The 576,716-nt window shown below is 42.3% G+C and overlaps 1 protein-coding gene and 1 long non-coding RNA gene across 4 annotated transcripts; one reads left to right on the plus strand and one right to left on the minus strand.

Annotated features, from left to right (window-relative positions):
- Positions 1 to 153,904: 153,904 nt before the first annotated feature.
- LOC127050881 (uncharacterized) lies at positions 153,905 to 451,527 on the minus strand. The gene is made up of 3 exons (XR_007774345.1): positions 451,445 to 451,527; positions 370,135 to 370,217; positions 153,905 to 154,020 (listed from the first exon to the last, which is right to left on the minus strand). It is a non-coding gene; the product is annotated as an uncharacterized LOC127050881 (long non-coding RNA).
- Positions 451,528 to 453,404: 1,877 nt separating this feature from the next.
- On the plus strand, positions 453,405 to 460,107 carry SPRY2 (sprouty RTK signaling antagonist 2). Of its 3 annotated transcripts, XM_050951037.1 has the most exons (3): positions 453,405 to 454,097; positions 454,237 to 454,312; positions 458,335 to 460,107. In XM_050951037.1, the coding sequence occupies exon 3, from the start codon at positions 458,386 to 458,388 to the stop codon at positions 459,325 to 459,327; it is 942 nt and encodes a 313-aa protein (XP_050806994.1). In that variant the 5' UTR covers positions 453,405 to 454,097; positions 454,237 to 454,312; positions 458,335 to 458,385; the 3' UTR covers positions 459,328 to 460,107. The 3 variants fall into 3 exon arrangements, with proteins under 3 accessions (XP_050806994.1, XP_050806987.1, XP_050807004.1); XM_050951030.1 differs by having other exon boundaries at positions 453,405 to 454,312; XM_050951047.1 differs by lacking the exons at positions 453,405 to 454,097; positions 454,237 to 454,312 and adding an exon at positions 456,127 to 456,567.
- The last annotated feature ends 116,609 nt before the right edge of the window (positions 460,108 to 576,716 follow it).

The following is a 576,716-nucleotide window of genomic DNA, read 5'->3' on the forward strand; positions in this document are numbered from 1 at the left end:
AGATGCTTCTCTGGGAAGAGATGAGGGATACTGGGTGAAGTTCAGAGATTGTAGAATACAGAAGAATAAGAATATCCATGTAGATAGCCCTGGCTTCCCACAGATCTGCCTGGTTTGAAGTGGCTCCTGTGACTTTTTCCTACAGATGGAATTCCTGGTCTGGTAACAGGTCAATGGGTGGATATCTCCACAAGAGATCCTTTCAGAGATTACCTTCTGCAGAGCCCCTTACCATATGTTTTTCAGTTGGGTGGGGATGATTTGGGATGCAGTCTTGATTATATTCCTTGGTTTAATAAATATGGAAAATAGTTAAAAATTAACTTTCCCAGAAAATTTCACCCACATTTTTTTTTGAAAACCAGCAGAATGAAGCTATTTTCAAACTTCTCATAAACTTTTTTACCAGCTCTATATATTTCATTCTACTGGGTTAAAAATGCTTACAAATACAACTGTATGTGTTTCATGTCAAAAAGCACAAACAATGATTCATAAATGAATATGGTGAATTCACTCCAGTGTTATTGGTAGGGTCATCTCATTTGTTGTTTTAAAGCATTATTCATGGAAATTCTCTTGAACCTCTGAATGTGTCACAAACTCTAGTACAAGTGATGATTCATCTGAAAATATTTATGAAATGTATTGTTAATTGATATTTGTCATTTGCCATTCTCCTCCATGAAAAAATTCAGTCATCTGATCAGTCAGCAGAAACATGTGACCGACCATAAGTAATAAACCATACCACATGACTGATGGACAGCAAATAGCCAAAGATAGTTGAAGCAAGAAGTTCACAAACAACTCAGACTGGCATTTGTCTGCACAAACTATTCTGCAGATGCTTGAAAACAAAGATGGAAAAACTGGGGCACAAAAATTAAGGACCAAACTTTCAAAAACCTCCAGTACTTTTGGGTGTCCAACCTGAAACTCCTATGTTCTGATTTTCAGAGGTTTCCCCCTCAACTCTATCTGAAGTCAACAAGAGTTACAGAGGCTCAGAAGCTCTGAAAAAAATCAGGCTTTAGGTCTCAGAACAGCTACGCAAAACCTAAAGTATCCAAAATTAATGGACATGCTTTAGAAAATGTTAGCCTAAGTGTCAAGGTCACATTGCAACCTGGCAGCACAGCAAAGGACAAATCTATGTATCCTGACTCCCAGTCCCACATTTCATTTCCTGAATCATGATCTCTTATATGTAGACTTGGGAGAATTCATTTTTTCTCAGTAAATGCTGGTAAATGTCGATTTCACTGTACAATCAATCAACAAAAAATATTTCCATTGATAATCTCTGAAATTTACAAATGAGCTAAGTAAGAAAAATGCTTCTTAAGAACTTAGAATTTGATTTAAGGATATTAACTCTGTATATTTTGACATGTAATGTTGACAATTTGGGTTTTAACAGTTAGAAAGCTTTAACTTTTTGAATTGACATCCATTGTCATTAAATAATTATTGTCTGTCCCCATCCCCATAACTTACCTCAAACTGTGAAAATTTAAAATTGATAAAATTACAAAATGCTTTAAAATAAATATTTATATTATCCATACAAAATATTTTTCTTATCAGATGCAGAGATTGCTAATCCAGTTTGTGGGAACCTTATCACCAAACTGCACAGCCCTCAGACCGCCATCAAATCTCGTTAAAGGGCAATCATCAGTGATGTGTGACATTGTCTTTGGCCACAACCACATGGGAGAGCCATTCTTTGGGCCCAGGTATGAAGGCTGGCTGCCCATTGACCATGACCTGTTCAAAATTGGTTCAGAGGGGCACATAGCGGCATGGCAACTCAAAGCTGGGTACATACATGGTCAGTTCAGTTATAAGAGACTGGTTTCTGATGTCAGTTATAGATCACTCTTCATGCCACATCAATATCACAGAGAAATCTGGGCAGGGCAAGTGGTTTGATGACAAGCACACTCTTGGGTGGTTGGAGAGGTCTGTCTATAGCGGTAGGCTCAGATTTGCCCTGATCTTTTCAACCATCCTGGCTGTAGCAGCCTCATGATGCATGTGTAGAGGAAAGATGTTGCTTAACATAGGGAGACACACTAGTGGCTTGGATCAAATTGTCCCAGTTACTATGCACATGGTTGAGTGTAACTGTGTGTCAACCAACTTGACATGAGATGAAGGGAGCCAGACTAGAGCATAGGATTCTGCAGCAGAGTAACAGAGGGCTACTAGATGATCGGAGAGTTTGAGCATTTGTTCCCCATGATGTTCTAGCTAATTTATTATTTTGTTACTCAACCTCATTTTAACCACAATTTTCCTCAGGTGGTTAAGATATGTCACAGATCTAAGTAGGATTACTCTGAGGTAGACTGGGTGGAATTCATGTTTCAAGTGATGTCCATTAATATTTAGTTCTTGTGCTGCTCTGGCATTATAAAGATAGAACACATTTGAAACTCCCTTGGATACACTTCGTTGTAAAAGCCTCTGACTACGATATTCAGACATCTTAGTCAAGTCAGTGTTTACGGTGTCTTCAAGTTCTGGGAATGACTGTGCTTGGACCCCTAAGCAAATGAAATCTGTGTGTGTGAATTTGTGGGACTAAGTAGGAGGTTATTTGTGTGCAGACTGAAAAGTGTCAGTGCCAGCACAGAACCTTGGGGTAGACTGTTGGTTTACCTTTTCCATGTGTTAACTCTGTCTCCCACGTGCACTCAGAAACATCTGTTGTGGAAGAGGAGGACTATGATGTTGACTACCCATGCTGTAAATGCTCTTGACAATTTGACTATGAGCCCTGTGTGCCTGACTGTGTCACATGTTTCTATCAGGTCCAGAAATACAGCTCCCATCTTCAGGTTTTTCCGAAAACCATTTTCAAAAAATGTTGTCAATGCTAACACTGGATCATAGGTGCTCCAGCCTCTCTGAAAGCCTGCTTACACAACGCTGAGTATTGACTGCATTTCTGGAGAGATGTGCTGGAGAATGAGATACTCTAATAACTTGAATAGCACAGACAGCAGGGGTATTGGTCATCAAAATTATAAAAAATAAAAATGGAATTCTGCCCAGCCTACTTATATGCATTAGCCCTTGACAAATACCATACAATAAAAAGTAAAACAAATTTATACTGGCAGTTGCATAGTATTATTTGGCACACAGATATATTCATTTAAATAAAATTAAAAGTAAAATGACCAGAATCTTTCCTGGAAAAATAACATTTATCTGCTATTTATTTTGTTTTTAAAAAGAGCCAGATATTCCATGTAAGGACCAATTTAAAGATTTGAGTAGTGGGAAAATATTCTGCAAAAGAGCATTTAAAAAAAAAAATCTGAAGTCAAAGCCAACTTACCCCATTGTTCAGCCTGATATAGTTATTTATGGAGATTTCATAATTGGAGCATTTGTCTTGAGCATTAATAATATGATTAGCAATATTATGTTATGCCAGCATATATTAATATTTATGCAAGATGACTACGTGCACATAATAAAAATGATCAGCTTAATATTCCATATTAGGCCTGCCTGCCTCTGCTAGTTTTTATCAGCAACACTTATTTTAAAATGTTGGGGCCCCACGTCTGCACTGAAAAGTATATGGACATATTCCTGTAGCTAAGTGCAGTGCACAATTGGGGCTTTGGTGTGTATGGTACTGAAATTTTTTTTTAGTAACAGGAGATTGCTTTAGTAGGGCTGCTGGGAATTAAAAGAGTCACATACCTGTCCAGCCCCTGAGCTCCTGGCCCGGGATACTCATCCCCGGCCCCATCCCTGCTGTCCCCCCTCCCCTGCAACCTCAGCTCATTCGCTCCGCCGCCAACGCAATCCTCTGGTTGGCGGGGCTGTGAGCTCCTGGGGCAATACAGCTGCAGAGCCCAGCCTGACCCGGTGCTCTATGCTGCATGGCGGAGCCAGCGGCAGCATGACCGAGCTGCAGCTGGGCGGCACGGCTGTAGCGCCGCCAGCCACCAGTGCTCCAGGCAGCACAGTAAGGGGGCAGGGAGCAGGGAGGGGGAGGATAGAGGGCAGGGGAGTTCAGGGTGATGGTCAGGGGGCGGGGTGTGGATGGTGGTTGGGGGGCAAACAGGGGGTTGAATGGGGGCAAGGGTTCAGGGGGCAGTCAGAAAGGAGGAGGGGTGGATGCGGTGGCAGGGGGCAGGGGTTCCGGGGGCAGTCAGGGGACAGGGAGAAGGGGTGGTTTGATGGGGCAACGGTCCCGGGGGAGGAGGCATCAGGAATGAGAGGAGGGGTTGGATGGGGCAGTCAGGGGACAGGGAGTGGGGTGGTGGTGGATGGGGCAGGGGTCCCAGAGGGGCCATCAGGGAATGGGGGGGTTGGATGGGGCAGGAGTTGGGGGGGCAGATAGGAGGTGGGGGCTGGGTTAGGGTTTGGCCACCCCTAACCTGCCCTCCATACAATTTACAAAACCCAATGGGTCAAACCCTCCAATTTACAAAACCCTCAGGTCAAAAAGTTTGCCCGCCCCTGGTATAGAAGGTCAAATCATCTGTTCCTAACCCAGCCCTTAAATCCCATACAGGGTAACTGGGTACCCTAGATTCCTTGAGGTTGTCTCCACATTACTCCTGATGTGCATATAACGTTGCCCCCAACCCTCCTACTTGCAGCCCAACGCACTGCATTCTGCTGCTGTGGCTAATGCTGGCCCCCTGCCTGCATCTGCTATTTCCCTGCCCAGCTCTCAGGTTGTCTGTGTCTTGCCTTTTCTTCACAATCAGCTCTCAGGCTGTTGCTTCCAACCTGCTACTTCTCCTGCAACCTCTCAGTCTCTCCTGAGCCCAGTCAACTTTGAACTCAGCATGATACTCTGTTTCCTGTACTTTAGGAATTATGGAATCCTCTGCCAGCTGGACGTTGAACTGCATAATCCAGTGGCTTCCATGGCTTTATCCTTTCCTTCCAGCCATTCAGGGTGTGGGGAAGGTATCCTGTAATGAATAGGCAGGTATCATGACTTCTAATGTGAAAATAGTAACAGATTTCTCTCTGTGTGTGTCTTTTAAAAAATAGGGTAACTACACCCTTGTGAGACAAATACTGAAAAAGTTATTGAACATCAGTATGTCATATCTTTCCTAGATGCATGGATTGAAAGGCCAGAAAGGACTATTTGGACATTATGATCATATAATCCAACCTCCTCCATAACACATGACAGACTATGACAGTAATTCCTTCTTCAACCCCATAAATTCTGGTAGAAAGAGAATATTTCTTTTAGAAAGACATCTGTTATAGAAGTGCTTAGTGAAAGATATGTCTGTATATATTCCCAGACAAAAAAATACATTAAGATGGAATAAAGTTTAAGGTTATGTATCAATAAATGAAGGGTTAAAATAACATGACAAATTCCTCCTCTACCTTGGTAGGTCCTGCACTTATTGGCTGATTTGTTCACCTCAGAGATCTTCTCCTCTGGTGGAACCCACAGCCTGGGTAAACTCCTCCTGTGTCTGATCAGCAGCTGGGAGGTTTGCGGGGAACTCGGGCCCAACCTCTACCCCGGGTTCCAGCCCAGGGCCCTGTGGATTGCAGCTGTCTATAGTGCCTCCTATGACAGCTACAACTCCCTGGGCTACTTCCTCATGGCCTCCTCCAAACACCTTCTTTATCCTCACCACAGAACCTTCCTCCTGGTGTCTGATAACATTTGTACTCCTCAGTCCTCCAGGTGCACACGCACACAGCTCCTCACACACACACACCACAAACTGAAGTGAGCTCCTTTTTAAACCCAGGTGCCCTGATTAGCCTGCCTTGATTGGCTGTAGGTGTTCTAATCAACCTGTCTGCCTTGTTTCCAGAAAGTTCCTGATTGTTCTAGAACCTTCCCTGTTACCTTACCCAGGGAAAGGGGACTAACTTAACTTGGGGCTAATATATCAGCCTTCAATCACTCTCCTGTAGCCATCTGGCCCGACCCTATCACAAACATTACACTGATACTGTAATTATTTTTAAAAAAAAAACAAGCATGGCAAACCCAGAAAATTCAGAGTTAAGGTTACATTTACAAAAAATCCAAATACATTAAGCTCTGGCAATGTACAGAGACCCTTAACTTTTTGGATGCCATGAAATAATTATGCAATTATGATTAGGGCATTTTAGGGTTTGTGATCCAAGATTAGATTACATTGTTTTTTTTTAAAGACACATTACCTTTTTTTTCACATTTTTCTCTTCATAGAGTTACATACAAATGATATTTTTTACGTTCCTAAGTAGGAACAAACCATACCTGACATTGCTAGAAACAAAGGGGGAAGGGTGATCTAGCTCATCTGTTTATGGTGTTTGTTTGCTGTCACTCTCAGTCTCTGACTTGCATCCAGTTTAGACAAAATAGATGCAAGTAAGCCCTTTAAGCATAAATATTTATTCTAACCAGTAAAGACCAGCTTAAGAAGCAGAAAGAAAATGTTTACTTACAGCTGTTTAGGGTGCAGCCACACCCTCAACGTGTGTGAAGTGTAAGTACTATCTCTTATCATTCTGAGTGTTTCAATTATAATATCAAATATATTGTGTCAGACTTTATCCATAAACTGGTATATGATTTGGTTAAAACAGTATTGGAAATGTCCCTAATAAACGCAAATTGCAGAGCTAGTGATTAAAGTCTCAAACGTTAACATTTTCTCCAGTAAGCCGCTGCTCTTTTCCAGCTGATATCACATCGATAGAGTGTTTTATTACAGCAAGATTTCTTATATTACCTAAGGCTGTGAAAATGTTATTTTAACTTCCTGCAGAATAATGTCACAACCCTTCCATTAAAATTAACCATTAGCATATGAACTGCAAGCTGCTTAATAGCACAATCTCTTAGGCTAATAAAGACCATTCCTTGTTTTTTTCTAAATGGTGAAGTGGGCCATTGTGCAGCGGAGCTCTTTATTAGAGTTGTTTGCCCCGTTTACAACTGTCACTGGGGGTCATATGGAGGGCAACCTGGCTGAACTTTACCTTCACCCAGTAACCCCCAAAACAATCCATTGTTAACACTCATCAACCTGGGATTGAATGAAGCATCAGAGAGAGCTATTAGGCAAAAACAAAAGGTACAATAGAACTGTAATGTCTGCTATTGCATTCTTGGCAGGTTGACATATCTTAGGGCATACACTTCCCTGGAAAAATAAGAAAATTAACCCACTCAAAAGGAGTGATGAGTCTGAGATCCAGCATACTGACTGCACAGTCACAGATATTTGATGGCACTAAATACAAGTGGGAAAGTAGCTGTAAAAAGGCCTAGAACACAAACAAAAGGGAGGTAATTATTTTATGACTCCTTTTTTCTCCCTTCAATTGCCTTGTTTATAACTATATTTTATTACACATGCTGAGTGGTCACAGAAGTAGAACTGTAGGTATATCCAGACAGGATTTGTCTTGGCAAATGAGTAATCTACTTTGACTAGTATCATCTAGTACTCTTTATCTCCTGAGGAAAGGATTAATTTTTAATTAAGGATGATTTCAAGTGATATCACAGTTCATTACCCAGTTCACTGCCCATGAAAAAGCTGGGTGGAGGATGCTGCTGTGCCTCATTTTTAAAAAATAAATTATTGCAACATCCAGAAGTAAAACTCTAAATCCTTGCATCCAGGGATGGAATAGAGCAGTTTACCACAGTAAACATGAGTTAGATTCACCTCTATGGGCATAAAGTATGGAAGTTACCCTCTCTGGCACTCATGGGCTCTGCAGCACCAAAAGCGATTCAGTACCTCCTTACCTCTCCTGAAGAAGCAGCATCAAATTCTAGAAGAACCAACACAGGAGCCAGGTTGATGGAGTCTCTTTAGGAGATTAATTGAATCTGGTACCACATAGAGCTGGTCTTCTCTTGCCACCTCTAGCTACATCCATTGCAGCAGGAGCTCTGGACAGCTTGAGCTAGATTCACAAGGGAGGCTTAGGTGCTGGAATATGCTTAAACACTTAATTAATCATTGCGCCAGTGAGAAAGAGTATGAGTGAATGACACCATACTCCTGTGGCCACGGAACTCACTTAGGAGCCGGGAGACTCAGTTCCCAGTTCCCCTATGACAATTGATATTCAATTAGTTATACATAATGGAACAGCTCCAACAGGAAACATTGAGAGAGACCTGCTCAGGAATACGTCATAACTCAGTGACTAGGGCGGGAGCCCTAGGTTCAAGTCTCTACTCCATATCAGACAGTAGGAATTTGAACTTGACTCTCCCACATCCTGGGTAAGTGCTCTTGCTAATGGGCTACTGGATGGAATGGGGCACCAGCATCTTTCGTGCAGAGTCAGGCATGCTTTGAGCACACCTACCAGAATAAGCTTGGAAGGTAAGATAGGGAGGGGAATTCTGAGGCTTAGGACTGAGCTGTGTGCTGAGCTGCTGGGCAGCGTCAGGATTTAGGCAGCAGTATATATGCTCAGATGCCAAAATTTAAGTGCCTTGCAGATTTTAACAGTGGAAACTTAGGCATCTTTCGGGGCCTATGGGGATAGGCGGTAGCTGATTGGTGATTTTGTGATTGCTAGTGACACCTAAATGTTGGACTGAGAGGTGTCTACAGTGGCAGTCAGGTGCCTAAGCTGCTCTTGTGAATCTAGCCCTTCAGAGCTTCTCCAGGTAAACTTCTGCCTTGGGGAGTCACAACCCAGTATGTACTGGTAAAACCAAAGTGATGAATTTCACTCACTCTTGTTTGCCTCTCATTTATACATCAGTTTTCGTCACAAAGGTTCACTGAGCACTTTTAAAGAGCAGCTGTTTGATGGTGCAAAGCAACACTACTTGGTAGCTTAGGGAAGGAAGTATAGAAGGGTACCATATCCAACTTAAAATATATGGGCAATTTCCTAACTGGAATATGACCAGGACACTAGGCCTAACAACCCCATTCCCACATGCCATGAGATCTTTAAGACCTTACTCCCCCAAAACAACTTTACTTGTGTGTTAGGAAACACCTATTTTTTTTTAAAAGTAGTGGCAGCTCCCCTTTTGATTACACAAACCCTCCCCTAACTCAACTTCCTTTCCTTTGCCACCTGCTCCAGCAGCCTCTCTCTTCTACTCTGTTCCTGTTTCCCTTACCCCCCTCAGTCCCACTGTTCCTGTTTCCATTGCACATACTTCTCTAGTGCCATGCTACTACTCCATCTTCTTCCTACCTCTACCCACTGTCTTTCTCCTTCCACTATTTTAGCCTACCCCCTTGCGTCCTATTGCAGCTTGCTATCTACTTGGCATCTTCTAGGACCTCCATTCCTGTTCTCTGTTAATCCTATTAGTTACTCAGTTCCTGCTAACTTCCAGGCTCATGACGTACCTTGCAAAATCAGGCCCAGTGAAAGGAATAGCCTGTTTTATACCAATTTGTTATGAAAAAACCATGTTGGTTTTCAGTGTCTAATAAGCCACTTCTTCACTGGGGGCACACTGTAACCCTCATCAAGTCCCTTAATGTTCCTTTAGGACCTTTTATGATTTCCATTGTCGCTTGACACATAAAACTGTACAAGAAAAGCATAATATGCAAACATTTCTGTTTGTAAGAAGTAGATTCATCTTCTGGAGGAATACATCAAAAAGAACCATCATTAGGCCAGTGAAGAGTTTTCATCTTGTTCCAACAATTCATTCATTATTTGCTATATATTTCCCCACTCTTTCTGCAGTGTTACACTGTTCCATAATTTGTGTATCACGTCAGTGACTTCTGCATTGTATTTCCATCATTTGTTGATCTTGGATATATGTTTCTGTTTCAGGTATTGGGGTTGTTTGCTTCTTTGTTTCTGGCTCAATGAACATGAACCAAGAAGTAATCTTGTACTTTACACCTTTTGCGGGGGGCGGGGAGGGTCATAGTCAACACAAGAATTCTTCCATTTTTCAATATGATGGGAGTCCCCAGGTATGTTTCTCATACGTTTGATCATGTCTCTTGGGGTTTCTTATGTAAACTTTTAGTCACTAATTGCATTATAATCATGAGTAAAATCTATAGTTATATCAGGTGCATATTTATTTATTTAGATTTGTATACATCATAAAGTATGCTATCTCATTAACTAAAGTTGGTGCTTACAGAATCTGGATAAATGGAAATGACTCAATGTAATATTTTTTGGTCATTCTGAAAGGTAGGAAAGCACAGAATAAAGTTAATAGGTCTCTGATGGTTCTTTTTTGCCATTTCAAGAACTCAAAGCAATTTGCTCTTTCGAAATTAAATTGTAAGGTAGAAAGGTAAAGCTTGCTTTTTCAGAGGAAATAGAAGCAATTATTCTTTATTTAGAAGGGACACTCACTTCCATTCATAAATATCTTAGAAAAAAAATCAACCAGATTTTAAGCATGTGGCCAAGAAACACATGTTGCAACCACTGAAGAAATAACCATGTATTAAGTCAGCATTTTCAGAAGGCTTACATCTACTATATTCATATAAACCACCCTCCTAGGACACTGAAGTAGACATGGTTGGGTGGAGTCTCTGATTCCACCACTAGGAATGGTGCAAGTTTGGATGGATATGTACCATAATGCCAATTCATCATTGCATGGTTACTTCAGAAGAGGAAGTACCTCCTTAGAATACGGTTTCGTTTCCACAGATGTTTAGCCCAGAGACTATGAAAGTCTGGCTGGATACAGCATTCACAAAATTTTGCTTAGAATAAAAAGAAACCTCAACCCAGTTTATAATTTAGTTTTAAAACAAAAATCTTGAATTATAGGATACTCTGGCTCAAATTGCACTAAAGGGTAAATAATAGCAAAGCAGATAAAGGGATAGATAATGCATCTTGAAACAGATATGGGAAAGAAACCCACATGCTAGACTGTAGTTTTAATCCAAACCATCACAGTCTATTTTTTGGTAACACAAAGGAGGGCTTGTTTCCATTCCAGGAGGATGAACGTTACTTAACTCCTGAATTTTCTAAATGGTAAAATAGTGTTAATCACCACTTACATTCACTGAAATGCCCATTTATACTACTTCGTGTGGCTGAATCTTTTGTTTTTTAAAAAAAGAGAGAATATGGCTTGATTAGATGAGATTAGGTTTGACTAGAGTCACCTGCACACTGCTTTTCACTTAGTCACTTCTGCTGCTGTAAGGAACTAGTAATTTGTGCTATGGCAAGAAAAAGAAAGAGAACAGTTTAACATCTTATTCCATTTTATATAATGGCTTAATTGCTCATTCAGAGTAGTCGGTTCCTACAGGACAGGAATGCTGATTCTTTCAGCAAAACTGAACAGTTGTATAAAACTTGGACCATTTCACAAAGGCAGGTCATCTACACAATTAACAATTTCCAGTGTCCAATCATTCAAACTGCTAATTGTTCCTTGAACAGGCATGGTAGATTAAAGAAATTCATTGAAGGCCCAGAGGGAGCCTTTTAAAGGCACAAAGAGGAGAGTGGTGCCTACCTGCCCTTTGTGCCTTTGAAAATCTCCCCACTAAATTCATATATAGGATCCTAACACAATGACTTGATTTTCAAAAGTGCTGAGCAGCCAACAGCTCTCTTGGAAATCTTTCATTAACATTATGAACCTATATAAGTGATTTGAGTGTAGATTTCAATGGGAGCTGCTGGCTACTCAGCAGTTTGGACAATAAGGCCACTTAGGTACCTAATTTTCAGCTCCCATTTTTGAAAACCTTTGCTGAAGTTTATTATTTATTAATGATTAATTATTATGATTATTATTAGTATAGAAGCATGTAGTTGTTGAAAAACAAATTCTAATTTTAAAATAGCATTTTGACCTCAAGGCTATAAGGTAAAGTTATTTTAAATTCTCAGTTTTCCATCACCAGTATCAAAATTAAAATCATGCATAGTTTGAATGACAAATGTCACCATTTCTTTCTGAAACAAATCTAGCAGCTTTTTTTCTGCTCAGAACCACAGAGGGATTTAGGGCTAGATTTACAAAGGGACTTAGGCACCTATGTCCTGACAGAGCACTGCTGGTGGCACTCACAAAACTCTCATCTAACCTCGTAGATTCCTAAACTCACTCAGTGCCTATGTTTTTTGCAATAAAATTCCCTCAGGCTTAGGTTTTTGCCTTTGAGCATCCATTCTGCTGCCCAGCTTTAGGGGTCTCCTGATTAAGCCTCAGTATTATCCACATACCCTAGAAAGATGGGTGATGCTCCATCTAATTTGCCTGCAGGAATTGATCCAATAGGCATGCTTGGAGCCCCCTCCTAACTTCACCCAAAACACTGGGAAGGAGGCCCTCCCTCACAACTTTTAGCCCACTGTTTAGGGTATTCCCTGGGATGTAGGAGATCCCTGGGTCAAGTTCCCCCTCTTCCTGATGAGACAAAGGGATTTGAACAGTGCTCTGACACTTCTTAGGTGTGTGTCCACTTTAGCTAAATCATTGGGCCAGTGTGAGAGAGTAAGAATAAACATATAGCCTGCTGGGCAAGCACACTCATAAGGGAGAGCCAGGATCCAGTCTGTCTGCTCCAATAACTCTTTAGTAATTCATATTCAGTGGAACAGCTTCAACAGGAGAGATGGAAGGGACATCATATCAAACTCTCTGATAGCTCAGTATCATAGAATAATAGAATCATAGGGTTAGAAGGGACCACAAGGATCATCTAGTCTAACCCCTTGCCAAGATTCAAGATTTGCTGTGTCTAAACCATCCAAGAGAGATGGCTGTCCAGCCTCCTTTTGAAAATCTCCAGCGAAGGAGCTCTTGAGGCAGTCTGTTCCAGTGTCCTACTGTTCTTACAGTTAGAAAGCTTTTCCTGAGATGCAGTTTAAATCTGCTAAACTGTAGTTTTAATCCATTTCCTCTTGCCCTGTCCTCTGTGACAAAAAAGAACAAGTTTTCTCCACTTTTTTTTTATGGCAACCTTTCAAGTATCTGAAAACTGTTATCATGTCCCACCTCAATCTCCTCTATTCCAAACTAAACATACCCAGTTCCTTCAGCCTTTCTCATATGGTTTGTGTTCTATCTCACTGCTCATTTTTGTCACTCACCTATGGATCTTTTCCAGTTTCTCCCCATCCTTTCTATACATTGGTGACCAAAATGAGCACAGTACTCCAGCTGAGCCCTAACCAGTGCCGAACAGAACAGTACTATCACCTCCTATGACTTGCATGTTATGCCTCTGTTAATGCAACCTAAGATTGCATTTGCTTTTTTTGCAACAGCATCACATTGCTGACTCATGTTGAGGTTTTGATTCACCACAATTCCCAGATCCTTCTCAGCAGTGCTGCCACCAACCCAATTATTGCCCATTCTGTATTTGTGGATTTGGTTTTTCTTCCCTCAGTACAGCACCTTATATTTGTTATTGTTGAATTTCATTTTGTTGTCTATAGCCTAGTTTTCCAGTTTAGCAAGATTCCTCTGAAACATAGCTCTATCTTCCAAAGTGTTTTGTGTCATCTTCACATTTGATCAGTATGCTCTACATCCAGGTCATTAATAAAGATGTTAAACAACACCGGAGCCAGATCAGATCCCTGTGGAACACCACTTGAGACCTCCCTCCAAACTGACATAATTCCATTAGTATTTACTCTTTCTTTGTGGTTGTTAACCAATTATGTATCCACCTAATGGTACTTTCATCAATCCTGAATTTCTCCAGCTTACTTATCAGAATGTTACGTGGGACTGTCATGTGGGATTTGCTGAAGTCCAGGTATATTATGTCCACTGCATTCCCCTGATCTACAAAATCAGTCATCCTGTCAAAGAAGTAAATCAAGCCATGTTTAAATCCTTTCTCCCTCTAAAGCAGAAGTGAGAATTTGACCTGGGTTTTCCATGTGAGTGCTCTGACCATGGGATAAAAGATATAAGGTCAGCTGCTTCCACCAGATTTTGAATAGGACCTGATCTAGTAGGCAGCCTCTGAGTACCTCATGGGTGAGATAGGCATTCCTCTGCCTATCTTCTCCTGCTTCATGGATCACACTGTGATTTTGGCAGAGACAGGCATCCAGATGCCTCATGTGAGGAAGCAGTGCTCATGCCCAGAAACAGAAACTTCAACACGTAGGGAACTTCTACTGCAAAAACGTAGACACCTATAGAGTTAGGGGACAGTTGAGCAGGGTGGTTTGTGGATCACAGTGACACATAAAAAAGAGACTTAGGTGGCTAAGTACCTTTGTGGATCTGGGCCCAAGACCCCAAGGCCAAATCTTCAAAAATAGGAGTTTAAAGTTAAGCTTCTGTATAAAATCACCTAGTTTTCAAAGGTGCAGCGTACCCAGCAGCTCACATTCAAGTCAACTTTGGAAACTCAGGTGACTTGCTTAGTGGCCAAATAAAAGGTTTAAAGTGTGGTTTTGTGGCAGAGAGAAAGGTAGAATCCAATTCTTCAGGGCATCATGGGAGTCCATTCCAAGCTCTGGAGGGGAGCATTCTTTAGTGGACACAGATTCTTTCACCTGTTTCCCCCAAACCTGATGCTTTCTGCCTCTTCACATCAAACCTGTCCCTGATCCAGTTCTGTCTGTTTCCCCCTGGGCCCACAATGATTGATCTATCCCCAGTGGCCCAGTGTGGGGTTGGTACACCCCATCACAGGCCTAATTCAGTTTCTAAACTTCATCTGCAAATGATGTCTTTTTACTTGAAGTACATAATGAGTAGAAAGAGAAATATTTTAATTCATTTTATATCACAATTTCACTAATAATATTTTACATTTATGCTGTGTAGCATATCTCATCTAAGGCTAATTGAGTTTCTTCCTGGAATGTTAGAGAAGATTTATCCACATTTCACAGTTAAAGAAAATAACACAAAGACTTGTTAAGTAATTTGGCCCAACATCACACAAGAAGTCTGTTGCAAAACTTTTGATAATCTTGATATCTTTTCCTTGTAACTTTTCACACACTTGGGGTTTCTATGTATTAAAATTAAACTTCCTTTTAAAAAGCCAAAGTTGGAAGAGATCTTTTGCTGGCTTTGTCTTTTATGAGATTATAAATATGTACATATACACACACCTATTGGTGTTAAATACCACAATTTTAATTTTCAGACACACGGAAAAAGTAGCAGGGCAAAATAATCACTTTAATTAGACTAATAAAACATTTTGGAACCAGATCCATCATTTCCTATATTTAATTCTTGAGGAAATTCAGCTGATGCTTTCAAGGTGAATAATAATGGGGTTTTGTTTTTGTTTGTTTGCTTTATATTGGGAGGATGGAAGATACAATCAGTCAATGGACCCAGAATGTTTGCAGATGTCAAATTAAAGGGGGTTATTAAGAAGGTCAGCAGCTGGGTTCTCTGGCGAACAGCTCATGTTGCTATGACCCTCTGTTTGTCCCTCAGAAAGCTACTTCACCAAATAATGAAGTGTATAAGAGCTGTTATGAAAAATGTAACCATTTTTCCTGTCAGAGGGGGTTACTATGATCAGTAAACTGACCAGCTGCAATATGAAACAAATAAAGCAAAACACTTCTTCCTGTAAGGCAATTCCCTTCAAGGAGCTGAACACACTCAATTTCCATTGACTCAAAATCTCCTAGCACTTTGCAGTAGAACACTCATTAGGTCCTCCTGGGGTTAAGCCCATAACCTGCAATATGCACTTCTGCAGGACAATAAGATGATGTTGATGTTGGATTTAAAGTTTTAACATGGGTTTAAATCAATCAGTGTATCAGCTTCTCCAATCATGGTCAAAAACTCAGTGGATATACCATAGCAACAATCTGCTTCTTTATCATCTGCAGGTAACTGGGAATGCATATTAACCAAGTGCTTTCTAGATAATTATTATTCCCACAGTTCAGGGCAACTTCACCTGATTTCCCCTCCATGGCCCATCAAAGGCACCCAATCTTAAGTTTCTGGCTTCCAATCTATCACCTCTCTTGAGCAGTAAGACTTGTCTCTCCCCCTCCTGACCAGGATATTTCCAGGCTGCATAGCTCACTACCGACAGTGTAAATACCCCAGCAAAGTCAGAGTGCCTGAGTAGGCCTACTTTACTTTTCTCCTCAAAGGCTTTAGTGTAATTACTGATTGTTAAGTTACAAACAGCTCTTTCAAAGCAAGCACTTCATTCTTAAGGTGCAAACATTACAGAGAAAACATTAAAAACAATAAAAGAATCTACATGCATAAGGAACGAGGAGTACTTGTAGCACCTTAGAAACTAACACATTTATCTGGGCATAAGCTTTCGTGGGCTAAAGCCCACTTCATCAGATGCACGCAGTTGAAAAAATTAGGCTTGAATTAAGGACTGGGAATGGATGGGTCATTACACAAAGTAAAAACTATTTCCCCATGCCAACTTTTCCCCCTACGGTTACTCACACCTTCTTGTCAACTGTTTGAAATGAGCCATCCTGAAGATCACTACAAAAGTTTTTTTTTTTCCTCCTGCTGATAATACCCCCCTTAATTGATTAATCTCATTATAATTGGTATGGCAACACCCACTTTTTCATGTTCTCTGTGTATATACATCTTCCTACTGTATTTTCCACTGCATGCATCTGAGGAAGTGGGCTTTAGCCCACAAAAGCTTATGCTCAAATAAATTTGTTAGTCTCTAAGGTGCCGCAAGTACTCCTTGTTGTTTTTATGCTGATACAGACTAATACGGCTACCACTCTGATACATGCATAAGCTTACCAGAAGTCACCCCAATTCCAACAAGAACTGTGGCAGACGAACAGTCTTTCAAACCCCACCAAGGGAGTTTTCTGCAATCAACAATTTGTAGCAGCTTCGGCTCAGAACAAGCACCCCATGAATCTGTGAGTCACTCTTTTACCCAGTGAGGACCTCTGGTCAAATCTTGATGTAACCCGTGATCAGCGGATAATGGGTTTGGCTTCAGGGCATAGCTTCAAAAGGTTGGTTCTGGAGGTGAAAAGTTGCATTCCCCTCTTCCCAAGTATTTCCTAGGAATCTCAATTAATTTTGCTTGTTTAGCATGTTGTTTCAAAGAGTCCTTTGAAGCTCATAATACTTCCCAGGGTCTATGTTAGCCATAAAGAAGTTTAAAAAGTTTTAAAGACATTATATAGAATCCCACAATAATACATTTGCATTTTTAATAGAATGAACTGGTAAAATACTGTACCTGAATGCAATAAGGTTTAATTTAATTGAATAAGGTTTGGTTAAGATATTTCATGAAATTGTCATATCTGTCACAACTACCTCTTGCGAAAGGATGTGATGCAATTTTCACATTAGTTTGTTCATATCACATGCTTTTCCATCACCACCATGAAAAAAGGGGTAAACAGTGAGGTGGCAAAATCTGCAGGTAATACAAAATTACTCAAGATAGTTAAGTTCCAGGAAGACTGTGAAGAGCTACAAAAGGATCTTTCAAAACTGGGTGAACGGGCAACCAAATGGCAGATGAAATTCAAACTTGATAAATGCAAAGTAATACACACTGGTAAACATAATCCCAACTATACACAAAAAATGATGGGGTCTAAATTAGCTGTTACCACTCAAGAAAGAGATCTTGGAGTCATTGTGAATAATTCTCTGAAAACATCCACTCAATGTGCAGCAGCAGTTAAAACACCAAACAGAATGTTGGGAATTGTTAAGAAAGAGATAGACAATAAAACAGAAAATATCATATTGCCTCTATATACATCCATGGTACGCCTACATCTGGAATATTGCACGCAGATGTTGTTTCTCCATCTCATAAAAGATATATTGGAATTGGAAAAGGTTCAGAAAGGGCAACAAAAATGATAATAGGGCTTCCATATAAGGAAAGATTAATAAGACTAGGACTTCTCCACTTGGAAAAAAGATGACTAAGGAAGGATATGATAGAGGTCTATAAAATCATGAGTGGTGTGGAAAAAGTAAATAAAGAAGTGTTATTTATTCCTCCTAACACCAGAACTAGGGGTCACCAATGAAATTAATAAGCAGCAAGTTTAAAACAAACAAAAGGAAATATTTTTTTCACACAATGCACAGTCTGTGGAATGCTTTGCCAGAGGATGTTGTAAAGGCCAAGACTATAACAGGGTTTAAAAGAGAACTAAATAAGTTCACTGAGGATAGGTCCACCAATAGCTATTAGCCAGGATGGGCAGGGATGGTGTCCCTAGCCTCTGTTTGCCAGAAGCTGGGAATGGGTGACAGGGAATGGATCACTTGATCATTACCTGTTCTGTTCATTCCCTCTGGGCACCTGGCATTGGCCACTGTCAGAAGACAAGATACCGGGCTTGATGGACCTCTGGTCTGACCCAGTATGGCCACTCTTTTGTTCACCCCATGTACCCGCTGTTTCCAGGCAATTAATTTTGCACAATGAGGACCAGATCTTTAGCTAGTGTAAATAGACATAACTCCATTGAAATCAATGGAGCTTTAACAGTTTACAGTAGTTGAGGGTTTTATCAATGCTGAATGAGCCTACACAGTGCATTGTGCCAGTACAACTTGTTATTTTGGTATGAGAACTTTATTAGGTCCAGTGTGTGCTACTAATTCTAAATTTGTAAATAATTATGTGTTTTTTATTTCCTTTGGATAATAGTTGTAAAATGACTTATGAGGCTCTGCATTTTACACCTGTCTATCTTAGTTTTCCTTTGGTAGGCTCTTGATGAGTGCTAAGTATCTCACCATCAATTTTTCCCAGAGTTGCCTAAATCATGACTTCTGGCTGTAAACTCAGGGTTCCCTATAAGTTCTCCAACTCCCTGGCCAATCTCCCTCATGTCTGTATTTTCTTGGCAGGCTACCATGCATATTTTTCTCAGTGCTTCTCCTCTGCCTGATGATACTCTCTTCCCCAACTGCTGAACAGACAGGAGGCCAGCAACAAAAACATCCTCCCTTCTCTCTTTTTTTTGCCCTATTGACTGCTCAGCATTCTCATTCCTCTCAGCTCCTATTCTGCATGTCTGATGAGGAGGACAAGTCAAAGGGTCAAGTGAATCTCCTGAGGAAAAAGGAATCTGTCTCAGGTGGCCCCAAACACTAAATTGTGGCAGCAACAAGATCTGTCCCCTAACTGTCCGCTCCTTGCAACGGTAGGCCTTGAGAAGAAGGGAAGAGGTGAAAGCGCAGAAGCTTAAGGAAGTCAAAGGTAGAGAGATGGAAAACAGACACGGTGCCTGTCAGCTCCTGGATGAAGAGCAGTGTGCTTAAGATGAGATGATATTGGTAGGAAGAGAGAAGGATTTTGAAGAAATGTCTCCTCTCTAACATCTCCTTCTGTCAAGGACATCTGTTAATTTGCTTTACAGCCTCAAGCCCTGACTGAACTCCACATTATTGTTATTAATGGCCATAAAACTCTTAAATGTGATCCTGAATTTGGGCTCACTGACATTATGGCAAGTGTGAGCCTATAGATGATTTTTAAAGTCACTCTAATGATGTGGTTTATAAAATGGACTAAACCCCTTGAAACATTCTCTTAGCAGTCTGGAGAAATATTTAGGATACAGCTGCATGCCTTTAATTATAGACTGGATTGGGCTGGATTTTTCTGATTTGCAATAGCATATAAAAACAGATAGAATCCAGGGACCTGAATCGCCTCTCACTTACTTTGATGTAATCAGGAGTAACTTTCTTGATGTCACTCGAGTTACATCAGTGTAAAACTGCAGTGAGAAGAGAATCAGGTCCTAGCAGTTAGACTACGAGAGGCTTGAAATGAAAGGCCAGTTTTGTGGCTGCCCACCACCTTGCATTATCATTGATGCATGAACAAACTGCATGTAACATGGTATCAAACTGGAATTCTCCACTCACTTATGGATGTGGGGGTGCAGATGACTGTGGCACTCTGTGCCAGTAAGTGGACAAGTAAAGTGTTGCTGGGACAGTTCTTCTATATCAGATTGCCCGTCAGAAAGTAAGAAAGGATAAGGCTGGAGAAAAGAAGGAGCTAATTGGAGAGAGCAAGAGATAGAATATGGGCAAAGGTAACTGGGAGGGAGAACACTCAAGAAGTACAAATATATTAGGGTGATAAACTTGAGGGCTCAGACAAAACAACTGAACCTTCAAATCTTTAGAGGTAAATCAGTGAATATGAGAATTTAATATGAATGGGTATAAAAGGGAGCATCAGCCAATGAATAAAGTTGAGTCTTTCTTTTTAAGATAAACAGCCTTCAAAATGAAACTCATTCAGTATTTTTTTAACTATTTAGAGGAATTATTTTAGCTCCTTTTTAAAAGGCAAACAGAATATCCATACAGGTCAAAATGTCATTACAAGACCTAGATTTAATCAATTTCACTCTAGATATGGTTCAATTAAAATATTTTCATGGCAAACAAAAGATGTTATGGTTTGTCTAATTTTTGAGGCATTGCAATTGACACTGGGATTTATAAGTAATGTTTATAAGGTTGATGCAAATCTTTATCAGATAGAATGGTTTACATATGTTAAGCTAGTACACAAGACTGTCATGGTTTGGATTAAATTCTATCATCATAACACTTTTGAATCTTGATCCTCTGAGCCTATGACAAACAAAATGTTTTTCAGCCAAAAATATACATAAGAGATTTTCTTTGTTTTAATTATATAATCTGTACAACATAAAATTCTTAATAAATGTAGCTTTAGATAGGATTCTGTTTTGAATCTTTAATTCTTAATTTGTGCACTAGAGGGTCCCCTTTCCCTCTTATAAGTAGAAACACCTGAATAGCTCACTGTATGCATTTAAGTTAGAATGCCAAATTTTCAAGTATGTTTTTGATTTGCTGCTACTTTCAGTAAAAGGATTTATTTAGCATGCTACTAAGTTTTTACTATTTGAATGCTTTCAGTTATGATTCTGCCTCTAAAAGAAGGATATAAAATATCATCTTCTATTTCAAATCTATTCGTGTACAGATATAAATAGATCTCAAATCTCTTGTGCTTTATATACGAGTTCTTTACTGCTCAACAGAAATCTTATGGAAGGATGCACACTTGTGTTTAAGAGAAAAGTATTACTGTTCTTGCTTTTAAGTAAAAACAAAAACAAACAAAAACCACAACAGTTTGTGCCATAGGATGGATTTTTCTGCCCTCTGATGATTCTATGGATGAAAATGCTTATAGAAATCAAGTGGCTAAATATATATAGATTAACAGACAAATGTTTTATTTTATTTTTCAAATGTGAAAAAATCTTCAAGATATCTGAGCCTTAATATTTATATTTGTATTTATTTATTTAAGGATGATGGTGAGGGTAACTAGGTTATATAGATTGGTGATAGTATTGGTGACTGGCAGGTAAAGTATATATGAAAGTGTGTTTGCTTGCCTGGTGGAGTGTTATTAGACTCCTGAGAAGTCTGTTATAGAGAAACACTACTGTTTAGTGGGGAAGTCCTTTGACTGGACATCAGGGATCTAGTGAAGTTCAAAATGGATGAGTGGCAGGGAGAGAAGCTACCCCCACAGCCTGAGTTTTCTACTTGGCAATTAGCGGGGAAATGGGAGATGGGACCAACTGATTGACTGCTGTGTGCCCCACTTTTCTTATTTAAGCCAAGACCAGACTTTTTAAAAAACTCATATTCTCCATTTAGCTATCCTAACCTTCTTAGCAGTAGCTTAGGATCAGTGTTGCTTATGATGTTGCAGGCCTGCTTTCAGAGGTCAGGAAGAAATTTTTCATATTAGGTCAAATTGTCATGTAGTCTAATTGTGAAAATACAGGCAGTGCATAGCTGGTCTAAGAACTCATTGACAAGAGGGAGCAGTTTCATATGGTCACCTTGTTCAGAGCCTGATAGTTAATACACCTCCATAAAGAGACACCTTTCTCCTAGACAAAAAAGATTAGTGTGCCCACCAGGGATGCAAGTACAGATGGAAAGCCCAAAGTTTGGGTTCAGAGAGGGCTTACATCCAACCGAATTGTTTATCAGCTTCAGGCTGGAGAGAGATTGGGTAATTGTAAGACTGATGCAGGGACAGGATAACCGCCTTTTCCTGATTTTGCCAATGTTTTTGATAGACATGATAATTGTGGGGAATCTTGGCTATGGCAGGTGGAGCTTCAAGGGGGTTTGAGTATCCTGGTGGTCTTGCTGCCTGAGGATTGGGATCTTCCAGTGGATGACATGAATTGCAGAATGTTCTGGTTTGTTTCTCAGATCATGGGAGGCAGGGTAGCTGGCAATGCCAGGAGTTACAGTATAGGGTCCCTTTCTGCCAGTGAATGAGGGCATCCTGGGTGGTAAACCAGCATATACCTAGGATGACAGAAGCACGTCGGGGCAGATTAACACAAATTGGAGGGTTTCCTGGTGGCCCCAGAGGATAACAACCGTTACTGGCAAGGTCTGCTGGATTACTGGTCCCAAGAAGAGAAGAGACTCATCAATAGTTTCAACCAGATCTGGAGGGTCCTTGCATATGGTGGGAACTACATAGGTCTTAGCAAAGTTTAAATCCATAAAGTTACCTGAAGTCCCCAAATAAATTAGGGCTTCTAGGGTGGCCTCGGATCTGACTGGTAGTTGAATTATTAAAGGTATTTGGAGTTGCACTGGAAACTGACTTAGGGGCCCTGCTGTGCTCTGTGACCCAGGAGTGCTAGGAACTACCAAGAGAAGAGACAATCAGCTCAGCCCAGACCCACTCCTCAGGGCTGGGGACCTGTCATTTCCCTACCCTGGCTCCACCTGAGCCTTTGCTGGACACATCAATGCATGATTGCCAGGTTCTCCACAATATAAGCACAAGCCAAACTTCTGAAGCTAGCGCTTCTCAGTCTGAGAGGTACAGGTGAACCTGGTTAGCTTGCACAAGCTCTGATGACAAGGAAGACCTGCGTGTTTGGGGTGTCATGCAGAGTGAATGTTGGCCTCCAGAAAACTGAGGTATACTGATGATACTGCTCCATGAGGCAGTCACCGAATCTCATGCACAAGTCAATCAGATTACCCAAACTGGATTGAGGTTCCACCCATGCAAGCTCATCTATTATATCGTTAATTAACCCCTGATAGAAATGGTGGTGCAGTGCCACCTCATTCCACCCACTGTCAGAAGTCAAGGGAAGAAATTCAGCAGCAGACTTGGCAACAGACCTGCCTCCCTTCTATAAGTCCTGAAAGATTGCTACAGAGATCCACATAGAGTTGGGGGTCATCAAAGATGATGGACACAGGTTAAATTAATTCCTCTAATCATTGCAACAGTGGGGCTGGACTGTTCCAGAAGAGGGAAAGCTCAGGCCAAGGTACTCCCAGTCAAACTTAAGATGAGGCCTGATCTGTAGGGAATGATGAGGGGTATAGTAGGAACAGGAGTCCACATTGATTCAGGAACTCCTCAAATTTTTCCCAATGTCTATACGTGTACCTGCAGGTTCTGGATAGCATCCAACAGTTCCTCTGGTACCTTAGCAGAGTCCATGCTAGTTCCGGGGAACCCTGGCCCCAATTTTAGGACTTCTCAATCTGTCAGGTGACCAGGACAAGGACAGTCTAGCCTAATAGTTGGAGCAGACATCAGTAGTCAGGAGCCAACGTCAAGGATTACAGTAGAGTACAGGAATGGGATACCAGAGCCAAGGGTCAAGTCAGAGGCTGTAGTCAGATGCCAGAGTCAAGGTTCAAAGCAGAAGGCAAGAACTGGAGGAATCAGGATGGCAGGCAAAGAGTGGTTCAAGTCATGGGCAGGGTAGAGGCTAAGCAAGAGGAACATGGTAACACAAGAGCAGGCACAGTGGTAGGCATGAACATTCAGATGCCAACAAGTTGGTTTAAGAGCTAGGCTACAGACTTCTGCAGCCAATCAGGTGGCATGGCCAATCAAGCAGCCTGCTACAAGCCAGCTGGACTGATGAGGCTGCCTAGAGATTATTTTTGCTGCAGGCCCTGATGCATAGTGGGTTATTTCCTTAGCTGGTATAAATCAGCCTAGTCAATGCAGCTATGCCAATTTACCTCAGAGAAGGATCCCCTTAACTCAAATTAGGGAAGGAGAAATTAAATGAAACCTCTAACTCTATTTCACATCCAACTGACACTTTTGGCAACAATTTGAGCACACGCGCACACACCCTTCATGCTTTAAGGAAATGTATATAACACGGATTGTTTTCCAAATTGTTTTGTTATATGATCAGCTTTACAAGGTAATGGATGGAAAAATATGCAACTCCCCACATGTTGTTGCTAGAACTAACCACAGTGGACAAACAAATCCAGACAACACCCACTTGAGACAGGATTCCATTACTCAGTCCAAATTCATGCTGAGTCCCAACTCTCAATGCCATAGAACCTCAGTAAATAGTTTAGGTTTGGACTCCTTGGTTAGTACAGCAAGTTAAAGCAGCGATAGAAGAGTTGTCAGACATGAGGCAGTCACATTCCCACCGTGGTTAGCTTGGAAGCAGTAAGATGTTAAAATGGAGCACACTGTAGAGAAGATTTGAGTTCAACAAATTCTATTTTTGTTTTCTGATGGGGTTGTTAGTGGCTGAAGTCAGAAGTCATGTAGAAAATTGTGGTGTTAGGCACCTTCACACTCATTCAGGCTATGTCTACATTACACAGCTTTTAGTGACATGGCTGTGCCGCTGCAGCCGTGCCGCTAAAAGGCACACAGCCGTGCCGCTAAAAGGCGCACAGCGTAGCCATTGTTTGTCAGCAGGAGAGAGCTCTTCTGCAGACAAAGAGTTGTTCACAGCAGCGCTTATCATCAGCAAACTTTTGTCTTTGGGGGAGGGGTGTTTTTTTAACAGCTCTGCACGACAAAAATTGTGTCTTTCACTTGCCAGTGTAGACAAAGCCTAAGACACTCTAGAAGTTGCTCATACCAATTCTATCCTTATTTAATAAGGCGTTAGCAGGCCAAGGAGCTTAGCAAAGGCATAAATGGAAGACACTCTCAATCTATTTTAATTTACACCCTTTTATACCTAATTCCAACTTCTGGATGTTTAAATAATACTCAGTTAGGCTCCTTTCTGCATGGGCAGAACAGATCTAAGGGAATTGATGGCCTGGTCTATGCTTAAAGGTCAGGTTGGTATAATTATGGTGCTCAGGGGAGTGCAAAATCCACATCCCTGAGCACAATAGCTGCACCAGAGGTGGACAAACTACAGCCTGGGGGCCACATACGGCTTTCCACACATTTTAATCTGGCCCTTGAGCTCCCACTGGGAAGCAGGGTTTGGGGCTTCCCCAACTCTGGGCTGGCGTTCCAGCTGGGGAGTTGGATCGGGGTCTTGCCCCACTCTGCATGGCTCCCAGAAGCAGTGGCACATCCCCCCTCCAGCTCCTATGTGTAGGGGAAGCCAGGGGGCTCCACATGTTGCCCCAGCCCCAAGTTCTGCCTCCACAGCTCCCACTGGGAACCACAGCCAATGGGAGCTGCAGGGGAGGAGCCTGCAGACAGGTCAGCGCGCAGAGCCATCTGACAGTGCCTCTGCCTAGAAGCTGGAGAGAGGACATGCCACTGTTTCTAGGAGCTGTTTGAGGTAAGCACCATCCAGATCCTGCCCCCTGGACTCCTCCCATGCCCCAGCCCTGATCCCCCTCCTGCCCTCCAAACCCCTCAGTCAGAGTCCTGAGCACTCTCCTTCATCCCCAGTCCCACCCCAGATCTGGCACCCCCAGCCAGAGCCCTCCCACCCCCCAACCCACAATTTCATGAGTGTTTATGGCCCACCATATAATTTCCATACTCAGATGTGGCCCTTGGGCCAAAAAGTTTGTCCACCTCTGAGCTACAGTGACCTAATCACTACTGTAGATGCAATTACACTGATGGAAGAGGAAGAGAGTCGACAGTTGCTTGGGGAATTGGAGATCTTACACTGATGAAAAAACCCCTTCTGTCACTGTAGGAATTGTCTACACCACAGTGCTACAGTAGCATATCTATAGAACCATAGTTATGCTGCTGTACAGCCCATAGTGTAGACATGGCCTATATGAATTTAAGAGAGTAAAAAGGTCTTCATGAGGGTCGTGTATGCTACCTTAGGCTATGTCTACACTACCATAGTAAGTCGACCTACGCTACACAACTCCATCTATGTGAATAACATAGTTCACATCAATGTACTTTAGGTTGAGTCACCGCAGGGTCTACAATAGGAGAAACTCTCCCATTGACTTATCTTACTCTTCTCATCAGGAGGTAGAGTTCAGGGGTCGATATGTTGTCAGTTTGGCAGATCTTCATTAGACCCACTAAATCTACCAAAGGTAGATCGATCTCAGAGCAGTGTCTGTAGTGCTGGCTGTAGTGTCAATATAGCCTTATTTGTCACTACTGCATCAGGCCTCTGGTGTTGAGTTTTTACTCATCTCTTCATTGTTAGCAGCTATCTCATTATCTTTCAAACACTGTACCACTTGCCCTCCTTACCTATGCCATTCACCTACACACTGCAAGGGATAGGCACTGTGTCTAGTAAGTTCTTGAGCTCAGTGATCAGAATGCCCAAAAGGGTGCCAAGCAGGAGTTCTGGTAGGTTTTCTTTGGCAGATGACTGTTCATTAAAAGTATACAGAGAACATCAACTTCACATTGCATACTCAGCCTGTGGAATTCATCGCCCCAGGTGGTATTTTTAAAAGGAAGGACAGAACTTCATACATGTTAAAATAAGGGTAAATCAAATGTTATGTTTCAGGCTGTAAACTGATCATGGTACTTCTCTACATTCACACTATTGCATAATTCACTGGATGCTTGTGTAGGATATTCACATTTGTCGGAAGTAATGGCCATACTTAGAGGCATGATACCACTCTTGATGCACTAAGGAATGGTCGTCCAGTATACAAATCTTATTCTCCTAACATATTAACATAAATTAGCATGTTATTCATTGTGGTGAATTCCAATCACTGCTGACCAGGGCAGAATTTGAATCAGTCACTAAGTGCTGAAAGGATGATTCCATATCCTGAACCATTACAAGTCCACTGAACTATCTAGTCTTTAATATTAATCATATGTTAATTTCCATCAGCATGAGAGAAAGATATTTTGATGAAATTAACTGTGGTCTTCACAGAATCATGCTTTCCCCTTCAACCCTACAAAATATAATTCAAAACAACATTTGGGACAGTGTGGTTACATGAAATTACATAAACACACAGTAGATCTTATTTCACTTCAGATTTCATTAGGGTTTATTTTATTTTACTTTGGAAGGAAAAGCCATAAAATAAGCATTTTGTACACTGTTCCCTGATGGTATGCTTGTACAAGGAGAACTAAAAGAAGAACAGAACCATTTAATATCTGGAAAAGAAGGATTAGTTATTTTATTGCCTTCCACTACAGATGTATAAATTACAAAAAACATTTTAAAATGTTGCAAAAGAGGTTTTTGAGAATCTACAGTGAATGTTTCTGTAGCACTTTACATTTTAGGCCATTGTGAAGGCAGATGATATTCTGAACATGTTCTGTACAAGGTTTAATTATTCTAAAATTAATAAAGCACTGTTTAAAAGCATGTATTGTGTTAAGGAACTGCCTATACCTTCAGTCTGAAGTGACCTTAAGTATTCTATTTGGAAGTGAGACAGGTCCTGGGCATAACCAGTATAACAGTGAGAGTGACTGAAAACTATAAGAGTCCACCTATTTTAAGAGTGCTTCAGTTTGGAAGAGATCAAGCCATACCTGCGTATTGCAGCAGATGTTTAATATATCTTTGGAAACTTCAGCATTTAAAATGCAATATAAGGATGTTTTGTGGCTTCTGCTATTTGATATGTGTGTGTGTGCACGTGTGTGCTTGAGTGTGCACTTCATTTGATCATCACCGATAACACTTTTAGCATACATTATATTCAGCTTCTGTTACAAAGTGGGTTGGATTCGCAGTTGGTGTAAATTGGCGTAGTTCCACTGAAGTCAGTGGACACATATTGACTTCAGTGGAGCTATTCCAATTTACACCAACTGGTGATTTGGCCCACTGTGTAGAAATATATACTGCTGATTGCTGTTGGCATTTCATTTGGACCCAAGAACTCTTCATAGGTCATGATAAATACCTCCCCTTCTTAGTGCCTTCGTTTTAACTTTTAACCAAACTTCATGCATGTCAGGACATGTAACTGTACTGTAATTGGAAGGGATGTATGCAGTTATGTTCTTTTTTTGCTTTTCTTAATGGTTCTAAGTTCTTGGCTCTTTACCCATAAGAAGTACTTCATATATAACTAAGATTAATATACAATTAGTACTTTACTATCAATGTCTCTTCTTGACTTATAGGTAAAATGATTCCATCTCACTAACCTACCATGTCAGGTAAATAAATGAATTACAAATTGTGAGAATATTTTACTGAAACTTCAGAAGATACAAGCAGTCAGCCAGCCAGATATGACCACCACCGCACCAGCCCTATGTGAGGGGAGGAGCATGGATAGACTATAGGTGAGAGGGAGCTTGATGGAACCAAGTTCCATTATGCTTGATCCTCCACTGGTATATGGAGTGTTACGTAAATGGAAGAAGCTAGATTAAGTTCTCTGCTGCTCTGACTGCCACATGGATACCTAAGGATCAGGGAGCTACAACCAGCTCCCTGTGGCTCCCCATTCCTCTCCATCTGAGCAGAGAATTGAACCCTCTATTTTTAAATACCATCTTCTGGTTCTGCAGCCACCATTAACAAACATACAAGTCAAAGAGTTCTTCTGACATTCATCAATGATGCTGGTTATATATCTCAACATGAAAGGGTCCAATTGTATGAACCAATGCAAGACAGACAGGAAACCAGAGATGGCATTACATACCAGTAAGCCTTACTACTAGATGGTAAATTGATTGGGGTTATACTTAAACCAAGTATTCCAACACACCTGGAAGAGTACGGCATGGCTTCTGCAAAGGAAAATTCTGTCTCACTAGTCTATTAGAATTTTTTAATGAATCAGTATAATAGTGGATGAGGGAGAACTAGCTGACAATTTATTTGGGCTTTGACAAAATACCTCACAAAAGCTACTAAAGAAACTTAGTCATGTTGAGAGAGGCAGATTACTATCACAGATCAGAAACTGGAAACAAAAGCCAGAGCAATAAATGATCGATTTTAACATGAACAGTAGGGTGCCAGTGTTGTACAATATTTTCATTAATAATCTGGAAAGTGGATAAAAACAATGAGATGCCAAAATTAGAAGATGACACAAAATTATTTAGGTTAGTCACAACTTCAAGGAATTTCAGAGGGACCTAACCAACATGATAACAAATGAAGTTCAGTGTTGACAAATACAAAGTAATGCACACTTGAGTGAATAATTTGAAAACATTCTGTAAAGGAGTGGACTTACTGCTAGAGCAAACCCTCATGGCTGGGCATGGCATAGCAGGCTTTTCCCATCTGGTGCCTTCTGAAAACACCCAGTCTGGCCCTGCAGTGATCTCTTTTTCTGTAACTCAGCCATCCAAACAGGTCGTGGTTCAATCTCTTCTGGGGTTGTAAAGTTCAACAGAAATATAAAGACAACTGAATCTTCAGCCCCAATCAGGCTCAGTTGGCCACCCATCTCCCTCACAGATGAGCCTCAACTATAATGCAATGTCCCTGAATCTGTTTCAAGCTTCTGTGCCTCACTTCACCCATACAGTCTAGGACCAACCCAGTTTTCCATCTTCCCAGGGCTTCAGGCTAGCCATCACCTCTCTTCAGCTCCTGGTCTTTCCTCAGGCTTCAGGCTCATCTCAGGAGGTGACTGCTTGTGTCATAAACAGATAGCTAAGGGTTAATGTTCTTTTACCTGTAAAGGGTTAACACAGGGAACCAAACACCTGACCAGAGGACCAATCAGGAAACAAGACTTTTTCAAATCTGGGTGGAGGGAAGTTTTGGGTGTGAGTTCTTTGTTCTTTGTCTTGGGTCTGTGCCCTCTCAGCTCTGAGAGTGATTTTTCTATCTCCAGGCTTTCTAATCTTCTAATTCCAAGTTGTAAGTACAAGGATAGTAAGACAATAGGTTTATATTTTTTTTTGTATTTACATGTGTGTAGTTGCTGGAATGTTTCAAATTGTATTCTTTTTGGATAAGGCTGTTTATTCATTTTTTCCTTTAAGCAATTGATCCTGTATATTGTCACCTTAATACAGAGATCCTTTTATGTCCTTTTTTCATTCTTTTTATATAAAGCTTTCTTTTTAAGACCTGTTGGAGTTTTTCTTTAGTGGGGACTCCAGGGAATTGAGTCTGCAGCTCACCAGGGAATTGGTGGGAGGAAGAAGTCAGGGGGGAAAATCTCTTTGTGTTAGATTTACTAAGCCTGACTTTGCATACCCTCCGGCTGAGGGGGAAGAGAGATTAGATCTCTCCGTACTTGTGTTTCCAGGACTGGAAGCAGGGAATCTCCTAGGGTCGTCCAGGGAGGGGAGCCGGGGAGGAAGAAACAAGGAAACAAGGGGAGGGGGTTATTTCCCTTTGTTGTAAGACTCAAGGCATCTGAGTCTGGGGGTCCCCCAGGGAAGGTTTTGGGGAGACCACAGTGAGCTAGTCACTGTATAATTCCTGGCTGGTGGCAGCAATTACCAGGTCCAAGCTGGTAACTAAGCTTGGAGGTTTTCATGCTAACACCCATATTTTGGACGCTAAGGTCCAGATCTGGGAAGAAATGTTATGACAGCTTGTTTATCTCTCTTTCCAGCCTTCAATCAGGTCCTTTCCCATATAGAGGGAACTCACTACATCCTCTCCACCTCTCAGCTAAGTTTTCCTCTCCTCATTCAACACCCTCCCCCAGGTGCCAAGTGGGATTTACACTCCATCTCTCTCACACATACCTTTTGGGTTTTAAATTAACTGCATCAGCTCAGGAAAAAGACTTGGGAATCATTATGGATAGTTTGATGAAAAACTCTGCTCAAAAGTACAGCCATGGTCAAAAACGCTAACAAAATATTAAGTGGTATAAGGAATGGGATAGAGAATACAGAAAATATTATCATGCAATATTACAATTCCATTATATAAACCAATGGTATGCACTCATCTGGAATACTGTGTTCAGTTCTGTTCACAGTATCTTAAAATAAATATGGGAGAAATAAAGGAGGTCCAAAGCTGGGTGATAACAGTGATTATGGGCATGGAAAAACACTCATGAAGGGAGACAGACTGTTTACATTTGAGGGAAACGAGTAAGAGGGGATATGATACAAGTACACAAAATGATGACCAGTAAAGAGATGGTGGATCAGGAACTTTTCACCTTCTCAAAAAATATAAGAAACTGAATGCAAGAACATAGGATTGGAAAGGGACCTCATGAGTCATTGAGTCCATTCCTCTGCCATGGCCAGGTAACCACATCAATATAATCCTCTTCAGAAACTTACCAAACTCCAACTTAAAATGACTTTAAAAACTGAATGATGTGCAAATTCATAACTGATAAGAGGATATATTTTACCAAACATTGCACAAAAATTTCATGGCCACAAGATATCCCTGAGGCTGAAACTGTGCAACCCTTATACAAAGAAATGGCAGGGAAATAAACACCTTCAAAAAAATCTCTTTAAAGGCAACTTTTTTTTTAAGAAAGATCATATATTTTTATGGCTAAGACCACCCAAAATTATAAAATACTCATAGAATATTAGAAGGGATATGTACTGTCATTCTTCAGAGCATGAGCTGATCTCTAACTGTTTGCGGACAGGGGAGATTTGTGTGCCTTTCTCTGAAAGAACAGGTATTGGCTACAGTAGCTAACAGGGTACTGGACTAGATGGGGATCACAGGTCTGATCCAGGCTGGCAACTGTTGGAACATAAGAAAAACAAAACAAGTTTTGCATACCACTGGGCTTTGCAGTAGGAGATGTGCTTGAGGGAAGGCAGGAGATAGCAGAACTGTGTCTGTAAAATAGCCTGAGACCACAGATCTCTTCAGAACTCCTTTCCTATTGATGTTTGCACTGTGAGGCACTGACCCACAAACCCTCCAAGTCACTATTTTCAGCCTCCAAGATCACTTTCTTTTCCAGAGTTTTCACTTCAGTGAGCCATCCTCACATGCTACCAAAGTATCATTGGTCAACAAAGAGTTAAGATATACACAAGATCATCAGATTTCTGCATTTTCAGAGTACATCTATGACACACTCCTAACCAGTATGCAAGTAGAAATCTGCTATATTTGTGTATAAGAAAGCCACATTCACAATAAATGAAATATGATCCCAGTCCTCAGGATCTCCCTAGCCCATTTGAAAAGCATGACTGCTAAAGGGAAATAAAGCTCTGAGTAGTGGGGGTGGGAAATATTGGACCAACAGCAGCTGCTCTGGAGCTGCTCTGGGCATCTTGCCATACCGTCCTGACAATTCTCAGAATGTGTCAGGCTAGTGAACATGCCCGGCACATATGAGGAAAGAACGAGCAGGCCCTTCTAGATTTGGTTCAATGTATTTATGAAATGGATAGATGGTATTGCAGAAAATTACGTCCCTGGTCTGATAGTAGCTGAAGAATGCACAACACAACTCAGAAGGTGGAGGATGGGATACAAAGATGGATTTAAGCAGTCTTTGCATTCCTCCAGTTCTGGGCAGATCCCAATAATAAACTGGAGCAGCCTGAAGGCTGCTCTGTTTTATACCAGTTGACTCCAATGGACTGATAAGGCTGTTGAAATCTGTGAAGCTTGCTATTTTTGCTAGCAATCAGGAAGGTGGGTGTCATATGAGCCACTACATTCTGTCTCCAACATTCCAGGATCCTCCTGCAACTGGGGCGATCCCCCAAACAGATGGTTAAGCCATCAGTAGGGCCATGTTCCCGTGTAAATGCAAATTGGCCACAACACACCTGAGGATTGGGACCTGTTAGTCTCTAAGATGCCACAAGGACTCCTCTTTGTTTAAACTCTAAATAGTTCAATATGATGCAATGCTTTTCACTGGGGGTACATCTGCAAGTGTATTTTAGATCTATGGTCACAGACAAACTGAATTAAAGACACATAGGCTCGGACTTGGATTGAGCCATCTCTGACAGTCAAATGAATCCCAATCTTAAACTGGTTTTGTATCCAATAACGTTATCTGTAGAATTCATTTATTTCTATTGTACTCCTCCACTGAGAATACAACCACTAACAAGTGGTGAGGCAAAATACAGCTTAAGGGGATCCTGCAAAAACTTACATTCTAAATGTGCCTTAAGCAGAAAGAACCTAATATCCTGCACTTAAAATGAAAATATATTTCTCCTTTGTGAATAGCTAGTTGGAGCCAAGAACACATCTGTTATGAAGATTCCACCTTCTTTCTGGGCTCAACATTCCTGAGGACAAAAGTTTAAATAAGAAAACTTACAATTATTTATAAGCAGATAGACTAAAATAATGCTAATGTTTCTTTTATTAGAACTATTCAGTTTATCCATCTTTTCCCTCTTGAAGCTAAATGGGAAAAAAGCAAATCTGGCCTGAGGTAGTGATCTAAAATATGACATCTTTGAATCAGAAGTCATGGGAGTCATAGAAGAATGCAGCTATTTATTTTGAGGAATCATGACTGGTGGGGAGATCCAAGATAGAGGAAGCTATAAATGGTTCACAAGTTTATAAAAAGTCTGTAGTTTGGGTTATTTGGGACTTAGATCCCTATACAATTAGAGGAAAGAACGTGGATATAGAGGATATAACTGCTTTTATTGGGTACTGGCTTCAATAAAATCATTTTCATGTGATGCACATTGCTATTTTAAGGGCCTTTATATCCAGTGTGGGATGATTTACAGTTATCTGATTTGCTCATTGGAAAGGATTACCCCCAGGAGAATTACAATAGTATTTGATTCACATGTAAATAAATAACAGAGGAGCCCTAAGAAAGCTTAGTGCAGTTTGCTTCTTTTTGTGGTGTTTTTCCGATATCCTAACGTGCCAAATATCTGTTTCAAACCCAAAGGCATAACTTTATTACTTTTGTACCACTTCCTTTTATTAAACAGATACATTATTTATATGAGAACCTGATCCAGATTGCAGAGGTATGTATATCCTCATGGTCTCTCATTAAAAAAAATAAATCAAAACTCTTTGAGCTGATGTATTCACATAATTAGCCCCAATTCCTGAAAATATTTGCATCCACGCATAGCTTTATCTATCTGTTTGCAGCATTGCAGTCTCAATGTCCAAGATGACCACTTTCAAACACAGTGGAATATAGAGAAGGGATGACTTATTCAGGGAAAATAATGTGACTGGGTCAAACAGCCGTCCAAAACTCTTATTAGCATAAGAAAACCCCCACATTAATTCTCAACTAGCAAGCATCCACTCTGAGACACCTTTAATTATGAGGAGCAGAGAAAGATGGTGATTCCAGTGCTACTTTTCACACTTTTCCATTCTCCTTTAAGTCTTTTCTCAAAACTAATGTTTTTATGGAGGGTTACAAAAATTAGAATGGAAGCATTTTGCTTCTATTTCACACTCACCTTGCACAGGTGCAAATGACTACATCAGGGGTAAGGCCACTGGAAAAAAAAATCAGGCCTTTTGTGTCTTATGGTAGACTGTAAACTCTTCAGAGAAGGGTCTGTGATTAAGATTTTTCAAAGCAGACAAAGATGAATACAGAATGTGTCTAAATCACCAAGACAGCTTTGAGACTCTCAACCTGTCTTTACTAGTGAAGTGCCTTGCACATCTATAGCACTATACAGTATAAGCAACGTTTAAAGTCATCTAAAAAAGCATGTGTGGGGAAAACCCTTTTTCACCCCCACATCTGCCTATCCCCCTTCCCTGCAATTAACTCTGTTCCCAACCCTCAAATCATCCTGCCCCCATCAGTCACGTATCACTTCTGCCCCCTGTCTTCACCTCACATTAGGGTAGCCACTCATCCAGGTTTTAGCTGGATGGTCTGGTTTTTGGTTTCCATGTCCAGGTACCTGGTTTTCAGGGACCTAGCAAACCTAAATGGCACCTAATCCAAGTCCGATTACCACAGGGCAGAAGAAGACTCTGGGTCATTAACTTATGACAGCCCCTGCTAGGTCAGGGCCATCTCCTATGGGCTGGCAGGCTCCTTGGGATAATCCAGTGATTAACAAAGAGAGTGGGAGAGAGGAGTGAGCAAGGGGGGCATAGACTTGGGGGAAAGAAGAGGAGAATGGGTGAGGCTTTGGTGGAAGAGGTGGGGCAGGGAGCAGGGCCTCGTTACCAGAAATTAGAAAGGTGGCAACCCTACCTCATATCAGCTCCTCCTGCTGATCGTGAGGGTTCTTCACTTCCTCTCCCAGGGCTGGTGGGCTGCAGCCTGGTCTCCTTTGCCCTTCCAGGTGTTGCAGGGCAGGAGAGGGGAGGAACTAGGAGCCATCCTGTTGCTCACTATGGGAGAGGGGAAGAGGAGGGTGCATATCCAACCTGAGCTGCTGTGCTCTTCCTGTTTCATCCTCCCCCATTCCCTCCTGTGAAAATGGTGTTGGCTCCTGAGGGGAGGAGGGGGACTTCCTGGGGTAGCTATTTGCTTTTCTGTAGAAGGTAGGTAAGTGGGGAAAACAGCCAATCAGAGGGGATTTTCACCTCAGATGGTACTAAAAAAAAAATGTCCACTATCAGCCACCCAGTTTGCTTTTTAGACATTTGATTCCCCAGGTCTATGACCTGGCATACTTTAAGTAGTGTGTACAATAAATGAATAACCCAGATAAGACCCTATCTTTCCACCATAACTAGTCTTTAAGGCCTGCTCTCCATGCAGATTTAGTATTAGCTTAACTATTTTATTTAGAGATGTGATTGTTTACTGAAATATTTACATTGGTACAACCCCCAATGTGGATGCAGTTATAAAGGTGCTTTATACCGTGTATCTTATTCCCCTTTCCATACAGGAATAAGCCATAGTACCATAAAGTTGCTTAAACTAGAATAACGACATCCACACTGGAGGTAGCAGTATTGTAGCATTTTAACAAATACTTTTATAGTTAAGGAAGTACTACTCTTACATAGCGACAATCCCTAAATCCTCAACCAATTATTTTGCCTTCAGCAGCTGTCTTTTCTATGTTATCATTAACCCATACATTGCAGAAGAGCCTATTTGAATTCAGTCTGCTAAATTATCCAAAGGATAGTACACCTTTCTATGACAGTATCTCAGATGACTCTTTTCCCATCTGCAGAGCTTCTCAGCAGTTTGAGTTAAGGTAGCCCAATTAAAGTTAAGTAAGGGTGTAAAGGGCAATTGGAAGGGAAAGGGAAAGGGGTTATTGTGAAAAGATATGATTTTTTTTGTAGGAGGGGGCAGTCTTTTTTCTGTAATTAATTCTTTTTATTAGGAGACTGGGAACTTCATGTGAAACTGGAAAATGAGGGTTATGCTTTGTGTCTGGCCATGAGAGGGCTGGATTGAGTAAAGAGTTGGGATGAGCCACTTAAACTCAAGTGGATTGTGAAAAGGGGTTTTGGTTTTCCCAGGCACAGCTGAATCTATTATATAACAATGTAGAGTGAAATTTCTTAACAAATGAATTCAGGCAGGGAAGTTGGAGGGGACAAAGGTCTGAACAATTGTCATTAGCTTCCCCAGCTCCAAAGGTTTAACTTCTCATGAAAATTCCATCACATGACTAGTCAGTTACTGCCAGTCATTAAACTGAAGAGGTGAGGTAATTTTAAGCCATTTTACTGCATTAGTCAAACAGAGGTATAGCCATCCATTACCTCAGAAATAGGGAGGAGCCCATGAAAAAGTGTTAAAAAAGCCAGACCCCATGATACAACTGAAGTTTTTCCTCTCTCTTCCCATTGACTTCCAGATGCTAGGATTTCTGGAGGCAGAGGGTTAGATGGCAACCCAAAGAATGGGACTGCAATATTTATTAAACACTGGGTGGTTTTTTTAAGTCAGTTTTCTGCCACATTTTTGTAACTTTCGAGGATGATCACAAGTTTTTTGCCCAAAACACACATTTTTGGTGAAAAATAGTAGCGGAGGAACAAATAGCCAAAAAACACCTCCACTCTTAGAAACTCAAAATCATTTATGAAAAACTAAATCTCTGTGGAAAAAAGAACTAGAAAAAATCCTAATGTTTTATCATTTCTTTTGAAAGTTTTCCATGGAAAATACATACAGTTTTCCAACCAGCTTAATTTTTACCAAGTTTTCAGTTCTGCTTTTGCTATATGATCTACTTTTATTTTCATGTTTCCTCTAATGCATATATTGGGCCTTGTACAGGGTGCTCCATATGTAGTCTGATTGCTATGTATTTTAAGGGAGCTCATTTTTGGCAAATCCCTTGAAGGCATGTTATCAAAGCACATCCACAAGGGGAAGAATCTCTGATCCTCTTTGGACAGAACAAAATACAGAGTGTTTGACTTTTTGGATCTGTGTACACAGCCCTGCTGTGTGGACTACAGTGGTCTAAGTTGCATCATGCAGTAGAGTGTGCTCTAATTACACCATGTAGATGCTGTTGTGAGTTCAATCCTTGAGGGGGCTACTTAGGGATCTGGGGCAAAAATCAGTACTTGGTCCTGCTAGTGAAGGCAGGGGGTGGGACTTGATGACCTTCCAGGTCTAGGAGATAGGTATGTCTCCAATCATTACATTACCATAGCTGACTTTTCCTATCTTACCGCATGGTAAAATACCACAGTGCCTTTTCTCCAGTGGGATAACTCGTGCACACTAGTTACCCTACTATGAAAAACTTCACATTTTTTGCAGTGAAGATGTAGCCTCAGTCCCAGCACCTCAGGGATTCCTATGTTATATCTTTTATTATGAGTGTAAGTAAGTCACTCACCTCTTGAGTGCCTCCTTGCACATTGGTGCAGAACTCCAGTCCTTCTCCTGATGCCCTGTAGGTTGTTGACCGCACTTGGCAGGTCTTCATCTGGGTCATGCAATCAAAATGAATCCGTTCCAGGGTAGCAAAGAGTGCTACAAAATAAACAGTCTATCTACCCTCACCAAAGTCTTCAACCCTGGCATTTTAAGTTCAGCCTTTTGCTCAGGCTTTCAAATGAGCCCTGTCACCTTCTTGGGACTTAGGTTAAGTTTGTCCCCTGCTCACTGTTTATGCCACTTTGTTGGTGGCCAGCAAGGGAACCTGCACTGGTCCACTACTCTGGGTTTCAGCCCAAGGACTCTATACACAGCAGCCATATACTGCTCACTTCAATTAATTACTGCTTCTTCCCTGAGCCTCATTCCACTCAGCCCCTTTATCTTCACTCTTATCTCATGGCCAGGTTTCTCAGGTGCCTCTACCAGAGATTAACCCTGGCTCGCCCCCAGGTTTCTCTGGCCAGAGGGGAGCACACTTCCCTGCTCCTTTAGTCCCAGCCAGGTATTGCCCAGGTAAAGACTTCCAGATCCTTTTATCTGAGCATGCTGGGCTCTGATTGACTGTCACTCTCCCTTCTAGCCCTTGGAAAGCCAGGTCTCTGTAGTTGCAAAGATGGCTGCTCCAGAATGGCCTGTCGAGGCAGGCCTGGAGGATCTACCTTCATTGCTCCTTTTCTCCCACATTATGCTTCCTGGGGTGGTGTGTCATAGGACCGTGGGGCCTCCTCGAGGGAGCCACAGAGGTCAGTACACCCCATCACAATGTGAATGTACAGTAATTAACACAATAGGCCCCTGATATCAATTGAAACCTCTAGGCAATGCTACTTTTACTACTACAGGTTAAGGGTGCAAGTTCTATAGCTAATGGGAGAGAAAGAGTGTGGGCTAAGGGCTCTGCTTTGGTGGCATGGGAAAGATAAGGCAAAATTTAGAAGATTTCAGATACTTTCTAGTTTCAGAGACTCCAAATTCTTCAAGGCTGGTAATGAGATGAACTTGGTTGACACCATCAGAGCTCTTCCAATTTACATAAGGCAATTGTAAAGAGGTTTCAGCAATGTTCTTCTACATGACAGACAGGAGCAGTGATAAAGGAAGCTTTGGCCTTGCAGGAAGATGCAACTGGATGGTAGGATGATAATAATTACACCACAACACATATAGCTGGGGCTGCATGGTGTAGTGGACCGGGTGCAGCTCTGTGAGCCCTGAAACCTTAGGTTCTAATTCTAGTGTATTACTTCTTGTTCATCTTTCTATGCTTGTTTACCCTTTTATCTATTTATATTATAAGCAACTTTGATTTCACTGTGTTTGTATTTCAGATGGGAGATGCAGGCACTACTATAGTATTAAAAATAATAATAATAGAATATGGTGAAAAATATCTTACCTTTTTGAAATTTTCTTCCAAAAAATTGTTGGAATTTTGAATTTTCTAAACATTTGGACTAGCTGTATGAGTCAATAACAACAACAACAACAAAATCCAAAACAAATCAAAACCTGAAAAACTGAAACCAAAGCCTGAAAAATGTATCATCATCAGAAGTTTGAAATCACTGAAAAATTGCAACCAGTTCTACTGATTTCCCACCAACAGTACACAATGCATACAGGTAATTGCCACTATAGGGGGAACCTGTCATTTATATGACCTAAAGATGAATCCCTGTTTGTTAGGAGATGTGATAGGCATGCCACATTTGAAATAGCTCTGATAGCACAATATATGACAATTTTTCAGTTTACTGACTTTGCATGGTGACAGATTTCAGAGTGGTAGCCATGTTAGTCTGTATCAGGAAAAAGAATGAAGAATACTTGTGCCACCTTTAGAGACTAACAAATTTATTTGGGCTGAAGCTTTTCTGGGCTAAAACCCACTTCATCGGATGCATGCAGTGGAAAATAGAGTAGGAAGATACATAGACACAGAAAACATGAAAAAATGGGCATTGCCATACCAACTATAATGAGATTAATCAGTTAAGGTGGGCTATTATCAGCAGGAGAAAAAAAACTTTTGTAGTGATAATCAGGATGGCCCATTTCCAACAGTTGACAAGAAGGTGTGAGTAACAGTAGGAGGGAAAATAGCATGGGGAAATAATTTTACTTTGTGTAATGACCCATCCACTCTCAGTCTTTATTCAAGCCTAATTTAATGGTGTTCAGTTTGCAAATTAATTCTAGTGCTGCTGTTCCCCGTTGGAGTCTGTTTTTGAAGTTTTTTGTTGGGGTATTGAGTTTTTTAGGTCTGTAATTGAGTGACCAGAGAGGATGAAGTGTTCTCCAACTGGTTTTTGAATGTTATAATTCTTGGCATCTGATTTGTGCCCATTCATTCTTTTGCGTAGAGACTGTCTGGTTTGGCCAATGTACATGGCATAGGGGCATTGCTGTCACAGGAAGGCATATATCACATTGGTAGATGTGCAGGTGAACGAGCCTAAGGTCACAATACTCCAACAAAAAAAATGTCAGAAGCCACTAATTAAATTATAACAGAGGAGTTGTTACATTTTCATATTCCGATGATCATGTGCTACCATCTTTTAAACTTTGATTCCGTTGATTACTGAACTCACTAATTTTCTTACAACATTGTTTTGCCAAGCAAAACGACTGCTGCTAGGACTCTTTTACTGGTTGGCTGTTAAATAAAGGAAATACAATTACTCTTTGTTTAAAAAAAAGGGTACTAGATTTATCACTAAGGATCCATGACTTGCGCTTCATAAATTTAAATTTGCTTTGAAGTCTACAAAGCCTTCTATACAGCAATTTGTTTCAAAATGTTGAACACATAATGTCATTTAAATCTGACATTTTTAACTCCTCTTTATATTACTGAACAGTCTGTATTATCAGGTAGGTATTATGAAACATGCTACATCTTCTAATTTGGCTATAACCAAATTAAATACAAGAACAATATCCTAAACTTTTAGACAGTCAGAATGAAACAGTAACTCTCAGGGCCATACGCTGACCACCTTTCCATAGAAAAAGAGGTTCTAAATACAGTGAACCTACTGTAGCAGCATTGTATAAAGGGGTAAGCCACAAAGGGGTCTGAAGTAGGAGAAGTTTGGTGACAGTACAGTGAAGTGTGAAGTAGATTTCACCCTACGTGAGTCCACAAGTCTAGTTCTCACTGAATAAGGGCCCAGAGATATTCTTGCAAAACTCTCCTGAAGTCCATGATCTGTAGTTTTGTAATAGTTGTATTGTAATAGTTGATACAACCTTTCCAAATCAGTGTTGGGCGGATTATTTTTCTGTCAACCTCACTTAAATGCTCTGTGAAAAGCAATGAACATGATCTTCGCTGAGGGATTTCTGCATTTTTATAGTAAGGGATCTGCAGACTGTCCCCTCATCTTAAGGAGGTGATAAATTTGGAAGCTAGCAAGGTCAAGATGAAGTGAACATTTTTAACTATTTTCTTGCTGAACATTACAGCAGAGACTGCTGTCTGCTTCGGGCTTGTGCTCACAGCTGACACAGAGTCCAAGCACTCCCCCCACACTCCCCTACAGGACTCTGATGGTATGTCTAAACAGCAATAAAACATTCATGGCTGGCCTGTATCAACTGACTCAGGTTCGCGGGGTTCGAGCTGCATGGCTATAAAATTGCAGAGAAAATATCTGGGCTCAGGCTGGAGCCAGGGCTCTGGGACTCCTCGAGTGGGAGGATACCAGAGTCTATACTCCAGCCCGATCCCAGACATCTTCACTGCAATTTTATAGCTGCGCAGCCTGAGCCCCTTGAGCACAAGTCACCTGACAACGTGGGCCAGCCATGGGTGTTTTATTGCAGTGCACACATATCCCAAGTGAGCACCTCTCATCTCAAAGCACTTTATACATAAAGCACCACAGAACTACATCCACATCTAGAAATCAGATGGGGGGGGGGGAATTTATTACAATACTGGATAAAACCCTTCTAAAAATCAGTGTCCACACACAGGAAAATTAGCTTCAGTTTTTTTAAAATATGAAAAAATCCACATGATAAACTGCAGTGAATTCAGTTTCTATGTCAAGAAGATAAACAACAAGGCCAATGTTGCCTAGATGTGATTTGGTAACTCCAGAATGAGTAAATTTTTCAAACATGATATTTAGACCGCTAAGCCATATCCTCAAGTGGAAGCTGAAAGCTCCATAAATACTGGGGAGTTTTCAGCTTAATGGCCTTTTTGAATCAATTTGCTTCTCTACAGAAAATATTTCTGTCTAATATTAATTCCCCCCCCACCTACAAAAGTATGGGTCGGAGTAGAGGAGAAATGACTATATTACAGGACCATGTAGAGGAATTCCCATTTAAGTTAACATTGACTACTCATGGAGTAAGGGATCAGAATCTGGCCCTGGTCCATTTTGGCCAGTGGTACTTATGCACTGATTGATCTAGCTATTCCTCCTCAAAGATCCAGACATTCTTAACCATGCGTCTACAATCTAAGAGAAAAAGATCTATCTTGCTGAGGTTAAGTAAAACTATTGAACCAATTTTCTTCAAACGGCTACATTTTTCAGTCTCAATTCAATCTACCAATCAAGCTCATTTGAAATTTCAAACATCAGCCATTTGTGTGCTGTCTGTACAAACTTTTCCTGATCAAAAGACTGGAGAAAATACAGATTTATACAGCACAGCTCAGAAAAGGTCAAAACAGCTTTGTTTATGCTTCCCAAAGAGTTCACAGTTAGAAATAGTTTGTTTCAAAATGTTGAACACATAATGGCATTTAAATCTGACATTTTTAACTCCTCTTTATATTACTGAACAGTCTGTATTATCAGATAGGTATTATGAAACATGCTACATCTTTTACTTTGGCTATAACCAAATTAAATACAAGAACAATATCCTGAACTTTTAGACAATCAGAATGAAACAGTAACTCTCAGGGCCATATGCTGACCACCTTCCCATAGAAAAAAAAGTTCTAAATCTACATTCTTAGATGGCTAGTGAGGTTTGAGCCTGTGAGGAGAAGAGTGGAGCTCTGCCATAGAACCTAAGCTGAAAGGTTGAGTATTAGTCCTGTGAGATTGTAAGGCTCTGATTCTCCAGCTGTGCATGTGTGTAACTTGGACTTCAGTGGGGCTCAGAGCAAGTACAAGGATGTGCATAAATACAGACAATTGCAGAATCAAGGTCTAAGATTTTATTACTTATCATATAACTTTTCACTTATACTAACCTGCTAAATGTTTTGAGCCCATTTTTGCACTGAAAATGTTAAAAATCTCAGGTAAATTAGAAAATTGTATGTATGACATTCTGCTACCTATGCTTTGTGAATTTCTAAAAAACTGCTCTAAGGTAAATTATAATGAAACACTGTAAAGTACATACTCACAAAAGTATTAAAAGTTAACTCCCCACACTTGCCAAATATCTTCCCAGTTCTTATTCATTTTAAACGCAGTTTCTCTTTGACCATATATTAAACTACATTAGGATATGTAACATTCAAATATACTATATACTGTTTCCTACTGTAGTAGCAAAGTTCTCTTCACAAAATGCATACTGTGTATCTGTCAGTTATCCCTGTGTTTATTACTATTTTAATTTTCTAAGGGTTTCTAGTGCTGTAAATAGTGAACTGTAGAACACTATGACTTGGAGGGGTTTCAATATTTTGAAGTGTCAAGGTATTTGTACTTGTAAAAACACAGGTGAGTATAATCTGCTTTAAGTTTTGCATTTTGATGATGTGTAGCAACATAAAGTTAAACATAGTAACTCAATACCGTAGTTGATTTTGAAACAAAGAAGAGAAAAATAATTAAATTGCAAATGTTTACATCTGAAATATTTGAAACTCAATCTAAATTTTCTTTGAAACCGTTCTTTTTGGGGTTATAGGGTAAAAATTATGAACTAAATATAATTTTTGCCCACAAAACTAGTTTTGGGTAAAATCTTGCCCTATTGTATTTTGAATTTCACATTTAATTTGTTGATTTGCAATTTGTACTGTATCATTTTCTCTCCTTCAAAAGCACATGACTTGTCCACTTTTAAATGTGGTGCTTTTTCTATAGCAGTAGATGAAGTCATATTTAACAGATGTGCCTGTGGCCCAGGATATTGTTAGAGGATAATGGTCCCCTGCTGTTACAGTAATGCTGGTATATGCCTCACTGATTTTTGAAATAAAGACAAGACATTTATTTTCAAAACAGGAGATGTTTATTCTGTGACAATAGCATAGACTTTTATTAATTCTACCAGTTTATTTACATCCAATCTGTGACCAGCTCCTTTTGAGTACTGATGGAGTAAAGTACTACTCATTATGGTATAAGAGCAGAAGAATCTGGCTCTGATCAATTTAGAGAAAAAACTTATTTGGCTTTATTCCCCTTGCACACCAGTGTAGTAACTCCATTGAAGTCAATGAATTACATCAGTATAAAGCTTTGCAAATCTGAGGGAAATCAGGTCCATTCCATTTGTCAGATAGCCAGAAAACACCTCGTTAATAAATGCATTAGTTACGTTTAAAAAGTAAGGTCCCAAATCAGTAAGGTACTTAAGCACATGCTTTGCTTTAGCCTCTTGAATAATCCTACTGATTTCAATGGGACTACTTACATGTTTAAAGTTAGGCATGTGCTTAAGCACATTGCTGAGTCAGGATCTAAAATCTCAGGGCCATCTCCTGCCCCCTTGTAGTGATCTAGCAATCTTATCCTTGATGTCATATTCAGATCTCAGATAACCCAGACAGCACTTACAATTGTAACAGGACTTTTTTCAGGAATAGGCTAGTGGAGTGGGCATGGAAAAAATGGCTGCGTCAATATGAGAAACTGTCAATGAACCTAAGCCCTGTTGGACAGCTCCAAATTAATCATACTGTTCATTACAAAAACAGCATTCCCCTTCTTTTCCAGATGACAGTGATTATAATGCAGCCATGGAAAAGTTTCTCCAGATGAGGTGCCTGAAGGAGCACACTAATCTGACTTTTCTGAAAGAGCAATGCTTTCCTTTCCCAGCGGCTACAAAACACCATAAAGAATGCTCTCCTTGGCCTTCCCCCATTTTCCCCTCAATCCTCTCCCCAACACACACTTCTCAATTTATGGAACAGCTCAGAGCCTGAGCTACAAGACTTAACTCCTACATTTCTGAACTGAAGGGGATTCAATCTGATTAGCTTGACTTTCCTCCAAATCTTTTTGTTCTTCTCCATCTTTCATTGAAATTGCAAAGAAAGGAACAGAAGGTGGGGGACAGAGGGGCGGGGGACAAGCAGCAGTGAATGGATAATCTACTGCTTCAAAACTGCCCATTTTCTGAGGTACTTAACCCATGAAGTGACACAGAATAAGACAGAGAAGGAAAGACTTTTCAGGAGGGAAAGCTACAATGTGGTTAATGAAGGCCAGAGGTTGCACTAAGCTTGCTGGTGGTCCTTTAGTTATGAATGACAGAAAAATGGGATAAATGCTTAGGTTAAATCTACAACACGGTCATGTGTTTATTTTTCAAAGCAGCATTATGCTCTTTCTTGCTCTAACATGCCCCTAATAGAGAAAAACCATGGGAGGGACTGAGGACTCTTTACACTCAACTCTTTTATGTGGAAGGGTGGGGAGGGGTCAGCCACCTGTCCAGCATTGTCCCCTACTCCCTGTGGAGGCCAGTCTCTGGGGTTAGGAAATACAATTAGGGAGTTGAACTGGGCAGACTGTAGGACAGGAAGTTTGCAGCTTCATTCTGGGTGCTGCAAACTCAGAAATGCACTTTTCTCCCATTGGACTCAGAAAGAGTCCCCAGGAGATGCATCTGACGAAGTGGGTATTCACCCACGAAAGCTCATGGTCCAATTCGTCTGTTAGTCTACAAGGTGCCACAGAACTCTCTGCTGCTTTTACAGGAAAAGTTAAGCACCCTGGGGCTGTATGACTTTCACTGAGATCTTTTCATTTCCCTGTTAGGAGCCATATGCTGCTTGTGAGGCAACGAGGGTATGGCTCTGTTGCTGAAGCACAGGGCCTTTATGTAGATGGTTCTGTCCTCCTGATGATCCTCCAGGGATTCATGTAGCTCTTCGGGATTCATTGCAGTTCATTCCATGAGGGGGCAAACCCCACATCCTTAGTGAACGTTCAGGAAAGAACTCACTCAAGGGATCCTTGAAGATTTCCTTCCTGTTTCCTAGATATTCACTGTGAGAGAGTATTCACACAATGGGGAAAGAACTCAACCCATATCAGATGAAGTCATAACTTAATAAAACTTTGTGGCATGAAGGCTAAAGTGGCTAAAGGCCATTGATTAATGTTAGAGTCAAAATAGGGATCTTCTTATTTTGTGTTTCTGGTATTTATGATCCTGATTGTTTCCCATCACCATCAATAGGAACCTATGTCAGTAGTTGATAAACAAATCAATGAAACAGACATATGTTATTTCCTCACAGACAGCAAAAAATGTAAACATCTGTTGTAATTCCCCCAGTGAAACATGTTTTCCTTGGGGACATTTAAGTTTTCATTTCCTGAAATATCATCTTTCATGTTGCAGGCTTTTTCTGAGAAATCTTGCATCCATTATCTTGGGATAAAAGGGAAGGTCCTTTCATGGATTGAGAACTGGTTAAAAGACAGGGAACAAAGGGTAAGAATTAATGGCAAATTCTCAGAATGGAGAGGGGTAACTAGTGGTGTTTACCAAGGGTCAGTCCTAGGACCAATCCTATTCAATTTATTCATAAATGATCTGTAGAAAGGGGTAAACAGTAAGGTGGCAAAGTTTGCAGATGATACTAAACTACTCAAGATAGTTAAGACCAAAGCAGATTGTGAAGAACTTCAAAAAGATCTCACAAACCTTCGGTCTGACCCAGTACGGCCATTCTTATGTTCTTATTATTCTGGATTTTAAAAAGTCCAAAGCAATTGAAAGATTCTTGTTAAACTGTTTACAAAATACATAAGTGATGAGATCACAGCTAGTGATAAAGCAAGGTTAAATAGAGCACTTTTCATTTTTAACTGAATTTCTTGAGATTTGTGCTAAGTCATCATCATGCTTGCACTTTTATTTTTCATTCTAACCAGGTATGGCTGGGTAATAAACAGATGATTTTGCTGTCTTGTTTTGTTTTTTAACCGAATGCTTGATGATAAGAACATAAGAACGGCCATATTGGGTCAGACCAAAGGTCCATCCAGCCCAGTATCCTGTCTACCGACAGTGACCAATGCCAGGTGTCCCAGAGGGAGTGAACTTAACAAGCAATGATCAAGTGATCTCTCTCCTGCCATCCATCTCCACACTCTGACAAACAGAGGCTAGGAACACCATTCCTTACCCATCCTGGCTAATAGCCATTAATGGACTTAACCTCCATGAATTTATCTAGTTCTCTTTTAAACCCTGTTATAGTCCTAGCCTTTACAACCGCCTCAGGAAAGGAGTTCCAGAGGTTGACTGTGTGCTGTGTGAAGAAGAACTTAGTAATTGCCGGGATCACCTCTAGACCTCCTTTTAAATATTGGCGTTACATTAGCTATCTTCCAGTCATTGGGTACAGAAGCTGATTTAAAGGACAGGTTACAAACCATAGTTAATAGTTCTGCAATTTCACATTTGAGTTCTTTCAGAACTCTTGGGTGAATGCCATCTGGTCCCAGTGACTTGTTACTGTTAAGTTTATCAATTCATTCCAAAACCTCCTCTAGTGACACTTCAATCTGTGACAACTCCTCAGATTCATCACCCACAAAGGATGGCTCAGGTTTGGGAATCTCCCTAACATACTCAGCCCTCGTCCAGACTAACCCGCGGCATCGGCGGGTTAAAATCGATTGCTCGGGGATCGATATATCGCGTCTAGTCTGGACGCGGTGTATCGATCCCGAGCGCGCTTACATCGATTCCGGAACTCCATCAATCCGAACGGAGTTCCGGAATCGACGCGGAGAGCCGCGGACATCGATGCCGCGCCGTCCAGACTGGTGAGTACCTCGATTTTAGAAATTCGACTTCAGCTACGTTATTCTCGTAGCTGAAGTTGCGTATCTAAAATCGATTTTAATTCCTAGTCTGGACGTGGCCTCAGTGTGAAGTCTGAAGCAAAGAATTCATTTAGTTTCTCTGCAATACTTTATCATCTTTAAGTGCTCCTTTTGTATCTTGATCATCCAGGGGGCCCACTGGTTGTTTAGCAGGCTTCCTGCTTCTGATGTGCTTAAAAAACATTTTGTTATTAGCCTTTGAGTTTTTCACTGTTCTTCAAACTCCTTTTTGGCTTTTCTTACTACATTTTTACACTTAATTTGGCAGTGATTTTGCTGTTTTCTATTTATCTCACTAGATAAAGTAAAGGTAAAAGTGCATCTTTGCAGAATGGAACTATTCCAGGTTTAGGGGGCTTAGAGCCTGGCTTTATGATTGCCTCCACCTAGACACAGGATCAAGGTTTGTGCACCCTGTCTGCCACATAACATGACAAAGCATCACAGTTGCTCGGATCTGGGGAGGTGCCATTGACTGATGTAGTGGCACATCAGTGTCTTAAAGGGGAAAATGCTGAGACTCTCAGTTTGACTTTCAACCACTATAGTTCATTAAGTGTCATGGATGTGCTCTGTGCTAGATTCTGAAGGTGTTGAGGGGGTCCTTCATGGCTAGAAAAGGTGAACACTGACATACTGTGTTTTAGCCTGGTGATGTTGTCACAGCTTCACTTTGGCTTGTGCTCTGCCCTTTAGAAAGCAGTATTTCGTGGCCTTAGCTCAAGCTATCATCTCTGGACATTGACATGTCTGCAACCTCCTTTTTTTTTTTTTTTTTTTTGAAAAGGGGATCAAGAAGGTTGTGATAGTTCAATTCTATCATGAGTCCTCAGATTTACTAGACTCCAGTCAGTTTGGACCGAGATTTAAGGATTATACACAAACAACATTGTTGGCATTCATTGATGATTTCAGCCTGGAGAGTCGTGAAAAGCAGCTACCTTTACTACAGTTGATATCAGATTGTATGGATGAGCACCTTTCTGTTTCAGAAGTCCCAATGTTATGTAATTGCTCTTTTGCATCAAGGGCTTTCTGTAGCATTCTGTGGGATTCTGGTTGGTTACCATTCCTGTTCAACATGTATGCTGGACCCTTAGGAGAAGCAGCCATTGAGTGAAATCTTGATCCTTAAAGTTAATAGGAGTATTACCTAATTTCAGTGGGTATTTATTATAGAATTAATTTGAATAGCCATTGACGTGGCCTGTCAGGGACCAGTTTAATTAAAGATGCAGACTTTTTAGACTTGGTATAGTGTAACATATACATATGTTTTAAAGACAAATTCCAAAAGGGTATTTGGTCCATCTGTTCTGACCTAACAAGGTCAAATTCTGCCCTGAGATGCATATTTGGAGTCTACAGTGCATATTTTTTGAAACAGTACATACTGTATTTTACAAAGTGCATTGAAGATCAGCCAAGTGATTTTTAATGTATTTTAAATGCTATTTACAGAGTATGCAGCTGCTGTGGTATTCTTCCAAGGTATTCCCTTCTTTGTGCCTCTCTGCTTCTCTCTCTGTCACAAGTAGAAATGATTTCAATGCTAATTCCAAATGATATCAGCATTAATTTCCATTCTCAAATATGAGACCGGGAAATCACAGAAACACAGGGACAATATCAACAGTTCAGTGTCTACACAACAGAAGCAACAAGTTAATAGCCTCAGTACTCTGCTCCTATGTAACATTTATTGCACTCTCCCAAATATATTCTATTTTCTTAATTTGAAAAAACTAGAAAGAATTAACTCTGACATATACTGTTTCAAAGCAATTTAACCTTCTTGGAATAATACAAATTTTTATAATGTGCTTCAGATTGTAAATTGATCACAAAAACATTTCAGTAGCTTTAGGCAAGTCTTCTTATGTTGATAAAAAAAAAGACACAGAAAACTTTCCTAACACGCACCTGAACTGTTACCCCGTTTTGCTTTATCCATTTCTTTCTCTCTCTAGACTTCTAAGAGCCTCGATCCAACAGCAACAATATAATACCTATGACAGCAAAATAAATACAAAGTTCAAAGAGATTCTGTTCATTTCTTATTCTGTTAAAGCACTCTGTGCAAAAATAAGTTAAATATAGTCAGCCTAATATAATATAACCAACTAAAATATAGCAAAGCTGCAAATAAATTAAGCTGGTTTAAAAGTGTTTTTGGTACAATTTGTAAAAATCTCTTTCTCTCTAATATAGTTAACATTAGCATTTAATGTCGGCATTCTGGGCCAGATATCTGTTGGTGTCCATTGGCATAGCTACGCTGACTTAGCGGAAATACATTTATTGACACCACCTCAGTATTTAGTCCTCTGAAATGTGACTCGTTTGGTGTCCAAACGAGAATCTATTTAACACTATATTGAATTAGATCGAGTTTGGGCAACTAGGTCACTTTGTTACTGGCCATCTGCATCCATGCTTTATCTCCCAGAAAGCCACCCATTTGATCACTCCACTAGAAATGAAGCATGATGAGCAGAGGGCAAAAAAAGCCCACAACAACAACATTTAGCACATGATCATAGAATATCAGGGTTGGAAGGGACCTCAGGAGGTCATCTAGTCCAACCCCCTGCTCAAAGCAGGACCAATCCCCAACTAAATCATCCCAGCCAGGGCTTTGTCAAGCTTGACCTTAAAAACCTCTGAAGATGGAGATTCCACCACCTCCCTAAGTAACACATTCCAGTGCTTCACCCTCCTAGTGAAAAAGCTTTTCCTAATATCCAACCTAAACCTCCCCCACTGCATCTCAAGACCATTACTCCTTGTTCTGTCACCTGCTACCACTGAGAACAGTCTAGATCCATACTCTTTGGAACCTCCTTTCAGGTAGTTGAAAGCAGCTATCAAATCCCCCCTCATTCTTCTCTTCTGCAAACTAACAATCCCAGTTCCCTCAGCCTCTCCTCATAAGTCATGTGCTTCAGTCCCCTAATTATTTTTGTTGCCTTCAGCTGGACTTTTTCCAATTTTTCCACATTCTTCCTGTAGTGTGGAGCCCAAAACTGGACACAGTACTTCAGATGAGGCCTCATCAATGTCAAATAGAGGGGAATGATCACGTCCCTCCATAGGTGGCAGGTTATATACATTTGCGGTGCCCGAGCACCAGGAATATTCAGGGCTGGGGGCCCTGCTCCATCAATATTTGGAGCTGGGTCTCTCCCCCGGCCCTGCCTGAATCGGGCAACGGCCCCTGCGGGTCACCCCCGCGCTGCCCCGTCTCTGCCTGGAGTGGGTCCTGGCCTCCACCTGCCACCCCTCCCCCTGCGTGTCGTCCCCCCCTCCGCTTCCCTACCTGCTACTGCTGCCGAGTGGAAAGGCTCCCAGCAGAATTGCTGTCTGCTGCCCCAGGGTCCTAGTGCCTGGCAACTACTAATGGCAGGGCAGGCTGCCCTTACCCTGCCCTTCTGCCCTAGCCCTGAGCCCTTCCAATGCTCCAAACTCCTCATCCCCAGCCACAGCCCTCATCCCCCCTGCACCCTAATCCTCTGCCCCAGCCCTGAGCCCCCCCCCGCATCATGAACCCCTCATCCCCAACCAGAGCCCTCATCCCCCTGCACCCTAATCCTCTGCCCCAGCCCTGAGCCCTCCCTGCAGCATGAACCCCTCAAACCCAGCCACAGCCCTCATCCCTCCACACTCTAATCCTCTGCCCCAGCCCTGAGCCCCCCCTGCAGCATGAACCCCTCAAACCCAGCCACAGCCCTCATCCCTCCACACCCTAATCCTCTGCCCCAGCTCTGAGCCCCCCTCCGCAGCATGAAACCCTCATCCTCAGCCCCACAACCTTCACCCCTGCACTCTCTCTATCCCCAAACGTCCTCCCAGAGCATGCACCACCTCCCCCTTCCTACACCCCCACCCCCACCCAGAGCCTGCACCCAAACTCCGTCCCAAAGCCTGCACCCTACACCCACCCCCTGCCCCAGCCCAGAGCCTGCACCCAGCACCCAAACTCCATCCCAAAGCCTGCACCCCTCCTGCACCCAAATCCCCAGCCCAGGACATGCACCCCAGACCTCCCCCACGAAACCCCGCCCAGAGCCTTAGGCAGGTGGGGCCGGAGCTGGGGGGCGGGTTCTGGGCACCACCAAAATTTCTACAAACTTGCCACCCATGCGTCCCTCAATCTGCTGGCAATGCCCCTACTTATACAGCCCAAAATGCCATTAGCCTTTTTGGCAATAAGAGCACACTGTCGACTCATATCCAGCTTCTCGTCCACTGTAACCCCCAGGTCCTTTTCTGCAGAACTGCTGCCTAGCCATTTGGTCCCTAATCTGTAGCAGTGCATGGGATTCTTCCATCCTAAGTCCAGGACTCTTGCAGTTGTCCTTGCTGAACCTCATCAGATTCCTTTTGTCTCAATCCTCTAATTTGTCTAGGTCCCGCTATATCCTATCCCTCCCCTCCAGCAAATCTACCACTTCTCCCAGTTTAGTGTCATCTGCAAACTTGCTGAGGGTGCAGGAAAATATATCTCAAGTGGGGATGATGTAGGTACAGACGAATATGTGATTATTGTCTTTCATAGATTTATAGGACTTGAATCAGGGAAACTACACATGAATGAAGTGATATGACAAACCTTCCTGAAGAAGAATATAATTCTAATATAATTCTAATGTAAAAATCACACCCCTAGGTTCTTCCTGATTCCTGAAGCTTCTTCCACATATGTAGAAGTCGTCACGCCTGACTATACTACCTACACATTTTGAAGATTAAGACACTGTATATGTCTGTTTCTCTCCTACAGTTCCATCCCACCTGCTACGCTGAAGTAACCAATGTGGGCTATTTAGCAATCTGTTAGCATATTTTTCCTGAAGCCCATGAGTGTCTTGATTGTTTGTTTATTTCATCTCTTCAGGGCAAGAACTGTGTTATACTTTTTTCAGTGCCTAACACAAGAAGATTCTAGCCTCTATCCATGACCATAACACAAATTAACAATAATGTTATTTATTTGTATTACTATTTATTATTTCACAGATTCCAAGGCCTGAAGGGACCATTGTGATCATCTAAGCTGACCTTCTGTATAACACAGGCCATAGAACTTCTGCAAAATAATTCTTGGAACATATCTTTTAGAATAGCATCCAATCTTTATTTAAAAATTCTGTGTGATGGAGACTCTACCACAACCTTCCATAAATTGTTCTCAGAAAAAAACCCTTTGACAGCAGCCAATTGGAGCCTGGTTTTTTTTTTCGTTTTTTTTTACTTCAGATTTCTGCTATGGGTTGTATTTGAATTCACAGTGCCTGGGGTGGTACTTGGCTTCAATAAATTTTACATACCCTCAGAGTTACCCAGGTCCTATATTTGCATTAACATAGCACCCAGGAACCCTAGTCATAGACCAAGTCCCCCATGGGGTAGGTTTTCTACCAACACCAAACAAAAAGATGCTCCCTGTCCCAAAGAGTTTAGAAGCTAGTGTTCCTTTAACTTCAACAGCATTCAGGCCACTGCCAAATAGCTTCAGACATTTTTCTTCAGGATCTAGGAGTGTATAATTTTTAATTAAAATGTATACTCTTGTCAAGTGCTCATCAGTGAGAATTTGAGTAGTTGAAAAAATTAATTTTGTTTATTAGAAAAATTAAACCTTACAGTCAAGCCAGATTTCCACTATTTTATCAACAAGCACAAATACATAAGTGCACACTCGTTTCAATGCTGGACATTTAAAAATCAGAATAATTGGAAATCATTCCAATTACACAGACTGGGCCTAGCAACATTGGCTGTACACTGAAAACATCCCCAAGAACAAGAACTCAGATACATCTGCTCTGAGTAAATGGTAACATCTCTTTTTTGGACACAAGACCTAGAAAAGATAAATTTTCCACTGAAATCTATGATATCTCCTTGTCTATGCATGAATATTGGGGATGCATCTCAACAGTTTTTCTCTCACTGCAGCTACAAATGATTCCTCAGAGCAACTGTATCTTAGCAGTGTGGGAGGCGGGGCTCTGAAATCTAGGTGATGGCTACTATTAAACCATTGGTTGGCCACCTTTGGCATGTGGTCCATCAGAGTAATCTGCTGGTAGGCCAAGAGACATTTTGTTTACATTGACCATCAGCATGCACAGCTCCCCACAGCTCTTATCTTATTTGAAGTCTAGCCCCTGGAAGGTGACAAATTCAAATATTCTTTAACAAGGCAGGTTCCAGCCACCAGAGGGCAGCAGAGAGTATATATGTGTTATATACATACACCAGATAATATGCAACATGACTATATCTGCAAACAACTACTCAACATCACTCTGCACATTATATTTTGTTTTTATGCATGTGACTATTTATTTATAAATCTACCTGATCATCCTGTAATAACCTTAGTCCCAGATTTGGACCTTAGCGTCCAAAATATGGGGGTTAGCATGAAGACCTCCAAGCTTAGTTACCAGCTTGGACCTGGTACCTGCTGCCACCACCCAAAAAATTAGAGTGTTTTGGGGCACTCTGGTCCCTCTGAAAAACCTTCCCTGGGGACCCCAAGACCCAAATCCCTTGAGTCTCACAACAAAGGGAAATAATCCTTTTTCCCTTCCCCCCTCCAGGTGCTCCTGGAGAGATACACAGACACAAGCTCTGTGAATTCAAACAGAGTGAATCTCCCTCTCTGTTCCCAATCCTGGAAACAAAAAGTACTTTCCTATTCCCCCAGAGGGAATGCAAAGTCAGGCTAGCAATCCAACACACAAATCTCCCCGATTTCTTCCTCCCACCAATTCCCTGGTGAGTACAGACTCAATTTCCCTGAAGTAAAGAAAAACTCCAACAGGTCTTAAAAGAAAGCTTTATATAAAAAGAAAGAAAAATAAGTACAAATGTTCTCTCTGTATAGATGATACAACACAGGGCAATTGCTTAAAAGAATATTGAATAAACAGCCTTATTCAAAAAGAATACAAATCAAAGCACTCCAGCACTTATATTCATGCAAATACCAAAGAAAAGAAAACCATAGAACTTACTATCTGATCTCTTTGTCCTTACACTTAGAAACAGAAGACTAGAAAGTAGAGCTACTTCTCCAAAGCTCAGAGAGGCAGGCAGACGGAAAACAAAGACACAGAGACACAATTCCCTCCACCCAAAGTTGAAAAAATCCGGTTTCCTGATTGGTCCTCTGGTCAGGTGCTTCAGGTGAAAGAGACATTAACCCTTAGCTATCTGTTTATGACACGCCCCCCAAATTGCAGACAGTGGGGAATCTCACTGGCGGCGATTTCCTTCTAGAACTTGAAAATAAACAGATTAATACAACACATACACCTTTACATATACTCCTAAGTATATAACTAACAGACTTCTACATTTTAAGAACACTTTTTAACTACTGAATTCTGGGAAACTCTCACGGGAGAGTGCATCAGCAACTTTATTAGAAGCTCCTGTGATGTGTTGAATTTCAAAATCAAAATCTTGGAGAGCTAAACTCCAACGAAGAAGTTTCTTGTTGTTCCCCTTGGCAGTATGAAGCCACTTTAGTGCAGCATGGTCAGTTTGTAGTTGGAACCGCCGTCCCCAAACATATGGGCGTAGCTTTTCCAGGGCGTACACAATGGCATAGCATTCCTTTTCACTGACTGACCAGTGACTTTCCCTCTCAGACAGTTTCTTGCTGAGAAACACGACAGGATGGAAGTTGTGATCTGTTGCTTCCTGCATGAGCACTGCTCCTATACCACGCTCAGATGCATCCGTGGTTACTAGGAATGGCTTGTCAAAATCCGGGGCCCTGATCACAGGGTCAGACATGAGCGTTGCCTTAAGTTGGGTAAAGGCCTTTTGACACTCATCAGTCCACTTAACTGCATTTGGCTGGGTCTTTTTGGTCAGGTCGGTCAGTGGGGCAGCGCTTTGGCTGTAGTGTGGTACAAATCGCCTGTAGTATCCGGCCAAGCCTAAGAAGGATTGGACCTGCTTCTTTGACTTTGGGACAGGCCACTTTTGGATAGCATCCACCTTGGCCTGTAGGGGGTTTATGGTTCCTCGACCCACCTGGTGCCCCAGGTAAGTCACTCTGTTTTGGCCTATTTGACACTTTTTGGCCTTAACAGTTAGTCCTGCCTGCCTGATGCGCTCAAAGACCTTTTCCAGGTGTAGTAGGTGTTCGGGCCAGGAGTCTGAAAAAATGGCCACATCATCGAGGTAGGCAACTGCAAATTCTCCCAGTCCAGCTAGTAGACCATCTACCAGCCTCTGGAAGGTGGCGGGTGCATTTCGAAGGCCGAAAGGAAGGACATTGAATTCATACACCCCCGCATGGGTGACGAATGCTGACCTCTCCTTGGCAGGTTCATCTAGCGGTACTTGCCAGTACCCCTTGGTTAAGTCTATTGTAGAGATGAACTGGGCACGTCCCAACTTTTCCAATAGCTCATCGGTACGTGGCATTGGATAGTTGTCCGGAGGAGTTACAGCATTTAGCTTACGGTAGTCCACGCAAAAGCGTATTTCCCCATCTGGTTTGGGTACCAGAACCACTGGAGATGCCCATGCACTGGTAGATGAGCGGATTATACCCATCTGTAGCATGTTCTGGATCTCCCGTTCTATAGCAGCTTGGGCATGAGGAGACACTCGGTAGGGTGGGGTTCTGATTGGGTGAGCATTACCTGTATCAATGGAGTGGTATGCCCGTTCAGTCCGTCCTGGGGTGGCTGAGAACAATGGGGCGAAGCTAGTGCACAGCTCCTTGATTTGTTGCCGCTGCAGACGTTCCAGGGTGGTTGAGAGGTTCACCTCTTCCACGCCACCGTCTTTTTTTCCCGTCGTAGTAGACACCGTCAGGCCACTCAGCATCATCTCCCTGGACTGTAAACTGACAAACCTGTAAGTCTCTGGAATAGAAAGGCTTGAGAGAATTAACATGGTACACTTTAGGCTTTAGTGAGGAATTGGGAAATGCTATGAGGTAGTTTACAGCTCCCAGGCGCTCTTGGACCGTGAAGGGCCCTTCCCATGATGCTTCCATCTTATGGGCCTGTTGCGCCTTCAAGACCATGACCTGGTCTCCTACCTTGAAGGACCGATCTCTGGCATGTCTGTCATACCAGGCCTTTTGCTCTTCCTGAGCATCCTTTAGATTCTCTCTAGCAAGGGCTAAAGAGTGTCGGAGGGTGCTTTGTAGGTTGCTTACAAAGTCCAGAATGTTAGTTCCTGGAGAAGGCGTAAACCCCTCCCATTGCTGCTTTACCAACTGTAATGGCCCCTTAACCTCGTGACCATACACAAGTTCAAATGGTGAAAACCCTAAACTGGGATGTGGTACAGCCCTGTAGGCAAACAGCAACTGCTGCAACACTAGGTCCCAATTATTGGAGAATTCGGTGATGAATTTTCGTATCATGGCCCCCAAAGTTCCATTGAACCTTTCCACCAGGCCATTGGTTTGATGGTGGTACGGGGTGGCAACCAAGTGATTCACCCCATGAGTTTCCCACAGTTTTTCCATGGTCCCTGCCAGGAAATTAGACCCTGAATCTGTAAGGATGTCAGAGGGCCAACCTACCCTGGCAAAGATGTCTGTTAGGGCCAGGCACACAGTGTTAGCCCTGGTGTTGCCTAGAGCGACTGCTTCTGGCCATCGGGTAGCAAAGTCCACTAAAGTTAGTACGTACTGCTTTCCTCTGGGCGTCTTTTTTGGGAAAGGGCCCAGAATATCCACAGCTACTCGCTGAAATGGGACCTCAATTATGGGGAGTGGCTGGAGAGGGGCCTTGACCTGGTCTTGAGGCTTTCCCACTCTTTGGCATACCTCACAAGACCGGACATACTTGGCAACGTCCTTGCCCATCCCCTCCCAGTGGAAGGACTTCCCCAACCGGTCCTTGGTTCTGTTCACCCCAGCATGGCCACTGGGATGATCATGGGCTAAGCTTAAGAGCTTCCCCCGGTACTTAGTTGGAACAACCAACTGTTTGTGCGGCTGCCATTCTTCCCGGTGTCCACCAGAAAGAATTTCCTTGTATAAAAGTCCTTGGTCTATAACAAACCGGGATCGATTAGAAGAGCTGAGAGGCGGTGGGGTGCTCCGTGCCGCCGCCCAAGCTTTCTGAAGGCTGTCATCCGCTTCCTGCTCAGTCTGGAACTGTTCCCTTGAGGCTGGGGTCACCAGTTCTTCCTCAGACTGTGGACTTGGGCTTGGTCCCTCTGGAAGCGATGTAGGTGATGGGGTTGTTTCCGTTGCTGGTGAACCGCTCTCCGCTGGTGCACCTGAGGGTATTTCAGGCTCTGGCTGAGCCTTTTGGGTATGGCTGTCTGTCGCTTCTGCCAGTTTTGGCTCGCTGGCGCCCTCTGGCGTTGAGTTTGAAGATGTAGTTGCACTTGCTGGTGCTGGTTGTTGTTCCAGTTCCGGGCCTGGGACTGGAGATGCTGTGGCTGTTTCAGTGGTAGGCATGGAATCCGGGTCCACTACCTCTGTCTGGGTCTCTGGTAACACAGACGGGGCCTCTGTGGACGGCTCAGGAACAGGAATGGGGCTGGAAGCTTGCCTGGTTTGGCTACGTGTAACCATTCCCACTCTCTTGGCCCGCCTCACCTGGTTGGCCAAGTCTTCCCCCAGTAGCATGGGGATAGGATAATTGTCATAGACTGCAAAAGTCCACATTCCTGACCAGCCTTTGTACTGGACAGGCAGTTGAGCTGTAGGCAAGTCTACAGCTTGTGACATGAAGGGGTAAATTGTAACTTTGGCCTTTGGGTTGATGAATTTGGGGTCAACGAAGGATTGGTGGATAGCTGACACTTGTGCCCCCGTGTCTCTCCACGCAGTAACCTTCTTTCCGCCCACTCTCAAATTTTCCCTTCGCTCCAAGGGTATTTGAGAGGCATCCGGGCCTGGGGATCTTTGGTGTGATGATGGTGTAATGAATTGCACTCGCATGGTGTTCTTGGGACACTTGGCCTTGATATGTCCCAGTTCATTACACTTAAAGCATCTTCCATCTGATGGGTCACTGGGCCGAGGTGAGTTACTGGAGACTGGTGAGGTTGAAGGGTAGGGTATCTGTGGCTTTACTTGGGTGGTATGTGGGGTCTTTGGCTGTCCTCGGTTGTAGGGTTTATGGTCTGTGTGCCCCCTGGGGTAATCGTTCCCCTTGACAGTAGCTTTCTTGCTTTCTGCCAGTTCCATCCATTTGGCTCCAATCTCCCCCGCCTCAGCGATATTCTTGGGGTTTCCATCTTGTATGTACCGCGTGATGTCTTCAGGAACACCATCCAAGAACTGCTCCATTTGTATGAGGAGGTTCAGTTCTTCCAAGGTTTGAATGTTGTTTCCTGTTAGCCAGGCCTCATAGTTTTTTGCAATGTAGTAGGCGTGTTTGGGAAATGACTCCTCTGGTTTCCACTTTTGGTTTCTGAAACGCCGACGGGCATGATCTGGGGTTATCCCCATCCTGTATCTGGCCTTGGTTAGAAAAAGTTTATAGTCATTCATTTGGTGCTTAGGCATTTCAGCTGCCACCTCTGCTAAAGGTCCACTGAGCTGTGACCTCAATTCTACCATGTACTGGTCTTCGGGAATGCTGTACCCAAGACAGGCTCTTTCAAAATTTTCCAAGAAGGCCTCGGTGTCATCACCTGCCTTGTAGGTGGGAAATTTCCTGTGCTGTGGAGCAATAATGGGCGCCGGGTTGTTAGGGTTGGCTGGAGTCTGTTGCTTAGCCTTTTCTAATTCCATGGCCTGTTGTTGGGCTTCCCTTTGGAGTTCTATCTGTCTCCTGTGGGCTGCCTCTTCTTCTGCTTGCTTCCTTCTATGGGCCACCTCTTCTTCTTCTATTTTTCTTTTGTGTGCTGCCTCTTTGATTTGTTCTTCTCTTTCTTTCATCTCCATTTGTCGCCTGTGTTCAGCTTCTTTGAATTGCTCTTCGGCCTTAATTTTTGCCTTAGAAGTCATGGTTCCTGTTTTCTTGTGTTGGGGTGCCCTCCGGTGTTTATCTTCTGAACTGCAGGTTCTGTTGCCTCCTGAAGTCTGCCTAGCAACAGTGCTTTTTTCCTTTTCTCTCTCTAGCTAATGTTCAATGAAAGGAAACCAGAAAAACCACTTTATTTGCATGCCTATAAGTGCTGGTACGACTCTCAATGGGAGTGCTATTGTGTGACAAAAGACTGTTAATAGTCCTTAACGACTTCTGCTTAACATGCAAGCCACAAACTGCCAGAGAGAGCAAAAAAAAAATTTCTCTCTGGTTCCCTTTTAAAACCAAACTGTTTCTCTCTGCTAAAAAGCCCTTAGCAGAGAAAAGAAAAATATAATATTCCTACTGGCTTCTGGATTCTAGTCCCACCAGCTGCACACCATGTAATAACCTTAGTCCCAGATTTGGACCTTAGCGTCCAAAATATGGGGGTTAGCATGAAGACCTCCAAGCTTAGTTACCAGCTTGGACCTGGTACCTGCTGCCACCACCCAAAAAATTAGAGTGTTTTGGGGCACTCTGGTCCCTCTGAAAAACCTTCCCTGGGGACCCCAAGACCCAAATCCCTTGAGTCTCACAACAAAGGGAAATAATCCTTTTTCCCTTCCCCCCTCCAGGTGCTCCTGGAGAGATACACAGACACAAGCTCTGTGAATTCAAACAGAGTGAATCTCCCTCTCTGTTCCCAATCCTGGAAACAAAAAGTACTTTCCTATTCCCCCAGAGGGAATGCAAAGTCAGGCTAGCAATCCAACACACAAATCTCCCCGATTCCTTCCTCCCACTAATTCCCTGGTGAGTACAGACTCAATTTCCCTGAAGTAAAGAAAAACTCCAACAGGTCTTAAAAGAAAGCTTTATATAAAAAGAAAGAAAAATAAGTACAAATGTTCTCTCTGTATAGATGATACAACACAGGGCAATTGCTTAAAAGAATATTGAATAAACAGCCTTATTCAAAAAGAATACAAATCAAAGCACTCCAGCACTTATATTCATGCAAATACCAAAGAAAAGAAAACCATAGAACTTACTATCTGATCTCTTTGTCCTTACACTTAGAAACAGAAGACTAGAAAGTAGAGCTACTTCTCCAAAGCTCAGAGAGGCAGGCAGACGGAAAACAAAGACACAGAGACACAATTCCCTCCACCCAAAGTTGAAAAAATCCGGTTTCCTGATTGGTCCTCTGGTCAGGTGCTTCAGGTGAAAGAGACATTAACCCTTAGCTATCTGTTTATGACACATCCTGAAACCAATCATGCTCTTAATGAAGATAACTGGGCCCTGTACATGAACTGCCTTCCGAAACTATTTTCAAGTACTGAAATGTGCTTGTGCAAATCTTTGGAGAGTAAGGCCCTACAGAATTTTTAAATGGGGTAACTTTGTTATTTAATATGAGAAGTTGAGAGACAGTGTATATTTTCTAGAAATTATGTGTTCAGGATTAAAGCATGTACTTCTCTCCTAAAGGATGCAGTATATCTGCCATATATTGTTCATTACATTATCTAAAGACGAATTTCATCTAATACTCTGTTCAGCCAAATACTAACACAAACCAGCTGTTTAGAGATTATTTTTCAAGTACATGAGTACATAATCATCTGAAAAAATTCTAAATAAATAAAATCCATCCTATTTATTCTAAATTTGGGTATTATGAGAAACTCCATTTTATAGCATAGATTTAAGGTCTAATTTTGTTCCAATGCATTGCATTGCACAAACTGCAGCAGTTATAGCAAATCTCTAACAGTGATGATAGTCTTTAAGTATCTTTAAAAGATCCATTGCAATTGAAACTAATTGTCCAAAATCATATTCATATGGAATATTCAGTTTTTCATTAAGGACATCACTGCTAAAGTTTTAGCAAGCAGTTGTCCATATTTACTTTTGTTGCAAGCAAAGAAACAGAGCAAGCGAGCATGTCTTTTTTTTAAAGAGTTTCATTAGCTGATGCATTGTAATGTAAAATTCACAGGAAGCACAATCTTGCATTGTTTTAGCCATGAACTGTTGAAATGCCGAACACAATTTAAAAAAAAAAAAATCAGCAGGAGCTAAAGCTGATGAGTAGACAGACAGCTCATGTGGTAGAAGGTTCTGCAGTAACTAAAAGATTGTTAACTTGACAAATGCCCTTTCAAAAACTGGCAGTGATGTGCACTCAACAATATTGGCCCAATTCATCAATGCATTTAATGTGTACAGATTGAATTCAAAGTGAAATCAGGCAGACAGAGTTGGTTTTTAAAAGGCTGGAAATTCCTGGGTGAATATTCATGCTAAAAAGTTTTCAGCATAACTTCATTTGCCTGCAGCTTTGTACATTTTTATGATGCCCAATTGATTGTTTTGAATTTTCATATGTTGTTCGGCGACAGTTTTCACCTCTCAAAGTGGTGACAAATATTTGAAAGAAATGACTTCCTACCCTACTGCAACCTGGCTTAGGAACTGCAAATAAAGAACAGCACCTGTGCTACTCCCATTGAAGGGAAATAGGACTCATGCATGCATACATGAAAGCAGAATAAAATATTTATATAAGGACAGAATACAATATATTGTATATATGGCTGTATTCTCTGGCATGGAAGGTCTCTAACTTGCAAATATCCTCCCATGTGGAAAGGAAATAGCTTCCTCTGTGGCTGGAGAAGAAAGGGGCTGGAGGTAACTGCAGATGGGTCTGGGCCAAGACCCAGAAGGTATACATCATTTCTTTGTCCTCACTTGCAGAAAACCTAGCAAAGGCTCCTGTGTTTCCCCTCAACATTAGAACGAAGTCCCCTATGAGATTGGCAGCACAGTTCCATAGGAATCACACTGTCAGGGAGCTAAAGGGGAGTAGGTTCCGGAGCTATCACAGAAGCATAAATTCTAGTTTCCGGCCGATAGCCAGGGCAGAATTTGGTGGCTGACCCCAAAGAAAACAATCCAAGAAAAGGGGAACTCACAAACTTCTCCCTTCCCCGACCCCTCCCCCAGATTCTGCTCCCCTGTGTATTTCCTCAGCAAGAGGTGATGAGGGAAAAATACTTGTTGTTGTAAATGGAAACAAACAAACCAGGAAAAATTACTGATTGCTACATAAGAGATTTTAAGAAATTATTACTCATGTGAATAGTGGGAATTTTTATTTGAATGCACTAACCATGCCTAAGGCAAAAAAAACCTCTTAGGCCCCAATTTTTCACACTGCTCTGAACAAGCAGACCCTTCTGCTTGCAAGGAGTCACATTGACTGTAATGAAGATCCATATGTTTGCTTGCAGGGTCAGTGTCTTAATCTACCAGCATCTGTCTTGAATGCTCATCTCCAAAGGATTCAGGGTCAGATCCTCGGTAGGCATTAATTAACATCGCTTGATTGAATCTAGTGGAACTGCTGCTGATTACTGTTCAGATCCACAAATTCCAGCTTCAAAGTTGTTGACCAGACCATGACAGAACTGAGGTTTAGCAACAAGTCAATGACCATTGGTTCTAGGGCAGAGATTTATAAATAAATAGAAATTAACCCCCGCACACACAAATCATAAAATGTTTGTAGTTTTCAAACAGTGGATACCTTATACTTAACTGTTTGTTACCCACTGCATATTAACAGCAAGAGTGTCTGAAGCTGATCAGCTGTGATCTATACCAACAAATATCAGTGAAGGCACTTGGAGTTATTACTGAAATTGTTGACTGTACACAGATAAAGCAGACCTCAAAAACAGGCATAAACACAACAAAAATAGGTAATGTTTACTCTTTTATTTTTTCTTTCAAACTATTTTGAAAAGACTTAATTTGAGAACAGGAAAGGATTCGCTTTGGACTAAATGAATCTCTTTTGGCATTTGAATTCAGCAGCTCAAGCACTTCCTATAATTAAGTCCAAAGAAATACTTATTTTTAGGCTTAAATAAATCCCTTTGGAGTTGTCAATGAATGCTAACTTCTCTGGACTCTAGAGGGGCAGGGTGGGGGTCAGGGAGATCTCTTAAGTACCTCATTGCCCATTAGCTTGCACAACACATTTATTTTGAATACCTGTAATGTGATATTGAGTTTTTAGGGGGAAAAATCAGCTGAGAATCCAGCAGGAATGTGCCCTTGTGAAATCCTATATGAAACTAACTTTAGTCCCAGAGCAGCAAGTTAACATGAAACACTGTAATGGTAAGCTCTTTTTAAAATGTTTTTTAGGACCTTTCTCCCCTGCTTCTGAAAACAATGTGTGCCACACACAAACATATACACACATACTTCTGCTGCCTGCAAGGAGGTGTCTAATTACTAACTGGAAAGTTCATTCATCACCCAGGTGTTAGAAAGCACAGCCCTCTAATAACAGGCCATTGCACTCCAGTGAACTTGCACTGCAGGGGATTGTCCTGTCCAAGGCCAAGCCTAGGGAAATCTGCTCACAGCCATATGGAGGGAGTCTAGGGTTTTGTTTATAACACTCCTCCCCTAATTCCTGTTTTTTCCCTACTAGCCCCACAGAGATTTTTTTTTTTTTAAATCTTATTTCCAGCAAGAGCAGCAGACGCCTTCGGCCACCTGTCCAGCAATTCTTTAGAGTAGGAGGTCATTGCTGGCTCACTTGTGCAAGTTTTAAAAAGAGCTGTGTGTGCATAAACTGCTTTCTAGCATTAATATGTATTAAAAAAACCAAACAACCCAAACCCACCAAGTAATCCCACAATGTGCAGTTGAAAAAGTAACAAATTGACAGAAATAAATGAGGAAACAGTTGTCTGCATGGGGCAGTATCCTATAAAACTTATTCACTCTTTATATTTTCTCAGATCTAAAGATTGAAATGAATGTTGTAGGGCTCCAGAGCCAACTCCGATGGTAGCACAGTTGAAGCATCCATGCACACACACATGGTGATAGTGAAATGAAGTCCTCATGTACGTCTTTGTTTCATTCACAAATTGATGCTGAATACAGGTTAAGTGGAACTTGATTAAACCCTGTGCACTGCTCATGTGGTCGAGTTGCTTCCAGCCTAACTCCACATGTCTCCTGGTGTCCTGTTATAATCATAGTCCCTCTAAGGTACGGGTGCCCTCACTCCAGTTCCACTGATCATGATACAGTCACCCTGATGTTCCAGCTGACACATTTAGCAGTTTCTGAAACACTGACAAATTACAGCTCTCTTACCCAATTGACCGAGCTTCAGTCTTGCCAGGGTTCAATTTTGGGGAGTTCCATGCCATCCAATCCACCATGCAAATGCCAAAAGGCCTATCCCATTCAGAGTTTTGACTGTAGAAAGCACAGAGGTGAGACTCAGCTGAACAACAGATATACTTCTTTAGTTCAGCTCTCCCTATACAATTTGAGCGAGACCTATTGAGTTCCTTTCTCAGTACCAGCTGTCTAAGACCATTACATTTATAAAATTAATGGCCAATAAATTTAGAACAGAAAAACGAAATACAAAGTCACAAAGCAATTCCTAGCTGCATAAGGAAATAGAGTTGAACTCTTCTTGCATTTTAAAAGAGTCAGATAATTTTATGACAATTAATAATTAGTGCCATTCTGTACACTAGGACTAATCAAATCTCATGCTTAAAACATAGGCAGCTCACCTTCAAGGTGAGGGAATAACCTCCTATCCACATACAGCACTGTGACATAGTTCTATTTTCCCACTGCTTTGCACCTTGTATAGTCATAATCCACGAAACTGAAACCGTGTCCTGTTCAAGAGAAAGTTGGATTTTTATTTACTGGCACTCATTTGTTGGTTTAGGACAGGGGTTGGCAGCCTCTGGCATGCGGCTCGCCGGGCCAGGCCAGTTTGTTTACTTGCCGCATCAGTCGGTTCAGCTGACCGAGGCTTCCTCTGGCCGCGGTTCACCATCCCAGGCCAATGGGGGCAGCAGGAAGTAGTGAGGGATGTGCTGGCCGCTGCTTCCAGCCATCCCCATTGGCCTGGGACAGCGAACCGTGGCCAGTGGAAGCCGCGATCGGCCAAACCTGCCAAAGTGGCAGGTAAAAAAACTGGCCTGGCCCACCAGGGTGCTTACCCTAGTGAGCCGCGTGCCAGAGATTGCCGACCCCCGGTTTAGGAAGATGCATGAGACAGATAATTCATCTTACAACAAACATGCAGACCACTGACAGAGTTCTAGCATGCCTGCTAGGTTCTTTCCTATGCTGAAGATAGTACAGAGCCATACTAGTCTCTTGGAGTTCTGGGAGGCATTGCCTCCTGGAACGCCTACATGTGCAGAAGGACTGCACCTAGTGCTGTACCCTTTAGGGGTTGCAGCAGATTATGTCCATTGCATGGGTCCCTCTGAATTGTGGAGAGGAGAGGAGGAATTGTCCATTTCCCTTACTTATAACTCACCACTATCAATTTTCTTCACTCGAAATAACTACTTGGAATTGTTTTTTTAATAGTGCTGGTCTAATTTATCATTACAAATAGGATTAATTGTGATAGTGCTGGTCTAATTTATCATTACAAATAGGATTAATTGTGATTGTAATCAGTTTAGGGTCTAGCAAGCAATTCAAAAAAACTATTCTGATTTTCAATAAATGTGAGTGTTAAGGCAGTGGTTCTCAACAAGGGGTATGCACACCCCTGGGGTTACGCAGAGGTCTTTCGGGGTTACATCACCTCAGCTAAGTATTTGCCTAGTTTTACAACAGGCTATATAAAAAGCACTAGCAAAGTCAGTGATTTGTTTATACTGCTCTGTATACTATACATTGAAATGTAAGTACAATATGTATATTCCAATCAATTTATTTTAAAATAAATAATAATGGTAAAAATGAGGAAATAAGTAATTTTTCATTAATAGTGTGCTGCGACACTTTTGTATTTTATGTCTGATTTTGATAAGCATGTCATTTTTAAGTGAAGTGAAACTTGGGGTACACAAGACAAATCAGATTCCTGAAAGGGGTACAGTAATCTGGAAAGGTTGAGAGCCACTGTGTTATGGGATGAATGATTTTCACCCTATGGTTTGTCAAACTTTTGGTTCTGATTAATCAACATTGGTTATAAGCCATGTGTGTTGTGTGGTTGCTCACCTAAGTCATGTTGCACTGTATCTGCTCCCTGCTGGGAAGATTAAAATGTTTTAATATTGTAGAATACCCATTAAGTAATATCACATCTATGTTATGAAGTTTTAGATGAATACCCAATAAACTTCTGGGATTTATGAATGTCCAGTGGTTGGTTGATTACTTGCAAATAACAGATAAACATAATGAATAGGGTTTGGAGGTTTTATTTATGAAAAGATCTACAGATCACTTTTATTTAAATGATTCCAGCTCTATACCAAGTATCTCAATCATTTCATTATCATCTGCTATTTCATGCTGATTTTATCCAACAGTTGCCCTGTCCCCAGCCCCACTTTCTTTTTGTCCATTTTTTTTAATGCTGGCCTCTCTCTTTCTGAGAAAAGGTTCAATGTTTACTTTACAGTTTCCAAATATTCTGTCAGATTTTTTTGTCCTTTCACAAAAAAATTCTTTATTACTTTTACATACAACAGATTTACAGGAATTAGAGTGTTCTAGTTCCAACAAAGCTTGCATAATAATCCCTAGTGTATTTCCGTATAACTGCACCCTACATGTTATGTTGCTGAGATTATGTTTTCTTTTTGCTTAGACTCCCAGCCCTCCTCTTCCTGTATGAGGAGAGGAATTCCCATGATAATACAGAATCACTGTTGCAGTCCCCCTGTATGGTCAATGTTCCTTCAAATCATCTGCTGACAAGATATACTATTATCTCTTTTATTCTTTCCTCCTCCTCTTTCCTCCCTAAGGGAGGAAAACATCTGTACCTCCATCAGAAACTAAATGAATAGCTACATTTATCTGGCCTTTCAGGCGTGCTCCTTCCAGCCTGCCTGTTACAGACAAGGGGCCTGAATTAGAATTCCTAGATCAACTCCCATCATTAATTCTTGTCTGAAATACTAACTAGTCTATTGCTTAACATGGACTATGGAATCTCTCTCTTTCTACATTAGAGGAATAGAAAAAGGTTCAAATATGCTATTAATATTACTAAAAAAATCTCTGAAATCTGAAAGACATTGATTAGAATACATTAAGTCAATGATGGACCACATTTACCTAAAGAATTTGCCATAATACGTGTTACAATGTCACATGAATATTATGCTCACGTTTTTCGATAGGCAGATTGTGATGGAATATACAAACTCTACACTGGATAACAAGGGGTTAAGGAGCTGTCCTGGGCTCAGGCAGCTTTGATCTGTCACACCTGCAAGGTTGGAGAAGGAGCTTGAAAAGGAAGAGGCAGGTCGCTGCAGAGGTGGAGCAGCTGCTGGCAAGAGACACCCAGCAGAGAGAAAGCTGCTATGCCATGCCCAGCCACAAGGAGGTGCCAGTAGTGAGACAATCCCTTCACACAGATAATTAACATTTTCAATCAGGATAGTAGATAATCTTGTTTTTTTTAGGCTAGCAAGTGAAAAAATCTGATTTAGGATTCTACATATACAATGTCTGTGCATCAATATCAAATTTACAACACGTCTCCACAATGTGGCATTCCCGGATATGCATTACAGTCCAAATGTAGGAAACAATTTCATAAAAATGTTTGCACTATCTGGCAAAATGTAACCACTTCAAAATGTTGAACACATCTTCTCCCCTGCAGCTAAAATTACAGCAGGTTTGAGGATTATTTGTATTTATTTAAACAGAAAAGCAAAATCAAATAAACCAAACAAACATTTCAAGGGTTTTATGTTCTCCTAGCTAGCCAGGGCCACTTGCTTGTCTTGATAATTTCAGCTAGCCTAGGGATGGTTCTTTTTCACAGTGACCTCTCAGCAAGCATTTTTTTAATCCATTTTCAGAAACTAAACTCCACAAATCCTAGTGTTGAATAGCCCCACTTTTTTAACAAAAGCCATGAAAATGATCTGAGCAATGCAATTTGCTCCAATTGAAGACAAGTAAAGGGAGGCCAGGCTACATTGGTAGGAGCATACCCAGCAGAGACAGGAGAGCTATATTGGTAGGACAGCTCTTGCCATGACTGTGGATGAAAGATGACCAAGGGGGAGACCAAAGACTCAGTACATGGACTGGATATCAGCAGACCTCAGAGAGACCAATCTGCATGACAATATGTTGTAAGACCGTAAGTTTCAGAAGACAGCTATAAGAGTCACTAACCTCAAGAAAGAAGAGGGCAATGCCACAGCCTTTGTGCTGTTTCACAAGTGTGGCCAAAATAAAAGTATTTCTCATATCATTCAGTTGCCAACATTTTTTAGTTTATTTCTTACCATTTGTCAAACAAATAAAACCCATTTTTGCTTTAATTTCAATTCTCTCAAGTCAATGATGCAAAAATTGTCATATGTATGCTGTGTATTTGCTTGTTGAATTATTGTTTATGGATAAACTTGTGCCTTTCTTACTTCTTTTCTTCCCCACTTAAGTCAATTCAGTTCTGGTGCAGTTCTATTATGGGGGTTGCACTTACTCAGATCAGGTCTGTATTTGGCTCTTATTGTTCAGATGAAATGGAGGAGGGAGGTGTTTCATGGACTAAGGGACTAATAATGGGATACACAGTCCTTTACAATTGAGTCAAGAGTCCTTATCCACCTCAGGTTGGTAGTGACCAAATGTTGCCATTTAATGGGTCTTCAGAGGTTGATGTGAAATAAGTCATCTAGACCAGTTCCTAACTTACATATAGGCACAGTAAGAAATACCATAACGAGCACTAAAATCCTTATTTACAAGAGTTGACAAAGAGTCCAAACACTGAAATGGACAAGATATTTCCAAACCCTTTCCGCGTTTGGACTCTTTGCAGAGATCTGTAAATGTCTTGCCATTGAAGTGGGCACCCCAGACTGAGATGCTGCATCACCATATCTAAGCACCTCACAAATATTATTGACTTTTTCCTTACAACATCCCTGTGAGGTAGGGAGACACTATTATCCCCATGTTACAGTTGAAGAACTGTGCACAGATATGTTACAGTGACTTGCCCATTCAGAGTGTTTGTGGCCCAGTCCAGAATCTGAACTCAGATATCCCAACTTGTGGCTTTGACTGTAAGACCAGGCTGAAGACAGCATAGGGAAAATAATAAAGCCATTTGTACTGTTCTTGTTCTGTGGCTAAGAGATTCATTCTCCAAGAAAAAAATCAATTACAAGTACATTTCAGTGTATTCCATGGCACATTTTGGATCTATATAGTGTGCACATGTTGCATTTGAGTTCCTTGTTTTGTCATTATTCCAATGCCTCCACATCTTGTAATAGTAATAATTTGCACTTTTATATGGCCTTTCTGCTAAAGATCTCTAAGTATTTGACTAAGCACCATGAGGTAGAGGAATAGTAATATCCTACAGAGCAGGTAATTTTTTTAAACCAAAATTGGAAATAATATTCATTCCACAGGCTTCAAAAGTGAACTCTCTTGTAGGTGCTCCCTGCTAGAGAGGCCTCTGAACTTAATTGGGAGTGTTCCAATCACGAAGATCTCGAGTGCCGCAAATCAGCCGTGGAGATACACCTCTCATGATGCCTTGAGGAAGAGCGATTTCCACAGAATGCAGGGAGAGCCTCCACTGGACTCCATCTTGGTGGGGAGCTGAGATCCTGGTCAGAGGAGTGGAGATTGCTTTGTAGTACTCTGTCCAAGCCACAAGCTGCTGCTAAGATGCTGTTAGAAAGCCAGAAGTTGCTGCAGAGAAGCTGTTGGGGCTTGGACCAAACAGGGAGCCATGGAGGTTATTGCTGGGCTTCACTGGAGTCTGGGCAGAGACTGTTGCTAAGGTTGGCCTGCAGCGAAGACAGCATGAGTAACCATCTCCTTTGTTGTTTGGGAAAGAGCTTGCAGGGGAAGGGGGATAGTGAAGAGATTGTAAGGGGTTTCCCCGAGTCTGAGAAGAAATGAAGTGGTCTTATTGTCAAACCAGAATCCAGAGTTACTGACCTCTGGTAATAAAACCTCCCACCTTCAGAGAGGTGGTGCAGCTTGGAATGATCCCAAGTTAGATTTGCTCTGCTCCTTGTTGCCTTGGCTGGACTGCTTTACTGGACTGACTGTCCCCAGCTTCCAGATCTTCTAGCGCACCCACACAAGCAAACGTTTAGAACTCTGAGTTTCAAAGGAGTGCACACTAGAGATGTGGTAAATGGTTCCAGTGTAAATGCAAGTTGGTTAAGTTTCATTTACTACTGTAAATTGCATTTATTAATTGATTTGTCAAAATGCTCCGTACTGATTTAACACAGTTGTTCCATTTCAATAAATCTCAGTCTGTTATATCATGGTTTTCTAAATTGTTAAGTAAAGATGTATTTAATCTAAGAGTATGTTGGTTGTATATTATTTATAATTGATACATTTAAGTTAAACCCCTTGCCTAGATTAGCTCAGATTTATTCCTGGAGGCTCCCAGAGCATACCAGTGAGTGTGTACCAGTCCCAGCCAGGTAGATGCACTGCCAATTTTCATTTCCTATACAAATAAAAGGACTGCAGCACAGGAGTGGATGGAGGATTTCCACCTATCCAATATCACCACTGAGATATTCAGGATCTCCCTTACTGTGGACAACTTCAGGGACCTGGGCACACGAGTGAGCATTGCCTGCTTCTGAGTAAACCCAGAAGGAAAGGAGGGTTACACTCTTTTTGGAAGGAGGGGGCAAGTATTTGTACAGAAAATGTTCACGTTTTTTGTCCTCCCCCTTCAGCTTTGCCCTCTGTTTTCACCTATTGCGACTGAAGGAGGAGTGAGGGAGAAAGGAAAATACAAAAGTGTATTGTTTTTGGAGGGTCACCCTAAATAAATAAATATAAAGTTAAATTTGAAATGTTTTGACCATTTCTGAACAGAAGAGGGAGCTCTCCTCACATTTAACCTGGTGGGAAGGGCAGATGTGTGGGCCTGCTGCTTTCATAAGCTAATGAGCAAGGTGGGAGCTTTCCCCCTATTTTTGGCAGAGGAGCAGGAACTAGGTTTTTTTCCATTCTCCCTTACTTTAACCTCTAATGCTGTCATATGAAGATGACAACAAAAATACATTCTGGACATGAGTGTCCTCCCTTTTGCCTCATCTTTCTAAGAAAATCTTGCTAGCTGGTAGTTTTCTTAATCTAAAGACACCTAAATCAGAACTAATTTAGTACATTGGTTCATAAGGAATAGTATGTCTGGATGAATCTCAAGTTAATCATGAGTCTTACTAAGAACTATGCAATGCCTTTTGCTCAAGTCCACATTTCAGTCCCTCTTAAAGACCCACTTCTGCTCGGGGCGGCTCCAGGCACCAGCACGCCAAGCACGTGCCTGGGGTGGCAAGCCACGGGGGGCACTCTGCCAGTCATCGCAAAGGCGGCAGGCAGGTTGTCTTCGGCAGCATGCCTGTGGAGAGTCCGCTGGTCCTGCGGCTTTGGCGGACCTCCCACAGGCATGCCGCCGAATCCGCGGGACTGGGGACCTCCTGCAGGCAAGCCGCCGAAGGCAGCCTGCCTGCCGTGCTTGGGGAGATAAAATGCCTAGAGCCGCCCCTGCTTCTGCTGAGCGGCTTACAATGAATTGAATTCTACACAATGTATCTATTGCTTTTCCACTTTTCTAACCTCCAGTTATTTGGCTGACGGTCCTTATATTAGGAGCTCTTCAGAGCAGAGACCATCCTCTTTCCATGTTTGGAAAGCATCTAGCACATAGTAAACTCATCAGTAAAGCGCCACTATGACCACCATGCAAATACAAGTCCTTTGAATTACTATAGCAGGGTTACTCTGCTTGTTGGGTTTCTGTATATGGCCCGGCCTGCGCCACTTCCCGCAGCTCCCATTGGCCGGGAACTGTGAACCGTGGCCACTGAGAACTGTGAACAGCCGTACCTGCGGACGCTCAGGTAAACAAAGCATCTTGCGGCCCACCAGGGGCTTACCCTGAACAAGTTGCGAACCAAGTTTGGGAGCCCCTGCTCTAGAATTCCTCTTGGTAGCTGTTCTCTACTTCCTTTACCTGTAAAGAGTTAAAAAGTCTGACTGCATGCATAGGTAAAGGGAAGTGAGTGGGCACCTGACCAAAAGAGCTAATGGGAGGGCTAGAACTTTTTAAAATTGGGGAAAAAACTTCCCTTTGTCTGTGTGTTGTGGTTCTCCGGGGAACAGGTAGCAATTATGCTGTGAGAAGCTGAATAATTGTTTATTTGGAACCCAAATATGTAAATAGATCAGAAAATGTGTAGGAAGACATGATTAGGTTTATTTTGTTTATTTCTTTTGGCTTGTGGATTCCTCTGTGCTAACCCCAGATGATTTACTTGCTTGTAACCTTTAAGCTGAACTCCCAGAAAACTATTTTGGGTGCTTCATTTTTGGAATTGCTTTTTTAAAAATCTAGCAATAGTCTGAGTTTTCAGATGTATTTTCTTTCTTTTTGTTTTTAATAACATTTACCTTTTTTTAAGAACAAGATTTGGATTTTTGTATGTCTTAAGAGGTTTATGCATATGTTTTTTTAGTTAGCTGGTGGCAACAGCAGATTTCCGTTTTTTTCTTTCTCAGCTCTTCTTTGGGGTTGTGGGGGGGAGTGAAAGGGCTTAGAGCACTCATCTATCACCTCTACCAGCACATGTGCCAGATTACACACAATGTGTAATTTTTGTAAATGGTACTTACACTGTACTGTCCCCTATTGGGCACTGCAGATCCACCCCATGGACACACTTTCACCTAATTCACATTCCCTCCCACCCCTCCAAAACTTACACCATTTGTGCTCCTGTAGAAATGACTTACCCAGTCTGGTATCTGGCCCATCTGCTGTATGAGTTTCCATAAGGCTGGTGTCTCAGTTTCCCCACTCAATCAGTCATCCACAGGCTTGTAGGCTCCTGTGGAGCTCTCATGCTGTACTGCATTGTAGCATGAATACCACAAAGCCTTCTGTCTAAGCCACAAAGTCCTCCTCTCTCCTCCCCCCAAATTAATCAAAGTTCAAAGGAAAACACAAAACCAATCTTCCACCCCAGACGCTTTACAGACACAACCCTTCCTCCAAGGGTACATCCTGTTCCATGACAGCCTCTCTCTTGGACTCAGCTTCCACCCCTCCCAGGCTCTTCCACTAATCCCTTCTTTCCCTTGTTAACAGGTGTTTTGGATTGGGGTAGTGGGGTGGGGAGGGAGAGAGTGGGCATATCCCTCTTTGCTAAGGGCCTCTGGATCTGGGATCCTAAACAATTGAGCTCTCAGACTTTCCTATCATCCCTTCCAAGTTGTTTTATAATATTAGAGGAGTCCACATTTTTTTCTGAAAGTAAAGTGGCTCTTCATTAATAGAACTATTTGCAGAGATGCTGCAGTTACAGCTAGCATTCAACCCATGCGCACAGCCTAACTTCCTGGTGCCTCCAAATTCTTTCCTCCAGCAACCTGTGTTTCTCCCTCCAAGTCCCGCGCAGGTTGCTACATCAGTGCCTCCTCACTGGCCCTTTCCTGGTTGGTCCTCTGCTCTTTAACAGAGCATCTCATTCCCAGGTCTGCTCTCCCTGAAATCTCTTCTCAACGTGACCACAGGTTGCCCTTAGATTTCCTAACTGGCCTGGTTCTTAATCACATGGTCCCCTGTCATGCAATGCTTGACCTCGCATTCCTTCCACTGGGGGTGTGATGGGTTGGGCCACAGAAACCCTCTTGGGATTGCCACCTGATGTGCTGAGACTACCTCTGAGCCCATTTTCCCTGCCAGCTTGGGACTTCAGTACCCTGTCTTGTTGAGCCAGACACGGTAGCCTGCTGCAAACTCAGTCCCAGGTCTGAACCACGTCCCCCCCAAAGCTGCAGACTTAACTGAAAACAGCTTAGAAAGTGCTCCTATCTCTAATACCAGATATCTAGTTCCTAATGGGATCCAAACCCCAAATAAATCCGTTTTACTCTGTATAAAGCTTATACAGGGTAAATTCATAAACTGTCCGCCCTCAATGACACTGATAGAGAGATAGGCACAGCTGTTTGTCATCCCCCCTCCCCCACAGGTATTTATACATACTCTGGGTTAATTAATAAGTAAAAAGTGATTTCATTAAATACAATAAGTAGGATTTAAGTGGTTCCAAGTAATAACAGACAGAACAAAGTAAATTATGATGCAAAATAAAACAAAATCATGCAAGTCTAAGCCTAATACAGTAAGAAACTGATTACAGATGAAACCTTCCCCTCAAAGATGTTCCAATACGCTTCTTTCACAGACTAGACACCTTTCTAGTCTGGGCCCAATCCTTTCACCGGTACAGTCCTTGTTTCAGCTCGGATGGTTGCAAGGAGATTTCTCATGATTGCAGTCCCCTTTGTTCTGTTCCACCCCCTTCTATAGGTTTGGCACAAGATGGGAATCTGTTGTCTCTCTGGGTCCCTATCCCTCCTTCTAAATGGAAAAGCACCAGGTTAAAGATGGATTCCAGTACCAGGTGACATGGTCACATGTCCTGTGAGACCCCAAGCCTTCATTCTTCACAGCCTGACTCACAGGAAGGCTTGCAAGTAAACAGAGCTATCTACAATCAATTGTACAAGTTGATGGAAGCCATCAAGTTTCTAAACCACCATTAATGGCCCACACTTTGCATAATGACAATAGGATCTCAGAGTTATATTTCATATTTCTATTTTCAAATACAAGAATGATATGTTCATACAAATAGAATGAACACACTCAATAGATTATAAGCTTTGTAATGATACCTTACAACAGGGGTAGGCAAACTATGGCACGTGTGCCGAAGGCGGCACGCGAGCTGATTTTCAGTGGCACTCACACTGCCCGGGTCCTGGCCACTGGTCTGGTGGGCTCTGCATTTTAATTTAATTTTAAATGAAGCTTCTTAAACATTTTAAAACCTTATTTACTTTACATACAACAATAGTTTAGTTATATATTATAAACTTATAGAAAGAGTCCTTCCAAAAACGTTAAAATGTATTACTGGCACGCAAAACCTTAAATTAGAGTGAATAAATGAAGACTCGGCACACCACTTTAGAAAAGTTGCCAACCTCTGCCTTACAAGATACCTTTTGCATGAAGCATATTCCAGTTACATTATGTTCACACTCATTAGCATATTTTCATAGAATCATATAGGGTGCAATGACACAGGGGTAGACACACCAAATCTGGCACAAGTGAAACTGAGCCCCAGTCCCTTTAGGGAGAACCAGTTCTCCTTTGGACATGTCCTCAATCATAGAGGTCTGAGAAACGCTCCCATAAGTTTGCTGCAAGGTAAGTTGTCACCCAGGCATAGCATTTACCTGCTGAGTGTGCAATCTGCCATCTCTAAGGCAGACCACTGTGAATCTGATTTTATGTGCACAACAACCTGAAACATCCTCTCAAATCACCTCGCTAACTGAATGGATAGTTTACAGAGTGAGTGAGAACATCAGAATCTGGCAGCAAACGAATAAACAGTAGTTGTATTCTGCAAAAATATTTCAAAAATAAAATATTACAACACCGAACATAGCTTCACTACTGTATATTATACCTCTGCTTTTAGTCTGGAAAGCAATCAAACAATTAGGCGATATTGTTTGAAGTCATTGTTGAGTCAGTGACAATAGCATGCCAGCCCTAAATTTTGTTCCTGGACTATTTCTTAAGACAAATACCTTTTGTTCTGAAGAATGTTTACACAGATTTTGTAGATAAGAGAGTGAAATGCTACTTAAATTGCTTATGCAATCTACAGCAAAGTTAAACTCTGTAGAGAAAAACAGTCTGCCTGCCAATCCATATGTTTCTGTTAGTCTCCAGCTCATTATGGGCCCAATCCAATTAACACTGAAGTTACTGGGAGCTATTCCAATTACTTCAATGGATGCTTGATCAGGTCCTATCATTGTTCTACACTTAGAACTGCAACTTATTCCATGTGGGCAGACCCTGGCACCCCACTGACTTCAGTGGCGCTCCGTGGGAGCGCAATGGTTTATCTGCATGGAGTTGTTTCAGTATCAGAGCCTTGGACGATTATATCTGAAAAGTAACCTAACTGTTCTATTGTATTTATACAGTGGTATATGCATTATATGCATAACCTACACTGTTGAGGTTGGTCTACATGAAAATGTATATTTGTGTGGTGATAGTTAGGCTGATGAAAGGGCTGATGATTTGAAATCATTTACAGCAGTGTGCAGGACACTAGGTATTTTAATTATAAAGTAACATTAGTAATTAAGCAGTAACACAACTCAGAGCATGAATTATTGTGCAATTATCTACGTTTAATGTATTATTAGGCATCAGCCTTAAGGTCAAGTATTTATATAGCACTTAAATGTGGATTATTACACACTTAAAAGGACTCATAATTATTTTGCTTATACAAACAAAAATGAACTTAAAATACCATCTTTTCATAGTAAAAACATTTTGTGGAAACAAAAAGGCACAAATCAATGATACTGTTTTTCAAATTAATATGAAACAGTAAAGCTATGAGACCACACTGCACCCATGTTCCTTTTGCTTTAAGCTAGAGCTGGATGAACTGCTTGGCACTCTTTGTTGATATCCCACATCTATCCATGATTGTAGTAAACATTTTTTAAGTCTAGCTAAAATTACCCTTTCACTACTCTCCTCTTTTGTGTCCCGGCCTTCTGTGATCTGACCTCATGGTTCAATAACCCAGATAAAGCAACTAATGATTTTTGTAGAACTTCCTCTCTGGCTAATACACATTTAAAGGGGCATGCATTTCAAAAATGAATGAATACCTACACTCTGAATAATCAGGCCTCTTCAACAATAACAATGAGCTCTCATACAGCAATTTATAAGGCATTTTACAAAGATCACTACTTGCTCCCCATGACAGGGGCCCCACTTGATCAAGGTATTTAAGTGGGTGCCTAATTTTAAGCATGCAAGTAGTCCCATGGAAGTCAGTAGGATTTGTCACATATTTAAACTTAGGCATGCAATTAAGTACCTGCTGATCTGTACCCTGTCCTCTTATTTGTCTGTCAAGTACAAATACTTACACCTTGCATTGGGAGGAAAATGTATAAAATAAGAACAAATTTGAATTTTCACCTAAATCTCAAAGCTCAGTTAAATGGAATCCTTTGGGCATTGTGTTTTTGTGTTATTTTTTTAAATTAACTTTTCCCTCTCTCCTCCTCATTTTCACAGCACTCTGCAGTTTCCTGATTCTTGCCAGTACAGGAAATGAAGTACCAAAGTCAAAAAGGCTCTTCTTAAAGTATTTATGGCTCAGATGGAAGCAAGAACTATCAGAACTCTCACAGATTTTTCCAGTCCAGGTTTACAGACTCACCTGTTTTGAACAGTTGAGAACTTTTGCTAAGCATCAACCTAATCAGAACCAAATCCCTTTAGCTGTTGATATTCATTCATAACTAGTTTAAATCTTAGCTGCATTGACTTCCCTGAAGTTACACCAGGAATCACTTGAGCTAAACAAATTTGATTCTATAATTATATATGCCTGAGGGAATTCTGCACCAAAAAATTAGGTGCCAAAAAATAAAAATTTTGCAGAAATTCTGCACATGATATTTTAAAATTCTGCAAATTTTGTTTACCAATAAATAAAATGTGGAGGCTCCAGCATGGCAGTGGGGAGCACAGGCCATTGGCTGCATGGAAGTGGGAAATCACCCTGCAGCCCCCCTTCACCTCCCCCCCCCCAGGACATGGACTCGGCAGTGAGACTTCATCCAACACAACATAAGGACCAAGCCTGCCCTTGAAACACCCCTGTCCCTCTGTGCCAGGTACACCAGATGGGGACAGACAGGCTCAGCCTGGCAGGATCCAAGTATGAAGGGGCTTAGTGTGGGGGGATCCAGGTGTGGAGTTGAGAGGGTTCTATGTGAGGCAATCTGGATGTGGGCTCAGTAGGAGGTCTGAGTGCGAGGGGGATCTAGATGCACTGGGACTTATTGAGCAGGTCCAGGTTCAGGGGCAATGAGACTGCAGTGTGGTCCAGGTGAAGATGGGGCTCAGCAGGGATATCTTGATTTGGGGTTCAGTGGGGGTGAGTGTGGTGGGCTCAGCAGGTGGGTCTGGGTGCTAAGGGAGTTCTTGGTGGGGGGAGGGGGTCCAGGTGTCAGGGTGCTCAGCAGGATGGTCCAGGTGCATGGGGGTGGGGCTCGTCAGGATGGGGCTTCAAGCGTGGGGGGGCCCAGTAGGGAGTAGTCTGGGTGTACTGAGTCTAATAAGAAGAAAAGAAAAAAACTTTATTAAGGGGAAAAGGGAACACAGTATTCATTTGGGAAAACACTGCAATAGTGACTCAAAAGTACATAGACAATAAGTGAAACACCTACTCCACAGTGCTTTGGGTAGTAGTCTTTTGCCTCGATTTCCCACCTGAGATGTGAAAGTCCAGTGGACAAATATTCCTTTAACACACAACTCCCCAGTTCCCTCTGCTGAACCCACTCACAGTTTGTTGCCTCAGGTTAGCAAAGTCTCAGAACACAGGTTCTGGGAGTTCACCTCCAGCCTCTGGTGGTGAGCAAATTATGCCTCTGCTTCTCGCTGCTGCCACCTCTCAACACTGTTGTCTCTATTCTGCTGTGTCCTTGGTCTGGTCCAGTTCTACACACCACATCCACCTAGCCTCATTACAAATAATTACAACTTTAGCTACAATGCCATTTTATGAGGCTCTATCAAGCCCAGTTCATTATGATTTCAGCACTAATGATATCACTGGGTAGTAGGGAACCTCACTACTACATCCTGCTCTCACCACACCACCACCCCCGAAGACTCAGCCCTTCAACCACCTTATCAGCAGTTTCAGAACTAGGGATGAGTAACATAAAAGAAGAATTCTCAATTCACTCTATTCAGGGTCTGTCCTTAAACATTGCAGGGGGAAGGATCAAATGGCATACAGAACCCTTAAGCAGATTTCTTGCTAGAAATAGGAACACCAATCCCCTCTAACTTATGTTTGGCTGAAGTCCCTTAACCCATGCTTAGCGAGTCAGGATAAAGGTATGGTGACCTCTCAATTAGGGCATCTTAAGTGCAGTTCTGCTGCTCTTTAGTCATGCAATAAGGATAACAACATTTCATTACTCCTACATCCAAAATGTAAGTGAATTTTAACTCAAACCAGCCAAAATTGATCACTGTGACAAGGCAGATATGTATATTGATCCTCTTGGAAAAGTAGGTGTGTCTATGCAAATAAGTCCAGCTCATGAAGTCTTTTCCTCCAATTCATCAATAGATGGCAGGAGAGAGCTCATTCAGACCACTGGCTTACACTTGAATGTAAGAACTGTAAATTGGGATTTATCACAGGAATCAAATAGCATACAAGATATGCATGAATATAAATGTTCAGTGCTGTTATTATTTACTGGTATCTACTCCACTACCTTCAATACTCATTCACAGATTGCACTCACAGAAAGCTAGTGTCAACTTGATCTTCTCTCTACAACTGAGAACTATAAAGAAAAGTCATTATACATATTGCAGTACTATGTGATTTTATGACTGCAAAGGATCTCTTGGGCACAAAAAATAAAAAGATTGAGTCTGTGGTGTGATGTGGCTGGAGAGAGAGAATCCATTGTTTTTGGTGCTAGTAAATCAGGTAGCATTCCTTAATGGATTTTACCTTACACCCACAAATGTCCCCCTGCACAAACAAACTAATTTCCTTTCCACCCCACATGCTGCTCTTGCTGATGTAGAGCAGTGAGGATATTATAGACCAGGAAAAATCCTAAGAGCGAATGCAATTAAGAGCTTCTTTTGTTACAATTGAATTGATTTTATAGTTAAAATAAACCTGAGCTTCCTTTGGAAAACACATACACCCACCTAATGAAATAAGTTTGCTTAACAATTCAGCTGTTTAGACTTAGCCATCCTGTTTTCAGTTCACTATTCCAGCAAGTGAAAGAACTGTCTATTTATAGAACTCTGTCTGCCCCAAAATACACTCCCCCACCCAAGTTTCCTTTTCTAGTCTGAGCAAAGACCTTTTTTAAAATTTATTAAGATTCCATTTCACATCTACATCACAATATGGTCCATCTTGCCTTCTTTATTGGATTGCAGTTGTGGTAATGTATTTATGCCAGTTTATGAGGCTGGGATAGAAAAACCAAATGTGTTGTAAACTTCAAGAGAGTTAAAGTTCTTGCTGGCGGCAGCAAGAACTTTAAATCAGGATCTTTATTCCAGCTGCATGATGCTCACATATAGTTTTATATAAACTACTGTGAGTAAAATTAAGCTCACATTGTTAGGAAAAAAGGTACATTTTCCAGTTTTAAACAGACTTTTGATTATTTCTAGTTGACTAAAATGAGACCTATTTTGAACTTTTTGCCCTGTCTATATAATTTTTTATGCCTCATGATGCTTTTATTAATACCTGTGTAAACTAGGAGTAACTCCACTGAAGTCAGTAGAGAGTTACACAGGGCTAGAACTAGAATGAAAGAAAAATGAGATTCCGAGTGTGGAATTGCCTCCACTGCATCACAAGTGTTTAATTGTTGATTTTTTATTTTAAAAAATTCAATGTCACACTATCTCAGTGCACCTTGGCCATTTTACAATAGCAAATCAACATACTTACCCTCAAGACCCACAGCTGGCCCTATATTTAGAGTATAGCCCTATGCTTTTCACTGCAGAACAAAATATACCTTTGTTATGTAGGCACATTAAAGAAATAGACCTATTTTATGCCACATTTTCGGATCAGGGTGCAGTTTTAAACTGGACCATTTTATTAAAACTTTTGTTGCTGTCCAGCAAAATACACAGATTGCACAAGTCCATTGCTAGAGAATCTTCCAGGTGCACCAAACTCTTCTGGACCACTCCCTGCTGGGGAGAGCTGTTTCCCTTGGACCACCACAGCACAGTTCCAAACCTTAAAAAGGCATTTATATTAAAGCATTCTAACATACTTTTTCTAACATGAATTCTCCACTTACTTCAACTACATTACATTACAGTAAATACCTATATTGAGTTTGATGTAAAGTACTGTACAGGATTAACTACAGGCACTTATCTTGCTCCCTTGGAAGACAGTAAAAGTTTTGCCTTTAAATACAATGGGAACAGGATTGTGCCCTGTGTACAAAACAAACCAATAAATAAATATGTGGTGTCATTAAAAGGAAAATCCTGGTGCTGCCTTTACTATGATGCCATTATCTGTGCTTCCATGATAAGTAGCTTTGTGCATAATGTTCACTAATTTAGCCGTTGCACTAAGCTGCAGATCGAAGCACATGTGGATGCTGTTTGCTCTTCAGTTTCCAAATGATGTGAAATAGATAATCCTTCTACTCAGAAAGTCTGTTTTAAGGCAGTGAGTACTGCAGCATGCACAGCACACTGTCCCATAGTATTAGCCAGTATGATCATGGTTCAAAAGAGTTGGTATGCCAAGCTTTCAACAGTTCAGGGCATGAAAATGTTCCTGTCCCACATGCAAATGTATGAGAAGGGCAGCAAAAACCTTCCCACTGCCTTACCACCTTTGAGTTTGGCCAAGTCTTGGGTGAGTTAAGGGAACTATTTCAAATGAATGACAGTAAAAGCTTTGTACCCCATGATCATCTGTTCTTTCTATGCTGTATGTGTTAGAGAGAAAAGCAAATTAAGAAATGGTTGGAGTGATTTTAACTTTTTTTTTTAAGTTTCTTTTTTTTTTCCCTCCACCAGTGACATAGGGCTTGTAATAAACCTAGTCCCAGATTTGAACCTTAGCGTCCAAAATATGGGGGTTAGCATGAAAACCTCTAAGCTTAGTTACCAGCTTGGACCTGGTAAAGCTGCCACCACCCAAAAAATTAGAGTGTTTTGGGGCACTCTGGTCCCCACGAAACCTTCCCTGGGGACCCCAAGACCCAAATCCCTTGAGTCTCACAACAAAGGGAAATAAACCTTTTCCCTTCCCCCCTCCAGGGGTTCCTGGAGAGATACACAGAAGCAAACTCCGTGAATCTAAACAGACGGAGTCCACCCTCTCTATTTCCAGTCCTGGAAACATAAGCACTTCCCTCTTCACCCGGAGGGAATACAAAGTCAGGCTAGTAAATCTAACACACACAGATTTCCCCCTGACTTTTTCCTCCCACCAATTCCCTGGTGAGCACAGACTCAATTCCCTGGAGTCCCCCACTAAAGAAAAACTCCAATGGGTCTTAAAAAGAAAGCTTTATATAAAAAGAAAGAAAAAGTACATAAAAATGGTCTCTCTGTATTAAGGTGACAAATACAGGGTCATTTGCTTACAAGAATATTGAATAAACAGCCTTATTCAAAAAGAATACAATTCAAAGCACTCCAGCAACTATAGACATGTAAATACAAAATAAAAAAACAATAACCCCTATTGTTTTTATGATCTCTGTACTCACAACTTGGAAACAGAAGATTAGAAAGCAGGAAATAGAAATCCCCTCATAGCCGAGAGAGAGTCAGGCAGAAGACCCCAGAACAAAGGACTTCCACACAAAGTTCCCTCCACCCAGATTTGAAAAAGTCTGGTTTCCTGATTGGTCCTCTGGTCAGGTGCTTCAGGTTTCTTTTTTTCCAGGTGAAAGACAAATTAACCCTTAGCTATCTGTTTATGACACGCCCCCCAAATTGCAGACAGTGGGGAAGCTCACTGGCGGCAATTTCCTCCTAGAACTTTAAAATAAACAGATTAATACAACACATGCACCTTTACATATACCACTAAGTATATAACTAACAGACGTCTACATTTTAAGAACACTTTTTAACTACTGGATTCTGGGAAACTCTCACGGGAGAGTGCATCAGCTACTTTGTTAGAAGCTTCTGAGATGTGCTGAATTTCATAATCAAAATCTTGGAGAGCTAAACTCCAACGAAGAAGTTTCTTGTTGTTCCCCTTGGCAGTATGAAGCCACTTTAGTGCAGCGTGGTCAGTTTGTAGCTGGAACCGCCGTCCCCAAACATATGGGCGTAGCTTTTCCAGTGCGTACACAATGGCGTAGCATTCCTTTTCACTGACTGACCAGTGACTTTCCCTCTTAGACAGTTTCCTGCTGAGAAACACGACAGGATGGAAGTTGTGATCCATTGCTTCCTGCATGAGAACTGCTTATATACCACGCTCAGATGCATCCGTGGTTACTAGGAATGGCTTGTCAAGTCTGGGGCCCTGAGCACAGGGTCAGACATGAGCGTTGCCTTAAGTTGGGTAAAGGCCTTTTGACACTCATCAGTCCACTTAACTGCATTTGGCTGGGTCTTTTTGGTCAGGTCGGTCAGTGGGGCAGCGATTTGGCTGTAGTGTGGTACAAATCGCCTGTAGTACCAGGCCAAGCCTAAGAAGGATTGGACCTGCTTCTTGGACCTTGGGACAGGCCACTTTTGGATAGCATCCACCTTGGCCTGTAGGGGGTTTATGGTTCCTCGACCCACCTGGTGCCCCAGGTAGGTCACTCTGTTTTGGCCTACTTGACACTTTTTGGCCTTAACAGTTAGTCCAGCCTGCCTGATGTGCTCAAAGACCTTTTCCAGGTGGAGTAGGTGTTCAGGTCAGGAGTCCGAAAAAATGGCCACATCATCGAGGTAGGCAACTGCATATTCTCCCAGTCCTGCTAGTAGACCATCTACCAGCCTCTGGAAGGTGGCGGGTGCATTTCGAAGGCCGAAAGGAAGGACATTAAATTCATACACCCCTGCATGGGTGACGAATGCTGACCTCTCCTTGGCAGGTTCATCTAGCGGTACTTGCCAGTACCCCTTGGTTAAGTCTATTGTAGAGATGAACTGGGCACGTCCCAACTTCTCCAATAGCTCATCGGTGCATGGCATTGGCTAGTTGTCCGGACGAGTTACCACATTTAGCTTATGGTAGTCCACGCAAAAGCGTATTTTCCCATCTGGTTTGGGTACCAGAACCACTGGAGATGCCCATGCACTGGTAGATGAGCGGATTATACCCATCTGTAGCATGTTGTGGATCTCCCGTTCTATAGCAGCTTGGGCATGAGGAGACACCCGGTAGGGTGGGGTTCTAATGGGGTGAGCATTACCTGTGTCAATGGAGTGGTATGCCCGTTCAGTCCATCCTGGGGTGGCTGAGAACAATGGGGCGAAGCTAGTGCACAGCTCCTTGATTTGTCGCCGCTGCAGACATTCCAGGGTGGTTGAGAGGTTCACCTCTTCCACGCCACCGTCTTTTTTCCCGTCACAGTAGACACCGTCAGGCCACTCAGCATCATCTCCCTGGACTGTAAACTGACAAACCTGTAAGTCTCTGGAATAGAAAGGTTTGAGAGAATTAACATAGTATACTCTGGGCTTTAGTGAGGAATTGGGAAATGCTATGAGGTAGTTCACAGTTCCCAGGCGCTCTTGGACCGTGAATGGCCCTTCCCATGATGCTTCCATTTTATGGGCCTGTTGTGCCTTCAAGACCATAACATGGTCTCCTACCTTGAAGGAACGTTCTCTGGCATGTCTGTCATACCAGGCCTTTTGCTCTTCCTGAGCATCCTTTAGGTTCTCTTTACCAAGGGCTAAGGAGTGTCAGAGGGTGCTTTGTAGGTTGCTTACAAAGTCCAGAATGTTAGTTCCTGGAGAAGGCGTTAACCCCACCCATTGCTGCTTCACCAACTGTAATGGCCCCTTAACCTCGTGACCATACACAAGTTCAAACGGTGAAAACCCTAAACTGGGATGTGGTACAGCCCTGTAGGCAAACAGCAACTGCTGCAACACTAGGTCCCAATTATTGGAGTATTTGTTGACGAATTTACGTATCATGGCCCCCAAAGTTCCATTAAACCTTTCCACCAGGCCATTGGTTTGATGGTGGTACGGGGTGGCAACCAAGTGGTTCACCCCATGCGTGTCCCACAGTTTTTGCATGGTCCCTGCCAGGAAATTAGATCCTGAATCTGTAAGGATGTCGGAGGGCCAACCTACCCTGGCAAAGATGTCTGTTAGGGCCAGGCACACAGTGTTAGCCCTGATGTTGCCTAGAGCTACTGCTTCCGGCCATCGGGTAGCAAAGTCCACGAAAGTCAGTACGTACTGCTTTCCTCTGGGCGTCATTTTTGGGAAAGGACCCAGAATATCCACAGCTACTCACTGAAATGGGACTTCAATTATGGGGAGTGGCTGGAGAGGGGCCTTGACCTGGTCTTGGGGTTTTCCCACTCTTTGGCATACCTCACAAGACCGGACATACTTGGCAATGTCCTTGCCCATCCCCTCCCAGTGGAAGGACTTCCCCAACCGGTCTTTGGTTCTGTTCACCCCAGCATGGCCACTGGGATGATCATGGGCTAAGCTTAAGAGCTTCCCCTGGTACTTAGTTGGAACCACCAACTGTTTTTGCGGCTGCCATTCTTCCCGGTGTCCACCAGAAAGAATCTCCTTGTATAAAAGTTCTTGATCTATAACAAACCGGGATCGATTAGAAGAGCTGAGAGGCGGTGGGGTGCTCCGTGCCGCCGCCCAAGCTTTCTGCAGGCTGTCATCTGCTTCCTGCTCAGTCTGGAACTGTTCCCTTGAGGCTGGGGTCACCAGTTCTTCCTCAGACTGTAGACTTGGGCTTGGTCCCTCTGGAAGCGATGTAGGTGATGGGGTTGTTTCTGTGGCTGGTGAACCGCTCTCCGCTGGCGCACCTGTGGGTATTTTAGGCTCTGGCTGAGCCTTTTGGGTATGGCTGTCTGTTGCTTCTGCCAGTTCTGGCTCGCTGACGCCCACTGGCGTTGAGTTTGAAGATGTGGTTGCAATTGCTGGTGCTGGTTGCTGTTCCAGTTCCGGGTCTAGGACTGGAGGTGCTGTGGCTGTTTCAGTGGTTGGCATGGAATCCGGGTCCACTACCTCTGTCTGGGTCTCTGGTAACACAGACGGGGCGTCTGTGAACGGCTCAGGAACAGGAATGGGTCTGGAAGCTTGCCTGGTTTGGCTACGTGTAATCATTCCCATTCTCTTGGCCCGCTTCACCTGGTTGGCCAAGTCTTCCCCCAGTAGCATGGGGATAGGATAATTGTCATAGACTGCAAAAGTCCACATTCCTGACCAGCCTTTGTACTGGACAGGCAGTTCAGCTGTAGGCAAGTCTACAGCTTGTGACATGAAGGGGTAAATTGTCACTTGGGCCTTTGGGTTGATGAATTTGGGATCTACAAAGGATTGGGGGATAGCTGACACTTGTGCCCCCGTGTCTCTCCACGCAGGAGCCTTCTTTCTGCCCACTCTCAAATTTTCCCTTCGCTCCAAGGGTATTTGAGAGGCATCTGGGCCTGGGGATCTTTTGTGTGATGGTGGTGTAATGAACTGCACTCGGATGGCGTTCTTTGGACAGTTGGCCTTGATATGTCCCAGTTCATTACACTTAAAGCATCTTCCATCTGATGGGTCACTGGGTCGAGGTGGGTTACTGGAGACTGGTGAGGTGGAAGAATAGTGTGTCTGTGGCTTTACTTGGGTTGTAGGTGGGGTTTTTGGCTGCCCTCGGTTGTAGGGTTTATGGTCGGTGTGCCCTCTGGGGTATTCGTTCCCCTTGACAGTAGCTTTTTTGCTTTCTGCCACTTCCATCCATCTGGCTCCAATCTCCCCCGCCTCAGCAAGATTTTTGGGACTTCCATCTTGTATGTACTGTTTATGTCCTCAGGAACACCATCCAAGAACTGCTCCATTTGTATGAGGAGGTGCAGTTCTTCCAAGGTTTTAACATTGTGTCCTGATATCCAGGCCTCATAATTTTTCCCAACATAGTAGGCGTGTTTGGGAAATGACACATCTGGTTTTCACTTTTGGGTTCTGAAACGCCGACGGGCATGATCCGGGGTTATCCCCATTCTGTATCTGGCCTTGGTTTGAAAAAGTTTATAGTTGTTCATGTTCTCCTTAGGCATTTCCGCTGCCACCTCTCCTAAAGGTCCACTGAGCTGTGGCCTCAATTCTACCATGTACTGGTCTTCAGGGATGCTGTACCCAAGACAGGCTCTTTCAAAATTTTCCAAGAAGGCCTCGGTGTCATCACCTGCCTTGTAGGTGGGAAATTTCCTGTGCTGTGGAACAATCATTGGCGCAGGGTTGTTAGGGTTGGCTGTGTTTTGTTTAGCCTTTTCTAATTCCAGGGCCTGCCGGTGGGCTTCCCTCTGGAGTTCCAGCTGTTTTTGGTTGTCTGCATCTTTGGCTGCTTGTTCTCTTTTGTAGGCTGCCTCTCTGCCTTCTTGTTTTCTTCTGTGGGCCGCCTCTCTTTCTCTTTCTCTTTCTCTTAGCTCCATTTCTTTTTGTTTTATTTCTAGTTCCTTTTTTTTCCATATCTCGCTTGTGCTCTGTGTGTTTTATTTGGGCCTTGGCTTCTATTTTTGCCTTAGAAGTCATGGTTCCTGTTTTCTTGTGTTGGGGTGCCCTCTGGTGTTTGTTGTCTGAACTGCAGGTTCTCTGTTGCCTCCTGGGGTCTGCCTAGCAACAGTGCCTTTTTCCCTTTCTTCCTCTAGCTAATGTTTTCAATGTAAAGTAAACCAGAAAAACCACTTTATTTGCATGTATATAGTGCTGGTATTTGACTCCTAATGGGAGTGCTATTGTGTGACAAAAGACCCGTAACAGCTCCTTAATGGTTTCTTGCTTAATATGCAAGCCACAACTGCCAGAGAGAGCAGAAAAAAAAATTCTCTCTGGTTCCCTTTTAAAACCAAACTGTTTCTCTCTGCTAAAAAGCCCCTAGCAGAGAAAAGAAAAATATAATATTCCTACTGGCTTCTGGATTGTATCTATCTCACCACTGCCACTCATGTCATAAACCTAGTCCCAGATTTGGACCTTAGCGTCCAAAATATGGGGGTTAGCATGAAAACCTCCAAGCTTAGTTACCAGCTTGGACCTGGTAAAGCTGCCACCACCCAAAAAATTAGTGTTTTGGGGCACTCTGGTCCCCACAAAACCTTCCCTGGGGACCCCAAGACCCAAATCCCTTGAGTCTCGCAACAAAGGGAAATAAACCTTTTCCCTTCCCCCCTCCAGGGGTTCCTGGAGAGATACACAGAAGCAAACTCCGTGAATCTAAACAGACAGAGTCCACCCTCTCTATTTCCAGTCCTGGAAACACAAGCACTTCCTTCTTTACCCAGAGGGAATACAAAGTCAGGCTAGTAAATCTAACACACACAGATTTCCCCCTGACTTTTTCCTCCCACCAATTCTCTGGTGAGCACAGACTCAATTCCCTGGAGTCCCCCACTAAAGAAAAACTCCAACAGGTCTTAAAAAGAAAGCTTTATATAAAAAGAAAGAAAAAGTACATAAAAATGGTCTCTCTGTATTAAGGTGACAAATACAGGGTCATTTGCTTACAAGAATATTGAATAAACAGCCTTATTCAAAAAGAATACAATTCAAAGCACTCCAGCAACTATAGACATATAAATACAAAAGAAAAAAACAATAACCCCTATTGTTTTTATGATCTCTGTACTCACAACTTGGAAACAGAAGATTAGAAAGCAGGAAATAGAAATCCCCTCATAGCCGAGAGAGAGTCTGGCAGAAGACCCCAGAACAAAGGACTTCCACACAAAGTTCCCTCCACCCAGATTTGAAAAAGTCTGGTTTCCTGATTGGTCCTCTGGTCAGGTGCTTCAGGTTACTTTTTTCCAGATGAAAGACACATTAACCCTTAGCTATCTGTTTATGACAGGGCTGCCCTATCTCCAGCAGTCTCGATTCTTGTCCTGCCACTGGATACAGATAGGAACTGGGAAGAGAGAGTGAGGTTGACGTTGCACAACTCTCCCTCACTTTAATCCAATTCACGTGCAAGTCTCGACATCATATCATATCACATCATATCAAGTCCTGTGGCGATGGGCAAGCGACGAAGCAGCACTGGGAGCTGTAGCCATGGACCTGCACACAGGCGGCTCAGGTATAATGGTCATTCCTCAGTGACTGAACCAGCAGTGGAGCTCAGCGTCTTGAGCGACTGAGCAGCCCTATTCAGGATTGCTCTGCTCACCTCTGTAGAACGAGGAGGGGGCTAGAAAAGGTGCCCTAAACATTGCCTGCTTCTCCTTACCCTGGCCAGCATACCGCAGCTGGCGGGGACCCCTTAAAAGCAGTTGAACAAAAACAAAACTTAAAGTGACACCGATCACCATTGGCACATGGAATGTGCGCACGCTACTGGACAACATCATGGCAGACAGACTGGAGAGTAGAACAGCACTTGTTGCCAGAGATCTCGCATGCTACAACATTGACATTGCAGCCCTTAGCGAAACTCGCCTTGCTAATGAAGGATAGCTGTCCGAGTCAGGCGGAGGCTATACATTCTTCTGGAGTGGCCGCAGCAGTGATGAGCATCGCGAATCTGGAGTTGGCTTCGCGCCATCAAGAATCATCTTGTTCGGAAACTTGCCAGTCCCCCCACGGGTGTGAATGATCATCTCATGACAATGCAGCTTTCGCTTCAAAAAGGAAAACAAGCTACTTTGATCAGTGCATATGCTCCCACAATGACCAACCCAGAGGATGTGAAGGATAAATTCTATGAAGAACTAGATGCTCTGCTATCATCAGTGCACTGCACAGACAAGCTGATCCTGCTTGGCGATTTTATTGCAAGAGTCGGATGCGATGCCGCAGCGTGGGAAGGAGTCATCGGGAAAAATGGAGTGGGAAAGTGTAACAGCAATGGTCTATTACTGCTGAAAACTTGTGCAGCACATGACCTTCCGATCACCAGTACGGTCTTCTGCCTCCCTACCTGTAACAGGACTTCGTGGATGCATTCCCGTTTCAAGCACTGGCATCTGATTGACTATGTCATCATCAGGAGAAGGGACAGACAAGATGTCAGGGTTACAAAAGCTATGTGCGGTGCTGACTGTTGGATGGATCACAGGCTCATAGTATCTAAAATGAATAATAAATGATACATCAATCTCCCAGAACTGGAAGGGATCTTGAAAGGTCATTGAGTCCAGACCCCTGTCTTCACTAGCAGGACCAATTTTTGCCCTAGATCCCTAAGTGGCCCCCTCAAGGATTGAACTTACAACTCTGCATTTAGCAGGCCAATACTCAACCACTGAGCTATCCCTCCCCCCTTGGAGTGAAGCTCCGTATCATGCCAAAGACACAACCAAAAGGCTGTAAGGCTCAAAAGGATCAACATGTCGAAGCTGAAGAACAGCCGCATCACTGAAAATCTAGAGGGAGACCTAGAGAATGAGCTTGCTGATCTTTGTATTGAGGATGACGCTGAGAAAGACTGAGAGCGATTCTGCAGCACTGTCCATACAGCTGCATCAAAGGTATTGGGGCTCTCCACACGCAGACAGCAAGACTGGTTTGATGAAAATGATGCAGAAATCCAGGCCTTACTTGCTGAGAAGCACCGCCTGCATCGTGCATATCAGAACGATCCATCCTCAGCGGCAAAGAAGACCGCCTTTATCAATGCTCGCAGAACAGTACAGAACCAACTGCGCAAAATGCAGGACTTGTGGCTGAGTGCCTAAGCAGATGAAATACAGGCGTACGCAGACAGGAACGACTATAAGCAATTCTATGAAGCCCTCAGTACACTCTATGGTCCACAGTCTTCTGGGAGCTTTCCCCTCCTGAACTCTGATGGCACTGTGCTCCTTACAGAAAAGATGCAGATTCTCCAGAGATGGGCTGAACATTTTGAAGCAGTTCTCAACTGCCCCTCAGTCATCAGTGATGAGGCCATTGACAAGATGCCCTAGGTTGTAGGCAATGACTCCATGGATGCTTCACCAGAAGAGGATGAAGTGAAGAAAGCCATTAACCAGCTGTCAAGTGGCAAAGCCCAGGGTCAGATGCCATACCAGCAGAAGTGTACAAAGTCGGTGGTCCCATGCTGCTATGGAAACTCACTGAGCTGTTTCAGTCCTTCTGGAAGCAGGGATCCATTCCACAGGAATTTAGAGATGTGTCCATCGTGCACCTCTATAAGAAGAAGGGCAATCGCCAGGTATGCGACAATCACCGTGGAATCTCCCTGCTCTCTACAGTGGGGAAAGTTCTTGCACAGGTTCTGTTGAACTGATTGATCACTCACCTGGAGCAGGGCTTACTGCCAGAATCACAGTGCGGCTTCCGCAAGGGAAGTGGGACTATTGACATGATCTTCGTTGCGCATCAGCTTCAGGAGAAATGTCAAGAGCAGAATAGTGAAATCTACACAACTTTTGCGGACCTCACAAAAGCATTCGACTCTGTCAGTCGCCAGGGCCTGTGGAGGATCATGTCGAAATTCGGCTGTCCAGACAGATTCATACGAATGGTACGTCAATTTCATCATGGTATGATGGCTCATGTCCTGGATGACGGTGAAACATCTGAGGCCTTCCCAGTCACCAACGGCATCAAACAAGGATGTGTTTTAGCACCCACTTTGTTCAGCATGATATTCTCTGCCACTCTGACTGATGCCTTTCAACACTGCACTAAAGGAGTAGGCCTGAAGTACAGAACCAATGGGAAACTATTCAATCTGAGGCTACTGGGTGCCATCACCAAGGTGAAGGAAACTGTACTTCGAGACTTTCTCTTTGCCGATGATTGTGCTCAGAATGCTAGTACAGAGCCAGAAATGCAAGCCAGTATGGACAAGTTTTCATCTGCATGCAACAACTTCGGTCTCACCTTTAACATCAAGAAGACTGAGGTCATGCACCAGCCCGCTCCCCACGCTCCGTACTCAGAACCGTTCATCACTGTAAATGGACAGAGACTTCAGGCAGTGGACCACTTCACATACCTGGGCCGTACTCTTTCCCGAGCAGAGTCAATCGAAGATGAAGGAAACTGCAGAATTGCTAAAGCAAGCTCTGCATTTGGCTGATTGCGCTCCAACGTCTGGGGACATCGAGGGATGAGCCTATCAAAGAAGCTGAAGGTCTACCGAGCAGTGGTGCTTCCAGCTCTGCTGTATGCCTGCGAGAAGTGGACTATCTATCGGAGTCATGCACAAAGGCTCAATCACTTCCACATTTCCTGTCTGCAAAAGCTTCTAAAAATCAGATGGCAGGACAAAGTGCCTTACCAGAGCCAGTCTGCCATCAGCTCACACACTGCTGATGAGAGCCCAGACCAGATGGGCTGGACATGTCGTGAGAATGTCACATGAGTGCATTCCTAAACAAATCTACAGAGAACTCACCCAGGGAAAGCGCTCCCATGGAGGAGAAAAGAAGCGGTTCAAGGACAAGTTGAAGACCTCTCTGAAGTAGCTCAAGATCAACACCGCCACACGGGAAACCCTTGCACTGAACCGTCCAGCATGGCGCAGCCTCATTCACACAGGCAGTAATACCTCTGAATCTAGGCGTACTGCTGAGGCTGAAAGAAAGCATGAACTGCGCAAGTCCAGAGCTGCCCGCACATCATTGACAGTGCCATCACATGTCTGCCCGACATGTGACAGGACGTGCCATGCCCGAATCGGACTGATCAGTCATCCTCAGATGCACAGAGTCTGGTCATTGAACGAATGAGTTGTTGAGGTCTTCATCGACAATGATGGACGAACATCCAAGGGCTAAATTCAATAGTGTCAAAGCTCTGCAGAAATGGCCCCACCACACATGCACTCTTTCTCCCACTCCATTCGTTTTGCCTGCTCCTACCAGGCAAGCATTATTTCCATCCTGAATGGCAGAGCCAAGGCCATTCTTGCTGCCGCCACCCATTTAGAGTTTGATGTGCCACATTGCTCTGTGTCACAGAAGCACTGCTGCAGAGCAAGGGGTGGGATGAAGTTTCCTCCTCACATCATCTCAGAAAAAGGGAATTGGTCCCCACACAGGGAACACACACTCCTGGCCTCCATTTTAAATCCCCCACCTTCCATTCTGTCCCTGGCAATTGGTAGCAGGGGATACTACTACTCAGGCTGGTTACCTCACGAAGCAAATCTGCCCCCCTTTCAGCTGCAATCCTTCCTGCCTCCCACTAATCACAACTGACAGGAAAGAACCCCCTGCAGCCAATCAACAGCCCTGCCAGACAAACTGCTCCCACCAGCCACCTGCATCCAAGCCCACCTGATCTCCTGGATCTGAGCTGGGGGGCTAGCCCAAGCCACAACAATACCCCAAAGTCCACATCACTGTTTTTAATGCACTTGCTTAGGCTGAGCCCATGTGAGTCTGTCTACCAGTGATGGGAATCACACCTCACAGCTGCAGTGTAGACATCCATGAAGTTCAGAAAATTACAAGGTAGAGTTGCCAGAGTGTAGCTTTATGACATGTAGTTCCATCCTAGAGGTACCAGAGCCATGCTCTGTGCTGCACTGGAAGGACTACACCCCTTCTCTCCACCTGTAAAGACAGGGCCCATAGTTACCATGAATGCAATGACAAAATTCTCTCATTGACTGCTACATAGCTGGAAGTTCACCCCATCAGTCCAATTGTGCAAGACTCAGAGGGGAAGAAAATGTTAAACTAATACATTTAAAGCAGCTCTAAAACAGCATTTCTATACCTAATAATTTTAGTAGAAGTCTCATGGGGAAAAGATTTGCAGGTAGAGATCAGGTAAGATAGTCAAAGGTGCATAAATAAATGAATCTACATCATGTCTGTACTGTTTATGGCTATTTCACATCTGCACATACAATGTATGTATAGTGCATACATGTGTGACTGCACATACACGTGCATATGCACTTAACTGCAGATGCAGTCCAAAGATTTAGATAGCTTGTGTTCAGGTTTTCTGAGATGATTACTAGCTAGGGTATATCCACAAGCTTCAGCCCCAAGAAACACCATTCCTGTGGTACAAAATAATCTGAGAATATTATTACTTTAGGTTATTTTTACATTTTGCTTCTTAGATTGTGGTTGCTTTGCAACAATTTGGATAAAATAAATTAAAACTATTTCAAGCTTGAGGTTATTAAAAATTGACTCAATGCAGAAGGATGCCTGACAGGGCTTCATGAATCTACCTAGTAATATCTGCTGGAACAATTTTCAAGGACTGGCTAAAGTGCATTCCTGTGTATTTCCACTTAATCCATCTGCCAGTCTTAATACTTATTCCTAAGGGAGGAAATCTTCCAGGACTGTTTTTCATTTAATTTGCAAGGACATCCTGTTTAGGTACTTATCAAAAGAACGGAAGAATTGATGCCAAATACCACAAGCCTCAGTTTAGAAAACTTAATGGGTCAGGCTGAAGTAACCTACATTTTAAAAAAGCTGCAGCTTTCTTCCTGTATATTTACAAAATATATGTGGCTCCATTTGATCCAAATGCATTTCTGCATGTCCTAACAATAACTTTGCACTGCTATCTAAACAGTAAGGGATTTCAGTAAAAGTTGTTAATCTCCATCAGCATAGTGACTAAGTGCTTCAATGCAGTGACCCTTCGTGTATCAGATTCAAAAGTTAACATCCTAGCAATACAGGTCATATTGGGGATAAGCCCTTTAATAATTTGTACCATGCCTTATGTTAGACACAGGCCTTTAAAACTCACAGCAAATGACCAAAATGATGAAGTATTCACAGAAAATTGGGATAGAAATGTTAACAGTGCACAGCTACAGTAAATTCATAGAAAAAAAGTCAGGTTCTCCCAGGTTTGTGAGTTAGCAGAAGGCAGCACAACGTTAGGGGTCATATGGAGAACAGTAGCTGGCATGAGCTCATAGGAGACAGACTGTGGAAATCACCAGATACTTGGAGATCCTTTCCCAGAACAGCCAGTCCCAGTTAAAACTGTGAGTTCAGGGAATAAGTCAGAGACTTTCTGCTTACTCATGTCATGTCTAGACAAAGAGGGACTTGCTAGGGTAACCGTCTGCTTGGAGAATAGCAGCAACATCTGGGAAGAGCCTTCACACCTCCTGGCATTTTCATTGACTAAGTTCTGAAACTTCTTGTAAGTTTTATTGCCATTGGCTGTTCGTCTCCCTTCATCCCATCCTCTCCTAACACAAAAAACCTTCAATTCCTCAATCTCGTTCTCCTATTTCTCTTCCTTTGCCTTTATCCACTTCTTTTTTTTATTCCAACAATCCCTTCCTCTCCCACATTTCAACTCCACTCCAAAAAGCTCCTAACACTAAGTTTTAATAAATACATAAAACAAATATATAAACCAATATTAAAACACTCCCTTCCCCTATGTTTCTATCCCTGGCTCTAGGAAGAAAAGGGAGTCTAGAATGGTTACAGCACCAGGTCTGTGAGTCAGGGCTCCTGGATTCTAATTCTGTGGCCAAATGTCAGACTAAATGATCTTGATGGACTCTTCTGACCTTAAAGTCTGTGAATGACCTGCTCCTGCTATCATCACTCTGATTGTTCTGCTGGTCTCCCATTTCCCTATTCTCTATCTGTTTGTCTTTTTCTATTACAAACTCAGATACCACAGTGATCGGTGCCATTGTAAGAATCTAAACACAGACACTGTTTGGTGCAGAAATCACATCTTCCTATATGTTTGGCTAGCCTCCTCACAGTGTTTTTGGTTAAATTTAATTCAGTCATTTCACTATAAACTTTGCTCACTCACTCACCTATTCTACAATTTATATAGATAGTAAACAATTTCAAAGAAATATATAAAACTACATTTGGAGGCAAATTTGAACCCCTTTCTAATAATGGTCAGCAGTTATAGGAGTTGGCTTACTAAGGCAAATGAAACCATTCATATAACTTACCAGTGTCAGTGAGGAGATCACAGTTTCAGAAAATCAAGTCAATTAGACCATAGAAAACCATACTGTACAGAATAAATAACCAGAGATTCCAGTGGCAATCATTAGATAGGGTAACCAGATGTAATGATTTTATAGGAGAAGTCCTGATTTTTGGGTCTTTTTCTTGTATAGGCTCCTATTACCCCCCACCCCGTCCTGATTTTTCACATTTGCTGTCTGATCACCCTATCATTAGAAGATACCATCTGGTTTGGAAATCCAACATAATGAAAAGTATCAAGATTCTTGTCTGGGCTTTGTGATCATAACAATAAAGTTACAAAGCATAATAATTATGGCCAGTTCCTGAAGTCCTTGCATGGGGAAAACTTCCATTGACAATGAATGTTTCAATGATAAGGACTGCAGGTTCAGGACTCATGTGCTTAACATCTCTTAGATGGTAAATGACCAGCTAAACTCTGCATTTTAAATCTTTATTGTTGGTGCTAATGAATAAAGCACAAAAACCACACCTTGAATCTTGGAAGACAGGTTGAGCTTGGAGCAAATTAAGCATATCTGACTATGGAGACACATAAGGAACAGATACAATCCTGGAGCCTTAGCTTTCCAAGTTCTCCTGCAGTAATGGAGGCTAACAGTTAGGTATCTACATAAAGTGGCCTGATTTTCTGAAGTCAATGAGAGCTGACAGCACTCAGCATCTTTGAAAAAACAGGCCATTTAACACCTGTTAAAGAGCAAATCGAGATCCCAGCCTAAAAGGCTTGGCAGGATGCTGGGCAAAGCACTTTTTGGGGTAGGGGAGAGAAAGATCCATTTCAAGGAGGCTACTGCAGCCCAAGGGCTAAAGTTATCTCTGTGGGCCCTTATGTCCCCTACTTGTAGAGAGAAAGGCTGGGAATGTCTGCTCAGCAGATTTCCTGGCCTCACGCTGCTCCTGGCCTACACGTGCTCTTCCTTCTAACCCCCTGTTGCTCCCATGCAGGAAGTTTATGCAGAACAGGTTTCTGCATCAGGCAGAAAGCATGAGCTGTGTGCAGCACCCCGTTCCCAACCCCCCAAACAGTGGAACAGAACTGGGTTGGCTGCTAAGAGTTCCCTTGTCGCTAAGGAATAGGTGGCTGGATTTGTCCCTTAGCACAAATGAAACTACAGTATATTTGAAATCTGGAAAACTTTCTAAAAATACCCAAACAATATGTATTTACAGGTTCATGTAAGAGATTGAAAGTATTACAAAAAAAAATCCTGTCGGGGGACTCACCTAAGAAAAGAGCATCTAAGTGATGTTAAAGTTCTGATTCAGACAACCAACTGCCAGGAAAATCAGTTAAGGGCAACATTCCATTATTAGCTATACTTTGGTGCCTGTCTTTTAGTTCCCACAACTATTGGAATAAAGGACCCTAAAGTTTTAATTTCCTTATTTTTGTCAGTTTAAATTGCTAATGTAACTTTACCTAAATGTTGATTTCATCTGTTTCTATTCAGTTAGAACATACTTCTTCCAATTCCACATTGGCTCTAGCAGGAGCCAGGTGTCATAACTTAGTCCCAGATTTGGACCTTAGCGTCCAAAATATGGGGGTTAGCATGAAAACCTCCAAGCTTAGTTATCAGCTTGGACCTGGTAAAGCTGCCACCACCCAAAAAATTAGAGTGTTTTGGGGCACTCTGGTCTCCCAAAAAACCTTCCCTGGGGACCCCAAGACCCAAATCCCTTGAGTCTCACAACAAAGGGAAATAAACCTTTTCCCTTCCCCCCTCCAGGTGTTCCTGGAGAGATACACAGAAGCAACTTCTGTGAATCTAAGCAGAGGGATTCCACCCTCCCCCGTTTCCAGCCTGGAAACACAAGCACTTCCCTCTTCACCCAGAGGGAATGCAAAGTCAGGCTAGTAAATCTAACACACACAGATTTCCCCCTGACTTCTTCCTCACACCAATTCCCTGGTGAACTGCAGACTCAATTCCCTGGAGTTCCCCACTAAAGAAAAACTCCAACAGGTCTTAAAAGAAAGCTTTATATAAAAAGAAAGAAAAATACATAAAAATGGTCTCTCTGTATCAAGGTGACAAATACAGGGTCATTTGCTTAAAAGAATATTGAATAAACAGCCTTATTCAAAAAAAATACAATTCAAAGCACTCCAGCAACTATAGACATGTAAATACAAAACAACAAACCAACTTTGTACTCACAACTTGGAAACAGAAGATTAGAAAGCAGGAAATAGAAAAATCCTTCTCATAGCTGAGAGGGACAGGCAGAAGACCAAGAACAAAAGACCCACACACAAACTTCCCTCCACCCAGAGTTGAAAAAATCCTGTTTCCTGATTGGTTCTCTGGTCAGGTGCTTCAGATACTTATTTCCAGGTGAAAGAGACGTTAACCCTTAGCTATCTGTTTATGACACCAGGTTATCACAATTACTACCAGTTAGTTAGAAGGTGATCATTCTGTGATATCTGAGAGCAACACAGTAACACGTTTTCTTTTTTAATGAGATTAGCAATAGAAATATTTCACTGAAAAACTCTATTTTCAGTACCAGACCTGGTGCTATTAACCTCTGCCGAGAGCTCTCCATAGAAAGCAATGCTATTTACTTAAACTCTTAGTAATGTAGGAAATAAGTTTGTGATACAGCCTAACAGTCATACAGGCAATAGAGTCAGTTCGGAAGCAGCATCGGGTCCCAGTAATGAAAGACTAACACACATCTATCTACCCTATCACTTTATGGCTTTGAGGCAGAATAACTGGTTTAGCACTCCTGTGACAAGGAAACAAATCAGCTCCCTTTTAGAGTCAACTGACATTTTGCTAAGAAGCTTATCAGGGTATTCCAGAAATTTGCTTGCAAGGGCAGACAATTAGGAAATGAAGGTCAGAAAGGATTAAATACAAGTAAAAATCAATAACATTTAGAAAATCATTGCACTTGTCTTGAGGCAACCAAGAAAGTAATATCAGCACATTACAGCCCTGCTTATCGTAACATCAGCTCCTTTTTTTCTTTTCATTCTCTCTCTTTCTATTAAGACTATTAAAACTGAAAGAATTAAATTGTAATTGTGCAGGCATCCCTAGGCATCCTGAAGTTTGTTCCTATCAATTGGCTCTTTATGCCTCTCAGTAGAGGCCGGATGTTTGCAGTTGCTGGCAGCTGTTGTTCAAGGTCCAGCTAACAGCTGATAGACTGGCAGTGTACATTGAAAGAGTGCAGCCTAGAGCCTGGGAAAGGTCCTAGTGCTGAATACTCTCGGCTCTGATGGGTAATTAGCTTACTACAGGCAAGATTAGAAAACTAGCACAGAAGATAGTGCATCTGACCTGCTTTTCAAAAGTCATTAGAAATTAGAAACGGTAATTCTTTCACAAGAAATGTAAAGGATTTGTGAATGGGCTGTGTTGGCTTCCTTTACTGAAGGAAACTCTGTTCTAGAGGTAGAGTCTGTTGGAACATGAAACAAATGGTACTATTTTATGTCTTCTTTCTGGACTGAAATAGTATATTGAAAATTGATTTTTTTTTTTAAAAAAAAGATTTACCTCTTGCAAATATTCAGTCAGGACTTTGTCTCACAGTAAGTTCTCCTTTGGAAAGTAATTAACAAAACAAGGCAAAACCCTAGTCAGAATACAAAATCTGGTAACAGCAAAATTCTCATCTCTGATTATTCTAGTCTGAAATAAAGAAATTTGGGGAATTAATTTATGCTTAGAATTTGGAAGGGAAATACATTCCTTTCTTCCTTAGTTATGTTAAGTGGAAGTCCCATGCTCATTGTACAGTAAAGGCCTCATCCAAAGCCTTCCACTGACGTCAGTGGGCTTTCAATCAAGCTGTAAGTGAATTTCCCATAGTATCTCAGAAGTTTCTGCATACAGGGAAATGTGGCAACTGCACCAACCCTCTGAATCCTGTGTTTAAACTGTACCAAACTCAGAATCATGCAGTTCTCATTAGAAAAGCATGATCTAATCCCAACTCTGACACTGACTTTCTCTGTACACTTTACCTCTATCTTCAAAAATAAACAAAATAATCATTAACTAGCTCCCAGGAATTCTGGGAGGATTAAATAGTTAATATCCATAATCACGTTGAGACTAAGTACTACTACTATTAATAATTATTATTAATAATAATAGCCTCAGTCCTATTGCTCTTAGTCAAAACCCAAAGGTTTTAATGGGAGTTTTGATTAAGGACTTTATAGCTGTCTAACAATATTAAAATAAAAGATATAGTTAATTCTTAGGGCCCTTGCTCCCCTATATACCTGTGTCTGGAGAAGAATCTGCACCAGTGGAGACAGGAAAAATACCATGGGTGCATCCTACCCAAAACCTGGCCCCATGGAAGCTCCTGCATGCTGTATCCATAAAGCTCTATGGATAAAGAGGATACACACAGGAAGTAGTACAGTGGTGGGAGTAGACAAAGGAGATGGTTGGGTACTTCCAATTTTTCCACTCCCAACCTTGTTGGGGAGACTAGGTCAGGTTTGTACAACCTGATGCAGTATTAACCCGTGCTGCATCCCATTCTGTGCCATGGAAACTTCTTTGGGGAATCAGAGTGAAGATGCATTAGTGAAGGCTTGAAGGGGCTATGCTTTCCAGGACAGAAAAGAAGACAGTAGGATCAGAGAAGAGCCAAGTGATATATGTGCTAATTGCCCTTCAGTGCATAGATCCATATGGATCATAGGGAATCTGCACATTAAAGATCAGCCACTCACCCATGATGGAAGACTGTTAATTTCAAATAGTTGAATTTCTGCTGGTTCATACAGTTAATTTCCTCCAAAGTAAGAATGGTGTCTTGTATTATGTAGGTTTAATAGTAAGCTTCCTTTTCTTTCTCTTGCTAACCCACGGATTTCCAAGAGACACGAGCATTGTAACATCCCCTGAGATTTCTATGTGCTTACAAATAAATTCCTCAAACTCACAGAAGTTCCATTGCATTGCAGAAATAATATGGTCCCTTTTTAGTGACAAAATTGGAGACATGCTTTGGAGCAGATAAGTAACAAGATATCTGGTGTGTACTGTACAAACTTAACAATGGTTTTGACAAATCAGAACATTATAAATGGATTTTTGAGTCTTCTTATTTTGGTTTTGAAATGTCACTGTCATAAACTGAACTGACTGAATGACAGCAGTGCATTACGCAGATAACTTGGAGTTCTTACTGACTTGCTTTGTGATGGATGCAAGGGATGAATTCCAACAGAGTTACTCGTACAAAATTCCATACCAACCAATAGATCCATTCATTGACTGTATTCTTGGATGGAGCACACTGTAGCACATTCCACTCTTCTGGCTACTGAAGGAAAATCTTTATGAAAACAATTGCGAAGTGTGAGTGTGAAAGGAAAGGGTTAGAATTCAGAAAGACAACCCAATAAATGAAGTTGTATGGTAGGAAATCTCCCAGGACTGGATGCCAAAACTGCAGGGGGTAAAGCTGAGTGAATACTGTAGAATGAAATTTAAATGTTTTCTTTGAAGAAGCTCACAAAATTGCCCACATAAATTATTTTGTTAATATTTGATTACCTCTAGTAAGGGGAATTTGCAGACAAAATCTGTTAAGATACAATAATAAGTAGTTATTTTAAAAGTCAAGAGTTTAAAAAAAGCCAGCAATATTAAAATTAAATAAAATGTTTTTAAATGGAAGTACAAGATATCTTTAAACTATAATTTTCACTAAAAAATTATTTGCAAATTATTTGCCCTTGTTTCAGCACTGTAAATTTCTCATCATTCTTCTGTCTTTTATGGGTACTGGTCTCCCACTCATGTTAATAACCTGAATGGAAAAACAAAATAACTTCATTGAACAATGTCATGTGCACTATTAGAAGAGAATTTTGGCTTATTGATGCTAGATCATTTAAGAATTTCTTAGAGAGGATGGTCAGACTAATTTTTCCCAAATAATGAAGCTGAAAACTCTGTGGATTACAATAAGGGATATTTCAACAGAATACTAATTATTTATCAGTTCCTATGTGAATGCTAATGTTGACATTTAGCTGTTCAGTACTCTCCTTTCTCTTTTGGATTATTTTTCACTTTGTTTTTCATTTACAATTGTCATTTATTTTTAATATTATTTTCCTTTTTTTTCCATTATGGTCCAACTGGTCACTCATCTTCCCCCCCGACCCGCTTTGTGTATTATATTGTTCTGTGCTTTCCTCATTTCAAATCAATCTCCCCACTCACATTTCTTGTCATCCCTGTTCCCTTTCCAAATGAAATCAATTGAGCAAGAACAACATGTAGGTCAACTCAGAGTAAATGAAGGATCCAACCCTATCAATTCCCTCCAGAATCAACCCACAGTTCCCTCCTGCTGAGATTATTCTTTCCAGTGGATAAAGTAAGCAATGAAAAGTAACGTATGATCCACATTTACTATTGATTGAGCACCATCTGTGTGCTCAACGCTGTTTAAAACAGTGAAAGCTACAATGCCTTCCCCAAGGGTTTTATCATCCTGATTATGTAGATTATGTGGGTTTGACTGATTACCAGAAGATAGTCTCAAGGCAGTCTCAAGGTACAGTCTCAAGGCAGTGCTAGTATTTTTAAAATGCATATAATTCTTTTGTGGATTAATATGAATATAATCTGTGGTTAAAAGTATGTTTGAGTGGTGGATATAAATGAAGGGCTGATGATTCCATGAACACAAGAATAGGGAGTTCCAGATATAAAGAGTAACCAGAAAAACATGTCAGGGTGCACAACAATTCTGTATTAAGCCCTAAGGGAAAGTGAAGTGCACAGAGACAGTAGTGAGGGGTGGGAATGTTAATCAGGAAATGCTATTATTTAATAACCCAGCTCCACAGAATTGTCGATATTATGGATTTTCTAAAAAATTGGCCCACACCTTTATAGAGGTACCTAATTTAGCCTGAGGGTAAATGGGCACAAACCCACTGAAGTCAATGGAGTTCCATGGAATTGCATTTGAGATGGGATCCATTTTTATGCTTACCATTTACAGCATTCATATATACTTTATTTATATAACGCAAAGCAAACTGGTTCCTCCACAGTTTAGTCAGCATTTATCCGGTAACGTCCCGTAGTGAAAATCATAAATGCTTCAGCATTGACCCATTGTAGTGGACTCTTTTTTTTTTTAGCTTTGTTATCTGTGGACATATCTTCAGAGCACAAGACAGGATCAACATCTGTGGTTTTTTTCCATGTATATAGTGTTTAATATTATGTATTATGATAGTACCCGTTGTGCTATGCATGGTACAAATGAATGAGAACACGTGGTCCTTGATGCAGAAGACTTCCAATCTAATTAATGGCAAGATGTGTGCATAACAAAAATATAAGATGAGGAGGGAGGATGAGGGTAACAGTAATAGGATCACATATATACATAGGCTAATGCAGGGATCAGCAACCTCTGGCACGCAGCCCACCAAGGTAAGCCCCCTGGCAGGCCAGGCTGGTTTCTTTACCTGCCACGTCCGCGGGTTCAGCCAATTGCAGCTCCCACTGGCTGTTGTTCGCCGCTCCAGGCCAATGGGGGCTGCGGGAAGCCCTGTCTAGCACATCCCTCAGTCTGCACCACTTCCGACAGCCCCCATTGGCTTTGGATGGCGAACCGCAGCCAGTGGGAGCCATGATCGGCCGAAGCTGCAGAAGCGACAGGTAAACAAACTGGCCCGAACCACCAGGATGCTTACCTTGGCGGGCCACATGCCATAGGTTGCCAATCCCTAGGTTAATGTGTACAGCTCGATTGCTCTGACCCATGTAAAAGTACTGAGGTGCTTTTATTTTATAAACAGATAAAGTTTTCACTGATTGCCCTTCAAAATAGCCATCATTAGCTGACTGATGAAAGACATTTCTCAAGATATAGTTTCTTCCTGCACCTGCTGTACATTTAAGGCTAGATTCACAAAGGAACTTAGGTGTGGCAATACTGAGCATCACCATATATAACTTTGAGGTGCCTAGAAAATCACTGGTTTATACGAAGCCTGAGTTTGGTGCCTAAGCTCCCTCTGCATCAAATGGGGAGATATCGGCATCTTGAAATGTGATTCACAAAAGCCAGCATGCTAGGTGGCTCTCCACCTATGCTAGTCAATGGGAGATGGCAAGGCCAGAAGTGTGTGCTAAACCCCGATCCTGTTCAGGTTCACTGTCATCATCATTCCCCGTACACCAAATGCTGTAAGCTAACCTGCCGGGGACGGGAGGGGGCAGGTCTGGCAAGCAGGCTCTGAGCGGCGAGCTAGGTGAAAGAATTGCTATCTTTCTCTGGTTTGTACATTGCATTGGAGCTTAGGTATCTAGATACCTAGTGTGGGGCTGCTGTGTGCGTGTCCAGAGGCAGAAACACAGGCACTTATGGAACTTTTACTGCAAAATTTAGATGCCATGCAAGTTTATGTACCAACAGGGTTCAGTGGCAGATTATGTGAATCCCAGTGCAGCCTAATTCTGGGATGGAGTTGCTTAAAGTGGCATTTAGGCACTAAGTCTTTTCTTGAATCTAGTTATTATCCTCTAGAAATGACACTTGGTTCTGAAATTACTAGCCACAACCCACAAGATTTTCTTCATATGATTTCATTTAAAAATCATATTTTATGATCTTCAAAAATGTCATATGGATAGAAAAGCTGTTGCTCCTCAAGCATGTGGGACAGTGAATAAACTGGCAATATTAGTTTTGTTGTCCCCCGAGAAGATAGTTTACTTAAGACAAAGATAAAAAATATTTAGTAGTGTAAATGAATAAGTCTAGCAAAACATGATGCCTGGTGCAATGCCATCAACCATGGGCACTCTGGCTAGTGCAACGGTACTTAGTAGACTTTGAGTGTTTGAGGAGGATGTTTGCAACACCAGAACATATCATTGACTTCATTTTAGCTAGAAAGACCCAAAGATCCTGCTTTGAACATGCAGCATCTACAGAAAATCCCTATATCAGACTCTGACCATGGAAATAGCCTTCTTCCTGGATCTGTTCTACAAAGTTCCTCTTCCAAGGTTTACCTACATTACAGAACTCTACTAAACATGCTGCTAGTCATTCCAGTATTTCCTTTTCTGAGCAGTTACACTAATCCTTAGCTGTCTTGGGTTCTGACTTCTGTGTGGACTTTCCCATGAATGCTCATGTAAAAAAGTAAAACAACATTTCACAAAACAAGGATGGGAAAAATTCCTCAGGTAGATCCTGAAGTGACACTGACCACTTGAAACACTGACCCAAAGTTACAGGAATTCAGGGACAACTCGTGTGTGTGTGTGTGTGTGTGTGTTTGTAAAAATAAGAAGGGAAGCATTGTCGGTGCGCTTTGATACATTGAAGGAAGAAGACACTTCTCATGTAAAAGCACATCCAAATCCCTAATTTTACTTTGAACTGTGCTAATGGGAGAAAGATCATTTATGTGCCATCAATGTTTTATAAACACTTCCCTAACAAATACTTGTTCTTTTGCTAAAGAACTGGACCAAATAGCAAAAAGGAGAGGAGGAAGGACATGCTGTCACAAAGCAATATTGTTCTTTCAGAGCACTACATTAAAAGAACTCTAGAACTGCTTAAAATTCAGTGACCCTGGCTGAGCTAAAGATTTGCTTTGTATTAATTTACTGAAGGATCTAAGACTGTATCTAATCTGACCATCTTCAGATATCAGTGCTAAATCCACTATTTTATGAAAGCCAACACACAGCAACAAGAATCATAATGGTGTTTACTTTAAAAAAAAATCTAAATAAGTAAAAGGGACCAGTTGAACCCACTAATATTCAAGACCTACTGTGTTCAGCTCATTAAATATTCTTGTTTAAATTCTGATGTCTTTCAGTTGGAAGATAGAAGCTGTAGGTAGTATAAGAAAACCAATGGTTGTTGACTGGACATCAAGTTTAATGAAACAGGGTACAGTGATCTAATTTTATACCATGGGACATAATACATATCACACGCTGAGGCTGCATTCTTCTGGCCTGAGATATATCCCCATATGATGTTGGGAAATTTTATGTTTTAACCACTTATTAATGCTGAACACAGAAAAAATTCTCAGAAACCTTTGAAGTACAATACCAATGGGACATTTACATAATAAGAGCTCTCTGGCCAGAATATTCGAATATTTAGTTACCCACCCTTTCCATGTTTATGTTTAGTCATACAGATTATATCAGCATTTGAAAAAAATGGTTTTTTTGATCAAAAAAGAGAGCCTTGACTCTGAATAACTTTGCATTTGATAAGGGAATTCAGATTTAAATTCCCAGATTGAAATCCCTATGGATGTGGTTCCAGATCAGAGCTAAATTTGGAAGAGATCTGGTTTCTGTTTCATGTGGCCAAAACCTCATGAGGGTAACTCACAAGGTTTCTGCATGATTGAATCAAATCAAAGCTTAGCCTTGATTCAGCTCTGATCCCAGACTTGCACTCTAGACAAAATCTGTTTCAGATGTAAACAGCCCATTTCTGCGCTACATTATGTAAGCTAGGAATGGATCTTTGAAGAGCATAATGTGGCGCTTCCCTTCCTCAAGGAGAGCTCAGGAAGGAATTGTGCCTGAGTCTTGTAGGTAGAGCTGGTAATGCATTTTATCATTATGATTGCTAACGCTTTCCACTATAAGCCCCTCTTTTGAGTTCCTTGCAGTTTTGCCAAACTTGTACCATTTGGGCCAACATTTTCTAAGCTTGCAGTCTGCCTGAGGCTGAATTTTCTAATTCAGTTTGACCAGGGCCGGCTCTGGCTTTTTTGCCGCTCCAAGCAAAGAAAAAAGGGGGTGTGGCCAGGGCGGCAAAGCAGGGAAAAAACAAAACAAAACACTTTGCAGCTGGAGCAGCAAAGAGGAGGGAGGGGGGACAAAACAAAAAAGGCCCGGCTTGAACAGCAAAGTGGGGGGCAGGGGAAGAAACAATGGCACAGCCAGCAAAGCGGGGATAAAAACAAAACAAAAAACCCTACAGGGAGGCTGAAGCCAGGGGAACTCTCTGTGCTGCAGAATGCGCACCCGGTCTAGTGTGGGGGAGGGAGTGGGGAAGAGAGAGAAAGGCGGCAGCCAGCACTTCAGCGGGGCGTTCGCCCCACAGCCCTGACCGCTGCATCGCCTGCCAGGAGGGCTCCAATCCGGTGAGCGAGGACGGAAGGATGGGGGCTGCACTGCCGAGTTTGCTTCAAGGCGCTCCCCTCCTCCGCGCCGCCGCACCCTACAGGGCGGCCGGAGTAGTGAATAAAAAACAAAAAAAAAAGCGGCTGTGCCACCCTAGGATTGGGCGGAATGTCGCCCCCTAGAATCTGCCACTCCAAGCACGAGCTTGCTCAGCTGGTGCCTGGAGCCGGCCCTGAGTTTGACCTTTGAGCACTTAAATTTGCAAGCTTAATGCTCTTTTAACATATTTTAGTATGACACATTATATAGATTATGCCATGTGCTTAAAATATGATGATGGCCAGACACTACTGTCAGGAAATAGGTTTTAACCAATGAGCAAGAGCTAAAAAGTGTCTTTCATTATCAGTCACTAAGACAATGAGTGCCCTTCCTGTTAATACACATGGTTAAACAAGGATATAGCTTTATATCATGTGTATCATTTTAAAATGTGGTTTGGATCACTCAGTAGTGCTCCTAAGCACTGTAAATATTTTTTCCCTAAAAGCTGCATTTGTAGGATAGGAATTTCTTCAATAATCTCATTTATCCATTGTAAATGTTTGCAGACTTTCTGCCTCCATTAATTCTTCCCAGAAGAAAATATACAGAGTGAATACTGTATAAGCATTTGAGCAGAGTTCTCTTCATATAGGGTGTGGATACACTGCTTCTCCCACACATTAATCAATAGTAATCTACTTGAGTTATAACTACTACTGATGCTGCAAGGGGTCTCTCTCTCTCTGTAATGAGTTAAGCATTAGAACAGGTCAAAATATTTTCAGCAGAACAAAAAATGTCAGAAATTGCAGCTTCATAGAAGTCAGCTTGTTTTCTGCAAATGTGTTCATTTAAACAATTTTTAATAGAAAAGTATCAAAATGAATTTTTAACTTTCTAATTTTAATTTTGTTTTGATTTTTATATTATATTAATTTTAATATAAGAGATGCATGTTATATTCAATAATTTATATTATAATGTTTTGACATTATTGAAATGAAACAATTTGACTGTATCTGAAAAAAATTGTTTGAAGTATCTGAACTGAAATTTTCCAGCATTCTCATTCCTCAGAAAATTTTGAAATTTTGGCTTTGTGTTCTGATCTGGAACAAAAACAAATGATAGATTGTTGGAATTTGGGTCACCAAGTCCAGGTTCCATTAAACACATAGCCAATGGTACTTGACAGTGCACTGCAGGGTTGTCTTTAGAATTGTGCTAGGCTCTACCTCCGGGGTCAGCAACCTTTCAGAAGTGGTGTGCCAAGTCTTCATTTATTCACTCTAATTTAAGGTTTTGTGTGCCAGTAATACATTTTAATGTTTTTAGACGGTCTCTTTCTATAAGTCTGTAACTTATAACTAAACTATTGTTGTATGTAAAGTAAATAAGGTTTTTAAAATGTTTAAGAAGCTTAATTTAAAATTAAATTAAAATGCAGATCCCTCCAGACCGCTGGCCAGGACCCAGGCAGTGTGAGTGCCACTGAAAATCAGTCCATGTGCCGCCTTTGGCACGTGTGCCATAGGTTGCCTACCCCTGCTCTACCTCATCCCCATTCAGTTTTCATAGCCTTCCCAGCCAGAGTTCCAGTTTACCAAGCCCAGGTTTTTCCTCCCTACCTGTAAAAATCCTGTATTTTCTGCCTCTGGCCAGAAGGGGTGCTGTGATATTACTTCTTTTTGTCCACTTTTGTGAGTATTAGGTTACATCTTCACTACTCACCATATCGGCAGGTAGCAATTGATTTCTCGGGGATCGATATATCGCGTCTCATCTAGATGCGATATATCGATCCCTGAACGAGCTCCTATCGATCCCGGAATTCCACCAACCTGAACGGCAGTAGCGGAGTCAACATGGGGAGCCACGGACATTGATCCCGTGCCGTTAGGACGGTAGGTAATTCGATCTAAGATACTTTGACTTCAGCTACATTATTCACATAGCTGAAGTTGCGTATCTTAGATCGATTTCCCCCCGTCGTGTAGACCAGCCCCTAGTCCCCACCCTGTCTTTCTCCAAGTTGGCAACTTTCTCTTCTAGCTGTCAATGTCTCTGGACAAATAGAAGCCACGGGGAGCAGAGGAGAAGGCAGAGCTGAGGCAGCCACATGGCCAGTATCCTGTGTGCTCAGCAGATCCCGAGGGGGCAAAGGTGATGCTGGGCTTGGTAATTAAAGGGACCAGGTGACAGGGGAGATGCTTAAAGGAGGATTGGGAACTACAAAGCTAGTGTAGAGGGGCATGATATTTCAGAGTTCCTGCAGTCAAAAGAGTGTGGGAACTGTGGGTGGGTGGCAGTGGGGACACTGAGTGTTAACATTACTTGCGGCAGAGGGTGTGCTGGGGCAGAAGGGAAATGTGACAAGATGCTGATTGTAAAGGAGAGAGCATGAGGCAAGGCTATCAGGTGGGAGGCTGTTGTGGCCAAAAGGGAAAGCTGAGATGACAAAATGAAAACAATGAGGAAGCTCTAAATGGAGGAAAGGACATCCTAATGGAGCCTCAGGAGTGGAGAGGGAGTGTAAAAATGTCAGACCAAGAGCCATGGAGGATAAGTAGTAACTGGGAGGAAAGGGAGAGACTCCTGGGGGAAATTCTAAGGAGAAGACAGAAACAAGTATGGGGTCCAGGAGATAAGAGGAGAAGTGAGTGAGCTCACAGAAAAGAGTCCTGGGAGATGGAGATGATGGGAGAGCCACAGAAGAGAGAAAGCAAATGGGGCAATATGAGATGGATAAAAGCTGCGAGTTATGGAATGGGAAAGTAGAAGTGGGGTCGATAGGATGTGAGCATGGAGGGATGGAGTGAATGGAGCAGTTCTGATAGATGATTAGAGTTCATTTAATAGTGTGGAGGGAGTGCATTTTTGGAGTGAGGGTAGTAAAGGTGGGAGGGAAGGACATACAGAATGAGAGTAGGGAATAGTGAGTGGAGAATGAGAGGACGGGTAGAAGAGGGGAGATGATAGCAAAGAGAGAATGGTGAATGAGTAAGCAAGCACAACAGTGCAGAGAGCGACTTATGAGGTGGGATGGAAAAGCAGGGGATGAAGCATGGAGAGTGAATGGAGCAAAGAGTGAATGAAACTGTGAGTGGTGGTAGATGGTGTAAGGAGAGTGTGACGGTGTATACGCACCCTGTCTCCTTTGGTAGTGGATAGTGGGTGTGCTGACACCGCGGTTACTGTCTACCAGACTGTCTTGGGCATCACCATAATGAAGTCCAAGGGTCAGAATCAAAGCAGTGGCCCTTGGTTTCTGGGCTGTGTGACCTAATGGACAGAGTCAATACAGGGGCCCTTGAGTGCAGGGCAGCATGGCCTAGCAGCCAGAGTCAATATAGCAACCCTCAGGTATGGGGCAGTGTGGCCTAGAGGCCAGAGTCAATACAACAGCCCTCAAGTGCAGGGCTGTGTGGCCTAATGGCTAGATCTGGGGGGCTACTGACAGAAGGGGTGGTGGCCAGGGTAGGGGACCCTGGCCCACCCAACTCCACTAGGTCCCAACCCAGGCCCCTAACAGCCACTGGATCAGCAGGGAATCCAGCTGCAACACACTGACCTTACACGAGTGGGCGATATCACTCACTCACCTTCCCTGGGTCACTTTCTACTGGGCTTTCTGAAGCTGCAGTCAATAAGGCACTGGGGTCTCTGGGCTCCTTGGTGCAGGTAACTCCTTGGGAGTCCAATGGCAACAGGTCTCTGGTCCAGGTCTTAGGATCTCTGGCTCCCACAGGCAAGGACTGTAATGACTCTTGGACTGGAATCTCCACCAAACATGCTTCCTCCTTGGCAGTCAGCACAGACTAAGCTGGGCTGCTTTCCTTTATTCTAGTGCAGCAGTTGGAGCATGCCCAGCATGGTCTGAGGGGTGGGACTTCCTTTGCCCATAATGTGGGATTAACCTTTTCCTGCCCGCTGAGAGGTATGCACACCCCATCACAGAGAGATGGGTTAAAAAAATAATCAGTATTTGCCAAGCTACAGATATCTCCTATTTTAAGTGTAGGTCAAGGCTGTTGTACCTTCAGATATCATTATGTGCTAATGCTGATTTAATAATTTTGATAATCATATATGAACTTTTGGATGCTTATCCAAGCCAAACTTTTGAATCTTTTGAGGTTTACTTTTCACTAATTCTAACACAGATAAACTGATATTTTGCTACATTCCCAAATGGTTCGTTCTCTTGGGAATTGTCCTAAACACCTGGAGACTTATCTGCAATCTCCAAAAAAGTCAGACCAAGATCTAAAGAAAACATCCCAGGGTTCATCTCAAAGCACTTTTTCTCTTTTCCCTGAAAGGACAGTTTTATTACCATCTTGATACTCTCTACGAGACTGTCTGACGAAGTGGGTATTCACCCACGAAAGCTTATGCTCCAATACACCTGTTAGTCTTTAAGGTGACACTAGGACTCTTTGTTGCTTTTCACAGATCCAGACTAACATGGCTACCCCTCTGATACTGTCTAACACAGGGGTTGCCAAACTGGGAGTCAGAGGGCACGATGTTATTACATGGAGGGTTGCCAGCTGTTAACCTTCACCTCAACCCCTGCTTTGCTTCCTGCATTTATAATGGTGTTAAATATATTTAAAAGTGTGTTTAATTTATAACAGGGGGGTTGCACTCAGAGCTTTGCTATATGAAAGGGGTCACTCACACAAAAGCTTGAGAACCACTAGTCTAACAAGTTGGTGGGGAGGTGAAGTTCCTTCTAAAACTATCTTCAGCTGAAGGGAAAGAGAATGAGGACAGTTTTTAACATGAAAGCCTTATTTAATATTTTACATTTCAAATGCTTTAACGTTTAATGTTTGTCCTTCTTTTCTTTTATAAAAGGTTAAAAGGGTTTTTAATGGCGGGTTTGCCATGGTACTAAGTAAGCTGAGGTCTCTGTATACCAAATCCCAGATCTAGTTTAACTTTGCTTAGTGTTGGACAGTGACTGGTTATGTTAACACCTTTGGCCCCTAATTCCATCTAAATTAATACAACAGTACACCAATTTACACAAGTTCAGGATCTGACCCAGAAAGTACTTCTGGGTAAATTATAGTGTCTCAGGATATATTTAGGCTCTGGTTGCAGGAATGTGAAATTAAACTTAGTAGTTCTCTTACAATCAGGAAAAAGAACACAACAGCCCATAATTCAATTATAAGTTCTCTCCAGGAACTGTGTAATTACAGTATATTATTTAGTAAAAAACACTATATTAACATAACAAAGGTTTTTATTAAACCAACAAAATTGATGCTACAAGACAAAAACAAAATAACCACTTGAGCAGTTCAATTATTAATCTGATATGCACTGACTAAAGTGTCTTATTACTATTATTGCAAATAAATTAATAAATACTAAATAATGAGTTAATACCATGAATATTTATTGTGTGTATTAGAAATTCATATTCCCAAATGAGTTTTGTTTAGTTTGTGTTTTCCTAAAACTATGACCATTGAGGTCAGTAGAAGCTGAACACCTCTACAGGACCACCCAGACGATTCAGGGGGCCTGGGGCAAAGCAATTTTGGGGGCCCCTTCCATAAAAAAAAGTTGCAATACTATAGAATACTATATTTTCATGGGGGCCCCTGCGGGGCCTGGGGCAAATTGTCCCACTTGCCCCCCTCCCTTCTGGGCAGCCCTGCACCTCTAAAAGCAGACCACTTAGATGCCCAAATATGGATTTAGGTGCCCAAATTCAAAAGTGTTGACTCATAATGTTTAGATTTTGCAGTCCCTGCTTCAAAGAACTGAACTTTTTCCATACTAGGGACAGATTTTGAAAATAGAATTATCATTTCTTTTGGAACAGGATGTATTTCTGGCCTCTCCATGTTGTCATTGCCTGTTTTATTTATTTAGTTTAAGAAAAAGGAATGGTTGTACTTAACAGCTCAGAATTAAAAGTTGTCACAAGAGGCCAATGTTGGCATTAAGCATATTACAGCTCTGTCTGCTGCTGAAAGATCAGCAAACACTAGTGCAGCAGTTACAGAACATAGCCAACATAAGCTAGTATTTTGTGTACTTAAGGACATGCTCATTTCCCAAGACACAATTTATGAATAATTTTACTCACTCCTTTATCTTTTGTGTTATGCATATTAGTTCCTCATAAATAAAGACTTAGCTCATTTATTAACCTATTTTTAATGTCCTAATACCTCTCAGAAATATTTTCAGTCAGAAAGAGGCCATGAGTTTCATCTAACTGCATCCATCTGTTTGAAATGTTTGCCCCATTCTAAATACTTGCTTAGCCATATAAAAAAATTACTAACCACAGCATCTACTGTTGCCTGTGGTAGTCCAGTACTAAGATTTAAGATTCTGGGCTTCTTTTTCTAGCTTTGCCATTGACTTCCTGGGTGACCCTGAACAAGTCACTCTTCTCTTGTATGTGCTGTATGGTAGTTCAGTGAAAACACATTACAATTATAATAATATATCAATCTCATAATTTTAAATTAAAATCAGCAAATATGAAAGTCCACATGGAAAAGAAGAAGAGAAAAGGTTTGAGTAAGCCCAGCAGTGATTACACAAATTAAAAAATAAACAAATATTTAGGTACCATTTTAAAATGAGATGAATGGGGCTGGGATCTATACAAAGTGGGGACACAAGAATGGCTGTAGTGGGACAGACCCATAGTCCATCTAGGCCACTATCCTGTCTCTGACAGTGGCCAGTTCCAGAGCTTCAGGGAGATTATACAGAAACACAGTGATTTTGGAGAGATCCAGCCCTTTCTTCCTCTCTTGGCTTCTGATACTCAGAGGTTTAGAGTCAGTCGAAGCATTGGGTTACATCCTTGACCATCTTAATACATACCATTAAGTAGAGCTATCCTCCATGAACTAATGACATGTTACACAGGGCCCATTACAACAAAAGTATGACCACCTACTGACATAAGGTATGATAGTGATAATCTTACAAGCAGGTACCTTTGAACTGATGTCCATTAGCATGAGACTCAGAAATTTACCTAGTATAATCAAGCCATACATAGTTCAGGTCTTAAGAATCAATAGAGCCTGTGCAAAATCAATACAATACTGCAAAACATTAGATGACTGAAGTATGATCACTGGTGATCAGACCACTGAGTAAAGATGTTGCTGTAGTTTGAACACACTACAGGTGATAATCATAAAGAAGCCCTTCTGAAGTCCCCCTCTGGAAGAGATTTGCAATACTTGAGCCATATGGTCATTAGTCTATATAAACAAATGATTGAGAGTATTTAGAGATTTTTCAACTTGCTCATAACTGCTAGTGTTCCCTGGAAAACTTCCAAGGTGTCAAAAAAGATATATTTTGATTTAAAAATATAATTGTAAGGATTTGCTTTGGTATTTTCCCACATGCCAAATCCCTTTTTTCCAAGGTTTCTGAGATGTTCTTCTTTTGGGTAGAATCTCAACTATATGATGCTGCCCCTCTAGAATGAGACATTCAGCGTCACCCATAATACAATTCTTTAGCACAGAAGCTTTGGAATGCCTGGTATTCAGCATTTATTCTTCAAATACAACACTAACATTCTGATAATTCAAGAGCATGTGTCTTTCAGATATTCCAGGTACAACTATTTCACTAATTGATTCTATTATGCAAATATGTGTAATGGTATAATGAAGGTTAATATTTTAAGGCCTAATACAATAGAAAAGCCATATGGCTCCATGTTGTGGAAGTTTATTCACAGCCATATAACTCCCAAAAAACTGATTTTTCACAGTAATTGGATGGAATTGTATTCTATTGGTGCTTTGATTTATAACACTCTTTATCATTTACACCTTTTCATCATTTTTTGGTCATCTGACATCACTAGAAAGCTACTGTAAAGTAAGTTTTCTTTGGAAGATGTTGCATTAACTATTAAAACTATAGATACATCTTTTACAAAAAACAATTTATTCCAATTATAACTCAGAAGTTCTACTATATATCCATAATTAGAACTATTCAGAAAATGGAATTTCCATTCTATGGTATTCAGACATTTTGACATTTGTTTTTGGGCTAAATTGGAACAAAAAGTTGAAATTTCTTATGGAACAGAAATTCTGAAATGTTTCATTTCTGTAACATGAAAACTTTATAATATATAATTAAATAAAAGTCAAAGCAAAATATTTCAAAATTATCAAATTTAAAACAAGAAAGTCAAAACAATGCATTTTGACTTTTCCACCTATGAAATCTTTTTTAGAAATTGACACATTCTCATGGAAAGTTCAGATTTCAGCAAACTACACTTTCAGAAAGAAAATTGTTCTGTTGAAATTTTTTCAATTGGCTCTATCCATAACTATGTTTCAACTCTGTTGCGTTCTCTTACCTTTTGTATTTGTCGACCTCTCTTTGAATACTTTCCCTAAAAGTTGTTTGTATTGTCATGTTGTTGAATTTTTTTTAACATTAATAAAAAGTCAGTGACTAAAAGTTAAGGGTCAGATTCTCAACTGTAAATCAAAGTAGCTCCATTGACTCCAGCGGAGTTAATTAAGGCTGGATGCCTTTCTGAAAGATGGCAGTCACAAGTCATTTGGCTCAATACAAGAATAGCTGGAAGAAATTCTTTATCTGTGTTATATAGAAGGTGAGTGTATATGATCTAATGACTCTTTATGACCTACACTCTATGAATCTATGAGTTATGCTAATTTACATGAGTTGAAGAGCTGGCTTAAGTGTCTGGTTTTACTTCCCATTTTGAATTTTTTTTTATATTGTTCACATTATTTATACATTTATTTTTAACAATTCACACATTTATTTTTAACAATCACATTATTTTGATTTCCATTGATGTTTTTGTGCACAAGCGTTCCAAATCTGTCTCTGAGATAACTCTCACTAGTTTCATTCAAACATAAATTAGGTGAGTTTCAAGTGCTTTCAGGATTCATAAAGTTAGGTTTCAGACAACCCTAACATGAACACTCATACCCATAGCATAAGGGGCAGGGTGCAGTCTCTCCACGTTGTTTCTAGTACGTCAAGTCGCTGAGGAGGGTGTCAGCCTACAAGGATGGAACCTTATACTGGTATTCAAGATGTTTAATTTAAATATATACTTTTGACCAAACATAGATCCATTTTAAGTATGGATTTCAGTATCCATTTATAGTTTAGTCCTGAAACCAGGTGAAATTTTGTCATTTTAAAAGAGTTTTTGTTTTTATCCTTGAAACTCAATGCAAACTACTGTTGCAGCCCACGTTGATCAAATCTTGAACCTGCCAAGTTTTGGACAGCTCCTACACGTGAGTGGATAGGGATGATGTAACTATTGAGGGGTAAGAATATCAACACTTCGCTAGGTTTTCTAACTTGCTGTTCACCAAAATAAAGCTGTTTCTTTTAATATTTCATTTTGCAATATAAGAATTGCTGCAAGTCAAGTCAGCCCAAACCAAGAAGGAGGGCCAGGAATCATTATTTCTAGCTAGCTCATACAGTAGAATGATTTCTAGAGAACTCTGTCAACAGCGGAACATTCCTAGTTACATTCTCTGCAATAAAGGGGAGGGGGGGATCTTGGTTCATTTTCTGCTGATTTGAAAACTGTCGGCTGGTAGATATTTAGCCTTGCTCAACATATAATTGACATGAAACAGCATCATGACTTCTGAAAATGTTTTTACATTGTTCACAACTGTAAGCACAATCTCTTCTCAACATGTAAGCCTTCATGCAGAACAAAGCGGTTGCGGCTGCTGCCATTGTACCATTCAACTCTGATGTGCCAGACTTGGCGTGAGCCTCTCTCTTATCAACATCAAAGACTTGAGTAAAACAGTGTTAGTGTTGTTTGGGATTACGAGCATTGCATATAAATATACAGCTCTAATACTGTTTTAGCTTCAGCATTAGTGATGGCTCTGAGCACAGAACTCTGATCCATATCTGGATTCTGACTTTCCCTCATCCCATCCCGAAGATTTCAGAGAGTGGCTTTGAATCCAATGTTTGGCTTAGAATCTTATACAGCTGGAGACAAACATGAAATTTGGAACTGGATTTCATGTACTATTCTTTTCTAACATCTGTCACAAGTGGTTCATTCTGTCTCTGTCTCATCTTCTTCCCAGGAGCTCTGGATTCTAAAGCACCTTCCCCTCCAAATGTGGAGGTGTTTGGAGCCAGGGGGATTGATTCAACTCACTACAGAGATGGAAGTAATGTGTGAAATTTAGATCCAGATCCTTGTTTGGATTCTGAACCTCTTCTAAAGGTTAGGGAAATGTGGAGTAGATTTTTGCTACAGCCGCTTCTCCAATCAACAGATCAACAATTCATCTTCTCTACTTTTAATATATCACACCTTCTTGGTGTGATTTTAAACAAATAAACTCGATCTGTATCTTTTTATAAATGCTTCTGCCCTCCTAAAATTTAACAACCTGTGCAGAGAACATTGTACTGTAGTTAATAAGAAAAAATATGTTAGTGCCTAGATACCAGTGTGCTGTATACCCTAGAATTACCAGAATTGGAAAAAGCAGCCACCGATGAAATTTTTATAAGAAACTTTAGGTTTGAATTTCCCATCTCTTCTGCCCATCTTGTCTGCAAGATAAAGAGGCTGCAAGTGTCATTGATCCAAGAGTTTAATACCTGGTCACTATAGTTCCCACGAGTTTCCCCACTCACAATGATTTATGTCAGTTTCTCTTTACAGGCTTCATCTTTGTTGCAGCTCCCATCCCAATGACTTAACTCAAGGATGGAGAAGAATTGTTGAGGGTCATCAGAGGGACAATAACTGGTAGAAAGTGGGACTAAATTGAGCAAAAGAAAATCTAGATTGAATATCAGGGGAAAAATTGTAGTTAGGTCTGTTAGACTTAGGACTGGTCTCCCACTGGAAGTAATAGAAACACAATAAGTAGAGTCATTCAAACATTAGACTTGACAAAATACTCAAGAATATGTTATAGGGAACAAACCACTATTAGCTGAGGATTGACATGGTGATCTAACAGGTTTTTTTCCAGCTCTAATTGCGTGATTCTGTATTGGCCACCAGCAAAATACCACTGCTGCATGATGAATTGCTTCTGACTTAATGCTGCTGGATAGTGCTGTACTGTATATGTGCCAGCAGGGCTTCCAGGCATATTATGTTATGGCAAATACATCAAACAATCTTGGATGCCTGAGTTTTCGCAACACTGGGCAGGGCTTTAGTCATTAAACCCCATCAAAAAGTCAATGGGTATCACATGGTTATAGTGACAGTTCCATAAACTCATCTCAGTGAATGATTTATTCAATGAATACGGTCATTTTTTGTTCTGCTTTGCTTTTTATTATTTTGTTGATGTTATTTCAAATTGTACAAAGAATTTTTTATGCCAACATACTTCCGCATATGGATTGCTCACTAACTGTTCGATTTGTGGGAGATCCTGGCCCCACTTAAGTTAAGTGAGTTTTGCCCTTGACTTCAATGGAGACAGCATTTCAACCTGCAACTATTGCTTGGAGCATTTGCTATTTATAATCTGCTATTCTTGCTGTGCCACTAGTTAATTAAGTCACATAGTATTGTTTCTGCTCTGTGACTGGATGAGTCCCAAACCCCCATAAATCTTTCAGGTTAGTTAAACAAACAGTTTCAGTGCAAACAATTTTACAAATACATATTTGCAGAAAAACTGAAAACATTTTCTCTTACTATGAACTAAAGCTCACTCAATGCAAATAAAAGAGGTTGTTCTAGCAAATTCACAAACAATTTAAAGTCTGAACATTTGTCAATACTGTTTGGCAGTACTTATCCAGCTCTAGTTACAAAACCATACTTTGTTTTAGAAGCTCTGAGGATAGTAAGTTGAAATGAGAAAGATTCCTTATACAATAATAACCATTAACATTTATATTGGACCTTACTTTTTCAAAGCATTTTAAAAAATTTTATCAATTAATAACAACTATAAAACAGAGATGGTCGATTTTGAGGTAATTTAGCAACACCAAGTATATTTTCAAATATACCACACAGTATCCCACTAAGGCCTAATAAAGGCTTTCTGAATGCTTGTTTCAGTCACCAAATGACAAACTTTGCTTCCAGAATCTTCTTTTTGAAATTCTATGGATGTGTCATATGCTCACTGCTTCTAGTAATCAAATGTACCATAGGCCTCAAGCTCATCAGCTCTTTGCTACATGAAGAACAATCTTTCTCGGACTTTTAGAAGCTTACTAAGTGGTGAAGGGAAAGACATGTTGCCAAGAGTCCCCCTCACCTGCTCAGATTGACAGCCAGCACTGACATTATGTTGTTCTCTAAAAGTTGTTCTTTTGAAACATAGTAATTTGCTGTCAGTCTATCTGCTTTTATGGCCCTCATAACAATAATAATAACAATTTCCCTTTCTCTTTCTTCTCAGTCTGTTGGAAAAATAATTTGCTTTGTTTATAGTTCATTTATTTTTATGTGTGTGTGACTGAGTGAGCAACAAGCTGGGGTTATGTGTTTGTGCAAATGATTTATTATGGGAAGGCCAATTATTATCATCATTTTGGTAATGCCCTAAGATCCCATTCAGGATTGGGGCTCCATTGTGTAAGGCATTGCACCAGCAGTCCCAAACCCAAACAATTTACAATATAATTTTAAACAAGATCCCAAAATGGTATTAACAAATAAAGGAGAGAAGGGGTGGGAAAGGGAAGATGAGAGAAGCAAAAATTAAATCACACAGTTACATATGTTGGTCCAGACTTATTAATATCCTCCGGCTGCTTTGACAGCACCACAGCAGTACAAGGAAGCTGTCAAACCACGTAAAAAACACAGTTAAGTTGAGTTTATGGTTGTTCTGACCAGATCAAGCAGCTAGAGAGTATAGATGAGTATGAAACTAGACACAGACCTAAGGTAACTCTTCTGTCTGCAAACATTACCGAGAAGTTATTATTTCAATATATTATATTTGATAGAAAGATTTTTTCCATAATGAGAATTAGCAACATTTACAAGTCTAAAAATACTAACCAAAAAACTAAGAACAAATAACCACTCTCCAAAAAGCCGCAGGACCAGCAGACTCTCCGCAGGCACGCAGCTGAAGGCAGCCTGCCCGCTGCCCTCACGGCGACCAGCAGAGTGCCCCCCACGGCTTGCCGCCCCAGGCACGTGCTTGGCGTGCTGGTGCCTGGAGCCGCCTCTACCCACTTCTTGCTCCTTTCCATACCCTCCCCCTTGTTGCTGGCTCTTAAGGGGAGGGGCAGAGCGGGGGGGCAGGACCACAGTACTGCTGCCAGTGGCTCCCCCACTTCCAGGGTGCTTCTAGCACTCCTACAGCTAGGGCACAAAGGCAGCAAGCCAGTGCACCTCCAAAGGGATTTGACTTGTAACTGGCATTTGCCCCCTGCATGGTCAGCCATTTTTATTTTGGGGCATCTTCCCAAGCCTCCCCTATGCGTCACCCATGCCTTTGGACATTCCTACATAGTGTGCATATAGCTTCTGCTACCTCTAGTAGTTCTACACTTGAGAGAGAGAGAGAGTGCACACCAGTGGTAAAACTTTCTTGAGTATCCAGTGTACAGTATATTCAATACAAGACTAAATTCTATTGCTTGGATACTCAAATCTTCTGAACACTTTTTAAAATGAGCTGCAAATTTCGAAATATTAGCTTTATTCCTGTTCATGTTCTCAAAACCTCCTCTAGCCTAGTGCTTGGTCTCTGATTGTTTCAAATGATACCAAGGTATACAAAACCCACCTCATAACTCCAGCTTTCCACAACAGTGCCTTAATTCTCATAGATTCATTAAAAAATAAGCCACTGAACCCCCTAAGCCTTCTGGATGGCAGGGAGGGAAGCAAGGAACAGTATTGTCATCTTTTAAGTCATGGGATATGCTCAGGTACTTTGGTGATATGTGCCATATAAGAAACTGGATCGATCAACTAATTATATTTGTTCACTTTAATGTTGCCCTAATGAGCAGTTATTCATCTGCACCTACATTTGACCCGGATCTACTCTGTCTGGAATTTTAGCAATCTCTTGATAGTGTTCCCTTCAAATATATCCAAGGCATAATACCCTTGTGCCACAGATGATATTTCAGTCATCTTTAGAGAGGGGTTATACTACAGATAACAATTGGGTTTGAAAAAAGTTAAAATGAGAAAAAAATTAAATAACTGGCATGTTTGACAGAAGTTATCACCCCATTCAATTGTTAGTCAAATGTTGTCGAAAGGATGCCTTCGTGCAAAATATCAAAGTACTAACCCTATATTTTCCACAAAGTTAGATATTTACTACTTAAAATAAAAGCGGTGTCTTTCGAATACCTTATGCAGATAACTTTAGGTTATGCTGTTTTTTTATTTTATTTGATCTCATTCATAAAGGATAGAAGCTCTAAATACCTAGGCAGAACCTCACTTTTGCTTGAGCACTCCTAGAGAGTGTGAAAATGCTACAAACACAATTTGAAAATATGTAAAACCAAAAGACAATCTCTACTTCCAGTAACTCAGCGCAAAAGCATTGTTGTGTAAAAGACACATTGAAACTTAGATGATGGAATATGGATGCCTTTAAAGGCACAAAGTGCAGTCCTGACTATTGAAATCATGCGGGCCTCATACAAAGAATGACAAAGAAATATTTAGACAGCCTATGCCAGGAGCTGTTCATTTCCTGTTCCTGAGGCAGAGGCAGTAGCCAAAAATTTCCAGCCTGCTGGCCCTTATTATACATCTGCTGGTGTGTGACTGTTTAGCACACTAAATTCCTATTGACCAGTGAGTGAGTTAACATATTTGTTCCCCCTAAAGACACCAGCAGTAACAGATGTTTTAAAATGCATATTATGTTATTTGAGATTTTTTTTCTAATATCTTGGGAGCAATCAAGTGTAGGCTATACATATGTATTCATAAGGTAATGTAAACTTCTTTTGACAACAGAAAATAGTTGGTTCCAATCAGTAAATTGGTTTGCTTTACCAGTATTTTTATATTATATATATATTTCTCTAAATTACAATTAGAGGCAAATAAAAAAAAAGTTTATTTTAAAAAATTATGTCTATTCCAGAGCACATCATTAAATTGTTTATATCTACTGTACAGTATAGTCTACTATCCTGCACAATCAGACAGCCCTAAATAGACTTTGCAAACCATGCTATAAATATATATATATGAGAGAAGATCTTAAACACTGAACCCAACATAATATGTGCAGGGAATGTAAGTTTTTGTTCTTGGAGAAATTTGTTAACATTACCTTCTTAGGCTATAAGTGAACTCAAGGAGTGGCAGAAGACGTCTGCTGCCTAAGAAACTCAGGAAATATAAATCAAACTATAGCTCATTCTCATCCTACAATCCAGTTAATGTCTGTTCCTTTGTATTATCTGTCTATCTGTTTCATATATTAATGCTGAATACTTATTCTCTTGCTAACTTCAGCAGGTTGTGTTATAACTGTGAAATTCCATTTTTTTCAACTGGAAAAAATTCACAGATGTTTTATTAAGAATAATAGATTATATGATTATGTTCTTTTTGCCAAGGAAAGTTGATTCTTGAAGCTGGTAAACAAGCATCTTTTTTAAAAAAGGTTACTTCTTCCCCTTTCCCCTCCCACCCCACAAAAATAAGGTTCCTAAAAATAAGTGCTTAAAACAATCCTGGTGGGTGGGTGGGGGGTGTTAATCAGGATTAACAGTTTCAAAGATTAAATGACAGTTTTCTAGCTTGAATATCTGGCTTACATTTCAGTCTGATCTTCCTTCCAAAAAAAGCTTTGTAGTTCTTATAAAGAATAGGAAGCAACTGAGACAAAGGTATGCACCAGAAATATTTTTCTGCAAAGAAAAGAGGAGAACAGAATGGTAAAACAAACAAAGCATATAAATCAGACCTTTAAAAAATGCACATATTGTGGAAGAGCTACTTCCTACTTGGGAAAGAGAAATAACTAAAATAACACACACGCAGCTTTCACTACCTGTAGCAAGAATGACTTCAAAGAAATAGCTCGGAAGCCAAAGGTTAAAAGGAAGCACCCGATCCCATCTGTCAGAATCTGTTTTAACTTTTCAAATGGAGATATGCCACATTTACACATTTACTTTTCAGTGCATCTGGGATTCCAGAAGGAGAGGAAGCAGATATCAAGATCCTCATTATCTGTTTGTAGACACTGGGCTAAGTTAATAATCATTCTTTCATCCTTGTGATGTATATAGCAAACTCAGGATATTGGTAAAAATGGCTGAATATGTTACATGATATATAAATGCTTCTGCTGACATGACCCCTAGGGAAACAAACACATCTTTTCCATTAACATTTTCAGTTCTAAGGCAAATCACACAGAAGTATTTAAACCGGATTCAAAAGTCTACACAAGTGTATTCAGACTGGCATTCAAACAAAAGTCCCCACTATATAGTATATGAAAGAAAATATTTAGTTTTCTTACCATTATTAAATTCCTCCTGGGCACCTACAGTAATTAGCCATTTCTTCTAGTGCTATTTTCATGCCTTTCAGCATTTCTTACTTCATTCCTATTGTCACTCCTGTGATCACTTGCTTTACATACTGCCCAGCTGCATAGCTCTTTCCAGTGCTCAACCTGTTTGGGGGAAATTCAGACATCCTTATTCCTGGAAAAATCAAAGCATCTATTCTTCCTCTAATTTATGTAATAGTCTAGGGGTTACTTCGTTTAAAGGAAGTTTTTTAAACTTCGAAATGTGTGGTTTTTGTTTTGATTCCAAATGCAGATTGTTTACCATCTTAAAGGGAAATATATTTTATTAAGTACTTGAATAGACTTTCATTGACAGAAGAAAACTCTGACATAGATCACTAATCACTGTGAAATAATAAAATATGTTAACAGCGATTACCTGCCCTCACAGCAGCAATTTCAAGTAAAGCTGAACTATTTTGACTGAACTTCCATGTAACTCTGCTCCTCCAACTCATCAAGGGCCTGATTTCTATAGCTCCTGAGAACCCACAAGTCACACAGAAAGTATTATACACTTCTAGATATCAGGTCCCAGTTCTGCTCCTTCTTCCATTAAAGGCAATGGCAACATTCAATTATAATTTATTGAAATGTCTTTAACCGCTCTGGGGTTCACTGACAGTTTGTGAGCTCTGTCCATCTTTCCTCAATGAGCTAGGGCAGACTCCTGGAAATACAATCCAAATTGCAACAGTGACTCCAGGACAAACCATGCCCCAAAGCCTTCTGATTGGTGCATTGAGTTGTGCTCTGGCTGCCACCATGACAAGATAGATGTCATGATTCTAAGGGTTTGTCTACATCACAAAGTTGCAGCGCTGGTGAGGGGGTTACAGCGCTGCAACTTAGGAGGTGTACACATCTGCAGGGCATCACCAGCGCTGCAACTCCCTGTTTGCAGCGCTGGCCATACTCCCGTTTTGTCTCGGGTGTAGAGGATCCAGCGCTGGTGATCCAGCACTGGTAATCAAGTGTAGACACTTACCAGCGCTTTTCTTGACCTCCGTGGAATAAGCAGGTATCCCAGCATACCTGAGGAAGCCTCTCTGGTAATCAAGCAGGTCTCCTTCCCCGGTTTGCTCTCGCGTTCCCCTAACCCCTGAGCAAGCAGGTCTCCTTCCCTGCGGTTTGCTCTTGCGTTCCCCGAACCCCCGAGCAAGCAGGTCTCCTTCCCCGCGGTTTGCAGGGGGGTTCGGGGAACGCGAGAGCAAACCGCGGGGAAGCAGGTCTCCTTCCCCGGTTTGCTCTCGCGTTCCCCGAACCCCCGTGCAAGCAGGTCTCCTTCCCTGCGGTTTGCAGGGGGGTTCGGGGAACGCGAGATCAAACCGCGGGGAAGGAGACCTGCTTGCACGGGGGTTCGGGGAACGCGAGAGCAAACCGCAGGGAAGGAGACCTGCTTGCACGGGGGTTCGGGGAACGTGAGAGCAAACCGCGGGGAAGGAGACCTGCTTGCTCCGGGGTTCGGGGAACGCGAGAGCAAACCGGAGAAGGAGACCTGCTTCCCCGCGGTTTGCTCTCGCGTTCCCCGAACCCCCCTTGAAACCGCCCAACAGCGCTGCAGTGTGGCCACATCTAACACCACTTGCAGCGCTGGTTGCTGTAAGTGTGGCCACTCTGCAGCGCTGGCCCTATACAGCTGTACTAATACAGCTGTAACAACCAGCGCTGCAAAATTGTAGATGTAGACATACCCTAAGAAAAGGAAGGACTGAGAGCAGCAGAATAAGAACAATCACTTGGAAAACAGCAGACTTTAACAAACTCAGAGAACTGGTAGGTAATGTTCCATTGGAAGAAAATATAAGGGAAATAGGGATTGAGGGGAGACAGCAGTTTCTTAAAGAGACAATATTCAAGGCACGACAGCAAGCTGTCTCAAAGCGAAGGAAAGATAAGAAGTATAGTTAGAGGGCAACATGGCTCCAGCAGGAGCTCTTTAATGACCTGAAAATCAAAAATGAATCTTATGAGAAGTGGAAATATGGACACATTGTTAATGAGGAGTGCAAAAGAGTAGCACAAGCATGTAGGGACAAAATCAGAAAGGTTATGGCACAAAATGAATTATACCAACCAAGGGACATAAAAGGCAATAAGTAGAAGTCCTATAAATACATTAAGAGTAAGAGAAAGATGAAAGTGCAAGCCCACTACTTAGTAGGACAGGAGTGCTAATAACAGACATCAAGAAGGCTGAAGCTTTTAATTCAGTGGTGGGCAACCTGCGGCCCATGGGCTGCATATAACCCTTCAGGGTAATCCACTGGCAGGCTACCTGACAACTTGTTTACATTGACCATCCGCAGGTATGGCTGCCTGCAGCTCTCAGTGGCTGCAGTTCGCTGTTCTTGGCCAATGGGAGCTGTGGGAAGTGGTGGCCAGCACATCCCTGCGGTCTGTGCTGCTTCCCGCAGCTCCCATTGGCCAGGAATGATGAACCATAGCCACTGGGAGCTGCAGGCAGTCATGCATGCAGACGGCCAATGTAAACAAACCATCTCGTGGCCTGCCAGCAGATTACCCTGACGGGCCGCATGTGGTCCAAGGCTGCAGGTTGCCCACCACTGGTTTAATGCCTATTTTTCTTTAGTCTTCACTAAAAAAGACTAACTGACCAGATAATAAACACAATTCATATTAACATCAAGGGGGAAGAGACACAAGCCAGAAAAGGAAAATAAGAGGTCAAAGAATATTTAGATAAGTTAGATATGTTCAAGTCAGAAAGGCCTTATCATAACCTTAGTCCCAGATTTGGACCTTAGCGTCCAAAATATGGGGGTTAGCATAAAAACCTCCAAGCTTAGTTACCAGCTTGGACCTGGTACCTGCTGCCACCACCCAAAAAATTAGAGTGTTTTGGGGCACTCTGGTCCCTCTGAAAAACCTTCCCTGGGGACCCCAAGACCCAAATCCCTTGAGTCTCACAACAAAGGGAAATAATCCTTTTTCCCTTCCCCCCCTCCAGGTGCTCCTGGAGAGATACACAGACACAAGCTCTGTGAAACTACACAGAGTGACTTCCCCTCTCTGTTTCCAGTCCTGGAAACCAAAAGTACTTTCCTATTCCCCCAGAGGGAATGCAAAATCAGGCTAGCAATCCAACACACAGATCTCCCCGATTTCTTCCTCCCACCAATTCCCTGGTGAGTACAGACTCAATTTCCCTGAAGTAAAGAAAACTTCAACAGGTCTTAAAAGAAAGCTTTATATAAAAAGAAAGAAAAATACATACAAATGTGCTCTCTGTATTAAGATGATACAACACAGGGTCAATTGCTTAAAAGAATATTGAATAAACAGCCTTATTCAAAAAGAAGACAAATCAAAGCACTCCAGCACTTATATTCATGCAAATACCAAAGAAAAGAAACCATAGAACTTACTATCTGATCTCTTTGTCCTTACACTTAGAAACAGAAGACTAGAAAGTAGAAAGTACTTCTCCAAAGCTCAGAGAAAGCAGGAAAACTGACAAAAGACTCAGACACACACTTCCCTCCACCCAAAGTTGAAAAAATCCGGTTTCCTGATTGGTCCTCTGGTCAGGTGCTTCAGGTGAAAGAGACATTAACCCTTAGCTATCTGTTTATGACACGCCCCCCAAATTGCAGACAGTGGGGAAGCTCACTGGCGGCGATTTCCTTCTAGAACTTGAAAATAAACAGATTAATACAACACATACACCTTTACATATACTCCTAAGTATATAACTAACAGACTTCTACATTTTAAGAACACTTTTTAACTACTGAATTCTGGGAAACTCTCACGGGAGAGTGCATCAGCAACTTTATTAGAAGCTCCTGTGATGTGTTGAATTTCAAAATCAAAATCTTGGAGAGCTAAACTCCAACGAAGAAGTTTCTTGTTGTTCCCCTTGGCAGTATGAAGCCACTTTAGTGCAGCATGGTCAGTTTGTAGTTGGAACCGCCGTCCCCAAACATATGGGCGTAGCTTTTCCAGGGCGTACACAATGGCATAGCATTCCTTTTCACTGACTGACCAGTGACTTTCCCTCTCAGACAGTTTTTTGCTGAGAAACACGACAGGATGGAAGTTGTGATCTGTTGCTTCCTGCATGAGCACTGCTCCTATACCACTCTCAGATGCATCTGTGGTTACTAGGAATGGCTTGTCAAAATCCGGGGCCCTGAGCACAGGGTCAGACATGAGCGTCGCCTTAAGCTGGGTAAAGGCCTTTTGACACTCATCAGTCCACTTAACGGCATTTTGCTGGGTCTTTTTGGTCAGGTCGGTCAGTGGGGCAGCGATTTGGCTGTAGTGTGGTACAAATCGCCTGTAGTATCCGGCCAAGCCTAAGAAGGATTGGACCTGCTTCTTGGACCGTGGGACAGGCCACTTTTGGATAGCATCCACCTTGGCCTGTAGGGGGTTTATGGTTCCTCGACCCACCTGGTGCCCCAGGTAAGTCACTCTGTTTTGGCCTATTTGACACTTTTTGGCCTTAACAGTTAGTCCTGCCTGCCTGATGCGCTCAAAGACCTTTTCCAGGTGTAGTAGGTGTTCGGGCCAGGAGTCTGAAAAAATGGCCACATCATCGAGGTAGGCAACTGCAAATTCTCCCAGTCCAGCTAGTAGACCATCTACCAGCCTCTGGAAGGTGGCGGGTGCATTTCGAAGGCCGAAAGGAAGGACATTGAATTCATACACCCCCGCATGGGTGACGAATGCTGACCTCTCCTTGGCAGGTTCATCTAGCGGTACTTGCCAGTACCCCTTGGTTAAGTCTATTGTAGAGATGAACTGGGCACGTCCCAATTTTTCCAATAGCTCATCGGTACGTGGCATTGGATAGTTGTCCGGACGAGTTACAGCATTTAGCTTACGGTAGTCCACGCAAAAGCGTATTTCCCCATCTGGTTTGGGTACCAGAACCACTGGAGATGCCCATGCACTGGTAGATGAGCGGATTATACCCATCTGTAGCATGTTCTGGATCTCCTGTTCTATAGCAGCTTGGGCATGAGGAGACACTCGGTAGGGTGGAGTTCTGATTGGGTGAGCATTACCTGTATCAATGGAGTGGTATGCCCGTTCAGTCCGTCCTGGGGTGGCTGAGAACAATGGGGCGAAGCTAGTGCACAGCTCCTTGATTTGTTGCCGCTGCAGACGTTCCAGGGTGGTTGAGAGGTTCACCTCTTCCACGCCACCGTCTTTTTTTCCGTCGTAGTAGACACCGTCAGGCCACTCAGCATCATGTCCCTGGACTGTAAACTGACAAACCTGTAAGTCTCTGGAATAGAAAGGCTTGAGAGAATTAACATGGTACACTTTAGGCTTTAGTGAGGAATTGGGAAATGCTATGAGGTAGTTTACAGCTCCCAGGCGCTCTTGGACCGTGAATGGCCCTTCCCATGATGCTTCCATCTTATGGGCCTGTTGCGCCTTCAAGACCATAACCTGGTCTCCTACCTTGAAGGACCGATCTCTGGCATGTCTGTCATACCAGGCCTTTTGCTCTTCTTGAGCATCCTTTAGGTTCTCTCTAGCAAGGGCTAAAGAGTGTCGGAGGGTGCTTTGTAGGTTGCTTACAAAGTCCAGAATGTTAGTTCCTGGAGAAGGCGTAAACCCCTCCCATTGCTGCTTCACCAACTGTAATGGCCCCTTAACCTCGTGACCATACACAAGTTCAAATGGTGAAAACCCTAAACTGGGATGTGGTACGGCCCTGTAGGCAAACAGCAACTGCTGCAACACTAGGTCCCAATTATTGGAGAATTCGTTGATGAATTTTCGTATCATGGCCCCCAAAGTTCCATTGAACCTTTCAACCAGGCCATTGGTTTGATGGTGGTACGGGGTGGCAACCAAGTGATTCACCCCATGAGTTTCCCACAGTTTTTCCATGGTCCCTGCCAGGAAATTAGACCCTGAATCTGTAAGGATGTCAGAGGGCCAACCTACCCTGGCAAAGATGTCTGTTAGGGCCAGGCACACAGTGTTAGCCCTGGTGTTGCCTAGAGCGACTGCTTCTGGCCATCGGGTAGCAAAGTCCACTAAAGTCAGTACGTACTGCTTTCCTCTGGGCGTCTTTTTTGGGAAAGGGCCCAGAATATCCACAGCTACTCGCTGAAATGGGACCTCAATTATGGGGAGTGGCTGGAGAGGGGCCTTGACCTGGTCTTGAGGCTTTCCCACTCTTTGGCATACCTCACAAGATCGGACATACTTGGCAACGTCCTTGCCCATCCCCTCCCAGTGGAAGGACTTCCCCAACCGGTCCTTGGTTCTGTTCACCCCAGCATGGCCACTGGGATGATCATGGGCTAAGCTTAAGAGCTTCCCCCGGTACTTAGTTGGAACCACCAACGGTTTTTGCGGCTGCCATTCTTCCCGGTGTCCACCAGAAAGAATTTCCTTGTATAAAAGTCCTTGGTCTATAACAAACCGGGATCGATTAGAAGAGCTGAGAGGCGGTGGGGTGTTCCGTGCCGCCGCCCAAGCTTTCTGAAGGCTGTCATCTGCTTCCTGCTCAGTCTGGAACTGTTGCCTTGAGGCTGGGGTCACCAGTTCTTCCTCAGACTGTGGACTTGGGCTTGGTCCCTCTGGAAGCGATGTAGGTGATGGGGTTGTTTCCACTGCTGGTGAACCGCTCTCCGCTGGTGCACCTGAGGGTATTTCAGGCTCTGGCTGAGCCTTTTGGGTATGGCTGTCTGTTGCTTCTGCCAGTTGTGGCTCGCTGGCGCCCACTGGCGTTGAGTTTGAAGATGGGGTTGCAATCGCTGGTGCTGGTTGCTGTTCCAGTTCCGGGCCTGGGACTGGAGGTGCTGTGGCTGTTTCAGTGGTTGGCATGGAATCCGGGTCCACTACCTCTGTCTGGGTCTCTGGTAACACAGATGGGGCCTCTGTGGACGGCTCAGGAACAGGAATGGGTCTGGAAGCTTGCCTGGTTTGGCTACGTGTAACCATTCCCACTCTCTTGGCCCGCCTCACCTGGTTGGCCAAGTCTTCCCCCAGTAGCATGGGGATAGGATAATTGTCATAGACTGCAAAAGTCCACATTCCTGACCAGCCTTTGTACTGGACAGGCAGTTGAGCTGTAGGCAAGTCTACAGCTTGTGACATGAAGGGGTAAATTGTAACTTTGGCCTTTGGGTTGATGAATTTGGGGTCAACGAAGGATTGGTGGATAGCTGACACTTGTGCCCCCGTGTCTCTCCACGCAGTAACCTTCTTTCCGCCCACTCTCAAATTTTCCCTTCGCTCTAAGGGTATTTGAGAGGCATCCGGGCCTGGGGATCTTTGGTGTGATGGTGGTGTAATGAATTGCACTCGCATGGTGTTCTTGGGACACTTGGCCTTGATATGTCCCAGTTCATTACACTTAAAGCATCTTCCATCTGATGGGTCACTGGGCCGAGGTGAGTTACTGGAGACTGGTGAGGTTGAAGGGTAGGGTATCTGTGGCTTTACTTGGGTGGTATGTGGGGTCTTTGGCTGTCCTCGGTTGTAGGGTTTATGGTCTGTGTGCCCCCTGGGGTAATCGTTCCCCTTGACAGTAGCTTTCTTGCTTTCTGCCAGTTCCATCCATTTGGCTCCAATCTCCCCCGCCTCAGCGATATCTTTGGGATTTCCATCTTGTATGTACCGTGTGATGTCTTCAGGAACACCATCCAAGAACTGCTCCATTTGTATGAGGAGGTTCAGTTCTTCCAAGGTTTGAATGTTGTTTCCTGTTATCCAGGCCTCATAGTTTTTTGCAATGTAGTAGGCGTGTTTGGGAAATGACACATCTGGTTTCCACTTTTGGGTTCTGAAACGCCGACGGGCATGATCTGGGGTTATCCCCATTCGGTATCTGGCCTTGGTTTGAAAAAGTTTATAGTCATTCATTTGCAGCTTAGGCATTTCAGCTGCCACCTCTGCTAAAGGTCCACTGAGCTGTGACCTCAATTCTACCATGTACTGGTCTTCGGGGATGTTGTACCCAAGACAGGCTCTTTCAAAATTTTCCAAGAAGGCCTCGGTGTCATCACCTGCCTTGTAGGTGTGAAATTTCCTGTGCTGTGGAGCAATAATTGGCGCCGGGTTGTTAGGGTTGGCTGGCACATGCAGCCCAGCTTTTGCCAACTCCAGTTCATGTTTTCTCTGTTTTTCCTTCTCTTCATTCTCTTTTTGTTGTTTTTCCATTTCTCGGTGGTGGGCCGCCTCCTCTTCTTCTTGCTTCCTTCTGTGGGCCAACTCTTCTTCTGCTTGTTTCCTTCGGTAGGCTACCTCTTCTTCTTCTAGTTTTCTTTTGTGTGCTGCCTCTTGGGCAGCTTGTTCTCTTTGGTAGGCTGCCTGTTCTCTTTGGTAGGCTGCCTCTTTGATCTGTTCTTCTCTTTCTTTCATCTCCATCTCTTTTTGTTTTATTTCCAGTTGTCGCCTGTGTTCAGCTTCTTTGATTTGTTCTTCGGCCCCAATTTTTGCCTTAGAAGTCATGATTCCTGTTTTCTTGTGTTGGGGTGCCCTCCGGTGTTTATCTTCTGAACTGCAGGTTCTCTGTTGCCTCCTGAAGTCTGCCTAGCAACAGTGCCTTTAGCTAATTTTCCTTTTCTCTCTCTAGCTAATGTTCAATGAAGGGAAACCAGAAAAACCACTTTATTTGCATGCATATAAGTGCTGGTACTTGCCTCCTAATGGGAGGGCTATTGCATGACAAAAGACCCTCAACAGTTTGGTAATGGCTTCTCGCTTAACATGCAAGCCACAAACTGCCAGAGAGAGCAGAAAAAAAAATTCTCTCTGGTTCCCTTTTAAAATCAACTGTTTCTCTCTGCTAAAAAGCCCTTAGCAGAGAAGAGAAAAATATAATATTCCTACTGGCTTCTGGATTCTGTCTATATCCCACCGCTGCTACTCATATCATAACCTTAGTCCCAGATTTGGACCTTAGCGTCCAAAATATGGGGGTTAGCATAAAAACCTCCAAGCTTAGTTACCAGCTTGGACCTGGTACCTGCTGCCACCACCCAAAAAATTAGAGTGTTTTGGGGCACTCTGGTCCCTCTGAAAAACCTTCCCTGGGGACCCCAAGACCCAAATCCCTTGAGTCTCACAACAAAGGGAAATAATCCTTTTTCCCTTCCCCCCCTCCAGGTGCTCCTGGAGAGATACACAGACACAAGCTCTGTGAAACTACACAGAGTGACTTCCCCTCTCTGTTTCCAGTCCTGGAAACCAAAAGTACTTTCCTATTCCCCCAGAGGGAATGCAAAATCAGGCTAGCAATCCAACACACAGATCTCCCCGATTTCTTCCTCCCACCAATTCCCTGGTGAGTACAGACTCAATTTCCCTGAAGTAAAGAAAACTTCAACAGGTCTTAAAAGAAAGCTTTATATAAAAAGAAAGAAAAATACATACAAATGTGCTCTCTGTATTAAGATGATACAACACAGGGTCAATTGCTTAAAAGAATATTGAATAAACAGCCTTATTCAAAAAGAAGACAAATCAAAGCACTCCAGCACTTATATTCATGCAAATACCAAAGAAAAGAAACCATAGAACTTACTATCTGATCTCTTTGTCCTTACACTTAGAAACAGAAGACTAGAAAGTAGAAAGTACTTCTCCAAAGCTCAGAGAAAGCAGGAAAACTGACAAAAGACTTAGACACACACTTCCCTCCACCCAAAGTTGAAAAAATCCGGTTTCCTGATTGGTCCTCTGGTCAGGTGCTTCAGGTGAAAGAGACATTAACCCTTAGCTATCTGTTTATGACAGGCCTGATGAAATTCATTATACGGTACTTAAATACTAGCTGAAGCAATTTCCAAACAATTAGCAATTTTTTTTTGAGAATTTATGGAGGATGAGAGCGGTCCCAGAAGGGAAAATACAGTATTTATCTTTGAAAAACGAGAACAAAGAAGATCCAGAGAATTGTAGACCAGTCTGCCTTGTATGGTATCTGAAAAGATTCACAGTTACCAAGACCGGAAGGGACGACTGTGATCTACTAGTCGATCTCCTGTATAACACAGGCCATAGAACTTCAGCAAAATAATTCCTAGAATGTATCTTTTAGAAAAATAACTAATCTCAATTTAAAAATTGTAAGTGGTTGACAATCCACTGGAACCCAGACTAAGTTGTCCCAATGATTAATTACTCTCACAATTCAAAACATACACCTTATATCCAGTAAGATTTCGTCCAGCTTCAACTTCCAGTTTCATGTTATACCTTTCTCTGCTAGGTTTAAGAACCCATCATAAAATATTTGCTCCTCATGGAAGTACTTCTTGACTATATTCAAGTCATCACATCAGTGCCAAATACAGAGGTAAAATAACCTCTCTACTCCTAGTCAAGATTCTCCTCCTGTTCATGCATCTAAGGATTGTATTAGCCCTTTTGGCAACAGCTTCAGACTGGGAGCTCATGTTAAGTGATTATCTACCACAACTCCCAAATCCTTTTCAGAATCACTGCTTCTCAGTGTGGAGTTGCCCATGATGTAGGTTCTTTGTTCCTAGATGTCTTCATTTGCATTTAGCCATATTAATATGCATATTGTTTGCTTGTTTACTAAGCAATCTAGATTGCTCTGTACCAGTGATCTGTCCTCTTTATTTTTTTACCACTTCCCCAATTTTGTATCATTCGTAAACTTTATTAGTGATGATTTAATGTTTTCTTCCAGATCATAAAAATGTTAAATAGCTTAGGGACAAAAACCGCTCCTTCAGGACAGCCCTAGAAACATACCCATTCAATGATGATTCTGTATTTACAATTACATTTTGTGACCGATCAGTTAGCCAGTTTTTAATCCATTTAATGTGTGTCATGTTAATTTTATATCTTCCTAGTTTTTTAATAAAAAATTCTTGTGGTACCTTGTCAAATGTCTTACAGATGTCTAAATACATTACATCAACACTATTATCTTTATCAAAGAAACTTGTAATCTCACCAGAAAGACATAGTTGGTATGACAGGATCTATTTTCCATAAACCCATTTTGATTGGCATTAATTAGATTACCTCCTTTAATTTTTTAATTAAAACTCTATTTAACTCTATTATTTTGCCCAGGATCTGATATGATAATTTTTAATTACATGATCACATCCTCCATAGTTACTAATAATTTTTGTACTATTTTGTAATAGTGACAACTACTGTGTATATTCCACAATAATGGAATACAGGAATGAACAAAATGTTTACCAGAAGGATTCCATTTACCTGCCTGGATACCAGACAGGATGGGGGTCCCAAAGAGAGATACGGGACCTTCCCATTGATAGCATTTTCCTTCTGCACATCCTATGGGATCCATTCAGTACTAGGCCAATCCATTGGATTCTCCAGGTAGACCACAACTCATTCCACCAAGTGGCAACTAATACCACTCCCCAGGGAATGATTTGGGGAAATTTCATATAAAAATCCTTGTAGAGTTTTCCTCTCACCATGCCTCCTCATGTAGGTATTTCCACATAGAAGGGGAAACTGGGCCAAGGAATGCCAACCTTCTAAATGAGATGAAGAAAAAGAGCTTAATTTTTTGAATAATTGGAGATATACTAATTGCCTAGAACTGGAAGAGACCTTGAAAGGTCATCAAGTCCAGCCCCCTGCCTTCACTAGCAGGACCAAGCACTGATTTTTGCCCCAGAGCCCTAAGTGGTGCCCTAAAAGATTGAACTCACAACCCTGGGTTTAGCAGGCCAATGCTCAAACCACTGAGCTATCCCTCCCCCCAAGGAGAACACATGATTCTTGAAATGACTACCCTAACACATGTGTCATTCACCCATGGCCATGAACCTTAAAAACAATACCGTGTGCTGTGCTGTACTGTGCTGTGTAAGCCGCACATGGCACACTAGTGTTCATATGGGTAACAAAATCACCCTCATTTAAATTCCTATAACAGCAACAAACATTCAGAATTAAAATAAGTTAAATGCTGAGTCTTCTCAGAATGTAAACTTTCATAGCAGTCTTTGTAAAATGCCCTACTTGAGGGAAAAATGAATAATTAAAAATACATTGAAAGTTCTAAGCTTCATTCATCACCAATCACTGTGCATAACCTGTGAAATGGGCTTGAAAATACAAAAGCATTCTTGAGCCTAAAATAGTTTTGATACCAGTTATCTTAGTGGGGACATCAAAAATATAGATGCTCAATGTGAGGGGCTGAGTTAATTTGCATTCTGATGTACCATAACATTGGTTTAATATTTAAACAAAATGTTCATGTCCTGATTATTAAAAGCACTAAGCAACTTTGAAAATCAGATCTTTAATATTTAAACTGCAATGTTCTTCTTTTGATGTTGAACCTGCAAAAACACAAGATGGAAAGTGGGTCACATTTTTCTACACAGAGTTGCCTTACTGCTAAAATCCCAAATGATGTTGCTTTCTTTCAGCAACATGGCATTAGCCAGCAGCGGTTTCAGAAATGCCAGTTTTGGTTTAAAATGTAATGCATTATAACTGTGCCGTAAACCTGCATATTCAATTCCCATTGCTGTCAACTGGAGTTTTGTCACAAACTGCATGAATACAAGTGCAAATATTTTGTAGTATTAAGAGTGGATTTCAGAAAACTTAAAACTGAAGCTAGAAATGATTCTTTATAAATATTATATTAGACAATGATGCCTTACATACTACAGATTGTTTATGGCTTGTTTGAATGGTTACGAAATCAGCAATACATTGCAAGAAGAGTGTTTAAGTCACTAAACAACACATCTAGCCACCATGAAAAACTCCTGAGCAAAGGAAGTGGCTTTTTCTCATCTTTGTTTACAACCAGCTCTTGATAGACTAAACTCCAGTAAGTTGTGGAGTTTCTGATGGCCTCTCTATATATACAAACAGCGCATTCACTCTAAACACAATGAGGGAGGTAGGAAGTAAAAGCCCACAATGGTACCAAGAAAGGCTGATCCCTCCATGTCTGATAAAGAAAACTACTTGGGTTGACAAAAGATAAGGCAAGCCTAAAAGTTTTAATGATATAAGGCAAAAAAATCCCAGCTTACTGAGTCTGAATTGTACAGTATTGAAGCATACAAAGATATAGTTTTCAACCAGAAACAGAAGCTCATTTAGAAGTAAGATCTCTAAAAAACAGTCTGTGTTTGCATATGTAATTGATAAGTAACCCAACACTTCTAAGTAGAGTCATTTTGGTTTTAGCTTAGCTTTCAGTGTTTACAAAGCTTCAAGACTATTTCCTATGAACTAGAAAAAGCTGTTTTATATTCCATAGCTTTTTATATGATCTTTACATCTTTGCTAGAGTTGAGCATATAACTTAAAATCTTTTCAAAATGTATTAACTAGGCAAAGAGACTAGTAGAATGATTTAAACTTGATTTTTCAGTTAACATGCAAAAATAAAATACCCTCCTTCAATACATATCTCCATGTATCCATTGTCTTTTATACCTATGTATGAAGATAAATTTGTCGAACTTTCATATACTTTGAACATGTCACACTTCATGCAATGAAGTTAGTATCAAGTCCAGGCCACATTCATTTTTAAATTTAATGATTTATATAAATACAATTTTATTTAGGTGGTGGTGAGCAACCAAAATGTAATCTACGATACATTGCCTAAAGAAAAGTCAGTCACTCTAAAGTCAGGAATTTTAATTCAGTAGGGAGAGTACTACTGCAGTTAGGAACAGAGTTAGAAATGGTAATGCTGTGAAAAATCACAGATTTTGCAAAGACCTTAGCCTTCTTCACTGTTGAAATCACTAAATCATAGACTCGTACACTAAAAGTCCACCTTTACCAGGAAAATTATTGTGGGTAAAAAATACTCCCAGACACATAGACCTAACCAATGCTTTAAAAGATTCATTTGTTTTGCACTGCTACTGAAAGAAGTCCTATTCTAGAGCCTCTTAAAAGCCACTTTTCTCTTCTACCATCTACTTTTAAGAATATTTCTTAGATTATTCAAACTTTTTCCAAGCATCTCTAGCCTATTGCAGTATAGTTGAATATATCAAAGATGAAGATAGACACTTACTGTATATTCATTTCAGTTAGAAACTGGTAAAAAATAAAATACACTGGGCCGGATTCTCTTCTTACACTGGAGTAAATCAGGAATAATTCAGTGGAACATAAAAACCGGTTACTAACCTTCCATAACTTATTCTTCAAGATGTGTTGCTCATGTCCATTCAACTGTAGGTGTGTGCTGACCACAAGCACTGCCTCTGGTGATATCCTTTGGGTCAGCTTTGGTGCACCCTGTAGTCATGCTCTCATGGTACTGGTAAAAAGGGTCCCGGCACCCCTGCCTCCACCCCACATTCCTTCTTGCCAGATAACTCTAACAGAAGGTGGAATGGATATGAGCCACACATCTCAAAGAATGACAGTTACAGAAGGTTAGTAACCATTTTTTATTCTTTGAGTGCTTGCTTATGTCCATTCCAATGTAGGTAGCTCCCAAACAGTTACGCAGGTGGAGGGTTCAGAGTTTACTGGCATATTGATTGTAATACTTCTCGGCCAAATCCAAGATCGTCTCAAGCCTGTTGGGTAATGGCATAATGAGACACGAAAGTGTGAACAGAAGACCACATTGTCGCTTTACAAATGACCTGGAAAGGAACCTGTGACACAAATTCTGCTGAAGATGCCTGGTCCCTTGTAGAATGGGCTGTCAGGGCAAGGGGAGCAGGGACCTGTACTAGGTTGCAGCATGAGCAGATACAGAAGGTGATCCATGATGAAATTCCCTGGGATGAGACTGGAAGACCTTTCATCCTATTGCAATAGCTACAAACAATTGAATGGATCTCCAAAAAGATTTAGTCCTTTCTATGTAGAAGGTTAATGCGTGTCTAACTTGCAGCGAGTGGAGCCTCTGTTCCTCTCTGTTGGCATGTCATTTTGGGTAGAAGACCAGAAGGAAGATGGGTTACTATGGAATTGGGAGACTGCCTTTGCATGGAAGGCAGGGTGAGGATGCCATTGGACCTTGTCCTTGAAGAATACTATATAAGGTGGTTCTGAAGTAAGGGCCCGGGTCTCCAAGATCCTTCTGACAGAAGTAATGGCCACCAGGAAAGCCACCTTACATGTCAGTTGGAGAAGCGAGTATGTTGCCAATAGTTCAAATGTAGGGCCTGTCACTCTTGCCAATACCAAATTGTGATCCCAGGGAGGAATTGGTTGATGTATGCAGGGGTACAGTTTCTCAAGGCTCTTAAGAAACCAACTGCATACAGAGTTCGAAAAAACAGAACAACCATTCTCCCAGGGGTGGAAGGCCAAGATTGCGGCCAGATGGATCTTAATAGACAACATAGTTAGCCCTTGCTGTTTCAGAGGAAGTAAGTAGTCTAAAATGAATGGCAGTGTTAACTGCGTAAGTGAAATGCCTTTGTGTGTAGACTAGATCAAGAACCTTTTCCATTTTGCCAGGTTGGTGGCTCTGGTGGATAGTTTCCTGCTCCTTAAAAGCACCTCACGAATGGGCCCTGAACATGCTAGCTTTGTGGGGTTCTGCCATGGTCCTTCCAGTCCATGAGATAAAGGGACTCAAAGTTTGGATGACAAAGGCAGCTATGTTCCTGAGAGATCAGGTCTGGAAACAGAGGTAGGCAGATTGGATTTTCCACCGAGAGGTTTAGGAGGGTGATGAATCAGTGCTGATATGGCAAGGTGGGGGCTATCAAGATGACTTGTGCCTTGTCCCATCTGACCCCCAGCAAGAACATGTGTATGAGAAGAATGGGAGGAGATGCATAGAAAAGATGACTGATCCAAAGAAGGAGGAAGGTGTCAGCAAGCGAGCTCAGGCTGTGGCTCAGGAAGGAGCAGAACTGGATATACTTCCCATTGTGTTTTGTTGTGAACAGATCTATCTGAGGATTCCCTCACTTCTGGAAGATGACTTTCATGTTGTCGGGATGGATAGACCACTCATGGGAGTTGGAGAAGGATCTGTAGAGGTGATCTGCTAATTCATTCTGTGACCCTGGCAGATCAGAGGCTTTGAGGTGGATTGAATGGGCTATGCAGAATTCCCACATGCAGAGTGCACTCTGCCCTGCCTGTTGATATAAAACATCGCAGTTGTGTTGTCTGTAAGGACTGATACACACTTGCCTGCTACATGGGGTTGAAATGCCTGGCAAGCCTGGCAAACTGCCCTGAGCTCTCTGATGTTGATACGTAGCAAGAGCTTCCAGATATCTAAAGCCCTGTGTTCAGAAGGACCCAAGTGAGCCCCCGGCCCATTGCTGAAGTGTCTCTGATGAGAGACTCTGAAGGGTGGGGTCTTAAGAATGGACTTCTGTACACACCATCTGTAGGTCTAGGCAACAATTCAGGGAGAGTATCACTTATGGGAGAACTGTGATGACTGTGTCCAGATGGTGCTGGCTTGGTGAGCATACAGATGCCAGCAACACCTGGAGAGGTCTGAGCCGAAGCCTCACATGTTGTCAGCTGAAGGGATGCTGGAGTCTGCCTTAACACCTTGATGGGGTCCATAATAGCATCATTTAAGGACAATGCCATCCTTGAGGGGCCCGATGCCACTAAAATGTCCTCCAGGGCATGGGAGGACTTCCTTATCTTCTCTATCTGGATCCACAGGTTTTGAGCCACTCTTGAGGAGCTCCTGATGTGCCCTGTAATCATCCTGGAAGAGCACTAATCATCTCCCATCATCACCTCATCTGGAAAGGAGGAAGAGGATGCCTGAATAGGCAGGGGGCAATATTACTCATCCTTGTCACTGGATAGGTCTTGTGGTGCCAGGTCTTGATATTTGGTACTGGGCTTGGTACCGGAACCTGAGTTCTGCTTCAAGGGCGGCGGTGGAGGTGTTCTAGACTCCGATACAATGGACTTTGTGGAATGTGACCCCTGGATTGGAGGAAAAGCCCAGAGGTTCCAGAACAACCAGTGCACTGGCACCTGTCATTGTGCAAGTGGCCAAACCGCGGGTGAGATGCTCTGGCCCGGGTCTGTTATCAGGTGATGTTAGCTGGAGTGTCAGTGCTGGCTCCTGCAGGAGACGTACAACTCTGCCTCTGAGTCTGTCTCTGAGGATTCCCTTCCAGGTGACCAGGTAGGAGTGGTGCTGACCAGTGCCAGCAAACAGTGCCAGGAGATAGGGGACCAGGGCTGTGCCGTCATGGCTGGTTTTCCTTTTGATGGCACCTTAGGCCTCAGTGCCGTAGGCACTTTTGCCACTGGTGCCACCACTAACTTCTCCCATATAGCAGGAGATGGCAGTATCAGGAGAAAGAATAAATCTCTTCTGGTCTCAAACACCTCTGGTGTAGATGGTAGCACCAAGGCAGTGAAGCTTTGATGGCTCTCTTTTCACAAGAAGTCCATCTGTGCTGGACTCAATGATGCCCATTCCACAGCCAGAGCCAATGGCACCAGATGAGTTTCAGGAGCCTCAGTTAGGCCCAGAACTCTGCTAGCATCTCTTTGCCTCACGAAACTCGAAGTTGGAGATCACCCTCTGTCATGCTCTTCTGTTTCTTTCTCATCACTGACGATGGAGAACAGTACCAAGAGTCCCCAGCTGGAGTGATCTACCTTGGCACTGGGGATGACAGACAATGCTGGGAGTCCCGAGAAGTAGAAGGAACATCCTTTTTAGGCACTGGAGATCTGGATCATTACTGAGTTTCCCTAAGAGAAGCTGGGGTGCTTCTTATCAAGGCAGAAGTACTTGGTGCCAAGTCAGAGTGACTCGGCTCTGAGGGAGAACAAAGTGCTGCCTCCATGAGGAGAAAACTAAGCCTAGTGTCTGTCTTTTTCAGTGTGGAGCCTGAAGTCTTTGCAGGTCTTGCAGCACTCCTGTATGTGAGCTTCCCCCACGCACTTAAGGCAACTGGAATAGGGGTCACTGACAGGCATGGGCTTCTGGCATGCAGCACAAGACTTAAATCCCAGAGACCAAGGCATTCCCTAGTGCTAGAAGGGACTAACCCTGCTGAATGGCGTTCACTATCCTAACTAGCTAACTGTCTTAACAACGGAAACTTGACAACTACAAATAAAGATAACTATATACAATAGAAGAATCAAAGGAGTACTTGCAAAATGCTAGGACAAGCTGTAGTTCCAGCAACCATCACAGGCACTAAGAAGGAACTGGGAGGTTGGCAGGTTGGTGGGACTCTTTATACCAGCGCCATGAGCTCGCGACTCCAGGACGCACCAGAGCTGACCCGATGGATACCACGGAGGGGAAAACTTTCCAGTGGTGGTACATGGGAATAGACACAATGAAGCACTTGAAGAAGAACAAGGTGAAACCCAGTCTAAGAGAGAGAGAGAGCAATCAGACCATTTGCCTGCAGAAACTAACAAAACACTTATGAATAATAAATAACCAAACTCACCTGATTCTGAAAAAAACCTGGAGAGAAGTCCCCACAGAAGTCAGAAAAAAGACTGCCTGGAGTTCTCATAAATATTATTTTTTCATTACTAAAGTGACAGAGACTGCTCTGCCACCATTGCTCACAATTAGTGCTAATTTGTCCTACTGAAATCAAGGAGACTACTTGCAAAAGAAGGCCCTGTTCCAGCAACGCACATAAGCACATGCTTAACTTCATAGTTTGTAACAACTTGAAGATGTCCCTCCCCTTGTTTTATGTTTCTTCATTCATTTCTCTCTCTCTCTCTCTCCCCCCACCCATTCTCTCTAAATTTTATTCTGCTTAATTGCTCTGTTTTTAACATTTTATTCTGAGGAACACCCACATTTCTGTATTTCTCGCTCATAACCATACTGTTTATATGAGAACCTGGTGGCAAAAGCTCAGATGAATAGTCCCTCACTAACTTCATACTCTTTCTTCTGTGGATCTATCACCCTTTTCTTTTCTCAACCTGCTTTGCATATCTGTCACACTGTTGAATTTCAATAAAAATGCAGTGTGTCTTGTTTTACTAACTTAAATCCTTCCTGGCCAATATTTTCTTTATAACTTATCTACATCATGCACTGCACCATGTAGTTCGAGAAGAAATTTGGCCTTGACCATCTTTCATATTTGTCTTTTTATCTGAGTACTTTCAGGGTACTCACCACCATCATATCTCAGATCCTCACACATTTTAATGATAAATTTACACTTACAACAACCGTTGGAAATAAGGAAATGTTATTATCTCAATTTGTAGATGGGGATTTGAAATACAGAAATATTAGATAATTTGCCCAAGAAATGTATAGATTTCAAAGCCAGACAGGACCATCTAGTCTGACCTCCTCTATAACACAGAACTTCTCCAAAATAATTTCTAAAGTATACATTTTAGAAAAGTATCCAATCTTTATTTAAAAATTGCAGTGATGGAAAATACACCATGACCCTTTGTAAATTATTTGACTGGTTAATTACTGTGTTATAAATGTATAACCTTATTTCCAATCTAAATTTCTGCAGCTTCGACTTCCAGCTATTGGATCATGTTTATACCTTTATCTGCTGAACTATTTGTTCTCCATTTAGTTATTTATAGACTGAAATCAAACTGTCCCTTAACCTTCTCTTTGTTAAGCTTAATAGATTGAGCTCTTTGAGTCTGTCATTATAATGAAGGTTTTCTAATCATTAAATCATTTTTGTGGCACTCCCCTGAAACCTCGCCAATTTATCAACAGCCTTCTTAAATCGTAGACAACCGAACTGAACTCAGTATTCCAGCACTAGTTGCACCAATGCCAAATATACATGTAAAATAACCTGTTTACTCCTACTCAAGATTCCTTTGTTTTATACATCTCAGGACTGTACTGGCTCTTTTGGCTGAAGAGTCACCCCTGGAACTCATTTTCAGCTGATTATCCACCATGATCCCCAAATCTTTTTCAGAGTCATACTTCCCCTGTATAGAGTCCTCTGTCCAGTAAGTATGATTATATTCTTTGTTCCTCGATGTCTATTTAGTCATATTAAAAAAACATATTGTTTCCTTGTGCCCCGTTTATCAAGTGATCCAGAGTCCCTGTGGTATGCTATAACCACAAGACCATCTCTTTCTGTATTCCCAGCCTTGGAAATAACTTTTATTCAGCTGTCAGCTACAATACCAGAGACAAGAGGGGAAAAAATATTGTCCCTGTCTTTTAAAATGGCACATGGAATAGTTTTAGAAATTACTAGGGCTGTTCATCAATCATAGTTAACTCATGTAATTAACTTTAAAAAATTTATCGCGATTAATCACACTTTTAGTCACACTATTAAACAATAGAATACCAGTTGAAATATATTAAATATTTTGGATGTTTTTCTACATTTTACATGTGATTGGTTGAACAAGAAGTAGGACTGAGTGGACTTGTAGGCTCTAAAGTTTTACATTGTTTGGTTTTTTGAGTGCAGTTATGTAACGAAAAAAATCTACATTTGTAAGTTGCACTTTCACTATAAAGAGATTCCACTTCAGTACTTGTATGAAGTGAATTGAAAAATGCTATCTCTTTGTTTTTCATTTTTACAGTGCAAATATTTGTAATACAAATAATATAAAGTGAGCACTGTACATTTTGTATTCTGTGTTGTATTTGAAATCAATATATTTGAAAATGCAGAAAACATCCAAACTATTTAAATAAAAGGTATTCTATTATTCTTTAACAGTGCGATTAATCACAATTAATTTTTTTAATTGCTTGACAGCCATAGAAATTACATAAATTAGAAGAAAATTAGCACTAAGTAAATTGATTGAAATGATAAATTTAAAATAGAATTGTTAAATTCCTAAATGAACAATCTATAAGGACAAAGCAAAGTAACTTTTGCAAAGGAAAACATAACTCTGATCTATTAAAATTCTTTAGGTCAGCAAAATAGGGACTAAAGGAAAAATGATTGTTAAAAATTATTTGGACTTACAAAAAGACTTTGAAAATCTCTCTGTCACAGTTCCCAAGTTAACTGCTCCTCTGGCCCTCCTCCCCTTTATAGTCTGCTGAGGGCACCCCACTTTGCTCTCAAGCCTTCAGCTATCACCTTTCTCAGAAAAGAATTTTCCCACAGTTCTCGCCCGTCAGACTGGAACCTTAGGCTGCAGACTCCTGTAAGTCACTGTGATTGCCTCAACAATTCTGACTTCAGTTCAGCCCTTGCAATCCTGTTCTTTCTGGGCCAATGATAGGGTTATCCAGTGACCAGCCAGCCTTCATAAATCAAAGTACCACTTATTCAGAATGAAAGCATTACAAAGACAACATATCCTAAAACAATGTATTACCAGGTGTCACTTGTCTTCCACATGGAGACCCCAGTAGGTCTAATACACTTCAGGTTCTCCCACAGTGCGTGCTTCTGCTGGTAACAGTCTCATATCTTTCAGTTCTCAGTTGGTCAGGGCTGTCATTTTATATAGTTTCAACCACTCTATACTTCTTCCAGAGGTGAGGGAAAGGAGAGGGGGAAAAACTTCAAAAGACTTATTAACTGCATTGTTTCAATAATGGGGATTTGACTTAATGACCGTCATTGTCTTCAGTTCCTGCAAGAAGCATTCCTTACCTTACCCACTTACCGGGGAATGTAATCACACAGCCTTACAGAAACATGTAACATGTAATATAATAGGCTTTGAATATTCAGTGATTTTATAGCATAATCTTTTATCCTCACAAGAGCCTATTTAGAAAATTACATGGTTGGGGTGAACGGTAGGTTCTATCATTGATTAGGAACTAGTTCAGAGACAGAAAATAAAGAGTAATAAATGATCAATTTTCACCAAGGCAAAAAGTTACCAGGAGAGTGTCCCAAGGTTCTGCTGTGGGACTAGTGGTGTTAATATATTTATTAATTGTCTACACAGTGGGCCAACAGTAAGGATTCAAAATCTGTAGCTAATATGGAGTTATTTAGGTTAGTCAAGACCGGAGGAGACTGAGAGAAACTTCAGTGGGACCTCATAAAACTAGGCGATCAGCAACACAATGGCAGATGAAATTTAATGTTGCAAAATATAAAATAATGCAGAATGAAGAAAGTACACTTGGAAGGGATATAAACCTGAGTACTGCTGGGCATGAGTCAGTCGATGATTGACATAACTTCCTAGGAAACATCCAAATCACATATTTTTGTTTAACTTTATGATTTCTCAAGTTACCCTGGAACTACTTGGGTTAAAAGAGGGCATAAGTGGACTTAAGTGTTATATAGGTCATATACTGCTGTCTGTATAGGGGTGAAATTCATCCACTATGATTTATTTTCCAAAATGTGTACAGCTCAATTTTATGTAAATGCCAACAGAAAAGTGTTTTGGGGTAACTTGATGCAAATGTTAGAATATCCTCTTGAAGGAGGCCCATTGATGGATCTTTGAGTGAGTAAAATAACAAAAGTAAAAGTAAAATAACAGCTCCCTTGGATTTTTCTACTGTAGCACAATTTTCCAGGAGAACTTTCAAGCACATATGTGCAATTTTTTGATTGCAACAAGATGTTCACTAGATCTGATGATCACTAGATGAATCTAAATCCCATTTTGTTGCTGCCTTTCAGCTTTGCCTTCAAAAGTCAGTTAAGTTGAACTACAAAACCGTACAAATAAAGATTTAGGTGGCTCCTAATTGAGAAAAATAAATCATTAGCAAATTGGTTACATGTGCAGGTAATTAATAATCATTCTGTTGATTAAGAGGATTTCAGCAAGTAATCTTGAGATCAGGTGCCTCAAGTATAGAATGCACAATATTAAATATAGCTATTACAATACATTAATACTAGAGAGGGGCAGAGACTGTATTTTCCATTTTGTGGGAAGTTCCAGGATTATGATTTTTTTTCTTGTTTTGAAAGAGAACAAAACCACCCGAAAAATTTTGAAATTTCCTGCTAAATAAATTTCTGGGGAAAAAAATTGTTTGGAGTCAATTAAAACATTTCTTTTTGATAAAAGTTAAATGTTCTGTTCCAATTTAAGCTTTTTTAATAGATATTATTTATATATATATTTAAATGAAACAATAACTCTTTTTGAAACAGGAAATGTAAATGTTCCATTTTGACTTTATTGGAATCCTCTGTTCCATTTTTTTCTAAATCAAATTCAGCTGAAATCAACACATTTCCAAAAAAACTCTTTAAATTGGTAATTTTTTATGAGAAAATGTTTTGTTGGAAATTTTCCATTCAGCTCTAGTTAAAACCAACAGTTATTCAACAATTTGTAAATCAAAAATACAATTTTCTTTCTTATATTTCTCCTCTCAGCCAAACAATTCACATCTTTATAATCTGTGTTCATATGGAAATCTTTCCTTGCCTCCAAGCACATTTGTTAGCTGTATCTGAACCTTCTCCATTTTAGCTACATCTTTACAGGATAGGATGATCAGAAATGTACACAGTATTCTAGGTAGAAGGGTATAATTTACTTATATAACAGCATTATATTTTTCTATCCTACTCTTCAACTATCCTAACATTTTGTCTGCAACAGACTGAGCACATGTTTTCATTGAAGAGTTTATATCAGGGGTCAGTAACCTCTGGCACGCGGCTAGCCAGGGTAAGCACCCTGGTGGGCTGGGCCAGTTTGTTTACCTGCCGCATCTGCAGGTTCGGCTGATCGTGGCTCCCACTGGCCGTGGTTCGCTGTCCCATGCCAATGCGGGAGGCAGGAAGCCACAGCCAGCACATCCCTTGGCCTGCGGTGCTTCTCGCCACCCTCATTGGCCTGGGACTGCAAACCGCGGCCAGTGGGAGTTGTGGTCCATGGAACCTGCTGACACGGCAGGTAAATAAACCGGCCCTGTCCGCCAGGATGCTTACCCTGGCGAGTCACATGCCAGAGGTTGCTGACCCCTGGTTTATAATGACTGTGAGGTGTTTTTCCAGAGTGGTTACAGTTAATTTAGAACCAAGACACATAAGCTTCCTCAGGATTGAGCACAGAGACCATCCTTCTCACACTAAAAAATCTTCCTTCAGCATGACCTCTGAAGTCTGTAGTCAGCTTTGTCTAGCATCCTCTCATCAAAGTCTACTCTCAGCCAGGCACTAGCAAAGCATAGAAATCATTATTCAAGTCTGATTAAAATTAAACATGGCTTAAAACACTAGAAGTAGCACTATTTTTTCCTGTCCATCTCCCAAACCTCTGCCAAGATCAGAGGTGTTGGGTCAGGCCACATATTCAGTCAGTGCTTACTAAAACCCTGAATGTTGCATGTGATAACCCTTGGTTTCCCCCACAAAGACCTATTCTGGTATCTGATTTCCACAGTTGGCCCCAGCCCCACTGTTTCCCCTACCACATCCTAGCTCCTCTCCACAATCAATCTGTGACCTATTCTCCATCACCTGGCTGTATTCATAATCCCCAACTGGAAGTTCAACATTTTCCACTACCCTTTCACCCCAACAGATATGTGGTACTTTGGTACTTTTCTGGGATTTCAAGCCTCATTTATATGTTCTATCAAAGCTGAAGTTTACTCCTCTGGCCTAGGTGCACATGGTTTTTTGTCAGAAGATCATTTTCCCATATATATGTAATAATATATCAGTAGAGCATAGCTATATATACTTAGTATTATTTAAGAGTCTAAACAAACAGCCCTAATATACACAGCTTTTTCTACTGCAATAAAATCACTTACTACTAAGTCATCCTCAGCAGGGAGTGGAAGAGTCATGGTAGATATCTGAATTTGTTCAACTAGTTAAACTAATCCTGCAAAGACCAGCTATTTTCCTTTAAATTCATCCAGGTCATCCTTACTACAAATTTTTTGAAGACAAATCTGGTGTTTACAAAGGAAGTATTTTGCTGCAAATTCCATGCAGGAATGTCTGTGAAATCAAAAGATAAGAGGTTTGTAAATTCCTCTAACATAGAACAGAGATACTTTAGTTAGGTTCCCCTCAAGCATTTACCTAGCTCCAAGTCCAGTACATCCTGTCAAGGATTTGTGTTGTTATATTGTTATTTTAGCACAACGGATTGTTCTCTTAAAATAATTAAGTATAAAATATTTCAATATTTGTGATCCAATAATATCCCCCAAAGCCTAAGCTATATTTCAAGGCAATTTAAACTATACACTGTTCAGGATGTGAGAGAGATATAAATCTTGCTACTGTATTTTATACACATATCCAAACTAACAGTGTCAATGATTGGGTAGAATATACTTTATTAGACACATCTTTATTGTATTTTGGGTATGCACACACTTCCAAGCTGATATTTTTCAATAATAAAAAATTTAAAACCATTTTTATATTTAAGCAGATCAAAATATTATTTGATTATTACTTTTTAATTACTACATCCCCTCCCTCACCCCCAAATCATTGCTTTTGTGCTTATGAAAGCACTGGGTACATTATTTAATCAACAAAAGTTCCTGACAGACTGTGCAGACAACTGGATATTTGTTACTGAAGTGAAGTAATGAGACAGCAAAGCAAGGAAAGTGGTCTTGATTGTGCTCAACCAAGTTAAAACTAAAATCCTTAATAGGGTTACCTACTTGCAAAGGCTTTGGAATTAGGAAATGTGAATTGCGGAATCCAATCCCAACTTTTGACAACACTTCCATTTTTCCAAGTATAACTGTGAAGATGCTGAAACCAAACATAAAACTATGTAAGTTCAGATGCACAGCTGGTGTAAGAAGGTATTACTTCATCGTTGTAGCTCAGGATCTAACTCAGGCCTTTTGTTGTTACTGTACATTTCAAATAAAATGAATATAATTACATGAGAGAGAAAGCTAGGCCAGCACTATAGACCAAAGAGGCATGTTTTGTTAATGCATCACAACCACATATCTGCCTCGCATCAACAGAATAAGGCAGAGCTGAACAATGACTTTCTGTTCTGTATAAATGTGTAATCTTGGCTCCATTGACATCAATGCGAAAACTACCATTGCCTTCAGTGGGGCTAGGATTTTACAGGGTGTTGTATAGATATAACCAATATATTTTATTAATGTAGCACATTCAGCTATTCTTCCTTATGATATGAAAATATGGCAAATGATGGTTGCTATATCCATCACACCTGAACTAAACTACCGCGTTGCAAATATAAAACTTTGTCTTTATTCGGTTATACAGTGCATGACTAGAACTTTCAGGATTTTAACTTTTTAGCTATTTTTTCTGATACACCATCTTCGAGTCCCAGTGTTTCAGTTACATCAGTTTAGACTCCATTAGATTCAGTAGGCCAAATCCTGAAATGGTATGTAAAATAGTGTAAATTACATATCAGTAAGTGGTGTGAGTTTAAGGAAATCCAAGTTGGTCTTACATGCAAGCTGAGGAGGCCAGAATAAATTGTTAGGTGACACCAACTTAAACTCACTTAAACTCTCCACTAAATTCAGCCCAAGATCTTTAATTTTCTGACTTCCCTCTTCCATATTTCATTCTGTTTGCACTAGTGCCCCCCCAAAAGCAGCCCCTGAAAGCAGAAGAACCACAGCTCAGCCAGAAAATACAAAGTAACCTCAGAGGTTGTGTTGTATCCCTTTTCATCTTTTCAATGCAGACAGCCTGGAGATTTATTGATTCTTCTTTGTTAAACTAACACAGAATAGCTTCAAGTTGAAGAGACTTTTAACACCAAAAATAGCTGAGTATCAAACCCTAGTTCAACTAAATGTCCTTTTTGTAACAAATTCATATTTTGATACAGTACTGAAGATCTTGATTCACTAATGACACAAAATAACTGTCCAACATACATGGTCAAAGGATCAATTGGACTTATTTTTAGGTGTTTCCTAATGTCTTTCTATCTTTTTTCCACTCAGTTTCTTAGTAGTACACTTTTGGGAAAAGCTGGGTGGCACTGGGATTTACCAGAATTAAAATCATTATAATAACCTCTGATAATACCTTCCTTTAAAAATGGAAGTCACTATTCTCTAAAAGTTTGATGTTTTTAACTAAGTGTAAACCAGATTCTATGAGTCAGCAGGAACTTTATGGTTTGGGAACAGCTGGAATAATGTCCTGTGTTACAACTTCCTTTCCATTTAGTTTTAGGTGTTGTAGAATATTAATATGTAAGTTTAACTGTATAATTATCTACCTGTTTGAAATCTGTTAGTAGGTTGTCTCTTACATCCTCCCTAGGAGGGCCAGCTAGGTAGCATGACAGAATACATGACAAGTTCACACATGGCAATACTTTAAACAATTGGGCTAAGACTGAAGGCATTCTCAAAACTTGATTCCTTACTCCCTTCCCATCCCTTTGCAGTCACATAATAATCAAGCACAATCTGATCCTGTATTCCTTTTCTTCTACAGTGTTTAGTGTGCATGCTGATTTGCAACAAATAATATACATATATGGCTTCAAGTGCTTACAGTCAAAGGGCCTGATTCTGATCTTCACTTATCAAGTCCCAGCTGAATCAGGCAGAGTAGAAACTTGAACCTGACTCCCAACTTCTAGGTGAGCACTCTAACCATTGGGCTATTGATTCTTCAGGGGTAGTTAGTCAGTCACACACTCTCTCTCTCTCTCTTTCTCATGCTCTCTTCCCCATGTCCTGCCCTTGGACAAGAAGAATTTTTGAAATCTTTAAAACTTTCATGGGACACAAAAACCATTTCTCACCTCGCTCAGCACTAGGCACCAAATAAGTCCTTTAAAAAATAAGGGATAAACAATCACTCAACCAATGGGGTCTGCAATCCTGGAGGTGATTATGGACCACTGGATACTTTATATTAGGTGTAAACTGATTATGTTTCTGTTTGTTACACTGTGAGCACTTCCATTGATCAGCACTTGTATTGATTATAAATACTCCAAACTGGAAAGAGGCACACATTTCTAAGTGTAAAGTAAATTCACACCGTTTCTAATCTCTCACAACAATCATATAGGAAAACAACAGGTGGTAAAATAACACACATCTACCTACAAACAATGCTGCAAAGAGTCATGCATGTGCTTAACTTTATACACAGTCCCACTGATTTGAAATCTTTGGAAGATGGACCAAAAGTTCTCAAATGAGATGAGCCATTTTTATGGAGAATAAGATATCTGTCCCATAAGTAACTTTTACCAATATCCTGATGTTATTGGTTTCCTTCATTTCTATCCACACTCTTAAGTCTTTCAGATTTGTCTTACTATTCATTAGATAGGTCTTTCCATCCCCATCCTGCTACGTGTTATCATCATAGGAAACTAGCGATCACGTTTGGGGCCAAATCCAGCACAAAGTTTTTGGTCTTTTGGGCCATGAAAGCCCTGAATTGTTACAGATTCTGGCTTTGGGCTATGCTGTCTTGGAAGACAATCAACCCAACCACAAAATAATCCTCCAAATGCATGGAAGCAAGTTGTAGAGCTGCAAGGTGTTGGAAACATTCTACTTATCTCACACATTATACAGGACTTGATTCTCATGACATCATAGTTTTCAGAAATCAGTCCAGCTTTATTATGACATTCTGCACAGGTATGGCATAAGGGCTGAGTTTATTTTTAAATACACCTGAGAAGAGAGGCTACCTGTCAGCCAGAGAAGAAACAGTCCAATGTTAGGATATTAGAAAATTCATTATGCATGGTCAGTGGAATCCTCTGACATCTTTCCCAAGAGCCCAGTTCTTATATAGGGGAGATGTCAGAGTTTCTGCCCTAGGGAAAGGAGTAGGGCAGAATACATGATTTAACATTAAGTAATTGCCAGAAGTAAAAGATTTTCTCCTTCAAACAGGAAGCACCTTTATTGCTGAATGGACTCTTTGCTCTAAAAATTGATAAATTGTGGCAGAAACAAAAGTCTTTAAAGAAAGCTTGACAACCAGGTAAGATTTTAAACCCTTATAGTTCTAGTTTAAATGATTTTTTTCATATTTGTTCCTAGAATTCATTGCTTCATTTATCTTATTATGCCAATGTATACAGTCAGCTGAAAAGGAAATATTATGAGCATTAGGTAGGTCTCCTACTGTAAAACATATTAAGCACAATGTGACTGCCTCCTTCTGTCATCTGCTGGAGTTGTAGGCAGAAAAAAATATTGGCAAATCTGAAAAACAGTTTCTTTCTCTGATGTATATTTTAAAATTATAATCAGAAATTTGGGATTGCCAATCCCTCCAACCATAGGATATGTCTTTAAATATGTTGCGAGTGTTTATCTATATTAGAACAAAGCAAACAAGAACCATCTCTTTTCCAAGGAAAATACCACATACTGTCAAACAATGCACTTCACTTACCTGCATTTGTTTAAGTGCACATTGCCTCAGGGCAAGACAGGAGTGGGATACTTAGAAGAACTCATTTCCTGGGCATCCTCAGCCATCAGGGCTCTGTGGAGACCAACTTGTGATTAAATTGCCCTCTTGCGCCAGAGAACTGTAGCAGTAGTGTTGACTATTGTCTTCTGGGATGATGCAGTTTATCCTACAAGAGCAGGAAAATGTTTTTTCGATATTCTGGGAGAGATTTTAAAAAGTAATTAGGTGCCTAACTCCCTTAGGCACATATTATCTTTAAAATGTTGCCCTCTCTGATATTCTGTAATATCAGGCAACATTTGATTGTCTGGTTCTGCTCCCCCCCACACACAACTACACCTCCACCACATATGTGCGCACACACACAATGTGTCTGACTCTGGACTGTGGAATGGTCAGTATAGAGGGACGGCCCTTTGTTATTAAACATTTGAAAATTTGTATTACAGTAGCATGAAGGGGCTCCAAATGAAATCAGGGCCTCATTGTACTAAATATTGTGCAGTCATACAATAAAGACATTCCCTATCCCCAAAAGCTTACAAGCTAAGTAGACAAGATTGACAGGGTGGGAGGGGAAACAGAGAAGTGTCACAGCAAGACATATGAGGAAATAGCACCTGCTCTCCCCCCTAAATCTGGAATAAAAAATCTGAGTAAACCCAAATGTGAAAGCGATGGGGTAGCGGTATTACACCCTCTTGTTCTCATTAGCCACCAAATCAGGGCTGTGACAATTTACCACATGGCAAATGAGATTCTAGTGATTCTGAGGAAGTTTCTGCTAAAAAAGCAAATTAATATTCCAAAGAAATTGCAAGGTTGCAGATACCACTTTCAGAAAGTGTCATAGTGACACTTTATAAGAAAAAAAGATATGGACTGCAAAGGAAAGGTTAATATGTACAATGCCAGATTTGTACTACAGTGGAATACAAATATTTGCCAAAGGTGGTGAGTAAGAAGTAGGCAAGTTACAGTGGGAGCAACTTGTAGGCAGTCTGTGTTATCAAAATAAATATATAAATAAATAAACAAACCCAAACACCTCCTGCATGACAGCATTAACAACATTGGACATTCAAATTTGGAACCAGAGACTATTTAATCTTAGTGCAGGTTCTTTAATATTCAACCAAGCTGGTACACTTTTGCAAAGCATTACAGAGTATATCACAGGCAGTATGTGAATACTTAATAAGTTCTCTGTATACACTTTGCTATAGCTCATGTGACACTTAGCAAAGCTCTGCCAGTTCCTTAAAACCCAACCAAAAAGAAAAAAAGAGAGAGAGAGAAAAAAAAACTTTACATAATTTGAAATTAGAATGACATGTCAATGCCAGTTGAAGACTTCACAAACAGCTGGAGGATATTGACACTGAAAAATCATGTTCATTATAAATGAACAGTTTGAAAACATCAGCATAAAGCACTTGCAAAGATTGCCAGTATATCCATATGCCTCCAAAGAATTTCCACACAATGATTGCAGTTGCATTACAAAGACTGTGACAATCACAAACATTTGTTACCAGTCCACTAGCTAAAGATGTCTTTTTGCAAATGGATTGGAGAGGGTGAGTCATTTCAGGAATTGTTTTCAGAGCACTTTCACAAAATCACTGGATATGGTAGACTAAGCAATGGGTTGTTACAGAGATCCCTTACCAACTTTCCAGTCATTAACATTTCAATAACATTAAAATATCCTACTCTGGCTGTAAATGGAATTATCCAAATATTGGGATTGTATGTCGGGCCACACTTTATAACTTTTAAAAAACTGTGCTACCATTCTGGTCACAGTTTATTTTTGGAGATTATTAAGAGGGTTCAAAATGTACTTGAACCTGAGTTACTAGAACCAGCTCAATCACCACTAGGTTCTAATCCCAACAATCCTCTCTGCCTTCACAGTCCAATGGAAAGCTACTCCTGGGATGCCTGGTCCCAACAACCTGTCACTGATCTATGTGGGATATTTTTTCCACCACCTATGGTGTCCTTTAAAAAGTTCTTGCACCTTAGGGAGAGCCCCTGAACCAGCCAGCTGTATTTAGAGAGAAGGGATGCAATTTGAGTCCCCTCCATTTCTTCCCCCAGCCCAGCCAGAAGTTTCTTCAGGCACCTGTAGTCCTGGTAATCTGCTCCCTCTTCCCCCACCACAACATTCTCTTGGAAACCCTTCCATCAATTCTAGTCACTCCAGGACTCATGAACAAACATCCACTGACCCTTTACTGACACATACTTCACTTCACATTGATATTGGCACTCTTTGCTTTCCCTATCGCACCAGGAGACTTTCTTTTGTTATGCTAATTCTTATTTTTACATACACCCTTTTCTCGTATTCCTCCTATTTGTCTACTTCCCAGCACTCTTTACCAATTCCCTATCCACCCCCACCTCTCACCCCTAAATCATTGCCACATTCACCACCTCAGTTCAATACATCGCCCTCCTGGAAAAAAGTAAGAAGTTAATCATTTATAAACACTGACTGAGGGGGTGCTTTTTTACTATGAAAATATATTGAGGGGCACATCTCACTACCATAATCCTTGTCTTCCCTTCCGCCAGCCTCCTTATAATTGTGTCATGCATAAATGTAGATTGCAAGCTCTTTGGAGCATCATCTTTAGGTTCTGTGAGGTAATTTTTTCAGCTCAAAAAATACTAACAATGATATTAAGAAAAGCAAGATATGTTAAAAATATGATTGCGCTTAGAATCATACAGTATTGGATACCGTTGTGGTCAGTTTGATTCCCCTTTTCCTAGCAATTAATGAAAAGCATGCCTATTCGCCTGATGTGGACTTTTAACATGATAAAACCTAAATATGTAGATAGTTAAACCAAAATTGTTTTGTTGCTTGTTGGATAACATGGTATCATTAATGTTCCAGAAAGATAACAATAACACTGAGACATCCTTGCAATGACTTGAGTTGCTAAAGATCTTCAGTCCAGCTTTTTCTTATCAGACTCCATATAGCAAATGACAGCCAAGGAACAGCAAAGTATTTTGCAGATATCTAAAAACTGACTTGCAACCTCAGCTTTGGATAGTCATCTCTCTCAGTCTGCCCTGTTGGTGCAGTTCCACTTTGTAGAAGTAATTCAATATTCTTTGGGACGAGAGAGAGACCGACTCTACAGCTGAATGGCACTTACCTAGCTTGTGAGAGATTCAGGGAGAACAGTTTTAGCCAAAACATTTATGGTGCGTGTATTGCACACCACATTAATACAGCATGTATTAGACATTATATTATATATAAATGTTAGAATAAAGCTTTATATTTGAATGGTACAATGGTTACTCTTATTCACTTATGCTTATTATCCCATAACACTTTGCACAGCTGAAGTCAACTTTGGTACTAGCAAATATAAAATCTGTCAAAATCAAGATGCACTAATTCTATGTCCTAGTCCAGGTGCCTTCACAGGCAGCCTGTTTGGAATGTAATACCCAAAACAGAGATAAGAAAAAGTACAGAACAAAATAAGCCAAGGAACAGTAACAAATTGGTGGACTGGATGTCAGTGATGTACAATGAGGTTTGTAACTTGTAAATCCATACTATAATTTTAGCTAGTTTAAATATCTATTTCTAAAGTACACCTTCTGTGTAAAGTGAACATTCTATGAGATAAGAATTGCTTCCTAGAAGGAATGTACTATCTCTCCTTTTCAAATTGTGTTGTTTTGTCTCTAGACAACAAATTTGACTAAGTCTGGTTTATTGGTCTCTTGCATATATTGCATAATGAACCACAAATGTAGTCAATCAATTTGCTATACCATTTAATCAACAGCAGGACTTGAATCAGATTTTCCCAAATCCCAGGCAAGTGCCCTAATTACTGGGCTACTGGTTATTCAGGAGCAGCCCTCTATCTTGTGAAAAATTTCAAAAGGTCTTAGTTTTCTCCCAGTGAAAAAGGGAAAACTTGTTATATCTCTGAAAGTTTCGTGGGCCAGGAAAACTGTTTTAATGCCAGGTCTACTACTTACTACACAAATGATTTTTTTTCCTATAAGAAATTTTTGAAATTTATATCCGTTTTGAATTGTATAGTTCTGTTTACTGACGCTAATATTTGCAAAAGTAGATGTCTAAAGCGAGGCTTTAATTCCATATTTAGGCACCTAAATAAGTGACCTTATGTTCAAAAGGTTCAGCACATTGCAATTTAGGCACTTATTTTGATTATTTTATCCTTAAAATTCTTGGCCTTTTTTTTTAATTGCAGTAAAGATAAAGTATTTAAACAGAAAGGGAAAAATAAGTTTTGCAAAGATTTGGTTCTCATTTTATACTATGGATTAGACATTCCCATAGGGAATGCTACAGTTTATTAATCTTTATGCATACACTCAGTGAGGGAAAGAAATACTGGAAAGATTTTAAAAACATAAGTACATATGAGAGTCAAATGAGATTTGTGGTATTTATATCATGTTGTATACTGTCTTAAGCAATCTAAGGATACAGACAATTCTTACATCCTTATTTTTCCTTTGGGATTACAGAGCTAAGAAACCAAGCTTTCACAAATAAATTTACTGACTGGACTATATACAGGTCTTATTCATATATAAACAAACAGGCTATGACTTGAAGCCACACAATGGCTTTAATTGTACAAACCATGTATTACTAAAACCTGCCCAAGCCATAACTGTGGTAAGCAGCCATCTCAGTCTTGAGCAATCTGTCAGTAAACTAATAAATTAGATCAGTGTGGAGAAAAGAAGAAGTCCTTCTTTAAGGACATCTGTTCAGCACCAGGGAATAGCTAGTAAGGTTCCAGATTGGCCAAATTTAATCAGATACATAAAACCTCTTTACCTAAAAATTCATGTCTAATCCTTTCAGGAAGTGGGTAAAACATACAGTTTTTCATTTTGCATTCTTTTCATAGCTGTTTTAGAAGCATGCAAAGCACAAGTAATTGGAATTTCCATTTAGCAGCCAATTGCAACCTCTGTCTATGAAAATAGACATACTATATGAAATCCTGACACAACTGAAGTCAGTGACAAACTTCAGTAGTGCCAGGGTTTCACCCATTGACTCAAGGACATCAGGGTTACAGGATTGGATTTTTAAGCCCTGATTCAGCAAAGAGGGTAAGTATGTGACTTGTCCCACTGTCTTCAGTGGAACTACACACATGCCTAAGGACATACCTCACATTAAATATCTTGCTGAATTGATGGTGGTCAGTTTTTACATAGCAAATATTTAATTACTTGCTGTGCATAGGACCAGACACCCACTACAGAGATGGAGCCTGGAGGCTTCCAGTGTACTAACATGCTTTTGCTATGCATGCTGAGTGTTTTCTCTGGATTAAACATTGATGCACATACCAGTTTAGGTCTTGATCTCAATGAACCATTTTAACATTAAAAGGCCCAATCCAACCAAGATTTAAGGATGCGAGTAATTTTACTGATTTGAATGGCCCTATTGAAGTCAGTGGGTCATTCCAGTTGCTCATACTGAGGTCACTGAAGTCATATAACAGACATGAGCAGAGGAGTAAGACAGAAAACTACTACCATATATGTTACCAAAACCACACAGACAGTAAGCGCCACCTGGACAAACTCAAATATGAAAATAAATGGTCACAAGTGATTACAACAGCACCTACAGATTGACCCTATCATTATTATTTTGATACAAGATAGATTTTCTGGAAATAATATCAACAACAAGACATTATGAGCCCAACACGTCTCATTAAATTAAATGGAAGTTTTGCCATTGAAGCTGACATATGATTGTCTTTTGGTGTACTAGCTCTTGACTTTATTCTGGTTAGATCTATATTTGATCTTCGAAGGGTAGTCTGCTCAGCAGATGAAGTGTTTCTTAGAAATTATTGTGGCTTCATCATAAATTCCTTGTGTTTTTTCTTTTAAGTGGTGAGCAAGGATGATAGTCTATGAGAGATGTGTGAACTTTGAAAGGCTTGCCTTGCATTGAAGTTTTTCTTTATGCAAAGTAGTCAGATGATGCTGTGATTGGGCCCATATGAGCCCACAAAAACATTAAAGCTAAATAAGGATTGAAGCCCTTTGAACTCAGTATTCAAAAACAAAGTATGTAGTGTAGAATTAAAGGGATAACTACCATACGCTAATTTAAAATCTGTTGGTTGTTCAAATAGCATTCAATGAGGTTTAGTATGCATGTAAGATGTACATCTATTTGGCAAGCACTTAACTGTAAATTATACATGATTCATAGGACTCAGATTCCTAAATATTAATCTGCTAAAACATTTACAGAGAAGACAAATTTCATTTGCTGTAGACTATCATACTAAGTCATCTGTACCCTGAGTCCTCAGAAACATGAATAGCTGGGTTTCATACTGAAAGTTAAAAACGAAGGAAAAAAGCATGGGATTTTGTCTCACATATGGATAGGTCTAGCTTCAAGGCTCACAAGCAAATAGTAAGGCAACAGATATCGCCATAGCAACCAATAGAATAACAACAACATTCTAAATTATTGCCATCTTTTGGAATCCTCAATGTGATCTTGTTGGAATTCTGCCTGGTTTTTAGATCCCGATCTTGCATATACACAAGCTGGTCCAGACCCATATCTCCACTTCAGGTTGCAACAAGGGGCTTAGTAAGAGTATGTATGAAGGAACATAAGAATCCATATCAGCATTTTATATGCTTGCAGGATCAAAAATAAGAGTTGTAAACAGTGCTGTTCTTGTACAATCTTCATTTGTGCTTTGTGTAATGCTAAAGACGCTGTTGGCACTATTATTACTATTATAGTCATAGTTATTTATTAGGCATGGACTGAATTAAAAAAACATGATATGACAATTGTGTATTGTCAGGTCAGCAAGCACACTGGATACAAAACTTATTGAAGTCAAGGCTCAACTGACTTAGTAGACTTTGGATCGGGTCTCTAGGCTCTAATTCAGTAAGAGACTATTCACATGTTTAAATTTAGAAACACACAAGTGCTTTGCTGAATCAGAGCCTTCAAGAAGAAGGTTGAGGAAAGTATGGGCCCCTTACTGAATGAGGAAGGCACCTAGTGACAGAGGATGTGGAAAAAACTATTGTACTCAATGCTTTTTTTACCTCTGTCTTCACAAATAAGGTCAGGTCCCAGACTACTGCACTAGACAGCACAGCATGGAGAGGAGGTGACCAGCCCTCTGTGGAGAAAGAAGTGGTTCAGGTCTATTCAGAAAAGCTGGACGAGCACAAGTCCATGGGACTGGATGTGCTGCATCCGAGGGTGCTAAAGGAGTTGGCGGATGTGACTGTAGAGCCATTGGCTATTATCTTTGAAAACTCATGGTGACTGGGGGAGATCCTGGATGACTGGAAAAAGGCTAATGTAGTGCTCATCTTTAAAAAAGGGAAGGAGGAGGATCCGGAGAACTACAGGCTAGGCAGCCTCACCTCAGTCCCTGGAAAAATCATGGAGCAGGTCCTCAAGGAATCAATTCTGAAGAACTTAGAGGAGAGGAAAGTGATCAGGAACAGTCAGCACAGATTCACCAAGGTCAAGTCATGCCTGACTAACCTAATTGCCTTCTATGAGGAGATAACTGGGTCTGTGGATGAGGGGAAAGCAGTGGACACGTTATTCCTTGACTTTAGCAAAGTTTTTGATATGGTCTCCCACAGTATTCTTGCCGGCAAGTTAAAGAAATATGGGCTGGATGAATGGACTATAAGGTGGATAGAAAGCTGCCTAGATTGTCGGGCTCAATGAGTAGTGATCAATGGCTCCATATCTAGTTGACTGTCGGTATCAAGCGGAGTGCCTCAAGGGTCGGTCCTGGGGCTGGTTTTGTTCAATATCTTCATTAACGATCTGGAGGATGGCATGGATTGCACCCTCAGCAAGTTTTTAGATGACACTAAACTGGAGTCTGTGGGAAGTGATGCAGGACAAGGGATGTGCTGGTTGTGGCTTCCCGCAGCCCCCATAGGCCTGGAGCGCCAAACCGCAGCCAGTGGGAGCCGAGGTCAGCCAAACCTGCTGATGCGGCAGGTAAACAAACTGGCCCAGCCCGCCAAGTTGCTTACCTGGCGAGCCAAGTGCCAGAGGTTGCCGACCCCTGCCTTAGCCTTTTTGATTTTGTCCCTACATGCTTGTGCTATTCTTCTGTACTCCTCCTTGGCAATTTCTCCATGTTTCCTATTCTTGTAGGATTCCTTTCTGATTTTCAGCTCATTAAGAGCTGCTGATGTTGACCATCTGTAGGCACAGCTCCCCACAGCTCCTAGTGGCTGTGGTTTGCTGTTCCTGGCCAATGGGAGCTGCAGGAAGTGGCAGACCCCAAGGACATTCTGGCCACTGCTTCCCACAGCTCTCATTGGCCGGGAAAGGTGAACTGCAGCCACTGGGAGCTGTGGGGACTGTGCTGTGGATGGTCAATCTTCACAAAATATCTTGCAGCCTGCAATCAGCTTACCTTGATGGGCTGCAGATTTCCCAGCACCGGTACAGATAATCCAGGGCAATTTGCAGTTTGTAGCATGGTAAGTGTGACAGATTTTGTCATTTATTTATATTTTTATTCTTCCTCAGTGTGGCTTTTCCTTGCATGTTTTCCCTAAGTCTCTTTAGACAGCGGATGCTGTCATTTTTTACAAAAATAAATAAATCCAGAAATGCAGCTTGGTAAGAAAAGTTTTAAATTTGAGAAAGAATAACTAAAGATACATTCACTGGATACAGCAGTGTATACTGCACAGTTGAGACAAATATAGTGAAAGTCTCTGTTCTAGAGATCATGGATCAGATCCTTTCCTGCACTGGCTTGGTAACACAATGCCAATGAAAAGTGGTCCTAAAGCCAGATTGATTCTCAAGGATTCCCTGTGCCCAGGTATAGCTTCATAGTGGCTCCTATGTGCCTCCTTTTGCATGTATGACTGAGGCATCCTTATATCCTAGAAATCCTGAGGACCAAACATAATGGTACCATTATAAAGCAAATAACTGATACAGCGTAAAATGCTTATTTAAATGACTATCTTTATATAGGCCAAAAGAATGAAGGCCTAAATCTGTGATGACTCACATTCTATACAACCCATAAAGTCCGTGGAGTGTTCTGACATCTTCAGGCCCCAATTAAGGACAGTGTGGCTGCCTAATTTCTGAAATTCATTACTTTTGTCAGTTTGCGCTAGATTAACATTGATTTAACCTTACATTTTCCATTGGGCACAGTGATATGGAACACTTCTTTGAGTTATTTGAGTAATCTTCTCTCCCTCCTCCCCCACATCAATTGCTTCTCCTAATGTAGCAACACTCCCCTCCAGCATACAGATCTAATCATTTTAACTTGCAGCATAAATAAATGCCTAGAACATGTCAACTGAAAATCTCAGTTATTTCCTAAAACTGCAGGTGCTAGAAGTGGTGTAATGAAATAGAGCCAGCTGCAGCCACAGGCTCCAGCCAAATGGAATATGTCTTCAGAATGACACTGAATGTAACAAAACCTTGCTGTGTTTATTTCCAAGAATGTTATCTCTGCAGTTTTAAAAACAGCATAAATCAAGGAATATGTTCACAAAGTATAGCTGAAGTTGAGTTATCTTTATTATGCCCAGCTATATTTTCCCCATTGCAACCTGAAATATGTTGACAGAACCATTCATATTCATCTATAATATGACCAATAATTACACTGCCAGGAAGAAAAATTTAAACAAAAGTTATTGGAAGGCTGGAATTAATCAAGCAACTGACCCATCAAGTTATGACCAGCTAAGGTAGTTAAAAAGACTTAACCTTCAAGCAAAACTAAATTCTAGTTGATCCTTATGTGACTGGTAAAGATCATCAGATGGGCCATTAGCACTTACAGACCTTTTAAAAATATACATCAAAATATATTTTGTCTTTATTCTAGTGCAGGAATCGGCAACCTTTGGCACGCGGAACGCCAGGCTTTGTTTACCTGCCATGTCTCCAGGTACGGATGATTGTGGCTCCTCCGGCCGCGGTTCGCCATTCCAGGCCAATGGGGGTGGCAGAAAGTGGTGGCCAGCACATCCCTCAGCCCGCGCCGCTTCCCACAGCCCCCATTGGCCTGGCGCAGTGAACTGTGGCCAGTGGGTGCTGTGATCGGCCAAACCTGCAGACGCAGCAGGTAAACAAACCAGCCCGGCACACCAGGGTGCTTACCCTGGCAGACCCCCGAGCCAAACATTGCCGATACCTGTTCTAATGGCATCATTGAATAGGTTTCTATGGGCTACAGAGTCATAGAGTTTAAGGCCAGAAAGGATCCCCAGTTCATCCATTCTCACTTCCTATATAGCACAGACCACAGTGCCCAGAAACCAGAATTAGACCAATGTTTTACAGCCTTTAGGAGACTAAATTGTCGTGTGCCACTGGCCAAGCACATGACGGACCAAGAAGCATCAATGCCAGGGACCCCTGAAGTGTCAGGGAATTGATTAGGTGGGATATACCCAAATGATCTTTGCCAGTGACCCATCCCCTAGGGTGTAGAGCAGGGATCGGCAACCTTTGGCACGTGGCTCACTAGGTTTGTTTATCTGCTGAATTCTCAGGTTCGGCTGATCGCGGCTCCCACTGGTCGCGGTTTGCTGCTCCAGGCCAATGGGGACTGTGGGAAGGGGCGCGGGCTGAGGAATGTGCTGGCCTTACCCTGGTGGGCCACATGCCAAAGGTTGCCGATCCCTGGTGTAGAGGAAGGTGAAAAAACTCAAGGTCTCTGCCAATCTGACATGGGGTAAAATTCCTACTCAACCCAAATATGAAATACTCAAGGTTCTATATGCGCTTTAACAATTACTTTGTGGGATTTACTGCTTTATCGTTTATTTTTATGATAACAAACATGAATTTATGACTAACAATCTCTCTGCTGAATAATGACAGCTTGTAAAGACTACAGTTATTTGAAAGGATAACAAGGAGACATTACCTTTTATAGCCTTTTCTAATTACTTCCTTATCTGTTGTCAGTCTACAAAATGTTTCTATATTCCCAAGTTTGGAGCTGCCCTGCTGTATAGTGATAGATATAGAACCTGATCCTGAAAAGTACTGAGCAGCTCCCAGAAGTGCTGAACACCCTCACTCAGCTGTGTTCAGCTTAGAAGTTTAGAGTCAGATTTTTTAAAGTGCTCAGCATTGCCCTAACTCTGTTCCCAACAGAATCAATGGGAGTTTTATCACTGACTTTTCCCCAAGTTAATGAGAGCTCATCTCTTCTATTTTTCCATAAAGAAAGGCATTGAAAACAATGCAAAATTATCTTCAGCAGTCCACAGTTTGTCTGTAAGAGAGGCAGGCAGGGTGGCTGAGAAATGTTGCTCCTACCTCATCACTCTCTGGAAGCCTCACATTTACTCTGAATATTTCAAACTTTATGGTTTGGTGAATGGGTATGGGTGGGGAGGGGAGAGCATTGCCATCGCCCTCCAAATTTCCATAGATCTCATTGTAGGGTTTGTCCCTATAGAATCTTCCATGAAGACAGGCTTCTGCGAATGCCCCAAGATCATTGCACTGGTTGCATTCAGAACTCATCAACCTAACAGGAATCTAGTGTGTGTGCAGAGGACTGTATATGCTGTTCAGAACATAAATAGTAATTACACATTACCAAATTAAAACTCCTTATATTACAATTCTAGTTCTGGGGCAGTTTGGGGCTCTACACAGGCTTCCTTAAAGCCAGACTGAAATTTTTGTGACATTGCACCAAAACTGATGCTTTTGAAATATAATTTTTAAGTAAAGATGTCAGGAAATTCTACACACAAAATCACACTCCATTCATGATCAGCAGGGAAATTGAAAACAATATTTTTGTTCTGAGCTTTGTGCAGCTTTTATTTCCACAGAAACAGACACCATATAAATCCTATGACAGATAAATGTGTTTTGGCCCAACAAAATGACTAATAATACGTGATTATGTAAAGAGTTATTCCATCAGTTTGTTTGGGTGGAAATTAGAAAGATAGGGCTGAGAGAGAAAAGTTTACATTAGTGGCCACATAAAGTTTCACAGATGTCCCTTTTTAGCACCTCCTCACCATGGAGAACTTCAAAGCAAAAACCAGGGTAGAACTCTGATTTCCCTTCTTCCAGTATACACTATTGAGCTAATGTTAATTAATTAGCTACAGAACGTTAATTAGTTGTTCATAGTATAAGAACTCTGGTACATAGCTAATGTTCTGAGTCCATACAGTAGGCAGCAGTAGTGGAAAGAAACACACTAATCAGATCATTACAATATTTTATAGACTCATAGATGCTTCCAAGAATGGAATATTTTCATTTTCTGTGAGGCAGTTTCTATGTCACAACCTTTGAGAGATAGGATCCAGTCCTATTCCACTGGAAGTCAATGGTAAAAAAATCCATTGACTTCAGTGGTGCAGCACTTACATATTGTTAGTTTATTATTATTCAGGGTAATTTTGTTCAGGCCAGTGACACAATCACTGTAGTAGCAAGTGCTCTGCATTGGTTTCCCTTTTGGTGAACATGCTGATTTTTTGTGGTGAACTATTAACTCTTGGCTGATGGTGCTCTGCTGAGGCAACTTAGCCCTCCAGCAACAGCACAAAAGTCCACCCATTTCACAGTTAACAAGTCTGATGGAAATAAAATAATCTTCCAGCCCCCTTCCAGTCCATAGTTCTTCCACTACTTGGTCAGGGTTCAACTTCACAAAGCATAATATCTTCACCCATACGGGGCTACAGTTCCTCTTTGAGATCCCCACTCTGCCCTGGGCTCAGCAGTCCATCTGCCCTGTTGGTGTAAGGTCAAAGAAGGTGCAGGGAGACATTTTCCTCACTGCCACTAGAAGTCCCAGAATGGATCCCTAAGTAAGTGAAAGTGTCATCTTCTTCCTGCACTCCTCCACACTATCCTTTTCTCCAGAGTGCTTCCATGAAATCAGTGGAGCCATGACAGCTTACACCCGCCAAAGATCTGGCCCCATATATTTGAAACTTTCATGGAAAGAAAAATACTTAATCATAACAAAGCCAGAAATGTTGTTGTAATAACAATAAATAATTGAGCAATAATGGTCAAGTCATGGGGCATTTCTTGGAGATTAGTACGTAGCTAGAAGAAGTTGATGGTCTGAAGCTGGTTTAAAATGTATCCTTTGGGGTTATTTTTCTTTCCCCTTCTCTTTATATAATGTGTCTGACCTATGACTCATTCTGCACATTTGGCTTTTTCAGGCATTTCAAGAGAATGAATTCCCAGTATATTAGCTAAGAAAGACCTAGTCATGCATTTTCTGAAAGCTTGAGCCTTAAAGCCATGAGCAGAAAAAATCCTACACATGTTAGTAAGCACTATATATATATATACACACACACACACACACACACACACACACAGTATATACCTCTTGGTGATAAAACAAGGTATCCTCATGATTATCTGCGTGTCAGAGATCTTACAGGACTGTCAGATGGCTTTCTAGGCAAGGAGAAATGCATACTGCTTTGCACATAGTGTGTTCTGGGCTAATCAGTATCCTCCATTGGAAGCTCTGATATCTGAGTCTCATAGTAACTGGATGGTACATATGCAGAAGCTAATGTCTAGATATACCTTGCTGAGGTTCTTGTTATTTTAGCTATTAAATTTGGGGTGTTTATTTTCTGGCCTTTTGTAAAGAATTATTACCAAATGCTAGAAAGGAATCCTGCCAATTATAACAGCTAAAACCTAAAATCCTCAAAAGTGTAATATTTAGACTTAAACCTGTGCTGCAGAGCCAGCTGTGACAGGCTGCCAAGTCTGCAGCTGTAAGGGTCTGTGGGTCAAAAGAGAGGGGACGATCCAGCCAAGCACTAGGTCAAATGTTTATTAAAGCTACAGGGAAGCCCTGAATCAAGTTCTAGCCATTCCAATGCCCTCTCCCAAGCCTTCAGATTGTTCATCCTATAGCCTGAAAAATAATTTAACCCACTGCTTATAATGAATAATTAGAAACATCAGGGATCTCTATGTTATGTGCAGTCAGAGATGGTGGCAACATTATCCAGTAGTTTGCAGTGACAACTCAAATAAGGCAAGGATGTATTATGTCCCTACTATTGTTTGCACTGGTCATTAGTTATGTCATGAGGAAAGTAGTTACAGAAGGCAACTGTGACAGGATGTACCAGACCCTTCGAGACCCCACAGTTCTTCCACATCCCATTCCAGGAAGGAGCAGAAGAGGTTGGTCCTCCAGGTCTGCCTAGAGAGTCTGCATGGAAGGAGTCAATTAGAGAGCCCAGCTGATTCAGATAAAAGGAGCTGTAGGGCCTGAGCAGATCAGTTCCTAGCTGAGACTAGAAGGGTGAGGAGGAGTTAAAAGACTGTGAAACTCACTAGGCCAGGAGGCCTGGAAGAGACCTGTTCAAGTAGAGAACAGATAGAGGGACTATAACCCTAAGGTAATGGGTGAAGGTGATGGGACCAAAGGTGATGAGAAGCAGCACAGGAAATGCAGCAGCAACTATCAAGGGAAGCAGTATTCGACTGCTGTTTACAGGGTACTTGGGCTGGGATTCAGAGTAGTGGGTGGGCCTGGGTCCCCTCAGTAGCCAGTGGGAAAGTGGCCTGAGTCCTGAAAAGAGGACAAGACTCTTTACTAAAGCCTGAGAAAGAGGCTAGAATTTAATCAGGCCCATAGCTTGTGTTCAAAGCCCTAGAGAAGGCCAACCATTTGATAACTTTGTTACCCAGCAGGGGTTTGCTTAACCATTTAGAGACTGTGTGACTTGGCTGGAGGGCTGAGCCATTAATGACCCACCCAGAAAAAGCAATAACCTATAGAGGGCACCATAACCAAGAAAGATTGCAGCACTACACCCAACTGATGAGGCACACAGGAGATGAGTGCTCCATCACAGCAACCAAGGAATTTTATGGACAAAAGATGAAGCACAATTGGAAAACGTCCTAGTTCAACATATGATTTATTGGAAGACAAGATCCAGTTTTTTGGCAGAAAAACAAACCAACTTGTTTTGCTGCATCAACAATGGGAAGACAGAATATATGACTATTAATGTCCCAAAAGCAACCATCAGAATAGACAGACAAACATTACAAGTACTAAGTCATTTTACCTATCCAGTGAGTGAGATTTGCATTGATGGAGACACCATGCCAGATGTCAATCAATGAGTATCAAAAGCAGCAAACAATATTCATAAACTTGAAAAGATTTGGAAAAGTGGCATGGCTGACAGTGAAACAAAAATACAAATTTTAACACTGTCATCATGTCTGATCTATTTTATTGGGCAGTGATACAAATTGATCTACAACACAAATTGATAAGAAGATCAACTAATTCCAAAGTAAATGCCTGCAGAAGACCCCTGGAAAGAGTTTCTTGCAACATCAGACATTCTAAATAGCACAAACCAACCTAAAGCACAAAGCATGGTAAGCAGACAACAGTGGGCATATTTAGGACATGCTTTAAGGATGCCACCAATATCACTTCCACTTGGAAAAAGGAAAAGAGGGCAACTTACAGAAACACAACACAGAACAATAGAGAGAGAAGCCAAATCCATCAACATGATGATAAGAAATCTGACCAGACTAGAACAGGATAAAAAAAAAATTCCAGAAACTAGTGAACACTCTCTTCACTGATGGTGTGGGAGGAGAAAAGCAAAGAAAAGAAAGCAAGTGCTTACAGTGGACACAACACAGCAAGTGAGGGTCCTCTGTGACTGAACAATCAGCCTGTCTGAGTTGGTCCTGAGACTCCCAATCAAAGGTAGCAGCAAATTAGCTGTAACTGAGATTTTAAACTTTTGGGGGTAGAAATATCTTGCCCTGTTTCTAAAGTTTCATGTACATTTATGGTAATAATCAGCTGAGGGTCCCAGATAAGTAGGGCTCTACCAAATTCACAGTCCATTGTGGTCAATCTCATGGTTATGGGTTTTTAAAAATAATAAATTTCATGATTTCATCTATTTGAATCTGAAATTTCACGTTGTTGTAATTGTAGGGTCCTGACCCAAAAAGGAGTGTGTGGGGGGGGTGGTTTGCAAGATTATTGTAGGGTGGGTTGCGGTACTGCTACTCTTACTTCTGTGCTGCTTCTGGTGGCAGCGCTTCCTTCAGAGCTGGGCAGCTGAAGAGCAGCAGCTGCTGGCTAGGAGCTCAGCTCTGAAGGCAGAACCAGCAGTAGTGCAGATGTAAGGATGGCATGGTATGGTACTGCCATCCTTACTTCTGCACTACTGCCTGCAGAGCTGGGCTCTTAGTCAGCAGCCACCACTCTCTGGTCGCCCAGCTCTGAAGGCAGAACAGAAGTAAGGGTGGCACTACCATGATCCCCCTCTAAAATAACCATGTGACCCCCCTGCAACTCTCTGGGTCAGGACCCTCAATTTGAGAAACACTGGTCTCCCCCCCCCCCATGAAATCTGTATAATATAGCGTAAAAGCACACAAAAGACCGGATTTCATGGTCCATGACATGTTTTTCATGGTCGTGAATTTGGTAGGTTCCTACAGATAAGGATGTGCCATTTCCCTGATGTAGCATATATTAGATATACATATATATAAATCTACACATGCAAATATATTATCCCCCAACTTCTGGCCCCCACCAGAAAAGCAATTACTCCAGGTTTGAAGGTGAAGTCACTTCTGGCTATCACATGACTGTGAACCAGCCCTGCTTGTAGTCCATCATGCAGTGTATAGTTCTTTGGACCATGACACACCACTATAGTAGGTTCCCTTTATTGGCTCTCAGACCTGCATAGTCCAGTGCAGAATGTGAAGTAGTTATTGGTATGCTAAATATAGTCTATTTCTGCACTGGAAGGACTGTACAACTAGGTTGCTAAAGGATATAAAACATAAGTCGCTCTCTATACCCTATACAGAATCAACTCGGGTGGTGTGGGGGTTGATTGTCTAATTTCAATGTGCTTAATTTATATTTTAATGAGATGCACAATATTTCATACAGCTGTCCTCTATTAAAAACATTATTTTTGTATTCTGACCATACCATATTCTTAGGCTAGGTCTCAGAAACTTCTTGCCATGCAGTTCTGTAATTTTGCTTTGCTGTTCATTGAATTTCCATATGGAAACCCCTTATAGGAAACTAAAACTCAAAACAGCCTTGAAGGAAGCAGTGTGGGTGAGCAGCCTGCCCTTGAGCTACAATGGGCTGTAAAACTTCTCCTGCTTGGATAAAACTCATTTCCTGTTCTTATTGCCTCTTTCCCCAACTCTTCAGTCCTATTCTTAGAATATTGCATAGACTTCTTTTTATATGGTGGATTCTCTTACATCTCTCTCTTACATTCTCTTTACATCTATTGTCAACATTAAAAATAAGATTTTTTTAACTTAGAATCATAGAATCAACTGTTACCATGGCCTGTGAAAATTTGAGTGTGATTTCTTTCTGCATGTGTATACTCCCTGTTTGTATCAGAGGTCTTTCTTTGAAGTACTGAAGTGTGTGTATTTGACCACGTATGCACAGCTACTGGAAGGGCTTTCTTATTTAATAATTACATCTCTCAACACTTGACAGATGCCCACAGGGTAAACAGGAATTAGATTAAATAAATTAAGGAAGCAAAGAAAAAGGAAGGAGGAGAAAGGGCCTCTTGTTCTTATATTTCAAGGCCCCAGTCATTGCTCTGAAGATAGAAAGGCACACAGGGGCAAAAGATAGGCACAAAGATGAACAGAAAAGGTGGGTTACAATCTACAGTGCACACAGTCGTCCCTGTGACAAAGCATGCTAACTTGTCCAGTGCAACTGGGATGAGGACGTAGAGTGTGCCTATGTTAGGGAGAGTTGATAAACCAGCCATAAAAGGCAGGGCCGCCCAGAGGGTAGGGCAAGTGGGGCAATTTGCCCCAGGCCCTGGGCCCCGCAGGGATCCCCATGAGAGTTTTTTGGGGGCCCTGGAGCAGGGTCCTTCTGCTCCTGGTCTTCGGTGGCAATTCGGCGGCGGGGGCTCCTTCCGCCCCAGGACCCGCTGTTGAAGACCTCAGGCCCCCTGAATCCTCAGGGCAGCCCTGATAAAAGGCACCGCACATATGGCTTAAGACAGCAATAAGAGTGTTCCCATCAGGTGACCAACTGGGTAGAACAAGAATGACAAGAAGAAAAAAAATCAGCATCTCCTACGGATGAATTGCAAATAGACATGATCCACACAGTGAAATATCCTAAATGTCCACACATATGACCCAGTACAGGCACAAATATGCTATTCACAGAACAGTCTGGATATTTCAAGATATCCTTACCAACAATCAAAACAATGGTATCAATTCTCAAACTAAAACCCAAAATTAGGGGAGGCATGCAGTGAGCGGCAGGTGTCATGGTTTAGTAAATCACAATAGAAGCTAGTGTTTCTAAACCAGCCCATTCAGCTGGATAGCCATGGGAGTTGTTATAAGAGATCCTATTGGTCATTGCTATTAAGATTACTATCAAAGACTGCAACAAAAACATGCCATGATGAAGTCATATTCCTTAGACATCCACCAGTAAAAATGATCCCCTCACACACTGGACAAAGCAATACAAAGCAGCCTCCGGCTATTTTAACACAGTCTCTTTTAGCAAAATACCTTTCAGTGGAGAACACGCAGTATAGTTCAGTTTTGCTTTACCATCCGCTCCATTTTTGCTCACCATACTCATTCTTTTTTTGCTACCAATATGGGATGCTAGCTAACAGGCATGACAGTCCTCAGGACACTGTCTATATCAGCCTCATAACATCTGAGCTCCTTTCATTAAAATTCATAGCAATAGCGAAGACTGGGGTGAATTTCATAGAGTCTCTGGCTCTACTAACATTTTTGAGGTAAAAACTCTATTATTGTTTATTATTTGTATCACCATAGCACACAGGTCCTCTAATCATGGCCCAGGACCTCACTGGGCTGTACAAACAAAGAACAAAAGGTAGTCCTTGCCCCAGTCAGTCCCCTATTTACATGGCCCATTAACTTTTTCTTCAATATGACCACAGAAGTTTAGAAAGGCAAAAACTTAAACTTTCCAGTCTCCCAGCCTTCGTTATCTATGTTGGGGTCTCTCTCTTGTCCTCTGTTTCAAACAGCCACAAGTCAATGCGTACATCTAGTGCACAAGTGGCAGGATCCACATAGATTGTTGATGCACAGCACGTTGGAGGTCTGTAGATTTGCTCCCAAGCTCACCACGCATTAACTCATCATTTAGACATGCCCTTAGTCCAGATTTTCACCCATTTGGACCTCTTAATATTGTATGTTTATATGTTGTCTGTGTTTGTTGTGTGGCTTTGTATTGCACTGAGTTATTTTTCCTAAGGTTGCGACAAGTTTCAGAATAAATGCCAAAAACAAAAATAGTATTAAAAGTATTAATATAATTATTATTACCCTATCACAGTTTGAAGAAAAAGTCTTCTTTGATGCACATAATTTTTGTCTTCTCTCATGGAACATGCTAGCACTGGGGAATGATAACAGCATGGATTTTTCAAAGTATCTTGTCAGATTTAGAGTTACCCTTTTATATTTCTATCTCAATGTACTTGAAAGAGGCTTTATTTGTTTTAGAGAGAGTTAAACAAAACACTGAATGTAGTTGGGTTGGGTTATATTTCTCCTTACCCTTGGTTCAATACTGGTTTTATGTTGAGCCTTTATTTTGTATTAAGAGTTCTACAGATTTGTTTCCTTTCATGTTTCCACAAACCTTTACTGGGGGAGGAGAAGCGCCTCTTTTTCTTCCTGTGAGTGGTTTTTTTCCTGCTGTTTCACATCACAGCTGCTGTTTGCTGGTGGTCTTTGCTGCTGCTTCTCCTTGATCTCTCTATACTAGTTCCTGAAACCATACTAGCAAAGTAGGGGGGGAAATTAAACATTTTCCTCCTTTGCTTTATATTTTGTTTTTAAATTTGTTTTTGCTCAAATAATCACTGTTCAAGCTGGGTAATTTGCAAAGGGGTGACAATGTTCATGAGCATGTGTGCATGCAATACCGTAGTCCACTGCAATTTTGGAGGGGGTCGGGGGGGGAAGTCCTTGCAATCTGATATAATTTAGCACACTCCAAAAACATTGCTATTCAGAAGTATGTTTTTATGATCCAGGGATAGATCAGGAATGGTTCATTTGCATCCAGAAATTCAGATGGACCAAGGAAACCAGGTTCAGAACCAGATTTGGATTAGTTTTTGGGTTATGGCCTGGGTTCAAATCTGATACTGGCAAAATCTCATGTAATTTCTTCCCTCTTGATGAAGACTCTCATGAAAACAGAGTTTGGCTGCATCCATATTGGAACTGTAAAACATCCTTCTTCTCAGTTGACCTGTGATCAAAACCATAGTAGTGGATTTAGGGCTAGAGATTCTTGTCTGATTCTTTCTCCTTGACATTTGAAGGGTTTGTATATGACGGGAAAAAACTGTATGTGAACAGGTAATTAAAGCCAATATCATAATGCATATGCACAAGGGGGCTGAATTATATTTCCTAACTTTTGAGAGCTTGAATCTGTACTCTTACTAAAGTTTTCAGTGTAATTTTTATGTATAATATCTAGGGCTGTCAAGCAATTAAAAAAAATTAATCACAGTTAATCGCAGGATTAAAAAAATTGATTGTGATTAATTGCACTGTTAAACAATAATAGAATACCATTTATTTAAATATTTTGGATGTTTTACACATTTTCAAATATATTTATTTCAATTTCAACACAGAATACAAAGTAGATAAAGCTCACTTTATATTTATTTTTATTACAAATATTTGTGCCTTAAAAAACAAAAGAGATCATATTTTTTAATTCACCTCACACAAGTTCTGTAAGGAAATCTCTTTATCATGAAATTTGAACCTACAAGTGTAGAACTATGTACAAAAAAGAGCATTCAAAAACAAAACAATGTACAACTTTAGAGCTTACAAGTCCACTCACTCCTACCAGCCCTGACTAAAATATAATTGTTTGCTCAGTTCTAGCCAAGTGTAAAACTGAAGTTAAAATCTTGTGGAATTTACTTTGGAAAAGTAGAGAAATGAACAAATAATCTACATTTTATTTACAAGCAGCACTGGAGATTCCTAATACTAACAATCCACAAACTTGCCTCCTTTATGATCTGTCAACAAAAAGTCTGGACAGACACCATTCTAAGTGTGTTTGTGTAGCTCTGTCCAGAGCCAGGAGATGCTTAACGAGGCACTGGAACTAATCAATAATGCCACCTGGAAAAGAATGGATTAACCGTTTGAATGCATGCACCATGCATGCTTTTGGGGGAAAAAGTAACTGGCGACACCAAGGAATCCTCAGAGACTTCTAATAAAGTATCTAGACATGGGTTAAACCTAGCTCACTTCATCTGACATTATTATAACCTTTCAAACTCCCAAACAGATTTGGATTATACTACTGATTTTTTTCTGTAACTCTATCTGAAGGTTTATTCTGAACATGGAATGTGCTCTGATTTAACTTTAATAACCTGCTTGGGTTGTTTGGAGCATCCTCGCTTGACCTTGCAAATCCTTACTCACAAAACTAGTCATCACTCCAGCAAGATTTTAATCTGCCTGGATAAGGACTACTTCTGTGCACATGGGTTTGAAAGATCAGAGCCTACATTAGTATATGTTTGTTTGTATTAAAATGAATAAAAATAATTTTAAGATAGGAAGACATCTGTAAAGAACATCACATTCGGATGGTCACCTAGCACTCTGCTTGTAAAAAGGAAACATGTGGGAACTATTCTCTATTTATCTTATTTATAATTCAGAAAATGAAAGCCATTAAGATAATCATCACAGCACATCACAATTAGTCGTTCACATTAATGCACCTGTGTTGTAAAGACCCACCTTGCAGAAAAACTTCTGCCTAATCTTGGGTGGTCTCTTTACCCAGGTTTGATTAAATATGTCTTTTCACAACAGGTGACTTTTTAATTGTTTTCTTATGGCAACTCATTTATTCTAAGGCTTTTGTTTGGCTTGCATTAGTTTTCAAAGTTAATGACTGTGTGGGACAACATGCTGAGTACAGGTGGCAAATGGCAATGTTAAGAATGTGGGTATTGTAGCACATGCAGGAGGCAATTGGTTAAACTTTGCCAATTAATACATATGGAGAAAATCCCACTTGCATTACTCACATGAATATTCCCACTGAAGCCCATGATTCTGGAATAGTACAACACATGTCGTTTCACAGCCTTTAAGTGCCTTCAAAGGGTAAAAAGTGCAAAACTGGCATTCTGGCAATAGTACAACTATAAAGCTCATTTTTTCCTTTTTTGGATGCCATTGGGACTCCCTGAGGAACACCAGAACCAAAGCGATGAATTGAACTGGTACATTTCATTCTTAGGGAGTAGTTCCCTTGGTAAATCCTGGAGTCCTTTCCCTGCCTTGCAAATCAATACCAGTTGCCCTGATGGACTGCATACACTTTGGTTTGTGGATGTCCATATCCTATAATCTCTCTTGCTTGCCTTCACCCTCCTATTAAATACCAAAAATAAGAAGAAAGTCAAAGTGTGCTGTGTAGGCCCCAGTGGAGAGTAAAACTATCCTAGTTATCAGACTTCCGGAAGCCTCCGCTGCTCACACAGACACATACAAACCATTGCCAATGATAAATGAAATGATGGGAACAGTACTAACAGCAAAATAATTAAACCCATGTGGCACTGATGCAGGTGAATAGAACAAAAAAAAATACTGCTGGACTAAATAGGATGTCAGTAGCTACAGATAGTGTATCAAATAACCTGCCCACTGGGTTTCATTTTTACTTCTCTCCCTATCAGAGAAAACATTTGGTTGTAATTAGCTCGTGTAAAGGAAATAGCATCTGAAGCCCCTACGTTCTGAGTGAGATGACCCCTGACCTGGTATGAAGACACTTGGAAGTATTTGCTAAGTCTTGGTTAACTATGTATATGTAGTGGGTGGGGGCAATTTGAACAAATACAAGGGGATTTGCCAAGTATGTTTAAGCTACAAAACTATGTTGTACCACATGACAACAGAGAGCATTAAAAACCATTGGATCTAAAAATAAACTCTACATATCTGCCAGTGCTAAAGCTAGTCTAAAAAAAAAGATGGTTAGCAGCTTATTTTCAGCTGAAATGTTATTGTCACAACAGGTTCCCTTCCCAGTGGTCTCAGTATGACATAAGGGAGAGGCCCTGAGTTCTGCACAAATTTGATATTTTTACCTTGATTTTGCAAAGCAAGAATCAACACATAGGAACATAGCAACTGAAATCCCAAACAGATCAGTGGCCTATCTTCTTCAATATCCTACCTCTTACACTCCTCAGCAAATCAGCAAAAATCACAAGAGTGAACCCTTTGTTACAGGCTACACAAAAGATACATTCTATCCAGTTAACCTCCCTTTTATTGGTAGGTTCCTGTATCAGCCTCTCTTCAGAAAATGCAGTTTCCTTATGGAAAAACTCTTATAGGTTATTATTCTTTATAATATTCTTTCTGTAGAATTTTTAAATCCACCTATAACATTATATAGCAGTGATATATTTCTGTATTAAATTCTATATGGTGGTTTAAAAGTTCTATGGAAAGGATATTATTTACTATTAAGTTCCACAGCCTTTTAAAATGATTTCTGTAGAATACTATTTCATTTTTTATGAAACTAAATTGGTTTCATCCCTATTAAGTTCCATAGGACTTTTCCATTAGTGAGTTTTGTCATTTACAAATCCTGTACATATAGAACGACTAAGTCCAAAGTAACCCAAAATATATATTTTACAGATTTGAACATTCAGATCCTTGGGCATTTTGCAGTCAGCTTAACAATATGTGCTACTGACTTTTTATATACTAATACAAAACAGAACATTTGCAGTATATGTTATTTTATTTTTAAGACACCAGCTGAGAGAACTCGAGGAATCCACATCATTGAGAGAAAAATGATAAGAAGAATTCCACCATTTAAAAACTTTTATCCCAAGTGTTTCCTTCTATATACTATTTTGGATTAGCTGGTAGAAGTTGGTTTACCAGCAATTGCAAGCTGACTCTAAAAGTATTCTTTAACATTCTGGAGTCAGGAATGAGGAATTCCTGCACTGTTCAATCTTCACAAATTAGAACAAATAGTTGTGGGTCCCTATCCACCAACTTGAAGGTTTTGCTATTCCCATTCATTCAAATACACTAGAGATGTACAAAAAAGAATGACTTGTGGAACACATTTTAGCATTTTTTCCATTAAGGAGAAGGCCATTAAGCTTGGCAGAATGCCAGATTCTGATAGTCATCAGTCCTTCTGGGGCTGTTTTATAACTTTGCAGCTGTATTGTTGGCTATAACTTGTAGTCCCAAAGATATTCTGTCTGTTTTTGTTTTTCTGTTACATGGGGGCAGAAGCGGGGGGTGTAGAAAGGGTAATTTGGGTTTTGGTTTTTTTGTTTGTTTTGTTGTGTTTTTTGTTATTGTTTTGTTTTGTGTCAATTTGTTTTTTTTGTTTGGTTGGGTTTTTTTGCATCTTTCACAGTCATTGTAAGGTCACTACCACTTGGGATAAAATTTCAGGCATTCACCATTCTCAGACCCTTCTAACTGCAAGAACTGTGAGCTGTTAAAGGACCATAGCGTGAGCCATAGCATGTTCTGTGGGTGTTAGCTAACAATTTGCAGGTGCATATCATCCCAGTAAAGCTTTCAAATTATATGCAATTTATAAGCTATGTTTGAAGCTCACAGTGGTTGCATCTGAGCAAATTAGTATCTTATTGGGCTCAAATTTATGAGCCCCATCAAATGAGTGGAGGGAAGGGTGATGTTTCAAACATCCAAAAGTCAGACCAAAAAGCTTTTTTGTTCAGCTTTTGCTAAATGATCTGGAAGTGGGAAAGGACATTGCTCCAAGGGTCTTAATTTTGTAAGTTGAGTAGTGCATTCAGGAAGAGGGCAGCATGTAGTACTGCCCCAGCTGGAAAGCCAAAATTGAGATGAGAGGTTTGGACAAAATAGGAAGTAACCCAATGCTTCACCTTATACTTTCAATAATGCAAACCAACCCTTAAACAAGATTTGAGAAAGTTTAATTAACAACTTATTCATTATTTTTTCCACTTTCCTCCCCAAAATTTTAAGCAGCAGCCAGGGCTAATGGACTAAGCATGGGAGTGGAAACCAGGAGGTCTGATAATTGACACTGCCATGGATTCTTGGGTAAGTCATACAATCACCCTCTCTCTGTGCCAGATCTCTGTCATGGAGCTGTTCATGTCCAGCCAGTTGACAGTTGGACTACTGATATAGGGCCCTTAATGGACCATACATTTGTGGAGGGTTGGTTTAGTGGAGCTCCATCTATGCCAGGAAGTGATGGGACTATGGGTGCAGTGCCTGAAGCCAGCACACTTATACTGAAAGGGAGTTCTCCTATACCAGTGAATTGTCTTCTGGACATTTGTGACCAGTTTTCAGCCACTTTGTCCCTTCAAAGTGAAGGAAAAGGGTCAGATTTCAAAAGATAATTATGTATTGTGCATATCTGATAAGTCACAAAGTGCACAAGATCTGAAAAGGTACTGGTCGAGCTGAGAGGTTATCTACTTGCTGGGCTTTACAATGGTATCAAATCTGTGTATGTGCCGAGGAAGGAAAATTACACATCCAAGGACAAGAGACTCAGGTGGCTGTTGGAGGTCCAGGGGACAGTAGAGGAGAGAAAGGGTGAGCATTGTTGGTTATCTAGTTGGTAAACTTAAGTTTTCTAGACTATCAAACACTTTTTAAAACCTTGATTTTAGTTTTAATTATGGAATGGGCTGAGAGGTCTTGGGCTAGTTCAGTATTTAAATGAACTAATTTGCCTGTAATTACCTATTACATTCAGCTTAAGGCCACATTATCTCATCATAATTAATATTATAACAGTGAATTCTAACTGAATTACTCATGATTGGCTACTTACGCTTATTTGGCTAATTATGTTACCTCAGTTATCTTCAATCTGCTATCTTAGAAACATGGACAACAAGAGAATCTTGAATAGTTATACAGGCACATACCCACCTGCAACAGAACCATGGTGAATGGTCAGATGGTAAAGTGTCAGAGCAGGTGCACAATAGGAAACTACCCTGTGATGTTTGTGCACATCTCAAATATTTGGAAACTCTGACTGCAACTATTCTAATTGCCCAGTTATCTTTCAACAAGATCTATCCTGCATAATTTCAACACAGTGCAATCATCTGTATCTTTAAAAAAATGTCCATTGGATGCAGGAGAGAGAGAAATAAAGTAAAGTGGAGCTGGTTGGAAAAAAATAAACTTTGATAGTTTTTCATGGGAATGGTAATGGAAAAAATTAATGAGAAATTTGCAAATATGTGTGCAAATTCGTCCCATTATTTTTCAACTATCTCTAAAAATGGAGTAAAGCTGATCATTGCTTATGGCAGATGTGGGCAAACTATGGCCCACAGGAAACATCCAGCCCGTGGGACCGTCCTGCCTGGCCCCTGAGCTCCTGGCTGGGGAGCCTAGTCCCCGGCTCCTCCCACACTATCCCCCCTCCCCCACAGCCATGCCACCGTGCAGGCCGCGCTCTGGCCAGCCGCTTCCATTGGGCAGCGTGGGGAGTACAGCTGGTTCTGGCCGGGTGTCGCGGCTGTGAGCTTCTGCTGCTGGTTGGGGGGGAGGTGTGGGAGGGGGTGCGTAAGGGAGCGGGGGATCCTGGGGGGCAGTCATGGAGGAGTGGGTGGTTGGATGGGGTGGAGGTTCTGGGGGGGGCCGTCAGGGGATGGGGAACAGGGAGGGTTGGAAGTCGGAGTCTGAGGGGCCTGTCAGGGGGTGGGGATGTGGCTAGGGGTCAGGAGGGCAGTCAGGGGAAAAGGACTAGGGGGAGTTGGATAATGGGGTGGGATTCCAGGAGACAGTTAGGGGAGGTGGATCCTGGAAGTGGGTGGTCACGGGACAAGGAGCAGAGGGTGGTTGGAAAGGGGGTGGGAGTCCCGGGGGGGCGGTTGTCGGGGCGCTGGTGTGGATAGGGGTCAGGGCAGACAGGGAACAGGTGAGTTGGATAGGGGGCAAGGGTCCCAGGAAGGGGCGGTCAGGGGACAGGAAGTGGGAGGTGGCGGATAGGGGGCGGGGGCCAGGGTGTTTGGGGAGCACAGCTTTCCCTCCATGGCCCTCCATACAGTTGCGCAAACCCGATGTGGCCCTCCGGCCAAAAAATTTGCCTACCCCTGGCTTAGGTTCAAATTATTTTCCAGCAACTGAATAACTAGTCTTATCTGTGAATATGACTCAGTACCTGTCATAAACAGATAGTTAAGGGTTAATGTCTCTTTTACCTGTAAAGGGTTAACAAACAGGGAACCAAACACCTGACCAGGGGACCAATCAGGAGACAAGATACTTTCAAATCTTGGTGGAGGGAAGCCTTTGTTTGTGTTTTTGGGGTTTGGCTTTGTTCTCTCTGGGTCCTGGAAGGGACTAGATGTGCAGCCAGGTTTCTTGCCAATCTCTCTGCTACAGTCTCCTATATATTCAGAATAGTGAATATTAAGGAACAGGTGGTTATAGTCTTTTTAATTGGTTTTCTTCATTTGCAAATGTGTATCTGGCTGGTAGAGTTTTAATGTGTATCTGGCTGAAAGTATTTTAAATTGTATTTCTGCTGGAGGAGGTGTTTTCTCCAGTTTCTATGAGCTGACAGACCCTGTAACTTTTACCATCTAAATTGCAGAGACAACTTTTACTCTTTTTTCTTTCTTTTTATTAAAAGTTTTGCTTTTAAGACCTGTCTGATTTTTCCCCTTGTTGAGGCTCAAGGGAATTGAGTCTGTACTTAACAGAGAAGGGGAAGGGAGGGGAAAAGGGGGAATCCCTTTCTTTTAGATTCACAGAGCTTGAATCTGTTTTGCCTCTGGGTGAGGGAGAAAGGGGAAGGGGGAGGGACATTCCTCCCTGTTTTAAGATTCAAGGAGTTTGAATCACAGTAATCTTCCAGGGTAACCCAGGGAGGGGAAGCCTAGGAGAGGCACGGTGAGGGAAAGGGTTTACTTTCCTTGTGTTAAGATCCAGGGGGTCTGGGTCTTGAGGGTCCCCAGGGAAGGTTTTGGGGGGACCAGAGTGTATCAGGCACTGGAATTCCTGATTGGTGGCAGCTTATCAGATCTAAGCAGGTAATTAAGCTTAGAGGAATTCATGCTGGTACTCCAATTTTTGGACTAAGTTTCAGATTGGGGAAAGATACTATGACAGTACCTATACAATCCCTTCAGACAGCAGAGATCTGGTTTCCATAATAAGTCATCTTATTGGTAAATAACTCACCAAAATCCATTCAATTTACATTAATTCCCTCTTGACTAAAGAGTACAGCAAGTTAGTCTTCACAGGCGTGCACACACAGCAAGGATAAAGGAATTCAGAGCCCAACAACAAGCAGCTCCTTTTGGAGTTCCATGGATTCTAAAATTTAAAATATAGAACAGGGATAGGCAACTTTTAGCATGCGGATCGCCAGGGTAAGCCCCCTGGCAGGCCAGGTCGGTTTGTTTATCTGCCACTGCCGCAGGTTCGGCCAACCGCGGCTCCCATTGTTTGCGGTTCACCATCCCAAGCCAAAGGGGGTTGCAGGAAGCAGCGGCCAGCACATCCCTTGGCCCCCACTGCTTCCCGCAGCCCCCATTGGCTCGGAGCAGCGAACCGCGGCCAGTGGGAGCCGCGATCGGTTGACTCTGCGGACGTAGCAGGTAAACAAAATGTCCCGGCCCGCCAGAGGGCTTACCCTGGTGAGCCGTGTGCCAAAGGTTGCCAATCCCTGATATAGAACCTTTTAGATAATTGAGTTTTCATTTTATTAATATTTTTGAACTAGAGTCTGGCCGACAACATGGCTGAATTGCCACTTTCAAATCTCATCAGGAAAAATTGGCTTTTTTAAGATTTTTCAATTCAAGATGTATCCTGATCTAACATTATGAATCTAAACATGCCTGAAGTTCAGTGATGTTCTGTTTTTCAGCCATTTCTGTATTGTATTAAATTCAATTATTGTGATATTTTCCTTTTTAAGTCTCTCTTTGATTTGTGAATTTTTACCAAAAGGTTTGCAACCCTTCATCCTTTGTAAGTTCTCTGAAATCAGTGTGAACATTCCAGTAGTACTGTAACTTTTTCAGCTATGTTAACTGTGTACTAACTGAAGCTTCTCCTGCATCATGGGCCAAATTCTTTCTTCTGATGCACATGTAAGATTCACTTAAAGCTGTACTCTATACACTCATTTGAGAGCTGATTTTAGCCCTAAAGTGAACAAACATGTGTCTACTTTAGCATTACCAGATTTACCATGGCACCATAGCACCAGACCAGAGCTCAGAAGGGGCCCCATAACACTCACTTCCTCCCCTCTTGCAGCACCGTATAAGTGGAGCCTTTGAGCAGCAGGGATCCAGCATGGGAGCTGAAAACCCAAGGGGCCCTGGGAGCTGTAGTTCCTTGGCCAGCTCCCTGCCTAGAGAGCCAGCCCTGGAGCAGGTAAGGAACTACGTTTCCGGCATTCCCTGGGCAGATATTAACAGGAAAGGGAGGCGGGAAGAGTGGGGAAGCTGAGACCCATGCGCTGCAGCTTGCTGTAGATGGGGAGCTGGCTGCTAGAAGGGGGTGGCACTGTGAATGGGGAACAAGTATGCCCAAGGAGCAGAAGGTTTTAGCCCAGATATCACCCTCAGAAGACTTTCTCAGACTGAATTAGGGATGCTGGTGTGACCTCTCCTGGCAGCCCCCAAAGAAGAAGCTGGGTAGAATGAATGGACAGTGCACCTCTCTATCTGAAGCCTAGCAAGGAGATATGTGGATCCCACTAGAATTTAAAATGAAAAGTAAGGGAAGGGTGGCTCTAATAGAGGACCTGGGCAGCTTTAGGTACAGTACCAAGCACACAGGAGGATTTCCACTTCTGAGCCATGGAAGCAGAAATTGACTTTTCCTTTCCAGATTTATCCAATATTCAGAAAGAGAATCTAGCACCTGCCTTCCAGATTAGAACACCTCAAAATTCAGGAGTGCTAAAGCTCAATTTGGGTAGCTGTTACTTCATTTCTCCCAAATCAAATATACTGATCCACTGTAATTTGCTGTAGAAAAACTAGGAGCAACAAATTGAGCAACAAATGCTGGTGTCTTCCCAGTGCTAACTAGGATTGGAATTGCTATTTTCAACAGACATTACCATTTTTTTTTTTTTAGTTTTGTTTGTTTAAAAGGAAGACAGTAATATTGAACTGGCAAATGCCCCATAGAAATGAAGAATGGAACAAAAGAATAATAAAGGCACCACAACTTTTCCTCATTTATGTAGGACACTCTTATAACATGCATCCAGATATCTTCCAATCACACAAGCTGAAAATTGTTCCACTTTACTGCAGTTCTGTAACCATGTGGGAACCAATCGTGTCTGTGTTCTGTGCACATCCAAAATTCTTACTGAATTCACAAGTGTCTTGCTTTTGTAACCATACTACCTGATATTTTCAGCCCTTGTAAGTGAAGCAGGTTTGCATTTAGTAATTGGGTGGGAAGCCTCTCAAAAAATGTTAGGTGCTGTAGGAGGTGTTGCTTATTCACTAGGTAATGTGAGACTTTCCTGTTATAATAGTAAACCAGTGCAGCAGAGAATCTACTTTGCTCCTAGAGTCTAGAATGGGGTCCTTTGCTTCTATACACAGCCCATTAAAGACAATAACAAGACTCCCATTCACTTAATCAGGCTTTGGACAGAACTGATTATACACAGAGTAATTCCACTGTCTTCACAGGGTCCTCGTTCCACAGCAGAGGGAGGGCCATGTGAGCTTGTTAGAGAGTTGCTGCTCAGGGATGGGAACCTCCTGGCACTCCACCCTCCAAAATCATTCAGGCCACGGCCAGTACATCCCTCGGCCCGCACCACTTCCCACAGCCCCCATTGGCCTGGGACGGCAAACTGCGGCCAGTGGGAGCTGCGATCAGCTGAACCTGCTGATGCAGCAGTTAAACAAACTGGCCCGGCCCACCAGGGTGCTTACTCTGGCGAGCCGCGTGCCAGAGGTTGCCGACCCCTGCTATGGAAGGTCTGAATGAGGAAGGAGATAAATCTGTGGGGAGTTTCCCCTGATCACTGTGAACACGGGTAAACCCACATGGATATACAGTTTAGTGAGAAAAACTGGGGGCTGAGGGAGCTGTATATGGCAATGCATATAGTCAGGCAGAGGTGTGATCAAAATGAAAAATGTCTCTGAGATTCAGTACTGGGTATACTATGGCATCAATGGCACTGCCACACCAGGCCCACACTTGGAGTCCACAGCGACTACATAGGGGCCCACCAAAGGTTAATCCAGCCTGCACTTTAGACTCAAATACTGTCCTTTGCATTGTGCTTACCACTCCTCTGTAACTGATTATTTGATTTTATTTCTATTAAACTATATTATCACCAAAAATTCCATTGAGAATTTTTTTTTCCTAAGGACATCCTGGAACAGAGAATGAAACAGTAATAAACAGTTGTTCCTTACAAATAAAAAAGCAAGCAACAGATTGAAAAAGCAAAAACAACACGTGAGAAACAGTTGTATGCAGATTTTCAACTCACACTACAGGAAGATTGAAATGCACCATAGTTGACGTAGACAGGGTCCTCGTAAAATGGGGCCACAAAGGATTATCCATCTTTGTGAAGCATCTATGAGTGAAAAGCACTATGTGAGTGCTAATTATTATAGAAAACCAAAAAAGTGTCAGGGCACTAAGATAATAATAGACAAAAAACAAAGGGAGATCTTGTGTCTGTGGAACAAAAAGCCCCAGGAAATTAAGGCTATGTTGTTTTTAAAGTGTCTGAGCTCTCTAAGATTTCTAAAATGGTGTTTAGTTTTGTGCACCCCTCTTGAGAAAACCACATTTTAAAAGTCTAGTGTCTGTTTTTTGTTCTATCCTCACAGGGTTTTTACTACAGTCACATTTTTCTAGCCTCGTTCTGTCTTAGAAACTCTATGGCCTAAGTCAGCAAGTTTCTTTCCCCTCTTCCACCCCCATAACCAGCCTTTCCTCAGCTGCACTGATTTTATGATCAGCTACGTTTTTATAGTTCTGAAAATTCCTAGAAGCCTTTGTAGGTCTCTCTCTCTCCAAACACCTCTGAATTTTAATTCAAGCTTCTGTTACAACTAGCTAGGATGCAGCTGCTCTGGTAAAATTTCTCCAGTACCAGCCACTATTTGACTTTCCTCATGCCTCTCTTGCAGGTGTGTTTTAAACACCTGCTAGTCCCTTCTGTTCTCTCTATGAAGGAGTCAAGGCTCTTCTATGAAAGCCCCACTTCCACTGCAATGCTTCTTTGAGACAGAGGTTCCCTCAGTGGACTTTGACAGCTCATCAAACAAACTGTCTCTATCCATGCAGAAAGAAGACATTGGCTGGCTTGATGAGAATGAGAAACATTCACACATGCTCACTATTATCCACATTTGTATGTCTGGAAATTGATCCCTATAGAATGCTCCTACCCCTGATCATTAAGGATTTATTTTGTAGACTAGGGCTAGTCAAAATTTTTCTGTGAAAACTCTTTTTCAACTTTTTGTTGGGCTTTGAACAAAACATTTTTTCTTTTGCACAGTTCTGTGGAAAATTTCAATACGTCATTAAAAACATGTGCCTGAAGACCAAAACACTTTTGGACAAAACCAGAAATATTTAGATTCAAAATGGCACCACAATGCCTCATGGGATTTGTCGTTTAGGTGCTTTGTGCTTCCATTCTCCTCTATGTGCTGGTCTCTCTGGCCGGACCGCAACTCACATGGTGCACCAGGAGTAGCGACTGCTATGACGAACCCTTCTCCCCTCACCAAGAGAGAAATTGATATATGCGAGGTGTAGTCCAATCAGAGAGGAGATTAGATGCATAAGGCATCCCCAAACTTAAATGCCTATGGTGCTATTTTAAATCAAAATATTTTGTCTTCATGCCAAAATACATTGTTTTTTAGCTGAAATATTAGTTTTCAATATTTTGCTGAAAAGCCAAATATTTTTCAGAAAATTTCAATGAAAATGAAATATTTGTCTAAGTTTTGCATAAAAACCCTATTCTCTGACAAGCTATACTGTGCATGTTAAATTTTGTATTTTCATGTTAATTTTATTTCATTTTAGCCAGAGGCTATGCGCCAAGATGCAATACCAATGTTTCCACTTCTCCACTAAGTGTATGTCTACACTACGAAATTAGGTCGATTATATAGAAGTCAATTTTTAGAAATCAATTTTATATAGTTGATTGCATATGTCCACACTAAGTGCATTAAGTCGGCGGAGTGTGACCTCACTACCATGCTTAGCATTGACTTACGGAGCAGTGCACTGTGGGTAGCTAGCCCACAGTTCCCGCAGTCTCCGCCGCCCATTGGAATTCTGGATTAAGCTCCCAATGCCTGATAGGACAAAAAACATTGTCACAGGTGGTTTGGAGTACATTTTGTCAGTCGCCTTTCCCTCTGCGAAAGCAACGGCAGACAATCATTTTGCTCCAGACACCAGAGCGATTAAAAGAGCACAGCAAGGCACACTGCGCATCAAAGAGGCTTTGAAAACCAGTTTCATGACTGGCCAGGCTTCAGTGTGACAATTGTGTGTGTTTCTCCTTGATGCAAACCCATCCCCTTTGTTGATTTTAATTCCCTGTAAGCCAACCACCCTCCCCACTTTGAAATAAAATAACTATTATTTTGAAACCATTTATTCTTTCTATATTAATTTAAAAAATGAGATAACAGACAAGGTAGCCCGGGTGGGGGAGGAGGGAAGGACAAGGCCACATTGCTTATTGTAGCCACACTAAAAATCAAATTGTTTGAATGACAGCCTTCTGTTGCTTTGGCCATCTTCTGCAGTGGAGTGGCTGGGTGCCCAGGGCCTCCCCTGCCACGTTCTTGGGCATCTGGGTGAGGAGGCTATGGAACATGGGGATGAGGGTAGGTGGTTATACAGTGGATGCAGCGGGGGCCTGTGCTCTTGTTGGTTTTCCTGCAGCTTCAACAGATGCTTCATCATCATGTCCATTTGCTCCCCCCAACAGATACTTCATCATGTCCTTTCCTGGCCTTTGCCACTGAATGCCTCCATGCATTAAGCTGTGTCCTATCAATGCGGGAGGACTGCATGAGCTGAGAAAACATGTCATCGCGAGTGCATGTTTTTCCCCTTCTAATCTGCGATAACCTCAGGGACAGAGATGATAGGGAGAGCGTAGAAAAATTCTACGCTCTACGATTCTGAGGGGACTGCATGGTCACCTGTGCTGCTGAGTTTGCCATGCTGACCAAACAGGAAATGAAATTCAAAAGTTCCCGGAGCTTTTCCTGTGTACCTGGCTAGTACATCGGAATTCAAAGTGCTGTCCAGAGAGGTCACAATGGAGCACTCTGGGATAGCTCCTGGAGGCCAATACCGTCAATTTGCATCCTCACTACCCCAAATTCGACCCAGCAAAGTCAATTTTAGCACTACTCCCCTCGCCAAGGAGGAGTACAGAAGTCAGCTTTAAGAGCCCTTTAGGTTGATGGAACAGAGTTGGTTGTGTGGACGCATTCATTTTTAAATCGACCTAATGCGGCTAAATTTGATCACCCCGTAGTGTAGACCAGGCCTAAGTGACAGGTTAAGCACTTTGGCACAGGTCAGTTGTCTCTGTGTCTATACCTAAATCTTATCAGTTTATGAGTTTGCTATGAGTTTGCAGAGAAGTAGAGATATATATCTTTAGTGATCTAATGGAACAGACAATATCAGGATAGTCCAAAGCTAAGAGAAGATTTTACAAAATCTACCCTTTTGTTCGAGACCAAATAAACAGTTCTCATTTCAATGGAGACCAATAAAATAATAAGTGCTTTTCACACAATTTCCTGTGGTTATCTTTAAGAGTAAGCAAGGAATTTAGCCAAACATTGAGGTACTCTTATCCCATATTTCCTATTCTCTTACCAATAAATGCTATGTAGGTATCATACTGCTGCTGAGTCACATAGAAAATATTTTACATATAAATAACTCACCTAAGTTAAATATTGATGCATAGGCCCATTAAACAATTTTTTCCCACTATAGCCTAGTCCTCCACTGGCCTGCATCTTATGTAGTTATTTACACCAATGCAAAGTGACAGGAAAACACTACTAAAGATGAATGGTAGCATTTTCCACTACTTTTCACAAGTGTAAATTACTACAATAAAATTACAAGACAGCATGATTCAAACACCTTGGTCCTAATAATTAAGTACCATAATGGCCTAGGGCCTAGCAACTTGAGACTGCATCTAAATCCACAACTTGCCAAGACAACTTCATGGGGGGGAGAGGGGAAGGAAGGAACACAGCAGGCGACAGAGCCCAGAATGAAATTCATGGGAGTGGGGTATTCTCAGTTGAGGGACCACGACTGGAAGAAATAATTATATTCACTCAAGCCTCTCCCCAGTTAGTAAGACTGCTTAGGGAGATGAATGGAGAAGCAGGAGAGAAGGAAACTTATAGTGAAAAATAAACAAAGTCAAAACAAACGAGTAATGACTGATGAAGTAGGGGGAGTTGCTCATACAGCTACCATGCAAGTCTGTTGTGCATCTGGTACCTAATTACCACAGTGATGGATACACTAGGGATTCCTGGATACAAACTGCCTGATCTTGCACCAGTGAAGTCAATGGAATCTCTGCCACAGAGGAAGAGAGAGAATGGGACTAATTCTCATTAACACTAGGGTCACTTTACCCAGCTAGAACAGTGTGAAGTAGCTTTAGCGTGAGTGTAAGGTAATTTAGGCCCAATTACACTGTCCAAATGATATTTGTGGTAACTTTGTACATGGAAGTCAGGTTCCTTGAAGTCTTCTGTGGCATAATTCCTAGTTAACTAAGACTGAATTAATAAGTCTATATGAAGTGCATTGGTATTATTTCTATAAGCTGGGGTTTCTGGGGTTTTTTAAACAGTGATGAGCAATCCTCAGCAAGACTGCAGTAGGAATTTGGATTATTGTTAAGTAAGGATGCTCAATAAACAATCTGTCACCTACAGTTCTTGCATGCAAGAATAGGCTTTGCCAGAAGAGTGCTGGCACTTGCACTTCTATTCTGTGGGGGACATACCAGAAAAGCAACCTTTCATCACTCTCCATTCTGGACTTGGATGGAAAGCAAGCTGGGAACCAAATGTGCCCATTTTGAAGTCCCTTCATTCTGATACAGTGAGGAAGGAAGGATGGCCTAGTGGTTAAGGTTGTAGTCTGGTACCCTGGAGACCTACTGCATTCCTGCTCTGCCACAGACTCACTGTTTGGCTTAGTTAAGTCATTTGGGGTATGTCTACACTTGCAATTAGACACCCAGGGCTGACTCAGTCTCATGCCGCTTGAGCTGCAGGGCTGCTTAACTACAGTGTAGACCAGGGGTCGGCAACCTCTGGCACGTGGCTCGCCAGGGTAAGCATCCTGACAGGCCGTACCAGTTTGTTTATCTGCCACATCGGCAGGTTCGGCAGACCGCAGCTCCCACTGGCTGCGGTTTGCTGTCCCAGGCCAATGGCGGCAGCGAGAAGCGCTGTGGGCCAAGGGATGTGCTGGCTGCAGCTTCCCGCCTCCCACATTGGCCTGGGACAGCGAACTGCGGCCTGTGGAAGCTGCAGTCCGACAAACCTACCAATGCGGCAGGTAAACAAACTGGCCCGGCCCACCAGGGTGCTTACCCTGGTGAGCCGTGTGCCAGAGGTTGCCGACCCCTGGTGTAGACATTCAGCTCATGCTGGGGCCCGGTCTCTAGGATCCTGAAAGGTGGGAGGGTCCCAGAGCTTGGGCTGCAGCCCAAGCCAGAAGGTGCATACCACAATTAAACAGTCCCGCAGCCTGAGCCAGCTGGCATGGGCCAACCATGACTGTCTAATTGCAGTGCAGACATACTCTCTGGGACAGATTTGTAAAGGTACCCAAAGTCCTGGTCTACACTGGTGCAGGGGATCTATCTAAGATATGCAACTTCAGCTGCGAGAATAGCGTAGCTGAAGTTGACGTAATTTAGATCGACTTACTTCCCGTCCTCTCGGCACAGGATCGATGGCCGCGGCTCTCCCATTGACTCCGCTTCCACCTCTCACCCTGGTGGAGTTCCGGAGTCGATGGCAGAGCATTAGGGGATCAATTTATTGCATCTAGATGAGACGCAATAAATCGATCCCTGATAGATCCATCGCTACCTGCGGATCTGGTGGGTAATGTAGACCTCAGCTCATTTTCAAAAACACCTGTCTGCATCTTTAGGTACCTAAATACTTTTAAAAATGTGGCTTAATCTTTGTGCCTCAGGGCCCATATATTAAATGAAACTCTAGTATTTTCCTACTTCACAGAGACATTGCAAGGATAAATTCATTAGTAATGGTGAGGCACTCATATACTGTAGTGCTGTGGGCAATAAGTACCTAGATTATACAGAGATTTTATATAAATGAGAATCAGGCTTACACTATTTAAAGTGAGTGGGAACTAATATTTGTTTCTGTACTTACAGCCCAGTCAGGTATAACTTCAGTTTTGTTTTAATTGCATGTAATTGTCATGGACATTAATGATAGTACTAGATACAGCAAGGCATGGAAGCAGATGCAGTAGAAGCTTCCTTGCCAATGCACCTTAGTTCTGATTGGCCACATTCCTGCTATTTTCAAGTCTGTTCAGAATGCTGACTGCTCTGTGACTTCAATATGAAGTTCAAGGCCCTCAGCATCTTGCTGGTTCAGGACCTGAGTCCTGCCTTAGCAGCTCTTTCTCAGTCTCATTAATGAGCCAGCAACAGGAGCCCCAGTTAGTGTCCCTTTTGTGTGTAATGGTACCTAATTAGAAACAGACCCCAGCTGCTGCGATGAAGCAGGGAAAGCACTACCTAAATTGAGCTGGGAAATCAATAGAAGGGGGAAAGAACCTAGAGGAAGGTCCAGTAGTTTAGGGCTAGCTTGGACAATACCCTGACAAGAGTGATAAATCAAAATTGCACTCAGGAAGGGTGATGGACCTTTTGTTTAGAGGTGAATGCCTGAAGGAGACTCTGGTCATGTCACATGAGACCGAATAAGGAAGTCAGGGAAGGGACCTGTTGCGACTGGTCATTGTGGCAGAGGAACTGACCACCAGAGGGAGAGCAAGAGACAAAGTCTCCTGCAACTCTGCCTCCAGGCAAAAGGAAGAACCCTGAGGTATGGCCATCCCCCCCTTCTAAAATCGTACTTGGCTCCCAACATGGCCACATTACCACCAGAGACTGCCTACATTCTTTCCATCTCCCCCTTCTGGTGGTCTATTTCCACCAACAACTGCTTCTTTTCCTCCACAGCCTGCTATCTAGCCCTTTCACAGAGTCAGGTTCCCCTTCTCTGTCAAGGAGAGGAGGGGTCTCATGTCCTCTCCTTTCCAGGCTGTATCTGTGACCTTCTCACAGGCCTTGTTTTCCTCTTGTGTCTCCATGCCATTCACAACAACTGCTCCTACAGGGGTACTAGTTAAGTCTGCCTCACATTGCCTGGTTCCCCTTGCAGATTTTCTGCTGTCACTTCCTGGCTCCCATGGGGCACCTCTGCATGCACATCCATCTATGGGAGGCTAGCGTTAGTGACCATAGTCCTTTCACTTGACTCCCCTTTGCCGGGATGGGGAGAGGTGTCTGTTGAGTAGCTGTATCATTCTTTGATTCCAGTGCCACCTCTGGTGCACCTGCCTCCTAAGCATTTGTGCCACCAGATGCCTTCTTCTTCCTTTGCCAATTCTTCAGGCTCCTGCCTTTCTTCCTGCATTGAGCCTGTTTTCTCTGAGGGCAGTGTCTTATTACATGGCCCACTTCTTTACAAGTGAACCCTGTGTACTTCTTAGCCACTGGCAGAAATTCTGTGACTTTTCTTGCTGTTTGCCCTGGTAAATCAGTCTCTTCCCTCCCATCCCCAGCCCACTTGATTGAATGGCAAGCCCTTCTTAAATGTCCAACCTGTCCATAAGCCTAACATCCCCTTGGCCAGGTCTCAGGCCTTCTGGGTCCCTCTTTCTCTACATGGTACCTGTAACTATTGCTGCTTCTTTGATGAAGGATCCATAATAGGTGCTGCAGCTCCAGCTGCACCCCCTGCCACTCTGAGTGTCAGCTGCTGACACAATATCTGGCTTTGCCTCACAGAACCAGTCCTCCCCAGAAACAGGTGTATGAAATTTAGTGTCCATGTCTGCATAGCAAAGAGGAAGGGCAGCCTCACCAAAAAGGTCTCCTTGTATCCTGGTTCCATTTTTCTATCAGGGTCCATCCCCTCTTTCCAGGAGCCGTCTGGATCCCACTTCTAGTACCATGTGGAAATAAGCATCCTTACCTCTAGGTACCCCCTTGTTCCCAGATGTAGCATTGCAGGGGATTTTGCCTCTTGCACTCCCACTCATGGCCACTTCCCCTGCCACAATGATCAGTCACAGCTGATCCCTTGCTTGGACTCCCTCACTGAGTTGTGTGATATGGCTATAGGGCTGAGCCATATACCAGTTCAGTCCCCTTCAGGGATTCAGCTCTAAACAAACAGTCCTTTACCCATCCTGGGCTCAATTTTGATTTATCCCCCTTGTCAGGGTACTGAGCTTCTCAGGCTTTTCTCTGCTGGGAGCCTAAGTATCACTTTAACTGCCTTTCTTCCCTCATGAGCTTCTACATCATTCCCTCATCCTCACAGACCCTACCATGGGGCTCCTCTTCACTCTAGGGCCCCACCATCCCCAGGAGCTAACTCCACTGCTGTTGCTCTGCTTCTGGGCCCTAGCCAGTCCCAACTTACCAGACCTTCCTCTAAGCCAGCATGTCTCAAACCGGGAGTCCCAACCCAAAAGGGGGTCACGGTATTGCCATCCTTCCCTATGCACTGCTTTCAAAGGTGGGTGGCCAGAGAGCAGTGGCTGCTTTCTAGGTGCCAAACTCTGAATACAGCACCACTGCCAGCACTAGCACAGAAGAAACAGTGACCTAGAGGGGTCATCACAGCCTGAAATATTTTCAAAGGGAGTCCCCACAAAAAAATAATTAATTTAATTTAATTTAATTTAATCCCTGCTTTAGGCCCTTCCCAGGAAAAGGGATGCTCTGCCTAGTTGATGTTTTATTGCCTTCCCAGCTCAATTTAAATAGTGCTTCCCTTCTTCACTATCACAGCCTGGGTTAATTTCTAATTAAGCCACATCACACCCAGTTGGTGCAATTAATTAGGTCTTATGTTGCTAGTTCATCAGTGAGGCTGAGGGATAGCTGCTAACTGAGGGGCGGGGCTGAGCCCATCTTACCTCAAAGGACCTGCTAGCTCATGACACATCCATTCTGATAAGGAAGTTTTTCAGTCACAGAGGATAGTGATTTCACAAGGCAACAGGTAGTGGAGAATAAGTGTAAAGTATAAGTGTAAAGAAGTGAACAGCTAGGACCTGATCCTTCCCTGCCCTGCATCTTCCCCAGGCATAAATGACTTCACAAAGTGAGTGCAAGGTAGGTGTAAAATGAAGAATGGTTTACACCCACTTCAATCACCACGCCAAGTGCAAGGCAAAGGAGAATTAAGCCATAAGCACAAACGGGCTACACTTGCAGCTGTACAGCACTGGGAGTTAAAGCTGTCTTCATACAGCTGTGTAGGGAAAGCGTTGCAGTGTGGCCACATTTGCAGCATTTGCAGTAGTGTTGGGAGTGGTGCATTATGGGCAGCTATCCCAGCGTTCAAGTGGCTGCAATGTGCTTTTCAAAAGAGGGGGGGGGTGGAGTGTGACAGGGAGCTTGAGGGGGAGAGAGAGAGAGTGGATTTTTGGAGCTGACACTGTGTCAGCTCCCTGCCTTGCAAATTCTGACCATATCCCCCACCCCTCTCTCATTAACTCTTAAATACAAATAGCCTTCAGACCAGATAAGCAGCTGCTCCAACAGACTCCCCTCCCCTCCCCTGCCGTGCTGTTTCTCTCCTCAAGCAAACACTAGCTGTGGACATTCTCTGCCTGCCTCTGCTTGAGCAAACAATTGCTGTGTTTGTTTTTTAGATAAGCAGCTCTGGGAGCCCCAAGTTCACAACAAAACAAAGAGAGGCACTACAACAAAACAAAGAGAGTTCTTTAGTTAAAAACATTATGGGACAATTCCGGAGGTCAGTTACAGAGTAGTAAGATTAATCACTGTTTACACTGGCACTCCAGCGCTGCAGCACCAGTGCTGTTCTCTTTATTCTTCTCGTCCATGTAGAGTACAACCAGCGCTGTAGCCAGGGAGATGCAGCGCTGTATGTGCTTTGCCAGTGTGGACGGGGAGTAAGTTACAGCACTGTAAAGCCACCACCAGCACTGTAACTCTCAAGTGTAGCCAAGCATGCATATGTTAAAAAACTTCTGACCTCTGTTATAGCAAGTCCAAGGACCATTGTTCATAAATACCAAATGCCTCAGTACTGTTTGTGTTAAGCAGAGACAAAAGAGATCCCAATCCATATTTCTAAAGTTATGTATCCACACTAAATTCATGCATCTCGTTTCATTACTTTTCTACTTCAGCATGCAGTTTTGGATTAAAGTTGAAATGGCTTAATGAGAAGTTCATGAAAGAATCAAACACCTAAAGATTGTTTTGAATATTATTTTTAGTGCTTTCCGGCTCATTTCCTATAGTCCTGCTGATATTACTAAAAAGGTTGCCAAAAACACTCTGGCAAATGGTAAAGATTCAAATAATCCCATCCAAACTTTTTTGTGGATAATTAAAGGATTGAATATCGTGAAGAATAGGCCACTTTTTATTACTCATAAATCATTCACTTCTATAGATGTTTTATTACCTCATGTCTCTAATTATTATTTTTAAAAGCCTCTAAAAAAACAAATAAATGTTTCAAATAATGAACATTTTCAGTCTTGCAGTGCCAAGCTGAGCATAAAAAGAATATTTCCATCTGCTCCCAAAAAGGTTATTTATTTCTCATTGGCAATAAACAACAGCTCAAGAAGCAGATGTTGAGTCAATACTCATACATCAGGTAGTTGGCTTGCTCCTACTAACTGTTGGTTTACTTCCTATTTCAGCAGAAATGTTATTGAACCTGACAGTGGATACAATAAGTGGTTTATTCATTAGAAGGGATGCACATCTTTTCTGTGCCCCATAAACCATGAATGTTTTCATAACTTGGTACATTATTATGTCATGTATCAGTGGGGTAGCCGTGTTAGTCTGGATCTGTAAAAGCAGCAGAGTCCTGTGGCATCTTATAGACTAACAGACATTTTGGAGCATGAGCTTTCATGGGTGAGTATTCACCCACGAAAGCTCATGCTTCAAAAAGTCTGTTAGTCTATAAGGTGCCACAGGACTCTTTGCTGCTATTATTATGTCATGTTACTCAACAAAAGTTGCCTGAGCTATGGACTAACTTGGTAATTTGGGGGTTTTTCTAATAAGCTATGTTTACAGTTTCTGCCTCTGAATTTTTCATCTGGTTCACGGGTAAAAAATAGACACATTTTACTCAAAGAACTGTTTTTTTTTTTGGTGATTGCTCCAGTCAAAATTTGGATTTCCTCATTTGAATTGGATCTTGTACTTTCTACATGAAAACTACAGTGTCCTGAATTGCTGAAACTTGCACAATATTTTTTTTTAGGTTCATTTTTCATTCAAATAGTCTTTAGGGACAAAGACTCTCAGTGGGCCAGGTCTTCAGCAGGCATCAATGGACACAGCTCTATTGATGTTAATGGAGCTGTATTGACTTATGCCAGCTATGGATCTGGTCTGCTGTCTTGAGTTTGACAGACTGGAAGTTGTTAAGCCTTTTTAGACACATGTAAAGAGATGTCCCTTTAATCTGGGTATTAGATGACTTCATATGTATACCTATTAGAGAAGGGTTTATCAAACAGGGGTCACTGGTTCTGTAGGGAAAGCCCTTGGTGGGCCAGGACAGTGTGTTTACCTGTCCTGTCCACCTGTTTGAGAAACCCTGTATTAGAGTTTATCTGATATGATTAAGATGAGCCACAGAAGTTACTAGCTCTGCATGTTTTATGTGAGTAGAAGAGAGGATGCTCAAAAGTAGTCTTTCCACTAGAAGAACAGAATGATTTTTTATTATTATTTTCTGAATCAAGAAACAAAGCCATGAGAGTCATAGCTCACATTCACAAGTATGGAATTTGTGTTGAACAGAAACCTAAAAAAACTGAGGCCCTAATTTTGAACCTCTGCATTGTGCTGGGAAAGAAAGAAAATGAGAGAAAACACGGGAAGTAAGGTCTGAAAACAGCAAGAGAGGAGTGCGGCCCAGGTGGCATGTTTCCCTTTACTCTCACAAATCCTCTTTGCTGGCCCAGGGTATTGTGTGCTGTCTGCACCATCACATTAGAAGGTAGTATTGAGGAACAGATTAGCCAAATGAATGGTCCTTGCTCCTGGTATCTTCCCCTGGGATCTATAACATTTAGTGCCAAGCTTCAAACTCCATGGAGTGGGGACTAAAGAAGGCTCGACTAAGAAATACCATAATTAAGAATTTGTAACATTTCTGATAACTGAGAGAGGGGAAGGGATAAAAATTGTGCTTTCCCTCCATTTTTTTAGTCATGAGCTTGTCTGATCTCTGTGATTCTACTAAGATGTACCTTTTTTCATTTCTTGCAAACCCTTCTGTAGCCTTTTTAAGTGGCAGTTTGTAGTAGTTAGGGGAGAAAAAATCAGTGTAAACTGTTAAACTAAGAACAATATAGGACATATTTTAAAGCAGGCAGAATTATCTAACATGGGCATACCCTGTACATCTGGCTAGTTTATTTCTAATGGTATCTTACCAAATTAAGGCATAAGTACTAAAATAGGCTTGTTTAGATGAAAGAGCACAAATTGGCTTCTTCAGTACCTTGACTACATGCAACAATGTAATGGAAAAAGAAACGAAGTAAATGGCATCTAATTTGCAAGACTGGCCAATTATCTATGCACAAATAGCTCAAAAAAACTGTGGTATATGAAAAAAAATACAGTAGGTTTATATGTTCTTTAGACATGGATGTTTGTAGAAATTTAGCGTGGTCTTTTCCAGCCTCAAAGGAAACGTTGAGTATATTGTTTAAACATCAACTTTTTCATATGAAATAGGATTTAAAAGAAAATGTAATTTCTAGGGATAAAACTTCTTTAGTAATTATGATTAAACTCTGTATGTATTAGGGGAATTTAGGTCAGTCTTTTACCTCCTGTTAATGTAACCTTTAAAAGAGTTATGAGAGCTAACTTTTTTTATCCTATTACCTCTAAAAACAATTAATGTATTAGCAAGAGAATGAGAGTCACCATGTAAAGGATTGCATCTGACGAAGTGGGTATTCACCCACGAAAGCTCATGCTCCAAAATGTCTATTAGTATATAAGGTGCCACAGGACTCTTTGCTGCTTTTACAGATCCAGACTAACACGGCTACCCCTCTGATACATGTAAAGGGAAAATGTAATTCTTGGGGGGAAAATGGCTATATTTAAACAAACCAGATTTTAAGTACTTCCTGTCATCATTGCCAAACCGCTACAGTTTAAACTGCTATTCCTAATGATAAGTAAGAATAAATAGTTACAACTTACTGATTCCAAAGATACCTCTGCACCTGAAATGTGAACTCTGGGGGTAACTGTTCTCAGACACTGGTGTACACTGAAATCTGTGGGGTAGATCTTACAGGCTGGATAAACTGCACTCAATTCAGGAACAAGAAATGGCAAACAGGGGCAAGGCTTTAAATCAGGGGTGGGCAAACTACTGTCCGCGGGCTGGATCCAGCCCCTCAGGGGTTTGAATCTGACCCGCAAGATTGCCACCCCAATGGCGCCATGGGCCCCGCACCGCTTCCAGAAGTGGCCCTGCAGCCCCTGAGGGGGGGCAGAGGGCTCCGCACGCTGCTCTTGCCTGTGGGTACCTCCCCCGAAGCACCCATTGGCCGGGAACGGGGAACCGTGGCCAATAGGAACTTCTGGGGAGGTACCCACATGCAAGAACAGCAGACGGAGCTCTCTGCCCCCCGGCCCTTTCCCCAGGGGCCACAGGAATGTGATGCCGGCCGCTTCCCAGAGTGGTACTAGGGAGCCTGCCCTGGCCCTGGTGTGCACCATTGCCACCCCAGAGCTGCTCCAGGTAAGCGGCGCTGGTCTGAATCCTGCACCCCTCCTGCACCCTGCACTCCAACTTCCTGCCCTGAGCCCCCTCCTGCATCCCTTCTGCACCCAAAATCCCTGTCCTGAGCCTCGTTGTACACCCTCCACCCCTCCAGCACTCCAACCCCCTGTCCTGAGCCCCCTCGTACACCCCGCACCCCTCCTGTACCCCAGCGCCCTGCTCTGAGTCCCCTGCTGCACCTCACACCCCTCCTGCACCCCAACCCCCTGCCCTGAATCCCGTCATACACTCCACACCCCTCCTCTGCCCCAACCCCTTGCCCTGAGCCCCTTCCTGCACACTGCACTCCCTCCTGCACCACAACCCTCTGCCCCAGCCTTGTACACAATTTCCCCACCCAGATGTGGCCCTCGGGCCAAAAAGTTTGCCCACCGCTGCTTTAAATAATTCTGGGACTAGCAAGCATTTTCCAGTTTAAGTCAGAGGTACCTTAGAGCTGATGTAATTTATAAGTGGCTGCCCAACAAATTAATAGCATTCCCTGTAGAGTAAACTACTGCCTAATGTGAGCATATGTGGCAAAATCTGGCTAATATTTGGGTGTATCTCAAGAATTACTATTTAACTTCTGGCACAACTGTATGCAAAATTTCTCTGTAAAAGTTCTTCACACAGCAGTGCCTTTCCTAGATCACAAAATCTACAAGAACTAGAGGCCTAGAACCTCTGGATCAGGCTCAGAGCTCCACCCCAACCGCTTTGCACAACTCCAGCAATATCGATCAGAAATAAACTTCCTTTAACTGGCCAGTCAAGTCAGGTTTGTGGCTGGTTTCCTTTGCTGGAATGGAACAAAATGGCTGAGTATGTTAGTGTATCTGCACCTAAAATAGTAGATACATACACTACAATATTGGTACTACTACATCTTCACAGTTTGAGCTGCACTTCAGTCTTTAATGTAAACATACATTAAGGACTTGTCTACATCGGGAACCTATTGTGAAATGAGCTAACTTGCTGTGTGGATGCTTTTCATAGCTTAGTAGCCTGTGAATGAACTTCTTCCAGTGCATCTCCTCTATCTTGAGATATCCATACCCCGCTTTCTCCAATGATGAGTAAAACTTCTGACCTCTGTTATGAAGCATCCAATGTACTAGGTGATTCTTGTCTATACCCCAGAGGTCACTATAGCTCAGTAATGCTGTATGTATCTAATTTGCAAAGTTATTTTTTATGAAAGATACTACATATATAAAAATATTAAAATATTTTAACTTTACTGAGAAATAGTACAGGGGGATGGCTGCATTATTACAATTTCTTTAAGGTACCTGATTTAATTTAAGTAATCAATCATACTACTTGATACTTACCAAAGCAGTATTAGGAAACATTAAAAAAAAATTATAGATACACCTATCTCCTAGAACTGGAAGGGACCTTGAAAGGTTATTGAGTCCAGCCCCCTGCCTTCACTAGCAGGACCAAGTGCTGGTTTTTTCCCAGATCTCTATGTGGCCCTGTAACGAGGCAGTGTGGCTCCCCTCCTCATCCAGGAGGGTCAAGCCCCGTCACTCACTCAGAGGGGCGGGGCCACTAAGCGGAAGTCCAGCTCCTCAAAGGGTCAAGCATCGACCTGGAAGGATAAAAGCCGGCCCTCAGGCCTCAGTTGGGGCCCAGCCACCGGCAGGAGCAGACCTGTCAGCAGGAGCTCCTGACTGCGAGGCTGCTGAGGCCGCAGGCCGGTGTCCGGACTGGCCGGGGCCTCCCGACGCTCGCTATACCGAGGAGCTGCCAGAGCTTCCCGACACTCGCTATAACGAGGAGCTGCCAGAGCTTCCCTGAGCCCGCTACAATGAGGAGCCCCCAGAACCGTCCCACCCCTGCTGCGGCCCCAAGGACACCCCGGAACGGGCCTGGCCAGACTTCCTGGAGGAGCTGCCGGACTTGCCGCCCAGCCCTGGCCATGAAGAGCCTCCGTGGTGGGACGTCCCTGAAGCGCGTCCCACAAACCAGGTAGGCTCGGAGGGGCATACTGGAAGTAGCCCGGAGGCAGCCGACCCGAGTCAGGCTGCAGATTTCCCGATACCCATGGCAGTGTGTTGCGGTCAGGATCCCCACTGACCACCTGCAGCGGTGATCACAGCTTCTAGGGCCCCGGGCTGGAACGCAGTGGAGTGGGTGGGCATGCATTCCCCCTGCCACCTGTCCACGGGTGGCAGAATCCCCCTCCCCCCTCGGCCTGAAGAGGCCAGCTAAACGGAGATAACTGTGTATTGGTGTCCCGCCCGAACCTAGGGCTGGGCCCCCTTTGACTGTGCCACTGCTCGGTCCTGTCCCAAAGGGCGCGAGCGACCCGCACCCTTGCCAGCCCGTCCCTGAACCAAGAGGGCCGGAGCTGAGGTAACTGTATATTGGTGCCCCGTCCGAACCTAGGGCAGGGCCCCCTTTGACTGTGCCGCCACCCGGTTCTATCCCCAGGGACCGAGCCACCCGGACGGTGGGCTACAGTTCCAAGGACCTAGACCCTCAAACGACAGGTCGAGGCCGGTGTGGCTCCCCTCTTCATCCGGGAGGGTCGAGCCCCGGCAACGCCCCCGCTTACAGGCCCCCTTAAGGATTGAACTCCCACAACCCTGGGTCTAACAAGCCAATGCTCAAACCACTGAGCTATCCCTCCTGCCAATAGTTCTTGTTCCTGCAATGAAATCTTAATTTGAACACCTGCATTATTGAGCCTCATTGCAGGATCAAGGCCCTAGTCTTTATTTGATAAATCAGAACAAATTAATCATTAAGATTATAATAGATCAGGGCCAACACAGACAAATAAATAAAACAAATTAATTAGAATGTTTTGCACAATAAGTCCATACCATCCTTCTTAGCTATGTTATTAGTCAAACTTCAATCATGAATAAACCATACAGTTAAAGACATAGCTATAGATTAAAATTAATTGTGTATGTAGTTTCTACTTTATTTCCACATTAAAATAACTTAGCACAACAGTGTTAGCTCCCACCCCATGAAAAACAAGCATGCATATGTTAAAAAAAAAAAAAGCAGATATACCAATAAGCTTTTGATAAGGAAAGTCTCTGAATTTGGGAACTTTCTGGGAAATGTCATTACAATTTATTCATGTATCTAACTGAACTTGTGTTGAACCATTTCTCCTTTCCTTCCCTTTGAAGGGTTTTGTAGAAGCTCAAGGAATAGCCAAAACTTCCTTGCCACTGAATAATGAATGTAGGCTGTTCCTCACTTCAGTAAACACTGCATTTTTGCAAAGAAAGAAACCAGCTGGTGCATGAATATCAAGCTTGCTCACACATTTCAAGATAACTTTTCTCAAGATACATCTTCAGATAAACATCAAACCACAATCCTTTTGGCATTGAATATGAAGCCTATTAAATAATAAAAGGCAGGAATATTTGTTTTTGTGTATAAGGTGGTGTGTTCGGCCTAGCAGAAAGTCTTCTTATCTCTCTGGGCTCCCACAGTCCTGTGGAATAAAAATGGGGCTGTGCTTCAGTGGTTTTCTGTGGGCTCCCAGACCATATTGGCATATGAAATGCTCTTCATTCAACAGATGGGAAATATTGCTTTGCAAGCTGGTGCCAGGAAGGGAGGGTAGATGGGAGAGAAGAATACAGGGGCCTAGAGATACAGACAGTAAATGTACATTCCAGAGAGTGGTTAACGGTCAAGAAAAGCAAGAGTTCACTGAGGCAAGACAGAGAGGAATGTCCAAGTTGTTCTTTGATTGATGGTCAGCAGAATGCCAAGGATCAAGAGAAAATAAGCACAAAAAGACATTTCAGTACGGAAAACAAGGCATTAATAGTGAATATCATGCCTCACGCTGATGATGATTTATACTCTGGCTTGCAGACAAAACCACTAATCTGGTGCAGCTAATAACTTTCAAGGCATGGAAAACTTGAAGGACTTTTTCAAAAACGATAGAGTACATAACAGCCACAAAGTTTGTCTTGGAGGTTACTTTCCTTTTTCTGAATCTCCTGTAATCATTCAATTTGTATGGTCATCAATATAGAAAGAATTCTAAGTTGCCAGTAAGACTAAAATTGAAAATATTTCTAGTCATACAGTTCCAATTGCTTACTTTACCCAGAGTAAACCTAACATCACGATGCAGTGTTAGAGTGTCAGACACTTACACCCTATAGATATACATATACCTGGTATGCTTTTGTTCTCATAGTTAATATATGAGGGGAGCTATGTTTATTAGAGAGTGTATGGATTACAAATGGCAATCTTTTTTAAAAAAAAAGTAATTAAATTACCTATTGAAATCTATCTGCTCTTTTTCTTTAATAGATTCCAAACCCAGAAGGGATCACTTAATCATCTAGTCCAGGAGTTCTCAAACTGAGGTCGGGACCCCTCAGGGAGTTGCAAGGTTTTTACATGGGGGATCGTGAGCTGTCACCCTCTGCCCCAGTCTGAATTTGTCTAGCTTCAACTTCCAGCCATTTGATGAGGTTCTACCAGAGATCAGCAACCTTTGGCACGCGCCCATCAGGGAAATCTGCTGGTGGGCTGGGATGGTTTATTTACCTGCAGTAACCGCAGGTTCAGCCGAGCACAGCTCCCGCTGGCTGCAGTTCGTCATCCCAGGCCAATGGAGGTTGTGGGAAGCAGTTGCCAGCACATCCCTCGTCCTACACTGCTTCCCACAACCCCCATTGGCCTGGGACAGTGAACTGCGGACAGTGGGAGCTGTGATCGGCCGAACCTGTGGACACTGCATGTAAATAAACCGTTCCGGTCTGCCAGCAGATTTCCCTGATGGGCCACGTGCCAAAGGTTGCTGATCCCTGTGTTATACCTTTCTCTGCTCAATTGAGCTGCCCATTATAAAATATAAGTTTCCCTGTATGTACCTATAGACCAGGGGTCAGCAACCTTCAGCACATGGCCCATCAGGGTAATCCACTGGTGGGTGGCGAGACATTTTGTTTATGTTGACCATCTACAGGCACGGCCACCCGCAGCTTCCAGTGGCTGCGGTTCACCATTCCCATGGATTACCCTGATAGGCCATGTTCCGAAGTTTGCCAACCCCTGTTATAGACTGTAATCAAGTCACCCTTAACCTTCTTTTTGTTAAGCTAAATAGATTGAACTCTTAGACTCTATCACTGTAAGGCAGGTTTTCCAAACCTTTAATCATTCCCATGGTTCTTCTCTGAACCCCCTCCATTTTATCAACATCCTTCTTGAATTGTGGACACCGGAAATGAACACATTATTCCAGCAGTCATCGTCGCTCTACTCCTACTTGAGAGTCCTCTGTTTATGCATCGAAGAATTGCATTAGCCCTTTTAGCCACTCATGTTCAGTGTTTATCTCCAATCCCCACCACCAAATCTTTGTCAGAGTCACCGCTTCCCAGTATAGCGTCCCTTGTTATGTATGTATGGCCTATATTCTTTGTTCCTGGGTGTATATATTCATATTTAACTGTCTGAAAATGTATATTGTTTGCTTGCACCCAGCTCACCAACCAATCCAGATCATTCTATATTAGTAACCTGTCTCACATCATTATTTACCACTTGCTTTTTTTTTCTGTTATCTGCAAACTTTGTCAATGATGATTTTATGTTTTCTTCCAGGATATTGATAAAAATATTAAATAACATAAAGTCAAGAACCGATCCCTGTAAGGCCACTCTAGAAACACATCAATTCAATGATAATTCGCTGTTTACAGTTAGCCAGTTTTTAATCCATTTAATGTGTGCCATTGTTAATTTTATATCTTTACAGTTTTTTAATCAAAATGTCACACAATACCAAGTCAAATGCCTTACAGAAGTCGAAGTACATTACATCAACACTATTAACTTTATCAACCAAACTTGTAATCTCATCCAAAAAAAAATTAATTTTACCAGATCTATTTTCCACAAAACCATGTTGATTTGCATTAATTATATTATTCCTCTTCAAATCTTTACTAGACAACTACCATATTGCCCAGGCCATTGTGTTGTCTGGGACTGATATCAGACTGGAAAGCTTATAATTACTAGGTCATATCATTTACCTTTTTGAATATTAGCACAACATTAGTTTTCTTCCAGTCTTCTGGAATTTCCCCAGTGTTCCAAGACGTATTGAAAATCAACATTAATGGTCTCAGTGAACTACCCAGCCAGGTCTTTGAAAACTATGAAATGAGTGTTGTCATAACTATATGATATGACTACATAATCTGTTTGATTTTTCCCCAAATATAGAACAGAAATATTTATTGAACACTTCTGCCTTTTCTGCACTATTATTTATAATTCTGCCATTTCCATCTAGTAATGGATCAATACCATTGTTAGTATTCTTTTTGTTCCTAATATACTTTAAAATTTTCTAACTGTTCTTAACTGTAGTGGCCACAGAGTTCTCCTTGTGTGCCTTTGCTTCTCTTATCAATTTCCTTCAATTCCTAGCTTCTGATTTATATTCATTACTGTCAACTTCCCCTTTTTTCATATTTTTATATATATATAACAGGGGTTGGCAAACTCCCTCGGCCCGCGCCGCTTCTCGCTGCCCCCATTGGCCTGGAGCAGCAAACCGCAGCCAGTGGGAGCTGCGATCGACTGAATCTGAGTACACAGCAGGTAAACAAACTGGCCCAGCCCACCAGGGTGCTTACCCTGGCGAGCTGCATGCCAGAGGTTGCCGTCCCCGATATATAATATTTATAGTTTTTAAAGCTTCCTTCACTTTTTCCTCTAAACTAGATCAGTTTGTTAACTGTTGGTGGCCTTCTTCTTTGATTGTGTTTTTTCTTAAACAATTCCCCTATCATTCACATTTTTCTGATTAAATTTTTTCTCCCAGCTTTATTCTGTTTGTATATTATAAATGTGATCAACTCATTATCACTTATACTAAAGTTACCATTATTTTTTAGTTCTGCGTTCAGCCCCCCCTTATTATCTGTCCAGATGAGGTCTAATATAGAATTCCCCCAAGTTGGATGCAACATTTTTTGAGTCAGGAAATTGTTGTGTATAGTATTTACAAATTCCAAGTATATTTCAGTACAGGCGTCAAGAGACCTCAAAAATATGTCACTCAAATTGAAGTCCTCCATAATCACAAAGTTTTTTCCCTATACATTATATATAGATCCATAAGGAGCCACTCAACGTAAAGTGATCTAGTGGTCTGTAGCAAACACCAACTGGTACCCATCTTGTGCTTCATCTATTACGACAGGAATTGGCAACCTTTGGCATACGGCCTGCCAGGGTAAGCACCCTGGCAGGCCGTGCCGGTTTGTTTACCTGCTGTGTCCATAGGTTCAGCTGACTGCAGCTCCCACTGGCCGCAGTTCGCCATCCCAGGCCAATGGGGGCTGCGGGAAGTGGCACAGGCCATGGGATGTGCTGGCCGCTGCTTCCCGCAGCCCCCATTGCCCTGGGATGGCAAACCACAGCCAGTGGGAGCCGCTATTAGCCAAACCTGAGGACAATGCCAAAGTTATACTGGTTACTCCTTCTCAAATACCATACTTATGCCAGTAACACTTTGATCTTGTGATATTAGATCTCATTTCATTTTCAAGGACTTAATAAAAACCTGCATTCTCTACAAAGATAACAGGGCAGAAAAAAACTCCACAAAGTGGAAATTATACAAATTTACAATTCACCATTTCTATTTTCCTTTACATATCATGCAGGGGTAGGAGACCCTTTGTCATTTATGGCACCAGGTTTTGGATCCCCCCTCCTCACCCCCACGGCCCAAACACATGCAGTCATATAAAAATACCTCGTTTCTGCTTCCAGCTGTGTGTCTATGAAAAGAGAGGAGCAGAGAAAAGTGCCTCTGAGGCTCAATAATAAATCTGAATGCTCACAGTTTATGCAGGTTTTATATGGATTTTTTTCTAGCTATTGTATTGAAAAATAAAGCCTGTTTACATTGGCAATGCAGTATTACAATGTATCAAGCTAAATATTGCTTCTGGGATTCAGAGACCCTTCTTAAATATATACTCTTGGAAAGTTTTGTGTCCTTTTACATGTGTAAAATTTCAAAGGAGAAGTATTGTGCTACAATAACCTCTCACACCAATATTTCCTCTCTGGTTGAGTTGTTAATTTTACGTGCCATATTTGGAGTGTTTCACCAAAATGCTCTTCTCTATTTTCCCTTTTACATCTCCCTTTTACATCTCTATTTTCTTTCCATTTTTTAAAAGAGATTAGTAGATTATATCTAGCATTTTTGTTTCAGCCACCATTTTATTCTCCATCCAGGACTTCAACAACATGGCTACTTTACAAATTTAATTAAATAATGATGAGCATAAATGCCAGCTGTTGACCACTGATCAGTCCTTTTATGGAGAATGAAAAGAACTTTCCTATGCCTTTATTTGATTTTATTTCTGCCTATATATTTTATTCTTTTGTGTAACCTCCATCCATATGCTACATTTCATCCACCTAAGTCTGATATTTGACTTTTAGAACAGCAAAGAATCATCAGGAAATTAGGGAACAGGACTTGCATTGGGTCAGGACATCCTCAAAATGTAGGTGAAGGCACTTGTGGAGCCTCAGGAAGTGGAGATGAAATAGGATACGCAGAGAAGAGCCTGATACCAGTGCAAACATGTTGGGGTGAAAAGTATAGCAAGTCTAAGTCATGAAATTCAGATCCAGCTGTAGCTCTGAATTTGACTTGTCTGATTTGGACATTCTGATTTGGTGTTTCCGTTCTAGTCATTAGGAAAGAAAGACCTGAGGAGAATCTGGATCCAGATCTGAACCCCGCACAGGATAGAGGGGTTTCCATTTATAGTGGAATATTTGGGCCCTTTCTCCAGCTAGGAAGGAAGCAGCTGCAGGGTAGAGTTCACTTTCTGTTCCTCAACAAGTGTGTGTATATTTGTGTGTTGTGTTGGTAAAACTTGAAACACAGACACAATGGGCCTAATTCTTCATTGCACCTTTAGGTAGGTCTTTTACAACTGGAAAGTGGGTTTAAAACTGTAATGGATCAGAATTTTCTCCTCACTTGTGCTAGCATTTTACACCCATGTTTTTCCCAGGTGTAGATGACATGCAGTGGAGAATCAGGCCCAACCAGATTTTCACACACCTAGGGGGCTGTAAAAAGAAGCTAAAAATTGTATAGTAGCATGTATCTGTGTGTACTAAGTGAAATAAAAGACAATTTGTTTGTTAAATCATGGATTATGCACACTACCATGTTATACAGGAGGCAAAACATTGCATGGAGGGGAGTGAAATATGACAATCAGATAGTCGTTTCATTTTGCAATCCACATGCCATGATAATGAAAGATACGCACAAGCCAAAAAAAATGTAAATCATCTAGTAATCATAAACCCTAGCTGTTATAGAGCAGCTTCATCCATAGATCTCAGAGCATTGGTCTATGTTTCAAACTCCCCAAAACGAAGTTCTAGGAGTGGGATTCAAACCCACTGCTGTTGATAACATTTTCATGTGGCAATAAGAAAAGCCATCTCCATTCTGGAATGAAAAACACACACACACTCTCTTTAAATTGCTTGGGAGGGGAGGTCTTGTAGTGCTCAGACCAAGCTGTGATAAAGGTGACACACATGGAAAATTTAATGGAAGTTCAGTCTCACGGTAACAGAGACTGCCTGAAATACTCAGCCTGTTAGCAGGTGTCAATCCTGCTGTGGAATGTGAAGTAGGTTCTCCTGACTGACTGGCACAGGTGGCTCATTAGCCCACCCAGATATATCTAGACAGTGGACTCTAAAGAGAGGATGTAGATTATGGGATGAGTAGCTTGGAGGGATGTTTGGGTTGAACTGTAATCTTTTCTTATGGTTAATTTCACTCTTAATAAAACCAATCTCTAGGAATGGGCTGAGTCTGAACACTACATAATGGTTGTAGACTGAGTTTGAGAGCAAATTGAGAAAAGCACCTGCTCATACTTACATTAAATCTTTTTCTCCTGAGACCTTGAGTAATGAGGCCCATATCCTCAATGAGGCAATCTTCCATCCCTGTGCCATGAAATAAAGCAGCAAATATGTCCAATACCACAAAGAAAATCAGTACAGCTCTGCAGTCTTTTGCCAAATGCCTCAGTGACTTTCATTCAGAACGAATAGAATTCATTAGTCTGCCCAGTGAACATGCTGATGAACCTACAAAACAAATCTCATCTAGTCCAGGCACGGACAGCACCAGATGGATGAACTGAATACATTTCCTGTACAAAAAAACTAGGGAAATTGTGTTTGCTAAAGAAGATGCTGCATGCAGCAGTAACACAGAGCAAATCACTACTATCTGGATGATGCTATGATTTCATAATGCATTTTTCATTTTATATATATTTATACATATCTATACACTTACTAAAATATGTATTATATATATATTAACAAACATATTAGCTAGGCAATGACTTACTGAAATACGTATTTTATATATATATATAATACATATTTCAGTAAGTCATTGCCTAGCTAATACGTTTAAGTGTGAATAATCAGTTGATCCTAGATGTAATAGGGGCCAGAGCTGTTGTCCATGTAACGAGGAACATAAGGGACTGTTCTACTTTCAAACTTCGGGCATTGTATATGGTACACAATTCATATTAAAAAATTCTGTTCATTTAGTGCAACCAGCAAGCTAGACACACAACAAAACTACTGGAAAAACCAACACAATCCTACTGTTATAACACTTACGCTTTCTTCCCCCATTCACCTCTCGTTGAGGCCCTCAACAGTAGCCTGATTGCTAAGGCTCATCTATTTACTCAGGCTTGGTCTACACGAGGGGTCAGCAACCTCTGACACGCGGCTCACCAGGGTAAGCTCCCACTGGCCACAGTTCGCCGTCCCAGGCCAATGGGGGTGGCGGGAAGTGGCGGCCAGCACATCCCTCGGCTTGTGCTGCTTCCCGCAGTCCCCATTGGCCTGGGACGGCGAACCGTGGCCAGTGGGAGCCATGATCGGCTGAACCTGCAGACATGGCAGGTAAACAAGCCAGCCTGACCTGCCAGGAGGCTTACCCTGGCAAGCCACATGCCAAAGGTTGCTGACCCCGGTCTACACTACAGACTTATGCTGATATAACTATGTCGCTTAGGAGCAGGAAAATCCTGAGCAACATAGTTATACTGACCTAAATCCCCATGTAGACAGTGCTATATTGATGGGAGGACTTCTCCTGTCAACACAGCTACCTCCTCTCAGGGAGGTGAAGTACCTACACCACTGGAGAAACACTCTCATCAGTGTATGTAGTATCTTCACTAAGTGCTTCCGCTGGACAGCTGCATCAGTACAGCTATGCCGCTGCAGTGCTGTCTGTGTAGACAAGCAAGGTCTAGATAATACTTGACTGCACTAGATGACTTCTCAAGATCCCTTCCAGTTCTATGATTCTAGGATTCTAAGCCTTCAGGCCTCATTTGGGAAAGATGATATTGAGATATGTAAACAGCAGCATCATCCTGGTGAAAACATCTATGTTTTTTTTTTTTGGATTATGGTTGGGGTGGCTGCCCCATACAGGGAGAAGAAGGGATTAAAAGTAGCACTATGGAGACTGTGCAGAACCCATGAATCAGGAAAGGGCTTACTGAGCCCACTAATAGGGAGAAGGCTTGCTGGAGCAGCCAGTCAGAGCCTGCAAGGGCCATACATAAAGGGCTGCTCAGCAGAACAGAAGGGAGTCTCTCCCTAGAGTGCAAGGGAAAAGGACTGGCTGCCTTAGAGAGTACCTTAGATAGAGCAGTACTGGGCAGGGTCAAGGAAGCAAGAAGGAGTACCAGACTCAGGCCCCTTATACAAAGAGCTGGGAAGGAGCTAGGGCAGGGATCGGCAACCTCTGGCACGCGACTCGCCAGAGTAAGCACCCTGGCAAACTGGGCCAGTTTGTTTACCTGCTGCATCCTAAGGTTCAGCTGATCTTGGCTCCCACTGGCCACAGTTCGCCGCCCCAGGCCAATGGGGGCTGTGGGAAGTGGCACGGGCCAAGGGATGTGCTGGCCACCACTTCCCGCCACTCCCATTGGCCTGGAGCAGTGAATCACGGCCAGTGGGAGCCATGATTGGCCGAACCTGCGGACACGGCAGGTAAACAAACTAGCCTGGCCCACCAGGGATCTTACCCTGGCAAGCTGCGTGCCAGAGGTTGCCGACCGCTGGATAAACTATATATTTTAGTAACATTGTTGCACATGCAACCAAACATGGGATATGAAATAGGTCTGACAAATCTAGAAATAAAATTAAATGAATAAATCAAAGGGTGAGTTTTGTTTAACTCTTCCCACCCCCCTTCCCTTACTGCCTGAAGTCCAGTTTCTACATTCAATCAGCTGCATTCACAATCTGAAAATAGAGAATTTTGAGGATGAAGAAGGAAACTCGTGCCTTTCTCAATAGAAAGAGACTGCTGAAATTCTGTAAACATTCATAGGCATGTAGGAAAATAAATTTAACTGACTATTGTTCATTTATTGGGGTCTCTTTAGTTAGATTTATTAAAACTAAATAATAAAAGTTCCATCCCAAGCTCTTCATGCCCCTTGCAAAAATTTAAAATTCACAATATTTCTAAATAAAAAATATATATCACATTAAACTAATCAAATCCACTTCTGGTACTTCCACAGTCATAATCAGACCTTGTCCCAAAATATAATTTTCCCATATCAATAAATAATTCTCTTCAACTCTGATCTTGCCTTCTCCCCAAATGCCCAAGAAAACAGATGAGTTTTGCAATCTGATCAATCCAGACTCTCATAGACCAAGAGCTGAAGCACACTCCAGATTTGAGAAAACATTTTAAAATCAATGAGCCAGATCCTCAGCTGCTATAAATCAAAATAGATCCTTGGGATCAATGTTTGTAGGAGCTTCGTCTCTCCGATGCAGCAAAAGTTTCACTTTCTCCCTCTAACAAACAGCTACCAAGAGGCAGACCTAAAGAATAGCAGCAACCATTTCCAAAGAACTAGATCTGTCTGCGGCAGTTCTCAATAATATTTGGAGGAACAGTAAAAGCTGTACAGGAATTCTCCTTCACTAATGCTATTTTAGACTGTAAGCAGGAGCAGCACCCACACAACCACTTGGGTGTCCAGGCTTTTAGAATGCAAAGTACTGAGTCATCACATGACTTTCAGTCTCCTATACTTTTCTACAATCCTTCACTGCAACATAGGGCAGAAAATGTAATGGACAGTTTCTCAGTAGTGATATAAATGAGCCGGGTATACACACCGGAAATTATACATTTACCACCTACTTTGATAATGGAATCCAAATAGCCTTCCTACTTAGCTCTCTCATCCTTTCCCCTTCACTATGGTGTGATTTTGCAGTTAGACATATTTTAATGTGTGTTTTCCAAAAGCCAGTGTAATCCAAAAGTAGGTGTGCATAGTGAGTGTGTTACTCGTGTTAATTGGCCCAGATTGCCTTACAATAAGAATACTGAATGAATCTATAATGCTTATGAATACTTAACTTGCCTGGCTCATTTGTTCACCATGAGAGGCGTGCATTTAATCTGTCAAATATTTGTAAAACACCAAAAGCAACTCAACCTTTGACCTGGGTCACTGAAATTGCACCCAGTTCTAGTGATTTTTCTAATCATCCAGCCTGCTTCCTACATTTGTCCCAAGCCTTATGAAGCATGCAAACAGAGTATGATCTTTGACATCTAGCCACCTGTGTCCCATACTTTTTTGTGTTAAAGAAATAAATGACAGGTCTGGAGATTAAGACCAGCTCTCCTTTTCTTATTCAGGTGCACAGCCAGCTGAACTGCAAGACCCATGGGTGCCTTAAGTTATATCTAATTTTTCCCTCCTGCTAAACTCGCCACTAGACATGTGTTATGCAGTTTTAAATGACAAACTATCTTAACTTTTTGTGTAAATGCCTCATTGGCTTCTATGGGAGCACTGTCAGGATCATGGTTTCATTCTTTCATAATCTATATGAAAAACTAACTCTATCTGAACTCTGTTTTTACATATTCTTCTCTCTAGCCTTAGTTACAGCACATTGCATGGCTTCTATATTAATGCAGAAAGTTTTTTCCAACTCAACAGTTGTTTCATCCGGAAGAGATTTCCAAACTTACCAAACAAGCTATACATTTGTGCATCTTTGCTGTAGTTTCTTGGGGCCTCTGAGGTTTAGTAAAAGGAGCAACCTCTACAATTATCTGACTTTGCTAAAACTCCCATTGATTTCAGTGTGACTATTTGCTGAATAATGTCCTACTTAACAGGAACATGGGTGGTGGAATCTAGTTCTTAACAAACATAATAGGCTTTTAGGGGCTGATTCTTATCTCAGACCAATTTTAAAACAGTATAACTTCATTCACCAGACTATTACACCAGTTTTAAAAAAGAGCAGGATCTGAGCATTTTTTCTCCATATTGTGGCACTAATTACCACACTATTGATCCTGTTTAAAGTATTTACTGGCATCATTTTCCTATTTATTTATCATCAAGTCAAGTTTATTAACCATGACTTAGGCATAGGCCAATGCTCCAAAAACAAAATAAATTACAACAAAACTTAAAATTAAATCCAGAATTTGATTTATCTATCAAAGTGTGTATAAATACAAATGAAAAAGAACATAAACCAATTTAACCATATATAATCACTGCACCACTTGCCTTTTCCTTAGTTTAGTGGCTGACCATGCATATAGGTCAAGTGCTTGGATCATAGATACATGATCAATTCCTAATAAACACTCTGTTTTCTGAGAGATTGTAGAAAATAGCATTTGAGACAAAAACAAACAAAGCCATTTTGACCTGAAGTGGCAATGTAAATTACAACATAATTAATAATAGAGTAGATCTTTCACTGCTTAGAGCCACATGCATAGAGGCAGTTACATTTCTCAATGCCAGTGCACTGGCCTTCTAAGTAAGCTGTCTGCACTGATTGAAAATGGAGATAGTTAAGGTCCTCCTTAACGTGTTATTGGACATACTATCTAAATATCCTTGAGTTTTTATAACAAGGGGGAACCAAGGTAATATATTTGTAATGGAAATAACTTCCATATTATCCTCTAATCTCAACTTGATTAGGGATTTCGCATTTTAAAATTAAATTTAATCATTTCCAATTCTGAGAAGCCTAAAGAATGCAAAGAATTTTGAATATACTCTAACCAGGGAAATTGACATGGAAAAAGTCCTAATGAGCTGTTCCTCTAAGCATAGCCTTGGCAAATGTTGTGAATGCATACTATGAATGTGAAGCCAAAATTTTATTTTATGGTATTGCACTTAGACATTAATTCTATTCTGTCCAATCTCAGCTTTGAGGAGACCAGCTGGGGTATTGTTTAGGAGATCAAGAATCTTCCTCAGCAATTTGTTTTGAATCACTTCTCATATGGTGGGATCATTACTGTGACATTGCTTCTTGCAGCTCCCATTGGCTGGGTATGGCGAACCACAGCCACTGGTAGCTGTGAGTGACACTCAGGTAAACAAAGTGTCTCGCAGCCCACCGGGGCTTACCCTGAACAAGCTGCGAACCAAGTTTGGGAACCCCTGCTCTAAGGGCTGGCACAATTAAATTGCCCCCATGAATTCAGGTGAAATGCAATACAGCTTGCATTGAATTGTAGGCTCTCTTTCTTTTTTTTACATGAATATGTTTATCCCACAACCCATTTTGCGAGAACCAGATATTCAGGTAGAGGAAAGAACTAACTTGTTCAGTATATTGCCCATTAATCCTCCATTTATGCACCATCTGTCTTTGAATAAAAACAATTATTTAATTTTGGAGTAATTTATCAAAAGGCCCTCCTGTTGACAGAATAAACCAAACACATTTCATAAACATTTCAGTCTCACTGATGTTTGTGATAATAGATCCATATCATCTGTACATAATAACAGACACAAGGTAATCCATTGTTTTAGGGGGGAAATACTGATCTCCTTCAATACTAAAACAATATCATTAATATAAAAGTTAAAAAGAAAAAGGGACAATAGACAGCCCTATTTATTTATCATGTAGTAGCACATTGGCCAAACATGTATAACCAAAGACATAAATAAAATTTAACAATAGATTTTGCTTACAATACTAATAAAGACAGACTTTCCCTGTATACTTTACAAATTATCACCATAAAGGCTCATAAAATAAAATAAGCACTATCCTTCTAGAATCACATGGGCCCTCATTTCAGATTGAAAACATCAGTTCTCCAGAGAAGATGTAAAAAGTAGGGCTCTTGATTAAATGCAGTTAACTAAAAGAAATTAATCACTATTAAAAAAAATTTCATTGCGATTCATCGCAGTTTTAATCACACTGTTAACCAATAGAATAACAATTGAAATGTATTAAATCTTTTAGATGTTTTTCTACATTTTCACATATATTTATTTCAATTACAACACAGACTAAAATGTGTATTACAAATATTTAGATTGTAAAAATGATAAACGAAATAGCATTTTTCAATTCACCTCATACAAGTACTATCGTGCAGTCTTTGTGGTGAAAGTGCAATTTACAAATGTAGATTTTTTTTGTCACATAACTGCACTCTAAACCAAAACAGTGTACATTTTCAGAGCCTACAAGTCCACTCAGTCCTACTTCTTGTTCAGCCAACCACTAAGACAAACAAGTTTGTTTACATTTACAGGAAATAATGCTGCCCTCTTCTTATTTATAATGTCACCAGAAAGTGAGAAAAGGCATTTGCATGGCAATTTTTAGCATTTAAGGTATTTACGTGCCAGATAAGCTAAACATTTGTATGCCTCTTCATGCTTCAGCCACCATTCCAGAGGACATGCTTCCATGCTGATGACACTTGTTAAAAAAAAAATGTTTAATTAAATTTGACAGAACTCCAGGGGTCAGAATTTTATGTCCCCTGCTCTGTTTTACCTGCCTTCTGTCATATATTTCATCTCAGATGATGACCCAGCATATGTTCGTTTAAAGAACACTTTCACTGCCGATTTCACAAAATGCAAAGAAGGTACCAATGTGAGATTTCTAAAGAGTGCTACAGCACTCAACCCAAGATTTAAGAATCCGAAGTGCCTTCCAAACGGACAAGGTGTGGAGACGGACAAGGTGTGGAGCATGCTTTCATAAGTCTTAAAAGAGCAATAGTCTGATCCAGAAACTACAGAATCCGAATCACCAAAAAAGAAAATCAACCTTCTGCTGGTGGCATCTGACTCAGATAACGAAAATGAACAGGTGTCGACTCGCACTGCTTTGGATTGTTATCAAGCAGAACCCATCATCAGCATGGACGCATGTCCCCTGGAATGGTGGTTGAAGCATGAAGGGACATATGAATCTTTAACACATCTGGCACGTAAATATCTTGTGATGCTGGCTACAACAGTGCCATGAGAACATCTGTTCTCACTTTAAAGTGACATTGTAAACAAGAAGCAGGCAGCATTATCTCCTGCAAATGTAAAAAAAAAAACTTGTTTATCTGAGCGATTGGCTAAACAAGAAGTAGGACCGAGTGGACTTGCAGGCTCTAAAATTTTACATTGTTTTATTTTTGAATAGCTTAAGAGAAAGGCTTAAGAGGAGTGAGGGTATGTCTACACTACAGGATTATTCCAATTTTACAGAAACCGTTTTTTTTAAAACAGATTGTATAAAGTCGAGTGCACGCGGCCACACTAAGCACATTAATTTGGCGGTGTGCGTCCATGTACTGAGGCTAGTGTCGATTTCCGGAGCGTTGCACTGTGGGTAGCTATCCCATAGCTATCCCATTGTTCCTGCAGTCTCCCCCGCCCATTGGAATTCTGGGTTGAGATCCCAGTGCCTGATGGGGCAAAAAACATTGTCGTGGGTGGTTCTGGGTACAGCCTCACCCTTCCCTACGTGCAAGAAGCAGACAACCGTTTCGCGCATTTTTCCCAGGGTGAACTGTGCAGACGCCATAGCATGGCAAGCATGGACCCTGCTCAGCTCAAGACAGCAATCATGGACATTGTAAACATCTTGCACATTCTTGTGCAGTCAATGCTGAATCAGGACCTGCAAAACCAGGCGAGGAGGAGGCGGCTATGGCAGCGCAGCGACAAGAGTGTTGAGGACATGGACACAGAATTCTCTCAAACCACTGGCCCTTGTGATTTGGAGATCATGCTGGTAATGGGGCAGGTTCTAGCCATTGAATGCCGATTTTGAGCCCAGGAAACAAGCATAGACTGGTGGGACCGCATAGTGTTGCAGGAGTGGGATGATTTCCAGTGGCTGCAAAACTTTCACATGCATAAGGGAACTTTCATGGAACTTTGTAACTTGCTTTCCCCTGCCCTGAAATGCCAGAATACCAAGATGAGAACAGCTTTCACAGTTGAGAAGCAAGTGGCGATAGCCCTCTGGAAGCTTACAACGCCAGACAGCTACGGGTCAGTCGGGAATCAATTTGGAGTGGGCAAATCTACTGTGGGGGCTGCTGTGATGCAAGTAGCCAAAGCAATCATTAAGCTGCTGCTACGAAAGGTTGTGACTCTGGGAAATGCGCAGGTCATAGTGGATGTCTTTGCTGCAATGGGATTCCCTAACTGTGGTGGGACGATAGATGGAACCCATATCCCTATCTTGGCACCTGAGCACCAGGGCACCCAGTACATAAACCACAAGGGGTACTTTTCCATGGTGCTGCAAGCACTGGTGGATCACAAGGGACGTTTCACCAACATCCACATGGGATGGCCAGGAAGGGTTCATGACGCTCGCGTCTTCAGGAACACTACTCTGTTTAAATGGCTGCAGCAAGGGAATTACTTCCCAGACCAGAAAACAACAGTTGGGGATGTTGGAATTCCTATAGTTATCCTGGGGGACCCAGCCTACCCCTTGATGCCATAGCTCATGAAGCCATACACAGGCAGCCTGGACAGTAGTCAGGAGTTGTTCAACCACAGGCTGAGCAAGTGCAGAATGGTGGTAGAATGTGCATTTGGCCATTTAAAGGAGCGCTAGCACATATTACTGACTCTCTCAGACCTCAGCCAAACCAATGTCCCCTTTGTTATTGCTGCTTGCTGTGTGCTCCACAATCTCTGTGAGAGTAAGGAGACCTTTATGGCAGGGTGGGAGGCTGAGGCAAATCACCTGGCCACTGATTACGCGCAGCCAGACACCAGGACGATTAGAAGAGCACACCAGGAAGCGGTGCGCATCAGAGAAGCTTTGAAAATCAGTTTCATCAAGGGTCGGGGTACGGTGTGACTGTTGTGTTTGTTTCTCCTTGATGAAACTCCACCCCCCCCCATTGATTGACTCATTCCCTGTAAGCCACCCACCCTCCCCCTTCGATTACCGCTTGCTTCCTGAGGAAATAAAGTCACTCGTTTAAAAATCATGTATTCTTTATTAATTAATTATATAAAGAGGGAGAGAACTGACAAGACAGCCCGGGTGTGGTTTGGGAGGATGATAGGAGGAAAGGAAAAGGCCACTATAAAAATTTCAAAATAATGACAGCCTTTTGGTTGGGCTGTCCACTGGCGTGGAATGGGTGGGTGCACGGAGCCTCCCCCTATGCGTTCTTAGTCATCTGGTGGGTGAGGCGACTGAGGAATATGGTGAGAGGGCAGGGTGGTTATACAAGGTCTGCAGTGGCACTCTGTGATCCTGCTGCTGTTCCCGAAGCTCCACCAGATGCCAGAGCATGTCCGTTTGATCACGCAGCAGCCCCAGAGTTGCATCACGACACCTCAGATCTTCCTGCCGCCACCTCTCATCTCGAGCGTCTCTCCTATCCTCACGTTCGTCCCTCTTGTCCTCACGGTCACTGGCATCTTTGGTTTAACGCTGCTAAATTTGGTATAAACCAGTAGTGTAGACCAGGCCAAAGACTGAAAGGGTAGAAAGCTGCACAGCACCTAAGAGAGCAAGGACCAAGGAGAGTGGCCAGAAAGAGTTGCTGGAAGCATCTTGTAGCAGCCTCTGATAAAGGAAGACTGGGAGGAGAATGAGTAGTATACAGGTCTCAGGTGGTAATGAAAAGGGGTCCTGGGGCAGTTTCCATCCAGGGGAAGCAGCAGCACCCAGGTCAAAGTAGCTGAGAATCCCTGGAATAGGTTTCAATGGTAGAAGCAGAAGATAATGCAAGAGAGGAGATGAACCTGGCCCTTTTAAAACATCGTGTTTCTCTTGGAGATATGAACATGAGGCACATTTATATGTGGGCCACTGAGCAGCTCCAAAAATTTCTGACTGGCTGGACTGCTGTGGTCAGAAATCAGGAGACTCCACAAGGCTAGGCTTATCATATTACTGGGTTTTCTGGGATATGACCTCTTTATTTGGTCCTCCAGTCTCCATCTGGGCAGATTTTTGAAATGTGAAGAAATGTCCAAGATTTTTCCTTGTTAGCTGCAGCTCAGAAAGAGACACAACTAGGCTCTTCAGCACCCAGGGCGAGCAAGCATACTTGCGACCTTTGCCATTGGTACCCTGTCATTTCTCCACCCTTGCAGCTTTGTGCCCTGGGCAGTTGCCCCACTCGCCCCACCCTGGTTACATCCCTGCATCTCCGTGCCCTGAGTGTTGCCTCCCCTGAATCTGCAGCTACCGGATCCACCTGCCCCAGCCCACCATGTAAGTGGAGCCTTCAAACTTCTCTCAGCTGGGCCTCCTGCCCCACCACGGGGCCTCAGAGCCTAGCCATGAGGGGTAACAGGGCCAGCCCCCGACTCCCTGCTCTGAAGAGGCGGAGAGGCCTGCTGGGAAGTGCTGGCTGATGGGCTGGCACTGCATCCTGGGTCTGTGCCAGCCACCCTCCCACCATGACAGGGAACATGACACTGCCCCTCACCTCGACTGTGAGGCCGCAGGTACCCCCTCCAGCACCACCCAAATACTTCCTCCCATCCCAGTGTGCACACATTCCTCCAGCACCCCACAAATCATAAATCATAGAATATTAGAGTTGGAAGAGACCTCAGGAGATCATCTAGTCCAATTCCCTTCTCAAAGCATGACCAACCCCAACTAAATCATCCCAGCCAGGGCTTTCTCAAGCCGAGCCTCTCTAAGGATGGAGACTCCACTTCCTCCCTTGGTAACCCATTCCAGTGCTTCATCACCCTCTTACTGAAATAGTGTTTCCTAATATCCAACCCAGACCTTCCCCACTGCAACTTGAGACCATTGCTTCTTGTTCCGTCATCTGCCACCATTGAGAACAGCCGAGCTCCATCCTCTTTGGAACCTCCTTCAGGTAGTTGAAGTCTGCTATCAAATCCCCCCTCACTCTTCTCTTCTGCAGACTAAATAACCCCAGTTCCCTCAGCCTCTCCTTGTGAGTCATATGCCCCAGCCCCCTAATACTCCAATGCCCCATCCTCCAATTTGTCTGGGTCACTCTGGATCCCATCCCTACCCTCCAGCATATCTACCTCTCCCCACAGCTTAATGTCATCCACAAACTTGCTGAGGATGTAATCCATCCCATCATCTAGATCATTAACGAAGATCAACTAATTGAACAAATATCACTTCCAGCTTTCCCTCCACTCTCCTTGGTAGTGTCCTCTATTTGGAAACTTGAAGTATGGTAATCCTACACAAACCAGAGTATACCACTAGTGACTTCTTCTAAGGTCTGAAGGAAGAGGAGGGAGGGAGGTCCTCCCAACCTGATGCTGTGTGTTCACAACCTGTATGAACTGAAACTGCTGGCTTCCTCTCTCATCAAGTGATGACATTGCCTCTTAATCCTTCTCCCTTTTTCCCCTTTCATTCTCTCCCTCCAAGTGTCAGCCCTCCCCTTTTCCTCTCTCTTCTCATCAACTGCTATAGCAAGCCTGCCCCACTCCCTATTATCAACATCTGCTGACTGAAACCATGTGACTTGTTATATTGCTGTGGTGAACTTTGGGGGTTATTGTTTTTTTTCCCCGTCTAGCACCAATTAAGTTTAAAAATTCTGATAATCACTGAATGAAAGAGTGATTTCCAACATCCTGTTCATCCAGATCTTGCTTTCAAGGCTTATAAGGACTTAAAGAATTCACAAATACTTTTCCCTCTCCTAAACCTGAAAAATGCTAGGCCAAAAATACACTCAGATTTATTGTTCCAGGGCTAGAGCTCATAGATATTTTGTGGAATTTATGGGCTGGTGCCACAATTTGTATGTAAATTATTTCCAAGCTTGAAGGCACTCGGTTATTAAATTATTCAAGTGTAAATCACTAAAGGTATGTTAAGCAATTATTAGGTTGTCTCCCTACATCTATTAAAGTATTTGAAGTTTTGGCATGAAATGCTTTTGATGTTAACAGCCATGATCTCTGCTTACAGTTACATATTTTTCAATTCTTCATGCTGATTAAATATACTCCAAATAAATTTGAACAGATCTTCCTACATAATTTGTCTTTAGTAAAAGTTCTGATGCTTTTTTGGTGACAATTCCTTGTGTTAAGGAACTTAAGCCTGGAATAGAGAAGACAACGTTGGAAAGGTGCAAAAAGTCAGTGGCAGGGTCTTTGCCCAGAAGACCAAATCCATTGCTGTAGTACTCAGCATTTAGTTTCAGGGTTAATAGACTGAGGGATTTAAAGGCTCATATGCAATTGTTTTTCTTATATATTTAATACTATGGACAGAATTTTCTTATATATTTAATAATATGGACACTGGGTGTTGAGCTCTTTTGAAAGCCAGGTGTCATAGTGGAGGCTAGAGGATATTAAGCATTTTTTTAAAAGTCTTTCTCTTATGCTTGTGTCTAAATGGGAGCTGACACTGAGATTTTCAAACACACCAACGTAACTTAAGAGCCCAAGTCCCTTTTATAGCCAATGGGACCTGTGTTCCTACGTTGCTTATGCACCTTTGAAAATCTGTCCACAGCTTTGGCTGCTGAGTACTGAAAATCTGGTCCTGAGCTTTTTGGAAAACCTGTCCCATTAAATTTGTCTGACTCCACCTACTGTCAAGCTTGGAAAGGTAGAATTAAAATACCTGAAAAATGCCTTTCTAAAACTCTTACCTAATCCTTAAGTATTTTGAAATGCTAAGAAAAACATCAAATTTGCTTTAGATCTATTTTCACGCCTGTGCTAAAAATGTGCAAAATAGAAATTGCCAAACTTCTATACCATTTGCTTGAATCTGAATCTGTTTTAAATCACTGAGCCAACCAACACATAAGTAAAATCATAAACTCATTACATTGCAGAAGTAATCAAGGGTGAGACTTTCAAAAGCACCCAGCATTGGCTTAACTCAGCTTCTATTAAAGTCAATGTCGGCTTGACCACCAAATTCAGTGGGAGCAGAGTTAGGCCAAAGCTAAGTGCTTTTGAAAATCTCACCCCAAATCCCTTCCAGATCAGCTTCCTTACTTTATCTTCATCACACCAAGATTCCATGTGGGATCTCAGAGCCAGTAAGCACAGCAGAATCTGTTCTATATAGATTCTTACACTGCCCTCATCCCTGTAGTGTCTAGGCGCCTTCCAGTAGGGCATTAAGCAATGTGACTAACATCTATCAAATGTGATTCATTCTCTCTCTCTCATCCTCATCCTAGGAGGAGAACTGTGTGTGCAAAAAAGTGTTTTGTTTCAGTAGAGCTTTTTGGGGGGAACAGCATTTCTCTCTTTTTAATGTTTTTTATTTAATGTTCATGTTATGTGCTTATGTTAGAGAAGGCAGTTCCAAGAATGCACCTTGCACTTGGAGCAGACGATGAGGTTTCTGATGTTCTTTAAATCCTGTGGCAGTTTGTTCCACAGTCTAGGACCAGCCTCTGAGAAATCTCTATCTCCTGCATAATACGCTTTACCCTATGGTAGAACAGTATGGAGCTGTCAGCTGCAGTCTTCATCCCAGTGTATGTTATGTTGGTGGTGAAACTCATTGACAATAAGGACTGAGACCTTGATATTCTATGGGAAGCCACTGTAGAGAAAAGATGGATACATCTGATATGCTTGCTGTAGCTCCTGTTAATGAGAAGACACACTGAAGCAAGCTGTTGGTCTAACTAAAGTTTATCAGTTTCGGGTTTTACAATAAAATCCTTTTCTTTCTTGTTTTGCTGAATAAAATGGTCATCCACCCTCATCACAAATACTCCACCACTAAGTCACCAGGATTCCAGGCTATGGTTGTGAAAGATGTGATTTGCAACTGGTTGGCAGCAGCTTTTAGTTAGAATATTTTTAATCTCTGAAACACAGAAATGTGCTTCCCATCGTTAACGGATGTATTATTGGCAAAGGACAGTGAAATAAACTCCAGATTCAATCTGTCCTCCACAATGATGTTCTTTATCATAAAAACAATTACTTTACATGTTTCGCTGCTGTCTTGATAAAAATCAAGGCCTGGCTTGACCTCCTTTTTTTTGACAAGTACTCTCAACTAATGGAATTGACTTCTTATTTCCTAACTTTGATCCATGTGAGTCACCCAACCATGAGTTCACAAGCTTAGAGGTTACTTTAAATAATGTCCTGTGATTCTGTGAATATTTTCCACAGAGCTGCATGCTTTTGTATGTCTATATACTTTTCTTTATTGCCAATTTTTATTAGTCCGGGTGAAAGTTGTACAACATTTTGCTGCATTCTTTCACTAAAGAATGGGAACCAGTTCCTTATCTGGAGTAAACTGGCATAGTTTCCTGGAAGCTACTAGAGGTATGCTGAGTTACACTAACTGTGAACTGACTTTGGTAATAGATGGCTCAGTGGTGTCTGTAACATTAGCACCATTTATAAGATCTTTTGCATCGGTTGTGCCTTAGTTGGAATAAGTAAGAGACTTAATTATAAAGATTCAGAATCATAAATAAATTACAGGTCCTATACTCTTGGAGTGATGAATTTTTTTTCTCTTTACCATTTATATATTTATACTCAGCCTCTTGTAAAATATTGTGCATTAACCATACAAAAACTTTACTTAAATTTTCTAACTTTAAGAGTGGATAATAGTATCTGAGTTAGGATTGTGAAAAAACAGTCACATGCTACTCTGAACCTCTCATTAAATGTACTGAATTTTAAAATTTAGAAACACACCTGAGCTATAGCTAATTCTTGGATTAATAGTAAAACCTTTCATGTCAGTGATTTTTTTTTAAAAATAATTCTTAACTGCTGAGCTGAGAATAGAAAGCTGAAGAGCAAGATATAAGACAATTGTATTGACTCTGTTACTTATGGCTACTGACTCCTTAATGTTTATTATTTTATACTTTGTCATCTTCTTTTATATTTCTCTTCTCACAGCCATTAGACTTTTTTTTTAAATGGACTTTGTTGTATTTGCTTTGTAATTTTGACCTTCATCCTGGGTCTTTACTCTTCCCGCTCATGTAGTACAAGACATAGCTAGTCATCTCAGCAACTGTCTTTTGTTTCCTCACTCTAGAATATTGAGAATTATTGTGAGAAGAGGATTTTAAACTGGAAGATTAAGAGTGGGACAGAAACTCAACTTTCTGGTAGTAATGAGTGAACTACAAAAGGTTTGAATAAGCAGTTTAAATATGGTTGCCTTGCTGATCCTTGTGTGGACCATAAGAAGTCCACAGAATTGAGCTGGAAATATCTGAAGCATATAACTTCTTGAAAGGTTTGTTATTAGTAGGTTTAATTTATATTGCATTAGCACCTAATGTCCCCCAAAATATCTAATTCTTATATAGCACTGCTACATTGCACATACATAATGAAAAGACAAATTGTCCTTGCCCCAAAGAACTTTGTGTTCAGGCAGCCCAGACATTTTACTGATGCAGCAAAAACAGGCTTATATTTCTGAATTCCACTTCAGTTCCTTGTTGGAACTGGAAATGCAGAGTGATAGGAAAATAAACAATAACTAGGATTAGTGTAGCTCACTTTAGGATTTAGGTCAAGTTCTTCTTTTCCCCCTAAACAGGTTTGTTCATCCTTAATTTCTTGGCTGAGCTGTCTCAATCCAGATGGAAGTGGACCCAGTTCTGCACCTGCAGCTGTCTGCTCTTATTTGCTTCATATGAATATGAAGGGTGTGGATCGCCAAGGAATGAAGCAACGCTTTGTTCTCTTTTGGGGGTATGCTAACAAGAGTCAGAATGATTGTTACAGTCAACTTTTTACAATTTACTAAATGTCTGCAAGTAACTAACGTTTTATATTCACAACTGAAATTCTGCTCCCACTGAAGTAAACAAACATTTTGTCATGGACTTCAGCAGAAGCACATTCCTAATAGTTAAAGTTGATTTACGTTGTTCATTCACTACTAGAATAAATTGTGCCTCCCCCACCTCCTGCTTGTTAGAGTACACCGGTGTGTTCCCAGTTAGTCTTATTTAGTTATTATTTCTCATCTGATGATGCCCACAGAATGCTAGGTACTCTGCAAATACATAGGAAGATACAGTAAGTCCCCACACCAAATAGTTTATAATTTAAATATGTAATGACTCAAATAAACACATTACTAGTGCAGTTATCACCAATTTCACACAGACAGTCACAACATGCAGTATTAGAAGACAAAGGTTCTGAGCACAGGATTCTCCCTCTCGCTCCCTCTCTGTTGTCCAGTGCATTATATTTACTCATGGGTTCTCAATCTGGGGATCAAAAACAGGTGTTGAAGGTTACAACAACCACTCTATCCCCCTAATTGCTAAATGGGAGGATGTCCCAGACAGCTGGGAGGAGGTTTGCAGAGATCCTAGTATGGAAAGCAGGTTCCTAGTAAGTTTGACAGGTTTCAGAATGGTAGCTGTGTTCAGGGCCGGCTCTAGGTTTTTTGCCGCCCCAAGCAAAAAAAAATTTTGTCTGCCCCCACCCCAGCCCTGGACTCCCCTCCTCCCTTCCTCCCCCGCTGACCCAGTCCTGGGCTCTCCGCCACAACCCGCACTTCTTGCTGCCACAGCTCTGGGCTCCCCCCTTCTCCCCCACCAGTGCCCCCCCACCCACACACACTCTGCCACCCCAGCCCTGGGCTCTCTCCCACCCACCCCCCCGCATCTGCACCCTCCTTCCACCCCAGCCCTGGGTCACTGGTAACTTGCCCCAAGGGCAGGACATTCAGCAGGAATTTTGAATGTGCACAGAACACAGACAGGATTGGTTCCCATATGGTTACAGAAATGCAGTAAAGTGGAACAATTTTCAGCTTGTGTGATTGGAGGATATCTGGATGCATATTATAAGACTGTCCTCCATAAATGAGGAAAAGTTGAGGTGCTTTTATTATTCTTTTATTCCACTCTTTCTTTCTATGGAGAATTTGCCAATGCAATATCACTGTCTTCCTTTTAAACAAATAAAACTAAAAAAAAAAAGGCAATGGATGTTGAAAATAGCAATTCCAGTCCTAAAAACCACTGGGAAGCATTTCTTGCTCAATTTTGTCCTACTTTTTCTACAGCAAGTTATAGTGGATCAGTATATTTGAGTTGGGAGAAATGAAGTAACAGCTGCCCAAATTGAGCTTGAGCACTCCTGAATTTTGAGGTGTTCAAATTTGGAAGGCAGGTGTTAGATTCTCTTTCTGAATTTTAGCTAAATCTGGAAAGGAAAAGTCAATTTCTGCTTCCATGGCTCAGAAGTGGAAATCCTCCTACTTGCCTGGTACTGTATCTAGAGTTGCCCAGGTCCAGTAGAGCCTCCCTTCCCTTACTTTTCATTTTAAATTCTAGTGGGATCCACACACTTCCCTTGCTAGGCTTCAGATAGAGACGTGTACTGTCCATTTAGTCCTCCCAATTCCTTCTTTGGGGCTTGCCAGGCGAGGTCACACCAGTAACCCTAAGCCAGTCTGGGGATGTCTTCTGAAGGGGATATCTGGGCCAAAGCCTTCTACTCCTTGGGCACACTTGTTCCCCATTCACAGTGCCATCCCGCTCTCGCAGTGAGCTCTCCATTCAAAGCAAGCTGCTGCATGAGATTTCAGTTACCATACTCCCTCCTCCTCCCTTTCCTGTAGATAGCAGCCAAGGGAAAGCTGGGAAATGTAGTTCTTTCCCTGCTCCAAGGCTGGCTTTATAGGCAGGGAGCTAACCAAGGAACTACAGCTCCCAGAGCCTCCTGTTGGTTCTCAGCTCCCAGGCTGGATCCCTGCCGGCTGCTGCCCCTGCAAATGGGCTGCCCCAAGCATCTGCTTGCTTTGCTGGTCCCTAAATCTGGCCTGTAATAGTCTGTATCAGCAAAAACAACAAGAAGTACCTGTGGCACCTTAGAGACTAACACATTTATTTAGGCATAAGTTTTCATGGGCTAAAACTCACTTCCTACTATATTTTCCACTTCATGCATGTGATGAAGACATACATATATATATATATATATATATATATATATATATATATATATATATATATATATATATATATATATATATATATATATATATATATATATATATATATATATATATATATATATATATATATATACACACACAGAGTACATGAAAAGATAGAGTTGCCTTACCAATTCTAATGAGAAAATTCAATTAAAGTGGACTACTATCAGCAGGAGGAAAAATCACTTTTGCAGTGGTAATCAGGGTGGCTCATTTCAAACAGTTGACAAGAAGGTGTAAGTAACAGTAAGGTGAAAAATTTGCCCCTTTATCTCAGCCTTTGGCACCCTGAGAGCAGGATTGTCTGGCTATGTAGACTTTCTCCTCAGACTCTATGCTACCAGCACTCTCAGCTATTTTTGAGACACTACTGACTTCCTGAGGAAACTAAAATCCATTGGTGATCTTCCAGAAATGTAAAAGCCCTCTACATCAACATTCCACACATAGATGGACTACAAACTGTCAAGAACAGTATCCCCAATAATGTCATGGCAAAGCTGGTGGCTGAACTTTGCGACTTTGTCCTCACCCACAACTATTTCACATTTGGGTACAATGTATACCTTCAAGTCAGTGATATTGCTATGGGTACCCATATGGCCCCACAGTATGCCAACATTTTTATAGCTGACTTCGAACAATGCTTTCTCGGGTCTCATCCCCTAACGCCCCTACTCTACTTGTGCTACATTGATGACATCTTCATCATCTGGACCCATGGAAAAGAAGCCCTTGAGGAATTCCACCAGGATTTCAACAATTTCCATCCCACCATCAACCTCAGCCTGGACCAGTCCACACAAGAGATCCACGTCCTGGACACTACAGTGCAAATAAGCGATGATCACATAAACACTACCCTAGACCGGAAACCTACTGACCTCTATACTTACCTACATGCCTCCAGCTTTCATCCAGACCACATCACATGATCCAAGGAATCAATTCTGAAACACTTAGAGGAGAGGAACGTGATCAGGAACAGTCAGCATGGATTCATCAAGGGCAAGTCATGCCTGACTAACCTAGTTGCCTTCTATTTGAGATAACTGGGTCTGTGGATGAGGGGAAAGCAGTGGACATGTTATTCCTTGAATTTAGCAAAGCTTTTGATATGGTCTCCCACAGTATTCTTGTTGGCAAGTTAAAGAAGTATGGGCTGGATGAATGGATTATAAAGTGGATAGAAAGCCGGCTAGATCGTCAGGCTCAATAGGTAGTGATCAATGGCTCCATGTCTAGCTGACAGCTGGTATCAAGCGGAGTGCCTCAAGGGTCGGTCCTGGGGCAGGTTTTGTTCAACATTTTCATTAATGATCTGGAGGATGGCGTGGACTGCACCCTCAGCAAATTTGCAGATGACACTAAACTGGGAGGAATGGTAGATATGCCAGAGGGTAGGGATAGGATACAGAGGGACCTGGACAAATTAGAGGATTGTGCCAAAAGAAATTTGATGAAGTTCAACAAGGACAAGTGCAGCATCCTGCACTTAGGATGGAAGAATCCCATGCACTGTTACAGACTAGGGACCAAATGGCTAGGCAGCAATTCTGCAGAAAAGGACCTAGGGGTTGCAGTGGATGAGAAGCTGGATATGAGTCAACAGAGTACTATTGTTGCCAAGAAGGCTAATGGCATTTTGGGCTGCATAAGTAGAGGCATTGCCAGCAGATCGAGGGATGTGATCATTCCCGTCTTTTCGACATTGGTGAGGTGTCATCTGGATTACTGTGTCCAGTTTGGGGCCTTACGCTAAAAGAAGGATGTGGAAAAATTGGAAAGAGTCCAGAGGACGGCAACAAAAATGATTAGGGGGCTAGAGCACATGACTTATGAGGAGAGGCTGAGGGAACTGGGATTGTTTAGTCTGCAGAAGAGAAGAATGAGGGGGGATTTGATAGCTACTTTCAACTACCTGAAAGAGGGTTCCAAAGAGGATAAATCTAGACTGTTCTCAGTAGTAGCAGGTGACAGACCAAGGAGTAATGGTCTGAAGTTGCAGTGGGGGATGTTTAGGTTGGATATTCGGAAACACTTTTTCAGTAGGAGGGAGCTGAAGCACTGAAATGGGTTACCTAGGGAGGTAGTGGAATCTCCTCCCTTAGAGGTTTTTAAGGTCAGACTTGACAAAGCCCTGGCTGGGATGATTTAGTTGGGAACTGGTCCTGCTTTGAGCAGGGGGTTGGACTAGATGACCTCCTGAGGTCCTTCCAACCCTGATATTCTATGATTCAGTGATTCATTGTCTACAGCCAAGCTCTAAGATACAACCACATTTGCTCCAATCCCTCAGACCAGTGACTGGCAAACTTTGGCACGCGGCACGCCAGGGTAAGCACCTTGGTGGGCCAGGCCAGTTTGTTTACCTGCTGCATCTGTAGGTTCGGCCGATCGTGGCTCCCACTGGCCGCAGTTCGCTGTCACAGGCCAATGAGGGCTGCGGGAAGTGGTGCGGGCTGAGGGATGTTCTGGTTGTCACTTCCTGCAGCCCCCATTGGCCTGGCACAGTGAACTACAGCCAGTAGGAGCCGCAATTGGCTGAACTTGTGGACGCGGCAGGTAAACAAACTGGCCTGGCCCTCCAGGTTGCTTACCCTGGTGGGCCATGTGCCAAAGGTTGCCGATCCCTGCCTCAGCCAGAGACAAACACCTACAGGATCTCTATCAAGTGTTTGTAAAACCACAGTACCCACCTGCTGAAGTGAAGAAACAGATTGACAGAGCTAGAAGAGTACCCAGAAATCACCTACTACAGGATAAACCCAACAAAGAAAGTAACAGAATGCCAGTACCCATCACTTCAGCCCTGAACTAAAACCTCTGCACCACATCATCAAGGATCTACAACCTATCCTGAAAGACGACCCTTCACTCTCACAGACCTTGGGAGACAGACCAGTTCTCGCTTACAGACAACCCCCCAACCTGAAGCAAATATTCACCAGCAACTACACACAACACAACAAAAATACTAACCCAGGAACTTATCCTTGCAACAAACCCCGTTGCCAACTCTGTCCACATATCTATTCAAGAGACATCATCATAGGACCTAATCACATCAGCCACACCCTCAGGGACTGCATACCACCTGCACATCTACCAATGTGATATATGCCATCATGTGCCAGCAATGCCCCTCTGCCATGTACATTAGCAAACCTGACATCTCTATGCAAAAGAATAAATGAACACAATCAGATGTCAAGAATTATAACATTCAAAAACCAGTCGGAGAATACTTCAACCTCCCTGGATACTCAATTACAGACTTAAAAATGGCAGTTTTGCAATAAAAAAAACTTCAAAAACAGATTCCAATAAGAAACTGCAGAACTGGAATTAATTTGCAAACTGGACACCATCAAATTAGGCCTGAATAAAGACTGGGAGCAGGTGGGTCATTACACAAACTAAAAATTATTCCCCCAGGCTAATTTCCTCCCCTACTGTTACTCACACCTTCTTGTCAACTGTTTGAAATGGGTCATCCTGATTACCACTACAAAAGTGATTTTTTTTCCTCCTGCTGATAATAGCCCACTTTAATTGAATTGTCTCATTAGAATTGGTAAGACAACCCCATCTTTTCATGTACTCTGTATATGTATCTTCATCACATGCATGAAGTGGAAAATATAGTAGGAAGTGAGTTTTAGCCCATGAAATCTTATGCCCAAATAAATTTGTTAGTCTCTAAGGTGCCACAAGTACTCCTTGTTGTTTTTACTAAGTTTGAGAAATACTCATGAATTGCTTTGTAACTATGTGGGAGTTACTTTTTCCATTTTTATGAAGATATTGAAGAAGAGGAAACTCCTTCATTATTAGTATTTTGTTTGTTTAGATGGAACTTTATACTGTCATCAGCATAACCTGACATACCATCTCGGTGATGAACTAGTGTGGGAGAAAGGAGAAAACACTTTTAAATGCTTTCAAGCAGCCCATCTTTTACACATGGTTTTACAAAGAGGTTTTTTTTTTTAATATTACTAAATAAATTCCATTCACCAAAAGATTTTTATCATAATTTTCACTAGTGACTGACAGCCTCAAACATCCACCTACTGCCTAGCAGTACTGCAATTTGGTGGTAGCTGCCAATGTTTCTTTCATATTATTCCCGAAGGAGGAAAAGCACTTCCAGGAATTACACCACAATGCCAACCAATCTGTTTTGCCGGACATGTAGGCCAACTTCATCACGGGTGTCTCCCCAATAGGATTCCACTAGGAATTAGTTTTGACCTGTGATGTTATTCCTGGAAGCCTACCCCTCAGAGGTTTTCCGAAGCATGGCAACTCACATGATTGCACTTACTTATTAAAAGATGCCACAGGGAAATAAAATATCTAATATATCCATTGTTCTGCATACACCCATTGTATCAGAGGTACTGCTGGTCAAGGTGGTAGATTATTTTTTAAACACTCACAGAGAAAGTCATACAGTATAAGAACCTTATTGTGTTTTTCTTTTCAACTGAGCACAAAAGAAAGAAAACAGCAGATCTGAGAGTGATTTAAAATTGATTTTTGGAAGAGCACATTGTCTCATACAAACATGTTTCTTTAATTATATCTTTTTTTCCTCCTAAACTAAGGCCTCCCTTAGCTAGGTCTAGCCTCAACATTGGCAACAGTTGTAGAACAAGTCTCTGATCCAACACAATCCCCAAAATACTCACAATCATTTATTCATATTTTATAGTTACTTATATGTTTTTCTTGTTTCCTTTCATTTTATTTTGTTGGCAGAGCCCTGTTCCCTTAGTCCATGTGCTGCACATCTGTTCTTAGTGTGAGTGTAGATGGTAAGAGAAAGGTCAATTTACCTTCCCAGAACTTCTCCTGCTCTTGCTACCTGTCACCCATTTGACTTTCATCTTTCATGTAAACTCCTTGGACTTCTGTTTTATATCATGTCAGCAATGTAAAGGACATTGGGAAATGTCTTGCCTCCAAAATCATGCACAGGAACTGCTCCGAATTCCATGGGTAAAATCCTAGTCCTGCTGAAATCAGTGGCAAAAGTCCCACTGACTTCACTGGCATAGGATTTCATCTCAAGTCAGCGGGATAAGGTGGGTGAGGTAACAACTTTTATTGACCAACTTCTGTTAGTGAGAGAGACAAGCTTTCGAATTTACAGACACTCTGAGTACATTTCCCAGACTTGAAAAAAAGCGATGTGCAAGCTCAAAAGCTTGTCTCTCTCTCATCAACAGAAGTTGGACCAATAAAATATATTATCTCACTCACCTTGACTCTCTAATATCCTGGGACAAACATGGCCACAACACCACCACATATCTCAACTCAAAGGCACTCAGATATACAGTGGTGGTGTTTCAATCCCACAGTGACAGAAGCCAATATAAGAACCTAACAGATAAGCAGATCTAGCTAAATATCTCCAAGACTGAACACTGAATTTGGAAATGTGATCTTCATGAATCTCTTCAACATTCAGTAAACTTCAGATTTTACCCTAAGTACAGGGTGGTAAGAGCCTAAACCAGCTTCTCATTTTCAGTTGGTTGAATGAAACCATTGCTTTATGAATGATTAGGTTTCCCCTGCCCTGAAGAAGAAACTAGGCACACTGGGTGAAATTGTTCAGTCCTGTATGAATCTGAGAAACTATGAAGACTAATTGGGCTTATGGAGTTGGCCTATGTAGAGGTTAGGGGTAACAAAATCCAACCTTCTGTAGCTTTCAGGCAGTCTGTGGGGCTGTCTCTTCACAGTCCCGACAAGAGAGGGGTTCTGGGCACTTACAGTGCAGTTCAAATAGTCACTCCCTAGGCCTATCCCCAGTTACTCTCCTCTCTGCCAGGATATTAAAATGCAACAGATATGAATGCTGATCCAGTGGTTAGAGCACCCATGAACTTGGGAGACTTTAATTCAATTTCCTGCTCCACCACAGTCTTCCTGAAAAGTCAGTCTCTGTGTGCTTCGGTTCCCCATCTGTAAAAAGAAGCTGATAATATTTTCCTACCTCACGGGGTGTTGTGAAGATAAACACATTAAAGACTGTGAGGTGCTCAGATGTAGGCCATGTAAGTAACTAAGATATATAGTTAGCAGGAGCTCATTTCCGCAGCATATAGAGGCCTCCCCTTCAGCAGCTGTTCCACCTGTGTCTCCTACCATGATTCCAGTCTGCGAATGTTACCCATTTTGAATGTGTTTTGCTTAATTCTCTGGAAACGTGATGTAACATGGTCACTGTGGATGATGAAATGACAGTCACAGAGAGGAATAATACCAGTGTTGGTGTAGTATTTCCCAATACATATGTCAGTGATAGTGAACTATATGAATAAATAAAGACTTTTAAGGAACATTATGCCTGGGAAACTTTAGTGGAAGTCAATGTAATAGTGAAGTCTAGACTACCTATGAGCCAAATCCACCTGTATGTCATGGCTGTTTTATGCCACAGAGCAGCTATAAACTCAGCACAAAGGACCTGGAGTGTACTAGTGAATCTAGGCCTATTACTGTAAATAAGTATCAGTGCATTAATACCTATTAGTCAGTGACTCAGCTCCATGTCTTTCTTACATAAAAATATATATTAGTAGAACAGCATAATTCACTCAGAAGATTCATTTAATTAGATACCACAAGCAGTTTACCTCTAAACAGACTGTGCTCTCTGGTATTTAGGACAAAACCTTGTTATGAAGTCCAGTGCTTTACTGACTAACAACCCTCAGCTTCATTTCGCTGGCTATTGTTTCCTAAAGACCTCAAACAGTGGCCCTTAACTTGTCTCTTGACTATTGCTCTCTCTAAATCTCTGGGTAGCCTGTTCTCCAGGTCCTCCAAACTCAGCAAGGAGCACTGTCTATAGCAGTTACAGTGCTGCAGTTAGAAGAGGCTCATTCACTTTTGAAGTTTGTCATGACTGGGTTATTTGTAGATATAAAGGCTGTGGACAAGAAGTCTGATTCTCCGGTGCCTTGCACACTTCCTGTGGACCTTTTCACTCACTTTAACTACACAAGATAATATTCAGGCCCTCATATTTATTATAATGCTAAACTAGGAAGAGGGCCAAAGCAAAAGCTGGAGTCTGAACACACCTGAATTTCAGGGGAGCTTTGGTTTGGATGTGAACTTTGCATCCCATCTCTTCTCTCACTAACAAATGACATAATTATTTCCTAGTTCCTTCCTGTTTCCTCATTTTCATTGACCACTTATCCTGGCATCAACTATAGCAGGGTAAATTCTGCTCATAACTAATACAAAGATCATCAACGCTACTCCGTCCTACTCAGGGAGCAGTGATACAAGGTGTGTTGCTATCTCCATAGCTTTCCAGTCTCCTTTTTTCTTTGCCTTTTAAGATGAACTATCATATTTGTCTGAATGTTGAGGATACACCTTCCACTCACAAAAGTGTTATTGTTTCTAAAATCCTTTCTATTGCTTTATTGTTTTACAAATATAAGGTTTGATAGGTCCTGGGTTACTAGTATACAATAAAACACCAACTCAAGGCTGTGCAAATTTTTCTATCCTCTCTTATTTTTGACACTCTGCTCTTACTCACAAAATTCCTGACTGTTCTTATAATCATACTCTACATATAAATTGAGCTGTGTTTTGATCAAGTCACAGCTGGAGTTTAGTACATTAGGCTTTCACCTCTGGAGACTTGTGTTCAAATGCTGATTTAGGCTACAAGCAGACATTTTTGGGCTAGATTCATTCAAGTCTCATTCTGGCAACACAGCAAAACCAACACATAGTTTGGCACAATTCAGCATGATTGTCAGTCTTTGTTCAAGAGGAGCCAAGGTCTGGTACAGCATAGCAGAGATTTCAGGTCAGAACTGAGTACACCAGAAGAGCTGCACAGAGAAGCTTGCACAGGGCCTGTCTGCACTAACTCAAGACACTGCTGTAGTCCTTCATTCTCTTTTAACACTATCCGAACAAGTTCACCAATGAAAACCAACCCTTCTTGGAACCAGTCGATGTAATTAGTGTAATTGAAGGGAAATCCTATGTTTATTCTATGTTTTTAAAGTGCTTCTGATAGATGCCAAACTGCTCACTGGACAACAAAGCTCTGTATTTAGCTACAGCATAGGCTGTTGCAAGCTTGTCCCACAGTTCTACCATGGAGAAACCATCTCTAAGGTGGAGAGGGGATGTTAACCTTCTATGTTCATTCAGTCTTTGGCCATGTGAAGAGTCCCACCATCAAGGGGTGCCAGATAGGGTGGTAAGTCTCGTAAATGTGGGCATCTATCAAGCAGGAACTGGACTGAGGCTAAATTTGTTTCTGACGGGCTCTTGAATAGATGTCAGATGATAATGTCTTTCAATCACTACTAACATGAGCTAAATTCAAAAAAGACCTATAGGTCTATAGACGACCATACCAATTTGCCAGTCCCCCTCCTATTAATTTCCCAATTATGACTAAAATCTATTTTAATCTGCCCAAATCTAAAAGATGATCATGCCTTAGCATAGAAGTTTTTTTTTTAAATAGAGAAACAGAGGGCTAGAGAGGGTGATCCAGTTTCATGATCCATCAAACTCACACTTTATGATGGAGTTAATTTCCCCTGACTATAGGAAGTTGTGTGTATCAAGAAGTGGCAAGTAATACGTCAGCCTTAAAGAGAACAAACTGTTGCAGGAACATAATACACTGTAGGTACACAGCTGGTCTCAAAATGCCTGCTAGCACCTTTCCTTTCCTGTTATAGCATGTAACATCTGTTTCTTAAGTGAAAGAGTGTGAGGAAAATGAACACGAGTGGTGTGCACTGACATATGCGGGCCAAGGAAGTGATTTATTATATTTCAAACAGAATGTTTCTGTTGCAAAAACAAAAGCAAAGTCTGAATGTGTCTTTGTACAGTGATTTGTGTATGATGCATTTTTTTAGTTTGGAAGGGGGTGGGAGGATTGTAATATTTTTATTAAAGCATAGCACAAAACTACAGGACCAAGAAAAAGTTAACTAGCACAGTGAATGAAAACAGGATCCCATAAAAATTAATTAAGAAAGGAGCTCCTGTTCTTAACACAGGAGCTGCTTGCATTTTATAATTATTTTTGCCAGAATAATCTTTACCTATTCTCGCTGGTGGATGACATGGGGTGTACAGTCTGAGGAGGGAAATAGAAAAAAAAGCAATAGAAACAAACCAGATGTAATGGACTGTTCCAAGTGCCTGTGCTCAACCCATGCAAAACCACAGACATCATCTGAAGAGGTCTGCATCATCTCGTCAATAACACATGCTGGTCAAAAAGACCAATTAAAAATGCTAGGAGACATTACTGCTAACGGTAGTTGAAAACAACTGGACTACTCACTATGAGTAAAGATGGCAAAATGAGGCCTTACATTTGTATAAAAAAAAAATAAAAAATTAACTGCTGAAAAAACACAGTAAAAAAACTCATGTACCCCAAACCAAGGAAGGGTTAAAGAAAGGCATGATTTGAGAGTCAATGATTACAGGAGTTAAACAGAATAGCACTAAGGTAACTAAAGACTGCTAATAGACAGCAGGTCACACTTAACAAATCTGTAAAAGCAACAAAGAGTCCTGTGGCACCTTATAGACTAACAGATGTTTTGGAGCATGAGATTTCATGGATGATTAATCCTGAGGATTAAACAAAGACTGTGAGTGGCTTGCCAGCTACAAAACCAGTTTCTCCTCCCTTGGTTTTCACACCTCAGCTGCTAGAAGAGGGCCTCACCCTCCCTGATTGAACTAACCTCGTTATCTCTAGCCTGCGTCTTGCTTGTATATATATACCTGCCCCTGGAAATTTCCACTACATGCATCCGACGAAGTGGGTATTCACCCATGAAAGCTCATGCTCCAAAACATCTGTTAGTCTATAAGGTGCCACAAGACTCTTTGCTGCTTTTACAGATCCAGACTAACACGGCTACCCCTCTGATACTTAACAAATCTGATTAACTTCTTTGAGGAAGTGACAATAAGAACTGCTAAGGATGAAGTAGCAGATATAATCGACAGCATTTGAACCTGACAAAGGCTTTTGATACAGTGCCACCTGAAAGGCTGGTGTAAAAATTTTAGTTAATGTAATATTGATGGTGAAATTCTCAACTGGTTAAAAGAACTGCTTAGTAACTGAGACCATATGATAAATGGATACATACTGAGTAGGGAGGAGCTGACAAGTGAAGTGTTGAAAGAATCTGTTAGTAGAGCTGCTCTTGTTCGTAGGATAAACCAATGACCTAGAGGAGGAGGAATGTTTACCAAGGTGTTCAAATTTGCAAGAGACATGAAACATTTAGAAAATTAGCAGGAAAAGCAACTTGAAAGTGACCAGCCTAGATTAGGGTTGAAAAAATTGGATTTTTGTGTGGGAAAAAAATTGGAGTAATAAAAACTAGATTAAAAAATGCCCAATCGTTCATATTCTAGGGCAGGGATCAGCAACCTTTGGCACGTGGCTCGCCAGGGTAAGCACTCTAATGGGCCGGGCCAGTTTGTTTACCTGCCGTATCCGGAGGTTCGGCCAATCACAGCTCCCACTGGCCACAGTTCACTGTCCCAGGCCAATGGGGGCTGCGGCCAAGGGACGTGCTGGCTGCCGCTTCCTGCAGCCCCCATTGGCCTAGAGTAGCAAACTGCAGCCAGTGGGAGTCACGATCATTCGAACCCCCAGACACGGCAGGTAAACAAACTGGCCCGGCCCACCAGGGTGCTTCCCCTGGCGAGCCATGTGCCAAAAGTTGCCAATTCCTGTTCTAGGGCCCTGATTCAGCAAGGTATTTTTGAAAATGTGCATCTCAATTATTGTAACATCCTTTTCTCTGACATTGATAAATGCAGTCTTACCCTGCTCATATCCATTGAAATGAATACAACTAATCAGATGCTTAAAGTTAGGCATGTGTTTAAGAACCTTGCTGAACTGGGGACCAGTTTTTCACGTACTGTAAAACACCGATGAGGAAAAGACTTTGAAGTGATAATGGATCCATCACTTCCAGAACTGGTATCCCATGGGAAAGCCTAACGCAGTTTCTAGACCAAAGACTCAGATGATTGTCAGATGCTTCTCCAAACCACTCCTCCCTAGTTTTTGAGCCTTTCCTCTTCACTAATAGTCAGTCTCAAGGATTGTAGCTATTTAGAGTAAGAAAAAAATATCTCCATTCTTTATACATGAAGCAATTAGGAGGGGAAGTGAATATGCTATGTAAAACTCTGAGGGGAATAGAAGAGATGGATGCCAAAAAGCTGTTCAAGAGGGTAACGAGCTAAAAATAAAATTATTCAAACTAAGCTAACAAAAGGCTGGGTCTTAAAAGTGAGAAATGTTCTTTATACAAATGCAATTAGTGTAGAAATGGATCAACACAGGCTTCATTAGAAGCTGCTGCAAACATACCCCACTTGCCCCAGTGATGCCATTGCATCCCCTGATCTCCCTTGCACCTACTCTCATCCCCTCCCTTACTCTTCCCCTTAACCTCTCACTTTCCTCTGACTTTTTCCTCAGATCATAATACAAGCATGCTGTCTCCCATTTTAACCCATTCCACCCTGGACCTCACTAGCCTCTACCTTCTCTGCCTCATCTCCCTTCTCTCTTTCATCTCTAAACTCATTGAACAAACTGTCCAGAGTACCTTTCTGGAGTCCTTCTCTTCATTTCCAGACTAAATCCTCTCAAATCCAGCTTCTGCCCCTTGCAGTCCACTCAAATCATCCTATCCGTCCACACACCTAAAACCCTTGCCCAGGCTCTCATCATCGTGTATCTCCAATACTACAACATCCTGACCAATATTATTTTAATTGTTTCCTAGTAATCCCCTATCAAACTGTTGGTTTCCATCTGTAGTCTCTTGTTTTAATCTTAGATTGTAAACTTTTTTGGGCAGGGACCATCTTTTTGTTCTGTGTTTGTACAGTACCTAGCAGAGTGGGGTGGTGGTCCATGCCAAGGGCTCTTGCGTGCTATGGTAAAACAAATAAATAATAATAGTATCAAACAGAGATAGATTAGCATGTGGAAGAAAAAACAAACAGGGTCATGCACTCATCTTCATGTGAAAATTTACGGAGAATGAGGAGCCACCATGTCACCATGTGAAGCTGTTTCTGGGCCACAACTCTACATGTTGTCCCACCTAGTATGCAGGCTAAAAGCAGAAAGAATAGCAAGTGAGTGGGATTGCCAGCATTAGCAAAAAATACAGAGGAACAATAGGGTCAGATTCCATGGATTTGGTTCTGGCCAAGATTCTCCCTCACTCAACCCTAGTAGCACAACTCTGCCATGATGATACTGGATGGGCCCGTAAGTCTCCAGAGAGTGAAAAGCCATGGAAGAGGTACTCATAGGCTCACCTCACAACTAAAGGAAGATGCTTTCTACACTGTGACTTGCTCCACTCTGCAAAGGGAAATGGATGTGGTAATGCTACTCTTCCATCTCTTCCTCTGTCTTTGGCTATGTCCTCCAGTTGTGAAGAGAGGTACAGTGCAGCAGCCATGAAGAAGTAGTGCTTGCTATATACTGTGGTGTATGCTACCACATAGCCACCTTTTGCATTTGTACATCCCCCATTGCCGTGGAGGGCAGCCTGTGGCCCATGGGCTGCATGCAGCCCATCAGGGTAATCCGCTGGTGGGCCGTGAGACAGTGTTTACATTGATCATCCACAGGCATGTCTGCTGCAGCTCCCAGTGGCCGCAGTTCACCATTCCTGGCCAATGGGATCTGTGGGAAGCAGTGTGGGCTGCAGGGACGTGCTGGCTGCTGCTTCCCGCAGCTCCCATTGGCCAGGAATGGCAAACCCCAACCACTGGGAGCTGCAGGAGAGCTGTTCCTGTGGACTGTCAACCCATGGGCCGCAGATTGCCCACCACTGCCCCATTGGTTTCCCATAATTTTTCCATACCATACAGTAGATGAAGGACCATGTGGTCTTTCTAAAAATGTGACTAGGATATTCTGTCCTGACTTATATTTCCAACATTTAATTTTTCCATAATGTTCACTTCTATTTATCAGCACATTTTAAAATTGTACTCACTGGAATAGCCTTATTGGGGCTAGGAAGACCGAGAGAGAGAAATCATGTTTGCAAGGATCCTATGGACAAAGAAATCATTCAGTCATATTACAGAATGCTCAGTGCAACACATATATGTCTAAAGAATGCATACCATCATGGGAGGCCTTTTGTTTGGCAGTTAGAAGATACTAAAACTTACTGGTTCCTTTTCCCTTTAAGATACTATAATGCCAAACATGGGGTTTTAATTGTTTTTTAATTATGTATTTTCCTAGACAGAATGTAGGAAAGGTTAAAGTGAGTGTCATTTGGGTACTGAACAAAGAAAACGTGTGGCTATTAGTCCATTAATGTATTATTCAAGAGGAACAGCAATTAATTCTAATTAAATATATTGTCCTAGCCATATTAAAAATACCAGTGTTGCAGGTAGGCAGGGATTATCTCCTTTTGTGGTGCTTATCACTTCGTGTAGGCATTATTTTACCTGTAACTCTGAACCACTAACATTACCATTCCAATCATTTGAAATATTCTAAATATGTAATACATGGAGAATGAATCAAGGCAAAAAGATGCACAATGTTGAACACATCTTTAATGTCACTTATTTAGCAAAATGCATTGTCATGAAGTGCATGTTCTCAACCGTTCCTTGAACAGACTGCAGACCTCCATAAAACAGTAATTTTTGCCAGCTATTCTGCTTGCTGGAAAACTACACTGTTCTAAAGTATTTTAATCTTATTGGAACTATTTGTTTCATTTAAATTTGAAAATAGCTTTTTGAAAGCCCCTATATACACAACATTCCTGGACTCCTAGGTGGTCATGGAAACCTTCAAGTAGGGAGGAAGCAGAGAAGGGACTTACAACGTTATTCAGGTTTTTCTTGCTATTAAACTTGACTAAGATACAGACTGTATGCCCAATAGTTGGAACAGTTAAACAAGAAGGTTATAGGTGCTGGAACTACAGGTGCTAGGGATGTTGCTGCACCCCTTGGCTGGAAGTGGTTTCCATCATATACATGGTTTACAGATTAGTTCAATGGCTCTCAGCACCCCCACTATATGAATTGTTCCAGCACCCATAAAGCAGCCTAGTAATCAAGTCCAAAAATAACCATGTTAAGGAACTGCACTCAGTACAGGATACCTAGCTTTCTGAAAGCTATGGTCTTGTTAGTTTGATATTCTATGTGTCCACTTGGGAAGTTTCATAGAGGAGAAATCTTTGCAAAAAGTGTACTTAGCCAGTATTCTGCTTGATCTTATTGTCATATGCCAAATTCTACCTTTGAAACTGCACAGCTAACTTTCTCTGGGCTAAATATACTATTACCAATGGACTTAGGTTGCCTTGTACCAGTAGTGAATTTGGTACACTGTGTGCCTATCCAAGTGCAGATTTTTGGTCTAGTGTCCTGTGCTTATGATTAAGGCTGTATTTTAGTCATAGGTATTTTAGTAAATATCATGGATAGGTCATGGCAGTAAACAAAAATTCATGGCCAGTGACCTGTCCATAACTTTTACTAAAAATACCTATGACTAAAACTTGGGCGGGGGGCTGCAGGTGCTCTGAGGGGGGCGTGGTCTGGCGGTGCTGCGGATGCTGGGGGAGGGGGTCCAGGACCCTGATGGTGCGGGGTTGGTGGGAGCCAGGTTGTGGTGCACAGCCCAGGACCCCTGCTTGTGCTGGGGCAGGAGAGGGTTGGCGGGGCTGGCAGGGGCTCCCTACCAGCTCCACAACCCTGCATCTCCTAAGCAATGGAGGGGCACAAGCGTCAGCTCCCATTGCAGGCCCTGCGGACACACAGCACGGAGCAGCACACAGCGCGGAGACCCTCCCGCCCCCCTGGCTCCTCTGCCTCCTAGAAGCTGCAGGGCCATGCCAGTGGGAGCCGCCCACCCTGAGGTAAGCGCACTCCTGCACCCCCAAAACCTCTACCCATAATGCTGAGCCCCCTCCCACACACCCAAACTGCTGTTGGCCACTGCAGAAGTCACAAGAGATCACAGAAAGTCACGGAAAACTTCTGTGACAGACTTGCAGCCTTACTTATGATAGTACAGCTTATTGCCATGAAAGGATGGGCTGTCACTGCAAGGTCAGGTAGAAGATGGGCTATGAGAGCAGAAACAATTTTTAAATACAGCCGGGCCAGACTCTTAGCTGGGTATAGTCAAGAGTGAGAGTCTCAAAGAAGCTGATTGTGGCTTCCTGATTCTGGAGCTGATTCTATGCTACTTATGACACAGACTACAACAGTCACAGGGCTTTTTCTCTAATCTGCCCCTGCTGGCAGACAGCCCCTTGGAGTCAGAGCCAGCCAGGGATTGCTAGAGTGCAGTGCACTCCAGTTGTCTACTTTTCTCACCCTTGGCATGCCCTTTGTGCAGAGAGCCAATGATTCTGGCTTTACTCTAGGGCAAGGATCGGCAACCTCTGGCACGCAGCCTGCCAGGGTAAGCACCCTGGCGGGCTGGGCCAGTTTGTTTACCTGTTGTGTCCACAGGTTTTGCATATCGCAGCTTCCACTGGCCACCATTCACCACTCCAGGCCAATGGGAGCAGTGGGAAGCGGCAGCCAGCACATCCCTCGGCCAGTGCCACTTCCCGCAGCCCCCATTGGCCTGGAGCAGCGAACTGCGGTCAGTGGGAGCCGCGTTCAGATGAACCTGCAGACGCGGCAGGTAAACAAACCGGCCTGGCCCACCAGAGAGCTCACTCTGGTGGGCCACGGGCCAAAGGTTGCTGATCCCTGCTAAAGATGAAGTTCCTTCCCTCCGTCCCTCCCATCCCTGCACCAAAGTCTTAAACTGGTGGTATCCAGCAAAGTAATAAGGCATGTGCATAATTTTAAGCACATGAGCAGTCCCATGTGAGACTACTTATGTGTGTAAAGATATATTTAAATATCTTCCTAAATCAGGGCCTCTAGCACCACTAGCAGCATTATGACTCTCTGGTCCTTGTATTCAGGTGAGGCAGGAACAGGGACTGAGCCTCTCTCGGCATGAGTGTGCATGGTGGCGGCTTCTTTTACCTTCTCCCTGCCATTCTAGCATACCAGCACAGGGCCAGCTATGATCTGATGCTTTGCTATCCACAGCTTCAGACAGGATTCCAAATGCTATTGTGTGACTTTGTGCACAACCAGTGCACTCAGAAAACATTTAAATCCTTCATTGAGCTTCACCCTCAAATGCAATGGAAGTTGTTTGCAAAATTGTGTTTCCTTTTGGCTCCTCGCAGATTTAGAATGTTTTCTTCCTTCGACTATCAGAAATAAGGCTATCACTATCCCTTCTCGGTAACATGCACTCTGGATCTTAATCATCTATTTATACAGACATTTCCTCTTTAAAAATACATTTGGGGCAAAACAGAATAAATATTCATTTAAAAATCAAATGTTTATATTTTGGAAAATGCCTGTTTACTAGGAATTCTCCAGACAGCATGATGTTCTCCAGCTGCAGGGAAGGGTTCCATTAAACTGCCTTTATAGTCTTTGCTGTGGCAAATGGATGTCTGTTGGGTAATGAGTAAGCTAGGGTTTCAGGTTACAACAAATCCTTCTTTCCATCTGTAACAGGAAGACTGTGGTGGTGTAAATTAACTGGTTAGCTGATGAAAGGGCATGATAACACCACAAGGAATGTAAAACCTGTTGATCTCCATATACTATGTAAGGATGTATGTTTCCTTTAGTGAGAGATTTTGTGTGTGTGTACGTGTGTGTGTGAGTGTGTATAAGAATGTAACCGCCTGCAAAATAAGCCTAACTCTTTTGCACTGATTCTTCTGACAGCAGTCTGAAAAATAACATATCCAGTGCCCTGTCTGGCTGGCAATACTTTATGTTGTTAACTCATATTCTATGGGTTTTTACATGGCTGCTCCTTTAACAGAAGCATAGCTGGATTTTTTAAACAATTTTTCTCCATTAGTAATGGGGGAAACTAGCAAGGAAAATGCTGACTATCATCTCACAAATCTGTGGAGGTGGATGAAGACTAAATGGGGCCCACATTCACTACAGTATTTTTGCCAGCTCCCCTAAACGTATTTGCTTCAGTTTACCATCTCTCTCCTCCAGTGCCTTGGCGTTTCTCCCAAGTCCCCCTCAAATAGACTCTTTCTTCCTGGACTCCCCACCATCTTCCCGATGAATTCCTTGATCTTTCTCTTGTAGCATCACAGATAAGTGCATGGTTTCTCACTGACTCAGTGATCCACATGGCTCCCACATACAACCAGTCCTGGATGCAAGGATCCCGCCTTAATCTGTTGCTGTGAAATCTCCCAGACCTATAGCAAATAAAAGTCAAAAGATAAAACCCTACTCGTGACACCGAGAGCTGGAATTAATTTGGTGATTATTTTTGTTAGTGGCACTTTAGAGGGGAAAATATATATTGGATATATCCAGCATATTTCTCTGAAACATTATCTGCCCATTTGAAAGCATACAAATTATTAATATTATTTTGTAATCCACAGAACTGCTGCATCCTTTATTCTGTTCTATTGAGTCTGTTCATGAGTGGAGTTCTAGCTTTTGAAATTTATCTAGAAAAAGCCTCTCATTAAATTCCAATTAAAGCCAAGATGTAGCAATCTACCGGGAAGAACAGTAGCACAGATAATAAAACACAGGTTTTCCTCTCTGGCACAGTAATAGAAATCTTAAGGTTGGCCCACCATGCTAGCAACTCTTCTAGAATTAACATACAAGGTATGTAGCTGTCCTTCTGTCATACTCGGCTCAGATAGAATTACCATTCTGGAGGACTGCCCTCAAAAGTGAAGATGCTTTGGTCTATTTGAAGTAAGGTGGCTTAAATGGTCATGTAACAAACGGAAGTTGATTCAGTCAAAGATATTGCTTCACCCATTTTGTCTCTCTCATGTAACAATCAAGGCCACTCAGAATGAAAACATCTTCTGTAGCCTCTGATCAGGGAAGTAAATGGAAACATGCACATATAAAATACACAGGACAGTATACCACTATTAGGTGTGCTATCACCATAGACCCAGTTCAGCTACTTTTACTCAGATAAATCATATTTTAATCCACAAGTAATCCCATTGATTTCAATAGGAACTATTCTCATAAACAATCCATAATGATCCCTTCTGGCCTTAAAAATCTATTTAATGTAAGGATTACAGAATAAATACCTCAGTGTTTAAATCAGAGTGTCATAAACAGATAGTCAAGGGTCAATAGAACAGAAGTACTTCATATCTCTTTTGCCTGTAAAGGGTTAAGTTCAGTGAGCCTGGCTGTCATCTGACCAGAGGACCAATCAGAGGACAGGATACTTTCAAATCTTGAGGGAGGGAAGTTTGTGTGTGTGTGCTGTTAGTGTTTTGTTGTTGTTCACTCTGGGGGCTCAGAGGGACCAGATGTGCAACCAGGTTTCTCTCCAATCTCCCTGATACAGGCTCTTATAAGTTCAGAATAGTGAGTACTAGGTAGATAAAGCGAGTTAGGCTTATGGATGTTTTCTTTATTTGCTAATGTGTATTTGGCTGGAAGGAGTTCAAATGTGTATTTGGCTGGAAGGATTTTAATTTGTACTTGAATACTTAGGCTGGGAGGGTATTCCCAGTGTCTATAGCTGAAAGACCTTGTACATATTCCATCTTAAATTTACAAGGATAATTTTTATTGTTTTTTCTTTCTTTAATTAAAAGCTTTTCTTGTTTAAGAACCTGATTGTTTTTTTATTCTGGTGAGACCCCAGGGGACTGGGTCTGGATTCACCAGGGAATTGGTGGGGAGAAAGGAGGGAAGAGGGAGAGAGAAGCTAATTTCTCTGTGTGTTAGGATTACTTTCTCTCTCAGGGAGAATCTGGGAGGAGAAGAGAGAAGGAGGGAGGAAGGTGCATTTTCCTCTCTGTTTCAAGATTCAAGGAGTTTGAATCACACAGTGATCTTCTAGGGTAACCCAGGGAGGGGAAGCCTGGGAGAGGCAACGGTGAGGGAAAGGGTTTACTTTCCTTGTGTTAAGATCCAGAGGGTCTAGGTCTTGGGGGTCCCCGGGCAAGGTTTTAGGAGGACCAGAGTGTACAAGGCACTGGAATTCCTGGTTGGTGGCAGCGCTACAGGTTCTAAGCTGGTAATTGAGCTTAGAGGAATTCATGCTGGTACCCCATCTTTTGGATGCTAAGGTTCAGAGTGGGGAATTAGACCATGACACAGAGCTTGACATCTTTCTACTTACACTACAGTAGATTTAACTCAGTGTCATTTTTGTTAGTCCATCTCCTACATATTAGAAGTAATTCACTGGCTAAAGTTTAACATTCCTCAAATCATCCTTACACTTCTTCTAATCCAAGATGTGAAATGTGCCATCTCTCATCTTCCTTCTAGTTTAGTCATATTGTAATTGTTCAAGTCTCTCTTGTGAACCACAGAACACTGATGTTTCCTTGATGCTATTGTTAAATTGACTCCTTCTCTCTTGCTATTTGAGAGAAGGGAGGAGAGAGAGAGATTGTTCCTAGCATATAATTGAATGGGTTTTTATTCAAAGTTTGTATCACAGCTGTAAGCTTTATGCATAGCAGCTATGGTCCCCTGGCATAATGGAACTCTCCTCAAGAAGGCTGAAGCTTGTCTGCGTGGGAGAGAGAACTTTCTTGAGGGCTGGTCAGAGTCTGTGGAATGAACTCCCCAGGAATTAAGGACCATCACAAACCTCACCACTTTCTGCTGTAAGTACAAGGCTTGCTTTCTCTAATAAATATGTAGAAACAGGTATATTTATACAAACAACCCCCTCTCCCCAAAACCCCTAAACCCAACAAAAAAACCTTACTGAAACAAGATACGCCACTCCACATGCTTCTCCCCTTGGAGGGACAATGAATGAAAAAACAGCAAATGACAGATGTTAGTCACGCTGCTTAATTCACTACTGGAAGGTGCTCAGATACCATTGATGAGAGTAGTGTGAGAACCTATATAGAATAGAACATGTGTATTTGGTCTGCTATGCGAGTCAGAATTTGCAAAAGAGCTCAGTGCATGGTTGATGATCTAGCCCTTATATAGGTATCTTAGTATCTATACCAGGGATCAGAAACCTTTGGCATGCGGCCAGAGGAATGTGTTGGCCGCGGCTTCCCACCACTCCCATTGGCCTGGGATGGTGAACCGCGGCCAGTGGGAGCCGCGATCGGCTGAACCTGCCGACACGGCAGGTAAACAAACTGGCCCGGCAGGACAGGGGACTTACCCTGGCGAGCCACGTGCCAGAGGTTGCCGACCCCTGAGACAGCTACACTGAAATCAATGGAGCTCTATCAGTTTACAGCAGCTGACAATCTGGCTTCCCTGTCTTGAATCCTTGGATCTGAAAAGTTTATTTAAAAATACAGTACAAAAATAACAGTGATGCAGAGGATTGTGTTACTTTAGCAGGTAAAAAAGAGGGCAAAAGAGAGTACAGTTAAGGATTTAATATTTAAGGCTTTACTATTTATTTATTTATAATCCTTTTGTTGTTTGCAATGCACGCAGGAAAATGATCCCACCTGCCCCACAGTGAAGAACCACACACTTCTTTGAATATATGAAGTCACTGTTAATGATTTGTGGGGATTGAACTATCAGAAGCAGCTCTTGTTACCTTTAATCATGGCGCTACCTGCCAACTGCATATTTCTTTGCTTGTTGTATACATAACATAAGAACATAAGAGTATAAGGATGGCCATACTGGGTCAGATCAAGGGTCCATCCAGACCAGCATCTTTTCTGCCGCCAGTGGCCAATGCCAGGTGCCCCAGACGGCGTGAACCTAACAGGCAATGATCAAGTGATCTCTCTCCTGCCATCCATCCCCACCGTCTGACAAGCAGAAGCTAGGGACACCATTCCTTACCCATCCTGGCTAACAGCCATTAATGGACTTAACTTCCATGAATTTATCTAGTTCTCTTTTAAACCTGTTATAGTCCTAACCTTCACAACTGACTCAGACAAGGACTTCCACAGGTTGACTGTGCGCTGTGTGAAGAAGAAGTTCCTTTTATTTGTTTTAAACCTGCTGCCCATTAATTTCATTTGGTGACCCCTAGTTCTTGTATTATGGGAACAAGTAAATAACTTTTTCTTATTCACTTTCTCCACACCACTCATGATTTTATACATCTCTATCCCCCCTTGTCTTCTCTTTTCCAAGCTGAAAAGTTCTAGCCTCTTTAATATCTCCTCAGATGGGATCCGTTCCAAACCCCTAATCATTTTAGTTGCCCTTCTCTGAACCTTTTCTAATGCCAGTATATCTTTTTTGAGATGAGGAGACCACATCTGTACACGGTATTCAAGATGTGGACGTACCATCGATTTATATAAGGGCAATTGTCCGTCTTATTCTCTATCCCTTTTTGAATGATTCCTAACATCCTGTTTGCTTTTTTGACTGTGCATTAAGGTCTGACTGTGCATCTTCAGAGACCTATCCATGATGCCTCCAAGATCTCTTTCCTGATTAGTTGTAGCTAAATTAGCCCCAACATATTGTATGTATAGTTGGGGTTATTATTTTTTTTCAATGTGCATTACTTTACATTTATCCACATTAAATTTCATTTGCCATTTTGTTGTCTAATCACTTCATTTTGTGAGATCTTTTTGGAGTTCTTCACAGTCTGCTTTGGTCTTAACTATCTTAAGCAGTTTGGTATCATCTGCAAACTTTGCCACCTCACTGTTTACCCCTTTCTCCAGATTATTTATGAATAAGTTGAATAGGATTGGTCCTAGGACTGACCCTTGGGGAACACCACTAGTTACCCCTCTCCATTCTGAAAATTTACCATTTATTCCTACCCTTTGTTCCCTGTCTTTTAACCAGTTCTCAATCCATGAAAGGCTCTTCCCTCTATCCCATGACAACTTAATTTACGCAAGAGCCTTTGGTGAGGGACCTTGTCAAAGGCTTTCTGGAAATCTAAGCGCACTATGTCCACTGGGTCCCCCTTGCATACATGTTTGTTGACTCCTTCAAAGAACTCTAATAGATTAGTAAGACATGATTTCCCTTTACAGAATCAACGTTGACTTTTGCCCAACAATTTATGTTATGTGTCTGACAATTTTACTCCTAACTATTGTTTCAACTAATTTGCCCGGTACTGACATTAGACTAACCAGTCTGTAATTGCTGGGATCACCTCTCGAGCCCTTTTAAAATATTGGCGTTACATTAACTATCTTCCAGTCATTGGATACAGAAGCTGATTTAAAGGACAGGTTATGAACCATAGTTAAGATAGTTCTGCAATTTCACATTTGAGTTCTTTCAGAACACTTGGGTGAATGCCATCTGGTCCTGGTGACCTGTTACTGTTAAGTTTATCAATTAATTCCAAAACCTCCTCTAGTGACACTTCAAACTGTGACAATTCCTCAGATTTGTCACCTACAAAGGACGGCTCAGGTTTGGGAATCTCCCTAACATCCTCAGCCATGAAGACCTAAATGCTTATATTGCCTACCATGGGCTGCTACAGGGTTTTTCAGCATCACTCATGGACGCAGTACTTGTTGTCCTGCTAATCCAAACAGGTTCCCCCTTTCCAAACACAAGAGGCTCTCTGAGTATGCCATGCAATCTTCCTCCTGATTTCTGTTTTGTGGGAGGAGCAGAGACTGGGACCCAATCAAAACAGCTCTCTTTCAGTCCCTGGTTAGCTTCTGATCACTAAAAGATCATTTGTGTTTTGCTTCTGATTCCACTGAATGGTAAAAGCATCTTAGGGCCTAGTACTAACAATTTTTGTAATAGTCAAAGGAGTGATTAGAGTTGTACCTGGCACCTCAAGAAGATTCTTTGCTATCCCGTCTGCCACCTCAAATATAAGGAGCCAAAACAAATCACTAAATCCCTAGCGTTGCCTTGCTTTAAGCTAAGCTTTGCAGAAAAAGACTGTAGGATTTCTATTTTATAATAATTATTATGTGGTCGTTGGCCTAATGTATTCAATGCTAATTGCTCAATTTACCTTTTTCCCCCCAAAGCTTCCCCCTCCCCACCATAATGTATCACATTTGCTTTTAAACTAAAGCAAGAATTGGGAAGTCCGGTGCTTTTAGCTAGGTTTTCAGATCAATTATGCCTTTTACATTGTGCACATTTAGTTTAAGTGCTTTACAGCATTGGACCAGAGAGAAGACCAGCTCAGTTACTGTGGAGACCTAAATGCATGCAGGAAAGGGATTAGGCTCTGATTGATACAGACAGTCAATTAGTACTTCAAAGGGAAGCTGACTCCTTGTTTTATACACACAAAACATGGGATAAAAGATTGTAGTCTGATGTCTTGTAATCTCTGTTGCTTCAGTGTTGACCAGGACAGCATGATGTTGGAAAGTTTCTCGGAAGTTAAAAGAGTCCCGCATTGGTTCCTAATGGAATGGAAGCATTAAGAGAAACAATGACATTGTGTGATCTGTACACACTAGCTTTTCTAAAGTTTTTCAGACTGTCCTGAACTGACTCTCTGGGACTCTGTCTGTTCAAGTCAAAAGTATTCTTAATCTCTGTGATGTGCTGATCAAACCTTGAACTGTCAGGTCACATTAGTTCCACAGGACCAGGTCTATTTATGATTAATTAACATTTCTTCTTGATTGCATACAGTCCTCTTTAATATATAATCCCTTTATTGTGTAGTGATTGAGAATATGGGCCCAATTCCTAAAATATAAAAAAGTACTTGTGAGGATGTTACGCCCATGCTGGGATGTATTAAGTCCATCCATGTGATAAGGGAAACAAAAAGAGGAAATCTAGGCAGATATTGCAACCCAATATACTATAAGGAAAGGATTTTAGTTGCCCTGATTTCATGAGAAAACTCTATTGTGGACATTGGGAATACATTTTTGCCCATAAAAAGGCTGACTACATGTTGACAGTGGAATATGTCTTCCTCGATCTCTGCTCTTCATTCTCCTGAGAGTAACAAAACATCAGGTTGGAACAAAATTAAGAACAGTGGCATCAAAACACCATTCCTTTGAATTTTATTTAATGGTTTCTTTATTGGTTTTTACTTATAATGAGGACTATGAATGGGAAATGAGAATATTTCAGGACAAAGTTGTTAAGAAAACTAGGAAAATAAAATTTGCTCCTAAGACTGTTTATATTTACGAGTCTGTTTCTTTCTTCAGAGGGGTAGCTGTGTTAGTCTGGATCTGTAAAAGCAACAAAGAGTCCTGTGGCACCTTATAGATTAACAGATGTTTTGGAGCATGAGCTTTCGTGGGTGAATATCCACTTCGCCGGATGCATTCACCCACGAAAGCTCATGCTCCAATATGTCTGTTAGTCTATAAGGTGCCACAGGACTCTTTGCTGTTTCTTTCTTCAGTGCTCTGTATCTATGGAATAATATATTCTTCACTCTAGCTATATTAATTATTGATTAAATGCCAACCATGTGTTGGGGTCTTTACATGACTAACATAAGGCAGTCCTTGTCCTATAGAGAACACAATCTAAACAACAGCATTGGGAGAACTAGAGAGAAGACTTTCCTTAAGAGTAATTATCAGTAGAATCTCGCATTTGATTTTGTTGTTCACTCTATTTCATATTAACTACTCAGTTGTCTGGAACAAGAGCATTAAACTGTCATATACAACCTGTTTCAGTGTCAAGCATGCCAAGCTATGCCACCTATTTCTTTTGGAATTTTTAACACACATTTGAGTCCAGTACCAATAGTAAAAATAAATAATTTTTTTCATTTAAATTTCTCTCCTATTTTGGGTGCTGAATAAATTTTTTTCAGTAGCTGCCTTCTACACAAATGATTACAACCACACCACAGATTACAGATAGCCCACAGGAGAAATGGTTAAAATGCAAACCCCATAATTGTATGGAAATTGAACTCAAAATACACTTGCCTGAAAGGTATCAGATACATCTTTCATCAAATGTATAAACTTGACATGAAAATCTGAACAGACTTTTAAATTGTATTCTGCTCTGATCATACCAAGCAGTACTGACACTGATCTGCTGTGAAGTAATGTGTTTCTATCAACTCTTCACCCTCCCACGATACTACATCTCATATACTGTATTTCTTCCTGTAATGCTGGAAGAAATGTTGCTTTTTTTTAGTTCACCATTCACTGATGATTATCTGTTGCCATTTCTGTGCCTCAGAATGCATACTCTCCCACCCATCCCAGAAGAAACAAATATTTAGCGTGACAACTAGAGTGATATCACTGTGAAGATAATATTATAAGGACTATGCCCTAGGACCACAACAAGAGCAAGGTATATTTTTCTGCTCTCTGGTTTTGAATTGCAATGTCACATTGCGGGTGCATTATGTTACTGCTTTTTGTTCCTGGTGCTATGTAACAGTATAAGTTGGAATTTTAATTGCACTGAAATCCTGCTGCTACATGTACTCATTGCCTGTCCTGCGAGAGCACTGTGATAACATCTTCTAAAGGACAGATACAAGTAAATATATTATCATTGATGGAAAACTAAAACATACATCAACACTCCCCGTCTGGTGCTGAAACCAAGCAACACAGATTTTTATCTAAGAGATAGCACTCACTATACAGTACAGAATCAACTCTTTAGGTCCAAAGTGCAATTTGGACTTCATTTTTTCCCCACTGTTTATTCTAATAATCAACACGCTCATCATAACTTGTAATAGAAATGATTTCCCTTCCCTTCGTGCCAGTTGAAAGCATAAGAATGATGAGATGTACAAAAACTTCTGAATGAGCTGGTTTTGTGAATTGCTTTAAAATACAAATGCATCTTGAAATTAATCAGAAAGCGCTTATTGTGACATTGACTTTCGCAGACCTGTTGTAAAAGATGCTAGGATGCAGTACTTTTGCTAATTATTTTAAAATCATGGTTCAAAGGACAATATACACATATGGTGAGGCTATCATGTTTTTCAAATCAAAAGCCAAAACTCTTCTGTGGCATCATTACTTAGGATTAGAAAAATGGTCAGACAAAAGTCTTGTCAGTTTCTGACTCAGCACAGCAACACATGCTCATGTTTCAGCATGGACCAAAAAAAAATCCATTAAACTTTGTGCTCTGAACTTATCATGTTGTTAATATACATTTTGGGCAAAATACTCACCTTTATAGTGTACAAACTGGTTTGACTTTTCTCTTCACTCCAAATACTTCATTACACTGAACGCTTGTTCCACTGAACTTTTGTTTCTGGTAGATACAGGCAAATTTCACTTTGTAGAGAAAAAAGTCTTTAACACACATTGTGTAATTATTTTTAAAAAACCAAAACCATATTTTGATTGATAAAAAGGAAAAACAGGACATTTCAGGTCCTGAAAGAATTTCCTGGGACACAGGGAAGCCGTATGATTATATATCACTGTTAAATATTTTTCACAACATTTGTTTTTTCCTGTTTGCACCACATTCTATACACTGCACATTGCCGACTCTGCTCTTTAACCAACCAGCACTTCCCTTTACACAAAATGCCATTGGATCTCTCCCATCACTAAATCCATCAGCGGAGATTCCATGTCCAGCTCATATCCCTGCCCCTGAGATCCCTGACTTGCAGCAACATTTGGGCCCCACCCCTCACCTGACATACAGCAGCATTTATGGGAAATTGATCCAACTGCTTACTCTCAGGCTTCACTTCTCACCACACTAAGGACTTGTCTACATTACCCACTGAATCAACAATTGATCCAGCAGGGGTCGATTTATCGCCTCTAGTCTAGACGTGATAAATTGACTGCTGAGTGCTCTCCCATCGACTCCACCAAGGTGAGAGGCACAGGTGGAGTCGACGGGAGAGCATCAGCTGTTGACTTACCACAGTGAATACACCATGGTAAGTATATCTAAGTATGTCGACTTCAGCTACGTTATTCACATAGCTGAAGTTGCATAACTTAGATCTATTCTCCCACCCCTCAGTGCAATCCAGGCCTCAGATTCCAAGACTGCTGGCTTAGCTCTTCTTTTCCTCATCCCCAGGGAGACCAACAGGAGTTGCTTCATTCAGGTCTTCTTACTCCTCTTGTCATCTTGATAATGTCCTGGTGATATCCAGGTCTGGAGTTCCCAACACCACATGAACATGCATGCTGTCAGCTACAGGACTCCTCAAAACATCAGCCTGGGAAGTCTGCATGTTCGCAGAATTTGTATAATCAGAAAAATTATGTTTCAAGTAATTTCACAGCAAGCATTGATATTTAGATGCTTAAAGAGAAGGCAAAGTTTTTAATCTGAACAAAGTCAGCCATCTAAGGACAGTCAGTCAATATAAATGGTTTCTTCAGAACATTTGAAGAAAGGAAACAAAATATTGATTGTTAAATATACATCAACTTTACTCACCTTTGAGTTCTGCTACCCTTACACAGTCAGAGCTCATTCCTCAGTCCCTTTATACTCCATTCTTCAAAAGTCCCTGTGGAGGTCTAAGCTCTGAAACAAGGATAGGACTGATTGCCACAGCCTCTACATACCTCTCTTCACCAGTTCATTCTGCATCTGATCTCCAGAAAGACTTCCTTTCACTCCACCTGGCCGAATATTCTCTGCTCCCACCATTTTGAGTCTCTCAGCTCCCAGACTAATTCCCTCCTATTGCCTTCTGATTCCCAGTGCCTAAATATCCCTCACCCGGTTCCCTCGGAGATGCTTCCTCCCTTTTCATTCCACTAGCCTTCCCCTCCCCCTGCTTCTGCTCTCTTGGTTCCCCTGGTCCTCAAATCAATTTCTTCAATTGTAGTGGTGCTCTCCACACCTGTGCCACAGGTTTTCTGAATCCCAGAATCCTTCTCTCCCTCCAACTCTGACCCCCAGTACCCACTCTCCCACTCAACAACCCTCACTTCTTCCCCACCTGAAATTCAAATGCTTGCTCTTCCCTCCACCTGGTGCTCTGGCATTTTTAGTCTACAGATTCCACTATTCCCAACTCTCATGATTTTAATTACTAGTCTCCCAATACTTGGTATTTACTTAAGGCCTTAGCTCTTAGGCTTATGTGCTTATATCAGAATCTCAGCTTTTTATTTTTGTAAATAAGTTTCTACACTTGTGGTTGAAAAGAAAAACAGAAAATGTGAAAACTAAAAGCTCAAAAACCAGAAAACAAATAAAAAGAACCCATTATTAAAAATCTCATGGCTTTTAAGCTCATTTCATGATTAGTGGGGCCTGATCCATGATTTGTGAAAGTTTGTGTTTAGCAGTACCACGGTTCAATCCCTTCCTATGCTCTCCACTGTGGGCAAGTCTACACTATAAAATTAAGTCAACCTAAGTTATGTTGCCATACAGCCACAGCAGTAATTGAATCAGTTTTACACGTCCACACTATGCTTCCTGTGTTGGCCATGTGCATCCTCACCAGGAGCACTTGTGCTGATTTAACTGCCACTGTGAGGCATTGTGGGATGGTTTCTGAAAGGCAGCAACAGTCAATGTAAGCAATGCATTTTGTACACTGTCACTGCATCAACCTAACTATATCAATTTAGCGCTAGTCTAGTGGCAGTTGAGTTATGAATTCAGTGTAGTGGGCGAGCTACATCACTGGGAGCTACATTTTGGTGTAGACACTTACAGAGTTAGGTCAACATAAGATGCCTTGCATCAACCTAACTCTGTAGTGTAAACCAGACCTGTCTCAGCCTTCCTTGCATCCATTCCTCCAGCTGTTTATCCAGGTCCTCAGCTCACTCACTAGAAGTGATAGGTGAAGTGATAGTATGGGCAAACAGGTCACAGACAGTCAGTCAGGTGGGGCAGGAAAGCTCCAAGTGCAAGGAATGGTGCAACGGCTCCTGCTCATTACCTTTGAGAGAAGATTCATCTCCAAACTCCTGATGAGCAAGTAATGAAAACTCCTTTAACAAACTGATCACTACTTGCCATACTGGACCAGGCAAGTGGTTCAACTGTCCACCTGCCTAGCTCCAGTGCAAAAATGTCACAATTTCATATAGTCACTAAAGCAACTCACAGAACACAGGGACTGAAGGGCCACTGACCCACCTGCAACACCAATCACCTAGCAGCATTTGGGAGAATCCAACTGCTTAGTTTGATCTTCTTTGCCTCATCACAGATGAGTGGGAACAGAGGCAGTTACTTCAAGCCTAAGAGTCTTCTTATCCTCCAGGTATTTCAATGAACCATTGCTCTTCTTCTGCAGAACCCTGTAGGGAGTAACATCAGTCCAGGTCCTGAGGCTCCCTCCCTCCCATAGGTTATGCTCCCAGGCAGCTGTTTTCAAAGACATTCAAAACACCAACCTGAAATATTTACCTGCAATCCCCCTCCGCAGCCCCTGACACACAAGCATTATCATTTGTGGGTAAAATAATAAACTAAAAGTAGAGCAGGAAAGAGGTTCATGCAATAGGAAATCTAAAAGATAGACCTGGTTGGAAAAAAGTGTAGGTCTGGGCAAAATTTTTCAGATTAATAGTTTATTCACTGAAAAATGCAAGTTCAGCTGACCCAAAACTATTTGTAAATTTGACATGGATTTGTCAAATAATTTCAAGTATTCAGGCTAGATTCACAAGGGGCTGCCATTCACAAGACAGCCAGAGGATATCATTGTGGTGCACCCCTTTTAACCTTTTGCCCAGTGTTTAGCTCACCTGTTATGTGGGGGAGACCTAGGTTGAAACCCTCACTCAGGAACAGGGATTTGATCCCAGTTCTTGTACTTCCCAGGAGATGTCCCTAACCACCAAACTATAGACTACTCTGAAGTGGGGGTAAGGGATCTCTCAGTCTCTCCTATTGCAGTTGTTCCACTTTGGCTAAGTAATTAGTCATTGGAGCAGGGACATGAACTTGGCCTTCCTCCTTCATCCCCAAGTAACCTAACCACAGGGTATTTTGAAGTGGGTGGCTTTTAGTCTTTCCTGTTAAAGTGGTTCCACTTTGTATAAAATGCTTAAATGCTCACCTCAGAAGCAGTGAGCTACATTCAAGTTCTTGATCCAATGATTATGTATACAGAGTGGAACAGCATTAACAGGAGAGATTGAAAAAGCCTCACCCCAGCCTATCCTATAACCATGTTGTGAGGGCACTCATCTGAGAAGAGTTTCCAATGCCTGTCCTAGGGCAATGGCTCAAGCCCTGTCACCCCAGGTGAGTGTCCCTGCCACCCCAGATGAACAAAGGTTATAAGGGGGACACCAGTGGCACCGCTTCCTCCACTCATTTTGTTTGATCTGACTTTCATTGACTTCTGATTTGCAGAAAATTTGACTTTTGATTTACAGAAAATTCCCCAAAAAGTTCAGTTTCAATTTGACCAGAAAACAGGAGGGGAAGGGCATTTTTCAGAAGTGTCTTAGATTGGATGTTCTCTGTCTTTAGGATTACTTTCTCCCCTGTTTTAGCCCCATTAAAACTTAGTGGAAGTCAATGGGATTATACTGGGTTGCAATTTTTAAGATCACATCTTGTATTTAATATTGTAGCCATGTTGGTCCCAGGATATTGGCTAGACAAAGAAGGTGATATAATATCAACTTCTGTTCGTGTAAGACACAAGCTTTCAAGCAATCCTAATCTTGTATCTAGATATTACAGTACATACCATATAATATAAAAACTGAAAGAGGTTGAATACCTTGGCAAAATGGGCAGAGCCTCAACTAGCATTACTTATCAAAGTTCCATATATTTCGATTAATTTATGTGGATTTACATTAGCCCAATGTCTATATGAAAAAAAAATTAAAGGAAGTTTCAGCAAACATTTTTAACTGTGCTGGTTTCTTTGGACAAGTTAACTCACAAGGGATTTTTTTTTCCTCTCGTAACAAAAATGTTTGGAGTGCAAATTAAATTGTGACACATTTTCAATGGGTTGCACTAGATTTAAATACAGAGCTCCCATTCAATTCAGTGGGAGCTGTGTGGCTAAATCTTATGCAACTACTTGAACATTAAAGACATGTTCATTAAGTGAAACAGAGTGCATTTTGGAACAACTCTGTATTAGCTTCAAACTACAAATCCTTTTAAAACCTAGCAACCAGTTCATGGTTAAGCAGATGCTTTCCAACCAGGGCCTTTAAGAACTTTTCCTACTAAGGTTATAAACCTCTAAAGATTTTTAATACAGTGTTTCATATTTTTAAAATTTTGAAATGCTAGTGTGCATTTTTCACCAGCTGAACATTCAAGTTATGAGACATAATCCCTTAGCAAACAAGAGATTTATTTATTAAAAAGCCACCAGCAATGCTTTCTTGCCAGTATTTGTCTTTTCTATGAAGATCAAAAAATAAATAGTGAATTGGAAATGAGCCATCTTTACTTAAGATTTTTTGCTTTCGTTTTGGGGACTCTCCCAGTCAACATGTTGCCCCAGCAACCAAGGTTTCTGCTTTGAGGCAGAAGACAGATTTCTTTGATTCAATCATGATGGAAAGCTGAAAGAAGGAAAAGCGAGACAAGCAATGAAAATTCACCATCTCATTATTTGAATATATGAATTACCCTGAGCAGCAGCCAAGCCATGGGTCTTATCCACAGTGTCCTTCAACACTTATTCAAATCCTCCAGTGCTGCAATACTTAATTTCCATTAATTAAATAATTACACCAAATTCCGTCTGAAGAGAACATTCAGATGAATTCATGTATTCCAAAACAGTTATTCCATTTAGCTAAAGCTCATATTATTACACAATGAATTGACAAAGATTTTGTTTATTTCTTTAACCAGAAACTAAAAAAGACCCTCTTTAAAACCACAGTGGAAATAATGGCACACATAGTGAGAAAACTGGAATTTAATGCTCAAAACCTCAGTGTTTTCTTTAATCCCATGAACATGACCTTATGAACTTGCACTTAATGCATCTCAAAGATGAAGCTCAGCGAAGTTGATTAAAAAAGGATTGTTCATGCTTATGTCAGATGAAACACACTGTTATTAATGGAAAAAGCAAAATTATAAATATAGCAGTGCCTGAATCTCTCTACATAATGAGATTACGTCTTAGCCTCTTTTCAAAAACACAGTACAATTAGTTTCTATGGCTCATCCTTGGTCATGCATTACACAGAGACAGTCGGTCATATGGCTCAGAAGGAGAGAAACAGAGTGACGTAGACAGAGAGAGGAGACAGCACAAATGAGTTATCAAGCGTTTATAGAAAGGAAGAGAAAGGCCTCTGAAAATACAAAGGAGTGAGTGAGGAATAAGACTAGGCATTTATGAAGTTGGAGGTCCATTTTCTCTGCTTTGCTTATGCACTGCTGAGCAAAGCAGGATGATATCAGAGAGCCAAATTGGTATTGTACTGTATTAGAGTATGTTTGAGTAGCCTAGGGGCTGCTCTAACTCATGCCAGCTGTCTAAGTTACATTTGGTCTTGTCATGGCAGGAAGGTGGCATGCCAAACCCCACAATATGCTCACAGCAATTGGAGCCAAAATGCCAGAGACAATCTAGCTAAGAAAGATGTTGCATGATTTACCGAGTGTGCATTCATCATATTGATTACTTACGAATTCCCAATTAGCACTCTGAAGTTTTTTAGATTTTTGTCCTAAGATCAGGCCCAGTATTATTAAAATTAAAGTTTAGTTGGGAACCCGTGACATGCATAGTTGCAACTCTCATCCTTAGGAAAAACCTTCTGCATTTGAAATTGTTTTATTAACATAGTTAGCAAAGTTATAAACACTCCAGTACAGTAGAGTTGTTAGAGATAACACAGAATCTGCATCTGAGCATCCATAGTCTCACCCCATCCCCTGCAGAACAACCTGAAGTGTTAGTCATTATCTTCCTCCTCCACCTCCTCTTCCTCATCACTGTCACAGTGGTCATCATCCTGGCAGCTCCTAAAGATTAGATTTCCCAAGGAACATAGTCCAGGATACAACTTTCATAATGTGTTATGCTGACAGGCGCATTGGATTATTCCTAAAAGTGGCGGGGGGGTGGAGGGGGAGCCTGTCCCTCCTCTTGCCCTGAGGCCTTGCCCACTGGCCAAGCTGGAAGCCAGATCTAGAATGGGGAGCCCGGACCCCTCCACCTGCCCAGGGTTGGGAGGTCTGAGAGCAGCCCCTGGCCTGTGTCCCTGCCCCCTGGAGCCCCCTGTCCAGGGCAGATAGAGGGTTCATGGCTCCCCACAGCTGCCCTCATGGCTGTTACCCCGACCTGGCTCTGCTTCTGGGGATGAAGAGCTGCAGGCAGGTCATGATAATAGCCTCCCGGGTAGCTGTGGGGAGCTGTGGACCCTCCATCTGCCCTGGGTGCTCAGCTCTCCACAGCTGCCCAGGCTGGCCAGGCTACAGCTTCTGGCCTCACTGGCTGGTGGGGCCTCACTTTCAAAAGTGGAAGGGCCCTGGCTCCTTGAACCCTCCTGTTCCAGTGCCCTGCTGATGCCACTGTGCCTGATGCATATTCAGGAGGAGTTTCTCCCCTTCTCACTATACTAATGTTTGGGGGCCCTTCTGCCATAGGTTATTAATCTGTTTACCTCAAGTTTTTAGTATATATGTCACTTAGTTACCATGGAACTCTTATGGTCAGACATCTGCTGATAGTCCTTACTTAAAATATCACAAGCTGGTATCTTGTGTTTTTCTGTCAGTAGTTTAGTCATTACAGCATTCCATTTTGTGATATCATATGACCTAGGGTTACTCCTGGTTAATTGCTTATGCTAAGGCTTTTGGGGCCTTATGCCTTGTTTAGCTAAACCAGTGGTTCCCAAACTTGTCCTGCCACTTGTGCAGGGAAAGCCCCTGGTGGGCTGGGCCCGTTTGTTTACCTGTCGCGTTCGCAGGTTCAACCAGTACGTCCATTGGCCTGTGCCACTTCCAGCAGCCACCATTGGCCTGGAGCAGCAAACCGTGGCCAGTGGGAGCCGTGATTGTCCGAACCTGCGAACATGGCAGGTAAACAAACTGGCCCGGCTCACCAGGGGCTTTCCCTGCACAAGCAGTGGAACAAGTTTGGGAACCACTGAGCTAAGCTATTGTCTTACAGGCCTTGTAGGCTTTTTTTTTTTTTTTTTTTTACATTGCTGCCTTAATTTATACCTCTGCCTTACTTAGCAAATACCTATAGGCTTCTAAAACGAAGATGGAATTTGTTGAGAGGGGTGATGGAAGTGGACCCCTGGGCAACTTCACATAGGAGATTCTGGTCGAAGAGGAAAGTGGAGGAAAGCTCTGCTTTCTTCATGGGTCATTCTAGATTTACTTGAAATATCTTTTAAAATTATTCAAATACTATGGTAGTGGGAACTGCTTGCAATAATAAAATCTTAGAAAAGCCAGAGAGCAATTTCAGATTAGATTCACAGCCCAAATACCAGCAGATATGGAGTAATGGAGACAGAGAATGAGTAATGTGTTCCTACTTCCACATACACATGCATTATCCCCATGAGGTTTAAAGTACATATTTTAGAAGTACAAAACCAAACTGCTGTGGGGATTAGACCTGGATGAAATTTTTGGCATGAAATTTTTTTTTCATTGGCAAATCGTCTTTTTCCAAAATCAAAAATATTTTCACAAAATATTTGTTGACATTACCACCATTTTCCACTTCGTTGCGATATTTTTAATCATTTTTACTAATTTTTTTCATTTAAAAAAACATTTTCTTACTGTTAAATAAATGAAATATTTTGAAAACAACTTCAATTTGCTCCAGTGGGAGCTGCAATCGGCCAACCTGTGGATGTGGCAGGTAAACAAACCGGCCCAGCCCACCATGGTGCTTACCCTGGCAGGCCGCATGCCAAAGGTTGCCAATCCCTGGCATGGACACTTAGAAAACATGGATGAAATCATTCTGCAAAATGAAATCAAATTTCAACATTCTGAATTTTTTCATGAAATTGTTTTCCCATTTTTCAACCATCTCTATTTGGGATAAATTATGTGTTGTATGACAATCTCCGCAAATACTTACACCTGGAACAATAACTCCCTTAAAAATGTACCCAAAAGTACCAGTTCTCACATGAACCAAGCAAATAAAATAAATGTAGAGTTTTTCGATCTCACTTTTATGAAGTTATGATGTGACACAAAACAATAACATTTTCAAGAAGTAAAACCACTTCTTTTTTTTTTAAACTTCATTTCTTCCAACTATCTTCTCTGATTTGCCTCAAAGTTCCCAAAGAAAAATCTTCTCTCTAATAGGATTACCTTTGTAAAATTTCAGGCAGATTGGTTTAATTCTGATGAATTTAGGAGTAGGAGGAAAACTCAAACTTTAACATATCTCAGAAAACGAGTTGATCTTCAGTGTGGGGAATCTAACAATTATTTCCATAATGTGAGCTGCAACCAACCTGGAGCTGTTTTATTCTCAACATCATGGTTTTTAACAGATGTTTTGGAGCGTGAGTTTTCGTGGGTGAATACCCACTTTGTCGGATGCATCTGACGAAATGGGTATTCACCCACAAAAGCTCACGCTCCAAAACGTCTGTTAGTCTATAAGGTGCCACAGGACTCTTTGCTGCTTTTACAGATCCAGACTAATATGGCTACCCCTCTGAGACTTGACATCATGGTTTTTGTTACCATAACCTAAAGATGTTCACAGAGACTTTTCTAGCCAGGTGATACAGCTATCAGATTTGCTCTTTGGCCTCCCCTGCTGAGGCTCTGACTTTTCTGTCAGATTTTCAGGGTGGGTGAAGCATGTGGCATAGACTTTTGCCATTAATCTGTGCCCTCCCTGCTCTCAGCTCCTCCACTGTCCTTCTGTGAGACCCCCCAACCTCCTTCCAGCCACATTTGTTGGAGGAATCCAATGCAAAGAGTGCTAGCAGATTAGAGAGAGGGGAAAGGAATCACAGCATTGGTTTAGCAGGAGCAGCTGGGGCTGCACCCTTTATCGGGAGGTGGGTCTGACTGAGCAAGGGAGTTGCTGCTACTTGGAAAAGAAGCATGGGAGACCCGGAGCCTCAAATGTACTGCCCTTTGACTTCAGTCATAATAAATTAATATTCTTTTGCACTTGCATATCACCTTTCTCCCAAGGATCTCAAATCACTAAAGCCTTATTAAATAAGACCCATATCATCATGAGGTACAGTACATAAGAATTAACATTCCTGCTTTACATTTTACTCCTGCTCTGATCTGGGTTTATAGTTTTGTAAAATGTTTCCACTTTAACATCAAAGCCATTCTGGGTACTCCAAAACTACTCAGGGTATTGGATTATTGTTCCCATATCTTTATTGCCCTACATTTGTTCCTTGTTTCCAGTCTAATTATTTTATGTTTTGCTGAACTGCACTTGAGATCTTTTAGAAAGGCACTTTATAAACTTAATATATTGCTTTTTGCCATCTGCTAGCTCAGTCACTAAATAATCTAAATCTTTTAGAATAAGAGTTATTCTATTCCCCATTATTTAGTCTGTTTCCAACATTAATAACATCTACAACATTGTCTTCAATATTCTCTACAATATTCTCATCCAGTTAATTCATGTGTGTTATGAATAACAGAGTCTTAATTCCTGAAGTCCATCACTCATTACATCACCTTTCCATATTAATTGCTCTCTGTTGCCTCACTTTTTAACCAGTTTTCTATCCAGCAGCCTGTTTAATATTTATTAATAACAGCGCTCTACAGCCAAAATGCTTCTGAAATAAATGTAGTCCAACTTTACTAATTCTGGGTCACTGAGAACGAAAATGATGCTTAAAATTGTTGATTGGCTCTAGTTTTCAAGATATGCTATTGGGTCAGTATATACGACCCTTGACTTGGGAATGGTGGAGGATAATTGAGTTATAAAGGGAAGGGATCTCAATTTAAACCAGAAATGACTAAAATACATCTTTGACTGGATCTATGAATAAATCTATGACTGGGTTTGGCCAGTACTTGCTTTTGAGGCAAAACAATGAATGATGCAATCTGAAGCTGGTATTGCATCATACATGATATGAATTGCATCACGTTATTCCTAAAAGTCATGGATGATGCAATCATAATGAAGCTTACATCACTCTGCTGAACAAATTGCCCTATATCAGCTCTAGAAATCATAGTGTCGTGCTCTCTTATTTGTCAGTGTTTGATTTTGCAAAGGGACACATTTCTGTTTAGCCAAAGTGAGCAGAGATGCCTCGTACTTGTGTGAACAGTGCAGATCATTTCTGCTATGTTTGTGGTGAAGTGACTTTTGCATCACAAAAGTGCAGTATAACCACTATGGTTAAGAAAGCCTATCACCTTTATTTTGGCAGCAAAATTGGAGATCAGGACAAGAGATGGGCCCCACATATATGCTGCAACACTTGTGCAACAAATCTTCGCCAGTGGTTGAACAAGAAAAGGAAGTCTATGCCTTTTGCAGTGCCAATGATTTGGAGAGAGCCAACAGTTCATACCAGCAATTGTTACTTCTGCATGGTGCCTCCAGTTGGGAAAGGTGTGTCAAAGAAGAAAAAGTGGACTGTGCATTATCCAAACATTCCATCAGCTATACGCCCAGTACCCCACGGAGAAGGACTGCTGCTTCCTGATGCACCAGAATCATTCTCACTTGAGTCGGATGAGGAAGAGGAAGAAGATGAAACTTCTGGTCCTGAACCATCAGTGTCACAGGACCCACATTTTCTCCCATCCTCCTCCTCTGAACCACACCTCATAACACAAGGTGAACTGAATGACCTTGTCGGGGATTTGGAACTACTCAAGAGTAAGGCAGAGCTGTTGGGCTCCAGACTACAGCAGTGGAATCTCCTGGCAGGCTATCAGGGCAAATGGAGCCCATCAATGCTTGCAGACTATTGCTGGACAGTGACAAGAGATGCTCCATTTAATGAATACAAGAGACAAGCTGTAACCAAGCACGACTCACCCCCGTGGCGCCTCCCGCTGGTTGTCCTGGGAATTAGCTCAAATTCCAGCTGGGAGCACCCTCTGCAGGCCGGTGATCCACCTTTCGGCTACTGGCCCCGTGTCCCTCCCTGGACCCCGGTGTCGATTTTATGTAGGGTTCTGCCCCCTGGCAGTAACCCCTTCCTCTTTCTTAGGGGTTTCCCCTCCCTGGGAACCCCCCACCCTCTATCCCCACTTTGCCTCAGTGTCTTGGCAACTGCCCAGTCATTAGCTAGCCCCACACCCTGGGGCAGACTGCAGTATTAGCCTCTCATCATCGGCAAAGGGAGTTGGACCTGCTGCCTTGGCCTACCCCTGGGTTGCACCCTGCAACCCCCAGTACCTCTTAGCCTTCTGCTAGGTTGCAGCCTGGGGCTTTCCAGGCAGGAGCTCCCCAGCTCATCTGCCTTTCCCCAGCCCTGCTTCACCCTAGGTACCGTATTTGGTACTCTGCAGCCAGGCCATTCTCTCTCTGAATACAGAGAGAGACTGTCTGGGCTCCTGGCTTCTCTGCCCTTATATAAGGGCCTGGGCTCAGTTTGGGCGTGGCCCTAGCTGCTGTCACTTCCCCAATCAGCCCAGCCTAAAAGGCTGCTTTCTCCAGCCCCAGCCCTTATCCAGGGCTGTTTTAACCCCTTCCGGGCCGGAGCAGAGACCCACTCTGCTACACAAGCCAAGAAGAGCCGAGTAGACACTGAATAGGACTAAACTATGTACATAATAGTTTTTTGCCTTTTGTTTCATAATAAATTTTATTTATATAATCCTTTTGCTGATTTTTAAAGTGTTACATAAACAGGACAGGTGAAATATTATCATGTAAAGCAACCATAAGCACATGAAAAGACCTAGGTTTACAATTTATGATTAAAACTCTACTATCTACACAATATACATAGACATAAAATGTAAAAACTTAAATATCTTAGAAACAGTAGCCAGTTGTTTTAATTGTCATATTTGAATTCAGCTCATCAAAATACATAATAAATATCACATTTTATCTCTGAAGCAGACGACTTCTCAAAAACTGTAGACCAGTGTAATTGGTGTGATACGTAGTCAACTGCTTTTTTGAAAATCTAAGTCTCTCTGAAGCATATGGTGCTGGCCACTGTTGAAGATAGGATCATGCACTACCTGGACGAAGGATCTGATCCAGTCTGGCAATTCCTATGCTCTCAATATGTTCAAAATGTCCTTTAATTTTCATGGCAGTGATAAATAGAGATGGCCAGAAAACAATAATTCTGTTTTGTGAAAAAATTTTAGGCTTCAGAATCTGGTTTTGTTCCACACCCTGTCAAAACCAAGACCTCTAGAAATGTTTTGCAAAAAAAATGAGAAACAGCTCTTACCCAAGAAAAGCCAATAGCTCAGTGTTAGGTCATTCACTCAGGATATGGGACTCTGGGGTTCAAGTCTCCATTCTGCCTGATTTGGGAAGGGATTTTAATCTGCATCTCCAACATCTCAAGTGAATTCCCTGACTATTGGACTGTAGGCTATCCTGGGGTCTCTCTCCCTCTCAATTCATTCATAGACCTGAGGAAACACCTCCTCCCCATAACAAAAGTTTTGTCAAAACCAATACATTTCCATGAAAAGTTTCAGCTGCATTTTCCAACAAAAAACATTTATTAGATAAATTCCTGTCCAGCTCTAATAATTGCTTTCTATTGTCTTTTTTCTTTGCTTTTTGTTTATTTGTTTTATTAAAACACATTATGATAGCCATCCCACCTAGACCTTATATATGTCTTGCTATTCTGAGTAGATTTATCAGTTATTTAATTCTAACAAATTTTCTGTACAACTTTGCATTTCTTCTAAATTGACTTAGTTGAAGTCCACCATGTTTATATTGTTCACCACTTTAGAGCTCTTTAACGACATTTCAAATCTAAACATATGCCCAAAGCATCCTAGGCATTATGCAAATTCTACTTTATTTAATCTAAAATTGAGGCCTAACAAGATTTGATCATTACAGTTTGAATAGCGGTTTTTGTAGGAAACATGATGTTAACCTTACTTTCCTGGCTAAATTCTTGAGTATTACAAAGTGACTATCAAACCTCCCCTTCCGGCTCACACACACAAACTTTCCTAACATACTGCCCTCTCCCTCACACATAGAAAGTTTAAATTGGATACATATTCTTCTCCATTTTTCATCCAAAGCAATTATGTAGTATTTTTGCACATTATTCTCCCCAGAGGCAGATGCATATCAAAGCTGGTGAAGTGATCTCATTCAGGAATAACTACTGAAATTAGTGAAGTTAAATCTGAGGCCCTGAATATATTCACACTGATACTGATACTGTCCTTTATGATACTGATTTAAACTTTCTGTATCAACAGATTTCCTTCATGTGATTTCAGTGAAAGTTATTGTCTCTTCTAGTGATCTTTAGAAGGAAGGCAACCCTAACTTGGAACACCACCATAAAAGAAAGTGACAGTAAAAATCTAACCTCAGAAGGCTGAACATAGGAATAACAGAATTAAGTTTTAAACTGAAGCATAGATTCCCAGAAAGAACATTGAACAAGACCTGAATGAGAAATACAGAGCAACCATACAAACAAAATTTGGCTAGAGTCAAATGGTTTAGAAAAGGAGTAGTTGAGTGGAATTGGAATGGGAAGAGAAGAGAGATCTGAATTACTTTAAATTGAGATATGTATGTATCCCTCAGTATGAGGGTGTATACTACCTAGTCACTAATATTTAAAGTACACAATCTTGTGGGTGTAAGCTTTACTTCAAGGAGTTTTAAAAGCAAATGTACAGTCTTTTAATTTCAATGTAGTATGACCCTGTTACATGGTCAAATTCTGCACTCATTGAAAAGAGTACAGGGGAGAGTCACATCTCTGCACCTCACACGGGGGAAATTATACCAAAATGTGTTCTCTACGAAAAATGAGTTTTGCTGAGCAGATATAGTTTCAGAAGACTGAAGAAGTAGTTTACTGCAGATCTGACACACACAGTCAGTGATATTTGGTAAATAGTGACTGAACATCCACATCCAACTCCAGATCGAAGTGGGGGTTGGTTGTTTGGTTTGTTTTCTTTTGTTGGGTAGGATGCTGTGAGATGGGAAGGGAAATGTGCTTCATTCAGACTTTCCAACACAAAACACATTACTTCCTAACTAGGATCGGTCACCTTCATTAAATCAAATGAGATTTTATATGAATCAGCACATAAAAATCTAGATTTTACTTATGCAGCTTGTCACACAAATGACCTAGAAAAAATCTTGAAATGTCTTCTGCTGATCAGTGCCTCTTCCATTTTCCCCGTCTTCTGTTCCTACTCACCTCTTCTCATGCTCCAAAGACTGTTCTGAGCTACTCCCATCTCCAAACAGATTCTACTGCTTCTTCTCTGGATACTGAACTCACCACACAGGAATAAAAGGAGAAATAAAAAATATATATACTAAAAATTTTAACAGAGGAAAGAATGAAAAAAATGCCACAAAGAATATATGGGGAATGCTCTTCTGCTACTTCAATAATGGTCAAACATACAATCTTGTCTGATTTCATTCATAATAAATAATTATTCTTTACTATGCCCTGGTACATGTGCAGCACTTTTCATCTAAGTAGCTCAAATTGCCATACCAATATTTTTACAGCCCAGCAACATCCTTGAGAGGTACTAGGCATCAGAATTAATATTCACTACGTGTATTTTGCTGCTACTTTATTCTACATTTATAATTTAAATAAATTAACAGTCTAAGGCTCTTTATCACAGGCTTGGATGCTCCTATGGATCTTTTCTGCAGCTTAAGTCCTCTCCAGAGGTTTGGCTGTTATATTTCCTTCCCTCGGGAGCCATCTTTCCAAGACCCTAGGTCCTTTTGCCAACATGCTAAGTGACCAGGATGCAGAGTTATGTGGCACTGCCAACCAAACTTCTACCCCTCATTGTACCTCCCAGGTCACTGTCCCCCTTCCTTTCTGTACTTTAGGCCCATAAAAAACAGGGGCTCACTAGAGAGCTTAAGTCCTGCCTGTACCTTAGATGACAGGAAGTGGGAAGAAGTTAGACGAAACGTAGAACTGTGGCTGATCAGAAGCCCTGGTTCTGCACCTCTCTTTCACTGCTACTTCAGGTGAATACATTTTCCACAGGAAACTGCTAATAGGTGTAGGAATAGGACTTTTCTTTGGTGCTTCCTGCCAACTCTAGTCTCTCAAGTGGTTCTCCACTACAAAGCACCTTAAAAATAAAGCCCTTAGGCAAAATAGCCAGCATCTCCCATTACTTTCAATAGGATTGAAGGCACAGTCTCACCTCAGTCAAGATAGCTTCCATTTCCCTACATCATGTGCACATGGAAGGGACGCTACCCTTAGTAAACACAGTCACCATCTGCCATTGTTTATTAAATTAAGCCATGCTGCCCTGCGGGAAGCTGTCCATCGACTTCTGCTCTGTGATTATGGAACAGGAAACTGAAGATGCAGGGGAATGAAAACCAAAGGCTGACTGAGGGTGTACAAATGGAGACTAAGGAGGGTGCCAGCAGGAGCAGCGCCAGGGTTTTTGGCACCCTAAGCAGGGGTCCTTCCGCGCTCCCAGTCGGCGGCAATTTGAAGGCGGGGCGTCCTTCCATGCTCCCGGTCTTCGGGGCACTTCAGCGGCGGGTCCTGGAGCAAGTGAAGGACCTGCTGCAGAATTGCCGCCGAAGACCCGGAGCGCGGAAGGACCCCCCGCTGCAGAATTGCTGCCGAGGGCTGCAAATCCTGCCACCCTAGGCGACCGCCTAGGTCGCCTGAATGGAAGCGCCGGCCCTGGGTGCCAGGGAATGTTGGGTACAGAAGGAGTGTGAGGAGTGCATAGCAGGCAGATTAAGGGGAGACATAGGAGAGAAGCTGAGGAGTGATCAGGGAATGTGGAGGATAGAAGATAACCAAGGAGAGACTTTTTGGGAAAATGGAGGGATGATGAGTTTAGCAAGAGACCTCCATGACAAAAGTCATATAATTACTTATCATGTAATTTATTACAAATTGATTGTTCATTTGTTCCAGTATCTTTCGAGGTACTGAAGTTAAGATGACTGGTCTGTAATTCCCCAGGTCTCCTTTGTTCCCCTTTTACAAGATAAATACTATGTTTGCCTTTCTCCAGCCTTCTGTGATCTCACTCATCCTCCATGAGTTCTTGAAGATGATCACTAATGGTTCCGAGGTAGCTCCAGGCAGCTCCTTCTGTACCCTAGAATGAATTTCATCAGGCCCTACCAATTTGAATATATCTACATTATCTAAATACTTTTCAACGTGTTCTTTCCCTATTCTGGATTGTATTCCTTCCCCTTTGATATTAATATTAATTGTGATAAGTATCTGATCACCATTGATCTTTTTATTGAAGACTGAACAGGGCATTAAACACTTCAGCCGTCTTGATGTCATCCGTAGTTAGCTGTCTTTCTTCACTAAGAAGAGGACCTAACTCTTTCCTTTGTCCTTCTCTTGCTCCTAATGTATTTACAGAACCTCTCCTTATTGCCTTTTATGTCACGTGCTATGTGCAATTCATTTTGTTCCTTAGCCTTTCTGATTGTGCCAACATGCTTGTTCTGGACTTATGGACTGATGCTTAGCAATTTGTCCATGTTTCCACTTTTTGTAGGATTCCTTTTTGGTTTTCCTGTTATTAAGAGCTCCTGATGGAGGCACGTTGACCTCTGACTACTCTTTCCATCCTTCCCTCACATTGGGATAGTTTGCTGTTGTGCCTTTAATATTATCTCTTTGAGAAACTGCCAGCTCTCCTGAACTACTTATTGCCTTTTTTCCCATGTGACTCTGAGTTTGTTAAAGTCTGCTTTTTTGAAGTCAGTTGTCTTTATTCTGTTGCTCTCACTCCTTCCTTTCCTTAAAATAATGAAATCTCTCATTTCGTTATTACTTTCAGCCAACCTTCAGATCCACAACTAATTCACATCGGTTAGTCAGAATCAAGTATAACTGCTGTCCTCCTGCGTACTTCCTCCACCTTCTGAAACAAGAATTTACCCCCAGTATATTCCAAGAATTTATTGGACATTATGTGTTTACCATATTACTTTTCCAACAGATGTCTGGGTGGTTAAAGTCTCTCACTACAACCAGGTCTGCTGTGTTTTGACTATTTCTGTTATTTGTTCTAGAAATGCCTCATCCCCCTCCTTCTCCTTATTTTGTGGTCTACAACAGACCCCTGCCATGACATCATCCCTCTTTTCTCCCCTTTTATTTTCACTTAAGGACTTCAGCTGGTCTGCCTCTCACCTCCATCTGAACCTCAGAAAAAGTGTATATATTCTTCATGTTTATTGGAACACCTCCTCTTTCTTTCCCCGCCTGTCTTTCCTGAACAAGTTATAGTGCTTGATATCAATATTCCAGTCATTAGAATTATGCTGCCCCTGCCATGTGTCAATGTGAAGCCAATTATGCCAGAGGATTTAGCTTATGCACATTCTAGTTCTTACTGTTTCCCATACCCTTTGCATTTCTGTATAAACATCTAAGATTTTGAACAGATTCCCCCACTGTTTTCCCTCTTGTTCCACCTATGACCCTAGTGTAGTTTGCCATTTTTCCCCTTGTACCTCTGCTCCCCACACAACCCCTAGCCTTCTGTTAAGGTCATCTATCCTTTCCTTTCCCCAGAAAAAATGTAACTGTTTGGATGCGAGGGCCTGAATTTCTTTTTCCCCACCCAACCAACCCTCAGTCACAACTTACTGCCTGACACTGAATTCAGCCCCATTATTTGCAAGTATACACCAAGATAGTAGATAAATATGCTAGCTTGATGTTTCTGCAAAATTGATCAGCCCTGAAAAAGTTGATGATATTTACATTTAACTTTTTCTCATTAGGTTTCAGAATTCAAACCCAAATGTGAAGAATCTGACCTATGAGTCTATGAGTCTATGAGTCTATGAGTTCATAACTTACAGTGTGTATATAGTATTTCAGGCTTCCTGCAGGCTCAGATAGACAATACCAATTTTGTACTGCTTTACACCTGATTAATCCTTGAAGGATATCTCCACATCTCCCTGCTTATGTGCCTCTGCCTTTTTTGCTAATATATCAATGACCTCTTCAGAAAGTCAAGGTTTCTTGTGCTACCCCATCGGAAGTCAATTGTTTCAGCAGGGGCTTGTGATTCGTGTTACATGTACCACTCCAGGCAATAACTCTCCATGGAGACGTGAAGGATTGCATGACTTGACCCTACCTGGCATCGCCCACTGGACCATCACAAATCCATCGTGGATTTTCAGGATTGAGCCAGATCTGAGAACTTTGCTCTACAATGCTTGATATGATGCTAGAACCGTGGACACTCTAGCTGGCACAATGGTCCTCAACAGACATGATGATGATGATGATATCTCCACAATAAAAAGGACTAAAGAAACTTTAAAAAATTGAATTTAAGTACCTACAGTTAGAACTCTACATCCACAATTCACCATTTACATAGAAGTGGCCTGATTCTGAGTACTGAGCAACCATAGACTCCGTTGGAGGCAGGCTGTGTTTATTTAGTTGATTAAACATCTATTTAGGGGTCCAGTTAAAGGCTCCTATATTTGAAAATATTGACCTTATTTATTTTTCTTATTGGAAAACTTCGATTCAAGGGCATGCTTGTGTAACATCTTTATTTTTAAAAGCTCAGTTATGCAGCTGTGTATGAGACTGCACAGTCACATTACAGAACAGGCCCTGGTTACTGATGCACTGTGCTCTTCTGCTATAAATCTGTAGGCAACAAAAGTTCTGTGGCAGGAAATTGGCTAAAAAAGATTACATAAACGGTCTTAAAGTCTAACTTTTATGATCTTACAAGTGCTTTTACAATGAATACAATACAAAATATAGGGCAAAATCATTTCCACATGGTAAGAACAGAAAAAATAAAATACATTTGTGTCCCTGAAGATAATTTCTTTTTTTTTAAATGATTTAGGACTTCTGACCTATGAAAAATCAGTATTTACTAAAGGCTGATGGATTTAATCTTTCTCAACACATGGCACTTGTTTTCATTGGATATTGTGCAATAAATACCTTCTTCTCTATATTATTTATTGATTTAGTTAGACCTACATTTTCCTCCCCTGAATACTTACTAAACAGAGCTGTTGTTTTTTTGAATTGATTTTGCTGTCTCAGCCACACTGAGGCATAGATGCTTTTTTGGCTTCCATCTGAATGAACAATTTCCTAGTTAGACACACTGGATTTGGAGTTGGGTCAATAAAAGCTTTACTGTGTCCTTTCTCTTTCCTCACAGAGCTCACAAAAGAGAACTAAATTCCATTCATCCTTTCATTGGCCACTGTGGAATCTTTAGCAGTGCAGTACTGGCTTGGATGAGGAAACATGGCAAGAAATTGGAAAAAACACAAATAGGAATTCTCTATTTCCCATGCTCACTACCCTGAAGATCTTTTGCCACTGGGGATGCATATGAATTTCCTGCACTTTAACTATTTGTCTTTGCCACCAAATTGCTTTCGAAGTGTTAGGTATCAAAAGAAGGTTTAGCTTAATCCTGCTGAATCTTATGTGGTTAACTGTAAGTTATTTACAAAGAACCCATTTTGAGAGGTTCTTGGCAATTTAAATGTAAAGGATTGTAGAACGGGTTTCAAGTGTGGAACTCTTTTTCCACTTTTGAAAAACAAAGGCTTAGACATATCAGGCTAATAAAATGTTTTAACTCAGTAGTCTTTGTGGATTGTACACATATTTTCCCCGAAAGTTCAGCAGAATTACATAGCTATTTACATCAATACAGTTAACTATTAATCTTATTTATTAAATGCATAATAAAACAAATAAATTATTCCAGTACAGCCAGAAGATTGATTTGAGAACCTAAGGAGTCAAGTATCAGAGAGGTAGCCGTGTTAGTCTGGATCTGTAAAAAGCAACAAAGAGTCCTATGGCACCTTATAGACCAGGGGTCGGCAACCTCTGGCACGTGGCTCACCAGGGTAAGCACCCTGGCGGACTGGGACAGTTTGTTTACCTGCCGTGTCAGCAGGTTTGGTGGATCGTGGCTCCCACTGGCCCCGGTTCGCTGTCCCAGGCCAATGGGGGAGGAGATGGGAAGCAGCTGCCAGCCCATCCCTCGCCCACACCGTTTCCTGCTGCCTCCATTGGCCTGGGATGATGAACCCGCTGAACCTGCCAACATACAGGTAAACAAAGTGGCCCGGCCCACCAGAGTGTTTACCCTGGCGAGCCACATGCCAGAGGTTGTTGACCCCTGTTATAGACTAATAGATGTGGGTATTCACCCACGAAAGCTTATGCTCCAATACATCAGTTAGTCTATAAGGTGCCACAGGACTATTTGTTGCTTGCTAAGGAGTCAAAGTTGTCTATTAATAAAGTTTTTTTTGTAATCTAACATGTAGAGGTCTTAAAGATAGAGTTCTATAGGGACAGTCAGAGGATACAACAACACATTGTTATCTCCTATGTGAACCCAGACATAACAAAAAAGATGTTGGTCAGAAGGAAGGAGGGGAAGAAATAAGAAGGAAAGGCCTTGGGAGGAAAGGAGGTTGTAAATATTATCTGGATTAAGACTGGAAATAAGGGTGTACTTACAGTTACTGCCAACTAAAGAACATACTGCTTTATTGTTGGGGCTACATACTTACAATGGTGATACAACAAGGGTAAAGGGCAAAGCATGGCTCTAGCCCATAAAATTCTGAGTCACTCAGTTAACCCCTTAATACTTTACTACATCACTTCCCTTTTTAATTTACAGCCCAGCTATAGATGGTTAAATAACCCAGGGCTCTTTCTCTTACTGGATAATGGCCCTCCTCAGCTGGCAGTGAAACCTCAGGTTTTGGAAACTATACCGTCTCTACAGCAAAACTGTAGATATTCCCAATTTGGTCATTCCAGGAAACTCTTCATCCCCTCCAGGTCTTTGCTTCTTATGGTAGACCTCACCCAGAAGCTCATGCACTTGTATGTCACTCCATAAACCAGGGATTGGCAACCTTTGGCATGTGGCTCGCTAGGGTAAGCCCCCTGGTGGGCCGTGCCAATTTGTTTACCTGCCACGTCTGCAGGTTCAGCCAATCGTGGCTCCCACTGGCCGCGGTTCGCCACTCCAGGCCAATGGGGGCAGCAGGAAGCAGTGTCCAGCACTCTCAGCCCGCGCCATTTCCCGCAGCTCCCATTGGCCTGGGATGGCGAACCTTGGCCAGTGGGAGCTACGATCGGCCAAACCTGCGGATGTGGCTGGTAAACAAACTGGCCCGGCCCGCCAGGGTGCTTACCCTGGCGAGCCGCATGCCAAAAGTTGCCAATTCCTGCCATAAGTGGATCTGATCATGATGTTATTTTGCCACTCGACCATCACTTATACCAATTTTAAAAGATAAAGGTCATGTTTGTTCTAGGATAGTATCCGCAATCCATGTTGGCTTGTGTGTATTAAAACTTTGGTATACATTCAATCCTTCAAACCCAACTTTCTATCTGCGGCATGATAATCATGGTTGTTTGTTTGATCAGTCTATTTCCTTAAAACTTTCCCTTCTGTGCTGGGATGATTTAAGTCCAAATGAGTTTTTATCCTTCTTCCCATCAACAGCTGGACCAGGATCACCCCATTGTAGTTTGAGGATTGGTTCAATATATCAAAAGAAATCAAGCCTGCTTCATTTCCAAGCTTCCATTCATCATTTTCTTCTTCATTCCCTCTTTGAAAGTGTCATAGCTATAAAGGGAAGGGAACAGTCCTCCTGTGTACAGTACTATAATATCCCTCAGGGCCAGAGACACCAAAATCCTTTTACCTGTAAAGGGTTAAGAAGCTCAGGAAACATGGCTGACACCTGACCCAAAGGACCAATAAGGGGACAAGATACTTTCAAATCTTGGTGGGGGGAAGTCTTTTGTTTGTGCTCTTTGTTTTGGGGGTTGTTCGCTCTTGGGACTAAGACAGACCAGACATCAATCCAGGCTCTCCAAATCTTTCTGAACCAGTCTCTCATATTTCAAACTTGTAAGTAACAGCTAGGCAAGGCATGTTAGTTTTATTTTTGTTTTCTCAACTTGTAAATGTTCCTTTTTGCTGAGAGGATTTTACCTCTGTTTGCTGTAACTTTGAACCTAAGGCTAGAGGGGGTTCCTCTGGGCTATAAAAATCATCTCTGTGTGGGGGAAAGGCATTAGAAGCTTTGAAGGGATGTGTGATCTGGTTACTTAGGAACACTTCCTGAATGTGTGCAGTGATGAGGTAAAACAGTATTTGTGGGACAAAAAGGTAAATGCAGTGGGTAAATTAGCTGGTTATGCAGACTCTTATGAGCAAGCACAAGCTGCAATCAAACATAAACCACTGACGGAGGGGTACAGGGCTGGGGGAAAGCAGAATCACCATTTTACCCCCAGGTCTGGGGGGAAAGAGGCTGGGTGGTCACCTCCCCAGACCCCTAGTACTCATCCCAAACTTCCTGTGCGAGCAGAGGAGCCCAGGAGGTGCTATCATTGTGAGTCCACTGAGCACCTGAGGAGTAAGTGTCCCTTGCTGAGTGGAAACAGGCAACAAGTAACACATGAAGCTGGGGCTTCTCAGAGCCAGACTGTGGTCTCCTTCCACACAGGATTTGTAAAGCTTGCTTCCACACAATCAAACAATGAGCATACGCATGCTGTTAAAATTAATGGTGCAGTGCTTCGGCAATTAAGGGACACAGGTGCTGAGATTTCTGTGGTCAGGAGGGACCTGATCGAGGAGAAGGATTTGTTGCCAGGTAAAATGGCAGAATTAGAGCCTGGATTGACGTCTGGTCCCTCTTAGTCCCAAGAGCGAACAACCCCCAAAACAAAGAGCACAAACAAAAGACTTCCCCCCACCACGATCTGAAAGTATCTTGTCCCCTTATTGGTCCTTTGGGTTAGGTGTCAGCCATGTTTCCTGAGCTTCTTAACCCTTTACAGGTAAAAGGATTTTGGTGTCTCTGACCATGAGGGATTTTATAGTATTGTACACAGAAGGGCTGTTCCCTTCCCTTTATAGTTATGACAGAAGGTTTGAAAAGCACTTTCAACTAGTCCATTTGAAGCTGGATGGTATGGAGAGGCCTGAATATGTTTAATCCCAGTGTAGGTGCACAATGTCATTCTTGCCTTTGCTAGTGGATTCGGTCCTGCTTAGCCCCACTGATAAGTATATTCATTAATCACCACAGCTGAAGCCCCTGTTTATACTTCCAGGTGTACTGACTGATTGTTTAACTCCACTCTTACTTAATAAGGTTTTACTTTCTTCCCTTTTATACAGTGTTTCTCAAACTGGGGTCACCGCTTGTATAGGGAAAGCCCCTGGCGGGCCAGGCCGGTTTGTTTACCTGCCCCGTCCACAGGTCCAGCAGATCTCGGCTCCCACTGGCAGCGGTTCACCGCTGCAGGCCAATATTAATAATGTTAATATTCCATGACGCACCAGCTTGTCTGCCTTGCCAGCAAACTCTTCAGAACTCTGTCAGTCCAATCCTTCACTTGCAGGGAACAACCAATGTACTCCAACTCACAAGTTCTAAAGAGGTATTTTCCTGGAGTGTCCATTCCTCTCCTGGAACACGCATGGAAATTGTTAAGTTTATTACTCTACTTCAGTTCATTTAATTGAGGTTTGACAAACACTCTAATTTCAGCTCCAGAACTGAACTGGTTTACAGTAAAACGAGTTTATTTAACAAAGAGACATAGACTTAAGTGTTATCAAGTATAAAGAATAAAGATAGAAAGGATTACAAGCAAACAAAAGTAAAAATACATTTTTAAGACTAAAACTTAATTTCAGCAAGTTACAATCTTTCCCTAAGCAGATTTCTTATCTAATCTCAGTTCACAGAAAATTCAATGCCCTGGTCAAAGAACATTGTTCTGTGATATCAAAAGCTCTGGCCCTTTAGTCCCCCAAGTGCTGGATAACTATGGGGTCTTCTACCATTTCTTTTTATAGTTCAGTAAGCCTTTTAAATGTATTCTTTGAAAAGCAAGCTTGTGTCTCCTTCTGGGGTGTAGACTCCATGTTGTCTTCCTAAAGTTCATTCACTCTGCTTCAAGAGGCAGAAAGGCTCTCTCTTGGTTCAGTCTCCATCGAGATTATTAATCCTTCCCCACTTGCTCTGCTGATGGCTTTGTTTACTTTACATGTAAATGTGCTTTTCTTTGTCTTTGGTCACATTTGTCTAATTTACATTGGAGACACATTCAAGCAGGTGGAACCCCATTCCTTTGTCTAGGACAGGGTATTTTATGTCCTACTAGGCACACATATTAACAATATAATTTCAGCATATGTTTGTAATTTTGCATATGTTACCCATATGTAAACCACACAATAATATTACTGATCAGTGAGTTATAAATTTTACAATGATGTATACAATGACATGCCACTTTTGGGTATACACCATGACAACAATGTGTTAGATATAGTGAGTGTATCAGGCCTTAGAATCATAGAAGATTAGGATTAGAAGAGACCTCAAGAGGTCATCTAGTCCAACCTCCTGCTCAAAGCAGGAACAATCCCAACTGAATCATCCCAGCCAGGGTTTTGTCAAGCCAGGCCTTAAAAACCTCTAAGGATGGAGATTCTACCACCTCCATAGGTAACTCATTCCAGTGCTTCACCACCCTCCTAGTGAAATAGTTTCTCCTAATATTCAACCTAGACCTCCACCACTGCTACCTGAGGCCATTGTTCCTTGTTCTATCATCTGCCACCACTGACAACAGCCTAGCTCCATCCTCTTTGGAACCCCTCTACAAGTAGTTGAAGGCTGCTATGAAATCCCCTCTCATTCTTCCCCTCACCCTCTCCTCCTAAGTCATGTGCCCCAGCCCCCTAATAATTTTTGTTGTCCTCCGCGGGACTCTCTCCAATTTGTCCTCATCTTTTCTGCAGGGGGGGGCCCCAAACTAGATGCAATATTCCAGATGTGTCCTCACCAGTGCTGAATAGAGGGGAATAATCACCTCCCTCAGTCTGCTGGCAATGCTCCTACTAATGCAGCCCAATATGCCACTAGCCTTCTTGGCAACAAGAGTACTCTGTTGACTCATATCCAGATTCTGGTCCACCGTAATCCCCAGGTCCTTTTCTGCAGAACTGCCTTATCCAGTCAGTCCCCAGACTGTAGCAGTGCATGGGATTCTTCTGTCCTAAATGCAGGACTCTGTACTTGTCCTTGTTGAACTTCATCAGATTTCTTTTGGACCAATCCTCCAATTTGTCTAGGTCACTCTGGACCTTGTCCCTACCTTCCAGCATATTTACCTCTCCCTCAAGCTAAGTGTCATCCATGAACTTGCTGAGAGTGCAATACATCCTATTGTCCAAACCATTAATGAAGATGTTGAACAAAACCAGCCCCAGGACTGACCCCGGGGCACTCCGCTTGATACCAGCTGCCAACTAGACATCGAGCCATTGATCACTACCCATTAAGCCCGATGAGCTAGCCAGCTTTCTGTCCACCTTATAGTCCATTTATTCAATCCATACTTCTTTAACTTGCTGGCAAGAATACTATGGGAGACCGTATCAAAAGCTTTTCTAAAGTCAAGGTATAAAGAAGAGTTGCTGACACAGAGTAATGGGTTGTGGGCCTCTGTGTCACAGTGTCAGTCTATGTTGTCTCCTCATTGCCAATTTTGTATAGGGACTCCCAGAGCCTATAGTAACTCACCGTCTACTTACAATTACTGCAGACTAAAGAACATGCTGCTTTATTGTAGGAATAATATACTCAAAATGAAGGTACAATCCCCACCAACAAACAGGAAGTAAAGTCTAAGGGTGAAGTAAGGCTCCAGCCCATAATACTCTGAGTCAATCAGTTAACCCCTTAATATCCACTCTACTACAGATAGTCCATTTCAAAACAGAATGTTAAAGAACACTGTCAATTTGAAATCTAATCAGTTTAATGAAATAAGTGATGCATCTTGCCTCCAAATTCCTCCTTTTCATGTTTTTACAATCATGTTTTCTTGTTTTTAAAATGTTCTCTCTTCCTTTGTTGCTGAATGGATGACCCAAACCAAACAAACAATGGGATGAGATCCTGGCTCAATTAACGACAATAATAATATTCCCATTAATTTAATGGGAGCCAAGATTTCACTCCAAGGCCTTAATCCTGCACAGTAATCCCAGCAAGTGGATTCTTGCACCCACCCAGAGTCCTATTAACTCCAATGGGACTAAACCAGGACCCTGTCCTGCCACTGCATCTGTGTGCACAGACTGGTGTTCGTATGCAGCCCATTTAAGTCAATCTGCCTGCATGGCTTCAGTTGCAGGAGTAGGGCCTAAATATAAAGAGAAATGCAGTGAAACTGACTATGTGCTGCCAAAGCCACAAAGAAACCAAGTGAAAAAAAGAGGAACCCTTCTCTCTCATCTCTTTCATTGCTTCTACAGCTATTGGGTGCAAAAATTTCAGACAGAAGTTTGATTTATAAATCGACTATATCCCTTTAAGTAAATTCAGCTTGTAGGCCTTCTAATTTAGTAAAGGATGCAATAAGTGAACATGAAGCCACTTTACCGACAGAAAAAAATTATCCATCTTCAGCATCCTAATCTACATCTCTAATCCCTTGATTAGGAAAGACACTGAAATAACCAGGGTCATTTTTTTAAGCTGACATTTTAAACATTTTCTTTCAGCACCTGTAATCTGAGCTCACTTTTAATAGGATTTTCAGTCCATTAGATAGATCATCAAGTAATGCCTCTGCCTCACAGGAGCTCTGATGTGTTAAGATTTACTCTTTAACTTGTTAAACTTGGCTGTAGAACCTCAAGTTTTTCCCTCTCTTTTTCATCATTTTTATGACAAAATAAGCATTTCCAATGAGAATGGGATTCGAGGAGGTACAGTAATTTGGATAGTCATTGGATAGACTGAAAGGATCCTATACTACAACACTCCCTAGACTCAGGTCACATCATAAAATGATGCTGAGCTCTGTCATTTTTTCCTTGTCCATTATTTTAGAATCAGTCTGAAGCTTCTGATCATGAGGCTTTGTTGGAATTAAATGTCCATCACTGTAACTTTATAACTTCAAATTTAAGATGGACCTAAACTGGACACCCAGATCTGAAAGACCCTACAATACAGAGCAGTGAAGATTTAGATCTCAGCTTCTCATCTTGAGCTATTTTCTATAGTATTACCAACAAAACCCAACCCTAATCATTCAAACTTTATGTGTCAGGCCACAAAAATCATGAGATTGGCTTAAAAATCATGGGATAAAAAAAAGTGTTAAATTCTATTTTTTCCTGCTTTCCAGTTTCTGAGCCTGTAGGGTTCATTCATGTTTTTAAGCTTTTTTCCACAACCACGGGTAGTGCTTGCCTCAAGCAGCTCCCAGAAGCAGTGGCATGTCCCCCTTCCATCTCCTACATGGAGGCACAGCTAGGCAACTCTGCATGCTGCCCCATCCACAGGTGCCGCCTCTGCAGCTCCTATTGTCTACGGTTCCCATCCAATGGGAGCTGAGGGGGCAGCACTTGGGGTAGGGGCAATGGGCCAAGCCCCTTGGCTGCCACTATGCATAAAAGGAGCCAGAGGGGGACATGCCACTGCTTTCAGGAGCTACGTGGAGCCACGGTATGCATGGAGCAGGGCAAGCCCTAGTCCCTGCTCCCTGATGAGACCTCAAGGGCCAGATTAAAATTCTGAAGGGCCGGATGCGGCCTCTAGGCCATAGTTTGCCCACCCATGATATAGTATATAGAGCGGTATAAACAAGTCATTATCCGTATGAAATTTTAGTTTGTTTGTACTAACTTCACTAGTGCTTTTTATGTAGCCTGTTGTAAAATTAGACAATATCTAGATGCGTTGATGTACCCCCAGAATGACCCTGGTGTATCCCCATTGATATGCATACTACTGGTTGAGAACCACTGACCTTGACCACTGGTATGATCCAATATGGCAATTACTGTATTACTATAATATGGGCCCAAATCCTTCAAACATAGATGCATGCCACTAAAGTTCTCACATTTGCACGTGTTGCTGAAACAGGGTCCATTTCTTTTTAGACAAAGGACTGAATGAGAATGAAGAACACTTTCTGTTTATTCCAAGCCCTAACTTTAGTATGGCTGAAACACACTAGCATAGTTCCACTGAACACTATGGATAGTTTGGAAAACCACAGTAACTGGGAATATGTCTAGATAAGGGACTGGAAAGCAGAAGTCCTAAACTTGCTGAGACATTGGAAAAGGATGGATTTTCTCTGACTTCTTTGTTTGAGACTACTCTACATCTTGAACAAGGACTTTTGGCTGTGAGATTAGGGATGGATGGGGATGTGGTCGGGTAACACAATTAGAGAATACAGAGAAAAAGGTGACCTTACTGAGCCAGTACAGAGATGCTACTAATGGCCAAGATGGCACAAGTCTGTAAAGAGCTTGACCAAGTCCTGCTCTGCCAGTGACCCCTGTAAAGCTGTTGGCTCAGTTCGAACAATACCCATTTTACATCCACATTGGGTAGGAGGTCATATGCATACCCAGGCTTTGATCTGAGGGTCAAAAGGGGCCTTTTGGGTCAAGAATCCATAATAGATTACTTGTGATAAGAGGACATATCCTTTTTGGAGGAGGGGGTAATGCAATGAATCAGAAGAGTAGTGATGGTTCAGCTACTGCTGCGGCTCTTTTCCTCCAACTGGGGAGAAGATAGGTCATGATATCATGGTATTTGGAAAGCGTGGGTCACAAAGGCAGGGTGTCTGGCACCCTGGGAGGGGTGTGGCATTTGAAGGTAATTGGTGAGTGGAATCTACTAGGTGTTAGAGCAGCTTAGCAGGTGAAGTGCCTAGAGCACTGGCCTCAACAACGGTTCACCTGTCATCGAGCTTGTCAGACAAAGTTTGGTACCATGGCACACTGGACACTTTATAACAGACTGAAACTTATACAGCTATTGCTAGCACAGTTTCAGCTAGGCACAAGAAGCGGTCAGGGTTGAGGTACATTGTCAGGACAGCATGGGAAACTTGGTGACATATCATGTCTGTTCCATGCACAGATGACTTGAGAGACCAATCCAGACAATTAAGAACCTTTCACAAGCAACAAATTCACTTTAAAATCTTAAATTAAAAAGGACAATTCATTTAAGAATACTGCAGTGATACTACAATGGGAACCATATAAATAGATAAGTAAAGACTCCACAAAGCATTCACAAATCAACTAGATTCAACGATGCATCACAAGAAAAACACCACCACCATCTCAGAAGCACAAAAGATGGCTGAAGCAACAGAACTGAATCTACCCATAGCAATTTAACTAGTAATTTGTGTTTTATTATTTTGATATGAAGGGGAAGAATGCACAGAACTGTACTTTTCCAAAGACAAACTTCACCTCTTTAGTGAAAAAAAACAGAAAATAAATAAATAAATAAATAAATAACAGCTGTTTGGCTTAGGGGAAGAAAAAGCTTTCCCCAGTGACAAATTTAAAATCAAGAGGAAATTGCCTCCAAAAAATAAGGTGGAGACAGCCAACTTGATTGTCTCTGAACTTACATAAAATAGCGTGAGCATCAAAGGAGAGGAAAAAGGAATGTCCCTAAGGACCAGGAAGCCATAGAAACCATCCAGAGGGAACAAGAGCAAGAGGGAAACATAATGCAGCCCTTACACAAATAACATTTTTCTAAGTTCCCTGTTAAACTCCTGCATTATTCATATATCTCTTCTGTTGTATAGTTGCAGTTTGTATTTATGGAGTATCCCAGATCTTCAGGAAAAAAGGAGTCTTATGTCTTGCAGCTTCCACTGGGCAACTACCAGCTTTCCAGAGAGAAAGGAAGGAAAATCAAAGAAGGGAGATGCTACACTACAGAGAATTCTCTAGTGCAAATAAGAATTCAGTATAATCTATTTCCCTATAATAAAGACATGAAGAGAACAAACCACTGGCTCAAAAAAGAATAACATCCCAGCAACATAGACCATTGTCTTGACTATGCTGATGAAAAAAACAGAACATGTGTGAGGTTAAAGATCAATGTGCTAAACCTCTGCACACTCAAACACAATCAAGAACAATACAATAATCTGAATTTATTCAATAAGATTAATTGTAGATATTCAAAATATAAACATTTAGGACAATACTTCACCCTTAGATATTTGCAAACTTCAATTTACTCCAACACTCAGCAGACAAAATTTGACCTTGAACACATTTTATGTGTATTAAATAACCTATTTTACAATTTTACTTTTCCCATTACATTTTGCAAAAAGAGGCAGAGAGACTGTTATATTTCTATTCTTAAATGACTTTGGGTGTGCAGCAATAATGTTAATTGTCTATAATTGTTAGCAACAAGGAATCAATGATGATTTGAAATAATTAGTAGCTGCAAAACTACAGTACTCTATATTTTGCTATCATTTTTGTGTGTCTTCCTTATTCAGCTGAACAGAGGCCTCAGAGCAAAAAAATTGAAACAACAAACAAGAATGCTTAAGCAAGATCCATAAAAATGTGGTTTTGAAAAACAGACGTCCTCGTACAAGAGCTAAGATCTTTTTATAATTCCTGGCTTTGCTGCACATATATTTATTTCACACCTCATTATGGAGCAAACATGCTGGGCCACTTAATCCACATTTCATGTTTTGTATGCTGATCACTTCCTCTTCCTGTTTAAAAAGTTTCCATATTCTCTGTTTCATCTTCCCCCTTTGCTCACCCCCATGATTGGCCTGAGTCAGAAAAATAAATAAATACATTTTCAGATAGCTTCCATGCCACTAAAGCCAGCACAAGGCTTAGAGAGAGCTGCTGATAAAGAATATCTGTATTTGGTAAGAATACTAGTCAAAACATCTAGGATTTGCAACATTCTATGATTGTGGGAAAGCCACAGATATTTGCAAAGTTCCATGTCTCTCTATATATAAAAAAAAGCATGCAAACTGCTGCTTGGTTTCCTTTCCCTTTCTTTACCTTCATTGGACGGAGTGTTCATTTTGTGAATTTCAGTAAAATGCCATGAAATAATAAATGTTATGTCAAAAAAATGGAAAGATGAGGCTCGTAGTTATGGGCAATGTAATCAAAGAGCAAACATCTGGGACTAGAAATATAAGCATTTAAAGGTATGCATACAGTTTGCCACAAAATACAAAGCCACTTGGTTTGGGTGTTACTTTTTTGGTTTGGTTTGGTTTGGTTGGTTTCTTTAAACACAAAATTGAAACTCAGACCTGGTTTGTCAAAGTGTTTATGAACCTTTCAAGCAACCCTGACCTAATTTCATGTGAACTTGTACTGATCTATAGTATTTCACCATATCTTTCAAAAAGGAGCTATGGGAAGGATGGGAGGAATATTTACCTCTGTCCTTCAGTCTGTCCCATGTGGGAAGTGTTCACTGGGGACCAGGCAGGTTGCTTCAGCTATTACGCTGTGATAGTCTGGGTGAAGCGCCTACGTGGTTATTCCATGGCTTTTAGAGGGGAGGATTCCCTCACTTTCTCCACACATGTCCTCAGCACTTGGCCCAGCTGTATAGGCTGGGCATTCTGGGAATTGATTAGGGCCCTTAGGTTCTGTCTAGACTATGGAAACTATACTAACATAGCTATACTGCAGTGTTTCTCAAACTGGGGTCACCACCTGTGTAGGGAAAGTCCCTGGCAGGCCAGGCTGGTTTGTTTACCTGCCCCATCTGCAAGTCCGGCCGATCATGGCTTCCACTGGTCTGGCCAATTGTGGTTCACTGCTCCAGGCCAATGGGAGCTGCTGGAAGCGGCACAGGCCGAGGGACTTACTGGCCACCACTTCCATCAGTTCCCATTGGCCTGGAGCAGCGAACCGTGGCCAGTGGGAGCTGCGATTGGCCAGACCTGCGGACAGGGCAGGTAAACAAACCATCCCGGCCCGCCAGGAGCTTTCCCTACACAAGCGACAACCCTAGTTTGGGAAACACTGCTGTACTGGCATAGCTCTGCCAGCAGACTCAGCCTACACTAACGGAAGTGGATTTTCTGTTGGTGGAGAAGCACCACCTCTCCAAATGAAGTTAGTGATGTGGATGAAAGCATTTTTCCATTGACATATCTGCATCTACCCTGGTGGTTCTGTCAGCATAGTTATACTAGTCACTTCCTGGGACCTTTTTCTTTATCAACTTTCTGTCGAGATCTTTACTACTACTAAGAATTCCAGCATCTGCTATCCCTTGTTTGTGCTTCTCCAGGAGTGTTTCAACTACTGCACCATGCACGTCGTACAGCTCTTCAAAATATTCTTCCCATTACTTATTCTTTGCTTGTTCATCCTCAACTATTTTTCAGTGTTTTTCTTTCACTGCTGGCATCTTCAGCTTGTATGTCTCACTCAGTTCTCTTATCTTGTGATACACCCCAGTGTCACATTCCTCTTTGTGTATTCTTAAACTTATGAACATAGTTCACTTATCCAGTTGTGTCTGTCTCTCTCCACTTTCTCTTTTATCTTTATGATCAGCCTATTGTACTCAGCTCTTAGACTTTTGTCCTTTGTATTCTCCTTCAGCTTCCTGTGCTTGTCACTCAGCTGAAGCGCTTCATCCATTATTCACTTCAGTTTCTTCATTTTGTCCTTCTAGCCCAATACTTGTTCAGCGGCCCATTTTTTACAATGTTCCATGTCTCTTCAGTGTTCATTTCTTCTTTTATATAGACTTGATGTTTCTCTTCACAGCTTCTAGTTTTATTTCCTAATATCTGGCACTTCCAATTTGTCCCCATCACAGATCTTAATTCTTGGCACTTTTCAACTGCTCTCAGCCTTACCATTGATGGCAGCACTAACTTAGGAGCTGATCTGATATCAGCTGCAAATGATCTGCAAAACAACACTTGATTTCCATCTGCAATACAGAAGTTCAAAGACTACCATGTTTTTTATTTGCCCATCAGGTGATAGCAACATCCACAGCCTCTGTGCTTTTCTTTGTTGAAATAGCTTGTTCATTATCACCAGGTTGTTAGGCAAAAATTTAGATGCCTTTCTCCTCTCATTTTCTTCACCTAATCCAAAACTGCCTATTGTTTCAGCCCAGGAATTCCAGTCCTGTGCTACTTTTGTATTAAAATCTCCCACTACCAATAACACATTTTGTCTTAAAACTTCTCATATTGTTTTCTACAGATCATTTTAAAATTTGGCAATTTCTTCCTTGGGCACTACTGAGGTCATTGCATATATTTGTACTATTTTACTGAACTGGATTTGATTCTGAATCTCACCTTCAACATACTAGGAGATATTAGGTTAAATGCTATAAAAGCCTGACTTGCCTTCAGCTTAAGCACAATGCAACGTCATCCACTCATATATTTTCATTTTGTGCATCATTACTACAAGTGCTCCAACCTGGTATAATGCTCTCAAGTTCCATGTTCCAATATACGTCTTATCCTTCAAGTTCATCACATAATTCCCTGTTTTGCATGTTGTTTTGATTGTGTTTGTTTCAGTCGCATCCTTTTCGGCCTCATCTTGGTTTCTGAAGTTTTAAAATTTGAAAAAGAAAAGGCACCAGGAAGTGATGACATAACTGAAGAGCTGCTAAAAAACAGATATGGGGAACACACGGTAAAGGTGACGCGCAAGCTATTCAACAAGATTTATATACTAAAGCAAGTGCCGAGTGAATGTGGGAAAGCAATAATAGTACAATCTATAAATAAAGGGGATAAGAGTGAGTGCAAAACTACAGAGCTATTAGCTTTTTGAGTGAGCTGGGAAAAGCATTCACCACGATGTTGCATAGGAAAATGAAGAAGTCAGTGCAAGCAGCATTTGCAGAGGAACAAACCAGTTTTAGACCAGGACAAAGTACAATAGGCCAGTTATTTGTGATAAGAGAGATATCCGAGAGATACGCAGAAGTATATAGAACACAACTCAACCTTTTATAACAACTTTATGGACTTCAAACCAGCTTTTGATAGCATTTGGGAGGAAGGGTTAGGGAAAGTTATGAGACACTATGACTTTCCTAAAAATTGACCAAATTGTTAGAAAACATCTACAGCAAGTTGATGAGTGCAGTGAGAACACACAGGAAGATGACAGAATGGTTCAGGACAACCCTAGGGAATGACACAAGGATGCACGCTATCACCAGATTTGTTCCTTTTGGAACTGGAAGCAGTAATGGCTATAGCATTGAGGTGAAATGGGAGGAGAAGGTAGGACAGTGCCTAACCTTAGATTTCCATGATATTGACCTCATATCATTGACCAAGTAGGATTTACAGAGAATAATTGACAAGGTAGACCGGGAAAGCAGAAAATTTGAATTGAAGATCATCATAGACAAAAGACAGAAATTATGGCAATCAGAAGACAAGAGAAAGAGGTTAAGATTAAATTCAGGAAAAGAACTCAAATAAGTGGAAAAAAACTGTTTAACTTGGAGGACTAGTATTGAAGAATGGGAATTGCGAACATGACTGTGACAAAGTTCCTCCTCTACCTTGGTGGGTCATGCACTTATTGGCAGATTTGCTCACCTCAGTGATCTTCCCCACAGTTTGGGTCAACTCCTCCAGTGTCTGATCAGGAGCTGGGAGGTTTGGGGGGAACCCAGGCCCACCCTCTACTCCAGGTTCCAGCCCAAGGCTCTGTGGATTGCGGCTGTCTATAGTGCCTCTTGTAACAGCTGTATGACAGCTACAACTCCCTGAGCTACTTCCCCATGGCCTCCTCGAAACACCTTCTTTATCCTCACCACAGGACCTCCCTCCTGGCGTCTGATAACGCTTGTACTCCTTAGTCCTCCAGCAGCACACCCTCTCAGCTCCTTGTGCCTCTTGCTCCCAGCTCCTCACACGCATTTCCTCTCCTCTGGCTCCCTCCGGCCTGACTGGAGTGAGCTCCTTTTTAAACCCAGGTGTCCTGATTAGCCGGCCTTGATTGGCTGCAGGTGTTCTAATCAGCCTGTCTGCCTTAATTGGTTCTAGCAAGTTCCTGATTACTCTAGTGCAGCCCCTGCTCTGGTTACTCAGGGAACAGAAAACTACTCATCCAGTGACCAGTATATTTGCCCTCTACCGGACTCCTGTACGTCCACTGGCTCCCTTGACGCCTTCGAGGAGCAGTGGGCCTTGTCCGGGGTTCTCTGCTCGTCCCCATCTGGTTCCCTTCGTTTAGCCCTATGACCTCACTCCCGATCCTGTTTTTTCATTAGTTGTCCCCCATAATTACTTGGTGCCCCAGACCTGTGGGTCCTCCCCTTAGGCTGGGGGGAGGCCCTTTAGAAGTGGGCTTCGCCCGCCCACCCCCGCTGGATGCCAATAGGACGGGACTCCTGTAACCCTTTGGTTTGGGTCTGTCACAATGACCTAAAGTGAAGATTACTGCATTCAGAAAACTTTGCAAGATCTGGAAGGTTAATAATACTTCAATAAAAACAAAAGATCAGTGTATATGAGATGACTGTCATAGCAATGCTACTGTACAGGTCGGAATGCCAGAGCATGAAGAAAGCTGATGAATGAAAGATTTTGATTGCAGAAATGAACTGGGTAGGAGAATATCCAGAGTTTCAAGACTGCAGAAAATAAAAATGTGAAGAGATAAGAAAATTGCCAGGACAAAAAAATAATGCTGTTAGAGAAGATACAAGAAAGATGACTGTAATGTGTCAAAGAAAGGATCCAGAAATGATACCATACATGGTGATACATACCAGAATGAAAGGAGCTGGAACTAGAGGACAACCATGTGTTGAATAGATACAATGAAGAATGACATGGAACAAAAAGGTTTAAAGATGAACAAAGTCACGAAGCTGGTACAAGATAGAAAGTGGTGGAAAGATTTCATTCAGCCCTCATCATCACTGTTGAGATGACAGATGGGAATAAAAGACAGAGGAAAGCTGGGTGTGTTTTTTCACACCACTGAACACAACAACTAAATTGACACAACTTTTAAGTGTAGACCAAGCCTCAAAGAGCAGAAAGCCAACTTCCACCACTCAGTATGAGGGAACAGGATGCTGTGGCAAGGCTAGGCAAATAGCAGAGGTCTTATGTTGCTGAAAGACAAAGCAGGGAGTGTAGTAGGACTCAGGCACCTACAGTTGGGGCAGCTGAGTGGAGGACAGGGAGTGGAAACAAGTTTACTCTTCTTCAGTCCTTCAGTAATGAACACTAGGGTTAAACTAGAGTACTTATAGAAAAGAAAATGAATCTCTTTTTATTTGTAGGCAAGTATCAGAGGGGTAGTCGTGTTAGTCTGGGTCTGTAAAAGCAGCAAAGAATCCTGTGGCACCAACGAAAGCTCATGCTCCAAAACGTCTGTTAGTCTATAAGGTGCCACAGGATTCTTTGCTGTTTTTATTTGTGGACATTTAATAAATATTTAGATTATAGGAGTTTGGTAAGTAAACATCCTGTATAATGTCAATGCAAATAATTGGCAGATGCCACAGAATTCCTTTGGCCTAATTCAGATCTCATGCCAACTAGGAATAACTCCAGCGGAGCTGGCAGAATTACAGTGACACAAAATTAGTGTGTAAGTGACATTAGATACACGCTGCTTAAGTTTTAAATAGATTAACTCAACGTAATTTTGAACATGTATGCTGCTATGCAAATACTAAGTCTTATTAAGTCTTACTATCTTGTACCTGTTACGTATTAGAATAGAGAAACCTTGACTAATTTTCAATGTCCGTATAATATGGCAGAAGCCTCTCCCTTTTAAAGCCATTGGGCCCAGTTAGTAGGATTGCATATTTTATATTTCAGTGTGAGCCTTTAATTCCCCCAGAGGTGTAATCTCATATCAATATTGTAATTTTTTTTCCAGGCCTTATATTAAAAACCAGATGTTCAGAATGGGTAAGCAGTCAGTGCGTAGGAAAAAAAAGAAAAAAAAAGAAAAAGCACTGTCTTCATTATGTAGCATCTTGTTTTTCCACAGCAGATTTGAAATTAGAATCTAAACGAGAGCTCAACCTTTTTGCAGCAAGCCTTTGTGAGCCATTTTCTGTGCATCTTGAGAGAAAAACATTTTATTTAAAAAAGCAGGAAGAGCTAAGGGGGCGATGGGGTTTGGCAGTATTTTGATTGGCCATTATCCCAAAGGGACATGTTTATTTTGTCAAAATCAATTCATTTCCTGACAAACACATTTTCCCTGAAACAAAACAGCTTTGTTACATCTATAATGTATCTTCCTGTGGCTAAGTCTACACTACAAACCTATATTGGTATAACTACATTGCTCGGGGGTGGGGGGGGCGTGAAAAATCCACACCTCACAGAGACATAGTTATACTAACCTAACCCCCCCATCATGCAGACAACACTATGTCAATGGGAGAGCTTCTCCCACTAACATAGCTACTATCTCTCAAGGAAGTGAATTAACTATGCCAACAGGAGATACTCTTTCCTGTCACCTTAGGAGAATCTTCACAAGAGGCGGCTCTAGGTATTTTGCTGCCCCAAGCACAGCAGGCAGGCTGCCTTTGGCAGCGCGCCTGCTGGAGGTCTCCGGTCCCGTGGATTCGGCGGCACACCTGCGGGAGGTCCGCCGAAGCCGCGGGACCAGTGGACTCTCCGCAGGCATGCTGCTGAAGGCAGCCTGCCTGTCACCCTCACGGCGACTGGCAGAGCACCTCCCGTGGCTTGCTGCCTCAGGCACGCGCTTGGCGTGCTGGGGCCTGTAGCGGCCCCGATCTTCACTTAAGCGCTCCAGCAGCACCTTAAACCACATTTTAAGTGTAGACCTGCCCTGTAAATTAAAGCATCACTGACTTCCTGCAAACACAACATAAGGATAATAGAAAATGCTCAGTTGTTAAAGTGAAGAATGTTATAAGAAAAGTGTCTCTACAAAAACACCAGCTACACCCAGTGTGATCATTGACACCTGCCTCTGCCTCTGTTTGAAGTGAGTCAGTTACTTTGAGTTTGCTGATGTTTCACACCCACTTTGCACTCACTATGCATGGGTGTAACTGGATATACAAAGTGCAAGGCAGAAGAAATCCAGATCCCTGGCTGCTAAACTCATTCATTCCTTATGAGAATTCTGATTCAAATCTATCTTTGTTGATGGTCTAGGTCGTTATGCACTGCGAAATCAGACTCTGAATGGGCATGCTGTATTGCAGGGATCTGCAACCTTTGGCACACGGCTTGCCAGGGTAAGCACCCTGGCGGTCCAAGCCGGTTTGTTTACCTGCCACATCCGCAGGTTTGGCCAATCGCGGCTCCCACTGGCCGCGATTCGCTGCTCCAGGCCAATGGGGGCTGTGGGAAGCGGCGCGGGCCGAGGGATGTGCTGGCTGCCACTTCCTGCCACCCCTATTGGCCTGGAGTGGTGAACCGAGGTCAGTGGGAGCTGCGATTGGCCAAACCTGTGGGCGTGGAAGGTAAACAAACCGGCCCAACCCGCCAGAAGGCTTACCCTGGCGTGCCGCGTGCCAAAGCTTGCTGATCCCTGCTGTATTGTAATCTGTTTGGCCTTAATATATCATCAACAAGATTACCAGCTAGTGTTAGTTCCAGATCCTGTTTCTATTTTGCTGAAATTGATGTCCTATATAAATGGGTTATGACCTTATCTTAATTTTTAGTACCAAGTCAAAATTCCAGCGATGACAGTAAGTGTTGTTTTTTAATAGAGTGGGTATAATTTTTTTTAATTTCAGTAAAATAAAAAAAATCTTTTGTTTCTTCAAATTTCAGATAGAAATAATGCAAAATAATTTCAAAAAATATTCAGGAAAAAATTCCCTCTTTTCAACCAGTGCTATATTTTAGCGCTTATAAATAGAGAAAATGTCTAATTGTTGTCATAATGCGAATTTGTTGAAGAGAGCTTCATTGCTTTTGTGCCATCTGACAAGAAATTCTTAAATAACACCTTGAGCTGGGGGATGAAGGGGAAATGTATATACTGGAAAATAATCCTACATTTGATAAAATATGGAACACAGACCTTGACCTGCAGCATTGGTTTAGTATCTGAAGCTGAACAGCTTAGTTATATTACCGTATGCAACCACTGGGCATAAGTTCATAGTAGGCCCAATTCTATCATCAGATATGCATGCATGTTTCAGGGCCTGTAATTTTAGTGTGCACAATTATTTTTTAATTATATCTTTATTAATTTAAAAATGACACAATTTTACATGATAATAACAAAGAATAGACAAGCAAAAACCACTTTGTAAGGATGATAGAATCTGTCCCATAGTTTTGATAAAAAAATTAAGGATAATGTAATGTCAACTAAGCAAGATATTACAAGCAGGATCCACAAATGGACTTAGGGCTTGCCCACACTTGAAATACTACAGTGGCACAGCTGCAGCTGCGGCGCTGCAGTGCTTCAGTATAGATTGATTGATTGATTGATTGGTGATCCCCCCATTTGAAGATGATCTCTACCATGGATTTACATATGGGTCCTGAGGTGACTCAGGAGTCCGATCCTGGAACCACAAATCTGCCCGCAGTAGGTACAGACATTTTGTGGCAGGCCAGCAGCCTGCTAGGAGGAAGTTATTTCTTTTTCCTTCCTCCTCTCTCTCTTTTCAGCTTCAAGGGCAAGGTGCTTCTCTTTGAAGTGGACCACTGCCTGATGGAGGACATGGCGCCATTGGCGTTGGTTGGTGGATTGCTCTTCCCAGCTTGTGATGTCCACGTCAGTTTTCTTAAGATGTGCTTTTAGTGTCTCTTTGTAGCATTTCCTCTGACCACCACTGGATCTCTGACCATGGGTGAGCTGAGAAAAGAGGACTTATTTTGGGAAACGAGAGTCTGGCATCCACACACAATGTCCAGCCTAGTGAAGTTGGTGCATGAGGATCATTGCTTCAATGCTGGTGACACTGGCTTCAGCGAGGATGCTGGTATTAGTGTGGCAATCTTGCCACTTGACGTGAAGGTTCTTCCCGAGGCATCATTGGTGATACCCCTCCAAACTCTTGAGGTGCAATTGATAGGTCACCCAGGTCTCTCATCCATAGAGTAGACACTCAGTGTAAGACACTAATTACAATGACTGGAGGGGTTCTCCCATTGGCATAGGTAATCCACTTCCCCAAGAGGAAATAGCTAGGTCGATGAAAGAACTCTTCCGTGGATGTGGTGCTGTCTACACTGAGGGTTATGTTGGTTTAACTGCACTGCTCCAGAGTGTGGATTTTTCACACCCCTGAGTAACACAGCTGGGTTAATTTAACTGTTGAGTGTAGACCTGGCCTCAGACATTGCAGCGCTGAGCGTTATTGCACCTAACTTTTAGGAGCCTAAAAAAATCACAGGGACAACACTGCAATCCACAAAGCTAATTTAAGTGCCTAGGCTCCCTATATAATGAACAGGGAGAGATAGGCACCTTCCAATATGATCCTTAAAAGCAAGCATGCTCGTGGGGGAGCTAACTAAAGCCAGCCAATGAGAGATGCTGATGACAGAGGTGTGTGCTATTCCCTGCCCCTCTTAGAGAAAGGCAGGCACTCTAACCACTAGGCTAAAAGTTATAAAGTGGGCACCCCCAGATTTTGAATGAGACACATTCAGCAGGTTCAGCAGCAGTTTTGTGGATTGCAGTGGAGCCAAAACTGAGACTTCCATACTAAGTCTGGGGTTTAGGCACCTATGTACCTTTGTGGATCTGGGCCCATGGCAAAGTTCTTGTTGACTTCAATGGCACAGGATCAAGACCTCTAAGAAGAGAAGTGAGTACAGGATAGCATTGGCAGTGGCAGAAAGAGGACTGGATGGAGAAGATTGAGGTTGCTTGGCACAAGAAAGGGCAGAATATAAATAAATAAATTGGCTCAACCTTTCCACTCTGGCTCAGGTGATAGACAATGACACACACACACACACATACGTCCCTTTCACTTGTAGATAGCTCGTATACATTGTCTATGCAGGGAAATTAATTTGGATTAAGAGAGAGTATGTATTTAAAGTGGAACGGTTATTCCTGATTAAATTCCTATGTAGATATTCTTTTTCTGGAATAACAATGCCTTATTTTAAATTAACTTAATCCACTTTGGAATAGCACCCACATATTCTTATAGACTCATAGACTCATAGACTTTAAGGTCAGAAGGGACCATTATGATCATCTAGTCTGACCTCCTGCACAAAGCAGGCCACAGATCCTACCCATCCACTTCTATAACAAACCCCTAACCTATGTCTGAGTAATTGAAGTCTTCAAATTGTGGTTTGAAGACCTCAAGCTGTAGAGAATCCTCCAGCAAGTGACCCATGCCCCACGCTGCAGAGGAAGGCGAAAAACCTCCAGGGCCTCTGCCAATCTGCCCCGGAGGAAAATTCCTTCCCGACTCCAAATATGGCGATCAGCTAAACCCTGAGCATGTGGACAAGACTCACCAGCCAGCACCCAGAAAAGAATTCTCTGCAGTAACTCAGATCCCATCCCATATAACATCCCATCACAGACCACTGGGCATACTTACCTGCTGATAATCAAAGATCAATTGCCAAAATTAATTGCCAGAATTAGGCTATCCCATCATACCATCCCTTCCATAAACTTATCAAGCTTAGTCTTAAAGCCAGATATGTCTTTTGCCCCACTACTCCCCTTGGAAGACTGTTCCAGAACTTCACTCCTCTAATCGTTAGAAACCTTCGTCTAATTTCGAGTCTAAACTTCCTACTGTCCAGTTTACACCCATTTGTTCTTGTTTCCACATTGGTACTAAGCTTAAATAATTCCTCTCCCTCCCTAATATAAATCCCTCTGATATATTTATAAAGAGCAAACATATAACCCCTCAGCTTTCTTTTGGTTAGGCTAAACAAGCCAAGCTCTTTGAGTCTCCTTTCATAGGACAGGTTTTCCATTCCTCGGACCATCCTAGTAGCCCATCTCTGAACCTGTTCCAGTTTGAATTCATCCTTCTTAAACATGGGAGACCAGAACTGCACACAGTATTCCAGATGAGGTTTACCAGTGCCTTATATAATGGTACTAACACCTCCTTATCTTTGCTGGAAATACCTCGCCTGATGCTTCCTAAAACTGCATTAGCTTTTTCAATGGCCATATCACATTGGCGGCTCATAGTCATCCTGTGATCAACCAATACTCCAAGGTCCTTCTCCTCCTCTGTTACTTCCAACTGATGTGTCCCCAATTTATAACTAAAATTCTTGTTATTAATCCCTAAATGCATGACCTTGCACTTTTCACTATTAAATTTCATCCTATTACTATTATTCCAGTTTACAAAGTCATCCAGATCTTCCTGTATGATATCCCGGTCCTTCTCTGTGTTAGCAATACCTCCCAGCTTTGTGTCATCCGCAGACTTTATTAGCACATTCCCGCTTTTTGTGCCAAGGTCAGTAATAAAAAGGTTAAATAAGATTGGTCCCAAAATGGATCCCTTAGGAAATCCACTAGTAACCTCCTTCCAGCCTGACAGTTCACCCTTCAGTACGACCCATTGTTGTCTCCCCTTTAACCAGTTCCTTATCCACCTTTCAATTTTCATATTGATCCCCATCTTTTCCAATTTAACTAATAATTCCCCATGTGGAACCATGTCAAATGCCTTACTGAAATCGAGGTAAATTAGATCTACTGCATTTCCTTTGTCTAAATAATCTGTTACCTTCTCAAAGAAGGAGATCAAGTTGGTTTGGCACGATCTACCTTTTGTAAAACCATGTTGTAATTTGTCCCAATTACCATTGACCTCAATATCCTTAACTATTTTCTCCTTCAAAATTTTTTCCAAGACCTTACATACTACAGATATTGAGTTAACCAGGAACAGCTGTTACTTCCCCTTGCAGACAAGCCCTATACAGTGATGACAAGGTGGTTGTCATCTGTTGCCTCCTCAATAACCTGTGCGAAAAAAGAATGACTATACTGGGTCAAACCAATGGCCTATCTAGCCCAGATATGACTATACTGGGTCAAACCAATGGCCTATCTAGCCCAGATATGACTATACTGGGTCAAACCAATGGGCTATCTAGCCCAATATCCTGTCTTCTGACAATGGCCAGTAAACTTTGCAATGTTGGTCCTTGTACAGCTTTGTCTACACTGGGAAAATGAGTTAGAAAATGTAACACATTTTAATTAGCAGATTGTTATAAAACTTTAGTGTTTAAAAATGGGTTGGATGGTCATGGTCAAATGCATTAGATAACATGTTTTCCAAAACAAGTCTTTTCCAAGAGTAGCAAAAGCCTGGTAAGGGCTGAAGCATATTGATAGGCAAGATTACGTAGCTTGCACAGCAACTGCCCAGGATACTGCCATAATGTGAATAAAAATCTTCAGTCTCCAAGACTGTCAATTCAGCAACATTCAATAGCCCCACATTCACACACACAAATAATTCAAAAGTCTGTTGGCTATATACAGGTGCCTTTGGCTTATAGTGTCTTCTGATGCTAGATCAAAAGTCATTTAATAATCTGTGCAAAGGATTCCTTTGCTAATTCATCTCTGGGTGTTTTTTTCCTCCAGTGTCTAAATAAATTTCAAGACAATGTCAACACATCTCTGATATAATTTAAAACTTTACAGGGAGGAAGCTTTACTGAGAAACTCCATCATGGAACCCGTTAGTTCCACTCATTGATCAAACACTCTCTATCAAATGAATTATTGTAGCTACATTTCTTATCTTCTAGTGCATGTACACATGAACCATTACCTGGTACTGTCAAGCTGACAGCTTAGTTTGGTTTTACAGTTCCTAGAAGCAGTGTTAGAAGCAGATATACGCATCAATTACAAAATTCAGATCTAGATTCCAAATCCTCTAGCTGACAAGTTTCAGGGTGTTTACATCTGATGTTTTGGTTCATCTCATTATAGAATTGAGTTTCAAATCTCACACTGAAATTAAAGGAAGTTCAGATCTCTGGGGTTTAGGTTTGGGTCTATGTTTAATAAAGACATTTGTCTAATGAAAGAAAGTAGGAAAAGGTTTCTAGCGGGGGGAAGTTATTTGGGAAAAGGAGGTGGTTAGAAACCGACCCAAAAAAATGAGCAAAATGAGAATAATAGAGGCTTTCAAATGAACCTTGCTGTTTACAGCAAAGCCCTTTTCACATTTTTTTCCAGACCTTGATTGGCAGAGTAAATTTTTGCCTGCTGGGGAAACAACTTCATTCATTGCTGATTGCCTCCGGTCTGATTGCAGCAAAACTATCTAGAGTAACATCTGTTACTGTCGGCAGGAAAGCTTTTTCTATTGTAATTGTATCAAGGTAGGATGTGAAGTGTGTTAAATCATTATATAAATTACTGCTGTCATGCTAAATGCATTCAGCGTTCCGGGCTTCACTTAGTGACAATTTGTATGACAGATGCCCCACTTTAGCTGCAACATTAATTTATCAAGTGCCTGTAAATTTCTTCCTTAAGAGCAAATATTTTTTTTGAAAACCTCACAATGGCAGTTTTCAATAAACTAACAAGCATTGTATTAGTCTGGTATATGGTGCTTTATCTAAACAACGAGGAAATTAATTTCATGGTATTTTTTAGTGTTGCATTAATCATCAAAGTCACAATGAGTTGTGATGGATTTTGACTCAACTCCAACTAGAAATATTAAAGCTGGACAAACAAATCACAATGAATAATTTATTCAGCAAATATTACTGAATACTGTTCCTGAATTATCCACAAGCATAAGAACATAAAGTATCCTGAGTATAAGAACATAAAGCCCAGTATCCTGAATTCCAACAGTGGCCAATCCCAGATGCTTCTAAGGGAATGAACAGAACAGGGCAATCTAGTGATCCATCCCCTGGCCGTCCTGTCCCAGGACCTAGCAGACAGAGGCTTAGCCCTGGTCAACACTGGGGGGAGGGGGACAATAGCACAGCTGAAGTTGGCGTATCTTAGGTCGACTTACCTGGCCATGAGGATGGCAGCAAGTCAGCTGCTGCCGCTCCCCCGTCGACTCCGCTTCCGCCTCTCATGAGCTGGAATTCCAGAGTCAACGGGGAGAGCGTTCAGGGATCAATTTATCCGCATCTAGATGAGACACAATAAATCGATCCCCGATAGATCGATCACTATCCGCCATTCCGACAGGCAGTGAAGACCTGCCCTTAGAGCCACCCAGAACACAGGGTTGTATTTGTAAGCATCTTGGCTAATAGCCATTCATGGACCTATCCTCCAGGAACTTACCTAATTCTTTTTTTAACCCAGTTACAATTGTGGTCTTCACAACATTCCCTGACAATGAGTTCCACAGCTTGATTGTGCTATGTATGAAGTTGTACTTTCTTTTGTTCGTTTAAAACCTGCTGTCTATTAATTTCATTGAGTGACCCCTGGTTTTTGTGTTATGTGAAGGGGTAAACAGCAATTCCTTATTCACTGTCTCCACACCATTCATGATTTTATAGATCTCTATCATATCCCTACTTAGTCATCTCTTTTCCAAGCTAAGAAGTCCCAGTCTTTTTAATCTCTCCTCATATGGAAGTTGTTCCATACCTCTAATCATTATTGTTGCCTTTTTCTGTACCTTTTCCATTTCTAATATATCTTTCTTTGAGAAGAGGCGACCAAAACTGCAGGCAGTATTCAAGGTGTGGGTGTACCGTGAATTTCTATAGAGGCATTATGATGTTTACTGTCTTGTTATCTATCCCTTTTTTAATGATGCCCAACATTCTGTTCGCTTTTTTGACTGGAGCTGCACATTGAGCATATGTTTTCAGAAAACTATCCACAATAAATCCAAGACCTCTTTCTTGAGTGGTAACAGCTAATTTAGACCCCATCATTTTGTATGTATATTTGGGATTATGCTTTCCAGTATTTATTCCATCTGCCATTTTGTTGCCCAATTGTGGGAAATCCCTTTGTAATTCTTCTCAGTCTCTTTTGGGCTTAATTATCTTGAGTAATTTTTTGTTGTCTGCACACTTTGCCACCTTACTGTTTATCCTTTTTCAGATAATTTATGAATATGTTGAACAGTACCGGGCCCAATACAGATCCCTGGGGACACCACTATTTACCTTCTTCCATTTATTTTTATCCTTTGTTTCTTGTCTTTTAACCAGTTACTGATCCATGATAGGACCTTCCCTCTAGCCCATGATAGCTTAGTTTGCTTAAGAGCCTTTGGTGAGAGAATTTTGTGAAAGGCTTTCTGAAAGCCAAAGTATACTATATCCACTGTATCACACTTATCCATGTTTGTTGACCCCACTCAAAGAATTCTAATAGATTGGTGAGCCATGATTTCCCTTTCCAAAAGTCTTGTTGACTCTTCCCTAACAAATCATATTTATCTATATGTCTGATCATTTCATTCTTTACTATAGTTTCACCCAATTTCCCTGATACTGAAGTTAGATTTACTAGTCAATAATTGTCTGGATTGCCTCTGAAGCCTTTTCTTAAAATTGGTGTCACATTAGCTGTCATCTACTCATCTGGTACAGAAGGTGATTTAAGTGACAGGTTACATACTACAAACAGTAGTTCTGCAATTTCATATATGAGCTCCTTCAGCACTCTTGAGTAAATCCTATCTCATCCTGGGGAATTATTGCTTTGAATTTATCAATTTGTTCCCAAACCTCCCCAACTGACACCTCAGTCTGGGACAGTTCCTCAGATTTGTCACCTAAAAAGAATGGCTCAGGTGTGGGAATATCCAGCGCATTCTCTGCAGTAAAGATCAATATAAAGAATGCAGCTTATAATTTTCTTGAGTTCATTTTTTGTTTGAAAATATTTGCCATGTGGTTTCTACAAATAATCTTGAGTGTACAGACTGTGCTGCAAGCATTCAAAATTTGAACTGCATTGGCTATTTTTGTTTGAACATGCAACATGTTTCCATTTCATGCAGGAGTGGTGCCAGGGTTTTTGGGGCCCTAGGTGGGGGTCCTTCCGCGCCCCAGGTCGTTGGTGGCAATTCTGCGGCGGGGGGGGTCCTTCCGCACTCCCAGTCTTTGAGGCACTTCAGCGGTGGGTCCTGGAGCAAGTGAAGGACCCGCTGCAGAATTGCCGCTGAAGACCCGGAGTGGGGAAGAACCCCCCGCTGCTGAATTGCCGCCGAAGACCTGGAGCGCGGAAGGACCCCCCCGCCGCCAAATTGCTGCCCGTCCCCAAATCCTGGTGCACTAGGCGACCGCCTAGGTTGCCTAAATGGAAGCTCCGGCCCTGATTTCATGACTAAGCATATCTCTTAATCAGGTTTCCAGTGAGGATCATTTGATCAACTCTATTTAAAAAAAAGTCTGCTGTGTTGATAGAACATGCATATTTTTAGCTCTTATAGACATACTTTTCCATATGGCAAATTTCACTATTGCTAATTGTCCAGTTTTTGATGGCACCCACTATAAAATGATACGAGGCAACCATCACACAAGCCAAAAATATAGAAAGGCCCAAATGAAGGCCCCTGATTTGAACAGGGCTTTGTTGGAGGGAAGTGAGTCACAACTCTGGATCCAGTTTTTACTGCTTGTGTCTGTCTCCATAATGGGCTGGAACTGAACACCTCTGAAGTCAGCAGGTTCAAGATCAAGATTCAGATCCAAACTTTGCAGCTCAAACCCATTTCCAGTCATATTAGTTAGTCATATGAGACTCTGGAGAGCCATACAGCCACAGATACAAAAGGAAACAGTGATTACTGTTTTTCTTTATAATCTGTATTTATTCTTTTATTAATGTTAGTTAATTTAGAGTGAGGCTCTGAGGATCCTAAAACCTCCCTGTGTGAGCCAAAACTGGTAGTTTGGATTGTAGGTTCAGCTCCAGCCATAGATCTTTGTTTTTGAAGTCACCCACAGCTGGGACTAGATGTGCTTTCAGCCAAAGGAAATTGCCTATTTGAAAAATCATAAGCCTTTAAAATATTTCCTGCTTGACTGTAAATATATTAGCATCTATTTTTGAACTGCATCAGTTTCTTTGGCAGAAAATGGCTTTGTCCCCAAATACCAGAACTTCAAAGCCAGAGGCCTGTGGACTGGGATTGAATCTAAAATAAAAAATGTGCTTTTTCAGTTGCCATTAGGGATTGTAGGCTCTTAGAGATATTTAAGGTTTTTTTTTATATATTATCATAAACAGATAAGTAAGAGTTAATAGAACAGAATTATTTCATATCTCTTTTGCTTGTAAAGCGTTAACAAGATCAGTGAGCCTGGCTGTCACCTGACCAGAGGACCAATCAGGGGACAGGATACTTTCAAATCTTGAGGGAGGGAAGTTTGTGTGTGTGCTGTTAGAATTTGGTTGTTGTTCTCTCTGGGTTCTGAGAGTGACCAGATGTGCAACCAGGTCTCTCCAATCTCTCTGATACAATCTCTTATATGTCCAGAACAGTGAGTACTAGGTAGATAAGGCAAGTTAGGCCTATGTTTGTTTTCTTTATTTGCAAATGTGTATTTGGCTGGAAGGAGTTCAAATGTGTATTTGGCTGGAAGGAGTTCAAATGTGTATTTGGCTGAAAGGATTTTAATTTGTACTTGTATACTTAGGCTGGGAGGGTATTCCCAGTGTCTGTAGCTGAAAGACCCTGTAGCATATTCCATCTTAAATTTGCAAAGATAATTTTTACTGTTTTTTCTTTCTTTTATTAAAAGCTTTTTTTTGTTTAAGAACCTGATTGTTTTTTTATTCTGGTGAGACCCCAGGGGACTGGGTCTGGATCCACCAGGGAATTGGTGGGGAGAAAGAAGGGAAGGGGGAGAGAAAGGTTAATTTTCTCTCTGTGTTAGGATTACTTTCTCTCTCAGGGAGAGTCTGGGAGGGGGAGAGAGAAGGAGGGGGGAAGGTGAATTTTCCTCTCTGTTTTAAGATTCAAGGAGTTTGAATCACAGTAATCTTCCAGGGTAACCCAGGGAGGGGAAGCCCGGGAGAGGCAACGGTGAGGGAAAGGTTTTACTTTCCTTGTGTTAAGATCCAGAGGGTCTGGGTCATGGGGGTCCCCGGTCAAGGTTTTGGGGGGACCAGAGTGTACCAGGCACTGGAATTCCTGGTTGGTGGCAGCTCTACAAGTACTAAGCTGGTAATTGAGCTTAGAGGAATTCATGCTGGTACCTCATCTTTTGGACGCTAAGGTTCAGAGTGGGGAATTATACCATGACATATATATATTTAAAATCTCCATTTATTTGGCCAAATTCTGGTGAGCCACTGAAATAAGATATAATTCTCCCTCCCTTTCCTCTCATAAATGGGTACATATACACACTGCAATAGCATGCTAATATGCATCTATATTCTGGCAGTGAACACCTTGAAGAAAGCTCCCCCCATATAACCCATTCCTTCTCAGAATAGGAATATAGTAAACTGAATGGAGGGTCATGCATAGGAGTTATAACCAAGGGGTTGGTCAGTGTAGCCAAATATAAATACATGCATAAGCAGGCATACTATGCCCCTTGACTTCTTGCTCCATTATGCGTCTTTGTGTCTCCTGTAATGGAAACTCTGAGATCAGATTTTCTACGTGTCTCCTGCTGTGTACTCTTGCAACACCATGGCTTCATGCACTCTTTTCTGGTATTTGCATATACACTTGGTACAGCAGCATTTGGTCTTCGGAAGTCAAAACACACTCAGGGTATGGGTATGTTGGGAGATATTGGAACAGTTTGCATGCTTCAGTCTTTCATTAGCTTTATGCTGCATTACACAGCTAAGGTGGGATAACGGGGGCAGATCTGACCCAGCTAGGGTAAATTAGTACAACTCCATTTAAATCATGAATTCCACTGAAGTCCTTGGAAGTATGTTGATTTACACCAGCTGAGGAACTGGTGCAAGATCTCAAAACATGTGCAAACTCATGTCGTGTGCTTTTTTGAGTATCCCTTATCAGGTGGGACCTCAGGTCGCAAGTACAAATGAAGTCAGTGATATAATTAAGTGAGTAACAGATTTTTAACAGTCATTTTTGCTCTTGATTAGCCTGGCACACAACCTCATGGAAAAGTCCAAAAAAAATCAAAGGTACAGGAAAACAAAATTCCATAAGAGATCATTCTCTGTTAAATTATACAGGCTGGTTAAGAACATATGATAGAAAGGTTATCACATTCTGTTACAATCTATAGGATTTGTCTGTAAAGGTGTTCATGATCCAAGACATGGGTGCTAAATGCAAGATGCATGCCTGATCACAACAAAAGATCAGTAGTAAGAAGACTCCACTCTAATTTAAGAAGGCCTCATACAATATATTTGAATATTTCCTGGCATAAAGAAAATCTAAAAAGATGTTCATTTTGGGGTCAGAATTAAATCTAGTCTAAAGTTCCTGAACTTAAAGTTTCAATCAGAAGTTTGATTTTCAACCAAAACCCCAGGGGAAAAAAATCCACTTCTTTGACCAAATATAAAACAGTTTTTACAGGAGGGAAAATTTGTTTCCCAGCCAGTGGTAGTGGTGATACAGCTAGGGATAGTGCAGAATATTGTTACTTGCTATGAGCTTCATATTTTATTAACTGCTTCATCTCATTTATTTACTACTCATCATTCTCTTTCAAATAACTCAATAAGATGAGGTTCTCATTGGTAAAACATGTTCATGTTTCACTGGTTGTTATGCACATATCTACCTGTAACCCAAATATATTTTCACTTTATAAAACCAAAGGTCAGTGATTGGGGCTACCTTAGTTCTCTGTTAACTAGGTAGATAGAGGAAAGAAGAAAATTATTTATTTTTTTCCATATTTCTAGCTTTCTTCTGTTAACAACAAAATGTTCTCCTATTGTTATTCCTGGAGTGGTGGTTTCTCAAAAGAACAGCTACACCGGATCAGACCAATGGTCCATCTAGCCCAGTATCCTGTCTTCCAACAGTGACTGGTGCCAGATGCTTCAGAGGGAATGAACAGAACAGGCCAATTTATCGAGTGATCCATCCCCTTCTGCCCAGGATGATCTTCTGGCAATCAGAGGTTTATGGACACCCAGAGCATGGGGTTATGTCTCTAACCATCTTGGTTAATAGCCATTGATGGACCTATCCCCCAAGAACTTTTAAATTCTTTTTTGAACCCAGTGGTACTTTTGGCCTTCACAATATGCCCAGGCAATGAGTTCCATGGGTTCATGGTGCATTGTGTGAAAAAGTACTTCCTTATGTTTGTTTTAAACCCGTTGTCTACTCATTTCATTGGGTGACCCCCAGTTCTTGTGTTATGTGAAGGGGCAAATAACACTTCCTTAGTCACTTTCTCCGCACTATTCAGGATTTTATAGATGTCTATCATATCCCCCTCTCAATCAACTCTGCCATTTTTGATATCCAACACACCAATAACTTACACAATCACTCTATCCCAGGGGTCGGCAACCTCTGGCAAGTGGCTCGCCAGGGTAAGTACCCTGGAGGCCCAGGCCAGTTTGTTTACCTGCCACATCCACAGATTCGGCCGATCGTGGCTCCCACTGGCCGCGGTTTGCCGTCCCAGGCCAATGAAGGTAGCAGAAAGTGTCAAGGGCGAAGGATGTGCTGGCCATGGCTTCCCACCACCCCCATTGGCCTGGGACGGTGAACCACACGCAGTGGGAGCCACAGTCGGCCGAACCTGCCAACGCGGCTGGTAAACAAACTGGCCCAACCCGCCAGGGTGCTTACCCTGGTGAGCTGCGTGCCAGAGGTTGCCGACCTCTGCTCTATCTTTGAAGATGCTACAGAACTCTCAGGGTACAGAGCACATGAACACTGTAGGATAAAATCTAACACCATCTCTTTACTAAGGCAAAACTTGAATTTATATCAGGCATAGCAAACAGGAGCTACCTATATCTAGCAGGCACTCAAAGCTACTCCACACAAACCACCCCAGACTTGCTAGATCAGGGGTCAGCAACCTCTGGCACACGGCTGGCCAGGGTAAGCACCTGCCGCATCTGCAGGTTTGGCTGATTGTGGCTCCCACTGGCCGCGGCTCACCACTCCAGGCCAATGGGAGTGGCAGAAAACCGTGTCCAACAAATCCCTCGGTCCACACCGCTTCCCGCAGCCAACCCCTGTGCTAGATGCTACCACCCCTTCACCTTCGCCCTGAGGATTCCTTCCGAGACATTGCTTTCATTTACCCTTCACTAATTCCCAGAGACCACTGTCGTGTTCAACACCACTGCTGACAATCTCCACGACAAGACCACCCCATGCACTGTTACTGACGCAATGTTCAGAATTCAGTGCTGAAATGAAGCATCCTTCAACCTTCAAAGTACACATGCCCCTCTCCTCAGAACACAGTGACAGTTCTGCCAACCTGTTCCAACTAAACCCCCACCATCCAATAAAACTAAACTTAACACAGTGAACGCAGCGGGACAGCATACAGTTAATGCTGCAACTCTAATCTGTGGAACTCAGGACAACACACACAATGGCACATTCTACCCCTAGTGCCTCCCCACGCCCGAGACCGGCATCACTCAACTATTCGCGGTGGCTATTGCCAGCTCATTTCCTAGGTCTCTCTGAAGTTTAAATTTGTGTTACAAGGCCACCCGTGGGGGGCAAATGGGGCAATTTGCCCCAGGCCCCAGGCGCAGCAGGTGCCCCCAGGAGAGTTTTTGGGGCCCCTGGAGGGGAGTCCTTAACTCACTCCAGAGGCCCCGGAAAACTCTCATGGGGCCTGGGTCCCCGGAGCTTCTTTTGCTCTGGATCTTCAGCGGTGGGGGGTCCTTCCGCTCCGGGGCGAAAGGACCCCCCACCGCCAAATTACTGCTGGAGCGAGACCTGCCACCAAAGTGCGGCCCGTTCTTCGGCGGTAATTCTACGGTGGGGGGTCTTTCCATTCTGGGACCCACTGCCGAAGGGCCCCGAAGACCAGTGGCAGGGACACCCCGCTGCTGAAGACTGGGCTGCACTTCAGCGGCGGGTCCTGCTTCGATGGTAATTCGGCAGCGGGGGGCTCCTGCCGAAGGTCTTCGGGTCACTTCGGTGGCGGGTCCCGGAGCGGAAGGACCCCCTGTGACTGAATTACCGCGGAAGCAGGGGTCCCCTACCGCCAAAAAGCCCAGGCCCCCAGAATCCTCTGGGCAGCCCTGTTGTGTTACCTTAATTATCTGGTTTTCAGAGTTTCAGTGTAGCAGAACTTGAAGTTCAAGAAGGGCATTAGACACCACTGCAACCTTAACTCTGCAGTAATGAAGTTTTGGGGCATGTACTAGTTACACTAAGTTAGGCCTACATAGTACTGAAATAACTGTACCAGTTCTTTTGGTAATATTCTAGATATAAAAACTGTGTCTTAGGCAGTGCTTTTGCTCTAAATAGCTTTCTTTAGCTTCTCTAATGGTAAGGGGAAAGGACAGCTCCTGTTCATAATGGGCACTAAAAGATAAAGAAAAGAAAACTGATATTTTAGTGGTCTATGCTTTTTAGGCCACCTCATTAGCTTCATTTAATATATAATAGATACCTTGGCCAAAAAAAAATTATGGGTTTTACAAAGTTTTCTTCCTTCTAAATACAGAATTTAACAGTTTTTTCTCTGTTTTACAACTTCCACCTCTGTTTGTATAGCTTCTCTTTAAACTGGGAACAGAAGTTTTAATGATTTTTGATTGCCTCTAGCACCTTATACATATTCAGAAATGATGCTCCAACCGTTATGGACTAAATGTCAACATTTCCTGATGAAAAACAGGTCCACCTGGTTGGGAATGATGATCAGTGAAATTTCATGCCATTTTGTTGCCTACAGCCACCAGAAAACTCATTCATTTATTGTAAAAACCATCCTGTACCAGACATATCAGGATGGTTGGCAGACTCTGAGCACAAAAATGACCAAGATAATCCTTCTAATTTAGAAAGTTAAAAAAATATTAAAAGCAGCAAAGAATCCTGTGGCACCTTATAGACTAACAGACATTTTGGAGCATGAGCTTTCGTGGGTGAATACCCACTTGGTCAGATGCATGCATGTATTTACCCACGAAAGCTCATGCTCCAAAACGTCTGTTAGTCTATAAGGTGCCACAGGATTCTTTGCTGCTTTTACAGATCCAGACTAACACGGTTACCCCTCTGATACTTAAAAAAATATTAGTTATTTGCTTGGCCCATTTATAAAATTCAGAGAATTAGAGGCCTTCTCTATTTGGATAATATTTGAGATTTACAATGAATCGTAACCAGAAGCTGAAATGAAGTTATGCAGTGAACATTGCATAGAACACAGTTCACCTGCAACATTTCAATAGATTATAAAAGGAAGCAATTTAAATGTGCAGTTGACTTATAGGTGGGAAGATGCCTTCAAATTCAGAGAACTGTTTGGCACTGCAGGCCTCCAACTTTTCATTCCACAGAAGAAGGAAGAGTTGACCTTTTCAGTTGTGTACAGCTCCAGCATTTGTAAAGTACAGACTCAGGGCTCCTTGGCACTACTCTGGCAACACAAATGTTCCTCAAAACTGCCCTACGTAGGCAGCTGAGGATTCCCTCAGAAGGGGAAATCTTTGGCCGCTATAGAGCCAAAATAGGTGGCTCTATACCATATCCTTTTGCTGCACACATCCCCAGATATACTTAGGGTGTGTACCAAAGGGTGACCAGAGCGTACTGTGCTCTTGCAATCCTCAGCTGCTGAAATGGCCCTTAGAAACAGGTGTAATTTATAACAGCCTTGAGGACACCCTAAATTATACCAGGGTCATCACAAAGGTGACTTAAAACTAACTTTGTCATGCTTTTCATCAGTAATGCCAAACAGAGTGCTGAGGACTGGGCCTCAGTTTTCTCAAACTTGTCCATGGCTTTAGTTATATACAGTGATTCTCCAACTTGCCCATTATTCAAACCACTTTGAAAGGGAGACTCTCTCATAGGCCTCCCAGCTTCACAGTCCCTTTTAGATTTGTTTTCATGTTTCCTGGAAAAGCGTCACACAACACGGTTTGAGAGAACACTGAGTTTAAGGTTATCCACCCTCAGCTGTCCAGTACATCATGCTTCTTTTGGTATGACTGATGCCCACATGTTAGTCTAAGTTTCCACCCCAGGATTCCAGCTTGCAGGTTAAGTGACTTGACCAAAGTCACACAGCTAGACTGCAGCAAAAATGGGAATTGAGTTCAGATTGCCTGACTCTCCGGTCTGTATTTTTGCCCCAAGACCATCCTATACTACAACTGAGGTGGAAGCTGATACTATCTGTACGTATTGTGGGTACTGGGATGGGTGAGCCTAGGCCTGCTTGAAACTAAAGGGCCACCTCCTAAGCCAGGCAGGGAGGACCACAAAGCCCCGTGAGCAACTGATTATGAGGGACCAAAAAAAAAGAGAAAACAGGCAGAACTGAAAGACATAGGGCCAAAACAAAGAATTCAGAGGGAGACACCAAGGAGAGAACCCCAGACAGTGCACACTACTCCTCAAAGGAGTCTCAGGAGCCAGCAGATACCGCCCAGAGGAATGTTACCCAGAGCTGTGAGACAATGAGGAGGCAGAAACAGGCCTTACAGTCACAGAGCAGAGAGCTTTGAGGGGGTCAACAAGCATGTGGACAAGGGGGATCCAGTGGATATAGTGTACTTAGACTTTGAGAAAGCCTTTGACAAGGTGCCTCATCAAAGGCTCCTGAACAAAGTAAACTGTGATGGGATAAGAGGGAAGGTCCTCTTATGGATCAGTAACCAGTTAAAAGATAGGGAAAAAAGGGTAGGGATAAATGGTCAGTTTTCAGAATGGAGAGAGGTAAATGGTACTGGGACCAGTCCTATTCAATATATTCATAAATGATCTGAAAAAAGAGGTAAACAGTGAGGTGGCAAAATTTGCAGATGATACAAAACTACTCGAGACAGTTTAGTCCAAAACAGACTGTGAAGAGTTACAAAGGGATCTCACAAAACTGGGTGACTGGGCAACAAAATGGCAGATGAAATTCAATGTTGATAAAAGCAAAGTAATGCACATTGGAAAACTTAATCTCAACCATACATATAAATGATGGGGTATAAATTAGCTATTTCCACTCAAGAAAGAGATCTTGGAGTCATTGTGGATAGTTCTCTGAAACACATCCACTCAATGTGCAGCGGCCATCAAAAAAGTGAACAGAATGTTGGGAATCATTGAGAAAGGGATAGATAATAAGACAGAAAGTATCATATTGCCACTATATAAACCTGTGTATGCCCACATATTGAATACTGAGTGCAGATGGGGTGGAGTGCAGATTGGAATTGGAAAAGGTACAGAAAAGAGCAATCAGAATGATTAGGGGTATGGAACAGCTTCTATATGAAGAGAGATTAAAAAGACTGGGACTTTTTAGCTTGGAAAAGAGATGACTAAAGAGGAATATGATAAAGTGCTATAAAATCATGACTGGTGTGGAGAACGTAAATAAGGAAGTGTTATTTACTCCTTCTCATAACACAAGAACTAGGGGTCACCCAATGAAATTAATAAGCAACAAGTTTAAAACAAACAAAAGGAAGTATTTCTTCACACAACATACAGTCGACGTGTGGAATTCTTTGCCAGAAGATGTTGTGAAGGCCTAAACTATAACAGAGTTCAAAAAAGAACTTGATAAATGCATGGAGGATAGGTCCCTACCCTCTGTCTGCCAGAAGTTGGGAATGGGCGGCAGGGGATGGATCACTTGATGATTACCTGCTCTGTTCATTCCCCCCAAAGCACCTGGCATTGGCCACTGTCATAAGACAGGATACTGGGCTAGATGGACCTTTGGTCTCACCCCATATGACTGTTCTTATGTTCTTATGTTTCTCCACCTGGTCTGGCAAATGGTCATGGTGGTCAAAGCTAGGAGCAGGCTGACAAGGAGGTCTCACAACTTTGTGGGGCCACAGATGGGTGTGCAAATACAAAGAGATGTGAAGAAAAGTGCAGCCAGAACCTCAGCAGGAGATTCTGGAGAAGCCAGAAAAGAGGCTGCATCCTGACACACTCTGAGTAGCTCTATGCCAGGGTCTCTCTCACTGCAAAAGGGGCATGTGTCAGGTGTGATGCATGCAAAGCACACACCAATTGGTGACTCCTCTGTGGAGTCATAATCATTGACGCTGGCCCATCAGGGCTCCTTGTCATTCACTGGTGACAGCAGGTCTTACCAGTTGGTGTCGGGGTGGGACATGAAGGCAAGGAAGTGGATCATATGGAGCACAAGCATGTATAGATATTCTAGATTTACAGCAAAACAGTTTCTCTTGGTAAAATAGCAGGTATCTTTGTGTGTAATTTTTTTTTCTTTTTAGAAAGAGAACAAGCAAATATTTAAGGCAAACCCAGAAAATTTAACATTTTCTTCAAAAACAGGAAAATGATTGTTTTTCTCCAACAGTTTTGCTACCGAGAAATTTTTTTCACAGTCCTAGGGCAATACGAAGTATTTTTGTTTTATTAAATTAAAGAGTGACTGAATGTTACTTGTGTGGTCTTGTAATTACATCTGAAGCTGCAGGAAAACTCTGCTAATACTAGCTGAAGCCCTCTTTGGAGGAAAGTTGAACAGGTCATTCTTTCTAGGGTTCAGAAGAGTTGTATCAAATCTGTGTAACACATCTAAAATTAGTTCTGACCTTGTCTATGGATCGTTAAATTCAATCCTTGAAGCTGCAGGTAAAAGAATTGTAAAGACTGGATTCTCCTTAAATTTCATTTCATGATCTCTAACATTAGATAGTAGCTTTGATTTTCATTTATATCCCTGACACTTTCTGAAAGCCATAATTAGTAACTTTTTGAAGTTAAGGACTGATGAGAAACTGATTATTTTGGCATATGTCATATTATGTTTTCATGGTAGTTTACACAGCAGACCAAATTTAAAAGAGATGAATAAATTGGTAAAAATGAAACACTGTTTCATTCAATTTTACCTACTCTGACTTATTTAGACTCACTCTACCAATGTGTAATGGAATTTAAGTGGCCATAACCCCCACTCTACTTTAACTTCCAATCTCTTGGTTTGTAAGCTGTACCCTCCTATAACCCATACACAATGGAAAAGCAGGTCTGAATGTACCTAAGGGAATGTAAGAGGGTTTAGTTTATAGTTAGATGTAAGATGTCATTCAGCCTTTAAAGTAAACAACTCTTTCTATAACCTCAGTGTAATGGTTCTTTATTTCTGATGTAAAACATTTTCCAAAATCAAACTGAGAATGCAAATTGATGTGGAACGGAGGTAATTTTCAGTGATGTCCTTTGAAACGAGGGATGTTTGAGAGTTATAATCCTTTATTTTATTTTTTAAAAAATCATAGAATTTAGAGATCTATGGGTATGTGTTATATATATACATATATGTTAACAATAGGAATCAAAAAAGTAGTGAACATTACACTGGAAAACCCATGCAACAACCCCCACCCTTCTGCAGCAGGGATTCGTTTTATAGGGACTTCCTCTCAGCTTCCCCACATCAGTCCTGTGGAGATGCAGGGAGGATAAGAGAAGAGAGTCTGGTTTGCTCCCGCTCCACAGAACAGACCATGTAGAATTCTGTGAATCCCCAGAGAAGTCCCTTATGGCCCCTGTCCCTGAACACAGCTCCATTGGAGCGCCAGTACAAGAGAGTCACAGGCAAAGCTTCCTCTGCTGCCCCATGAAGAGGGCTTGTGACAAATATAATGCACCTCTAAGATCTATGCTGTATTATCTTTTCCTGAGAATCTCTGCAGTTCCAGAGAGTCACTTGTACACAGTGCTCCACTCCTCTCCTGGCATGTCTAGACTCTGATCTTTCCCTCAGCACAAACTCTGGACCAGTAGAGAAAGCGTCCACAGGAGTCAGATGAGAGGGACTGGGTAGAAGGCGGTGCCACTGCCTTTGTAGGAGCAGTGAGCCCCCATGCAAAGGGTGCCATCCACATGCTGGTCTGGCTGGCATGATCCCACTGGATGATCATTTGCAATATTTAGCATATATGATATTGTTTCCACATCACTAATCTGTTTTTCCCTTATTAGGAAGCAGAATTGATATTTCTTTTTCTGTAAAACTTAGTTTCTATGGTATAAAATTCAACCCTAAGTCAACTCTGGTAAATCAACGAATATCAAGCTAAGACTATTTAATATCAGGTGGTCCATTATTACCATAGACAACTGAAAAAAAATCTGAAGAAATGAGGAAGTCCATTATAATGAGCACTAAATGTAACTTAACTTTTAAAAATATAGTATTTGGCTCTTCGTAGCTGGGGCTGGAAGAATCCCTTTAGCATAAGTTTGTACCCTCCTGAGGTGAGCACATTGATTTATTTTATGACAAATCAAGCCTCGTGCTGGGCTATGAATGAAGGATTTATAAGATTTTGGCCTTTAAAAGTGGCTGTTATCATAAAAGAGAGAGGCTAAAAAGGAGAACGTTAAAGTTTGCAGTAAGGGAGGTAGAGAATCATGCAGGCCGGTGAACTCATACAGTCAGATTAACTACCCGCATACATAGGTACAACTCTATTAACTTCAATGGAGTTGCAATCACTTAGGCCAGAAGTTAATCCTGCCCTTCAACAAAAGACTGTGCAAAAAGTGCTTACTAGTGTTCACAGTAAGGATCTGAAGTCCTCACTCAGGCAAACTCCTATTAAATTCTTTAGTAGTTTGCCCAGGTATGGACCCACTGACACTTACAGTTAAATCGTATCTGAGAGCATTATATTCCAAGTATGAATACCATGAACTAATGCACTACAAAGGCATGAAAAGTATCCATTGTAAATGCTTTGTGCTTCTTTTGCTCTTTTTTAAATAGAGGAACATTTTTACTGCACTCGGTCTTTTCAGGAAGCTATAGGTACAACTTAACTATCCTCTTATCCATTATGCTCCTGCTCTATTGTTATGTGTACTATAGTAATACCTAGAGATCCCACCCATTATGTTTGGCACTATATAGTCACATAAGGGACAATCTGTGCACTCAGTAATTTTACAGTCTAAATAAATCAGGACGACTTGAGTCTCATGGCATCCCATGCAGGTTTGCCATTCGATTGACAGAGGCAGGAATCTCCTGCCTTCCATTCTCCTTCTGAAGTTTGAGATATTTTGGAGAAAACATAGCCCACTACATTATAAATTCTCCAAGGACCTGTTCTGAACACTGATCTCCAGAGTGCTTAAAATGTGGGATTTTACCCCCATGGTCCTTCTCAAATAATACACCAACACCCAAAGACTTGTGGTACCCTGTCTAAATTATCTTTTAGCATCGTTACTGCTGTAAGACAAGTGAAGGTAGTTGGATGACTCATTGTGGGAAACCTGTACATCAAACTCTGAAAACTTGTTTGAAAATAATAAGAATGTTTTTAAGGTGTTTCGTCAAAGGTCTGTATTCTGTGTAGGTGTGATATTGGGAAACATACATATTTAACATGAATCTCTATTCCAGAAGGTAATTTCACTTCATTATCATGCTGCTAGTCCTACACTTTGGCAAATGGCAATTACATTCATTTAAACAATGATAAGGAGATGATTTATTCATCCCTTAAAATATATTCTGTAGGAAAGTTAATTAAACCACTTTCAGGCTTAATTATACCCAATTAAGTATTTCAACCTCTAAAGTTTAATATCCGCATTTTTTTAAAAAATACCTTTTAATGGGCTTGTAGAGATAGCTCATTTGTGATTGTGTCCTTAGCATTAATTGCCTTACTCATGCCAACTCCCCAGATGTTTCGTTGTTTAAAAATAAATCTCTCAAGTGGTAGATTTCAGACTTTGCCACTATCACAGTCTTTCTCCAGCTCTTCTCATCTGAAGTGATTTAGGCTTTGTCTACACTGGAACCTGAATGACAAAACTTTTGTCATTCAGAGATGTGAAAGAAACAGACCCCTGAACGACAAAACTTTTGTTGATGAAAAGCGCCAGAATGTACAGCGCTTTGTCGGCAGGAGAGCTCTCCTGCTGACATAGCTGCCGCCGCTTGTTGGGGATGGAAGTTTTTTGTTGGTGGGAGAGCTCTCTACAGCTGACAAACATCGGCTACACTGTGCACCTTTTAGCGGCACAGCTGTGTCAATAAAAGGTGCGCAGTGGAGACACAGCCTTAGATTCTACCTGTGTATGCATGACTGGGTCTCTATTTTGCTCACTGAACAAAGTTGATCCTAATGATGGACAAATCAAACAATAACATTGCCAATTATTGTGAATATTGGCTATATTCAACATAGCAACTATGTCTGATCGACTATTCGAAATATATGGCAACAAAATATGAGGGGTTGCTTTGAGATTTCCGAGGCTCTTGAGAGCATTCCAGCTAATTAGTGCTCAATTTAGATTCAGTCATGTGCCTTATATGTAGAGGGACAGTCTTAGTGCTACTGCCACTTCTAGTGAACCTTAGATTTTTGTCCAGTTTTACCACAACTCTCAGCCTTCCAGCCATCTGCATACCCTCTGCCCCCTTACTCTATGAAGTTATTGGGCCAATCTCTGTTTGCGGTTGGACTGAATATTTTTTCTTGATGAATTGGGCTAGTTTCTGTGTTATAGGATGTAATCTGAGATTCCATTATCCAGTGGCTCTCAACCTTTTCCTTATCAGGACCCCACTCCATAATGAGGATCTATCCAAGACCTCCATCTCATTTAGCAATATAGTCACAGGGTGGCCATAATTCCCAAATACAGAACCCATGGCATAATCCATTGTGAAGTAGCATAGCAAAGACAGTAGGAAAGCTGTCAACAAAAAGAGGTTCATTAGGGTACAGACCCAGCACAAGTGGGCCAGAAAACAGCAGAGAGTGGCAGGGAGGTTACAGAAGCCCTGGAGTCCAACCGTGATAGCCAGGCCTCAAAGATAGTGGATAGAGAGCACATAGAACACAGGAAGTAAGGGGGGACAGAGAGAGGGAAGGAAAGGAAGGTTGCATGCCCTGTTCAATAGAAAGAAAGAGTGATTCATCTATCTGATGGAAAATAAATGCTATAAACAATGAGCAAGCAGGCACACAGAAGTACCTCTGCAGTACATACCAGACAGAAGGCTCTGAGTCTCTGTTCTAACCTCTTCGGGGCCTTATAATCATGTCCATTGCCATGATTTCTTCATCTCTGCACTCCAGTCACTGCTCACGTGGCTGCTTTTTCCAGATCCAGCTCATATTTATCAGCCAAAGTTGTTTACGGCTCATTTACCAGCTGTTTTGAATGTATGTGATTTTAGGCTCATTCTGAGGGATGAAAGACATAAAAGAGGGTGTCTTGAAAGTGTGTTGGCAACTATCAAACTTTGCAACACGTTTCTCCAGGCCCGATTTGCTACTCACTCCATGTGCTGAAAAGAGCCTTTATATAGGGTGGTTTGCTTGTTTTTTAAGTCACCCAACTGACAGATTTACGGCCATTCTTTACTTTTTTGCCTAACTCAGTAGTTCTCAGCACCAAATGTAATTCACAAATTTAGGATGTAGAAAACAGTTTAAATAGCCAGTCCTTGGTATCCCACCTGACAGACTGCAGTAATGTCTTAGCCAGAAACAGCCCTTCTGGGAAACAGTATTCCAGAGCAAATTGCCTTCTTTTTTAGCAGTGACATCTCATTTTTTCCATCATTAAAAGTGAAGTATCAAAAATGCACCATCCACCAATTAGTTAGCATGTATAGAGCTGAAAGCACAACTTTCACTGTCCTCTCTCATATTCCATATCATGTTGAATCTCCTTGTTTTCACCTTTAAGGCTCCACCCAACTCTGCTCCTATCTTATCTCTGTTCTCATTTCCTCTTGCACACCCTTCTGCTCTTCAAACTCAAAATCATTTGCCTGACTACCCTTTAGTCTTCTCCTCCTCTTATTCTAAAAGTTGTACGTTATCTTCACACTGCCCTCCCCAATGGAAGTCTCGTCCTGTATTTTTATAGCCTTCACTTCAAATTCAGATGCATCTTAACACATTTATATTTGTTTTACCATAGTGCCTAGGAACCCCAGTCATGGAACTGGACCCCATTGTCCTAGGTGCTGTACAAACACAGTCCCTGCACCATAGAGCTTACAATCTAAATGTAAAACTAGAGACAACAGATGGCTGCAGAAAGGCCAACAGGGAAGTCAAAGGAAACAATGAGACAATATCAGTTGGCATGATTGGCTGTGGTCCTAGCCTATCATTAAATCTTATAGTGATATCCCAACAAGAACTAATGAATGTGACAGTATGAAGGTTTGACCTTTGACCCACATCTCATCTGTAAAACAAAGCATATTTACAGTATTTGAACTATGTGGAAAAATTCTCTGCATCTTTTCCAACTCTAATGAATCTTTTTTGAGAAGGGGTGACCAGAACTGCATGCAATATTCAAGGTGTGGATGTGCCATGGATTTATATAGTGGGATTATGATATTTTCTGTTTTCTTATCTATCCCTTTCTAATGGTTCCTAACATCCTGTTATTTTTGACTGCTGCTGCACACTGAGCATATGTTTTCAGAGAACTATCCACAATGATTCCAAGATTTCTTTCTTGAGTGTTAACAGCTGATTTAGACCCATCATTTTGTATGTACAGTTTCAGAGGGGTAGCCGTGTTAGTCTGGATCTGTAAAAGCAGCAAAGAATCCTGTGGCACCTTATAGACTAACAGACGTTTTGGAGCATGAGCTTTCGTGGCTGAATACCCACTTCCTCAGATGCATGAGGAAAGACATGTATCTGAGGAAGTGGGTATTCACTCACGAAAGCTCATGCTCCAAAAAGTCTGTTAGTCTATAAGGTGCCACAGGATTCTTATGTACAGTTGGGATTATTTATTCTAAAGGGCAATACTTTGCACCTATCAACGTTGCATTTCATCTGCTATTTTGTTGTCCAGTCACCCAATTTTGGGAAATGCCTTTGTAAGTCTTCCATAGTCATCTTTGGGCTTATCTATTTTGAGTAGTTTTGTATCATAAGCAAACTTTGCCAGCTCACTGCTCACCTCCTTTTCTAGATCATTTATGAATATGTTGAATAGGACTGGTCCCAATACAGATCCTTGGGAGATCCCGTTTTTTCTCTCTCTCCTTTGTGAAAATTGACCATTTAGTCCTACTTGTTTCCTATCTTTTAATGAGTTATTGATCTATAAGAAGACCTTCCCTCTTATCCCATGCCTACTTAGTTTGCTTAGGAGCCTTTGGTGAGGGAATAGTTCAAAGGCTTTCTGAAAGTCCAAGTACACTATATCAACAGATCATTCTTGTCCACATGCTTGTTGATACCCTCAAAGAATTCTAATAATTGGTGAGGCAGGATTTCCCTCTACAAAAGCCATGTTAACTCTTCTCCAACATTTCATGTTCATCTATATTTCTGATTATTTTATTTTTTACTACAGTTTCAATCAATTTGCCTAGTACTCAGGATAGGTTTACCAGATTGTAATTGCCAGGATCTCACCTCTGGAGCCTTTTTACAGCATTACATTAGTAATCCTCCACTCATCTGATTCAGAGGCTGTTTTAAGTGATAGGTTACATACCACAGTTAGCAGTTCTGCAATTTTTTATTTGAGTTCCAACAGAACTCTTGGGTGAATACCATCTGGTCCTGGTGACTTATTAGTGGTTAATGTATCAATTCTTACAATACCTCCTCAACTGACACCTCAGTTTGGAACAGTTCTTCAGATTTGTCACCTAAATGGAACGGCTCAGGTGTGGGAATTTCACCCGTATCTACTGCAATGAAGACTGATGCAAAGAAGTAATTTGGCTTCTCAGGAAAGTTTTTGCCTTCATTGAGAGCTCCTTTAACACTTCAATCATCCAGTGACCCTAACGATTGTTTGGCTGACTCCCAGCTTCTGACATACTTAAAAAAATGTATCTTTAGCTAGTTGCTCTTCAAAGTTGCCTCTAACCACCTCTTTAACTCTGCTATTTACTCGTGGTGACATTTTTTGGCTCTCTTACTTTTTTAAAAAATTTATTTGGGGGTATATATTTAGTTAAAGCCTCTATTATGGTGTTTTTAGAAAGTCTCCATGCAGTTTGCATGTATTTCACCCTGGTGATTGTTTCTTTTAATTTCCATTTAACTAGCTTCCTCATTTTCATTTCATTCCCTTTTTGACATTAAAGCTAATGTGATGGGTTTCTTTGATATTTTTCCCCAGAAGAATGTTAAATTTAATTACATTATGCTAGGTATTACCAAGCAGTTCAGCTATATTCACTTCTTGGACCAGATCCTGTTTGCCACTTAGGACTAAATCAAGAATTGTCTTTTCCCTTGTGTGTTCCAGGACTACCTGCTCAAGAAGCAGTCATTTATGGAGTCTAGAAGTTTTATCTCTGCATCCTGTCCTGAGGTGACCTGTTCCCAGTTAATATGGGGAGAGTTTAAATCCCACATTATTATAGAAAATAGAACAGGAGTACTTGTGGCACCTTCGAGACTAGCAAATTTATTTCAGCATGAGCTTTCGTGGGCTACAGCTCACTTCTTCGGCTGCATTCTATCTGAAGAAGTGAGCTGTAGCCCATGAAAGCTTATGCTGAAATAAATTTGCTAGTCTAGAAGGTGCGACAAGTACTCCTGTTCTTTTTGCGGATACAGACTAACACGGCTGCTACTCTGAAACCATTATTACTGAGTTTTCTGTTTTTGTAGCCTCGCTAATCTCCCTGAGCATTTCACAATCACCAACATCATCCTGGTCAGGTAGTAAGTGGAATATTCCTACTGCTATTCTCTTATTATTCAAGCATGGAATTTCTATCCATAGAGATTCTAAGATAGTTCTTGATTTATTTAAGATTTTTACTATATTTGACTCTATTGTTTCTTTCACATATAGTGCCAGTCCCCCACCAGCACGACCTACTCTATCATTCCTATGTAACCCTCCTTCCAGGTGGAGCTGGCAACAATCAGGACTGGGTTCAATATCTAGGGGTTCCATTCCAACAATACAACACAGAACCAGCTCGAGCACCCACCCAGTAACCTGGGAAAATTACACATGACCCTTGGGTGCCTCTGAGTGGCAATACTTCCTCACTCGCAAGCACAGAGTCTGAGTGTAGAAAATAAACTTTTAATAAAAGGAGGGCAGTCACTGATACTAATTAGGGGAAATGCCACAAGCAGGATTCATAATCGTAAAACTATGAGCAGGACACTCACCCCATGTTCTTGAGTTCCATAACCAACAGTTCCTTTTCTGTGCCCCTCTCTGCTCCTCCACCATACCCCTCTCACAGTGCTTGTCCTTGGTCAGAGAGGACCCAGGGTTCAGGATGCATCTGTGGAAGTTCATTTCCCATCCAGGGAAGAAGGCACCTTGCTTGCTCTGCCATCTGACCATTTGCTCTGGCTGGACACCCTGCTAGCCACTGTTCCTCTCTGCTGGCAGCCCTGGCAGCTGCTGTTCCTCTCCGCTGGCTGCCTCACCAGCCACTAATCCTGCTCTGCTCACTGCCTTGTTAGCCATCATTCTGCTTGCTGGTCACCTTCTGCCACCTGCCTCTCTGCTGTGACCTCTGCAGGTCAGTCTCTTGAGAGTCCACCCAACTGTTAGTGATTGTCAGCTCTTAGTGATGTAGGCTGGGCAGAAATTATGTCCTACCACAAGTGTTTTCAGCTCTAATAAACACTTAACATAACAAAAGACTCTTAATGGAGAATTCATTCAGATCCTGCTTACATCTACATATTTTGTACCCTGGTATTACCATGTCCCAGTGATTATTCTCATTCCACCAAGTTTCTGCAATGCCTATTATATCAATATCCTTTAATGTCAGGCACTTGAGTTCACCCAGCTTAGTACTTAGCCTTCGAGCATTTGTATATAAGCACTTGAACATTTTGTCACTATTCAGTTGCTTGCCTTCATGTGTTATATTTAAGGACTCTTTTACACTTGACTGTTCCTTATTAGCTTTTATCTGTACTTTACCAACTTCTTTCCTATCCTCTTTACTAGGATATAGATTTCCCCCTTTAATAAATTCATACCTAAGGGATGTCTCTGCTTGAACTGCGTGGTCCTTCACACCTGTTGGGTGTCCTCCAGACCCTAAAGCCTTTTTAATTTTATGCACCAGCAATCCATTTCCATTTTAGTTTAGGTGGAGCCCATCCTTCCCTTATACGCTCTTCCTTTCCCAATAGTTTCCCCAGTTCCTAATAAACCTAAAACTCTCCTCTCTACAACCATTTTCTCATCCACGCATTAAGACACAGCAGTTCTGTCTATCTTCCCTGCCCTGCATGTAGAACTGGAAGCATTTCAGAGAATGCTACTGTGGAGATCTTGGATTTCAATCTCTTACCTAGTAGCCTAAATTTGGCTTCCATGACTCACTTCTGCCTTTCCCTATGTCATTGGTATCTATATATGTCACGATCACTAGTTCCTCCCCAGCACTACACACACGTCTGTCTAGGGCAGGGGTCGGCAGGAAGCGGCGCAGGCAAGAGCTGCTGCTTCCCGCCAACCCCATTGGCCTGGGACAGCAAACCATGGCCAGTGGGAGCCACGACTGGCTGAACCTGCCAAAGCATCAGGTAAACAAACTGGCCCGGCCCGCCAGGGTGCTTACCCGGGTGAGCCGCTTGCCAGAGGTTGCTGACCCCTGGTCTAGAGGTCTGGGAGGTCTGCAACCTTCGCACCCAGCACACAGTTCACCAGGAGGTTCTCCAGGTCATCACCAACCCCACATCTATATTTCTAATATTCAAAACCCCTATTACTATTACCTGCTTCTTCCTAGCAACTGAAGTTCCCTCCCCTGGAGGGATATCCTGAGTGCAAGAGGATGCCATGACATCATCCAGAAAGATGGTCCCAAATATAGGATAGGTTTCAGAGGGGTAGCCGTGTTAGTCTGTATCAGCAAAAACAATGAGGAGCCCTTGTGGCACCTTAGACCAGGTCCAAACCCTTTTTATTTCAGGAGTGTTCAGATCTGCCAGAAATCACTCATAAAGGTAGGATATGGATCATGATCAAAGCTTCAGGGATTTTCAGACCTGGGGTTTGGATTTGAGCCTCTCTCTAGTATTGGTCCCTGTATTTTTATACCTATCCAGTAAACAGTGGGAGGGCATAAGTGTGTGAACAGATGTATTTTAACCTGTTCCAATTGTACTGTAAGCTCTTTTGGGCAGGGAGCATCTTTTTAGTAAGTTTGTAGTGCCTATCATAATGAGGTCCTGATCCATGAGTGGAGCTTCTAAATGCTATCTTAATACAAAACAATGACTCTCCCACTTAAAGTATGAAAGCCTTTGGCTACCATAATACCTAAAAATGCAATATAACACCACCTAAAAAATCAATGTGTGCCTGTCTCTACTATTCTTAAGAATATTTGAAAGAGATATGATGCTTAACTGATGCACAGTGTCTAGGTAATTAAAAGAATATTTGAGAGAAAGGAAAATTCTCTTTTAAAAAAACATCACCACCAAATTCCAGTTCTCACTGAAATAAATGTAGACTGGACTATGCATCTGGGAACAGACAGGAAATGCATGTTTCTAGCAGTCACAACTATGAAAATAACTTGCAAATTCGTGACATCATGATTACTACTCCTACTAATTACTTCCACACTTAGGAAAATATCAGAATTTATAGGATCCTTTCAAGATATGGAAAATATCCCACAAGTGAGCCAACTATAATTCATGAGAGGTAGAACCCAGAATGAATAATTAAGGTCATTCCTTCAAGAATGAATGTAAACATTTTCCACATCTCATTATACTATGTACGCTGTGTGTATATTAAATGCCTGTATTCATGGGGCCTGTGCATACGTAATAGTTATCCTATCTATTTTAGGAATTTCTATGGCACATGTCACTATGGTATCTAAGCACCAATACTGTTTATGTAATTTTAAATAAATAAAAGAAACCCAGTTACTACTCATTCTCTTTATTTGTAAATGCAATATAAAGGTATTAGATTCTAGTAGAAAACATAAAATGAATACCAGGAATTGATACAAAAGTTAGATGATGGCTAGTTCTCAACGTTTAGATGACTAAAAAGGGAATCACAGAATGCATGACCTCAAGAACACACATCAACCTTACTTTTGTCTGAAGACCCAGTGTAATGGGGAGGTATGATCGCTGTTCCAAGGATCTTACCAAATGGGACAATAAATGCATTGCAGAGATAGTATGCCATATTACTATTGTCCATGCTGGCTTAAGTCCAATCCTACTAATAAAAGCACGGCTGAAAACCCTTATGACTGCACACAGTTCCATTGTCTTCACTGTGACTCCATGCCAGAGCAAGGGTCTTCATTGGCTTATCCGTTTGCAACATAGCGACATTAGAGCTTTCCAGGGCCAGGAATGACTCTTTCTTTGATTGGTATAGTGCTGAACACACTGGTGGTGCTTAGCAAGCAATAAAATTATATTTTATTCAATACAAACAAAGACCAGGCAGTCCAATCTCAAAATAGTGCAGATTTTAAAAAAAATTATAATGTTTTGGTGTATTCTCACTGAAAGGCTTAAAAATGTGTATTTTAGGAATGTTGGTCAGTTGGCACGAAGGAAGAGGGAGTCTTTTCCAACCTGAGAGGCAGCACGAAAGATGGTGCTTATTCATCTCAGCAATACCCAGACAGTAGGGAAATGCCTAGATAGAAGGCACAAGCATAGGTGCCAATTCCATGAGTGCTCTGAAACTCAAGCACCCATAGAAAAAAAATAGGGAGTGCTCAGCACTGCTCAGCCATAGCTGTTGGGTGGGTTGAGACTGGCCGCTGATCAGCTGTTTGGCGGCTGGTGGTAAGGACTGGAGGGAGGAGAGGAGTCAGCAGCGGAATCGGGGGCGGGTTCTTAGGGAAGGGGGCAGAGAGAAGTGAGCGAAGGGCAGAGGGATGGGGGAGGGTGTGAGGTGGGGGCTGGAAGAGGCAGAGCGAGGTTGGAGCCTTGTAGGAAGGGGTGTGGTGGGGGCAGGGCCTTGGGTGAAGTCAGGGTGGAGCACCTACTGGGAAAAAGAAAAGTCAGCGCTTCTGGGTACAAGGACAAGAGATAAAATAATCCGAAAGGAATAGGTAGGCAGGGAGCTTGAGAAAGACCAAAGGAGTGAAAAAGAAATGAAAATTCACAGTATTTGACAACTAACTCCAGCAGCACAGTGGGGATAAGGCAGGCTACCTGACTGCCCTGGCTCACGGAAGCGGCCTGCATGGCACCACCCCCCATAGCTCTCATTGGCTGTGGTTCCCGGACAATGGGAGCTGAAGAGCCGGCACTCGTGGCAAGGGGAACATGCAGAGACCCCGTGGCTGCCTCTGCACCTAGGAACCGGACATGATGGCCATTTCTGGGAGCCGCCCAAGGGAAACGTAGCCCAGCCGAAGCCCATACCCCCTCCTGCACCCCAACCCCTGCCCCAGCCCTGAGTCCCCTCCCACACCCAAACTCCCTCCCAGAGCTTGTACCCCAAACCCCCTCCTGAACTCCAATCCCCTGCCCCAGGCTCAGTGCAGAGCCCTCTCCCACATTCTGAACCCCTCAGCCCCCCCACCCAGCCCAGAGCCTGCACACCCTCCCACACGCCAACCCCTGCCCCAGCCCGTTGTAAGTGAATGTGGGTGGGGGAGAGCGAGCGATGGATGGAGGGGGATGGAGTGAGTGGGGACCAGAGCCTTGGAGAAGGGATGGGGCAGAGGCAGGGCCTCAGGGAATGGGCAGGGCAGGGGAAGGGTGTTTGGGTTTGTGCAGTTAGACAGTTAACAACCCTATCCTGCATGCTAGACTGTGTACACATGAGGGAAAAAGTTCCTTATGGCCTTTCCATTCATGTTCACCATGGTGCCAGTGTGCAGATGACATCTTTGTCACCTCACCCTGTACCAGCCCAGTGCTGTCTTGCTTCCTGAAAATCATTCTACATAGATCCTAAGTCAGTCTAATTACTTCATATTACTGGTGCCTTATGAGGGGATGCAGAGAGTTGGTAAAGTTTTATATGGAAAAAAACCTGAAAATTATCTTCAAACGGTTCTCTGTCAATACACAACATGATCTACCTTGTACGGCCCATTAACTCTTGGACTAGTGTAATATGCCAATGTATTTGTCAAATGAATGCAGATACACATACACAGACGCAGCCAAAGCAAACACAGGGTTAAAATAAAATCTGGGAGCAAAGCTGAAAGAAAGGTCTATTTGAAGGGGGTAGAGGTGGTGAGGAGAGGAAACCCAGAGTGGATTTTAATTCACATTTTTTTCTATAAAATCTAAAACCTCCAGACTTGTAAAAATCATGTCCCTGTGGTAATAGCAGCTTTGTGGATTTTCCAGACAATAGGGCATCAGAAAGAGTCACCTGATCCACCTTTAAGACCTGGTGAGAACTGTGGAATATAATGGGTTGCAAAACACCTGAAACTGCTGGCATCAGGAACACTTCCTGTCTACTGCTGTTGGACAACAGACACAAAGCCTGCCCTGTAATTACATCCTACCCTGATCTACATTTGCAGTCATGTAATTAATACTTCCTCTCTAAAGCAATGGAATAATATAGAGAGCAGATATTTCAATCTTAGTCTGGGAAAAGTCAGAGAGAGCCCTGCATGTGCATTTTAGCTACAGGGAAGTGCTTTTCTGGTTCCATTTGTTCACAGTAACTGTAATTAGATGCTTAGAGCTCTCTTTGTGCTAGAAGAAGAAAATGATACTTCCTTCCTGTTTAAAAGCCGCGAGTGGCGGGGGGAGGAGGGAGAGAGGGGAACCTATACTTATTCACTAAAGTTTGTGAAAGTGATAAATGTAGATGGCTAGGCAGGCTGAGACAGCACAGTAAGTGTTGTGGGGTGCCATGCACAGGGGAACATTTAGCTTACTGTTGTGGAGGTAAAATATTCTACCTCTAGTAAATCTATACTGGCTTCTCTGCTCACATAATGAGCCTCAACCTGCATGACATCAGTCTGCTAAAGTCAATGGGAGTTATTCATGTGAAGGACTTTCAGTATCAAAGTCGGCATCAGCTCCCTGCCCATCCATGGATTGGCATTAATGCTTCTCTCAACCTTTGCCCACTGGGTTGGTCATAAGGAAACTTCTGTAACAGCAATCAGAAGTAAAATCGAGTCATGAATAATGGGGGAGTAATGTGGAAGTGCTCCATGACCATCACATGCTCAACTTTCTCACATACCTTCATTCATTCAGTCTTCTTGATCTGTCCTAATTTTTTTTAACCCCCTCCCCCCCACACACACTACATCTTCATGTCTTCTCATTTTTAGCCCTCCATGTTACAGGATCAAGGTATCCATGTGCACAGATATACAGTATGAAATATGTAAGCACCATAAAGCGCAAATAAACCAAATGAAAGGCTACAGTGTTTTGAGCCATTACTGCACTATTTTTATGAGTCCTTCCAGTTCTTACCTGCCTCTCACTAGTTCTTTCCCCCTATCCTCAAGCACCCACTGTTCCTACCTCTTCATGGCTTTCTCCTATTGGTACTTTATCACTGTAATGGCCTTCCTTTTCTACTCTGGTGGCTCTACTTGATCCATTATTCTCATGTATAGATCCTACTCAAATTATGGGATCATTTTCCTCATTGAGTACCCTATAGTCCATGGATCATGGTATATTTTATGAAGCAGATTGATAAATGTTAAAATACAAAACCTGCCAACAATTTAAAACTATCCTTAGTCAGTGAAAATGGTCTCATTCCCTAGAAACGTAAGAGATTTGACAGGCTTCCACACAATCAAAATGGGTTTGCTTTCCACCTCTTTATTCAGTAATTTAGGCCAACATTTTTAATGACACTAGAGAAAGTGAGAGAGGAAATCATACTAACTACTTCTGCAGCTGCACATTGCTAAACTTCTAGCACATTTTTGGGCTACATTTAATCATATCACTGATTCAGTGAGAAGTATGCCTGCATCTGTAACTTCTATACTGTTACCTGAACTTTATAGGAGAATATTGTTGAGATTAAGGCATCAGCAAACCTGATCTCTACCAGAAATTGATAGCACAGGAGTTACAAAATACAAAACTAATAAATCTGAAGGCCTTTTTTCAAAAGGCAGATACAAAAACTGCATGTATCTCCTGCTTGCTACAAGCAAAAACATAAAGGGAGGGGGATTTTTTTAATGTATCTGAATGTCAATTTTTAATATCCAGTTTAGCAGACTGAACTATTTGCAAACTGAAACGATCACAGATCAAAAAGTAATACACATAGAAGATATTCAGAAATGACGGTGCCTACTCAACATTTTAGCATCTGATGTCAATGCCGTAGTAGAGATAGTAGGACTGGAGTACCCCTTCACAGAGGGCACTCCTATTGCCTTATTGAAGATAATCTGCTGTACCACTGTGCTATTGCTTTTGTCATGATAGAATAAAATATAAACAGCCTCAGGCATGAATGGAAAATAGGAAAGAGGAGTTAATTCAGTTGCTGTAGCTGTACTACTCACACTGCCATGGTGCAGATAGGTCATTTGCTCCCAGAAAAGTGAATCCAGCATTCAAGGGAGAGAAAATATAAGCCATGTACTAATATGTTAGCATATGTTACTAATGCTGTTTGTTACCACGCAAGGAAAAACTCTGTCAAAAACAAGAACATTTTGAGCATATGTGAATGGAGTTATAGAAGGAGTACAGTACAATAATTTTCACTGTAACATTTGCTTTCATAAGCACAGAATCATAGAGATGAAGGGCTGGAAGGGACCTTAAGAGGTCACCCCTGTATTGAGGTGGGACCCAGTAAACCTAGACCATCCCTGACAGGTGTTAGTCCAACTTGTTCTTAAAAATCTCCAAGATGGGGATTCAGCAAACTACTTCAGAAGCCTATTCCACAGTTTAACTACTCTTAGAGTTAGAAAGTTTTTTCCTAATATCTAACCTAAATTTCCCCTGTGGCAGAGTAAGTCCATTACTTCTTGTCCTACCTCCAGTGGTTATGGAAAACAGTTGATCACCATCCTCTTTATAACATCCCTTAATACATTTAAAGACTTATCAGGTCCCCACTCAATTTTCTTTTCTCAAGACTAAACATGCTCAGTTTTTTTAACCTTTCTGCATAGGTCAGGTTTTCTAAACCTTTTGTCATTTTTATTGATCTCCCCTGCACTTTCTCCTATTTACCCACATCTTTCTTAAAGTGTGGCGCCTAGAATTGGATGCAGTACACGAACCAAGGTCTCATCAGTGCCCGGCAGGGTGGGACAATTACTTCTTGTGTCCTACATATGATATTCCTTTAATGCAGTCATTCTTGAGTGTAACTGCAACTGCATCCCATTGTTGACTCATACTCAATTTGTGATCCACTATAATTCCCAGATCCTTTTCAGCAGTCCTATCATCTAGCCCAGGGGCAGGCAAACTTTTTGGCCTCAGAGCTGCATCGGGTTTCATAAACTGTATGGATGGCCCATTAGGGGAGGGTGTCCAGCCTCCACCTCCTATCTGCCCCCCCCGGACTCCTGCCCCATCCAACCCCCCATGTTCCTTGATGGCCCCTCTGGGACCCCTGCCCCATCCACATACCCCTGCTCCAATGTTCCCTGACTGCCCCTGTAACTCCTGCCGCTGCCCCCTGCTGCCCCATCCAACCCCCCCTCCTTCCTGACTGCCCCCCAGGACCTTTGCCCTCATTCAAACCCCTGTTTCCCCCCAACCACCATCCACACTTCCACTCCCTGACCACCACCCCAAACTCTCCTGCCCTCTATCCAATCCCCTGCTCCCTGCCCCCTTACTGTGCTGCCTGAAGCACCGGTGGCTGGCAGCACTACAGCCGTGCCGCCCGGCTGGAGCTGGGCCATGCTGACACCGCCAGCACCGTGCAGCACAGAGCACTAGGTTAGGCCGGCCTCTGCAGCTGTGCTGCCCCAGAAGCTCATAGCCCCGCCGCCCAGAGCACTGGGCCGGAGGCGGAGCGAGCAAGCTGAGGCTGCAGGTGAGGGGGACCAGCAGGAGAGGGGCCGGGGGCAAGTCTCCCAGGCCAGGAGCTCGGGGGCCAGGTAGGATGGTCCCGCAGGCCAGATGTGGCCCACGGGCTGCAGTTTGCCCACCCCTCATCTAGCCAATCATTCCCCATTTTGTAGCAGTGTATTTGATTTTTACTTCCCAAGTGCAATACTTTGCACTTCTCTTATTTGAATTTCATCTTGTTTATTTCAGAACAATTCTCCAACTTCTCAAAATTGTTTTCAGTTCTAATCCTCTCCTCCAAAGAGCTTGCTACCCCACTCTGCTTGGTGTCATCTGCAAATTTTATAAACATACTCTCCACTCCATTATCCAAGTTATTCATGATGGTACTGAGTAGTACCAAACCCAAGACTGATGCCAGTGTGACCCCAATAAATACAGTCTCCCAGTTTTACAGTGCACCATAACTACTCTTTGAGCAGTCTTTCAAGCAGTTGCATGCCTACATTATAATAATTTCATCTAGATAAAATTTCCTTAGCTTGCTTTAGAGAAGGTCATGTGGCACTATGTCATAAGCCTCACTAAACTCTAGGTATATCACATCTACTGCTTCTCCCCATTCACTAGGCCAGTAGACCTGCCAAGGAAGAAAATTAGGTTGATTTGGCATGATTTGTTCTTGACTAATCCTTGCTGGCTATTTCTTATAATCCTATTATCCCATAGGTGTTTACAAATTGATTATTTAATAATTTGTTCCAGTATCTTTGCACGTATCAAAGTTAGGCAGACTGATCTATAATTTACCATGTCCTCATTGTTCCCCTTTTTAAAGATAGGTGCTATATTTGCCCTTCTCCAGTCCTTTGGGACCTTATCCAGCCTCTATGAGCTCTTGAAGGTAATTGCTAACAGTTCTGAGAATGCTAGACTCCTAAGTACCCTAGGATGAATTTCATCAGACTCTGCTGACTTGAATACATCAAATGTATCTAAATATTCTTTAACCTGTTTTGTGCCTATTTTGGCAATTTTTTGTATAAATATTTTATACCAGGCGTCGGCAACTTCTTGCATGCAGCTCACCAGGGTAAGCACCCCAGCTGGCCAGGCTGGTTTGTTTACCTGCTGCATCAGCAGGTTCGGCCGATCGCGGCTCCCACTGGCCGCAGTTCGCCGCTCCAGGCCAATGGGGGCTGCAGGAAGCCGCGGTCAGCACATCCCTCGCCCGTGCCGCTTTTCGTAGCCCCCATTGGCCTGGGATGGCGAACCACAGCCAGTGGGAGCCGCAATCAGCCGAACCTGCCAATGCAGCAGATAAATAAACTGGCCCGGCCCGCCAGGGTGCTTACCCTGACCAGCCACGTGCCAGAGGTTGCCGACCCCTGTTTTATACAGTTCTTTGTATAAAAATAATCTGTTAATCCAGATAGACACACCTGATCATAGCTTTCACCCAGTGTACTTTCACACAAGTGATAACTACAAAACTTCAGAGAAATTTCACTAGTTTTGTGTTTCAAAGCTAGTAAGAACCTCATTGAGATCATCAATCTCAGCAAGTTAGGCCAAGGGCCCAGACGTACCCACTACATTTTTTTATGCAAAGAGAGATGCTTTTATGTCCACCTTTACACTACTTGTCCATAGGATCAGAGGGGTAGCCGTGTTAGTCTGGATCTGTAAAAGCAGCAAAGAGTCCTGTGGCACCTTATAGACTAACAGACGTTTTGGAGCATGAGCTTTCGTGGGTGAATACCCACTTCGTCAGATGCATCTGACAAAGTGGGTATTCATCCACGAATGCTCATGCTCCAAAACGTCTGTTAGTCTATAAGGTGCCACAGGACTCTTTGCTGCTTGTCCATAGGAGATACTGGTCAACCTTACTAACCCTCATTGTTTCAAGGGTGAATAGCGCCAATCTCCCATTCTACTATATATTGGTAGGATGTTTGTAAAACCAATACTATATTATAAAGGGTAGAGAATAGCATGGAATATTATTCATAATTAATTTTCAAGCACTCAGAAATGCAGCAGGTACCTCACAAAAACAAGGAAAGAGCATCCCTGCCTCAAAGAGATACAATATGGCAATACTTGAGCATTACAATTAGATATTTTAAAAAAAAGAGAGAGAGCAAGAGAACAATGAGAAAGGACAGAGTAACAATAACAGGACTGCATACTTACTCCCTAAGGTACGTACACATTCTGCTAATGACATTAATTTGGGTTGTTTGGTTTAACTTTTCCTGTCCAGTCACTTCTCAATGGTGAGTGTTAAGAGGAATTTACCTAAGAACATAAGAGCTGCCATACTGGGTCAGACCACAGTCCATCTTGCCACACATCTTGTCTCCGACAGTGACCCATGCCAGAGCTTCAGTGAGAGTGTACAGAGCAAGGAAATTATAGGGCGAGACACCTTTGTCTCCCACTCCCAGCTTCTGGTAATTTGAATGAAATAAGGAAGATGGAATACACAACATGACACAAACTGAAGTACAGTTCTAATTCTCAGTGGGGAGCTAAAGTTATCTCTATCTCTGAGCTGACAGGCTATGCATTAACAATAAGGCTATGATTTAGTCACTGGCATTTTTAGTACAAGTTATGGACAAGTCACGGGCAATAAATAGTCACTGCCAGTGACCTGTCCATGACTTTTACTAAAATTACCCCTAGCTAAATCTTAGGTGCTGGGAGGGAGGCACTCCAGCAGATGCTGCTGCTCTGGCGGTGGTGGGGGGTGCTCCAGCGGTCACTGCTGCTCCTGGGGGGGGGGTGGCCTGGGGCCTGCTGCTGCTCCTCGGAGGCGGGGGACCAGGGACCCCTGGCTCCGCCACTGCTGCTGGGGTGGGGACAGCCTGGGGTGCCACTGCTGCTCCCGGACTGCTGCTCCAGGGCAGTGCCCAGGACCAGCTGCCTGCCGTCAGCCACACTAGCCGCTGCAGTTGTGGAAGTCATGGAGGTCCCGGAAAGTCACAGAATCTGTGACTTCTGTGACCTCCATGAAAAACTCACAGCCTTAATTAACAACAATTAGCTCCATCTCAGTGTATGCAGCATGGGAATTAATAAGGCCATTTGAGTCTTCTCAGGATGTGACTATCTAGAAGTGTCCTCTCTGACACAGCCTCAAGTGTTGCTAAATAGATTATTTCAGTTTTCTCTTTCACTTAACAGGGTGATGTGCAATTAGGATAAAATAAAATCTGTGACCATTGAAAAGGAGAGTTTGTCATTTCCCTGGATAGAAGCAGGCTCTAGTGCTGAACATTGCTACAAACAAGTGACCTGAATGGTCTACATTTCAGATTCAATACTCTTTATTCAGTGGCATCGTCCCTACAGAATCAGTTTTCCCATATCTGAAAAAGTAGCCTGGCCCTAGGGAATCCCCAAAGCCAAGCGGTGATACAGTTCTAAAGATAATCTACTCCTAAAGTAGCAGAGCTCCATTCTGCTTAACTTGAGCAACCCAAACTCTTTTGTCAGACTGTTTCCATTGCTCTTATACTTAGCTCCATTCCACAGAACCTTAGTCCAGATAGCTAGCTAGATAGCAAAGTCTCGTTAAAATGAATGGGTTATTAATATTATTGAAGAGGGAGTGCTCAGAATTTGATTGCATTTTGTAATTCAAACAACGTATTGCACAGGTTCTGAAAAGTGTTCTTTAGAATCCTTAATGGTTCTGAAACTTTTTTGCAGTGCAGACTACAGCTTGTGAACACCTGTTGTTCAATTTGCAATCACATACAATCCATGTGGCATCTACAGCAATCGCTTAAATGGAAAATTAATATTAGTAAAGTATTTAATATCCTTTAATGCGATTTAGCAGCTGAAAGCAAGGAGAGTTAGCACAGTGTAACGAGCCAGCTCTCCACGGACTGTAGTTTGAAAAACAGTAGCTTAGAATAATATTTCATAGTCTGAATAAGGTGTTTGCACTGGTGCTCTGTGTGGTATGGATGGAGCATTGTCTTGCATGAAGGTTTGATTAGCTCCTTCACAGTCCTTCTTCATTACTAAACATCTCATTGAAATGACTGGGACTGCTGCACCACTGAATTCAACTGGAATATTTAAAGCAATAGCAATGCATAGTAATATTGTTCCAAAACCCATTTGCCACCTGCTTATCCTATAGAATAGCAGAAGCAAGGGGGACTGTAGGACTTGGGGAAGGAAACCTTTCTGGCATCCCCCTCCGGGGGAACAAATGTTAAATCCCCAAATTTCCTGGTTACTCTTAGCTCCACACAAACACATGTTAATCTGCTAGAAAACATAGGGACATCTCTGCAGATGCCTTCCTCATCAGCCCCAGAGTCCAGTGCCCCACTGATCCATGGCCAGCATGGCTCAAAAAGACCTGTGCTGCCGAGGCGTCCACAAACCATTGCTACTCTAGCGATCCACCAAAACATACATTCAGCCTCAAGCTGCATAAACTTGGTAGTAAATTTCCTAATTCTCACCAAGAAAAAATGATACATCTTACCCAGGTTCTAGACTTTCAATTCCCCCACCCACTCACACCAAGTCTTATGCCTGTGGAGGGTTTTCCAGGGGCATAAGCATAAGGGGGATGGATTCCTCAGAGGCAGCTGGCCTCAATCCCACATAGGAAAAGGGAGATCAGCATAAAGTAGAATGCAGTTCCACTACCCTGGTATCTTTCGGTGAGAGAAAGAATACACTGGCCTTCAAAGAAACAAAGGGTTTATTTGTTAAAAAGAACCTTTGTTAAAGAATCTAATTTAAATCCACAAAATACAATTTCTGGGTTAAACAGATACCATTAACTGCATTTTTGCAAGTTCATGTTTTAACCTACACTGTACATATGATGTTCTCGGAATCTTAAAGTAAACATTCCTCTCCTTAATTATTCTCATCCTCCTCCATCTGGCAACTAGTTTGTCTATTGTGTTATCAGTGGTGCTGAAATGAACATGACTTCCTATTTCTGTTTCAGGCATTGCTTTGACTAGGCACCAGGCACTCTAGGAGGAGAGATTGTTAACTTGTGCTCCCTCTGCTGGCTGCAGATTGCAAAACAGCAGGGCCAAATTTTAGCTAGGTAGAAGCACACTTGCATGTGTAAAAAACACACACTTGCTAGCACACTGAAATTTGCATGCATCATTACAATGACTGAGTGCATAACTGTCACAACTGGATACAAAGGCCTAGTCCTGGGAGGTACTAGATCAGAACTTTAGACCTCTACAGTAAAGACTTGTATGCACGTTAAATACCGTATTCACGAAAGTGTAGGCATGTACGCAAGTGCATGGTATGTGCACTTCAGTCATCTCCCTCTAAAAATTTGGCCGTGCACTACATGTCCTATATTAACAGAGGGTATTGAGAGGGGGGGTTGTGTTGTTTTTATTAGATCTAAATAACAGGGTTGAATTTAAAACAAAATATTTGAAATCTGTCTGCTCCCCTTGAGGTGACTATGATAATTTTAATTGTGCTTGCAAGTGGCAGCCATTGGTGAATTTGGCATTCACAGTTTACTTCTCTCTTTCTATGGTATGCTAAACTGGGAGTCTGTATAACTTGATAGAATCAACCCCTTTAGAGCTGCCATTCCATCTGCAATGGAATCTATTGTGCATTCTAACTACCATGGTATGTGAAATTACCCACATTTATGACACTCATAATAGCTGCTGTACCGAAAGGTATGGAATGGTAAGGATGGAATGAGCCAGATGTCCCAATTTTCATGGGACATTCCCACATTTAAATATAAATTCCCATATCCTGTTGTCAAGAACCATTGTCCCCAGGCCTGCACCTGCAACACCCACCTGCACTTGCGGTGGGCAGTTTCCACCCAGGCTGTGAGTGTCTCAGATTTCTGCAGCTGCAGAAACTGTGATACAGGAGAGAGGGCCAGAGAGCAAGGGGGAGAAATGGAACAAGTCAGGAAGGGGGAAATCAGATTGGGAGTAAGGCCAACTGATCTAGAGAGGAAATTGGGACAAAAAGTGAGGGAATGGAATAGGATGGGGAAGAGGAAGAAAGGGAATAAGGGGAGAAGAAGTTTGGAAAGTAGGAATGTAAATGATTTAATTGAGGAGGTGGGATGAGGACAGAAAGGAATGGGTGGGAGTGATGGAGTGAGAAAGAAGGGAAGTAAGGGGGATAGGAAGAGGCACAGGGTGGACACAGAGGAAAGAGAAAGGAGAGGGAAAGAGAGAACAAGAGAAGGAAAAGTGAAGAAGGAGACATGAAACAGGAAGCCAAGGAGAAAATCCATCATGTGCAGAACAGCAGCTGTCCAGAGTTATAGACTGCAAATAATTAATGCAAAGAACCACTTTCCCCTTCTCTCCTCTCTCATTCTGTTCGCAGAGTTTTGCACACAGTATTATGTGGGAGTACTCCGAGTGGGCAGAAACCAGGGGATCAGATTAAAACTTGACTATTAAACAGCCTTTCACATGTCAGGAATTGTCATGAACTCCCAGAGTTCTCTCCAAAGCCAGTGCATGCAGCTGCTGTTGGAACAGCTACACAATTTCCTATTTTCTTTCCAGACTCTGCTACATAGGGAAAAAAATTGAAGGGGCAAAGAAAGGCCAGCCAAACTGTGGGGTAGGTGTGCGTGGCCCTCAGCCCCTTGTGTTGACGTTGCTAAGTACCGCTCTTCCCTCAGGTTTCCAGTGGATTCTCTATTATGTAATCACCCCCATTTGAGATTTATAAAAAGCATTTTGCTTTTTTATTGTTAGATTTATTGTCCCCCTCCTATGAAAAAAACAAACAAACAAACAAACAAAACCCCAAAACAGGCAGGAGAGACAGTCCAGTGGAACCTCCACATGCTTTTCTTCATGAAGTTTCCTGTGCCTCCCCACTTCCAGAGGGAGAGGTTCCTTACATCACATCAGTGAGAGAAAGATGTGGACTAGAAACCCAGCAAAGCTTTAGGGGCTACAGGGAAACTAGGCTCCATCCTTGTGAATCTAGGCACATCAGTACAAGGAGTCAGCCCCTCTCTCTGGATCAACATGCTGCCACTGGCCATCTCCTCCTGAGTTTCCAAGCCTACTCCTCAATGAGGAGCTAGCAGGTACCGGTGGACTCTTATTTCTCAGGAATTCAGATCACCATGGGACCATGCTTCAGGGAGCTCAGCCTGCCCTCCTGACCTATGAGCTGCAACTCTAAGGTGTGCCTGTTAGGAAGTGGGGAATATGAACCTTAGCTACTCCTCCTCCTTTTGTGCATCTCCAACAGGGCTTGCCTAGTGACTTTTGTCCAACTCTGCCTTCAGTGAAGTGGTGAGAGCACAACTAGGTTACAGATATAAATCTTGCATATAACGTCCAATGAACCAGAGCACCAGGAAAAGCCTCCTAACACTGCAAAAGCCATCAGAAGAGCTGTATGAAAATACCAAATAGTTTTCCACAGTATTTTGTGGGAAAGTTTTTCCTGGGTCATTCTGCCACCTGTGAGTGTCATTTTCCCCCAAAAGTGATTAAAACTTTTAAGGCCAGAAGGGACCATTACGATCATCTGGTCTAATCTTCTGCATAACACAGACCAAAAAACCTCACAGTAATCTCTGTGGTAAGTAAGTTCTTTACTGCTGTTTGAGCTATAGAATATCTTTTAGAAAGATACTCCAGACTTGATTTTAAAGACAGCAAGAAAATCTACCACACCCATTAGCAATTTTTCCCAGTGGTTTAATTACCATTACTTTTAAAAATGTACATGTAAAACATTCTTAAACAATTTCCAATTATCATTCACATTTTTATGTTCAATTTTTTCACAATTGTGTTGCTTGCTTCAAGAAACTGACCTTTTTAAAGCACCATGTATATACATTACTGGTCAGTAGGACTGTATTTTCTTTGTACATAACAAATTAAATCAGATCACGATTACTTGCACCTAGGCAACCATCAATTTTTAGTTCCGTGATCAATTCATATTTATCCATTAGAATGGTGTCTAATACAAAGTTACCCTTAGCTGGTTGCAACACTTTTTGTGTAAGAATGTTATCATCAATATTTTTTAGGAACTCCAGTAATTTTTTACTAGTGCAGGGGTCAGCAACCTCTAGCACGCGGTTCGCCAGAGTAAGCACCCTGGCGGCCCGGGCCAGTTTGTTTACCTACTGCGTCCGCAGGTTCGGCCGATCGTGGCTCTCACTGGCCATGGTTCGCTGTCCCAGGCCAATGGAGGTGGTGGGAAGTGGCGTGGGTGAGGGATGTGCTTCCCGCAGCTTCCCGCCACCCCCATTGGCCTGGAATGGCGAACCATGGCCAGTGGGAGCCGTGATCGGCCGAACCTGCTGACGCAGCAGGTAAAAACAAACTGTCCCGGCCCACCAGCATGCTTACCCTGGCGAGCTGCGTGCCAGAGGTTGCCGACCCCTGTACTAGTAGCAGCACGAAATTTCCAGTAATTGTTGCCCAGACTGAAATCCTTTATGATGATGCAATTATTCTTTCTACACATTATAAATAGATGTTTAAGGAACAATTCATTTTGTTCCCTCATCTGAGTTGGTAGTCTACGTAACACACCTCATCAACCAGGACCCCCACCATCTTGTGAGCTATCAGTTACTATTTTGATCTATAAGTGCTGCTGGATTTGAAAGTTTGTATGTCTCAGTTTAAAAACTGATCTTAGTCAAAATGAAATTTTATATTTCTAATTTTGAAAATGAGGTTTTTGCTTGAAAATAGGATCATTTTTTAGTTGGAAACTGAAATTTCGTGTGTGTGTGTAAGTAAAACCAGCTTTGCAAACTTGGAGATCTTCAAATTTCACTTCAAATTTTCCACATATACCCTGCTCAGAAAGGGACCTCCAACACAAAAGCAAAGTGTAAATGTGACCAACAAAAGCAAACAAAGGAATAGATGCAGACTAGTTACTAGTGCTGGTCAAATTATTTGCTATGAATATGTTTTCCAACAAATTCTTTTTTTTTTTCTTTTCTCAAACTGTTTTTGTTAGAGTTTCCCACTATTCAAAATTATTTTGGGTCAAGTTTAGCAACCCTTGCTCATGTTGGCAAGCACCTACTCATGTGAGAAGTCCCATTAAGTACTCATCAACATAAGTCAGGGTTACACGGCCAGACATTATGTACAATTTGTTAATAAATTTCACTCTAGGTGTTGTTTGCCAATCATTCACTTTGCCTCTCCATGCTATGGACTGGTTGCCTAAGTAACATGATATTGCGTTTGCTTCCTAATTAGATAAAAACTTTTAAAATGGAAGAATAGCAAATGATGGATTATCTTGTTTCAGTCAGTTTGTCTCTGAATATACATATTCATATAAAGAACATTCTCCAAATATCCCTATGTACAAAACCTCATTAACAAGAAATATTCATAAATCACGAGTCAAAAGTCACACAAATGGCCATCTGTAAATTCATTAAAATGTATAAAATTCATATGCAGCACATGAAATCATTGATGACTAAACTAATAAATGGAGTGAGAGTTAAAATGAGCATGTGGACTGTCATATTTTGCAAGCAAAGACTTGCAGAGTCATTCACTGTCAAAACAAATCCTGCCAAACATGATAACTTCTGTCAGACTGCAGCCAAATTAGCAAAATAAATGTAGAAAACTGGAATGTAATTTGATGTGACTATTGCTGAGATATGATACAGCAGCCAGGATGGGTCTCAATATGGTCTTCACTGCTCAGGCTGCAAAGTAGAAAATAATTGCATATAAACATACAGCATGCCGAAGACAGACCTAAAAGTCCCTTTTCCCCCTCCACTCCAGACACCTTACCTCAAGCTTTGAAAACATTCCCTCCAGAAAAATTCTGCTCCCATCCCATATTACCTGGGGGGGTATTGCCTTCACTTTAATATCATTTTGGTTTATTTATATATATATATACACACACCATTTAAACCTGAAATTAAAAAATGAGTCCTATATCTCCAGTTCGCACTCATTAGTGTTATTTGTATTACAGTAGTGCCTAGAGACCACAATCATGATTGAAGCCCATTTTGTTTCGTGCTGTTCAAACATACACAGTCACAGTATAATAGAAATGTAGGGCTGGAAGACACCTTGAGAGAGCATAATGTCCAGCCCCCGGAGCTGAGGCAGGACCAAATAAACCTAGATCATCCCTCACCTTTTAACCTGTTCTTAAAAACCTGCAGTGACTTGAATTCCACAACCTCCCTTGGAAGCCTAATGCAGAGCTTCACTACTCTTATATTTAGAAAGTTTTTCCTAATATCTAACATAAAATCTCCCTTGATGCAGATGAAGCCAATTACTTCTTGTCCTACCTTCAGCGGATGTGGAGAACAATTTATCACCATCCTATTTACAACAGCCCTTAACATATTTGAAGCCTGTTATCAGCTCTCCATCCGTCCCCTGCCACAATGAACTTACACAGTAATTAATGAATCTTATTCATCCAAGACTCCTATTGAAGTTGCAGGCCCCAGTTCAGTATGAAAAGCCAGGGCTGAGTTGTGTCTTGCATGCACTGCCCAGAGTAAAAAGCAGTGCATAGCAGCATGGCTTGGAAGGCACTGGGAAACATTCTGTCCTCATAGAGTGCAGTTCTTTGCCAGCTATTAGTAAACTACTTCTGTTTTGCAACATATATTCAGAGGGTACTTAGTACAGATTTCACTGTATCGTAAAAATATGCAATGACTTTTAAAAAATCAATTTTTTTCATTGTGCGTAGTAAAAATTGTGTAGCAAAAATATACAGTGCATTTCATGATACCTTTGTATAGTAATCCAACAGACGTTTGCTTTTTAACTAGATCCAAATTTTATTAATTCCTATTTCTTATTACAGTCGTATTTCTATAGCATGCCCAATATCTGATTGAAAAGGTCCAAACTAAGTTAATAGTACAGCTTTAAGCCCTGGCACATCTGAAGAGTTTGCAATTACAAAAGAAAAAAAACCCAGGTTCAAGTGGACCACTAATTTATGAAGAACAGTGAAGAAAATACAAGAATAAATCTATCTGGAGACCAAAGTTTTTTATTTCAGCCTTAGTAAGATTTTTTTTAAAAGTACTGTTCTTAGGACCACTTTATAAATTCCATTTGGAGCAGAAGAAACAAATGCATTTTGTTTATGCAGTTCTTGAGTTTCCCGTCAGGGCCTAGGGAACAGTGAGCAGGAACTGACAGATTCAATTACTCAAAGTGGCCACTCTCATTCTTTATTTTAGTTTGACATCAAACTTGGCACAAGCCTATTACTAGCAATATTCATTTATCGCCGTAGTTACTTTTAAGCTGCAAATCTGGTTTGCATCTATGGAAAAAATACAGCCAGCGTGTACATGGACTGAAGACACATCCAATTATCTGGGCAATTTATTTTATGAACTTACACGGAATTAAAAAGGGAGCATTACCAGCATCCAGTAAGTGTTCTTCCTCCACCGGCTGCAAATCAACAGAAAAAGGCTTCTTGAACTTGCACATTGAAAGATCTGGCTTTACAATATGTTGCCTGAACGTGTTCTGGTTAAAACAGGAACTGACAGTCTGATTGATAGCCCCTATTTCTTGCCTTATTGTCACAAATTACTTTCAGGATGCTAGTAATAACACAGAGTTCAACTCCTATAAAAGGCGTAGCTCCCCAGCTGGGCTTTCACCATACTAAGTATTTCTTCATATTAGTTAGTGGAAATCATTTGTACGGTTAGACCCCTGGCTTTCCCTTGTGAGTGCTACATGAACACTTAAATCAAACATACCAGAGGACTACATAGCTCCAGGGATCAGTTTTGAGAATGGGATAAAGAGCCTTTCGCCACACAGTTGCTAGATAAAAGTTCAGTCACAACTGGGTAATAACTATCACGACAATAGTTGACTATCTGGTAGCTAGTGTGAAATTAATTGGTGGTCTCAGTCCACCTCTTAGTGGGCTGGTGTTCCTATCATAAAGATACAGACATAATACACTAAGTAGTGCCCTGATTGGCACTCCTTGTAGACAGGAGAATTGAAAGAAGCTGGGAGCAACTATCTTCTCATCACTAGACATCCTCCTGAACCAGCCTTTGGGGCTTGCTTTGGGTAACATAGACATTTCAGAGCTAATTTCATCTTTATTTTTCTCTATTTTTAAAGTAAAGGTCTAGCTCTTTTCCATATGAAGTTATCCTTGATATTCAAACACAATGTTAATTGATTGCAAGTTTGGTTGACAGTCTGTCATAGGCTATCCAACATTGGATTTGGGGGAATCTGTGAAGCCCATCACTACAGGTCCTTTTGTTTTTTATTCCATAGGAACCAAGATCAATTCACAGCTGGCGGGATAATGCTCCCCAGAGTGTTAATGGCACAAGGACTGCAACAAGTGCTCTCACAGCCTTCTGATCAGCTGGGCTATCGGCAGAACAGCTAGTGATCTAACTACAGGACTGAGAGCAAAGTACAGTAACTCCTCACTTAAAGTCATCCTTGTTAATGTTGTTTCATTGTTACATTGCTGATCAATTAGGGAACATGCTTATTTAAAGTTGTGCAATGCTCCCTTCTAACGTTGTTTGGCAGCTGCCTGCTTTGTCCACTGCTTGCAGGAAGAGCAGCCTGTTGCAGCTAGCTGGTGGGGGCTTGGAACCAGGGTGGACTGGCAGCCCCTCTATCAGCTCCCCCTATCAGGTCCCTGCTCTCCTAAGTTCCCTGTGCGGCAGCCGCCCAGGAGGCTATCAATTGCCAGCAGTTCAGTGTCCCTGTCATGCGCTGCTCCTGCCCTCTGCCTTGGAGCTGCTCCCAGAGACTCCTGCTTGCTGTGCAGGGGGGGAAGCAAAGGGGGGCTAATGTCAGCGTGTCCCCCTCCCCCCGCTCCTGCACCCCACTTACCCCTTCTCCATATAGAGCAGATGGACGGAGAGAGACAGAGAGAGCTTGGGGCAGCAGCTGCTATCTCAACTTCCTGATTTACTTAAAAAAACAATGCACTTAAGAGTGGGTTAGTTTACTTAAAGGGGCAGTGTGCATCTCTCTCTCTCTCCCACACACAAGGTGTGTGTCTGTCTCTGTCTGCTATACTGTCTCCCCTCCCTCGTGTTCGTGATGCCTTGTGTGGGAGGCTACATTAACAACAATGGGTTAACTCTTGAGGGCTCAGCCGAGTGCTAGTTCATCATTTAGCAGCAAGACATTCCCTGGGAAATATCCCTCCCTCTTCTAACCTCTGACTTCACCACCTCAACAAAGCTTCACAATCATCATAGCTGTGAACAGTATTAAACTGTTTGTTTAAAACATATACTATGTGTATATCTGTATAATATATAGTTTTTTGTCTGGCGAAAAAAAATTCCCTGGAACCTAACACCGCCCCCTTCCCTATTTACATTAATTCTTATGGGGAAATTGGATTTGCTTAACAACATTTCGCTTAAAGTCACATTTTCAAGGAACATAACTACAACATTAAGCAAGGAGTTACTGTTCTCCCAGCTTTTAAATCTTGGGTCTGAGATTGATTCCCCCTGTGATCTTGGGAACCTTCCTGCTTTAGTGTCCATGTCTGTGAAACAGAGTTAATAATTCTGCCTGTCATTTGTAGGTGTGTGCGCTGGAGTGGGGGGAAGGTTGACAATAAATTAATTATAAAGTGCTCTACTAATTGGTTAATGTTTGTGAAGTTATAACATGCACTACAATGCACACAAAACTGTCCAATGGCTGGGGATCTAATAGTTTACAGATCCCCACCTTAATTTAACAATTGTCCCTTGCAAAACATACTTAATTTTGGCAACTGTACATGGATCCCAGAAGAAGATGGGCTTCATTTCTCCATGCAACAGGAGAATGTGAGGCCTTGAAGACCTAAGTGACATGCCCAAGGTCACAGAGGAAGTCTGTGGTAGAGCTGAGAATGAACTCTAATCTCCTTAATCCCAGCTCTATATTTTACATGCAAGGTTATTGCTCATTCCTGAGATTTTCTAGGAATACATAAAAACATACAACATCTGCAAAATACAGTATATGGCAAAAAAAATTAATGGTCAGGGTAATTAACTTTCTGGTTGTTTGATGAAAACACATAAACAGTTATAACATTTTAATTGAAAATGTAAAAATAATGCAATTTTTTTAGAAAAAATCCTAAGATTTTTCATTTTGGTTCAAAAATTTTCAAGGAAAATGTTTATTAATTCTGACCAGCTCTGAACAGTTTTTCAAGAAACATCGTTGTTGTGAAGAACAAATAAGGCATGAGTATTCTGGTAAACAAGTATTAAGGATTTTTTTTTAAAGAGTGTTTTCAAAACCCCATAATAACTGAATTTTGTGATGAAGTATTATTGTTTGCCTGGTGTCAAGGAACTGTCTGTCCACCTGCAATTTGTACCAAATCTTTAAAGCAACTTGTTTGTCAAAAATATGTACACGAGATCTATTGAACTCTTGAGTATTCAATTTGTGTTGCTTTGATCTAATTTGATACACATACAGTACTTTCTAAAATCATATGGGTACATCCTTCCTTTGATTCACATTTGCAAACACCCAAAACCTTCCACTCACCCACCCCCTCGTACCTGAGGTCAATTTTACCTGACTATTGGAGGACTCCTCACATAGCCATGCATTCTTCTGGATTAACTGTTTGGATGTTCTCATCTAATAAAAATACTTTACCATTAATTTTTGGGATAAAGCTTCTCAGTGACCAGGATGCAGTCTTTTTTGTGTTCCTTTGAATAGATTTTGCTATAAACTAATTTGAATTCTTATGCTATGCCAGAGACGGTGAGTTAGTGGTAAAAATGTATGGGGTGGAATCCGCTAGACTCTTGGAACATACATTAGAATGCTGACAAGGTCGGCTGTGTTCTTTTGGGGAACACAAACAAGAGTGCCATGCAATGTCTTTCAGTTGATGTCTGCATCTGCTTGCATGGACAATTTTTATTAGCAAATGCACAAATGGCACAATAAAGATGGAGAAGAGTTGAAAATACAAAATATAAAGTAGGAAGATAAAACAAATGCATATAAGTAAAAAACAAAAGATAATAAAAGAAAAACGTTGAAGGGGCATCGCATGTTTTAGCCTTTCAATAGCTTCTGGGTCAGCAGAGTGGAGTTTGGAAAGTCTTTCTGATAGACTAGCATGAGAGAAGCAGCCATTCAATAGGTGTGTGATGTCCTCAACTGCCCCACAACTAGACTGATCCTGAATCCCTAGTGTGTGGCCCTTTGCTACACACATCACCACCCCATATCTGAAATGTTTGAGCTTGCACCAGAGATAGCATGGCAGCTCGAAGCCAGGCTGTCTCTCATCAGACTACATGGTGAGGAAGGAGTTTCTTCATTCCTCATTCCCATTCTGCTTGCCACAAAGTGGAAGTGTCCACCATAGAGATCATTCCATAGTCCAGATTGCTCTTCTGCTCATGAGTCGGTAGTGAGGCGCTTTCCAAATATCTTTGAAAAGTGGCCATTGTGGTATCTCCTGGATTTTGTCCAGGAGGTTCTTTGCTGCAATATAATGCCTGATGTTAGGAAGTGGGATATTAGAGTGAAGTAGCCACTTGAAGTTTGTTGGTTTGATAGCCCCTGTTATTATTGTCATCATTTGAGTCAGTTATACATCAGCTAACTTTGTGTGAGAAGAATCTAACCACACAGTTGTACAGTATTCTTCAACTGAGTAGCAGAGAGCTAACACTGAGCTGTGCAGTGTTTGCCCAAGTTGAGCCTGCAGGTTTATTTAATCTTCCAAGCTACCGTGGTGAAGTGGTCTATGTAGGTAAATATGCATGCTAAAGTTCTCTGAGATATACTGGTTTTGGGTCATGTGGCAGTCATTCAAGAATATGTTGAGCACTCACGAAGCATTTTATATGATTGAGATGGAAGCATGATGACACACTGACTTTGACACAGTAGGCATATATGTCTCCACTTTTTGAAATAGTCCCTGATCACTGCCACGTCTTGGTTCAGATTATCCTCAACCTTTTTGAAGTCTTTATCTTGAAGCTAGGCAGATGCCATCTACATACTTGAATGGTCTTGACATTTTTGGAGGCAAGTCATTTGTAAATATGATGAAAAAAGTTGGAGCAAGAACAGATACATCTGCATGGACAATGAAGATCCTATGAAACTTTTAGTAAGGGGAGAGATTTGCTCTGTTAGCTGTGACCAAAATTCCTCCTTCACATATTAGCATGCACCATCCTGATCTGCATTCTGGCTGTTGACCTGGCTGCACTTTCCTCCTGTCAGATTTGCATTTCAGTCATGACATAATTCCTTGTTGGATATTGCTTGTAAAGTAGTTTGGGATCCTTAAAAGTAACTGTCATATAAATGTACTGTAGTGATATTACTAAATTTTCTGAGGGCCAGTTATATGCATAATCAGTAAATCAGATACAGTGGCCAGATTGCCAAACATATTCAAACAACAACAAAGTCCCATCGTAAAGGATTAATAATTGAAGGGCCTAAACCAATTTGCAATTATCCTATTTCCAAAGATTTCAAAATGTCCTTTGACCTCAACTGGAACCTCCATGCAAGTCAAGTTCAGTAAAACACGTTATTTATTTATCTTGGAGCATGTAGCAGAAAGTGGTAGTTTAGGGGCAATGTCCAAAGCTGATGTCTCCTTGGCTTTATGTAGGAAGCAAAAGCTTTATTTTTTCATCCATTAAAATTCCAGAAATCTAGAATGGCAGTTAAGACAGTTAGGTAGCTATTATTCCTATATTTGCTAGTTCTAGGGAACCTCAGCCTTATCTCTTACTTCCTTTAAGATAGGATAAATACAGAGCTGGGTGTTATAAGTTGAATCTATAGATTTTTTTCAACATTTTACTGCTATACTTAGCATTGAAACAAGTTACAGGGAACCATAGCAAGAGAATTTATGGCCTTACAAATGAAGGCAGCATGTGATAAATAGTGCACTATCAGTTGTTCAGGTAAGTAATATATTCTCTTGTAAAACCAGTACTGAAAGCTGAGTTATTTATGAAGTAAAAGAAGTCTGACTTTTTTTAACCTCCCATGCTAATTTACTTTAAGATAACATGAGGATAGACTTCTGTGCCACCCTTTTTTTCTGGGGGGGGGGAGGTATTTTTAATTGCTCTACCCTCTCTCATTAATGTATTCTATTTCTTCCACTTATCATGTAAAAGGAGTGAATGTTATTTCACCTTTAAAACTGAAATACCTCTTCTTGATATAAGCTGATGATTTCCAACCCCCCTTTTAAAAAAAAGAGGGGAAATTGCTTTTCTGGCTGCTAGCCAGGCTGAAGCTGAGAACATGTCTTTTAGTAAAGGTAAAGCATCCTAATGAATGACTTCCTTTTGAAAGAACAAGAGACAATCCTTGCAGTCATTCAGAACAAGCTGCTACTTAGTCACTAATGGAAGAAATAGAAGAAATAAAGACAACTTCCCATGTGTGGTGCGGCATGCATGCCACTAAGCAGCAAACTTTGGTTTCAGCCAATCAACAGTCTGAATCTTATTCACTAAAAGAAGAAAAGGCTCAGGTCCAACTTCTACATTTGTCTCCACCTGTGAATTAAGTGGGGTTGCCCAGGATTTAACCAAGGATAGTGGCTCCACATGTATAGTGGCCATCTTTGAGCCTTTGTTCTTTCGATCAAGGAAGTTTAAGGCTTTATTGTTGAAAACCTTTTTATATTTTGCTAGCATCCCCAACTCTCACGTAAACACTAAAACCTTGGAAAATGTATTTGTCTATTTTCAAATAGAGAATGTTCCTTTAGGATCATTAGATTTTATTACTATTATTAAATAACAATAAATATGATTATGCATATGCATAGTGCATAATATCCTGGTATTTGGGTGCAATTTACATGGTTTAGACAGGAAGCAATTAACACTACCTAGATACAGGGAACAAGTGCACTTCAGTGCCCAGCAGCACACCAACTTTAGGGAAAACCAAGGCTTCAATCCTCCAGTAGTTCTACACAGGTAGACTCCTGTGTCCACATACAGCCTCATGTAATATTTGACCCTACTTATTAGGGTCCCAATGCTTATTTCATATGCACCTACAAGATTTTTCTGCTGCCTCCAGAATCAGCTGGGAAAACTAGTTAGTTGCAGCAGAAAGGAAAAGCAAATGGAGTGCTGACAGTATGTCTCTCCCAGCTGTAGGTTTATATCCTATTGCCCATGCAAAACCTAGGTATATGGCTTCATTTAGGGGAAGGAATTCTTACTCTGAGTTGTGGAGTCGCTCTGCATCAGCATCAGCATGGCAGTAGCCCCTGAATGAAAAGATCTATGGTATCCATTGGGTGTCCTGGGGAAAGGGGCAGAATGTTCCCTGGCAGAGTACAACTGCACCTAGGGGGTACGCATGCTCTCCACAGATTCCTGGCATCCTGTCCCTCCTCCTCCTGCCCCATCACAATGGAAAGAGACTAGTTTTGCTTCGTTCAAAGCTCTCCATACTTGCCGAAAGGGAGGTTAATATTTGCCTAATACTTAGCAAACTTATTCAATATACTAAACTTCACCATCTAATCAAACATGCTGGCAGCAAACAACTATCCTGAAATGGGTGATATTTCTTTATGAAGGGCAGAAGATAAGCATCCTTGTTCCTCTACACATTCACACTCTTATGCCAAAAGTTGATGTGAAAACTGACATGCCTATTCTAGGCTTTTGGAGAAAACAGTAGAATTAAAACTATTCTCCATCCAAATCACCATAGCAAAGATAAGGAGATGGCTTTAAAAATATCAGGGTAACAAACTCTACCATGATATTATTTTAAAATCTTCAGACATGATCAGGAAGGAATCCAGCCACTGGCTGGATGAGCAGATCTAGAAGATTTTGAAGAGAATGACCTTAGGTATGTGTAAACACAAGAATCTAAGCCTGCAGAGATGATAACAACAGTGAAAGTACCTGAGAGAGGTGCCATTCAATTTCTCTGTCACCTAGTAAACAGGGGACACAATCTGACAGAGAATGAACCACAGGGAAATAAGAATAGTGGCTCCAGCTCAAACAATAAATTGTCCTTGAAGGAGGAGAATTCTTTTTATTAGAGCCACTTAACTACATGGAATTCATCAATGAAATAATATTTCCAGGAAAAAGAGGCAGGGAGAAAATTCGTGTGTGTAAATTCAGAAGTGCTCAAGCCAATGTCAGGTCCAGTGCTCTCTTTCCAGCTTCCTGTAAACCCTGACATAGAGCAGACATGGATAGAAAGGAAAAGGAATTTGGGAAGAATGCCAGAAAGTACTCTGTCATGTATTTAATGAAGTAATAGCAGAGAGCATGGCAGGAACTACAGATTGACAGGGATGTAGGAAATTTGAATAGTGAGAGTTCTTTCTGACTCAGAACCACTCCCTCATCTCACAGACTTTAAGGCCAGAAGTGAACATCATGATCATCTAGTCTGGCCACCTGCACATTGCAGGCCATAGAACCTCACTCCCCATTTCCACTCCTGGAATAGGTCCATAACCTCTGGCTGAGTTACTGAAGTCCTCAAATCTTGATCTCCTCTATTCCATCTCAGCCCCAGAGACATAGACCCAATAATATTAAGATTTGCATATTATTACTTGTCTGCATAAACTAGAGAATTGTTATGTTCATCATGGATTTAGTAGAGTAAAACTACCATTATGATCATCTAGTCTGACCTCCAACATAACTCAACCCATAAAATTTTCATACAGTGATTTTTATATTTTGTATTTATGGTCCACAAGTCCATAGAAATATGGCATGTTCTGTTTAGTATCTCACCAAGCAGTTAAATTCATGGATAGCCAGAACTGTTATTTTAGTAATCTGCATTTCAGGTTTGGAACATTTACACTCCTTGGAACCACAGGTTAAAATCTTGGCAAGGTTAAACTGGTCCATTACTCTTCTGAAGTAGATTAAACATCACACAGTTTACTGTGCGAGACTTCAGATGAGGCCTTTGCCCAATGAGGTCCTGCCACTCCCTCCCGCACCTTAAGGTGGGATTCTCCCCAGTGGCCCCCTTCAAATTCCTGGCAGTGGAGTAATAATTGTGGGAGTATTACTGTCATTTTACTGTGAACAAACAACACAAAAAATAAAGTATTTTAGTCTGACCTCTTTTCTCCCCATTTCCAGGCTGCAGACCCATAACATTGGTGCTGGATCTTCTTTGCCAAGGTGTACAGACTGGGAGTTCTGAAAGTGATAGCGGTAGCTGGAGGAAATCTGCCCCCAGTGTATCCTCCTGCAAGAAGTGGATCTAGACCCTGGGGAGAAGGGCTGCTGCTACACTCAAAGAGAGAGAGGAGAAAGACTGGAGAGGGGGCTCCTAAAGAGGTATGGGGCCAGGAGCAGAATTTGCTGACAGAAAGCACAGCATGAGTTTGAGATGGCCTCATTACTCATGAGTGAATTAGGCACAACATACTCCACGAGTGACAATAAAACCAATCAAAGGTATTATTTCACGTATCTCGTTGCCTTTGTATCTCCACACACCACCATATGTTCGTTTATGCCACAAATTTTACATACAAGTTATTTTAGGACTTTTCAAGATCTGTTCAAAAATATTATTGATGCTGTGTTCATTCACCCTATAAAGCCAGGTTGCCTTAGTACCAAGAATACAGTTTTACAGGCCTCAGAGTGCCAAATTTTCATACTAATATTTTTTTAAAAGCTCTAAAGAATCTCTACAATAACTTTTATTTTAATCTAGACACTATAATTTTAAAGTCATGTGATCACCTAAGCATAGTAATGACCTCTATACCGTTGGAAAAGGATTCTTCTTCCACTATAAGTTTCTAGCCCTGGTAGCTCACAGTACATCAAACCTTAACAGCACAACGTTACTGTAGGCCCCAATTCAGCACAATTCAGCAAAGCACTCAAATGTGTGCTTAAAGTTAGGCATGTGCTTAAGTCCTATTTACTTTAATGGGTCTAAATATCTGCATAAGTGCTTTGCTGAGTCGGGGCCTTATGCATTTTAAAATGAATCAGTTATAATTTCGCTCTCCCTTTTAGCCCGGCACAAGTATACTACTGGTTCTATGGGAACAAAGCTTTATGACTGGGAGGAGAGGATCGATAGCACCCATCAGGTCAGGGGTCAGCAACCTCTAACAGGCAGCTTGCCAAGGTATGGGCTAGTTTGTTTACCTGCCGCGTAGGCAGGTTCGGCCGATCGCAGCTCCCACTGGCCGCGGTTCTCTGTTTCAGGCCAATGGGAGCAGCAGAAAGAGGCATAGGCGAGGATGTGCTGGTCGCAGCTTCCCACCGCCCCCATTGGTCTGAGACGGCAAACTGCGGCCAGTGGGAGCCGTGATTGGCCGAACCTGCCGACGTGGCAGGTAAACAAACTGGCCCAGCCTGCCAGGGTAAGTACCCTGGCGAGCCACGTGCCACAGGTTGCCAACCCCTGCATCAGGTGTTTAAATTTCTTACACATTTCTAAAATCATTTTCCTGTCAAATATGTGGATATACAGAATCCCTGAGCCATGGTGTGACAAAGATTGTATTGGGACTCATTTGGAATTACAAGTGTAATTCATGCCTGGCTTCAGAGCAAATATATTTATTCAAAACTCTCGACAATAAAGTCTCTATATCACACAACATTATCATGGCTCATTAAACAGATGGAAAGACAAAGTTGTGAAACTTTGGGATTGACAGCTCTATGCAGCTATATCATATTAATTTTAAAACATGCAACTAAATTATCTTATTTTTCCTCTTATTTGAATTCTTAGACTTCTAACTTTGGATGCATCCCAAGCTATATTTTGTGCAAGAGTTATGCATCATTTTGGCAGACACTTAGTGAAAAAAGTGTACATATCATTTATACAATCAACCATAAAAAACAAATTTGTAAGAGCTACAGGTTCATAAGTTCATGACAAATGTTTTATTACACTAACACATTTGCTTTAAGTTTGCCTAAAACTACAGACATGCCATGCTTCTGCCCTAACTTAAAGTTTCGCTGTGATTTACAAATAATAGAATTACATGTCTCATTTGATTGCTGTGGTGGAGACAAACAGGAAGGGGAACTATTCAGATACTTGAAGGATTGCAATATAAATGTACTTGTCAAATAGAAATGAAAACCTCAACAGGCTGGACTATTTTGTCTAAACTTGAACCAAAGTGAGATTAATCAATTTAGTGGGATTTGTGTTGTTTAAAGTTCACTTTAAACTGAGCTAGTTAATTAGCTGGCCCATCCTCTTCCAAACCATTTCCGTATAGCAGCATAAACTGGTAATGGATGCTGTAAAACTCAATTATCCATTAAGACAACAATAAAAGACGATAGCAATTTGTGACAGTGATTAGCATCCATAGCCACAGAGAGGATACATCAGAAATCTTCCAGTCAGTAAATCAAAATACACATTTTCCAAACACCCAAACTTGTTTACACACTCAAGCCCCACACTGTGTTTTCCCATGCCCTCTTTGGGTTTCAAGAGCTCCCTTCACCCAGGCACACATGGGCATATTTTATGTTATCCGCCTCAAAATGTTTATAGCCTCATTTGTAAGACCCCCTCATCATTTCTCCTTCTGTACACCCACAATGCTTCTCCTGGAATAGTCAGAATGTTCACTTCTGAACGCCATGAGGTTGTCCATCTCAAGAGAACTGGAGTGGGCCATCTTGACCATCCCCAGGTGAGGAACAAACTCCTAAACAAATTGAAGGCTATATAGAGGCTCATAAGACACAGTGTACAATGAGAGTTAGGGGGTAGAGGATGCAGAGAGGCCATGCAGCAATGTCCAAGAGACATTTTGGCTCAATTATCCAAAGGTCACCTGAGGAATTCCACTCCTTTCACAACATTGGTACTTCCCACTGAAACCTGTGCAGAGGAGCACAAGTGGGATGAAGGGTTTCTGCCTATGCCAGGCATGCAACAATCTGCCCATGAGTTTGGGAGGCTGGCAGTTAGAGAGAAAAAAACAAACATCTTTTCATTTGAAAACTAAGTAAGTTGACGGGGGGGAGGGGCAGGGGTGCTCTATGAAACACAAACATGGGCTCCCATGGTACCAGATTGTTTGTGAGTCATTTTTGAGATAGAAATGCACTTGGTTTGGGAGTTTTAAATAATTAACAATATAGAAAATATTTTGAAAATGAAGGATTTAGTCTGATAGTATCCCTTTAAAAAACCCCAACCCCTCTATGTTTTTAAGGAATGAAAGCTCTTTTGTTTGCCATAGCAAATATGTGAAATCAAAGAAAGTAAAGTGAACTAAGCAAACTATAATTATTTAGGAGACTAAAAATGCACTAGCTGTCACTGTCTCCCAAATGTCATTCTTCGGCTACGTCCAGACTACCCGCCGTATCGGCGGGTTAAAATCGATTGCTCGGGGATCGATATATCGCATCTCATCTAGACGCGATATATCGATCCCCGAGCGCGCTTATATCGATTCCGGAACTCCATCAACCCCAACGGAATTGCGGAATCAACAGGGAGAGCCGTGAACATCGATCCCGCGCAGTGAGGACGGGTGAGTAATCCGATCTTAGATATTCGACTTCAGCTACGTTATTCACGTAGCTGAAGTTGCGTATCTAAGATCGATTTCCCCCCGTAGTGTGGACCAGCCCTAAGTTCTGTCTGCACATCCTCAGGACTGAGAAAGAGACAGGAGAAAACCATATAAAGGGAGCTAAATATTTACACTTACTAAAAGGTAGGGTGCTATAGCCTGCTGCAACCAGAGACAAAAGTGACCATTATAGGACTGCAGCTAGTTGTCTCATCCAGAGTTAAAGAGCAGCTACCAGGAAAGCATGCTGGTAAAGTCTCCTATAACCTCATAAATCCATATGAAACAGCTGTGTAATGACCAAGTAATCAAAAAGTGAAGGAACTCTTGAGGAAAGTGGACTAAATTCTAACAGTTGGGGATTTGGGTAAAAAACAGCCAGAAATGTCTAGTATTGAAACCTTCAAGTATTGTGTTATTTCTCTGAGTTAGTTATGCAGTTCTTTCTTATGTTAGGTTGATCGAATAAGTAGTGAGATTCCTTTTGGGCACTGGTGACTCTCATGCTACTTAAATAAGGGATCTGTTCTGCATTATACACTGATTTGTAGATTGAGAAAATTTAATTTAAGTCAAGAGTGTGGAATAGGGCCTGAGCTACTTACCAATATCCGCAGGAGCAGCTGCACAGAATGCAGCATAAGGGGTGATTTATAGATGGAGACTGATAATAGGGGAAATCTTCCTCAGTCTAACATCTGCTTTAGATACAAGATGGGATGACAGAGACGCTACAGCTGTTGCTGTTGCTATAATTGCCTCTGCCCCATTCTGCATTCTTTATCATAACTGCCCCCAAGCTATTTCAATCTCCATTTGGTAGCTGGTTTGGTGGGGGAGGGGACTAGTTCTTGTCCTCTTGTATATTTCTCAAAAAGAAACTAATGAAAACACATTTTGCCACATTTTCTTCATATGCAAGGTTTTACACAACTTTAGCTTAGTGTATATCCTCCTGGGACCACTATTGTTTATTTGAAATCTACAAAGGCAGAGGAGGCCCTAGGAAGGGACACACCACAGAAACATCATTGTCACTGAACCTATCCTCCTCTACAGTGGCCACAAGAAGACAGAGGCCAACAAAATGGAGAAAGTAATCTAAGTGCAGGGACAGGAGGAAGGTAAAATGCATCAGAAGAATGCCAGTTGGGGACAACTAGCAGAGAACCTTAGGCAAGGGACTGCAGGTGGGTTGGTGAGAACCAGTTCTCCACATAGACCTACTGAAATCACATGAAACACACATTCTTATCCAGGCTACCAAACTAGATATCACCACATTCTGTTTGAAAATATTTGAAGAAAATATGTGCAAAGGAAATTAAACACATGAGATGATTAATAGGGGACAGGACTGCTTTCTCAGTCAGTCCCCTAAAGCTGCAGAAAATGAAGCATTTCAGAATGCAGTCATAGTCTGCTCTCCTCACTGATGTATCCCTACCTCCTATACAGCACAGTCTAGAGTACCCTGACTTCTTTTAACTCCATGCCCATGTGACAGATTCCTAAATAACAAGATACCTCCATGACTTGATCTTTCTTTTCAGTATGTGGGGAAAAATAAAACAGTGTCCTCTTGTGCTTGGAAGTCTCTAATAATGTGCTTTCAAATATGGCAAGCAAAATATTTTTTCTATAAAAGTGCTCCACCCATCAATGCCATCCTTATTTAACATACAAGTCTGTACCGATGTGGGTTATTTTAGATACAAAGGGTTCCTCCTTCATCTTATTCACAATGTGAATACTATGTTGCTGTCTTAATGATATCAGAAATAACATACATCAAATGGTATTTTATAAATACTGGATTAAATGGACTTGGGAAGATGTAGGAAAGCCTGTGGAAGATGTGCCTTTTGACAATATCGAAGGAGTTTTGCTGCTTCTCCTGAGTCCACTGTGTTATTACTTGAGGTACTCCACCTTCTGGATTCCTCTTAAGCAAAACATTTTTTTATCAAGTGCATGTTGCCTCTACTTGTCCTTTCCCTCCAGCTTACAAAATGAAATTCTAGTATGGATGTAAATGCCATACCTCTTCAGTGTATGATGTCAATATGCCAGACTCCCATAAACATGATCTATTACTAGGAGACACTCAGCAATGTGCTGTGTTTCATTTTTATTTGAGCTGCATGTGTTTACTTTCCCTTTAGTCTCTGGAGAATAGTGACATTGTGTATTCTGTTGCAGAAACTAACATGGATGGCTGCCATCTTTGGAATGAGGTCCATTTCATCTGCTGTAAATGAAGGATTGACATGTGGCATCAATCCATATTTAGTTAAGGATTTGGGATGTTACTGGCTTTCAGACTTGCTCTACCACAAATTCCCTGCCAAAATCCTACTTAATGCCCAGTATCAAATCAGTCTCTTTGGAGCTTCCTGAGAATATATTGTAAATAAATTCTGCTGGAAATAGCATATGCACCTACAAAGAGGATAGTCTGCTTTTCTATAACAATAGTCAAATACCTTACATAAATATGCCCACACCTAAATCTGTCTCATCTTGTTGATCTGCATGTAAAATTCACACCCTGACTTGTGTAAATGCAACCCAGCCATGAAAATAGTTTGTTCATGAGTCATAGCCTTACAAACACTGAGGTAATTGTGAAAGCATCCCTTGTTAGTTTGCAATTAGGGTATTAAGTCTTGATATCCTGAATTAAGCTTGGGAACAAAATTCTAAAGTATTTAAAAAAAAAACATTCAATAGGCTTAATCTTGTAGGTAGAAAAAGACAAAGCAAATGCATTTATTTCAACAGCTATTCCATATAATTAGCTCACCTTTGGGTGGCAAGGCAGGTGGTGCTGTTGAGATTAGCAGTACAGAACATCTGAGAAGGATTGATACAGAGATATATCACCTGCACAGATGCGTACAGGTCCACAAATATAATCGCAAGTACAGTTACTGGGGCAACAGGCTGTTTGAACATGTACATTTTAGAATCTTAACAACTTGTTAAAAATACGACTGCTTCGGATTGTGCCCAGTATTCAGCAGTCCTATCATAGTATAATTTAGAAAACCATAACAGAGACTGGAGGGGGAAAGCAGATATACGAAGAGCATCAAGAAGAAAAAATGTGGTGTTTTTTAATGGACCTGAGTAGAAGCAAAACAGTATTATACTCTGCAGCCTCTCTGTTTCTGAGGATCTGTGGGGTAGGGGGCAGTATGATGCTACTCATAAAACACCTTTAGATATTCTGGTTTTGGAAGGAGTTACACTTACACAAGTGTAACCCTTCTGCTATGTGAAGTCGGCAGCAACAAGGGCCAGGTTGAATATCCAGCGGTTCCTCTTAACAATACAAAATAGAAGCAGCTCAAATCCCCATCCAGTAATCTGGGACAACTAGACACCACTTCTAAGAAGTAATATTTCCCCACTCATAAGCACTGAGTCAGTCTGTGTATAACAAAATACAACTTTTATTAAAAGGAAAAGGGAACGTACCATTTATTTGGGAAAATACCACAACCACGGTTCAAAAGCATGTAACCGAAAGCAAACACCCACCCCACAGTACGTTGGGCAGTGTCCTTTGACTCAGTTTCCCACCTTATGGTGTGAAAGTCAGATGAACTAATGTCCCTTTAACACACCACTACCCCTTCCTTCTGCTGCACCCCATTCACAGTTTCTTGGCTTTGGTCATCAAGGACTCAGAGTTCATGAAGGTGGTGGAGCATCGAGCAATGTTTCTGCTGCTGCTGTCACCTCTGCAACTGGCTCACTCCTGCTGCTGTCTCTGCTGCCATACTCTGCCACTTAGCCCAATTCTTAGGGCTTGTCTACACTACTGATCAGATCAATGGGCAGCAATCGATCCAGCGAGGTTGATTTATTGTGTCTACTATAGACGTGATAAATCGACGGCTGATCGCTCTACCGTCAACTCCAGTACTCCAATTCAACAAGAAGCGCAAGAGAGCCTCTCCTGTCAACACACTGCAGTGAAGACACCGTGATAAGTAGATCTAAGTACATCAACTTCAGCTACATTATTCACGTAGCTGAAGTTGCGTAACTTAGATCGATCTCCCTACCCCACCCCCATAGCGTAGACCAACCCTTAGTGATTTCATTAGGTAGTGGGGAACATCTCAGCTGCTGCCTCTTCTTTGTGTTTCACTGCAACACTGTTCCCACACCAGGTCTAAGGCTTAGCCCCTAGACCTCCCCCTCAGTAATTTGAGCTCTAGTAACCCCTGAACAGAAACAAGGACTCTCAATTGAATCTGATCAGCTCTGTTTTTAAACACTGGAGAAATGTATCTCACAGGACTTCTATATCTTTTCTTATGGGTTTGATTGTCTGTTTTATTATAATAGATCTGTGGATTTGTATTTGAGTATTTTTGGCCGTTACACAAGGAAACTATAGGCCACGTCCTTTATGCTGAGCTAAAGCAGTTAGCATAACTGTGTTCCGGGCCCTTTAGCTTACATAAGTGATGTTGAGTTAAAGCAAGTTAGGCCTTTGGCATAGATAGATGGCTACCTAAGTTCATGCCCTCTGTAAACTTAACAGGTACACCACAAAGAACATGGAAGTAACCAGTTAGGCCATAAATAACTACCTTCATGGCCATGAAAAATGCATCGCGGACCGTGAAAACTGGTCTCCCCCTGTGAAATCTGGTCTTTTGTGTGCTTTCACCCTATATTGTACAGATTTCAGGGGGGGAGACCAGTGTTTCTCAAACTGGGGGTCCTGATCCAAAAGAGAGTTGCAGGGGGGGTGGTCACAAGGTTATTGTGTGGGGGGGGTTGCACTATTGCCACCCATACTTCTGTGCTGCCTTCAGAGCTGGGCGGCCAGATAGCGGTGGCTGTGGCCAGGTGCCCAGGTCTGAAGGCAGCTCCCCACCAGCAGCAGTGCAGAGGTAAAGGTGGCAATACCATACCATCCACCCTTACATCTGCACTGCTGCCTTCAGAGCTGGGTGACCAGAGACTGGCGACTGCTGACTGAGGGTCCAGCTCTGCAGGCAGCAGTGCAGGAGTAAGGATGGCAATACCATACTATGCCACTCTTACTTCTGCACTGCTGCTGGCAGAAGCTCTGCCTTCAGAGCTGGGTTCCCAGCCAGAAGCCACTGCTTTCCAGCTGCCCAGCTCTGAAGGCAGCGCCTCTGCCTGCAGCAGCACAGAAGTAAGGGTAGCACACTGCCTATAATAACCTGCGACCCCCCCCACAACTTCTTTTGGGGTCAAGACCCCTACCATTACAACACCATGAAATTTCAGATTTAAATAGCTGAAATCATGAAATTTACAAATTTTAAAATCCTATGACCATGAAATTGACCAAAATGGACCGTGAATTTGGTAGGGCCCTCTAAATAACAGATGTTAGAATGAGCTAATGGTTATTAATACATGTGAAAATGCCAGCCAAGCATACCCTGATATTTGTGGGTGAGGAAATTAAAATTGGGTACGGAAGATGGGCACATAGTGCTCAGGCTTGGTAAGAAGGACAACCCACCATGTTAGTTAATTGCTTAGATTTAGTTAGGCTTTAAGTTAGCTTCTATAATCTTTCTATAGCTTTTTAGCTCTCTAGTTTCTCCTAAATTCTGCACCTTCCACTCGAAAATTGAGGAACATGGACCGTTGGACTCTTTTGGCATGCCAGACGAGAGGCTGGTCCTTTGTCTCCAATCACCCTATCAAAGAAGGGTGTGTGTATGTTAATTCAGAAACTTTTATAGTATATAATACCATACTTACCACATGTACATATTATTGCCTTTGCAATTCTGATTATTTTTCCATTTGATTATTATTCCATTTATCTTAACAAAAGTCTTTTAAGGCTTTATTTTGTTCTCTGTGTGAGTGGCCTTGTCATACATCCCAAAGGTCCTTAAAAACTCTGTATAGCCTGATTCTGGAACAAGAACCTTATTATCTTCTGATCACCTTATTGGCGAGCCTATAGCTCAGATTATATAAACAATAATATTAATCCCCTAAAACCAGGCAACAGATTGGTGAGGGTTAAATGGTGCCTAAGACTCACTGGACAAACCCAACCCCAACCCCACTTTATGCCATTCTCACTTTCACTAGGATTTGACATCCCTACCTCTGCTTAGCAAGTGAGGTTTAGGTTAGAATAACCTGCTTAATCAAGGCATGCTAAGAACAGTTCTGCTGCCCTTCACTCATACAATAAGGATAACAACATTTAATTACCCTGCATTCAATACTCACATGAATTGTAACCCACAACCAGCCAGAACTGATCACTTTGGTAAAGCAGCACCATCTGCTGAATACCTAGGCAGAGAAGGTGTGTCTATGCAAATACTGAAGTCTTTTCCCCTAGTTTGTCACTGAAAGTCAGGGGAAAGATCATTCAGATCATGGCTTACTCAAGTTTAGGCAGGATGAAAAGCAGTGTACGTATGTCCTTATAGTTAGTGTCAGTTTATTTTATTGCAAATGCAACAAAGAAAAAAATTATCAGAAAGTGGTGCCAAATAGCAGCGAGGACTTTCTTTAATGGATCCCCTCCCTTCCCAACTCAACCCATATAAAAGAACTGCATGTGATACGCCGTGTAGAAAGATTAGCCTTAGCTTACATAATTGGTATTGCAGGAGTCTGGTACACAAATGTTTCATTGTGCACATGCCAGCGAGCCAGATGTAGCCAGATTTTTAATCTGGAAGCTATCTAAACATTGTTAATCATGGAAGCCTTCCCAATACAGTATATCAGCATGTCATGCATGTGAATAATGAAATATCTCTTTAATTATACTAAAAAATCCTAAGTGACAGAGTTCTTAAGCTGCCTCTTGTGCAATTGATCCAATTGTTATTGTAGACAAAGGAAAAATTTCCATTGGTTTCAGGAGTTTGATTGGGTCCCATACAACAGTACTGCATGATGATTTCCAGCTTCATTGAAATCTGCTATAAATTTCCTCCTTACATGCAAAATGTTTCGCTCATAGTTTGTACTTCCAGGAAGTTGTTCTAAGGAAAAGTACATTCCTAACACCAAGAAAACAGAAGAAATTACGAATTGATGTCAGTAGATACTATATATAGGGTCCTACCAAATTCACGGCCCAAAAAACATGTCACAGACTGTGAAATTTGGTCTTCTGTGTGCTTTTATCTTATATTATACAGATTTCATGGGGCAGCATTTCTTAATTGGGAGTACTGCCCAAATGGGAGTTGCAGGAGGGTCACAAGATTATTTAGGGGGGTTGCAATATTGCTACCTTTACTTCTGTGCTGCCTTCAGAGCTCAGGGCTGGAGAGCAGTGACTGTTGGCCAGGCACCTAGCTCTAAAGAGAGTGCAGCTGCCACCCTCCCTACAATAACCTTGTGATTCCCCCACCCACAACTTCTTTTTGGGTCAGGACCCCTATAAATACAACACCATGAAATTTCAGATTTAAATAGCTGAAATCATGAAATTTACTATTTTTAAATCTTCTGACCATGAAATTGACCAAAAGGGACTGTGAATTTGGTAGGGCCATACCTATATAGCTTATTCAGCCTTTAGAAATAGGGGCCCAGATAGACACATAAAAATTATATTGAGTTCAATGAGAGCTGAAAAGAGCCAGCCTTAGCACTTTTGCATGGGCCTGCAAAGAAAGTTTTATCACCCCTTCTATATACCATGTATAGCTGACCTAAGGGTCTTGGGGAAGATCAGTGAGATAAGGTGTGTGTGAGGGGGCAAATTCCACCTCTGTCACCATCATCAGCCTCCTGCTGCAGAAAATGATTTTATTTGTTCCTGTCAACTCTAAAAATTGGTTAGTAATGGTTTATGCTTTCTAGGCTATCTTCATAGGAATAAGGATGTGAAACTAACTTTTCACTTTTCAAATTAAAACTAGTGTTCTCCCAGGCACCCATCCTCCAACTGGCTCTGTCCCACAGAACACTGCACTCACTGGGTCTCTTGTTTCTCCAAATTAAGGAAGTGTTGCTGGGGAGTAGGGGGCTAAAGGCTGGATGTACATATTTGACAACAAAATCAGCCATCAGATATAAACTTCCAATGTGTGTGCTCTTTATTTAAATGATTGATGCAGGGACATCAAGCCCCATGTGGTTTCATCCATCCCCACACATTTCAGCTGAGATTAGAAGAGAAACCAAAATTAAACTTATTTACATTTTTAGTGGCTGGAATTTATCATAGAACCATAGAATATCAGGGTTGGAAGGAACCTCAGGAGGTCATCTAGTCCAATCCCCTGCTCAAAGCAGTACCAATCCCCAACTAAATCATCCCAGCCAGGGATTTGTCAAGCCTGACCTTATAAACCTGTAATGAAGGAGATTCCACCACCTCCCTAGGTAACTCATTCCAGCACTTCACCACCCTCCTAGTGAAAAAGTTTTTCCTAATATCCAACCTAAATCTCCCCCACTGCAACTTAAGACCAAAAATATACCTGTCTACGGCTTTGTTCTGGACTTGAATTGTATTTTTGCAGGACTTAAAATCATGCTTTTGCCAGTCCATTAGAATTCCTTTGTGAGTTCACTGTAGTACAAAACAAATGCATTCAGATATTCAGAACTTAAGATGTCAGCGCATACAGCAGCCAGTTTGAGGGGTATCAAAAGCCCAGCCATACTACAGACTATATTAATTTTAAAAAGCAGGTATGTTAATGATATATACTACTTAGAAATATGGTAGAGCAGGGGTCGGCAACCTCTGGCACGCGACTGGCCAGGCCCGGGCCAGTTTGTTTACCTGCCGCATTGGCAGGTTCAGGCGATCACGGCTCCCACTGGCTGCAGTTCGCCGTCCCAGGCCAATGGGGGTGGCAGAATGCAGTGTGGGCCGAGGGATGCTTTGGCTAGCACAAAGAGGAGGACTCTGAATTAGTAATGGTCTTGACCAAAGAGGAACCTGAGGAACCTCCTGTGGAGTGAATGAATGTCTATGTGAAAGTATGTATCTTTCACGTTGAGAGCTGTGAATCATGTGACCTCCAATAGGGAGGGAATTATTGATGTCAAAGAGATTGTGCAAAATTTTTGCTTTCAGATTAGCATGCTCAGTCAACATAGGATGAGAATCAGCTTTCATCTCCCATTCTTTCGGGGGATCAAGTATTAAGGGGAGTAGAACCCTTCCCTTGAGGTTGAGGTGGAACCATTTCCATAGTTCCCCAGAGGAGAAGAGAGTCAACTTCCAAATGGACAATCCTCTCATAAAACTGGCCCCTTTACCTATCTCAGGTGTCTAATGCAGGGTTCCCACAGCCCCTAGTAGTGCCAGGTGGAGGGATCAACTGGCGGGGTAGGGCCAAGGTCCAATCACAGAAAAGAAGCTAGGACAGGAAACAATTTCTGAACCCCAGAATCCTCATCATATAGTCCCAGCCTTCTTGGGGAGGAAAAATTACCCAGCCTGGAGAAAAAAAAAGGGGGGGAAACAAAGTATACTGTCCTAGAAAAATAATGAAACAAACTATTTACAATATATTTTCAGAAATTATGCATTAGAAAGGAGCTAAGGACACTGTGAATTCCAACTCAGACGATGCAGTGGTAAGAAGGAACTGGAGAGGAATCAGCCCTCACCACCCTTTATGACCTTGGTTCGAAGCATAAGGAGAGCTATGGCATGTTTGAAGACCAAAAGAATGCAAAAAAATTCCAGACTCAGGTGCATGGTGCACATGCAAACTCCACGTGTGAATACACAGAAGGACTTCTCAAAGAAGAACTGGCTTATTCTAGTGTTTAGTAGTGAAATGATTGTGTTTTACAGGTTGAATTCTGAAGTCCTTACTCCCTCTGCATCTACATGGAAAGTATCCAGTGTCTGTGGAAGAGGATAGTCCCACCTCTCTTTCCTTGGCCTTATGGAAGCCTCTCTGCAATGGCTCCAAGGGGTTCAAGCTCCTGGAGTTGAAGAGACCAGGATGGGCAGAACAGCAGAAAGATGAGCCTGATACTGTTCAGAGTTCTCTTATGGAAAAAATGGCTGGGCTCCACAAGGTGCTAGGGAGCACAAAGCCGAGTACAAAGCAGGGTGGTACTGGACCAGAGGTGGGAGTGAAATGACTGATGGATTTTGGTGGAGAGTATGTAATTTTTGATGTGGAGGCAGGATTGAGGAAGGCGGGAATGTCACACACATTGGCAGCTGAGAGAGAACAATTCTAGTTCCAATGCTGGCAGGACATCTCTGGGTAATTCCTACCCAGTGCAATTTTGGTAAAAGCCACAAAAAGAGATTGGCACAGGATGAAATAACCATTACCCACAGCGGACTGTTTGCTCTCCTACTCTCCCCAGAAATAAGCAGAGACATTAAGCTGCTAGTGGCATCCTCCTTCCCCATACATTTGGGTTAGGAGTATAAGCGAATCCCCACGCTGCCCAAAACAAAGGCAGTATCCAGGCACCCTATGGAGGAGTTAGGGATGCAGAATAGGGGTGGGAGAGGTTCAGCTAAGGTCCCCCAGACAGCTCCTCACAACCCATCCCGAATGGCACAAGGAAAGTCAACAGACTATTCTTTTCAGTCCGGAATATTTTTCACTCCACTGTTTGCCCTTTCCTCCTCTAGACCTTCTCCCTTCCAGTCCCCTCCTCCACTAGCTTCTCTCTACCTTCTGGGCCTGATCCAAAGCCCACTGAAGTCAATGGAAAGACTACTCTGACTTTGCTTTTCTTTCTTTTGTTACTCCCTTGCTTCTATTAACTTATTCCTACATTTTTAGAGCACGTATTACAGTGTGGCCCCCTATCTTGTTTGGGGCCTTCAGGTATATTATAATATAAATAATTATAGAATCATAAATATCAGGGTTGGAAGGGACCTCAGGAGCTCATCTAGTCCAACCTCCTGCTCAAAACCGGATCAATTCCCAAATAAATCGTCCCAGCCAGGGCTTTATCTAGCCTGACCTTAAAAACCTCTAAGGAAGGAGATTCCACCACCTCCCTAGGTAGCCCATTCCAGTGCGTCACCACCCTCCTAGGGAAAATATTTTTCCTAATATCCAACCTACACCTTCCTGACTGCAACTTGAGACCATTACTCCTTGTTCTGTCATCTGCTACCACTGAGAACACTCTAGATCCATCCTCTTTGGAACCTCGTTTCAGGTAGTTGAAAGCAGCTATCAAATCCTCCCTCATTCTTCTATAATAAAATAATAATAAAATAATAATAATCAGTAATTATCTCCAGTGTCCCTGACCTATCTCATGGGCACGCTAGGCTGGTGAGACCCAGATTTGTGGATGTTATTCGCAGAGGAACCACATTTAAAAAACCTTGGAGGATGATGTCATCTCAGTTTCTAATACTGATAACCTCCTGAAATCCCATCATTCCCAACATTTCTTCTTTCAAGGATGCCACTCCTAGAAATGATGAAAGACAGCTTGATAGTACTAAGTGACTACAGAGATATAGGTAGGCCACAGAATTCTCAGCTATCAACTTTCATATCGTTATTTTTGAAGACTTTCTCACTTGGTCACCTAGATCTAATCATAGAGTTTTCTGTTTATAGAAATATGTTCTGTGGTCCTGGTTTTCAAGATGATTTTTCATTTTAATTCCCAAGACTTTTTCCTTTCACATGCCACTTCCACTCCCTGAGAGAAAAATTTAAAAAAAGCCTGCCACATAATTCCTAATGTAGTTGTCTTTGTAAAAGCAGCGAAGAATCCTGTGGCACCTTATAGACTAACAGACGTTTTGGAGCATGAGCTTTCGTGGGTGAATACCCACTTCATCAGATGCATGTAGTGGAAATTTCCAGGGGCAGGTATATATATGCTAGCAAGCAAGCTAGAGATAACGAGGTCAGTTCAATCAGGGAGGATGAGGCCCTGTTCTAGCAGTTGAGGTGTGAAAACCAAGAGAGGAAAAACTGGTTTTGTAGTTGGCAAGCCATTCACAGTCTTTCTTCAGTCCTGAGCTGATGGTGTCAAATTTGCAGATGAACTGAAGCTCAGCAGTTTCTCTTTGAAGTCTGGTCCTGAAGTTTTTTTGCTGCAGGATGACCACCTTAAGGTCTGCTATAGTGTGGCCAGGGAGGTTGAAGTGCTCTCCTACAGGTTTTTGTATATTGCCATTCCTAATGTCTGATTTGTGTCCATTTATCCTTTTCCGTAGAGACCGTCCAGTTTGGCCGATGTACATAGCAGAGGGGCATTGCTGGCATATGATGGCGTATATTACATTGGTGGATGTGCAGGTGAATGAACCAGTGATGGTGTGGCTGATCTGGTTAGGTCCTGTGATGGTGTCGCTGGTGTAGATATGTGGGCAGAGTTGGCATCGAGGTTTGTTGCATAGATTGGTTCCTGAGCTAGAGTTATTGTGGTGCGGTGTGCAGTTACTGGAGAGAATATGTTTCAGGTTGGCAGGTTGTCTGTGGGCAAGGACTGGCCTGCCACCCAAGGCCTGTGAATGTGTGGGATCATTGTCCAGGATGGGTTGTAGATCCTTGATGATGCGTTGGAGGGGTTTTAGCTGGGGGCTGTATGTGATGGCCAGTGGAGTCCTGTTGGTTTCTTTCTTGGGTTTGTCTTGCAGTAGGAGGCTTCTGGGTACACGTCTGGCTCTGTTGATCTGTTTCCTTATTTCCTTGTGCGGGTATTGTAGTTTTGAGAATGCTTGGTGGAGATTTTGTAGGTGTTGGTCTCTGTCTGAGGGGTTAGAGCAGATGCGGTTGTTCCTCAGTGCTTGGCTGTAGACAATGGATCGTATGATGTGTCCGGGATGGAAGCTGGAGGCATGGAGGTAGGCATAGCAGTCGGTAGGTTTTCGATATAGGGTGGTGTTAATGTGACCATCACTTATTTGCACCGTGGTGTCAAGAAAGTGGACCCTGACATTATCATCAAAGAGGCTGATAAAGGAGATGCCGTTGTCATCATGAACAGGTCTGACTACCAAAAGGAGGCCGCCAGACAACTCTCCAATACCAAATTCTACAGGCCACTTCCCTCAGATCCCACTGAGGAATACACTAAGAAACTACAGCATCTACTCAGGACACTCCCTACACTAACACCAGAAGAAATCAACATACCCCTGGAGCCCCGACTAGGGTTATTCTATCTACTACCCAAGATCCACAAACCCGGATATCCAGGACGCCCATCATCTCGGGCATTGGCACTCTCACTGAAGGACTGTCTGGATATATGGACTCTCTACTCACACCCTATGCCACCAGCACTCCCAGCTATCTCCGTGACACCACTGATTTCCTGAGGAAACTACAATGCATTGGTCACCTCCCAGAAAACACCATCCTAGCCACCATGGATGTAGAGGCTCTCTACACAAACATCCCACACACAGATGGAATACAAGCTGTCAGGAACACTATCCCTGATGATGCCACAGCACAACTGGCTGCTGAGCTCTGTGCCTTTATACTTACACACAACTATTTCAAATTTGATGACAATATATATCTCCAGATCAGTGGCACTGCTATGGGCACCCGCATGGCCCCACAATATGCCAATATCTTTATGGCCGACCTGGAACAATGCTTCCTCAGCTCTCGTCCACTCACGCCCCTTCTCTACCTACGCTACATTGATGACATCTACATCATCTGGACCCATGGGAAGGAGACTCTGGAAAAATTCCACCACGATTTCAACAGCTTCCACCCCACCATCAACCTCAGCCTGGACCAATCTACACGGGAGGTCCACTTTCTTGACATCACGATGCAAATAAGTTATGGTCACATTAACACCACCCTATATCGAAAACCTACTGACCGCTATGCCTACCTCCATGCCTCCAGCTTCCATCCCGGACACATCACACGATCCATTGTCTACAGCCAAGCACTGAGGTACAACCGCATCTGCTCTAACCCCTCAGACAGAGACCAACACCTACAAAATCTCCACCAAGCATTCTCAAAACTACAATACCCGCACGAGGAAATAAGGAAACAGATCAACAGAGCCAGACGTGTACCCAGAAGCCTCCTACTGCAAGACAAACCCAAGAAAGAAACCAACAGGACTCCACTGGCCATTACATACAGCCCCCAGCTAAAACCCCTCCAACGCATCATCAAGGATCTACAACCCATCCTGGACAATGATCCCACACTTTCACAGGCCTTGGGTGGCAGGCCAGTCCTTGCCCACAGACAACCTGCCAACCTGAAACATATTCTCACCAGTAACTGCACACTGCACCACAATAACTCTAGCTCAGGAACCAATCCATGCAACAAACCTCGATGCCAACTCTGCCCACATATCTACACCAGTGACACCATCACAGAACCTAACCAGATCAGCCACACACATCACTGGTTCATTCACCTGCACATCCACCAATGTAATATACGCCATCATATGCCAGCAATGCCCCTCTGCTATGTACATCGGCCAAACTGGACAGTCTCTATGGAAAAGGATAAATGGACACAAATCAGACATTAGGAATACAAAAACCTGTAGGAGAGCACTTCAACCCCCTGGCCACACTATAGCAGACCTTAAGGTGGCCATCCTGCAGCAAAAAAAACTTCAGGACCAGACTTCAAAGAGAAACTGCTGAGCTTCAGTTCATCTGCAAATTTGACACCATCAGCTCAGGATTGAACAAAGACTGTGAATGGCTTGCCAACTACAGAACCAGTTTTTCCTCTCTTGGTTTTCACACCTCAACTGCTAGAACAGGGCCTCATCCTCCCTGATTGAACTGACCTCGTTATCTCTAGCTTGCTTGCTAGCATATATATACCTGCCCCTGGAAATTTCCACTACATGCATCTGAGGAAGTGGGTATTCACCCACGAAAGCTCATGCTCCAAAACGTCTGTTAGTCTATAAGATGCCACAGGATTCTTTGCTGCTTTTACAGATCCAGACTAACACGGCTACCCCTCTGGTAGTTGTCTTTGTGTTTCTTTTGAGAAACTCATGCTAAATACTGAGACAAATTCTTTGTCGTGAGTGGCCTTGTGTATTCAACATCTTGGCACTCTGCTGTAAAGCAATAAGTCTAGAATGTCGAAGAATTCTTATGTAAGCAGAGTCAGGATGGGCTCTGCCCTGACAACTGGTGGTGAATTGTGGGGAGTGTGGAAGGCAATTTCAGGTATTTGCATTGGCACACCCACCCTGCCTGGCGTGGCCCATGGCAGCCTGGGATGGTTGTTTTGACAGCTCTGGGTTACCCAGTTTCTTTGTTGTTGGGGCGGGACGAGTGGAGTGTTGTCGCCCTGGTTGTGTGGATGAGGAACTGTAGGACTGCTTTGTGACAAAGATGTCTCACCATCAGGTGGGTGGCGCTTGCTAGACAAGGGACATGGGTGCCAAAACCCAGTGAACTGAGAGAGGTTGGGGACTGGTGTGTGTGTACACCTGATGGTATGGGCCCCTTTTGAGGGCCTGGAACACCAATTGCACATTCTCTTCTCTCCACTGTTGAAGAGCAGAGCTAATTTTGAATCTATTAGGAGTCCATCTAGAGGCTGCTGAGCTGAATTCACATTGGGCTAATAGTGCACCAGCACCTGGGTTCCCCTACCACAAGCTGAAATCACTAAAAGAGCTAAGCTTATTGAGCTGAGATCACAGAGTGCTGTGTTAACTAGTGGAGGAGCCTGAAGATCTATCGCTAAGTGGCTGGCAGAGCAGTTTGCAGCATATTGGAGCAGCCCACAGAACAGTGAGCGGAGCGGTTTGCGGGAGCGGCTCACGGGTCGGCTGGAGGAGCAGCACATCTGGTGGAGTGGAGTGGAGCTGATTGTGGTGAAGGCTGCAGCAGAACTCTACGGAGAGGTGGAACAGTCTGCAGCACGTTGGAGCAGCCCATGGAACAGTGAGCGGAGTGGAGCGGTTTGCGGGGTCGGCTGGAGAAGCGGCACAGCTGGTGGAGTGGAGCTGATTGTGGTGAAGGCTGAAGCAAACTCCACGGACAGGCAGAGCAGTTGGCCCCTGGCTCACGTAAGATGCCCCTTAACACCCTGTGTACCCCACCCATTTCCACCCAGGCTGGGAAGGGGAGGGGGAGAAACTCTGCAGATAAACTTTTGAACTCTGGGGTGGCACTGAGACTCAGACTCAGAAACAGAGACTCTTGGATTGTTGGACTTTGGGGTGATTGGACTTAAGACCCTAAGGGGGAAAGGACATTGCCAAACGTACTTGGAGGTCAGTGTTTTGCTTATGGTTTGTGTTATAATTCTGTTTGTGGTGTTTCTCCAACGTGATGCTGCATTGTTTCCCTCCTTTATTTTGCTACACTCGGACTCCGTGCTTGCGAATGGGGAAGTATTGCCTCCTAGAGGCGTTCGGGGGGGGGGGTATGTAATTGTCCCAGGTCACTGGGTGGGGGCTTGAGTTGGTTGTGCATTGTGGTATTGAAATGGAACCCCTGGATACTGAACCCGGCCCTTGTTGCTGCCAACTCAGAGGGGCAGAAGGGTTACACTTAGAAACTTGTCTCTTTGACCAAACATGGGCAAAGGAGAACTTGTATCAGAATGTAATAACAATATAAAACATTCTGTAAGTAGTTCTTTTACTGTGTCATGAATCAATCAAGAGATTTACTACAGGACTATATTTTGGCAAGGACACTTACCATATTATTTTTTCCTGTTCTCTTCATTTTTTTCAAGGCAGATATTTGCTGTCCCTTCTACCCTTCTAGATAAGTCACTGATCCTAAACAGAAATAAATGTGATTTTCCAAATTACAGATGTCTACCAAAAAGCCTGTTAGAATTAGTTTTCAATATATGTCTATTGGATTGTATAAAGGACTGAAAAGGTAGAATTTATACTTATGTTGCCTTCATTTTTTAAAAAAGGAAAGATAACTAGTTTTGTCAATGAAATGCAGTGCAAATTTGTAAACAATATGAATGGAATGTTTATGAATGCATCTTTCTCAAGTTGCATAAGGGAAGTTAAATTACTTATTTTAACTTATCTTCAGAATAAATAAGGGGAATGGAATAATATATCATCATGATCTAAAACTTGTCATCTACCATACTGTTTTCATATCTGTACTTAAAATTCTATGTTTCTAAAATGTTTTTTTGTTGTTGGATTGGTTTTTTTGTTTGTTTGTGTGTTTGCATAATGGCCCAATGCTATCATAGTACAGGATTATACATCATGTGGCACAGGAAATTCAAAATGACAACACTGCAGATGAAAACCACAACAATTGTACTTATCTCAATAAAACACCCAACCTGGCTGTATGATACTTCTAGCATGAAATTAACTTATTTGGAAAGCACTGTAATCTAGGAGAATAAGCACAAACTTCAGAGTCTGACGTTCCTGAGTTCTAATCCTCGTTCTCCCACTTATTTGCTATGTAGCCTTAGGCAAGAGACTTCACTTTTCTGCTCAGTTTTTCTCAATCTGTAAAATAATGGTTATTTAGTAGAGCTAGTTGAAATTCTTTCAATTTCAAAAACAACAGCAACCAGCATAATGTTTTGAGCTTTGGTCAGTTCTATTAGAGAAGCAAAATGTTCTTGTGGTTAAGGCACTAGACTGGTACCCAGGAGAGTAGTAAGGAGACTTACCCTGTATAAAACATTTCACCTCATTATGCTTCAGGTTCACATCTGTAAAATGAGGATAATAGTATCTCCTTCCTCCCACCCTTTGTCTTGTCTATTTTGACTGTAAAATTTCAGAGCAAGAAATGTCTCTTACTAAGTGTTTGTGATTCATCTAGTGCAATGATGTTACCTGAGTTGCTATATGCTACAATAATCATAAATGTTTGGACAATGGATGTAAACTATTATTATTATTAAGAAGCCCCTGCATCCTCTCCTTCACCAGGCCTACCTTTTTCATTTCAGCATAATCATACTTTAGTTTGTGTTTAGCAGATCTAGTTCCGCTTTCAATTTAGAATCCATATAGTTTTGTGTTGAAGTTGCACGTGTAAGCCCTTGTACAATAAGACATAAACCAATTCAGAAGAGCAGAGCAAAATAGGAAGAGGGACCCAGCAGTTTTAGCTGTTGTTTTTCATTATGTGGGTCAATGTTATACAGAAAAGTGACATTGTGTCACAGGGGAATGGGAATGATAGGGACAAAGGAACTGTTCTATCAAAGTTCATGTTCTCACACAGCCCCAATCCACAAAAAACACCTCAAACAAGCCTGTGTATACTTGCACAGAATCTAAAGCCACATATGGGGAACATCCTTACATTCCTAACCATCCTTCCCATTATGGAGGGAACTGACAGGGCCTTTCTGTTTCTTCTGGATTCTGGCTAAGGGAAGAGGCAGCTGTTGATGGAGTCTCTTCTTGTCCTGGAGGCGAGGGAGATCTGGAGTGCCAAATTCTGCCTCATTCTCTCACAGTCTCCTCTGGAGAGGCAGGGGAACCAACAAGGAGACAGTAGAAAAAACGTGGAAGGAGATATGGGACTTCCAGCTTGTACAATTCTTCTCTTTCAACTGCTGGTGCTGCTAGAAGGAAGCCTGGAACCACATAAAGCTCTGACATTTTCCCAACTAATGAGTCCTTATTTCACACACTGGTGAAGAAGAAGTATGAGGAGGAGCTCTGGGAGAACTGAGCTCTCCCAAATCCAGGTGAAGGAGAGGAGGGTGAGCACTTCCCCTGATTTTAGAGTTTACTTTAGACCTTGCTCAGCAACTGTAGCATGCTGGGCTGGTGATAAGTCACAGGCCTCTAGGTGCTCCCTGGATCAATGGTAATTTATTGAACCGACCGTCAAAAACACTTTAGAGTTCCCAGCTCAGCATCTCTAGCTTGGTTGTCTGAGGTGAAAGCACAATGTTTTCTGAGGTTAGGACTCAACAGCTATACCTTATTTGGTTGATACCAAAACACAGGCCTCTGCGAGGTGATTAGATCAGCACTTCCAGCCTGCTCAGCTGGCTTGCAGATTTAGGTTTCTGTGAGGTGTTACAAAGTCAGGCTAGACAGCTATAAGACAGTGGTGGGAGGCAGGTATATTAGTCCTAGACAGATAAAGGCCCCTTTCCCTATAAACTGAAAAGCAATTACCTCAGGTCGGCTAGGGACACCTGAAATCCAATTAAGGACTGCCTGAGACCTTTAAAAGTCCACCTCTGGTGAGAGAGAAGGGAGGAAAGACAAGCTGCTGCAGGGCTAATAGCAGCAGGAAGAAAGGCTGCTCCAGGATGGATGGCTACTCTCCTCCCTACAGGGGAAGTTACATAATTCACTGCCTGTTTAGGGGAAGGATTGGCACCCCACTGCCAATAACACCACACCCGTGGAGAGGGGACTGGTTTCTCTTTTTGTTTGGAGATGAGGCACTCCTTGGGCCGGCCCTGAGGCCTGCCAGAAAAGTATTGGGAAATAAACCCCCAAGTGGAAGAATAAACACCATCTGGAGTGACACTGACTTACTCCAGGTCCTCACTGTCAGAGGGGGAAGCGCTGAGCCCCCTGATGTGGAGGAGGTGTTCTGCCACAGAGGTCACTAACTCGGCAATTTTAGCATGCTTGGCAGAGGCCAAGGCAAACACAACCCTTTCTAAAGTTGCTGGCTTGGTACCTCTGTCTTGCCAGTCTGATACCAAGGGCTTGTACAAATTGTAATAGGGTAGAGAGGATTTTGAATATAGAATGAGGGGAGGATTTAGAGAGAAGGGAATCCTGGTGGGTTCATTTCACCATTTCAGTACAAGCACTTGTTTAGTGGTTCTAGCAGAATGAAGCCATTTGTTAATGTGGGTGTATGTGGCTCATGTCTTTGTCTTCTGGGTGCTGCCTTTCATATTACTGAGGACTCTCCCTGGATATAGAGAAAGCAGCCAGTTAATTCTCAGAGTATTTGCATCCTGTTACAGAGCAGGGATCCATCATGTACATGTGGACCAAACAGACTTGTCACAGAAGAGGCACATACCATGATCTCTCTTGGAGACCTTACTTTTGTTCTTTCCATTTTAAATATACTGTATATGGTTGCTTTTTTGTTTGGAAACACGTAACTTTTCTGACTTGGGACACATTTTCTTAAGTCTCTTGATACTGTTGCCTCAATGACAATAGCAAGATCACTTTCTACTCTGAAAAGGGTCCAGTAACCAAGAAAAACCGTGGAATACTTTGCTTAATAAGATGAACAGATGATGCAAATGGTGCAGAAACATCTGGAGTTATAATCCAGCTGCTGATATATACAAGTATTTCACAACCTTGAAAGACTGTCCTGTAATCTAAACAGCAATTTTATACTGCTGGTGCATCATGTTCTTGATATTCAATCAAATTCGAAAGTGCCTGTTTTCTTACTATTTCTATTCAACGTTATTTTGTAATGTAGAATGCATATTAGCATAAACAGAATAATCTACAAATGATGTCTTGCTTAGGTAATTATTACAATGAGCCAAGTTCAGAAGTGACATAAATATTGGTGTAAGTTATACATTGGTATGTTCCCACTGAAAGACCTTTTTCCTAAACCCCTATTGCAAGTTTATTTCTGTATTAGTGAAAAGCTGCACCAGTGATATGGAGTCAGAGTTATAAGCAACAGTCAGCATGAGTCAACTCTCAATAGCTTATTTGTTGTTTACTCAGTCCTTACTCGTGCAAAACTCCCATTGAACTCAACGGGCCACCTTCTATCCCTGGTGATCAGCAGGCCTGGAGCCCAGCTAAAGTTCAGTGGCCCAGCCAAGCTCGTCACTCATGGAATGTTATTCCAGTTCTGATTGGAGAGACCTTCTCAGAAGGGACCATAGAGCCTTCCTGCTCAGTTCAAAAACTCAGCTATCAGCTGGAAATGACAAACAAATCAGTGAAGGGGTAGGAATAACCCCTCAAGACCCACTTGAAATGCAACCCCAAAAAGGCACTAGTTTAGCTGGGGACTTAGAATGAGCCTTCCCCATCCCGAGACCCCTATATCCCACTATTCAGATTATTCTATGCAGATTACTGCAGTTTACTCCAGAGCTGCAGTAATCTCAGCATTCCCTCTTCATGTAAAACAGAACCCAATGGGAGTCAGTAGGGAGGATTCAATAGTGTGAGCTCTCTACCATCTTCTGGGGCACTGCAAGTCCACAACATGGAGCATATGAAACAAAGAAAATTCTATAACATCCCATGAGGCAATTACAGTACATATTAGACACACGTTATCAATGGGCAAACTAAAATATATGCCCAGAAAAAAACATGAGCCCAGAAATAGAATTCAAGTGCCCTTACTCCCAGTCTCCTCCTTTGACCATAGTATTACCTACACTCCCTCATCTACTTCAGTGTCCTCTTTCTAATTTTAATAAGAGCTATAATATTTGAAATCCCTCTCTAATAATAATTGGAGCCTCTCATAATTTCATTTGTTTGTACAAGACCTGATCCTACTCTCATTCAAATCTACAAATGACTACAATGGAAGCAGGCCTGGTCCCATCCTGATGTATTCTAGAAAAGAAGGACCATAGTCTGGTAAATTATAACTGTTGCAAAAGTATTTGCAAGTATTTCAGCATTAGCTTTCCAGTTGCTGTCTTGGCAACTGGAAATAGTTTTTTCCTGTCTGAAATAAAATATTTTTTCTTGGCAGTGTAAATGAAGATGTGTGAAGTTTTTTTTCCCAAACAATGTTATTGACTTTTCCACAAGGAAAACAATACAGGACTTGCTCCCACTCTCACTGAAATCAGTGGTAATGTTCTTGTACCAGGGTAGAGGAATGCTAACATTATATAGAACTATTACACTTCCCTTTTTCCTGCATCTCAACTTAACTTTTTGCTGAAATCCAGGCCATAGTTCTGTCTTTGCCAGACTTTTCAAAAAGCATTACACAGAGTTAAACCTCAGGGTTATTTTGTGTAAAACTCTGAAAAATAGATATTAAATAGTTCTCAGTCTACTTCAAAGAGCAAGAGAACCATATACTTCCTTAATAAAACAAACATTTAATGTACACAGAAAACATTGCAAATAGCATTTGGAATACGGTGGGAAACTTTTAAACAAAAACTATTAGTAAATACGCTGGTATTTCATTTCTGTTACACATAGTCAAGTATAAAGTTTTGACATAACATTCTAGAACAGGGATCAGTAACCTTTGGCCGGTTTGTTTACCTGCCGTGTCTGCAGGTTCAGCCGATAGTGGCTCCCGTTGGCCGCGGTTCGCCGTCCCAGGCCAATGGGGGCAGCAGGAAGCTGAGGGATATACTGTCTGCTGCTTCCTGCTGCCCCCATTGGCCTGGGATGGCAAACTGCGGCCAGTGGGAGCCACGATCAGCTAAACCCATGGACGTGGCAGATAAACAAACCAGCCCGGCTCGCCAGGGTGCTCACCCTGGCAGGCTGTATGCCAAAGGTTGCCGATTCCTGTTCTAGACTTTAGTGTACACACATCAAAACACATTCGCCTCTGATCTTCTTTCAGAGATGATTTTTCAGTCTTTATAATATGTTCGTAATCTACAGTATCTATCACTTGGACTCTTTAATGCTTGAGGAGAATGACAGTACCTCAGTCCTTTCAAACACTTCAGAATCCTATCAGGAAAAAAAAATCCAACAACAACAACAGTCTGGGAATCTCCACAGCCACCAACATTCTAGCCCTTGAGTTAATAACTGATGAAACCTGAGCTGATGCTGACATTTAAACCTGTAGCATGTATCCAAAGGAGTACATAGATTGCAATCAGTATACAAAATATCCTCTGAATCTCCCTGAGGCTTTTTACTCTATGGGACAGTCTCTTTCCCTCATATGCCCAGCTAAATCAGGCAAGAATTTCCAACCCTTCCCCTCTCTGAGCTCTGCCCCATTCTCTTTAACAGAGACAGAATCCCAGTTTAGAGCAGTCAGCTGATAGCTAAATGTAAGTTCCATAAGCTCTTCACTGTGTACGGGTAACAAATGCCCTCCTCCCAGTTCTCCCTCTAGGTTCACTGAACACATCATGGTGGACCAAACATTCACCTAATGGAGGGCTTACCTGTAAGTAAAGCTGGAATAGCATTCACCTGTATCCAAAGTGATAGAGGGATTGGGAATCGGTCCTCACAGCAGACATATCTCTTGGTCCTAAGTCAATGAGCTGTTGTGTTCTGATTGACTCAGTACAAAGGGTGACTAGGGTGTGATCTGCCAGGCAGATTGTCCCAAAGAAAACTTCCTGTAGCGGTTCAGAAACCACCGCTGAGCGTGTCTAATAACTGCCCTATTCTAGATCTGGATGTTTCTAGGTTCTTCCAGCTGAGTCCCCTGGCCTGTCCTTTGCAGCACATGTGCAGAGTATTCCAACTAAAATTCATGTGTCCTCCTCACTGATTCTCTCCCTTTCTGGGGCCCAAACAAAGTCAAATGTTGCAGTATAAAACCTGTGGCTTATACTCATATTGACTCTTCAGTGGAACCATGCTGCAGCTCCTAATGATCATCAAGAACAAAGAATTTCAGTTGTTGGTTACAGATATGTGATGTCACATCAGCAGAAGACTAGATACATACAGTGATACAGCATTGCACAAGTACAGGTTATTTATAATAAAATAGCAATTATTCAGATTTTCCTTTTTTTTAATACAGAATTCCTTTAATTATGGCCTGGAATCTAAGGATGGCTAGATGGACGTTTATCTTTGTAGCGATGCAACAATAAAGACAGAAAGAGAAAAAAGAGGCATGGTGAGGTTAGGGAGAAGAAGAAAGGATGGGACAGGTTAGGATTGAGGTGCCTGAGCATAAGACATCACATATGGACTATGTTTTGAAGAAGATGCATTGCTTGCAGAATTCCGCTTAGGGCTCTTAGGATTTGGGGCATGATCCTGTCAATTCAAGTCAATGGAGTCTTTCCAGTGATTTGACTGTTGCATGCAGCCAGTATGCACCAATTTCGTGAAATGTCCTCAGCAAAATGAAGCAGAAACCCAACTTTAATTATCCTAGTCCCTAATGAAACAAACATAGACCAGATTAGTTTAGTCGCTCATAAATGTAAACTTTTGTCTTTGGGTAACAAAAATTTTAGAGAGCTAGAATCCTCCCAGGTTTTTGCAACATGCATTGACACAATATTTTTTTCTCTCCTCATGTATTTTAACAAGTGCTGATTCTCCAACAAATTGAGATGTATTTTCAGTGAATTACAGAAGGCTTTCAAATAACTGAAAAAACAAAAACGTACAGGGCTGAAATAAATTTAATAAATAAATACAATTATTTCAAATGAAAAAAACCACTATAATCCTTTTTGACTTGAGACATCCTCCCCAAAGTCCAGTTTTCATACAACTTAGATGGAAAGGCAGTATATGATTCTCTTATGTAATCTTCTTAGAATTAACATTGAGAATTATCATATAGCATATAGACATGGCATTCTTATAGGATTAAAGCTGTACAGGTCCAATAACAGAACACAGAATAAGAAGCCTTGGGCCAGATTGTCTGCACTACTCAGAAAGCAGCCAGATCACCCCTCAGGGGGTTACACTGGAGTGCGAGAATCCCCAGTGGGTGCAAAGTAAAGGGTTCTTATACCAGAACCCTATAATTTGCAGTGTAAGGGGCATGTAGGAGGGATAGCCAGAACATACTGCACTCTAGCTATCCATGATAGGCAGATTTGGGGGAGGGAGGGAGGCAGGCAGCCAGTCAGCATGGGTTGAAGCAACTTAAATTTATATCAAGACTGGGACCATCTTAGAGCCTACGCCAGGACTGGGGGTCAGCCAGGGTTTGCCTAGGGGATGCTCCCTAGCAATCCCCTGCCCCCCAAAAGACCCTGTTCCATACTTCTCCCACCCACACCCTAAAACCCTCCAGGTTCACACCCAGACTCCTTCCCAGAAATTACTTCCCTTCCCCTCAGCTCCTCTGTTACCCCTGTGTACCGCTTCTGAGGGGTGCAGGAAATATGTTACTATCTTGTAGTTTCAATGAATTATTACTCAGAGTTCTGTATTGATAGGACTACTAAGGAATCAAAAACGTATTCTGAATCTTTTTTTGTCATCTGTATTGTTACAGACATATTTGCTGACAGGTATTTTGAAATAAATTACCAATATAATTGAAACTGATTTAATTATATTGTGTTATTTTCACAAACAAAATGTGCAGAATTTAAAAGTATTGTGCACAGAGTTTTTGGTGCAGAATTCCCCCAGAAGTATTTTATTGCTCTTTGAAGTCTTTTGTTATGGCTGAACACATTGGGCAACCCTATTGACTCTGACTACTAGGCCACATCGCCCTGCATATAAGGGCAAACCTACTGACTCTGGTCACTAAACCATATTGCCCTGAAGCTAAGGACAGTTCTACTGATTCTGGACTCTGGGCCATCCCACCCTGCACTGGAGGATAGTCCTGTTGATTCGGGCTGTTAAGTCATACTGCCCTGAATCTAGGGGCAGGCCCACGGATGTTGGCCACTGGGCCCTACTCTCCTGTACTGAAGGGCAGGCCTATGGACTCTGACCATTAGGTCATACGCCATGAGGAAAAGGGTGATTATTTGCACTCAGCCACAAGGCTATAATGCCCGCCCCTCACACAAAGGATGACAGGGTACACCTGCTTCATGACATGATCCTTCATATATAAATTAAGTAAATCCAGTGAGTGCCCTCTTGCCATAAAGTACAGTGGTTGCTGAGACATATACCATGGTAAGGAGAAATAGTCAAGGGCAGAGAGGCACCTCCAATCAAGGCTGAGAATTTTATGGGGCCATACTATAGTGACTGATGAGCATTCCAGAAAGGCTTCCCAATAGGTAAAGAGAAGACAAAGTTTGAGTTTACAGATAGATAGATAAATGGAAAGTAGCAGCTTTAAGGCACCAAGAAATGTTATTTGGAGCACCAGCAGGTATAGACAGTCTCAAGGTAGTTAGCTCACCATGTTTTATGAATCCATCCAATTCATGTTAACTGAGTCTGAGTCTGGTTCTTTGACTAAAAGAGGTTTTTAAAATGCACACAGACAATATTATAAGCATGCACTGCTCTCTGTGCAATACAAACAAACGAAAGGAAATCATTATACTCATATTTAAAATCTGTAATTACAAATTAGCTACTGGTATGGCATTGAGAGTTTTGCCATTGATGTGCATAGGAGAAGGATCACACCCCCGAAGTTCATGTTCAGTTAAACCCTTTCCAAATGTATTTTGGGGATGCACTTCTGGCAAGAGAATAAACAGCAAAGCACCTGTTCTCCTACAATAAAAGAAGTGTCCAAGAGATTACAAAAGACAAAAAAAGACTAGACTGTACTGTAAATGTGAGCAATTAAAAACCATTTGCAACCAACAGTACGGACAGAGCTTTATATATCGTGACATATCTCTGACTAAAGCTTTTAATCCTTGACCCTAAAACATTTATTACACAAGTGACATGTAAGGTCAATACTAAATTTCACCTTATAAAAACCAAGTTGGATATGTAAAATAAAAAACTATAAACTCACACAAGTGAAATCATTTACTGAAATTAACTGCATCTCCGCTGTACTCTATGGAGATAACGGAGGACTGTAATTTTAATTGGTTCAATAAAGCCAACTCTTATTATGATAAATGAAGGTAAAAGCTAGATCAAAGCCAGCCTTCACAATTGGCCTGTCGGCAGCATCATGGAAACAGAATTAGTAGCCCTTCCAGCCCAGCGGTGAGCAACGAGGAAGCACACTGCCATACACAAGGTGATCCTCAAAGCTTTTTAATTTTATTTTTTTAAAGAGCTTCATCAAGTGAAGGGTAATTGATTTTTAATGTTGTCTGGTGAAGAGAAGAGGCAAAGAGCGTAATGGACGGGGAGAGGGAGACAGAAAGAAAAGGAAAAGGATATATGTAGATGAGGAAAGGATGCCTAGCGCATTCTAATGTCTTGGCCCTGCACATGATCCTGAACTAAAAAGACAGAAAGAGGACATTAATTAGTAGTTTCCTCTTATATGTTTCCCAGTGATATCATCTCCTCACAATGGTCCCAGTCCTCATCCCAGTAACTAGGCTGTGCACTAGGAAGTAATCTTCCCCTCCATCCTGGCATAGATGATTTGTATCCATGTCTACGATCTCAATGCTGCAATAGCATCTGATCTTGACATGCTACTCTATCTAGGGTACTTATATTGCCCCACTACCTCATAATTGTTAATGTATTTATCCTCCCCCTGAGAGGAAGAGAAGAGCTATTACCACTATTTTACACACGTGGAAACAATTAGAAAATGACTTACCTAAGGTCACACAGGAAATTGAACTCAGGTCTCTTAAGTACCAGATTATCACCCTAATCACTACATCGGGGTCGGCAACCTCTAGTATGTGGCTCACCAGGGTAAGTACCCAGGCGGGCCGGGCCAGTTTGTTTACCTGCCGCGTCAGCAGGTTTGGCCGATCATGGCTCCTACTGGCTGCGGTTCGTCATCCCAGGCCAATGCAGGAGGCAGGAAGCCGCAGCCAGCACATCCCTCGCCCATGCCACTTCCCATCGCCCCCATTGGCCTGGGACGGTGAACCGTGGCCAGTGGGAGCCACAATCGGCTGAACCTGCCAACACGGCAGGTAAACAAACTGGTCCGGCCCACCAGGGTGCTTACCCTGGTGAGCTGCATGCCATAGGTTGCCGATCCCTACACTACACCATTCTTCATCTCTGCTAGGAGCAAGGGTCAGGCTGCAAGTGGATCTCCATGGCCTGGATCTCCATAGTCTCAGATCCTCTGCCTTCCACATACTCCCGACAGCTGAGCTTCCCAAAACCTGCCCTCCAAACAAGAGGCCTAAACTGGTTCCACTGTATTCAAGGCACTTGCAACTGTGGAGGAAGAAGCGGGATTTTGCCTTATAAAAAGAAGGGACTGATTGCAGTTTACTAATCAGTTTCATCTCAGATGTCAGGCAAGGGCACTAGAGAATATTATCCACTTGATAAGGTCCAATAAGCACAACTTTAAAGGATTCTTTCCTCTCCATGAATACAATGAAACTGTCAAGTATAACTTCCACCTCAACAATGCTGTTACAGCTTCTCACCTCGCAAGATTACACTAGATAAGCACTACATTATTTTCTGATCCAAAATATTTACACACACACACACACAAAAACCATGAGGATATTCAAAAACAAAAATCCAGTCTGAAAATTTATTCCCTGTGGTCTCAGCATACTGAGGTAGTCTGAGGCCCATCTACATGTATGACTGTTTTAAAAGAAGACTCAAATAGGCACATGGGAACAAAAAGCAATAAAGGTTTAAGAAGAAGCAATACTATAATAATTATAATAATTTCTACTAGTTTCTGTAACATAATCTCCATTGCAGGATAATATATTACTAATACCTGGTCTATAAGTTTTTGTAAAGTAATTTGAGAATTTCAGATTGAAGGCCCCAAAGAAATGTAAAATATTGTTTTTGTTGTTACTATTATTACATATCCCTTTTAAAGCTTGGCTTTACTGTGAATTTAAAAGTGCACTGTTTAATACAACCAAGCACTGTCCATAGTACATAGAGTAGTATAAAATGACAGCAATAATAGAAAATCAGAAAAAGAAGAATTTTCAACTTTGTTCTCAATTGATGTAACCATTCAACAGCTCAGAACCTACTAAGTACACAGCTTCAAACTAGAGGAATAGTGATGAGAGCCCAGTGTTTGGAATTAGGGTGACCAGATGGGATGAAGAAAATATCAGGACACATGGGGGGGGGGTCCCGCCAGCAGAGGAAAAAAAAAAAAACAGGAGTGCGAAATATTGGGACAAATTGCATCCTGACCAAACATCAGTTGGGACGAAGGACAAACGCTTAAATATCAGGATAGTCCCGATTTTATCAGGATGTCTGGTCACCTTAATTTGGAATTCACAAATGGTAGAAAAGGAAACACTAAATGTGAACCAGAAACTGCAAGTGGATGCGTATATAGAATCAAATCTCACAAATAGGAAGGTGTGCCAGGATTCAGAGCCCTGAACACTTGGGTAAACCTTAACTAGACGATATAAACACAGCAGCTAATGAAATACTTAAATAGTAGAGTCAATTGGAAAAACACAAACAGCACTAAATAAACAGGCCACATGTTTGTGGACAGATTGCAAATAAAGGATCTAGACCAGGAGTAGGCAACCTGCAGCATGCGAGCTGATTTTCAGTGTCACTCACACTACCTGGGTCCTGGCCACCGGTCCGGAGGGGCTCTGCATTTTAATTTAATTGTAAATGAAGCTTCTTAAACAGTTTAAAAACTTTATTTACTTTACATAAGCAGTAGTTTAGTTTTATATTATAGACTTATAGAGAGAGACTGTCTAAAAACATTAAAATGTATTACTGGTATGCAAAATCTTAAATTAGAGTGAATAAATGAAGACTCGGCACACCACTTCTGAAAGGTCGCCGACCCCGATATAGACTGAGCTAAACCTTCAAGGATACTATTAAAATAGCCAAGGTACTGTGCATTTTTTTATGTTTGGGAAGCACTTAGCCCCTTGTGTTTGCTGCCCGAAAAACAACTACAACAACAGTAGTAGTAGTATTAGGTGTAAACTGGATGTTAGAGGCAAAGGGGATGTAAAAAGGAAGAAAACTTTCTGATACACCATCAAGGCACATGAGTATGTAATTCAAAGCAGTTTGACAAAAATTAACTTCATTTAAGAAAAGTCAAATGACACTGGAGCATACCCAAAACAAAATCAAATCTGTATTTTGACCAAGTTGTTAACATTGGTACATAAATATGGAATGGATAGTGACAAACTAATTTCCAGTCCAAGATTTTCTGTGTTGATAGCACCACGGCTCTAATGCACAGCTACAGGCACCGGAAAAGAAAGAAAGAAAAGCAAAGTATTAAAAGAAATCAAATGGTGACCCCATAATAGGAGAGTAAATTGGAAAAAGATTCAACAGGGCACCATTGTTTGAGCATGAGAGCAACCCAAATCTCAGCAGAATAAGCAGTTGTAGAAACCCCTTGGATCATATCAAAAGAATTAAGTAAAGTAATAAAATTCAAAACACAGGCAAAAAGCTGATCAGGATGCCTGTTAAAACACGCCCCCCCCCCCCAAAAAAAAAATAGAACAAGCAGCCTTTGCAAAATCAACCAGAGACATGTAACATTCTCAGATAAGTACAAAGAATGGAAATGATGGCCAGGTGCCGACCTCAGGCAGTATGGGGAAAAGTGATTGAACCACTGGTATTAAAAATTCCACCATGGCTGAACAGCAGAGTAAAAGAGCTCATTAGAAGCAAAAAGGCATCCTTCAAAAGGTGGAAGAAAATAGAAAGGAACATAGACTCTAACAAGTCACGTGTAAAAGTATAATAAGGCAGGCCAAGAAAGAATTTGAAGAACAAATAGCTAAGGACACCAACACTAAGAGAATTTTTTTTAAGTACACCAGAAGTAAGAAGCCTGCCAAACAGTCAGTGGGGCTTCTGGACCACTCAAGGAAGATAAGGTGCTAAAGGACCACATAAGGAAGATAAGGCTGTTGTGAAGAAGCTAAATGAATTCTTTGAATTGGTTTTCATTGAAGATGATGGAAGGGAGATTCTCATACCCAAGCCATAGTTTAGGTGGTGAATCTGAGGAACTGTTCCAGATTGAGGTGTTAGTAGAGGAGGCTTTGGAACAAATTCATAAATTAAAAGTAATAAATCCCTCGAACCAGATGGTATTCACCAAAAAGTTCTGCCAAAGCTCAAATATGAAATTGAAGAACTACTGACCATGATATGTGACCTATCACTTAAATCAGCCTCTGCACTAGATGATTGGAGGATAGAGTATTTTTAAAATGGCTCCAGATGCTCTTCTGTCAATTACAGGCTGGTAAGCCTAACTTCAGTACTAGGTGAACTGATTAAAATTATAATAAAGAACAAAATCATCATACATATAGAGGAACTCAGTATGTTGGGGTAGAGTCGATATGGCTTTTGTCAATGGAAATCAAGCCTCATCAATCTATTAGAATTCTTTGAATGTGTGAACAAGCATGCAGACATGGGTGATGCAGTGCATATAGCGTACTTTGACTTTCAAAAAGCCTTTGACAAGGTCCCACACCAAAGGCTCTTAAGCAAACTAGCAGGCATGGGATAAGAGAGAAAGTCCTCTCCTGGATAATTACTGGTTAAAGGATAGGAAACAAAGTGTAGGACTCAATGGCCAGTTTACACTATGGAGAGAGGTAAATAGCAGGATCCCACAAGGTTCTGTATTGGGACCTGTGCTGATCAACATGTTCATTAATGATCTGGAAAGTGGGAATGAACAATGAAGTGGCAAAATTTACAGTTGATACAAATTTACTCAAGCTAGTTAAGTTGAAAGAGGATTGCTAAGAGTTACAAAGGGATCTCTCAAAACTGGGTGATTGGGCAACAAAATAACAGATAAAATTCAATATTGATAAATGCAAAACAATGCATACTGGAAAACATAATCCCAAATATACATACAAAATGATGGGGTCTAACTTAGCTGATACCACTCAAGAAATAGATCTTGGAGTCACTGTCGATAGTTCTCTAAAGACATCTGTTCAACATGCAGCAGTAGTTAAAAAAAAGCTAACAATGTTAGGAACCATTGGGAAAGTTATAGATGATAAGACAGAAAATATCAGAATGCTGCTATATAAATCCATGGTAAGCCTACATCTTGTATACTGCGTGTAGATCTGGTCACCTCATCTCAAAAAAGATACATTAGAGTTGAAAAAGGTGCAGAGAAGGGCAATAAAAATGATTAGGGGTATGGAACAGATTCCATACAAGGAGAGATTAAAAAGACTGGGACTATTCATTTTAGAAAGGGGACAACAAAGGCAGAATGTTATAGAGGTCAAATAAAATCATGAGTGGTATGGAGAAAGTAAAGAGGGAAGCTGTTTATTTACCCCTTCAAAGAACACAAGAAGTAGGGGTCACTCAATAAAATTAATGGCCAGCAAATTTAAAACAAACAAAAGGAAATACTTCTTCACATAACAAACAGTTGAGCTGTGGAACTCATTGCGAGATGATGCCGTAAAGGCCCAAAGTAAAACTGTGTTCAAAAACAATTAAATAACTTCATGGAGGACAGGTCCATCAATGGCTATTAGCCAAAGTGGCCAGGGATGCAACCCCATGCTCCAGGTGTCCCTGAAACTCCAGTGGTCAAAAGCTGGGACTGGGCAACAGGTGACGGATCACTCAAAATTGCCCTGTTCTGTTCGTTCCCTCAGAAGCACCTGGCACTGGGTACTGTCAGAGAGCATACTGGTCTAAACCAATAAAGCTGTTCTTATGCTCTCAGACTGAATTCAGAGGCAAGGACCCATGCCAACTCTACAACTTCTTTGTAGTTGAATGAAAGAAGGAATAGCCCTTTGGGTCGAAACCTGCCACTCTTACTGCCACTGAGTAGTAACTTATTCCTCCACTGAAATCAATGGCTGTATTGAATTTAACAGGAGTTATGCAATTGACTTCAGTGGGGCCAGGATTTCACCCAGTGGATCCAACACAAGGGTGGAAGAACTGTGTCCTTTCAGTCAAGGCAATGGAAGAAATCCAGAGCCCTCAGTTAAAGACAGAGGGCCCGATTCTCCATTATTCTGCATAGATAAAATGTCTTCGAGTTGAGTGTAAGACTTTGCTTCATTCAGCCAGTTATCCTCATTTTACAGATGGGGCTAAAAGATAAAGGGATTTGACCAAGGATAGACAGAAAGTTAGTGGCAAAGCCAATATTAAAATTCAGGCCTTCCTGACTCCCAGCTCTGTGCTAACTCTTCCACACCACACTGCCTTTCAGGGGTAATGGTTTAATCACTAAACATTAATTTAACTGTTTAATTATATTAAGGAACGTCTAATATATAGTGACTGATGAGAAATCCCTGTTTTTCCTTTATTTTCCATAATTTTCATTCAGATATACAAAAAATAATTGCAGTCACTATAGTAACAGAGGCAAATCTTATGTGTTGATATCTGCAACTGTATGATTTCAGGTTTTGCATCTGGTAGTTTCTACAAGCTAAATAAATTAAGTCTTGGACAACATTTGGATGGGAGAACTTCATGGTAAACCTAGGTGCTGTACATAATGTTTTTAATTAAAAAGGTGAAGCTTAGATACCTACATTTAAGAATCAAGCCCACAGCATTTACTGTGGCATGGTGGTTTCTACAATAGCGGGTGCAATATTTATCATGGGGCAAGGCCCCATTTTTCCCCTTATTCTGAGGGGTCCTAGATACATAGACTTCTTATTCCAACACAATAAAAATATATTTTTCAATATGACTCCACATGGAGAATATTTGTTTACCTGAATTATAGCCAAAAGTCCGTACTACTTTGCCCAAAAATGGAAGATTATCTTTACAGTCCACATTTAACAGAAACCATTAAATGCAGCTCTAATAAGTTTTATCACATGATCTCAAATCATCCCTAGTTAACACAAGGAGGTTGTGTTCCTATTTGTTAAGCTAGTTTATCAGAATTAATTCTCATTAAATGTTTTTCTACTCACTAAAAAGTTTCTTTGCTATGTCTAAAGCAAACAGTAATATGTTACATTATCAGAAGTGTTCCTGTTACATTTGTCCTTCTATATGTTTCAGTTATCCTCTGGAAACAACACACTGCACATTTCTGTTTTCCTTTAACAAAACCCAGGCTTAATGCTGATTTTGTTATGTGCCTTCATTTCAACTGGTACTGGTTTTGTTTTTCTTGGACCCAGCTAAAGCTAAGTATACTGCAACATAGCTTATTTCATGTCAAAATATATCGTGCTACACATACTGAGTGATCAGGAGTTGTTTTCTCTAAACACAGCAAAGATTTCCTCTTGTTGTTTCAGGATATTTCTAAAACGTGCCTTTGAGCTTAGGGCTAGGGTTTGATTAATGCATGATTTCCTCTTTAAAATTAGAAACAGGAATCATGAGTGATGGTTAATAATTTTCATTTGCTCTTCTGCTCTGTTTTCCAAGCAGACTAATTAAGGCCTGGTTCCCAGGCCTGATTAGGCTTCTTTTACATCTGACTGCAGTTTGCAGATAGTGCTTCAAGGCAGGAACTCATGCTTATTTTCAGTAAATGGGAACAATCTGGAAAGGAACAAGAAGTTTTGTTTTTTTTCCTCCTTTAATGAGAGAAATCGTAATGTCTCTTGCAGGAATCAGCAACATAATTAAACAATAAATGTCAGAATTGGAGGTAAAGTAACAAGGCACCAATTGATGTTTTCAGAACTGCATGGTGTAGGCATGTTATAAGTAACAGCTCTTTTACACTTTTATTAGATATGTTGGATTGATTGGCATGGGGCCAATCTATATTGGTTTGAATTTAACACGAATCCAGAGAACTGTAATGCTTCCTTGTCTACTCCACCTTTTTAGTCTCCAGGACTCCTATACTGATATATTCATGATCTTGTGCAGTACCTACTGGACATCCAAGCCACAAGGCAGATTCCACCTTTGCTGACTAATAGCTGGAAAGACACTTACTGGTGCAAACACCAATCACAGACCTGAAACAGGAAGCTAAGAGAGGATCCATTGGACAAAGATCCCACATCTACCAATTAGAGGAAAGGATGTGTATCCCCTTTCACACATACCCCATGCCCCTTTTTAGCTTGGCTTTAGCAAAGAAAAAAAAGAAAAAAAGAACACTCAGGGTTTTACCCATTAGCATATTTCTTAAGACAAATGTACTTTAATGACTGATTGCTGACTGGCGATCCCTCAATTCAAGGATGATCTCTACCATGGATTTACATATGGGTTCTGAGATGACTCAGGAGTCTGATCCTGGAACCGCAAATCTGCTCACAGTAGGTACAGACATTTTGTCGTAGGCTGCCTGCTGGGAGAAAGTTATTTCTTTTTCCTTCCTCCTCTCTCTTTTCAGCTTCGAGGGCAAAGTGTTCTCCTCCAAGTGGGCCATTGCATGATGGAGGACATGGTGCCACTGGCATCAGTTGATGCCTTGCTCTTCCAAACTTGTGATGTCCACTCAGTTTTCTTAAGATATGTGTGTCTTTGTAGCATTTCCTCGACCATCTCTGACCAGGAGCGAGCTGAGAGCAGAAGATTTGTTTTGGGACGCGAGAATCTGGCATCCACACACAATGGCCAGCTCAGCGAAGTTGGTGCATGAGGATCATTGTTTCAATACTGGTGACATTCGCTTAAGCAAGGATGCAGCGCTCTTGCCACTTGATGTGAAGGATCTTCCTGAGGCATCGTTGGTGGTACCTCTCCAAACTCTTGAGGTGCTGTTGATAGGTCACCCAGGTTTTGCATCCACAGAGGAGAGTAGGAACAACAATAGTCTTATAGACCTATATCGTGATGTTCTGCCATAGGTCTCAGTCTGTGAAAACGCGTTGGAGCAATTTCCCAAAGGAAGTACTTGTGCACTGGATCCTGTGCTGGATCTCACTGTCGATTTTTGCATTTTGAGAAAGTTGGCTACCAAGGTAGCAAAAATGCTCAATTGTCTCCAAAGTCTGAACCTCGATGGTGATTTGTGAAGAAAGAGTCATAAAAGCAGCTCAAAGCTGAAGCCCAAAGGAAAATCTGTGACTTTAAAAATAAGTGGTGGAGAGAAAAGGCCAAGGAGATTGAGATTTATGCTAATAAACATGACATGAAGAGTTTCCTTTGGGCAATAAGGGCCATTTACAGCCCATGATCCCATGGATCCACACCACTCCAAACCCAAAACAGGTCAACCTATTTTAAGGTCAGTGAAGCCATCAAAGCCAGATGGAAGGAGCATTTTGAGTTACTCCTGAACCATGAGTAAACTGTCTCTGATGCCACTATTGAATCTATATTTCAATGACATGAAAGAGAATCTCTTGCTGACCTTCCCACCCTCGAAGAAGTAACACGAGCCATTATGCAAACTAAGAACAACAAGGCTGCAGGGCCAGATGGCATACCAGCTGAAGTCTACAAGTTTGGAGGTGAAGAACTGGTAAGGAAGCACCACACACTTTTTCTTCATATCTGGAACAATGAGAAGAGTCCAAAAGACTTGAGAAACACTAACATTGTTACAATCTTTAAGAAAGGAGATAAGTCGGAGTGTGGAAACTATCAAGGCATTGCCTTGCTATCTACAGCAGGGAAAATTCTTGACCGCATCCTCTCAAACTGGTTACTTCCTCTTGCTGAGGAAATATTGCTGGAATCTCAGTGTGGTTTTAGACCATCCTGCAGAACAACCAACATGATCTTCTTCAATCTCGGGAGCAAAATCAGGACCTTTAATGACTACTCCCCTCAATTCTTGATTCTCAAAACATTTGAGCACCCTGTGGTCCACTGGAGATCTAGTGATTTGAGAAAAACTGGGCCAAGCTTATTATATGATTTCAGGACAAATCTTTTTACTATGTTTTGTTGGAGCACTTCGGTCTTTCCACTCATATGTATGTTTGTTCTCTTTCCCATAGAATCATAGAAATGTAGAACTGGAAGGGACTTTAAGAGGTCACCTAGTCTAGCCCCCTGTGCTGAGGTAGGACCCAGTAAACTTAGACCATCCATGACTGGTGTTAGTCCAACCTGTTCTTAAAAATCTCCAAGATAGGGATTCCGCAAACTCCTTCAGAAGCGTATTCCAGAGCTTAACTACCCTTATAGTTAGAAAGTTATTCTTAATATCTAACCTAAATCTCCCTTGCTGCAGAGTAAGTCCATTACTTCTTGTCCTACCTCCAGTGGGCATGGAGAACAACTGATCACATTTCTCTTTATAACAGCCCTTAACATATTTGAAGACTTATCAGATCCCTCTCAAGACTAAACCTCCAGCCCAGTTTTTTTAACTTTGCCTCATAAATTAGATTTTGTAAATCTTTTGTCATGTTTATTGTTCTCCTCTTCACTCTCTCCAATCTATCCACAGCTGAAAATGTGGCACCCAGAACTGGGACACAGTACTCCATCTGAGACCTCACCAGTGCCAAATAGAGCAGGACAATTCTCTCCTAGGTCTTACATATGACACCCATTAATACATCCCAGAATATTAGCCTTTTTTGCAACTGCATCATAGTTTTGACTCAGATTCAGTGTCTGATCCATTATAACCCCCAGATCCTTTACAGCAGTTCTACCACCTAGTCTTTTATTTCCCATTTAATAGCTGTGCATTTAATTTTTCCTTCTTAAGTGCAGTATTTGCACTTGTCTTAATTGAATTTCGCCTTGTTGATTTCAGAACAATTCTCCAATTTGTCAAGATTATTTTGAATTCTATCCTGTCCTCCAAAGTGCTTGCAACCCTGCCTAGCTTGGTGTCATCCACAAATGGCATAAGCATATTCTTCACTCTATTATCCAAGTCATTAATGAAAATATTGACTAGAACCAGACCCAGAACTGACCCCTGCAGGACCCCACTAGAAACATGATCCCAGTTTGACAGTGAACCATTGTACTCAAAAAGTAGTTACCAATTTTTCAACCAGTTGTGCACATTACACTAATTTCATCTAGACCACATTTCCCTAGTTTGCCTATGAGAATGGCACATAGGACTGTGTCAAAAGCCTTACTATAATCAAGGAGACAAGTTGTGTGAGATGGTATCATTTATTGGACCAGCTTGTGTTAGTGAGAGAGAAAAGCTTTCAAGTTTACACAGAGCTCTTCTTCAGGTCTGGGAAACATACTCAGAGTGTCACAGCTGAATACAAGATGGAACAGATTGGTTAGCATAAGTAGTTACATATTTTAAGGAACCGTTCAAGATTAAAAGGCCACATCACCTTGAATGGCCCCTTGAAATGTGTGTTAACTACTTATTGCTGGGGCCCGGAGCCAAAGCTAAAGCCCAAGCCTGAGGGCTTCAGCCCTGGGTGGTAGGGCTATGGTTACAGGCCATCTGGCCTGGGAAGGTGGGGCTTTGGCTTTGTCCCTCTGCCCACGGGGTGGCAGGGCTTGGGCAGGCTCAGGCTTCGGTCTCTCATCCTGGGGTCCTATAGTATTTTTTGTTGTCAGAAGGGGATTGCGGTGCAATGAAGTTTGAGAAAACCCTGGGCTAGATTGTTGCTTTAAACCACATGATAGGAGAAATGCAGAAGTATGCTACTCCAACAGCAGATTTGGATGCATCTTCTGTAGATAGGTATAATAACTCCAGGAACATTGAAGATGTACACACAGCAGTGGCATCTACTCTAACTTTCTGTGAAGTGGTGTATGCACTTCCACTTGGCTAGATAAGGATCAGGAGTCTAATTTTAGGAACCCAGCTTTGAAAATCCAAGAGCTCTCTTGTGTCATCACTCTTTAGCTCCCATTGATTTCAAGCATTATCTTACATTACTATATCCCCCAGTTTCTGTGAAGGGTTGCATATGTCTTATAGATTTTATTGGGAAGTCTCCTATTTAAGTACTAATCAAGTCCAATATTGTTTAACTTGTGTATAATACTGGGTAAATTACAACTGTCATAAACAGATAGCTAAGGGTTAATGTCTCTTTCACCTGAAGCACCTAACCAGAGGACCAATCAGGAAACCGGATTTTTTCAACTTTGGGTGGAGGGAATTGAGTGTCTAAGTCTTTTGTCTGCCTGCCTGCTTTCTCTGAGCTTTGGAGAAGTACTTTCTACTTTCTAGTCTTCTGTTTCTAAGTGTAAGGACAAAGAGATCAGATAGTAAGTTCTATGGTTTTCTTTTCTTTGGTATTTGCATGAATATAAGTGCTGGAGGGCTTTAATTTGTATTCTTTTTAAATAAGGCTGTTTATTCAATATTCTTTTAAGCAATTGACCCTGTGTTGTATCATCTTAATACAGAGAGAACATTTGTATGTATTTTTCTTTCTTTTTATATAAAGCTTTCTTTTAAGACCTGTTGGAGTTTTTCTTTACTTCAGGGAAATTAAGTCTGTACTCACCAGGAAATTGGTGGGAGGAAGAAATCGGGGAGATCTGTGTGTTGGATTTGCTAGCCTGATTTTGCATTCCCTCTGGGGGAATAGGAAAGTACTATTTGTTTCCAGGATTGGAAACAGAGAGGGGGAGTCCCTCTGTGTAGTTTCACAGAGCTTGTGTCTGTGTATCTCTTCAGGAGCACCTGGAGGGGGTAAGGGAAAAAGGATTATTTCCCTTTGTTGTGAGACTCAAGGAATTTGGGTCTTGGGGTCCCAGGGAAGGTTTTTCAGAGGGACCAGAGTGCCCCAAAACACTCTAATTTTTTGGGTGGTGGCAGCAGGTACCAGGTCCAAGCTGGTAACTAAGCTTGGAGGTTTTCATGCTAACCCCCATATTTTGGACGCTAAGGTCCAAATCTGGGACTAAGGTTATAACAACAACCAAAAGCCATATTATGCAAGTCTGCTATACAATGTTGTTCTCTCCACAGTGTCCCCTCCCTTTTTTTGCGTGGCGTCTTTTTACCTCTTTATTTCTCTCTCCCTGGGTAACTATGTATTATTTAACTCTGTTAAGCATTTTAGGCTCTACAGTAGTTTGTATGAAAGGCACTATTCAAAGCATTATTTTAAACACACACTGTAAGGGAAACTATGAAACTACTCAATTACACTGGTGAATAGAGAAAAACAACTTCGTTTTAAACAAGATTTTCACATTAACTAATTTTATTTGATTAGATATTAAAAGACCACAATGACTATCATGACAGGAAGGTGTATTTTCAAGAGAAGGAAAATAAAACAGGAGAAAGGATGGGAAATTAAGCCTTCCCTGTCTTGGAAATAAGAGTTGCATGAAAAAGCTGTTATCATTTTCAGTGCCTCTGACAGATTATTAATTATGTTAAAAAAAAACAAGGAGTCCGGTGGCACCTTAAAGACTAACAGATTTATTTGGGTATAAGCTTTCATGGGTAAAAAACCTCACTTCTTCAGATGCATGAATTATGTTATTGTCTCTAGGACTCATGTTTACCATCTAACCATTTCCATGCCAAGCATTTAAGTGCTTTTTAGAATAAAACCGTTAGAGGTGCGTTTGTAGAAAGTAGACTGACATTTTGGTGACTCAAACACAAGATTCATAGATTCCAAGGCTAGAACGGACCACTGTGATCATCCAGTCTGAGCTCCTATAAAACACGGGCCACAACCTACCCAAAATAATTCCTAGAGCAGCAGAGGCATTACACACTTTGCCAAAGCCCTCCATTCTTTTTATCCCTCACAGACACAAGTACTGGAGCTCACATTCATGTTTTGTTATTAATCTACTTCATCCTCCTCACTTCACTAAGTCGTAAATCAGAAATGTATATTAAATCAATAAGAAAAATACGTTGAAGTTATTTCTGGTCTTTGCATGTGTCAGGACATCATTCATTTAAAAAATATCATTTAATGTGGGGTTTGACATGTCATTTAGAATTGGTCTTATTACAGGTGGGGCTGGTAGCCTATTAAGGTTGCCTGATGCTTCACATTACAAAATTATGTTTTCAGTTGCTTATAACTTTGCCAAACATAACTTGTTTGGGCTAAAATTTTCTATTCCAGGTATCTCTCTCAGAATATGCCTTTTTAGAATGCTTCAGCCAATAGGTTTAGCTATTTCTGAGAATGAGGATAGAAAAAATATGTTCTTCTGCAATATTAAAAAAATCTGCTGATCTTTTACTTGAGACTCTCAACACCCTCAATCCTTGGGGCAGAAACTTGAAATGTAGGGACAAGAATGACTTTTGGTCAGGTATATGACTTTTGCTGTCCTGGGAAAATTCACCGAAATTTGGCCAAGTTTTCAAGCCTTTCAAAAATGGCAGTTGCACATGCTCAATAGAGACTTTAGAGCTCAATAGCTAAAATCTTCAAAGATTCAATCCTCATTGCACATGCTTCATCCTAGAACTTACTAGACTGTGCATTTACCCTCCCCACAAAGTGACTGAGCATGCTCCAGCGTAGGGCTACGGGGCAGAGCTAGATTTCATCCACACTGACATTTGAAATGCTGTTGTTGTTACGTTCCTAGTTGTCTTAAATTTTCAAATTTAAATAGAAAATCATTAAGCTACTTTAAACATTAAACACCTAGGGACTTATTCTCATTTACAATAAAGTCCTTTTCTACCACTCTAACAGTATAAAGGGACTTAAAATGAGTATAAATGTAACTCCCAACAGAGACTGTCAGTCACCAGTAGATGGAAGAAGTCATTTTAAGTTGTTACTTTCATCCTTTTAGAACAGAAGAACATAAGAACGGCTGTACCGGGTCAGACCAAAGGTCCATCTAGCCCAGTATCTGTATCAACAGTGGCCAATGCCAGGTGCCCCAGAGGGAGTAAACCTAACAGGCAATGATCAAGTGATCTCTCTCCTGCCATCCATCGCCATCCTCTGATGAACAGAGGCTAGGGACACCATTCTTTACCCTTCCTGGCTAATAGCCATTTATGGACTTAGCCACCATGAATTTATCCAGTTCCCTTTTAAACATCGTTATAGTCCCAGCCTTCACAACCTCCTCAGGTATGGAGTTCCACAAGTTGACTGTGCGCTGTGTGAAGAACTTCCTTTTATTTGTTATAAACCTGCTACCTATTAATTACATTTGGTGACCCCTAGTTCCTGTATTATTGGAATAAGTAAATAACTTTTCCTTATCCACTTTCTCCACATCACTCATGATTTTATATACTTCTATCATATCCCCCCCTTAGTCTCCTCTTTTCCAAGCTGAAGAGCCCTAGCCTCTTTAATCTTTCCTCACATCGGACCCTCTCCAAACCCCCAATCATTTTAGTTGCCCTTTTCTGAACCTTTTCTAGTGCTAGAATATCTTTTTTGAGGTGAGGAGACCACATCTGTACACAGTATTTGAGATGTGGGTGTATCATGGATTTATATAAGGGCAATAATATATTCTCTGTCTTATTCTCTATCCCCTTTTTAATGATTCCTAACATCCTGTTTGCTTTTTTGACCGCCTCTGCGCACTGTGTGGACATCTTCAGAGAATTATCCACGATGACGCCAAGATCTTTTTCCTGACTCGTTGTAGCTAAATTAGCCCCCATCATATTGTATGTATAGTTGGGGTTATTTTTTCCAATGTGCATTACTTTGCATTTATCCACATTAAATTTCATTTGCCATTTTGTTGCCCAATCACTTAGTTTTGTGAGATCTTTTTGAAGTTCTTCACAATCTGCTTTGGTCTTAACTATCTTGAGTAGTTTAGTATCATCCGCAAACTTTGCCACCTCACTGTTTACCCCTTTCTCCAGATCATTTATGAATAAATTGAATAGGATTGGTCCTAGGACTGACCCCTGGGGAAAACCACTAGTTACCCCTCTCCATTCTGAGAATTTACCATTAATTCTTACCCTTTGTTCCCTGTCTTTTAACCAGTTCTCAATCCATGAAAGGACCTTCTCTTGTATCCCATGACAGCTTAATTTACATAAGAGCCTTTGGTGAGGGACCTTGTCAAAGGTTTTCTGGAAATCTAAGTACACTATGTCCACTGGATCCCCCTTGTCCACATGTTTGTTGACCCCTTCAAAGAACTCTAATAGATTAGTAAGACACGATTTCCCTTTAGAGAAACCATGTTGACTATCGCTCTACTGTTTATGTTTTTCTATGTGTCTGACAATTTTATTCTTAACTATTGTTTCGACTAATTTGCCCGGTACCGACGTTAGACTTATCAGTCTGTAATTGCTGGGATCACCTCTAGAGCCATTTTTAAATATTGGCATTACATTAGCTAACTTCTAGTCATTGGGTACCGAAGTCGATTTAAAGGACAGGTTACAAACCTTAGTTAACAGTTCTGCAACTTCACATTTGAGTTCTTTCAGAACTCTTGGGTGAATGCCATCTGGTCCCGGTGACTTGTTAATGTTGAGTTTATCAATTAATTCCAAAACCTCCTCTAGTGACACTTCAATCTGTGACAGTTCCTCAGATTTGTCACCTACAAAAGCCGGCTCAGGTTTGGGAATCTCCCTAACATCCTCAGCCGTGAAGACTGAAGCAAAGAATCCATTTAGTTTCTCCGCAATGACCTTATCGTCTTTAAGCGCTCCTTTTGTATCTTGATCGTCAAGGGGCCCCACTGGTTGTTTAGCAGGCTTCCTGCTTCTGATGTACTTAAAAAACATTTTGTTATTACCTTTGGAGTTTTTGGCTAGCCGTTCTTCAAACTCCTCTTTGGCTTTTCTTATTATACTCTTGCACTTAAGCTGGCAGTGTTTGTGCTCCTTTCTATTTGCCTCACTAGGATTTAACTTCCACTTTTTAAAGGAAGTCTTTTTATCTCTCACTGCTTCTTTTACAAGGTTGTTAAGCCACGGTGGCTCTTTTTTAGTTCTTTTACTGTGTTTCTTAATTTGGGGTATACATTGAAGTTGGGCCTGTATTATGGTGTCTTTAAAAAGGGCCCATGCAACTTGCAGGGATTTCACTTTAGTCACTGTACCTTTTAACTTTTGTTTAACTAACCCTCTCATTTTTGTATAGTTCTCTCTTTTGAAATTAAATGCCACAGTGTTGGGCTGTTGAGGTGTTCCTCTCCCTACAAGGATGTTGAATGCTATTGTATTATGGTCACTATTTCCAAGCAGTCCTGCTATAGTTACCTCTTAGACCAGCTCCTGCGCTCAACTCAGGATTAAATCTAGAGTTGCCTCTCCCCTTGTGGGTTCCCGTACCAGCTGCTCCATGAAGCAGTCATTTAAAGTATCGAGAAATTTTATCTTTTCCAATGAATGTTCTTTCACTCAACGTACAACATATTTCATCTGCAGCATCCTTCCATGCACCTATAGAAAATGATTTTATTTATTTTGTACTTTGCTTGTTGTGTGTGCGAGATTATTTATGAGTGCTTGTTTCAATTTTGTTTTGGAACGTAAATATGTAATATTCAGTTATTTTTTCTTTTATTATCTACTTTACAAAATGTTTTGTGGGCAGGCTACCATTTGCTAATTATCTTTTGCATTTAATTTTGTTAAGACATTCGGAATTCCTCAGGCATCAATACCTACATATATTTTTATTTTGTATTATATTGTTTTAACTTAGTACCAAGTTGGTAATAGTAATAAATCAAACCAGTGTCTTAGAAAGGGAAGGCTCTCTATATCTTATCAACAACAATCGCCTTCAGACATCCAGTCCCACTTTTATTAACATACTTTCCTATTTATACTTCTTTTAATAGGTCAATAAATTTGGAATTTTCTAAACCAAGAAATGATATTTAGAGAAAAGTCTAATATGCTATTGCCATTGTTTAACATTCAACTGTGTTCACTAAAGTTAAATATTCCATGGAGTCATATATAATTATTCCCAATTACATTAAACGCTTATGGGAATCAGAAAACGAAAGCTGATTATATGCCTTTAAAGGAATACTTTGTACCTGGACTAATCAATTTTATACTATGAAATGTCATCAAAATCCTTCACAAAAGAAAGACAGGGTAACACTGAAATCAGTGAAATTAATATAAAGTTAAAAAAAATGATTGTTCAGTGTATATTAGCACTGCTTCATGTTTCTAATTTGACCAGTAAGTTGAGCTAACCAATGAAGGCTTATGAGTAACAAGAAAAAAGTGCGATCTTGATCAAGACAGGATCTCATTTAGGCTGAATGGTTTTAACAACATTGTACCAATGGTAAGTGTTGACTTAAAACTAAGCAGTGTTCCCACTCATTCTGTGTAAAACATCTGCATTATTTGAAACCTTGAATACCTGGGATCGCATTGTGCCTCGCTGTGGAACAGTCCCATGGATGCTCATTCATGATTACATTTTCCCAGTGTAGACAGGCCTATGGAGGTACCCGAGGAGTGGCCTATGAAAGTTTTAAAGTGTACTGAATCAGGGTGGAACACTTCCCTCCCACACTCTCCCTCTGCCCACAGGTTTGTGTGTAGTATAAACAACTGAAAGGTGCTTGGTAGATCAATGCTAATAATATAACTTGGATCCTGACATTTAAGATTTGACCCTAAGCAAGCCATTACTGAGGCCAATGGCTGTTCTACCAGACTAAAAACAAAATAATTTGTTCTTGAAAGCACATATTCAGAGAAAAAGGCAAGGGGGCACAGAGGAATACAATGTTTTTACAACTTTAAAAACCTGTGAAAATCCCATACATAAACTTCATTAATTTAATGTTGAAGTAGCTTGACTGTTGCTTGGTATACACTTAAAAGTTACGTCAACATAGCTACATCTGTCAAGGGTGTAAAAAACCATATCCATGGCTGACATAGTCCCCATTGTAGATGCAGCTAAGTAGAAGGAAGAATGTTTCCATCAATGTAGCTACCATCATTCAAGGAGCTGGTGTCTCTACACTGATGGAATAATCCCTTTCATTGATGTGGGATGCATCTACACTACAGGCATATGCCAGCATAACTAGATCTAAATAGCTATGTCAGTATAGTGTAGACGTACACATGTACAAACCTTAAAAAGAAAGGAAGCAAGCATTTAAGTAATTTAACATCCCATATACCCCTTCCCCTTCTCAATATCCACTACCTCCCTTCCACCACACACAGCCTGCACATCTACACTCTCATCCTGAACAACCAACATGTAATCTTAATTCCAACCATAAATATAATATGCCAATGCGCACACATGCAGATTTCAGTTAACTCATGTCTACATAAAAACTATTGCTAAATTTAGATCACTCACTCTCATAACTTTTCCCAAGCATTACAGAAAGCTATATACTGTAGACACCATTTACAATCTGACACCAGACCTCACTTCCTTGCACACATCAGTACAAAACCACATTCAGAACTACATACAATCTGATTTATGAAAGCCACACCAACCCAAAAATAACCATCACAACTCAACATCATATATCCAATAAACATGTTTGGAATTAAGGCTGCCCACTGGTTGTTCAGGATGAGGGAAGACATATCTAAGCTGTAGGAGGTGGAAGGGGGTAACTGAGGCTGAAGAGAGGAACTTATGAGTGGAGTGGAGATGGAGTGTTGAATGACAACTGCTTATTTTCTTGCTTTTCATCGTTTGTGTTGGTGGAATATGCAGTCTAGCATTTTTAACTCAGCTAACCAAGTGTTCTGTGGTAATAATATAAAGACCTGCCCACCTCCCATTATGACATATATAAAAATCTTACCCAAAAACAAATATAATCACAAAGTAAACTCATCATTTGTATGAGAAACCCTGCCAACCATCAGGCCTTCCCCTCCCTAAGAGCCTGGGAAAGTGATGGGTTTTCCACTATGTCTGAAAGGTTAGCAATGGGAATTGTGAGTGCTCTGCAACTTTGAAAATCAGGCCACATACTTACATATGTACTTTCTGAATTTAGGTGCCTAACTACAGGCAGCCAAGTCTGAAAATTTTGACCAGTATATTTAATATATTCAGCAAAGAAAGCAAGGCATTGAGGCTCGGGTCCAAAAAACATGGTTAACTGAAAGATGCTCATTAACGTCAAAGGCCTTTGGATCAGGCCTTAAAGCAACACAAAGCTAAAAACAAAATGTTTCGAAAACCACATCTGGTAGTCTCTGCTGGCTCAGCCAAAATAAAATAATCTATGATTGTCTACAATCTAAGATGGGAAGGGAGATATTCCTCCTGCCTGTCTCAACATATGCAACTGAACAAAAACATGGACAACATTCCACTACATCCAATGTGTAACCATTACATCCAGTCAGTAAATGAATCTAAAGCAGAGCATGAAAGCAGAGTTCTATGAACCACTGAGTCCTGTAACAATTCTAGAATCACAGTATGTTATCAGTGGCACCATTTCAAGTATCACTTACTTTATTTCTGGAAGGCTCTTCTCATCTATTCTGTATTTACCCAGAAGTGGCCTACCAATTCACAATCCCAAAAAAGGTAATTATCTCTATCCATATAAATTCTTAAATGTTGATGGGAAAACAAAAAAGCCTCAGCTCCTCCATCCCTAAGCTGTAATATTCTATTCCTCTCTTGTATATTCATATATACAGCAAATCTAGAAAAAAAAAGCAGTAAGTTGTATCCATCATAATATTAATGAAAAATTTGTATAACAGAGGCTGCCTACTCCAGACTTGCTATCCTATCCTATCCTACTCCAAGCTTTCTTTCTTTTGGTCAGATCCTAAGCAGTCCTGAGCAACTGCTGTTTCTGCTGACTTCAGCGGGTGTCATGGATGCATTTCCACTCAAGATCACATCTTTTTTTTATGTCAGTGGGATCACATGAGTCCTCTCAACATAAATGGGAAACTCATACTGAGTCCAATGAGACCTACACGTATGCATCTAAGGTATGTCTACATGGCAATGTAAGCCCAAAGTTAGTGGAACTAGAGTTAGCTGCCCTGTTTTAGGGAACCCTGGGCTTGAGCATCTACATTGTATTTTAACGCTAGGTTCAGAATTCTCTGACCCATGCTTGAACCTAGGGCTCTGGCATTCACACTGCAGTGTGCAGACCCGAGTCAAAGTAATCATATCCCAGAGTCCCTAGCACTCACCCTAGAAATGTGTCTGCTCTAGCCTCGTGAACGTGGTGCACTGTGGAAAAATTTTGCTGCCCACCTTGCAGGTTACCAGGAAGCAGCTCATTCTGCAAAAGGCTTGATCAGTTCACTCTCCATTGCAAACCAAGGAGGTTCTCTGACAGTGGGTTTGCAGATCGGTGATCAGAAGAGAATAGGTTAACTATGACCTGAGCTGCCGCTCTTAGCAAAGGTGGGGGCATGGTTTCCGTTTTCAGTCAAGTGAATTGGAGATTGTTGCGATAGAGAGGACTAAGGAAGTTGTCTCATGGAATTGTGGGTGCTTCCGGATGACTCCTGGGACCTGAATGGAACAGGGTTGCAGCTACACTTCAAATCAAGAGGGCTTGGATCCAGGGTCCCAGCTTGACTCAAGTTTGGACCCTCCAGCCCTGCAGGATCCTGGGTCCAGGCCTTGGGTTAGTGCAGGAATCGGCAACCTTTGGCACACGGCCCATCAGGGAAATCTGCTGGTGGGCCAGGACAGTTTGTTTACCTGCAGCATCCGCAGGATGGTTTGCCATTCCAGGCCAATGGGGCTGTGGGAAGTGGCGGCCAGCACATCCCTTGGCCTATGCCACTTCCTGCAGCCTCTATTAGCCTGGAACAGCGAACCGCAGTCAGTGGGAGCTGCAATCGGCCGAACCTCTGGACACCACATGTAAACAAACCGTCCCAGTCCACCAGCAGATTTCCCTGACAGACCACGTGCCAAAGGCTGCCAATCCCTGGATTAGCGCAATTACAGTCTAGACACAAGAGAGGTTAACCTTGAGCCTGGGTTCAAGCACAGGCTTACACTGCAGTGTAGACATACCCAAGGGGAAGAATTTGGACCCAAATCTTTATATAACCAGGAGAAATCTCTGTGAACAAGTTCGCATTTACAATTAGCTACCTCGTGAAATTACTCTCAGACTACAATATATATATATGAATATGCACCCATACCACTTCAGAGCAGACAAGCCATGTGATTATGGACTCCAAAGATAAACTAAGGTCTGAAAAAGTGGTGAGTCTAGCAATGCTTATCTGTATCAGTCATTACTATAGCAATATCCCAGTGTGCTGATAGTGGATGCAGTGGTGCTAAAGGTGCCATCTTTGGAGTGAGATGTAAAACTGAGGTCCTGAAAATGTGAGACCACCAAAGATTTCATGACACTTTTTTGGAAGATCCTGAGTATTAGTCTTAGAATCATAAAAGTGTAGCACTCATGCAGGACTAAGTATTATATAGAACATCCCTGACAGGTGTTTGTCTTACCTACTCTTAAAAATCGCCAATGATGGAAATTCCGCAATATCCCTAAGCAATTTATTCCAGTGCTTAACCACACTGACAGGAAAATATTCCTAATGTCCAATGTAAACCATCCTTGCTGCAATTTAAGCCTCTTCCTTCTTGTCCTATCCGCAGAGGTTAAGGGGAATACTTTTTTTCCCTCCTCCTTGTAACAACCTTTTAGGTACTTGAAAACTGTTATGCCCCCCCTCAGTCTTCTCTTCTCCAGACTAAACAAACCTAGTTTTTTCAATCTTCCCTCACGGTCATTTTCTAGACTTTAATAATTTTTGTTGCTCTTCTCCAGACTTTCTCCAGTTTGTCTGCATCTTTCCTGAAATGTGGCACCCAGAACTGGACACAATACTCCAGCTGAAGCCTAATCAGCATGAAGTAGAGCAGAAGACTTACTTCTCGTGTCTTGCTTCCAACACTCCTGCTAATAATAATCCTGGCGCCTGGTCCAAAATGCAGTTTGCGTAGTTGCAGTCTATGTAAAGTCCTCATTCATTTTCTATTGAACACTGTATTCTCCACATAATGTTCTAAACTGTTGTGAGTGTCACTGTGGATTGTTAAATGGCTCCCATGTGTCAACCCAAGGGAACATCTACCAGACTTACATTTCAATTGCAGGTGTGGAGATTAAAGATTTCATAGAAATAGAATTTATTACTATGGAATCAATTGTAGAAGGTGGCACAGACACCAATTTAAATAATAAACCATAAACCGCTCTCCCCAAAAAAGAGCATCTATAATTATTTTTATTTTTCTGCTCTGCATCTTAGAAATTACGAATTTTCAAAATTTTCAAACTGAGTACAAACATCACACTGCAGATTCAATCTCATATGCCAAGTTTCAGTCCAGAATGAATTTTTACAGCAAAATTATAACTCCCTGAAAACAAGGGGCTATAATGGAAATGCTGACTACACTATCATAAATAAAAGCCTGCCTGTAAAGGATTTCCAAGATTTCCAGTTCATAAAAAGTTTAATGTTTCAATTGAGACTTACACTACAAATGAACAAGCATTACAAATAAAAGAAATTTGCTCACGACATATTGCTGGTAACTGTTCAATGTCCCAGAAGTTGAAAACATCAAGTTAAAAAATAGCATGATAGACCATATGCTTTAAAACTATACATTTGCTTCCAAATAGGTTTTACTATGCTATACTGTTTCCTGCAAGCATTCTTCTGTGGTAAAATAATATAATTGCAAGTCACAGTTCTACTACACATACAGATCATTTTACAATAACTGATTTTTCAGAGGATAATGTCTTACACTTTTATACTCAAACTGTGGCCATTTTTCCCCCTAGACAATCTCTTGGCCCTATTGACATTTAGAAATGGCTGTTCCCATCATATTCAAAAGTATTTCAAATAGCTTTCCTGACAAAAACTCCACAGTTGCATTGAATAATTTATACATTTGCTATAATCTCAAACAGCAGACGTTTGGAGGTGAAGTGGCTTGTGCTTGTTGGGTGAGTGGTACTAGTTTCCTGAGACTTTCACTTCTAGATGACCAGTTCAAATTTAGGCCCAAGTCATTAGCAGACAAAAAAAAGTCACTAATATCTGATGATTGTTCAATGCTGTTTGTGACATAAATTAGTAATCTTCCTCCAGTTCCAACTGGATAAGTCTCCACGTGAACAAACCACCAACACAGCTGGCATACATGGTGGCAGTCGCAGCAAAGACTTAAAGGATTTGATGGGCATGGAGACTAAATTACACTCTCACTGCTCCATCAGCCTTGAAGCAGCTCTAAGTCAAGCCATTTGAGATCCCTAACAGTAGGTCTCTCAGCCCAGTTATACAGACACACACTGGTCCTGCTCAAGCTAGCATGCTAAAACAGCAATGGGGATGCAGCAGCATGGGAACGGATTAATCCTCACAGCATCCTTTGGAGATACCTGGATAACATACTTACTGAAAAAGGGCCTGACCCAAAGCCTATTATAGTCAGGAGAAAGAGTTTCATTCATTTTAATGGGCTCTGGATCAGCATCCTGATGAAGAAATTAAAAGCCATGGTGCTTCATTCACTTGCCCAAGGTCACACAGTGATTGAATTGCAGAGCTACAGTGAAAGGAGGGATGGAGACCTGCCAATATAATAGAATATAAGTTGCCAATTTAAGCTAAATCTATATACACAATGGTCAAAGTACCTCATATGTGGCTATATTAGCTGTTTGCATTGGTTAAAATAAGTCACATTTAATTGGTTTAGTTAAATCAGTCTGTTTTCACAGTACAGACAAAGCCAAAGGTAGCACCTGAGGTTAACAGTTGTAGTAGCAGAGTCATCAAAGCACAGTGACTCAAGGAAGCTTTTTATCCTCTCTCTTTTTGTCTTTAATGGACAAAAAGAAAGTGGGTGAGGTGGTAGGCGGAGGATAAAAATAGCAGCAGCTTCTGGCTGAAACTGCAACTCCAGTCATTTATGCCATGCCCTGCCCTCCTATGCAGATTTATCTCCTGCAACCAAGGCTAATCTCTTAGTTTTAGCACTATTCCTCCCTCTCTTGAGCCACTAATAGAGCCACATAGCTCAGTTTAGTTCTGCTAAAATTATGTATATTATGGATATTCTTAGTATTATTCTAAATTAAGCCATGTCTTCTCAATGATAAAAAAAAGAGAGAGATCCTTCCTCCATCATTTAAATAGATCAAAGCAAAAGTATATATACATAATGACTGTAGGGTTTTGGTTTTTTCCTTCTCCTTCTCCTCCTCCCTTGGCTGTTTCTTTCTTGCTGCCTTGATCTAATGTTTTGCTTCTGAGAATAGAACGTATTAGCAACCCTAAAGTAAAAAAAAAAAAAAAGACAGGATATTTTTCAACAAGAGCCTCCCCTTTGCCAAACATCCCAGAGTTTGTCTCCAAGGACTTTGAAAGAAAGGAAAGAATGAAGAACGGAAACCATAAAGCATGCATTACTGCTATCATCTAATTACTGAATGAATAGCACAGTTGTTTTGTCTGATTGCACTAAGCTAGTTATCCACTGCTAGCTTCATTGACAAGAAGGGAATCTACACAAATTATAGGGAAATTCAAGCACCAATGGAATGTTTTGGTTCAGAGGTTTGCAATGACTATTGGCTTTGGTTTCTGCACAGTTTGCCTTTGCCATATGAACTCTACTGGGCTGGGTCAGCCCAAAGCGTTCCAAAAAGCCTGAGAAGAGGACAGACTTCCTTGTCATCTGTATCCCATAAATAAATTAAAGTGATGTTCTCCAGTTAGATTTTGTTTCTTGGCAGCCTAATCTGCAATCAAAGAAAGAAAAGCCTTTCATTTGTGGACTTCAGCTAAAGGAAAGAAGCTTTTGTATGCTGATTCACCAGAGACCAAAATATTAAAAAGTGGAAGAGGAAAAACATATGTTGCAATCCCCTTAAATAAGTGGATAAAAAAAGAGTTGTTTAGAGAAATGGCCTCATTTTAAGATACTGAAAAACAAAAGTGTTTCTTTACAAGCAGCAGGCATTATAATTGCACCTTCACTACCTTATTTCAACATTTTGACAGGATTTTTCCATACACTTCCTTCCAAATACATTTATACTTTCTGTACACTAGATCAGAAGAAATTGAAAATGGGTGTGTCTAACATAACTCCTACTCATGCTTTTTCCATAGAGAAACAAATCTAATATAACAAGCATTGGTAGTTATATATTTCTCCCTCTTTTTCCATCTTGTAAAAAGAAGTGATATGAAATTTACTTCCATGTATTTGGGATGACATCATAACTCCCAAGGAGCTGCAGCCAGAACAAATGGTGACATGGGCATCCCCAATGCAGCCCACTGTAGGTTGATTTTTAAGAATGCAAAAACCTGCAGTACAGCAGTTGCATTTCTTATCTTGTTGCAACATCTCAAAGCTCCCCGAAGTCTCTCTGAACTTTGTTACATGCGTTTAAGCTCACATCTCTCCAGTTCTCAAACTGTTTCTTTTTGTTTATCTTGTGCTCTCTGCTCTTCTGGAGTAAATCTTATTTCTCAGGTCCCTTATTTTATTGCAAAGTATTTCAACTTCAAAATAATCCATTTGCCGGATCCAGCATTAATACATTTTAATTTTAGGTGCACATTATTTGAAAATAATTTAGCACCTCAAAGCTTGAGCCATTTAAAACTACACTAGATAAAGCACCAGAAACTATACTGTAGAGCACAGGCACTGACTTTTATTTTTCCTGGTGGATGCTCCACCCCCTCTCCGCCCAAGGCCTCGCTCCCACTCCGCCCCTTCCTCCAAAGCTCCGTCCTCACTCTGTCTCTTCCAGCTCTGCCCACTCCCCTGAGGCCCCATCCTCCCTCAAATGCCTCCAGCTAGCTACCACGCCACTGATCATCAGCCCAGCCAAACAGCTTTAGCTGGTGGGCGCTGAACACTCCATATTTTTTCCATGGGTGCTTGAGCCCCAGAGCACCCATGGAGTCGACACCTACACTGTAGAGAACTAGTGCCTACACTGGGAGTGGGAGGACTACAGTCAAATCCAAAGCCCACTGACATCAGTGGGAGACTATTTATTGACTTCAGTGGGCTTTGGATGAGATCATAGATGTGCTAATGATTCTTTTCCCATCTTTTTTTTAGTTGAATCATTATATTTATTTGCCCCCAGTGAAATCCTACTTTAAATCCATTTTCCTGGTTACATTAAAGGTGATGTAAAGAAGTCAGACATGAATATACTCAAAGTCACATACCAGTTAGTGACAGTAACTACCACCTTCTTCCTTTTCCTGTTTCCTCTGGGGAACCTGTTCCATTTATAGTAAAATCAGTAGTTAATGGTTTCTGTATCTGCCTCTTACGAAACCTGCTCCTCACCTGAATCAGCAACCATAGCTGCATGCAGGGATGAAAGTAATATTAAACTCTTACCAGTACGGGGCCTGGCTCCAGGCCCCAGGAAGGGGTGGGGTCTCAGGTGGAAGGGGCGGGCCTCAGATGAAAGGGGCGGGCCTCAGATGAAAGGGGAGGGGCCTCCCCAAGACAGCCCATCTATACTGCCTGACCTGCACCACCCAGGGCTGTGGTAACAGCGGCCGGGAGCCCTGGGTCCTTTTAAATCATCAGCCACGGGGCAGTTGCCCCTTTTGCCCCCGCCCCATCGGTGGCCCTGCCAGTGGGTCCCTACCAGCAGGGCCGCTGATGGGGGAAGGGAGGAGGGCCAGCTATGGATCCTTTGCCATGGCAGCACTTTAACATTGGCTGCATATGGGCCGGTACCAGCTTCTTATTAGTATGCTGTACCAGCCTATTTTCACCCCTGGCTGCACAATCTTTCTTTGGTGACTGTTTCTCAAACCTCCCATTCCAAAGAACATGGTGGAAGAAGAGGGCTCTACTCTTATACCTACTGCTCCTTCCAACCTCCTGATCCCCACTTACCTCCTTCTTCACTAATACACTTGAAATATTCCATCAATCTTTCTCCACCTTCCATCCCTGTGCTTGTCATCTTTCATGCCTCGGGCTCCTTAGCTCACTCCTATCCAAAGTCAACACTGAACCCTCCTCTTCTGTCTCTTCCTCATCTCCTTCTCTTCTCTTGGATGACCCGAGTTGCCAGATTCATGATTCCGCCAGCTCTGCTGCCTCTCATTTCCATTCTCTTGCCTCTTCTTTCTACCTTCATCTCTACACAGACTTCCCCCACCACCATAGCCACTCTAGAGGAGCACTGCTTGCTTTAAACTTTCCTGTCTTTGAGTGCTCTCTCTCTACCTCCATCTGTCCTCTTAACATTGCTCACTGCCCCACCTCTCAATCTCACCATAACCTCCAGTGCATGCCCCTGATTTCTCAGCATCTCTCAGCCTTACCTTCTCTCACTGTCCTCCTCTTCCTTGGTGGCCTCCAGGGTGGTCACTTTCCTGAGTAGAAAACAGCACCCCCTCCAAAAAAAAACAAAAACAAAACAAACAAAAAAAACCCTACCCCCTTTCACTGGACTTGATGGTTTGGCTTGAAGACAGGTGCACCCATTTATATGAGACAGTGAGCAGCACCTTGTTTAACACACACACCAGCCCAGGACCCAACACTGCATTCAGCTCCCTCCTGCCAACAAACGTCAGCCAGAACAACATTGACCTTCTTGGGGGAGACCTTCTTCTCCACCTGCACATAGCTCCTTGGAAGCTGCTCAGTCTCCAGTTTGTCTTCCCTTTTTACAGTCTTTCCATTTTTAAAAATATGCTTTTTGGGATTTTCGCTTCCCTGTTAAGACTAATGATCCCATGCCAATTCCATGTCTGCACACCACAAAAGGAGTGTCACTTCTGAAGCATGCTCCACATCTGCTTCTGAATCAGCAGAAATCCTCAGCTTGAGGCTGTATTAACTTGCCCTGCTTCTCCCTTTGTGCTGCTGCTGAATCTTGTTTTAGATGAGACTTCAAGGGGCAGCTGCAGCAGGGGAGCCCATGAAAGCACCACTGCTGGCAGAACCATGCTGTCAAAGGACACTGTTAACTGGTGAGGTTAGGCTGCAGAATGGAGGCAAGGAGCATCCCTTCAGATGCTCCTTATCTCCTGTAAACTCCCCAAGATCCACACAGATCCTGAGTAATCCCCACATTGAGAGAGGAAACTACAGCTTCTTCTCCAGCGTGGTGAAGAAGAGGCAACCTCACAGCTTGGTGAAAGAACAAATTAAACTCATCCAACAGGGAAGAATGGGACCCTATGTAATTAAATTAGCCCAGCAGCACAAAACAACTTTCAACTCCTCCTTGGGATACGTGAGAAATGCATGGAAAAAGTTCATTTGTGAAAAGTGGCCCAGGGTCACTAATCAGCCAGTGAAAGCTTGTTCTGATATAATGCTTTAAATTCCTGTTCTCTAACCTGCTCCTGCAGATTCAAAATCTCTTTTAGAAAATACATTTATCTTTCTATCTCACTTGCAGATTCTTAACTATTATGCTGAACACAACACCTCTGTTCATTTACAGATCAGAAATGAGAAGCTACAAAGAACACACAGCTCTGAATAGGACTCTCAGTCTCACAAGAACAAATTTTCTCATATCTCTTCAATCTACAGTCAGAAATACTATGACAAAGAATTGAGAATAAATTGGTATTCTGTAAGTCCCTGTGATGGGGTGCGGGTACCCCATCCAGTGTGGGGTGAGGGCACCCCATGAATAAGTCTGCCAGACTGTCCTTGGCATCAAGACTGTAAAGCCTAATGGTCAGAGCTAACACCGTTGTCTCTCCTCCCAGGGCTGTAAGGCCTAGCAGCCAGAGTCAAGAGGGTCGCCCTGGCTCTCAGGGCTGAGCAGCCCAGCGTCCAGTCAGGGAAGTAGGCCACTACCTAGGGGTGAGTGACAGCTGGGGTACAGGGATCTGGGCCCTTCTGCTCCACCAGGTCCTGACCCAGGGCCCTAGCAGTGGCAGAGTGTGCTGTCACTGAGACAGCAGGGCTCCAACCGAAACAAGCTGGCTTCCTGCAGGACTATAGCTAGTCCCCACCTGGACCACTTCCTACCATGCCTCTGGGGTCTGCCATTGAGGCCTCATCAGGGTCTCCGGGCTTCTCGGCGCATGTGGTTCCTAGTGACTCAGATTTCTCTCGGGCATCCACATGGTCTTGGGTGCCTGTCTGGGTCTCGGCATCTCCCACTTCCATGGTCAGGGGGTTCCAGCTTCTCCTGGGCTGGAGCCAGCAAGGAGCATCCTTCCTCCTTGGCAGTCAGCCCAGACTGAGCTGGGCTGCTACTTCTTATACTAGTGCTGCACCTGGAGAATGCCCAGAACGGATTTGGGGGTGTGACTTGCTCAGCCCACAGCGAGGAATTAACCTTTCCCTGTCCAGTGCAGGGTGAGTGCACCCCATCACAGTTCCATTCAAAACTAAGAACTGCGAGAGCACAAAATTAAAATCAGTGAAGTTAATGGATCTTTTTCAAACCTGAAGAAAGCTTTGCTTCCGATATAATTTGCAAACTGGAATTTTGGTAAGGTAGAATACTACGTTTACCAAAAAAAAGTGTTTACTCATCTTTTATTAACTCCTGAGTCATTTCCGTTTAGGGTCAGTACTGAAAGATAAATTAATATAATCTAGAAACTTCTGGGAAACTGAAAATTTGTCTATCTGGAAGTCAGGAGACCTGTTTTTTTTCTTACCTCTGCCAGCAACGGATAATGTAACCTTGGGCAAGTCACTTAACCTCTCTGTGCCTCAATTTTTGCCTTTCTAACTATATGCTTACTGATATCCACCTTTGTAAATTTCTTTGAGATCTACAGAGAAAAAGTGCTATATAGGTGATAAATATTATAACTATCATTTAAATAACATTGCTAAATGAAACAAATTCAGCTTTGCTAATTTGTTTGCTAATACTTGAAATCCTACCAAAGGATATTTTATCCAGAGAAAGAGTTATCAAAGCCATTACTGCATCTTTTGCAAAAGCAACTCAGTCCTGAATTGATTTTTAAAAAAGAGAGACAGCGTATGTGATGTTTCTCGTGCCCCAAACGTAGAGAACTCCATGTATCTAATTGGTTCCGCCCCACACTGGGTGTAACAGCGGCAATATCAACTTAGCACATAGTTTAATAATTAATTGTTTGGAAACAATTCCTTGTAAATACTTTCATATTTATAGCCTCTGTGAAACAAAGATAACATCTGAGAAGGCTCCATGTGAATTATTGCAGGAAGAAGCTGCAGAGTATGTGCCATTGTCACTATTAATAAGATTCTGTCTGACTGCAGAGCAAGGTACAGAGATAAATATCAGCTTTGTCCCTTGGGTGAAGAGACAATGCAAGGCTATGGCAAAAAGAAAACGAACACACCCTCTTGAGACAGTGTACGTGAATGATGAAGAGTCGTTAATGGTCTTCTCACGTCCATTCTCACAAATTTCATGGAAAGAACTATCTTTGCTGTTCATTTACAAAGAGCACACACAGTTTGTCTGTGACTCTGCATGTATTTTTGGCCCAGACTTATTCATTCTGCGTTAGTATACACTGAGAAGAAATGCCTTTGTTCACGGTGCACTGATAGCATGGGCTTGCACCAAGACACTGCGAATCCCTTTGTATTTACTACTCCCAGGTATAAATGACTACATAAGTTGCAAGGCAGTGGATAATCAGGCTCACGAAATGTAGGTAATTATATTATGTAACAGTGTTTTCAATTGTTAACTGTATTATTTAAAGCTTTATTTGTTGGAGAGAACAGTGCTAAGTCATTCTCTGTAGTTCAAAATGTGAAGGATTTAAGGGTATGTAGAGGTTTTTTGTTGTTATTGTTGTTTTGAGAGGAGATTACATATGAAGCAGCTTCCTGGAATTATCCTTGTATTTTGTTTACTGGCTCAGTGCATTGTATTTGTATAGTAAATTTTTTTCCAGACATGAGAAAGAATAATGCTGAGAATGAATATTAGTCCAGCATGTATGGACAGGCCATATAGACATCCAGGAGTTATTACACACACAAAGTAAATATTACTGACCTAATTTGTTATCTGGCACCAGTTCAAACCTCAGCCACCACAGGTAGAAAAAAATGTAACCAAATTGCAGGTATTTAGCTGATCTCACTTAGTTCTTCTTTCATTAACACAAGGGGCCTTTCAAAAACATTTCATTTCTCTTCTACATGTATTCATATTTCCTTTTTATATTCATTTGGTAGGATAACAAAGAACATTACTGCTCAGCCACAGCAAAGTATTTGTAAAGACAAGCTCAGCAGGAGATTTCACATTGTGCTGTCAACACCGCACAATGGTAGCCCTTTAAAAGGGACACCAAGCTTATCAAGTTATTCAGCAAAAATGGCCAGACTTTCAGTGCAATAACCAAAAGATTTGCAGAACATTGCACTCTAAGTTCTTACACTAATATCAATATCAAGAAGAGAGGCTCCTCCTTCTTTAAAATGAAAACAAGAATTTCCAGCATGATTAGTCCCAGTGGTATTTGCAGGAGATCTTGTTAAGTCCCACTTTGAAGTGATCTATGGAATCAATTCTTTAAAATGCTAGGAGTACTATGGCGTTTTCTGCCTACTTAAACATATTGCTGGTTGGCACACAGCACAGATTCAGTAAAGTAAGGACATATCCAAAGTGGAAAATCCTCAGTTGGGAACTGAAGGGGGAACTCTGAACACCAGGTGCTGTGGTAAATATTTTTCATACAAAGGTACTGTTTCCTCATAACTGTATTTTTGTATTCCTGACACTAGGAAATTTAGTAACAAAAATGTGGAATCCAAGGAACGTGGAATCTAACAGATGATTCTGTCCCACAAAGAAGGCACCAGAATGGTGCTCTGAACGGGACTGATCCTACTTTTATTATAGTAGGTGAGAGATTTGCTACTGAATTCAATGGAGCAGGATTGGACCCTGTTATGGTGGATACACACCACTGGAACACCCCTGCCTCAATTTCTCCTAACGGACTTTCAGTGATTTCAATGAGGTTTTTATGTAGTAGATAGTGCACCTTCAGAGATCTAATGTATTGACTCAAAGACCAAAACATTGCCATCACCTGGGAAGTGCTCTGTCTCTGGGCTCCAGGCCCCTACAAAGACCAAACCACTACAGCTCTTCCATAGAGCAGCATGCATTCCAGAGGCTCTCTCTCTTCTGGCCTTTCCTTGTCAGTTATTCATCCTCCATCCCCAGTGGCAATTCCTTCTTCTGCTTTGGAGGCGCACACCCCTCAAGACCCGTACCATGCAGAGGAGCTTTGAAGGGGCTGGAGGAGGGAACATGGGGGGCAGGAGGGCTCCAGCTTGGGTGAAGGGGATACTCTGGGGCTGGGGGTCCTGGATTGTTTCTACTCTCCTCTTCTTAAAGGACCTGCTCCCTTTACCTATGGAGGTTGTCCATAAATTACACAACACATAGGGGGTGAATGGGTCCTTAATTTTCCAAGACAGTGTGTTTCAGTGTTACAAGGGGGTGAGTGGGTCCTGAAAAATCACCAATGTGTTATGTAATTTGTGGCCAGCCCCTCGAGAGCTGGTCAATACATTTTCTCCTCTGGCCAATTTGAACACCCCTGCCTCAGTTCCTCCTAACGGATTTTCAGTGAAAGAGACTGTGAAAAGGCTAAAGTTAGTTGAAGGAGGTGAAGATGGTCTGTGTGGTCAGTAGGTGAAGATGTAACTGATGGCAGGAGTATATTATTCTACACTTTCAAGATTCCTCAACCACAGCTTTGGGGGATAGTTCCCAGCCGAGCATGTATATATATATATACATGCTAAGTACAGTCTTATTAACATTTATGGACATCATAGCTGGGGAAGGGAGAGAGCATTATGGCTGGAGATGTTACTCCTTTTCTTTTTACCTCTTGGACTGTTATTTTTGGAGGTGACTTGAACTCTCATGTTCAGGTACAGGATAGTGGAAGCAGGGAGGTGGATGGGAAGGGACCAGGGGAACAGATGTTCAACTGTTATATACATTAGGGCAAAAAGCTGAACTGAAAGATGTTTTTTTGGAAGAGGATTTGGAGGGCAAATCTCAGAAGCAGAAGGCTGGGAAGTGTGTGTGTGTGTGTGTGATTTTAGAGGAGCAAAGAAAACTAGAATTGACTGGTGGTGAATACAAAAGAGAGTAAAGTGTGTACAGTCCCAGGCCATTGCATTGGAGGTACTGGATCATTTATATCCATAGCCATCCTACACCAGGATAAATGTATTTTTAATACATCTTAGCTAACACAGTAGTTAGTCTGTGTTAATATACTATGGTAGACAAGACAGTTGTAGGTTTAACATGTTAGCTGGTTGACTTCAACCAGCTAACATGTTAAACCTACAACTGTCTTGTCTTTGACTTCAACCCTAGACTAGACAGGGACAGAGTTATACTGGACCTTGAAAGCAAAGACAAAAATTTTAATTATAAAATGATGCATTTTTCAAAGAAAATATACAACATATCTTGCAGATTTTGCTAGAACTCTTCATAAGGTGGTAATTTGATATAGACAAATGGTATTCTGTGCCTCCACATCCAGAACTGCTGTGTCACACTGAGGCATAGGCAACCTAGACATGTACTTAGGACCCAATTTGGGGGGGGGAGACTGAAGAGGGGACAACTGGCATGGTGGTGTGACCACATGAACCAGGTCACAATGCCATTCACTCAAATTTGTCCCCACTATCCCCCAACCTCATGACAGAAAGGCAGCAAGACCATATCTAAGCGGGCAGTGGGTCAGACAGTGCTGTTGCTCCTCACTACTGCCATGGGGCTGGCTTCCATACCAGGCCCACTGCCTTGGGGGCATAGGCACTGACTCTGTGGGTGCTCCAGAGCTGAAGCACTCATGGAAAAAAAATAGTGGGTGCTCAGCACCCCCTGGCCAGCCCGCAGATCAGCTCCTCCCTCCCAGCCCTCCTACCTGCTGGCAGGCCCCGTGGATCAGCTCTTCTCCCTCCGTCCCAGCACCTCCCATGATCAGCTGTTCAGCAAGGTGCAGGACGCCCTGTGGAGGAGGGGGAGGAGTAGGGGCAGGAAAAGGTGGGGGAGGGGGTGGAAAGGAGCAGGACGGCGTGTGCGTGGGAAGAGATGGGCGGAGCAGGGGCAGAAAGACAAAGTGTGGGTGGGGGCTTGGGGGAAACGAGGCTTGGGGCTTGGAGTGGGAGCAGGGCCTGGGGCAGAGCAGGGGTCAAGCACACCCCAGGAACTCGGGAAGTTGGCACCTCTGCTCGCGGGGCCTGCTTCCATCAGCCATGTCCTTTCTGTTCTGCCCACAGGACTTTCTCAGAGACAGCTGCAGGGGAGAGTTGGCTGGGAAAGGGGTGGCAGGGAGTGCTGGTGGGTGGACACAAAGGGGTTTTGCCTGGGGCCCAGTGATGGGTTAATCCGGCCCTACTCAGCAGGTGTGAAGAGTTTGTAATATAACGGTGTTTACTAGACACAGTGCAGTCAAATTAAGGGTTACTTAGTGGTTTCAGTGCCTAGAAGCCAAGACAGCTTTAGTTATTTGCTAAGCCACCGCAACAAAAGCAATGGTGTGCTTTGGCCCCATATGGGAATACACACAAAGCTAACCTTTCTTGAAAATCTGCCCAGCCCAGCATGGTGAATGTAAATAGCCTGCTTTAACTGGAAGAGCAGGCTCCACATTTGACTATTCTGGTTTTGAAAGAAATTCCCCAGACCACATTATCAAAGAATTCAAGGACATTTATAGAAGCATAATTAGAGAGGGACTCTTATTTCCTTCCTCTTTTCCTGCTTCCCCCCAGCCAACCCCTACAATCAAACAATTATTTTTTTTTAAAAAGTTTTGCCACGTTATTGGTATTTTCAGAGGATGGAAATTAAAACACTTCCCTGCAGCTTTCCTCTTGTAGGGGGTAACCCTAAAACCACTGAAGTTAATGGAAAGATTCCCACTGCCTTCAATGGGCTTTGGAATGGACCCTCTTAGAGTAACTTTCTGATCTTGCATCAGAAACCACTGGCATAGTCTCCTGAACCCGTGCAGACCTCCACTGATGTTAATGGGACCCGGTATGGGTCCAGGGGTCCAGGTTAGCAGATCTTAATGCAGGATAAGAGCTATGAAGATTTACAGATCACTGGGGTAATTTTTTTTCTAAAGAAAACTTTAAAACTGAGTCTTTGCTATGACTCTAAGAGCTCCATCTTGTGCAACACAAAGCCACTAGCTTTGAAACAATGCCATAGCAATAGCATCCTGTGCCAGACACTACATTTATTCAGGGTTACTTGAGCAAAAGTAATGAGAAGTATTAAAGTAATGTTTACATAACGAAATGTAATATCAATCATGCTATGTACATTAGCGATAAGAGGAAAGATTGAGTTGTTTTGGATAAAACTGAGCTCTCCTCTTGAGAATGGAAAATTACTGGTAGGCTGTAAATTTTGACTCTTAATTTTTAATGTTATTTTTCATATGGTATTAACAAATTCTATTGTAATTCATTTTGACAGGATGACAAAATTCTCTTCTAAAATGTCAGCACTGAGTGATTTTACAACATGTGAAAAATGGAGATGGTAATAACCTACCAAAATGTGTAGGTTTCATGATGTGTAGACTGTTGTCTCCTGTGGATGGAAGTAAATCCACAAAGCTTATATAGAAGTGAGCAGATACTAGAGCTAAAATTCCAGCAATGAATCAAAACTGTTATTCAGATCCCTCATCTTAGTGCCCCATGATATTTACATGTACTTTTTTAATAAGATGAAGAGAAAATACGGTTAAGAAATTTGAGAGTTGTGTGTGTACAGTAAAGTATCAACAGAACTCAATTATCCAAGGATAACAAAATTAAATAACTTCTTAAGAATATTGTCAAGTATCAGAGGGGTAGCTGTGTTAGTCTGGATCTGCAAAAGCAGCAAAGAATCCTGTGGAACCTTATAGACTAACAGATGTTTTGGAGCATGAGCTTTCGTGGGTGAATACCCACTTCGTCAGATGCAACTGACGAAGTGGGTATTCACCCACGAAAGCTCATGCTCCAAAACGTCTGTTAATCTATAAGGTGCCACAGGATTCTTTGCTGCTTCTTAAGAATATTAAGTTCCAGGGGACTAGATCGATGAGAATTGGTAATGTGATAGTCTTTCACCTCTAGGTTACCAGTTGAAATTCAGATCAGTTGTGACCAAAAGTGATAATTCATAGATACCAAGGCCAGAGGGTACCACTGTGATCTTTTAGTCTGATCACCTGTATAACACAGGCCACAGAAATTCCCCCAAAATAATTCCTAGAGCAGAGCTTTTAGAAAAACATAAAATCTCATTTTAAAAATGGTCAGTGATGGAGAACCTACTATGTCCCCTGGTAAATTATTCCACTAGTTAATTTCTCTTTCTGTTAAAAATTGACACCTTATTTCCAGTCTGAATTCGTCCAGCTTAAACTTCCAGCCATTGGATGGTGTTACATCTTTCCCTGCTCGTCTGACAAGCACATGATCAGATATTTGTTCCCTGTGTAGCTACTTACAGACTGTGATCAAGTCACCCCTTAACCTTCTCTTTGTTGCTAAGCAGATCAATCTCCTTAAGTCTATCGCTATAAAGCATATTTTCTAAACCTTTAATCATTCTCTGAACCATCTACAATTGATCAATGTTTTGTCAATTTTTATCAAGCATTTAATCATATTTTGGATGTCTGAAGTCCCATGTTTAATGAGTTTGTAGTTTCAAGCCAATGCCTAAGGGTCAAGTATTCATATCACAAGCCCAGTAACATTGCCACTAACTGATTCTCTTAGCTAACAGTGATTTCTCCAAGGTGGGACTGAAGTTCATTAGCATGGAGAAGTTGGTGTAGCTAATGCATGTGGTACACTTATCCTCTATAATTCATTCTCCTGTGCTCCTAATCCAGGTTTTTTCAACTAATTCACTTAAAAAAGAGAAAAATAAAAAATACTCAGGTCACTAGAGAAAGGGATGCTTTTCTGCTCCTAATACAAAAGCATAGCTCACATTAGCTCTGAGAGCTTGGTCAGCAATGAAACGAGACACCAACCAGGTGAATCCATACTATAAGTGAGTTTGACTTGAGAGGAAGTGTGAGGGGATGCACGTACCCCACACTAGACTAGGCAGGGAAGGTACTAAGTTCTTGCAAAGGGAACCAGGCAGAAGGCTCATCCTGCCTTAGAGAACCTGCTGTGCCTCCCAGTTAAAGAGACAAGGGTGGATTCTCCATAGAATAAAGTGGCCTTCATCTGCACCAAAATCCACAGTGCATCCCTGCTGGCATACTGTCTTCTCCATCTGCTATTCCTAATGCCTCCTACATAACAGGGAGGAGGCAAAGTTGTGAGGATGGGAGGCAGCGTGGCAGAGCTGAGCTTTGCTAAGCCCTTTCTTCCACTGGCATATTGCACCCATGCTCACAGCATAAGTTAAAACTGAATATTCCTGCTATAACTTACATCGGATGCAGGCAGCCCAGAGAGTTGCAACTGGCTCCCTGCTACCACCTCTCTCCAATACATCTGAGCATCGCGTGGACATGCTGAAGAATCAGGGCCATAGAATTTATATGGGCTCATCAAGGCACATACTTCATTCAGAAGAGGACAAAGACTGAGGTACTTTCAGAGGGAGGCAGGAAGTGTCTTGTCCCACGCACACTTGAGGAGACAACAAAGCCAGGCAGCTACCAGAACTGATTAACAATGGGCAACCTGCTTGTTCTGAAATAAGGACTCCTTTACTCCTACCAGAGGAGCTGTATTTACTCCTCATCCACCCAGGGAGGTCAACGCTGCTTCCCTGCTAATGAATGGAATGCTGCATCAGGGGTTCTGGAACAAGACTCCTTTAACCTTGCCAGAGGACTACATTTACCTCCTTTGTAAATGCTTTGAGATCTATGGATGAAAGGCGCAATACAAGAACTACTACACTGATTATGTATTAAAGACACTTAACTAAGTCTTTATTTACTTTATTTTGATTACCCATGGCTGTAGTGAACCTGCAAAGGGCTAGAAGCAGAATCAACCCAGGAAACAAGGTGGAGGGAAAGCTGTGACTTAACATTCTACAAAATGACGGAATAGGGTGACCAGATGTCTCGTTTTTATAGGGACAGTCCTGTTTTTTGGGACTTTTTCTTATATAGGCACCTATTACCCTGCACACCGTCCCATTTTTTCACAGTTGCTATCTGGTCACACCTATGACTGAAGCAGGAAGAATGAGCTGGGAGGCCAGTAGTACCTTAAAGACCCAATATTCTGTCTTATTTGTTTGTGTTTCCCACTCTTATTTTCAGTTGTCTGATGCGCTAACCTGGGTAATCCACGCACACTGAGCTAGGTGATGAGTGGTAAAATGAAGTGGCAACCAGCAGTGATGGGAGTCAAATACAGAATACTCATAAAAGGTGCAGCAGGGAATGAGAGACAGCAGAGGGGGGAGTTCTTGTACGGAAGGCTTTGATGCTAAAACATTCCTGCAAGTGAGATGATTGTCTGAAGAATGGTAAGAAACAACTGCTATAAAAAATGGGTATGGAAGGATCCAGGGCACTCTGAGGTGGAAAAGAATGCTTGGTGAATGATAAAAAACCATATTAAGTGCAAACTGGTTTCTGTACTGAGAAAAAAGGAGCAGGGTCATGAACTTAAATTTAGATCACCAAGGGAAACAAAGATGCCCAAGATGGACAAAGACCAAAGGGAAAAATCATCAAGAAAGAAGAGATGGATCGAGACCCTAGATACAAGAAAGATAGAAGGTAGAGCTATGTGGCATCAAAGAATCATAGAAGCTATAGGAATAGCAGATGAGAAGCCATGGCTGGAGACATTTAATATTGACCCCTGCAATGTTGATCACTAACACAACCTGGCATCAAGAGGTAAGCAGTGAGAGGGAGCTATCAAAAAGAAAGAAGCAAACAATCCTGAGTGGTTACTCCATAGAAGGAAAGTATCTTGATATGTTAGTGGCCCACACAAAGAAAACAAGATAGACCGCTATCTTTCCAGGACCAGGATAAAAGGATGTCATAATAAGGGTGGTGCAAGATATCTTGAAAAATGTTGGAGGAATTCTGAATCATTATATTTCCCATGGGAACAAATGACAGCAGCGAAGGAAGCTTATATATTATTTAATCAAGAATTACTTCAGCGAGTTGGAAAGAGAACTGAATTTGAAATTATACCGGTGAACTCCTTAGAGAGCTTTCCTGTGCCAAACTAAGTGAAAAAAGGAGAACTCCAATACTGGAAAATAATCAATGGATGATCTGATAGTGTAGATAGGAGGGTTTTGAATTCACAGATCATTGGAATGCCTTCTGCAATGAGAGCCAACTGTTTGGATTAGACTGTCTCCACTTAAGCAGGCAGGTTGCCAACCTTTTAGGTTCAGAACTGGTAGGGCCAGTTAGGCAGGTTCTAAACTTTGATAAACAGGAGGCAGGAAAAGGAAACCTTTCACTTAACTTGATCAATCCATCATGTACTTCCAACATACAAATTAACAGAAAATAGAGAGTTGTTCTGAAGCAGAAGATGAAGGATAAAAACAATATAATGCTAGATGCAAATGTTCAGGGAAACAGAAAGAAGCGGTACTAAGTAATGGAAATCATGATCTACAGAATATAACTGAAATTTGGTGGGGTGGTTCTTATAAGTGGAATTTTGTCTATCTATATTTAATTAAATGGGAAAGAGAATTGAGAGAAGAAGTGGAAAGAGGAATTGTATAACAAAAATATTTACAATACCCATGTTAATACAATTAACAATGTGGTAGAAGAATACAGGAAACGAAGAAGGAAAAAAATAGAAGCAATAATGTGTATCTGCTAAGGCTACCATTCTGGAAAAGTTAGGGAAATCACAAGATCCTCTACTCACAGAGGATTTTAACTAGCCAGACTTCAGGTAACAAATACAGCCAAACGTCCACACAGAAGGCAGCTTTTGTATGCAGGAAGTAAAGAGGTCCTCTTGGCTCTAAGTCTCACTCACTGGAAGAATAGATTGAGAATAATGCAGGCACATATAATAATATAGTACCCGTGATCAGTAGCTATCTGGTTTCACTATAGTAAGAAAATGGTTCACAGAATGCAGTAAAGGAATTAGATGTCAGAAAGGTAATTGTAGAAAATTAAAACAAAACAGTAGAGTCTGAGAGGAGGAAACATTAAAACCCACATGTATGGAAGACAGCTGAAGAACTCTAAAAGGAACCATGACTAAGACTTATTCCTCTGAGGAGAAAAAAGAATACTGGAAAACATATGAAATGGTGACTGCACCTTCAAAAAGGGCTGTTCAAAGTTCAGAGGTTTAGGAAAATAGCTGTAGAAGTAAAGGTGGCAGGAGAAGGCAATTGGACAAGTATTCAAGGGTCAGTTAAGGCTTTTAGGAGAAAAAAATAAGAGCAACAAAAAAACAGAATAAAGACATGGGCTAAAGGGAATAACAAGACCTTATACAAATATTTAAAGGGGAAAAGTAGTAACAGAGAGAAATCAGAGTAGATCAAGACTGAGTTGGATACTCAGGGCCGGCTCTACAGTTTTCGCCGCCCCAAGCAGCGCACCGAATTGCCGCTGCAGTGGGGGCAGTCCATGTGCCCTTAGGGCGGCAGGCGCGTTTCCGCGGCAGCGGCAATTCGGGGGCAGCTTCTATGTTTAGCTGAAGCCACCGCGGACAGCTAAATATAGAAGCTGCTGCCGAATTGCCGCCACCGCGGAAAAGCACATGCCGCCCTAAGGGCACACAGACTGCCCCTGTGGCAATTCAGTGTGCTGCTTGGGGCAAAACCACAGGGACTGCTGCCCCTTGAAAATTGCAGCCCCAAGCACCAGCTTGGAATGCTGGTGCCTGGAGCCGGCCCTGTGGATACTGAACTCAATGTGAATCAGTGTTTAACAAGAAAAATAAAGACCACGTGTGGACATTTTGGGCAAGGCCTATCTGGTTTGAGCATCTCCTGTGAGATGATGAGTGCCCTCCACTCTTACTCATATCAGCAACCGTTGAAGCTCAGAATTCTTCAGAATGAGACTCTTAGGGCTTGTTTATACTTAAAATGCCTCAGTGGTGCCACTGTAGTAGCTCAGTGAAGATGCTATGCTTCTCCCATCAGCATAGTTAATCCACCTCCCTGAGAGGCAGTACTTAGATCAACGGGAGAATTCTCCCATCGACCTAGCACTGTCAAACTGACCTAACCCCTGAAGTAAATGGTGTCGCCCAGGGGTGTGGATTTTTCACACCTCTGAGTTATGCCATTATACCAACCTAATTTCCTAGTGTAGACCAGGCTTTACAGAATGCACTAAAAACTTACAAAACCAAATACTGATAAAGAGCAGGGGGTGGGATACTGGGAACACCTGAACCTATACAAATCAGCTAGTCTAAAAGAAATAGGGAGTTAAGGGACTCTAGTAGGAACTTACCAAGCCGTTGACAGTCATTTTTGAGAAGTCATGGCCAAGGATACGTTTTAGTCACGGGTAATTTTAGTAAAAGTCATGGACAGGTCACAGGCAGTAAACAAAAATTCACAGTCCATGACCTGTCCATGACTTTTACTATATACACCTGACTAAAATTTGGGAGGAGGGTTGGTGGGTGGCCCTGGGGATGCCGCAGGTGCTGCATCGGAGGGCATTGTGGGTACTCAGTGGAAGCACAACCAGCGGTACCGGGGGGGGGAGTTGGCAGGGCTAGGGCAGGTTCGTTATCCAGATCCTGTGAAGTGGTGACCTCCAGCTCCTAGCTCCACGTGCTGTCTCCACTCCGCCCCAAGTCCCAGTTCCTTATCTCCCATTGGCTGGGAACCGCAGCCAATGGGAGCTGCAGGGGCAGTGCCTGAAGGTGGAGGCAGCACGTGAAGCTGGGAGCTGAGGGAGAGGAGTTTCAGTCACACTTCCAGGGAGTGCCCCCTCCCCCCAAGGTAAGCACCTCCCCACACCCCAATCCCAGCCCTGAGCTCCCACATACCCAAACTCCTGCTGCTTGGGGGCAGGGGAGCCCAAGACTGCCCAGGAACAGCCAGTGCGACTGGCCCAGGTGCTGTCCAAGCTGCTCAGGTGGCTCCTAGGCCAGCTTCATGGGCTTCTGCAGAAGTCACGGAGGTCATGGAAAGTCATGGAATCCGTGACTTCCATGACCTTTGTGACAAATATGGAGCCTTAGTTATGGCAAACTGAGGGAGATCCTGAAGATTAGCACAAAGCTAATGTGCAAAGGAACGAGTGGTCATGTAAATTATGCTCTAATAAAGCCAACTTCAGTCACTAGTAAGGTAGATGGGGCATGCATTAGGAGACACTATTTGAGTCCGAGGCTCAGCTTGTGTAAATTGGAGTAGCTCCAGTGACTTCAGTAGAGCAGCACAGATTTTCACCAGCAGAGGATCTTGCCTGCTATCTCTCCGTCATGAAGATAACAGTACCATTAATGCCATGCAACATAGTTTTATAAAGGACATATCTTAGCCGACAAACTTAGGGCCTGATTTTATTCCATCGGCTTTAATGGAACATGACTGGTTGATTCCTTTTATGTGACTGGAATTACAAAACTAGCGGATGAAGGAAAAGTGGTAGATGCAATGAGTCTGAGCCCAACTGTGTCTGACCTTTCACGGGGGCACAAGAGGGAGAGAGGAAGCAAGCATCCTTCCCTACACCTTCTGGACTCAGGCTGGACACTATGGCAGTTCTTATACTCTTCTGGCCTCTGGATCTTTCCAGAGGGGCTGTCCCTGCATCCTCACTCGGCACACCAGCTAGTGGAACTGGACCCTTAGCCATGCAGCGGCGTGTGTTTTGCTCTCTCTGAGGATGGCAGAGTGGACAGGCGCCACCTGAGCTCTGAGAAGCGAAGTGGGTATTCACCCACGAAAGCTCATGCTCCAAAAGTCTGCTAGTCTATAAGGTGCCACAGGACTCTTTGCTGCTCTTAATGTGCTACAGGTAAATATTATTATGCTGAGGACTGCGTGTGAAGACCTGTTGAAGTTGGTGGTCCTAACAGTCATCTTTCATTCAGGATAAATATAAAAAGCAATTAAGCTCCTTTATGGAACAGAAAGCTGCTAGATCAGAGACACCACCCAAAACATAGGCCACATGCAAGCATAGGTGCCCACTCCGTGGGTGCTGCACTCACGAGTAAAAATTAGTGGGTGCTCCGCACCCACCGGCAGCCAAGCTCCCTCCACCCCCACTTCACCTCCTCCTCCTCCGAGTGTGCCCCATCCTCATTCCTCCCCCTCCTAGTGCTACCTGTCTGCCGCCTAACAGCTGTTTGGCAGCACTTAGGACTTTCCAAAAGGGAGGGAGGGGAAGGAGTTGGGACATGGTGCACTCAGGGGAGAAGGCCGTAAAGAGGCAGGGCACGGGCGGGACTTGGGAGAAAGGGTGGGATTGGGGCGAGGTGAGTGTGGTGCAGAGGCAGGAAGGGGCAGGGGAGGGGGAGGGAATCAAGCACCCACAGGGCAGAGGGGAAGCTGGCACCTATGCATGCAAGGCTGTAGCAAGAGTTGTAAGCAGGGTCTGAATGAGCTCTCCCCGACACATAATGATGAGCTGGGGGAAAGACTTCTGCAGCAGACCATGTTTGCATAGAAATGCTAACTCTGCTAAGTTTACAGCAGAGGAAACTGTTCTGCCAAAATAATGAGTTTTGGCTGGGGGTGAGTTACAAATCACTCTAGTGTTTGAATGCAGGGGTAATTAAATTTTATCATCCTGACCTCACGAGTAAAGGGCAGCAGAGAGGAGGTCACCCTCAACTGAACTTCACTTGCTAAGCACAGGGTAGGGATGCCAAAATCCCAGTGAAAGAGGCTTTAGCTAAAGAGCCCAAGGCACCATTTGAACCTCCTCCTCCTCTCCACTGTTTAAAGACAAAACTGATTAGACTCAATTGAGAGTCCATGTTTTGTTCAGTGATCACTAGAGCTGAAATCACCGAAAACCAGGTCTTGGTGCTGAGCCTAAGAGCTGGTGTGGGACAGCATTGCAATGAAACAGACTTCCCAAGCTGCAGTGAGGGTCCCCACTACCCGCTGAAACCACTGAGAGCTGTGTTAAGTGGTGGAACCTCAGAATATGCCATCAGAGTGTACAACAGTGGCCAGCAGTGCCAGGGTGAATGGTGGAAACTGTGAGTCAGTTGCAAGGCTGCAGCAGCAGCTAAGCCATTGCTTGATGCCTCCCCTGCAACTCCGGTATGGGAGGTGAACTCATGTGAATGCACCTCTGAACTCTGGGCCAAGGACAGCAACTCTGCGTGGGGTGCAGTGGAGGGAGAAGGCAATGGCAGGTTAAAGGAACATTTGTTGGACTTCCATTTCACTCCACAAGGTGAGAAACTGAGGCACAGAACACTGCCCAATATACTATGGGGTGGGGGTATGCTCATAGTCACATGCTTTCAAATCATGTTTGTGGTATTTTTCCAAATTAATGCCAAGTTCCTTTTCCCTTTTCATCACATGTTTTCTTTTGTTATACACAGACTCAGCACTTGAGAAAGGAAAAGTATTGCTTCTTAGAGGTGTTCAGAGGTGGTGTTAAGTCTTCCCAGATTAGTGGGTGGGGGCTCGAGCCAGTTCTGTTTTGTATCCTTAGGAGGAACCGGTAGCTATTGAACCCAGACCTCATAGCTGCTGTTTCCACCTGGCAGAAGGGTTACAGAGTTGAGCCATGCAGTTTAAGGGGTTTCATTGGGGGCTGAACACAAATGCCGGAGTTTTGTGTATTATCTGATTCTAAAGAGAGAGAGAGAACAGACGCAGACAGAAAAGGCAGCAAGCAAGGTCCAGAGAAGCACCAGTAACATGACCCTAATAAAAACCTAAGAGAAAGTGCTTCTGAGCAGAGTCCTGGCTAACAAGAGACTTGAAACTGTGAGAAAAAGAACTGCGTCTTGTTGTTTGATTTCTACTATGTTCAGGGAAACAAGACTTTATACGTTCTTGGTAAATAAAGAGGACTGCATAGAAGAAATATATGACTTCATTATCAATTTTTCCTCCTAACAGAAACAACCTGCAAAACCCTGAATATTGACTAACTGCTTGGCTCAAAAGTGGTAAAATATATATATATACACATCAAGAGTGGATTAAGGGAAGCCATGAGATCCTTTAAATTAGAAGTGTGCTGAGGTAAATGGCAAAACTCCCATTGACTTCAAGGGGGCCAGGATTTCACCACAAGAAGGCAAGGAATTATTTAGGACAATTAACAATACTATAACTAAAAGAAATGAGATGAAATTAACAGAGGTGAAATTGAGGCTCGATATAAGGAAAAACTTCCTAATAGTGAGATTGACCAATATTAGTCTCTCCCTTAATCTAATATTGACCGGAAAAGGCACTAGAAGAGATACTGTGTAGAAAGATTCTATGCTGGCAGGGAGATGGACTAAAGAACCTAAGAGGTACTTCTGATGTCTAATCTCTGTGATGAAAGAGTGTGTAAAGGGAGAATGTAGCCCTTCTTTCTTTCACAAGTTGCAGTTGTTTATCTTATGTAGATTTTTAGCTGTCCATTAAAAGAGTGCATTTTAAGAGTATTTTATAATAGAAAGAAAGGAAATTATTTGGAGACCCTTAGCACCTTTAATGGCATCATGCTGGGAACACAGGGAGCCATCATCATGAATGTAAATGTAGTGCATATTCATTACAGAGGTAACCGCTGCCAGCATGCTTTTACCATAGTGGGTCTGTGGTCTCTAAAATGATGCAGAAGTAATTCTTGAAGGACAGCATCCTCATGGGGGAGCAGTGCTCTTTCACAGGTCTGCTGAGATCCTATTGTATGCATCCTCTGAAAAAAATCCTGATTCTGGGTGGCAAGTAGAACTGTTGTATCTCTTCTGTGGCCTTTCCTTCCTGATGAAAAGCATGGCATAATCCATCAGCTAATGGACTAGAAATGGAAGGCTTGTGAGATTAAACAGTTTTGTAACCCAGCCTTTTCTTTACAAATTCTACTTTCAGATATTACTCAGTTCAAAGTGCAAACTGTCTTACAAAGCTATATGCATAACTCAGAACAATAAATACTTTTATTAAAGGAAAAGTTTCAGGATTTTTAATTGACTTATTATATAAACTACAGAACAACTCATTTAGCATCCAGAGGTAACTCAGGAACTTAAACTTTGGCACTTTCTAACTGAGGAGTGCCTGACTTTGCCACTTTAATGTTCTTTTAGCATAGTTTTTTAGGGTGTAATTATTGCAGAAATTTGAATACGTAAAATACTTGGAGTTTGTACTATGTATATACTAACTGGTCAGTGAATCTTTGGAGCACTGTGTAATCAGTATTGAAATTGTTCTTTGAGGCATAGTGACCATTGGTGTAGTCCTGAATGGGACACTACTGGAATGCCCCCGCTAGCGTGACCTCACATGCACACTGTGTGTGGATGACTCCATTTTGCTGTGCAAAACATCATCCTCTATGCAGTGTGACCTTGTATGTACGGTGCGTGTGCGATCATGCTGTGCAGAGTGCCAAAATTGCCAGTATGCCATTCCAATACAAACCAGTCCTACAGTACAGGGGATGACACCTCTGTATACATAACCACATAAGCTGGAGGTACCATGCAATTACACACCTAACTGATGGCATCAGATCCAGTTGCCAGCGAATATACTATGCCACAAATCACATCAGTATTGCCTCTTATACACAGTGGCTAATGTGATCTTGTGGAACAGGCTTTAAACCAGTGGTGGGCAACCTGCGGCCACTGGGAGCTGCAGGCGGCCGAACCTGTGAACAGACAATGTAAACAAACTGTCTCACGGCCCACCAATGGATTACCCTGACGGGTCGCAGGTTGCCCACCACTGCTTTAAATCTAACAAAAGTACAAAAGGGAACAATATGTTCCCCCACTTCAGCCTTGCACATGCAGGCCAATGAAGTCATGTCTGCACCCCTGTGGTTTCCCTCAAGTGGCCATGTTCACTGCTGCTAGCACACCGCTCCTGGACTTGGAGTCTCCCACCTCCCAGGTAGGTTCTTAATCACTGGACTACTGAGTCATTCTCACTCTCTCTCTCTCTGGCCCAAAGACTGTTCTGCTGTGAATAAATACTTAATACTCATTAGGCCAGAGAGGTAATGACAATGACTCTATACCCAGGTGGTTAGGACACCCACCTGGGAAGCAAGAGACCTAGGAGCCAGTCCTCCTGCTCCAATGATTCTTTCATTATATATCAACAATGGAGCAGCTTCAGTAGGAGAGACTGAGGCAGCCCCATGTTAGAATATCCTATAGCTCAGTGATTGAAGTACTTTGCTGAGAGAAATGGCAGACACCTGTTCAAATCCTTTCTGCCCCTCAGGCAAAGGGGGGATTGAACCTGAGTCTCCCAGATCCCAGGTTAGCGCTCTAACCACCAAACTAAATGGTAGCACCACTGTCAGTTATTTTATGTGGATCCAGGCTGCTGCCTAACTAATTTTCACAAGAAATGCATTAGGATATTAAACGGCCTGACTCCAGGGGATTTGAAAGAGGACATAACAATGTTGAGATTCATGGAGCTCAGAGGAAGCTGCAACAGTGTTCAAGAACTGTCCAAAAAGTCTAACAGAAACAGAAAGGACATGCATCCGACGAAGTGGGTATTCACCCACGAAAGCTCATGCTCCAAAACTTCTGTTAGTCTATAAGGTGCCACAGGACTCTTTGCTGCAGAAACAGAAAGTAACCAATGAGTATATCTTTTATACAGCTAATTTTTACTAGAACAAAAGAAGCACTTAACTTACTTGATTGAGACTGTGAGCTCTCATCATAGTTTCTAATGGTGCTACTTAGAATACAAAAGAATGAAAAGTGGTGAATGGTAATGCCATAAAGTGAAAGTATTGACTGTCAAACATCCAGAACCAACTGGGGACAGGTAGATGTTCCAGCGTGGGGGATCATGGGGGGCAATCTTCCGCTGAGACCATGGACGGTGGGTAGCATAGGCAAGGGAAGGCTGTGCCTCCTCAAACAGCCTACCCTAGCCCCATCCACAATCCGCCTCCAGTCCCTCTCTTGCCTGCTTCCAGTTCCCTTCTGGCTCTTTTGTGGCTGAGAGGCTGGGGCAGGCAAGCTGGGGCCGGTGCACACAAAGCCCAGGGCTCGGGGTGCTGGAGCTAGGGCCACGCCATGTTGCCTGTCTGCCAGGCACTGGGACCGTGTCGCCCGTCCAGAGCTCCAGGGCTGGGGACCCTCTGAGCTGGGAATGGGGGCATTTCGGCTACACCACCCATCTGGCACACCAGGGTTGGAGGCGCTCCGGCCATGCTGCTTGTCTGGGACTCCGGGGCTGCGGGAGGTCCAGGGCTGGGAGCACTCCAGCCACGCCACCCGTCCACTTAGGGGGCTGGTGGCCACAGGGGAGGATATGCTTCAGGCTCCAGTAGGGGAAGAGGGGCGGAAGGGGGCGTGGGGCCTCAGGCAGAAGGGGAGGGACCAGAGGCTAGCCTCTCCCAACAGTGCGTTCACCTGCTGCCCGTGCCCGAGACCCTGAAGGAGCCAAAAATTCGCCACAAGGTAACTGTGGTCATTTGTCCTAGAGTATCCTCAGTGGCCTCAGCACACATCTCTATAGAGGGGAAAGACAGGAGGATCCATGTAGCAGTGGATATTCTGTCCCTGCCTCTCCATCCCGTCCAGACCTACATCTGATATGCTCATGTGGAGAAACTCCCAAAGAACTTAGCTCTGCACTGTGTAGAGGGCATATGAACCCCTTCCATGACCATCTTTCCAGAACCACACCAGTTCCTCTCCCCAGGGACATGATTTTCTCATGCATGTGAAGTGAAAATCTAATCAGTGAAGGTTCACTTATTTAACCAAAATAGTTGCATTGTGCTTCTAAGCTTGAGGTTTGCCTGCTGGAACTGAGAAAGCCAAAGCCAAAGGAAAAGCTTGCAGCTCTTTTAAAAAGCTTTGCTGTGCTCATTTCCACCAACTCTTCCACTGTAAACTGAAGGACACACAAATATCAGAAGTGCTGAGTGAAGAAGCATAATCTAGAACAGGGGTGGGCAAACTTTTTGGGCCGTGGGCCACATCTGGATGGGGAAATTGTATGCAGGGCTATGAATGTAGGGCTGGGGCAGGGAGTTGGGATGTGGGAGGGAGTGCGGAGTGCACCAAGGGGATCAGGGCAGGGGCTTAGTGTGCAGAAGGAGTGCAGGGTGCAGCAGGGAGCTCAGGGTGGGGTTTGGGGTGCAGGAGGGCGTGTGGAGTGCCGGAAGGGGCTCAAGGCAGGGGGCTGGGGTGCAGGAGTGGTGCAGCTGAGGGCTCAAGGCAGCGGGTTAGGGGGCTCAGGGCAGGAGTTTGGGGTGCGGGGTGCAGGAGAGGTTCAGGGTACGGGCTCTGGCCCAGCGCTGTTTATCGCGGGTGGCTCCAAGGTGGCAGCGGCGCTAAGGCAGGCTCCCTGCCTGCCCTGGCCCCATGCCGCTCTCAGAAGTGGCCAGCATGTCCGGCAGTGGCTCCTGGGGGCAGAGCAGATGGCCTCCACCGTGTGCTGCCCTCACCTGTGGGTACCACCCCCGAAGCTCCCATTGGCTGTGTTCCCCATTCCTGGCCAATGGGAGCTACGGGGGGCAGTGCCTGCAGGCGAGGGCAGCACATGGAGCCCTCTGACACCCCGCCCCCCAGGGGCTGCAGACCATAGTTCGCCCTCCCTTGATCTAGAACATAAAAATGGACAAATTGGGTCAGACCAAAGGTCCATATAGCCCAGTATCCTGTCTTCTGACAGTGGCCAATACCAGGTGCCCCAGAGGGGCTGTTGCTGCCTGTTCTCCTTCAGTGTCACCATAAGAAGTTTAACAAAAAATGGTGATACTGTGGCTGAGTAAAATGTTTCTTACATTTGGAAATTATAGTTTATAAGAAATGTCCACACCTAAATAAACAACATACAAAGTCAGGTGATTTAATTACAGAGAATACATTACAGGTCATTAACTAATGCAAACTGCCACTTCTTAAAGGATAATTGGGAAGAAACAGAACAGATTTTTAGTTAGAATAGTAAAGAAGTGATATTACTTAATACTAATTAAATATAAAAAAGTTTATTAATAATTTAAGTGACCTCCAAGAACCATACTATAAGGAACAAAAAGTCAGAGGACAGCAGCAATTAATCTAAGAATCACTTTGTCATGGAGTGTGGAGGAGTCAGGGCCCTGCACTTCCTGTGATTCATTGTGATTCTCAGCCAGCCAGCAAAACAGAAGGTTTATTAGATGACAGGAACACAGTCCAACACAGAGCAGGTACAGACAACAGAACCCTCTCAGTCAGGTCCATCTTGGGGGCAGGGCCGGCTCTACTGTTTTCGCTGCCCCAAGCACTGCGCCAAATTGCCGCCGCGAACAGCGGGGGCAGTCCGTGTGCCGTTAGGGAGGCATGTGCACAACTCTACTTTCCCCTCAGCCCCGACCTGCCCCTGCCACCCACGTGCCCCTGCTCTCCCAGGCCAGCCGGGGCGCTTAGCAGGGTGACGCGCAGATTCCAGAGCATGCCACTGACCTGCCAAGACTGAGCTCGAGCTCCCCACAACAAACTCTCGGAACCTCCCCATCCCACTTGCTTGGTGCTGTTGCAACTCGTCCAATTGGCGAGCCCGGCCGTGGGAGGAACATTCCGGCTTCAGGAAGGGCTGGCCTGCAATGGGGCAGGGAGTGGTACCCGGCCCCAGGGGGGAGCTACACGGGGGTAAAACGTGTCCCCGGTCCCTCCTCCCATCAGGCCCAGGCCGCCCAAGGGGACACCTCTCCCTCCAGCCATGCCCGGGCCGGGCTGACCCGTTACTCTGCAAGGTTGCCGTGAGTCAGCCCCAGCCGGCCGCCCACAGGAGCTGCCCGAGTTACACAAGACCCCGGCACTCTCCCGACTGAGCTGCAGCCCAGCGCTGGTGCATGTGGAGTGTCTGTGCTCCTATCTCCATGGGTCCTGTTCAGCCCGCTGGGGATGGCTCTTGAGGAGCTGGTTCTGAACCTGGCCCTAGACCCCACTGGCTGGACACTTGCAACTGGCTATGGAAAGGGTATTATGCTAGGCTCTGCAGCCTCCACTGCTGGCTGTCAGGGACGGCTCTACTGTTTTTGCCCCCAAGCAGCGCGCTGAATTACCACCGCGGACGGTGGGGGCAATCCGGGTGCCGTTAGGGCAGCATGCATGTTTCCACAGTGGCGGCAATTCGGCGGCAGCTTCTCTCTTCAGCCGGAAGACAGAAGCTGCGCCGCTGTGGACAGCTAAACATAGAAACTGCTACCGAATTGCCCCAGCCGCGGAAATGCGCGTGCCGCCCTAACGGCACATGGACTGCCCCCGCCGTCCAGTGGCAATTTAGCGCGCTGCTTGGGGACAAAAACACAGGGACTGCCACCCCTTGTAGATTACCGCCCCAAGCACCTGCTTGGGATGCCAGTTCCTGGAGCTGGCCCTGCTTGGGGGACGGGGAGCTTAAAGCCCAGCCCTGGGGCTCCCTTCGTTTCCCCAGCCAGCTTCAAACTGAAACTCTCCAGCCCCTCCTCTGGCCTTTGTCTCCTTCCCAGGCCAGGTGATCACCTACAGTTGGCACCTTTGCAGGGGAAGGGCCCAGGCCATCAATTGCCAGGAGACAGGGTGTCAGCCATTCTCTGTGCAGACACCATCACATTGGCCCTCTAGATCTTTGCAACAATCACACACCCTTATCCCACCACCTGGATACTTGAGAAATGCATAGGGGAAACTGAGGCAACCACACAGTATTCAGAGAAAACATTAAGAACATTCCCACTTTGTTACACACTTCTAAACCATGAGCAGAAAAAAATTTCATAGTATTCTTGATTCTGCAGATTAAAACAGACTAAAGAGGTTCACTGTTTGTTGTGTTAGAGTATGTTAAACAATTCAACCCATCTGTTCACAGAAATTCAGGATCAGTAAGATGCGTCATGTTTTTCCTTTAAAATACTTATTTTTGTAAAGAAGAGTTACGTGATAAATTTTCTTAAGGAGTCTGGTTTATTTAACTTGCAAGCCTCCTAACTAAGTAATTCTCATTTAACACTAAAATTACATAAGCCTCATTGTGTACCATATCAATACATCTCTGGGAACAAGGTTTGTTGGTTACCTGCTGCTTTAGAGCCAGCAGAGGGAGCACAAGCCATTGGTTTTTGTGGGCTCCAAAACCAAAGTAGCTGTTTTTCTTTTCTGCATTAGGGTTTCAACACCAGACTGGCAAATTTTCTAAACCTTAAAATTTACACCTGATGTGTGACAAATGCCTTTCTATCATTCAGGAATAAAACAGCTATTTGCAAAATTCCTCTTTTTAAAAATTACTGTTACTACATGGGGCAGTAAGGAAAAGTCAAGTAGACAGTACCCTACGGATCCCAGTCTTTGCAGAAACAAGAAATAATACATCCACTACAATGGTGACTAGATTCTAGCCCCTAGACACACATTAATATCACCCCCATTAGTGGAACAACACAACCTCAGCGACAGCAGCCACTATGCCAAAAAGGAACTGTCTTCCAAAGCACATATTTATACTCAACCAACACACCTGTGCTCAATAACTAAAAAGGGGGGTTATCTGTGAAGAAGGGTGTTGTGATGATCCTCCTATCGTTACTCAGGCAAAACATCCATCAATTTTGAGCTTAATGTTTGTGAAGCTTTTGCAGATGAGAAAAATGCTAAGTAAAATTATTTGTCTGACAACAAGGAGGAGGGTTTGGTTCCAAACCCCAGTTATTCACTTACACCAAAGAGGGGGGAAAAATATGTTACACAGACCTTTCCTAAACACAGGATAATCTGTACACAGGAGCCTCTTCAGATGCAGTCTGCCAGAGCCTGATCTCACATGACTGTCACTGATGCACCTCACAGAATTGGACACAACTAATTCAACATGCCTTTAAGGAGACACCACCTATAGAAGGCAACAGCAGCACGCAATACCTGATGGGATCAGACCCTAAATAAAGATCCAAAAGGCAAATCCAGCAGTCAGAGCTATCATGTGGATCTGTGACTACCACTCCCCCTGCCCTTCACAGGAGTCTGGACCCATAACATGTACAGGATCAACTTTTCATAAGATCAGGCCTGAGATCTACTTGCATTGTTGAACCTTCTTTTCATGCCCAGTTACTGCAATTGCATATGTATAGGTGGCATCTGTGCATGTGAACAGAGCTTGTAGAAGCACATGGGTCAAAGCAGGAGTGCAGACAGATATTCAGATGTACACACACCTCAGGCCTCACTTTATATGAAAATCTGCCACAGCATATATAGAGAGGCTTTTTTAACACGTGGGGTGAAATCTTGGCCCCAGTGAAGTCAGTGGGAGTTTTGTCATTGACTTCAAGGGAGCCAGGATTTCAGCTGTTCCAGTCATATGCTCTTGAACCTAAAGATGTATCTGTGATAATGCTAGGGTGCAAGTTTCACTCATAATTTAACTGAGAACCTAACTGCTCCCAGGTTTAGGTCTCAATCCTGCAAACATGCACAAACGTAACTTTACGCATGTGAGTAATCCCAAGGCATTACTTGTGTATAGTATCAGAGGGGTAGCCGTGTTAGTCTGGATCTGTAAAAAGCAACAAAGACTCCCATGGCACCTTAAAGACTAACAGATGTTTTGGAGCATAAGCTTTTGTGAAGGAATGCCCACTTCGTCAGACGCATGTGTCTGTATTCTTGTGTGTATTCAGTTTTGCAGGGCTCTGGCTTCAGTTTGGAGCTGGGAGACACCTTCATTGAGTGCCTTGTATGTTGACTTGTTGAATAGTGAGAGTGAAGAGAGAAAATCTGGAAACTCCTGAGTAACAGAAGTTGAAATCTTTTACTTTTCTTCTTCCTGAAATTAGCAGAAAGACTGAAGGGGCTGTGGGAGGGACCTGTGAGGAGGCTAAAAAAATACTCCAAGACCACCTCCACTGGGAGGTAGGTCATTTCAAGAGCCTGCCGGTTAGATATATGTAGCTATAAACTAATTGTCTTTTGTCAGAAGTTATTTTTGAAGTATATTTTCTCTTATAACATGTATATAGTTCAGATGCTTGGAAGAGATTTTATACCAACTTAGCTCATAGTGTTTTATGCTAGATTTTTCTCTTTTTTTGTAATTTTCCCTCCCCTTGGGCCACACACAGCCCTGTGACATCACTGGAGTTATGCATCGGGGTGAAATCCTGACGCCAATTAAGTCAATGGCAAAATTCACATTGACTTCAGTGGGGCCAGGATTTCACCCCAGATGTTGGAGGAGAAGAGGTAAGAGTAGCAGCAAGACTGAGGCAAAGGTGAGAAGTCTGGTGGGAACTCTTTATCTCTCTTGCCTCAGCCTCACTGTCCCTCTTCCTTCTCCTCCAGAATCTGATGTTACTCATCCTCCCCTTGCTTTCACTGTCTTCAGACAGCAAGGATCACACCGTTAGCCTACAACCTCTGCTCATACAGTCAGCCCCCGAATAACGCACATGTCCGCAGTACATCATGTAGGTGCTTCCTGACCCCTATGAAAGATGCTCCAGGAATGTGCTCAGAACAGGAATCTGCAATGGAAGGAACAGTATGGGCATGGCTTGCCAGGACAGTGTCTCCTCCAAGCTTTGGGAGATGCTAGGGGTGCTTATATTCTGCTCCAACAATGCTCCCAGACGGTGGCTTTTCTTTTGCCCCCCTCTCCTCTCCTCTCCTCTCCAAGGGCTGAGAAGGGATTCAGTTATGGTGGCACATTTTAAGTCTCCTCTACCTCTCTTGTAATGGGCTTTTCAAACACACTGCTGGGTGGAGATCTTTGACGAGTGAGATTTTTCACCAATCTAGTGGTGTCCAGACAGTGCTGTTGTAATGCCAACAGACCCCAGTTGTTGGTGGGTTGGATGGAACTGGGGACCTCTAGAGCTTAGTGCATGAGCCTCTAGTGCATGAGCTAAAAGCCAACTGGCTGTTAGCTAATGCTGTAGTGCAAACTCATTTTCTCTCTCTCTCTAAATGATCTTGATGCCACTAGATGGGACAGAACACCCAAGGCCGTCCTTACCCATATGCAAAGTACACAGTTGGTGCCCCACACAGCTGCATGCTGCTCCAGCCCCTGCTCTACCTCTTCCCCATGACCCCCGCCTCTGCTCTGCCCCAGCCCCCCCTTCCTGCCCCTGCTCCACCCCAACCCCGCCCTCATTCCATCCTGCCCCTGCTCTGCCCTGCCTCTTCCCGCCCCCACCCCACCCCTTTCCTGCCTCTGCTCCGCTCCAGCCCCACCCCGACTCCCCTGAGGACAGAAGCAGAGCTGGGCGGGAAGTGCAGCGACCTGGCACCAGCCCCCCCACATTGCCCCCAGAGGCCTGGGCCCCCCCTACAGCCCATAGGGGGGCTGCGTAGGGCCCCAGAACAGCTAGGGATGGCCCTGAGAACACCACACCAAGGAGGTGTGTGGGTTACACTGTCAAACTGCTAGGCAAAGGCAGCAGCCTCGCCAATACTGATGCATTTTCAAAACACTTCCCCAGTCACATGAGCTGAATGAAAGAGACACCCAAAAGCATGTGACTCATTAGCGTGGGCAGGGTTCTAAAGAATTATCACTTTGACAGTAAAACGTTGCCATACATATAGGTCACGTACATTCTCAACCATTGTTGGATGGTACAATGTTACATTGCTATAGGTAATTTGTGACTATAACAAGCAGAAATAGGATATGGGAAATGTGCCCATGATATATTACATTTCCAGCTAATACGTGGGCATTATTTGGACTCTTCACTGACAGATCCAAATTATGTATTGCATAATGCAGTTTTATTTGAATATGTATCATTTCTTATATAGAGTTTGGGCCAAATTCTGTCCGTATAGCTCCTGTGAATTCAGAATAAATCAGTATAGCTCTTGTGAATTCCACAGCAATTTATATCAACTGAGAACCTCCCCCTTTACATAACAGTTCCAATAACAACAACATCTAAAGGGGAAGAGTGGGTTAGTGGTGTTACTTGGCAGCAGTGAAAAAAAGAAGATGTGTAAAGCAAAAACTCATGAATGCTAAAGTGGCAAAAAGAATACAAAGCTCTAGACAGAGAGGTAAAAAAGGAGTACCGGAAAAGATAAAAGGGCATTTATTGATAGAAAAATGTCAAGAGGCTGAAGATGTTAGCCAAAGAGATAACCTTATGATCTTGTATAGGACAATCAAACAGCTAGCAAGAAACTTTAGCAATACTGGAGGTCCTACTAAAGATGCAAATGGAAAAACTCTTAGTACAGAAGAAGAACAAAGGCAAAGATGAGCAGAACATTTTCATGATATTTTAAATAGAACAAGACCAACCGAATAACTAAATATGTGATGCAGACCTAACACTAGAGCTTGATATTGATTTAGGGTTTATTGCAATGAAAGAAGTTAGACAAGTCACCAGTAAACTCAAAAATGGGAAAGTAGCTGGAAAGGACATTACTGGAGTGATGTTTAAAGCAAGTGACAAAACACCTCTCCAGATTTTCTTTGTCTTTTTGGATAGAATATGGAATGAAGAAAATAACTCTGTTATTTGCACTGGCCATTGACTACATCATGAGGAAAGTAACCACAGAAGGCAAAAATGGGATTTTATGAAGAAAAGCACAACTAGGTGACTTTGTTTTTGCTATTTTCCTGCTTAGTTCAACATATTGCTTAACGAAAGAAAAGACCCAGCTTTTGGTAGATACAGCAATACAAGTTGGTTTGTTCACCCACAAGGGTAAAACAAAATATATGGCTACCAACATCCTCAAAGTACCTATTAGAGTGGATGAAGGAAGAAATGAGTCATTTTACCTATCTATGGAATGAGATGTGCACTGATGGTGACACCACGCTAGATGTCAAGCAATGATGATTAAAAGCAGCAAACAACTTTCATAAACTTGAAAAGATTTGGAAAAATAGCATGGGGGGCACCTAAATTCCCTCTAAACTGCACGGCCATGTGGCTGCAGAGCAGCCTAATAAGCACCGCGCAGGCGCTCAGGGCTGCGGCAGGGAACAATGCCTCTCACGCAACCCTGGAGCTGCTGCTGTGGGGAGAGGCACCTCTCCCCGTCGGCCCCAGCCCAGCCTCAGCCCTGCCACAGCAGGGGGAGACGCACCCTACCCTGGCCCCACCCAAACAAGCCCCAGACCTGCCGCAGCTGGGGGGAGAGGTGCCCCTCCCCCAGCCCCAACCCAGCCCTGGAGCTGCTACAGTGGGGAGAGGCGTCTGTCCCGTGGCCCCAGCCCCGGAGCTGTTACAGTGGGGAGAGGCGCCTCTTCCCCCGCAGCCCAGGTGCTACTACCGGGAGAGAGAGCTGGGGGTAGTCCTCTCTCCCCACTGTAGCTCCAGGGCAGCCCGTACCTCAAACCCCACATCCTCAGCCCCACCCCACAGCCTGCACCCTCAGCTGGAGCCCTCAACCCCCCCACACTACCCACCCGCACCACAACCCTCTGCCCTAGTCCTGAGTCTCCTCCCATACTCCTAACCCCTCTGCCTCCACCACTGCCACATGAATTTTGTGATGTGCACCAACAGGGAGGTGATGTGTGACGACACATCACCTCTCTGTTGGTGCACATCATAAAATTCATTCCACACATGCGTGGGAAAAATTAGAGGAAATACCAGTGGGCACTGACACAAAAATACTAATTTTAACACTGGCAACATGTCTGTTGTCCTTTATGAAGCACAGACTAGGAAATCTACAACAGAAATTGATAAGATCAGCTCATTCCAAAGTAAATGTCTGTGGAAGATCATCAGAGTCCACTGAAAAAAGTTTCTTGCAACATTAGAAATACTAAATAAAGCATACTAATCTGAAGCATCATATATGATTCTAAGTAGAGCATACCAATCTAAAGCATCATATATTGTCAGAAGATAACTACGGACATATCAGACACACTTTAAGGACACCATATACAAGATTTCCAAAGCAAATCATAATATGGACACCACCTGGAAAGAGAAAAAGAGAGTAACCTAGAGAAACAATCCACAGAACAGAGAAAGAAGGCAAATCCATCAACTTGATACTCAAGCCTGAACAGACCAGCAGAAGACCAAAATAAATGGTGAAAACTGGTGGGCACCCAATGCATATCTCCTACAAGAGACTGAGCACCTTTAGTTCCTCTTACATTCAATGAGTTATTTTCAGGGGGATAACAGGAATACATTGCAAGTTCCAGCTTTCAAGCCTACAAACTATTCTCAGCTTATGTTTTTTAAATAAACCCCTTATGCTTTTTAAATAAATTATTACAAATCCATTGTGTAATAGCCATCCAGAACTAGGCACATGGTAGAAAAAAATCTCATTAACAGAGATATATAGGCACCAATGCGATAGGTGTAGGGTGAACAATGACCATGTTTCAAAGATGGCACTGATACAGAAATCACATGCTGAGCCTCATACACCCACACAGAGCTGCCGAAACAAACATAGCACTGTCATGGTATAAACTGTGCTGCTTATATAGCACACAGAGATAAATCTGCTTTCCCCAGCTCTCTTTCCAGGACAACTGTCTCTTTTTTTACCTAACCAAAGTGTACTGTTCTTTATATTTTGTAAACAGATGATTAATGTGAAAAAATAGGAACAAAAATCCAGTGCTATGTGAATGGGAAGGTATTCAAAGTCTGGGATTTTAATTAGCAATGTAATGCTAACCTGAGATCAACAAACTATTTTCTCCTCTTCTTAAATCTACTTTTACTGAACCCAGATCGCCAGAGAAGTTTGTTGTTCTGCACAACCTAATCTCTGCTTTTACCATCAACTTTTTTTTTAATGGTTACATTTCCATCTTTGCTGTAATGCTTTAACCATAGCACATAGACATTGCAGAGGGTTTCAAAAGCACATTTGAACTCAGCCTTTTGTTTCCTGAGTATATCACCAATTCTGAAGAGCTAAATGTATTAGCAGACCTGAACTGGGCACTACTCTGCGATAACATTAAGAACTCTCAAATTGTAATAGATTTAGATTTTAGTAAGTTAGTAGATTTAGATTTTAGCAAGTTAGTAGATAGCAAATGTCTTGTGCAGTGGCAGGGAATTAAAGCTCTGAGACTGAAATCAACGTGGGTGGGCCCCTAATGGGGCTCTGTACAGACATAAATGTTTGCCTTTGTGGATCCAATTGCAGGATCAGGGCCTAAGACTGTAAGGTCCTCTCAGTTGGGAACTGTAATTTTTTAACTGTTTGAATAGCCCCCCTCATGTCAGTGGCACTGTACATATATTAAAATATTAAGTAGAGTGTGTATATATAAAATATTAAGTACATTGTAGGCCTGTACACCTTCAGACATGCCTATGCCACATACATGATTTGGGTTCCTAAAAGAACAGTCCAGCCAAGCTCAATTCATCTCTGGGGACTCCAACATATGAAGACTTTTCCATAGTTCCCCTCGCAAACTACTCGGATCGCTTCCCTAGCTGTGTGGAAGACAGGAGGCAAGTTGTGGTAGACATTGTGGCAAAGGCACAAGCTATTGAAGTGAGAAGATAAAAAGTCAAAGCCCAAAGTTGGCTAGGGTATAACACTGAAAAGAGGAGAAGTGTTTAACTGCTAAATCACCTAAACTGCTTTGCCAAACTTTGACATGCTTGACTTCCTGTGCTTAAATAATTTTTTGACTTGAAAAAAAAAGTGAAGAAAAATAACCAGCTGTTCCTTGTATAGTCCAGGAAACAAGTCTGATTTATTGCTTTAAGGTTATTTTTGAAGGGGCTGCTTGTGGCAGCCAGAGTGCCGGAGAAGTCACTGAGGCCTGTCCACTTGAAGGGCTCAAACTGTTTCCTGAACAGCCCTTTTTCACTCGTCACCTCCGACAGCTATTATTGACAACGTGTGACTGGGGCCTTGGAGTATTTTAAAACAGCAGGGGTTCTGGCCAAACAATCAGCCTGTCAATTACCTTTTCCCCTGTTGTGAAAAGGGGGCCCAGGACAATGCAACTTCTCAGCAGGGGGTTGTGCTGCCCCAAGTACGTGACCCACTCTGCACAGTGCAGCATTCAGAACTAAATAAATGCTTGTGCCTGCCCTTTTCTCTGCTTGGATGAGAACTACTGGAAGGTGTAGGTGTCTGCATGGAAAGGTTTATAAGTTCTGCTGAAGCAGAACCGACTGCAAATTATCATCTCTCTGTATTCCCCTTTCTTATGTTAGGTGGAAAAAAAACATCCTTCCTCCCCCTGCCCAAGTAGCCCTGACCACAGGGGAACGCCCAAGCTGCTCTACCTAGATTGTGTCTTTAAAAACTTCCTGTGTGCCTTGATCACTTGCTGAGAGGACTGTCCATCATACAGCCGCTTTGTCTGGCAGTCACTTCCATTTGAATTTGACTGACTAAGGAAGCCTGAGTTATTTGTAATGAACAACAAGGCTTTTCATTCATAATTTCAGTAAGGGGACAGGGTGCTAATGACTGAGCTTAAATAACCAGGGAATGTGGTATTCAAGGCAGGAAGAAGCCCAACTGGCTGCCAAATGAGAGGGGAGATGTAGGTGAAAGTGCTGGTTTGAGAAGGCAAACAATAAAATTAGGATCACATATGTATACAAATCATGTTCTTAAAAGGTAAGACAAGCAAAAAGATAGAAACAGGAAAGACAGAAGCAGGAAAGACAGCTGGGGAAAGTCAAACTTTGTATTCCATCTAGTGTCAAATGACAAGCCTGATTAAGAACATAAGAACGATCATACTGGGTCAGACAAAAGGTCCATCTAGCCCAGTATCCTGTCTTCCGAAAGTGGCCAATGCCAGGTGCCCCAGAGGGAATGAATGGAACAGATAATCATCAAGTGATCCATTCCCTGTCACCCATTCCCAGCTTCTGGTAAACAGAGGCTAGGGACACCATCTCCACCCATCCTGGCTAACAGCCATTGATGGACCTATCCTCCATGAATGTATCTAGTTCTTTTTTTAACCTTGTTATAGTCTTGACCTTCACAACATCCTCTAGCAAGGAGTTCCACAGGTTGACTGTGCGTTGTGCGGAGGGAAAAAACTTCCTTTAGTTTGTTTTCTATTAATTGTTCTTGCTCTTTATTAATTTCATTTTTGACCTCTAGTTTGTGTGTTATGAGGAATAAATAATATTTCCTTGTTTACTTTCTCCACACCAGTCACGATTTTATAGACCTCACTCATATCTCCCCTTACTCATCTCTTTTCCAAGCTGAAAAGTCCCAGTCTTATTAATCTCCCCTCATAAGGCAGTCGTTCCACACCCCTAATCAGTTTTGCTGCCCTTTTCTCAACCTCTTCCAATTCCAATATATCTTTTTTGACATGGGGCGACCACATTTGCACACAGTATTCAATGGTCCTATACAGAGGCAATATATTTTCTGTCTTATTATCTATCCCTTTCTTAATGATTCCCAAAATTCTGTCTGCTTTTTTGACTGCCGCTGCACATTGAGTGGATGTTTTCAGAGAACTATCCACACTGACTCCACGATCTCCTTCTTGAGTGGTAACAGCTAATTTAGACCCCATCATTTTATATGTGTAGTGGGATTATGTTTTCCAATGTGCATTACTTTGCATTTACCAACATTGAATTTCATCTGCCATTTTGTTGCCCGGTATCCTCGTTTTGTGAGATCCTTTTGTAGCTCTTCGCAGTCTGCCTGATTCATAAAGTGTCTGCAAAGGAAGTGATCTTTTCTTTTATTCTTTTTTATTTTAATGAACTAGCAATGGAACAAAAGACTGTCACTTTTGTGTTACATTTTACTGTTTTATACAATCTGTTTTTGAAGTTAGTCTGATGATTAGTCTGATGAATGATGATTCAGTCTTTTCTGCTTATGATTCAGTCTTTACAAAAGATCAGAACACAGCGGAATTAAAATCGGTGCTCTCTATTCTTTGCAGTCTATGGCTCACAACATATAATTATTACCCAGTTTTACACATTGGTTTTTCAGATACATATACGTTTTCTAACTAGATAAAAAAGGGATCAGCAATCTTTGACATGCGGCTCACCAGGGTAAGCACCCTGGCGGGACGGGGCAGTTTGTTTACCTGCCACATCCGCAGGTTCGGCCTATCGTGGCTCCTACTGGCTGGGGTTCACTGTCCCAGGCCAACGGTGGCTGCAGCAAGTGGTGCAGGCCGAGGGATGTGTTGGCCACCGCTTCTCACAGCCCCAATTGGCCAGGGACAGCAAACTGTGGTCAGTGGGAGCCGCGATTGGCCGAACCTGCGGACGCAGCAGGTAAACAAACAGGCCTGGCCCGCCAGGGTGCTTACCCTGGCAAGCTGTGTGCCAAAGGTTGCTGATCCCTGAGGTAAAGAGTTTGATCTAAAATCCACTGACGTTAACAACACCCTTTCTGTTGACTTCACTGGGCTATGGATCAGGCCCTAACTGAAATTGAGTTAGGTGCTCAAAAACCTATTATACAACCATACTTTTACTTCTCAATGAAAAATAATTTTCTTTCTGAAAATATAACAGGTTATATCTTTGCCATATTCTAACTGACACATGTAAATCAAATAAGAATACATTAAAAGCACTTGCATTAGTTTTACTTATACTATCTGAAAATGATATTGACGGGACATTACAAACTTAAAAATAAAATCACACTCCTATCTGAAAACATTTACCTCCCAGGAAATAGGATAAGAATATTTTCTTCCTGTTATAGAGTTTGTTTACTTCATGAACTTGACAGCATTTTGTTTACTATCAGATTCATTGTTCCCCTTGTATTTATTTAGTCAGGCCACAATCCTGTAAGCCAGGGGTCAGCAACCTCTGGCACACAGCTCGCCAGGGTAAGCACCCTGGCAGGCCGGGCCAGTTTGTTTACCTGCCGTGTCAGCAGGTTCGGCCGATAGCGGCTCCCACTGGCCCCGGTTTCCTGTCCCAGGCCAATGGGGGCTGCGGGAAGGGCCGAGGGCCGAGGAATGTGTTGGCCGTGCTTCCCACCTCCCCCATTGGCCTGGGACAGCGAAACGCGGACAGTGGGAGCCACGATTGGCTGAACCTGCCAACGCGGCAGACAAACAAACTGGCCCGGCCTGCCAGGGTACTTACCCTGGCAAGCCGCGTGCCAGAGGTTGCCGACCCCTGCTGTAAGCTGATCTGTATAGTTGGACCCTTGTGCCTCCATACAGCCCCATTTACTTCACTGGGGCTACACAAGGCTTTAGAGAGGGGTCCACTTACCCAGAACAGGTTCTGGAATGAGGATATCAGTCAATTTCCACCATCTGTCTCTATGAGACTTTCAAAAGCAACAAAGCTAATTCAAAAATGGAAAAATGTTATTCTTAAACTGCAAATAATGGTAGAAAGAACCAAAGTTAGATTCAGTACTTGAAACAGCTTTTAAACATTTCAAGTTTACAGTGGCCCTTTAAACTGCTGGTAGGAGTAGATCTTTCTAATCTTGTTTAGATAATCAAGTGTCTTGCCTGCTTCTCTCTTTAAGGGCTTGTCTACATCAGAAAGTTGCAGCGCTGGTGAGGGAGTTACAGCGCTGCAACTTAGGAGGTGTACACATCTGCAGGGCACCACCAGCGCTGCAACTCCCTGTTTGCAGCGCTGGCCGTACTCCCGTTTTGTCTCGGGTGTAGAGGATCCAGCGCTGGTGATCCAGCGCTGGTAATCAAGTATAGACACTTACCAGTGCTTTTCTTGACCTCCGTGGAATAAGCAGGTATCCCAGCATACCTGAGGAAGCCTCTGGTAATCAAGCTGGTCTCCTTTCCCGGTTTGCTCTCTCGTTCCCCGAACCCCGAGCAAGCAGGTCTCCTTCCCTGAGGTTTGCTGGGTGGTTCCGGGAACGCGAGAGCAAACCGCGGCGAAGCTGGTCTCCTTTCCCGGTTTGCTCTCTCGTTCCCCGAACCCCCGAGCAAGCAGGTCTCCTTCCCTGCGGTTTGCAGGGGGGTTCGGGGAACGCGAGAGCAAACCGTGGCGAAGCTGGTCTCCTTTCCCGGTTTGCTCTCTCGTTCCCCGAACCCCCGAGCAAGCAGGTCTCCTTCCCTGCGGTTTGCAGGGGGGTTCGGGGAACGCGAGAGCAAACCGCGGCGAAGCTGGTCTCCTTTCCCGGTTTGCTCTCGCGTTCCCCGAACAAGCAGGTCTCCTTCCCTGCGGTTTGCAGGGTGCTTCGGGGAACGCGAGAGCAAACCGTGGCGAAGCTGGTCTCCTTTCCCGGTTTGCTCTATCGTTCCCCGAACCCCCGAGCAAGCAGGTCTCCTTCCCTGCGGTTTGCAGGGTGGTTCGGGGAACGCGAGAGCAAACCGCGGCGAAGCTGGTCTCCTTTCCCGGTTTGCTCTCGCGTTCCCCGAACCCCCCTTGAAGCCGCCCAACAGCGCTGCAGTGTGGCCACATCTAACACCACTTGCAGCGCTGGTTGCTGTAAGTGTGGCCACTCTGCAGCGCTGGCCCTATACAGCTGTACTAATACAGCTGTAACAACCAGCGCTGCAAAATTTTAGATGTAGACATGGCCTGAGTAAGGTAAGTATAATTAGTTGGCTATTCCTCTCTCTTTTAAAGTGATTTTTAGTCTATTAGGCCCTGATGTTGCAATCACATCTGTGCAGCCAGACCATTCAGCCCACATGGAGTCCCACTGATTTCAGTGAGGATACCTGTATGAACACAACAGTCCATCTGTGTGGATCTGACTGTAGGATAAGGGTCTCTGTCAATTATTATTACAATTACTTTAACAGAAGCAACACATTTATGACAAAAATTAAAGACAGTGTTGGGAGGGGAAGCATTCTTGATGTTTCTTATGACTTATGACCTCATTAACAAGGGTCCCCTTCTGCATGCTGTCTATGCCTACTCTGCTTCTAGGATTTTTTACAAGCCACTTAGACAAAGGGTAAAAAGATTTCACATATGAAAACATAGCTTCCAGGCCTTGATAGAAAGATGAGAATATTTAACAATTGCTTAATATGCTTCTCTTGGTTTGCAGGAAAACTACAAGCGGAACCATGTTTTAAACTAGCCCAGATAGCACCATACTAATTTGCATGCTACACGTCAAACTGCCAAAATTCCAACTACCTTCCTTCACAGTCCAGCCTCTTGGGCTGTGTCTTTTTCCCTAAAATATCCCACAATTTCTACCACCTTTTTCCACTGTCTCCCGCTAGTGACCTCAGTAGGCTCAGCTTAAGAGTAAACCAGAAGTATTTGCCTGCTGAAAAAAAATGTTTGGGGAAACATTTGTCAAAACTAGTCTTTACTCACAAATGTGTTAACTATTCAAAGTCACTCGCAATCAATTGATTCAAGGTAAAACTCTAGCGTAGCTGAGCCTAGTCAGGTCATCTAACCCTGCTCAAAGCAGATCAGGACAACACAGCAGTTAAAATGCTTGTCTACACCCTCACTCACTTTCCCAACTACCAGCAGCAGCATTTGAAAATTTAAGGGAAAAAAGGCTAAGGCAGAATTTCCCAAGTTGTAGTATGAAAGTTTGATGTTCCATCCATTCACTTCACAGCAATTTCCCACTTTTGAGGAATATGCTGTTAGACTCTATAAGAAAAGAAAACTGAGTCATTAAATTTATTATTTAAGAGAAAGAAGGAAAGTATATAACAATTCTTGTAACTCTAATAATCTTATTAATATAAATATAATCAAATAATTCTAGTGCTTCTGTTTTATTAGAACAGTTCCTATGCACATAATTGTGGTGAATCCACCTACACACACACACACCCTTCTCTTTAGGACAATTTTAGGATCTGGAGGAAAAAAAAGTTGTATAGATATATATTTGATATTCAACTAGAAAATGTTCTTTTTGGTACATGTCCCTAGATATACTGGGCCAGATCCTCGAGTGGTGTAAAGTGGTTTAGGATCACGCCTGTTATCTCACCAAAGAAGACAGACACTGTTGGACAGCTCTGAGTGACAATGGCCTGATCCTCTGGAAGGGTACTGAGCACCACTAAAACTATCAGGTCAAGTTGCAGGTAGCCATTCTGTTTCAGGACTTTACTAACTGATTTCAGTGGGAGTCACGGGTCCTCCATGCCCCTTGGAACTAGGTACAAAGTACAAAGCCAAAATATTACCTTTTGACTCCTCCTCCCCACTGGACTCCCAAAATTTCTTCCTCCCAACCTGTAATGAAAATCATACAAAAGAGATGAAAGGTATTTGAATCAGGGACATAAAGATCCCATGTGAAATCTAATAAGCTATTAGGCTGAGATTTTTCAAAACTGTCTAATAGATGTAGGCCAGTGTTTCTCAAACTGAGGTCACCACTTGCATAGGGAAAGCCGCTAGCGGGCCAGGCCGATTTGTTTACCTGCCCCTCTCTCACTGGCCGCGGTTCGCTGCTCCAGGCCAATGGGAGCTGCTGGAAGCGGCGGCCAGTACGTCCCTCGGCCCGTGCCGCTTCCAGCAGCTCCCATTGGCCTGCAGTGGTGAACCGCATCCAGTGGAGCAGCGATCAGCCAGACCTGCGGACGGGGCAGGTAAACAAACCGGCCCGGCCTGCCAGGGGCTTTCCCTACACAAGCGGCGACCCCAGTTTGAGAAACACTGATGTAGGCAGATATCACCCACTCATTTCAATGAAAAATGTGGGTATAAATACTCTAGACTGCTCTGAAAATCTCAACTTAATATTTTATCAGTGGGCAGAGGACTTCAGACTAGCCACTCATATAAGCCAATTTTACTATAAATAGTTCCCTAATGTACATTAACTTTTTTCAAAGGCTCAAACATGAAAGACAAAATCAATTAAAGGTTTAGGATTCTAGGGAATTACTAGGTAGTAATAGCTATGTGTAGAGAGTACATGATGTCCATAATCCATACCTTCATAGTGCCACAGGAGGCACCAAACAACCTGAACTGCCATTCCCTTGTGATGAACAACCACCGACAAAGATATATTTTTGAAAAAGGGAAATACATTGCATTTTTCTACTCTGCAGCCTGAACAACGGAAATCAAATAAAAGCATGTAAGGTACATTTTCAATATTTAGATGCAGCAGAAATCCTACCAGAACCTGATTTTGCAGTCCTTACATGGGCAAATCTCTAACTGAGCTGACTGGAATTGCTAGTGTAACTAAACCATGGTCACATATATACATTTACTGCGGTCCTCAGCTGGGAATGAACTCAAGACCAAGGGCACTGAAAATACAGGCTTCTGCTTGAGTTAAAGTCAAACTCTTGCTGAAAGTAGCAGACTGTGCAGTCATCAGTGCAAGCCACTAGGGGAAACATAATTGCATATACTAACACAAGGGTCAGCAACCTCTGGCAAGCAGCTCGCCAAGGTAAGCACCCTGGCAGGACGGGTCAGTTTGTTTACCCGCTGCGTTGGCAGATTCGGCCGATCGCGGCTCCCACTGGCCATGGTTCGCCATCTCAGGCCACTGGGGGAGGTGGGAAGCCACAGCCAGCACATCCCTCACCCACGCCGCTTCCCGCCGCCCCCACTGGCCTGGGACGGCAAACCGCAGCCAGTGGGAGCAACGATCGGCCGAACCTGCCGACGCGGCAGGTAAACAAACTGGTCCAGCCCATCAGGGTGCTTACCCTGGTGAGCCACGTACCAGAGGTTGCCGACCCCTGTACTAACATTAGGCCACTTCATTTCACAAAGGCTGCAGGATTATTTCTTTTGCTGACTATCTGGAAAGTGCCAGCATGCCTGTGGTTAAAATTTACCAGTAAACTTTTATTGCCTTAATACCAGCAGTTTTGGAACATTTGCATATTTTTTCTTAATGGGACACCTTCCACTTTAAAAATAGTTTGAACTCATTTTATAAAATTAATTCAAACATAGTTTCGGTACTACATCTTCCTGGATCACACTGACAAATGTTGGAATTTTACAGTCACATTTTCCTATTTGTCAATTGTTTTTCTCACCTCAGTCACTCTGTGAAAGTCACAATAGGGGAAACTGAGCATGGCTTTGATCCTCCAAGGCATACTGTGCAGATGAACACGCCTGTATAGTGAACCACTCAGGACATGCAGGATTGGGGCCTCACTAGCTAACACCTACTGAACTCACTTATTGGCACTAAGTAGTATCTTTGGCCTCAGTTTTTAAAGCTATTTAGTGATTTTTAAAAGCACCTAGGCACCTACCTCCCATTGAGTTCAATAGAATTACTCATGTGGGTAAGTGCTCATCAACATAAAGGTTGGATAATCTAGTTTGCAGTTCCTGAGCCTGTAAAGATTTACACATAAGCCCAGTCACATGAATACAGCTAAACACGTACATAAATATTTGCAGGACTGATTCCTTAGGGCTTGTCTATACTAGCAATTGACAGCGCTGCAATTTTCTCGCTCAAGGGGTGTGAAAAAACACCCTGAGTGCAGCAAGTTTTAGCATTGAAAAGTGCCAATATAAACAGTGCACCAGCACTGGGAGCTGTGGTCCTAGCGCTGGTAGCTACGGCCCTCAACCACACAAGCCGCGTTAAAGCGCTGCCGTGGCGGCAGTGCTTTACCGTTGCCAGTGTAGACTAGCCCTAAATTTGTAAATTCATCATGATTAAGGCCATGTCTACATTAGAAAATTATTTCAGCATAGCTACATCACTCAGGGGTGTAAAAAATCCACATCCTTAAACAGCATAGTTATATCAATATAAGTTGCTGTTGAGACAGCACTAGCTCGAGGGAAGGATTTTCCAGTCAACCTCGCTACCGTCTTTCGGGAGGGAGTATTACCTACGCTGATAGGAGAAACCCTCCTTGTAGGTGCATAGTAGTGTCTACAGCAGGGGTCCCCAACGCGGTGCCTGTGGGCACCATGGCACCCGGCAGGGCATCTAAGTTCGCCTGCGTACCGGCCGGTGGACAAGCATCTGCCGAAATGCCGCTGACAAGCTGCGTCATCCAGAGGCGTCGCCGCCAAAATGCCGCTCATTTTCGGTAGTATTTCGGAAGCGACGCCTCTGGATGACGTCACTTGTCAGCGGCATTTCGGCGGCAACGCCTCTGGATGCCGCTACTTGTCGGCGGCATTTCGGCAGCGACGCCTATTGATATTGCCATTTGTCAGCTGAATTTCAGCGGATGCTCGTCTGCCACCATGGTCCTCCGTGGCTCGTTGTCTGGCAGCAGCCAGATGAAAAAGTTTGCAGACCACTGGTCAACAGTGAAGCACTACAGCTGCACAGCTGTAGCATTTTAAGTGTAAACAAACTAAACATGCAGTCTTTTTAGCTTTTCAGTAAGGCCTTGATCCTGAAAATACACATATGCTTAGCTTTGGGAATAGGAATAACCCAACTGATTTCCTATATTTCATTGGGACTATTCACATGTCAAATACATGCACATTTGCAGGACTGGAGTCTAACATGTCTACCATACTGATGGCTGCTATAAAAATTATATTGTGAACACTCTTACACTACACAGCTTGTTGATTTTAAAAAATGACCTAAAAAACCTTATCCATCTCTATATTTTTAAACTGCTCTAATTTGGGTAGAAGAAGATTGTTTTTGGCAAGAACTGATTTTTTTTTTTTTGTACCTTGCCAAAAGAACTACAATTCACAGAATATCAGGGTTGGAAGAGACCTCAAAAAGTCATCAAGTCCAACCCCCTGCTTGAAGCAAGTCCAGTCACCAGACAGCTTTTTACCCCAGATCCCTCAATGGCCCCCTTGGGGATTGAACTCATAACCCTACCTTTAGCAGGCCAATGCTCAAACCACTGAGGTATCCCTCCCCCCAGTTAACATGGTCTTTTTTGTTTTTCTCCTAATGGTTGATCTGAAGTAGATGTGGACCTGAACTAAACAGCCAAATCTGAATTCCTTAACCTTCACAGCCAGAACAGACTCCTTAAGATCAATTAGACCCCTTCCCAAGTGGGGAAATGCAGCCCCAACACTAAACTGATCCAAGCGTACACTCAGAGGGTCAGGCCCAGCTATAACTTGTAGGCATTTCAGGCAGGAGAACTGTCCAGCCTCACTTTCAGTGTAAATCACGGAAATACAGTACAGACTTTTCCAGGCCAGACGCCCTTCAAACACATGATCCGAAACGCCTATGGTAAAGCGCCTTGCTAAAAAGCCCCGGCGAGCGTCGGGCAGGTGGGCTAGGTCCCGGGGACTCTCCTGTGGCAGCCCCTGGACAATTCAGCCACCGTGCAGCACAAAGAAGAAAAGGTGCAGGGGGGGAACTTGTTGCAGCAGAGGCAGGGCGGGCTACATGGGGCTTCGCAGGCAGCCACTGAGCGCCGCCGTGTGCGTGGAAAGGCGGGGCTCTTACCTGCGCAGCCTGGGACTGACTGGCAAGGTGCCTGCAGTGCGGCTTGTCCACTAGCGGCGGCTCCCGGTTAGCGTTACGCAACGACGGGCAGGGGCAGGCGTTCCCCTGTCCCCCTCCCTGCGCTTCCCTGGCCCGCCTCTCGGAACACTGCGCGCCGTGCCCGCCAAGACTGGGCAAGCGGGCAGCCCTCCCGGCTGGGTGAACACCGCCGAGCGCTTCTTGTAGTGGGGAAAGTCCGGGCTGTTCCTACCCCGGCAGCTCCTCTGGCCGCCCGACTCTGTGCTCCCTCTAGTGGGGACCCGGCATGCAGCCGCCTCTCAGTCCTCAGGAGGGCTCAATGGAGCCCAGCTTTGCAAAGCTGCACCTCCTTGGCTTTTTGTTCCCGGGCAGGGCGGTAATTCACAGATCCGGCCGCTTTACTTGCGTCACTGAAAGTACATGAAAGTGGAGAAAATGCTGAATGCAACTCATTCCCTCTAGCCCACGAGCTCAACGCCGGCACCCTGCGCAGATATCTCGGAAACAGCAGCTGTCTAATTAAACAGGCAGTGCAATGGTCCTGGATAGTCTAGTGAGCTTTCAAAAGAAGATGTTACATTAACCACAGACATGCCTTACTAATAAATTAGCTGTGGTTAATTTTATTGTGTGTGTATAGAGAGAATAGGTGAAGGTGTAATACACCATCCACTTTATTTCCATGAGGTAGATGATCATGTAATTCACAAAGCTGGCGTATGTAAAAGAGGATGTGCAGGCAGATAGAAGTCGTACAAGACTTGTTGCTCTGTGAATGCTCATGTAAATAATACAATTTACTGCGGACTTTTATTTCTTATAGATAAAACCGTGCAAAATAGGTTCTGCATACACGTGCGAATATAGGGGTGTTTGTGTGTGTGCGCCTATATATGTTTTGGCATAAAATACACAACAAGGAACGTGGCAATTTTTAAACCAATTATTTCACCTAGTGCCTGCCGATACAGAGAAGAGGGGATTGTGTCATTACTATAACATACACTGTCCATAAACCAAACCTTTGGGTTGTTTTCAGACACCGTCCCATATGTTAACTGAACTTAAATAAAAACACTATCCGCATCCAGTGCCAGGCAGTGATGCTCTCGAAGTTGTATAGCGCTATAGCGCCTCCGACCCATTGTATATCCTCTACATTAAACAAATGAAGTTCTGACTGTCACATGAATGGCAGTGTATCCACAGTCCTAGCAACGAGGCCGGAACTTTCTTTCTCCCTTTCTTTTTGTTGTTGGTTTTTAGTACATATTACACCGCAGTGCATCATGCTGATCCCCTGGACACACACACGCACAAAACAGAGTGCTACTCATTCCATTGTGTAGAGGATAAGTATGTCCCGAGCAGATAGCTGGTGTCTGAGGTACACCGCGTTCCCCTTATTATCGCAGCCACTAATTTGGAGGAGGAGGTGGTGTGGCTAGTACTAGAACATGGTGTATGATCGTGTTTACGCAGCAGCCCGTACCCAAAATAATACCCCCTCCTTCGGCCGAGAAGTGGTAGGCGATTGGATTAACTACAATGCAAAGGAAGGGGAGGGGGCGTTTTTAACTTCTCTTTAGCTCTACTGCGAAAAAATACCACCGGAAAGTTTTTATTTTCTTCTGAAACTCAACCTCAAGGGGTTCAGTTCAATCCAGCGTAACCAGCCAGCTCGCCTGAGGGTCCCACGTAGCCTTTTGTTTTGTCTGCCCGAGTGTCTCGCACGTACTAAGTGTTGTGTTACTTTGTACGAAGGAGCCTCTTAGAAAAATCAGCGGCCCCGGGAGGGAGTTGCTGCTGCGCTAGGCAGCACTGGGGTGGCGAGGCCGGGCCGAAGCAGCAGCGGGAATAGCAGCTGTACCAGTAACATAGCAGCAGCGGCGGCGGCGGCTCTGCCTGCAGTTGCAGTACAAATCGTCCGCCTCCCCCTCTGGCTTGCTCGGTGCCGTTGCCCTTTTGAATGCCTCCTGCGGCTCAGAGTGCTGGCAGGGCGCTGGGAGTGTGAGTGAATGTAGCCCCGCAGAGCCAATGAGCTGGGACCGGATGCGATATATCCTCTGGGACAACAACTGCTCTGTTCCTCCTCAGATCCACATGACGCCATTTACTGCTGCTTTTGCAGAGAGATCACCCTACCTCCTCCGGAAAGGAAAAGAGAGAGAGGGAGCGCGAGCAGAAAAACGCCAAGCCCCTGCAGCTCAGATCTCAAATCTTCCTCCTCCTCCAAACACACAACAACAGGCACCACCACAAATCTGCTGCGCTTCCAAAACACCCCCTGATTGCAAACCACAGCGCTGCCTGCAACACTCACACGCTCGCAGAGGGAACGAGAAAGCTAGAGAGAGAGGGGGGAGCTTGCAGCTTCTCAGCAGAACGGCTACATTGCATAGGCTGTTTTTGTGGAGGAGCTCAGTGGAAGAAAAGCTTTGGGATTGTATTTTAGATCCACTTTATTGTGTTTGCGTTGGCTTCTCCCTCCCCTCCCGCCCCTTGATCATTTGCAACAACAAAAAAAGTGACTTAGTATTGGCGATTGAGAAGTGGGGGAAAAGGAAACAGTGTATGAGTGATTTATTTTTAGGAGCAAAGAAATACCCATCCGACCTGGAGACCTTTCCTAGAGGTTTATATTTATAATCGATCTGGGGACAGTGAGGTCACTTTGCTCTGGATTTTTTGAGATGATGGTGATGATGATTTGCAAGTTGGACTAAAGCTGAGTTTGGATTTTTTTTTGTTTTGTTTTTTTGCTGCTGCTTTAGGCTGGATTTACTTGCAAACCGCAGGAAGAAGAAAACACGAGAGAGAAGGGGGGGTTGGTGCAGTGCCGCGATCACGGTGAGAGCATTTTCCTTCTTTGCAAAACAAGCTTTTTGTAATAGCTCAGTTTGTTCCGAGGAGCTCGTGGAAATGTAGGTGTAAGGTCGATCCCTTTGCAATCCGTGAACCTATCCCCCCACCCCAGGAGTTGGAAGTAGAATTTCAGCGAGCTTTTTTCTTTCTTGGGGAAGTTCGGCGGGGAGAGGGGGGAGCATCGGATGGTTTCTGGGGGCTGTTTCGCGTTTGTTGCCCCTCAGAATGACTTTGCAGGGAGGGAGCCCCCCAAGCTCCGCGCCATTGGGCGGCGGGGGTGAGCTTAGAGGGCGGAAAGCTGTACTCAGGTTTGAGCATTTGCAGGGAGCAATGTCTACGAAATATTGCAAAGACTTGAAGAACTCGGTGACTTCTTTGCATACTGTATTCTCCTACAGTCGCAGGAACATGCCCCTGAAAGGTAGAGACGGGGAAGTCCTGGGTATATCCTGTCTCAAAGCATTACATGGGTTTGGGGTAGGATTTGGAGGGTTATTTATTTGTATCGCCTTTGGGCTGCTTGGTCCCTGTACTTGGTGCGTTTAGCCATATGTGTTTAAATGGAAGACTGACACTATTCTTTTAAGTGCATTGAGAGACTTGTGCAATTCGGAAGTGAGCTCACTCCTGCTATAAATATATTTTCCATGCGATAAAGTTAAATAGATTGTCTATACAGTAGGGAGTACATTTGTCCCCGGGTTTCGTTGTATGGTGTGTAGGACTGAAGCAGTTTGGGGGGAGGAGGACACGGAAAGGTTTAATATGTGTGGTGGTGGTTTACTTTACAACAGCCTCTGAAAGTTGCTGGTGTTTGCAGGAAGCTATTTGTGTGTCAATTTGCCCCACCCCGATGGTGAAGTCCCTTTTGCCCTAATCCATAGTCTGATCACACACTCAGCCCTTAATGGGGGTTTCAAAGCACTTTCAAAGAAAAGGTGGTTGGTGTGTGCGCGATGGAGATGGGGTGGGGGTGTGCTGCAAAGGCTCCCGAGACAAAACAGAAATTCATGGGCAGAGAACTTTTTCCCCCTTAGGCTTCCCTTCTCCCAGCCAACACGACACGGGTTTTTCCACAGCACACAAGGAGCACTTCGCGTTTTAAACTTCCCCATGCGTGCACAGGATAAAACCCAGCCCCTTTCTCCCCTTTTCCCAATCCCAGTTAGCAGGAGTTAGCAAATCATGGCATTTCTGCTCAGCAAGTGAGTGGACTTCGGTTTTTGGAAGTGGTGAATCGCGTTATCTCAAAAAAAAAAAAAAAAAGGAGCAAATGTTTCTCTTGCTATGCTCTTATTCGGTAGGTGGAAAAAAGGGGGTGGGTGGAAAGGAGGAAAGCATTGAGATCAACCGAGATTAGAAAGAGAGAGAGAGAGAGAGAGGGGATAGTCCTGTTTCCATGAAAGAACTGCAGGCAAACGTACGTGCAAAAATAAAGAGTGCTGTAGGTCTGCATCTTGCCCTGTTAACGGATCTTTCTAACGCTCTCGGTGTAATGAAATGCAAGGGCTGTTCGTTGTTCTACAAATTCTGTGGGTTCCACTTTGTAATTCCTAATCTGGGAATGTGGCTGAAATTTACACAAAATAGGTGAAATAGTAGCAGCACTGGGGAGGTTTCCCACCACTGACTTCGTCGAATTGGTGCTTAATGGTAGCCCTTGAAGGGGAAACCTGCACTTTAGTACACTACCTTGGAGGCGTTCTCTCAAATGAGAAGTAATGCGGGAAGCTTTATATAACTCTTCTCAGACTCCTCCAGCATCTCCTCGGGGTAGGAGGTGGATACACAATAGTTAAAAGGAAGCATGGGCTTGACTTTCCTGATAAGGCAACTTTAGAAGCCGCCTCCCTCCTTCACCCTAGAGGATGTCTCCTGTTTATCTCCAGGTTGTCTGCATTTGTGAGGCTGCTTGTTTCATTTGCAATATCAGCTAGTCCTGACAGAATGAAGGAATTGCTGCGCCCCACCTGCTGAGAACGTTGTTCTGGGCAAAGATGAAGCCTATAAAAGGAAAGGAAGAAAAGAGCAGTGTTTTCTTGTGCAGCTTTTACCTTGTTGTTTGAAGGGGTTCAGTTTCGAAGACCCTTGTCTTTCGAAGAACCTGCCAGTCAGGGTCAGTCGTACTTTTAGACCGGGTTGACAGTACTGCAGAGGCAAAAACATCTCTCCTTTGCTTTTTAAATTTAAATCTAGAATTCGAAGAAAAGGGGTATGTGATGTTGCAAATTCCTCTCAAGGTAGGGAGTACCTTGATTTAACCTTGGTATCTTTAAATAGCTTCCAATAAAGGCATGTCTGTTCTGGGCATTAGATTTAAACTTTTCTCTTGGCAAGGGTTTTAATTTGAAGTAAATATAAACAAGAGTTTAAGATGTGTTTGCAAGATATCTTTCACATGCTGTGAATCATGATTTCTAACATGCATGCTGGGTGAAAGCCAAGATTTAACAGTAATGAACACACCTAATATTTGTATTAAATTTCTTCTTTTTAAAAAAGAGCCAGCTAATAAAATAAAATAAAACAGAGACCTTATTTTGGCTTGAATAGTAACCAGCGGGTAAAAGGTTAAATGTTTTCCTTTGGTTTTAGAATAAATAATAAAGACGCATATGGAGATGTTCACTGTTTAAGCGTCTGTTTGGATATATTTTACAATACTGTCGTGTAGTATTATTTATTGTTGGTAAGTGATGTGTGCAGAGTAACACTATGGTGCCCTTTCTGGGTATAATTGAAGACATTGTGTGGTCCTTGCAAGAAGCAAGGATTCACATTTGTTTTTAAGTCAAAACAAATTGCTTTGGACTTTTATGTAGCTAATTTAATTTTGTCTATTTTAGAATCCATTAAAGAATGATAAATAGAGTGGTAAATTCTGATCTGCAGATTTGTTAACCATTGTACTAAGGATCAGTATATTATAAGCTTATGATGCTAGTCATACACTGATTTTTCCTTAACTGTATGTATGTTTTATTGGGTTTCCACTGAACTTCTTAATCCCACTTCCATTCTTAATTACTTGGAGATGTATCCTCAAATAGTCTTATTGGATTGTAGTGTTTAGATTGTATTCTGCATATTTCTGTTCCACAAATTGTGTATTTTCTAGTCATGCCCAATATTAAAATTATAATCCTATAGATACTTTGAAATGTAAAAAACAATTCTGCAGTGGTATTTAATAGGAAATAAATAAAATAACAACTAACGTGAAGTACACAAGTATGACGAACTTGACAATCTTGGACAGAGACCTTTTTTACTTCTGCAGTTGACATTTGACTCACTGGCATCTAATCTCAAACATTTTATTGCTGTTTGGTGTTTTTTTGGGGACATTGGTATTAAACTACAATTTGCTATTTACATCATGTTAAGTTTAATGTGTAAAGAGACTAGCCTACCAAAATATTATCCAGTTTTAAATAAAGTTGAAGAATTTAATGTCTGTCGTCAGCAGGTCACATTACACTTGCTAAAATATTTGTAGCTGTTCTTCGTGTAACATGTATTTTTAATAGTGTTATATGAAAGGAAGAGTCACTCTAAGTGGCTATGTTAAAATCCATGGTCTAGCCACAGGATGACTGGGAGGTCTCAGTATCAGGTTTTAAATACCTAGATTTCCTGGAATCATAAGTTAAAGTCTTGCTAGGGTCAGCAAAAACCTCTCTCCCTGCATTATAGATTAAACTGAGTTCTGTGCCGTTTACTGGATGTGGATCTTTGAGTTCTTAAAAACCTAAAACTTCTGTGTTCTGCATTGATGGAGAAAAATATCTTTTAGTGCGTTTAGTAAAAATAAGTGTCTTTAACAAAATCAGACAGGTACAGAGTACTTACCAAGTCTGGCTCCTGCCCTCCACCTTTAATGTGGCTCCATTTTAATGGCAGTGTACTTATTTAATTAGTAAAATGCTCTGGGATCATTCAGGAGGAAAGACAATTTGGAAATGTACAATATGACACAATAGTGAATCTTCTCTTTGTTGCTGCAGGAGTTCAGATGTGTTCTAAGCCTGCTGGAGTGACCACTCTTCAGGATACTGATGGAGACAAGAGCTCAGAATGGCAGTGGGTCCCAGTCTTTGCTACAGGTTCGGCATGACGGTGGGAGGCAGCAGGGAGACTCTGACCTGAGGGATGTTCTGACTCAGCAGGTTCATGTGTTGTCACTGGACCAGATCAGGGCCATCCGAAATACAAATGAGTACACAGAGGGACCTACAGTGGCTCCGCGACCAGGAGTTAAACCTGCCCCTCGTCCAGCTAGCCAGCACAAAAACGAAAGACCACATGGCTTGCCTGAACATCGTCATCTTACCAGGGTCCAACATGCACAGGTACATACTTCCTCCCGGGCACCCCTGTCCCGTTCCATCAGTACGGTCAGCACAGGTTCACGGAGCAGTACAAGGACAAGTACAAGCAGTAATTCATCTGAACACAGACTTTTAGGATCATCCTCAGGGCCAATGGCTGATGGGATAATCAGGGTGCAGCCCAAGTCTGAGTTCAAAACAAGCGATCTGAAGCCCCTGAGCAAAGAAGACTTGGGCATGCATGCCTATAGGTGTGAGGACTGTGGAAAATGTAAGTGTAAGGAGTGCACTTCTCCAAGGACCCTGCCATCCTGTTGGATCTGTGACAAGCAGTGTCTTTGCTCAGCCCAGAATGTGGTTGATTATGGGACTTGTGTTTGCTGTGTGAAATGCCTCTTCTATCACTGCTCTAATGATGATGAGGACAACTGTGCTGACAACCCATGCTCTTGCAGTCAGTCACATTGCTGCACTAGATGGTCTGCCATGGGTGTTGTATCCCTCTTTTTGCCTTGCTTGTGGTGTTACTTACCAGCCCAGGGTTGCCTTAAATTGTGCCAGGGGTGTTATGACCGGGTAAACAGGCCCGGATGCCGCTGTAAACACTCAAACACAGTTTGTTGCAAAGTTCCCAGTATTCCCCCCAGGACCTTTGAAAAGCCAACATAGCATCACTAGTTGGGAATGCTAAAGTTATAAGGATTCTTCTAACACACATATGCAACCAACTAAACAGCTATAACCTTGGCACTGTTAGTAGAAGGGTTGGGGGTATACTTTGCTGTTTGCAGTGAACTGCTTTTCTGTATGTGTGCCATCTTAACTGATCTGCTTGTTAGAACCCAGCTAATGGAGCTCAAATATGGGATGCAGTACTTTGTGACCCATGTATTGCATAAGCTAAAGCAACACAGACACTCCTAGGTGACTCTATTGTTTGTGAATAGTACTTGCAAAATTTGTAAATTAGCAAATGACTCCTTTTTAATTTTTTTCTGCCAGAGATAATGTGCTATATTTTTGTATATACGATAATATTTTCAACTGTGAAAAACAAGTCGTGTCATAGAACATGGCACAGTCACAAAATATTATACTAATATGTTGTACATTCGGAAGAATGTGAATCAATCAGTATGTTTTTAGATTGTATTTTTTGCCTGACGGAAACCCTCTATTACAAGACTCTGATTTCCCTTTGGACTTCATGTATATTGTACAGTTTCAGTAAAATTCAGCCTTTATTTTCTAATTTTTTTCAACATATTGTTTAGTGTAAAGAATATTTATTTGAAGTTTTATTATTTTATAAAAAAGAAATATTTATTTTAAGAGGCATCTTACAAATGTCACCCCTTCTTATGAGGACGTCATAGTTGCTGCAAATAAGGGGTGACAGATGCATATGTTCACTATAAAATAGAAAATATATTAACGTTTGAAATTAAACTGGGCTGCTTGTCATTTTTCCCCCCCTCCCCATATCTTTATTGCTCTGAATTGGAGAAAGTTCAAAGAAACATGATCACAATGTGGCTAAAATAATAAATTGATTTTAAGAACTTTAGGTTAATGAAAATGAAAACTTCAAATGTTATTTCTATAGCTGAAAATAATGCATTTTTCTTAGCCTTACAGAAATGGTATAAATGCTATTTGCATAACATAAGACGAAAATGAACATAGGGAAATGCATGAACTCATTTCAGATTAGGAATAATCAATACTGAAAATTGGCCTATCCTGTTAAGTGATGAGCTTTTTGTGCTTTAAATAGGAAATAAGTAATACTAGTTCACAAAAAGGTTTGGCTTCCACAGGCTCAATACTCGTGGGAATAATGGACAGTTAATATGGTTAGTTCAAGGAGTTTGTATGATTATTTGTTAAAAGGAGAAGAATATGCTACAGGGAGTGACAGATCTGAAAGCAGTCCAGCCTTATGTAAAACATTTGCCTCACTTTTAAGAAGAGAGTTGCTTAGTTGATGTGTCACTTGTGGCAGTTACCTTCCACTGAGGTCAACATTCTTTCACTGCTAGGTTTGCCGCCGGAAGTTTAGAAAATGATTTACCTTTCTTTATTAACAAACTACCATTTCCTGTTCTGAGCATGTCTCTCTAAGTCTAGGGTCTTAGTGCAGATGTTATACATCTAATTTTTAGGTTGGCATTTAAGAAATATCACAGTCTCCTCTGAATCCTCTCCAACAAAAACAAGGTTAAAATTAATAAATTAAGAACTTATTTCCAAAAGTTTAAACTTGGGGCTACAGGAAATTGCAAATTTTTACCCATTACTTTTAACTCTGATATTCTGACACTTGATGTTTTATATGGGTTTGCTGTGCTGAAAAATCCTTCTCTGCGGAAGTGTGTGCACACTGGTTATCAATTGTCGAGTGAAATTAGAAGGTGCAAGCCCTAACTAGTTTGCTAATCAGAAAAGTTGATGTACAAGCCCTGTTTTTCCCAGATGGGGGAAAAAGCAAGTTAGATTTCTTTATTTCTCCGCGTCAAACAACTGGCTGATGGGTGTAAAAAGACAAGGTATTTAGTCAGGTAAATGCTTGCATAGCGTGAGAATTTTTTCAAGAGTGCACATATATTGTTGTGTCTAGGCTTCTGAGTATGACTCACAGTATTTGTCAATTGGCTGATCAAATCAATTTAATTAGAAACAGTGAATTCAGATATCGGAGGGACTGAACCTTATGTGTTTCTATTTGCTTCCTCCAGTTCTTGAAATGGGTCAAGCCTATATCAAAGGTGGCATGTGCAGGTCTTGCATCTGTACTGATAGAAAGTAACCATAGAAATATTTAAATAGCACAATTATATGAAGTCTTTGCCTCTGAGAATACACATTTGGAAATAAAAATACAATTCATAGCACAAAATAACTCAAATTTTGTTACCTTGTATTAATTAACTTGGTAATGTGGATATTGAATTCTTTGTCCTTATTGACTTAGATATCTATTTTAAAAAGTAGACTTGAATGCATGGTACTAAAGTTTAAATTGGCAAATTGGAATGTGTCCTAATTGTTTGACAAATTAAAGGTGTACATTACTTCTGATGGATAGGTGCTGAAAAGCAAATACTAACTTTTTTTTATTTATTTTATTATTTGCTGGCTTACTCACTATTTATCTGTATGGATAGACTTTTTCCCCTCCCCCCAGAATCTTACTGTAGGGAAATATGAATCTGGACTTCATTTAAGAATAATTGTCAACATCATCTCAGTTCTTAAATGAAGATAACTGACCAATATTGCCGTCAAGTTACATCCATTACTAATCATTGAGAGTTATATGACACTTAAGCCTTGTGTGGACTAGGAATTAAGGTGTAATGCTAGTAAATTTTTAGCTACCGTGCTAACTGTGTTCGAAAAGTCTAGGCTATACCTTGAATAGTTTAGCACATGCTAAACCCAGTGCCTTATCCACACTAGACTTCAATATGTTAGCTAACATGTTAGTTAACATGCTAACATCACACCTTTAAATCCTAGTTTAGACAAAATTTACTAGTCTGGGCCAGGCTGAAACCTGCCTTCAAAACTGTTAGCCTGTGCCTTAATGGGCGTTAAAAGGACTTTTCAGTTGTATTGAGCCAACGTGATTGAAAATTGCACCCTTTTTTTGCCTGTCAGGACAGAGCCATTGAAAGCAGGATTTGACCCAATACCTACATCTGGAGGGTCACTGTGGTGCCTTACCAAATGTATGCCATGTAGAAGCATCCCCTGGTAATTTTAGATGTTCTCTGTGAAAGTGTGTCTGCCTATGGGTTAGAGAGAGAGAGAATGAGAGAGAAACAAACCCCACCCAATTAGTTCAGTTTGTTACATTGCTGTTTGTGTTTTCATCCTCAGGTAAACTCTGACTTACATGCAAATTTGGTCTGAGGTGGGGGACTCAGAATCCGATATTGGCAGATATTATAGTATGATGAATTATAATTTTAAACAAATCACAGCTTACAATTTCCTTTTCTATATGGTGTGCAAATTATAGATACTGTACAAGAACACCTCTGCATAACTAATTGGATGTCCAAATTAATATTCTCAAACATATTCTCTCTTTTGTGTATTGTAACAGCTTGGGGTGTGATTTTTATATTTTTTTCTGACGGTAACAATCATAGCAGTAAAAACAAAGGAACTCAATTTTACCAGGACAATAATTAGGTATAATACCTTAAATGGAAATAAAACAATGGTTGATCTTGTGGAAAGCATGTCCTGTTAAAATGAACTATCAAAGCATTCCTTTTAACACTACAATTTTAAAGAGTCAGGAGAGGAGTTATAGTTGGGCATTCATATAAGTTCATTTGATATTTTTACAGTTTTCTATAAAAATGCCTACTTATCTGTGCCATGCCTGTCTATGCCTATGTAATTCTCTTGATACTTGACAGTAGCAAAAAACATTGGCTACTTATTGCAGTGTCCATAATGTGCTTACAACTTTTGTGCATTGCATTACCTGATGGTTTTTTTTTTCTCATTCTGGGGATATTTAAAAAAGCTTGGTGAAATACAAATATGACCCCACCTTACTGAGACTTATTTCTGTCAATCATCAGTGCTCAGAGATCTGCAAATACTTTTTGCTTAGCGTGAGAGGGCCTCCTCACTTGATTTGAGTAGCATTGGTTGTGAATAGCATTTTGGGTAGCATTGCTTGTTGACATTTTATGTAACCATAAATAAACAGCAGGTTGAGGTGATAGGAGCTAAAAACATAACTAGCAGTGCCAAAACCATAACACTGTTCTGTTCTCTCCTAATGGATAAAATACTGAGTTCTTCTCTGTTCACTTTGTGTTATAAAAAAAAGTTTGTTTTTTAAATGGAAGTTGTCAAAAGTTTATTGAAAACAGGAAAATCAGAAATCCAAATAAAGCTGCTCTTATTGGAATCAAAAGTGTGCAGTACTGAATTTAAATATGCTGCATGCATGTGTAGCTTTTCTTCTGCCTCAGTATTGTCTAGTGTCAAGTTTCTTTACTTCTCTGTAAAGAATTTTACTAACTGAGGAGATCCTGATGTATTTGTCTTATTTTTGTCTCTACATATTTGTTCCATGTTGTACCAGTTTCTGTCTTAGATACTTAAAGGTTTATTGCTACTTCTAGTGCAGGGGATGAAAGAAGAGCATGAAACATGCTTTTCTCATGAGCAAGATCTGTCTTTGAAGGTTTTATGATGAGGGGGTGCAGGGAAATGATCACCTTGACATACTTGTGCCACATTTTAAAGAGATTTCAAATGTTTTCCATCTGTCTATGACACTGGTCTGCAAGGTTCCACGACATATATTATTTTCATTTGTTTAGTGTGCTTTTGATTATGGCAAAATTAGATTAAACCTTAACATGTTTTGTTCATGATGAAATACTTCCCCCTAGTTAAATAAAACATTTCAGTTTACTGGTGCTGTAGTTCAGTGGGCTGGAATCTAGATCACACTAGATTCCACTACTGATACTCCAGTATTTAATTGCCCCTCCTCCCAATAATAAAGGTTTTGTTTGAAACAGGGTTTTTGTTTTTCTGTAATGGGAGAAAGGCAACATCTCTTGTACTGTTCAGCCAACAGATTCTTTTGGCCGAGGCTGGCCATGTCGGTACTGTTACAAACCCTTCTGCTGTGACTTAAGTCCTATATATGCTGGCTAGAAAAGCCCTGCCCAAAATGTTCAGACTTTGGGAAGCCTAACGTTGATTGCAGTGGGAGTTGTGGATACTCAGAAGCCTTTAAAAATCAGGCTACTTTGAGTTAGGTGCTGAAATATAAACTTAGGCGCCTAACTTTAAATAACCATTTTTAAAAGTTTGGCCCAGTGCTATGAACTGGTTTTAAAAAATTATGCTATCAGTTTAGCTCCTGCTATCCAGGGAATCTACTGTGTGATTGTAGAGCTGCTCTCTGTACTTGAGCTACCTCAGAAGAGAGAACATTGAATGAAGATTGGATATCTATATGCAGGGGGAAAGTCTAACTTGGAGTGACAATCTGAGTCTATATAAAAAGGTAGGTCAGATGGGTCACTTACATCAGATATATGAACATAATATTTTGTGCATGTGGACTTTTTTTCTTTGTAGCCAAAATTGACGTTGGATAATGCATGTGGATTTGACTATAAATTGTGCATACATGTGATAGTTGTAGAATGGTCATATGCTATTTTACAGCACCACTTTCTCAAAACTATCTGACTTGCAAGGTTCTCAGTTGCTGAGAAGTAAAATATTTATAAATATTTATAGTTTCAGATACTACAGTCTGCCTACTAATTTGTGCAGTTTTGTAATCACTGATGATTTTTTCTCTCCATTGTTGCTATGTTAGATACCCAGACAAGTAAGGGAAGCTGACAATTCACAATGTGCTGTCAAATGCACAAAGCGAACAAACTGAAATAATAAACTTTTCATCCAATCTTTATTTGTAACAGTAGTAGAGAAAAACATTTCAGACTTTATTTACTTATTTTTTGGTTGCTGTACTTTTAATTATTCTAGACAAGTGATATTTCATTAAGGGCATGTCAGATATCCTTTTTCCCCCCATTGGCTTTAACAAAACAATAAGGTATGCAAGGAATCCAGCCAGATTACCAATAGTGAATCTTGTGTACACACTTGATTTCAGTTGCACTTAATAGTGTGGGGGGGAGTGCATTTTCCTTCTAATATGTCTGAGACCAAATTTACATGCAATATTAATTGTCAGCAGGTTTAATGTCTACTACTTCTACATGAGAGACAGGCAGTATTGCAAGTTTACTGTGAATTCATCCAACCCCATCTCTCTGCAGGAAAAATCATGGGGTTTGTGCTTCTAAACCAGTCAATTCCCTGATATCTCAGTTGGTTCCTGGGGTTTTCCGATGGGCCAGGTTCTCCACATGAGCTTCCAGCCTCAAATCTGGCTTGTACTTGATTCCACCATTGTTCTCTGTCTCCCTGGACTCTTCTGACAGAAGACAGACTCTATAGTTGACTTGATCAGTATTAATTTACCCAGAAAAAGCACCTTCAGGATGAACACAGTTCCATGGGGAGCAACCATAATCCCAAATTCACATTGTTCTCTGTCTCCCTGGACTCTTCTGACAGAAGACAGACTCTATAGTTGACTTGATCAGTATTAATTTACCCAGAAAAAGCACCTTCAGGATGAACACAGTTCCATAAGGAGCAACCATAATCCCAAATCCACTCCCAGTCCAACCCCAGCACAGAGACTGAAACTGGAAGAGTGTCCATGAGGGAAAGGGTCCTTCCCACACACCTCATCCCAAAGAAGCTTAAGTCTGTTGTATCTTTCTCTCCTTTGCTCCTGGAAGTGGGAGATATGATCACCCCCTATTAACGATCTCAGAATTTCACCCACTGGTACGCATTTCAGTTTTTGCTAAAGAATAAATATGATTGACAATGTAATTTATTACTAATTAAAAACAGCTGAAGGGGAGCTTATGTGCCAAGTACAGAATAACTATCTAAAATCTTACAGGGAAACCCCAGTTATCAAGATCTGTTATCCCAAATTTCATATCAGTGCTGAAATTAGTGTTTTTTATGAAACTCCTATTCCCTCTGACACTGCCATAAAATCTGAATTAATTTATATTTCTGTATTTCTCTTGCTGTATATTTGCATGCTTCACAAGTGACTTCCTTTTCTTTGTTTTTTGATGATACAGTACACTAGTGTTGAAAGTGATATGCTTCTTGAAAGCGCATTCACAAAAGAGTTTCCTTAGATGATGACTAATAAAACTTCTCTTGTACTTTATTTTTCTGTCAAATGGGATGTTTGGAAAGCACCGTCACTTCTTCCTTTCATCCCCATGCTCTAACCTCAGTTGTAGGTTGCTTCTGGAACCTTTACAGTGGAGAATGATTTTGTAGGTTTCCATTAAGCACAGCTGAACATAGGGCAATGTATGCTACACTTGAGCTTTGTACCCAAGTGAACAACTAGCCCTTGGTACCAGATGTTCAGAGTACACAAAGAAAAACAAGATATAATATGAGGGGGTGTAACTGGAGGAGAAAGGACTGTCACAATCCACCCATTAAAGTTACTGTTCCAGAACAATAGGAAAATTTGGTCATTTGATTAAAAATAAGTTGGCAAAATAGCTGATGTACAGATCGAGATATCCCACTCAGTGTACTAAACTTAGCCAGTGTTTATGCTATTTGCATTATATATTTATCAAGAACACGTTATTCTAGTCTGTAGGCTAACTTCAGCTTTTATTATAAGATAAATAAAGGCCTTAGGTGAAATCCTGGCCGTAGTGGAGTTTGGTGGCAATTTCTTCCCTTGGTGTGGGTCTTACTACCGGTTGGGACGAGCTGGCCCCTAGTTTGAAGACTACCTACCAAGTATAGCAGTTATAACACTAGGAATAAGTCCTCATGTTGTCTGGAACTTGTCATGTCTAAATGTACCCTTGTAAGGCAATGCATTAAATTGCACTGCTGGAGATTTTGTTACCAAACTGTGGCCCAGATATTCAGTTTGGGTAGATTGATGTAGCTCTGTTAACTTCAGTGAGGCTATGCTGATTTACACCAACTGAGGATCTGACCCATAAATTATCACAAAAAGATAGTTGCACAGTAGAATAAGAATGAGCTGTTTTTTTTTATCAGTGTTTGTTTCTTACTGTGTCTGTTGAACAATAGCCATTGTCATGCTTATGGAAAGTCCAGAATCCTGATTTATAATACTTTGAGCTATTATTTATTGCTTTCCAAATGTTTGTGCAGGAGGAATGCCTCTAACTAAATCACTTTATTTTAGGGTTCTGGGATCATTTGAGACTTCCCAGAGTTACGAAAAACACCCAGGCCATTGTAATTCACCAAGATAAATGCAAACTGTTTTACTTTTTTAAAAAAAATGTTGAAAGTATGCATGGTGTGGCAGAAGTTTATGCAGAACATTTTTATTGTAGAGTGAATTTTTCTTTTCCAAGAATGATTCATAGAGCTTATTTTTGAGGCTGTTTTGAGTTCTGGTCATTTCTACAGATGCAGCAGCACATAGCTCATTAGTTTACTGGTGGTTTGAACTAACCTCAGCTACCTGTTGTTGGCTGTGAATGGAATAATTTATTTTTAGTGCAAAACCACAATATGAATATTTTCCACTGTGAAAGTATATTAAAAAGAACCTTGTAGAGAAAGAGTTTGCTCTTTCTATCTGATGTCAGATGTAACTGGATTTGTCTTACAGACAATGCTTTTAAATGCCTGACTCTCTATTGAAGTTGACAAGAATTTCCTCCACTTAACCCCTTCAGGGCCCTAGGGCGTTCTGCATACATCAAACAAAAGGGGGCTCCTATGCCTTGTAGACAGACATAGTGATATGCTGACAAACCCAAAATGAAAAGAGAGACTTAAAACCTGGGCCCTTGGGCAGTAAGGAAGGGGTTCTGTGGGAGGGTCCCTTTCATGGTATGTGAGAGACACAGTACTTCTCCCTCCTCCTCTCCCCTCCAGTTGTAGCTTTCTGAACACCTATTGTTTCATGTTCTCTCTGTATATATATATCTCTTCCTACTGTATTTTCCACTGCATGCATCCGATGAAGTGGGCTATAGCTGACGAAAGCTTATGCTCAAATAAATTTGTTAGTCTCTAAGGTGCCATAAGTATTCCTGTTCTTTTTGCGGATACAGACTAACACAGCTGCTACTCTGAAACCTTTCTGAACTGTGTAACTGTTACAGCTGCAATGCTCTATGTAATGGCCCCAACCCAGTGCTAAATTTTATGTTTGTTTGGCTATAGTGTTTGAGGGAGAGGAGCCCTTTGGTGACGATTCAGTGCAGTGCTGGAAGAAGAGAGAAGCATCTTTTGGGAAGCATCAGTTGTGCTTTACATGGATGGATGGATGAATGAATCAATGTAGTAACCGGACAGACTCTATCAGCCCTACAACATGAGATAGGATTCCAGAGTTAATAATTAAGAGCCAGATTGTCAACTTCTTACACTGGGGAACACATTGGGTTGAATGGACCTAAGGCCAGTGCAACCATTTAGGCAACCTAGGCAGTCGTCTAGGGCGCTAGGATTTGGGGGGCGCCATTTTCTTTGGCAGCGACCGCTGCAGCTGGATCTTTGGCAGCTCCAGTCACCGCCGGCATTTAGACGGAGGGAGCTAGGGCAGGGGAGCGCGGGGAGGGCTGCCTGCAGCAAGTAAGGGGGAAGGAGGTGCTCGGGGAGGAAGTGGGGCAGGGGTGAGCTGGAGCTGGTGGAGGTGCCTCAGGGTAAGGGGTGGGGAGCTGCCGCAGGGGGGGCGCCTCAGGGTGGAGGGAGGGAGTTACCGTGGGAGGGACACCTCAGGGTAGTGACGTGGGTGGAGGGCCCAAGGTGGAATTTTCGCCTGGTGAGCCTACTTGTACGAGTAACTGCACACTGATGTGACAAAGTGGGGTTATAATCTAGCCCTAAAAAGTAATTAATTGCTGTAGAGTACAAATTTATATGTTGCATACATAATCTAAGAGCCATATCCCACCATTGAGTGGTATACAAACTCTCATTCGATTCCGAGTACTATGGTTGGAACAATGGCTGTATATGTATCATTAGGGTCATTCTTTATACATCTAAAATCTTGGAGATGAGCCTGAACTGCAAAAGTCAAATTGAGTTTGACCCCTCCAAAGTCAGTGCATTGTGTGTTTTAATTTTACATTTTCTTATTTGACCCTCCATAATAACACCGGTAAAACTGATAAGATAATGTAGAGAACAGGAACAAAGTACTGTTTATAAACTGGGCAAAGTTCTTTATACAGGATCTAAGGCTGGTCTGGCCCATTTTGAGAACAAGCACTGGCCATTAAATTCTGATCTAGATCTGGGTTTCCCCAAATTATTGGGGACTTTATTGGCTTTAGTTGAGTTCCATAACTGTTTTATTTCAGTTCCAGACAGGAAAGGCTAGTCAACCTCCGCTGTTCCTCACATTGCCACAGCTTAATGAAGATTTATATAGTTCTTTGTGACTACCCTTGGTAGATGGTGAATTTGTTCCTCCCTCTTTTATGACACTCCCCCTTTCCCCCAATCCCCGAAGAGTTCACATTTTGTCTCTGTCTTGGAAGACAAAAAAAGTGTCTGTCCAATCTTGTTAGCTCAATCAACTTTGTCTAACACAAAAGCTCTCTTAAGGCTGATTGTGGGTGTTTCTACACTAGCAAAAATGGTGGTTTTTTACCACGTTAGTTAACACGTGATAAAAGGTGGTAAAAATCCTAATGTGAACAAGGCAGTTGTAATTTTAACACGTTAGCAGGTTCAGGAAAACACTTATTTCTCCTAGGTTATGTCTTTACTAGAAACACTGCCGTAACTTTTCAGTGTAGACACTCACTACTGTGGTGGGAGGGGTTCTTCTGTCATTGTAGATAACCACCTGCTCAAGAGGTGGCAACTACATCAACAGTCGCCCTAGTACTGTCAACACTGGGGTTAGGTAAGCTTAATGCTTCTCAGCAAAGTACTTGGGTCAACCTAACTCTTTAGTGTAGACCTGGCCCTAGTGTGCACACACTACTCTTTACAATCACCTGCTAAAACTACAACTGTCTTGTCCACACCAGGATTTTAGCACTGGTTAGTTTCCATGTGTTTGCTAACATCTGGAGGCATAGGCACTGACTCTGTGGGTGCTCTGGGGCTGGAGCACCCATGGGGAAGAATGGGTGGGTGCTAAGTATCCACCAGTAGCTCCCTGCTCAGCCCCCCAGCTCACCTCTGCCTCTTCCCCTGAGCATGCTGCATGCCTGCTTTTTCTCCCAGTGCTTGTGCTGTGAAACAGCTGTTTCACATGGCTGGGAGGGAGTGGGGAGGAGGGGGAATGTGGCAGGCTCGGGGAAGAGGCAGGGCTGGGGTGGGGATTTGGGGAAGGGGTCCAATAGGGGCAGGGAGGGGTGGAGTTGGGGCAGGGACTTTGGGGAAAGGGTGGGAATGGGGGTGAGGCAGGGGCAGTGAAAGGGTGAGGTTAGGGCGGGGGGGCATGAGCTCCCACTGGTGCCAGGGAAAGTTGGTGCCTATGTCTGGAGGTGTGTTATCTAGCCCATGTTGTAACTTAGGCCTGCGTCTTAACAAGCATTGAGGGCTTTTCAATCATGTTAAGATAGTCTGATTGAGCTAACGCAATAGAAAACACACCCTTCTGTCTATCAAGACTGACCCTTTGTTGATTATCTTCTGCAACCTAGTGCAGCATTACCACTTCCAGGAATATAAAGAGCCAATATTGGTTCTATAGGATCCTGAGCTATTGGGCCTTAAACCTTTCAACTGAACCTTAAACTTTGCATTGCCATTGTAGTTGGCAGGGAGAGGATATGTACCTTACAGAGGATGTGTAGTGGTGCTGTCTAGGAGACAAACTGTATTTGACATGCACCTTTGACTGCAGCACTAGCTTTGTACTGAAACGAACTGCAAAACTGCCATTGACTTCAATGGGAGCAAGATCAAACCCATATTCCTCTTCCGCGATTTTCTTCCCCTTCTGCTGCTGTAGTATTTTTCCACAAAAATGATGAAGGTATGAGGCCCAAGGTGCACAATGGTCAGCCTATCCACTAGCTGCCAAATCCTTCACAATTCCTGGAACAATTTTAAGTGTGAGAAATATAGTGAAAAGCTAAAATTCCAAAGGTCAGAAGTTCATCGACTAGGTTCTAAGTGAACATTTTACTATCATCCACTCTCATTCCCTTTAAAAAACCCGATAGTTTGGGATTACTATAGTAGCCCATTTATATTATCTGAACTGCTCCAATGCTTGGTGAAACAAACTTCATTATGTGTTGTTAAGAAGTTAGCAATGTAGCTCTGAGATTCTTCATCAAGGAGAAAAACATAACACCCTGTCTACAACTCTAGTACAAGGGCTTGTCTACATAGGGAAAAAGTCTGCATTAGAAACTGACACGAGCTACTCCAAAAAAAAAAAAAGTAATTTTTATTCTAGAATGGTATGTCCACACAGAGAGTTATACTGGCATAGTTACACGGGTATAATTATACAGTTCTACACATCTGCCAATCAATTTCCCCATCCAAGCTCAAATATGCTATGACCAAGGTTCTTGTGCAAACACACACAAATGATTCATTACTTCCCAAGGCCTTATTTTGTTCTAAATGAGATGTTCTTGTGTGATTTGAATGGAAAGGTGAGATCCAGGTTGGATTTTAATTTGATTATGAGGCCAAATCTTCTACTGGCTACCTGTGTGTAGGCTTGGCACCAAGCCTATGCCACTATTTCAGCCATGGTTTAAACAGTAAATACATTCAGTTATTAGATTGCTGGCTAGAGAGATTAGTGCAGGAATAATTCTAATTAAATAAGCCAACACTGAAGAGAGCTGAAATATTTTTAGACAAGATTTTTGTCTCCCAAGGCTCATTAGGAATATAAAATTAGCTTCAATTGTAGACAGGATGACCTGTCAAAAGTCTGATCTTTCTAAATATGTAGCAGCTGCATCATTTACATTTTCTAATATTTCTTTGACTGTAACCCCTGCTTGTGGTTTTTGGGGGGGAGCCTTGGAATTTTAGGGTTTGGGTTTGCTTTTTCCCCAAGCCCTGTTGGTGTTTTGTTTTGTTTTTTAAGCTTTTTAATGGTTTGCTGCAATTTTTGAGCAACCCTTGCATGATTTGTTTTGTTTTGGCAGTCCAAGGCATAGTGATCATTTTTTTTAAAAGTTATAACAGAAACCTTTTTGCAGGCTATTAGCCTTTCTACTACTTTTTTTTTGAGGATGGCACAGCATATTCCTGCACCTTTATTATGGCCACTTTGGGGGTTAAATTTTTTAGTGCTGCTGCCACTGACGGGGCCTTTTTTATTTTTTCAAGCGGTGGTGTGACTTTCTGCCATTTTTGGCTGCACCACTGCATTTACTTGCAACGATTGCTTTTTTCTTTTTAACATATTTTTTGAATGAGCTTGTGGAACGGGGGTGGGTTTTGGACCCACTCCCTCAGCTGCAGTTGCCACATCATTAACCCATTTTCTCGGGTGCCCCAAATAATTTGGTCCAACCTAGCGGAATTAATGAGATTGGTGGGGATGCCCTCCTCCCGCACTACCTGCTGTAGCAAATTTTTTAGTTTTTTTATGAAATTTGACAATTGTTCGTGGGGCTCCTGATAGGTATGGCGGAAATGATAATAGAGTACTTTACTGCTATTAGTAGCACCGTAGACACTTTTAAGAGTGGTTAAATAGTTTTGCACTGTGGCAGCTGGTTGGGAATCTTTCAGGACTTGGATAATTTGCATGGCAGGTCCCCTCACTGGCGCCGAAGACAACCAAAAGCAGCCAAAACTCATTGCTGAACTGAAACTTTGCTCAGAACTCTTAGTGCAGACACATTGCTCAGTGTCTGCTCTTTCAAACTGTGCTACCACTGGGCCCATGGGGCCTTGGCTTAAATGCAGCCCTGTTTTACTGCTCCCCCCACATATTTCCCCTTGTTGTTTTTCTCCTCTCATCCCTCTGTAAATTAATATTTCCCTTTTTCATATCCATTTTACTTTTCCTGTGGGTGGGTGTGTTCACTCTGGGGGGTTTGGAACAGGTGCCCCTGGAGTAAAAAACATTTCTCCTGCTGCATTCCTGCACGTGCTTTCTCTTGGCCAGAGCTGGCTGCAGAGCAGACTCCATCTTGGCCACGAGGGCGCTAAAGTTACATGAATTTTCTATAATAAAATTATTTTGAAAGCTGCCACGTCACTGCATTTCTTTTGACATTGGTAATAACTTCTCCCGCATTTAGATGTATGAAGAGACTGCATTCAATCTATTCTACACATTTTTAGGCCTCTATAGACTTTGGGTGAGTGAGCTCTGTAACATTCCCCTTTGATCTTTCTGCTATTTGTTATTGTGTGTCTCCATTCTTTTAGGTATGAAGCGAACAAAACTTTAAACAGGATTTATGGAAAAGGTAAGAACAAGAAGATAACATTAATCTTTGTTACATGCTGCATAATTATTTAATGATCTAATAATTAGCATGTAACAAGCATAAGCATTGTGTAGTTCTAATGGCTGGGAATTTTGTTTCTTGATCTTGTACATAGTAAAATTATTATAGTCCGTGTGGCTTGCTTGCCTTCAGATCTGGGTCTCTGAAATGGAGTAGTCCTACCCCTATAGCTTTGCCAATAGGCTGGTTCTTACTAATCAGGACTTGAAAAATCCACTAATGAGGGGGTGAGTATGAGTTTTCCCCTGTGATGTGTGAGATCCTAAGCCAACAATTTCTGAAGAATTGACTTCAATTTAAATTAAATAGTAAAGTCTGTAGTCCAGATTTCATCAGCTTCTGCCTAGCAAATATCTGAGCAGTGGCAGATAGTGGAATTATTCACAGGGGAAGGAGACTTGAAATCAGAGGTTGGAGAAAACAGTTGAGTAACACAGACCTTCCCCCTTCGCAGTAGGGAGGGAGTGCAGGGTGGGGCAAAGACCCAGAAAGCGCCTTCTCTCTTCCAGTAGTTAGAGGGTTTTGCAGAGGGTAAATCTTTAAAATTTAAAAGAGAATTGGATAAATTCAAAGAGGTTACGTCCATTAATGGCTATTAGCCAGGTTGGGTAAGGAATGGTGTCCCTAGCCTCTGTCCCTAGTCCCCTGTTTGGGGATGGATGGCAGGAGAAAGATCACTTGATCATTACCTGTTAGGTTCACTCCCTCTGGGGCACTTGGCATTGGCCACTGTAAGTAGACAGGATACTGGGCTCGATGGACCATTGGTCTGACCTGGTGTGACCATTCTTATGTTCTTATGTTAATCTTCAAATTCACCAGAGGGCTATTAGCCAGAGGCTGCCATGAAAGATGTAGTCCCAGTTATAGTCTAGGGCAGCGGTTCTCAAACTGTGGTTCGGGATCCCAAAGTGGGTTGCAACTGCATTTTAATGTGGTTGCCATGGCCAGCATTAGACTTGCTGGGACGCAGGGCTGAAGCTGAAGCCCAACCTCCACCCCTGCCTAAGGCAGCAGGGCTCAGGCTCCACTCTGCTCGTGGGGTAATGTAGTAACTTTGTTGTCAGAAGGGGGTCATGGTGCAATGAAGTTTGAGAACACCTGGTATAGGGGGTTGCACCCTCCCATTCCCAGCACATAGGATGGCAGACAATTGAGCTTTCTCTAGGGCATTACTTGTGGACACTCTGTCCCTCCATCCCACTTTTATCTTTCATACCTACCAATGGATAGTAAATTGAGTCATAACTAATAAGTGTTGGACAATTTATTGCCTATAACTATCTATATCTGTTATGATTTTTAAAGCAAACTTTGTCCATTTCTCTTCAAAACTTCCTGCATCTCCTTGCATAGTATAAGTGCACTCTCTTTTCTTAGTGGATTACATTATTTGTATCACAGCAGAGCCCAAAAGCCTCAGTCAGGCTCATGGTCTCATTCTGCTCATGGCTGAAAAACACTGCGAGAGAGTCTCTGCTCCAAAGTGTCATGAACAAACCAAATATTTTCTTGTTCCACAAAGTATATAGGACTACATTCACTGGCTGAGTCTGCAGTAGTCAAGTTTACAGCTGCTTCACGTTGCCAGAACAGAACAAAGCAGCAAGGCACACCAGTTTGTTTGATTTATTATATTGATTTCTTGCTGTTCTGAATCCTGATACTTTGATCCTTTTGGCTGGTGTCTTTGTGCTGTAAATAGAGCAAAACCAATGCTTAGAGCCTGCTCCCTTGAGTAGTACCTGGATCAGGTATGCAGGCTGCTGGCTGAGGATTTTCTAAGGTAAATTTGCAAAACATGTAGCTACAGGTTTCCATTTAGGAAAAGCTTAGATCCCACCTCTCTCATTTTACAAGTTAAATTTGGCCTGGGGGAACATCCACCCACACCAAATGGAAAAGCCAAATTTCCTTCCAGTTCCAAAAACATTATAGACATCTGCCAAATGACATTTCTAATTCTTCCCGTAAAAATGGAAAGCTAAATGGAGGCAGCGCTCTTCCAATAAATCCATTCCAAACTCTTCCTGATTCATTCCAGATCCTTCCCATTTGTCTAAGTCTGTTAAATACCCACTTCTGTTTTCTCGATGGGGCTTACATTTTAGATGGGTGTTCCTTCAGAATCTTAGTTTTAAAAATACTGTAGAAATCATAAAGGGGTGCAACATGACTTCTGATACATATGTCCAGTTCCCACTGACTTCACTGGGTGGGGGTTTAAACCAGAATATGGAGCAAAGCATTAGAAACATTTATGTAGGCATTCTAAGGCAAAAGAAGAGCCCTGAATAAATGTTAGTATTTCCAATAACTGCAACAAAATCCAAGGACCTTAAATATATATTTTTAAAGCAAGAGAGAAATCATTAAAATATGTTGAACAAATCATGGAAATGTCTAAATAAAGAAAGCCACAAAACAGTCTTGTCAAAAGGTCTTTTGAGGACAACTAGTCACACCAACAGCTCACAACAGATGTATCATCTCTGAAATGTAAACAAAGTTTTAACTCTTTTTTATTGCAGTGACACTGTTGGAAAGGATCCAAATTTGTATTACCATAAAGAAAATATGTTTTAAGATTTTTACCCTTTACATTTTAAGAATGACAATGAGAGATGTTTTGAGCTGTCGTCGTGTCTTTGTTTTGGAAGATTTTGTAAATCTGTTTCTGCTAAATACAAGGGTTTGGGTTTTTTTACCTTGTTGCAGTTCATGGTGAATATCTTCTGTCAAATAATCATAATGGAAATGAAAGGTCCTTAATACAGAGCGTGGGCAAAAGCAGTTCAGATAAAAGAGGAGTTCTCTCATGTCCACCCATAAACTTTTACTCAGTACCTGAGCTGAATATGAGGTGACCATTTTGAGGTTGGCAACATTCAGTTACCTTTTATGTTTTCATACTTTTCCATGTTCCTGCTCTTCTGAGTTCTTGCAAGAACTGAAGTTGATGTAATAAATGGCCTGACCAAACCCATGAAATAGTGGATATCTCACTGGGAAGCTAATGGGATTTCCAGCCCAATTTTGTAAACATAAGAGTTCAGGTAAACTTTGACTAACCCTCCAGATTTTGCAGTCAAAGGGTTGAATTAATTCAACTGAGTGCAGAGTTGGCCATTAGCATGGTATTAGTAAAAGCACTAATATACCAGTCTAATTGCCATTAAAATTTTGCTTGAGTATTGTGCCTATGCTAGTACACAAGAGCACCATGCATGTGGATAAAACAGGAGGACATACAACATATATTTGCCTACTTTGTTAGACATATAGCATTCATGCAAAGGTAGTGATGGAGATTGTCTGACAAGTATCTATTGCCATTCCATTCATCTATTGTTTGAACACTCATATTGTTTATGATTTATTCTTTTAATTTTGCTTTTATTTTGGAATCTAGTTCTCTTTCAGTTCTTTAAAAGCGGTATGTTTCTGGTGCTACCGGTAGGATTGCAGTTCTATTTACTGATACTATCATTGTTCAAAATAATGTTAGAGGTGGACTACAAATCCAGGCCATACAGCTGCTTTAGGTTTTCATGGTTCTGATCCATGCAGGCTACTGTATGTTTTGTGGGCTAAAAGTGGCGAGCTGGTCAGAAAATTTGTCAAAACATTTCAGTGAGAAATGAAAAGAAACAATTGTGGAAATCTTCACAAAATTATTTTCTAACCAACTCTAGTAATGTGTGAGGTAAGAGAGAAAGATGGACCATTGCTCTCTTTCTTAATTTGGGTCCTGTCTAAACTGTGCATTCAAATGTGCCAGGGGATATGGTAACAAAATAATTGTCCCTGGATGCAGTTAAAGAACTATTCCATTTTTGCAGTGTAGATGGGATCTATCTCCTTGAATCATAGCAAAGTCTTAATATTTTAAAAGATTTTTACAAGCATCAAGCTTTATCATGACTTGGGCATATCATTAGGTCCTATCTTCACTACAAAATGGAAACATGCTTTAACTGGGTCGGGGACAGGCATGTTGTAACCTGGTCCAGTAGCATGGCTGAATTTGTAACATAGATGAAACCTAATTTCCCATGGGTTCTGCCCTAATAAGGGCCGAGGTATATTCAGCTAACTGTTTCAAACCTGAAACATCACTTAGTCAGTAAAGATTGGTGACCAATGACCCATGCTAATAAATGTGACAAACCATAGAATAGTAAGGTTGCAAGAGTGGGCGTAATTTCAGGAGATGTGATGATCCATCTACAAACTTTTCTCCAGCTGCTTTTGATTACATCATTTGTTTCACTATCTAGAGTAGCTTTGTCACATTAAACAATGATAGTTTTAAAATGATCCTCTCTGCTTCCTAGAACGATAGGATACTGAGGAAGGAACTAAATCTTCTTTTTCTTGTCATTTTCTTTATATAATTTATTTTTTCCTTCAGTTTTTAATTGCAATTCGCTATTATTTTTGTGAAGAGCAGCCTCGTGAAGGCAAAGAGTTAAAGACGTCACTTTAAATGACAAAAGCTGAACACTTTACCCCACTTTCAGTCTCTCATCTATTCATTCTTTTCATTGTGAATTTAGCTATTTCAGCTTTCTAAGCTCTTCAACTACCTGCCCCTAATTTGTATTCCCGGGAAGAGGCCTCGGCTGGTTATTTTGCATTTGTGTGCTAATGGTGATGAGCTTGCTTCTAAGAGTAGACTGGGGAGGAGTGGACAGGAGCCTCCAAAAGGGCTGAAGTGGGGGTGGAGGTGAAGGTGCAGGAGAGGTTGTTTGGGGGAGAGTCATGCTGAATTTTAACCTTGAATGCTTTCTTATACAATTTAGCACAAAGCCCTCCTGATTATATGGAAAATGACACCCTGTGAAAGCTTGCCTGCTTATATACACCTTTTAAGCAAATAAGTTAGTCAAGTGCCTGAAAAGCTGGGCTTGGAAGAGAGTTTGGAATGATCATTATATTCATATTTTTTTAAAAAATAGGCCAGAGACGTTGCAAAGCATTTTCTCACATTGTCCTGAAAATTATTTAGCATTTGCAAGGTATCTACAGCATTCTGGGAAATGTTTACTGAGAGAAACAGTCAAGACATCTGAATGATTGCAGGGAAAGATCGCTCTAGTTTGTTTGGTAAACCCATTTACTTGTACAGGGTTATTCTTGTCTCTGCGCATTTAGAGGCAGTACCAGATAAAATGTCTTTCATTAGGCTAAATAGGCAAATGTTCAGATGCTTTTTGACTTATTGACTAGTATTTCAAAGCTAAATGTTTCTTATGCTAATCATTTGAAAACTAATTTAACAGGGTAAATGAATGCCATTATGAATAATTGGTGATTGTTAGTAATTTAGTTTCTAATTAACTAGAGATGTGACAGACCATTACAGATGAGAGTACTCATTAGCTATTGGAGGGATGGGTGTTTTACTGCTTGCCTGACTTTTACCTATGTTTAAAATGGCTGAGGTTTGGGTTTTTAATATAACATTTTCATTTCATGCTGATGGGTATGCCAGATTGTGGTATCTTATCACAGGAGGACCCAGAAAAAGAAACAGAGTACCTGGTGCAACAAAGCACCTAGATAAGAGATTTAAATTTTCAGTTTCAATAGCTTTATTGGCATGAGAAAGTCATGCGATTATTGAACAAAGAAAATAACTACACCAAAAGGTAAATTTTGAAGAGGGCTGCAACCTTCATTTTGCGGGTGTAATTTGCTCTCTCAGCTGGAATTTTGCACCAGCAATTACATACATCATATAGAAAGAAAGATACATTTACTCAATTTGTGTTTGTAATTAATTTTGCAGGCATAAACATTGTGAGTATAAATGATATCCTTAAACAGGGAGACTCGGCTGAAGTCTAGTTGAAAATTTACCCTTGGTACTTATGTTTGTGACAAGTTTCACAGAATGGTAATGTGATTTTCTAGATCCATCCATACATCCACCTTGTATCACACATCAATTTTGATTCAGTGGTACCCTGCTGAATATGAGGAGGCTATTTCATCAAACTCTCCCATTTCTTCTGTTCAATTCAACGTGCCAGATTACCAGTGCCGTTTCTGCTTTTACCAACTTTCCCTGCTTCTTGGTCACAGTTTTGGAACTTTTTGTTTAATTTAAATCCCCTTATTCAGTTTCCCAAGACAAACCAAAATGCATTCATCTACAGAAAAAACCTTTTCCCCAATAAGACTGTTATAGGACTTCTCTGAAGTGTGGATGACAGGAGTACTGTAGACTTAGTACATCTAGTCTTTCTGGGGGATGGAAGTGATGAGTGACTCAAGAGTAGTCAGGTAACTAGCAGCACTGAAAGGCTTTTTATGGGAGTCATTGGGCTAGAGCAGGGGTCGGCAACCTCTGGCACGCGGCTCACCAGTGTAAGCACTCTGGAGGGCAGGGCCAATTTGTTTACCTGCTGCGTTGGCAGGTTTGGCCAATCGTGGCTCCCAATGGCCATGATTTGCCGTCCTAGGCCAATGGGGGTGGTGGGAAGCTGCGGCCAGCACATCTTTTGCCGCTTCCCGCCGCCCCCATTGGCCTGGGACGGCGAACCGCAACCAGTGGGAGTCACGATCAGCCAAACCTGCCAACGCGTCAGGTAAAAAACTGGCCCGGCTCACCAGAGTGCTTACCTCTGGGGTAGAGAGAGAGAGAATAATTCTATAGCTTGGTGGTTAGGGGACACGCATCTGGGAGGTGGGAGACCCAGAATCTGATAGATTGATAGATCAATGGCTGTTAGCCAGGATGGGAAGGGATGGTGTCCCTAGTCTCTGTTTACCAGAAGCTGGGAATGAGCGACAAGGAAAGGATCACTTGATGATTACCTGTTCTGTTCATTCCTTTTGGGGCACCAGGCGTTGGCCACTTTCGGAAGACAGGATACTGGGCAAGATGGACCTTTAGTCTGACCCAGTATGACCGTTCTTATGCTCTCCCTGCCATGGGTGGCAAGTTTGTAGAAATTTTGGTGGTGCCCAGAACCCTCCCCCCCAGCTCCGCCCCCCCAAACTCTGCCCCCACCTGCCTAAGGCTCTGGGCGGGGTTTCGGGGGGGAGGTATGGGGTGCAGGTCCTGGGCTGGGGATTAGGGTGCAGGAGGGATGCAGGCTCTGGGAGGGAGTTTGGGTGCTGGGTGTAGGCTCTGGGCTGGGGCAGGGGGTGGGTGTGCAGGAGGTGGTGAGGGGTGCAGGCTTTGGGACGGAGTTTGGATGCAGGCTCTGGGCTGGGAGTGGAGGTATAGGAAGGGGGAGGTAGTGCATGCTCTGGGAGGGGGTGCACGGTCTGAGAGGGAGTTTGGGGATAGGAGGGAGTGCAGGGATGAGGGCTGTGGGGCTGAGGATGAGGGATTCATGATGCAGGAGGGGGCTCAGGGCTAGGACAGAGGGATGGGGTGTGGGGTGAGGGCTGTGGGGCTGAGGATGGGGGGGCTCAGGGCTGGGGCAGAGGATCAGGGTGCAGAGGGATGAGGGTTGGGGCTGATGATGAGGAGTTCATGCTGCGGAGAGGCTCAGGGCTGGGGCAGAGGATCAGGGTGCAGAGGGATGAGGGTTGGAGCTGAGGATGAGGGGTTCATGCTGCAGGAGGGCTCAGGGCTGGGGCAGAGGATCAGAGTGTGGGGGAATGAGGGTTGGGGCTGAGGATGAGGGGTTCATGCTGCGGGGGGGGCTCAAAGCTGGGGCAGAGGATCAGGGTGCAGGGGGATGAGGGTTGGGGATGAGGATGAGGGGTTCATGCTGTGGGGGGGCTCAGAGCTGGGGCAGAGGATCAGGGTGCAGGGGGATGAGGGTTGGGTCTGAGGATGAGGGGTTCATGCTGCGGGGGGGTTCAGAGCTGGGGCAGAGGATTAGGGTGCGGGGGGATGAGGGCTCTGGCTCGGGATGAGGGGTTTGGGGCATTGGAGAGGCTCAAGGCGAGAGTGGAAGCACAGGGTAAGGGCAGCCTGCCTTGCCATTAGTGAGGAGCGGGCGCTAGGATCCTGGGGCAGCAGACAGCAGTTCTGCCTGGAGCCGATCTCTGGCAGCGCAAGCAGGCAGGGGAGAGGCGCGTGCTGCTTTCTGTCAGGCAGGGGCGGTGGGGGGGCATACGCGGGGGTGGCAGGCAGTGGCTGGGACCTGCTCCAGGCAGGGACAGTGGGGCAGGGGGAGGCCTGCGGGGGCCGGGGCCAATCCAGGCAGGGCCAGGGGAGAGACACAGCTCCAAATATTGCTGGAGCAGGGCCCCCTGCCCTGAATATTCCTGGAGCCCGGGCAGCGCAAACATAGATACCCTGCCGCCTATGCTCCCTGCTCCAGTGACTATAATTATTTATCCGAAGTGGAACAGCTTCAACAGGACAGAGGGAGCCCTATAGCTTGGTTCTGAGAGGTGGGAGACATAAGCATCATGTGAACCCCCCACTTCGGGAAGGTTAGCCATGTTGGCCCTGCCCCTTCCGCCCAAACCTTATCCCACCTGCCAGAGCCCCAAACCCCTGCAAAAAAACTCCCCCAGCTCCGAGCCCCCACCTGTCAGAGCCCCGAGCCTCCTTCCCCTCTCCATCCACAGCTGGAGAAGCCCCAGCCGAACAGCCCCGGGCTGCTGACTGGCTCCAGAGCTGGCCCCATGCCCACCAACTAGCCCCAGAGCTGGCCGGCTCACCAGCACTAGGTCACCAGCTGGTCTCAGCGCCGGCTGCCAGCCCCAGCCATCTTCTGGCCTCTGGCCAGAGCTGAGCTGCCGCCAGTTTGGAGGAGAGGGTGCAGGATGGGCAGAGTAAACCTCCCTCCCCTGGCCTCCTGTACCCACCACCCATGGTGGGAGATCCCTGTTCATATTCTTTCTCTCCCTCAGGCAGAGGGCGGAATTGTTCCCAAGTCTCTCAGACCTAGGCTGAGTGCCTTAAGCATGGAACATATTGAATAGCTAACATCCTACCTTTCCCTAAAATCATGTAGGAAGTCTTGGTGGGAACAAGACTTCCCACATGATAAGCAAACCACAGAGAGATTAGGGGGTTAAATGAGCACCCAGATGTTTGGAAAGTCACTCCAAGCTTATGTAAAAGAAGTAGGATCTGCAAAATTTGGGCAATAAATCTCATGGGAAGAAACTGCTTCTGATTAGGTTGGAAGAAGTCGGAAAATAACTTTTCTCCTGGCACTTGCATGTCACTTTCAGTGTGAAAATGAAAAACAATAGTGGGGAGTAAAGTGAACTTTTTCAAATATCAAGTTTTAGGTGATCAGTTTAGGGTAAAGGTTTTTGGTTTTGTGTAGGCTATAGCACTGGAAGGGCCCTCCTGGGTCATCTCGTCCGGTCCCTTGCTATCCTAGGCAACCCTGTTGTAAAATCAGGGTGGGTGATGTGAGCAACCACCTAGGGCGCTGTGGTCAGGAGGGCAAAGTGACTAACACAAGATCCCTGCCACCTGCGGCTGAACTCAAAGAAAGGGAGCCAAAATACAAGTTCTCCCAGGGTGTCACTCTTGCGAAGGCTGGCCCTGTGTATAATCCCATACATACACTTATAAAACTCCATCTTAAAACCAGTTAGGTTGTTTGCCCTCACTACTTCTGTTGGAAGGCTGTTCCAGAACCCCGCTTTCTACCTTAACTAGTTTGCCCACAGAAAAATACAAGTAACAATGAGAAATGTCCTAAAAATGCACTTATACCTTAACCGTGCCCTTAAATCTGGGGATATTTTAGTGGGGCAAGAGAGGGAGATATGCCTCACTCAGAGGTGCTGGAGCACCCACAGGAAAAAATGGTGAGTGCTCAGCACCCACCGACAGCCCCTCCGATCAGTGCCTCCCCCGCATCACCCGCCTGCTGCAGATCAGCTGTTCTGCAGCCTGCAGGAGGTGCTGGCGGGGAAGAGGGAGAAGCAAGGGTGCACCTGGGGGAGGGGAGGCGGAACGGGACGGGAAGAAATGGGACAGGGCGGGGCCTGGTGAAGAGCTGGGCTCAAGCACCCCCTGGCACAGTAGAAAGTTGGTGCCTCTGGCCTCAATCTTTATGTATTTCTAGGTTCATGCTTCTACTAGGAGTGTTTCCACATTCTGGGATCCTCTCACTGACTTCAATAGAAACAGGATTTGGCCTCATATTAAGTGAGCTGCAATTGTTCTGTAGTAATAGTCAACTTTAAGCACTAGTAGATACTTGTAGGTCAATTGTATTTAGGATTGTATGCCTATACGTTGATGCCTCATATATAGAAAGAGATAAAAATTTGTATTTAGATACCCTGCTTTGTAATGTTAAATGATCTCCCTTTAAGTTGATTTGAAACAAGAAACAAAATCAAATATATTAACTACCATAATCTAGCTTTCATTAATCCATAACTGAAATGGATTTTGCATGCACATTTCAGGTTATTGCTAAATAGAATGTTGTCGGAGCTAGTTTCCAAATACTAGGTGAGAAGAGTATGTTAATATCAGTTATTTTAATTTATAAGTAGTATATTTTCTCAGGATTCTAAGCTCTGTTCTGATTCAGATGCATAAAAATGAATAATTTAGCTATAACTGTAGCACCACAAGATTAGTGTAAACTCAAGCCACAACTGCAATATCAGATGCCACAAAAAAACTTGCTATAAAAATATCTAAATGGTTCGTTCTTCAGCTGCAATAACACATCAGTTTACATTACCAGATGTTCAAACATTATAGACTATCTGACAGCAAATACTATATCAAAAGCAGTTCAAAAGAGAAGCAAAGATGATTTTCATATATTTAATCATGGTTGCAGATGGGTTTAGGATAATCTGTCAGAGTTCAGAAGTAGAAAAGAAAAGAAACAGGCTTGATGTAACTTGGCTAAGTGGTCTGTTTCAAGTATGGTTCAGATACAATGGGAAAAACAACTTAAACAGGTCTTGCATAAGAAAAGGGATGCAGCATAGAAGTGTAAAATCTTACCATGTTCATTTGAAAGCCACAAAAGAAAAAGGTTGGAATTTTAAAAATATATTAATAGATAACGAATCAAAAAATTCCAGCAGAGCTCTTTAATATATTTGTCTATGATAATCTGCTTTATATTTTTTAAAATATATTTGCTGTACTTTCCCCTAACCACGCTGAATCAACAAACTTGGGCACCATAAGTAAATATGCCCCTTTGTATAGTTATATAACATCCCATGCCGGGTTTCTACAAGAAGGGTAGAAAGCTATCTACAGATGTACTGGACTCCCACAGTATCATCAGTTCTGCAATGTGATGCACTAGTTTAACTGGTAAGAGACAGCAAGAGTATTTAGCATGCTGATTTTGTATTTTTTGGCAGGGAGCGCTACACAGAAAATCCCTTTCAAGGATCTTTGAGATCTAGAAACCCAGTACTTACAAATATGTGATTCTGCCTGGCAGTTCTGGGTGTATGTCTCCAATGTCCTTGCATTTTTAACTACATAATGTTCCTTCTCAGTGTGGCACAGAACTGAATTAAGGAGTGAGATTTAAAAGACAGAAAAAAAGGTCAGATATTAAAAAAAAAAATCCATAATTATCCTGAGACATTTCTATAGAACTTCTATATAAGTGTTTTTAAATTTATATCAATTCAAATGTAATCTGTGATTGTTTTCCAGTCTGTTTTAGACACTGCCCTTGTTTGACATATTTTATTTCCACTGTTGTCTGTGATATCAAATGTGTGAAGGCTGAGGACTCCAGTACTTCAAACTGAAGAAAATACCCTCTTTGGATTTCATACAAGGTATTCTTGTATAACCTTCTTCATAGTTTAGTCATTGCTTTTAAATGCTTTACAGCAAACTTGCTGACAGACAGATGCAGAGGGATTTAAAATGACTAATTCAGCAGTGTTGTTGTAGCTGTGTTGGTCCCAGGATATTAGAGAGACAAGGTAGGTGAGGTAATATCTTTTATTGGCCCAACTTCTGATGGTGAGAGAGACGGGCTTTCGAGCCACATAGCGCTCTTCTTCAGGTCACCGCGAAAGCTTGTCTCTCTCACCAACAGAAATTGGTCAAATAAAAGATATTATATCACCCGCCTTGTCTCTCTAAATCAGCAGAAGCATTTTAAAAATCAAAAATGGCAGGGGAGACGAACAAAAATCTCAGCACACGCCCAACATCAAAAATCTAGTCCTTCAATATAAACAATAACCTGAATGTTGACTGTGGCTTTACGCACACCCTCCAGCAATGTCTGGGTTTAGATGCCCCCTCCCCCTCCCCGGATGGTTCCACAGCTCAGTGGCTTGGCTTAGGTGCAGTTGGAAATGCCCTAGAATGGCTCTTTGTTGATTTTCGCCTGTGCTAGATCCTAGCGTTGCTGTGAAGCGAAGTGCTATTGAATTTGCTCACTCAGGCAGAACACTCAACAGGAAGGAAGGAAGCAGCCATTCTTTCTGGTCCTATTGTCTGACCACCAGGCTTAAGCAATCAAACAGCTCTGTGGCCTGAGTTGAGGTGCTTGCAGGCCTGGCTGTTCTGGTGGGCGGGGGGGGGGGTGTTTGAGGGGGGAGGGGGATGGAAACTGGCTTCTCATGGCTTTTATTTTGTTTTTGATACACTGCAACTGCATCTTTTCATGGCTCGCAGGCTGCCTCAGATAGCTGTTTGCCAGCACTCTGCATTTCTGAAGTGAAAGAAGCTGGGGAGTGGAGGGGATTTTAACAGCCCAGGATTGCACTGATTCACAGCTGCTTCTAGGGGTTCATTAAAAGTCCCACATGAGCTAAAGCCCCTGAAGGAAATGTCAATGTTAGCAAATATTTTTGCTGGGTTCAGAGGGACCTTGTCACTGCTTAAAGGCTCTGTCCAGCTATGGAGCTATGAATCAAGGATGGGAATGGTGGAGTGGTTACTTGCAAGACCCAAACAGAGGAAATGTGTTTTCTGATGTAGTCTTACTAATACAAAGGTGCAGACAGGGCCGGTGCAAGGAGGTTTCGTGCCCTAGGCGAAACTTCCACCTTGCACCCCCACCCAGCTAACCTTGCGCCCCCCATGGCAGCTAACTCAGCCCCCCCACCCGGGAAGCCCCCCCGCAGCAGCTAGCCCCCCCACCACAACAGCTAACCCCTTTCCCCCTCGTCCCCCCACGGCAACTAACCCTACCCAGGGAGACTCCCCCTGTTCCCCCACGGTAGCTAACCCCACCTGGGGAGACTTCCCTCCTCTTCCCCTCCCCCCACCACGGCAGCTAACCCTTCCTGGGGAACCTCCCCCAGCGGAAGCTAACCCTGCGTGGGTAGCCCACCCCCAGCTCACCTCGGCTCCGCCTCCTCCACTGAGCACGCCGGCACTGCTCTAATTCTCCTCCCCGCCCAGGCTTGCGACGCTGATTGGAGGAGACTTAGAGCTGGGCTGTGTGCTCAGTGGAGGAGGCAGAGTGGAGGTAAGCTGAGGCGGGGAGCTGTTCCCCTCTGCGCCCCTCCCCCGTTACTGCGGGCAACCCCCCCCCCACGCCTCCCCCACCCAGCTCACCTCCACTCCACTTCCCCGCCTGAGGGGACTTTTAGGCGCTCCCAACCACTAGGAGCCCTAGGCGGCCGCCTAGTTTGCCTAAATGGTTGCACCGGCCCTGGGTGCAGATCCAAGTCTAGGATCCTGATTCTGCAGTCCTCACTCAGTCTAAATGAAACCTTTAATCAGCAAGAGAAAAGGTGAAAGGCAAAAACAGCACAAATGGCCTGTATTGAAAAATGAAATTATAAGATACTCCTCCTATTTGCCTGTGTTTATAAAGCAATAGGGTGCATCATGCATTAGAGAAGAGTTTGCCTTTCAAAGGCTTGGAGGGAAAGTGCAAAAGAGACGTCTCTTGGAATAATGTGAAGAGCAGCAATCTGTCCAACTTAGAGTTTTATACTGCCGCCCATCTCTGTAATATCAGAACACTTTCAACGTAAAATCAATGTAAAAAGTCCCCTGGGGACTTTTCAGGGTAAAATCTCTGCATAACTCTGGCCTTGTTTAATTAATTGTTTGATTTATTAGTTTGCTTGTTAAAGGTCAATTGGTTTGGTTTCGACAGGGTTTTTTTTAGGGGAGGGGAATATATATTTTTGCAGAACCGGCTTTACAGTTTTTGCCGCCCCAAGCAGCGCACCGAATTGCTGCTGCAGATGGTGGGGGCAGTCCGTGTGCCTTTAGGGCGGCAGGCACATTTACGCGGCGGTGGCAATTCAGCAGCACCTTCGATGTTTAGCTGAAGCCGCCGCGGACAGCTAAATATAGAAGCTGCCACCGAATTGCAGCCACCGCCGAAATGCATGTGCTGCCCTAAGGGCACACGGACTGCCCCCGCCGTCCAAGGCGGCAAGTTGGCGCACTGCTGGGGGCAAAACAACAGGGACTGCCGCCCCTTGAAGATTGCCGCCTCAATCACCAGCTTGGAATGCTGGTGCCTGGAGCCGGCCCTGGATTTTGGGGAGGTACAGCCTGTAGCAGTGATATGCCATTCTTGTTATCGTGGAGAAAAGTGATCAATTATGCGTTGCTGAATCTGAAATCCATTATTATAGAAAATACGGTGCTTACAGTAAATGCAGGGATTCTACTATACATGTGATCTTCCACTCCTGTTAAAAAAAACTGAGAACTCTTCAGACTTGAGCTCCAGTCCTCTGAAGGCTAACACATATGCTTAAATTTACACACTGAGAGTAGTTAGTTCTATTTGCTTCAATTGGGCTACTCATAGTGCATAAAGCGAAACGTGCACATACATCTTTGCAGGATTGAGACCTCAGAGCATCCCATACTGTACTTGTTAAAGATGGACCAGATTCTGCTCACAGTTACATCAGTGTAATTGCAGAATAACTTCACTGAGTCAATGGAGTTACTCTGGATTTACACCAATGTAACTGAGCAGAGTTTAGCACTTTAATTTTTGAAGGAAACAAGTGGAAATTACTAGAACAAATTGAAATTCAAAGCCAGGCAGAACTCTTGTCTTTGGATTTGGTTACAAACTTGAAATGCAGGCCAGGTTCAATGCAATTTGTGAACTCTGATCCAAAGCTACACAATGCTAGATGTTCCTCATGAGCTGCTACCCAGAAATATCGCTACTGATGCATGTACATTTCACCCTGAGTGTTTGAAGTGATTTGACATCTTCAGTTATTTACCAGTTCTTATAATACTGTATTAATTCACAGGTGAAGTATGCTCCTGAGAGTTCCATTGTGGGGAAAAGAATTCAGAAATACATTTTTACTAATAACATATATTTATAGTCAAACAGCTATTTTCATTTACATTACCGATGCATGGTCAGTGAACCTTGCACATTGTACTGAATTGCACTGATGAAGAAAACCATTTTAATACAAATGTCTAATAGGATACCTTCAACCAGCTCTAACTGACACACAGTGCAGACCCTACACACACAGTGACGTATCAAGATGCACTTTCATTTTTTCTATTTCAGCATAGGGTAACAGAAATATTTTTCTGCTTACCATAGACCCTGAAGCTAGATATGTCTCTTTCCCTCCCCTCCTTTATCCTAACATCCTTTATTTACTTTGTATATTATGATGAGTCTGGTATTTTTGATTTATTTGTTGTATTTGGAAAAAAATAATACAAAATTATAAACAAAAAAATTTTGTTTGCAATTTAGGCTAGCCAGAATATTTTGATGCCAGAAAAAGTCCTACAAGCTATAGCGTTTCTCCTTTATAGTTGCATCAAAACACCATATGGACAGCAATGTAGGGAGTTTATATACTTTTGCATTTCCAATTAATGTTAATAGTTAACATTATTGTTAATTTTACTAAACCATGAGAAATTCTGATAGATGTGTGTCTGCTCTAGGTAGCGTGGTACCCAAGCTACTGCAAAACGTCTCTTGTATTAAGATTGAGTTTTCATCACACATGGAAAATCATGGGCCATGAAGATCAAGTTATATCATGTTCTGCATCATTCATAGCCCTACATAGATGTTCTGTTATACAGTTCTGGCAGGATTTTTATATCGAACTAATCTTTCTGCCTGTAGAACCCCAATTGAGTCAATGGGAGATCTGAGTGTGGATTGATGGCAGGATCAGGTCCTGTGGCTAGAAGAAGACAAAATATTAAGATGTCAGCAATAGTTATGATACTAACAGTATCCTCTCTTGCATGACTCTAACTGATCCTCAGTTGTCTGGGCTATAATTTCAAATAGCCAGGAACACGGAGCAGCCAGGCCATGGGAATAATTATTACAGTTATGATTCAGCCACTTTCGTGGCTTGTCAGCATTGAGGTGCTGATTTCAAACAGTGTCAGGAAACTGGGACTGGATCATTTTTCCAAAGTGCAGGAGAGAAGAAAGGGGATTCTGTATGTAATCCTTCTGCTTCTGCATCACTGGCTTACATGTAGGAATGCAGTGGTCAAAGGGGCAGTGGGGAGAAGAGAGATAGGGAGAAGTGGGGAGGAAGAGAAGAAGAGACAGTCTATATCTATAATGTATTTGCTGCCACTTTCCCAAATCCATTCTCATCACTGGTTTCCCCATCACAAGAGTATCTGTTATCAGATAATATTTCTGTTTTTCTAGCTCCGAGAAGATCACAGAGCTGATCAACAATAATGAAGTATTTTAATCGCTCTCCAGACCTACACTTGTTTTGTTCCCATTAATTCTTCGTCTTGTCTAACTTGCTCATCTTCCCTGCATCTGACAACAGCAAGAGAGACACAAGGTGGGTGAATTAATATTTTTGATGGGACCAACTCCTGTTGGTGAGAGAGACAAGCTTTCAGCTTACACAGAGCTCTAAAGCTTGTGTCTCTGACCAATGGAAGTTGATCCAATAAAATATATGACCACATTCTCCTTGTCTCTCTAGTATCCCGGGACTGACATGGCTCCGACAACAGTGAAAGCAGCGAAGAGGCTGAGCATTCCCAGGGTCTGTTTAAGGACATTACAGCAACATTTGAAAGCTATCTCAACCACAATATCCTTAACAGAAAAAAGCACCTTCCACCCCTCCATACAGACTAACTCAATTAAATTTATTTTAAAAATTGCAATGCTGAACTAGACATGCACAGGTACATTCTTTCTTGCACCAGCCCTCTGTCTGGCACCAGAGGAGTGAGGGGAGAATCCAGGAGACTGCTGCAGCTTTTTGCTTTATCAGGGTTAGCCCCAGCCCAATGAAAGAGGCTTCTGGTCTGCTCTAACTGGTATAGACTATACTCCACTGGAGGATTGCTGTCATAAAGCACACACTACCATGTTGATTTCCCAACTCAGAGACGTTCCCCTATGCCAGTTCTTTTCTAACATCGGAATTCTCTGCTGGGCATTTGCAGCCAGATTTCTGCCCCTTTGCACCACCTGAACAATGCAAAGGAACCATAACACAATAGATGATCTGGCTCTTAAATTCTCTTTAGACAAAGGACTTGGTGCTCATTCCAGGATATGTCAGTTTGTTGAATTTGACATGGTTACACCTATAAGTTAATAGAAAATTAAATAGAAAGTCTCATGTCTCAAGTCTGTAACATATTTCCTCAGCAATAACATGTTGCATGTCTGTAACATATTTCCCCAGCAATAACTTTGTGAGTGGCTGGTTGGTTTACTGCAGGGTTTCTCAAACAGGGGTCGCCGTTTGTGTTTACCTGCCTAGTCCGCAGGTCCAGCTGATCGCAGCTCCCACTGGCCGCGGATCGCTGCTCTGGGTCAATGGGAGCTGCTGGAAGTAGCCGCAGCCCCCGTTGGCCCGGAGCAGCGATCTGCACCCAGTGGGAGCCGCAATCGGCTGGACCTGCGGACGGGGCAGGTAAACACACCGGCCTGGCCCGGCCCGCCAGGGGCTTTCCCTACACAAGCGGTGACCCCTGTTTGAGAAATCCTGGTTTACTGTGAAGCTGACTTTGATGCTAGCTCCAAAGCCATTTCTGGGTGCTGCCTTGCAGTCAGGATTCAGTGGACATATGGGCTGCTTGATCAGCCTGCAAATATTCTCCTCCCCTGCACCCCACTCCTTTAGTTCACAATGGATTGTAATGAGTTTGTTAAGTGTCATGTTTTGGAGATAAACTTGGACACAAGCTTATTCAGGATAGACATGTGTAAAGGGGCCCTTTCAATGGGAGGACAAGTGTTTCCTAATGGCCATACAATTTTTCTGGCACACATCCATCCATTACCAGTATGATCGCACATATTCTAGCAGATGGCACATCCATGATTTTTGTAGGTGTAGAAACCCCTGGGGGCCCAGTGAAAGAATACATGCTACCCTTGCTGGACTCTGGGACCTCTGTCAAGATTAAGGATCCACAATAAATGTTGATCCTGATTTTTGTGGCAGCTTCTAAGAAGCCAAGAAGACTATCTGGAAAATTCCATACAAAACGAAAAGGACTGCCAAAGCCTTCTCACTGACAAATTAACTTATCAGCTGGAGAAGTTTTGATTTATAATAGTCTCTGTTGGTTACTGAAAGTCTCCCTTTTAAAATTAATTACCTCATAGTTGATGAATGATGAAGCAGAAAAGGAAGTATGCTGGAGAGTGAATAAAAATCATCAGGTGAAAGGGGCACTGTGTGATTATGGAATAAAAACTAGTCATTAGGGCTTTAAAAATAAAATCCAGGGCTCTACATCACAGTGGTAGTGGTGGCTGTTTTCTTGGAATAGAAAATGACTCCCTGCCACTGCCCTCCACCAGGATATGTGGTGCTATAAAAACAATCCCCTTCAGAACTAACTTCAAAATCTGCTAACATAATACTTCTCTGAAGAAGAATGAGAATGTTGGTTTTACAGCAAATTAAGGGGTTGGGATCAGGAACTTGAAATATACCCATTAGGGTATGGTTTTCTGGTTAAAGAGTCATAAATATACAGTACACTTTATTAAATAGCTAGAAGAAGACTGTTTTTTAAAAAATATGATAGTTGCCTTGGCGTTGTTTAACAGCAGATAAATATATGTTGAAGGAAGGGAGGCAGTGCACCTTGGCAGTAATTGGTTATGCCAGGTAAGCAGAAAAGCTTCATTCATTGTTACCTGTGCATTCTGCTCCCTTCTCTGTAAAAACTTTGACCCAATTCTTTAAAACGAAATATTTTTATCTTTTCAGAACTTTCCCCTAGCCTTTCAGAAGATAAAGAAGAGAGGCAAGTAGTGTTGACTGTTTAGTCTGTAAGAAAGACGTTGCTTTACACAGTCCATCACTTCCAGAATCACTGTTATGATAATTCTGTCAAACTAGGGGAACTTTTCAAGCGTTTTCCCTTCCTGAATTGCACTGTTTCTCCATCAAGCTATGGTAGAGTTAATTTCGAAAAGAAAGCAAACAGAAAGACTTGATCTTTGGCAAAGTTGGGGCTAGAATGTTCCCACATATCCATGCACATTGAGAAGAGAAAGCTGTTTTTCTTAAAAGCGATGATCTTAGTATTCATGATAGTTAGTGGTAAACTAGCAAAGCTTTCAAGTAGACATGAAAACAAATATCACAATTTATCTCAGTTCTGTGTTTCTTGTTACAAAGGGTGTGCGCTTTTGTTTTCAATATTTTCCACATTTTTTTGTCTTATTTCCAGTTAACCTCATTTTAGATCTTTTTTTCTTTCCTTTTGGTCAAAGCATTTCCGAATTTCTGCCAAAAAGTTACTATGCAAGCCTGTTGTACTCAAGAGTTGGATTCCTCATGACTAGCAACCCCAAAATAGTGTCTATTCTTGTTTTAGAAGGAAAACGAGAGGGGAAAGAAACCTTAGGAACAAACACATAAGGATGAAGTCAAACAAGCCTAACAGAGCATTCTGGAACCAATCTTCTATTAAATGTTAGATTGGCCACTGATGGATCTAATCCACAATGTAGAAAAACCTGCCGATGAAATACAGTCCAGTCCAGTTTTACTAATTAGTGCTATGGGAAGCTACCTGTTTTTGCTTCCTGGCTATTTATGTTTGGAAACTGAGGCACCGTAGAATGTTTCTGTTTTTGCCGATGAACAAAACAAGAAATTTCACCAGAGTTAAATTACAAGTTCAACCAATAGGACAAATTTCACAATTTGTGCAGAGAAAATCGACATTTTACAGTGAAACAGCTTTTCAGTATGACAGTGTAGATAGAAGACAGAGACATCTTAGCTAAGTTTCAGGTTGAAACACTTAGAATCCCTGGAATTACGGATTCAGTCTCATCTTAGCCCTTGTTCTTTTCAGGAAAGATGTAAGTTGGTTGTGTAGCTGTCTTTCAGATGAGACTTTAAAAATTAAGGTCAGCTTGAACTTAAAGAAGTCGTGGCACTTTGGGGGTAAAAATGGTGATTTAACCTACCCAGAGTCCTCAGTCAAACTTTCACACTCGCCCTCCCCATGCACTGATTGGTTTTTGTTCTCTAACCCACAGAAGGTTGCATTTCAGTGGTATAGCAGTTTATGTACCTTTCAGATGAAAGGCACTATATGCATATAAAGTATCTACTATTAATTAGTAAAAATGGAATGTTTTAGAAGCATGTGAAATTTTATTACTGATTTTATTAAAAACAGTCAAAATTTTAAGATGAAAACAAGATGTTTTTCTTACAGATCATTTCTTTGAACAGTTATGGATGATATTAACAAGAAGCCTAATGTTCAGATCAGTTACAGGTATACAAAAAAGGAACAGACCTTGGGATAGAAACAGGTGTATATAGAAGGGAATATAAAGATATTGTAGCCCTAGCATACCTAGAACTTTATGATTTTCACTGTGCTGTACTTCATGGCCACTTAGACATTCACAGCAATAACAAGGAGAGAAGATGGTTCTTCCTGCTCCAAATGCACTAGCTACTGCCATATGAGTTAAAGAAGAATAGTAATATAGGTCTTATGACACACACTGGACAGTTCTGATTTTAAGCAACAGGGGGCAGTAGCATGCAGACACACTAGCTAATTCATTATGATAGGTGTACAAAGAAAACCATGTTCTCAATTTAATAAAAGATGAACAAATTGTCAAGACAGTCAACATATCAAAAAAAATTGAGACTTACTTCAAACTATATTTTAAAAGAGTGTAGTAATTTTGGATGCCTCAGTTTTCAGGTGTCAAACTTGAAACACCACAAAGGGGATCTGATTGCAAAAGTGCTGATCAGTCAATTTCTGAAAATCAGGCCCCTTGCAGTGTTTCAAGTTGGGCACCCAAAAATGAAGTCAGCTAAAATCACTAGTCACTTTGCAAACTTAGACTTGCAATATATTGAAATAAACACAACAAAAACCACCACCAACTAACCAAACTTATCTTAAAAATGTGATAGAATTATGTTTAGAAACATTTGCTGAACAGCAAGTTTTAGAAATGACATATGCAAAGAAATATTTTAAAAATCGTCCTGATGAGGACAGGATTAAGAAAAAGAAAAACAAGTGTAGAAGAGTACACACTAAAATACAAATCCAATTTATTTATAATCCCAGAAAATTGGAGCCATAAATAGTTCTGAAAGTTTTACAAATGAAAAAACCCACAAAGGTTCTCAAGTAGCGTATTACAAAAAGCTTCCTTAAGAACTTTATGGGGCAAAACACAATATAAAGCCCTGTCTACACTTAAAACTCTCCAGTGGCACAGCTGCACCACTGTCACTCCCATCAGGTAATCCACCTCCATGAGAGGAGGTAGCTAGGTCAGCAGAAGAATTCTTCTGTCGACCCCATGCTGTCTACACGGGGACTTAGGTTGGTTGAACTACTTCACTTGGGATGTGGATTTTTCAACTGACCAATGAAATCTGATCACAAGAACACACTTTTATTTTTCTAATCCATGTTGGTGCATATTTAAGGCTGATGAATATAAAATGCATATGTGTCTCTAAATAAACTAGTGTGTTTGCATTTAAAAATGTGACTATGTCAAGTTTCTGTAATTAGATCTCTTAGCATCTGTTATTGATCATTCCTGCACTTCTTTAGCCTACTCCTGTGAATCTAGTAAAATAGACAATACTGCCATAGATGATAGCAATGGCAGGTTAAAGAAAATATCTTCCCTCTCCAGAGCCACGTGACCAGGCAGTTGTTCATGTTTATCAACTTAATTTACTTTTGCCCTACAGCATGAAGAGCTCTATTTAACATCTGTAGAAAAACTGTGTTTAAGCACTTGTTGCCTGAAGATCACATGATGAGAGGATAGTCAGGTAATTAGGACAGCTAGTGAAAAACAAAGTGCTGTCAGTCAGGCATTCCTTGTTTTAGTGTAAAATAGACCTTACGTGTATTTCTTAGGGATGACCGTATTTGATGAGAATGTGACAATGAACATGACCTGAATCAGACCACATGGCGTTGCTCCTCTAAAACAGCTCATTTGATTTAATTTATATAGGACCCCATTGTGCTAACTTGTGTTGAGCTGTACCATACTCTGAGTAACCCAATTGGTTTATAGAGGACTACTTGTGGAGTAAGGGAATACTCAGCATGAGTAAGGGTGGCAGAATCAAGTTAATCATTTCCTGAGAGAGTATCATAAAAGGTAATCAAAGTTTATGCACATCACATAAGACAAAGACAAGGAGAGGGAGGGCGGGATGCATGATCAGATTGGTAATGGACTAATCAATAGTTTCTCACTGGCGTTGAAGTGTGACTTAAGCAGGATGAAAGGAAAAATAAGTGTCAGCTGATGGCTGTCAGGCGGCCTATGTGTGAAATGAATGGTGATCTCATTCCATATCTTAGTAGATAGTTGTCCACAACAAAAAGAACTACTGTGGGCACTGAATGGCAATCGTGCTGGGAGTCTCAACAGAGAAGCCTTTGATTTGTAAGGCAAAAAGGCCACAAATGGGCTTATGATAAAAATAAAACAAAATGGCAGCAAATATATCATCCTTGATGATGTATAGCCTTGGTCCAGCACACAATCCCCGGATGGAAAAGAAAACCCTCTTAGCAAGTGGAGTCTTTAAAAAAGTCTTCAAGTTTGGGAGGGTAGGTGAGACAAAGGAGACAGGATCTTTAACATATAAAGAAAAGGGGAAGCTCTGTGATTTGAACCTACTAAGTCACCTCTGCCATGGAAATGCCTGGAACCTTAATATATTTTCATATAAATGTTCAGGATCCATTCAGTCAACATTCAAATCTCTGGTAAATAGTTCACCATATCTATAAGTGACTTTAATTCAAATGATGGTGAAGAAGTCACTGTCGGTTCATATAAATGACACAGGTTTGTTCTCTGTTCAGTCATTAGACTCACATACAGCTCATCAACACATCAAAATCTGTTCTTTTTACACTGCAGTTATTAAAGGAATAATTGTCCTTTGATTCTCTCTCTCCAAACTTGCAAAACTAGAGTTGATCCCTGAAGTATCTTTGGTCTGTCACATCTCTGTCTTCTCTTCTTTTAACTCAGTACCCTGAACTCATGATGCTACCCACAAAAACTTTCTCATTTTAATTCTACTATGGAGATGTGCCTATAGCAAACTGAGCAGCACTCAAGGTCTCCTTCAAAATCATGTTCCGCTCTCATCACAGAATCACACGCACACCCTCCTGTAGTCTATACTCTGACATGTTTGCCAAATGGGATTTTCCAATTAACCTATTTCCACCCCCACTTCACCCCACCCCATTTAAAAATTTCCTAAATTCCTATTTCTATTTCCCAACCTTCACAATTCATCTGTGAAAAAGACGGTTACTCACCTTTGTAACTGTTGTTCTTCCAGATGTGTTGCTCATACCCATTCCAGATAGGTGTGCGCGCCGTGCGTGCACGCTCGTCAGAAGATTTTTACCCTAGCAACTCCGGTGGATCGGCAGGTCGCCCCCTGGAGTGGCGCCGCCTTGGTGCTGGATATATACCCCTGCTGACCCGCCCTCTCCTCAGTTCCTTCTTGCCGGCTACTCCGACAGTGGGGAAGGAGGATGGGTGTGGAATGGATATGAGCAACGCATCTCGAAGAACAACAGTTACAAAGGTGAGTAACCGTCTTTTCTTCTTCAAGTGATTGCTCATATCCATTCCGGTTAGGTGATTCCCAAGCCTTACCTAGGCAGTGGGGTCAGAGTGAGATGTCACAGAGTGCAATACGGTGGAGCCGAAGGCTGTGTCATCCCTAGACTGCTGAACTAGGGCATAGTGGGAGGCGAAAGTGTGGACCGAGGACCAGGTCGCTGCATGGCAGATTTCATGAATGGGCACGTGAGCGAGGAAAGCAGCCGATGAGGCTTGAGCCCTGGTGGAGTGCGCAGTCACGTGGCCCGATGGGACGTGAGCCAAGTCGTAACAGGCGCGGATGCACGACGTTACCCAGGAGGAAATCTGCTGCGAGGAGACAGAAAGCCCTTTGATCCGCTCAGCCACCGCAACAAAGATTTGGGGGGTTCTGCGGAATGGCTTAGTTCGTTCTATATAAAAAGCAAGCGCTCTATGAACATCTAGGGAGTGTAGCTGCTGCTCCCTGCGAGACGAATGCGGCTTTGGGAAGAAAACAGGGAGGAAGATCTCCTGGTTAACGTGGAAGTCCGATACCACCTTGGGGAGAAAGGCCGGATGTGGTCGCAACTGCACCTTGTCTCTGTGGAACACCGTATACGGGGGGTCCACCATGAGGGCCCGAAGTTCCGAAACCCATCTCGCGGACGTGATGGCCACCAGAAAAGTGGTTTTCCAGGAGAGGTAGAGAAGGGAGCAAGTTGCTAACAGTTCAAACGGAGGGGACATGAGTCTGGCAAGAACCAGGTTAAGGTCTCATGTTGGGGCAGGGTGGTGTACCTGAGGGTAGAGGCGCTCTAGGTCCTTAAGGAACCTAGACACCATCGGATGGGAAAAAACCAAGCGGTCATCCTCTCCTGGGTGGAATGTAGAGATGGCCGCCAAGTGGACCCTCAGAGATGATACCGCCAAGCCCTGTTGTTTGAGGGACCAGAGGTAATCCAAGATGTTAGACATGGATAGCTCAGTGGGAAGGAAGTTCCGCTCCATGCACCAGCACGTGAAGCGTTTCCACTTGGTCAAATATGTAACTCTAGTGGAAGACTTCCTGCTACCCAGGAGTACCTGCTACACCAGGGTGGAGCAACGCAGCTCAGAGTGAGTCAGCCACGCAGGAGCCACGCCGTGAGGTGGAGTGATTGAAGGTCCGGGTGACGGAGCTTGCCGTGGTCCTGGGTAATCAGGTCCAGGTGAAGAGGCAGAGGAACAGGGTCGGCTATGGGTAGGTCTAGCAGCATGGTGTACCAGTGCTGTCGAGGCCACGCTGGAGCTATCATGATCAAGCGGACTTTGTCCCTGCGTGCTTTCAGTAGGACCCTGTGGATGAGTGGAAACGGTGGAAAGGTGTAGAGCAGGTGCGTCATCCACGGCACAAGGAAGGTGTCCACCATTGAACGTGGTGAGAGGCCTTGAAAGGAGCAGAACGTCTGGCATTTCCTGTTCCTGTGGGATGCAAAGAGGTCTATCCGGGGAAACCCCCACTTCCGGAAGAGTGAAAGAGCAACTTCTGGGAGAAGCGACCATTCGTGGGAAAGGAAGGATCTGCTGAGGCGATCCGCCAGCGTGTTCCGAACTCCTGGGAGAAAGGACGCGACGAGGTGTATAGAATGGGCTATGCAGAAGTCCCATAGTTGTAAGGTTTCCTGGCCCAGGGGTGAAGATCTCGTGCAGCCCTGTTTGTTTATATAGTGCATGGCTGTTGTGTTGTCGGTGAATACCGATACACAACGGCTCTGCAAGTGTTGTCGGAACGTCTGACAAGCGAGGCGGACCGCTCTCAGCTCCCAGATGTTGATGTGGAGGTCCAGCTCGTGAGGTGACCAACGGCCTTGGGTGTGTAGGTGCCCAAGGTGAACCCCTCAACCAAAGGATGATGCATCCGTTGTCAGGGATGCCGAGGGCTGGGGCGGGTGGAACGGGAGCCCCGCACACACCATTGAGGGATCCAGCCACCACTTGAAGGAGTCTAGCATGGTCGAGGGAATGGTGACGACCATGTCCATACGATCCCTGGCTGGACGGTATTGCGAGTTGAGCCAGGATTGGAGGGGCTGTAGGCGCAGTCTTGTGTAATTCGTTACGAACGTGCAGGCCGCCATGTGGCCCAAGAGAGCGAGGCAAGTGTGTACCGAAGTTAGCGGCGCAGCTTGCAGCCTCCAGATGATGACCGTGAGAGCCTGGAACCGTGGCAGTGGTAGGCAGGCTTTGGCAAGAGTCAAGTCCAAGATGGCACCAATAAACTCTATCCTCTGAGTGAGGATTAGAGTCGATTTTTCCACATTGATCATTAGACCTAGATGTAGGAAAAGGTTCTTGACAATGCGGACGTGACTGAGGACTCGCGTCTCGGAGGTCCCGCGGATAAGCCAGTCGTCTAGATACGGAAAGACATGTATCCGACTGCGGCGAAGGTGGGCGGCGACTACAGCCATACATTTGGTGAATACCCTTGGGGCTGTAGAGAGGCCGAATGGGAGGACTGTGAACTGAAAATGCTGCCGGTTGACCACGAACCGGAGGAACCTCCTGTAAGATGGAAAGATGGCTATGTGGAAGTAGGCATCTTGCATGTCGAGGGCGGCATACTAGTCTCCAGGATCCAGGGATGGGATAATGGTCCCCAGGGATACCATACGGAACTTCAACTTTACCATGTATCTGTTGAGTTCCCACAGATCAAGGATTGGTCTGAGACCTCCCTTCGCCTTGGGGATCAGGAAGTAGCAGGAATAAAACCCCTTGCCCCGTTCGTGCTCTGGTACCTCGTCTATGGCTCCTTTGGTGAGGAGCGCTTGCACCTCCTGTAGGAGGAGTTGCTCATGAGAGGGGTCCCTGAAGAGGGACGAGAGAGGATGGTGGAGGGGGGGTTGAAATAAATCAGATGGTATCCAAGTTCCAATGTGCGTAGGACCCAACAATCTGATGTTAGCTGGGACCACGCAGGGAGGAAGAAGGAAAGCCAGTTGGAAAAGGGCGGGGACGGATCCTTTAAAGAAACTGGTACAACGCCCTCAGGCACACATTCAAAAGGAAGGTTTTGGCCCGGAGGGCGGCTTGGAGGAGCTTTGGTTCTGGCCCCCTTGGTTGCCTGATTGTCTCCGGCGGCCGTTTCTGCCTTGCCGTCTGACGAAGTCTTGTCTTTGCCAGGGTTGAGGGTAAGGGCAGTGCTGTTGGGGTCAGAAGGGCCTGCGCTGAGTTACAGGCGTGTGCATCCCTAACAAACGCATGATGACCCTGTTGTCTTTTAGGCTCTGCAGCCTAGGGTCAGTTTTGTCCGAGAACAGCCCTTGACCCTCGAATGGAAGGTCCTGAATCATGTGCTGGAGCTCCGGGGGGAGGCCGGAGACCTGCAGCCATGAGATACGGCGCATAGTCATGCCAGAGGCCAGAGTCCTGGCGGCTGAGTCCGTGGCGTCCAGGGAAGCTTGGAGGGAAGTTCTCGAGAGCTTTTTCCCCTCGTCGAGGATCGCCAAGAACTCCTGCCGTGCGTCCTGCGGAAGCAGCTCCTTAAATTTGTCCGCCACCGCCCAGGTGTTGTAGTTATAGCAGTTAAGGAGGGCTTGCTGGTTGGACACCCGGAGCTGGAGAGCTCCCACAGAGTAAACTTTATGCCCAAGCAGGTCCATACGCCTCACGTCCTTAGATTTAGGGGCTGGGCCTGCTGGCCATGGCGTTCCCTCTCGTTAACTGACTTGATGACAAGGGAGCAAGGAGGAGGATGTACATATAGATATTCATAGCCCTTTGAGGGCACCATGTACTTGCGCTCTACTCCTCGTGCAGCGGGCGGAACAGAGGCCGGAGACTGCCATATTGTAGTGGCATTGGCCTGTATGGTTTTGATAAATGGGAGAGCCACTCTAGCGGGGGCATCGGGTGACATTATGTCCACCACTGGATCTTGGACCTCTGGGACCTCCTCGGCTTGTAAGTTCATGTTTTGTGCAACACGCCTGAGGAGGTCCTGGTGGGCCCTGAGGTCAATTGGAGGAGGGCTGGCCGACGAGATTCCAGCTACTGCCTCGTCAGGGGAGGACGAAGATGAGAGACCTGGAATGAGCGGGTCTGAAGAGGGCTCTGCCTGAAGCATCGTGTCCATCTCCCTGGGGAGCTCGGAGTCCTGTGGCTGGGTCACCCCTTCCTCCATAGGAAAAGGGGGAGGGCGGGTAATCGTGGCCTCCGGTGCCCTGTGTTCCGAGGCCATCGAACACGGTGGACCTGGGGGAGGGCCTTGGGCTTGATGGTACGCCCAGGGCGTCCAGAATCCCCACTGCTGCGGACCATGATCCTGAGGCTGGGGCTTGCTGAACAAGGCAGCAGGCATGTCGGTGTCCGGGGCGTATACACTGTCTGCCTGAGAGGACAGGGACGGTTGTCGGGATGGCCATGGAGGAGCTGAGCAAGGCTGGTATGAGTCCCTCGCTCCCGTCATTGGAGATCTCCTTGGTGCCGGGGATCTGTACCAGGAATTGTATCGGTGCCGAGACCGAGACCGGGACCTGCAACCAGCGCGGTGCCGGGAGGTCGATCTGGATCTCGATCATCTACGACAGGACCGGCTGCGAGAGTCTCGGTGCCAGGAGCGGTGCCTGGAGCTGGAGCGGTACCGAGAGTACCGACCGGGACGAGAGGTGGATCTGCACCGCGAGTACGACCGGTGCCGCCTGGGTGAGCAGTGCCGGGACTGCGAGCGGCATCGAGATCGGGACCGACTGTGAGACCTGGAGCGGTGCTGAGACCTGGATCGAGATCGGTGCCGGCTTGTCGACTCCAGCGAAGGAGGCCTCATAGCGGTAGGCTTGCCTCTGGAATGGAGAACCCGCACCGGCGGTGCCGGGGGTTGAGGCAGGGCCGATTCAGTCATGGCAATAAGGTCCCTGGCCGAGGATAATGTCTCCAGCGTGGAGGGGACCGTCAGCTTGACCACAGGTCTCACCGGGGAGCTCTCCTGGACCAGACTCGACGGCCCTCTCAGGACTGGAGTCGACGGTACCACAGTCGTCGGTGCCGCGGCAGGGGTAGGTGCCGGGCGATCCGGGCGAGTCTGCACCGAAGGTGTGGAAGAAGTTGAAGGCCTTCAGTCAGGTCCCTGCACCGGAGAAGGCCGGTGCCGAGGTGTCTTGGTGGGGCCAGCGCGGTCCGGTGCCGGAGAAGCGCTGTCAGTGCTCGGTGCCGAGGACTGAGGGTTAAGGGCTGCCTCCATAAGGAGAGTCTTTAACCGAAAGTCTCTCTCCTTTTCAGTCCGCGGCTTAAAGGCCTTGCAAATGCGGCACTTATCAGAGATATGCGATTCCCCGAGGCACTTTAAGCAAGAGTAGTGGGGATCACTTGTGGGCATCGGCTTTTTACAGGCCGAGCACGGTTTAAACCCTGGTGAACCGGGCATGGGCCCGGGCACCGGGTGTGGGGAAGGGCTAGAGCCCAAACCCCGCTAACTATGTACAACAACTAACTAACAACTATAAACTATAAAACTAATATACTATGAACTAAGTCAACTATTCACAAGAAGAGATCAGACGAACGGAGAGAAGCTAGGGAAGTGGAGGACAGCTAAGCCGCGCTCCACTGTTCCAACGACCAACACGGGCTGTAAGAAGGAACTGAGGAGCGGGCAGGTCAGCAGGGGTATATATCCAGCACCATGGCGGCGCCACTCCAGGGGGTGACCTGCCGACCCACCGGAGTTGCGAGGGTAAAAATCTTCCGACGAGCATGCATGCACGGCGCGCATACCTAACTGGAATGGATATGAGCAATCACTCGAAGAAGAACATACCATAATAATAAATGGAATAGGCACCGTCAAGAGGTGCTGTATGCTCTGCTAAACATTGGGCTCATTTACAAAAAGTCAAAAAAGCTTTGGAAAAATCTATGTAAATGCAACATACAAAGCCGACTGGGGCAGCAGCTGTTGCAGATCTGCATTTTAGCATATTATCCTCATCTTGAGAAGTTCTTTTATGAGAAGCAAGAGAATTTCTCAAGTTTCACACCTGGCATGTTTTAGGTTGAACTAAGTGATTTTTTAAAACAAATAAGATTTAATAAGCAATTAAGAAGAAAAATTAGCCACCCGTTATGTCATATATGACAAGTTTTTGTTCTTTGAATAAACAAATAAGCTTGTTTAGTAGTACAAATTTAACAAAACTGTTCATGCAAATACAAGACATTATAAAGCTTTCTGTAGTGATTATTCCTCTAATTTAGCTCTCAGTCTGAAGTTATATACTTTAGAGCAGAGATCGGCAACCTTTGGGATGCAGCTCGCCAGGGAAAGCACTCTGGCAGGACGAGACGGTTTGTTTACCTCCTGGGTCCTCAGGTTTGGCCAATCACGGCTCCCACTGGCAGCAGTTCACCGCTCCAGGCCAATGTGGGCTGCGGGAAGTGGCAGCCAGCACATCCCTCAGTCGGATCTGCTTCCTGCAGCCCCCAATGGCCTGGAGTGGCGAACCACGGCCAGTGGGAGCCCTGATCAGCTGAACCTGTGGATGCAGCAGGTAAACAAACTGGCCCGGCCCACCAGGGTGCTTACCCTGGCAAGCCGCGTGCCAAAGGTTGCCGATCCCTGCTCTAAAGTATATAATGTCTATTTTTGATATTCAGAATTCTGGTATCTATGCTGTAGTTTTATACCTATTGGTGGATTATTAACAATTATGCAAGCTTCCCAACAAATGAGTTTAGAGGGTCTCAAATTGAAAATCCTGCACAAAAGTTTCAGAATATTATTGGATTTGATGGTTAAGAACAAAATTCAGCAAAATCCAATTATAGGACAAAAGCCTCAAACAACCAAAAGAAGGCAACTTGTCATGAGATGGAATGGATTTGTTTAGCATAACTAGAATTTTGTATAACATCTGTTTCTCATATTTCTAATATTTTAAAAAAAGGTAAATAATGTATAGTAATAGACAGAGGAGTAGAAAGGCATAGAAAGTGGGACTGGAATGATGCACAACCTTCATAGTGGGGAGCAACAGAAAAGTATGATTGAAAATGAAAAGAAGAAATTCCAAGTTCTTTCATGTGGTTACTGTTGCTAATGATAATAGATATCTGGTATTCACATATGTCTCAGTTAGTATCCGCTGCACAGAAGGCAACATTATAATAAGATCTACAACAGTCTAAAAAGAGGAAGAAACAGACTTATCTCTGCTGTGGATCAACAGTCAAACCATTTAGGTTCCTCACTGATCAGTCAGATAATTACACTGTTTATTATGCTTTCAAATGTATCCTTTTTTCAGTTTGTGTTCACTGTCGTACAGCAATGGAAAACCCTTCCAAAGTGAACTGAATGTAAACCTGAGTCTAAAACCTGCAAACAGCCAGGCAGAAACAGCCATCCATTGTAGGAAACTATTCTCATGGCTAACTTCTCTGCTCTGGACTGGATAAGAGACCTTTCAAGATCCAACTGTAGTCACACTGTTGCTTTCACTGGTCTGCTACTGCCATACCCAAGAAGATTCACCTCAATGGGTTGTTGACTCTGAAGACCAACACCAACAATGTTATCATTGCAAACTATTTAACTACTGATCATTTTGGCAACTACTGTGCTCATCAATTATTGTTGCATGCAGTAGTAGATATTGAGACAAAGAGGTTAGATGTAAAGTAATCTCAGGCCCTTCCTACATGGTGAAGAGGAAAAAAGGAGGTATATGCTCCCTCACCAGTGACAGTAACCCCAAAAGCCATCGCTCCAGCTCTCAAAACCTTCAGATCCCCCTGAAAACCTCCACAATGCAGTTATATATCATCACTGCAAAAACCTGCAGCAAGTTGAAAATCTAGATAGGCACAGTAAATTGAACTTAATACTGAGCAGGTAAACACAAAAATATTTCATTGATTTGATTATTCGTCTTCATACTTCATTCAACAAAATCCTCCATTACTGAATGTACTTGAAGCTTCAGAGAATTTCCAGGTTGCCACATAATTAAGCATGGAAGTGTGCAGAAACTCAGAGCCTTGCAACAGAATTTACATTTGGCTTGCTGCAAAATACATTGGGACCTTGCCCATACCTGTGCAACAGGCTGGGACAAACAGATATAGCTCATAGTATACATATCAGCCACTTGCTGGACTAGGGTCCAAACATTTCAAACAGTGCTCAGATAATGACAATGATGTTTACTTTTCAGGTGACTCAACAGTGCAGCGGTGCCCAAGCATTTCATACTAATACCATAGCTAATCCTGCACTAACACATGATGCAAACTGCATGTGACATCACTGGCATTATATTTTTTAAAAAAGTCAAACTGTTAATGTCTTTTATTTTCTTCTAAGTAAAACAGTCCCTAGACATTAAGGAATTTCAGACAGCCATCATAAAAAAAGAGGGGATTTCTATCCTGGCTTAACCTTAGTTAAGCCACCGTTCTGAAAAACTCAACCTGAGATATAATAAATTACTTACTTTGACACTTCTTTTCTTACTATCTGGAGAACAATTTGCACTGATGATCTGTAATCACAAAGAACTCAAAGGAATTCACATAATCCAATATACACAGAAGCTATTAATGTATGCAGATGATAAAACACTTATTTTAAGAGACCTAGACATATCAGTGCCTAACCTTCTCTAAGACATAGTAATCTTTTCACAACTCTCCGGATTTAATAAAATAAACTGAGATAAGTCTGGAGTCTTGCTTTTATCAGAAACGTACACTGGATCTCTTCAATCAGAACGAGATACTACACCAGGGGTCGGCAACCTCTGGCACGCAGCTCACCAGGATAAGCACCCTGGGGGGCTGGACCAGGTTCGGCCGATCGCGGCTCCCACTGGCCGGAGTTTGCAGTCCCAGGCCAATGGGGGTGGTGGGAAGCCATGGCCAGCACATTCCTCGGCCCGCAGTGCTTCCTGCGACCCCCCATTGGCCTGGGACGGTGAACCGCTGTCAGTGGGAGCCGCAATCGGCAGAACACAAACTGGTTCGACCCGCCAGGGTGCTTACCCTGGCGAGCTGCGTGCCAGAGGTTGCTGACCCCTGTACTACACTGTGTGTAGAATGGGCCTTATTCAAAGCCATTGGATTCAGTGGAAAGATTCATGTTGACTTCAATGAGTTTTGGACTGGCCCAGCATAAATTATCTTGAGAGATAACTCACATGCTCATGGTAAGATACAATGAAAAATAGTTTTATAGACAAGTGAAACCAAGGGGTGTCCACACACCCACCATAGGTATTTTAATGCACACACTGATTTAATGGTTAATTTGTTGACGTAGTTGATATATTAGCTCCAAATTTGATAGCATGTTCTTCCATCAATGAACACTACATTTCCTTGCTGAACCATAATATATAGACATTGCTGTTGACCACAGGGCAGGTGAATGTGTGTTGTAATTGTTCACAGAATATGGTCAAAAGAATGCAGTTTTTAAGGGAAAAAAGCTTACCTGAAAAAATGAATCCTCTTTGCAATAAGGGTTTTTAATCTTCTGTGCTGAAATACAGCCTTGTTTTTCTAGAGACAAAACTGTCAAAGGATGCAGAGGAAACTCTTCTAGCTCAGCTGACACTGTCTGATTGCCTGTGTCTTACACTTGTCCCACAGTAATTTCCCTGGAAGGAGTCTAGACTTGTGGGGTATGAGATAAATGTGGAGATAGACCTCAATATATAAACAAAACTTTACTGTCTCCAAAACTGTCTAATCAAAGGACCTGGGCCTGGTCTACACTACAAACTTAGGTCGGTATAACTACATTGCGATGTAGTTATACTGACCTAACCCATGGTGCAGACAGCACTATGTTGACAGGATGGCTTCTCCTATTGACATAGCTACTGCCTCTCAGGGAGGTGGAATATCTATGCTGAAGGGAGAAGCTCTCCTCTTGGCGGAAGTAGCATCTTCCCTAAGCACTACAGTGGCACAGCCGCATCGGTGCATTTGTGCCCCCTGCAGAACTGTAAGTGTAGACAAGCCCGTATTCTCAGACCAAGTTTCAGTTGCTGTCTTGAGAACCATTGCTTAAATTATAGCAAGAAAATACCATTAACCATTGCTATTATTATGTAAGGGGTATGTGTGAATGAGACACAGAATAAAATATATTAAACGGTATGAAATAAGACAATCTTTTTACTTGTTCTGATGAAAAATGTGAATTAGAAGGTCAGAGGAATTCTGGAGACATCTTATTTTTTATAATGCTTTTGGGGGGAGGTTTTCAAAAGATGCAAAGAACAGTTAGGCACCCAGTTCCCATTGACTTCATTTTCAGATCACTTACAGCTCTCATTAATGAACCATCAAAGATAGAAAAAACTCTCCAAGAGTCTCCTTTTTTAACTATATATTGTATCATTGTCTTTGGCAGCATCACACCCTAAAATGCAAGACTGAAATTTCTTCAGCATTCATAGATACCCAAATGTTATAGAGGTGATGAGTCACATTCATCAGGCTGGAACAAGATGGGGTAGCATGAATCCTTTAGCACTATCAACACCCACTGCTGCAGGGGGAAGTTTGAACCACAGTTTGTCCATCACTGCTCTCCCCTGGAGGTTACACCAGAGGAGGGCAACTTAAGCTTCTTCTGAGGACTCCATCAGAGCTTGCTGGTAGAGTCTGCCATACACGTACACTGATTCTGCACACTTTAGCCCGACCTCTTTTCCTAACACTGACACTTCTTTTTTGGACTGTGTTTGTCCCAGCTGAGTAGACTTGTGACTTCCTTGCACCTCTGCAATCTTCTCTCCATCAGAGTTACTGGTGTCAGAGAGCATGCACTCTGGTTTATGCCAAAAGAAGCCCATCTAAATGATGAGTGCATAATCAAGGGCTGACACATGGAGGGATGTTGACAAGAAATTGAGACTTCACTTCCTGACACCAGCCATACCATTTCAGTAATGGTGACAATGGTCATTACCCTGACTCCCGTGACTACTGTTAAAGAATGAATCTGACAAATAATAGATAGCTACTTTGGATTACTTCTTGTTCTCTCTCCTCCTTAAAACATGTCTTTCAGCTGCTAGCTGTGTCTCAGTAATAACTGCTCTGGCACAAGCCACTGCTTCTCACACCTATGATTATATCACAGGAAAAAAAGACCAAAGCAAACATTTACAATGTACATGTAGGAAGAAAACTATTATTTTCCCTTTCCCCTTCTGTTGTTTTTCTCTGTTCTTTATTCACTGGTACAAAACTATTTCTTTAGGATTGATAATCTGTCGAATTTAGACAATTTATTAGGAGAGAGACTTTGCTTTCTAACATGCCTGTAAAGCTCCATGCACAGATTTAATTGCGAGATTACGTTTTTACTTATTTTCCCCTGTTGTTTATATGAGTTTTGCAGACACAGACAGGGAAGAAAAAAGTCCACTGAAACACTTAGATAAATGAGGTAGTAAAACCACCAAAATTGGTAGAGGGACTCAGTGGCAGATGTAGCCACAGAAACTACTTTTTAAGTTCCTTTTTGAAATCTACTAGGTTTCAATTTGACTGTCCTTTTAAAAAGTCATGTGTTAGCATTTAACCCATTTGATCATTCAAACAGAACTAAACCACAGGAGAGTCTAGAGATGATCTGATTAAAATTAGGTATGTTTTCCTTTGTATATTTTAAAATTGATCACATTTCCTTTTCTGGCTGGTCTGAAAGTTTTGTATTTTTCTCCCCAGTCATGCAGAATTCCGTTTTCAAGAGTATTACTTTTAGAAATCATGTGAAAAATAGTGTCAACTGACAATGGTATGTAGTATTTCAAGCAAAGGATCCTCTCTCTTTTACATTTGCAGGTGCATGAGTTTTTACAAACCTGTTTGGCTCACCCCTGCTGACTGGTGAACACTATATGAAAATGAATTTAATAAACCATACAGATCTGGTGCCCAGATCTGCAATGCCTATTCAAATTAACAAGACTTCCGTTTCAGGATAAAGTTGTTTATCTGCCCCCAAAATAGCATGAATTCGTTATTGGCAAGCATAGTTTTTGCAAAGGACTGATTTTAATATGATTGGAGTTATATTGTCAGGCAACAATGTGCTGTTATAAACTAAATCATTCATGTACTCAGAGAAGAACTAGAGACTCTAAACTGTCACTGTGCCAGAGTGTTTTCTCTTTCCACATTTATTTCAGTATGTTTGTATTTCAAGTAATGCTGAGACACAGTCTAAATTCATTTGTTTACAAAAACAGACACACTCAAGTCACACACCATCAAATCCTACACCTTGTCAGTTTCAGCAGAAATGACAAGGACCAAATGGTCCCAGAAGCTGAATGGTTCCATCACTTTAAGAAATGACCAGTCCTGAGCAGGATTAAGGCACACAGGCAGGGCAGCTTCCTTGCTGGCAGTATCTGCTCTGTGGCTAATAGAAGACATCAGTTTCATGAACACTACACTCACTTTAACCAAAACCAAGAATTTCAAAACAACAAACCACAAATTGTGGCTTCAGTGCTGCCTTTTTGTATGCAGGTACTTACTGTACATTTTGAAAGATCAGCTGTTGGGGGAGTTGGAGGGCCAGATCCTCAGCTGGTGTACATTGGCCTAGCCCCACTGATTTCCATAGAACTATGTTGATTTACACCAGCTGAGGATTTGGCTCAGAGTTTGAATGTTCACATCTCACAGTAATACTTTCCTGTAGCTTTTGAGGGGATGACTGAACCCCCAAAATTTCTTTCATTCAAACAGTAATCACATTTTCAAGGTATTCTTTTGAAATGTTTTGCTTACTGCTTTTTAAAAGTATCCCTCAGAAATTTGTCACAAGCATTTGTGACTTAACCGGTTTATTTTCTCTCAGGACATATTCACACTAGTTTGTTATTGCAGAGTTGTTCATGACTACTGTTACTGACGGAGTTTGTAATCTGTTAAAAAGAAGCATTTATTTGAACAAAATTCCATCGTGTATTGAATTACATGAAGTGTTGTCTTTCTCTGGCATTTGTAACATGCCCATCACCAGTGTATAAATGGAGTGAGGGGGAGATGAAAGGGATAACAAACCCATCAAAAAAACTTTTTTTTTTTTTTAAGTAGAGCCAGGTTGCTAAGAAGCACGTTTTAAACAGTGCTTTACTAAAACTGCTGCTCCCAGATGACGATAGCCCTCCACACTTTTTTCAGACCACCTTAAGCACTGCTATCACCATAGGCTGTAGGTGCCAATGGCTAATAAATATAATTACAAAAAGGCACCTGAAATGTTGGGCCAGCCTATCATGACGGTGACCCTTTTAAATAATGTCAGGATTTTAGTTTTCAAGCCATTAAGCTTCACTAGCTCTCTGTTTTAGGGCAGTAATTCCTTTAAAGTGCAATACAGACAAGATCTTTCAAGACCTTGGGGCACTTGTAACATGAGTATCTTGCATATCCTACAGTTTAAGTCTGTCTGGATTACTCACTAGCCTCAAACACACTCTGAGGAAACAGAGAACAAACCATGTATAGTTTGATAGAGATTTTATACCAACTGAGGAAACTAAGATTTCCTCTCTGAAAACCACATGTGCAGTATCCTAGTTGCACACTCCTATAAAAGCAGCAGGAGAGTTGGATTACATCTGAACATTTTAATCAGAAACTAACAGTTTGTACTGATTTGATTTCTTGGATTGAAGAAGTTTCTTCCTCCTGTTTTTTTTTTAAAAAAAGGTAAGAAAATAGCCTTCATAAATACCACATGCAACTAGTTTATTCAGCAAAACAATTACAATACAAACCAATTCATCTATAAAAAGAGGTCCTTTCAGAATCATTTGAGATCCTATGGTATCTAATCTTCTCTCATCCAAGCACCAATATCTTATGTTTAAAGGGTAACTATATTTTAAAGCCATGGAGTACTAAAGATGCCTTAACCAGGCAAAAAAGCAAGTCTGAAAGTGCTTTCCTCTTCCACTTTTCAATGTCACTGGCATAATAATCATAGCTGTAACCTCAGGTATAGCTGTTACTGAATCAGCAAAAGCAAATACATTCTCCTCCCCCAATTCATCAAGAGTAAATACTGCATATCAAGCACACACATAAAGCAAATATCCGGTCAAATGGAGGAGACAGGAATTGTTCTCTCAATTAGTAAATTATTCAAATACTGGTCATGACCCAGCTATATCTACTAGATGGCTAAAAGAAGCAAATAAATAAATAAGAGGTTTTGTGAATCAGTGATCTGTTTGAACCAAACCATCAGAACACACAGTTTTGCTTGACTTACTTTCTCTAGTAACATAAAAATCATCTTACTGGAAACCTTGATGATACAATGTAATGGCTTCAATCCTGCAAACACTTGTGCATGTGCGTACCTTTATGCATGTGAATAGTTGATGAGGCTGCTCCTGTAACATGATGTACCTGGGCAAGTGTGGGCAGGGTTCAAGCCTCAAAATGTTGACAAAATCCTTACACTCCTGTAGTCTGTTGATTGAAAATAAGATACATTCAGATACACTAAATCAAATGTTACATGTTTCATTCTATAGTTCATTAATGGTCTAGCAAAGCTAATATTTTGACACAGCTCATTTAACACATAGTGAGTGAAACAACACAGTCTCTGTCATGGTTTCATGTGTTCCTTTACATATTTGATACATGTTCAGACTTTAAAATGAAAACATGAGAGACTCAAATGGATTTTGTTTCCCAAGTAGGGCACTTAACTATTTTTAAACAAGACCCTCAGCTGGTGTAAATCAGCAAATCTCTATTAACTCTAATGGATTTATGCCAGTTGATAACCTAGCCCAACATTTTAAATATATATTTTTACTCTGCCTTATTTGTAATCTCTCTTTGGAAGTTTGAAAATAAACAGTTCTTCCTCCCCCTCATTTTGTGCTTTTCCAACTAAATAACACTATCTGTCTCCCACTTAGCCTGTACTTACCTATCCATAACATCCACATCTATACCTTGACTCTTGTCTTCATTGCTAAAAAAGCTGTTAGTTACTTTGGGGTAATTAAGACATGGAGGTTAAAAACACAGTGAAAACTAGGCACTTTAGTTTTACCATGAGGTAGACAGCTCTCCAGCCCCTCCACGAGTTAATCTTGCAAGCTGACTTCAGGTAAAACTCAAGTGCCTGGACTTTACTGTATGCTTGTCTACACTTAACAGCAGCACTTAGTGAAGATGCTACTACTTAGGCTGATAGGATAGCTTTTCCCATTGCCATAGGTACTCTGCCCCCCTTAGAGGCAGTAGCTATGTTGATGGGAGAAGCTCTTCTGTTGACATAGCATTGTCTACACCAGGGGTTAGGTCAGTGTAACTACATTGCTCAGGGTGTGGATCTCCCTCACCCCTGAGAGACATAGTTATACCAACATACGTTTGTAGTGTAGACCAGGGCTCAGCTTTTACCTCAGGATAGCTCACACACATTAGTTACCCCAAGGTAATAAATAGCAGTGAAAACAAATCCTTTAATAAGTCTTTAATTAACATAGATCTTATGGTTTATTTCCTTGTCTGTGCAATATCTCTGTGCCTGTCTCACTCTGTCCACAAATGTCTATCCTTTCTTATATGGACACTGGGCCTGATTCTCTCTCTCTCTCTCTCCTCTCTCTCTGTCACTGGTGTAAATTCAGAGTAACTACTTTCAAGAGTTTTGCCAGTGTGAAATTGGTGTGACATCAAAATCAGACCTCCAAACAAATACTTTTTCTCTTTCTCTCTCATTACTCACAAGTAAGTAACACCAGAGGGCCTGGTCACCACATCAGTTGCATGCATGTATCTCCTTGAATAATCAGGCTGCAGTAATTCAAACAACTCTTCATATTTTAGTCCAGTAAGGATTTTATTATTATTACTTTTATTGTGAGACTGAATGGGCTCAAGGTTTGTGTAATGGTGTAGGAAGGCCTTTTTACCCCTAGGTCTCCAGTTCAAATCCAGCTCAGGTTGAAAGTGTGGGACCGCTGGTTGGTGGCCTATAGGAAGCAATATAAAGAGGCAGTGTCACTCAGATTTCTAGTGAACAGGTGTCACAAGACAACTGATACTATTTGGCACACTTGTATGTAGTCTCAGCAGACATGCCAAAGAATAAAACAGTGTCCTCCCCAACATAAGAAGTGGCCCAACGGAGTTGAGACAAACTAGTAGCGTGATCTGAGGAAACTTGTATTGTTTCTGTCTGTGTTGTATCTCAGCAGAGAGCTTTAGTTGTAATCAAGCACCTTTTAGAAACACTAAATTTGCTAAAAGGAAAATCAGCTTGTCTTTAATTGAACAAGATTCTCTCCAGTCTATTCAGTTAAGCAAATTAAACTTGTTTCAACTGTATTGTCTTACATTCAAATTAGCAACACATAATGTAATAACACATCACATGAAATGGAAGAAGTATTTTGGGGTCCAATACTTTTTTTATTTTAAAATAATCTTAGTAGTCTTTTAGTATATAAAATACACAGCAGAGAAAATTATATATTAAATTATCCACAGGCAATCCAAGTGATAAAAACTTTCTAAAGAAAGTACACTTCCAGGATGGGAGTTCCTTCTTTCTGGGGGTTCTTTTCCCCTTCCTTATTTCTTCATTGGCTTCTAGACCGGGGAAAATAATAATTCAAAGATTTTAGTTCAACAGTGAATAATATACTGTGGTCATGAAATTAAACAACAGACACACGTATATGGGAAAATATTACTGGTCTGCCTCAAAAGAAAGTAGCCTCTTATTCAACATTTCCTCAGCACAAGGGCCAAATACTGTAAATCATCTTTACTCACATGTGTATTTTCACTGATTGAGGCCCAGATCCTCAGAGGAATTTAGGCACCTAAATCCCATTGATTTCAGCCTCCAATCCTAAAAACACTCACCCATGGGACTACTCGTGCACTTTAAGTTAAGCACATGTATGTAATTCATATATGTAAAGGTTTGCAGGATTGGACATTTAGGCCTGGATCCACAAAGGGGCTAGGCATTGTGATGGTGACTGAGTATTGCAATGTTGACTTTTAGGTGTCTGGAAAAAACACAGGAACAATACAGTGAACCACAAAGTCTGAATTAGGCACCTAAGCCACCCACAGAATGCCTGGAATGAGACAGACACCTTAAAATATGATCCACAAAAGCCAGCATGCGAGGTGGGGAACTGCCTCAGCTAGCCAATGGGAGATGCTGAGGAGAAGGGTGTGACCTAGGTCCCACCTCCTCACAGATTCAGGCATCTAAGTCTGGCTACAGGGAGGCATTTATCTCTGCTAGCCATCCACAGCCAGGAACCCTGCTCATGCCGTAGGCTGCTTAGGCACCTACGTCATTTCTTGATTCTTGAGAATGAGTGAGATGCCTGCCCTACTCCACACAAATCAACAGGAGGAGAAGGAAAAGGTGACATCACTACCACCATGTAACTTTTTAGCCCAGTGGTTTGTGCGGTCACCTGAATATGGGAGAAGCAGATTTAATTCCCCTCTTCTGCCTGAGGAGAAGAAAGGATTTGAACAGGTGTTTCCCACATACTTCTTAGCAGAGTATTCTAACTACTGGGTTATGGAATATTCTGATGCAAGACTCCCTCACTCTCCCAGTTGAAGCCCTTTCCACTATGTATAAGTAATGTAAGAGTCATCGGAGCAGAGAGACTGGATACTGTCTCCCAACTCCCCCGTGGATATCCTAACCCCCAGGCTATAGAGTCATTCACTTTCCTGCTCTCTGGCCCAGCAGAAGTTGTTGCATATAAATCTAGGCTTGTATATGGTCCCATATTCGCAATTTATGCCAATTCTATAATCATGCTTTGTTAGCTATACAAAAAGCATTTCATGTTTTCATTTGAATTATTTGTTTCCCTTGTCTATTTGTTCCTGTGCTGATTCATAAAATTTTCTAACAGGAACAAACATGATAACAGTAATAGGCATAAATATAAAATACATAGATTCAGTGAGACTTTTTGGCTGCTAGACAATTCCTTTTTGTACTGTTAAGCATGAATTATATTGAGTTTGATTACATTGTTATTCTGGAAGAATAATCTACTGTTATAGATCAAACTTTCTTAAGCAGCAAACCTTACATCCACAAACAGGCATAATGGCCTTATTGACTATAGTACACTGTGAAAGTACTACCAAGAAGATACATTATGTTCGTGAATTGCGATTATGTGAAACAGATCTAAATTACAGAAGCAGATATTTGTATTTTAAGGAGTACTTGTTTTGTATCATGTGCCCTTTTGAGAGGAAATGATTTCCAGTGATAAGTAGGTGCCTGATCTAAAACCCTCTGAAGTCAATGGAAAGACTGCCATTGACTTTCGGGCTTTGGATCTGACCCTAATTATACAATCAGACACCTAAATGAGCCCCTCAGCTACTCATGGTAATAAAGATAGACACATTACTATGTATTTTCAGAATTGGGGTGTAAAATGCCTGTTTTTTCCCCGGAGTTTAATTAAGTTAGGTTTTGAAGTAAAGGGGAGCTCAGTCTCTCTGAAATGTCAAGCTACATGGGATTTGACCCTGTGTCTATTGAAGTCAATGGCAAAATTCCCTTTGAATTCAGTGGTGCAGGATGAGATCATTATTGGCTGTTTAAACATGAGTTTAGGTTCCTAACTTTTAGAAAAGAACCCGGTTTTCCAGAAATAGAACATGTGTGTGTGTTTGATAGTCTAAGCTATGTTTTCATCACAAATGTTTTCAGAATATGCATTAATTATCTCTTAATATTTGTATTTATTTATTTGCCCTCTCTTCATGTGCTCAATGCTGTCCAAATGTGAGGAAACGTTTTCTGCCCCTAGGAGTTTGCAATCTGGTAAAGACAGACAAGAAAGCTCAAATATACATAGTACATTATGCTGGCATGAGCTGGAGGTGATGAAGTACTGGAGAGAGCAAAACAGCATAAAAATGATTCATTACTCATTAGTATTGTATAAAACCCATTGATTTATCACCCAAGTGCTTCATTTAAACTACAAATAACTTATTGCACAACCACTGGCTCTAAGTCCAAGGAATGTGTATATACACGGTGAGATAAAAAGAATTATTATGGCATTAACTGCGGGAAATAAAGATCAAAGGTCACTTTCATGAGTCTTCCTGAACTAGATTATGCTTTGCTTCAAAAAGTGGTGGGTGTCTGCCTCAGTTATCTTGGAAGTGTAATGAACAATAATTAAAGCAGTATTTTTGTTGGCACTGATTTCACTCTTAATATTTCTGCACAAATGTAAATAGAAAGTTGAGGTTAAGATTCACCTCCAATAACTGTTAACAGTGCTGTGATAGTTCTATATGAAATATTAAAAAAATCTTACTTTGATTCTGCAGTTTGTAGATGATTATTTTATGAACCAATCAGGCTGAAAATTCTGCATTCCATTTTTCCAAAAGCAGTGTATTTCATCCTTTTTAGTAACATCTCTGCCACATCTATCACTCTTCCACTTCCTTAAGTTTCCTCTCTCCATGGCCAGACAAATATCCTTGTGGAGGATGCAGTGCTGCATCCTGCACTAGTACCATCAACCTTGTTGACTACCTCTGCAACTTGGAAAAAACTTGGTTCGCTGCTTCTTCAGGATAAGCCCCTGGTAGTCCATGAGAGGCTTTGCTTACCCAAGTGTCCGCAAGTACGGCCACTCACAGCTCCCAGTGGCCACGGTTCACCATTCCCGGCCAATGGGAGCTGTGGGAAGTGGTGGCCCGCCACTTCCTGCAGCTCCCATTTGCTGGGAACTGCTGCGAGCAGCTGGACCTGTGGACGCTCAGGTAAACAAAGTGTCTCACAGCCTGCCAGGGGCTTACCCTGAATGAGCCGCGAACCAAGTTTGGGAACTCCTGCTCTAGATGTAATGTTTTTTGTATACATGTATATACATATTTTAAAGGTATAGGAGCCTCCAGTCATGTTTGATAAAGGATCCTGGCACAGACTAACTGCTTGGCATGGTCCTGGGGATTGAAATTCAGCTGAAAAAGCTAATAGATCCATCACACTATGTTTCCCCTTTAATTTATGCTAGCATCTAGCCTGTTGCACAGCTGGCCTGAGACTCAGGGAGTATAAAAGTAGATAGAGGCCTGGTCTACACCTAAAATTTAGCTCAGCATAGTTAAGTCACACAGGACTGTGAAAAATGTCATGCCTCTAGCACCATAGTGAAGTTGATTTATCTCCTAAAATAAACAAAGTTATGTTGACAGAAGGATTCTTCCATCAGCTAGCTATCATCTCTCATAGAGGTGGATTACCTACATCAACACAAACCCCCCTGCCATTGATGTAAGAAATGTACACACTACGGTGGTGGTTTTCAGACTATGGGTTGTGAACCAGTACTGCGTCACGGAATGGAAGGCACTGGGTCGTGGCGGCTCTGGTCAGCACCACCGACTGGGCCACTAAAAGTCCCATCGGTGGTGGTGCCTGGCTAAGGCAGGCTGCGCGCTGCGCCCCAGAAGTGGCCAACAGCAGGTCCAGCTCCTAGTCAGTGGGGCCATGGGGCTCTGCGCGCTGCCCCTACCTCGAGCAGCGGATCGGGACTCCTATTGGCTGGTTCCTGGCCAATGGGAGCTGGAGGGGGAAGTGCTGGTGCGGGAGAGCCACTTGCATGCCTCCGCCTAGGAACCAGACCTCCTGCTGGCCGCTTCCATGGTGCAGCACAGTCTGCGGTACCAGGACAGGCAGGAAGCCTGCCTTAGCACCTCTGCTGCACCACTACCTTGGGCAGCTCCCAGTCAAACCCATGCCCCAACCCCGTGCCCCAATCCCCTGCCCCAGCCCTTAGCCCCCCCAAACCCAGAGCCCCCTCCTGCACCCTGAACCCCTCATCCCTGGCCCTATCCAAGAGCCTGCACCCCCAGCCCAGAGCCCTGACCCCCCTCCCACATCCCATACCCCTGCCCCAGCCCAGAGCCCCCTCCCACACCCTGAACCCCTCATTCCTGGCCCTACCCCATAGGCCTCATCCCCTCACCCCAACACTCTGACCCAGTCCTGAGTACCTCCCACACCCTAACCCCCTCATCCCCAGCTCCTTTGGGTCACAGGCATCAACAATTTTCTTCAACTGGGTCGCCAGAAAAAAGTTTGAAAACCACTGCACTACGGTGCTTCAGCAGCACAGCTGCAGCACTGCAGCTGTGCTCTTGTAGCATAGACATAGCCTGAGTCTCCTTCACACTCCTTTGTTCTGAGCTGCCCTGGACGCAGCTCAAGATTTGGGCTTCTGTCTCCTGTTCAGTGGACTGCAGGTGTATCATAAACAAATTGTCTTGGTGACTGGGAGAAATAAGCACCTGGATGCAGACTAGATGGCTGAAACTAAATCCTGACAAGACACATTTGAGGGTGGTGGGAAGAGGCAAATATTTTCAGAGACATGCTAAAACCATTACCCTCTCTCTCCAACTTCAAAGTGGTTTGCAGTCTTGATCTCCTTTTTGACCCTGGATACCCAGTTGGTATTAGAAAAGGTGTCTGTGCCTTTTAGTCAGATGCCATCGGTCTTGACCGTGGTGATCCATATATTCAGTCAGTTACATATACAATTACTGCAACACACTGTTCCTTAGAAAAGATGGAGAATGCCATCCAGATTTTCCAATATGTGACACATGTGCTAAGCAATACAGATTGCCAAGAGCACATTACCTCATTGCTCTGATCACTGCAATAGGTCTCTGCTCACAACTGGATCCAGTTTAAGAACCTGATCCTGATCATCAGTGCTCTCAGTGGAGTGGGTCTGAGCTATGACAGGGGCCACCTCTATCTCTGGAATGATGTCCCGCCACAACTGTGGCCACAGGGACAATGGTGTTAAAAGCAACAAGAACTCACAGTAGAGGAAGAATGTGCTTTCTCAGTGACTGGTCCACAGATGTGGAACTCTCGCCCACAAGGCATCAGACTGACCATGAATCTCGCCAGCCACATTTAGAGCACGATGCAATGGATTTTCCAAAAATAACAGTTGTCAAAATACCTCAGTGTGGCTACAGAGATAGAAGATGAAGAAACAGAAAACTTCAGGCCCACACCTATCAGGATCCACTTTTCATAGCTTCATAATTGGCTTGCACCCAGACTCTGGCTGCTGCAGAAAGGCAAAACTTCCTAGAATTGATTTCTTCTCTCTTTTCCACCAAGTTTTCAAATGTGGGTTCACCCTCCTACGTGAACCTTTATCAGCATTCCTTTTTGACAGCTGGCTCTTTAAAGTTTGGGACACAGCGCCAGCTCAAAGTGACCATTTTGCATCTGCCTGCTGCAGGCTATAGTCTATCCCTCTGAGTCGGTAAACATTCTTATATTACTTTTCGTGTTTCCCACTGGGGGTACCTCTCCCGCTCTTGCAGCTCTAGCGAGCTTCCTGACTCCATGAAAGCAACAGAAGACAACCATTTGCTGCCTTTTATCGGCCATCTTGAACCAAACAGCTCTCCTACTTTTCACGCCCTTTTTCCAGGATTACCTGTGCAGGCACCATAGCGTGGCAATCACAGAGCCCGCTCAGATCTCTGCTGCAGTTTTGACCATTGTAAATACCTTGTGCATTATCCAGCAGTATGTGCAGTACCTGCAAAACCAGGCGAGGAAGCGACAGCAATGCAATTACTATACTGATGAGGATATGGACGCAGACATTTCTAGAAGCATGGCATGTGGCGATTGGGAGATCATGGTGGCATTGGGCCTGGTTCATGCTGTGGAACGCCGATTCTGGGCCCGGGAAACAAGCACAGACTGGTGGGACTGCATACTGTTGCAGGTTTGGGATGATTCCCAGTGGCTGTGAAACTTTCGTATGTGTAGGGCCACTTTGGTGGATCTTTGTGACTTGCTGTCCCCTGCCTTGAAGAGCAAAGACAACAAAATGAGAACAGCCCTCACAGTTGAGAAGCAAGTGGCCATAGCACCATGGAAGCTTGGAAAGCCCGACAACTACCGGTCAGTCTGGAATCAGTTTGGAGTGGGCAAATCTACTGTAGGGGCTGCTGTGCTGCAAGTAGCCAACCAATCATTGAGCAACTGCTATCACGGGTAGTGACTTTGGGAAATGTGCAGACCATTGTGGATGGCTTTAATGAGCTGAGGTTCCCTAACTAGGGTGGGACGATGGATGGAATGCATATTCCTATCTTGGCCCCGGCACACCGGGGCAATCAGTACATAAACTGCAAGGGGTACTTTTCCATGATGCTGCAAGCACTGGTGGATCACAAGGCACGTTTCACCAACATCAACATGGGATGGCCGGGAAAGGTGCATGACGCTCTCATCTTCAGGAACTCTGAACAGCTGCAGGAAGGGACTTACTTCCCAGACCAGAAAATTACTGTTGGGGATGTTGAAATGCCTATAGTTATCCTTGGGGACCCAGCCTACCCCTTGATGCCATGGCTCATGAAGCCATACACAGGCACCCTGGACAGTAGTAAGGAGCAGTTCAACTATAGGCTGAGCAAGTGCAGAATGGTGGTAGAATGTGTTTTTGGATATTTGAAAGTGCACTAGCACAGTTTACTGACTTGGTTAGATCTCAGCACAACCAATATTCCAACAGAAATCAGCTTGCAGGCAGCCTAGGGGCATGCGGGGTTCTGCTTCTTCTACATTAATTTCAATGCTTTCAAACTGCTGGGCTCCCTTTCCCATAGAAAGCAATGCATGGTGGGTTTGCCATATAAAAAGAGGGCCTGTGGGCTCTCTGGGATGATCACTTCACACACACATACACCCCCCGCACCCACCACTTGACTCTGATGAGGCTCTGAGCAGGGATGAGCCTCTTTCTGTCATGGCCCTGGAAACGCTAGCGTACGTATTTGCATTCCTTTTTTTGAAACGTCGTTCTGCCAACAGACTCATCTCCCCAACATGTGATGAGATCCAGTACTGCCTGTTTGGACCATGTGGGAGCTCGTCTGTGAATCCGGGACTGCGTGATCTCTTGTGATGGTGGACTCTGCATGGTCACCTGTGATGGTGGACTGTGCAGATGGTCACCTGTGCTCATGGTGTCCAAACAGGAAATGAAATTCAAAAGTTCCCGGGGCTTTTCCTGCCCACCTGGCTAGTGCATCGGAGTTGAGAGTGTTGTGCAGAGTGGTCACAAGAGAGCATTCTGGGATAGCTTCCAGAGGCCAATAACGTCGAAGTGCGTCCACAATACTTTTAACCTGGGATTGCGATCTCGATTTAAGTTCTACTCCACTTGCCAAGGTGGAGTACCGAAATTGGATTAAAGAGCCCTTTTAATCAAAAAACGGTTTGGTCATGTGGACGGAATCTTTGGTTTTTTTCGAATTAACTTGGCCAATTCCGAAATAACAGACTAGTGTAGACCAGGTCTGGGATTCCCTCTCTCTTATTCTTGAAGCACTGACAGTCCTACTGATACTTCCTGCTATTTTGAAAGCAGAAGGCATATTTCTGACTTTTCCCTCGCTTATTTTCACCAGCACCATGAAAGGAGAACAGGTCAGGGACTTTGGGTTTGGCCAGGTAATAGAGTAAACATCTTGTTCCAGTGCTCTCTTGCATAGGAAGAGGGGGAAAAAATGGAGAGAATTTTGTGTTTTTTGAGAGCTGGAAAACAGGCCCAGATGTGGAGAACCTTACTCACTACACAGATGGAGAAATAGAATAGCTTACGAGCAGAGAAGCTTTTCCCACCCACAGTACTTCATCCTAGCACAAAACATGATGTCAGCTATCACACTCTTCCTCCCTAGAATGTGCTGGACTGTCAGGGAGAATTTCTTCCATGGACAAAAATTCCAAATTCTGATTGATAAAAACAGATTGCCTTTCATGATAAAAATAGGCCATTTGGTTTATTTGAGAGAATAAAGGCACATTATTCCCCACTCCTGCTTATGCAAACTATTATGCAGGAGTGTAGACTTGTTGGTGGACTCGCCCACTCTTAATCCTCTTTCTTATCTATGCAAAGATAACTTCCACCTTTCTTATTTCTCTTTCCTTTCAGGAAGAGAAAAGAATTAAGAGACCCAGATCCTGAGTAATCAGATGAAATAAAGATAAAGGTTTTATTTATTTAATTTTTTTTAAAATTTTTTTTATTTCAACACATTCTTAACAGGTCTCCTCATCCAATTAAAATGGTCTTTTAAATCCAAAGTTTTAGCTGTCATTTTACATGAGACAGTTCAAATGCAGCCAGATATTTGGGATTTCCCTGTTTAAGTTAAACTGTCAGAAATTCACTGAGCCAAAAATTTGCCAAGAATGGGGGCGGGGAGGGGGATGTCCTCCTTCAGAACATCAGAAATTTCTTGAGAGCACTGAATAAAATCCATTTGGATATAAAACAAAATTGACTGTAATCTGAACAACAGGACTGCCCATGGCACTAGTAAATATTTGCAGCATTTGGCCCATAATGACTGATTAAAAGAAAAAGAAGGGGTATGCATATTGATCTTTTCCATAGTGTGTATACTACTCGAGCTGGTGCACTAAGAATAACAGTGAGACCCTGGGTACATACTCAGGCAGTCAACCTTAGCCACCTGCTGTCCTACTCCTGCTATTTTTAGCAAGCTAGCTTCAGCAGAGCTAGTGCATGTCTCTCTGCTCACACTGGGAAGCATGCTTCCAGCTGCAGGGGACACATACGCAAAGACAGCTGTATCATACTGTATGCAGAATGTATGCTATGTAGTCCAACTGATGCCACAATAAATACCTGTCTTTTTTTTCCTGAGGAGTGGAAAATTAAGATGAAAATATTTTGCACATCTAATATCATTCACTTTCACTTCAATGGAGTTATATATTTTGAGCATTTATAGGATCAAGCCTACAAGACCGAGAAGTTTTAAGCTCCAATCCTGCAACTTGCTCTGAGTGGGTGGACTCCCTGGCAACTCTGGGGAGCCCCAGTGATTTCAATGCGTTTGTGCACAGGTGTAAGGGCCCACCCCTGCAGAAAGTTGCAGGAATGGTGTCTTGAGCTCTAGACTTGCAGATTCTTAGGCATGTGAATAAGCCCATTAATGTTAATGGGACTTCCCACATGCTTAAAATTAAGCATATATTAAGACTCAGATCCTCAAAGGTATTTAAGCACCTAACCAGGGGACTTAGGTGCCCAAATACCTCTGGGCTTTAGTGCTTGTAGGATCAGGGCCTGACTTGTTCACCTGTATTTTGAAAACTTCAGATTTTGTCATTTTGGCTTCATTGCTTTTAGTTTTTACAAGTGTTATGTGAATGACTTATTTCATTATTAGAAAGAGAGAGAGAGAGATTGAGAGAGAGAGATTAATGTTATTCAAAAACAGAAAAGCCTTTTGAGGATGCAGTAGATCAACGTCTTCCCCTGTTTTGTTTTCCACGTTCACTGTTTTTCTCCAATTTCCCTCATAATAAGTTTCAATCCATTCCATTTCCTACATTGTATGTAGTACCCTAAAGAAATTCTTAATTATCCAGGGAATTACATATTCTTTAAGGAAGAAAGCATTTTTCTCATTCTTTGTAAGGCTGATTATCTGAAATATAGAATGACAACAACAAATGCTCAATGGTTAGATGTCACTTTAAGAATTTGTTGGCTTTAAAAGATGTCCTTGTTTGAGCTTCTACATAAAACAAGTGAACTCTTTCTTTTCTATCTGGAAAAAACCTTTGGTTTCTGTCTATTCAAAATGTGGGTACAGCATTTTCCCTGTACTTGCTCATTGGTTTGAATCTCATTTGATTATCATGTAGAATGATAACACTGAACCTACTCGAAAAATAAGGTATTATAATATAACACAGGGATCATATCAGGGTTGGAAGGGACCTCAGGAGGTCATCTAGTCCAACCCCCTGATCCCTTGGCCCTCACACATCCACAGCACATCCCTGGGCCCGTGCCGCTTCTCGCCACCCCCATTGGCCTGGAGCGACGAACTGCGGTCAGTGGGATCCACGATCGTCCAAACCTGTTGACGCAGCAGGTAAACAAACTGGCGCGGCCCACCAGAGTGCTTACCCTGGCAAGCTGCATGCCAAAGGTTGCCGATCCCTCATATAACAAATAGTTATTAAATTATATTATCATTGAACCTTGGCCATATGATATATTCTTGGTGGTATAAAAAATGCTTACTGCAAAAAGTGACAAGGTTAGTGGGTTCATAGAAAACAGCTTTTGTGATACCTCAAAATAGGGTACATTCACACTTCAGGCAGGCTTCAAATTTACCATACAGCAAAACAGAGCTGTAAGACGGTGGTTTGCCCCTAAGGGCTGGAAGGCCCGGGGACAACCAGCTCTGATGACTAAGGAGCCAAACCTCAGAGAGATCAAGTGATTTCTGTGTAGAGATCAGCAGAAAGCTGCAGTGAATTTATATTTTTTTTGAACAGCTAATCTAACTTATGTACAGAGTAAACCTCAAATGGACATTCCTTGTATCTCCAGACACCATCCCTCTCTCTGGAAGCCATGACTGCAAAAGGGATGGGTCCTGGACGGGGGACTCATGAGGCGGGGGACACCATAAGGGGACACACCCACTGAAGCATTATTGCTATAAAAAGAGGTGGCTCTTGATTGATCAATGGATTTGTTTGTTTAAAAACAGAGAAAGAAATTTAAGTGGAATGAAAAACATTCAAATTTTGGGTGATAGTACCCTTTGACCATCAGAAGACAGAAAAAATAGTTCCCAAAGGGAATTCCCCAAGTAGCCTGCAGGAGGTGCCAGCCAGCTGGTACAAAGGGCTTGTGTTGCTGCTGCCTAAGGGGGCTCAGTGCCACACATGACCAGAAGTAGGGAATTCTCAGGGATCAGAGACTACTAGTAGTGAGAATCCTGGGAGTTAGGTCTGAGATTCCAGCTGGATAGGCCCTAGGAGTGGCTTGCCAAAGCAGGACAGGCCTCAGGCAGGAAGGTCTGGGAGGAGGAGAAGAAACTTTTGTTTTGTGTGGACTTTAGGACAGGCTTTGTTCTGGGATTTTGAGTTTCGTTTGGAGTTTATTTTATATTAATACACCTGGTCCCCAAGGGGGGATACCTTTTGACCATAAAAAGCCTGGATTAAGTTTTATTTGAACAGTCCAAGAGGGGAAACTGAGGCACACTGCCTCCCATGTATCCCCTAACAGTCTGGGTTCACACTGTAGGTAGCTGCCTCAGTTTCCCCTCTTGAACTCCTCAAATAATAATTTACCCAGGCTGTTTTCATGGAGGACAGTCTAGTCTCTTTGATTAAGTATGGGTAATGGAATCAGGAGACCTGGGTTCTAATCTTTGTTCTGGCATTGACTTATTCTGTGACCTTGAGAAAGTTGCTTACCTTTTCTCCCCCACCAGCAAAATGGGAGTACATTGTATTTACCTTCTTGCAAAGCAGCACTGTGAGGCAGAATGTGAAACTCACCCCTGAACCCAAGCAATTTCTCTTCTCCATAACACAAAGCTAAGTAAGCCACAATGGCCTGGCCTAGACTCGGGGCTGGGGGGAAGCACTTTCTTCAATCAAATAGGCTCAGCCGAGCTAATTAATCTGAATTGAAAAACCCATTTAACACCTTTACCTCAATTTTAGCAGGCTGATTTATAGTCTTGGGTCTTTTTTTCCAATCCAGACAAGTTCTTACACTGAACTCCCATTCCCTAACCAGAGGATCAAACCAATCAAGAATTAAATGAGTCTTCGATATGGCAATATACAGTGGTTCTGCCCATAGTTCTACTTCATTACAGCATTTTTGTTCTGTTCTAGAAAATTAGGTCAGTTTAATTACATTGATCAAGGATGTGAAAAATCCACCCCTCACTCCCCAGTGGAGTTGTTAAACCAATCTAAGTCCCCATGTGGACAGTGCTAGGTTGATGGAAGAATTCCACTCAATGTGCAGCAACAGTCAAAAAAGAGAACAGAATGTTAGGAACTGTTAGGAAAGGGATAGATAACAAAACAGTAAATACCATAATGCCTCTATATAAATCCATGGTACACCCGCACCTTGAATACTGCGTGCAATTCTGGTTGCCCCATCTCAAAAAAGATACATTAGAAATGAAAAAGGTACAGAAAAGGGCAACAAAAATGATTAAGGGTATGGAACAGCTTCCATAAGAGGAGAAATTAAAAACACTGGGACTATTAAACAGCTTTGAAAAGAGATGACTAAGGGAGGGATATGATAGAGGTCTATAAAGTCATGACTGGTGTGGAGAAAGTGAATAAGGAAGTGCTATTTATCCCTTCACATAAAGCAACAACTAGCATTCACCCAGTGAAATTAATTGGCAGTGGGTTTAAAACAAACAGAAGGAAGTCCTTCACACAATGTATAGTCAACCTGTGGAACCCATTGCCAGGGGATGTTGTGAAGGCCAAAAATCTAACTAGATTCAAAAAAAGATTAGATAAGTTCATATAGGATAGATCCATCAATGGCTATTAGACAAGATGATCAGGGATGCAACCCCATGCTTTGGGTATCCCTACACCTCTGATTACCAGACGCTGGGATTGGATTACCAGTTTCTGGGGATGGATCACTAAATGATTGCGCTGTTTTGTTTGTTTCTTTTGAAGCATCTGGCACTGGCCACTGTTGGAAGACAGGATATTGGGCTAGATGGACCATTGGTCTGACTCAGGATGGTCATTCTTATGTTATGTTCTTAATTCTTCCCACAACCTAGCTATCACCTCTCAGGGAGGTGGATTACCTATGTCAACGGGAGAACCCCTTCCTCATAGTGACACAGCTGTGCTGTTGTACCATTTTAAGTGTAGACAAGACCTTAATCTTCCCCAGTGTACCTAAATCTTAATGTTCCTCAATGTACTTAGATTTGGGAGAACACAGTGCATTTCCTCTTTAACTGTGAGCTCCTCTATTGTTTTCAGATTATGAGACATGATATAGTAAAAAGAACATTAAAACTACAGGTGCCGACTTTTCAAAGTGCCAGGGTCTGCTTGACCCCCAGCTCCGCCCCAGACCTGCCTCCACTCCACCCCTTTTCCAGCCTCTTCCTGCCCCATCTTCCTGCCCCTGCTCCATGCCGCTCTTCCCGCCCAGTTCCACCCCCTCCATCTCATCCTTGCTCCTCCCCACAGCTTCCTGCATGCCGCAAAACAGCTGTTTCACAGTGGGCAGGAAACACTGGGAGGGAGGGGAAGGTGCTGATCTGTAAGACCCGCCAATGGGCAGAAGGCGCTGTAAGGGCTGGGGGAAGCTGATGGGGAGCTGCCAGTGGGTGCTCAGCACCCACCATTTTTTTCCACATGGGTGCTTCAGCCCCAGAGCACCCATGGAGTTGGCGCCTATCATTAAAACTGTGTGTGTGACCATTGCTAATTGTAAGAATAGCGTAGTATAATCCTGTAACTGTCCAGATAGTGCTTTTAAGGTAGTAAGATATGGCTACTGGCTCCATAATCCTAAAAGCCTATTATTTAGTATTAAAAATCAGATAGTGGCATAGAGTTGCACAGCTATGAACAAACACAGAGTAAGATACATACTCTGTACTAAAGAACATATGATAAAAGCATCATATAAAGCAGGGGTTCCCAAATTTCATTGCACCACAATCTCCTTCTGACAACAGAAATTACTACACAACCCCAGGAGGGGGGACCAAAGTCTGAGCCCACCCAAGCCCCTCATGCCCTAGGTGCAGGGGGGAGCAAAGCCAAAGCTCAAGGGCTTCAGCTCCAGGTAGGAGGTCTGTAACCTGAGCCCTGCAGTCCAGGCTGAAGCCCTCGGGCTTTGGCTTCAGCCCTGGGTGGTGGGGCTCGGGCTTCAGCCCTGGAACCTAGCAAATCTAAGCCAGCCCCAGTGAGCCCATTAAAATTGGGTAGTGACCCACTTTGGGTCCTGACCCCCAGTTTGAGAACTGCTGATATAAAACATGGACCAACAGTTGAGACTATGTCTGCACACAGCTTATGTCCAAGTAACTTATGTCGCTCAGGGGGGAGAATAAATCATCCCCTGGGTGACATAAATTACACTGACATAAGCACCGGTGTGAACAGCACTTCTGCTGACATAGCTACTGCTGCTCGCAGGGGCTAGAGTAGCTAAGAAGACAGGAGAGCTCCGGCTCTCTCCCATCGACTTAAAGCGGCTACATTAGAGCGCTCACACAGTGCAGCCAGGGCCGTCCTTAGACATATGCAGCATACAGGGATGTGTAGGGCACCTCAAAATTTGGGGCACCGCTGGGTCTTAGTGTCCCCCCCGTCTCTTCCTATCCCTGTTCTGACCCTTCCTTAAGGCTCCCACCACAACTGGCTGCTGCATCCCAGTGCGTCTTCCTCTGGAGCGGATCTAGTAGTTAAAAGTGAAAAAGCCTTCCAGCCTGCCAGACCTATTAGCCAACACTGAAACTGTTAAAGAGCCATTCAAGTGGTAATGAAGCCATTTAATAGGCATTTGCCAACCCCCACGTATATACTGTCAGTTTCTGAGTTTACTGACAAAAACAGTTGTGCATTACTGTGACATTTCCTCAGAACATGTCAGTCTACAGGACCTTAGTTTAAAAATTGCTTTAAAAATATTTCATTAGTGTGTTGCCGACGATTATAAAATCACATCTCTAAAAAATCCTTGCATAGATTTTTAGATGTAGTCTCAGTATTCATCTTTAGCCTTAAATGCTTGGATCTTCAGACATACGGTTTTGTAAAATAAATCCTTCAAAAGACCACCCTTATCTAAAATACACATGTGAGCCCAAGCTGCCTTTGGGCACAGGGGCACCAATTTAATAATACAGCATAGGCTCCATAAAGCCTAAGGACGGCCCTGAGAGCAGCTGCATCGGTGCAGTTGTGCTGCTGTAAACTCTCTAATGTAGCCATGCTGGAGAGAGTAGTGGTGATAAGAAGATACCAAGGTTCCTGGAAGGTATGAATTTTAAAGAGGGATTAAAAAAAAGAGAGAGATAGAGGACTCTTGATGGGAAAACAATGGGACTGTTACATGCAGCATGAGAGGAAGCACCAACATGAGAATGGGTGAAAGAGAATAAGGGAGAAGTAAAGCAAGAGGCCTGACAGTAAGGAGAATAAGCAGAGATGTCAGTGGCTTGAAGAGGAGGCTATGGAGTTTGAATCTGATGTTTTAAGAGAAACACAGGAAGCCAGATTCAAGGGGGAAGCTGAGATGGTCAGAACAGCAGGGGAGTATAGTGTTTTGGATAAACTGAGGGGAAGGAGAGAAAACAACAAATGAGAAGTGAGAAGGCAAGAAAGGAGAGGTTACATATTTAAGGTGAAATGACCAAAGCATAGACATACATTTTAGCATTGGGAATGAAAGACATGGGGATTTGGGAGCTAAAGTGTAATAATGTAACTGCATTTAGAGAGAGACAAGGTATTGGAGCAGAAGAAGAAAAGGGCAGATTCAACAAGGAAACCACAGTTGTAACCTTGTCTTTTTATTGTAGCACAGCATGTCAAGGATGAAGTGAAAAAGAATTCTAGGGCTGGGAGGATATCTGTATATTACAGTGAATCAGAGGCAGTACAGCAGGTGGTAGGCAGTACACAGCTGATTGCTGCCTGCTGAGGTGAGCTTGGGCTGGCTGAATTATTTCACTTGGGAAAGAGGTCAAGGAGGACTCAAGAGAGGGACAATAACAAGAGTCCATCTGAGGTAGTGGGGTGGATCTGGGAGGGAGAACATCTAAGGAGCCCTCATTTAGCCTTGCTCTGCCCTTGGCCATGATTCTATATACTCAGAACAATGATTGTCATTTAACACTTTTTGGACTTGTATAATTTCTCTGGTATTTCAGATTACTGTAGCTGCTGCTGCTGCTGCTACACTCTCATACAAGTAATTAGCAAATTACATTTTTATCAAGATCAGACTATCATAGACCCTAATTTATTTGAGTTTATATATTTCAGAGAAAACAGCTTGTTTTGCCTAAGTGATTCTATGAACTGAATAGTCTGCCCCGAGGCAAGCAAATCTAAAGCCAAAGAGGGATGCACCCTTCATATTCTGCTAATTGATTGAAGGGGAAAATGATCTATAGGAAAAGTTGCATCATTAACGTAATTGAGGGCAAAGCCTAATTAGAGGGGGAAATGAAGTAGACAGAGCCAGAGACACAGCAGGCCTTCATCCGAGATGTCAACAAACAGACATTGTAACTAAAACCAGACAGAAACTGCAGTGCTTCATTTACATCTTCAATTTCAATGTGAAAACATTTATAGTGATTGTGTTGTGTGAAAGAGGGTTGGGTTTTGGGGTGGAGTGGGGGGAGAAATTGCAAAAAGTTAACTTACTTTAAACTGAAATCACTTCATCCAGAGTTATATCAAATAAATCAAACTGTCTCATGTTAATTAAAGAAAATCTGTAACAAACCAAATAGAATTCTCTCTTGTGGTTATTTTTCTGTAACTCAAATTTATTTGAACTCTAACTTCCTGAAGAAATCCAACAAGGGTTATACAATACATTTTACAGTAAAGAAAAAAACTCCAAAGGACATTATTTCTTCAGTTGCACTATAGAGAGGTCACGAATGAAGATATGAAACTTTCCTTCCACTCTTTGTCCTTTAAACATTCCACTATATGTGAACTTTTTCTGTAACTCTTAACTCCCCAGCACAAGGATCCCCTCTCGCAATCAAGCTCTTTGAGTTGTGAATTAGTGGTGTTTAAATTCTAGAGGCTTGTTAAGTATGCTAAATTATAGCTTAAATATCTGTACTAAAACAGGGGGTAGTGGTCTTTTTAAGAAGGGTTTCCATGGTGTTTTAGTTTAGGGGCCTTTTTGTGTGTAGTTCCTCTCTTTTTTTTCCCCCCTTTAAATCAACTGCAAGAATACAAACAAAACCTTTTCATAAGAAAAGCCACTTAAGTGAAATGAGGAATGCAAGCAGATATGTTTTGGCTACAGTGCTAGTCTTTAAAGTACATAGGTATTATTATACAATTCACATTGGCATTATGCTTTTCTTGTGAAAACTGGGCCCTGTGCCCACATCCTAAAATATATACAGGATTTCTATAAAAATGTATCATGAACTAAAGAGTAGGTGGAAATGTTAATCAATAGAAAGAATGAGGGAACTTTGCAACAAAATGCAATCTTCACAGAGCAAAGTGGGGAAAAAACATTCTTACATATTAATCACCTAAAAATTTGTTGAGCTGATTACAGTTAGTTTGAGCTGTACTCAAGTCTAAAAGAAAAAAAAACCTGTTCTTTTGTATGCTAGGGAAAATTATGGGTGACATCAGGCATGGAATTTTTAACAGTTTGAATCTGCAGAAACCTCAAACTTTATTACATCAAAACAACTGCTCACAGAAAATATAGTCAGAAATTTTGATTTCAGCAACCAAGGTTGAAATGGATACTTCTATTTTTATATAGATATATAAAATAGGAATATCCCTTTTAGACATACACACACACATTTATTTTTTTCCATCTTTTTCCTCTTCCTGAACCTCCTACCCAACATTTTTTGTAATTTAATTTATTTGTATGTTTGTTTGTTTTCTGATACAATTCTGGTGCTCATCAAGAACTTAGATCTGCTGCTTAATTTCTGAAACACATAGATTCCCAATGACGTCAATGAGTGTTTTCACTTGTGCTGGAACCACAATATTAGCTCCCTCCAAGTCAATGTAAGGATCTCTCCTTAGGACAAGCCTAGTGGGAGCCATTGATCCAACAAAGATAACATTCAGGCTCCATTGTAATTCAAAGTATTGCATGTAAACCTTAAAAATACAGACTTTAGGCAGAAGACAAGAAAAGAGTCTGCAAAGTACATGTGACAGGGAGCGCTAATACACCTAACGCCAGCGTAACAAATGCATATTGAACCATTGTTAAAGCTAGAAACCTGCTGGGCAGATCTCTTTTTAATTTTTTTTTTATGCATTAGCTGAGAGCTCATTGTGAGAGAAAAACTGAATTTATACAATTATGAGTTTCAGGATAGCAAAAATCTCCCCACACTACAAATCACAGGAGTAGTAGTAGTCTTTTTTGTTTCAGCTTTGTAGTCAAGTTGGTTGTAAAGTAAGTAATAAGAGGAAATCCTACTTGGACTGTATTATAGTTCAATACCTGAACGTTAGCACATTTATTATCGCCTGTCACATCCCCATGAATGCATCATTGTGAGCACATATTTGGATCTAGGACAGCATCATTAATCATTGTCTCAAAAACTGAGAGGTTAATTATTTGTTTCAACATATTGCATTTAAAACATCCTCCTCATTAAATCAATTATGAAACAATGAAAGTATTTAAATTGAGCTGCTGAAGAACAGAATATTGTTGCAAAATAGAAACAGAGAAACTAACAAATCCTTATTTTAACAGTAAGTATATAAAAGCTTTTTCTGTAGCGATAATTGTATATTTTGAAAATGTTAGATGGCTTGCTAAAAACTACAGTTTATCAGCTCAAGCATATAATCATATAAGGTCAAATCATTCTCAGTAGGGTGACTACCTTTTCAAAAGGCAAAAGCAGGGCACATGCAGGAGTCCTTCCCCCTCCATGGCCCCTCCCGAGCCCCTCTTCTTCCCCCAAGACTCTGTCTCCTCTTCCCCCAAGGTCTTGCTCCCAGACCAGGCAAGAAGCCAGAGCTGGACAGTGGCAAGAGACACCCAGGAAGCCCCGGACCCTCCACCTGCCCTGGGTGAGGGGGCCAAGAGCAGCCCCTGACCCATGTCCCCACCCCTGGGGCATACCGCCCAGGGCAGGTAGAAGGCTCAGGGTTTCCCACCATGGCCCAGATTCTCTGGGCAGCTCTGGCTTCTGGCTTGGCCAGGGAGGGGCCTCAGGTGAAAGAGAGGAGCAGGGGGTTGGGCCTTGTGGCAAGGGGGGCGGGTAAAGCCCACCTCAGATCCTCCTCACTGGGAAGAGGCTGGCGCCATCCCTGAACCTCAGGCAGGTGCAGAGAGGTGTCATAGGGAATCAGGGACAAATGCTATCTCAGAGTCATTCATCCCAGGGCCAGGACTTGAACTCTGCATTTCAGGACTGTCCCACCCAATTTGAGATGGGTGGTCACCCTAATTCTCAGACATATGAGGAGTCCCAATTACTTGAATAGGTTAACTACTATTTGAATGATGGAGCAAGCAGCATTTGACCCATAGGACTATACATATAATACATGCATATATTATTGCTATTATTAACTATTATTATTTATATTATGGTAGTACAGGGGTCGGCAATCTCTAGCACTTGGCTCGCCAGGGTAAGCACCCTGGCAGGCTGGGCCAGTTTGTTTACTTGCCACATCAGCAGGCCATGAGGGGCGGGGGCGGGAAGCCGTGGCCAGCACATCCCTCGGCCCGCACCACTTCCCGCAGCCCTCATTGGCCTGGGATGGCGAACCGCGGCCAGTGAGTGCCACGATTGGCCAAACCTGCCAATGTGGCAGGTAAACAAACTGGCCTGGCCCACCAGGGTGCCAGAGGTTGCCGACCCCTGACATAGAGATCTTAATTTCACATTATTTTAGGTTCTGCATATACAGACAGTAACTGATTGTAAGTTCTTCAAAGCAGTGACTATCTAAGTAGCACCAACATAAAAGGCTAGGGCAGGGATCGGCAACTTTGGCCCACGGCCTGCCAATATAATCACCCTGGCGGGCCTGGCTGGTTTGTTTACCTGCTGCCTCTGCAGGTTTGGCCAATCACAGCTCCCACTGGCCATGGTTCGCCGCTCCAGGCCAATGGGGGTGGCGGGAAGCGGCGGCCAGCACATCCCTCAGCCTGCGGTGCTTCCTGCTGCCACCGTTGGCCTGGGATGGCGAACCACGGCCAATGGGAGCCGCGATCGGCTGAACTTGTGGACGCGCAGGTAAACAGGTTATAGGGATAACAGAAACATGGTGGAATAGTAGTCATGACTGGAGTACGGGTATTGAAGGCTATGTGCTGTTTAGGAAAGACAGAAATAAAGGCAAAGGTGGTGGAGTAGCATTGTACATCAATGAGGAGGTTAACTGTAAAGAAATAAGAAGTGATGGAATGGACAAGAGAGTCTGTCTGGGCAAAAATCACACTGGGAAAGAAAGCTACTAGAGCATCCCCTGAGATAGTGCTTGGGGTGTGCTACAGATCACCGTAATCTGATTTGGATATGGATAGAGACCTCTTTAATGTTTTTAATGAAGTAAACACTAATGGGAAATGTGTGATCATGGGAGACTTTAATTTCCCAGATATAGACTGGAAGACAAGTGCTAGCAAGAATAATAGGGCTCAGATTTTTCTGGATGTGATAGCTGATGTATTTCTTCACCAAGTAGTTGAAGAACCAACAAGAGGGGATGCCATTTTAGATTTGGTTTTGGTGAGTAGTGAGGACCTCATAGAAGAAATGGTTGTAGGGGACAACCTTGGTTCGAGTGATCATGAGCTAATTCAGTTCAAACTAGATGGAAAGATAAACAAATATAGACCTGGGACTAGGGTTTTTGACTTCTCGAGGGCTAACTTTAAAGAATTAAGGAAATTAGTTAGGGAAGTGGATTGGAGTGAAGAACTTGTGGATCTAAATGCGGAGGAGGCCTGGAATTACTTTAAGTCGCAGCTGCAGAAACTATCGGAAGCCTGCATCCCAAGAAAGGGGAAAAAAAACCACAGGTAGGAGTTGTAGACCAAGCTGGATGAGCAAGCATCTCAGAGAGGTGATTAAGAAAAAGCAGAAAGCCTACAAGGAGGGGGTGGGATTAGCAAGGAAAGCTACCTTAGTGAGGTCAGAACATGTAGGGATAAAGTGAGAAAGGCTAAAAGCCATGTAGAGTTGGACCTTGCAAAGGGAATTAAAACCAAAACTAAAAGGTTCTATAGCCATATAAATAAGAAGAAAACGAAGAAAGAAGAAGTGGGACTGCTAAACACTGAGGATGGAAAGGAGGTTAAGGATAACCTAGGCATGGCCCAATATCTAAATAAGTACTTTGCCTCAGTCTTTAATAAGGCTAATGAGGAGCTTAGGGATAATGGAAAGATGACAAACAGGAATGAGGATATGGGAGGTGGATATTACCACATCTGAGGTAGAAGCCAAACTTGAACAGCTTAATGGGACAAAATCGGAGGGCCCAGACAATCTTCATCCGAGAATATTAAAGGAACTGGCGCATGAAATTGCAAGCCCATTAGCGAGAATTTTTAATGGATCGGTAAACTCAGGGGTTATACCGTACGACTGGAGAATTGCTAACATAGTTCCTATCTTTAAGAAAGGGAAAAAAAGTGATCCGAGTAACTATAGGCCTGTTAGTTTGACATCTGTAGTATGTAAGGTCTTGGAAAAAATTTTGAAGGAGAAAGTAGTTAAGGACATTGAGGTCAATGGTAATTGGGACAAATTACAACATGGTTTTACTAAAGGTAGATTGTGCCAAACCAACCTGATCTCCTTCTTTGAGAAGGTGACAGATTATTTAGACAAAGGAAATGCAGTAGACCTAATTTACCTCGATTTCAGTAAGGCATTTGACACGGTTCCACATGGGGAATTATTAGTCAAATTAGAAAAGATGGGGATCAATATGAAAACTGAAAGGTGGATAAGGAACTGGTTAAAGGGGAGACTACAACAGCTCGTACTGAAGGGTGAACTGTCAGGCTGGAAGGAGGTTACTAGTGGAGTTCCTCAAGGATCAGTTTTGGGACCAATCTTATTTAACCTTTTTATTACTGACCTTGGCACAAAAAGCGGGAATGTGCTAATAAAGTTTGCAGATGACACAAAGCTGGGGGGTATTGCTAATACGGAGAAGGACCGGGATATCATACGGGAAGATCTGGATGACCTTGTAAACTGGAGTAATAGTAATAGGACGAAATTTAATAGTGAAAAGTGCAAGATCATGCACTTAGGGATTAATAATAAGAATTTTAGATATACATTGGGGACACATCAGTTGGAAGCAACAGAGGAGGAGAAGGACCTTGGATTATTGGTTGATCACAGAATGACTATGAGCCGCCAATGTGATATGGCTGTTAAAAAAGCTAATGCAGATTTAGGATGCATCAGGCGAGGTATTTCCAGCAAAGATAAGGAGGTGTTAGTACCGTTATATAAGGCACTGGTGAGACCTCACCTGGAATACTGTGTGCAGTTCTGGTCTCCCATGTTTAAGAAGGATGAATTCAAACTGGAACAGGTTCAGAGATGGGCTACTAGGATGATCCGAGGAATGGAAAACTTGTCATATGAAAGGAGACTCAAAGAGCTTGGCTTGTTAAGTCTAGCCAAAAGAAGGCTGAGGGGGGATATGCTTGTTCTTTATAAATATATCAGAGGGATTAATATTAGGGAGGGAGAGGAATTATTTAAGCTTAGTACCAATGTAGACACAAGAACAAATGGGTATAAACTGGACACTAGGAAGTTTAGACTTGAAATTAGATGAAGGTTTCTAATCATTAGAGGAGTGAAGTTCTGGAACAGCCTTCCAGGGGGAGTAGTGGGGGCAAAAGACATATCTGGCTTTAAGACTAAGCTTGATAAGTTTATGGAAGGGATGGTATGATGGGATAGCTTAATTTTGGCAATTGATCTTTGATTACCAGCAGATAAGTATGCCCAGTGGTCTGTGATGGGATGTTGGATGGGATGGGATCTGAGTTACTGCAGAGAATTCTTTCTTGAGTGCTGGCTGGTGAGTCTTGCCCACATGCTCAGGGTTTAGCTAATCGCCATATTTGGGATCGGGAAGGAATTTTCCTCCGGGGCAGATTGGCAGAGGCCCTGGAGGTTTTTCGCCTTCCTCTGCAGCGTGGGGCATGGGTCACTTGCTGGTGGATTCTCTGCAGCTTGAGGTCTTCAAACCACAATTTGAAGACTTCAATAACTCGGACATAGGTTAGGGGTTTGTTATGGAAGTGGATGGGTAGGGTTCTGTGGCCTGCTTTGTGCAGGAGGTCAGACTAGATGATCACATTGGTCCCTTCTGACCCTAAAGTCTATGAAACAAACCAGCCGGGCCTGGCAGGGTGCTTACCCTGGCGGGCTACGGGCCAAAGGTTGCCGATCCCTGGGCTAGGGGAAAGGAAGTTTTGTTATCCCTCTTTTTCCAGAATGAGAACTGAGGCACAGAGATGAGAGATTGAGTGACTTGTCCAAGATCATATAGGAAGTCTGTGACAGAGTCAGGCACAGATGCTAAATTGCCTGCAACCTAGTCTGGTGCTTTATCCACAAGACCAACTGTCTTCTACAAATATTCTATTCCAAGAATCTGCATTTAATCTTAGTTTAACTCTTCCTTAGTCCTAAAGTGTCTTTCATGTTCATTTTCCTATACACCTATTCATTATTATTTATATACCACTCAGTTCTTCCATGTTGACTTTTACTGACAAGCGTTTTATTTATGAGTAGTCATGACTGGGACTATTTACAGAATAAGGCCCCAATCCTGCCCTGACTTCAGTACATGCATAGAGTTATGCATGTGAATACTCCCATTGGAGCCAATAGGACAGTGGTGCTCAAACTTTCTTTTTTTCATGGACCACTTGAAAATTGCTGAGGGTCTTGGTGGACCACTCAATGATCTTTCCAAATGTTGTTTGTACCATTAGCTAATTACTGTAAAATGCTCTGGCTAAAAGCACTACATAAAAAACAACTTAATAATAATAAACTTTTTTTATTCTACAAATAAAAGCACACAACTCATATTTTAATATCAGTAGTCTTACCTTTCTTTAGCAATGGATGTGCCCTCTCTCCCCCTCTGTGGCAGCCCCCAAGCTGGGGCTGGGAAGGAAAGGGGTCTTTCCCCAGCCACAGCAGCCAGAGCTGAGGCTGGGAGGGAGGGCTGTCTCTCACCGGCAGCTGCAGCCCTGCACATCCCAAAATCCTCCCACTCCTTCTTCTCACCCCACTGCCCCCTCTCACTTACCTCCTATTCACCCCAAGACCACCACCTCACTTTACATGTGCATCTTCTCCAGGGTCCAGGCACCTAATTAGTGCACCTAGCTGCATGGCTCCACTAGTTAGGTGGGTAGCCCTTCATTCTCTCATGTGTGGCCACCCAGGCATGCACCTTAGAGGGAGCTATCCACGGACCACCTGAATGGAGTTTGTGGACCACTGGTGGTCCACGGAACACAGTTTGAGAACCTCTGCAGTGGGACATCTCTTGTATATAAAGATACACATGCTTAAATCTATGCAGAATCAGGTCCTAGGGCACTATTCAAGATACAAGGGTGGGCTGGTTTTGCTCTGTTTATTTAAGGATAGATAATATGCACAGCACTGTTCAAGACATAAAGGGCCAAATTTTTAAAAGTTCCCAGTTTCCAACACTTCTCATTGTTCTCCATGGGAGCTGGTAAACAATGGGATCTGGTAAGCACTGAGCATTTCTGAAAATCTGGCCACTTAATTTAGTGCTAGAATGAGATCTAAACTCTTTTGAAAATCTTGCCCCAGTAGTGGTTGCTGAGCACTTCTGAAACTCTCGTCCAAAATGGGATCAGTCTCAGCCCCAAAGACCTTTCAGTCTGAAGGACAGAAATGGAGTAGATGTCACACACTTGGACGCTCAAAAAGAAAGAATACATTTTTATATCGTTTGTAGGTCTTTTGTCAGTTTACCTCTTGTGGCATCACAGAAGAACTGACCCTTTAAAAAGGACTTGAATGGAGGGAGATGGCTTGGAAAACCGGAATAGAGTGAGCATTGCAGGTATTAAGAGGGTAGACCGGAAAAATCCAACAGAAATATGGCAGCATTTTTACTGGTAATATCATATAACTTAATAGAAAAATGTAAAAGCAGCAAAGAATCCTGTGGCACCTTATAGACTAACAGACGTTTTGGAGCATGAGCTTTCGTGGGTGAATACCCACTTCTTCAGATCCAGACTAACACGGCTACCCCCCTGATACTAGAAAAATGTATTTTGCCTAACGTTGTTGCGGGATGGCTACTTAGAAAGTTAGCCAGTCTCTGTTCCTATTCAGTCATTCACTTTCTACTGAAACTATCAATAACAATATCATTCCCTCCTAACTGTGGCTCCAGTAGTATTAAGTCCACCAAATCATTCCACTTATACTTTTTAAAAACCATTGGATAGCATCAAATTTAAATTGCTATCAGCTTGGGGTTGATCTGAATCTGCAGTCTAGACACGAAAGGCCCCATGCCCCCTCACCAAAAACATGCGCTAGCCAGTGAATTCTTGGTGAGAATGCCATTCATCTATTTTCTGTCTGAAAAGAAATATTTTTATTTAAGGTTTTTTGTTATATTTGTTTGTAGACCCATGCACAGGGCCTGAATCCTCTGGAAGTGGAAACAATTTACTGTTGGTTCATTCCAGCAGCAGAATACTTCCCACTTTGTGCTAGCTCAGTTCCTCTGGCTGTTTTCAGGGAGATCCCAGAAACTCTGGCTAAAGGCACTATGGCAACCCACTACTTTCATGAAAAGTGCCATGCGTCCTGTCCTACAGAGCTTTGCCTCTAACAGTCCTGTCTGAAGGGTGCCCATATAAGCATGAAGTTGACTCTTCTTGAGTTTCAACTCACAGAGTCTAAGAATAAAGGTATTTCAAACTTTTGACTTAGACCTCTCAGTTATATCCTTCTCGGAAAAACAGACAGGTCACTGAGGGTGATGAAGAACACTTTCCTTCAGTGTGGGATTGGCTCTCAAGTTTTCATGTTTCTGTTTCACACCTACCTGCATCAATAGTGTACTGCGTAACTTTCCTTTCTGTAAGAGCAGCTTATTCTGAGCATCATTCTTCAGTAACAAAGTAAAAAGTTGCTCTAGTATTGTTTTTCTTTTCTACAGCTGCTGGAAAACTCTCTTTCTTTCTCTTACTGTTGAAGAACCCGTACCTAAAACTACCATTTGCACCCTTTGCAATGAATATATAACACAGCCCATAATAAAGTTTTTCTTTTGTGTTTTTATTCATGTTTCTGTTCAGCTCCCCAAAAAAACCCTAAAACAGATTTTTCTTCTCACAAAATTCTAAAAAAGAAAAGTCTCAGAAGCAACATTTTTATTAATAGAGGAAAATGAATATTTGCTCATTATAAATATTTATTCTTTTCTACACTGTACATTAAAAACAAAAATTTCCATCTTGTGAAGAGTGAGGGTGGTTTTTTGAAGGTGCTTTATTTTATGTCAGAGGCACCAATTATTGTTAACTGCTCCATGTGGATGGGGGAGCAACTTTGCAGGATGGAGGTCACAAATAGTACTTGTGCAATTCCAACCTACCGTCTTTGCTAAACATTTGACAACAGTTACCACATAGTGATATACAAGATGCAATATTTGGAGAAACCTATGGTGTGGCAACCGTGGGCAAATGCTGATATAATTGCTTCTACAACATGGCGATGTTACTACCGAATACAGATGCAAATTATGAATAACTTTATGGTAAATAAAGTACTCATTTCATTTTTAATAGCATTGTCAAAGGTCACATTAAGCTAACACAACAAAGTTAAAGAAAATCCCAAGCAAAAATAAATTGTGTAAAGAGATAATTGACATTTTAGAGGTTATTTTCCTTCCACCCTCCACCCCCCTCCTGATAACACTAACTTTCAACACATAGTGCATTTATTAGGTTGTTAGTGATTACGTGGCGCTAAATGATTAATTAAGAACTAAACTTCACTTGGCATAATGGCCAAGGCATGTCAGCTTCATCTAAAAATACACAAACTGAGCTCAGTGCAAATAATGTTTCATTTTCTTGATAATAGTAGCAATGCAACTTTGTGGGTTACCAAATTGTCAGATTAATTTTTCATGAAGCCTACTTGCTTATAGAATTAAATCTTAATAGGTGCAGACTGTTTCAGAAGTCTGCACAGACAAAGAAGGACAGATTCACATCCCACTGATGTCAGTGGGGACTTACGCCATTGACTTCAGTATGAGGACTGAGCCCAGGAAGTGGAAACATTTGTTAACATGATGGAGTAAGAGTGACTTTGTTAGTGGAGTTCTTTCCCAGGAAGTCAGAAATTGATCAGCTCTATGCTCAGCAGGAGATGTCAACAGAGTCTGGAGAAATTACGATGGGGGCTTCAGATTACATTAAGATACTATTACTTTCCCCAAAAGGTCATATCTAATACAGTACTGGCAAACTAAATCAGTAATTTATCCAATGCAATTCCTGAGTCTATGCAAGGTTTCTCTCAATTTCTCAGCTACCTGCAAAGATATTTTTTAGAACAAAACTAAAAAGAAACAAACAAAAGACTAATATGAAAAGTTTTAAGAATTAAAGACACAAACTGTTTAAGACCTTCAGTCATCAAGGAAAAATCTTGCTGCTTCCTCTGCAACAGTAGAGGGCTCTGCCCACAGCACAACCAGTGGGAATATTAAGGTGGCAATTGCCACAGAGTGTCTTTGCTACCACTTTGTGGTCTAGGAGAAGAAAATTCTGGATCACGCTCTGTGACACATCGCTGAACAAAGCCCAGTGGCAAGGGTTCAGTGCAGGGGAGATAGGATTTGCCCCCAACAGAACGCATGAGTACCCTTAAAATTACAATTAATGTTAATCCAGGTGGAATTGTGTTGGTAGCCAAATGCTAATGAACTGTGCAACAGCACTGCTGCTAGCAGTTTGAACTCTCTGCTCCTGGTGTGTTTTGCCTAGGGTTGGTGAATCTGAACTAGTCTCATGTCTAGGGTTGTATCGAATGTTTGGCCAGGTCAACAAATACAGACTAGGCCATCCTGCTGCCTCTCATGCAAAGTGTTTGCAGAGTGACTGGTGCTGGGGCTCTGCAGCCTTTGGATCTCAAACATGGCAGCAGTGGCAGCAGCTGCTGCTGCTGCTCCTCCTGGGTCTCTTCTCCCTCCCGCAGCAGAGGGAGCTCTCCCCACTGCAGGGAGGGTTGCTTCCTACTGGTGTCTCGCTTCTGCTGTATGCAACAGGACCACCAGCAACTGCAAAACTGAAGACCTGCCTGTGCTGCTTCCCAAGGTTGCCCAGGGGCGTGAGGAATCTTGCGATCACCTGCCCTTAGTGTGAGGAAGCCTTGTCTGTGCCTGACAGAGGTCACCTCCCTGATTCTCCCAGCCACAGGCAACATAGGCACTCCCCTCTCAGCCTACGCATGCTCTGCTGTCCCTTTGCAGGATAGTGATAGGCACACTCCAACCCCTGAGCCCTTTGAGCATCCTCCTGCAGAGAACAGCCCCTGATCACTGTCAGGGCCGGCTTTAGGCCTATTCACCCGATTCCCGGGAATTGTGCCCCGCATCTAAGAGGGCCCCGTGCCAGGGCCCTGTGCCTTAGGTGCATTTTTAATTTTTTTTCTTTACTCACCTGGTGGCAGTCCACTCCAGAGGTCTTCGGCGGCATTACGGTGGTGGGGGGTCCTTCACTGCCACGGAAGACGGGAGCGGACACCCTGCTGCCGAAGTGCCACTAAAGCCCCAGACCGCCGCCGGGTATTCAAATCAGGCCCCGCAGTTGTTAAAGCCAGCCCTGATCACTGGACACTCTCAGAATTCACAGATCCGTTACTCCTAAAGGAACAGTACACACCAGCTTATCAGTTTCACCTCCTCACTGCTCCGCTTAAGACACCACACATAGACATGTTTATGGTGAGAACAGAATAAGTTAGTTTAACAAAGAATAGAGATTCGAGAAGAAGCAAGCAGGAGTGATGGAAACAAAGGGTTACATATAAAATAAAATAGTAACACACATTCCAGAGCCTAAACATAACTAACTTGCCCTCTTGTTTAATAAGGCACTGCCTACCCAAAGTCCTTCTCGTAGCATTTTTCAATTCAAATGGCTGAAACCCTCCTTTCATGAGACCAAGCCCGCTGGCAGCTTGTCTCCCCAGAACAAGAATGCCAGGGTCTCTCTCTGCATATCTCCTAGATATATTAGACCAATCTTTTGTTCTTCACCTGTAAACAGAGTCTCCCCCACACTGTTCACCTCTTCCTGTTAATTTTTTCTCCTGAAATTCCTCCAATTTCTTCATTAGCATTTGACTCAATACACAAATAGGCTTCCATTGAAAGCTGCACAACAGACATTGGTCAGCCAGAGGGGATAAGTGCCTCTCAACTCCTGTCTGGTGGAACCTATCCTAAGGGTGACCTGCCTTCAACTTCAAAGGCTTAAGTACATAGTTTCCAATATGCATACACACATCTCCTTACATATTATCTGTACGGACATTTGGCAAAGATTATGATGACAAGTGTGTGTTGTGCATCTTTCAATGGAAGTCTATTCGCATATTGAGCAGAGACCTCACGTGACATTCTTTGCTGAGCTAATATGTAAATACCAGACCCAGGGGATCCCTATAAGCCTTATGCACCCCTGGGCCCTCTGCCAGTTGGCATCAAGAAGTCATTGAGAAACTCCTAGTTGGCAAGGGAAATAGGCATATGAGATGAGTAACTAGCAGGGAGGAGTACCCACAGCCAATAGGGGAAGAAAGAGTATGGATTCTCTCCAGTACCTTAGGAAAAACACAGCAGAATGATGAATTGGAAATGCTTTATAAGGCAGAGAAAGTATGTATGCACTCCTCCCAACCCCCAAACTGGGCCCTTGTTCTTTCATCATCCTTATCTACAGGTTCTCTGCTCTTAAATCCACAGGCGCTGACTCAGCTTTGCCCGGGGTGTTCCACCCCTGCTCAGTCCCATCTCCACCCTCACCCCCACTCCATCCCTTCCCAAGCCGCCACACTCACTCTGCCTCTTCCCATCCCCCTTCATCCCCTGAAGGGGAGGGGGCAGAACTGGGTAGGAAGAGGTGGGGTGGGGACTTGGAAGAAGGGTTTGGGTGGGGCCTGGGGCAGAGCAGGGGGCTGAGCACTCCCGGGGCCTGGAGGAAGCCGGCACTTGTGGGCAAATTGCATGAAAAAGAGACAGCAGAGGTAAAAGCAAAAGGGTAGTCTATTGGAGTGGTTTCCAGGCCTGCCTACAGTAGGCAGCTGTAAAGCAGCAACATTCTTTTTGGCTGCTCTCAGCACACCTTCCCCCACTGGTTCCCTTTTATATGAGCAAACACAATAACTGATTGTTGGCATAAAGAAATGTATTTTTCTTAAATCAGGAAAATATATTTCTTGATTTTCAGTGACTTCAGGTTATAGGAGCATTCAAGAACTTAAGAACTGTCTTCTGTGCAGCCTGCCTTACATGGAGGTCCCTTTTCTATTCTATTTGAATTCACTTTAACAGCCACAGTACCAAAAGTCCTGAGATTTTGGAGGGATGCCTGATAAACCCCACAAAAACCTAAGCCTTGGACCAAAAGGCTGAGGTTAGGCAGTTATTGTGGCTTTTCACTCCTCATCCTGGTGCAGTTCCAAAGAGGGTTGGGCAGAAGATGTCTCGGAGAGGACACTGTTTCCCTGGCTCCACCAGTGAAGAAGAGCCAATTCTTTTGCCTCTCTGTGACAGTGGAAAAAGTGGTGATTGAAAAAGGATGTACATTTTTTGAAAAGAGAAAAAATAATGCAATCTTCATCTAAGATTTTTGTTGAAATTTCAAAAATTCAACCATTTTCCAACCGCTCCAGCAGAGAATGCTCTAAATTCAGTGGAACTGATGCTCTTTCACCAGATGAAGGGTGGCAAGCAGAAGAGCAGGGCACATCCTACATAACAGAAGATAAATTTGGCTCCAAATCAGAAGAACATCACAAAGAAGCCAGGGTGTATTTTGGATTTTTTTGTATATTGTATAATCCAGAAATGAAAGGATGTTCCTAAAAACACTGGAGGCTAAATTCTATCTCAGTTACATGGGGGTAAATCTGTGTAACTCCACTAAATCGGTAAAATAAATACCAATTTTTCCCACGGGAAATGACAGTAGACTTTGAATCCAAGTGTTGTAGTTTGTCTTTCTTTTTACTATATAGATCTACCGAAATGCTTATACAGGCCTTAATTCTGCACAGATTCACATGTGTTTAATTCTGCATACTGTGAGCAGTTCCACTGAAGCCAAATTCCCCTATTGGCATCAGGGCCTTACAGTGTTAGGGGCTGTACTAGCACCAATGAAGACACAGTCCCAATTTAAGACAAGATACAATAAGTGAGGATATAAAAAGTAGGGGGAAGTGTCTGAAGGGAGTACAGAGGTAATCCTCATGAGATCACATCTATGCATTGGCTAGCTGAGTGCACAACTTCCAAACAATTCAACCAGCATCTTTAAGAATAATTATCAGTTATCGTGGCAGCCACCCAGCCGAGACACTGGTATTTGTCTGGTTTCTTGTAAATGTCATAGCAGAGGTGGCTTTTGAAAAGGGATTTGAAGGGAGAAGGTAGTGGCCTAACAGATTAATTGAGGGATCATATTCCATGTAAATAGTGTTAATCATTCACTCGTGTAAATGAGAGCAGAATCAGGCCCAGAATTCTTTGCTTCCCCAGATATTTCACTAATTTGTACACTCGGTCCTATTCCCATTACAGTCCCTGGCAAATCTCAATGACATGAAGTTGAAGGGAAGCACATTTGGATCTGGGCAAAACCCTGCTCTCAGGCATATCAGTGTAAATCTGAATTAACTCAATTTATATTGGTGTGACTAAGTACAGAATTTAGATGAATAGTTTAAGAACTAATTTTGGTTCAGGCATTCCAGAAGTCTGGATTCAACATATTGAACAAGAATGTAAAATAAAAACAATAAAAATAGTGCCACACAAGTGCTCAGAAAAGCCTGATCCTGCCATCCTTACTCCAGCAATATTTCCATTAACCTCAATGACAGTTTAGCCTAAGATAAGCCTTCAAGATTTGGCCCATTTACTTTAATGGGATTTTTTTTTCTTTGTATAATAACTCCAGGATCAAGTCCTCTACTTGCAGTGACAGCTATGTTTCAACATTGTAAATGGCTTTAGAGATTGTTTCTCTCATTTGTTTTACATTAGTACACTTTTATTGCCCAATTTAAAAAAAATTAGATTAGAAACCAAATTAGGTTAAATGCGTAAAATGCTTCAAAAAATGTGTGGTCAGATTGGGTATTATAGGATGTGTTTAGTTTGTACAACAGCTAGTTTTCAATTTTGCATGTCAGTAAACTGCATTTATTTTTAATTATACTTCCAACAAAGTATAATTAGATTAAGGGATTTTTTTTTAAACACAAAAATTCAGCCATTGGATTATACTCAAGACTTTGGGCATGTCTTTTGTTTCTCTCATGTAGGAGTCTTTAGAGGTACTGTGTAATTAAAGAGTCCTAAATGTTCTTTTTTTTTTAAAAAAAAAGAACAAGAAACTAGATGCCTTACTTAAAAACAACCTATAGGGTTGTAAGAAAAATACAAGAGTAAAAGTTCATTTCAACACAGTGATTTATAGGGAAAGGCTCAGCAGCTTACATAAAACCAAAGGGGGAAGTGGTCAAACATTGGGTCAAACCTCTATTCACATGTTTTGTAATAAAAGGCTGACTGTAGCCTTTGAGCCTTGCTTCCAGTCACAGACAATAGCAATTGCAGAGCAAAACTAATAACAGGATTTAGCATAAATCCACCACAGGAAGTGAACAGTTATACTGGCAAATAATTAGCCAGGGAGCATTTTATGGCAACGTCGGGATGCTCTCGGTGCTTTAATGTGATCATGAAAACAAAATTAATTCTCTGAGAGTCTAGAAATTTTTCACTTGCAGAGTTCCCTTCCCCTTTTAATTCCTCCCCCCCTCCCCCCGCTTGTTCTAATTTAACAGCAATAGTGAGGGTATTGAAGTCTCATTCGAAGGGTTTTTTAGAATGTTCTTTTTTTCCCCCTGCTGATGCTTTTTTATTGCAAGGTGGATTGTGTTTATTTTGCACAGCTAACAAGTGGGTTCAAAGCAACACTTTGATCTTGAATCCCTGCCAGATTCCTAAAGCTGAAAGCCCCCCTGTGCAGTAAAACACCTGTACTCACAAAGGCTGGCTAATTTGCAAAAGAATGTCAAAATTACTGCCACAGCTCAGTAGTGTGCTGCAGTGCAGACTGCAGAGTTTTTCTAATGAACAGAGATCTATTTTTTTGCATCAGCTTCATTTGTCATTTCTTAAAGGCAAATTAAATTGAATATTTAAAATGTCCACTCTTCCTTTCTTACATGAGGATTTAAGAGGAAAGGACATTTTGTAAATGTACATTGGTACACAACAAGTACTTCAGGGATGTTTTGGCACCCCACTCCTAGGTAGAGTATCTACAGTTACTATTTATTAATTTGAACTTCATTCAGTTGGACAGTCAACAATTCCAATGGTCATACTAAAATACAGTTACATGGTAACATTATATGTCAGTGCCCATCAGTGATGTAGCCAGCATGAAATATTTGGGTGGGTCCCGATTTTGGGTGGGAGGGCAATTACGGGGTGGGGGACAGGCTGAGAGGGCAGGAGGGATGGGAGACTCGCCTCCCTCTACCCCCTGCAGCCAGCCTGTGGGGGATGATGGATGGACCCTCTGGCCAGGGGCTCCCTGGGGCCCTGGGCGCACACAAGCTCCAGGAGGAGATGCTGCTTTCCAGCAAGCACAGTTCCCGGCTCCCTTCCAGGTCCCACCACCCCATGCCGTGCTCAGATTCCTCAGGCGACAGGCCTATATTTTTTTAAAGTTCTTCTCTACTGCTGCCACCTGTCCGCTCGCTCACCCTCCTCCCAATGGTGGATTAGCTACTGGGTCAACCTGGGGCCCTGGAAAAATGGGTGCTTCCGCAGCGTCCACTCACTGCACCCCTCCGGCACTCTAGCCTATAACTAACAGACTTCTACATTTTAAGAACACTTTTTAACTACTGGATTCTGGGAAACTCTCACGGGAGAGTGCATCAGCAACTTTATTAGAAGCTCCTGTGATGTGTTGAATTTCAAAATCAAAATCTTGGAGAGCTAAACTCCAACGAAGAAGTTTCTTGTTGTTCCCCTTAGCAGTATGAAGCCACTTTAGTGCAGTATGGTCAGTTTGTAGTTGGAACCGCCGTCCCCAAACATATGGGCGTAGCTTTTCCAGGGCGTACACAATGGCATAGCATTCCTTTTCACTGACTGACCAGTGACTTTCCCTCTCAGACAGTTTCTTGCTGAGAAACACGACAGGATGGAAGTTGTGATCTGTTGCTTCCTGCATGAGCACTGCTCCTATACCACGCTCAGATGCATCCGTGGTTACTAGGAATGGCTTGTCAAAGTCCGGGGCCCTGAGCACAGGGTCAGACATGAGCGTTGCCTTAAGTTGGGTAAAGGCCTTTTGACACTCATCAGTCCACTTAACTGCATTTGGCTGGGTCTTTTTGGTCAGGTCGGTCAGTGGGGCAGCGATTTGGCTGTAGTGTGGTACAAATCGCCTGTAGTATCCGGCCAAGCCTAAGAAGGATTGGACCTGCTTCTTGGACCGTGGGACAGGCCACTTTTGGATAGCATCCACCTTGGCCTGTAGGGGGTTTATGGTTCCTCGACCCACCTGGTGCCCCAGGTAAGTCACTCTGTTTTGGCCTATTTGACACTTTTTGGCCTTAACAGTTAGTCCTGCCTGCCTGATGCGCTCAAAGACCTTTTCCAGGTGTAGTAGGTGTTCGGGCCAGGAGTCTGAAAAAATGGCCACATCATCGAGGTAGGCAACTGCAAATTCTCCCAGTCCAGCTAGTAGACCATCTACCAGCCTCTGGAAGGTGGCGGGTGCATTTCGAAGGCCGAAAGGAAGGACATTGAATTCATACACCCCCGCATGGGTGACGAATGCTGACCTCTCCTTGGCAGGTTCATCTAGCGGTACTTGCCAGTACCCCTTGGTTAAGTCTATTGTAGAGATGAACTGGGCACGTCCCAACTTCTCCAATAGCTCATCAGTGCGTGGCATTGGATAGTTGTCCGGACGAGTTACCGCATTTAGCTTACGGTAGTCCACGCAAAAGCGTATGTCCCCATCTGGTTTGGGTACCAGAACCACTGGAGATGCCCATGCACTGGTAGATGGGCGGATTATACCCATCTGTAGCATGTTCTGGATCTCCCGTTCTATAGCAGCTTGGGCATGAGGAGACACTCGGTAGGGTGGGGTTCTGATTGGGTGAGCATTACCTGTATCAATGGAGTGGTATGCCCGTTCAGTCCGTCCTGGGGTGGCTGAGAACAATGGGGCGAAGCTAGTGCACAGCTCCTTGATTTGTTGCCGCTGCAGACGTTCCAGGGTGGTTGAGAGGTTCACCTCTTCCACGCCACCGTCTTTTTTTCCGTCGTACTAGACACCATCAGGCCACTCAGCATCATCTCCCTGGACTGTAAACTGACAAACCTGTAAGTCTCTGGAATAGAAAGGCTTGAGAGAATTAACATGGTACACTTTAGGCTTTAGTGAGGAATTGGGAAATGCTATGAGGTAGTTTACAGCTCCCAGGCGCTCTTGGACCGTGAATGGCCCTTCCCATGATGCTTCCATCTTATGGGCCTGTTGCGCCTTCAAGACCATAACCTGGTCTCCTACCTTGAAGGAACGTTCTCTGGCATGTCTGTCATACCAGGCCTTTTGCTCTCCCTGAGCATTCTTTAGGTTCTCTCTAGCAAGGGCTAAAGAGTGTTGGAGGGTGCTTTGTAGGTTGCTTACAAAGTCCAGAATGTTAGTTCCTGGAGAAGGCGTAAACCCCTCCCATTGCTGCTTCACCAACTGTAATGGCCCCTTAACCTCGTGACCATACACAAGTTCAAATGGTGAAAACCCTAAACTGGGATGTGGTACAGCCCTGTAGGCAAACAGCAACTGCTGCAACACTAGGTCCCAATTATTGGAGAATTCGTTGATGAATTTTCGTATCATGGCCCCCAAAGTTCCATTGAACCTTTCCACCAGGCCATTGGTTTGATGGTGGTACGGGGTGGCAACCAAGTGATTCACCCCATGAGTTTCCCACAGTTTTTCCATGGTCCCTGCCAGGAAATTAGACCCTGAATCTGTAAGGATGTCGGAGGGCCAACCTACCCTGGCAAAGATGTCTGTTAGGGCCAGGCACACAGTGTTAGCCCTGGTGTTGCCTAGAGCTACTGCTTCTGGCCATCGGGTAGCAAAGTCCACTAAAGTCAGTACGTACTGCTTTCCTCTGGGCGTCTTTTTTGGGAAAGGGCCCAGAATATCCACAGCTACTCGCTGAAATGGGACCTCAATTATGGGGAGTGGCTGGAGAGGGGCCGTGACCTGGTCTTGAGGCTTTCCCACTCTTTGGCATACCTCACAAGACCGGACATACTTGGCAACGTCCTTGCCCATCCCCTCCCAGTGGAAGGACTTCCCCAACCGGTCCTTGGTTCTGTTCACCCCAGCATGGCCACTGGGATGATCATGGGCTAAGCTTAAGAGCTTCCCCCGGTACTTAGTTGGAACCACCAACTGTTTTTGCGGCTGCCATTCTTCCCGGTGTCCACCAGAAAGAATTTCCTTGTATAAAAGTCCTTGGTCTATAACAAACCGGGATCGATTAGAAGAGCTGAGAGGCGGTGGGGTGTTCCGTGCCGCCGCCCAAGCTTTCTGAAGGCTGTCATCCGCTTCCTGCTCAGTCTGGAACTGTTCCCTTGAGGCTGGGGTCACCAGTTCTTCCTCAGACTGTGGACTTGGGCTTGGTCCCTCTGGAAGCAATGTAGGTGATGGGGTTGTTTCCGTTGCTGGTGAACCGCTCTCCGCTGGTGCACCTGAGGGTATTTCAGGCTCTGGCTGAGCCTTTTGGGTATGGCTGTCTGTTGCTTCTGCCAGTTGTGGCTCGCTGGCGCCCACTGGCATTGAGTTTGAAGATGGGGTTGCAATCGCTGGTGCTGGTTGCTGTTCCAGTTCCGGGCCTGGGACTGGAGGTGCTGTGGCTGTTTCAGTGGTTGGAATGGAATCTGGATCCACTACCTCTGTCTGGGTCTCTGGTAACACAGACGGGGCGTCTGTGGACGGTTCAGGAACAGGAATGGGTCTGGAAGCTTGCCTGGTTTGGCTACGTGTAATCATTCCCACTCTCTTGGCCCGCCTCACCTGGTTGGCCAAGTCTTCCCCCAGTAGCATGGGGATAGGATAATTGTCATAGACTGCAAAAGTCCACATTCCTGACCAGCCTTTGTACTGGACAGGCAGTTGAGCTGTAGGCAAGTCTACAGCTTGTGACATGAAGGGGTAAATTGTAACTTTGGCCTTTGGGTTGATGAATTTGGGGTCAACGAAGGATTGGTGGATAGCTGACACTTGTGCCCCCGTGTCTCTCCACGCAGTAACCTTCTTTCCGCCCACTCTCAAATTTTCCCTTCGCTCCAAGGGTATTTGAGAGGCATCCGGGCCTGGGGATCTTTGGTGTGATGGTGGTGTAATGAATTGCACTCGCATGGTGTTCTTGGGACAGTTGGCCTTGATATGTCCCAGTTCATTACACTTAAAGCATCTTCCATCTGATGGGTCACTGGGCCGAAGTGAGTTACTGGAGACTGGTGAGGTGGAAGAGTAGGGCGTCTGTGGCTTGACTTGGGTTGTATGTGGGGTCTTTGGCTGTCCTCGGTTGTAGGGTTTATGGTCTGTGTGCCCCCTGGGGTAATCGTTCCCCTTGACAGTAGCTTTCTTGCTTTCTGCCAGTTCCATCCATTTGGCTCCAATTTCCCCCGCCTCAGCGATATCTTTGGGATTTCCATCTTGTATGTACCGTGTGATGTCTTCAGGAACACCATCCAAGAACTGCTCCATTTGTATGAGGAGGTGCAGTTCTTCCAAGGTTTGAACGTTGTTTCCTGTTATCCAGGCCTCATAGTTTTTTGCAATGTAGTAGGCGTGTTTGGGAAATGACACCTCTGGTTTCCACTTTTGGGTTCTGAAACGCCGACGGGCATGATCTGGGGTTATCCCCATTCTGTATCTGGCCTTGGTTTGAAAAAGTTTATAGTCATTCATTTGCTGCTTAGGCATTTCAGCTGCCACCTCTGCTAAAGGTCCACTGAGCTGTGACCTCAATTCTACCATGTACTGGTCTTCGGGAATGCTGTACCCAAGACAGGCTCTTTCAAAATTTTCCAAGAAGGCCTCGGTGTCATCACCTGCCTTGTAGGTGGGAAATTTCCTGTGCTGTGGAGCAATAATTGGCGCCGGGTTGTTAGGGTTGGCTGGCACATGCAGCCCAGCTTTGGCCAACTCCAGTTCATGTTTTCTCTGTTTTTCCTTCTCTTCATTCTCTTTTTGTTGTTTTTCCATTTCTCGGCGGTGGGCCACCTCTTCTTCTGCTTGTTTCCTTCGGTAGGCCACCTCTTCTTCTTCTAGTTTTCTTTTGTGTGCTGCCTCTTTGATTTGTTCTTCTCTTTCTTTCATCTCCATCTGTCGCCTGTGTTCAGCTTCTTTGATTTGTCCTTCGGCCTCAATTTTTGCCTTAGAAGTCATGGTTCCTGTTTTCTTGTGTTGGGGTGCCCTCCGGTGTTTATCTTCTGCACTGCAGGCTCTGTTGCCTCCTGAAGTCTGCCTAGCAACAGTGCCTTTAGCTAATCTTCAATGTTAAGTAAACCTGAAAAACCACTTTATTTGCATTCATATAGTGCTGGAACTTGCCTCCTAATGGGAGGGCTATTGCATGACAAAAGACCCTTAACAGTCTGGTAATGGCTTCTTGCTTAACATGCAAGCCACAAACTGCCAGAGAGAGCAGAAAAAAAAATTCTCTCTGGTTCCCTTTTAAAACCAACTGTTTCTCTCTGCTAAAAAGCCCTTAGCAGAGAAGAGAAAAATATAATATTCCTACTGGCTTCTGGATTCTGTCTATCCCTTAACCGCTGCACACCATATCATAACCTTAGTCCCAGATTTGGACCTTAGCGTCCAAAATATGGGGGTTAGCATGAAAACCTCCAAGCTTAGTTACCAGCTTGGACCTGGTACCTGCTGCCACCACCCAAAAAATTAGAGTGTTTTGGGGCACTCTGGTCCCTCTGAAAAACCTTCCCTGGGGACCCCAAGACCCAAATCCCTTGAGTCTCACAACAAAGGGAAATAATCCTTTTTCCCTTCCCCCCTCCAGGTGCTCCTGGAGAGATACACAGACACAAGCTCTGTGAATCCAAACAGAGTGAATCTCCCTCTCTGTTCCCAATCCTGGAAACAAAAAGTACTTTCCTATTCCCCCAGAGGGAATGCAAAATCAGGCTAGCAAATTCAACACACACAGATCTCCCCCCCTGATTTCTTCCTCCCACCAATTCCCTGGTGAGTACAGACTCAATTTCCCTGAAGTAAAGAAAAACTCCAACAGGTCTTAAAAGAAAGCTTTATATAAAAAGAAAGAAAAATACATACAAATGTTCTCTCTGTATTAAGATGATACAATACAGGGTCAATTGCTTAAAAGAATATTGAATAAACAGCCTTATTCAAAAGAATACAAATCAAAGCACTCCAGCACTTATATTCATGCAAATACCAAAGAAAAGAAACCATATAACTTACTATCTGATCTCTTTGTCCTTACACTTAGAAACAGAAGACTAGAAAGTAGAAACTACTTCTCCAAAGCTCAGAGAAAGCAGGCAGACAGACAAAAGACTCAGACACACAATTCCCTCCACCCAGAGTTGAAAAAATCCGGTTTCCTGATTGGTCCTCTGGTCAGGTGCTTCAGGTGAAAGAGACATTAACCCTTAGCTATCTGTTTATGACAGGGTAGGAATGCAAGGACTTGCCCTGCTCTGTGTGCCCACCTGGTGCTCCAGCTGGGGCACAGGGTAGTGCCATGGGGGCTTGCCCCCCTCCATCCGATGAGCCCTGGCAGGAGCGCCAGGTGGGCACTCAGAGCAGGGCAAGCACTAGGGCCAGAGCAGAGCCGGGGATGGGCCTGGATGCTAAGTGGGTAAGCCACGGCTCACCCAGGCCCACCCATGGCTATACCCCTCGTTCCCGTATTTATACCCCTTGGGGAGAGCTGAGGTATATCTTCTGGCCCAATTCCTCTCAGGTAAATAGCTGTCATTAAATTTTGTTTCTTACAACAGATGAACTTTAGTGAGGCATCTAGTGAGGGCATATTTGAAGAAAACTGGCTCTCTGTTCTTCTGCATATAAAAACAACTCTATAGATTTGTAGCTAAAGCAGACTATTTGAGCTTGCACCTTACTTGACTGACCTAGGGAAATTGAAAAATCAGCTTATTCATACCTGCTATCCATACTGTTCTTCATTTTGCACTTTGACTAGCTGTTTTCCGTTACATCAACACAAATAATTACATTTTTTTAAAAAATCAGTATTTCTTCCTTCTTATTCGGGTCCCATATGAAACATTTGGGTAAATTTGTGCACTGAGCATCCACCAGTTTTTGCAATCCAATTGAAACTGATTTTTTTCAGAGGGTCTAACACATTACTTTTACTCTCCACCCCACACATTGCATCTCCATTCTCATTGCCTTTGCATGTCTGTTCTCCAGCTAGGGCCAAAACCAACTGTTGTGAGGAAAGGTTGTTTTCATGGTATAGACACGTAGAAGTGGAAATATTACAGGAGGCTAGATATTTCATGCAAATAGGCTGTTGGCCTACTCCTGCAAATTTACATCAGTAATCCTTACATTTGTAATCCCACTGAAGTCAGTGGGATTACTTGTATCAGTAAAGATAGACTGCATGAGTACAGGGGAGGGATAACTGAGTGGTTTGAGCATTAGTCTGCTAAACCCAGGGTTGTGAGCAAAATCCTTGAGGCGGGGCATTTAGAGATCTGAGGCAAAAATCTGTCTGGGGATTGGCTCTACTTTGAATAGGGGTTTGGACTAGATGACCTTCTGAGGTCCCTTCCAACCCTGATATTCTATGAGTAGCAGGATTGGACCTCAAATTTGCTGATTCATGAGGTTAAGCTAACCAGTGTGTTATACCTATCTAAACTGAAGCCAAAGTGAATCTTTGGGGGTTTGCTTAGTATTACCAGTACATTCACACCTTTGATTTGTTTATCAACCCACTTGGGCATCAGATAAGCATTCAGATAATGACTAGTTCAGCAGCAGAGTGTGGTTGGGGACACTTACTATCCAAAGCCACGTCTTAATTGACTCGGCCATTTTGATGTGGCACACCTGTGCACCAAAGTCATGTCATACAGGGTGAGGATCTCATCACAGAAAAAAATGATTGTGCCTAGCATATTAATTATTACTAGTAGTATTTACAGTAGTGCTAAGTGGCCTCTACAAGATCAGAGACCAATGGTGCTAGACACTGAATACATAGTAATAGACAGTCATTGCCTTGAAACACTTATAATATATGGGGACAAGACAGAAAATAGAAATATTATTATCCCCATCATACATATAGGGAATGGAGCCACAGAGATATTACCTGACGTGTCTAGAGAGTTACACAGGAAATCTGGAGCAGACCTGAGTGCTGAACCTAAGTCTCCAGAATCCCAGTCTCTTGTGTTAACCACGAGACAATGCTCCCTCTCTGTGTTATTTCTTTATTTCATTTCACACCCTACATGCATTCCAAATTTAAAAAAACACAAATTGTATAACCCTCCACCCTCATATTAATTTATAAACAGCCTTCCCAAAGGGCATTAATCCCTAGCACACAGGATCCCTGTGTAGTGTAACTTCCATTACATAGCACAGTTTCACACATCGGACTCTGTTATGTCCTCTGAGCCAGTCCCACAACGACCAGGAGGAAAGTTAATGTAAGCAAGAGGTGCTTAGAGGCAGTCAGTGGGAGGCGAGGGGTAAGTGCATGATGTGGAAAAGAGACTGTTTTATATTGCCCCCTTGTGCAAAGTGCCAAGCTGCTAGTTTAACAGCACTTTAGGGTCCACAAATCACGTGTAACTTGCTTTTGGTTGTCAGGCTAACTTTAACTGTTCAATATTCCAAATGTAGTGCTACAATAGAAAGTGAGTCAAAATTTGGTGGGTACAACCAGCTGTAAGTGTAGCTAGGCTCTGCAGGGACAGGAAAAGGGAAGAAAATATGTAGAAAAATTAGGAACGAATAAAAATGTGTAAAATGACAGAGAATCCTTTTCGCTACACATTTCTTTGATTCTACTAGGAACCTTTATTTACTTATTTTTTTAAAATAGGCTTCCAGCTCACTGTCACCATGTGTGTAAAAATGTTTTATTTTTCAATGGAATAAAAAGGTCAAGAAATCATACTCTAAACAGTAATGAACTTCACCAGGAAGGACATTAGCAGCCTAATGGTGAACTTCTTGAGTGGCTAACAAGTGCATCTGAATTGTATCAAGAACTTAATACATATGCTGAAGTAGCATGTTGCTGCACTATTTCCCTCATTTCCTGCTATTAGCTGCGGTGCTGTTGTCTGGGTGAGTACTCCCCAAATGCCAGCACCTATAGTATTCATCCATTATAAATCATGCCAAATGCAAATCCATCTATGAATGGTGCATACTTGGCACACCACAGTTTTCAGCGGAGGTTTTTTTTGGGGGGGATAGGGATGGGGGTGTTCAAATGTCATCATTCTTAGGTATCTTAAAACCAGTAGTAACAAAGAAAGGTCTTGTACCTTAGCAAGAAATACAGTCTTTTCAAACTAAGGACTAGAAACTAGATTGTTTCCGTTCATCACAGCTTAGACTTGGGAGCAAAGCAAATTTATCAATGTGGCAGCCCTACTGTGACCAACCAGACTTTTAGAGCTGACCGGATGCTGCTGTGTTCCCTTTTAGACCGGAACTGGACACTTGGCAACCCTAGCTAAGGACAAAACTTGTAAAACAAAGAGTAGGCATCTTTTCTTATGTTGAATACATACAACGTTACCTATCCTTTTCTTATACTTTTTTATGTAGATTTAGAGTAGTTTTCTAATGGGGAAAAAATGATTTCCATTCATAATCTGAATGTATTTGGAAGATCACTGGGATTGGACATTTCTTCCACAATTTCTTTAATGTAACTTTAATGGGAAATCATCACTGAGCTGCTTCATTTCTCGTGGGGCCTCTTGGCCCCATGCTACTTAAATTTTTAATCAGTAACTTGAAAAAAAATCATTACTGGTAAAACTTGCAAATGACAAAGATTGGGAGAGAGTGGTAAATAATGCGGAGGACATGTCACTGATACACAGTGGACTGAACTGCATAGTAAGCAGGGCCCAAGAAAACAATATGCATTTCTACACAGCCAAATGCAAACTTATACATCTAGAGATAAAAAATGGAGGCCATTCTTACCAGATGGGGGCTTCATTTTGAGAAGTAGTGACTCTGAAAAAGACTTGGGATGCATAGTGGATAATCAGCCCTGAATCACCCAAGGAAGGACAACTGTCTGAAAAACTATAACTAATAACAACTTTGAAAAAACAAGCAGAAGACGGGACAGCAAAGAGGAAGAGAAAAATGGACAGATGTGTTTCTCTTGATTGAAAATATTTTCAGATTAAATCTCAAAGTATCTGCTTTGCCATATGTATTTTATTTAAGGTTTATTAATCTAGGAACACAGCACCTTATGGTTTGGTTCTTTTTGATGCTGCAGGAGATGACTGAGAATAACATGAAAGTCCCATCTCTGCAAGAACATTTTACTGTGGACTAAACTTTCTTCCAAGTAGTAGATTTATTATTGGACCCTAACAAATTCATGGCCATGAAAAACATGTCTCAGACCATGAAATCTGGTCTTTTGTGTGCTTTTACCCTATACTGTACAGATTTCACAGTGGAGACCAGTGTTTCTCAAAGTGAGGGGCCTGACCCAAAAAGGAGTTGCAGAGGGGTCACAAGGTTATTTTAGGTGGGTTGTGGTATTGCCATCTTTACTTCTGCACTGTCTTCACAGTTGTGTGGCTGGAGAGCAGAGGCTGCTGGCCAGGTGCCCAGCTCTGAAGGCAGCCCCCCACATCAGCAGAGCAGAAGTAAGGGTGGCAATACCATACCACACCACTCTTACTTTTGGTTACTGTCTTCAGGGTTTGGTGGTGGGAGAGTGGCGGCTGCTGACTGAGGGACCAGCTCTGCAGGCAGCAGCATAGAAGTAAGTGTAGCAGTACCACAACCCCCGCCCCCACCATAACCTTGCAAACCCCTCAATCCTTTTTGAGTAGGACCCCTACAATTACAATACTTTGAAGTTTCAGATTTAAATAGCTGAAATAATGAAATTTATGATTTTTCAAATCCTATGACTGTGAAACTGACCAACATGAACTGTGAATTTGGTAGGGCCCTATTTATGATTATTTAGAGCCGGGGTTCTCAACCTTTTTCCTTTCTGAGCTGCTTCCCCCAACATGCTATAAAAATTCCAGGGCCCATCAGCAGGGGGAGGCAGGGCTCCAGGAGGGGCATCTGGGGGCTCTGAGCTTCAGCTGGGAGTGGGGAGCCTCAGGTCTTTAGTCCTGCGGAGCTGGAGGGCTTGGAGCTGAGGGTCTTGGAGCTCCTGCCCCGCAGGGCTGTGGGGCTCCTCACCCTTAGAAAATGTTTTTCTGATATTCAGCCTAATTGCACCTGTTCTTAATCTAGTCCCAATACTCATCATTTTACCTCCTTGACATATCCTAACAAATTCTTTTTTCCCTTAAGGTTTACACTCTACAGGCACATAGAGATAGTTATGCTCTGCTCTTTAGCTAAGTGGGTGGACATTTGTAATACCCTAAACAATTGGAGCTCAAACTTGGAAGGTGCAGAGCCCTCCCCCCCTGGCTTTTGTTAACTATCACAGAAAGTGAAGGTGCACAGATAAGGCTCAGGATTGCTAAACCACATTTTAACAAAACAAATATTTGGGATTCTTTTAAAATATCCAAATATATAAGGCTGGTCTCCTTCCAGCAGTGCCCTGTTCCAAGAAGGCACAGAATTGCTCTTTTGGTAAATATTACTGTAGAATATTTCCTTTCAGGAAGGGCTGTATCTAAACTGTATATTCTGGGAAGAATACAGTTTGTTCTGGGAAGACAGTGCTTTTTAATGTTCTGAAAAAAGTTCTCTCTCTAATGCTTATGGGCTCAATCTTCCAAGGGGGTGAATGCCCTCAGCTTTCTCAAGTCATTGGGGCAGATTCTCTCCTGTGCTGGCTTCCACTGGGAAGAGCTTTCACACAAATGAGAGATCCTGACATTACGCTGAAGTTAGAGCTGCTCTATCTTGAACAAGCCGATTATGCTCTGCTTAGACTTGGCCTGGTGACGCTCCCAATACACCCCTTCCTGCAACCAAGATGTCCTTCCCATTTCTGACACATCTCCAGCATGGGCATACATGCTGGAACTAGAAGTGCTGCCACACCCCCTGGCTTGAAGTGGTTTCCATTATATACAGGGTTTACAGTTTGGTTTAATGGCTCCCAGCACCCCCGTTATAAAAACTGTTCTAGCATCTCTGAGCAGGGAGCCATGGAGGAGTGGGTTGTCTCCAGAAAGGGACCTATGATAAGTTGCTGATCTCTCTGTGCTGCCTGAGAGGTCCAAAGGGAGAAAATTGGGTCAGTGACTGCCCCGTTGGCAGTTGAGGGTGTGTAACACCTCAGTTGAAGCACTTAGCACATTACAGACTGAGCCATATGTTCTGAGAAAAAACTTGGTACTTTCATTAGAATAGTTAAAATTCTAAGACCCCCAAATTTACCCTTAGTTTCTATGCCTGGATACATTTTATGAAACTTGGTCACATTAAGCAGACAAAAGAAAACCAAATATTGTTTATTATAGCAGTAATTACTGAAAGGCTAGTTGCCAATATTCCTAGCTAGAGCCATGTGAAACTACTAGTGTCCACCTCTTCAATGCAGACATTCTTTCCACCTGCATTTTGTGACATTCTGAAAGTCTGATCAAGTGGAGAGCTTTGCCATTTCTCTCAGAAAACACAACATTGCCCCAAAAACATGCCATCATTTTGCCTTGGGAAAATTATGAACTCTCCCAAACTTTCTTGAGGGAAAGAATGTGTAGGTGTTACAGAAAATATGGGGTGAGGGAGAGAATGTAGAACTCTCTCCATGAAAAAGACTGGAGGAGTGAGAAGATCCTTGCCCCTGGAGAGTGTTGTGTGGTCATGGAGCTTGCCCTACAAAGTACATGGGAGGTGCAGATTTTTGATGGCGATAGGGTTCACGGTTTATATCATAAAGAGGGCATTAGTGTGAACGATGGCATGGAGATCTTCCCTAAGGGTATAGCTGAACAAGAGCTGGAAGGTGTAATTTCCAACACAAGCAGACAGGGCCGTCCTTAGGATTTATGGGGCCCTAGGCAGTATTATTAAACTGGTGCCCCTATGCCAGATGGCAGCCCAAGCTCACAGCCTGGTGGGGGGTGGGAGGAGGGACTTGACAGCAAAGGATAATGAGATGCCCGGCCTGCCTCATGGTGGCGGAGAGTCACAGTTCCCCGCAGAGACTTCCATGCACTCTCCCTCATGCAGAATGGACATGAAGAAAGTACCTAATTAAAAGCACTAAAATTTGGGAATAAAAAATGTCAGTCACGGTTTTTTGATATGCCCTGAAGTTTGTCAGAGATTTATTTGCAAAAACTTCATAGTAAGGGTGAGTCAGCTGTCCTGCTGAATACAACATTACATATAATGGAATACATGATGCAGCTCTTCTCTGTTTTACATTTTCTTCATCAGTATTTCTAAGTTGTATTTCTATTTTAAATGTACTCAAATCTTAAGCCAGCATTCCAGATTGCTACATATTTAACTCACTGAAACAAAGACATTCTTTTAAATTAATCAGAGAGATTTAGTGTGTTCACAACAATGTTCATTGCTTTTAGAAAAAGGGAACAGTAATTTACTTTGTGTGATCTCCATAACAAGAGACATGGTTATGAAATTTCACCAACTTTAAAAAAATATGTTTCCAAAGATTTTAGGTATAACAAGGATTTTGTCTTACTAAGGTACTGATTTTGCTGGAGGGTTCTTTTAAAACTAGTTTGTCCGATAGTCAGAAGTAAAGAAAGGGAACTCTTTGTCCAGCTATCTGGAAGGGAAGGACTGTTGTCCCTTTAAGGGCTCTCTTCAGTGGGGAGTGGGGGGAGAGGTGGTGAAGGGATGGACAGAAAGGACAGGAAGACTTGGAAGCACTTTTTTTTTAACTATAGTAATTAAAATGTGTATTTTAGATAAGGGAGGTCTTTTGAAGGATTTATTTAAAAAACTATGTGTGAAGATCCACACATTTAAGGCTAAAGATGATTGTGCATCTAAAACTCTATGCAAGCATTTTTTAGAAATGTGATTTTATAATCTTCACCAGCTCACTAATGAAATATTTTTAAAGCAAATTTTAAACTAAGGTCCTGTAGACTGACATGTTCTGTGTAAATATTACATTAATGCACAACTGTTTTTGTCAGTAAAGTCAGAAACTGACAGTATAAAAATTTATTTGGGCATAAGCTTTCGTGGACATCTGATGAAATGGGTTCTAGTCCACAAAAGCTTATGCCCAAATAATTTGTTAGTCTTTGACGTGACACAAGGACTCGTCCTTGTTTTTGCTGATACAGACTAACAGGACTACCACTCTGAAACCTGTCAGTATATACCTTGGGGTTGGCAAATGCCTGTTAAATGGCTTTATTACCCCTTGAATGTCTCTTTAACAGTTTCAATGTTGTGCTAATAGGTCTGGCAGGCTGGAGGTTTTTTCACTTTTAACTACTAGATTCCCTCCCAAGGAAGACTCACCAGGCTAGAGCAGCCATCTGTGGGAGCCTGCAGGAAGGGTCAGAATAGGGATAGGAAAAAAAGAGGGTGGACACTAAGACCCAGTGGTGCCCCAAATTTTCAGGTGCCCTACGCAGCTGCCTATGTTGCCTATGCCTAAGGACGGCCCTGCAAGCAGACATACCCATGCTTGCTCTGATCGCACTAATGTGCTAGCAGTAAAAACGTAGCTGCTGCAGCAGAAGCAACTAACCGCTCTGAGTCTGTGTCCATCTGAGACCACAGGTATGTATGTGAGTATATCTACTTGAGCTGGAATTTTATCTTCAAGCACCAGTGCAGACAATTTGGGAGGGAAAATCCTCTTTACAAGTTTTGAAAAGGTAGGGGTTGGAGAGAGCTAAAACCTCAAAAATGTTCAGATAACTCAGACTAGTAGAAGCTTATCTGAAATCCCAAACATTTTGAGATACACATGTCTGGCTGGTTTGGGCATAGGACTTTCATTATCTGCACCTATATGTTTTCTAATAATAAAAATACAAACAGACCACATCCATCTAAAAAGGAAGAGCAGCAGTCTACCATCTAACCAGTAGTGAAATGCATATGAAAAAAGCAAATATCAGCATGTTATATTTAGTCTGTTTTCTCAAGTAGAGCAATTGTTTCTCAAACTGATTAACTAGCCACCTTGAATCTCTCTTTGTGAAAGGATAGGAAGTCATTTGTAAGAGCTGAAGAAAGGGTGACCAAGATTAAGGCTAACAGGTCCGTTAGATTAAATAAGAGGAGGGAGGCCTGCCTCTATCTTCTGGATCATTTAAGCAGCCTGTTACTTGATCCCTGACCTTGCAATAAGAAATTGCTTAGTAGCAGGTTGCAGACCTCCACTGGCAAACATGCTGAAAAAGTACTCAGAAAAGCAATTGTTGATTAATTATGTATATTGCATGCCACAGAGATCTCTGAGCATGTCTGTCGGTTCAAGGGAGTGGGTGGTGTATTGTTTCTGATTTTTACTACTACATAAAACATTTTAAATCTGCACAGAGAAGAGACACACAATTCTCACTATATTCAGCAAAATTACTTTCCATGGCAAAAAAAAATATTGGGGGAAACATTTAATTGAATATCACATTTTAATATTTAGTGTGAATTTAGTGCTCCTGGAGGGTGCTGGCCTGACAGTTCTAGAAAATGACATCTTCTGTTTATCCACAAAATAAGCATACCCTGGACAGCAGCAGTAAAAGCTTTTCCAGGGAGCCTGCTGAGGCACCTGAGTCCTGAGCAGTTTTGCCTCACACTTCATACAAACTCGCTGGTAAAGATAAGTAGTAAAACAAATTTATTGACTACAAATGATCGAGTTTAAGTGATAGGCAAAAAGTCAGAATTAGTTACCAAAAGAAAAGAAAATAAGCATGCAGTCTCAACTCTCAACCCTATTAGATTAGGCAACATCTAGATTAAGCAGTTTATCCTCACTCCACTGGATATTGCAGTCCTTAATATACAGGTTTGTCCCTTAAAGCTGGGCCAGTCCCCTCTGTTGGAGTCTTCAGAGTGTCCTTGTTGCTGGCAGCGTAGGTGGGTGAAGGAGAAAGGCCCATCAGGTGGCCACTGTGTTCTGTTTTATACTCTCAGTCCCATGTTCTCAGGGAGCACAAGTCCAGGCATGTCTGGGGGGCATTGCTAAGTCTCTCCAAGCAAGGTTGAGCAATTTTCCTGGTGTGGCCTCATGCAGGTGATTCACTGAATTGCAACTCCCTTGCTGGACAATGGTTGTTGATGGGTTGTTTGACACCCGCCCACGTGTTGGTTACTTTCCTTGCTGTTGCCCCTGAGGAACTAATATCTGACTGATTCCTCAATTTACAGCATGCTTTAGTGACAACCATACAACACAATTCTCATAATTTAACTTCATATGCATTAATGATATACATATATGGATAGAAAAATGACTTTCAGCAGATCATAACCTTTCCCCTGATTCCTTACAAGGCATGCTTTATATGTAAAATCAAAATTATATAAAAATGAGGAATATGGGGGTTACAGGGTGCTCCCCCAAGGTACAGAATGTCACAGAAGGATCACCTCTATGTAATTAAAGGTAGCTCAGTTTCCCACAGGAACACAGAACCCTGAAGTAGGAAACCATCAGATAATCTGTCTCCACATTATGTTTCATCCTTATCTCTAATATTTATAGATTGTTTTAAACCCTTAAGCATTAGGTTTAATATCCCTTCCTAAATTTGTTAGAATTAACTATTATAACTCTGAATGGCCCTGTTATCTATATAAAGTGTCTAATTGTTTTTGAATCGTGCCTAATTCTTGTCCTCAATGGCTTTCTGTTGCTGTGAAGTTCCACACTGTAATTGTGTATTGTGTGAAAAAGTATTTCCTTTTATTAGGTTGGAATTTGCCATCTTTTTGTTTAAATGAATGCGCCCTTGTTCTTGTGTTATGAGACAGGAACCTCCCAATCTACCTTCTCTATTCCTTTTATCATTTTACTAACAGTTGCCTTTCTTACTCATCAGCTATCTGAGACGAACAATTCAATTTTGTTTAATTTCTCTTCATGAGATGATTTCTCATTGCCCTTCTCTGAACCCCCTCTAGTTTTTCAATACACTTTTTTAGATAGGTTGACCATTACTTTACACAAAACTTTAGATGGTTAGGTAAAGGCAGTATGATATTTTCTGTATTCTCCATCTTATTCCTTCCACCTTCTACTATCTTATTTACTTCCTTGCAGCGGAACACTGAACAAAGGGTTTCATTGAGTTGTCTACATGTATGCCATGTCCTTTCCTGAGCTGATACAGTTAATTTAGAACTTTGTAAGGTGTTTACATTTTCCCCTTCAAGGTGCATTATTTTATATTTTTCTAAATTGAATTTAATTTGCCATTGTGTTGACCATTTGCCTAGATTTATTAGGTCTCTCAAATTCCTCACAGTCCTTTCTGGGCATGGCTAACCTAATAAGGTGCCACAGAACTCTTTGCTGCTTTTACTAAATAGGTCTGAGTCATCTGCAGATTTTGCTACCTCACAGATGATAAAAATATTCATTTAATTCTATTCTCTGTTTTCTGTCTTAGACAAGGTAGTGTCACAGATCAAAAACTGGCTCTTTCCCCATGACTATGTAGTATCCTTTGTATTCTCTTTTGAGGGCCCCTGTCAAAGGTGTTTTGAAAGTATACATAAATTATGTCAATAGGTTCTTCTTTACCCTTACTTTACTGCCTCAAAGAATTTGAATAGATTAGCAAGAGCTTGTCTAAACAGCAAGTTAGTGCGCAGCAAGTCAAGTGAATCTATGGCATACTAACTTGCTAGCAGGGCCAGCTTTAGGAAGTGCGGGGCCCAATTCAAACAGTTTCTACGGGGCCCTGGCAGGGATGACAAAAAAAAAAAAAAAGACCAAAACAAACAAATAAACAAACAACACGTGGGGCTTGTACTCACCGGGCGGTGCTCCAAGTCTTCGGCGGTACTTCGGCGGCAGGTCCTTCACTCGGCTCCAGGTCTTCAGCAGTACTGAAGGGCCCGCCGCTGAAGTGCCGCCAAAGACCCAGAGCAAGCGAAGGACCCATTGCTGAAGTGCCGCAGAAGACCCGGAGCGCCGCCAGGTGAGTAAAAATTTAAAAGGCGCCTCTAGCCAGGGAAGGGATTCTCACTGGGTACAGGGCCCGATTCAGGGGAATTGGTGGAATTGGCCTAAATCCGGCCCTGCTTGCCAGGCATGAATGTCCCACATGGACACTTCTACAGTGCAGTGAAAGCCCCATGGTGAAACTTAGCATACTGCTCTGGAACTTTCACTGCACTGAAGCTGTGTCTGCACAGGATATTAGCACATGGCAAGCTGGTGTACTATAGATTCACCTCCTGGCTTGCCAAGCACTAACTTGCCATGTAGACTACTCCTGAGACACAAAATTCTGCAGAAACCATACTGGTTGGACCCTCTCATATAATGATATTCCAGGTGTTTTATTATTTGATTTAATTCTTATTGTTTCAACCAATTTGCCAATTACCAATGTAAGGCTTACTAGTCTAAGTTCCTGGATCATTCCTAGAGCCTTTTTAAATTCAGGTATGACATTGGCTATCCTTTGATCTTCCAGAACAGCAGCAGTTTTAATGAGAGATTGCATATTTTTGTTGGCAACTCAGCCACTTCATATTTAAGCTCTCTCGGAACATCTTGGTCTAGTGATTTACTGCTTTTTAAAATTATCAATTTTGTTCCATCGCTTCTTCTCATGAAACCTCAACTTCTGATAGCACCTCTTTCTATAAAAGAGTCTTTTCATCAGGCATGAAAAAATTTCAGCCTGAAAGACAAATTTCAGAAAGATGTATATGCAAAATGCATTAAATATGTACATCTCTCATTAATTGTAGTTTGCTATCATATCATAATCCATTCTCAGAACTGTGTTATTGTCAGACACTGTACATTTTATGTAAATATTTTATTTTGTGTCTATCAGTAAAAAATTCTAAGTGAATTCCAGCCAGCTATAGCCAACTCATGTTACATTTTGTAGATGAAGACTGAATATAGCATTTTGCCCTCAAATGACACAGCTTTAAAAACAGTTAGAAAAAAAGAAAATAAATAGGGAAATATTGTTATGCATGCACAAAAAAATCCTGCCAACAAAGTTCTATGCCTTTCATGGCTAAGATTAGCTCATTAAGCTAATGGGGTGGCAATAATGAGAAATCTTCATGCTCAGAATACATCTCTTGTCCTTGGAGATAATACAATCAAATGAAAGCATTCAGGGTACACCCCTCCAGTAGTTTTTTAATAGCATGGATAAAACAAGAGCAGCCGCACTACATAAGCAAACCTTTTGTTGAAATAATCCAATCAGAATCTGATAAAATACAAAAAATATAACAGCAGCAGCCATTCCACACACTAGCAGAGGAGCTGGAAGTTGTAAACTAAAGTAACGTAACTTCCTCTCTCCTTTAATATACACATTTTCATTCACGTCATCCTTTCACTAAGGATGCAGTAATAGCTCCAGTCCAAATCAGTGCTTCCAATTCTTACAGGGTCAAGTTCAACTGTTGTGTGAGTGAGCATAATTCCAATTAAGTCAGTGATGTTACATCCATTTACAGGCTTATTATGTAAACCAGGGCTGAATTTGGCTCAAGGAACAGAGTACAATCAAAGTTTTGTATATCACTATGTGAAACAAAACAAAAAAGGTACCCAGCAGTCAATCAAATCTCATCTTTTCCCTACTTCCTTTCCTTACATTGTTTAGCGTAATATAGACCCAGATTATTTTCCTACTCCTGAGATCCATGCACAGGTTGGACCCTCTGAGTGTGCATTTTTCTGCTACCATGCGGAGAGGAGAATCTGCTACTTCCCTGGCATCAGCTACCCTCTCTTCTCCGCTGCACTGGATCCTATGGAGACCTCCTCATGAGTCCAAAGAAGGGAGTAAAGACTTGGTGAGTAAAAAAGAAGTGGGTACATTAAGAGTGGGCCTCAGAAGGGGGGGGGGGGGATCTTGAAAGAAAAAAACAAAACAAAAAACTTTTTCCCCTTTAACCCCAAAGAAAATCCTTTGAAGGAACAATAAGACCTGAAGGCTATGTTATCTTTTCCACTGAGCTTTCCCACTCCAGGTGCTCCACAGCAGTCATGGCCAGGGGGATTCCCTGACAGTGCGGATCCTGTGTGTGGGAGGAGAAAGAGGCCAAAGCTGATTTGGATGCACAGGGCTGCTGTGTGGCTGGCTCTGGACATCAACAGGTCCCTGAGATGTGCCAGGTTTGGGGTGGCCCTTGCAGCCTTTTTCATGGAGGTGAAGAGTAACAATGCTAAGGCATTTGCTAAGCCTCTAAGTGTGACCAGAATGAATGAGAAGCTTCAGGCAGCCTGAGCAGACTCAGATTTAGGTTGAACGCTCGTGTAGTTCAAAAGTACAGTTTCTTCTTTCAGCCATCCTGACATGCAAGTCGAGCTGGTCAGAGAAATTTACCAAAAAGTGAGGTTTTTTGACACAAAAAAGGAAATGGTATTTAACATTTGCCACAAATTTTGGTTTTTTTCCCCCTCTATTTTTTGATGAGGTCTATTTCTTAATGCTTCCTAAATATGACAATGAATATATGAAAAGTCATATTTAAAGAATTTATTTAACCAGAATATGTATTTTACAATATGTATAACAAATAAGTAGGCAGACAAGAACCTGTCTTATTTTCACCAGTGAATTAGCAGGTATGCTTAGTAACATTTATCAAAAACTCTACTCAAACGCAATGCAGACAGAACTCTTCCGCCTTCTGACACTGTTCCTTCAGCTCGTTAAATCGCAATTGCTGCTGTTTCTTTAAAATAACCCTCCCCAAAATGACTGCAGTATTATTGATTCAGGTTCTGATTTTCTGATCTCACCAAGTATCACATTTTGCTTTCATGCAACCACAGTGCTGCAGAATGGAAAAAATACTCTGTTAAGTGCTACCCTTCATGCTTACAGTTAAGGTCTGCCTGCTTCTTCTTGACTAATATCTCTATAGATATGAAAACAGCAGATCCAGTATGCTTGCCTTTTTTCAATCACTCATATAAACTATGTGGTGCCACCTTCCAATGAGATGAGTCCCATGTTAAATGCTAACACACTGCATGAAAAGAAATGCCATAATAGAAATATTTTAAAAAGGGTGAGGAAATAATGAAACAACAGAAATGACCAAAATATAGACATTGAATACTATAGAACCCAATGGGTAAGATTCGGTACCTGACAGTTTCTCGCTAAGCTTTACAATTCAGATCCATAATGTGTTATCAGTTCCTTCCTGTACAAATCTCGCCCTATATTCACAGATCAAGGGCAGAATAAATCTCTTAATTATTAAAAGCTCTATTCTTCAGAGTCTCTAACAGCATCAATGGGAGTGAAATGTTGCATCCATCCTAAATTTAAATTAAACTACACGACATATGTATTGTTAAAATAGTTTGTTATTCTATTTGTTGATTTTATTAGAGCCTACACATTTCACTATGAAACTGGACAAACAGGATTACTACAGAGTTGTATGAACTGGTCGCAGTGAAATCCAAAACTATTCAAAAAAAACTCTCCTGAACTTGTTGTGAACTTGAAGCTTGTCCTACACAGGGAGCTATTAAAAATATTTCTCTTTTCCCCCCCACCCCCCAGCAGTGCAAACAGAATAAGTAAACGGACCAGTCTGCTGTTGGGAGACAGAGAGAGAGAGAAAGAGGAAAGCTTTTATCTGTCTGGGTTTTCGTACTGTACCCACCACCATGAACCATCCGAGAATCTAGCTCATATTAACTGTGGGAATATACAGGTCTTCCTGGCTACAGGCCAATCAGAAGTTTCAGAACATAGAAACAGTTAGAAGTTAGTTGGAACAGGTGCATGTAATAAAGAAGCCTAAAATAAATATAACAACTGGACTGTGTCAAGTAAGAGTTACTATTACACAGGGCTATGCAACGTTTTCATAACCAAACCTCAGATTTTGACCTCTTTTTTTGGAATTTTCACATTTCCTTTTCATTCAACAAACCTGGTTCATTACAATTTTATGGGCTGGCTCATTTTCCACTCAGAAATGGTCCCTAACATAAAGCAAAACCCTTAAAATTGCCAAACCTTTTGTATTTTGAAATGTTGTTGACCAAAAGTCAAAATTTGTCTTGAAACACACACAGTTTTTAAATGTGGCATGTTTTAAAGTGAAAATTACCATTTCACAAACTTACAGGAAAATCTAAGGGTATGTCTACACTACGAAATTAGATCAATTTTATAGAAGTTGATTTTTAGAAATCGATTTTATACAGTTGATTGCATGTCCACACTAAGTGCATTAAGTCGGCAGAGTGCATCGTCACTACCATGCCTAGCATCGACTTACAGAGCAGTGCACTGTGGGTAGCTATCCCACAGTTCCCACAGTCTCCGTTGCCCATTGGAATTCTGGGTTAAGCTCCCAATGCCTCATGGGGCAAAAACATTGTCGCGGATGGTTTTGGGTACATGTCATCAGTCGTCCCTCCCTCCATGAAAGCAACGGCAGACAGACAATCGTTTTGCGTCAGACACCAGGGTGATTAGAAGAGCACAGCAAGGCATGCTGCACATCAGAAAGGCTTTGAAAACCAGTTTCATGACTGGCCTGGCTTCAGTGTCACAGGTGTGTGTGTTTCTCCTTGATGCAAACCTGTCCCCTTTGTTGATTTTAATTCCCTGTAAGCCACCCACCCTCCCCCCTTTGAAATAAAGTAACTATTGCATGCATTCTTTCTTTATTAATTAAAAAGAAAAGAAAAGAAATGAAATAACAGACAAGGTAGCCCAGGTGGAGTGGGGGAGGAGGGAAGGACAAGGCCACATTGCTTATTGTAGCCACATTAAAAATCAAACTGTTTGAATGACAGCCTTCTATTGCTTGGCCATCCTCTGTAGTGGAGTGGCTAGGTGCCCAGAGCCTCCCCTGCCACGTTCTTGGGCATCTGGGTGAGGAGGCTATGGAACATGTGGAGAAGTGTAGGCAGTTATGCAATGGATGCAGCAGAGGTTTGTGCTCATGTTGGCTTTCCTGCAGCTCCAGCAGATGCTTCATCATGTCCGTTTGCTTCCCCATTAGCCTCAGCATCACATCCTGCCTCCACTCTTTGCACTCACTTAATTCTTTCCTGACCTCTGCCACTGAATGCCTCCATGCATTAAGCTGTGCCCTATCGGTGACAGAGGACTGCATGAGCTCGGAAAACATGTCATCACGAGTGTTTTTTTCACCATCTAATCTGCGATAACCTCAGAGACAGAGATGATAGGGCAGTATTTCTCAAACTGGGGTGTAGGGAAAGCCCCTGGCAGGCCAGGCCAGTTTGTTTACCTGCCCCGTCCACAGGTCCGGCCGATCCCAGCTCCCACTGGCCGCGGTTCACTGCTCCAGGCCAATGGGAGCTGCTGGAAGCAGTGCAGGCTAAGGGACTTACTGGCTACTGCTTCCAGCAGCCCCCATTGGCCTGCAGTGGCAAACCGCGGCCAGTGGGAGCCGCGATTGGCCGGACCTGCGGACGGGGCAGGTAAACCAGCCCAGCCCACTAGGGGCTTTCCTTACACAAGCGGCAACCTCAGTTCAAGAAACTGAGATATGAGGAGTGTAGAAACATTCTATGCTCTACGATTCTGGGGGGACTGCATGATCATCTGTGCTGCTGAGTTCACCATGCTGACCAAACAGGAAATGAAATTCAAAAGTTCCTGGGGCTTTTCCTGTGTGCCTGGCTAGTGCATTGAAGTTCAAAGTACTGTCCAGAGTGGTCACAATGGAGCACTCTGGGATGGCTCCCGAAGGCCAATACCATCGATTTGCATCTGCAGTACCCCAAATTTGACCCAGCAAAGTGGATTTTAGCGCTACTCCCCTTGCCAGGGAGGAGTACAGAAGTTGATTTTAAGAGCCCTTTAGGTCGACAGAACATATACCACTAAGTATATAACTAACAGACTTTTACATTTTAAGAACACTTTTTAACTACTATTTAACACTTTTTTAACTATTTAACACTTTTTAACTACTTATTAACACTATTATGGGAAACTCTCACGGGAGAGTGCATGAGCTACTTTGTTAGAAGCTCCTGAGATGATTCTATGAAACAGGGTTGGTTGTGCGGACGCATTCATTTTTAAATCGACCTAAGGTGGCTAAATTTGACCTAACCCCGTAGTGTAGACCAGGCCTAAGCTTGGAGCCCATGAAACAGCCCAGAACAAAAGCAGAAATTCATTGTAGTGTTCATACATTTCTATTTAAACTCAAACTCATAATTTGCTGTGTTTTACCTAGAAACTGTGACATGGTGGGGAGAGGAGGAGGAGGTGACCAATGCCAGCAACAGTGAAAGGAGGCTTTGGCCCTGATCCTCACAGGGTATTTTGGGACCTACCTCCTATTGATTTCAGTGAATATTAGATGCCTACCTACCTTTGAGGACTTTGTGCATTGTGCCTGCAGCAGCCAGGATGTGTCACCAGACAACATCCTTTGACTTGAATAGAACTATGTTGATTTACAACAGCTGAGGATCTGGCCAACAATATGTATTTGGGGACAAGTTCACCACCCGTTCATACTACATTGATTGTGTGATACATAGGAGTGGAGCGGCCCCTGGCATCACCTTCCTCCTGCCTAGATAACCCCATCTGGGCCAGTCAGAAGTCCCCACACTACTAGAAGCAGTGCACGCACATACACACACATACTGAACGCAAAGAGCAAAGACAGCTGTGTTTTTACCGATTACTCCACATAAGCATCAGAGGGAAGAGGTTCTCTGTGTCAATAATTTGATACCTAAACCCTAGAAAACAGTCCGGTCTACCCACTTTAATGGAAGATACACCACTATTTAGGGGCATACAGTCATTTGTGTAATGAAAACGTGGTGGCGTGGGTGTGGGGGGACGACACTAATTTCAGATATACAAGTTAACTGCCAACAGAAACAGTGAGATAATAGCACCAGAATTTCTGTCTTTTTCTAGAGATTTGGCAGCCAAATCCTTAGAGGTTTCCTGAGAGGACAAAAAAAAGTTCTTTTGAATCTGGCAATGAGTATTTCCTAGAAATATTACTAGTTCCCTGGAACAGTGGTATGAATAACAGTAAAAACAGGGTCTGGCAGTCTCTTTTGAGAACTCTCAGATTTCCCCCCCAATATTTGAGAATGGAAGTAAAAGAAGCTTATGGATTAACCAAATCAATTTTTTTGCTATTAGATTTAGTGTAGTATATTTTCTGCCAAGTTTTTCAACATATGGAATTCATGTTATAAAGTTAATGATCTTAGTTACATAAAGCTATGGATTATGGAAACAAAAATATAATTCTCAGAGAGCCTGTTAGTTACAAACATGCATTAAACTGTATAAGTATAACTTACAACCATTATAATTTATTTCTTCTCATTAAAAAAAAAAATCACAGGGAATATTCTTAAGCCTCATCTTTTATATGGACATACAAAATCCTGAGTACATTCATAAATGAAAAAAAAAATCAAATGGGTAAGCGAAGAAAGTTTATATTGTTTTCATGCAGTTATCTTTGATAAAGGAAAACACTTCCATGACATTCACCTGTTCAGCAGATGGGTTTCATTTTGTTGCTTTCACACAGGCCACTTTTCAGTTTGGCACAAAAAAAAACTGTATCAAAAAAATCTGTAAACAAACAACAAAAAATTATAAAATATTTTCTCTACATTTAAAAAGGCCATTTTAATTTTTCATGTGTTTTTGAAATGCTGGAAAAGTGGATAACTCTTCGTAGTAGAGGAGAGTTGGTCCAAAAGGATATTATTGTTATTTATATTCCTATATAAAAGGGCAAAAGACTGATCTCATTGCTCCCATTAACTATTCCACTGAAGTCAATGGGACAATTCATGGGAGTAAACTGAATAGGATCAGGGCCCAAATGCCAACACCTACAAACAATATTTAGCCATATTTTCAGCTGCTATAAATCAACAGTTCCACAGACTGCTATGTGTCATCCCTCTGCTGAGCAATACCAGATGTCAAGGCCTTGGCAGGTCAGTTTTCCTTGGAGTTGAAATCAATGCAAATAGTGTGGGTCTTTCCTGCACCTCCTTCTGATCAGATGTGGCATTGCAGGTGAATCCCACTTTATTTTCCCCAGCTGGAGCATTGATGTGTACCCCTGAGCCAGCAGAGCCAAAACAAATTTAAAAAAAGTCTCATGGAAAGAGCATTTGTAATCACAGTTCAGAGGCCCTTACTTCACAATGCAGGCTGAGAGCACTTCAAGTCCTTAAAGTCTCTGCCTGGTCAGGCTAGTCTTCTGGAGCCTATGGGTATGTCTACACTGCAATTAAAAACCCGCAGATGGTCCATGCCGGCTTACTCATGCTTGTGGGGCTGTTTCAAGGCAACGAAGACTTCCATGCTTGAATTGGAGCCCGGGCTTTCTAGGATCCTGTGAGATGGGAGGGTCCCAGCACTGGGCTTGGGCTACAGCCCAAGAAGTCTACTCTGCAATGAAACAACCTTGCAGCCTGAGCCTGCGAGGCCAAGTCAGTTGGCATGGGCCAGCCGTGGGTGCCAACTGCAGCTAGACATAATGTATCAGAGAGCGATCACTGACTGCCCCTTACAACTGACATGGCTTCTAATTCCCATTTCTAGATCTAGCCATTTTCAACCCCTTTTTTGCTTTTGTCTCAACCCTTTTTGCCTGCTCAACTTCCTGTTTAAGTAGACCAGCCCTATGTTATCCTTAATTATCTCCAGACTGTTTTGCTTGTGAGTACCTGGCTGTTCCTTAAAGGGATAGTATATTCTTAATGTAACTTGTTTTATTTACACATATCAGTCCTGGAACAGAGATGATCACAAACAGCATGCAAGTAATCCCTTCTTTCAGGGATCTCAAGATTTAACACCAGTGCCCAATTCCCAAGGAATAATCCTGCCTCAGATTAGAGAGATTAAGATAGAGAGCAAATTCCCTTGCCTCCTGCCACTGCTCCTCCCAAAGAAACTGAATCAGAAAGAACACCACCACAATATTTACTTCCAAGATTCTAAAACCTTGCTTCTATGCTAAGAAAAGAACTTGTAAGATTATGAGTAACAGTGCCATCTGGTGACCTATGCCACAGTAAGTGAAACATGATGTGGGTTGGCCTAGACATGCAGTGAATGGAACGCCAAAACCAGAGATTCACCTTTAATGGAAAGCGCAACTTTTATTAGCTATGTCATAACAAAACTCAGGGAGAAAGAGCTGCGTGGGCAGCTCCTCTGCACACAAACTACCCAGCAGGCTAAATGCAGTGCATTTCGTAAACAAATGCCTGAAAAAGCAAAACAATTAAGAGGAGGCTACCTCTTAATTGATCAGGTACACGAGTCCCCAAGATTCTCTCTTACCTCTTTTTTCCTGCTAGGATCAGGGTTGGAATAAATGGTGCTTTTTACTATACCAGATATTGAAACCCTCCCCTCACCATACAATACACAGCAAGGGCCCGGCCAGATCTCACGTGACCAGTGCCCGTTATTATAGCATAACTCTAGCTCCCCTGCTACCTCATTTAGCCTGTACTGCACACCTGCTGCACAGCTGCAACAAATACCTATCAACAGTGCAAATCCTCTTCTCTAGCCAAACAACCTGCAGATTGGCAACTAGTGGTGTGAGGTGGGAAAAGTCCTTCCTACTTGTTAAAAGGGTGCCCCTGGAGGAGGGAGGGCAGGGCCTGAAGTGCCTGCGCACTCAGGTCCACGTCTTCCGCCTCCAGGCACTGCAGAGGCTCCTTTATGGTGCGGGTAGTCCGGCGTGGAGAGCCCTGGCGCACGCCTTCCTGCGCCACTTCCGAGGGCTCCGATACGACCGGCAGCTCCTTTATCTCGAACCGAGGGGTCTTCCGCGAGACCTCTCCGGGCTGCCGGTCTTCTACCAGGACCTCCTCCGGACCTGGAAGCTGTTCTCTGCGACCAGGTCCGTGGCGGCCACCGAGGGGGCTGACCTCCTCGCGGAGCCCCTGCTACACAATCCCCAGCTTCGTGTGCAGGTGGCGGAGTCCCCCGCGGTGCGCCAGAGGCTGGTCCTGGCGGAAGCCACCAGGGTCGGAGACCTCCTGGACTACGACCGAAGAGGCTGGCTGGATCCCCTGACGCTCACTCACCGCATGGGGCTCTCCAGACCTTGCACTCCCCGGCGCGTACTCCAGGAGGTGGAGGCCGCTTTGCCGCCCGCTGCTCGGGCCTACCTCGACCGGGTCCTGCAGGAGGGCACGCCCCGCCCACCCCCCACCCCAAGCCCTCCGGACCTTTTCATCGGGCCTCTGCCCCGTAGGCCCGACCGGCCCCCCCGTCCCTTCTCCGCAAGCCGGCTGCACGACCTGCAGCCGGTCCGTTTCCAAACCGCGCCGAGGAAACAGCTCTACACGCTCGTGCTCCACACCCTTCACTTCCTCACCCTCGTGTCCCGCCCTGATACGAAGTGGCGGGACCTCTTGCCACCTCTGGAGGGTGAGGAGCCCCGGTGGGCCAGCCTCTACTCCACCCTGGTCCCAAGGCCCACTGGGGATATCAGTTGGCGGCTCCTCCATG

This window comes from Gopherus flavomarginatus, chromosome 1 (genome assembly GCF_025201925.1).
Source record: "Gopherus flavomarginatus isolate rGopFla2 chromosome 1, rGopFla2.mat.asm, whole genome shotgun sequence".
Lineage (NCBI taxonomy): Eukaryota > Metazoa > Chordata > Testudines > Testudinidae > Gopherus > Gopherus flavomarginatus.

What these genes read in the sequence shown, in the direction of transcription:
- SPRY2 (XM_050951030.1), top strand. Translation starts at nt 458,386, where the DNA reads ATGGAGACAAGAGCTCAGAATGGCAGTGGGTCCCAGTCTTTGCTACAG.